Genomic DNA, 484,400 nt, shown 5'->3' on the forward strand with positions numbered 1-484,400 from the left:
CAGAGGGGGGCCGGGCTCAGGGTGCAGAAAGAGGGAGGGGTCTGGGGACACGGCCAATGCAGGGATTTGCCTTGCTTGACTATATGTGTCTACAACAGGGAGTCTCTTACTTTCTTCTTCTCCTTCAGCCAATGACAAAGTATTAAAGGAAGAGACCACCATGTTTCATTAATTGGAAAAAAAACCAGGATCTAAATTTTACAAAAGTCAAGGATTACAGATAACACAAACTCAGTTACCCAAAACTTGTTCAACCACTTAGAGGGTTTTTTCCTGAATGTTGGATAGAAATCCTCACCCAAGGGTTAGGGGGAAAGACAATGATCATTATGAATTTAAGGTATCTGTGGGACCCCCGTTGGAGCTGTCCAAAAGGAAGTCAGAAGTTCGAGCGGCATAGATAGGTTTGAGAATTATCTGCAGGGAGAAGATAATGTAATCACTGAGGGCTGATGAGACCACCAAGTAAGAGGAGAGAGAGGAGAAGAGGTGCAGTTCTGGCGGATACTCACAGTCAGTGGCCAATATCTGGCGGAGCTCCAGCAAAGGAGACTGAAAGGCTGGGAACAGCTGGGAAGACTGGCAGGAGCAGGTGGAAAGGCCATATCATCAAAGCCTAGAGGAAAGTCATTATCATTAAGGAAGAGGATTATGGGAAGAGGGCAGATCTGAAAATTCTAAAGACTCCAGCTTTTCCCCCCTCCTCCCTCAAAAAAATAAAAACCCAGTACAAAGTTGGTGCTCAAGATGAAGGTAGATAGTGAACAACAGAGAAACCTTGGGGCAGGACAGGGTCCTCCTGGGACAGCCTAAGAAGACCTGGGACTGGCTTTAATGGGGGAGGGGGGGGAGGGTGTAAACACATCCAGGATAGCTCCGCAGAAACAGCCTCGGGACTGGCTGGGGTCTGAGGGAGCCTTGGCCGAACTTCCACCTCTGAGACAGCCAGGGGAGTTGTGAGGAGCCCGGGTCCGAGTAGGACAGACTGAGGGAAGCTCGGCTGATGAGGAACACCAGTTCCAGCTGGCCTCAGAGACCGGGAGAGTGCCAGAAGGTTGGGGACGCTGCGGGCACTTACAGGAGACAGGAGCTCTTGGTTTGGGGTTCCAGGTTAGAGAGGAGAGCTGGAGTGGATACAGAGGCACCGTCCCCCCCCAAAGCCAGAGGTGCTTGCAACTCTGCAGTGAGCAGGCAGAGGAGAAAGAACCCAGCCATGGAAACTTGTATGGGAAGAGGGAAGAGTAAGGTTCGTTTTCAGAGGAAGAACTCAAATTAAAACCCAAAGCTTTCCCCACACCAAAGAATCATGTTAAACGGTCAGCTGCCCCCAAAGAATTTATACAAGAACTCAAAAAAGACCCAAAATCACATGAGACAGAGGAAAAATTAACAAAATATGAGATTGTGAAAATTAAGTCAACCAACTGAAAAAAGGGGCTCCAGAGTCTTAAAGAGCAAAATGACTCTGAAAATTAGGATTGGACGAGGGAAAGTCAGTCAAATTCTAAGAGGCCAAGATATAATAAAACAAAATGTAAAGGATGAAAGAAGAGAAGAAAATAGGAAACATCTCACAAGAAAGGATGAGCATTGGGGAAAAGCCATAGGAGTAGGCAGATCCTGGGCAACCTTGGAAAGAATGGATCCATTTGAATAGTTGAGGCAGCAGTCAGATAGCAGAGAGTCAAAAGAATGAGAGAAACCTAGGCATCCGAAGCACTAATTCTCAGGACTTCCTCAAGGAACTTAGCCATGAAGCGGAACAGAGATGGAGGATGGACGCTAGCAGGGATAAGCAGAGCAAGGGAAGGGGGTTTTAAGACAGCGGAGAGAAATCTTTGCCTTTAAAGCAGATGAGTGATAAGGAGGAGGCGATCTATAGGAGAGGAGGCGATAAGGAGAAAAGAGGAGGCGATCTATAAAAGTCGGGATAGAATGTGATCACATGTGTATGTAAAAGGATTTGCCTTGACAAGAAGGGCCACCTCCTCTTGCAAGCAGGGATGAAGGAGAGTTGGGGAAGACATCTGTGATGAGGAGGAGGGTGTAAAAGGGACCTCTTTGTGAACCACGTCCTTTTTCATTTTTTTTTCCCAGCAAAATAAGATTCTCAGCTGAGGGAGCAAGGGGAGGGGAGCTATGTGAAGCTTGAGGAGGACTTAAAAGCTTTGGAAATGTTATGGTAGTGAATGGAATAGTAAGTTAATTGGAGCGATTGCCTTGCCCAAGAATGGGTGCAGGTGAGAATTTGTGGTGGACCCAATAAATCCCACTTTGTGCTCTTCCCTGTTCCATTCAACAGCATGCACTCAGCAGGTAGGGAAGGGGGGGAGCAATCCAAGGTTGGGATTTGCAGGGCATGATCATCAAGGAGATAACAAGGGGCTAGAGGACAGTGTAGATCTGGTTTGGTTCACTGAACAGTCAAGATGAGGAAGGGAGAAGAGTGTAAACTGTATAAGGGAGGCGGTCTAAGAAAGGATTGAGGAGTTGAGGGATGGGAGTTCTCGATGAAGATGAGCAAGACTGGGAATTGTAAGGCAGTAGGAAAGACAGGATGCTAGGCATAGATTGGGAATTGTAAGGCAGAAGGAAAGATGGGATGCTAGACATCTCAGAGTTCATGACCATGGCTGTGACCTGCTCTTGGGTGATGGCAAGATCAAGAGTGTGACCATCCAGGATGGCTGAGATGAAGGAGGAGGAGGACGTGGGGGGAGGTACATGACTCTGCACATGTGTGTTAGAAGTTCACAAGCTTAAAGCAAGATTTGAAAGTCAGTCCTTTGGATTCACCAGAAAAATAATGTCACAGAGAAAGAAACATTTCTCTCTCTCTCTCTCTCTCTCTCTCTCTCTCTCTCTCTGTTTCTGTCTCTGCTGTCTCTGTCTGTCTCTGTCTCTCTTTCTCTCTCTGTCACTCTGTTTCTCCGTTTCTCTCTGTCTTTGGTGTGGCAATTGGGGTTAATTGACTTGCCCAGAGTTACACAGCTAGGAAGTGTTAAGTGTCAAGAGGTCAAATTTGAACTCAGGTCCTCCTGATTGCAGGGCTGATGCTCTATCCACTGCGCCACCTAGCTGCCCCAAGAGTCTATCTCAAATGCCACTTTCTCCTTTTCCCATACCATCTTCTACAAATTAAGCTCCATAAGACCAAGAATTATCTGTCTCTCTTCTAGACATTGTACATCTTCTATTGCTGTACACAGCAGGTATTTAATGTTGGTTGAATTGATTCCCAAAGTTTGACTTCCTTATCAGAAGTATAAGAATATCTCCAGTTTGCTCATAGATTTGCCTCCAAAGTTAACAGAGGCTTTATTTTATTTTTTATCTCCAAAGTTAACTCCACCTGTCATGTTATCCTAGATGAAGTGAAAACAGAGGTTTTATTTTATTTTATTTTTTTCTCTTGGTAATTTCATTTTCTGGAAAATGAAGGGATCACGATGTTCTGTGCAATATGATCTCTGCAGTTTCTGATGTTTTAAATTGCACATTAATTACATGATTGAGAACAGACCAGTTTGGCCAGAGTGACCTAGAGAAAAAAATTGCTTGCTTAATGAGAGAACCCAAGTAGTTGGAAAGGAGCAGTGTCGCTTTTTTCTGGACTTTGTTCCTCATCTGCAAAATTATTAGGGTCTTCAATTCCTCTATTTTTGTCCACCTGCATTTTTTTATTTCCTTCACAGGCTAATTGTCCACTATTTCAGAGTCCGATTCTTTTGGTGCAGCAAAATAACTGTATGGACATGTATACATATATTGTACTTAACTTTAATATATTTAACATGTATTGGTCAACCTGCCATCTGGGGGAGGGGGTGGAGGGAAGGAGGGGAAAAATTGGAACAAAAGGTCTTGCAATTGTCAATGCTGAAAAATTACCCATGCATATATCTTGTAAATAAAAAGCTACTAAAAAAAAAAAAAAAGAAAATCCTGTAGTTTCACAAAACTTAAAAAAAAATTATTAGAGTCTTCCTATAGCAAAAGCATAAAGATCCTCCCAGCTCCAACATTCTCACTTCTCTGCCCTCTGCTTTGCGATGGGATGTTCTCTGATTCTGTTCTAAGCTGTACTTCCTGCAGAATCCCTTTGTAATCTGTGTTTTAGTCAGAAGACAAATGTGCTTATAGTGTCAAAATAATATTTATCTGGCCGTATGATGGATCTACATAGATAATGCACATGAAATCTCATTAAGGAGCTTAGCTTCAGACACTTCTAGAAGCTGTTGATGACTTTTAACCCCATCTGCCAGGTCTGTGGGCAGGGACATTTTCAAAAATAATTAAACTTGACATTTTCCTCATTCAAAAGAACTGAGTCATGAGTGCTAGGATGTCTTGAAAAAAACAAAAACAAAAGACAAAACAAAGGTCGTCTGGACAAGGGAGACGTGTGGGGCTCGTTTTGGAGGTTCTGATAAAAGGAAGTCAGAGGCACCGGGATGGTTACAAAGCCTCCTTTTCAGCCAGAGCTGGCGTGTTCTGTGGCCTCAGACTTGGAACAGTACTAACAATCCCGGCAATCGCCAATTCTACGGTTTCTTCCACATGAACCCTGTGGGATGTATAATGCAAGCGTTATTCTCCCCATTTTTCAGATGAGAGAACTAGGGAAGAGTCATTAAGTAGAAGACGAGTACATCTTCCGAGAGATGAACATTTATGGCTCTCCCAAGGGCCTTTGTCTGCTCTAGAGGCTTGGTTCTGAGGAACTCCTTGTTGGCTCATTTTAGCTCCAAGATTCAGTGTGTGTGTGTGTGTGTGTGTGTGTGTGTGTGTGTGTGTGTGTGTGTGTTCATCTTTCCATGATCATTGGGCTGCCACCAGTAGTAAGTCATTTAATCTCAGCCTCAGTTCTGGGTCTGTAAAGGGGACACATTGAGGGCCTCCTAAATTCTCTGCATCCGGGGTTTCTGGGCAATATGGCAACACAAGAAGGTCCCTTAAGAGATGATACTTGTCTTCTCTTCCATAAGAGGGTTTTGATGAGGAAAACAATTAATTGTAAGTAATTGGAGCCATTATTATCCCCTGTCCTCAGAAGGGATTTCACTTACATTTGTAGGATTCAGTTACCAGTTGGCACCGGCATGAAACTGATTTAATATTCATGAAGATTATTATGATTTTACTAATTATTTTAAACAAATTTTACTAATTATTAAAAACTAGGATTATTGATTTATTATATATTAATTAATATTAATATAACTATTATTTTATAGGATTATTGATGTTAGTTATTTCTTAGTATTCAATATTTTTAATAATAAATATTTCTCATTTATGTGTTAGGCTCCAAACAGGGAAATGGAAATACAAAGATGAAAAAAGACATGATCTTTATTCCCAGGAAGATTATAGTTGGGGGGGGGGGCAGATATAGATATGACATGGACCAAGATAAGTACCATAAAGAATAGATTTTTATATCAATAATAGTCATGTTTATACATTTAAGTTTAATGTTTCCATACCCTGTTATGTACATTATATCTGATCCATACAGTCCTGTGAGATAGGTTCTATTATTATCCCCATTTACAGATGTGTAAACTGAGGCTCAGGGAAATAATGTGACTTTTACAGGCTTCAAGCCAAGGATTCTGTAGAAATATCATGCTTCTAGGCAAAGTGTTGTAGGAAAAAAACATATGTTTAGTTCATGGGAGCCCAGGAAGCTTCATGAGGAAGGTGGCAGGCACATAGGCTGAGAGGAGGGGAAAACTAGAGAAGCAGAAGTCCATTCCAGACACCAGAAAAACGGACAGAGGCAGGAACTTGGGGGAGACGCTAACCCACCGTGACCTGGATGGCGCCTAACTCAACTCCCCTGGTTTGTAAGCGAGGGAAACTGAGACCCAGACAGGCCGAGAGTCCCAAATCACGCACCACGTTCCAGCATGGCCATTGTCCTGAGAGACCGTGTGGTGTTGGGGCGGTGAGCTCAGAGCCAGGAAGAGGTACTTCAGAGGCTCACTGCCCGCGGGACTGTGGACAAGGCCCTTAGCTTGTCTCAGCCTTGGTTTCCCCACCTGTGGAATGAAAACCAGCCTTGATTACCTACCTCAGAGCTGCGGGGCTCCAAGGAGTTAACATAGGACCACTGCTCACGTGCAGGGCGGGCTCCCCCGGAGAACTGGCCCTCGCAGCTTTGGGCCAGTGTCGGATATACATCCGCTGTGCGAGCGGCTGCGCTTCCTCCCCCTCACCGGGCTCTCTGGTTCTCCGCTGGGCGCCAAGAGCTGCCTTAGCCTTTAGAGCTTCGAGCCTCAGATCGCTCCTGGGACAGACGACAGAAGTGAGACCTGCGCGGCCCTCGGGGGAACTGGACGAATCCTCCAGGTTTCCCTGGCTCAGGCCTCGGAACACCGAGAACGCTACTCGTCTGATGCCCCAATAAAAAAGACAACCCCACATGTACCCAAAATGAGAGGAGAGCTGGGACACCCTCGGGCGAGCTCCCTCCCAAGGAGCAAAGGGGAGAGTCTGGTTGCTCCGAGTGTGTTACAGAGACCCGATTATTTCTCTGACAGCCGATACTTTGTTCCCTCACTCCTCACCCACCCACTCCCTCCACCTCATTAAGGCAGGTAGGCTGCTTGTCTGTAGTTTACTAAGTTCGAAAGTTTCCTGGGGATTACAAGGTTATGTGACTTGCCCAGCTCTTCCACTACACTTTCGGTGTTCTGCAGTTAAGTGAAAGCTGCATTCTTTTGTTAGCCAGAGGAAGTTAGGGGCCACAGTGGTGGATGCTATGAAGTAAGGGAGATCATTTGTGTGACTCTGGGCAAGACACTTCACCTCTGCCTCATTTTCCTCATCTGTGAAATGGGAGCAATAATAGCCCTGATTCCCACTTATAAGAATTAAGTGGATAATATTTGTAGAGCATTTTGCAGACCTTTATGTGCTATATAATCTTTGTGATGACAGAAAGGGCCAGGTCTTCAGAGCCCAAGGACACCGATGTTTTCCAGTGCTGCCCCGTGGTGCTGCCCGGTGCCCCGTGCTGCGTTTGGAAAAGTTGAGTACTTAAAGGGCTAGAGCTTTGTTTTGCATAGAATGGGATCAGATGAAAACTTTTTAAGGACCGATAACTTGAACACCCAGTCACTTTACATCTTGGTTTCAGAACTGCAGATTTGTCCCAACATTATCGATTTATTAGGGAGCGTTTTTAGCAGAACTCAAACTTGCAGTTGTCTCCTGCCGGAGTTCTTGTGCAGATGATGGCACCCTTCCCAATCACCCACAAGCTATAGTTCTTCTGAAAACTCCCTTCCACAGGGAAACTTGAGGTCTTTATCAAGCTCTGGGGCCCACAAGCTGATGAGATCTTTCTTAGCAGGAGGAGGTGGGGAGAACCAAACCCACCTGCTTGAGACTTCGCTGGCCGAGCCTTGGAGAAAAGCACAGGCTGAGCAGCCTCGGACCTCACCACTACTTGCTGTGATATTTATATATTTCTTGATGGGTTCGCATGTTCAAAGCCGTGCTATCTCTTTAAATTCAGTCCCCACTTTTTTTGTGTGTCACTGAGAAAGTTTTTTAATATTATGTCCCCTCCTAACCAAAATTTCCCATGAATCTTGTGGCTTTTATTACTGTGTGCCTTCGGGGGATGCGGACTGTTGGATCCATAATGGAACCGATTGTATTTGGAGGCACAGAGCCTAGGGTGGCCTGAGTATAGTTGGCCCAGCTCGCAGTTATTATTTTATCAATAATAGCTCATGTTTATAGATTTAAGTTTAATGTTTCCACGTCCTGTTATGTACATTATATCTGATCCATACAGTCCTGCGAGATAGGTTCTATTATTAGCCTCATTTACAGATGGGTAAACTGAAGCTAAATCATGGTCTTTCTAAAGCACCAAAGAAATATTGACAAGGAAAAGAGTAATTTCAGAAATATCAATGTGTGATTATGGATAATTACAAGCACGTGCAGGACCAGGACAAGCAAGCAAAAGGAACCGTGGAGGCGAACGCAGAATTCAAAGGAGACTGGGAGACGCTGACAAGTAGTCATAGGTATTTTGTGTATTGAAATTCATTTATTCAAATGAAAATAGTTGTCAAGCAAGTTCAGTGTTATTGATGGTTAATCTTATTTCTATTGCATCATTTTAAAATATGTCCAAGAAATTTACGCAGATTTAACTGAGCCGCTGTATCATAGAATTTTTCTGGACATATATATATCTAAATTTGTATATATATATATGTATATGTATATATGTAAATATGTATGACTGCTTCTCCTATATCTATCTATCTATCTCTGCGGGAAAGCAGCGTGGTTGTGGTTGAGTGGAAGGGTGCTGGGACTAGGGTCAGAGCACCAGGTTTCAAATTCTGTCAGCTGTTTAGTTTGTCTGTAGGCAAGACTGTTTCATCTCTCAATTTTCTTGCCTGTAAAACCATGTAGTCCAACTCACTCATCTTGGAGATTCTAAAATTTAGAGCTGGAGGTCATCTGATCCAACTCTCTCATTTTACAAATGAGGCAACAGAGACCTAGAGAGAGAAAATTAATTGGCCAAGGTCGCACGCGTGGCAGAGATGAGAAGGCGGCATAAGGCATTCTCCTTGTTTCACTTACTAAATGTATCCCAGCTTAATCTGTCCCTCGTTCCTGCCTTCATGTCCCTTCTAATAGTTCCCCATACTTTTCCATTATCCAGTTCCAGCCTAGCTTGTCCCCAAAGTCTGAAAGGCTCTTTTTGCAACTACGTCCCGTGGCAGCCCAGTTTGGGGACCCATCTACCTGGAAACAGAGGCCATTGGTTTGGTTTGTTGAAATCGGTCACAGAGGAAGCCTTGCGTTTTCTAAGAGGGAGGTGTTTGGCATTCCGCCTGCACAATCCTTTTAATCACAGCCTTTAAGTCACTGCCTCTCCCCTCCCACCCCCGGGGAGAAGCAGGATGCTTCTAACAAAAGTGATAGTTCTTTCCCATCACTTATTCCCCACAAGTCACAGAGAAACAAGCAGCTAGTAGAGAGGAGGAGACTGAAGGTGCTTGAGGGAGAAGGTGATGATTAAAGATGGAGGAGTAAACAGGAAGAGGTGGAAAGGAGACATTAGCTGCAGGGGCCAAACTAGGGCAGGGATCAAAGAGGCTTTCATGTCCTTACTTGCCCCATTTTCAAATTCGACCCAGACAACGCCCCTCCCAAACCCCAGGAGCCGGTTTACTCAGGGCAAAGATGGATCCGTGTCCTTTATTACCAAGGAAAAAAGTTACCCAGATAGTTGAAGTGACTCGTGTAAAATTGTGCTGGGATTTGAACTCGGCTCTTCTGATTCTGGATCACACGGCCCAGAGAGATAAGAAACAAGCCAACAAAACCAATGGCCTTTGTGGAAGTAATCCACCTTTCTGGGATTACTCCATTAAGAAGAAATATCGGGATGTCTTTCATGAGCAGAAAACAAATTGGGAGATTAAGCGATTCTGTCTCAAGAAACCTTCGAAGAAGGTTTGTTTTTAAATGGAAAGACGCTGGTTCCTTTGGCCCAATATTTGGTTTAAAAGCAAATGGCCCAGTAAGCAAAAGGAAAACAAGACGGAGTTCCTGGGATGTGGTGGGAACACCAGCTTACTTCCTCAATTACTTCTCTCCTGGAAGAGAAGAGGAGAAAAGACACGGAATCTTAGCTTTCCTTGCACCTTCTCCAGGGTTGGAAGTTGTACTTCCTTGCAGGTTAGCACATCTTCTCTGGAAGATTTCCAGGACTGTCTCCTAGCAACCACAGAAGCTCTTGGAACCTGGGGAGAGAATGCTGGGCTTCAGTGACTCGTGTCGAGCAGCGACAGCCCTTCCCCGGGAAGAGAAACGTCTTCGCCAAGCACTTTTCTTAGTCTCAATGTCATCTAAATGACAAGGTTGGGCCCAAGCTGCCAAGAAATGTGGGGAAGAGGAGCGGGCTCTGGCCGCAAAGCCAGAAGGGCGGGGCCAGAGTTCAGCTCTGCTCTTGCCAGTAGCCCCAGCGTTTGAGGGGAGTCACTTCCCTTCCCTCAGGCCCGTTTGCTCATCTGTAAGATGACAGGGTAGAATGAGATGAACTCTAACTGCCTTCTGGGCACCACAGAATCATGCTGGGAACACCAAACTTCCAAGAGCTGGGCTTCAAGTCTGCCTCTGACACGAACTGCGGGACTGTAGGGAAGCAGGCTCTCTGGGCTTCAGGTTCATTGTCTGTAAAATGGGCACCCATCTCTTAGAGTTGCTGTAAAGCCACAATAAAAGTAAAGAGTGCAAACTATATGTAGGATTGGCCAGCTAATGTTATTCTGCTTTGGGAATTTTATCTTTTTTTCTTTTTTATAATAATTGCTTTTTCTTTTCCAAACATATGCATAGATAGATTTCAGCATTTACCCTTGCAAAACCTTGTGTTCCAATTTTTTCTTTCTCTCTTCCCCTTACCCAAGGGAGCAAACAATTCATATAGGTGAAACATATGCAATTCTTCTAAACATATTTCCACATTTATCATACATCCTACACCAAAAAAGTAGATCAAAAAGGGGAAAAAAAGTGAAAAAGAAAAAAGGCAAGCAAACAACAAAATGTGAAAATACTATGTTGTACCCCATGTTCAATTCCCCACAGTCCTCTCTCCATCACAAGTCTATTGGAATTAGCCTGAATCACCCCGTTGTTGAAGAGCCACATTCATCGGAGTTGATTATCACAATCTTGTTGCTGTGTACAATGACTTCCCGTGGTTCTAACTGATTATCGTATAATCTTGCTGTTGTCATGTATCTGCTCATTTCACTAAGCATCAGGTCATGTCAGTCTCTTCAGGCCTTTGTGAAATCTTTCTGTTGGTCATTTCTTACAGAACAATAATATTCCATAACATTCATATACCATAATTTATTCAGCCATTGTCCATCTGATGGCATTATCTCAATTTCCAGTTTCTTGCCACTACAAAAAGGGCTGCCACAAACATTTTTGCACATGTGGGTCCTTTTCAGTCCTTTAAGATCTCTTTAGGATACAGGCCCAATAAAGATACTGCTGGATTAAAAGGTAGTTTCATAGCCAATTGAGCATAATTCCAAATTGCTCTCCAGAAGGTTGGATTAGTTCCCAACTCCATCAATAATGCATCAGTGCCCCAATTTTCCCGCATCCCCTCCAACATTTATCATTATCTTTTCCTGTCACTTTAGCCAAAATGAGAAGGGTGAAGTGATATCTTAAAGTTGTCTTAATTTGCATTTCTCTAATAAATAATGATTTAGAACATTTTTATATGACTAGAATTAATTACTTCACATGAAAAATTTCTGTTCCTATCCTTTGACCATTTATCAGTTGGAGAATGACTTTTATTCTTATAAATTTGAGTCAATTCTCTATATATTTTAGAAATGAGGCCTTTATCAGAAACTTTCAATGTAAACCTTTTCTCCACTTTTCTGCTTCCCTTTCAATCTTGGCTCCATTGGTATTGTTTGTACAAAAACTTTTTAATATAATGTAAACTTATCCATTTTGCATTTCATAATGTTCCATAGGGTCTTTTGGCCATAAATTCCTTACTTCTCCTCAAATCTGAGAAGTAGACTATCCTTTGTTCTTCTAATTTGCTGATAATATCACCCTTTATGTCTAAATCATGCCCCATTTTGACCATATCTTAGTATAGGATTTTAGGTGTTAATCAGTGCTTGTTTCTGCCACACTGTTTTTTTCCATTTTCCAAGCAATTTTTGGCAAATAGTGAGTTCTTATCTCAGAGCTTTTGTATTTACCAAACACTAGATTATATAGTCTTTGACTGTTGTGTCTTGTGAACTTAACCTATTCCACTGGTGCACTACTCTCTTTTTTAGCCAGTAGTACCAAATGGTTTTGATGACTACTGCTTTATAATATTGTTTTAGGTCTGGTGCAGCTAGGGAACCTTTATTTGCATCTTTATCATTAATTCTCTTGAGATTCTTGACCTTTTGTTCTTATAGATGGATGTTACTATTGTTTTTCTAACTCTATAAAGAATTTCTTGGCAGTTTGATCGGTATGGCACTCAATAATTAGGTTAATTTAAGTAAAATTGTCATTTTTTTATATCAGATCAGCCTACCCATGAGTACTTGATATTCTTCCAATTGTTTAGATCTAATTCTGTGTGACAAGTGTTTTGTCATTGTGTTCATATAGTTCCTGGCTTTGTCTTGGCAGGTAGGCTCCAATGTTTTACATTGCCAACAGTTATTTTAAATGGAATTTCTCTTTCTGTATCTTGCTGCTGGACTTTGTTGGTAATATTTAGAAATGCCGATGATTTATGTGGATTTATTTTGTATGCTGCAACTTTGCTAAAGTTGTTAATTGTTTCTGGTAGTTTCTTTAGTTAATTCTCTAGGATTCTTTAAGTTTACCAATATATTAACTGCAAAGAATGATAATTTTGTTTCTTTATTATTTATTCTAATTCCTTCAATTTTTTTCTTCCCTTTTTGCTAAAGCTAATATTCCTAATATGATACTGAATAGAAATGGTGATAGTGAGCAATCTGATCTTCTTGCAAATGCTTTTAATTTATCCCCATTACATATGTGTGCAGATAGTTTTAGATAGATGCTACTTATCATTTTAAGGAAAGCTCCATTTATTCCCCTGCTCTTATGCTCTGTAGTGTTTTTAATAGGGATGGGTGTTGGATTTTGTCAAATGATTTTTCTACATCTACATGGGATTTCTCTTAGTTTTGATACTGACAGTCAATTATGCCAATAGTTGTCCTGATACTGAATCAGCCCTACATTCCTGGTCTAAATCCTACTTGGTCACAGTATTATCCTGGTGATAAGTTGTAATTTTTTTGTTAATATTTTATTTAAGGTTTTTGCATCAATATTCATTAGAGAAATTGGTATATAATTTTCTTTCTCTGTTTTGGCCTTATGTGGTTTAAATATCAGCACCATATATCTGTGTCACAGAAGGAATTTGGTAGGACTCCTTCCCCTATTTTTTCAAATAGTTACTATAGTATTGGAATTAATTATTTTTTAAATGTTTTGGTAAAACTCACTTGTAAATCCATCTGACCTTGGAGATTTTTTCTTAGGGAGTTCATTAATAGTTTTTCAATTTATTTTTCTTAACAAGGACTATTTAAATTATTCCTTTCCTCTTCTGTTAACCTGGGGAATCTATATCTTTGAAAGTATTCATCATTTTACTTAGATTATCAGATTTATTGGCATATAATTGGGCAAAGTAGCTCTTAATTATTACTTTAATTTCTTCTTCATTGGTAATAAGTTCACGCTTTTCTTTTTTTTGATAATGGTAATTTGTTTTTTTTTTGCTTTTTTTTCTAATCAAGTTAAGTAAAGGTTTATCTATTTTGTTTTGCTTTTTTATAAAACCAACTTTTAGTTTTATTAGTTCAATAGTTTTTTTTTTTTACTTTCAGTTTTATTAATCTTCTTTTATATTTTCAGAATTTCAAATTTGGCATTTGGGGTTTTTTAATTTGTTCTTTTTCTAGCTTTTTTAGTTGCATGCCCAATTCATTGATCTTTTCTTTCTCTATTTTATTCAAGTAAGCATCTAGAGGTATAAAACTTTCCCTAAGAACTGCTTTGGCTATATCCCATATCTGGTACCTTGTCTCATTTTTGTCATTCTCTTGGATGAAATTATCAATTGTTCCTTATAGTTTGTTGTTTCACCCACTCATTCTTTAGGATTAGATTAGTTTCCAATTAATTTTTGGTTTGTTTTTCCCTGACCTTTTATTACGTGTAACTTCATTGTATCCTAATCTGACAAGGATAAATTTATTATTTCTGCCTTTCTTCATTTATCTGATTGTGAGGTTTTTATGCCCTAATACATGGTCAATTTTTTGTGTAGGTTCCATGTACTACAGATAAAAAAGTAGTATCTTTCTTTCTGTCCCCATTCAATTTTCTCCAAAGATCTATTATACCTAATTTTTCTAAAATTCTATTTATCTCTTTAACATCTTTCTTTTTTATTTTGTGGTTTCACTTATCTAGCTATAATACAGGGAAGTTAAGATCCCCCCACTAGTATAGTTTTGCTGTCTAGTTCTTCTTGCAGTTCTCTTAATTTCTCCTCTAGGAATCTGGATGCAATACCACTTGGTGCATATATCTTTAGTATTGATATTACTTCATTATCTATGATACCTTTCAGCAAGATAGAGTTTCCTTTCTTATCTCTTTGCATTAGATCTATTTTTCTTTTACTTGTTCTGATATCAAAATCACTAATCCTTGCTTTTTTTTTTTTTTTTTAATTTCATCTGAAGCATAAAAGATTCTGATCCAGCTTTTTACCTTTACTCTCTATGTATCTCTCAGCTTCAAATGTGTTTTTTAAACATTTTATCTATGGCCCATTGTAGGATTCTGGCTTTTAATCGCGTCTGCTAGCTACTTCTGTTTTATGGGAGAGATCATTCCATTCCCATTCACAATTAAAATGACTAATCTTGTATTTCCTGCCATCCAATTTTTCCCCAAGTTTTGCTTTCTCTCTCTTTTCCCCCTTTCTCTCCTCAACTATGTTTTGCTTCTATCACTTCTCTTTTTCAGCCCCTCCCCCTTTCTTATCCCTTTCCCCTTTTACTTCTGCCCTCCCTTCAATTAGCCTCCCCCTCTCCTTTCTCCTTTCCCCTTCAAAATCCTTATGGGGTGAGATAATTTTCTATACCAAACTTAATATGTATGATATTCCCTCTTTGAGCCAAATCTCATGAGATTAAGGTTCAAACAATGGTCATCCCTCTCCCTTCTTTCCTTCAACTGTAGTAGTTTTTTTTTTTTTTTTTTTTTTACCTCTTCATAATGATGTAATTTACCCCATTTTACCTCCCCTTTCCTCTTCTTCCAGTACAATCCCTTTTCCACCCCAGTTTCTTTTTCATATCATTACAATAAAGTCAAATTATATGTACACTTCTAAGTGTAGCTAATTAGCTAATTATATTTATATATATAACATAATGTAATAAAAATTAAAAACCATGAGGTAAAGTTTTGATTCCAGAGTCAGTGAAAGGACAACAGGGACTAACAGAGACTAATAGGGAAGTGCAGGCTCACACCTGTACTTTAGGAAACTCGATGTGCCAGATGTATAACTGACAGATGAGAAAGGGATAAGACTTGAGAAAGAGCGATCTATTAGGAGGCTACTGAAATAGTCCCAATGGGAGGTATTAGAGATCTGAACTCTCCAGTAATGGCCTCCGGGCTGAGCCTTGGACCTTCACAGTGCCTCAGAAAAGGGCTTTACCAGGGACTGGCAAGATAGACAATATCTTAGGGTCCAAACAACAGAGTAAGGATCGGTGAAGTGACCCTGTTTGAATGACACTTCTTAGGAAGCTACATATGGGTCACCTTCCTCTGGAAGGTAGAAAGCTTTGCTCGGAACCCGGAAGTTCCAGGTTCAGATCTGCTCTTACACACCGGTAGCTTGACCCTAGGCAAGGATTTACTTAATCTCCCAATCCCCTGGGCAGTTCTCATAGACTGTAAGGTCGAATTGAGAAAGTGAGAAGGATTGTTATCGCCATTTCCTCATTGGGAGTGCCCTACCCGAAGAAAACGCAGACCTAGTGAAAAGTACGTTGCTGTTAGCCTAAAAGTTCCACTGAGGCTAGGGGTCACAGCTTATGTCTGTGCTTCCCACTGCACATAAAATGGGGCCCCTTGAACAAAGCACGTACTCTATAAAAAGACAAAAATGAGTTGAGCACAGTCTCTTCCCAAATGCGCGCTGCTTCTCCCATTCTTGTTCCAAAGCCTCTTTCAGCTCGGACCTTCTATGTTCTAAGGCCGATTCTTGGTCAGTCACCGCTCCGAGGTCCGTCTCAGAAGAAAATAAATGCCGTGAGGTCCCTCCCAGTTCGGATATTCGATTTTCAAGGTCTCTTTAGTGAAGTTGTAGGGCCATTTTCAGCTCAGACATTCTGTTCTAGGGTTCCTTGCTCAGATAGTCTGTGTTCTGAGTCTCCTTTAGCTCAGCCTTTTTCGATTTTGGAACGCTTTCCAGGCCAGACAGTTTGTGTTCTGAGGCTCTGTGCTAAGTTCCAAGGTCCTTTCCAGCTCAGACAGTTTGTGTTTTGGGGTCCTTTCCACCTCAGCCCTTCTGTTCTCAGATGAGACATCCTCTTTTCAGGGCTTTCCCACAGTAGCAGCCGATTTCCTCTGTTCCGATGGCCTCCGGTTCTAGCACTCCAAGCCCGGGAACTTTTCCGGCAGCCACCAAGGCCTTCCTCCTTCCCCCACAAATGCAGGCCTTTGTTCAGAACTGAGCAGATAAACCTCCGGGGACCCAGTCGGGAGCGACGGAGTCATTGTGGCCGGAGCCGACTCGGTTTCCCGACACACGCACGGACAGGACTGGGCAGATTGCGGGGCCCACGGGAGAGGTTCCCAGAGCTCTCCATTTCCCGTGCCCTCCCTGCTGCCCAAGGCCTCTTGGGAAGCCTGAACCGGCCTCTGCCGCCTTACGCCGAGAGTACGTCTGGGAGGAAGGGAGCGCGGGCTTTGAGTGCCACCCGAAGGAGCCGGGGGCCGTCGTTGTGCTCTCGGAAAAGCGGGAGGAGAGGCTTTGGAGGAGCGAAGGCGTGAGCTCCCCGGCCCTCCGGCTCCTCCCAGGCATCGTTGGTCTTTGAGGCTGAGAAAGTGGTGGGAGGGGCAGGGAAGGACCTCGGTCCGGGGCCTTGCCGGCTTGTGTCCCTTGATATGTCTGCTGCGCTGGGGGCTGTGGCCATTCTCTCTCTGTGTGCCTGTCTCCGCCCTCCTGTCTCTGTGTCTCTCTGGGCGCCTGTCTCTGTCTGCCCTCCTGTCTCTCTCTCTGTGTCTCTCTGTTTCTGTCTCTCTGGGCGCCTGTCTCTGGCTGCCCTCCTGTCTCTGTCTCTGTCTCCATCTGTCTCTGTCTGTGACTGATGGTTTACATGGTTAAACATACAGAACCTCTGGAATTGTTGATTATCTTGGGGAGGGGAAAATCTGAAGCCCCGATTTTCTAAAAGACCATTAAACTCGGTGACTGGGGGAATATAGAGGCTATCCCCCGGCCCATCGCCGAGAACCTGCCGCTTTGCCTCTCAGGGGGCTTCGGGCCTCCTCCCTTCGGGCGCTGCTGCGGACGCGGGGCCCGTTACCCGCTGACCCGGCACGTTCCCCATTCCCGGCTCTTCGGAAGCTCCGGGTCTCCCGGTGTCAGGGCAGGTGGCGCCGCCAGGAGGCGCCGCGGAGAGGGCTGGGCGTGGCGGCGGGAGCCCCCCACGTGGGAGGGCGTGCGGCCTTAAGCCCGGGCCCGTTAGTGAAGCTGGGAAAGCTCCGGATCGGGGCCCGGAGGCTCTCAGGGAATCGGGCCCTGGTCGGGGGCCTTCGGGTTCTGGTGACATCTGACTCTCCATGACGCCAATGTACAAATGGGGAAACGGAGGCAAACGGCGCCAAGGGACTTGCCCAGGAAGCTACAAGTCTGGAGGCTGGATCGGAAAGCTGGTCCTCCACCCGCTGCACCCCCGTGGCCCCTCTCTCTGTGTATATATACGTGAGTGTGCCCCTCCCCTCTCTATGTATCTATATCTTCTATATGTATCTCCCTACCTCTCTCTCTCTCTCTCTCTCTATATATATAAAACTATATATCTATCCCCCCTCTCCCCATATATATCTATCCCTACCCCTATATGTATCTCCCTACCTCTCTCTCTCTCTATATAACTATTTATCTATCCCCCCTCTCCCCATATATATCTATCCCTACCCCTATATGTATCTCCCTACCTCTCTCTCTCTCTCTCTGATATCTAGAACTCTGTGTTACAGAGACCCCAGTTCCTCAGATGCTCTATTTCAGCCTTGGGGCCTGGCACTGCGCTTGCATACAGTTGATGCTTAATGTTTGTGGAACAAACAGAACTGGCTCACAGCACCGACTCAGGGCACCCACAACATACTTGGGGCCCGCTCACAGCACACCCATGGCACACTTCCACACCTTTTCGGGCTGCTGCACTCAGGGCACGCTTCCCTTTGCTCCCAGAATGTGCAGGAGAATGCCCTCCCCTTCCTCGCACCCCCGCGGGCTTCTCTCTTGGTCCTTCCAGCATCCCGTGTCAGCTGTTTGGCCCCCTCCCACTCTCCTGTATTTTTGCTTCCTCCACACACCATGGGGTCTAGTTTGTTCTACCCATAATTCCTCACCCACCCCGTCCAGCTCTCCCCTCGGGCCTCTGATTGCAGGGGGACAAGGGCCACCTCCTTTTGTGCTGCCATCTCTAACCTTTCCTGGTTTTCCTAGCCCAAGAGGCACCTTCTGCAGGAGCTACTTCAGGCCCCCCTCCCCTCTAAGAATACTTCCTATACACTTTGGGGGCTTTCTTGCTCTGGAGAGGTGGGAGCTCTGGGGGCTGTTTCTGCCTTTCTACTTCCAGGCCTTTATCCCCTCTTACTTCATACACTCTGGGGGCTTTGCTTCCTCTAGGGACTGTTTACACCTTTCTTTCTACTTCCAGGCCCCTGTTCCCTCTTACTTCATACACTCTGGGGGCCATTTCTGCCTTTCCTTCTACTTCCGGGCCCCTGTACCCTCTTCATACACTCTGGGGGCTGTGCTTCCTCTGGGGGGTGGGAGCTCTGGGGGCTGTTTCTGCCTCTCTTTCTACTTCTGGGCCCCTGTCCCCTCTTACTTCATACACTCTGGGGGCTGTGCTTCCTCTGGGGGGTGTGAGCTTAAGATGCTGTTTCTGCTTTTCTTCCTACTTCCTAAAGTTACATATCTAAAATCTTGTCCCGATTTCTATTCTTGCGCTCGACGCCACAACAAAGTTTTCAGACCAGTCACTAGGGCACGACCACAGATGCTTTATTTCTGCCCTTCGTGGCCCCAGCCCTCCCGCTTGGGACCGCCCGGGGCTGAGCGCCCAGCGCGAGGTGTACGTCACAGATCCATGCGGATTAGGTTTGGCACATTCACACACACAAAGTCATTCTGTACAGGACTGGAGGCCGCCCACTGTCTGTACGCAGAGATCCAAGTCATCAGAACTTTCTTGCGTAGCAGACACTTTCTGCTCCTATTTTTAAACACTAATAACGGCACGAAATCCAGAGGGACCTAACGGGGGGTGAGAGAGTGGGGGGTGGGGGGCTACCTACTAAAGTGCTTTGACAATGAGCATTTTTAAAACTGCATTCCGACGCCGTACGTAAACCACAGCAAACCGGGCTCGGGGAGCCTGTGCACATGCAATTCCAAGGGACACTCCGCATTCGCAGACACAGACACAGAGTTACACGGCAGGATTTTACCAAGTTCAGCAGGCCCCGGGGCCGGGTCGACGGCAGCGGAACCGGGGCCGGCCCGGAGCGGGGCCGGGGCCCTTTGAGGAACCGGGGCGGGCCGGGCCGTCAAACGGCTGACAAGAAGGGGGAGAAGAAGAAGTTGAAGGCGAACTTGAGGGCGTCGTGCACAGCGCTCCTCCAGTCGCGCTCGATCTTCACGTGGCGGCCAGCGGGCACGAGCTGCGCGGCACAGTTGAGGCAGCGGATGGCCTTCAGCTCGAAGACGGGCCACTTGCTGCCCAGGCGGCCCTCGAGCACGGTGCTGAACTCGAGGAGGCTGCCCTGCCGCAGGCTCAGCAGCACGCCCTTGAACTCGCTGCTGGCCCTCAGCACAATGTCCTTGGTGATGTCGTCCTCCTCGGGTGTGCGCTCGCCGCCGCCATAGGGCATGCCCACGGTGATTTCGAACTTGTACCTGTCGAACCTCTTGATGTGGCACTCGTGCTTGGCCAGCTGCTTGAGGCGGCAGAGCTCCTCTTCGGGGCCGCCGGCACCCCCGGGCGCACAGGCGGGGTAGGGCTCGCCGTACAGGCACCGGAGCCAGTCCCCAAGGAAGAAGGGCAGCATGTTGATGGCGGCCTCAGCGCTGTTGTCGATGTCGGTGACACGCACGTACTTGAAGCGGCCAGTCCAGGTGACCCTGTGGCCCTCCAGGTGGCTGCAGAGGATCTGCGTGCGTGCCATGTTGGTCTCCTTCCAGGCACGCGGCCCGCACAGGAAGCCGTACTGCGGCCAGGTCAGCGTGGAGTTGTAGACCTTCATGCCCTCGGAGCGGTAGACGTAGAACCAGCAGAAGAGCACCACGGCCGAGATCCAGACCAGGATGAGCTTGACCACGGAGCTGCGGCTCAGCGAGCGCAGCATCTCCAGCACGGAGAGGTTGGCGCGCGTCCACCAGCGCAGCAGCAGCGGCACGGCGCACAGCGCCAGCGTCACCAGGATCTTGGTGAGCTCCAGGGAGACGAACCAGCGTGAGAAGTGGACCACGGCCATGAGCGCCAGGCCCGCGCCCAGCACGGGCAGGGCGAAGAGGAAGAGGAAGTAACCGACGGAGGCGCGCAGCAGGCCCAGGCCCGAGGCCTCGAACAGGATGACCACTGACAGCTCGCACCACATGAAGCACACCAGGTAGGGCACCAGGTAACAGTAGGTGCCCTTGAAGCCCCTCAGTTGCGCCATGCGGAAGAAGAGGTAGAAGAGGTAGAGGAAGAGGGCACAGGGCACGCCGATATTGAGCACCACCAGCTGGCCCACGGGCACGGTCGCGAAGGTGCGGCCCAGCAGGCCCAGCCAGGGCCAGTCGAGGGGCAGGGCACGCAGCACGGAGAGCGCACCGGCCGCCACCTCCACGGCCAGCGCGCGCCGCGTGTAGGGCTCGGCCGAGGCACTGAGGCTCATGTAGCTGGCGGCCGTGAAGAAAACAGAGACCACGGCCAGCTCCGAGCAGGGGATCCACTCCTTGCTGGCCAGCGGGAAGGAGAAGATGACGAAGAAGACAGAGAGCAGGAAGTGCGCGTAGGGCTCCAGGTGGTTCCAGCCGAAGTTGACCTCGGCCTGCTCCACGTCCAGGTCGGGCTCGAAGCGCAGCAGCAGGTCGGTGAGGGCGCGGAAGTTCTCCCAGGCCTTGCTGTCCTGGAAGACCTTGAGCGTGCAGATCACCATGGAGACAAAGGACAGGTAGAAGACCACCAGGGGGATGAGGAAGGCAAAAAAGTCCAGCGTCAGGTTGCTGATGATGAAGAAGAAGACCAGGGCGTTGATGTGGTGGGTGGGCACGATGGTGGAGAGCCAGTGCATGCCAGCCTTGGAGGCCAGCTCGATCAGGTACTCCTTGATCTCCATGATGGCGTGCAGCGGGTACTTCACCACCTGCCGGGGGAGACGGGGACGTTAGGGGCTGGGCAGGGTCCGGACGAAAGGAAGGAGGCACCCCGGTCCCAGGGCAGAGCGGCCCAGAGGGAACTGGCCAGAAGGAGGAGGGGCCCAGGGGGGACCGGCCAGAGGGGACAGAGCAGCCTAGGGGGTACCTGCCAGAGCAGGGCCGAGGCCCGGCTCCCAGTTAAGCTTGGACTCCCGCAGTGCCTTTCCTCAGTCACCCCCATGGCTCCCCTGGGCCTCCCAGCTCTGGGCAGCTTCAGCGAGCCCACCTTCCTAGGGCCCTCATGCTTTATTCCTCCCAGCCCTGGGGAGTGTCTCAAGCTGGGAGCCCCCCCGCAGGCTGTTAGCTCGCTCCGGAAGAGAGAACATCGGGCTGATCTGCATTTGAATCCTGCTTGCCTGTGACGGCCCCACTGAGCCTCAGCTTTCTGTCTGTAGAGGGGGGATGCCACCCACGGCACTTCCCTTGAAGGGCCATCGTGTGTCAGAGCGCTCTGCCAACGGTCAGGTTCTCTCTCCTGGTCCCTTATGACCGTTACTCTCAGGGGAATGCTGCCATTTTCCAAACGTCACCAGGGAGGCCCCCCACCCATTCCCCCTCTTCCAGGGACCGGAGCTGCGTTCTCACTGACCCTCAGGCGCAAGGGGAGGTCTTCCGGGCTCTTCCCCGCGAGCTCGTCATCATCGTCATCCTGCAGACACAGGTTGCTGGGAATGATGCCCTTGGCGTACTTCTTGGTGATCTCCACAAAGTCGTCCAGAGCCACATAGTTCTTAGCTGGGGGGAGAGAAGACAAGGGCTGCTAAAGGGCAGACCAGGGCAGGTGCCGTGGTACAAGGGGACGCCCCCAACTGGGGGGGCTCTGTAGCCAGAGCTGGGGGGGATGCCCACAGCTCGGGGGGGGGGAGGGGAAAGCTCTGTGGCCAGATGCTGTGTGGCCAGCACTGGGTCGGGAGGGGGGGAACGACACCTGCAGCTGGGGGGGGCTCTGTGGCCAGCGCTGGGGGGGGGGGAACGCCCATGGCTCAGGGGAGAGGGCTCTGTTGCCAGGTGCTGTGTGGCCAGCACTGGGCAGTGCCGGGCGTGTCTGTCCCAGCCCTGTGCTAATGCTCTGCCATGGGCTCCCTCTCTCTCCAGGAAGTTTCCTCCTGCTTAGGTACATTTTATCATCAGGGATGATGACAGCAGACAGTCCCTGATCCTGCTTCTCTGGGGCTCTGGCTGGAGACGCCACATTCTGCCCCCCCCCCGCCCCGGCACACGACTGGGGAACCTCAGAAACAGAACACCAGCCCGGCACCCCGACTCCAAGCATGACATCCCACGGCCGGGGAGGCAGAAGATCTCATGTCTGCTCCGGCCGCATGGGGCTCTCTTGTGACCTGCTCACCCCAGTCTGGAACACTGGCCTTAGCTCTTGACCCCTGTCCATCTGGGGAGGTGACGGCACCCGAGGCTCCCAGAATGAGGGGGGCTGCGCAGATGCTGGAAGGACTGTCATACAAGAGGGGGGCTCATTTAGCCCACTTATCCCCAGAGAGACAAGGACACGGGGTAGAAATCAGGAAAGAGAACAAGTCCCTGAGCCAGTCAGGCGCCCTGGAAGGGGAGCTTTGGGCAGGTACTGATTGGACAAGGGGGTCCCGGGGACCGCCTTGTGCGGCTTTGTTCTCAAGGAGGACCAATGACACCGTGAGGGCGACGTCTTGACCTCCTTGTGACCTGGATCTGTGAGGCAGGCCACGATGGAGCGGGCCGCCTGGACTTGTTTCTAACATCCGCTAGCAGCGTGCCCTTGGGTAATTAAGTTCATCTGCCTGGCCCTCCATTACGTCAGCCACCTCAGGAGGAAAAGCCCTTGCTCCCTCTTAAGGTGCCATGAGGGACGGTCGACTGCCACTTTTGTGGAAAACCCACAGTCTCCTCAGATTGTGCTTTTTTTTTTTTTGAGACCAGGGGCTGTCATGAAGACGACTTTTCTTTTAAAATGACTTAAAGGCGACTTCGCTTCCGACGGGCTGTGGCTTCTGGGAATCCATCAAGAACAAGCCCTGGCTCCAGAGGCAGAAGCCCCGAGTCTGGGCCAGGAAAGGACGGAGAACCTGCAAGGTCCGGAAAGGGGCCCAGATAACACACAAGCTGGCTCCCTCCAAAGAGGAACACAAAGCCCCCCTCATCCCTGGAAGTGATTAGACTGGACCAGAAGAAATGGCCTTTCTTCCAGGAAGACAAAGGCGCAGGAAGGACGAGGGGGGCGGGGGGAGAGAAGTCTGTGCTCACATTCACTGCTGACCAACCGCTCCAGCATTCTCCTCTGCTTCTGGATCGATTTGGGAATGGGGCCGGGCTGCTTTCCGCCATCTGTATGACAGCACGAGCGGATCAGAAGTCAGTCACCCGCCCAGGGAACAAACATGGGTGAGAGAAGCCCAGGAACACCCCTCCACGTCCCCATCGCCGCTCACCCATAGTCCCCCTGCTTCGGCTTCCCTGACTGCCCACTGTGATTTCCTGAGAGGGTCAGAGTTAACCCCAGAGCTTTGTTGCTCTCCCTGGAGAGGCCCCAGAGCTGGCCAGGATCAGGATTACGGATAACGTTAATAATGCAGATGAGGCCGTTACTGTTAAAGGTGCTCAGCGGGGGAATTCATAAACAAACCATCCCTGAGGCTGGCAGGGAGAAGGCTCTGACAGACCAGTTTAGCTCTATGGTTCCCTCCCCCCCAGGTCTTCCAGTCAGAAATCCAAATTAGGGCAAACCCCCGAGACTCTCCCTCCCCCCATGGGGGTTTCCAGCAGTCTCACTTTGCCACACCTTGTAAGAAATCCAAGTCACGGCCCCTGAGGAGAAATTTTCTCTTTAAAACCCACTTCTGGGCCAGCCCGTGGCCGCTGCCTTCCTCTGGGTCAGTCTGCCACAGCACCCTGCCCCATGGGGCCTGTCTCCTTACCACGTGGCATGGGGGGGGTTATCTCCCCTACTTCTACTCTGCTTCCCAATCCCACTTCTCATCCTTATACTAATTCTCAGGGTGCTAAGTCCCTTGCAGGATTGAGCCTGCCAGCTAAATAACAAATAAATGCCCCAACCTCCTGCTCAGTTCCTTTCTCCTAGGTAACTGCGAGGTCCACTGAGGAACTTGTCTTTCTTATGTTCTCCCACCCTTTTGTATTTATCATCCCCAGGGTCTATACCCTTCATTTTGTCTATAATCTCTTCCCTGAACAAATCTACCTTTTGGCCATTCACATAGCTGAACCCTAACTTTGGTGCCCCCCCTCATCTGGTATCTGTGACCCACACACTTATCAGATGCTCAAAACCCTTGGTTTTCCTGACAAAAAGTAAGACAGATGAATCACAGTCTTTTTTCTTGCTCCTCATCTAAAGCAAGGGGGTCACAGCTAGGAACTACTGGTCACTGAAAATAGGGAGGTAAAGTGCCCATTCCCACTTCTCTATGCTTAAGGGTAGGACTGGGGGGCCCCAGAATTTCAGAGGGAACTAGTGTAGTATCTAAGATTTTAAAAGTCTGCTTCTGTATTATTATTATTATATATAATATAATATATTATTATTCTGTATTATTCCTGCCAGTCTGTGACATCTGCCATGTCTCTGCAATGCAAACTAACCTGCATTTTTCCTAAATTCAGCTCCAGAGATTCATTCATTGTCCAAGACTGTCCTGATTACACTGCCGCCCTGCTTAAGGTCTTTGCGCTTGTGGTTATGTCCAGCCTCTTCATGCATGCTGGGCTCCACTCCCCCTATCCCGGAGTCTGCCTCATTTTCTCTCCAGATGGGGACCTCCTGTGGACCCCGAACATGAAGAAGGATGTGGCCCTTTCAGCTCCTTCTTAGCAGATACTTCCCCATCTGCCCTCGCCCTCTCCCGAGGCTGGCTGGGGGAAATCTGGGAACCTTTGAATTTTAAGATCTTTCCCCATGCCTCAAAACGAATAGGCCATGGCATAAGAGAACCCTTAACTCAATTGAGGAAAATGGGACAAAATCGCATTCAACAAATAACTTGTTCCATTGCTGAAAAACTGGTTCTTCTTGGATAAACCGAGTCAAAGTAGTATGGCACAAATGGGTGTCTCAGTGGCAAACTGTTTTAATACAACATAAAGGATATTAAAATATTTTGCAACTGACAGACATCCATCTGTGCCACAGATCAATACTTTTTTCCTTTCAGATGAATTCTGAATAAAGATCTAGTTCCCAGTTAGATTAAGTATTTTAAATTGATTTTCAATCGTTAGGCTTAAATTCATTTACAACTGTGGACTGGGGATCTTAGTGTGAATTCAGCTAATTTATCAGTTTGTCACTTTAGCTTTGATTGGGTATTTCTCTCCTTACATTGAAAACTGATCCCTCTTCCTGGATTTTCAGGGAATAATCACATAGAAGAAACAGCACAGCTGGCCAAGTGCTCTAGATCCTGTGGACAGTCTCGTGCCCTGTGCTGACATTGAACGGAAGGTTATCTGATTTAAATGAGGGGTTCTACTAAAACAGCAAATGCAGAATGGTAATGCAGTTGAAATTGCAGAACTTATTATAGCAGAGTTCCCCTCAGAATGTCACCATTTCTGATGCTTTAATACTGACTGTCTAAAATCCGTTACCAATTCATCCCTAAGCAATCCCAGTGACCATTCAATGCTGTGGGATTTTAGTGGCTGAATGAAAAAATTTTAAGTCCTAAGTCTCTAAGACAAGTTCTTGCCATCTGGCCAGAAAGATAGTGCTCTCTGTTAGGTAAGATGCATTTTACTTGTAAAACGTACACTTTATCTATATGATTTGCTAACCACCCTTTTTAGTATGAAGCAGCCATGGTTCCAGCAGAAAAGAGAGACCTTTAGAGCCCTTGTCCCCAAAATTTATGACCCCCGAAAAGATAGAAAAGGAGGTAACAATGGGTCACAGCCCAGGGTCTACTGCTTAGCCAAGGATCACAGAGCAATTAAAACCTTTTTTTCTCCTTATTTGTCTCCTGTAAAAAACCTCCACCCCAATTTATCTTCCTTGTCTCTCTTACCTTTTTATAGACTATTAGAATTGCTAGCTAAATGCGAAATTTTAGAATGGCTGATTTGCTAGGACTCTTTCTGAGTCTAGTCTGAAATCCATTGGCCTTCTCCTTCCCCCAAAAGTATCCTATCAATTTTAACTCCCACTCCTCCGGAGTAGCTGAGCCCCCAGGAAAGCCCAGTCTCTTTCCTGGGGCACAAGGTTATTACGAATTGGATTTATTTGAAGGATGCTTCAGATTAATCTTGTTTTGTGTAGACCCCAATTTTTCTGGGATGGTGGGAGTCACCTTTCAGGATGGCACAGGGATCCCTCGGGATTTATTCTAGGGATGCTTTCTAAAATGGGGACAAGCCATGTATACTTATTGTGTATCTAATTTATATTTTAATATATTTAACATCTACTGGTCATCCTGCCATCTGGGGGAGGGGATGGGGGGTAAGAGGTGAAAAATTGGAACAAGAGGTTTGGCAACTGTTAATGCTGTAAAGTTACCCATACATATAACTTATAAATAAAAGGCTATTAAATAAAAAAAAAAGAGATCATAAAAAATAAAAAAATAAAATAATAAAAAACAAAAATAAAAAAAATAAAATGGGGACAAGCTTTAGCCCTATTCTTGCAAATTGTTTTTAACTACCTCTATTCCTGACTTAAAGGAAAAAGCCTGGCTGTGGACACAGTTAATTAAAGTTGTAGAACTGCTAAAACAGTTTTATTTAATTTTTTTTTTTAGCAGATTCTGGGGTTTTTGAGATTAAACATTAAAATTTTTGGTACTAATTGACTTGCTTCTTCCCTAAGTCAAAAAGGAAACACATTTGCTATGAAACAGTAAATACAAATGGATAAGTAATGGTCATTTTTAGAAATATAGAACTTAGATTTGGCTTGTAAATGCAAAAGTGAAAAATGTTGAAAACTAGCTAAAACTGGTAATTACTGTGTATGGAGAAGTGGGGAAGAAGTAAAAAAAATCTTATCGAGATTGACCTTGCATTTTAGAGCTATTTCCTTCCCTTCTTTCCAGAATGTGGGAATAACCTAAAACCATCTCTTTAGATAGCAAGATAAGTTGTTAATCTCTTAGGATTCCAATTGCATAATCACCACTGACTGGTCAGGGCTAAAATCCTGAAGTACACTACTAAAAGTCTCAGTTTGTATTTGATCTGATGTTGAGCTTTGGTAACTGAACTGGGTTTGGGGAAAGTGGAAAAAATCTCAGAGAATCATTTTTCCTAGCAAGGTCATCAGCCCTAGGAACTAAGCTTGGCTTGGAATAGGAAATTCTCATATGAGAAAATCCAGGTGACTATTTGGCTCTCATTTCCAAAAATTCTAAAGGATTTTTGGTTGTAATCTGAAATTTAGTGTCGGAACCGATATTGTAGTTTTACTTTAGATCAGTCGGCATAATTGTAATCTAGGGCATAGCCCACCCTTCGCTCACTGGCCTGAGCCCTTCACCCACTTCATCGATTACTGGGGGAGACAGAAAGAATCCCACTCCTGCTCAGCCCATCTTTGGTGCCCAACCTGATCAAACTTGTTTAACTTGAAACATTTCCTCAGTCCATCGTGTGGACCTTAGCACTAGCCTTCCACCGAGGCATCTGCTTAGGAAAAAGGGTCCTTCAACACTTTGCAAATCCCTCTTCAGCTTCTGCTTCCAAGGTGCTAATAACTGAATTCTTGTTTTATTCTTCAAGTCTGCGGTTATTCTAAGAGCAAAATCTTTTCTATGATGCTACAGAGCACTGAGGAGAGATGCTATATTGAGGTTCTGCTACCGAGTAACCCAAGGACTTTCTAAGAGAGTTTGTGAGATTTCTGGTTAATTCAAATTCTCTGAAAATGGAGATTTCAAAACCCATTCTGCAAATTAACTAATATTCAAGTGTATCATGGTCTCGCTGTTTACTGCCTCCCTACATTTCAGCCCTGAGATGGTCTGAGGTACAATGATTTGTAAGCTTTTTTTTTTTTTTTTTTACATATAAAGCCTCTGATATAGGATTTGGCCACTATAATTATTATTATTTCTCGAGTTTGACTCTAGGTGTGGATGAGAGCCAATAAACCAGAAAACCCACCATCCTGGAGAAATGCCAGAGAGTGGAAGTCTGTTCGTCTGGGCTTTTTGAGCTCTACTTGCGGTCAGAGCCTTCCAACTTGATCCTCAAATAGTTTCTTTGTATTGAAATGATTATCACCTGTATCCAGTCAAACGACTAGGGATGCTTTGTCCCTCCCTGCTTTTTTCTCTTACAGCAAATCTCTCTGTTCAGAGCAAGTGATCAGCTTAAAAGCCACAAGCAAAATGCAAGGATAAAAACTTCTGTTTTCTATCCAAAAACGTGTGGTCATAGGTGAATGACTGTTTTCCATCATTGGGTAGATGACTACTTGGCCTGGTTGTCTACCTGTTACTAGGGATATCTTATTTGAAATGTATTTGCACAAGGTCTCTAAAGCTACTGATGCGACTGTGAGACTCTGATGCTATTCTCAAACAGCATAATTATGTATTAAGGCCCCTTTTCTCTAACTGCTTTGAGTTCTTGGTTTTAAGGCCCTTCCCAGTTTGTGCCAGAGAGCCCCTGCTCCGGAATTCTAGTTCTAAGGTCCCTCCCAATTCAGTTTTTTGTCTGGGAACGCTGGGATCCAAGGTCCCTGGGTCTCTGCCGCCCGAGGACATTCGTTATGGTTCTAACTGCATGTCAGAAAGCGCTTTCCCGCAGGCATCTGCTTCTCTGAACAATCAGCTGGCAATGCCAGCTCTATTTTACCAGGAGCAAGTAGCTGTCGAAAGCTGACCTCTCCAGCTCGAGCTGGGACTAGGAGCTGGGACTTTCGCCGCTCCTGGTCCCCATTTACCTTGTTCGTTGACTTGGCCCACGTTTTCTAGAAGCTCCGACACGGCCACCTGCTTTTTCTTCTTGGGGTTGAGTTTCCAGTACATGACCAAGGCCGCTTTGCGCACGGCGCGCTCCAGATCAGTCTCCGAGGACAGTTTTTTCACTTCCTGCTCATTCTCTGAAGTGATGCCTCAAAAAAGACAAGGAAGAACATGAGCCACCGTTGTCCCACGTTGCCGGGAAGGCATCAGAGGAGAGCTGACAATTTATTACTGCGTCAATTTAGTTTCAAAGTCCTGGCCTAGATGACAAACGGCTCTGAGCAGAGACAAGCCCGTCCCCCCTCCCTCCAATGTGCCCCTCCTGCCGCCAACCAAGTAAGAGATCATCCCGTTTGCATTAAGTGGGGGGCGTATAGCCCCTGGCTGGGGTTTCTCCTCTGAAACAGTTTCTGCCCGGGCCCTCTGGGACCCACACTCACCCCTTCGGTCAGCGAGGCACCGGCGCAGCAGCTTCACAGCCTCTCGCCGGCCCTGCTTTGCGGCGAGGATCAGCCAGTCCACTGCACTGCAGTTGTTCAGCTCTTCATCTGCTTCGTCTGCCAATTTCAGGTAGTGCTTCCCCACCTAGACACCCAACAGAATATGATGCACGGCCCCTGAATCAACACACTGTCCCCCTTCCCACTCCACACTTTCCAATTTTCTTTCTCTTCCTTCCTGTCTCTAGTCCCCACTTAATCTCCTTTGATCGCCCGGATTCCCTTCTCCCACTCAATGTCCCCAGGTCCTCCCACGCTTTCTTCTTGAAACATCCCGTGTCTCGGTATCGAGTGAGAATGCAGGAAGGGTAGTGTCCGTCTCCTGGGACCACAGAGTTGCACAAAGTCAGAAGAGACTCTCAGAGAGTGAAAGGGACTTTGGACACCGGCCCGATCGAATCTCTGCCCGTTTGGGAGGCGCAGGTGATAGAACGCTGGAGTCGGGAACACTCGTCTTGTAAGTTCAAACCTGCCTTCCAACACTTAATGGCTATGGGCTCCCAGAGGGGTCATCTAACCCTTTTTAGCTCACTTTCTTTCTCTGTAAAATGAGCCGGAGAAGAAAAAGGGAAATGGCTCCAGTATCTTTGCCAACTTCAAATGGGGAGTCAGATGTGACTGAAAAGTGACCGAGCAACAATAAAAAATTACAGAAAAAGGCAAGGCCCAGAGGCAGAGCATTGTAGAAGTCTCACTTCTTTAAAACTGGCTCATTGTTAAACTGAAAGTTCCTGGGAACTTGGCCTGTGGCTCCACAAGACACATGTTAAGGGCCAGTACCACTAACTGGTGAGCACAGATGCTTCTCTACACCAATTATAAAGGAACTTTCTGAGGGCAAGCTCACATTCTGAACATGGAGACGTGTTCCTCTTTTGGGGCTTAAGCGGAACATCACAGCCTAAAAGAAAATCCTTGGAGAACTCCACACCTCGGAGCAAGATGCCAGTTTTAAAATGAAGACAACATAAAAACAGAGCAACACAAACACACCACAGCAAATGCAGAGACAGAATCAATCAGGATCAGAACGAAGGTTGGCAGGAGCCTGGAGACGATTTTGTGTAAGTCCTTCATCTTTCAGATGAGGAAACCAAATGGCCGGTGATCTGTTGTGTGTCAGAGGCAGAATTCTAACCCGAGTCCTCCCGCCTAGAGGGCCAGCTCGCTAACCCCCAGGCCAGGCTACTACAGAAACACGAGCTGCTGTGGCTGTGACATAAGCACAGAAACCGAGTCAAAGCCCCCACGGGCTGCGTGCTCCCACCTTCGGGCTGCTAAGTGTGATGGGACTTCACAACCTCTCCCCGATGAGTCAATCGAATTTCTCAGAATAAATGGAAACTTTGGCCCTTGAATTCCCTCTTCGGAGGCTCCTAGCCCAAGTCCCTCTCTGTGCTTCCCCCTTACGGCCCATCTGCTTGGGCCTATGGCAATGATGAGGGAAAGCCAGAAGTGGGGAGCTGGCTCTAGCTCCACTCTTTTACAAGCAGGTTCACTACTTGTTTTTTAACGTGATAAATCCCGCCATCTGCTTTCACAGAGTCCAGCTTGTTAGCCTACTCACAATGTGCTTCGTGGGCTTTTAATAAAGGTTTGGCAGTATTCTCACTGTGTCTCCCAGCACCGGGCCACTCACTAATCAGGTGCCAATTTTAAATCCATTTGCATTGGCTCTGAAGGGAAGGTAGTGGGCTCAGTGGTCAGCGTCCTATTCTTATCTCATTATTCTGCAGCTAAGCCTGGGCTAGGGAACCCACTGGTCCAAACACAAGAACAGGAAGGAGCAGGCCAGAACTTCAGGCTAGGCTTTCCCATTTGGTACTAAGACACTTCATTCTATAAATAATATATGCACATAAAACCAACAGCCTGGAAAATGGAGAAGAATTGAGACCAGCAGAAATTGTTTAATTGAATCAAGAATTCTGAAGGCCCCACTCCTCCCCTTAAATTTGATCTAGCTGGTTTTCCCATTGCTACCATACTCTTTCCTCCACCAGCAAACTCAGGGCAATGACCGAGCTGTGCTCCAGCCGGGAAAGGGGAGAGCCACCAGGAGCCACGACGCTGAGGCTATGTCCCGGGATGAATGCTGCGACTGGCCAAGCTCCCAGGCTGCCAACGTCCGGGCTTGCTCCACTGGGCCAAGAGCAGCTTGTAGTAACAACTGCGCTCACGCCTCCCCTTTGGGAACCCCGAGTTCATCTTTGAGCATGGCCTGTCCCTTCTCCTCCCAGCAAAGTATCACCACATGGCTTTTTCTCCATTAGTCACATAATGGCATTTTCTGCCCTCCTGACTCCAGGTGACAGTCACGACCTCCTCAGGCTAATAGCAGAGCGTGGCCAGCACCAGTCTCACAAAGCAAAGGGGGCAACGTCTCCATACTCTCGAGGGAAAGGGGCTATGCTTGGAAGCTCACAGCGGTAGGGTCTGACCCAGCCAATGTTCCCCCAAAAGGCCCCGACCCCAGGGAAAGTGCAACCAAGCGGGCCCTTTGGTGAAGGAGGAGAGACAGAGGAAAGGGCCCCAGGACCCCCTCCCAAGTTTGCTCCTTCGGCTGCTGTTGTTTTGACAATTAAAGCTGACACTATAGACAAAAGCAGACAGTTACCTCCGTCTGCGCCTTGGGGTCTCCGGCCTTGGCCTTCTCCAGAAGGTCTTCAAAGGATATTTCTGCAGCTTCTTTCGGCATCTCTTTAGAAGGAAAAGCCAGAACAAAGCACAAGTCAGCCCCTGAAACCAGCGCCCCTGCCTTGATCCTTCACCCAGACTGCTGACAGGCACCGAGGCCCTGCTGGGGAGCCAGGGCCTCTCGCTCCCAGGAAGCCTTGAGCAAACATCCAAACTACAAAGTATCCAGCGGGAGCTACTAGGCGGCTACAAGACAGGGTTCTCCAAGTAGCTGGGGGGGAATGGGGGGGGGGGCGGAGACGGGCTACACAACCTTGCAAGAATCGCTACAATGTCCCCAGCCCCGGGGACACAAGTTAACTGTTTTTGTTTTCATTGTCTCGGTTCTTGAAAAATAGTACCATTTACTGCAAGAAATGGGGCAAGAGCCAGTCTCACAAAGTGACACAATACAGAGGGCCCCCTTCTCTGTGAACATATTTACGCTATAACAATATAGCCATATTGTATACATATGTGATACTTAAATTATACAGTATAACTACATGTTAACAAAATATATGCATACATGTACAAAACCAAATTGTATATAATAAAACATGTACATATGCGCTTTGGGGGCTAAAGAACATGTGTACATATACATGCACACAGAGACTATGTTTCTCCTTGCTTTGTAAATGGCTCCCACATATACAGATCTGGGAGCTCAGGCCCCGCACCGGACTCGGCTTTCCCTTCAAGTCTTCCCGGGAAATGAGCAGAATCCTAAATGTGAGCCGCCATGATTGAGGAACCCTGAGTATGCAGAGGTGATTTTCACTGGACAACATCTGTACAATTCGGACTGACTTTGAGGAATCTGGTCCACATCCATTCTGGGAGTTCTGGGTTGTAGAGAGGGGAAATCCAGGGTGAGGAGACCACGGGAGCTTTGAGCTGTCTCACCCTGAGGTCAGTTTTCAAAGGTTAACACTAAATAAAAACATCCAGGATGGAAAAGAAATGTGGGACAGTGGAAAACATGCTGGATTTGGAGTGAGGGCACTTGGGTCCAAATATCCGCCCTGCTCCTCACGACTTGGGAAAGACAAGAGTCTCTTGGCACGGGGGAAGGGGAGGCCCCCAAGGCTTATTTTATAATAAGGTAACAAAAACAAGGATGGAAATGACCCAGTTCTCACCCTCAAAAAAACTGACATTTCCTAAGGCAATCGAGTCTAACCCTCAATTCCACACTTGAGGAAGATGAGGAAGGCCTTGTCCAGATCACTGGAGAAGAGGCCCAGCCTGTTTCATATTGCCACATTTCCCTGAATCGCGGATGATGAATGGATGGATGCTCAAGTGAAAGAGTCCTGGAGCCAGAGGCAGGAGAAATCTCAGTTCCAATCCCACTCCCAGGCTCGGGGTCTCCATTTCCTCCTTGATAAGTAACTCAGAAGCCTACCCCCAAAGGCTGCTGGGAGACTCACCTAAAATGAGGTGTGCTACCACCTTACTGACTGGCAAGCAAGATGTAATGGGCCACAGATCTTTCACATTCTTGCCTTTATAAAAGGAGGGCGATTAAATGATTCTTTAGAAAGCTTGGTTGGCTGAAACAATGGCTCTAGTTCATGATTAATTTTTATCAGTTAATTATTCCTAGCATGGCATTTCCAAAATTGCCTCAATACACAGTGTATTTCACACACACACGTACACACACACATACATGCACGCACACACACATACATGCGCGCACACACACATACATGCGCGCACACACACATACATGCGCGCACACACACATACATGCGCGCACACACACATACATGCGCACATACACACGCAGGCACCGTAAATGCCTTTGGCTTCAATTTGACAAGTCAAAATATTTCAGCAAATATGCAAATGCTAAACTAATATCTGAGATCAATTCCAGCTCTTGCACCGCCAGAAGAGTTGGGGAAACACCAGGCTGTGTTTATGGCTTTACAACAAAAACAAGATGCAGCAGAAAGGGAGCTCAAAGATTATCGGCTCCAATTTTCTCTTCTCCCAGTAGAGGGAACTTGGCTAACAGAGAAGGCTCGGAGAGCTGGGAGACCTCGGGGCCCCTCCAGTTTAGTCTCATTTTAAAGATGAGGAAACAGAGACCCCCAGAGAAACAAAATTTTGAGTCCATGGCTATAGAGCTATGAAGTATGGCTTCCTTAGGATTAGAAGTCAGGTCTTCTGGCCCTCAAGCTAAAGGTGGGCTGTTGTTCAATGAGAAGGTTACTAGAAGAAATGATCCAGTTTTCATTTCAAGATATTACATCAGAAAAGCTACAAAGGATCGTTTGGGAACTCGGCCACAGGCAGCCTTCACCGAGAATGGCAATGTCATGCGGGGTAGGGGCAGTATCCAGAAGTGGCCCAGAAAAAATACACGTGCCAATGATGCCCAAGTAAGCAGCCAGGCAAACCCTGCCAAGGCCGGGACAGCACGGATAATGAACACGTTGGGGAGGATCCCAGAATACGCGTTAAAGAGGGACACCCAGGCCAAGCTGTCCGGGGGCATTGGCCAGCAGCTGGCCTTTGGGGAGGGAAATATCCCACCTCAATCCCTGCTGTGACCTTTCTCAAGGTCTTTCATATACACCCCCTCCTCAACCCTGGCTCCCCTCCCTGACCACTGACAAAGCTTTGTGACTGGCTGCTTTATTGGACCTCAACAATACCTAGACTCGGGACTTCTAGATACTCAAGGAAAAAATCCCTCCTGAGTGTTGCTGTCACATGACTCGGCAAACAAAGGAAAAAAAATATGCTACAGAGACAAGGTTCATCTTCAGAGGCAGGAAAGTGGGCCCGCCTGAGAGGAAGAGACACGGCTTGGAGGCACCCTCTATGCCAGGGTTCAGGTGGCAGGACGCACCCTGAAATGAGCTCGGCTGAGAACGGGCAGTGCCAGATAAGAGGGGGACGGTCCTAGTAAAAGCCAGATGCAGTGGAAAGTTCTGGGGGAGGGGCTAGCGTTACAAATACCTGGCCTGGGTGGAATTAGGAAGAGGCAGCTTCTTTATCAGGGCCACAGAACGGCAGTGGAAAAAAACTGCCTGCTTTGTCTCTGTGTTTGTGTGGGCAATGGGACCACTTGAACAAGTCCACATCGGAGATCCAAAATTATAATATGGCACCAATTATAATCAAATGATACATGGTTTATGATGGAGACTCCCTCCCCGGGGTCTCAGTTAATCAAGTGATCTCAGCCTTCTTCCAAGTCAGCAACCTTCAGTGGCTCCCTATTACCTCCAGATCAAAGTCTCCAGCCTGGCTCCTTCCTACTTATGCTGTGTCTTTCTTTATATATTCTATAATCCAAAGATGGTAACCTCCTTGGTCCTTCACCTCTCTGCACTCTCACTGGCTGTCTCTCCTGCCTGGAGGGTCCCCTTCCTCTTCTCCTCCAGGTTTCCTTCAGTCTCAGCTAAAGTCCCTCCTTCTGCAGGAAGCCTTTGCCAGTTTTCCTTAATCTTTGTGCTTTTCAGTCATTTCTGAGTCTTAACCAACTCTCTGTGACCCCACTGGGTCTTCTTGGCAGACATACAAAAGCTGTTTCTGTTTTCTTCGCAGCTCATCTTACCAATCAGAAAACTGAGGCAAACAGGGTTTGAAGAAGCTCGGCCAGGATCATACAGCTAGGAAGTGTCTGAGTCCATATTAGAACTTGGGGCTTCCCAATTCTGGGATCACTGCTCTGTGCACTCCAACACCCCTTAGCTGCCTCTAATCTCAGTACCTTCCTTTTGAGAGGTTATCCTGTTTGTACACATTCCCTGTGAGCTTCCTCCCTCATTAGACACAGTGGGGCTCACTCTGAGCAGAGGCTGTTCTGGACTTTCTTTATGCCCTCAGCCCTTAATAGAGTTCCTGGCACATAGTAGGTGCTTCATACAAGTTTGCTGACTTATACATGCTGTCAAGATGCTAGGCTCTCCAATACAGCAACCTCTATAAATATTGTTCCTTGAGCAGATAGTCACTCTGAGGCTGGCACCAGAAGTACTCTTCTACACTCAGGTTCATTAAGCTGATTCCTGAAGCAAAATTGCTAAAGTGAGTCTCATTATTTTTAGGCAAAGAATAAGGGGCACGTTGGAGTCCTTCTCCACAGAGACATCACTTAAAATGGCCACGATTATTGCCCGAGTCACGCCAGAACGGAACAAAGATTCATCCGGGCTAGGGAAATAGATTTGGGCTTAAAAGCCTGTCATCAAGCTGGGTTCTCAGAAATGAGCATTTTCTCCATCTGTCAGAGCTCCTGAGATAATGTCCCACAGCATCCCTTACACAGGTATAATGTGAACGAGAGGGAAAAGGCCGCAGCTGATCTTACACAGAAATTAAAATGCAGTGTTCATTAAAGCAGCACTCATGTACCAGATATAGTGCTATGCATTAGGAAAATAAGACCCGATGCATCATGGTCTGAAAGATCTTGCGACCGAGTAAGGGACTAAGAGACAGACACAAATGAAGTTGGGAAGGTTCGGGGGGAGACGAAGTGCCCTTTGACTTGCACCTTCAAGAAGGACGAGATGGCCGGCCCAAGGAGCACTTGGGCCAAGCCAGCGGGACACAGAAAGCCTGGGCCAGCGATGGCTGAACAGCTGAGGCTCCACACCCGGGATTCGCACTGCCTCGCTTATGTGCAGAAATCTCTCACTGCTTTAGGAAAAGAAGGATTAAAGACATCTTGGCTGGGTCCCCTTGGGTGAGTAAGTGACTTTTTCTCTAGAGGCCTCCATTTCTCTAACTATAAAATTAAGGGGACTAAACAAGTTGATCTTTAAGGTTTCTGACTCCAAATCTACTATTTCATGATTTCCAGGCTGATTTTTCTTCCCTGTTTTATTTGAAAAGTATTAAGTTTACTCACCCCCCCTTCATAGCCAAGAACTGGGGTGTTGTGGGGGAGCTGTGCTGTATTTTTAGAGTGTGCATCCTGTTCTGGTGATAACTTAGGGGAAAGAATGGGAGTCCCAAGGGGGTGGCCTGGGCTGGCACCTCACTGGAGCAGCGGCCTCCTTCAGCACTAATCTACTGTGATGTTCCCACATCCACAGCTGCAAAAAGCTGGTGCCTTAAGTGGAAAGGGGGAGATTGCTCTTTGCACTGATTTTTGTTCCATGGCTCCTACCAATAATGGGGCAGAAAGACATCGACAGAGTGAAGAGAACCTAGAAAACGTGGCTCTGGGTCCTGACCTTGCCGCTTACCAGCTGGGTAACTTCTCGCTGTTAGCATCAGCAGCAGAGTTTTGACAACCTGTGGCATCTCCTCCTAAATCTAAGAACCCAGATTTATCTGCCTTAGCCAGAGACCTCCTTTGGCAGAGAAATCTCCACACTAAGAATACTGCTCATCTTGTAGGTCCAGAGCAAAAAAAAAAAAAAGAGCAGCAAGGGGAGACCTGGGGAGAGAAACGTGACGTCCAGCCCTCAAAGCAAAGGCAGAGAGGAAGGAGCGAACCCCGTGGGAAACATGGCCCTTTTTCACAGGGTCCTGGAGGAAGAAGGTTCCAAATGGCTGACGTGGAAGAAGCCTACAGCAGATCAAAGGCAGCGACAAGAAGGGAAGGATAAGATAGGAAATGGCTTCTTGCGACACTGGCCACAATAACGGCTTCTAAGATCTATGTAGCTTTTACCAAGGGCTGGGCTCTGTATGACGCGCTTTCCCACTGGATACCCAGTGCCCAATGCACTATGTATTTTCCTAACCCACTTCCCACCTAATTGGGTTGCACATAGAGTGCGTGAGGGGAGCAAAGTCACAAAGGCTGCTCTAGTAAGGTAGATCCAGATTGGAGTAGGTCTGGAAGACAGGCAAAGGCAGCTATCGCTTACTAGGGAATGATAAGAAACCACTGCAAAGGTTTATGGGGTTTTTGGCAGAAAAGTGAGAGAATTGTACCCATTTATTAGTAAGACGGCATTAGCAGCTGTAGAAAGACTGGAGACAAAGTGACAGTGCAAAAAGGCTAGTCAGGAGGCTATTAATAGTAGCTGAGATAAGATGGGGTTGGTTAGGGGTGACAGTGGGAGGGGAGAAGGTACCCTGGAGGTAAACCACCTGGAGGTAAAAGAGACAGGTTTGACAACCCTCTCTTCCACAAATATGACGAAAGCTTTGAAAGAAGGGAAGTTCTGTCCAGACATGTTGCACCTGACGCTGGTGGGGCCAATCGAGTCAAGCTGGCAGGGAGAAAGGTGAGCCTGAAGGCTGGGGACCAAAGATCCAACCTGAGAATCTTCTCTGTGGAGACAGCTGAAGCCGGGGGAACAGACCGGGAAAGATGAAAATGTGGAGAAGAGCCACAATGACAGAGAGAGAAAGGGGGAGGGAGAAGGAGAGGGAGAAGTCAGCATAGGAGTGTCTGTGTGTGTCAGCACTTTGGATGGTGGGAGGAGAGGACTGGAGGACAGAGGACTAAGGAGAGCCTGCTTAATGGTGTCAGGTTCCACAGAAGGACTCAGCACGAAGCCTGTGGGACATCCCTGGGCAGGGAGTGATGAGGCGCGCAGTGGGCTCTGGGAAAGCCGGAAGGAGGGGAGGCTGGAAACTAAGGCGTGAGAGGCCAGCAAGACAGCATCCACCCAGTACAGGGCATAGAAGAGATCTGCATCAGGTCAAGAAGGTCGAGCTGGGAACAGAAAACTGTCCATAGCAGGTTTCTGTAGCAGGTGGAAGGTTCTGATTGGGCTAATGAGATCTGTTATTGTTCCCTGATGCACCTGGTTAAGCACTGCTCTGAGGACCTGCAGCTCGACACTTCCACAGGCTAGGAGCCCACCGACCTGGCAACCCCGGGAGTGCACCGTGACATCCATGGGCAGAAACCGGGAGCTTCTACAATTTTGGAAGCTTCAGAAGTGGAAGGATCCTTAGAAATCACCTGTCTATGAGAAAGTGAGACCTTGAAGGGGAAAAACTGATTTGCCTCCACATTTAATAGAAGAGTCAGACCTTTAAGAAAAAATAGCTTCTATTTAGCACTTTAAGGATTGGAAAATGTTTCACATACATTATCTCATCTGAGCCGTACATCGACCAAGGAGGTAGGGATTATTGTTATCCCCATTTTATAGATAAATAAACCAAGGCTGAGACAGGTGAAGTGTCTTGCCCAGGGAGCCAGAACTTGAATCCGGAGCTTCCAACTCCAAGCCTAGCGATTTTCCACCCTGCCATCAAATTATTACCAAAAGAACTCTGCACAGACTCCCAGAATGTGAAAGGCCTTCTCAAGTCACACGGTCTCATTTCTGAAACGAGTCCCTCCAACGGGGGCCAAGAGGTGGCCGCGCACCCGTGGTGGAGGGATCCCAGGCCGCCTCGCGGGCCCCCATTCCGGCTCTGGGTCGTTGTCAGGTTCCAGCCATCAGTGCCCTCGCTCTAACCAGATGTTGGTGACTAACCCAAAGGGGAGCTCCAGCTTCCTGGGTCTGGACACCATGTTCTCCATGCTGCCCAAGAGCCCATTTGTTTTTAAACCGGTTGTCAAGCCACACCATTGAGTCATATTGGGCCTGCAGTCTTCAGAAACAAAACAAAGCAAATCTATCAAGTGCTAGCCGCACCTCCTCCATCTTGTACTTGTGAAGTTTATTTTTTGACTATTGGGTGCAAGACTGTATATTTATCTTCTCTGGATTTCGTTTTCTGGGGGCCCACTCAGCCGGATTCTGGCTGGATGAGATCTGTTAGGCTCTGACTCTGTGAGCTGGCTGTTCGTAACCCTGGGTCATCGTCACACTTAATCAACACTTACTGAAGCCTTGGTCCAAGTCATTGATAAAAACGGCTGAACAGCACAGTAGCAAAGGCAGATTCTGGGGTATTCTACTGGCAACCCCCTCCGAGTCAACATAGAGCTGTTAAAGATTATCTCTGGGTCTAGGCATCCGACCGGTTGGTTCTGCATCCGCCTAACTGGCACTACTGTCCGGACCAGAGGTGTCAAACCCATAAGCCACCGGTCACAAGGGCTCCCAACAGTGGGTGGGCCCAAACCAGAATAAAATGTCGCTACTGCTATTCGCGTCTGACTCTTCATGACAACATTTAGGGTTTTCTTGGCAAAGACACTGAGAAGGTTTGTTGTGTCCTTCTCTAGCTCATTTTACAGATGAGGAAACTGAGGCAAATAGCCTTAAGTAACTGGCCCAAGATCACACAGCTAGTAGATGTCTGAGGCTGAATCTGAACTCAGCTATTCGGACTCTCTCTACTATGCTGCCCCTCAGATTAAAAGACACGCTTTAACGAGACAGAAATACAATAAAACAGGCGCAGTGTTAGTTGGGGGTTCTCTTGATCCATGTGCAGCTTTGAGAACCCATTTCTATCTGACTTACTCACCACTGATTTAGACCACATCTCTCAGGTCCACAATTAGATGGAAGTTAAAAGGCTGCAAATTTAGGTTTCCCAATAATCTGAGCTGTCCAAAAGTAGGATGAGTAGGTCGGTTCTGCTCCCCAGACTGCCCACAAAGGTCAGGAATATTGCAGTGAGCACATCTTTGGATATGGACTGCACTTGAGGCCATTCTATGACCACTGCTCCCTTCTAATTTAAAAGTCAGAAAGTTCCATTGTTGGGGGTTGGCTTGCCAGCTAGAAGAGAATCATCGCCAGCGCCCTAGAACCCAGGCTCCATGAGGGCAGAGAATGTCTCCTGGGGGGCCAGTCCAGTGCCTTTAACACCAGAAATGCATAAGAGAGGTTTGCAGAAATGAATGAACTAAGGCAATAGCAGCCACCAGCACTCACAGAGATTAACAATCATTATAAAAACAAGACAAGACAAAAGAAAAAAGAGAGAGCTCCTTCAGTGAGCCACAGAACGGGGACTGCAGCAGAGATGGAGTGGGAACATGCAGATGGGAGTCCCAACTCTGGCCTCCTCCTGTGACCCTGGTCCCTTGACTTAATTCCTCTGGGCCTCAGTTTACTCTCCTATGAAGTCACAGAGCCAAGGTAAATGGCACCCCTGGGTCTTCCCATAGGAATCTATGAGCCACCAACACTGAGCACAGAACTGGAGAACATTAAAGAATACCATACGTCATTGGGGGGGGGAGTCTTTTTCAATCTGCAGGTTAAGCTGACCCCCCTTCCCTGTGTTCCTTTTTAATTAATTCAGTTTTCAAATCTCAAGGGAAAACACATCTTTGAAAAGTGAGAGGAAAAGTGAGGGTTATTCAGGAAGGCTTTCAGGGCACCCACGAGAAATGGCAACACCCACACATATGAAGGCTCTGCTAGAAGCTGGGCTGCTTTGTCTGTGCTCCGTGATCACGACTGGTGCTTCACGTGGGGAATGAAAAGGAGATGCTGACAGGAAGGGGGGGATTACAAAGTAGAAGACAAACTGCACTGCAGGAAAGCTAAGGGGAAAGACTCGCCAACATCCACACCTGAGAAGTGAAGCCAAAAGGTTCCAAGAAGAAAAACGCACAGAATCAAATGCACAAGCTGGGATGGGGCTGGGGCGGGGGCAGGGAGGAAGGGGGGCAGCATCTTCATTGCAGTGGAAACTGAGCCCCCCAGGAGGCAGGGATTTTGGCAAAAGTACAAGACCCTTCCCCTGGCCCTCTGTTTTCTCATCACAAAGTCTAGTGGTTTCTGGCTGAGACCTTGTACCTCCTCACTAGGTATCAGTTTTTCCATCATGAAATGGGGATGAATCTGATTTCCTGACTCATCACCCAGAGCTATTGAGAATGAAGTCCTATAGAAAGTGCTGGGCAAAAGTGAACTAGTATGAAAACCCAGTGCCTATTCTCACACCAAGAGGGCTTATGACTGAACAGAGAGTTGATCTCAGAGCTAGGGCCCCGGGGTTAATTCGTGCCTCTAACGTAAAGTCCTTTGCAAACCTTAAAGTTCTAATGCCAGTTCAAGCTGTTATTATTAATTTAATTAATTTTGATATTTAATAACATCAGTAACAGTAACACTGCCTGGCTTGTAATCTCCCCTTGCCTTCACAGAACTGACATTCTGCTGGGACACGACACATTTACACACAAAGCAAACCAGGGCTCCGCAAGAAGTGTGTAAGGATTTGGGGGAGTGGTAACCAACATCTGGATCATCTGGAAAGGCTTTTGGAGGAAGTCTTTGAGGATTTTTGAGCAAAGGAAAGAGGTCCAGATACAGTACGTGAACATCATCTCAAAGACATATTTTTGGGGCCTAGAATGTCAGCACTAGAAAGGACTTGGGGTCATTCACTCAAAAGGACATAAAGAAATCCATTTTCTCTTCATAGAACTCACAACAGGAGAGGGAAACGGAGGAAGGAAGTGGGATGGGGACAGAAATGAGAACAAAGCTAAGCACTGAAAGCATCAGGGACTAGATTGCTCCTGAGGAAGAGGGAGGAATTACTAAGAACCGATTCACAACACCTACTGGGGGGCAGCCAGCTCTGCCACACTAATGTACTTTAGAAAAGAAAAGGAAACCTTTTTTATGTTCATTGTATAACAAAACAGAAATGGCATTCTAATAGCTTTTAATGTCATCCGATTGTGTTACTGCGCTTTCCAGCATCTGAGCCCTCCTACTCTTATTCCCAAAGTTTCCCAAGTTCCACAACAGCGGGGTCCCGAGTGGCGCAAACAATGAGACCCCTCAAATGGCTGTGAGTACTTGAATTTGCACTTCTGGAGGTCACGATTAAGTCCGATGCGGTCAATGGTCAGAGCTTAGTGGAAGGACACAGAGACAATTCAAACGATGCGACCACTTTGGGGCTTTCATCACTTGGAATAATCTGGACACGGAAAGTTGGCGTGCTGACAGGGACCCCATGACCAGACCCAAGCTCTGTAGGCTAGAGGGGCCTATAGGACAAAGGAGGTCAGCCATCAGCCAGTCAAGAGCTGGGTGCTGGACACACGCGAAGGGGCCTAAGAAGCACTCCAGGAAAGCAGAGGTCTGATGGGAGCATGGGGAACTCAAAGGAAAAGTGGTCAGCAGAGCTTGCACATACAATGGGGACCACAGTGCCTGCCTTCTTAATGGGGGGGGAGGAGCCAGAGGGAGGGAAGAAATTTGGAACGCAACATTTTTTAAAAAATCTGTTAAAATTAAATTTTAAAAAGAACAAGAAAACTTACACTTAGAAGGGATCTCAAAGCCCATCAAATCCGATCCCTCTCTTTACAAGAAGAGGCTGAGAGATGGCAAAGTAGATAGTGTGTAAAATTGGAATGAGGAAGACTCCAGTTCAAATCTTATGAAATCATTTGGCCTTTCTGTGCCTCAGTTTCCTCATCTGTCTCATAGGATTGGGAGATCAAATGAGAGCACACAGGAGCCCTCTGCAATTTCTAAAGTGCTACACAAATGCAAAGAGGAAACTTGGGTCTCTAAGTAAAGCACTGAAGGAGAAGGGGAATGGAAACTGTCTGCCAAGTGTCCGGATCCTCATTTGGAGAGGGAGGGCCCTTGGCCCCTTCCAACTCAGTCTCTGTTCTCAGAGTATCAGAACATGATCCGTCCCTGTCCTTTCTGCTTGGACATTTGGTGGTTCAGGGATTCTGAGCAACCCCCGAGGGCTCAGCCCCTCCAGAAACAATTGCCCATGTAAGGTCTAAGTGCCTCGTGGCCCACTGATGGCGGCTCTCCCCCCCTTATGCCCCCCCCTCCCCACCACCACGAGAGAAGGCTAAGGCATATACAGTGTGGGTGTGAGAAGACTATTTAATAATGGTTTCTCTACAGTCACAGAAAGGACGGAGGAGGAATTTTTAAGACAAGCTCTGGCAGCAGTCTGCGCTTTCTTCCCCATTGTGCTCACGCTGCACAAAGAGCATTTCAAAGCTGCTTGGGAGGGGGCTGTCTTTTTGAAAACACACACAACGGTCGTTCAAAGCCTGCTGCTGATTTTCAGAGCTGAGATCTTTAAAGAGACACGCTGCTCTCGCAGGGAGAAGCAGGTGGACTGGGAAGAGCGAGGCAATGGCAATCTGGAGACCCGGGTTCCCAAGGGGACCTCCCTAGCAAAGACTCAAAGTGAGACTGGCCAAGTCACACCCTATATAGACCCAGGCTTCCTCCTCTCCAAAACGTGGGGGCTGGAGGTGAGCAAAAGCTTTCCTAAAAGACAGTTATCCCGAACCAGAATGGGGGCCTTGGGAGCTGGGGACCCCGCCCCCCCAAGAGCTCTGAAAGTCCTTCTCGGGCAGGGTGGAGAACCAGGTGTGGGCTGGGTGAGCTGGGCTCAGGAACTGCAAGTTCTCAGCAGACGCCTTTAGCGAGCCCCCCATCTTCAAGGACCTCGTCCAGTAGGACAAATCCTGTGCAGAAACACCTGCTGCCTTACCTGCCCTCTGGGAGGTGACTGTTCCGGCCTTTCCTTGCAGCCCTGAGTTTTAGTCTAGTGCCCGCATAAGGCGAGTTCAGAATAAAAGCTGCCTGTGGCCTCTTCCAAATGAGGCTCTGTGAGTTTTATAAAGAGCCACCCCAAAGGAAAGGACCTTTCATCCATCTGGACAACCTCACAAGTCAAGCCTGTGTTGGCTCCATGGAAAATGTTCCAAAATAATTTTAAAGGCAATTCTCTCACCCTCCTCTATTCTTCTCTCTTGTACACACATCTGCACATACACACATACATACATGCACACACGCACACCCCCCCCCAATAGTTTACTAACTTCTCTTTAATCTATAAATTATTTTATTTTTTAAATTGAATTCAGCAAAATGGGCCTGACTGTCTAGAGAGTCATTGTCAAAATTTCTTTCTTGGAGAAAGTACAGCAAATCACCTGGTTCGCTATGAAGTTCTGTGTGACAGTAATTATAATCATTATAACAGCAGAAGCAGCTCATTGTTTTTGTAGCGTGGGCCCGTTTTTGGATGGAGCGCCATGCTGTGGGGGCTCTGGGAAAGGTTAAGATTGACCAGGTAAATTGCTTTTAATTCTTCTCCACCATCTGGAAAAATCTATCCCTAACGTAGTCAGGGACTACGTTACCATACCATAAAGTATCAGCTCCATCTGTTAAAAGTACTTTTAAGAAAGAACTTTTTACCTCCCACCCCTCCCGCCCCAAACTTAGCACATGTTATCCTAGCACTGTTCCGTGTGAGGTTTGGAGCCGCCAAGTTTGATGGGGCCTCGGAGCCCCTCTTGTGCTGACGATCAAAGCAGGGAGTCAGGAAGGAGGAAAAGGGATTTGTCTGGGAGCTAAGTTCAAACACTTCTGCTTTAACCGTGAAAAGGAAGCCATGTGGTTGACTTGACGAGACAGCTAAGTGAGCATTTAGGGACCCACGCTGTACAAAGCCCTTCTTCTGCACAGAGTTTAGTTGCTCGAGCCCTGGAACCACCTGATAAACTCCTCCCTGTTGGAGGCTGCAGCCAGTGGGCCCTGGGCTGCGGTCTCAGTTCTAGCTCTCGACAGCGGTGTGACAGGGGGCAGCTCGTTTAATGCCCTGAATCTGATTTCCTCACAAACGGTGGGAACTCACACTACCACCAGCCGGGGTGGTTGTGAAGCAGGCACGAAGGAAATTTAAAAAAGGAGATTTGAGCATCTTACATCTTCCTCTATACCAAAGCACAAGCAGGGGCTGAATAACTATAGGTTAATAATGATGATAATAAAGATGCTTCATAAACCTTAATGATTATTGTAAATTAAAGCCGTCAAATCACTGACTCGTGAGGCCCTTTAGAGGTTTACAAAGCACTTTCATTACTGTTCCCAACGTTACCCAACTTGTTGGAGACAGGAAGCTAACGGCTCCCATGCGTACGGCCTGCTGGCCAAGGGCAAACCTGGCATTTGGGCTTGTGGGACCTGCGTGTTACGTGTACAAGTCAGAGGGACCGTTACCTCTGTTTGGTGGATCAAAAGAAAATGGAGTCTAGCACGTTTCTTCCCACCTACCCCAAGGCAGGAAAACACGGGAATAAGTTTCAAAAAATATGCTCACGTTTGGGTGGAAGCATCTATTACATGTGTGTACATGTGTTCCATACCTGTGTATATTTAGACTTCTCAATGTATTTTGGTGTGTGTATGTATATGTACATATGAGAAATATAAATATAATATATAACTATATTAAGAGTATATGTGTGTATGTATGTATATATGATGATAAAGGCAGCTAGGTGGCTCAGTGCATGGAACATTGGGCCTAGAGTCAGAAAGACTGAGTTCGTGTCTCGCGAGGTTAATAAGCAACTTAGAAAAGACAATTTAAGGAGGAGTTAAGAGGAGATGAATGTTGATCTGGCTTCTTCCATTTGCCAAAATGCCGGTGTTCCAATCAACCCAATGTAGGAGGCAATGACCTCCCACAGAAGGTCATAAGGAACTGGACTTGGCAGAGATGGAACCCTACAACGAGGCTTTTGGAGGCCAAAATTCTCAGCAACATCGCCCGGGTGGCAGGGAGATAATGGCCGTCACCTGCATGAGTGCAACGCAAAAGGATCGATGGGATCCCCAGAAAGGACACTGCAAATAAAATAAAGACTGAAGAGATATCCGTGCTCTTATTTTAGGCCATTTATAAAGTGCTTTTACCACATGGGATGAAAGGCAAATTTCACCTCTCCCCATAAAGCATCTAACTACTTATTTGCAATATCTCTGTGCCCCAACATGTAATTAATCTCTGTTAAAGTCCACGAGGTGCTGAGCAATATGCAGCGTGTGGTTTGAAAGACTGAGGCCCACTTCCCACCTTTCTGTAGGAGCAGATGACCCTCTCCAACTGATAGGGAAGGAGCAGGAGAGGGTGCAACAATGACCACGGACCAACCAGACAGATTTCCTTCCACAAGCCACAGAGGAAACCAGTCTCATTATTTCTCACTCAGAACAGAAACAAGATATGCCCATGGCAAAGGCTCCCTCTCCCTCCCACTGGGCTCCTCCAGATATCAAGGTGTCCGGCCCTGCTTAGAAGTTTGGTTGGCAGGAGGCAACTGATTAGAGAAAAACTTCGCTCCTCGAATCTCTCACGTCCACATTCTGCTTTGACCACTGAAGGACTCTGGGGTTGCTGTGGTTTTCCCCCAAGCCTCTGCTCGACCTCCTTCCTGTGGTTCAACTGCTGCCCCCCCCCTTCCTCCTCTGCTGTCCATTCCGCTGGCTAAATTCCCTTCAAGAGCCAGGCAAGATGCTCTTTCCCCCCAAACTCTTCCCTGAGCCTCTCCCTGAGTGCCAGACATCTCTGGGCAAGTACCACCAGATACCATCCCAGGATTTCCTATTGGAGCTGGAAAACTGTCCCCAATCATCCTTCTTACCATCTCCCCTACCCCAAACCTGCTTCTGATCCCCCTTTCCAGCAGCAGCTCCACAATTCATGCAGTCTCCAGTGTGTATACCTTGGAAATGCCTCGGCCATTTCCCCTGCCCCTCACTCGTGGTCACCGAGCCAGTCCTTGCTTCCTCTCCTCAGCATCCTCCCCCTCCTTGCTATTTCTGCTGTCACCACCCCAGTACAGGTGCTCACTATGCTGCCTCCACAGCCTCTTAAGAGGCCTCCCTGCTTCCCCTGTGCCTTGGCTGCCTAAAGAGGCTCTGACACAAAAGGCAGATCAGGCCACAGCTCTGATCACTTTTTTTTTTTTTTTAATGGCTCCCTATTAAGATGCTGGACTTGGTGACACAAAGATCTGAACTGAAATCCCGCCTCAGACATTTACTGGTTGTGTGACTGTCAGCCTCAGTTTCCTCATTTGTACAATGGGGACAATAACAGCACCTAACACGTGAGATTGCTGTGAATCCCAAATGGGAGAACATCCGAAAAAGGGTTTTGTGGAGCTTGAGGTACTGCACGAATGTCAGCAATTACATCACTACCGAGTAAAATCCCAATCCTTAGCTGACCCCCAAAGCTCCCTAGAGGCCAGCAGGGACTTGGGGGCCCAGGAGAGGAGACGTGTTTCATTTCAATTGTCAGTTGATCAGCAAACATTATGAAGTACCCATTACGTGGCAGTCACTGGGGATACAGATGAAAGAAAAGCAGGTAGGAGGAGAGAAAAAGAAAGGAAGCAGGGAGGGGAAGAAGTGAAAAGAAACTTTGTACTCTGAGGGAGTTGTGTTCCACCTACAGCACTGTCCAGGAAGGCAGGTGTTGTATCTTAACGAGGCCATCATAGTCTACTGCACCCAGAAGGTGTTTAATACATGCTGTATTTGTTTGTAGCTGTTAACACACTCCTAAGGTGGTTCCTTAGCATTGAGTTACCTAATCTCATACTATTCCTTCTCACAGATTTCGTTTATATTCCAGCTAAGAAGGGTACTTGCCAGCCCAAGCTTTTCTAGCTCCTTGACTCTGCTCATTCCTTTTTCCTAAACCCAGGATTTCCTCTCCTGCACACCCTCTTGAACCCACTCGTCAGATAAAAAAAAAAACTGGGGATCCGAAGTGGAAGGCCATGTTCCTGTGCTTTCATGGCACAGAGATCAGCCCCATCCCTAAAGCTACTCCAGCAGAGTGCCTCCCAACTGCAAGCACCAAGCTGTATGGGGCTGAGTGGATCCCGTGAAAGAGCTTCCCTGATTTCTGGTTCCTCCATTTGCTGGGCACTTAGGAAAATCTGATCTCTGAAGGACACCGCTTTAGAACCCGCTCACGGTGAGTCCAGCCCAAAGACTTCCCCTTCCCTGCAGAAATATCCTCAATTAAGTTTTCTGATCAATTAAGCCTCTGAAAGTCATTGCATTTTTCTAAGTTCGATTTCTGTAAGAGAGGGCGATAATCCTGCCTTAACTCACAAGACTGTTGGGAAAATCAAGCAGAGAAAGCTGGTAATCACAGCAATTTGGGACCGGCAAGATCCACCTGAACAGAGGCCATTACTCTGAGCATTCCACCCGGGCACCTGCCTGTTAAGGAAGTAGCAGCTCTCACCTGAGGAGTGAAAAAGCTCGTCCCATGCCTACCCGCAACTTGCATTTCACAGAGGAGCAAAGTGAGAGGCAGAAAAGAGAGCTGGTTCTAGTGAGCTCCGGCTGGGATGGAAGTGGAGATGTTAAGTCTCTTGGACCTTCTAAACCCCCACACTCCTATTCTGCTCCTTCTGCTCTCCCCTTGTCCTCCATTTCTCTTTCGCCACATTTCTCTCTCTCCATCTCTCACGTTCTCTCTCCCCCTTCTTGCTTCTTCCCTGCTTTTCACACACAGAACTTCTAATGTGCACAATTTTTAAAAAATTCAAATTAAAAGGATTCATCACTGCTGCATTACGCACAACAGAGCAATGTCATTGGATGCTTGGCTGGCAGTTGTGGCGGCTCCGTCAGGGGGATGGACTACAAGCATCGAACAGCTATATGCAAAGTCCTCTCTAACCATAATCTGTGGTTCATTAAGTGTTAGTACTTTTAGAACCATCTCCATGAGTTTCAAGTCAACTGTGGTAGACCACCAGTCTACCTTGATCCTCTGATGGAGAAGGCTGGGAAAGGAAAAAGAGCCCTGAATGTAAGATGAAAAGATCTGAGTTCAAATCCTAACCCTTATATTTAATCATCTGAGTAAACCTGTAAAACAAGTCACCTATCCTTTCAAAATGAAGGGACTGGCTGGGATAAGCTCCAAGGTCTCTATTCCCTTATTCTCAGTGCTTTGACACTCCCCCAAATGGCCTCAGCAATGGCCTCCTGTGCTCCCCGGAAACAGCAATCAACAATTCCTTGAGAACTGCTGGCCCGACAATGAGGGTTGGCCCCTCGTGCGGGCCAGGAGGCCTTCCGACCAAGGCAGACAGTCGCCACGGTTCCCTGACCTTAGTCCCAGCTGACCGCTCAGAAGAGGAGGGCGGGCTTCTGGAGGTGCCCCCATGATAACTGGTTGCCTGACAGCAGGGCATCACGGGAGGGTGAGAACTTTAAAGGGGAACCCTGCAACTCAACTGGTGAAGGCCCGCCCGAATCAGGAGCAGCGGCTCCCTGTTCCCAAAACAGCACAGCTGGGACAACAGCTCTTGGACCCCAGATGATAAACAAGAGACAAGAGAGGGAAGGGAGGCCCGAGTTTCTGTGACAAAGGCAATCCGAGTCCATCCCAAAGGAAGAGAGAGAGACCCTCTTAGGTGAGACTTGGACCCCACCTTCAGCATCTCATCTTGCAGCCAGAAGGCTCAAACAAGGGGGGATGAAGCTGCCCCTGCTTGCTGGCTGCTCCCTCACAAAGCTCTTCAATAAGCACACATGAAGTGGATGGACCAGGTGCTGAGGAGTCAAGCTCCAAACAATCCCTAATGGGACGAGGCTTTCACGCTAGTCTGGTGAGAGGGACGAGTACATGTGAAAATACGTGCAATGTGAACATAAAACGAATCCATATCCCTATAAGTGAAGGAGCAAGAGGTACTTAGGAGGAAGGTCAGGAAAGGCTTCAGGAAAAGCCGGGATTCACGGGAAAGACAGACATTCAATGAAATATGGGATTTTCAATTGTTTTGGATGAAAAGAGCAGAGCTGAACAGAAAATCTGATCTTCAGACCCAGAACTCAAGAGAAGCATTAGAACGTATAAAGAGAAGAAAAAACAAAGGATTTTTTTTTAAAGATTAAGATGTTGCCATCCGTGGGAAGATGATATGTTTAACTCTCAAGAACTGTCTTTGTTAGGGGGAGACGTAGAGTGAGAGTTGAGTTTAATGTGATGACACAAAAGCAGAAGGAACTGAATTTCAACAAAAAGGAAGAGAAGGACTTTGAGGCATAGGGAAGGAAAGAGGAGATTTTCCAGGCAAGGAGGTGGAACCATCTCCACTAGCCGTGTGACCCTGAGCAGGTCACTTCAGTCTGTCTCAGTTTCCTCATTTGCAAAATGAGCTGGAGAAGGAAATGGCCAACCCCTCCAGAATCTGCCAAGAAAATCCCAAACAAGGTCACGAGGAGCTGGATGTGACCAACAAGACAGGCTGATCCCACACAGGGAGAAGGCGGCACTCCAACAGGAAAATAGAGCAAGACAGTGGAGTTTTAAAGGACAGAAAGAGGACTTTCTATTCTAACCAAGAGACAAAAAGGAAGGCCGGAGAGTCATTGAAGAAGGGGAGTGGCTGGTCAACTCTGTCCAGAAGGAAAATCCCTGTGGTGACAGAGTAGAGGCTGGAGGAGTGGCAGAGGCAGGGAGGGTGGCCAGGAGGGTGTTAAAGATCTAGACAGATAGGGAATGAATGAATGAGGACTTGACTTCAGCTGGGAGAAGGAGCAGCTATGTTTTCTTATCGCCTCATTCCAGCCTCAATAACCCAAAGAGATCTCAAGACTGAGGCCTGGGGGATTTAGCTGTGACCGAGGGCAAGCCCCCACCCTAAGCCCCAATTTCTGGATTCGATCACAGAGAGGGACGGGCAGTCCCGACGTCCCCAAACTGTGGGGCTGGCATTTTTCAAGCCTCAAAGTTTCACAGCGTGTGTGGGTTATCACCAAAACCCCTTTTCATCTACTTTTCAGCCACAGGGGAAGGAAATGTTTGTCCCAAAGTGTCTCCCAGGACTCAGACCTGGGCTCTCCCACTCCAAATTCAGCGTGTTTCAAATGTTTACATCACACTTCAGAGCTGTCAAGGACATTCGATGCTCCTTTCTCGACTTCCACAGCACTCAGGGGTCCCCAAAGTTTCAGGGCCATCCTGAGCTTTACCAGCTTCAATTTGGCCCGAGTGGAGGGCAGACTAGAGCAGAAGAGATTTTAGCAAGAAAAGCACCTGATTACAGTAATAATCTTACTGTTCCTGTAACAGTAAGGTTACAATAATAATCCAGGGGTGAGATGATGGGGGTCTACTCACACCAGGGTGGAGAGAGGGAGCAAGATGGGATGCCCTGCTGACTGGGAGGATGTCAAGCTAGTCAAGCCTCCCGTGGCACTAAGACTTTTGGGACACTCTATTCATCATATTTATTCTTCAGGAAGGGAGGAGGCCCTGCATGCAGGGCAGCATGATCTCTGAAAACCACCAAGCCAGCCCACCACAGACCTGGCAATCAGCACCCCCCCCCCCAAGGGTCACTCCTCTGGATTAAGAAGTAGGTTTTCCAGGGGTCGAAGTTCCCGTTGCAGAAGGTAAGCTGTCTTGGTGACCCACTGAATATGGCAGCAGGGGCCTTGGGTCCAAATCCCGACACCTGCGTCTCCCAAAACTAATCACTACCCCTCTCAGAGCCGCTTTCTCATATGAGACCAGGCTATGGTACACAACTCTCTCTAACATCAGTTGTAAAGTCCGTGCGAGCCCACAGTCCTGCTGCCATTTCTGTGCCTAGGGGCAATGGCATGGGCTAATTTACCAAATCAGCGAGCTCCTATCCTACAACAAAGAGAAGGGTTCCGAGAAGTACATTTGCACAAGGGAAAAATGGAAGGGAAAAGTTCTGAGTAAGGGAAGAAACTTAAGACCCTAACCCATCAGTTTAGACGGGGTTTTCCATCTGTTCTCACCATTTTTCTCTACTCTCTCGGGGCCAGTGGGCCGCCCAGCAGCTGGAGCAGCCGGGGGTGATGAGGTCGGCAGATGGTGCTGATCTCTAGCCTCATCTCCTTGCGCTGAGGAAGCTGCCGCATTGAGCTGGGACCGGCCAACCTGTGGATGGAGGTGAGATGGGCTCGGTGGAGACGGCTCAGGCTCCATGCTACCTGAAACACACAAACATCTCTAAGTCAGACAAAACCACGGTCCCCTATCCTCCTGTTCCAGTGGAAGTTTGCGCCCCCCCCCCCCTTCTTAAAAAGAAATCCAGGCAGCCATACATATCCATGACCGCCAAAATAGCTTATTTATAAAGCACAGCTGAATTTGACATCACAGAATTTCAGCCTAAGCAGGTGAGGTAACAAGTCTTTATTAAGCATGCTCTCTGTGCCAGGCAGTGTGTTACATGCTGAGGATACAGAGTCCAAGGACCTCATTCTAGTGGAAACAAACAGCCATGTCAAGACAAGATAAAACGCTGTGAGTGGCCGGTCATCTTGGAGCATTAAGGGAACCTGGGAAAGCTTGCAGGAGGGGGGGCCAAGCAGAGTCTTGGAGGAAGCCAAGAGGGATAAGGAGGGAGGGAGGGAGAATATTTCGGGGACAGAGCGGGAAGAGGCATGGATTCTCGAGACAGGAGTGCCAGGAGCAAGGTCAGTGTTACTAGATTGTCAAATGTGTAAAGGTATAAAGTGTGAAAAGACTGGAAAGATAGAAAAGGCACCTTGTGAAGAGCCAAAGAGGGGGGTTCATGTTGAATCACAGAGACCTTGGAGTTTACTGAGCAGGGGGAGGGATGACACGGTCACACTATGGTCTGGGAAGCCCAGTGTGGTCATTCAGTATCACAGATCCCAGTGGAACTGCATCCAGTCCAACCGCCTTATTGCTCAGTGGAGGAAACTGACCCAGAGGCTAAACGCCGGGTCTTTGGCCACAGGGGCTGTTATAGAGGTCATCGGACTAAATTCAGTGCTCACTGTGGAGCCCCCAGCACAAGAGCACAGAGGGAAGAGCCAGAGAGCGCCGGACAGCATCTTCCTCAAAGCCTACTTGACCATGTTGCTAGGATGGAGCTGACCCACCCTCGGCCCTGAGGAGTTTCCACCAGGACCCAGAACATGGAAAACTGCCCTTCCAATGGGAATCACCACTGCCTCCAACCTGTCCCCTTGGGTGGGACCGCCATGCAGAGAAGTTCACTTCATTCTGGAAAATACTCCTTCTGCTCCTATTAACAACAATGGAAAATTACTCCGTGTGCCTGGGACTAGTATTTAAAGGGACCAACTGGAGGCCAAACCTGGACCTTGAGGGAAGAAGCTATTTAAGGCCTTTAAAGGGCTTCGAGTCCTGGAAAGATGTCAGCCCCGTGCAGAAACGGCGGCTGCACAATTCAACATTCAACTAGATTTACTAAGCAGAGAATTTCAGAAAACATGCGCCCAGCTGTTTGGAAGATAAAAATAAGCCGTGAGCATGGCACTGGTGGAGTCACTACCCACCTCAGCAAAGACGAGTGGTGATGCTCCCAGCAGTCGCCCATGGGTAGCATGATTCCCCCTGGAACCAGAACGCTTCCAGTCCCCTCCCTTAATGATTGACTTCTCTCTCATTTGTCCTTTTTTTCTCCAAGGCAAGTGACTTGCCCAAGGTCACACAGCTAGGACGCGTCTGAGACCAGATTTGGACTCAGTCCTCCTGATGTCAGGGTTGGGGCTCTATCCCCTGCGCCCCCTAGCTGCCCCTTCTCTCTCATTTGTAAGCCAGGAAGGTGAGCATGGAATCATGGGTAGGAGAGCACCTGGGAGGAAGACCCGAGTTCAAGCCTATGACTCTAAGGCCAATCACCTCCCGTAGTTTCCAAGACCACAGTGGAGCTTTAATTCCTGGTGATTGAGCCAGGAAGTGACCCCCGGAGCTCGGGGTCCAAACCCAGCCCTCTCTCCACTACAACACAGTGTCTCTTGGGGATAGGATCTGGCTTGCAAACATGGAGGGAGGAGTCAGTACAGGCTCACAGTCTAATCCGGCTGGAATGCACTCTGCAAGGCCAACTTTAAACTGCCCACAGCAGGCAGAAGGAATAGCTCAAAGATCCCTCTTCTAAAAAGGCCCAAATGAGCGCCAGAATGGTACTTTCATAAATAAGGAGAAAAATGATCTTTTTAAATACCCCGGGAAGCCAGCACTCCTGGAATACCCGCTCCACGAAGGCTGGGACTAAGGCTTTTCTTTCAAATCTGGCCTCAGACACTAGTTACATGACCCTGGCCAAGTCACTTAATTCTGTTTGCCTCGGTTTCCTCATCTGGAAAATGAGCTGGAGAATTAAGGCATCACACCACCATCTTTGCCAAGAGAGCCCCAAATGGGGTGACAACGAGACAGACACAACAAGCAACAGAACCATCTTCTTCCAACTAACTCCCTAATGCAGGCTGATTATTTCAGCCCCTTCACTCCAGGTGGGTAAAGGGACTTATACAGTGACAGTAACAGTGAGAGCCGGATTAATGAACACCCCAGAGTCCCATCCCTCCTGCATTTATGCTTATCAGACCTAATCACATCCAGAGATGGCTTGAGTTTGTCACCCTTTGTATTCCTCAGTAGAAAAGCCCACAGTTCTAACCTCTCTGGGCCAGAGGATATCAGCTGGAAATCCCAGAGTCACCCAGAGGCCACATGCGCTTCAAAGGTCAGAGACTCAGATGGACAAGCAAGCGTGCACACGTTAACGAGCTTGTTCACAGAGATCCACCCAGGATTTTCAAAACAGAAAGAATCCGTGCCCTTCAATCTCTAAGCCTGACCAGTCCACTTACAAACCACATGTGGTCCTTTAATGGCTAACAGCTAAATGGGAACTCCTTTGCGCTCCCTGTAATCTGGCTCCTCTTTCCCAGCTAATTTCTCCTTTATTTTCTTTACACACCGCATCTAAATGGGCAAATGCACCTCCTTCTGGTGTGGTGAAAACTTCCCCTTGAGCCCAACCCCCTTCCCTACAGAAGAGGAAACTGAATTGCAGGCAGGAGATGCACCTTCCCTAAGGCGTGAAAGATGAACTAAGAGGGGCGAGAGCAGAGACTGTGCAGAGATTACTACGGTGCTTACTCTGTGCCAGGCTTTATGCTAAGAACTTCACAAAAATTATCTCATTCGATCCTCACAGCACCTTGGGAGATGGACACTACTATTATCTCCATTCTACAGATGAGAAAACTGAGGCAGACAGAGGCGAAGTGGCATGCTCAGAACAACACTCAGAAAGCAGTGTCTGTGTTAACCCCGAATCAGAAAACATTTCCGGGGACTCCCCGTTCTGTCATACATAGTTTATTCCATATCAAACAGGACATTGACTTAAAACACTGTGGCCTACACTTAAATTTATGATCTTTAAAAAATTTAATTGATGACTCATGGAGATTTTAGAGCAAAGAGCCAAGGACCGAACTAACCCCAAATGCCCGTCCTGCGTAGGGAGACAGAACCGAGATGCCACAGACAGCCTGGCTGAAGACGTCCTTAACAGAGGCCCAGCCAGTGAGAAGTCTCTGTGACTTCCCGAGGCTGGTCCCCGAGGAGGCAGAAATCCTGCCTCCAACCTGGCCAGCACTAGGCAGAGAGACAGAGGGTAAAAATCTTCCCCAGGAAATCACCAGGCCACTTTCACCTCATCTAAAAACCAAAGATTTCATTCCCCAGGACACAGCCTCAAGATTATGGCTGGGATTCTCTGTCTCTCCTTCCCCAGGGAGAAAATGTCTTTGTTACAATGATAGAATATCACATTTTGGTATAGATTTGCCACTATCAGTTTCTTCTCAGTTACAAGTTAGGAGAGCTTACTGACAGCCCACAGCACGGTGGGCAAGGGACAAAAGCCCCATCTGGGAGACCACTGTTGGCAGGCTATTTTGGAAATTCTGAGGGGCCTTGCAATTACCAGGTTGGAGCACTTGTGCCCTGATCTCCAACTTGTTTCTCTCTGAGAAAAGGTTACAATGTCCTTGGTAGCTCCCACGAGCTTATTTTTGCCTTCAAGTATTAAGAGCTTAGACAGGGGACAGGACATGACAGTTGAACCAAATGGCATTCACAGGGGTCCAAAAAAGGAGACCCTCTGAATTGAAAAGAGCTTCAAGACTTTCTGGCCCGGAGAGGAAACTATCTGCCCCATTTGATAAAAGCCAAGAAAAATGAAGAAAGGGTGAGGTGGTATGAAAGAAACGAGAAAAATCCAACAAATCAAATAGCACTGATTTGCAGTCAGGATCTGGTTTTGAAATCTGGCTCTGGAGCAAACTACCTCTACAAGCTCGATTTCTAAAACCTGTGATCCTTTGAATCAGAACCACAGACCCAAAGAGAGCATGTCCTGATAAACAGAGATCTTCTGATCACTGAAACATAAACAGAGCTACAGGGACCACCCAAGGAAATGAACAACCAGGTCCCTGCCAATGACAGAGGTGGGAAAGAAATCCTCAGGCTTTCATCCCAAAGGCAGGGCTTCCCACTGCCTGGATGCCCTCTCACTCCCCTTCCCCCACCAAAGCAGAAGCTTTCTCATGGAAAAAAGTCAACCCAATGAAACTCTAAACGATCCCTGACAAAGCAGGAATAGCACCTAGCAATGCTTGAGCTGCCTGGACTTCTGGGGCCCCGTGTGCAGGTAGAAAGCTAAGAGAAAACAGCTCAGCTTCAGCTTAAACATCCAGAAAAACCTGAAAAGGAGAAGAGGGGAGAAAGCCCTGCAGACACTAATTCCAAATGCTGGGGGAGGGGACACCTGAAAAGAAAGGCCATGGAGAGAAAATGCAGGGTAACCTCCACTACTGCTTAGGGGATTCAAGGCTAGTAAGTGATGCTATTAATCTCCCCCACTCTGGGAAATTCAGCATCAATTCATGCAAGAAGCAGTTTTTAAAGCTTTGCCACTGGGCCCGTGGCCAAGTGCTGGGTGCAAAAAGAGGCAAACGACAGGCTTCCCTCTTGGAGCTTACAATCTAGGGGGCAAAGCAGAACACACAAAGCGAGCCTACAGACAGGCTAAACCTCCGGAACTCTGGGGAGGGGCAGAGGCTCCCAGGAGGTTCCTGGGGTCCCCCGGGGTCAAGCTCCCAGCTGGCATCTGCTGCAGGTTCGCCATTCGCGCTTCCTTGTCCTCCTAGCCAGGACCACCGTGGCTTCCACGACAAGTAGCCGGGTAGCCCCCCGCTCCCGCCGCGCCCAGACCAAAGGGCTGAGCAAGGGCCAAAGCTCTCCCTGGTGGCCCCTCGGGTCTTTCTGCTACCCCACCTGGGGCGGAGGGGGGGGGGCAGCAGGCTGGGCGGGGGGGGGGGGGGGGGGGGGGGGGGGGGGAGCTCCACCGGAGCGGCCAAGAACAGCTTCCCAAGGGCCGAGGAGGGCTTGGGGAAGGGGGGCGCCCCCCGGGAGAGCTGCCCCTTCTGCCCTGACCCCTTCCCAAGGTGCGGAGGGTGCCTTGGGGTGGGGGCGGGGCGCTGCTGGGGGAGCCCCCCCCCCCGGAGGCCGGACCACCCTCAGGCGGAGTCGAGCGATGCCCTTCGGAGAGGGAGTCAAATTGTGTCCTGGGCATCCCGGCAAACCCTCCCAAGACATCGAGCACTAGGGCACCTGGGGCGCGCCCAGCGCCGCGCTCCGCCCAAGGATACAAAGTAACCCCTAAGGTCACCGCCAGCCCCGAGGCGGCGCTCCTGGGGCCGGACGCCTGGGGGGGGGGGCGGGGGGGGCTGCAGGGGGCGCCGCCTGTAAGGGGGGCGGGGGGGGGGCTGCGGCCCGGCCGGGGGCAGAAGCTGCAGGGGGCGCCGCCGGTAAGGGGGGGGGGGCTGCGGCCCGGCCGGGGGCAGGAGCTGCAGGGGGCGTCGCCTGTAAGGGGGGCGGGGGGGGGCTGCGGCCCGGCCGGGGGCAGGAGCTGCAGGGGGCGCCGCCCCCCAACCTGGGACGACACTTACCAGCTCCGCTGGAGGCGCCCCCGGGGGCAAGCCCTCCCGCCGGCTCCGGAGCCCGAGCTGAGGCGCCGCACGCCACCGGCCGCAGCCCCGGGAGTACAGGGGAGCGGCGCCGAGGTCTCAGGGCCGCAGCCGAACGCAGAGTGACCGGAGAGCGCGGGCAGCGGGAAGTATAAGCGCTCGGAGGCCCCGCCCCGCCCCGCCCCGTCCCACGTGCCGTTCCGAGCCGGCCTGCGGGGCGCCGCCTCAGGGCGCCGCGTGCCGAGAGGCCGAGCCGGCGGTCCGTCAGGCTAAGCCCCGCCCCCTCCCGTCGCCTCCACCACTCAGTGACCTGGCACATGAGAGCTCCAGAAGCCCGAGTCAGCGCTGGGCAAAACTTTCTGATTCGCCGACGGTTCTCTCGTGGCTCCTCCCCCGCAGTGCTTCCGAGGGCGGGATTGGCTGAGAACTGGAGCCTCGGGAGCCAGAGATCGGCCTGGCTGCCCCTGAGTAGTCCAGGGGCCCCGGGGCCGGACGCCGGCTGGTCCCGGCTCTGCCGTCAGGGACTCGGCCCCGTCCCCGGGACGGCTTCCGTTCCCCTGTTCTGGCCCCCAAGCCTCCGCGCTAATGAGCTTGCGCTCGGAGGCCTAGTTCCATGGAACTAAGTTAATTAGTCTGGAGAGCAGGGAAGGGCTCTCCCATCCTGGGCAGCATGGTCGCTGGCGTAAGCCCGGCTCTGGAGCCCAGGAGCCCAGCGCGCTCCGCCCTGCTCGGTCCGCTGCGCCGCGTCCTCCTCCTCCTCCTCTCCATCCCTTCTTCCTCTCTCCCTCGTCATCCTCTCCATCCCTTCTTACTCATCCTCTCCAATCCTTCTTCCTCTCTCCCTTTCTCATCCTCTCCATCCCTTCTTCCTCTCTCCCTCCTCATCCTCTCCATCCCTTCTTCTCATCCTCTCCAATCCTTTCCTTCCCTTTCTCTCCTTCCAATCCCTTCCCTCTCCTCTATCCTCCATTTCCCTTTCATCCTCTCCCAATCCTTCTTCCTCCTCCCTTTCCATCCTCTCCCATCCCTTTTCCTCTTCCCTCGTCATCCTTCATCCCTTCTTCTCATCCTCTCAATCCTTCTTCCTCTCTTTTCTCATTTCCCATCCCTTTTCTTCTCTCTCCTCTTATCCTCTCATCCCTTCTATCATTCTCCTCCTTCTTTCCTCCCTCCCTTTTTCCTCTCCATCCCTTCTTCCCTCCCCTCTCTTTTATTTCTTCTCTCCTTTTCATTTTTTTCCACTCCCTTTCTCTCTATCCCTTTTCTCCTTCCTCTCATCCTCTCCTCCTTTTTCTCTCCTCTTTTCCCCAATCCTTCTTTTTCTCCTTTCTCCCTTCTCTCATCCTTTTTCTTCCCTCTCTCCTCTCCATCCCTTCTTCCTCTCTCCCTCCTCCTCCTCTCCATCCCTTCTTTCTCTCTCCCTCGTCATCCTCTCCCCTTTTCCTCTTTTTTATCTCCCCTTCCCCTTTCTCCACCTTATCCCTTTTCTCCCTCCTCCTCTTTCCTCCCTTTTTCTCTTTTTTTATTTATCCTTTTCCTCTCCCCTTTTTTTTTTCCTTTCCCTCTATCCTTATCCCTTCTTATTTCTTCAATCCCTTTTCTTTTCCCTTTCTCATTCTCATTTCTTTTTTCCCTTTCCCTCCCTTTTTCCCCTTTCTTTTCCCCTCCTCTTTTCCATCCCTTTTTTTTTCCTTTTATCCTTAAATTCAAATTTTTAATTTTCAAACCCCCTTTTTATTTTAAAAACTTTTCCCTTCTGTTTTGGCTTTTTTCTTAAAATTTCTCCCTTTTTTTAAGGAAAATTTTGCCGGGTCCTTTGCCTTTAAATTTTAAATTGCAGTATAAGCTGCTTGCAGAGCCACAACACATTTTATTTCTACAAAACTTTAAAGCTGACAGACTACAATAGACAATAAGGACTAAGTTAGATTTCTTAAGCATTATCATCTTCTTTTTATAGAGGAAGAAAGTGGATGCCAGAAAGGGGAAATGACCTTGCCTATAGTTACTCAGTCATTAAATGGTAGTGATGGTAGGTTTCCTTTCCTCTATCACTTTATCTGTCTTGGTTTTCTTCAGTGTCTTTTTGACTTATTTCTGTAAAACATCTAGGATTGTGAAATCATAATTCAAATGTTGTAGTTCAATCGTGTTCTCAAAGTTTTTGTCATAAAAGTCTTTGTAGCTCTTTCCCATTTTGTGATCCATTTGTTGTCTTTCCGATTTCATCCTTAAATGCTCTTGAGTTGGTTTTAATTAATTGGATACTCCCAAAGCTTTCTTCAATTTCCTTCTCTGTCAGATTTTATAAACAAGTTTATTTCTATACCAGTGTTTGTCTTGGCTATTATATTGCTCTGCTTGGCAAAGAAGTCAAATCTTTGCTGAACCAAATTAATCTACTGAGCCTTTTGGGGCCTTCTCATTATAGCTCTTGATTTCTATATTTTAAACTTCATAATGGCTCTAAACCATGTCATGTATGTTCTTCCATCCATTTCCTAGTTCAACATTTAATTTAAATGGATCAGGTTGAAACTGTTGCATCTCATCTGTTTTCTCTTTATTCTTGTTGAAATTGATTTTGACTATTTGTTTGACTGATTAATTTATACAATTGATTTATAAATGACTTCCACATTACTAATCAGTTATTTCCTATAAATGTCTCATAGATTTCAATTTTTGTTTGTTATGTTATGTTATATTATATTATTGTTATGTTGCTTGCTATATCCAAGATCTTCCACAGAAGATCTTGATATATCTGCATTTGTAGATATGTGCTATAGCTATAGATAGATTAATTAATTTATTGATATATGTGAGACTTCTGTGAATACTCCAACACTCTCACCTCTCTTTTCTTACTCCTTAAATGCATTTTCTAACATTTACTGTCACACTACCCTTCATCTTTGCAGTGAAATCGCTAGTCATCAAAATATATCTTGATTTAATTTGGAGAATCTTCAAATTCTTAACAGTATTTCTTAATATCTTTATCTTCTACAATAGATATTGATACATACATTTTGATTATTTTTGCAAATTTATATCATGATCATTACAATATAAGATGGCCAATGAAATAATGCTTTTTTTGCCTCTGGTTGCATGATAAAAATAGAATATTCTATCAATTCCTTTATTTGCCGTTCCATTGAAAATCTGTGATCAATCCTTCCATTTAGCTTTGATTTCCTTTTTTCTTTTGGTTTTCTTGATGATAAAACTGTGAAATCACACAACTTCCACCCTGCAATAATAGGTCTGTTTTATCTTTATTACACAAGAATCTCAAAAGTGCTCTGTTAATGTTTATTTTTTAAAGTGTGATTATTAAAACCCTGACCCTTTTCCCTCCAATCTGCTTCTCTTACTTAGAGGAGTGAAGTCATTTTGAAGGATTGAAATCCCATTCTATATATTTCCTTTGTTTCAGGAATGACCATAGACAAAGAATTAATTTCTAGTTGACTAGCCTACTGGTAAAGTGACCCTTTTGTGCTTTCCTATGCAAGGCCTTGGCTAGACTCCTTTCTAGCGTGGTGGAGACTTGAATTTCACTCCTGTGGCCTTGGAAACACATAGGTCCATAGCAAGAGCATCAAAGTAGGATTTTGTAGAGGAAAGGAAGGAGCTATGATAAAATTACAGATTCTTGGAGTGTCTACAGTACTTAAAGTATTGTAAAAATTCAACCAGATTGCACATCCCCTGAAACCAAGATCCCTTATCTTTGTCTATCTTTCCCATCATGACATCTTTCCCATAGGAGGCTGTAAAATAGTGCCTTTTTGATTGATTGTCTCAACAATTGAAAGGTAGACTCTTTGGAATATTAAGCATGATAATAATAGCATTATCAGATATATTAGAGTTGTTTGGGACCTGAAAGATTGGTTGTCCTGAGTTCAAGCTACATCTCTGTCATTGTGTGCACAGATCGATTTCCTTGGAAATCTCATTTCTCTCTTTATAAAATGAGATGATTGGATTAGACAGTCTCTGGTCCTTTTGACTGAATCTCGTTCTGTGAGATATTTTCTGGTTCAATGCCCTCATTCTTCAGATAAGTTGTGGCGGTCCAAAGAAGCAGCACCTTGTATGGGAAGAGTTGGGAGATCTGGATTCTAATCCCAATCCCAATTCTGATGCCAATTGTGTGACCATGTGCAAGTCCCCTAATTTGTTTGACTCTCAATTTCCTCTTCCATAAATGGGATTAATAATAACCATCTACTTCCCTGTGACGAAACCAGGGCCCAGAGAAACCCAAAGAGATCAAATGACTTGGTTAAAGTCACATAGCCAGTAAGTAAGTCATAGACTCAGAGCAGAAATGATCAACCCAAAGGTCAGACGGTGAGTGGTCACAGTTCATGGGACTGAGTACACCCGACCAACTATCATTCCAGCTTACTTTCTTCCCCAAATCAGTTGGAATCTGTTTTTTTTTTTTTTGCCCCTTTAGATAATGTGAGGGTGTCTTCATTTACTCATCAGAGTAGGCAGGAAGGCTGACATTTACTTAGCTAGAGAGATGATTCACGAAGCACTTAGAGAGCTTTCAGTCAAGGGGAAAAAACCCAAAATAATTTGTACTAATGGAACTTTGGGTTGAAAAAAGCATAATCACATGTATAGTGTAAAGGAGATAATCCAAAGAACCCCCATTCTTTTATAGCTTCCTAGCTTCTCATTGTTAGAACTGAGTGACTGCGTAATTTCCCCAAATAATATCTTGCATGTATATACATATATGTTTAATTAAACACATATATCACATATAACTATGTATTCCATAGATAGACATATAGCCAGATCTAATCTGGCTATATGTCTATCTATGGAATTTAAGGTTTGTGAAGCTCTGTCCTTACTTGTCTTGTAATGTAAGTGGTCAACATAATCATTATTCCTATTTTATAAATGAGGGCAGTGAGACTCTGAAAGGTTAAGTGATTTCTTTATGCTTGCATAACTAATAACTAAAGAACCGAGGTATCCTTACCCTAAGTCCAGAATGCTTTGCTACTAACCTACAACTGCATCATTCCTATAATCACACCTGAAAATGGTCACCTGATCTCTGCTTAAATCTCTTAATCAATCCATTAAATAATCAATATTTATGAAGTGTCTGCTGTGCATCAGGCATTGTATTAAGCACTAGGAATACAAAAAAGAGACCAAAGAAGGAATATCTAGGAGAGAGTCTTTTTCTCTGTAGGGCACCTGCTTTGGTGATAAGAACCTAAAGTCAGCCCCACTTTCCTCACTCCTATACTATTCCCAACCGACTTTCGATGAGATGTTATCAGTTATTGCCATTTATAGCAAAGGCTTGATTGGTGCAAATCATGATTCCCATGAAGTGATCTTGTTATTTAATTCACACTACCTATTTCCACTGAGCTAGAATGACTTGCCAGATTTTGCAATAGTGTGAATAGTGTGAATTTAAATAATGTAAGCACTTCGTGGGAGTCACTGTCCACAGTAACCAAGTCCTGTAACCAAGTCCTAGCTAGCATGGCTTTGCATGCATTTCAAAATTGAGATGCATTGAAATATTGGTGAGTTGATATACTTAAATAATCAATAGTCATTTGACATTTTTATTAAGCACCTACTATGTGTCTAACACTGAAGCAGCAACTGTACAGAATACTATTTTCTTGGGAATCTTGTGGTCTGGTTGCAAAGTCAAATTTAAGACACATACAAGAAAAAAAATAGGAAAAATGTATTATAAGAGACAATAAAGGTTACAAAAGAATGAGAAGTCAGTATAGACTAATGTGGACAGAGTTCATGAAGGAACTGTGTAAATCAGAGAACTGAATGCATGGTATCATGAAATAATCCCTATGGTCTCTTCCAGGTCTAACATTCTAGCTTCTGGGACCCAAGATCCTTGCCAACACTGACATTCTTTGTTCTGTAATCTAACATGCAAATTCTCAAATTTTTTCCTCTTCTAATATTTGAGTGGTCTCCTGTTCTAGGGTCTCTCTAGCTCTCACCTTCTATATCGCATGTTCTTTGGTCCCTTTCAGCTCTAACACCCCCCTTTCAAGTGCATCTACAAGTTATTATAACAAATATTGGGAAAATGGCCAAAGAACAACAGCTAATGAAAATAACAAGCACCTGTAATTGGAAGCTTCTTTTTATGGAAAACTTAGGATGTGGAGTCTCTTTGTTACCAGACTTGTCTTAATGCTTTTTCCCCCTGAAGTATATTCAAATGACAAGGGCCCAGAGTCTTTTAAAAACTAAAGAAGAGGGGAAAGAAAGGAGAGCTTGATGTTCAACAAAGCAAAAGACAGTGGCAGTAAATGTTACTCATCCCAGTGAAGCCCTTGGAGATGACAAGAGGAGCTCAAATCATCAAATTCAACATCTTCCCTAGAACTTCCTGGATGCCCCCTCTTCCTTCTGTCTTAGGTGAACATGACAACTCTTAGTTTTGCCGCTGGAGATCGACTGAAACAATTTATTATTTTGTTAATGAAATCAGACTCTGACAAATGTGATGCTGTTTTTGACACAATCTAGAAATGTAAATTAGCATGAAAGCCTAACTTGGCGATTGTGAATAATTCTTTTCTTGAAATTCAGATACGATTGAACATGTCAAGCTAAAATCTTAAATTTCTTTATGGAGTGCCAAAGATTCTTTTCTTTGCTCTTTTCTTCTCCCCTCCCCTCCCCGCCCTTCCCCTCCCCTCTTTTCCTTTCCCCTCCTCTCCTCTCTTCTCCCTATTTAAGAACAGCTTAATTCTAAAACCATGTTTCCTGGCATCAAACTGACATCTATTCTCACAGAGAACCCCAAATATGGGGTCCTTACAGACCAGGGGGGAACATAAAGGAATAAGAACTCAGCTTAAAGTTGGATCCTGGTTCTAAAATTTAATAGCTGCAGGAATGTGGGCAAAGAAGTTCCCCCTTGGGCCTTAGTTTCTTCTTGCCTAAAGATGTAGATTAATAATAATAATAACAATAGCCAGAATGTAGACAGACCAAGATTTTCATAGTGCTCTGTATGTAACATCTTGTTTGATCCTCACAGCAATCTTGCAAGGAATGATTCATTATCCCTGTTTTATAGATGAGGAAACCAAGGCACAGAGTATTTAAGTGACTTGCTTGGGATCACGCTGCCAATAAATGTCTGAGGCAGGATTTCAATGTGGGCCTTGGTGACTCCAAGCCCACCTGGCTGCTCTAAAACATTTGAATGTCAAGTCATGGACTTGAAAAGTAAAAGACTTAAGTTCAAGTCCAGATTCTATTGTTTGGTAGCCATGCTCCTGTGAGCCAGCCTCTGAGCTTCTGATTCCTTCAGAAATCACTTCTGAGCTTCAGTTTCTTCTTGGGAAACATTGTGACAATAAGTAATACTCGTAGTAGGTCTTTCATATGACTGTTGTAAAATGCTACACAACTACCAGCTGTGTTATGATTATTATAATCTATTATTTCCATAATCTAATATTTCTGGGGGAGATGAGTGATGAGGGCCACGTGGAATTTCCTTTTTCCTTTTGCCTTTATCCCTTTGATTGCTATCCTAAATGTTTGCTTTTCTTTGTTATTAATTTTATATTTCTTTCCCTTTCCAATTGTAGTTTTAATTGATTGTATTACTGTGATCTTCATAGTAACAACTGAAACTCATCTGGCTAGTTTATAACAACAACAGTAGCTCACATTTAGATAGTGCTTTAAAACTTTCCTAGCACTTTCTCCACAACAGCTCTGTGATAAGGCAGCAAGAGTATTATGATTTTCATTTTATTTTTTATTTTTTTGTTGTTGTTGAGGAAATTGGGGATAAGTGACTTGCCCAGGGTCACACAGCTAGGAAGTATAAGTGTCTAAGATTAGATTTGAACTCAGGTCCTCCTGACTTCAGGGCTGGTGCTTTATCTACTGCATCACCTAGCTGCCCTCATGATTTTCATTTTAATGATGAGGAAAAAAATGAGACACAGAGCCATCGCCAAGATTCTAGTCCAATTTTCTGAATCCAAAGCTGATGCATTTTTTTTTTTTTTAGGCCAACAGGCTGCAATACATAATTGATTAAGCAGCACTTCCCCTCAGTTATAGGACAATGGTGAGGGTGGTGACCATTGTGGCAAAATTTTCCAAGTGCTTTTTGAGTCATCAAAACAAGCTCTGTGAATCATTCATGTGTGAGTGGAGGAGGAATGAGATCATCTTAGTCAACCTTTTGTTTTATAAGCAAGGCAAAGGTAACTCACTTAAAGCTGTAGAGCATAGTTTTTGGCAGAACCAGCACCAGAAGTCACATCTCCTGCTTCCCAGACCAATTCTACTCAATATACTGCATGGCCTCTTATCACCGTGATTTGAATATTTTTGATTTTATTCTAAGGGCTTGAAATGTGATCATCCCTCTATGAAATATGTAGTAACTCATTAATAATGTTCTTTGGTCAAACTAGATATCAAATTATGGCTTATTTTAATGGTTTAAGGACTTTAAGTTCATAAATTGAACGGAACCTTTCTCTAATTTAATAGATGGTCTTCAAGAGTTGCCACAAAGACACCTTTCCCACACACAGAAAAACCCACCAAAACATAGTGGACATCAGCTTTTGGCTGATCTGCCGGTGAGTCTTTCCAGACTTAGCTTGGCTGGTCTTTGGACAGCATATGTGCAACCATACTCAGAAGCTTTCTTATTTAGTAGGGTCCTCTAGAACTTGTAAGCTGTTAGCTTAACCTGTGCTAACCAAGAGGTACATCCATGTAATACATTTAAAAGTCCAAAAGAACTTTTGAGGAAGTAATGGGGAACTCTAAAGTATTAAATCTAGTACTTAAGTTTAAAAATAAATCACATGGAGAGGGTTGTATAATTATTCTTTTATCCACGTAGCTGATTTTCCTGCAGGAAAAAGTTGAGAGAGAGAGGTACCAAAGGACAAGTGATAAATGCTCGAAGAACCGGCCAAACAGTAGAGATGGAGCAAGTAGTAGAGGGGCCCCTGGAGGAGGTGACGGTCGCCTTCTCCTGAGCCAGCCCCATTGGCTGGACTTCAAAAACTTAGGAGAACTTGCCACCCTCGGGACAATCCTAAGGATGGCTGTTGCTAATTCTCTGTGGGAGTGTCTGAGAAAAGGGACTAAGCTCTCAACTTTTCTATCCAAAATGAAGGAGAAAAATGGCCTAATCTTTATCTGGAAGGCTATGTCTTCAGTAGTTGTTTTGAAATATATAGCTTTGCACATTTTTTATGATCAAAAATTGCACGATTCATTAAAAAACAACTCCAATTGAAATGAATAAAAACCATTAATGCCTTGCTTGTCCTATGATAGCACTGTGCTAAGTGCTGGGGCTACAAATACAAGCTTCCAGACAGTCCCTGCCTTTTAGAGCTCATTCTCACAGGAGAAGACAAGATAAATTGGAGTGCAAGATTTAGAAAGCAGGGCAAGGGGCACAGGTGGGGAAAAAGAAGAAATGCATCTGGGACTGGACCATGGACAGGTTTTCTTTGTATAGGAATGAAGTATTAGTAAGGTGTTTTGATTAAATAAATGCATACTAAATCCTTGGAGGATCATTGCCACTTACTGACAAAAAGGGGCAGAGAGAGAGAAGCTGGGAGCCAGAGAGAGCTTGGCGCTACCTTGGCCCCATTGCTGCTATTAATTGGATCACACAATCTCTGAGGGTCAGCATTTGGCTGCTAATGTTTGATCCTTATTACTGAACAGGATCAGGCAACTAGTCAGCCATGCTCCCTACTGGTTAAACAAGATGCATTTTAACTGATCAGCCATGGCCCCTACTGGTTAAACAAGATGTATTTTAGTTAGTTAGCAACAGCCCCTACTGCTTAAACAAAATGCATTTTAACTAGTCAGTCACTGCCCCTACTGTTGAAATAAGATGCATTTTAACTAGTAGCCATGGCCCCTACTGGTTAAACAAGATGCATTTTAACTGGTCAGCCATGGCCCCTAATGGTTAAACAAGATGCATTTTAACTAGTCAGCCATGGCCCCTACTGGTTAAACAACATGTATTTTAGCTAGTTAGCAACAGCCCCTACTGGTTAAACAAAATGCATTTTAACTAGTCAGCCACGGCTCTTAGTGATTAAACAAGTTGCATTTTAACTGGTCAGCCATGGCCCCTACTGGTTAAACAAGATGCATTTTTAAAAATCTAGCATTCTTACATAATTTCTACACACACACACACACACTCGCACACACACACACATATACAGATACATATGTAATTTTATGGATAACTGTACATTTTTATCATGGGTGTATGTGAACCTATGTATAATATATATACATATATATGTGTACATACATACACAGACATAAGCAGACATGTAGGTATTTATACATATTCTGGTTATGAAACAATTAGAGAAAAACCAAGAGTTGGGCCATGTAGCATGCCTTGAGAGAGAGGAGCAGCAAGAAGGCCAATGTCACTCGATCACACACTTCTTGGGGGGGGGGGGGAAGAATATAAAATGTAAACACTAGAAATTTGGGGAGGTTATGATGGGTTTTGGGTAGCAGAGTATTTTATTTTTGAGATAATCAGGAGTTTGTTGAGTGTGTATATTTATATGTGGGTGACATGGTCAGACCTGGGCTTCGGGAGGATCATTTTGACAGATGAATGGAGGACTGACTGGAGTAGAGAGAGATTTAAGCAGCAGGCTATCACAAAAATCCAGATGTGATGTGATAAGGACCTGGACCAGGGAGGTGACCATAAAAAAGGGAGAGAATGGGCCATATGCAAGAGATGTTATGAAATAGACTTTGGCTACAGATCACACATGAGGGGTAAGAGGAAGTGGGGAGTTGAAGATGATGCGTAGGTTAGGAGTTTGGGTGACTGAAAGGATCTTGGTGTCCTTGGCAATGACAGGGAAATCAGGAAGATAGAATGTTTGGGGAGAAAAAAACAAGTCCTGAGTTCGGTTTGGGGTGTGTAGAGTTTAAGATGTTTATAAGACAGCTGGCAACTGGCTGCTCTCCTTTATTCAGCCAGGTGGGGCAGTGCGTGGATCACTGGGCTTGGAGTCTGTGTGACTGTGTGTGTGACTTTGGGCAAGTTGCTTAATCCACATGTGCTTCAACTTCCTCATTTGTAAAAGAGGGAAAATAATGGCATCTGATTTCCAGGGTTGTTGTGAGGATAAAATAAGATTATATTTGTAAAGGATTTTGTAGACTTTCAAGCCCTATTTAAATGCTGGATAGTCATCATCTACTTCTGGGTTCTTTCTACTTTTGTGCTAATAACAAATTTTAGCTCCCTTATTAGTCAGACCCACAGAATAGAAAAGTGCCTTCCAGTCATCTAGCAAGTAACTTCCCTTTCTACCCTCCTTGCTGAATACTTAGTATACTTAGCACAGTGCCTGACACACAGTAGGCCTTTAACAAATGTTTGCTGGCTGCAAAGATCTTCATCCCCACAGGATAATTCGATTGGAATGAGTCGATTTCTTTTAATTCCTATATAGCACCTACTGCCAGAGCCATATAAATTCACTTCATAAACATTGTGTTCTTGCTGGTTCCTGTCCCCCTTTATGCATGTTTATTGACCTCAATGAACAAAAGCATAATGTTATGCAAAGTAGGAGCTCCTCAAACGATTATTTTAAACTCTGTCATCTTGAATAGATGGTAGACCCATTAAAGTGTTAAAGTAAATTCCAAATATATACAAAGAAAATACAAAATGATTTCTTGAGAGTCAGAAAGACGGAGAGTCCAAGGAGACTGGCAAAGGTCCCTAATGGAAGATCACAGTGGAACAGTGCTCTGAGAGTAGCTGGGGATTCTACCAGGTGGAAGTGCAAAGGGAGAAAAACACTGGTGTGGGAACTGAGGGAAAGGAAAGATTCAGCAAAATCCAAGGTTGTGAACTTGGGGGACCCAAACGATGAATGACTAAATTCTCTGCTGAAATAAAGGAGTGAGGAAAAAGGACAAGTTTTAGGGGGTAGACAGTGAATTCAGTTTGGATACAACAAATTTCAGATGTTAGTGGAAATTTCAGGCAGAGATGTCCAGGAGGCAGTTGATAATGGGAATTGCCCCTCTGGTCTATTGAAGTTCAAATATTTGCATCAGTGATGGCTGGCACATAGGAGAAATAAATATTCCTCCTGATTGACTGAAGTGCCATTTTGTAATGTGACAATTCACAATTGGTGCTATGATTGGTAAGCCATGTATACCCATGCAGGCTTCTCCTGAGTTATTTGGACAAAAATGCTTTTTAAATGTTTCTTTCCCACCCTCTTCCCTCAGATTTTTAAAATAATGGCTGAATCCCACTTAGGAAGAAGAACTAGTTTTATGTTTCTTTCTCCCTCCCTCTCTCCCTCCTTCTTTCCTCCCTCCCTTCCTTCCTCCCTCCCTCCCTCCCTGCCTCCCTTCCTTCCTTCCTTCTTTCCTTCCTCCCTCCCTTCCATCCTCCCTTCCCTCCTTCCTCCCTTCCTTCCTTCCTCCCTTCCTTCCTCCTTTCCCTCCTTCCTCCCTTCCCTCCTTCCTCCCTTCCTTCCTTCCTTCCACCCTTCCCTCCTTCCTTCCTCCCTCCTTTCCTTCCTTCCTTCCACCCTTCCCTCCTTCCTCCCTCCCTCCCTTCCTTTCTTCCCTCCTTCCTTCCTCCTTCCCTCCTTCCTCCCTCTCTCCCTTCTTTCCTTCCTTCTTTCCTTCCTTCCTTCCTTCCTTCCTTCCTTCCTTCCTTCCTCCCTCCCTTCCTTCTTTCTTTCCTTCCTTCCTTCCTTCTTTGCTTCCTTCCTTCCTTCCTTCCCTTCTCCCTCCCTTCCTTCCTTCTTTCCTTCCTTCCTTCTTTCCTTCCCTCCTCCCTCCGTCCCTCCTTCCTTCCTTCTTTCCTTCCTTCCTTCTTTCCTTCTTTCCTTCCTTCTTTCCTTCTTTCCTTCCTTCCTTCCTTCCTTCCTTCCTTCCTTCCTTCCTTCCTTCCTTCCTTCCTTCCTTCCTTCCTTCCTTCCTTCCTTCCTTCCTTCCTCCCTCCCTCCTCTCTCTTTTTCTCTTCTTTCTTTTTCCTTCCAGAGATTGCTAAAGTAATCAGATGAACAATCTCCCCCAGACATCTATCCTAGATAATGTACTTTAGGTATAATGAAAATGACAACTTAAAAGGATGTTGAAATAATTTCTATTAGAAGGGGAAAAAACTATCCTTAATTCAGGTAATGTGCTTCTTAGAGTCTCTTTCATGGATGCTTTGCTAAGTGATATTGGGGAAAACTGGGTAAAGGTAAGACCAGGGGTAGAAAAGGTAAGTGGTCACTCAGGGCACAGTACTCAAGAGAATCACATCAAGAGACAAGAACAAATTCTTTTAAATTCATGTATTTTTATGAAGATGGTGAATATTAACAAACAAACAAAAAAAAGAAAATGAGAATTGCAACTGATGCATTGACAATAAGCAGAAAGAGGAGAATAATTTATGCATGACAATATTGTGGAAAAACAATATTGCCAGACTTGAAAATTCTGATGGGTGCGATGACCTCCATTTCAGAGCATCAGTGATAAAGCACATCATCCACCTTTTGTCAGAAAGTTGGTAGACTGAGGGGACAACATAAGACACATTTCTGGATAAGGCGAATATAGATTTGTTTCACTGGAATATTTTTATTTATTACAGGAACTGTGATTTTTCTCTTTTCATGGCTGTGGGAGGAATCTGAGAGGAGAGAAAAGCTAGCAATGATATTATCAAAAAGAAAGAAAATAGAGTCACTGAAGAACTTTTTAAAATTTACAGAAGAGAACATAAAGAAGTTCAGAAGGAAACAAATGAACAAGACATGTTGAATTCACTTACTAATTTTATGTATATACAAAAATATACATACACAAAATTCACATATGAAAGCTGAATATAACAGAGCTTTGTGTTTTAAGACATAATCATTTTTATATTATTTTGTATATAGAAAAGTCCTTTGTCACAAACTATTTCTTTTAAAGATTGGATAAAAGACCATGACTGCCATATCTAACTCAATTTTGTTCAATATTTTACTTTTCCCCCAAGCATATTAAAACATTTTTAATATTCATTTTTAAAAACTTTGAGTTCCAAATTTTTCTCCTTTCTTGCCTTCCTCTCTCATTCAGAAGGCAAGCAATTAGTTATACGTTAAACATGTTCAGTCATACAAAATATATTTCCATGTTAGTCATGTTGTAAAAGAAAACAGACACAAAAAAGCCAGAAGAAAAATAAAGAAAAAATATGTGTCAATCTGTATTCAGATTCCATAATTCCTTTCTCTAGAAATGAATAGCATTTTCCCTCTAAGCTCTTTGAAATTCTCTTTGATTATTGAATTGCTGAGAACACTTAATTTGGGATTTTTGAGGAGAGATTTATTTCAAACTTACTGTGCTATTTCCAACATCATTCAGCTTATTTGTACCTCTTCTGAATTACCTTCTGCTCTTTTTATTTTTCAATGATATATCAGTGTTTGTTTTTGCATTGCTATCATCACACTCGAACTCCACCTTTATAAAAAAAAATCCTTCTCTTGTAACAAAGAAATGTAGGTAAGGGGAATCAATCCATGCTCTGGCCAAGAAATGGGAAGCATGATTATGATCATTTTTTTCTGGAATCCTGATTGGTTATTGTGCTTATTGAGTCTTTTGTGTTTTCCTTTAAGGGATACTTTTAAACATGACTTTGACTAAATATTTATTGCCAGAAAATTCTTACTTTCTTTGGTCTAGAGGAATTTATTTTATTTTGACGCCATCACTTGTTTTATAGCCAAGTCTCAGAGAGAGCATAATTTTCCAACCTTTATAAGGCACAAAAATATTTCATCGTGGCTCTGGAGCAGATTTGACTTGGTTGGAGAATGTATCTCCTCATCCTCTTGAAGAGAGATTGCTATATAAACTGCAGTTGTTTTCATGGAAGTCTTTTGTTTATAGTTGTCAGGAACATTGCAAGGTAAAATGACCATGAATCCCATCTTTGATCATACATCATCTTTTTTCAACATGACTTTCCTGAGCATCATCAATTACCGATGTTTCCCAGGAATTATATAGTTATGTTGAGAGTGAGCAAATTCCTTTCCTTTTTATTTACCTATGTAAGTATTTACCATTCCTTTCCCCTCCCCCATGGAATATAAGCTTTTGGAGGGGAGGGTCTATTAATTTTTATTTCTTTATCCTTAGCACCAATTATGTCATAGTTAAAACTGATGTGGTCGAATTCCTCCAGTTCTGTGTTTGAAGGACAAAGATCTTGCATTTAGAGTATGTTTAGTTAGATTAATATTTGAAAGTACTCCAAAACCTCTGATTCTTGACACTCTCTGACCCTTTACAACTATTCTGTGCAAGCAAAAGAGATTGTACTGGAGTTGGCCCTAATTTTTTTTTTTACCTGTTTTATGAGTTGCTAAAGGCAAAGAATTCATCAGCAAATGGCCAGTCTAGTGGTTATGTTGCTCTTTTGTAGCTAGGCTTGTTTTTAGGAAACAGGTATATTTCTAATATCTTTCCCATGATAAAACCTACCCATCCTTTCACTCTACTAATAGAAACTTTGAGAGTTTATGATCAGATCCTTGCAATGATGAAGCATCAAGAGGTTTTGTGAAGGTTCAATTTTTTTTTTATTTAATAGCCTTTTATTTACAGGTTATATGCATGGGTAACTTTACAGCATTAACAATTGCCAAACCTCTTGTTCCAATTTTTCACCTCTTACCCCCCACCCCTTCCCTCAGATGGCAGGATGACCAGTAGATGTTAAATATATTAAAATATAACTTAGATACACAATAAGTATACATGACCAAAACGTTATTTTGTGGTACAAAAAGAATCAGACTCTGAAATATTGTACAATTAGCTTGTGAAGGAAATCAAAAACGCAGGTGGGCATAAATATAGGGATTGGGAATTCAATGTAATGGTTTTTAGTCATCACCCAGAGTTCTTTCTCTGGACGTAGCTGGTTCAGTTCATTACTACTCCTTTGGAAATGATTTAGTTGATCTCGTTGCTGAGGATGGCCAGGTCCATCAGAACTGGTCATCATATAGTATTGTTGTTGAAGTATATAATGATCTCCTGGTCCTGCTCATTTCACTCAGTATCAGTTCGTGTAGGTCTCTCCAGGCCTTTCTGAAATCATCCTGTTGGTCATTTCTTACAGAACAATAATATTCTATAATATTCATATACCACAATTTATTCAGCCATTCTCCAACTGATGGGCATCCATTCAGTTTCCAGTTTCTAGCTATTACAAAAAGGGCTGCCACAAACATTCGTGCACATACAGGTCCCTTTCCCTTCTTTATAATCTCTTTGGGATATAATCCCAGTAGTAACACTGCTAGATCAAAGGGTATGCACAGTTTGATAACTTTTTGAGCATAGTTCCAAACTACTCTCCAGAATGGTTGGATTCGTTCACAACTCCACCAACAATGCATCAATGTCCCAGTTTTCCCGCATCCCCTCCAACAATCATCATTATTTTTTCCTGTCATCTTAGCCACTCTGACAAGTGTATAGTGGTATCTTAGAGTTGTCTTAATTTGCATTTCTCTGATTAATAATGACTTGGAGCATCTTTTCATATGACTAGAAATAGTTTCAATTTCTTCATCTGAGAATTGTCTGTTCATATCCTTTGACCATTTTTCAATTGGAGAATGGCTTGATTTTTTATAAATTAGAGTTAATTCTCTATATATTTTGGAAATGAGGCCTTTATCAGAACCTTTGACTGTAAAAATATTTTCCCAGTTGATTGCTTCCCTTCTGATCTTGTCTGCATTAGTTTTGTTTGTACAAAAACTTTTCAGTTTGGTATAATCGAAATTTTCTATTTTGTGATCAGTAATGATCTCTAGTTCTTCTTTGGTCATAAAGTCCTTCCCCTTCCACAAGTCTGAGAGGTAAACTATCCTGTGTTCCTCTAATTTATTAATAATTTCGGTGTTAATGTGGATCAATGCCTAGTTTCTGCCATATTAGTTTCCAATTTTCCCAGCAATTTTTATCAAACAGTAAGTTCTTATCCCAAAAGCTGGGGTCTTTGGGTTTGTCAAAGACTAGGTTGCTATATTTGTTGACTGTTTTATCCCTTGAACCTAACCTATTCCACTGATCAACTAATCTATTCCTTAGCCAATACCAAATGGTTTTGGTAACTGCTGCTCTATAATATAATTTTAGATCTGGTATAGCTAAGCCACCATGAAGGTTCAGTTATAAAACCTTTCTCTCTCTACCTCAAAATTCTTCATTTAGTTGTGCTCTAAGCTCTTTTACATTTTGATGGCATCACACTAAGCCTGATAATAAACTCCCCATTTTTTTCTCTTAGTGAGGTCACATCTTGAGTATTGATTCTGGGTGTTGCCTTTAAGGAAGGACATTCATTGATAAGTCAGAGCTTGCCACTAGCAGGATGATGGAGCAGGGAGTGTGGTAGGGTTTGGGTGCTTCTTTCATGTGATTACAGAAAGCAGAATTAAAATGAGTGGATAAATATTATGGGGAGATCATTTTTCATTTACTTTTAAAGAACATTGGAAACAAACTGCCCCCAAAATGAAAATGGCTTCCCTAGGAAGGATTTTTCCATTTCTGGGAATATTCATGCTCCAACCACATGTTGGAGATGATGGTCCCTGAGTTCTGATCCTACTGTAGCATTCGCTTATGGTTGCTCCATATACAGCTGTGCTTTTCTAAAGTACTGATTCTACCTAACAGGTTTGCCCCGTCTTTGTGCTGGAAAGGATCTTGAGGAAACCGGGAGCTAAAGAGGTAAAGTCACCCTTTTCTACCTAATCTTCTGATGTTGCCCCACCCAGTTTATTCTTCCATGCAAATGTGCCTGATAGGAAGCAGCTGGTATAAGGTGGGGAGAAGAACAAGGGGTATAGAACTATAAATCCCTCATCTGTCAAAAGGGGATAATCAGCTTTCTGCCTCACAGGATTTTTGTTTGTTTGTTTGTTTTGTTTTGTTTTGTTTTAAGGATCAAATGATCCTTAATGAAAGTGTCTTCCTACTTCAAATGGTATATAAATGTAACTACTGCTACTACTGTCCCCCTCATGGGGAATCTAACCCTCTTGTGGAGAGGGAATGGGTCTTGTTCTTGTTTTTCATCCCATTGCCACTGAGCTGAGCACAGAAAGCACTCAAAAATATTTGCTGAGTGAACTGAATTGTTTCTAAGTCCCAACGGCAACTATCAGGAGGACTTTAGTTCTTGGAAGCCCATCGGATCATTCTCAGGCCAGTTTTGTTGCCCAGGTTTTTGCATTCTGATTCCAAAGCTTTACCCATTGTGACATAAAAATCATCTCATGGGGCAGGATCTATCACCTTGTCGTCATAGGGTTCGAGTACTTTCTCTTCTCCCGTTGGTGTGTTTGTTCTCCCCAAAGTGATCTGGTAGGAGGCAGCTGGTACAGAGTGGGGTGAAGATAGGGCTTCACTAGGATAAAAAAAATGGCAGGTTATCATCATGCTTGTCTTTGATGCCAGTGAAACATAAAATAGCTTGATATACAACTGAAAGAAGAATTTTGAGGCAGAGGGGGGAAAATTTTATATTTGAACCTTCCCTAAAGCTCATATTTTAGTACATAATGACCAATAGGAATAGAAAGAAGAAGAGAAGGAAAAGCCAAGTCTAGAGGGTTCAAATGTGCAGGAGTCAATTTCCAGTGGAGCAGCATGGAAAATTGGCCAGGTCATTACCGCCAGAGGCAGGCGCTTTGGCCCGTCTTGCCATGTATCACCCAGTAGACTTCTTGACTCTCTCCCTGCCCTAAAACAAACAAACAAACCCCAAGCCCCACTGACTCTTTATACAGGATGTTTAGGGATAACTTGGTGCCCTTGGGGGCAGAGTGCCATTCCACAGAGTCACAGTTGAAACCACAGCTTTCTTTGAAGGGTGATGACACTAGAGGCTATAAGATACTGGCCATAGATGGTAAACATATGTGTGGCCAGAAGGGAGCTACAGAGCTTCCGGTCTTCTGCCTGTCACAGGAAGCCAAGAAGGTTGAGTAGCTTTCATCCTGGGAGGCTTCCCCTTAGAGCCTTGTGGGAGAGGATGAAAGGAAAGGAAAGGAAGAGATGATCTTCAGTGGTCCCCTTCTTCTGTTTTAATCTTTGTTACAGAACAAGTATAGTGGAAAGAATGTTCTGTTGCCATTAAAAATGTAGAAGCCTTAAGGAGATGTAAAATGCTAGATATCAGGAAGACATTTCAGGCCCTGCCTCCTACCCTTAATTGCTAACTATGTGACTTTGTGCAATTCATTTTCTTTTCTTTTTTTTTTTTTTTTTTTTTTTTTTTTTTTTTTGTGTGTGTGTGTGTGTTTTTTTTTCATTCCTTTCTTTTTTTTTTTTTTTTATTTAATAGCCTTTGTGCAATTCATTTTAAATCTCAATTCCTTTATCTGGTAAACAACAAGTGCCCAATTCAAAAGGTTGTTGTGAGTCTCAAATATGTATAAGGAAGCTTATAAACTTTAAAATGCTTTATAAATGCAAAATCTTATTGGTATTGCATTGCGAGGAACTGTAGAAAGTGAAGGTAGCATTATCCAGAGTACATAAGGAATAAGAAGAATTATGTGCTAATAATAAAAATATAATATTATAATGTGACTTAGTATCATTAGTTAGCACTTATATATGATGTGCCAGGTACTATGCTAAGTGCTTTACAGATATTATTTCTTTTTGTTTTTGTTATTTATTTATTTTTATTAAAGCTTTTTATTTTCAAAACATATACATGGATGATTTTCAACATTCGACCTTGCGAAACCTTGTCTTGCAAATGTTTTCCCTCCCTTCCCCCCATCCCTTCCCCTAGTTGGCAAGTAATCCAACTTATGTTAAACATGTGAAACTCTTCATTTCCCAAAAATATCATGTTGCACAAGAAAAATTGGATTAAAAAAAAAAAACGAAAGAAAACAAAATGCAATCAAACAACAACAAAAAGAGTGAGAATGCTCGGTTGTGTTCCACACTCACTTCCCACGGTCATCTCTCTGGATATAGATGGTTGTCTTCATCATAAGACCATTGGAACGGGTCTTAATCATTGTTGGAAAGAGCCATGTCCATCAGAATTCATCATTGTATAATCTTGTTGCCATGTATAATGATCTCCTGGTTCAGCTCACTTCCCTCAGCATCAGTCCCTGTGAGTCTCTCCAGGCCTTCCTAAAATCCTCCTGCCCATAGTTTCTTACAGAACAATAGTATTCCCTAACATTTATATCCCATAACTTAATTCAGCCATTCTCCAGCTGATGGGCATCCACTCCGTTTCCAGTTCCTTGCCACAACAAAAAGGGCTGCCACATGTGAGGCTTTTTGCATATGTGAGGTTCTTTCCCTCCTTTATGATCTCTTTAGGATTACAAATATTATTTCATTTGATCCTCACAGCAGCCCAAGGAGTGAGGGGCTATTATTATCATCCCCATTTTACAGAAGAGGAAACCAAAGCAGAAGAGAGTTAAGTGACTTACCCAAGATCACAGAGCTAGTATGTGTGTGGGACTGGATTTGTACTCAGGTCCTCCTGACTCTGGGCCTGGTGCTCTTAAACACTTTGCCACCCCGTGCCAATAGATAGTTTTTTTAAATTCTCATTTTTTCATTTTTATATCATTCTCCTTTCCAAAATTATGCCCTCTTCTTCACCCACTCAGAGAATTTTCTTTTGTAACAAGACAAAAAAAAAAAAAAAAAAAAAAAAAAAAAAGAATTCCGTAAAGTCAATGAATGCATTAAGTACTTTGGACAATAAATCTGACATTCTGTAGCCGTAGGCTCCTATTTCTCAAAAAAAAAAAAAAAAAAAAAGGAAAGTAGGCTCATTTAAAAAACTTTTCTCCAGGACCAAGTTTTTCCATTATAAATTCAAATAGCTTCTTTTATTTGTCCCCCTTTTACATTATTGTAGTCCATGCATATTTCTTCTTGGTCCTGCTGTACTATTACTATAGCTTAGATTCTTATGATTATTACAAAGCACTAATTTCTCTAAGTCTTCCAAAGATCCTCTGAATGCCTGGTTTTCAATAGGAAAGTAACATTCCCTAAGCACTGTCCCACAATTTGTCTGGCCATTTTATACGACTTTGTTTCCAATTATTTTCTCCCACAGAAAGTGCCACCGCCGTCCTTCAGCTCAGAGAATCAGTCCTTAATTAGGTTTCTTTAAGCCCGGCGGCAGCATCTTCTCAGCGTGGCTGTGAGATGTCCCTTTGTGTAACAAACTAACCCCAAAGGGAGCTGCAGGGGTCATTTGAACTCTCGTGGGGGGAACTTTTAAAGCCATGCCACAAAAGCTACTGGTAGAGTGATCGGCTCCCAGGGCAAGGCTCTGTGGTGTGAGACCTGGAGGAGTTGATGGCCTGGCAGGGGCGGGAGCAGGTGGTACGCACGGTGGAATCACCGGAGGAGGAGAGCCCTGGGGGCTGGGGTGGGCAGATACAGCCTCACGGGGGAGAAAGTGGGAGATTTCAGGCATAGGGAGGGAGGAGCAAAATTCCCAGCGGACACTGGTCATGGAACCCCGGGGAGCTGGAAGGGAATTGACGTGGTCTTATGGGAGCCACCAATATATGGATGAGGAGGCTGGGGCTCAGAGCTGCGGGTCTCACGGGCAAAGTGCGAAAGCGAGCAGACATTGGCTCGTTTTCTGACGCGCGCATGTGTGTGTGAGAGAGAGAGAGATCAGAGAGTTTAATCCAGGCTCTCAGTTTTTAGAAAGAAGTGAAGATCCGTGCGTGTGAAACCCGAGTTTCCCGGCCGTCCTTGCTCCTTGCCATTTGCGGAACGGTTTATGCCAAATGTTAAAGCGAGTCAGCAAAAGCCTCAGACCTCAGGAGAACCTCTTCTTTGCGCTAGGGGCTGAGCAGCTACTATTGCAATTGCTGAACCGCTTTCAGGCAGGTCTCTCCCTTTGCGACCCCAGTTAGCATTTTTTGGAAAAATACTGGAGTGGCTCCTATTTTCTTCTCCCGCTCGTTGTACAGGCGAGGAAACTGAGGCACACAGAGCTAAGTGACTTAGCCTCCGAGATGGCAAGTGTCTGAAGCCGGCTCGTCCTAGATCTCCTTGGCTCTAGGACCGGGGCTTTCCCCATTTGCTTCCTTGCTCATTCCAGTAGCTTATTTTTACCCTGAACTGCCTGCCCCAGACTGGCAGGACCCTCCTGCAGAAGCGGTTCTCCTTCCCACGCCTCCTCTGAGAGCGCTGCGGCCTCAGCTGGGGACTGTGAGCCTCAGTTTCTTCTCTGAAATGGGTGCGACAGGCCCCGTGATCTCTCTTCCAGGTCTGAAGCAGGGGTTCGGGCTTGCAAGTCGTCAAAATAAGTTTGGATATGGCGCCATCTCGTGGCCGATCCTGCGATAGTCCCCTTCAGTTTTCAGAGCCGGCTCTTTAGCTCCAGTGGGGAAAAGGGTGCTCACCTGGCAGCCCCAGGAGGCTTGGGACTGCTGAAGATTCTTATAGACCCTTCCTTCCCTCCCTTCCTTCCTTCCCTCCCTCTCTCCCTCTCCCTTCCTTCCTTCCTTCCTTCCTTCCTTCCTCCCTCCCTTCTTTCCTTCCTTCCTTCCTTCCTTCCTTCCTTCCTTCCTTCCTTCCTTCCTTCCTTCCTTCCTTCCTTCCTTCCTTCCTTCCTTCCTCCCTCCCTCCCTTCCTTCCTTCCTCCTTCTCTCCCTTCTTTCCTTCCTTCCTTCTCTCCCTTCCTTCCTTCCTTCCTTCTCTCCTTCCTTCCTTCCTTCCTTCCTTCCTTCCTTCCTTCTCCTTCCTTCCTTCCTTCCTTCCTTCCCTCCCTCCCTTCCTTCCTTCTTTCCTTCCTTCCTTCCTTCCTTCCTTCCTTCCTTCCTTCCTTCCTTCCTTCCTTCCTTCCTTCCTTCCCTTCCTCCCTCCCTTCCTTCCTTCCTCCCTTCTCTCCCTTCTTTCCTTCCTTCCTTCTCTCCCTTCCTTCCTTCCTTCCTTCTCTCCCCTTCCTTCCTTCCTTCCCTTCCCTTCCTTCCTTCTCTCCCTTCCTTCCTTCCTTCCTTCTCTCCCTTCCTTCCTTCCTTCCTTCCTTCCTTCCTTCCTTCCTTCCTTCCTTCCTTCTCTCCCTTCCTTCCTTCCTTCCTTCCCTTCCCTCCCTCCCTTCCTTCCTTCTTTCCTTCCTTCCTTCCTTCCTTCCTTCCTTCCTTCCTTCCTTCCTTCCCTCCTCCCTCCCTCCCTTCCTCCCTCCTTCCTTCCTTCCTTCTTTCCTTCCTTCCTTCTTTCCTTTCCTTCCTTCCTTCCTTCTTTCCTTTTCCTTCCTTCCTTCTTTCCTTCCTTCCTTCCTTCCTTCTTTCCTTCCTTCCTTCTTTCTTTCTTTCCTTCCTTCCTTCCTTCCTTCTTTCCTTCCTTCCTTCTTCTTCCTTCCTTCCTTCCTTCCTTCCTTCCTTCCTTCCTTCCTTCCTTCCTTCCTTCCTTCCTTCTTTCCTTCCTTCCTTCCTTCCTTCCTTCCTTCCTTCCTTCCTTCCTCCCTCCCTCCCTCCCTTCCTTCCTTTTCCCTCCCTCCCTCCCTTCCTTCCTTCCTTTATCTCTCTCTCTCTGTTTCTCTGTGTGTCTCTGTTTCTGTTAATCTCTGTCTATCTTTCTGTCTGTCTCTTTCTGTCTGTCAGTCTCTGTCTCTCTCACACTTTCTCTGTGTATCTGTCTCTGTCTCTATCGCACTGTTTCTCTGTGTGTCTGTCTCTGTCAATCTCTGTGTGTCTGTTTCTGTCTCTCTCTCACACACACTTTCTCTCTGTGTATCTCTCCGTCTCTGTCAATCTCTCTCTATCTCTTTGTCTCTGTCTCTCTGCCTCTCACACACATACTTTGTGTGTGTCTCTCTGGCTCTGTCTTTCTCTCTCACACACTCTCTGTGTATGTGTCTCTTTTTCTATCTCACTGTTTCTCGGTGTATCTGTCTCTGTCTCTATATCTCTCTTTCTCTGTGTCTCTCTGTCTCTGTCTGTCTGTCTCTCTCTCAAATACACATGCTTTCTCATTCTGTGTGTCTCTCTGTCTCTGTCGAACTCTCTATCTCTCTGTCTGTCTCTGTCTCTTTCTCACATACACACTTTGTGTGTGTCTGTCTGTCTCTGTCAATTTTTGTCTCTCTCTCAGTCTCTGTGTGTCTCTGTCTCTCTCTGTGTGGTCCTCTGGCTCCTCTCTGACTCTATGTCTCTGTCCCGGTCTCCCTCCCTGTCCCTCCATTTATAAATCCAGCATCATTCTAATAGATCCCACAGAAATCAGTCTACCACAAAAGCGTTTATGAAGACCTCATTATACATTATGTTATGTTAAATATTATGTATTATATCATGTAGCAGACATCTTGCTATACTGCGAGGTTACAGGGAAAAGCCAAAGCAGCCCCTGACCTCAAGGAACTAACTTTCTAATGGGGTAAATAACAGACACAGAGTTGGGATTGCCTTCAAGGCTCTGCTCATGCACCGTCTGCTGGGAAAAGCCTTTTCTGCTGCCTCAGCAAGGAGTGCTCCCTGCCTTTTTCTAATGGGGTAAATAACAGACACAGAGCAAGCTACAAGAAAGCTACATCCAGAGTGGGGAGAGATCTCAGGGGGAAAGGCCTTAGCAACTGAGGGAGGAGGAAGGGTCTCTGGCCAAAGGTGGGCTGGGAGCCAGGCCTGGGCAACGTTGATCCATGGCTCCTTAGCCAAGGACCGACCAGGACGCCCGCTGGGGAACTTTTCTTCTCTGCGAGTTCCTGGCAACTCTTCCCAAAGGCCATTTTAAACACCCTGGAAGCAGAGGGTGATGAGTAGTTCGGATTGCACTTCCTAACAGGCAACTTTATTGTTTGCCTGATTATATATCCTCCATTTTGGATCTGAATCATGTGTTATGTGATTCAAATGCTCATTCCCCTCAGAGCCAGCAGGCCCATATCTGAATCCAAGCTCTAATCCTTGCTATCCCTAGGATTCTGGGAAGCTCCTTTTGAGAGGCAAGATGTGGCACAATGGAAAGAACGCTGGATCTGGATGGTGGCTGGGCTCATTTCCTGACTCTTACGGGTCACCCTTCCGAAGGAAGCCCTCACCGGATTTGCCCAGGACAGCGGAGGGCACTGGCTGCACCTGCCGGGTGTCGGGTTTCTGCGGAGCCCGTGATAGCCCTCCAGAGGGCCCCTTCTGAGCTCCTTTCTTCCCCACATCATCCCAACAGCCACTTTCCTTCCAAGTCATTCCCAGTCTAATCAATCCAACTTATCTGAACACAAACCATGTTCCCAGCAGGTGGCGCCCAATTTTGTGTTGAAAAGAATGCTTTGGAGGCTGGAATAGCATCCCATGGGCTAAGAATGAGACAGGACCAAAGCTGCTCTGTCTATGGAGCTTCGAAGTTTCCCATCGGGCTCCTTGGCTGTTCCCCAAAGTGGCGTGCTCTCAGCTCCATGCCTTTGCACAACCCAGGAAAGCACCATGGCCTCGGGATTCTGGGATTGCCTTCAAGGCTCTGCTCATGCACCATCTGCTGGGAAAAGCCTTTCCTTCTCCCTCAGCAAGGAGTGCTCTCTACCTCTTGGAATGCCCTTATAGCCCATAGAATGCAAGCTCCTGGAAGGCAGGAAACTTTCTCAATTTTGTTTTTGCATCCCTGGGATACAGAATTGTTTCTTGCACGCGGTAGGAGCTTCACAACTCCTTGTTGAAATGTTGCCTGGCACTGTGAGGTAATGAAAATATCGCAGTCCCCAGTTAACAAAAGCTCAGAGAGGATAAAAAGACTTGAAGAGGACATGTAACTGATAGGTTAGGGCTCCTAGGGAGCCAAGATTCAGAATGGGGTCTTTGTGACTCAGTCTGAGGTTCCTTCTATAACACCATACTATCTCTATGGTCGTAGGATTAAGAGCTGAAAGGGACTGTTGAAATAATTTAGTTCAACCCATTCTTTTTCTTGTTGAGGAAGCTGAAGCCCAGGAGTTGTCTTTTGTCTGGTTTTACCAAGGTGGTAAGTAGCAGAGCCCGAATTCAAGCCCCTGCCTCTGATTCCAAATCCAGTGGTGCTGGGAAAAGCCCCTGAGGAGTCTTGGTTTGCGTTGGAGTTCTGCCACGAGTGACTTTGACCAAAATCACTTTCTTCTCTGACCTCGGTTCCCTACTGGGTGGGATGACCATGACAATCCTTGCTCGATCTATCCCACAAGGTTGTTGGTGGGAAGAAAGTGCTTGTAGTCCTAAGACACTATTGATCAATGATGTGAAAAAAGTCAAGGCTTAGAATTCTGCTTTCCTCCCTTTTTGCCCCAGTGTGAGCTGCTTTTCTTCTCAACTCAATCTTTAGAAAGTTGTTCTATACCCCCTTCCTTCCTAGCATTGGGGCAGATACAATGTAGATGGTTAAGTAAGACACACTTCTAGACAGGAGAAAGGAAAACAGTCAAAGTACAGCTTGGCTGACAACAGTAGGGACAAAATAAATAAAATACAGTACAAAAATGAAAGCTTACTCTGATTTTGACAGTTTTCAAGTCTATTTTAACTTGCTTTTCAGATTATTTGTGAATTCAGTTTTAAGAAAGAATTGCATTACAAACTTGATTCTTTGTGGTATAATTTTGGTGCCTTCAGGATAATAGTGGCGGTGCTCAGAAATCTTTTCAAAAAGCAGAAAGAGAAAAGGAAGACTATTGGTCTGTCTGGTTAGAAATCACCCAATGGCAGTGTTGTCAAAACCCCATTTAGTTTTAAATAGGATTCATAGTAAAAATAAATATAACATAAGTACAAATAAAAATAATAATCACAAAAAAATAAAGGTTGGCCATCTTTAAAAAGTAAGATAGAGATGAAATCTCTGGCAGGAGAAATTTTGACTACCCCTGGAAAATCCTTGGTAGATACAAAAAAGGTTTTGTCCATTCTGTACTTTTTTTCTTCTTCTCAGAATAAGATAGAGAGATTATAAAACAGCTAAAAGCCTGGGGTCAGCCTTGACTTAAATAACTCATTTTCTTTTGGCCTGTTGGGGAAGCCTTGAAGTGGCTTTCAAAGGTAACTGTCATTGGAGCACCAGTTTGGGTAAGGTCCTTCCAGGGTTTACCAAGACGGATCGGGTTTAGAGCCTGACTGGATGGACTTGTAGATTGCACCCAAAGTTCAGATCTGACCATGTTACCCCCTACTCAATAAACCCAGCAGCTCCCAGTTGCTTCCAGAATTAAACCTAAAACCCTCTACTGGGGTTTTTAAAGGCCTTCACAACTCAGGTTCTTCCTCTCTTTCTAGTCTTCTTACATGTTAGTACTTTCCGTGTACTCTTATAATTCAGCAACTCTGGCCTCCTTGTTGTTCCAACACAACTCTGTCTGTTGCCTGTGCCCTCTCCCATCCCAGAAACACTTCTCCTCCTCTGCCACTTGTTCTCTTGACTTCTCTTCTTTCCTTCAAGACTCAGTTCAAATCCCACCTACTGCCAGAAGTCTATTTATCAGCCTTCTCCGTGCTAGTCCCTTCCCTCACAGATTAATTTCAATTTACTTCGTATACATATATGTGTAAAGTGAGATATATATTTGTGTATATATATATATATATATAAAGAGAGAGAGAGAGAGAGAGAGAGAGAGAGAGAGGGGGTTAGAGATAAATAGTTCCCTCTTCTCCCCTATTAGAATGGAAGCTCTTTAAGAACAGACACCATGCTTTTTTGCCTTTCTTCAACCCTTAGCCCAGCTCCTGGCATATATTAAGTGCTTAATAAATGTTTCATTGATTAACTAGCTAAGTACACAGAAGCCCATGAACTCTAAGTTAACCAAAAGGTGATTAATTAAAGTAAGCAGTGTGGGAAACTCTGAAGAACATGGAAATTGGAATCAAGAAACCTGGGTTCAAATCCCAAATTTGGATACAGAGGACCTGGGTTCAAATTTCTGCTTTGGCAGTTATGACCTTTATGTAAACTTTAGCAAATCAGTTCTTTTGCTGTATGTATCTTAGTTTCTCATCTGTAACCTCTGTGAACCTCAGTTTCCCTATGTGTAAAATGGAAACAACAATATCATCAACCTTACAGAACTATTGTGAGAATAAAATAAAATATTTATAAAGTACTGTATAAAAGCTAGCTGTTATGACTTCAAAGAAATCAGAGACGATGCATTTTTCCAGATTGTACTACTCATGCTGGTTAGAGCTAGACGAAGTTTGGGAGCACAGGGCAGGTTGGTGCAAAGGGCTTGCAGGAAAGGATTAGGTGAGATTGGCGATACAAGCTGGACTGCATCTACAGAGAAAGCCTGTCTGTCTCCCATGATACCAGGTTCTGGGGCAGCTTCAAAGGGTGGCAAATGATTGCTCATCCTCCTTTCTACTTTTATGAATTACAAAGAAAAAATAGACAAAACACACACATTCTCTGCTCCCTTCTAATAAAGCAAGCGTCTGGGGTCCATGGAGGTATTGAAACTCCCTGAAAATCTAGACAATGCTGGGATTGCACTTCCTAATAGACAACCTTATTGTTTGCCTGATTACATATCCTCCATCCTGGATCTGAATCTTGTGTTATGTGCCTCAAATGCTCATTCCCCTTAGAGCCAGCAGGCCCCGATCTGAATCCAAGCTCTAATCCTTGCTATCTCTAGGATTCTGGGAAGCTCCTTTTGGAGAGGCAAGATGGCTGGATTCATTTCCTGACTGCCACTTCATCACTGTGTGACTTGGGTCAAATCAGTTTGGGAATTAGTATTTCATGGAGAAAATGCTGGCAGTGGGCTAGATGATGTTTGCATTTCCCCCAAGCACCACGTCCATAATCCTATGAAGTGATCACCATACTGTCTTGTTAAATATTTGGGAGTTGCTGAATGTTTGGGACTGGCAGGGATTTGTTTGCACAATTTCCATCATTTACTTGAACAATTTGCAATGGGTCAATAATGTCTTGAGTCATCTCCCCCAACATCAGTTCTAAGAGCAAACGGCATGGCAGCCATTGTCCAAAGCTTCTTTATTGACCTCTTGTTGATTGAGTTCAGTTTGCTTTCGTTCATGGTGTGAGGGAAGAGTGGTTGCTTTTTGTTATGGGGCAGGTCAGTTCCCTGAGAGCCTTCACAGCTGTGGATCATAGCATCTGAAGGAGTTGTAGGGCAGCCTCTGCTGACACAAGTGTTGCAGACTGGGAATGAGATAAATTGGAGGCAGAGGGAAGAGGAATAAGGTCAGACAATGCAACAGCCTCTCAGTCAGAGGTCAGAGAACAGCAGTGGCCTCTCAGCCTCCCTGTATCATCCTCTCACACAAGGAGATCCATTCTGCAGGTCTGGGTGGGGTCTCCAGCAGCCACTGGCAGGTGGCTCCCGTGTATTCCAACAGCTTTTGCTTTTTGCATTTTGTGGTTCTGCCATCTTGTAGACTCCATCTAGAGGTAAATTAATCTGGTTACTGCACAAACCCAATGACAGATACCTAGTAGCAGCCTTTAGTTCAGCGCACTGTGAAATGGTACCTATTGGTTCTGGACACATTGCTTAATGTTCTACTGAAAACTGTTGTGTCCTATAATTGACTTCGTCTCTTTGTCTCAATATCTTCTGTTTTTCATATTTCAATATTATCTTAGAGTAAGAGATATTAGGATCATAGATTTAGTGATGGAAGGGCCTGTGAAAGCTATCAGGTTCAATGTCCTCATTTTATAGAAGAGGAAATGGATCCCCAAAGAGAAGAAAAGCATACAGTTAGTGACTAGGAGAGCTGAGATTGGAAATCGGGTCCTCTTCTAACTCCAAAATCAGTAGTCTCTCCCTGTGTCATGTTGCCTCAACAAGGCCATCTACTTAAAATCAGTTCTTTTGCTATATGGATCTTAGCTTCTCATCTGTAATCTCTGTGAATCTCACTTAGATGTACTTAAAGTGTAATTCTCCTTCACAATAGCCCTATCAGATGGTGACGTGGTTCCTTCGAAATTATCTCCAAGCTGTTCCCCCATCCCAGTTTCTGCCAAAATTTCTCTTTGCACTGGGTCTTACTGGTTTGAATTCAGATACTTAACAGAACAAGTGAGGCAGCTCAATGATAAAAGGGGTAAGAGTGCGGATGCTGAAGTCAGGAAGACCTGAGACCTGGATTCAGATCCTCACTGGTTAGTATGACTTTGGGCAAGTGATTAAACCTTCCTGTTCTTCAGTTTCCTCATCTGGAAAGTGAGGATAATAATAGCATCTATTAGCTAGAGTTGTTGTGAGAAGAAAATGAGGTAATATTTGTAAGGCACCTTAAGGCTTTATAAAATGCCATCATTATGATCATTCATCTAGTTGGGCAGGGCCTCTGCTAGTAAAGGGGAGCCAAGTTCTGCTCTGAATTCACACTTTCTCAGGGACCTGATTATTTAACACTTTCCCACATCAAGGTGATGCACTGTTTGGGAGAGTCCGAGTTGGAAGGGGGTGGAAAACTCAAGTGTTCCTAGTCTGCATATACTGCTGGATCCATCCACAGGGCTGACCTCACATGTTAAAGAACAGGGGTCATGGAAGATAGGACAAGTTGGCTGAGTAAAGGAGCATCTTGGAACAGTCAAATCAAGTTCCTCTGCTTTTCTGTCAAACTCATTACCTACCAAATGAGTTGCTGCCATTGCTGGGCAGCTTGGCCAATAAGCAGAAATCTCCCTTCCAGAAGGAAACTTTCCTTATGGACTCCAGGTCTACCCTCTAGATGGTGGAGACTGGTCTAATTCTTCTAATCAATGCCATTTTCTCTGACTTGGGGTTGTATCTGACTCTGAGGAAGCATTTGATAAATGCTTGTTCATTCGACACAATCACTTTTATGAATTACCAGCGTGGTCTGGGATAAAGAACACCAGAGGGAGATTTCATTCTTTGCTGCAAATTAGTTCTGTGAAGTTGGGCCACATAGTAATGTTATCTGTGTGGGAAGAAAGGAGACAAACATTTAAGAAGCACTTGCTATGTGCCAGGCATTGTGCTAAATGTTTTACAAGTGTTACCTCATTTGGTCTTCACAAAGTAGGTGCTTGTTATTATCCAACAGTTGAGGAAACTGAGAGAGACAAAAGATGGAATCTGAGACAGATTTACCCAGGATTACCTAGCTAGTAAACGTTTGAGGCTAAATTTGAATACAAGTCTTCTAGACTGCAGGAACATGGCTCTATCCACTGAGTCATCGAACTCTATCATAATGGGACCAGTTTCTTCATTTGTAAAATAAATTGGAGGGAATGTGGGAGATAGATTTGAGGGTCCTTTAATGCTCTTTCTCTTCTGTACCTCCTATGTTATATCCTTTTATGGGATCTCATATAGCATAATTTCCATTTATCATCCTGGTCACTATCCTTTGGTTTTGTTCCAGTTTATTAATATCCTGTCTAAAAAAAAAGGCGGGGGGGAGATGACACAGACAGCAAGATTTCACCAGGTATGGAAAGTTCTATGAAACTAAAAACAATAGTGTTTACACACTTGGAACAGTAGATGGTTTTCATTTGATCCAGAAATATGAGTTGTCAGAGACTGGCTTTATCACCTAGGACCAGTTTAGAAATCTGTATACTCCAACATTGAATGACAGAGATTTTTAAAAGCAGTCTTTTTTCTACAAGTGAGGTTGAGCCCTCTACGCCAAAGGTCAAAAACATCACCTACGGGCTACATTCAAGCGCAGACAGAACCAGACTGAAATGTAATTGGGAAATTCTTAACAAGATAATTAAATTATAATAGAATATGGATGATATTAATATGGGTCTTCCAGGTTAATATGTAGTCCCCCAGGGATACTTATGTATCATTTAGTGATTCCTGTTACCATATAAGTTTGATACTACCGGTTTATACCAGTAAACATTTCATAAAATGTGGCTGTTTCTCAGTCTTTTTGCATGGAGAATAACCCACCCTAAAAATTATTTCCGTGGCTCTTTTCTTGTCTTGTGGTTCCAATGTTATTAAAACAAAACAAAACAAAAACAAAACCAGAAATACTTTCTGCAGAAATGTTGCCCTACATCTGGCACCTCTGTTGCCCATCATGCCCACAAGTGGCACCTCTACCACTTGTAGAGATACAAGTTTCTATTAGACCTGGAACATTAATTTCTCCTAATGTCAAGATACAGAAAAACCAACATGGCTACATGTTGAACCAATTTACTAAAACAAAGGAAGTCCTTCCAATCCATTACGCTCTATTTCAAAAGCAGAGATGAAATGCTCTCTGGGGGGGGAGGGGCGTATGTAAGCAGAGCCTAAATGCCCATTAGTCAGGGAGGTGTTGAAGGAGAGTCCCATTAACTTATTGCTTTGGATTTCATTAGTCTAAGGCCCTATCCACTTCTAGGGTTTAGCCAAGATAACAAGAAAACTAGAAGTCAAACCACAGCAGGATTAATTTAAGGAATTGAAGCTATTTAGCCCAGAGAAGATAAGACTTAAAGCTAGATGTAATAAAGGATGCCCAAGCACTTGAAGAGATGCCATTAGGAATAAAGACTCAGCTTGTTCCCGAAAGCAGCGTTATGGAAGGCATCCAGGTTTATGTAAGGAAAGCTTTCCTAACAATTAGAGCTCTCCAAAAGTGAAAGGTGATACTCATTTGGGATGCTATGCGTCTCATAAATGGAGGTCTTCAAATGGAAGATACATGTTTATTTGTTGAGGTTTGTAGGGGAGATTCCTGATTAGTGACAATGGATTTTTAGGTTCCTCCAAGTCTGAGCTTCTGTGATTCTTTAAGTATTTATTCTTCTAAACCTATCATGAGAGGTAGGATGGCATGGTAGATAGAGAACTCTTCCTGAAACCAGGCAGACCTGGATGCAAACCTTGCCTCTGTCACTGAACTTCTCAATGCTCTGTGAAGTAATTTAAGATTTTGGCAGAAAAAAGTTCTGACCCCTTGAAGGAGGTCGTTCCTCACCTGGGATTTCTCTGTGTTGAGATCACAATCAGTCCCAACAATTAATGAATCAGTTCAACCAGGTGGGCCCTATATACCACAAAAGTCATTTTCTTAACTAAAAGAAATAATGATTTATTTGATTTTAAGTTCATTGCTTAGATTATCCCTCCAAGGTTCATGCCCTCCCAGTCACTTCTCTCTTCCGGGTTCAGTACAGAGCTCCATGCATAATATGCTCTGGGGAATAGTTTACTGAGCTGGGGTATTGTTTTCTGCTTCATGGGTTAAGGATTGAAGGAAAGAGTGATAAATGATAAAGGAAAAAGTGATGAAAGGCAGAGTGAGAGGCAGCCATTCATTCCCAGGTGATTAGTTTTAGACAACATGGATCATAAGAAAAAATGGTTTTATTATTTTACTTTATCCTGACATATTTTTGTCTTTGTTGCCAAATCGCCAAGTGTTTAAAGACGTACAGTATGTTGGACAGTGGGTAAAGTGCTGGGGGCACAAAGAAAGGGAAACCAACAGCAATGATGACAACAAAGCAACCCCTGCTCCCCAGGGGCTCCCAGGCTGACAGGGGAGACAGCATCTCAACATCTCTGTGTGAACAAGAGGCAGGAGGAAGGGGAGGTCACTCCATAAGGAAGACCACAACACAGAGCTGGACCAGGCAAGGTTTCTTCAGATGGGGTTGTAGCTGAGAGCTGAAGCCAGGAAGCCTGGGAAGCCAGGAGGCAGAGAGGAACAGGGACAGCTCAGTCCCTGAAAAGACATGCAAGTAAGTGATGGAGTGTGTCATGTCACTGATCTGCGGAGAACATGGAGAGGAGGAAGATGGAAGATGTCTCACAAGGGAGGGAGGGGCCAGGTTTGGTTTCTTAAAAGTCGAATGGAGGAATTTATATTTGTCCTGAGCAGCTGGGCGATACAGCGAGTAGAGTGCCTGCTGGAGATGGGAAGAACTGAATTCAAATCCAGTCTGATTCAGCGTCTTTGTGATCCAGGGCCGGTTTGCCCGTTTGCCTCCGTTTCCTCATCAGTAAAATGAGTGGGAGATGGAAATGGCAAAACGCTTATCAGTGCCAAGAAAACCCTAAAAAGGTCACACCGCGCTAAACACACCAAAATGACCCAGTCACACCACCACCATTCAATAGAAAAAGATCAGAAACAGGTTTCTAGTCTATAGGGATAGTTTTCCTGTGAAGGATTTCTTGAAGGACACAGAGGAGAATCACAGAAGATGGGGGAAAGATGTTATTAGCTGGTGCAGTGGGTCATGGGAGTTTCCTTCTTCTCTGGCTCTCCCTTGGAAATCATGGACTCATTGAAGTATTCAGCCCAGCATAACTAAGAGTAGATGTGTACCTGGAGGTGAGTCTAGAAACTAGAGCCTATACTGGGGAGGGGTGGGTGTAGAAGGAAGTTTGTGACCATTCACAGCACTTTTCCCTAAACCAAAAAGGATTCTGGATATCTGAAGTTAGAGCACTCACCTCCCTTCACTGCAGGCAGTTTTGTTGGAAGCAAGTGGTGACTGTTAGGGAAATGGCTCTTCTTCCAGACCAGGATTTGGTGGAATGAGGCCTGAGGAGAAAGGCAGTAAATGCACAGAAAATTGCTCCTCCTTAGGAATAATGGAAGTTGAAGGCTGAGGTAACTACTATCTGGTTTAGGAGCAGCCGAAGAATAAATCACTCAATCTCATACTGACACCTAGAATGTTTAGGTAAAGAAAAAAAATCCAATATTTTCCCCCACCCCCTAGCTGGAAGTGATTGTGTGAGATGTACCTCCTCAGACTATCCATTTGGCATTTGCCTCCCACCTTCCTGGTTTCAAACTGTTGCCAAGCCCCTTCCCTCAGTTCCCATGTAGCTTCTGTGCATTCAGTTACCCTGTGGTCTCTGCATGGTCCAGCAAGGCTTCCTGCTTAATTCTTGGCCCTCTCTCTTCCTCAGGAAGTTCCTTTTTCTCTAACCCTGTTACCTGTCATAAAAGTCCCCCCAGTCCTTGCATGGAAGTGGGAGAAGAGACTGTTCTCGTAATTCTTGCCTGTCTCCCCACCAGGTCAGTGAAGCAAAGGAATATATTTATGTATTTATCTTGTGGCCATTAGTTCAATCAGCAGTAAGGTTTCCAATGGGAAAACAAGGGATTGGATTCGTTTGCTTTGGCCCCAGGCTCATAATGGAGAGCAGGGATTAGACGTGCAAAGAAGCATAATTAGATTGGACATCATGAGAAGAACGTCAATTGGAACTCCAAGTGGCCGGGACTGCTTCAAGAGGGAGCCAGTTCCCTTTCTTTGGCGAGTTTCAGTTCGACGGCTTGCTGGGCATGTGACAATGATGGCATGGTCTGGGCTGGGCCAGATGCCAGGCTTTTAAGGTCCAACTCTCAAATTTGGTGATTCCGACCGGAGCTTCTCTGAGGTTCTTTCCAGCTCCAAATTCTGTGACCTTAATTTCATAGATGAGAACACTGAGTGGCCCAGAAGATTGAAATGAGTTCTCTGAGAGTAAGAGCGACATTTGGATGGGTATAGGGATTCAGCTTTGTGGATAATCCGAGGTGCCAGGGGGCAAGGCCGGGAAGTACGAGTACAGTGAAAAATAAGGCTAGAAAGGTGCATTGGAGCCAGTCTTGAGGCCTCCCAGTACCAGCTTAAGGAAGTTTACCATGGATCCTACAGGCAATAGGACATAATTGAAGATTATCATCATTATTATTTAGCAGAAGGGGAAAATAACCAAACCCAAGCAGTAGAAAGGCTATAAAAGGCAATTGGAATTCCACCAACAATTTAAGGAGAAAATGATATGTACATTTACAAATCTTGTATTTACTGGATTGTCTCTTCCCTGTGGTTTTTGCAGAAATTAAGCATTTTTATAATAGCTAAAATATTTCTTTTGTATAACAATACTCAGTCATTGCCTTTCATATATGTATTAATCTTGCAAACTCAATTTGCCAGCTGTTCCTGTTTTGAAACAATAAATTGTGCTACCTTTATTTTTTAAACAAGTTGGGCAGTTGGGTGACAATTTGGAAAATAGTAACTTTTTATAAAAATAGTATTTTGTAATTACTTTAATTACTTTTTTAAAAAGTAATTTTACTTAAAAGTATTTCAAGTACTTAAAAGTACTTTAAATACTTTTTTAAAAAAAGTAAAATAATAAATAGGTTTTAAACAAGCAAAATCACATTGGGTACTCAAAACACAATCACCATAATACTCCGGGATGAGAAGACTGTTAGAAAAACTTACCAGCATTCATTACCTGCACATCAAAGTGGAAAAGTCCGGGTAACTGGGTTAGAGCTCTCAAAGTCTTTCTCTAGTTTTCCTCCACAGGCTCACACTCCTGCCAAATTGTTTCCAGTTTCTGCGGCTCAACCTGAAAATCACACCTAAACATATGAACCCTTCTGCTCAGAGTGATGTTATATGGATATAGATGAGGAGGATTATGATTTTTTACAGGAAAAAAATGTAAGGGGTTTGGCTTGGAAGGGAGAAGGGTCATAGAAAACCATAAAAACTAAAAACAAGTTATTGGGATCTTTCTTTTAGTTGGTTATCAGATTACAGATAAATTCTTGCTCCCCCAAACAAAGGTCAAGTAATGTAAAATTCCTTTGAAGATTTAGACCTTAACTAAAGTGTGTCAAAGAATTATGTTTCTTCATCTCATCCTTCTTGGTTCAAATTTCAATCTTCGTCTTTCTCTTGAGATTACTGGTACTTGGATTATGCCACAGTGTCTTTTTCAAATTTTCCTAAAAATAAAAAGTATGAGAAAATACTGCAACTATTATAACTTGTCCCATAAAACTTTTATACTTACCTAGCTTTCGACCATTCAAAATTAATAAACCAATGAAGCATCATGCATCAAAATGTTGTCTTAAAAATTACTTACCTATGATTATGCCTTATTTGATGGAATGGTCGATCAATGTTTCAATTAGAATTCTACGTTGCTAGAAAAATTTAATTACCCAAGAGGCTTAAAAGGTTAGAGATATTTGATGAGGTACGTAAAACCAGGTGGAAATTAACAGCTCTACAATTGATTTTCTATTAGTCCTAAATTGGGAATTCAATTCAACATATTTAGATCGAAACTTTAGGTTTCTATCTCTGAAGAACACTCTGGGTACCAAAGCATATCATATTATGTGTTGAAATGGAGAAAATTAAACCCACAATTGAACTGATCTAACTTACCCTTTTTCTTTCAAAGGAAGGTTGGATGGGAATTATATATATATGGTTTTATTTCATTAATTATTTCCAAATTACATATAAATATTTTGAGCATTCATCTGAAAAGATTTTGACTTCCCGATTCTTTGTCTCCTACCCTTCCCCTCCCCCTTGAGAAGGAAAGCATTATAATATTATACAAGTGAAATAATATATATATATATATATATATATATATATATATATATATATATATAATATATGTTACTGTATTAGCCACGTTGCAAAAGAAAAAAAAATAAAGAAAAGTCTGCTTCAGTCTGCACTCAGCATTCATCATTTCTCTCCCTGTAGATGGATGGCATTTTCCATCATGGTCCTTTGGAATCATTTTGAATCATTGTCTTGATCAGAGTAGCTAAGTAAGTCTCTGACAGTGTGAATGGAACATCAGTACCCTTGTGAATTATCCTGGAACAGTCTTGTGCAGGGTCCCTCTGGGGAAGCAAGAGACCTAGAGAACCTTGTAGCCCAAGATACATGACTTACCTTATCTCTGGGATGGACCTGTAGGAGATAAAAGTGTAGAATACACATCTGTATATTGGTGATGGACTCAGGCCTTCCAGGCCCATCCATGTGCTACTTACCTTCATCTGTCTTCTACAATGGTCACTGGAATTGGTGAGTGCACACAGGATCATGGGATTATCCAATATTTTGCAGCTGTAACTCTCAAATGTGCTCCAAGGTGCCATTATGATAGGAATAAATATTAGTCACAATAGGATTGAATCAGAAACTCAAAGCTGAGCTTAGAATACAGAAGGCAGCACTAGGAGGAACCTGCAGCATGGTAAAAGCAACCCATAGAGACTCCAGTGCTGAGTTTAAATCCAGGCACTGCTACTTACTAACTTGCATCAGCCTGAGTAGATGCCTTCACTCCTCTGCTTCTCAGATGCTCTCCCTAAGATTCTATCCAGTTCTGAATCCTTTGATCCTGTGTACGTAGATCATAGAATGTCAGAGCTGGAAGGGACCTTAGAATCTGGTGCACTTCTTTCTCTTCTCAAATTAGCGAGGATTTGCTATTTGTACATATGGCACATACCAAGCTTCCTTTAACTCCTCCCCTCTGACCCCTCCCTTCCCTCAGCAGTAAAATGTAAGCTCCTTGGGGGCAGCCACCATTTCACCTGTCTTTGTATGTCCACAGCACTCTGTTGTTTGCAGATGCTTAATAAAGGTTGAATCGAGGATGTCCCACTGGGAATAAGAGGAAAAGAGAATGACTGTGTGTTGAGTTGAAAAAGCAGAGATGAGCCCAAGCATCTTTTCCAACTGTAAAATCCCATTTCTGTGAGATCATAGATTATATTAACATATGTGTTATAGATAGAAAGTAATGTTTATAGAGTTTAAATCTGAAATTTAAATTCATTTTAAGGAAAATTAATGAAATTTAGATGACAGATTTATAACTACATATAATTATAGCCTTCCAAGTCATCAAAAACATGCAGAACAAGCAATCTAAAAGTCATAGAGTCTGAAAATTAGGTTCTCTCTCATCGCAGTCCTAAAAAAAGGGAAGATGCCCCTTGCTTGAAGCAGATGGCAACCCCAATTAGCCAAACTATGATGCTATTTCAAGTCATACAAACTCACAGCAGCCACATTTATTTTACCTTAACAGCTGATAAAATGCATTTTAGCCTCAGTGCCTGCAAAGTCTCTTTATATAACACACTAGAGAAAATAGTTGATTTCTCTGTGAATAAAATAAGAAATTAATACAGAAAGTTGAAGCCATGGTCAAATTTAGAATGCAGATCTATCAAGGCAATGAACTTTGGATTACCATCTCATCTTTTTTCTTATTATTGATGACCTAAGGAGCAGTCTTCCAGGAGAGCATAATAGCCACCACGCTCCCGCAGCCTTTTGTTACACCTTCTGACAACATAAGGAGTCATTAGATATTTTTTGTACTGAGGAAATCAACAGCAATCCTCTATGTAATTCATACATTTAGGACCTTTCTATTTCCTGCTTTGGGAAGACACTACACAGAAGTTTTAAGTATTTTTCCAGAGATTCAGTTGCAAAGGGTCCAAGACTGAGGAAGATGACCCAATTCCATTCTTTGGAGTTCATGCTTCCCAAAGACTAAACATGATCTGTCTAGCTGCTGGGGTCCAGAGCTGACTGGGATCCCTTTGAGAGAAGGGATGTGGTGAAATGCCCCAGCCTTGACCTCCTTCTGGATCCAGCGGCAATAGCTTATTGTCTGCATAAAAAGTGCCCATCTGCTTAGGGTGAGGAGCTCTCCAAGAGCTCCTTGCATTGATGAAATCCCCGTTTGTAAAACAAAACAAAACAAAACAAAAAAAAAAAAAACAAGGGAATGTTGCGGTGGCATATCATGCACTAGATGGTACCTTGGGAGACAGAACTCCTGACGAGTATAAGGGGAGTGGGAAGTTGGGGCTTACAGGATGCAGTGTCTTGCCAGGAAGGGCTTCATGCATGAGAAGCAGCTTAACAGCCATCACCAAGGCCATGGAGGACCAGAAAAAGAGGCAGTCCAGTCATGAAGTGAGAATGAGTCAAGTGCCTCAGCTACCCCTCAGCCCTCTTTAAATAGCCAGAGCCCAGCCTGAAGCCTCATCCCAGGGGCCCCAAACGCAACCAGCACCCACATCCTTCCATCTCAACAGGTGCCACCCATCCCTCTCCTCCAAAACAAGAGACCTTCAGCACCCTACAGAGATTCCGAGAAAGGAAAAGTCCTAGTATTTTTGATTTAGGTTTCCTTTAACTGAGACACATGGTTTTTAAAGTTGAAAGGAACCTTAGAGAGTGTCTGGTCCTTCTCCTTGGATGGTTCTTATATTACAGAGGAGAAATATGAGGACTAAGAGTGAGTGACTTGTCAAACATTCAGTTGATTGTTAAACTTTTTTAAGTGCCTACTATGTGCTAAGTTCCTGGCAGAGCGGGGATGCTATTCCCACTCTTCTGACTCCAAATTTTATACTTTTTTTCTACATATTATAGGATCCCTGCGGAGGGATATCTCTTACCAAGTTTTCTTCTTGAGAAAGTTGAGCTTGCTGAGCTCTCAGAACCTTTGTAATTTCCATAAAAAGACAAATCAGAGCATTTAGCCTTTAAGTTAATCATTTTTTCACTTAAAAAATTAGTACATAGCTGTTATGATTTTTAAAAAATCATGATTTTCAGTTATCAAATAATGTTCTCCTATTGATTATGGATGACCATGCAATATATGTGAAAAATTAATTTAACTTGGATAGAATAAAAATGAAGGAGTTGATGGTTAATACTTTTCCAAATAACGAACAAATGGAATTAATTAAGTTTATGGTGAAAATCTCAATAAGAATATTTTTTTCAGGTACAATTTAAAAAAATTCTTTTTTCTTTCAGTTCCAAATTCTCTTTCTTCCCTTATCTCCTCCCTTATCCCATAAGAAGGCAAGGAAGACAAAATTCATCATAAATATGTAGTCATGCAAAACAAAGGTTCACTTTAGACATGTTTAAAATGCAAGAAAAAGTAAGAGAAGGGGCAGCTAGTGGGTGTAGTGGATAGAGTACTAGTCCTGAAATCAGGGGGATCTAAATTCAAATGTGACTTTAGATACAATACTTCCTAGCTGGGTGACCTTAGGCAAGTCACTTCACCCCAATTGCCTCAGCAAAAAAAGAAAAAAAAAAAGAAAAAGTAATATGGTTCATTTTGAACTCTTAGTCCACTACTTCTTTAATGGCAGATAGACAGAACATTTCCTCTTGAGTCCTTTGGATTTGTGGGATGTCATTCAAAGTTAATTATCTTTTTAATATTGCTATTATTATATAACTTCTTCATTTGAGAATGGCAAGAAAGTTAATTTGGAATTTGAAAACAAGTTCAATTTACTCTCTTGATCTCTCTATGCCTTTACCACTATTATTTCCCATACCTGAGTTTCCTACTCTTCCTTCCATTTCATCTACTAAAATCCTATCCCACTTTTAAGACCTATTCTTATGTCATCACCACCATGAAGATTCCCTGATTTCTGACCAATGGTACTCTTTTCTTACTGCAAATTCTAATGTGTCTCTGTGCTTTTTTTTTTTTTTTTTGCACAAACTGCAAAGTAGTTTGAAAGTGGTTTTTAATCTATATATCTTATCTTCCCTACTAGAGTGTAAGCTTTGTAAGAGTAGGGACTCCTTCTTGTTTGCTGCTAGATCCACTCACAGAACTTTCTTAAACCTCCTCCTAGGTTATCACCAGAACTTGAAAAACTCATGGAAAACACTTATAAAGGCTTTTATCAAAAACCCTAAAAAAGGAATTGAAGGAGAGGGTGCACAGCCCTTCACACTTAAACCCAATTCACTTGCAAGTCATAGCTTCCTGAAGTCATGGTTCTCTTGGAGAATGAAGGTGAACAGCAACAACACAGAATTTAGATTTGAAAATAGTGGGTGCTTAATAAATTGAAATGAATGGAAACCCCCTGATCATTTTGATCTTACCCTGTTGAAGGTGATCAAGAGATAGAAATATCCTTTGGACGGTTTCCTTTTCTTGCCTTTAGGCCAGTCACATTTTCTGTTCTGAAATATAAATATCAATATTTCAGCATACAAGAATTACACTCTTATTGGGAAATCCCATTGTGATCTTCTCTGGCTCAACAGATTCCTAAGGGTAATATGTGGCATGAATTAGAACTGGAAATATTAATGAATTGCGAGTCAGAAAACTGGGGCTCAAATCTTAGATCAACCACAATCTCTTAGTGTGTCTTTGAGTCCATATGCCCATGTCTTCTTAAGACTTACATTTCTACCTCCATAAAAATTGGGGAGTTGGACCAGATGATCTCTCTGGTATCTTCCAGCTCTAAATTTCTATGATTCTCTGAATTGAGAATCTTTAAAATTAGGTAAAAAATTAGATTTTTGATCATCTGTCAAAATTTAAGATATTGTGGGAGCATTTTTTTTTATTTTTTATTTTTTTTATTTAATAGCCTTTTATTTACAGGATATATGCATGGGTAACTTTACAGCATTAACAATTGCCAAACCTCTTGTTCCAATTTTTCACCACTTACCCCCCCCCCCAACCCCTCCTCTAGACGGCAGGATGACCAGTAGATGTTAAATATATTAAAATATAAATTAGATACACAATGAGTATACATGACCAAAACGTTATTTTGCTGTACAAAAAGAATCAGACTCTGAAATATTGTACAATTAGCTTGTGAAGGAAATCAAAAATGCAGGTGGGCATAAATATAGGGATTGGGAATTCAATGTAATGGTTTTTAGTCATCTCCCAGAGTTCTTTCTCTGGGCGTAGCTGGTTCAGTTCATTACTGTTCCATTGGAAATGATTTGGTTGATCTCGTTGCTGAGGATGGCCTGGTCCATCAGAACTGGTCATCATATAGTATTGTTGTTGAAGTATATAATGATCTCCTGGTCCTGCTCATTTCACTCAGCATCAGTTCGTGTAAGTCTCTCCAGGCCTTTCTGAAATCATCCTGTTGGTCATTTCTTACAGAACAGTAATATTCCATAATATTCATATATATTGTGGGAGCATTTAATGGCCTCACACACTATGTTCTTTCCTGTAGCAATGCAAGAACTGCTAATCATAGATATAGATAGATTTTGTCTTTCTGTTAGGTATGACCAGCTCTGTGAAGGGAACATTAAATTTTCCTACAATCACTTTGTGTTTTCTTAATTCAGTTAAATTTTTCCTTTATGAATTGAAATGCTTTTCATTTAGTAAATATTTGTTTGGTATTGTTATTGGTTCATTTTCTGTAATTATTTCAAAAAATACAGTTTCCATGTTCATCTCTCTTGATTTTGCAAATTTTGTTTTTTATTTGTTTAATAGGATTTTAATTCCTATTTTGGGGGATATACCTGATGTATAGTAATTTTTTGCTCCAACTTCTTATTTCCATTTTGTATTTAAGTTTATTTTTAAAGGTATGTTTATTATGATTCATTTTTAGATATATTGTATTTTGTTTTCCTGTCTATTGTCACTATTTTCATTTTATTGAGTTATTCAGTTTGTTCATTTTTAATATTGTGATTGCTAAGATTGTGTTCTCTTCTACCTATCTTTATTGTTTTTTATCCCCTTACTCTTTTAAGCTAGTATGGCATTCCCTATAATTATATATATATTATTATGTTATTTATTTATTATGTTACTTATTTTATTTTGATGCTATATTCCACAGGCTTTCAACTGTCCCATTTGCCTGTCCTATTTTAAATTGTTCTAATTAATTTACATCTATTTCCTCTTATTCTTTCTTTTATTTCTTTTTCCTTTTCCTTTATTCATTCACTTTATTCACCAAGTTAAGAAAATTATAGTCCAACAGCTTTTTTTCCCCTTCACTTTTTAATAATTCTCTTTTACTATGCCTTTTTTTTTTTAACAAGTTTTCCTTTGCTTTGTTCCCTCATTTCTTTTCCCTTTAAATATAATCTGAACTTCATTTTCTGATTTACAGGTTATACTCTTGTTTCTTCTTTATTCTGTGTTGCTTATGAAAGTAAATCTTTGAAAGTCACCAGTTCCCTCTGTGCAGATTCCACTTCTGTGAAAATTTTGTACTATTACCTTTGAACATCTCACCCATTTTTCCACTTGTAAATCTCAAGAATATCAACTCATGAGATAAGCAATGGGCAGCTGAAAACAGTGTTGTGTAGAAGTCCCTTTGCATTCTAAACATTGTGAACTATTTCTCCTCTTTGCCATTCCCATGATTGCTCTCCATTAACAAAGTAATTCACTCTACTTCTGATTGAATACCCTTTCTGCTATTTTGGAACGTTTTACCCTTGGGAACTTACACATATTTTCCTCTGAGCATGGAATGTGATGGAATGGAGGTCCAGTCTCATAGCCTTCTAGTGAAAAAGTTTATCCCAGATGAAATCCATCATAAGGCCTATTACTGTACACTATAGCTCTTCTCTCATGGGAATGTTGTTCCACAGTGGAAAACTTTCCTGTACTCTACTGGGATAAGATGACTTTCTCTGTTGCCACTTGTCCATAGCCCCTTTTTATTGCTCCTATTCTACTTTAGCACTTCTCTACTTTATTAAGAAATCATAAGTATTATTCTTTCCCTATTTACCTGTGGACTTAGTAAAGGTATGGCATTGTTCCTTTTTGTTTGTTTGTTTGTTTTTCTTCTACATCCCAGTCACACAACTTTCCATTCTGTTATCTCTTCCCATGAATGCTACTTAATTGGGAAGATTTAATCCATGGCAGCTTATATAGATTATTTCCCCTTGTTTATTCCTGATTCTAACATCATCTTACATTCTTAGTCCTTTACATCCCTTCTAAACCTTGATACTCTATTCTTTCTTTTAATCCACAGATCAATTTTTTCTTTTAGAAAATAATTTATACACAAGATAATGGTTTTTATTTTTTCCTGATATTTGTGTTTATTTTTTCTTGTACTATTGTTGTTTAATGTATTTGGAAGTTAAAAGTCTGCTAATGTCTGTTTTTTTGTTATTGTTGCTGTTCTTTGTCTTTTTTTTTTTTTTTTTTTTGGTAGAAATGCTTTTTACTTTGGCAAATTTCTTATCTTTTAAAAATTGATGATTAAAATCAAATTTGTGAAATATGTTATTTTTGCAATGAAGATTTTCCCTCCCCCTTTTTAGAATATACTATTCCATTCTCTCCATTGTTTTGTATGTTTGTGTATATGTGAAATAATCTTGTGAGATTTGAATTACCCTTCCTTTGTATTTTTAATTATTTTTCTTTCTTGCTTATGAAATTTGTTACTGAAATAACTAAATCTTTGAATGTGAAGCATGTTGTTGGTTTTAGTGGTAGTGTTCTATGAATAATCTCAAAATCAATATTTTGTATTCAGAAGTCCTGCATAGAATTCTTGTGTTATCTTCTGAGTTATAATATCCAGTTTTTTTTTAATTGTCATTATTCCTCTGGGAAACCTGTGATCCTAAAGCTATTGTTATTTTTTGCCTCTCTTCTGACAAATTCCCCTTCACTTTAGTATTTTTGTGTTTCAGATCTCTTATTCTCTCTCTGAGCTTCTACTTCTTTGGAATGATTCTCCATTATACATTCAAAATTTACCATTCTGTTATTTGTATTTTTGAATTTTGTGTTGATTGCCCTGATACCTAGCCTGCAATCATTTCCAATTCCTTCTAATAGTTTTTACTTATTTAAAAACAATTCTGCTTCTGAACTTTCTTGCATTGTCCCATGATCTGTGTGTAGTTCACAGAGGTCATATCAGTTCATTTTCCTTCATATTGTACTATTTATTCAATGTGTATTTTTTTTTCTTTGAAGTTGTACTCATTCTTCATTTTGCCTTTATGAGAGTCTCTCTTGGTTAACCTGTTTGGGGACTGAGTTTTTATTTAGGCTCTCTCTTTGATATTCTGGTCTTTCATCTTTTCTTATGAATGCCCTATGATTAACATTTAGGAATCCTCCATCATTTCAAATTCCTCTCTTTTCTACTCTAACATAGATTTTCTCAGGGCTGAGCTACCTAGTGAGCTTCCCAAATGTCAATGAAAGAGAAAAGCTAAAAGACCATCAGAGAACTTATATTAACAACAACAACAGATTAACTAAGAGAAAGAATCATTCAGAGAAAAGGAAGAATAAAGCCTGAGAAAGACAAAAGAATAAAATGTGCAAAAATTGTCAAGACATATTCAAGGTATAATGTGAAGGAAAATGAATCAGTATAGTAAATGAAACACAATAGTATGGTTTTGCCAGAGAATATAGATTAATAAATAGCAGGAACTTCTAAAATGATAGAAAGGAAAAAACAAAGCTTTTCACACAGAACATTAGAAATTAATCTAGTCTCTTCAAATTATGGACAAGGAGGTTGGCTGGGTTCAGGGCTTTGTCTTGAGTAATGCCTATGGGGAGACAACTAGCTTTGGCTGTTTTTTCATTTCCTTTTCTGTTAGGGCTAATCCTCTGTTCCTCAGATCCAATGATCTGTTTCTATCTGGCTTGTGGATTTGAATGCTATATATGGTATGTCTTCTCTGCCCAATTCTTACCTCTTTCCTCCTTCTTCCCTTCACATGGCTAGACAGAATCAATGTCTGATGATGCTTTCAGAGTCAGCCTAAAGAGACTTAGGTAGATTCGCTGTCATATAGGATCTCTACAATCAGACCTTGAATCTCATGTTTGTACTTGATGCAGTGGATGTAGGAGATTGAGTGCATCCTCCCTCATTTGAGAGATAAGGAATATCAGACCTAGAATGAGTATGTAACTTGTCTGAAGTCACAAGGGAAGTAAGGAAGTAACAAAGCCATCAAGTGAACCCAAATCTTCTGATCTATTGCTCTTTTCCTTACATCATGCTTCCTCCTCAGATGAATAAAGCTAGAGGCCTACAGAAGCAGTAAATCTCACAAAACATCAGAAGGTTCTGGTTTAGTGGATCAGAGAGAACCTCAGTCAAAGGTGTTCAGGACCCTGGATAGTGTCCTGGTACAGCTATAGTGTGGATGAAAAGCTCAAAGTTACTAAGGCCTTTGAAATTCAGAGTACATATGCAATTGGCAATTTCTTTTTGAAGAAACTCCTGTGTTCAGGGGATTTTGAGCTAGCTGGAACATTAGAAATCATCTGGCCAGACCCCGTCATTTTAGAGATGAAGAATCAAAGTAATATAGCACAAAATGAAAAGCAGATATTATCTACTATGGCTAAAATCATTGTTAAGGCTTTAGCTGGATCCTTTGTCCTATTCCATCTCTCCTATCTTCTCCTTTCCAATGCAACTGAAGTCCAAAAAAAAAAATATTTGGTATGGATTGAAGGGAAGAATTCAATCATATTCAACAAATATTTTAAGCTCCTTTTTTTTTTTTTTTCCTGCAAAGCACTTAAACTACTCAGATTGTATATAGATTAGCAGAGTGGATTTTTATAGTGGTAAAACTCTGCCCCATGAATTCCATACTCTAAGATAAGAGAAAAATGCTTATGCTAAAAAAACACAGACTAATTCTAATAAACATTGCCTGGGGGAACACAAACTATTTTGGGATGATGGGATTTAGAACTAGAAGGGAATCTTAAAGTTTCTAGTCCAATTCTCTTATAGAAGAGGAAAGAACAATACCTTTTCTTCTTTATTATATGAATAATTTTTAAGATCATAAATCAGAAACCAAAATCAATGGGTTAAGCCTTTCAAATATTATTTTAAATAAATAAACTTTATTGTTATCCTCAGCTTATCATTTTAGATAATCTCTTTGTTCACCAAAATATAAAGGGTGGGGGGGGGCCGGGGGGGGGGGAACCTCCACTCTCCTTTTGTATGTGTGCTTTTACCTTGCACAGAAACCATAGTTACTGAGACAAAGGGAAATGGGAAGGCTGCAGGGACATTTTTTCGCTGAGCCTTTCTGTTCCCAGTGAATTCCTCAAGCTCATGAGGACTCATTCGACTGTGTAAAGTACAAACTGCCACCAAACTAGATCCACTTGTATTGTGAATTAGTGATTGAATCTGGGCATTGGGACTTTAAAAGACAATTTCTATTCACTCCATGCAGTATCCAGGTCCTAAAAAACACATCAACAAAAGACTGCAGGCAGTCACAAGGAGGGGCAAAAACCTGGTTGAGTGGCAATTTTCTGTTCATAAATCAACTCAGTATTCTCAATTGTCCTAACGCTGTTTCCCACAAGTTACAAGTGGCATTCCCCGCCCCCCAGGAATGTCTTTTTATAAGAACATGGTGCTCCTTCCAAACAACACGGAAGAAAGTCCATAAAGATACTGAGCCATCAGGAATCTGACTTAAAATGCATTATGATAAAATGTATCCTCACAGAAGGATGGAGGATTTTAATAGCTGTATTTTATCATCATGTTTTTCATACAGCAACAGGACCAAAGAACCAGTGACAATGATGATGATGTAGATGGTTAAGATGATGATGAAGAAGGGAGGAAGAGATGAGGGCTTCTGATCTTTGTGAAGTTTTACCACTATTAAAATCCACTCTGCTAAAGCAGTTTTCCTATGTATTTGAAAACAGTAGAATAGCTTTTAATAACTGCCCCCATGGTGCTAGGCAGGGCACTGTACAAAATTTACAAAAAGAGGAAATAGCAAAAAATGTCTCTGCTAATCAAACAATACAACCTAGACATTGGTAGGACATTTTAGTCAATTTCCTTTAATCAAAAAAAAAAAAAAAAGACAAATTAAAAACAATGGGGTCCCCTCCTCCCGGGGGTGGGGGGAGGTAGGGAGCCAGGGAAGGAAATCGGAATTTATTATTAATCTCTTTCATTAGGTTGTATCTCCCATGTCTCCATTCTGTCCAAGAATGCTGGATAAGGAGATGTAGCTGTCTAGTGAACACCATGAGATTCTATGTGGCAGAGGGTAGGGGTGGAGAACACCCATTCTGAATATGATTTACCAAAAATGAATGCACATTCTGACTCTCCATGACACATCATGATTGATTTTTGTAATAAATCAATGTGCCCGGGTTTCAGCAAATCTCCAGTGAACGGTAACACACAAGAGATACAATTTCCAAACCTTGCCTTGGAGACCACTGCTCTGGATATGCATTTCTGCTAAAATCTATAAAGCAAAATTTCATCATATGTAACACAATTATTTTCTCCCCATGAATAAGGACTCAATAAATAAATGCACAGCATGGGAAGGACGATCCCGACACACCTCTCACAATGGTTTTTCTCTACCATAGATATGGCTGGGCCCAGACCCACTTTCATGTTTCCTTGTCACCATGGGGTTCCGGCTTTCCCAGTGACCATGTGTGTAGCTTCCCTCAGCTCCTAGCATATAGGTGTGCTGAAATGAATTCATATGAAGTATGGGCCATGGTTAATGGCTAAAGAATAATGACCAGCTTTGTCATCAGTGACCAGATTTTCAACAAACATTCACCTTTACCTTTGGCACCTCCTTGTCTTGTCTCTTCATGAATAATCCTTCTTGTAGTAAACATGATGCAAAGAGAGTAGCGGGTCTCTGATAGTGGATCTCAAAGGCTGGACTTCCATTGGTGCACTCTCTAATGCTGGTGGAGCAGGCTGAAAGGGAGTGATAGCAAAATAACAAGGGATGTCCTAATCAGGCTTAACCTTTTCTATTTCTCAGCAGCTAGTGATTCACTTCTATCAATCCATTAAAAGAACCATGATTTCATCCATATGGATCTTTTCTCCATCAAAAGTGAATCAGAGTCCTGTGCCTTCATTAGTTTCTGTGGTTAAAGATAAAAGCATCCATGGTCAATCTTTTGGTGATGAGCCTTTGTTTTCAGGATACACACAGAGTACACACACACACACACACACACACACACACACACTTTAGTAAGATTTGCCAGAGTTGTATTTTGTTGACATACCTTTTGAAAATTCAAGGTCACTGTCCCTCAGTGATGAAGCATCAGGGGAGGATGTCTGTGGAATTAGCTATATCGCCCCCTCAACACACACAAACACATTATATAGAATGGACACACATAAACATACTTATGTATATAATCAGACACATAAATATAATGCAATTATATGCATGTGAAGCAATATATAGTGCACCACAGACAATGCCTTACAGTCATTTATGCATTTTCTAAGATGTACATGAAGCGATAATCTAATCAAGGTACTTATCATGAACTGCCCCAATCCATAAAATATGCCCAACACATTTCCTTCCTCCTGTCCCCAAACTGTTGTAAAGAGCTACTTGCCTGCAAGTAAGCCACAATTTATGTCGAGAGCATAAAAGAGAATGATGGTTTCATTTTGCTTAAATGCAACGTGCCCCACAAGGCAAGAATGGCTAGATGGCTGATGGAGAGAATGCAACCTTTGTGAGATTACCTTTTGCCCCAAGGAACAGTTTAAAAAATAAACATCTGTTAAAAGGAAAAAGAAAAACACCTCAATCTGATATGTTTTGAGAAAGGTTGTGTTAAGCATTCTCAGACCCACCCCACTAATGTCTCACTGCCTGTATACTGTTGGGTTGGGAAGATGATCCTTGTTCTTGAAAGGTGGGGCAGGCACCTTGCAGGGCATGTATCCTTAATTTCAGCACACTGATCCTGGGGAGTGCATCATTTTTCTGACTATAGCAGCCAGAGGGTATGGGATGGCTGACATTTTTATTAGGGGGAAATGACCATAGAGATGTCATCTCATATTGATAGACCGCTTTCATATATGCAAAGTGTTTTACATAAGCTCTCTTCTTAGATCCTCAGGACAACCGTACAAGTCAAGTCCTATCATTATTCTTATTTTACAGATGGGGGGAAACTGTGGCTGAAGGAAGGGAAGGCAATCTGTTGAGTGTGCAAGTGTAGGAAGCAGAATTCAAACTCAAGCCTTCTGAAGACTAAATCCAACATACCATCCAATCTGCCACCTAGGTATTGCTTCTAAAGTGCTGGAAAAAGCCTAATTTATGATTTCACTTGATCATTTTTTGTTGTTAGAAGGAGGACTTGGCAAAGGGCATGGAAGTGATGATTATATAGAGAAATAATTGTGACATAAAAGACAAAAATAATTGATGTGAAAAAAAATGCTTGACCCCATTATCTTAAAACAAAATATTATACTTCTTTTTATTTATTTATTTATTTAAGAGCCTTTTATTTACAGGTTATATGTATGGGTAACTTTACAGCACAAAATATTATACTTCAAGAAATCTGGATTTAACATCTTTTTTGTAGGTCAAGCATTTTTGTTTCATATATTTTTGTTTTAATATTTATTTTGATATGGAATTGTGACTTCATCAGGGAGTAGGGAGACCCCAGAAGCTGTCTAGTCCAGCTTGGGGGAAATTGAGGCCCCAGGAAGTTATATGACTTGCCTAGAGGTAACACAGTAATTCAGGCATTTGCATTCTGATCTTCTGATTCCACAACTGTACCATAAAACCTCCCTGATTTCAAGGGAGATCAGCAAGCCTTTCAGAACTCGGCCTCAGAGTGTTTCTTAAGGACTGGAAAGTGACTTTGTTCCATAAATGAAAAGTTAATCTATGTCAGAAGCAGCATTTGAACCCAAGTCATCCAGCCTTCAAAAACTGACTATCAATCCACTAGACCAACCTCCCTCTTCTTACATGAGGTCAAGTTGTTCTAAAAACAAAACAAAAGGTCATTTAGGTTGCACTATTTGCCAAGAATTAACAATTTTATTCAAGAAACATTTTAAAACTAGAAACTGTGTTGGTCAATGAGAACTAAACTGTCATGATTATCAATGTGTTTGATTATATTTATTTGAAAATGGAAAAGTCAGACCTATCAAAATACAGACTAACTATGTATTCATACCACCACCCTTCAAGGGATGATTATCAATTTAAAAGAAATCTTAGGTTGGGGAAGTTTTTAATTGTAGTTTGCTGTTTTTAGTGTTCTGTTGAAGGTGTAGAAAGAAAAGTGAAAAGGCAACTCACATTTAACAGAGAACTAAAAATAGCTTTTGTATGAAAGAGTTTGTGAATCCCCATTATCATTATGAAGTATAAAAACATAATTTCATTTCATTTGCTACTACACAGTGGTAGTTTTGCTTATTCATTTTATTCCCTTTTTGTGGTTTGCTTTAAATCCAACAAAATGATCTTATTTCATGTCTGAACATAAAACTGCCAATAGATGCTATCTCATATGGTTTCCAGATTAAAAACAATCACTAAAGCAAGCTATTATAAAAGGGCGAAAGGCTCTAGAGTCAGAAACAGCAATAGAGACAATGTGTATATCTGGAAGAATCCTGGATTTGGCACTGACAATCCTGGATTCAAATTATACCTCTACCATTTATGCCTGTATGAACTTGAGAAAATCATTTTAACTTTTTGAAGACTCGGTTTTTTAATCTACAGAACAATATGGAGCATCTCTTCATGATCTAAATCACATAACCTAGTCCAATGTCCTCATTATAAGATGAAGAAATTGGGCCCCCCAAAAGAGAAATGATTTATCCAAGAGCAAATACAGGAGTAGTTAAGTGGCAGATTGAAGACTCAAATTTAGATCTTTTGACTAAGTCCTATGTTCTTTCCATTCTTGAATAGAAATTTCATTCCCAATATTACATCCCCTATAAGTGGCCTTTTGGCTTTCCATTGAAGATTTGAGTTTAAAATGGGGAACTCTGAGACAGCCCCATCTAGTTTTGAATAACTCAATTTTGTAAGAGATTTTCCATGTTAAATCTGTCTTTTTGACTTTTGCCAACAGCTCCAAGTTCTGATTTACAGGGTCAAGAAGGTCAAGTCTAATGACTCTTCCATGTAGTAGTACCCCTTCAAATTCTTAAAGTTTGAATTTTTTTTTTTAATTTTTCCTAAAACTTGTCTTCTCCAGGCTAACTGTGCTCATTCTTTCAATTGATTCTTGTCGTTTTAACATGGCTTTGAATTATCTCTTCCCACTGGTCATCTTTGGTTTTTTTTTTTTTAATGTCCTGTTCTTTTTCCATACTTTTAAAAATATGATACCCAGAAATGAACATGAGTCTGTATTTGATTCAGAAGATCAGGGAAGAGGAAGAGAAGGGAATGTAATTAGCAGGGTTTAGTGAAAAGGGACTGAGAGGCAGAGGAGCTGGATCAGTTTAGCTACAACATTTATTGCCTCTGTGACCTTGGCTAATCCAATTAAATTTGGGGGGTCTCAGTTTCCTCTTCTGTTAAAAATGAAGAGGATTGTATTCACCAACTTCCAAGGCCCTAGTTGGATTTCAATTATGAGTCTATTAGATTTGATCTGACTAGGGAAGAAAAAGAGAAGGGAAAGTCAGCCATGTGGTACAAAGAAAAGAGGCTTGAATTAGGAGTTCAAGGACCTGGTTTTGAATCTCAGCTCTCTGACTGACCACCTATGTAAACTCACAATTAATACCTGTGGGACTAAGAATCCCTGTCTCTAAAATAAGAGGGCTCCTGAAGACTGATGAAGTCTGCTCCTCAGCTCCTGACAGATTCAGGTAGCCAAAGGCAAATGGAATTTATTTTACTTGACTGCTTTTTCCTACAAGGGTTTGGATTTTTTTTTTTTTCTTTTTAATTAAGGGTAGGTTGGAAGGAGAGAAAAAATAGATTTTTTTCTTGATATCAAGTATAAATTTGATGAAATAAAATGGTTAGACTAGATCACTCCTAAACTAGCAATCAGATTTATATCTCCCTTATTCTTTATTTATTGGGCAGTTGGCTCCTCTCAATAAAGTCCAAGGGAAAACTAACATTTTGCTGCCATGTCACAGGTTAGATTCATCTGACACTGATTATCCACCCCAATTTCCAGAACTTTTTTTAATATAAGGTTTTTTTATGCTCTTTCCTGCTCCATGTTCTTAAAGGATGGATTTTTTAAAACCCAAGTTTGCATTTTCCCCTATGAGATTTGATCTTATTGGATTTCTATTGTTAATCTCTCCTGCTGCATCTCTTTGGTTCTTCACTGATCAGAAACCACACGATGAGTGGCATTTGGCTGGACACATCTGTGATTCTCAGGAAGGAATCCAGCAGTGGCAGGAAACCCATATTGTTTCCTTTGGTCTACAAGGAAACAAGCCAGCAGAAGTCCCAATGCCAATATAAAGAGAATGGAGCAGCCTCCATTCCTGAACAAGGCAGTCCCACGCCAAAAGCCCCAGCCAGCGATTCCTGTTGGGTTTTGTTTGAATCGAAGCTGTTGTTAAACCACTGAATCCAGCACAAAGAACGTGGCATTTGCCCTCAGATGACTGGGTTTGCCCCTGAACTTACTGCTCTGGGTGACCTTGGGCAAATGGCTCAATGACTGGGCCTGATTTCTTGGTCTGTAAAGGGGAGAGGAATCGCCCTGCGGGTCCTCCGGGGTCCTTTCAGTTCCCCATCTCCGGTGATCCTGGAAGGAGTCCCAGCCAGCGCAGGATTCCCTACCATGGGGCTGGACAGCTCCTGCGGAGAGAGGCAGATTGCCCTCTCTCTCCCTCCCTCTCCTCTCCCCCAGCCCGCTTGCCATTTTTACGAGGCCTCTGGGGCTCCCGGGTCCGACTCCCACTGCGGGTCTCTCTCCACTTGTCCCGGGGGCCTCGCCTCCTTTCCTACACAGTAACTACCCGCATCAGATCTCATTCCCCGGCACATCGGGTGCCGAGAAGAAGAAAGAGAAACTAAACAGGAGAAAGACGCTACATTATTGCGGTAGCTCGGGCGGAGGGCCAGGGCAGCGAGGGACGCGCGCGAGCCGGCCCCGGGGGGCCGTGCCACGCGGGGAAAGGGCAAAGCCGAGCCTGCGGCGGACACCGAAAAAGAACTGAGTCACGGAGCGGCAGCCGGGAAGGTCACGTCGCAATCACACATCTGGGGACCGGGCACCTACACCGCGTCACCGCAAGGTCGGTCCTGGGAACCGAGCGCGGAGCGGGCCACCCGGCCTTCCCTCGCCCCCTCTGCCCGCGCGAGCCCCCTCCCCCCCGGCACCTCCGAGCCGCTCGGAAGGTCTGCGGAGGAGGGGGGCCCGGGGCTAGCTGCAGCCAACGTCACTTCCCAAGCCCAAGCCCACCCTCTCCCCCGCGGCGCCCCCTCCCCTTCCCGCTTCGCCCGAGCCCCCCGACCTGTCACCGGCAGGCAGACGCAGAGAGGGAGAGGGACGGGCCAGGACCGGCGGCGGCAGCCCAGGAAGGAGCCGCGGCCCGAGCGGCTCTGGCCGCTGACCTCCGCTCTGCGCCCGGTGGCGCCGCAGAGTTACCGCACCGGCCCAGCAAACTCCCGGGTGGCGGGGGCGGCGGCGGGGGCTCCTCGCTGCGACGGCCCGCCCACTGCAGCAGATGCGACTCCCCGCCCACTTGGGCTCCTGCCCCAGATGTGCGCGCCCCCTCCGCACACCCACGCCCTGCGTGCGCCTCGGGAGCGGGCCTGGCCTGGCCGCCGTCCGGGCCGCGTCTAGGGGCGCCTCCACTCTCTGGTCTCAGCGGGACCAGCTTGGGGGCGGGCAGAACGTTCGGGAGCGTCACTACCTGGCGAGCCTGGGGCTTTCTCGCTGCTGCCCGGGGCTGCCGTCCTGTTCCAGGGAGAGTGAGATCTCCCCAAGTGCCCGGGGAGGGCTTGATCCCGTGAAGCCCCGCGGGGGACGCTGGAGTTAGCTCTTAGAGGGGTCCCTCTGTCTCCTCTGACGAAGGCTGACTGGCGGGGGGGGGGGGGGGGGGGGGGGGGGGGGGGGGGGGGGGGGAGAGAATGACAGCTGTCAATCAGGAAGGCTTTCCAGCCTTGTGCGCAGACACTGGGTTTGTGTTTCCTAACACCGGTTTCTTGTTTTTATTTTTCTATTAAAATAACCAAACTTCTCTCCTGCTAAGATGTACGGAGACTCATATTCTTAAAAACAAAACAAAACAAAAGAAACAAACAACCCCAAACCCCCAAACCCAAACCCAACCCTACATGCGCAGATATATGTGTGTAGTCATACAGCAAAACCCAGAGGGGGCCTCGTGACAAGCTGCCCATTTCATAAACTAGGAAACCGAGGGAGAGAAAATCCCATGTGCAAGGTCACACACTGGTGTCAGGGGCGTGATTGCACCGTGCAAAATCATTCTCCAACCGTTTATTTAGCATCTACAAGGGACTTTGCTGAGTGCTGGGGCTACTAGCTCAAAGAGTGTGTCGATCCCTGCTCTCCGGGAGCTTAAGATTTGAACCTGTCCGGACCAATCTTTGGCGTGGGGAATGGGGCAAGCCTGTGGTTTCATTGGTTTAGGGAATATTTCATTGGTGTCCTAAGGAACTCCACACGAACTAATTCTCTCTACAACCCAGATAACAACCCTCTAACTTGGAGTCCTAGAAAGTTGGGTGAGGGGCACTGACATGAGGTAAATTGTCTAAGGTCACAGTATGTATCAGAGGTAGGAAGTGAGCCCAGTATTTCTTATATTGAGTTTAGCTGCCTACTATTCCATGCTTAGGGATGTTTTTACACACACACACACACACACACACACACACACACATCCTAAGAAACAGCATGGAAAGGTAAGCTATACGTGCATGTATCTATGTATCTGTATATACAACCATCAGTATGGACATGCATAAATACAAGTCCACATAGAGGTATATATGTGTGTGTATAATTTTTTTTTGTTTGTTTTAATAGCAGTTCAGGCAGCCTGAAGTATAGAGAGCAGACACGATTTGAAGTAAAACAATCTGAATACCAATTTTGCCTTTGTTACTTACTACACTGACTGAGCAAGACACTTGACTTTGCTGGGACCTGGTTTCTCTAGCTGTAAAATATAGGGATTGGATCAGACTCCTAAAGTCCATTCCAGCAAGAAATGTAAGTATGCACATACATCTGGATATATGCACAAATCCTAAAAAAATCTTAGGGTGGTTTTCCATTATTAAAAGCTTAAAACTTTAGCAAGATTTTTGGGATACTCTATATATGTTATGATTGTCCAGAATGACCCAGAAAGCCACTTTCAGTGCTATTTTTCAATGCTCTATGAGCTCAATGAGAGTATGTGATTTGTCCAGGAGAACAGGGTTAGTTAAATGGAAAAACCCCAAATTCAGAGTAATGATGAGTAATGTCACTGTAAGGCCAATTGTCTTTCGGCTACAGATAGTTAGGTGAGAATCTCCTCAAATAGAAAAATTAAGTAACAGTCAGATCATCCATTTGGTCTCCCTATTTGAATTAATACCATTGAACACCAGGAAGAGCAGAGCAGGAAAGAATTTATTTAATATATTTGTTTGTATTTTCTCAGATTATTTAAATCTCAACATTACCATCACTATCATTATAATCAATCAATTATCATCATCATTACCTGTCAATACCAACATGGTGCTGACCATCTGGTTGTTTTGGAAAGAGCACAGCTCTTTCCAAAAGGTTTCAGCTTTGACATTATCTAGCTGTGTAATCATGTGTGTATCACTTCCTCTCTCTGGGTTTTTCTCCTTTCTTCCATGGAGAGAATACTACTTGCACTGATTACCTTACAGAGTTGTAAGCAGTCAATAAAGTATAATGTCCTATGTAACTATTATCACAGTGAAATTGATTCCTGTGAGCCCTGGAAAGTCATGTAAGGTAATCAGCCAGAGATTATTAAACAAACAAACAGACAAAAAAAGGTCTTCTGGGATCTTGTAATTATGGGACATTAGATAAAAGTAATTCTACATAGCACTTAATAGAATGACACTTCATAAAAATCATTTCAGTCCAAATGCCAGCCCTACTACCACTAAGAGGGTAGTAGGTCCTCAAATAAATCCTTTAAGCTGAAAAAATGGTCCTCCATTTTTTCACCTGTATAATTAGGAGGCTGGACTAGACTGTTAGGGTCCTTTCCAGCTCTAGATGTATGATCTCATGTAAATCTCAACAAAGCCCAAAGTTCATACGTTATTATCCCTATTCTGACAGAGGGAGGAATCGTGTTGGTGTCTATGCTTATTGTCAACTCAAGTTCATCCAGAGCCCATTAGGAATATGGTGTAGCATTCAGTGCCATTCACCCTTAACAAAGCAAGGCTCTTCTCCAAGAATCAGTCTTGCAATCTGAGAGGTGGGGGGGGAAACACCTAAGAGCCAGAAAGCATCTAACACCAACAACTTGCTATCTTCTGATTGAGAATAATATTTACATTTACTCAGAACTTCATTTGATACAAATAACTAGTCCAAGGTCACAGATCTCCTAAGTGGCAGCTTGTTAGCCTTTGGACATAGAATGGCAGCATGGTGTAATGAATAGGGGATCAGGCCAGGAGTCAAGAAGCAAAATCTCTACTCTGTTGCTCACCAATTGTTTGATCTTTGCCAGTTATGTCACCCTGACCCTTGTTTTCTCTGTCTGGAAAATGGGAATACTATTATTCCTGAAATCCTTCAAAGGCCACTTTAGGTGTTATTTTCTCTGAATCTTGCCTCTTTCTAGAGAGAAGGTACTTTCCCATTTACCCTCTGATAGGAGTTTGTCCCCCTTCTTAGACTTCCAGTCACTCCCTCAGTCTAGGACTGTGGTTTCACTCAGTGACCTAGGAAACTATCATGCAGATCAGAACCTGTTTTGTGCCCTATAATGCTAGAGAGATACCTGAAGACACTAAGAAATTACAGTCACCCAACAATATTTGTCAAAAGCAAGATTTGAACTTGAAACTTCCTGACTACGAGGCCATTCAAAATTGTTTTTTTCTAGAAGACTTCATATTCTAATTTTGAGGGTGTGTGTTTTGTTATTGTTCAATTGTGTCTGACTCCACATGACCCCATCTAGACTTTTGTTGGCAAAGAGACTGGAGTGGTTTGCCTTTTCCTTCTCCATTTTGCAGATGAGGAAACTAAGGCAAACAGAGTTGACTAAGTTACTCAGGTCTTCCTGACTCCAGATCTGCAGCTCTGTAGCTCTGTGCACTGTCACCTAGCTGCTCTTTATTCTAATTTATATAATAGTTCTTTAGTATTTTTGTTTTACCCCTCATGAAATATTTTAAGTTCTTTGAAGAAAAAACGAAATTTTATTTATGTATTTATTTGTTATTTTATCTTTCAATGCATGGTACCTTGTACATATTAAGTACCTTTTTTCAGATTTCATAGAGAATATTTGAGATTCCTACTGGCAAGGTCGTCATAAGTGTCAAAGACAAAACTAAATGTCAAACTCCTCAGAAGCTGTAAAGTGCCACAAAAATATGAGCTATCATTCTCAATGAGAGAGTTGGCACTGGAGCCCAGGGCTTCTGGCTTCCAGAGCAATGCACTTTCTCTGGATTAGGCTGCCTCTCTAAATACAATTAATTGGCAGAGACATTGCTTTTGTAAGGCTATGTGCAAGAGCCAAAAGTACCATCCCTAGGACCTTCTTAGGGGATTCAAAGCCCAAGGTGTTTAAATATGCTTGGCTTATACAAATAGTGCCATTTTAAGGCAGAGATCTCAGCATAGGGGAGTCACAGGTATAGAAAAGGAACCCAAAACACAGCACTTTAAAGATGATAAAACATTTTCAGAACAGGTCCTCATAGGGAACATGACCATGGGAAGATTTCACAGCATGATTTCATTGGAAAAAAAGTAATAGATGGGTTCAAGTTCTATTTTGTATATTTATTAGATGTAAAAGCATGGCAAAGTAATTTCTAAGCCTCGGTTTCCCTAATTGTAAAATATTCCAGAATTATGTATTCTATAGTAAGCAGTTGGGGGGCACCATAGTGGCTAGTGTGCCAGGCTTGGAGTTACAGAAGTTCATCACCCTGAGTTCCAATGGTCTCAGATACTCACTAGCTATTCAACACTGGGCAAGTCACTTAACCTTATTGACCTCAGTTTCCTCATCTGTAAAATGAGCTGGAGAAAGAAATGAAATACCACTCAGTATCTTTGCTAAGAAAACCCCAAGTAAGCTCACTAGGGAGTAGGACATGAACAGAACGGCTGAACAACTGCAAAAAAAAGAAAGATAAAGCTGGTATAGTGGATAGATCACTAGATTTAGAATCAAGAAGTCCTGGCTCTTAATCCTGCCCAGCAGACACTGGCTAGGTGATCTCCGGCATTTAATGAAACTGAAGAAGTTGGACTAGACAACTTCTTGTAGCTATAAATCTGTGATCTAAATAAAACAGAATCTGAATGTGTTTGTAAGACAACATGGATAAGTTTATGGAGAGATATCAAACAAGTGCAAAAGAATGAAAAGGAAAGCAGTACAGAATAGTCACAAGTATCACATAAGCGATAACCATGTGGGATGGCAACTTGTGCCAACCAGATATCCTTATCTACTCTGGCTTTGTCATCATAGCCAGCAAGAAGCTCAGATTTCTCTGTGGGAATCAGCACTGGCATCCCTAGTGGCATACCAACCATTTTCAATCTTGAGATGGTCTCCTGTTTACACAGTATCCACCCTCTCCACGTTTCTAGGGATCCACACATGTAACATGACCTGGAATTGTCTGGAAAACACATACAGTATTTACACATACAATGATGCACCAAATCGTGTGCCAGGGTCAGTTTGAATTGATTCTGATGATCTGATTATTAAATTTTTAACATGAGCATTTATATCTTGGATATCGGCCAACATACCAAACAGAGCTTATTTTTTTTTTTTGTTGTTGTTGTTGTTGTTGCTTGTGCAGGATTTTTTCTAGAAAAGGTGGTGAAGGAAATGTTTCTTATTTAGACTAAACTTCAAAATGTGTCACATGCCCATTTTTTTTTCTTGGAGAGTCGGTCATCAAACATTTACTACCATATCCCTGCTTATACCCTTCTAACACTCTCCACAAACATCCAGGGGTCAACTTACAATAAAAATTACAATGCCACAAATATCAACAAGAGGAAAATATCTCTATGTTTTTATAACCCAAGGGAGCTATCAACCCCTGTGCACAGCTATGGCTACTCTTTAACTCTGACAGGCAACTGCTCCCTCTTTCCATCAACAGTCTTTTTTCTCCCATACCCCAAACTGAAACCGCTTCTGCATTTGTAATTCAAGTCATGATATACATTTTTTTTTTTTTTTCATTCAACCTGCTCTTTCTTACCTGGCCTGAAAGCAGTACCTCGGGGAAAGACAACAAGGGAATTATCTCCAGATGGTCCCTAAGAGGGACAGAAGGATCTTGATGATCTCCTTTAATTCCCTTCCCAGATGAAACCCTTCCATTTAGCCTCCCATCTCCTCCGTGTCCTTATATGCATCATGCTAATTGACATTTCTCCAACTTTGTATTGCATCCATTTTTTATAGTACTACTGTCTGTCCTCTTCATCTGTTAAATATTACCATCTTTCTTTTACAGCTCCTCCCAAGGGCCACCTCTCGGACTGAGACTTCCCCAACTTCTCCACCCTACATGATAGTTCTGTTCTTGATCTAGTGCTAACACCGCTCAGTTAGGAACACAGAACATGTATCCAGTGGTACTTCACACCAGTAAAAGCTGTGATGCTATGCAGAGAACACTCAAAGGGTCAGATATAAACCATTACTTTTTCCTTTCGATGGAGAGAGAGTAGATTGTAGATGTTGGTAGAACATATGTTTTACACTGTGATATATTATATATGTATATATACATATATAAATATGTTCATATGCTTTAACTCCTTTAATATGCATTTCTTTCTCAAAATATAATGTTGGGGGTTCATTAGGCAACGATAGCAGTGGGGGAAAGCGTTTATTATTATCACAAGAACCCTGACTTGAGGCTGAAAGACGCAAATCCCGAGTCCCGGCTTTGATGCGCACTTACATTAAGGATGTCACTGGGAAGTGATAACAAATGGGGGGGGGGGAGGGAAGCAAGTATCCCAACGGATGTGTGCGTATTGCTGAAAAAATTCTGACCTGGATCTGAAAACCCTGGATCCTCGTTCTGGTTCCTGAGCCTCAGTTTCCCTCGCTTTTACGAGGAAAGGGTTGCCCCAGATCATTCCCTGAAGTCCCTCGCGCCTCTCCCATTCCCCAAAGCGCTTTCGTGGGGAGCCCCTTGTTGCAAGGGCCCCGGGCTTTGTCCGCGATAGCCCCGCTTCAGGTGTTCAGTTGAACTGAATTGAATGGCAGGCTCGGGTGTGGAGGCTATTATGAGCGCGCTCGCATCAGTCTCAAAGACCTCAAAGGGATTTTTGATCATTTCCCCTGCCGAGAATCTGGCCAAAGCTGGAACCGCTTTCCAAGGGGCGAGGAGGACCGGGGTTCTGCGAAATCCCGGACAAGTGGATTCCTTTCATCGAGGACAGCCAACCTACCTGGGGCAGCAGCGGTCTCCACTGCGCACGCTCGAGGCTTATTTCTGCGAGTCCCTTCCATTCAATGCCCGAGTCTGGCTCGCGGGTGGGGAGATGGGGAGGCGACCCCGCCTCCTCTCGGGTGAGCGGCAGGGGAGCCGGCCAATGGGAGCGAGGCTCCCCGTCTCCCGGTTCTGGCCCCCGCCTGGAGCTGGAGAGAATGGGCGGTGTCCTGGGAGCCTAGAGCCGGGGCGACGGGCAGGCCGGCGGGCCAGCGGAGCCGGCGGCTGCACTCGCTGTGCCGGGCTCCCGGGAGGCGCGGCTGCGGCAACTTTGGAGGGAGCTCGGGAGAGCGCGGCCCCGGCTCGTCGCCTTTCCTCGCCTTCCTTTCTCTCCCTCTCCCCCACCCCTTCGCCCACCCCGAGTTTCGTCGGATTTCTCTGCGAGGAGGCTGGGGAGGAGGATGAATTGCGTGGACTGTGGCTGAAAAGGAGCTCTGGGCTTCGGGGACGCGCGGGAGGCAGGATGCTGAGGCGGGATGCGGGCGCCGAGATGCCCGGAGCCCTGACACTGCAGAAGCGCCAGGCTGGTGAGTGACAAGTGCGCGCGGCCCCCGCGAAGGGCTGCCACCAAGGGCCGGCATCGGGTGCGGAGGAAGGCGGCAGCCCGAGCTCTCCGGGCGCCGGGGGCGGAGGGGGAGCGCTCGCTCGCGGGAGGCCGCGCTGTGGTGCGGCGCGGAGGAGCTGGGTTCGAATCCCTCCTCCCGCTGCCTCGCCAGCTGACCTTGGACAATCATTTACCTCGCGGAGCCTCAATTTCCCCTTCTGTAGATCGAGGTGGGGTGGGGGAGGGGAGAGGACGCGACAATTGCGAAGGTCTCTCCCAGATCTGGATTCGGTAAAACGCCCGCCCTTCGGGAAGGGCTGGAGGGGAGGAGCCGTGCTTCTGGGATGCTCTCACCTGCCTCCCGGCAGGCTGCTCCAGCTCCCTCTCCCCCACCCCGGCTCAGGGCAGGAAAAGGGAGCCGCACCCTGCTTTCCTCGAAGGGCTGGGGCTTCTCCACTGCGCTATGCGGGGAAGGGGACCCCGCGCGGGCAGGCGCGGCCGGAGGAAGGGCAGAGGAGGATCGCGGCTGGAGGCGTGGCCCTGGCCACCGGCCTTTGGAGCATCCTTTCCCTGATCGCCCGCGGGAGCCTGAGGCGACTGTCCCAGCCGCCCCAGGGGACGGCGTCTAAGCGGGAGGATCCGGGCCCCATCCTGGGAGGGGACCTGTTCTGGCCTGGCTGGTGTCGTGGATTCCGGCCCCGGGGGGCGGGGGGTGGGGTGGGATGAATGGGGGACCCGGCTTCTGCTATTGACTCCTGGGGTGACCTTGGGCAAGACGCTTCTGAGACTCAGTTTCCTCTTATGTAAGTGCGATGATTGGACTAAGTGATGTCCACGGCACCTGCCCTTCCAAATCTGACTCCTGACCACCTCCTCCTCTTCCTCTTCCCCCATTTTCCGGGACTTCTCTTTGCCCACACTTACTGAGGAAGCTGTGAGGGAGAAAACGAATTTTTTATATAAGCCAGTCTTCTATTTTCAGCGTTTTCCTTTGAGGAGAGAGCCCAAGGGCTATAAAAGTCCGGCGGACCCCCCCCTCCCCCCAGACTTCAGTTAAGAATATGCTCCGACTGAGCCAATATGCTTTCTTCCTTTAAACCCAACCAAACCCTGTGCATTTAGGGCTGTGGTCTTTTCCCTGGGCCTCTGCCCTGAATATGGTGCTGTCACTTACAGAAACAACCCGTTTAGGGCCGGGAAAGAGCTTTAGGAGGATATGTTACAGGCACAAGGAGCCCTAGAGGATGCTCGGTTGGCCAGCCTGAGGCACCCACAGACCCTGCCCTTTGCTTAAGGACCCCCAGCTGGCAAGGGGCAGTCTTGGCTCTTCTGGCTCAGACTTGCTTCACGGCCTGAGACCTTTTACATCTAATTCTTCTGATACTGTTAGATGGCATGTCTTCCGGCCCACGCTTCCCCCAGTCTTTCCTCCAGTTTTTCCTTCCAGATTCTGTACAACGGTGGAGATAATTTAATAAGACATTGGTTCTGGACTTGCTTCCACATGACTGTGATTGGGAATTGCTCTTTTTGAAAAGCTCTCTAGATGAATTATTTTTTCCCTTTGTATATATAGTGCGGTTTGCCATTTCCTTCTCCAGCTCATTTTTCAGGTGAGGAAACCGAGGCAGACAAGATAAAGTGACTTGGCCAGTCACAAAGTTAGTATATATCTGAGGCCAGAATTGAACTCAGGATGATGAGTTCTCCTGACTCCAGGTCAAGCACTCCATTCACTTACTGCCCCCATATCTTTGTCCAAGGGGTGGCCATGTGTAGCAGATCTTGGAACTTAGCCACGGAACAAAGGTTGCTCTGCACCACTTGTGACTTGTGACTACTTGACTGCCTGCTTTGTGACTGATGTGAAGACACATATAACCTAAAAGTTTGATTTTTTAGTTAGGTCAATCCTATCTGTAGTACTATAAAGTGAATATACATATAAATAAAATAGAAAATGAATGTTTATGAACTGAATGTACAGAAGGTACTACAAAGTGAAAAATGGACTTTTGAGATGAATGGCTATGCAGGATATTTGGCACCTAAGAGCTTACTTAGTGTTTAATTGGAATAGCTCAAGGGAGCCAAATGAGAGAGTCTGATCTCAAGGGAGGTCAAGCAAAGCAGAATTAGTAACATATTAACAACTACTACTTAATATGAATAATTAAGGATAATATTAGCATGTGTGTTCATATCTACCTATCTATTAGAGAAAGGGGAGGAGAAGAAAATGGAGGAAGGCAAGGAGAGAGAGAGAGAGAGAGAACAATAGAAACAAAACTCCCAGGCCATTGGTCCTTAAATTAAGCATCCGAGTTGGGAGATGTGATTGGAGTCAATTCAGTCTCTGCCAGTTCTCTAAACGTCTTCAGTGGTAAAATAAGTTTAACAACAATGTCTATGTAGACCATGACCCCAGGGTATGAGAAATGTGCTCTGTAAATCGTGTTAGAGGCACACGAGCTCCAGACGCCTAGCAATGACACTTGCACATTCTACCTCATGGGGTGATTTGAAGAAAAGGTTATTTCATAGCTTTTAAAGCTGAAATAAGCCATAGAGATCAACTAAACCAGCTTACTTATTTTGTTGAAGCGTTATGATCAAGGAAGAGAAATTACTTGTGCAAAGTCACATCATATGTGAAAGTGCTTTGGAAAATAGTGAACTACATAAACATGAAAAATGTATATGTCTGACATATGTATATCTATGTAAGGATTGGGACTGGTCCTGTCATTGAAATAACATAGGGAACTTCCAGGTGAGGAAAATCTTTCTCTTGAAGAAAGTTGGCGACTTTTCTTCCACTTAATGATTTAGGGAATACTCCACAGAGAGTACAGGATCACACAGTCAATAAGAATAAGAGACTGAACTTGAAACCAGATCTTCTTAGATTCAATGCTTATTCTCTAGCCAAGTACCAAGCTGCTCCTACATATCCTTATCTATCTATCTTATCTTATCTTATCTATCTATCTATCTATCTTTCCTCTCTGTCTCTCTATCTTATCCCAAAATACCAAGATTTGTAAATATCTATTATTTAGATAGTAAGATATCTAGATACTGTGCTTCTACTATCTGTTCAAAAGATTTATAATTTCCTTGGAATTGGATATTCCCTCTACCATTATAAATGGCAACATATCTGTGCCTTAATAAATGTTGTTTATAAGTCAACATGTGAAAAAAAATCAGCCCTCAATGGTGCTGAGGATGAGACAGGCAAATTCATTCAAAAAGACTTATTAATCACCTCTATATTTTAATGTTTGTTAGGTTTTTTTTTTTTTTAACCAGGAACACCCAAAGATAAATTTGGGGATTTCCAGTCTTTCATATGTATCTTTGATGGTTTTTCTGTTTTTCATTCCCTGAGCATTGATTTTAGAGACAGAAACAGTCATTTTTGTAGTCATTTAGAATTAACTATCATTGGTGCTAGACATCAGTCCAAAACTTTTAAGTTCCTGCTACTTGCTGGGTGCTATGGTAGGTTCTGGAGAGGAGAAGGAGGAGAAACAAGGGGAAAAGGAGGAGGAAGAAGAGGAGGAAATGGAGAATAAAAAGAAGAGAAGGAGAAGGAAAAAGTGAAAGAAGAGGAGAAACTTTCCTCAAGGACTTACATTCTATAGAGGAAGATAATGTGCTTATATAAATAGATATGAAGGTACAAGGCAACTTGGGACACAGGAACACTAGAAGCTAGAATTTCAGGAAAAATCTCACTTGAACATTGAGAGAGGGGATGAAATGTATGTAAATGACAACAAGGCTGAAATGCAGAGGGCAGGAAGGTGGGGAGGAGGAGGCTGGAACCAGTTGGTGAAGGGCTTTAAATACCAAACAGGAGTTTTATAGTTGATCTACTGGAGCTTCTTTTTGGAATAGAACTTTAGCAGCTTTGTAAAGGGTAGATGGGAGAGGGGGAAAGGCCATAAGAAAGCAAAGCAATCAGACTTTACAATAATATAGATGAGAGGTGATACTGGTTTGGACTTGGGTGATAGAGAAAAGGGGACAGATGTGAGAGTGGGGAATAGCACTGATGAGACTTAGCAAATGGAGTGGAGAGGGTAGATGAGGGAGAGAAAGCAATTCAGGATGACCCTGAGATGGCTAAAAGGAATTTCTTTTCATAACATAACATGTTATAAGAACATAATTTAGTTGTTTAAAAGAGGGGCTCAAGTACATTTTTGTTAGTGTTTTGTGCTTTCTGTATCCAAAAGTTATTTATATTCAGCCTTACCTTTCTGTTATCTAATTATGCTGAAATGTTGATATTTTAAAACTTTCTGCTCATTTGAGTTATTCCAAAGTGGAATGGCCTTCCTTGAGAGAGGAGGAAATTGCTTTCCCCAGCACTGGAGGTCTTTAAGTGAAGTTGGATAAGTACTGTGGAGAAAACCGCTCAGACCTGGGTTGATTTCTAGTGGCTAAAAACTGCTACTTAGTAAGGCCATACATATGGTTCTTCTACATTAGCTTTTTGTGAAAGAGGGATGGAATTAACTTCAACATTTATTAAGGGAAGATATAAAGTTTTGATAAGACAAAATCCTTTCCTGCATGAAGTATACAGACTTGAAGGTGGACTATGGCTGAGGCAAAAAACAAACAAACAAACAAACAAACAAAAAAAAAAAAAACCAAAAAAAACCCCCAAAAACAAAAAACAAAAACTTTTAAACTGGGCTAAGAAACCACAAGTGCTTCTCTATGTCTACCTTCTCTATCCTTATAACCTATCCAGGAGCTGGATGAGAAAAAAGTAGCAGTATGTTGGAACAGAGAGAAGTAACCTTTACAGTGACAACTAATTCATCTATAATTTCATTTCCTTTGGAGGCAATTGGGTTTAAGGGACTTTCCCAGGGTCACACAGCTAATAAGTGTCTGAAGTCAGATTTGAACTCATATTCTTCTGATTCCACTCTGCTACCTAGCTGTCCTTCTTTATTTCATTTTACATATCTTTGTATGGGAGTAGTTTGTGCCTTCTACTTAATTTCCACTAATGGCTTATTTCTTGCATGAATTAGAGAATAGAAAACTTTCTGGCCAGATCCACATACTAGCAATTGTTATCCCTTGCAGAAAAGAAACCCTGCACAGTTAATGTTGATCCTACAAAATAATCACCTAAAGATTTTTGTAGTAAACACCATGGATACATAGAAATATCAAGTGAGTATGGGATGAAAGAAAAACACATGTGTTAACTAGTATATTAAAAACAACAACTATACTTTAAGTACATAGAAAAGAGTCTAAAAAGAAATATAGACCAAAAACAGTAAATAAAATATGTATTTATATCTATACGGTATAGTATGTAATAGATGAAGAATTTATTAAAATTTAAATAATTTGGAAATTAAAGTTTTATCTTGAATTTCCTCCCCACCCTTTTGTTTTATTCTTGGTGTTACTAATTATGGGTACAACCATAATATTATTTGTTTACTATATCTATCTGTCTGTTTATTTATTTATGGAGACTAGCTCCTCTTGTCTCAGTTAGGATGGCTGCTTAATGACCTCTCACGGATCCAGTGCAACTACTGGCTTGATATGGAACATTGACTTGTTCTGTTTCTGCCCTGGGCTGGTTTGCCCCAAGTTGGCAGACTAAGCACTCCTCTTACTCTGGAGAGCTCATTATATTGCAGCTAGACTTGGTATAGGCAACCAATCGGTTTATCCCTCTGCAACTTAGAACTCCTCAGGTCAAGTAATCCATGGGCCTCAACCTCCAATGGCAGGGCTTGCTAACATGTGTCCTCCCATCTGGCCAGATTCCAGTTTAAAGAAAAATATTTGCAGAGTAGACTATAACTCAGGAGGACTTAGAGACCCCCTAGCTCAGACTCTCACCTAGTTGAGGGGTCTTTTTTACAACATCCCTCCTAAACAGTCACTCAGCCTTTGCTTGTAGCTTTCCCACAACGGGGCTCTCATTGTCTCCCAAGGCAGCACCTTCCATTAGTTGACACAGCTGACTGTGTGCCATTGTCATACTGAGCTTAGTTTCTATAGGAATAGAAGGACCTTTGTCATCCCCCCTCCCATATTATTCCTTTGCAAGGGTGGAGAAGAACTATATTTATTTTTCTCAGAGAATCTTTGGAATTAAAATGTATCCCATTATCTTGCTTTGATCATTGTTTTGTCTGTCACAGTCCCAGATTAGGAGTCAGGGAATGATGTCTTTGCCTCCAGGTTTGTCAGTATCTAGCTGTTTAGCAAAGAGTAAGATACAGTGGAAAGATTATGATTGGAGTTAAAGGATATGGGTTCAAATTCTGCTCTTGCTGTTTACTCTGAATAGGACTTTGGGCAAGTCACTTACACCCTCAATGGGGACCCAGTTTCCTTGGCTTTAAAATGAGAGGGTTTGACTAGCCAGTGTCTGAATTCCCTTATACTTCTGAATCTTGAATAAAGATTCAATTCAATCTCACCATTTGGGCCTTAGTTTTGTCAATAGTAAAATAAAAATAGTGGGTTAAAATAAACTCTAAGATTTCCCCCCCTTACCCTCCTTCCCCCTCCCCCCCCCTCGCCACTTCCATCTCTAATGGTCTATGATTCTTTGACCTTGGAAAACTCAGTAATCTATCTTCCTTCCTAAAGGAAGTTGAAACGTGAGCAGAGTGAAATCAGGAGAACAAGGAAATATTTACCCACTTGTGTCAATATTGCAATATGGAGTAATGCTTGGATTGAAGAGCTTTAATCACTTTTAAACACATGATCAGCCCTGACTTCAGAGGACCTGTGTAAAAATGCTCCTCATCTCCTGAGAGGGGATGCACTACAATGCACAATGAGACACGCATTTTTTTAGGGCAAAGCTCATAGGAGACTTTGTTTTGAATTATTATGCTTATTCGCTGGAAGGGTTTTGTGTTTCTCTTTCCCTCCCCCAGGGGTAGAGAGATATGAAGACAGAAAATAAGTGTTTGAAAATCGAAAAGGATAAATGGAAAAATATCTAGAACATTTTGTTTAGGACATTGAGTGATAACTTGTGGTATATAAACTTTAACCCAATATTCTGTTTTTTTAAAAAAAATCCGAATTGTTTAGACGGGTGAGAAGTCTATTGTGGGTCACTGTATAATTGCTTCTTTGAACAATATTCCCTTGACAGTCACCTGCACCTCTCTGTCAGTGCCATTATAGGATTGTCTGGAACTGCAGCCAAGGCAAGGCCTAGCCAAGATGAGCAGCAGGCCAGGGGGTAGCTTAGAAGGGGGGCGATGAGAGATTTTTTTATTTAAATTTTTATAAGTGCACATTTTAGGATGCCAGCAAATCTGTTCTCCCTGGCACAAAGGGATTAAGTTGGAAAAATCAAGTTACATGTGCTTCAGAGAAGGCTCCAAACCTCCCGTAGACAGTAATGTGCAGGGAATGCGAAACTTTGTCTGAAACGTGTGAGTGCTGTGCAAAGGGAACACGCTCTGCTGGACAGAACTCCTTGGCTGGGATCTGAGAGGGGCTGAGTTTAGGTCTTGTCCCCGATATTTACTGGCTCTTTATCCTGTGTGACAGTGTGGTGGAATGGATCAAGAATCAGAACAAGTGTCTTTGGACAACCCTGGGACCCTGAACAAGTCACTTATCAAGGGTCATCTGTTACATAAGTCATTGGGCTCAGTGATCTTTAAGATCTCTTCCAGGTCTGAAATTATGGGTCTGTAAGATATTTACTTGCTCTCTCTGTCAGTCTCAGTTTCTTTATCTGTACAATGTGAGTGATAATTGTATCTATATTGCAGGGCTGTGGTGAGGACCAAATGAAATAGCATTGAAGTGTCATAGTACATAGATTGCTGGCCCTGGAGTCAGAAAGCCTGGGTTCAAATCCAGTCTCAGTCACTTACTAGCTGTGTGACCCTGGGTAAGGCACTAAACACTGTGTGCCTGGATGTGTAACCTTGATCTGTAAAATAATCTGGAGAAGTAGGGTAGATTACTCCAGTATCATTACCAAGAAATCCCCAAATGGGCTCATGAAGGATAAAATGCGATCAAAATGATGAACAATAATATGCCCTGAACACTGTACTGTGTATTATAGAAAATAGGGAAACTCCCTTCCTGCCCTTGGGTGCGGGACCAGAGGGAATTATGGGAATGCTCATGAGAAGATAATAAATCAAGTGAGATCAGGGGAAAATGATATTTTGGGGAGGGGAGGATTGGGATCTTTCCTACAGTGCTTCCAGTTCATTTCCTTCTTAAGGGAGCTGACTTTGCTGTTAAATTTCTCTGTGTTTTTCTTCTACGTGGTGGTGATGGTTAAGGCAGTATGTGGCCCTTCCTTGACTCCTACCCCCTTTTTAGCATCCTACCATTGGTGAGGGGTTTGATTTTAAAAACTCTGGGCTGCTGGGAATTTGTGGTCAGCTGCCTATGGGTGATGGGAGTCTTTTTCTGCCCTTGAATTTATGTCAGGTGCCCTGGAAGGAAACCCGGAATCATGGGCATTTTTCCCCTCATGATTGTAAATGCTCGGGAAGGTAGAATGTGATGAATCCGCCCAGTGCACATAAATAAAAGCAGAAGGCAGGGGCTGCAGACTCAATTCCCATTCATTCCTGCAAGGTGGCTGTGGGAGCAGATAAAGACTAACGGACGCTGAGCTTCCGTGTGCTGAGTGCGAAGCCTCAGTGCCCAGTAGGCAGCTCTGTGCCATTCTTTTTGATGGCTACCTTGACTTTTGCTGCCGGGAGAAGTTCATGGAATTTCAATCTGAGATCCTCAACATTGTTTGCAAAGGACTTTCTGACACCCATAAAACTGAGTGATAGCAGGAGGGGAAGTTTTAGAGGCTTCCAAGGAGGGCAGGTCCTTGGAGATCATCTGGTTGAACCTCTTTATTTCATGGATGACAACTTGTCCAAGGACATTGTCTTCCTTATACACATATTATAAGTGAGGGCTAGAAAAGGGTCACAAAGGGAAAGGGGAGGATCGTGCAGATTACTTTGCTTGCACCAGCAGCACCTTTTCTCCTCCACACCTTTTCTTTCTCTCTCTCTCTCTCTCTCTCTCTCTCTCTCTCTCTCTCTCTCTCTCTCTCTCTCTCTCTCTGTCTCTCTCTCTCTCTGTCTCTCTCTCTCTCTGTCTGTCTCTCTCTCTGTCTCTCTATCTTTCTCTCTGTCTCTCTGTCTCTGTCTCTCTTTCTCTCTCTCTCTGTCTGTCTCTCTATCTCTCTCTGTCTCTATCTCTTTCTGTCTCTCTCTCTCTGTGTCTCTGTCTATCTCTGTCTCTGTCTCTCTTTAGGGATGGTTTTCCTTTTTAAAGAAGTCAGGTTGTAAAATGGAGGAGACATTCACCATGAAGAAAGGACCCTGAGTCATGAGGTATGGACACTGGTTGGAAGAGACCGGACAAACCATCAAGTGAAACTCCTCCATCTTACAAATGCTGAGATCTAGGAAAACTCAGTGAAATACTCCTGTCATCCACTGCAATGTCTGTCAGAGAGATCCACTCGGGAGGATGCTGGTAAATGTTTAACAGCTGGCTCCCTGAAAATAAAAGTGTATGTGTGAAATACTTTTAAGTTTAATTTGCAGGATTAACATTTTCTCCATCACTTTATTAATTTTTAGACAATCAATAAAATAATAAATCAAGCTAGGTTCTGAGGGGTAAATGCTCACACTGACATTTTAACAATGGGCTCTCTTTAGTGAGTTTGAGCTGGTTCTGGTATCATGATATTGTTGAAACCATAGGAATATCACATGGGGCAGCTAGAGGGCACAGTGGGTAGAATGCAGGGCCTGAGAGTCTGAAAGACTCATCTTCCTGAGTTCACATCTGGTCTTAGATAATTTCTGTCATTGTGGCTCTGGGCAAGTCACTTTACCTTGTGTGTCTCAGTTTCCTCATCAGTAAAATGAGCTAGAGAAGGAAATGGCAAACCACTCAAATATCTTTGCCAATAATATCCCAGATGGGCTCATAAAGAGTTGGACATGATTGAAAGTGACTGAAAGTTTTATCACATGGACCCATTTTGTAGAAGATAGTTTCTATTGCCAAGTTCATATCAGATGTGAGAAGCAATTTAAGATATTATGAAGAACTTACACCATTAGAAAAGGAGGGGAGCTCCTCCTATAGAGGGTCAGGGCAAACAGGCACTGAATGACATACTAGTAGCCAAAGAATATTAAGAAGGCTGGGAGAAAGGCCTCTAGCAGACTGAGTGGGTAGATCTTCTATGAAAGATTTGTGGAAGGCTAAGGACAGGAAGCACCTAAGATGCAAAGCTATGGGGGAGCTGTGGTCTGTTACACCAATGAGGGGAGAACCAAGAACTCACTTATCATAAATTCATTGTCATATATCAGAGAGAAGCTTTCACAAGGGGTAAGAGACCCTAGATGACAAGTCAAGACTGATTTTGGGGAAAAGAACGGAATACTCATGAGTACTTACCATGGAGATGTGCTTACTCTCAAGTAGGTAATCAACACTCTTCCTCTGAGGATCAGCCAGAAACCAGGTGGAACAGATGGGGTGTGGAGTTATGGAAAGATCTTGGGCCAGCTCTGGAAACGAGAGACCGCAGGCTTCACGGTGCAAGGAAAAACAAGACAGTGGTATTGCCAGTGTCTGCATTTAAATAACTACAATGGAACTTGGTTTTTTGGTTCGTTTGTGTGGGATCCCACCTTTGTTATAAATGGTATATTGCACTGCTTGTTAGAAGAGTTTTTTGTTTGTGTCGGATCACACCTTTGTTATAAATGGTATATTGTACTGCTTGTAAGAAAGGCTCGGAATAATTGTGCAACACTGCTAATGATCCCAACTTGCTCTCTCTTGTGGAAGCTAATTAAAAAATACAAATACACTGAAACGCAATACCAATGGTGGGAGAGGAAATAGAAAAGACATTAACTGAGACGTATGTGACTGGAGAAGGAAGCGATCTGATCCTATGGGGAGAATGAGGGGCAAGAGGGCCATGCTGTCCTCATATCCAGGAAATGTTAAAAATGAGAACGAAAGCCTTCAGCAGATTGAGGAGAACTTCTTTAGAGAGTTTATAGAAAGATGGGGTTAAGTATCCCATAGGTTGAAAGGTGAATTGGCTGCAAACGTCAATGGGTACCATATTGATTGAGTTCCAATGAAACAAGACCACAGAAGACTACTATAATAATAGTTTGTATATATGCATGACAGTGTATATACATACATACACACAATACACACATGTATGTGTATGTCTACATGTAGGTAGGTGTGTATATATGTTTATATGGAGACAAATAAGTGGCTCAGTGGATAAAGCAATGGGGCTACAGTCAGGAAGACCCGAGTTCAAATACAGCCACAGACATTTACTAGTTGTTTGAACAAATCTGGGTTTGCCTTAATTTACTAAAGGAAAAAAAGCAAATCACATCACTCTGTTATCTTTGCCAAGAAAATCCCATGGACAGTGTGGTACATGGTAGTTATTATATAGCATAACATGGTAATATATGTAGCTATTATATAGCATAACATGGTAATATACCAACACCAGTGTAGTCCACGAGATCACAAAATGTAGGACACTATTGACTAACTACAATGTGTATATATACATCCATCCATCCAGTGTTGCGTTTATTTAACAGAGAGAATACTCTCTCTGAATGTAGGTGGGAATACTGCTCTGCAATTGGAAATCTTAGAAAGTTGCCTGAAGCAGTGGGAGGTTGACTTGCTCAGGGCTAATTAGCCCCCGTGCAATGCCCTTTCTCTAATTTCTATAGTATAGCATTATATAAATTATTCCATTTAATCCTCACAATTATGCTGTGAAATTTGTAGTGCAACCATTATTCCCATTTTAAGGATGAGGAAATTGAAATATAAATGAAATGATTTGTAAGTGAACCAGGAGTGGGCTAGAAGGGTTCTACTTCTAAACTCATGAATCTCTAAGAGCTGCTTCTTAGTCAATTTATTTCAACAAACATTTGTTAAACACCTACCATGTGTTTACTTACACCATTAGAAAAGGGAGTGGGCTCCTCCTTCCTGGATGATGGATTAAAAAAAAAGACACAGTCCTTGCCCTTGGGATCTAATATTCTACTGGATATAAATTTTCCTGAATATATACATGTATGCATCCAGTAGTTGTGATCTGATTGGTGAGAGATAGCCACCCAGGTACCAGTGTATGAGTGTCTGTCCTGTGTTAACTCCTGTCAAAATCCTCCTGTCAGTCTGCTTGAGGACCACAGCCAACACATTAGATACTTTCCTCATATATTCTTGATGTAGTATAAATAGAAATGGAACAAAAAGAGCCAACTGCCATTTATCCCACCTTCTTGCTGTAAGCCCGGCTTTTTGCTGAGTATTTCCATGATGCTAAACTTTGGGTTCTCCTGCACTGCAACTCTTTGGCATTCTTAAGATCTATAACTCACAGCCCCATGACCTCATTGGTTCAAAAAAGTCTTGTCTTGGGGAGAAATTTGGGATGATTAAAAAAAAATCTGTTCAATTTCCCAAAAGAAAACTTGCAAATACTGTTTTTTAAAAATTTTTTCCATGCCCAGGTGACTAGATCATATATTACATCATTGCTTTATTTCCATTGATCTAAGGACAATCTCCCAATGTGTTGTGTGGTACCTAGGAATCAAAATCTTCCTCACGGGACTGGTTTGCTCACGTGTCTCCCAGTAACTTAAGGTTTCACCACTAGGCCTGTACTCAAATTCTTTCCAGCTTGGTAGGACCTGCGAGAATTCATGTTTTGCTGGCACAATCTTTAAGAATTTAGGACCCATTCCTTGCCAAGATAGACATGAAAAGAGTTCTTTAGAGAGCCAGGAGATGTCACAAGGATGAGTCCTTGCTTTAAATATATCAACTTCATTCAGAGGACAGAAAATAGACAGTACCTTCAACTTGCCCTAAAGATTCATTTAGGAATCCAAATAGCTTCAATGTTCAGCCAAGACTGTGCTGGGACTGCCAAGAGGGTGCTCATTGTCTTCGGTGATTGATCTGCTTTTTGAGGAGAAAGCCCGACCCAGCTCTCGGCTTGAAACTTTCCCGACCTGGTCTGCATTTTGATTTGGTACAATTAAGCTTGATGAGTCTGATTGCTCCCTCCTGAGTTGGGGGGAGAAGACATAAGGGAGAGTGGAAAGACATAGACCACTGAGGCAGGAAATCAGCATTCAGGTTACTTGGGCTGCTCCCTAGTTGGGTGATCCTACTTTCCTGCTTTTATAGGCAAAGTGAGTTAAAAAATCTTTGGATTGCTGCACTTAGTGTAGGTAAAATCCTTCGTTACCAGCCAGTGATATAGAAGTATAAGCTTATTTATGTTGTAACATCTCTCCTTTCCTTCTTTCCTTCTCTTTCCCAGCCATCAGCAGTGAGAGAGGCCTGGGAAGTGAGTACAGAAAGAGGGGCCTTGCTACCAACTTCCTATGTAGCCTTTGACAAGTCAGAATCATTTTTCTCAGGATACAGGATGTGAAACCATAATCTGTGAGGTTCCTTTCTCTGCTGAGGTTGGATGTCCTCCCATAGGGATCTCTCCTGCCCTGCCATTCTACATTTTAGGTAGATTCTCTCCTTCTCTAATATTCTATAAGTAGAGTTTTTTTTTTTAATGGAACACTTACTTTCTCTTCTTTTTGTTTTCAAGATTACTAAATTAGTAGATAAAGGGAACGTTGTGGGTATAATTTAGCTAAATTAGGAAAGAAAGAAGGAAGGAAACTGGATTTATTAAGTGTCTGATATGTGCTGGGCAGTGTTAAGCACTTTATACATTATTTTGATCCTCACAACTTTCCTGGCAGGTAGGTGCTAGCTTTATCCCCATTTACAATTGAGGAAATGAAGGCAGATAGAGATTAACTGATTTTCCTGGGAGTATGCTGCTAGTAAGAAGCCAGATTTGAATTCAGGTCTTTCTGATTGCAGATAGGCTGGACTCCCTGGCTGGGTTTTTTTGGTGGGTTGGTTTTGGGGCAAAGCTTTTGATAAAGTTCCATATATCATTGCTGTGAAGAAGATGGAGAGATTGTGGACTGCAAAGCCAGGTGGATTCAGAAGCGGTTGGATGAGCAGACACCATACGTAGTGAACAACGGCTCCATGGAAGCGTGGCAGGTCTTCGGCCGAGTCTCTCCGGGATCTGTGCTTGGCCCTTTGCTGTTCAGCATTCTATATTGGTGACTTGGATAGAAGCACACATGGCCTGCTCATCAAAGTTTCAGATGGCACGGAGCTGAGAAGGCGAGCTAATATAGCAGCTGATGGAATCGGGAGCCAAAGGGATCTTGGCAGGCTAGAGTGTTAGGCTGAATCTAATAAGCTGAAATCCAATAGGGATAAATGGAAAGCCTTGCCCTTGGATACGGAATTCAATCTCGTGAGTAGGGAAGCTGTGGGTAGACAGCAGTTGTCTTGAAAAAGATCTGGGGGCTTTAGTGAGCTACCAGCTCAATATATGTCTCCAGAGTGATGTCAGTCAAAAGCGCTAATATAATCTCGAGCCACAAGGAGAGGGGCAGAGCCTCCAGTAACGGGGAGTTGATCTCCCACCGTACTCTGGCTTCTCAAACCTCCTCGGGAATATTGCATCTGCCTCTGAGTGCCACAGAGGAGGGCGGCGGGAACGGTGAAGGGCTTTCTGTGTATGTGGTTATGGGAGCATTAATGAAAGAGCTGGCCACGTTCAGCCTGGAGAGTAGAAGGCCTTGGCTGGGTTCAAGTATTTGAAGGCTTTTCACAGAGAGGAGGAGACAAGGGGCTTATTTAGTTTGGCCTGGGAAGGCAGAACTAGGCGCAAGTGGGTAAAGTTGCAAGAGACCGGGTTAAGCTTGATATTAGGGGAAATCTCTTCCAGTCAGAGCTGTCCCAGGGCTTTCTAGGCAGGACTTGGTTTCCCCTTCCTACGATGTCTTCAAGCAGGAGCAGGATCATTGCTGGATGTATTATGGGGCCTGTGTTATATGTTATAGTGGCCCGGTGTTTCCTCTGAGTACTCTTCCAGCTAATAGATCCTGTGACTGTGTGATCTTAAATCCTGACAACTTGGCGTTATCACCTTCCTTGCATCACCAACACTATTTTCTTTAAAAGAAAAGAAATACAACCTCACGCAATTGCTTTTTCACTTTCTGCCTTAACGGATTCACACTTGGCATTTTCTACATTGGCAGTTAATGCCTTTTTCTTCCTTTTTAGTTGTGTCATCTTGATGCTCCTTTTGTCACCAACTAACTGTAGTTGATTGGCTCTTGTCCAAGGAGCATTCTAGATGTCTGACTGGGGAAGAACCTATATTTTCCCTGTAATTTCCAGCCCCAGGCTATTTGAATCAAAGGATTCGCATTGGTTCTGTATTGAGATCCATGAGACTTCCTTATTGTCAGAAAAATTGGAACATAGCTGCGTAAAGATGATTCAGGCTACCGGGAGAATGATAGATTTGTCATAGAGTTATTCAGCTCCTTTATCCTTCCCAGTCCCTATCCCCTTTTGTCAGATAATATCACTCCTCCCCTTTAGCTTTTTGTTGTTCTTAGACCATCATTTCCTGCTGGGTGTCTTTTTTCCCTTAGACAGAATGCAGTCTGTCAAATTAACAAATTTCAGCCATCAGCTGAGCAGTCCAAGACAGTAGGAAGCACCTTGTTGAATCACAGATGGGGAAAGGAGGTCAGAAATCATATATTCCCATAGTCACAGACTTTGGAAATTGGAAGGGTTCTCAGAGGCAGTCTAGTCCAAATGGTTGAAGCAAATCTGTGCTGGAAGACCCCCAAGGAGGGGGACACAAACTGACATCTCTCCAAGTAGCTTGGACTGGACAGCTCGAACTGTGTCATGGTGTCCTATACTGGAGTTGGAATGAGAAAGCCCGAGTTTGGGCCTTGGCTCTATTACCTAAATGTGTGCTTCTGAGGAAGCAGTCAACCATGTTCTTTTTTTGTTCCTTCTGGAAAGGAACGGAATCGGTATTTGCTCCATTTACTTCACTGGGCTTTTGGGAAGGAGGAACTTTGTAAACCTTAAAGCACCACATAAATATGAGCTGTTTGCTATTGGAGAAGGGTTTCTTCTTCACCTCAGCCCTAGTTTTGAGAATTGGCAATTGGCTTTTAAAGTTGCTGAGGGCACACAACTAAACAATGGCATGTCCCCATTTCATTTGATGGACATTTCTTTCTTTCTTTTTTTTTTTTTTTTTCTTTCAAGGTTTTGGAACTGTGATTTCCTCAGTATAGGGAATTTCCAGGATAGAAACTCCTTCTAAGTCATATCAGAGATCAGGCAGCTAGGTGGAATAATGGGTAAAGCCAGGACTTGAATTAGCATTAAAATCTGCCCTCCAACCCTTATCAGCAGTATAATTATCAGCAAGATTATTAACTTCTGTCTGCCTCAGTTTCCTATTCTGTTCAAAGGAGATAATAATAACCTCCCTCCAAATGTTGATATGAGGATCAAATGAAAGAATATTTATGAAATGTTTTATAAACCTTAAGGGACTAGGTAAGTTCCATCATCATTATCATTGCTATTACTGTCACCATTACGATTATTATTACTATCACTTATAGCCCTGGGAAATCTCTGGGGCACTGAGAAGTTGTCACCGGTCCATAGATGGATATCCAGAATGTGAAAAGGGTAGGGCTTGACCACAGTTTTTTTTTTTTTTTTTCCCCCGGTTCAGTGTTGGCCCTCTATTTATTTGGCAATATTTCATTGCTTCTTTTAAAGCAAAAACAGGAGGGGAGAATTTATTTTGCTTTATTTTTAACCATGCCTAGAAATGGTCGTTTGGCAAGTGTTTAAGTGAAGTCAGTAATTAGAATCGTATCACTATCTAGGAATGGTCAGTTAACGTTTTTGAATAGGTGCTGTTCAGTGCTAAGGAGTGTTAAGGCATATTCCGCCTCTCTTCTTCCCCGATTTCTGTTCCCAAGAGCTTCTGATTCTATATTCTGGAGATCATCTAGGCTGGAGAACTGAAAGCTTAATTTGAATTGATGCGAGCTCCTCATGTTTATGGAAACTGTTATTTGTAGACTGGGACAGAGTAATTTGGAGTCGGCAGCACCCTCAGAAATCATACAGTCCAGTTCACATTTTTACAGCTCAGCAAACTGAGGTCCACAAAGTGCAAATTACTTCCGTCAAATTGCCCCAAAGCCCCATAACTAGCTGGGCCTGCCTCCATACCCAGCACTCTTTTCATTGTATCGGCTTCATTTAGTAACCACAGGTTCTAACAATTCAGTTTCAGTCAGGTGACTGTGCTTGTGCTATTTGCTGCTCCGGGTGTTGTATAGCTTCAAAGGGATAATGGATGTCAGGTGCTTTTGTGACTGAAAAAGTGCTTTATTAACACTTGGAGCAACTAGATGTGCAATGACTAGAGCACAGGACTGGGAGCCTGGCAGACTCATTTATCTTCCTGGGTTTAAATGTGACTTTAAGACATTTACTGGCTGTGTGATTCTGGGCAAGTCACTTAACCCTGCTCGCCTCAGTTTCCTCATCTGTAAAGTGAGTTGGAAAAGGAAATGGAAAAAGCACTTCAGTATCTCTGCCAAAAAAACACCAAATGGGGTAATGAAGTGTTGGACATGACTGAAGAGGACTGAACAACTATAATAGCACTTACAGGTAGGTATTCTATTTACATTTTCCTCATAATGTAAGCCACAGTCCGGTAGTCAGAAAGAGCCCGACTTTAAACTCTACTTTTGACCCTGACTGGCACAGGAGATCCCCTAGCTTCTCTGTGTCCCTGACAACACTCTAAGAAAGCGCTTAAGCAACTGAAAACTTCGGGATCTTCTTTAATGGAGGGAATTTCTGCACAAGGAGCTTCCCCATTTCATTCTCTCTCTCTTAAAAAAAGAAAGAAGAAGCTCCTGGCTTTTGATAAAAATGTTTAAGGAAAGTTGAATTTGGTTCTACCCTTCCTTCTTAAGAGAAGGGATTGTCTCCCTCCTTGACTTCCTGGAGTAGTTTAAGCAGGATAGGTACCTTCTCCTCTGGTGTAGAAAGGCATCCGCCATGGGAACCACTTCACCACGGGGTTGTGATGATGATAACACATGCTCCCTCTTATCAAGTATATCAAAGTCTCTGGAGCCCCAGGAAGCCTCTTTTTTATATTTGATGAAATTGGGGCCAAGTGGGTTCCCAAGAACCAGCTGTAGCACTCTTCTCACTGAATACTGTGAACCACCTCCAAATTCTTCTCTTATTGGTCACAGATTGCTATAGTTCAGGTTCATCTCCAGGTTTAGTTGAGATATTAAGATGTTAATGGCTGACTGTTCTCCCAACCCCTCTCTCCACTTCCCAGCTTGTCCCCTTAAAATCCCACATTTCTTTCCAAGCTCAGGCCAAATGTTGCCTTCTACATGAAGCATTTCCTGGTCCCTCTGGCTTTCCCCTCAAGTACCTTTGATTGCTTTGTATTTGTTCAGGTATTTATTTTTTCTCCCTCAATAGAGTATAAGCTCTTCAGGAATAGGGACTATTTATATAATTTTAATGTAAGTTTGAACTTTAATTCTGAACCCTCAGTGCCTACTGTTCATTGGAGTATAGTAAATGCTTAAATAATATTTATCAGCCGAGTTTGAAGCTCCACATCAGGCCGGTCATTAGATGGCAGGGCACAAAGGACGTAACAAACCCAGACAGTCATTGTTTTTTTCCATTGAGAAACCCTGGTGCCTTTCAGTCTCTGGCCCATTTTCCTCCGGCACACCAGATATCTTATTTATTTATTTTTTTAAAAAGCATTAGATACTTCAGGGCTTTGGCTAATCTGTCAAATGCAGAATTATTGACACAAAGACCTTTTTCCTCCCAAATCTTTCAGCTCCATGATGTTATTAGCTTTTATGGGAGCTTATGGTTTTTGTACCTTCTCTAATTTGCCGATATTGAACTTGTAAGGCCCCAGCAACATACTTGATAAGACCTACAATTTTCCCCCTCTAGAGAACTTCTTATCTAGATACATGAAAGACAGGATCCTTGGCTTCCTTAGTGTCCTTACTCCCTTCACTGATGCAGATTTTGGCCCTACTACACTTTAGTAAGTCATTTTCATGAGTTGCGGTCGCTAAAAACAAAATGAAAAAAAAAAAAAAAACATAGCCTCATAGCCAGACTTTGGGTAATACATGTGCATGCACACAAATGCATTGTGTACATGTACACACATACATACACACATGGTCACTTAGCTAAGTCAATTCTCTGAGTATTTTATTGAATTTGTACAGGAATCCCTTCCAACTTGGGAGAGGCTACAAGAAATTGCACCCTCCTAGCAGAGCTTTTGGAAATCCAGGGTCGAGTCTGTGGCCAAAGTGGGGCTTCAGAGGGAGACTTTAATAGACTGTGTTCATTCAAAGTCCACTAGTTCTGCCTTTGTGAGAATACCACTGGGACTGTAGGTTCTGATTGTGCAAAAGGTCTTTCTAAGCAAGCCAAGAGTTAGGTAGTGAAGAGGGACTGCTTCATATTTTGAAGAGGATTATTTAAATGCAGTTATTCCTTGTTGCTTGTAGGATAAAATATCAGCCATTTCTGCATAGTTTTAAAAATCCTATACAACCGGGCTCTCTTCAAAACAAGAGTCCCGTTAACATTTTATCAGAAAAAAGAAAAAAAATGTTGGTGTCTCCTCATATCAACAAATAGGCATTTGAAAAATCTTTGTTCTGTGGCTATTGGTGGGCTGGACAATGTGGATTCAAGTACAGAGCAGGAGATGATCTAACATTCTAATGGAGGAGACAAGGGTGTATAACATGTACCTTTCTCTCTTACTATCCTGTGTAGATACATAGATACATATGTATAAATGCATACATATTTTACACAAATTTATATATAAATACACTTGTCAGGAAAGACTTCATGTATGTGTAAGATAATACGTCAGCTGTGTTTGAAAGGAAGAGATACTCTGAGGTGCGAGTAAGGAGGGAGTAAATTCTGGATTTTGAGGAGGGTCAGTGCTAAGACCTCAAGTTGGGTAATGAATGCATGAGCACAGAGATAAAATGAGATATAAAGAGACAAAATGAAGAAAGGAGAAATAGTGTCCAAAGTGTCTGGAAAGAGAGATTAAGGCAGGTTATACAGCTTTTTGAAAGCCAAGCAGAAAGGTTTTTAGTTTATCTTAGAGCTATTATGAAGCTGCTGGGGTCAAGGAAAGCTGTAGGAAGAGATCATGAGAGGATGATGAGAATAAGAACTGTTGAGAAAGAGTGAGACTTGGGCATGTCTGAAGGTACCAAAAAGGAAATAATAGATAAGAATTATTAAGACAACCAAAAGGTGCTGAAAATAAAGGGGTATTTTTTTTCCAGCCAAGTTCACAGACCATCTTGAAATCTATCCATGGTCTGCTTGGGGATCCCTGGATCTTAGGTTAAGAACATCATGCCTGGAGAAACTCTGAGGCACCTTCTAATTCAAACTCTGTCCTGAGCCCAGCCTTGTCGAAATGGCCACAAGTTAAAATTCACAATAGGAAATTAAGAATGTTTCCTGAATATGACAGCTGGTGAAGTCTTAATACTAATAAAGAAAGAAAAAATTTAGCTCTGTTGCACTTGTCTTGAAGATGACAGGTCAAAAATTGTTAAATCTAGAACCTCAAAGAAAAATGCGGATTGGCTTTAACCCCCAAAGAAAATTCCTGAAAGAGCTCAATTTTTTTTCTTTTATTATTATTATAGCTTTTTATTTACAGAACATATGCGTGGGTATTTTTCCAGATCAACCCTTGCAAAACCTTCTGTTCCAACTTTTCCCCTCCTTCCTCCCACCCCCTCCCCTAGATGGCAGATAGTCCCATATATGTTAAATATGTCAAAGTATATGTTAAATACAATATATGTATACATATTTATACAGTTCTCTTGTTTCACAAAAGAAGATCAGATTTAGAAAAAAAAGTAAAAATAACCTGAGAAGGAAAACAAAAATGTAAGCAGACAACAGGAGTGGAAATGCTATGTGGTGGTCTACTCATTTCCCATAGTTCTTTTCATCACTTTCTGTTCATCACTGATCAGTCGGAACTGATTTGGATCCTCTTATTGTTGAAGATAGCCACTTCCATCAGAATTGACCCTCATATAGTATTGTTGTTGCCATGTGCAATGCACTCAGCATGAGTTCATGTAAATCTCTCCAGGCCTCTTTGTATTCATCCTGCTGGTCATTTCTTATAGAACAATAATATTCCATAACATTCATATTCCACAATTTACCCAACCATTCTTCAATTTAAGGGTATCCATTCATTTTCCAGCTTCTAGCTACTACAAACAGTGCTGCCACAAACATTTTGGCACATACAGGTCTCTTTCCCTTCTTTAAAATCTCTTTTGGGATATAAGCTGTGTAACAGCACTGCTGGATCAAAGGGTATACACAGTTTGATAACCTTTTGGAACTCAAAATTTTTTAAAAAATCAAATGGGAAAGGTACGGAAAAAACTGGGAACATAAATGAGTGATGCAAGAAAATAATTAATAAAGAAAATAAAGAAAAAAGTCAACACACATACACATACCTGGAAAAAATAGCACTTTAAAAATCAGAAAAAGTCTAATGGCAAAAAAGACAGAAAAATCCTGTGGAAAAACTCCTTAAAAAGCAGAATTGGCCAAATGGAAAAGGAAGTTCCCTGAAGAGCATTCATAACAAAAATGGAAGTATGTTTTACATGACTGCATGTGTACCACCTGTATCAAATTTCTTGCCTTGAGGGGAGAGGACATGAGGGAAGGAGAGACTAGGGAACTCGGAATGTTAAAAAGTATTTTACATGTACTTGGTGATAAATAAAATATTAAATATATTATTAAATCTTAAGAAAAAAATCTAAATATAAATCTGGTAGGGGCAACATAACTGAAGAGGGAATTAACTTTAGATATCCATGGTAGCATCCGCATGTAGTCCATCAGAAGTCTAAAAACAATAGCTTTTCCCCTTCTTTGCAAGAATAGTTAAAAGAGGAAGTTACCAGAGTTAGGTTTAGGTGAACTTTGACCTCAGCCTAGCAGTGGCTCAGTGGATAGCAAAGGACCCAGAATCAGGAAAACCCGAGTTCATATCCAGCCTTAGGCACTTATTAGCTATATGATAGTGGACAAGTCACTTAATCTCTGCCCTGGCAGCAGTGATGCATCTCTGTGGATAGAACCCTGAATCTGGAATTGGGAAGACCCGAGGTCAAATATGACCTGAAACATTGACTAGCTGTGTGACCCTAGATAAGTCACTTATACTCTGCCTTAATTTACTGGAGAAGGAAAAGCCTGACCTCTCCACTATCTTTGCGAGAAAACCCCATGGAGTGTGATGAAGGGTCCTATACAACAGAAATATCAATGTGACAAGAAACTTGCACGAACCATGGAGAAATCTACTTCTGTCTTAATTTCCTGGTCTATAAAAAAGCCCCTAGATTTCAGGGTTGGGAGGATCACATGAGGTAATATTTATAAAGTTTTTTTTTTTTTTTTTTTTTTTAACTCAAGACGGTGTGAGGTTAAAAGGGCGTCTCTTATCTCCCCTATCTTTTCCCGTTTCTTCCTCCCACTTGGCAGTCTCCCAGCTGAAGCCCTGTCTCCCTGTCAGGGTGGTGATCTCTCCCTCCCCCATGATTCACGCTGCTTGCTCTGGACCATACAACTCTGCCTAAGGGATCACTAGCCTTTTGGTGTCTTTAGTAAGAAAGATCCAGGGACCTATTTCTACCCCCAATGTCCTTGGTCCCTAAGAGCCCCTGGAAAGAAGGAGGAGGGAAAGGATAGTCCCTTAGGGCTGTGTGCAGGCACATGCTAGAAACCTCTGTGTGCCCCTCAGTCAGTTGTGCAAAAAGGATGTGGTTGAGATGAAGCGGCAATGTGACTGGCTTGCTCCTGCTCTCATTTGCGTAGACGTCTGACTCACTCGGCTGTGGGACGTGGAGGCCTTTCCACGTGAACGTAGGCTGCCTGTGCACATGGATGAAGAGAGGGGAAATAGAGGGGTAAGAGAAGTCTGTTTCACACACATACATGCACATACAGACACACATGCACACACAGATACATGCACAGTCAGACACACAGATACACACATGCACACACAGATACATAGTTACACATTCAGTTTGTTCTGAAGGAAATGAACTGCCTGGGGCACCAAAATGCTGCCCATTTAGAGACAATGTGGAGTAGATAAAGAGCATCAGCTGTGGGGTCAGGAGATAAAGGTTCAAATGTCACTTTTTTTACTCATTGTGAGATCTTGGACAAATCACTTTTCATTCTTTGAGCCTCAGTTTCCTCATCTGTAAAATGAGGCAATTGGACAAGTTTCCGAAGTCTCTTTTGAAATTCTCGATACTGGTATGGTAGAACAGTAGCAGAGTTTCAGAGAATTTGATCTGCTGGATGTTCAGGCCTGGGTAAATTTTATAAATGGAAATAAAGAGTGACGATTGCATAGACAAAAATGGTCACTAGAACATGTCCCAGTGTTCCTTTGGGAAGTGCTAAAATATGGCTGTATCACAGAAAGATTGGCCAGCAATGCTGTGTATTTTGAAGGATGAATTTTTATCAGCAATCCTATTTTTCAGAAGAAGGATGAGTACTTAGTTGGTGTTTGTGGGGTTCAGGTTGTGTTTTGCCTTTTTCTGAAAGCTTTTTAAGAACTCTGGAACTGAGCACATTTGATGACATGCTGAGGGGACAGTTCATTCAGACCACAGACATTTCTTTAGTATCTTCTGAGTATAAAAAGTCCTGCTAAGGATTGAGGAGAAAGATTAGATCTGACACAGACTCTGAAAGAGCTGGCTAGCTGATTGGTGGTGGTGATAGCGACAGGAAGAAGAATTATGCATTTACTTAGGTATCTAAATAATTCTCGTACAAAGAAGAGGGACAAGTGGAAAAGGGAGATTTGGGAATGCACATTTAAAGAGAGAGTGATGAATTTTGTATGAGTGAGAGAGTAAGAGGTGAGAGCGACAAAGGGTATATGGGGGAAGGCTTCATGGAGGAAATGCTATCACAATGGAGGCCTGCAGGAAAGAAGGATCTCCAAAAGTTTAGATGGCAGGGAATTCATTCCAAGCAGTGGATGGCATAGTTGTGGCAATGATGGTGGAGGAGGTAGGGTTAAGACAGTGTGATCAAAGAGACAGATATAAGAGACGGCAGAGTGTGAATGAGTGATAGTGACTACTCTAGTTTTGGGGGTGAGGAGGAATAAGGCTAAAATAGTGTTGTTGTTTTTTCGATCATTTTTTTTTTTTTTTACAGTTTTATCTGACTCTTTGTGATCCCATTTGGAGTTTTCCTGGCAAAGATGTCATTTCTTCCTTCAGTTCATTTTACAGATGAGGAGACTGAGCTAGTAAGTATCTGAGGCTGGATTTGACCTTAGAAAGATGAGTCTCCTGACCTAGGCCCACCACTATGCATTATGGTGCTACTTCACTGCCCACAGAGAGTAGTATATTTCAGACAGATTCTCAAGATGTCGAATGAGAGGCTGATGTGTTATGAAGCAGTAGGGACCATAGAAAGTGTTTGAGGAGCAGAGTGATCTTGTCAGCATGGTTGTTAGCAAGATTGCTTGTGCAGCAGTGTACGAGGATGATTGGGAACAGGAGAGACTGGAGGCATTTTACTGGGGCCAGTGATGTTTATTTGAGTTCTTTCTCTAAATGTACATTAAACTAGGCTCTGTAGCAAAAAGACAGGTGAAAATTGTGTTCTGCCCTGGAGAGGCTTATTGCATGCCAAAAACAGCTGGAATTGTACAGGAAATAATTACAAAAACAAAGTAAATTATCCTCAAGTGCAAAGGAGATGTTTTCATGGAGTTGTCAAAATTTGAGGAAAAATCATGGGAATCTAAGCGGGTAGATGAAGGCCCTTTGTGGAAGAGTTGCCACCTCCACCAGACATTGAAGAAGAGCAGGAATCCAAAAGAAGCGTCCGTCTTTCTGTAAGGCTGAGAGGAAGCAGTCCTTTAGTTCCTGGGAGAGGGATGCTTGAGCAGACGTTGTTGCGGTCAGAATCGGCCCAGAGCCCAGTAACGGACATACGGGTCGTCGGCCATTCCTGATGATGTGGTAAGCTGCTGGCCGGGAATGAAGAGCAATGCTTTAGAGACCCTGAGTGTCGAAACCAATGTGTGGAGTCTCCTTTCTAGTGCTCACACTTGGTAACAGACAGAGGAAGTGTGCCTTCTGTAACACTGCCCTTGCTTAACTTTGATAAGCAAGTTCCAGGAAGTAGAATATAAGATGCTGCTTCTGGGAGAGGGAACCTTGCCACGTATATTATTTTACTACCGTTCCTCTGAAGAAATGAAGGGAAAAACTTATTAAGCGCCCACTATGTGCCATTGTGCTAAGTGCAAGGGGTACAATTGGAAAAAGCAAGACAGTCTCTGCTCTCAAGGGACTAACACATTTAATTGGGAGAGAAAACATATAAAGAAAGAGGCTGTAGATGGATGGAAAGGCTCAGGCCCAAAGGCTTTACTGTCAAGTTTATGACTAAGCCCTGAGGAACTCAGATTGCCCCCTTAGGTCAAAGGACAGTGCCAAGGGTAGGGGGGGTGGTCACGGAGGCAGAGCAGATGGAGAACGGACGGCTAGAGTGGATGTGCCTTTCACAAAAAATGAGGGTTCAGCATTTACCTGTGGGGGGGAGAAGAAAAAGGGGAAATTGGGGGGAGTGTGGGGAAAATAGGGAAAAAGGGGGGAAGAGAGGAATAGTGGAAGAATTGAAGCTCCATCCCAGGTTGTGTAATAGCAGATTGGTCACCCTGCTCCTAAGAGATGAATTAATCATTCCTTAGCATATATTGGAGAGGAAGACTAGAATTGGTGACTGCTGTCTCCTATAAACAATGTGATTGCTCTGTAGTTATACAGAGCTAGGGCTTGATTAACTTCTAGTATCCATTCATTCCTTCATTATTTTCTAGTTCTAGCCAGTCTCTCTTTCCAGACTGCCTTCAGATTACTGCCCTTCACTCCCTTAACCCTCCTACCAAACGAGCCTACGAGCTGTTCTGCCACAGAGAATATTCTGCCTCCCACCTTTGCATTTGCACAAGCAGTCTCCCATACCTGGGACACTCTCCTTCCTCATTTCTGTCCCTCAGAACCACTCTGTCCCTCCAGGGCAGAGTATGTATGTATGTGTGTGAATCAATATCTATCCATTTATATCTGTATCTATCACTGGGACATAGAACAGTACTGTACCCGGTAGATGCTTAATCTATGCTTATTAAACAGAAGTCAACCTCATGTTACCCTGGCATGAATAAGCCTTCAGAGTCTTTGTCACATAATTCTCTGCTTCCAAAACTGCTACTGGTTACTCATTGTTTTTGCCATACTTCCATGTATGTCTTTTGTTATTCATAAATGTAAAAATTCAGTGTTCCTTCTTTAGCTAATCAATTAATTTTAAAATTAAGGCTTTTTATTTTCAAAACATATGCGTAGATAATTTTCAACATTCTCCTTTAGAAAATCCTGTGTTCAAAATTTTTTTTCTCTCCCTTCCCCCATATTTTAATATTCCACCATATTTTAATATTCCCCCACATTTTTATATTCTGCCACATTTTTATATTCTCCCACATTTTTATGTTCCCCCATATTTTTATATTCCCCCATGTTTTATAAATATGAGTCCAGATTTGAACCTAGAAAGACTTTAGATCCACATTCTGTTCAGAGTGGTGTCCCTTAGCTCTGTTTACAAATGAGGAAACCGAAAACTAGACTAAGTAAATAATGTACCCCTCAAAAGTACCCACATTACTAGCACAGGGCTTTACTTGGTGGGAAAACTAGCTTTAAAAAAAATGAGCTGAATTACAGGAAAATTCAGCACTAGAAGCTAGGTTTCCATGTTCCCAGTTCATTTTTCTTTCCTCTATATCCAGTCTCCCTAGTTTTAGCTACATTTGTATCTTACCTTGGTCTGAAATACTGACATTGTGTCCAGAGTTTGTTATGGTTTTGTTAGTGATTCAAAATTAGTGCTATTTCTCAACACATAGCAGGAGCATGATACATGTTTGATGCCTTCAATTTTCCAACTTACCCAGGCTTGAAACTTTGGATCCACTTGTGACTTTCTAGTTCCATGGCCATAACAACCCTAACCTTCTCTCCTCCCTCCTCCCCCCAAATATGCCTTCCTTCACCTTTTGCTCCATTATATCTCTGATATTGTTTTACCAGATGAATTTTGCTGATTTTTTTTTTTTTAGCTATATAAAGTAATTTTGTGGTAGTTTGCCTAGTGCAGCACTGAATAAGTAATGTCATTTATATAGAATTGTATTTTTTAACTGTCAGTTTTGCCTATGCAGTAGCAATTATTACTTCTCTAATTGTTTAGATTTGTATTTTTATGAAAATTTTCTTGTAATTATCATAAAATTTCTGTGTTTGTCTTAGGAAGTTTACTTAAAATAGTTTATGTTATATACAGCTATTTTAAAAGAAATTTTTCTTTCTACCTCTTCCTGCTGGGGTTTGTTGGTAGTATACAGAAAGGCTGACTTCCATGGGTTTATTTATCCTGCAACTTTGTTAAAATTCTTAATTCTTTCAATTAGTTTTTTAGTTGATTCTTTAGGGTTCTCTAAGTATATCATGTCATTTGCAGAGAATAATAGTTAAACTTTTTTCATTTCTTAGTGTAATTTCTCCAACTTCTTTTTCTTTTTTTGCTAAAGCTTGTAGTATAATATTGAATAATAATGGTGATAATGGGTATCCCTGCTTCACCCCTCATAGTATTGGGAAGGCTTCTAGCTTATTCTCATTGCAAACAATGCTTGCTGATGGTTTTAGATAAATGTTAATTATCATTTTAAGAGAGACCCCATTGATTCCTATGTTTCCTAGTGTTTTTAATAGGAGTGGATGTTATATTTTGTTAAAGGCCTTTTCTGCATATATTAATACAATCGTTTATTTTTTTTTTGTTATTTTTTTCTTTGTAAATCCAGCTCCTAATTTTATTAGTTGAAAGTTAATTTTTTTTTAACTTTCAGATTTTTTAATTTCTCTTTTGATTTTTAGGATTTCCTTTTTGGTATTTAATTGGCGTTTTTTGATTCATGCCTTTTCTAGTTTTCTTAGTTGCACATCCAATTTATTATATATCAGGGATATACAATTTCCCCAATGTACTAATTTGGCTACATCTCATATATTTTGGTATGTTGTCTCATTGTTTTCATTCTATTTAATCCAATTATTATTTCTGTCATTTGTTCTTCAACTCATTCTTTGGGGTTAGATTATTTTGTTTCTAATTAGTTTTTTAATCCATATTTCTACTGCCCTTTATTGGATGTAATTATTGTTTTATTGCAGCTTAAAGAAGGTATGTGTAATATTACTATCTTTTTACATTTTGTTGAAAGTTTTTATACACTCTTACATAGTCAGTTTTTATGAAGGTGCCATGGGGGATAGCAGAGAAAATATTATACTCTTTTCTATTCCCATTTACTTTTCTCCTAAGGTCTATCATATCTAACTTTTCTAAAGCATTTCTCAAGTATTCATTTCCTTATCTTCTTTGAGTTATGTCAAAGATCATTAAAAAGTCAGCATATCTTGCACTGAAAAGTCAGCATATCTCATTTGTAGTCCTGGTATTAAATATCTCTGTGACCCTGGGCAAATCACATCATATATAAGTCTTATTGTATCTACTCAGCCAAGAAATGGAGATAATCATCCTTGTCCTATCTAGATCGCATAGTAGTGAGGGGAAATTAAAAATTAATATAAATAAATTAATATAAGTCCCAGACCATATAAAAATTGATGTATTTTCAAGCTACAAGCTTGCCTGCTGGATAGATTATATTAGACAGTCTAGTACAAGTTGGAATAAAGATTAATAGGAAGAAGGATCTGAGTGTTATTTCCACTGTATCGCATTCTTGTCCTGTATTTAATATGATTGAAAGTATATTTGAAAAGGTCACCTTTCATATTCCCATCTCTTCTCCTGTTCTCCACAAAGTCCTTAAGCTGGTCTGCTTGCTGCTTATTGAGCTAGGAATTCTGTCTCCAAACTTTTTGTCTTTCCCTTGGCGGTGCCATAGAGCTAGAATGGATTCCCTCTTCAACTCTGCTACATAAAACTCGAATTTGAAAGCTCAATTTGTTTGTCATCTCCATCAAGAAGTCCTGCCAGATCCTTCTAATTGTACTCACTCTCTGTGCCAATATTGCAACCTTCAGCCCCTTGAAGGGTTGGACTGCTTTCAGTTTTGCTTTTGTATTCTCTACTGCTGAATATTTGTTCAATTGAACTGAGCTGGCTTCTTCCCCTAGTATATCTCAATGTGGACATGGAACTCCCATGTCTACTTTCTCTTATCCCAGTCCCAATTATATATTTATTCTTGTCTCTAACTTCTTAATACACACTTGAAATTGATTTTCATGAAATTTTCCTTCCAGCTCTGGACCCTGTCTAGTTCTAACATTCAATATTCTAAAGCTCTATTCACCTCTAATGTTTTATTTATCCTTTTTTTCCCTCAATACTAGGAAAAAATAGCAAGCTGTTTTAATTATGATCATAAAAGAAAACCAACTGAATGGTCCATTTAGTCATATGTTTTCTTGGTCCCTTAGCTGTTAATAACTTTTAGCCAAAATGGTGTTTGGGCAGGGATTGTAGTTGTGTTATAGGGCAGAATTTATTTGCATGGCAGAAGCAGTGTGGGAAAACTTGCTGAATGCCTTGGTACAACCCTTGGCTGAAATCAGGCTGTCATTTATACACACAGCACATTCTGTCCTTTTCCCATTTCGAGAACTTCTTAATAGCCAAAATGTTACTAAAAGAACCACTTTTGGAATGCTTACAAGGAGTTCAAGGAAGAGAAAGCAAAGGAAAAATTAAATATTGATTTAAAATATTAATTTATTAATTAATAATACTCTAATAAAAGTTCAACAAGCAATGTGAATAATAACCAGAAGCTAAATTGAGATGAAACCAAAACTAGTACTATTTAAATATATTAAACTATATAAAACAAAGAAAATAAGTAGCCTTTTTTTCCAGTTTGACTTCAGCTTTTGTAAGACAAAATGATAACAAGAAAAACGGCTATCAGAAATTAGTTATAAAAATTGCTTGTTACCATTTATGGTCTGGATGTATATTGACCAAGTCTCCTATACTTTTCATAGAATCAGAATTTTTAGAGTGGAAAGGAACTGATAGCTAGTCTACTCACAATCAAATGAATATTCAGTTCAGTTCATTTGAGTATACCCAACATGTTTTCATTGAGCTTCTTCCAAGTACAGGAAATCCCAGCACTTCTTGAGGCAGCCTATTCCACCTTTGGATTATTCTAATGTTGGGAAATTTCCCTAAATGCCATGCTTAAATCAGAATTTTGGCAACTTCCACCTTGTTTCTGGTTCTCTGGGACAAATGGAAGCAGTCCAATTCCCCTTTGACACAGCTGCCCTTTAAATACTTAGAGGTGGCTACCATGAACTATGTTTGACTTCTCTTCTCCAGGTCAAACATTCCTACTTCAATGAATCCTTATATGAGATGGATTCGAGATCATTCACAACCTGGTGGCACTTCTCTGGATGCTTAATAATTTATAAATCTTCCTTCTAAAATCTGGTTCTCAGAACTAAACACAAAGTTTTAACAGATAATCATCTCCATATTACAGGAAGTCATGACTTTCTTGCTGCAACTCAAGAAAATAGTAGAGACAAATAGATGGTTCAATGGCTAGAACTCTGGGACTGGAGTCAACAAGTCCAACCTCAGATACCTATTACCTTTATGATCTATCACAAGTCACTTAATCTCTTTCTGCCTCATTTTTCTCATCTATAAAATGGGGATAATAGCATCTAGGTAATTGTGAGATTCAAAGCAAATAATATTTGAAAAAAAGTGTTGTAAAATTTAAAATGTTGTATAAACTATATTTTTTGAGGGAGAGTCGGGAGGGTTAGGCTGCTGAGTAACGTTCAGTTTTCAAGTAAACACAAACCTAAGATTTTTTTTCCAAATGAATTGCTATTTAAGCATGTCTCCTTATTTTGTACTTCTTTACAAATCTGTAAGATTTTATTCATCTTTATCTAACTTCCTTTTATTAGATTCAGCCTGATGCTATAGAATCCAAGCGTTAGCAAATTATGACCCGTGAGCCAAATATGGCCCATTCTCTTTATAGATATGAATTAAGAATGAGTCAGAAAACTTCACTGGGCCAGATTTTAACCTTGGACTATACTTACTAAACTGACTAGATCTTTTCAGATCCTGATTGTCATCGAGTACATTGGTAATGCTATTTAGATTTGGGTAAATCACAAATTTGATAAGCAGTTCCTTAACAACAGCAGTAACAGCAGCAGCAGCAGCAACAACAATAATAATGTTAATGAATTTAATCATGTTTTAAAAGTTTGCAAAATACCTTATTTATTTTATATGATTCTCATTTAACAAATTTTTGGTTTTTAAGGTTCCAGCCAATGATAATATTAATAATGATAGCTAATATTTGCATAGTGCAAAATACTTCAAATATCATATCATTTGATTCTCACAACATTCTTCAGAGATAAACACTATTATCACCTCTGACTTTCAGATGAGAAAACTGAGGCAGCTAGAGGCTAACTTTGCTGAGGTTCACACAGTTTACTAAGTAGCTAAAGCCAGACTTGGACTTAGGATTTATTGAGTTTCAGTTGATTCCACCACTGACTATCCTGCCCAGCTGCCTTTTTCATAGTCTGTGATGAGGTCCTATGAAACTCAAACACTCCATGTCTCTTATTCTGGCTCAATGTATTGATTGGGTTCGACATTCCACGGTTGTTTCCAGCTCTGATGTTTTATGGTTTTGGAAATGCCCCTTCTAGTTATATTGTAATGCCAGACTACTGGCCCAGCCCAGCATCTCAGTTTCCCACCTCTCTACAAGCCCCAGGGGAAGGTAAGCCTTCCCAATTCTCCTCCTATCCCCCTGAGTATAATCACCAGTTTGCTTCAAGTTCAAGGTTCCTGTATAACTAGAGCCTTTGGCTTTCTCTTTTCTCTGATGTCCCTGGCTACTTTCCATCTGATTTTGATTCATTGGCAGAACCTGGGTGACAGGTTATCTGTGGACTCTTATCCACCAGTGAAGAGTCAAGTCTGTTCCTGTACAACCGTGGGCTCCAACCACTGCCGAGCTCCCAGACTTCTCAGTCCTGGCTCTTGTCCCCTTTCACAAGGATGTCAATGGAATATTGAAATTTGGAGAAAAATACCATAGTGTGAAATCCCTGTGCTTTCCCCAATTAAGAAAGGCATTTGATGGTGTCTTTGTGACTTCTTATTCTCGGACCTGGGGCAGTAATTGGTCCAGCCAGGCTTAAGGTTAGTATTCTGCCTCAAGTCATCTGACTCTGCTCTTCTTGGCAATATGAGGGTGACAACTGATCTTCAAAGTGAGCCAGCGATTCTGTGCTAGAAAGCTGATGCTTGGCATCTGCAAGGCATCTATTTATATCTAGAAATGTATGAATATGTACATACACGTGTGTTTATACACAGAACACGTGTGTATGTATATACATGTATATACATATATGTAAAAATCTGTCTTTCAAATGCTCTTTCTTACTTGAATCAGACGTCTAAAAGCATAGCAAGAAATATCCCGGTGTGATTTGTCTTCTGTTACCTTTCCTTAAACTCTATGATCCTTTGTAAATAAAGTCATTTTTAACTCTGACTAGGGTATATGTGCCGATCTACTGTACTAGAGCCAGGTTGCTACGTGTCTCTGTCAGCCTTCTAGTTTGAGGAGTTGAGCTGTGTCTTTGCTCTACTGATATTGGTTTGAGTCTCTGACCACTGTGCCTTCCACCCCCAACATTTGGGCCTTGGAACTAGTGTTCCAGTTCTATTTAAACTCAATACCAAGTAGCTTTGACAAGTATTTGCTTCAGAGATATAGCAAAATGAAATACAAATATTTCTCTCAATAGTTTGGTAAGGGGAGGGAATCTACACCATCTTGATCCCTGAAGAAAGTAGGTACAGCTTAGTTTGTATATAATATCAGTTTCACCAAGTTTGTGTCCAAATGGAGCATTGCTGTAAAATGGGCCCTTGTCTCTGGATTGGAGTTGTGAAGATCACTTCATAGTTCTTGGAGCATCAGGTGCAACATTGACTTCAAACCTGATTTCTGCCACACTAGGTGTCCTTCCTTTTTAAAACTTCCTCCCTTTTCTAGGGGCAGCTAGGTGGTGTGGCAGATGGAGTACTGGACTTGGAATCTGGAAGATTCATCTTCCTGACTTTGAAGCTGGCTTCTTAGCTATGTGACGCTGGGCAAGACATTTCAGCCCATTTGCTTTAATTTCCTTATCTGCCAAATGAACTGGAAAAGGAAATGATAAACCATTAGTACCTTTGCAAAAAAAAGAAAAATCCAAATGGGATCTTGGAGAAGTCAGAATTGTCTGAAAAAGTAACTCAAGTAATTTAACTCCCTCTCCTACTCTCCATGAGCAGAATCACCAAGATCTTCCAGAAGGCTGAGCCAAGGATTGATGGTAGACACTTTGTTGATTGACTCCATCTCCAGTCAAAACGTTTCCCATTTAGGACATGATTAGGTTGGTTAGGATATTTGTAGATGGTTTTTGTATGTACATACATACATACGTAAATATGTATGTATGTATTAATTCAACCAGCATTTAAGATTAGAGTTAGGGAGAGTACATTTAGGGTTAGAATTGCAAGGTTAGGATTTAGGAATTAAATTAAATTAGGAGATTTAGGAAGGCATATATCTAGGTTTAGTAATAGCTAAACCAAGTAAGCTTAAAGAAGTAAGCTTCATATATCTGGTGAATCTATCTATATAAGCCACCAGATTCCATGATAATGTTATATAAATGAATTGCTAATGCACTATTCACATGTTTTTGGTCTTGAAGGAGAAGAACTAGCTTTATTAGGTAAGTGATTCTAAGAATAGATCCTAACTTAAAATGACCAAGCCATGAAATTTATTAATTGGACACACATCAGTGTCTACTGTGTCCTGTAGGAAAGAAGCAGTCCCTCACCTCTTCAAGTTGACAGTCTGGTAATATTGGATTCCATCTAAGTGAGATAGGCTTATCTCTGTGATGGAGACAAGGCTCCAAATGAGCAAGTTTCCTGTTGATCAGGAGATCAAACAAACTTGATCCTGGCTCTTTGTTCTGAATTCCTGAGATGGAAGGGAAGACAAAGGGAAGACATTTAGTGTAACTTTTATTTCAGCAAATAAATTATTTTAGGAGATGTTTAAAAAAATCAAATGTAAGAAAGTTTAATTTTCTTTTGACTGAAGAAATAAAAAAATTACAAAGATCTCGGGGAATAGTGGTTATATAAGGACTGGGTATGGGAAGAGTCGGGCTCACTCTTACTTTTGTTGCTCTGGTTGTTGCCTGGTGGCAACCAGGTAGCCAAGACTTTGAAATGTATACTCCTTTTCTCTCAATATCTCCTCTTCCTTAAAGAGACTTCAGGAATTATGTGTGACCTGTGCTGCCTGCAAAAGAAAATTCTCTGCTTTCTCTTCCTTCCTCTCTTTTGTTTTTAGGATCAAATTAATGAGAAGTGATGATGATGATGACAGTTGTCATTTTATGTCATGCTCTGAGATTTGTGAAGTGTTTTACACATATTATCTCACTTGATACAGAGGACTTTCCTAAGGTTCATTCCGTAAAGGGGTAGATGAAAGGAATCTGGATTATCAATGAATTCATTGGAGAAGGAGCCCTTGTGTTTGAAGGCCAATGGGATCAGAATTTGGAGCTGAACGCGATTATAGAGATCCTCTTGGTGGCGGAGCAGAATGTTAGGCTTGGAGTTGCGAAGACCCACATTCTGTTCTTTCCTCAGACACTGACTAGCAAGCACTGTGACTCTGGGTGATTAACTTAACCTTGCTCATCTTTTTTTCTTTTTTCTTCTTTTTTTTCCAGATATAAAAATCAAATGAGACAATGTATATAGATCTCCTTACCAACTTTTAAGTGCGACATACATGTTACTATTACTATTACTATTCAAAATTGCTCATTTGAGATGAGGAAAGTAGGGACCAGGGTTTCAATTACTTGCCCACAGTCTCTACAGCCACATAGTGAGGTGCAAGGCTAGGATGTGAAAGCAAGCCTTCTGACTCCAAATTGACTGTGTTTTAACATCAAAGTGAGTTAGAGGAAGAGCTGGAGCCATTCCTCTGTTCAGTAACTTATGGTGAGCATTGAAAACAGGTAACGTTCAATGTTCTTTGTGAAGTACTTGGAAGAAGAGAGATGGGGAAGTTAACTGGGCTTTGTAATAGACACCCAAGGTGGAGTCAAAGGAGGAGCGAGAAGGGATCTCTTGATTTGTTACAAGATTAATCTGTCACAGTGTTCAGAATTTGAAGGAATCTTACAGATCATGTAGCTCAACTCACTCCCCCTTTTCAGATGAGAAAATAGATTTATAGAGGTGTCCAATAATACGGATAGGAAATGTTTGAGGTGAGATTTGAACCTAGATCATAGACTCATAGATCAATAACTATAGGGATCCGAGAGAACATCTAGCTTACACCGGTATTTTATAGATGGGAAAGGAGACATAGAGAGGTGGAAATGACTTATACAATATTATATAGAGGGGGCAGAGCCAAGATAGCAGATTAAAGGTGGAGACTCAGTCAGGATCTCCCCCCAAACCTCTCCAATAATGACTCTAAACAAAGTTCAGAATATCAGAGTCCACAAAAAGATGGAGTGAAACAATTTTCTAGCTGAAGTCAAATTAAAAGGTCATTAAGAAAGTTCTGTCATACCAGGATCAGACTAGAGCGCAGTCCCAGCAAAGGCCCCAGAAAACCATGAGTGGGCCTTACGAACCTCTTGGGAGCCAGAGGCATCAGCATCCAGAAGTCTCAGCCTACAGGCAGAAAGGTGGTCAAATAGCTTGTCAGAAGGAGATTACACGAGTCTCTTTGCTTACGCCAAGGCAGCATTCTGTTGCTTTGCCCCTACTCAGATCCAGGACAGAGGCCTGACTCACTGTCCCAGAGTGAGAAGAAGCACTAGCACACTAGAACTTAATAGCCACAGTAGAAGGGGCCCTTCTCAGTTCTAGGGCAGAAAAGAGTGCTTGTGGTTATCATAAATTAGAGCACAGGCCAGGAGGGTAGTAAACACACTTCTTGGATCATACCATCTTGGAAGAACTGAAGAATGTATAGGTCTTCAGAAAGATCTCTGGTAATAGCTGCACAAAATCTCTGAAGTTTGGAACATTGCACCATCTATTATGGAAACAGAGCCCTACTTGAACAAAGAGCTAAAATCAAATAATAGGCGGGGAAAATGAGCAAACACATAAAAAGTATTCTGACCACAGAAAGTTACTATGGTGACAAGGAAGATCAAACACATACTCAAAACACACAGGTGCCAAAGTCAAAGTTCTTGTATCCAAAGCCTCCAAGAAAAAAAGAGTTGGTCTTAGACCATGGAAGAGCTTAAAACAGATTTTGAAAAGAGAGAGGGGTGTGTGTATTAGGGAGAAGGAGAAAAGAGAAAAGGAGAGAGAGGGGAAGAGGGGGAGAGAGAATAAAGTGCAAAAAGCTGGTGAGGAAAATAATTCCTTACAAAACAAAATGGACCAAGTGGGAAAGAATGTACAAAATGTCTCTGAGGAAAATAATTCCTTAAAAATTAGAATTGGGCAAATGAAGCTAATGATTTTATGGGAAATCAAGAAACAATAAAACAAAACCAAAAGAATGAAAAAAAAACCATGAAATATCTAATTGGAAAAATAACTTACCTGAAAAAAAAAAGCAAAGAGAAATAATTTTAAAATTATTGGATTACCTGAAATCCATATTTAAAAAAATCCTAGACATCATATTTCAAGTAATTATCAGGGAAAACTGTTGTGATATTCTAGAACCAGAGGGTAAAATTGAAAGAATCCACCAATTATCTTTTTTTTTTTTTATTATAGTAACTTTTTATTGATAGAATCCATGCCAGGGTAATTTTTTTTTTTTTTTTTACAACATTATCCCTTGCACTCACTTCTGTTCCGATTTTTTCCCTCCCACCCTCCACCCCCTCCCCTAGATGGCAAGCAGTGCTATATATGTTGAATATGTCCTAGTATATCCTAGATACAATGTATGTGTGCAGCTCCAAACAGTTTTCTTGTTGCACAGGGAGAATTGGATTCAGAAGGTAGAAATAACCCGGGAAGAAAAACAAAAATGCAAACAGTTTACATTCATTTCCCATTGTTTTTTCTTTGGGTGTAGCCACCAATTATCTCTTGAAAGAGATCCCATGATGAAAATTTCCAGGAATATTATGATCAAATTCTAGGGCTCTCAGGTCAAGGAGAAAATATTTCAAGCTTCCAGAAAGGGAAAAAAAAATCAATAATGGTGAGCCATATAGGATAACACAAAATTTTAGCAGTTTGTGCATTAAAAGATTAGAGGTCTTGGAATGTGATACTTTAGAGAGAAAAGCTTAGATTATAATCAAGAATCACCTCCCCAGTAAAATTTAATATAATCTTTTTGGGGGAAATTAATTTTCAGTGAAATGGAGGACTTTCAAGCATTTGTGATGAAAAGGCCAGAGCTGAATAGAAATTTTGACTTTCATAATACAGGATTCAGGAAAAGCATAAGGCAGTAATTAGGAAAGGGAATAATAAGGGATTTAATAATCTGTTAATCTGTTTACATTTCTACATGGGAGGATGATTCATAATAATATTGCCATTATTAGGATAGTTAAAAGGAGTAAATATAGACAGAGGTCCGGTTGTGAATTGAATATGAAAGCACAATTTTACAGTAGAGGGGAAGGGGGGAAAGATGGGATTAGGGAGAAAGTGAATTTACTCTCATCAGAATTGGCTAAAAGAGGGAATAATGTACATATTCAATAGGATACAGAGGTGTTTCTTACCCTGCAGGAAAGTAGGAGGAGAAGAGGATCTAAGAAGGGAAGATGGTAATAGGAGGGGGGCATATTGGGGTAGAGGGTAGTTGGAAGCAAAATACTTTTTAAGGAGGGACAGGGAGAAAGGAGAAAAAGGATAGATTAAATGGGAGAAATATAGTTATCAGTAGTAATTGTGAAAATAATTTTGAAACAAATTTCTCTGATAAGTCTCATTTCTCAAAAGCATAGGGAACCGTCAGATTTATATAAAAAAAAAACAATAAGAACTATTCCCAAATTCATGAATAATCAAAGGATATGAACAGTTTTTAGATGAAATAATCAAGTTATTCATAATCATATGAAAAAAAATTCTCGCTATTGATTGGAGAAATGCAAATTCAAATTTGCATTCCGAGGTAGCTCATATCTATTAGATTGGCTAATAGGACAGAAAAGGAAAATGACAAATGTTGGAGGCAATGTTGCCTAAATGAGATATTAATGCAGTGTTGGTGGAATTTTGAACTGATTCAACCGTTCTGTAGAGCTATTTGGAATTATACTCAAAGAGCTATAAAATCCTTTGCCTACTTTGCCTACCTTTGATCTACTAATATTACTTCTAAGCTTGTATTTCAAAAAAAGATTAAAAAGCGTAAAATGCCTATATAAACAAGAGTATAGTAGACTTTTTCTTAGGGCAAAGAATTGAAAATTGAGGGACTGTTCATTAACTGGGGAATGGCTGAACAAATTGTGGTATGTGATTATGATGGGATACTAACTATTGTACCATTAAAAAAAATGATTAGCAGAAAAAAAAATGCTCTCAGAAAAACCTGTAAAAGCTTCCATAAGCTCAGCCAAAGTAAAATGTAAAGTAAAATGTCCTGTGTGCAAAGGAGCAATAATGTGAGATGATCAACTGTGAATGACTTTACTATTCTCAGCCACGCAATAATCCAAGACAACTGAAAAACTTATTTAAAACAATGCTTTCCATCAGCACAGAAAGATCTGATGGATCTGAATATAGATTGAAGCATACTTTTCTAAACTTTATTTTTCTTAAGGTTTTTTTGGTGGGGTGGAGGTAAGGGCTAGAATTTTTTTTTTTCTTTCACAACCTGACTTATAGAAATCTTTTGTTTAACTTCACATGTTCCTTCTTAATGGGAGTGGGTGAGATGGGAGGAAGAGAGAAGATCTGGAATTCCATGTTTTAAAAACAAAGATTAAATTTTGTTTGTAAAAAACAATTTACATTAGAAATGTATATTTTTAAAATTTACACAGATAGGAAATAGAAGAATTTAAATCTCAAAATGTGGACTTTGAATCTTTCTACCACATCATACAAACTTACAAAAACATATCCCCCATTCTTGTAATGACTTTTTTCATATGACTTGAGCATTTCCTTTTCAACAGTACAGCTTCCTTTGTGTGATACTGAGGGCCCTGGGCTTCCAGTTGGGAAAACTTGGGCTTACATACCACCTCAAGACATTCATTAGCATATGAATTTGGGTAAAGCATTTAATCATTCAGGAACTTAGTTTCCTTATCTGTAAAATGAGAAAGTTGAACATAGCCCCTAGTTTTTTTTTTTTTTTTTCCCCCAGCTCTTAATCTATGATGTTTACATCCACAGTGCATGCTGTACTTCTGCTTGCTGACCTCTTAGCTTGATATTTCTTCCTTATTTTAATGCTGGGTTTTAGTCAAAACCGGTCTATGGATTCTTCACTTTTTTAAAACTTTATATAACCAAAGGTTTTTCATGTATATCCTACAGTTTTGTTTTGTTGCACAGGGAGTGTCCCTAGTTCTCTAAAGACTATGCAAGGCAAACCTAAACTCAAGCTGTTACTGTCAAGCTTAGAAGTTTTGGACACCATTTTATTGCTGAAGATCAGTTTAGCTAAGTTGAAAAGAAGCTTAGCCTGTGACCAGAGACATAATTTTTCTTTTCCCTTTGGCCACAGTGACTCATCAAATCATTTACTAAAGTACGGAATGGTTGCGATGCACATTGATAGAAGTACATGCCCCAATGAAATTGTGGAAACTTGGAATGTTGAGGTGAGTAACCCAAGGGGCACATTTTTGGCTTTAATCATGCTGGATGGAAATGGAATGGTATCGCAAAGCTTCTATAAATTCCTAGTTCTTAAGGGAAAACCCTGGAAAACCAAAGGGCTTTTCCATTGTAGAGCTACAGGTAGGGAAAATGAATATCTGCGGTCTAGTTCTAAAGACTACATTTTAGAAATCACATTGATGAAATAGAGGGGATCTATACCCCTTATGATGGACTGGTGAAAGTTATGGGTCCTTTATTAAAATCATGTTGTTGAATCCATGGATTTAGGATTGCCAAGGAAATCAATTATATTACAATATTAGTGATACATTTCATAACATATCACAATTATCAGACACATTCGTGGTTCTGTGGTTAAGAAAGGTACTAGAGAGTAGTAAAAGGACACTAAAACCTGATATATTAGTCTTAGTTTGTTGTGCTTTCTAGAGTCCCCAAGTTGGGATCCCAAAATGTACTGTACTTTCTAGAATCCCCATGTTGGGGTGCCAAAATATACCATCCAGACTAGCTCTCTGGAGGCTCTCAGGACTAGCCTGAGTCCTTGGTCTTAGTAGAGGAGTGATGAGGCGAGACTCATGTGAATGGTCAAAACATGGAGTCCCTTTTATTCCAAATTCTCTCACCCTTCTATACCCTAATACCCTTATATAACCAAAGCAACACTGCACATGCACTAACTACATACTGTGCATGCTGGACCACTTAAACAACTTGCTGTTGTATGTAGATGACTCTTTGCCACTTGGTATTACTCTGCTTCACCTACAACACAGGTTGTCACCTCCTCCTGACTTCTCACGTAGGCTGAGTGCCCTTAGGGGAGATGGGGAGCAGAGGCAGACATTGTCAGCAGTTCCCTCTGGGTTTATACCTAACCTGGGTTATATTAACCCAGAGTTCCCCCATTATCTGTGGCCTTCTACACTGGTTGGGGAAAAAAAAACTTGAGATATTCATCTTAAAGCAAGGGAGATTGAGGAGAGGTGAGGGAAGGCATATGAATGGTGTGTAAGTTTCTTAAGGGCTATTAAAGAGAATGATTCATTTTTCTGCTAGCTGTAATAAGAATATAGATAGAGACCCAGTGGCAGAGAAATAGATTTTGATCTCCTATAAGACAAAACTTGGTGGGGATATATCAGTATCCCACAGTAGAATAAGCGGCTTTAGTAACTAGGGAATTTTCTGTCATTGGAGGCATTTAAGAATACATTGAACAGCTATTTGTCAGAATATTGTAAGAATGTATTCTTACATTGAGGATTAAAATAGGTCTTCTCAGCTCTGAGTTCTAGGATTCTATGACTCATTTCCAGGTATGAGTCAACATTTCTTTCACTTGATTTGATGGGGCATTTTCTAACAAGGAGACTTACTGGGCATGCACAATTTGGCTTGTAGTGATAAATGATTAGGTAACATTAAATGCATGACAATATAACTTTGCAATAGGTCTCCTGAGAAGAGATTGTGTTTTAATTTTCATGGATTTTATCAATTTTAATCAATTATTGATAGCCCACAATGAGGTTAGACCTTCATCTTGTATTCATGGCTATCTTTAAATATGGTTGCTGACACTGAAGTGTCCTTGCTGTTGATCCTCTACTTAGAATATATAGGAGAGCATTAATTTGAATAAGTGAAATGAATAAAAAAGATTTTATTAAGCTCTGTTATATGTTGTACATTGTGGTACATTTTGGGACTCAAATGGAAAAAAGATAATCCCTGTCATCAAGGACCTTTCATTCCCATGGGAGAAGACGCCATTTATAAAAGTCATGTCCAGGTTCAGGGACATCCTTCGATTTAGTCTTTTAAAAAATGACAGTGTAGATTTGATTATCTTTCCAAAACAACAGATAGAAAGGCAGAGGGGGAAGGTTATGTATGTTGTGGCGTGTTGAGGTGGCCAGGGAGTTTGGTGAGTATGGTTCAGGATAGTTATTTAGGGTTAGGGTTCCCAGCTTCCTAGGTAAAGCTAGAGTGCTGGTGAGAGCTGGCAGTCAGGGAATAGAGGAGGATGAATTTCAGGACAATGAAGAAATGTAAAAGAATATAATAGAGGTGAAAGGGTGCAGTAGGGTGTGTGTGTGTGCAGGGGATTGGAATCTAGACAAGGCTTGTTATGAGTATAATTCCATCAGGATGAAAGTTTCTAACTCCACCCCATTCTGATATTGTTAAATGAAGGGCCTGAGCAATCTTTATAACCTCGGGACCAGCTGCCAAGGCTTTGATGGAAGAGGAAAGAAATTTCCTAACCCAAATTCAAAAATCAGACAAACTGGGGAAGTCGTCCCTAAGACAGAAGAATGTCAATCAGGAGACAGATTGAGCAAAAGTGATTCTCCTTTGCTGACTGGGTGAATCATGTGATTCACACACATGCACAGAATAAGCTGGTGCTTTTCCATTTGTGAAGATGCTGCTATTGGTTCCTAGTAAGACAAAGACTTTTCAATAGTCCAACTATGTATTGGCAGCCATGGAGTTGAAATGGCCTCCCCATTCTATGGCAGAACATTGACAAGAATTAACCAGAATAAGAAAGCATGGATGGGTCATTTTCTGATGATATAAAAGATTTGACAAAAGAATACATAAATGCTAAAGCTTGCCCTTTGTTCACAAACTTAGCCATCCTGATAAATGACGAAACCAATTTAATGTGGCGTGACTTGTTCTTTGTGGACCCCATATTGGTTTCTGAGGATCACTGCTCCTCCCTTTTAGAAGTTGCTATAAAATTCTTTTAGAAATCCATGTTAAAATTTTACCAGGCACTGGTACCAAGTTGTCAGTGCCAACTGTGAAATGTAGGTCTTTGAACAATGGCGTATAATTCTGATAAGAAACCCTCCTTGGCTTTGCATTGATTATCTGACTTCTTTGTGAATAATTTAGTATTTCTACAAGTTATTCACACACTTTCATTTTTCATAGATGGGAAACAGGTCAGCCACTCAATAGAGCATTAATTATATTCCAGGCCCTCCATAAAGTTCTGGTGAAAAAAAAAAAAAAAAAAAGGCAAAGGCTCTTCCTGCTCTCAACAAACTCATTCTCATGAAGGGAAATGTTAATAACTGGGGACATGCCAGGTATATATAGAAGAGGGAGAATATAATCTCAGGAAAGTACACACTAGCTGCTGGGAGAAATGAGAAATACCTCCTGCAGGAGATGGGCATTGGAGCTGAGTTTTGAAGAAGCCAAGGCCGTTAAGAGGTGTGAGTGAGAAGAGAGCATTCTAGATATGGAGGCAAGGCTGGGGCAAAGACTTGGAGAAGGGAAATGAAAGATCTTATTCAATCTTGGTCTGTTTACTTCCATTGAGTTCCTACTAGGTGTATGATTAAAACTCAAAGGGAATAAACAGACTAAGATTGAACACTGTGCCCCTTGGTGAATATACTTTTCGCCCATCCAAAATTTGAAAACCTGGTCAAAATCTTAACTTCCCTCTGCAGCCTTTCCTGTCCATTCCAGCTGCTCAGTTCTGCCTTCCTTCTCTGAAAGGACCTACTTCCCCTAGAGTACCTCAGAGTGGCAGGAAACTGATGGTAGGTTCTTGAGGGCTATGCCCATGGAGTTCAGATTCTGGCTGGGGACCTGGAAAAGGAAGGACAGTGGACCAGTCTTCACTGGGACCAGTGGGCTCCCATTTAAGAAGTTTTCCACCACAGTATGAAGTCCTTTTACCATGGGATGGAAGCCGCGGCTTGTGATTTTCATTGTTGGATGAAAGTTTTAAACTCAACATCCTTGTCATTTAGCCTCCTTACCTTAGATATTTATTTCCCTGAATGTTCTTAGTTGCTATATTAATATTAGGGGATTGGAATAGGTAATCTCTAAATTCCCTTAAATCTTAAGTATTTATGTGAGATGAGAGACAAAGAGACAATCACCATTGTGACCTTGAGGAACTTTCCTCTATGGACCTCAGTTTCCCCATTTGCAAAAATGAAGAGGTTGGACTCAAATATCTCCCAAATCCTTCCAGTTCTAGATCTGTGATCCGATAAGCCTATAATCTATGAGGCAGACAGCCTGGGTTCAAATTCTAGTTTTTCTTCATACTTGCTTTTTGACCTTAGAGACTTTGGTTTTCTCATCTACACGGTGAAAGAGAGGCTAGAGCAATGATATCAAATTAAACTAGAAATAAAGTCCTGCAGGGCTTAGTGACTTAGTTTAGGTAATGCTCATTTGTAGTTTTCTATGTTGTGTTTTTATTTCTTTTGATAAACATTTCCTGATTATATTTTAATCTGGTTCCAATAACACTTGGGAGTTTTGCTGGCCACTTTTGGCCACCAGGCTGCAAGCCTGACACTTTTGGATTAACAGATCTGACAGTCCCTCCTATGATGATGTGCTTAACAAGGTCCAAGCAACCTCCAACAATCCTTGATCATGAAGAAAAGCATAGGAACTTGTGTTTAGGAATGGGGAGAAAACTCGAGTAAAGAATTATAATGGCCTGATTTCTAGGTTTGAGAAAGCCCTTTGAGGTCCCTCCTTCCAGCCTCCACCTGTAGTGATGTTTACTGTCAGCCAGTGGGCTCTTCAGCTAATGCAGCTTTTCAATATTTATCAGCATCTGCTGTTGCTTTAATTAAGTTTGGCCTGACTCATCTCACATTTGGGACCAGTGTCCTTTGAGCTTTGATCAGGAAGTCTGAATTCCTGCAAAGGTCTCCCAGCTGGTATCCTAGCTGATCTCTCCATGAATCTGGTGGGGTAGCCTTTTTCAAAGAAACTCCAGCTCCAGGGTGGCCTTTTCTATTGAAAAGGATAACACGATTCTGAGTATTTATTAGATCAATTCTGAACCCTGAAACTGAAAATCTGGGACTCTTTCATTGCTGGTTTTTTTTCATCCTTGTCAATATCAGGTCTTTGGTTCTCCAAGATTTTTCACTTGATCCATTTAGCCCAATTTTATCCTATATTTTTTGCAGCAATATAACCCAGCATTCTTTTACTTGGGGAAAAAGTGGTTCACAGCAAGCATCTATCCAGAGAATAGTCTAACTTTGGCCATGGTTGTACCTGGAAGAAAGGATGGCTTATTCCAAAGTACGCTTGGCACTTAGATGTCACTAACTAAATGTTTGCTCCTTGACAGTCTCTCCTTCATGGGAGTGAAGGAGGAAATCCTTAAAAGAGAAGTACCATGATGATAGGACTTTCTGTCCAAAGAATTGTGGGGAAACCATGGGTTCAGGCATGGGATTGACAGTCACTACAGAGAGGAAAATTATGCTTTGCCTAGTTTCATTTCCTGAGACAAACCTTTCTTTACCTTGCATTAATTATCTGACTTCTTTGCATATAACTGAAATCCCTTGCATATATCATTCCATGCCCATCCACCTCCTTCTCTCTATAAATAATGTACCAACAACCACTGTCTGTTGAGTGCCCTTTCAGTTTTCTCCTTCCCCCATTGTTCCTAGTACAGTCCTGAGCACATAATAGTTGTTGGGTGGTTGCCTTATGCCCCAAGTTTCTCTTTCTGTGTATGGTTTTATTTTGAGAGGGAATGCTTTTAAATATTTTCCAAACACACTAGCACCTGTGCTAAGGAGAAGGCCTGGTGATGAAGAAAGTAAAATGAAATCTTTGGCTGTTTTGCTATTCATTAATGATTCTGATAACTGCTCGATGGTTATGGTACCAAAACCCTCTGCCATGGTGAGTACTTTTGGAATGTTCAGTGGAAGGAGCATTTGGATTCAGAGCTAGAAGGCCTGAGTTTGGATTTATTCCTTCCTGTTTGTTATTTGAAAAATCCTGAGCTACCCAGTTTGCTCTTTCCAGTTTCCTCCTCTGTAAAATGAGAGGTCTCCAAAGTCCCTTGCTTTCTCTCTCCCAGTTACCATGCTTCTCCTCACTGGCCCTATTCCATACTAAGCAAGCACTGCTGGATTTGCCTCTATTACGAATGTGTAAGCCCTTGTAGAGCACATCTTCAGCCAAAGATTTTGCCAGTATCCAAATGACTGATAATTGAGTAAGGGAATTGTGGGTCTCTCTCCTCCCTTCATCTCTGTTCAATTGGTCTAGCTATCACTTTCTTTTGAAGTCTGTCCTGAACTATATGTTAAAATAAGGTCTTTCCTCCTTTGAACTCTCATTGCCCTTGGAACTTCTAATATACTGTCACATTATATGTTGTAGCCTATTTATTGTGCATCTCTTTTCTTTCCTTCATATTACAAACCACTACTAAAGTTTCCCCTGCATCCCCAATGTTCCATCATGACATAGAAATGACTGGTTTTCAAAGGTGCTGTCCAGTGGAGCACAAGCTTTGGCAGGGCCTATCAAACTGGGAAAGCTTCTGCATCCAACTGTCTGTCTGTCTCCCAACAAAGGACCAGTAAATTCTGAGAAATCTATAACCACGTTGGCTTTTGGTGGGATGATTTTTTGGGGGGAGACATAATATCCAAAGACCATTTGCTAGATCATAGGAGGAATATAATCTTTTCAGATAAAGAGGAGATATAACACTGCTTGGATCCACAAAAGGACTGAAGAAGGGAGACTGTGTGGTCGGAGACCTTGCCTTAGAGTCAAGAAGATGTGAGATCAAGTTTCTCCTTTGATACATACTAACAATGATCATGGACAAGTCATTAATTCTCTAGGGACATAAATTGAGTTGTTTGTTTTGGTATCAGAGAAAATTTCTAAATCAGAACTTCCCTGTACCAGTATAACCACAGGCCAGACCAAACTGCAGTGCAAACTCTAAGGTTCTTGAGCATAAGGAATGTGTTTTACTCATTTCTGAATACAGACGCCTCCTGACTCTTTATCTTGTACAAGGCAGACACTTAAATGTCTGTTGATCTCGGGTACCACTTCATCCCTCGTAGGTTATTTAAGATGACAGGGAAAGATAAATGTTGAAGGGTATGTGGGGAAAACAGGGACACTAATACCTTCTTGGCGGAGTTGGGAACTGCTCCAACCATTCTGAAGAGCAATTTGGAACTATGCCTAAGAGGCTACCAAACTGTGCATACCCACTGATCCAGCAATGTCTTTCCTAGGCCTGTATCCCAAAGAGAGCATAAAAGAGGGAAAAGTGAAAATGTGAAAAAATGTTTGTAGGAGCCTTTTTTGTAGTGGCAAGAAACTGGAAACTGAGTGAATACCCATCAATTGGGGAATGATTGAATGAGTTATGATGTATGAATATAAAGGAATACAATTGTTCTATAAGAAATGATGAACAGTCTGATTTCAGAAAAGCTTACATGAACTGATGCTGAATGTAGTAAGGAGGACCAGGAGAATGTTGGAGACAGTAACAACGAGATTGTGTGATGATTAACTGTCATAGACTTAGCTCTTCTCATAAACACAGTGATCCAAGACAAATTCCAATAGACTTGGGATGGACACCGCCATCCACATTCAGAGAAAGAACTATGGAGACAATACTGATGGAGCATAGTATTTTGACCTTTTTTTGGGAGGGGATTCTTGATTCTTTATCATGTTTGTTTTTTCCTTTTGTTCTGATTTTTCACAATGTGATTAACATGGAAATATGTTTAAAATACATATATAACCCATATCAAATGTCTTGCTGTCTTGGGGAAAAGGAGGGAAAGAGGAAGGAAAAAAATTGCAAATCAAAATCTTATAAAAATGAATGTTGAATACTATGTTTACATATAATTGGAAAAATAAAATACTATTAAGATTAAAAAACAAAGGGATATAAGCTGATTTAATAAGTGATTTACATATACATATGTAAATATGTACATATACACATGTGCTTATATACATATATATAGCAACACATATATGTATATAATGCACTTCACCAAATAATTATTGTTTTATTTATATTTAATAGTATTTTATGTTTTCAAATACATGGCCCTGCTCGATCAAAAGGCATGATAGTTTGATAGCCATTTGGGCATCATTCCAAATTTCAGCCATGCCTAATGAGGATCACAGGAACAGAGATTCAGATGGCTCTGTGGGGCTTGTCTATTCAAATCTCATTTTACATGTGCAAGAGACCAATGCAAGTTATATTCCAAGGAAATATAACTAGTAAGTAGAAAATCCAGGATTTGAACTGGAGATCCTCTGATCTTAAGAGCAATGAGGTAGTGGAGTGTCAGGAGCCCTGAGTTCAAATCTTGTTCAGACACTTATTAACCTTGTGACCTGGGCAAGGAACTTGTCCTGTTTGCCTCAGTTTCTACATCTGTAAAATGAGGTGATAATATCACCTACCTCCTAGGACTGTTATGAGGATCTAATGAGATAATGAGGAAGGGGGAGGAAACCAGGGAAGGCTTCATGTGACACAAAGGAGAGGCAAGATGAGACATGGGGCAAGGAAAGGGAATTTAATGACAAAAGAATGGACCAGATTGTGCTGAAACATGCACAAATATAATCGAGTTCTAGACTCAGATTGGAATGTCTGGTGAACACTTTCTATCTTTTCACATATCTTTAATAGACCTATAATTTGATATTTGACTCTGTTGGTGTTTATCTACTTCTGTAAGCTTCATCTTCACAAGAACTTTGCCTTTATGTAAACTTTTCAATCTTTGTAGATTTTCATACAGTGCTCTGTACACAGTAGATACTTAATCATTGTTGTTTTGTATGATATTCTTCAAATGTCCTTTCTGCCTTTAAATACCAACTCTTTATAAGCAGAAGGTTCCCCCCATCCCTGGCAATTGGGATTAAGTGACTTGCCAAGGGTCACATGGCTAGGAAGTGTTAAGTGTCTGAGATGAAATTTGAACTCGGGTCCTTCTGACTTCAGGGCTGGTGCTCTATCCATTGCACCACCTAGCTGCCTCATGTTTTATTTATCTTATTTGTATAAAATGCTACCAGCACAGTTTTTGACATAGAATGGATACTTTTTTACTTTTTTCTTTTTTTATTATTATAGCTTTTTTTTTTACAAGATATATGCATGGGTGATTTTTAAGCATTGACCTTTGCAAAATCTTCTGTTTCATCTTTTCCCCTCCTTACCCCCACTCCCTCCCTTAGATGGCAGATAGAACAATACATGTTAAATATGTTAAAGTATATGTTAAATACAATATATGTATACATATCTATACAATTATTTTGCTGCACAAGAAAAATCGGACTTAGAAGGAAATCAAAAATGCAAGCAGACAAAAACAGAGGGAGTGGAAATGCTATGCTGTGGTTCATACTCATTTCCCATAGTTCTTTTGCTGGGTGAAGCTGGTTCTCTTCATTATTGAACAAATGGAACTGATTTGGTTCATCTCATTGTTGAAGAGGGCCACGTCCATCAGAATTGATCCTTATATGGTATTGTTGTTGAAGCATATGATCTCCCGGTCCTGCTCATTTCACTCAGCATCAGTTCATGTAAGTATCTCCAGGCCTTTCTGAAATCATCCCGCTGGTCATTTCTTACAGAACAATAATATTCCATAACATGCATATACCACAACTTATTCAGCCATTCTCCAGTTGATGGGCATCCATTCAATTTCCAGTTTCTAACCACTACAAAAAGGGCTGCCACAAATATTTTTTGCACATACAGGTCCCTTTCCCTTCTTTAAAATCTCTTTGGGACATAAGCCCAATAGTAACACTGCTGGATCAAAGGGTATGCACAGTTTGATAACTTTTTGAGCATAGTTCCAAATCACTTTCTAGAATGGCTGGATATATTCATAGTTCCACCAACAATGTATCAGTGTCCCAGTTTTCCCACATCCCCTCCAACATTCACCATTATCTTTTCCTGTCATCCTAGCTAACCTGAGAGGTGTGTAGTAGTATCTCAGAGTTGTCTTAATTTGCATTTATCTGATTAATAATGACTTGAAGCATTTTTTCATTTGGCTAGAAATAGTTTCAATTTCTTTATCTGAAAATCATCTGTTTGTATCTTTTGACCATTTATCAATTGAAGAATGGCTTGATTTCTTATAAATTAGGGTCAATTCTTTATATATTTTGGAAATGAGGCCTTTAATAGAACCTTTGACTGTACAAATGTTTTTCCAGTTTATTGTATCCCTTTTAATCTTATCTGCATTAGTTTTGTTTGTAAAAAAGCTTTTTAATTTGATATAATCAAAATTTTCTATTTTGTGATCAATAATGCTCTCTAGTTCTTCTTTGGTCACAAATTCCTGCCTCCTCCACAAGTCTGAGAGGTAAACTATCCTATGTTATTCTAATTTATTTCTAATCTTATTTTTTATGCCTAGGTCATGAACCCATTTTGACCTTATCTTGGTATATGGTGTTAAGTGTGGGTCAATGCCTAATTTCATCCATACTAATTTCCAATTTTCCTAGCAGTTTTTGTCAAGTAGTGAATTCTTGTCCCAAAACCTGGGGTCTTTGTGTTTGTCAAATACCAGATTATTAAAGTTATTGACTATTTTAACCTGGGAAGGTTACCTATTCCACTGATCAACTAGTCTATTTCTTAGCCAATACCAAATGGTTTTGGTAACTGGTGCTTTATAATATAGTTTTACATCTGGTACAGCTAGGACACCTTCCTTAGATTTTTCTTTCATTAGTTCCCTTGAAAGTCTTGACCTTTTGGTCTTCCAGATGAATTTTGTTATTTTTTCTAGGTCATTAAAAGAGTTTTTTGGGTGTTTGATTGGTATAGCACTAAATAAATAGATTAGTTTAAGTAGTATTGTCATCTTTATTATATTTGCTCGACTTATCCAAGAGCACTTAATATTTTTCCAATTGGTTAGATCTGGCTTTACTTGTGTGGGAAGTGTTTTATAATTTTGCTCATATAGTTCCTGACTTTCCCTTGGCAGATACATTCCCAAATATTTTATACTATAGGCAGTTACTTTAAATGGAATTTCTCTTTATATCTCTAACTGTTGGATTTTGTTAGTGATATATAAGAATGCTGATGATTTATGTAGGTTTATTTTGTGTCCTTCAACTTTGCTAAAGGTGTGGATTATTTCTAATAGCTTTTTAGTAGAATCTCTAGGGTTCTCTAAGTATAACATCATATCATCAGCAAAGAGTGATAATTTGGTTTCCTTATTACCTACTATAATTCCTTTAATCTCTTTCTCAACTCTTATTGCCAAAGCAAGCATTTCTAATACAATATTGAATAGTGATTGTGATAGTGGGCAACTTTGTTTCACTCCTGATCTTATTGGGAATGGTTCCAGTTTATCCCCATTACATATGATGATTATTGATGGTTTTAAATAGATGCTACTGACTATTTTAAGGAAAAGTCCATTTATTCTTATGCTTTCAATGTTTTTTTTTTAATAGGAATGGATGTTGGATTTTATCAAATGCTTTTTCTGCTTCTATTTAGATGATCATATGGTTTTTGTTAATTTGGTTATTGATATAGTCAGTTATACTAATAGTTTTCCTAATATTGAACCAGCCCTGCATTCCTGGTATAAATTCTACTTGGTCATAGTGTATTATCCTGGGGATGATTTTCTATAATCTTTTTGCTAATGATTTATTTAAGATTTTTGCATCAATATTCATTTAAGGAGATTGGTCTACAATTTGCTTTCTCTGTTTTCAACCTAACTGGTTTATCTATCAGTATCATGTCTGTGTAGGAGTCCTTCAATCCCTATTTTTTCAAATAGTTCATATAACATTGGAGTTAATTGTTCTTTAAATGTTTGGTAGAATTCATATGTAAATCCATCTGGTCCTGGGGATTTTTTTTCTTAGGAAGTTGATTAATAGCTTGTTTTATTTCTTTTTCTAAAATGGGACTATTTAAGCAATTTATTTCCTCCTCTGTTAATCTGGGAAGCCTATATTTTTGAAAGTAGCCATCCATTTCACTTAGGTTTTCAAATTTATTGGCATAAAGTTGGACAAAGTAACTCCTATTTATTGCTCTAATTTCCTCTTCATTGGTGGAAAGTTGTCCCTTTTCATTTTTAAGACTAACAATTTGATTTTCCTCTTTCCTTTTTCTAACCAATTTACCAAAGGTTTATCTATTTTGTTGTTTTTTTTCATAAACCAGCTCTTAGTTTTATTTATTAATTCAATAGCTTTTTTAACTTTCAATTTTATTAATTTCTCCTTTTAATTTTAGAATTTCAAGGTTTTAAATTTGCTCTTTTTCTAGCTTTTTAAGTTGCAGGGCCAATTCATTGATCTTCCCTTTCTCTGTTTATTCAACAAAATAGATACTTACTAAATTCCTGTAAAATGATTCTACGTAATTAAAAAAAAATTCAAAGGCCATTTTTACCATCTTTTCTGAGCTGGTGCTTTATTCAGGGAAGTGCTGTCTCCCTACCTTATACCCACACCCTTTTATTTTTGCATTTAAACCTCAGGAAAGGTCACTATTTTTCCTTAATCTGACCCTTGATCAAAAGAGAGGGGGAGGAAATACATTTAAAATATTTATTTAATTCATTATTATTATTGTTATTGTTATTTTTGCAATTTATTTGCTAACAAGCTTTAACATTTATACAGACCCCCCTATACTTTTGATTTTTACAACAGAGCTCTGGGATGTAATGAATTTGACAGATGAATAAATTGAGACAGAAAATTAAGTGAATTAACCAAGATCACACAAATATAAAGTAAGAGAATTGAGATGTATAAAACCAGGGTTCTTTCCATTATGTCACAACTGCATTTAAAGTTTACCAAGTTTTTGAGAGTCCAATTTCCTAGTTGTATTGAGGAAGAAACCAAGGCCACTTAACTAAAATGACTAATGCTAGGTCACACAGGGAATTTAGTGTTGGATCCATTTCTCTTACCCTCTATCTCAGAGCCCTTTCTTTTGTGTGATAATGAGAACAGAAATATTTTATTCTTTGAGTTTTATTTTTAGTTCCAAATTCTCCCTCTCTCCAGCCCCTTGGTCTTACCTATTGAGAAAGCAAGACATTAATCTATTCATTGTAATTAGAAGTTTTGCAAATTATATTTTCTGATTAGCTATGTTATGGAGAAAAAAAATTAAGAGACAAAATATAATTCATTCTGCACTCTGAATCCAATATTTCCATATCTTGGGGTGGATAGCGTTTCATATCACTTTATGTAACTCCTTTGGAGTTGTTGTGGATCATTGTTTTAATAAATCTTTCACAATTGATCATTTTTATATTTTTATTACTTCTGGTTCTGTTTGCTCACTTTGTTGTCAGTTCATGTATGTCTTCCCAGGTTTTTCTGAAACTATTCCTTTTATCATTTCTTATAGCACAATAATATTCTATTACATTCATATACTATAACAGATTCAACAAAAAATTCTCCAATTCTCTCAATCTCCAATTTTTTGCTACTACAAAAGTGCTGATATAAATATTTTTGCATATATAGTTTTTTTTCTTTTTTCATTTGATCTCCTTGGGGAAGTGGCATTTTTGGATTACAGCATATGCACAGTTTTATAGTACTTTGGGCAGAGTTCCAAATTGCTTTTCACAATGGTTGGGCTAGTTTAAACTTCTACCACGTGGACATTAATGCACATCCTTTCCAACATTTATCATTTTTCTTTTCTATCCTCTGTCTTTAAGTTGATGAAAATGGGATAGTGCTTCAGAATTGTTGTAACTGAAGCAAATCAATTAAAGGAAGAATGCAAAGTCCTTAATAGACCATATCTTACTACATTTTCCCAAATGCTTCTTTTAATTGGCAGTTCTTTGGCAACAGTTCAATGACATCCAGACAAGTTAGTTATTCTGTCAGGGTAATTATTAAATGTTTGCTTTAGGTGCTTTGGGCCTCACCCCAAGTTTCACAAAAGGTGTCACCATGAATTAGTCGAGAGTATTTCCTAATCCTAGAATAGCCTTTTACTAATGAAAGGAAATGAAATCTAAACATACAAATAATAGGTATTATTTGATATGTATATATATATATATTTATAGAGAGAGAGATAAATCATTTAGATGGAACATGTAAATGTATATGCATTTATGCTGGTATGTATGTGAATATGAATATAAAGTGACTGGCTATATCTGTGCAATACACATATATACATGCATAAACACACACATGCATATATCCATTATATATGTTGTTGCACACCTATGCACAATATACATATCTGCCTACTTAGGAATACACCTTTTTGCCTACATACTTTCACCTGTAACAAATTTTTCAGGTTTGCACTTGAAATCTTTATAGCCAGTTTATATATATTATATATGTGTATATCATATATATATATATATATATATATGAATAAACAGCTTAGGTGTTGAGATAGAATCCAGATTTTTGGTTAGAGTTAATTATTAGTGTGTATCCACAGATTTATATTGTTATATGCATCTTTATGTGCATCTCTCTCTCTCTCTCTCTCTCTCTCTCTCTCTATATATATATATATATATATAGATATAGATATAGATATAGATATAGATATAGATATAGGCTTGTTTTTTCCCAAATACATGTAATAACAATTTTAAACATTTGTTGATTCTTTTTAAAAGTTTTAAGTTTCAAATTCTCTCTTCCTCCCCTTCCCTGTCCCTGAGATTAAAAGCAGTCTAATATAGTTATACATGTGCAGTCATGTCAAACATTTCCATATTAGTCATTTTTATGAAAAGATTTGAACAAAAAAGGGAAAAAAAGGAAAATGAAAAAAAAAATTTTCAGTCTTGTACACACACCATGTATATCTATGTCTATCCATACTTCTGTAGTTTCTGCTGCAATTCTCCTCCTGGCTATAAAGCTTTCAATATGTTGGCCTGTGCAAATATAGATTACCAGTTTTATCTTTCATTAGTGGAATTAAGACTTTAGCTTAGAACAGTTGGTCGGTAAGTGAGGATAGTCTTTGAATCAAACACTTGAGGGACTGTAAGAGAAGGATATAAGATCTGTCTTGTGGAAGGCCCCTCCCCCAATTAGGAACACTTACATTTCTCCTTCCTACCCCTCATTTTTTTGTCCTGAGAAGTCTTCTCCTATCTCTGATACCTTTTCCTCTGGGATTTGCTAGAACTGAGGCTTCTTGCTGCCATTTTTGCACTTCTCCTTTTCTCTCCCTCTGGCTTCTCCCTGGGAGCTGTCCAGCCCCTGAAGTCTCCAATGAAAGGAAACATCTAATTTCATTGATCAAAGGGAGGCCAGGCCTATGCTTTCTACTGCATTATGTATTGATAGAGAAAGGTTCTCATGGACACCTCCTAAGACATCCCTAACCAGAAAAGGATATGGGCTGTTCCCATAGCCATAATGAAAGACAACTGATAGACAAGTGACAAGAATTCATTAAGCACCACCCATGTATCAGGCACTGTGCTAGGCACGGTATTTGGGATACAAATATAAAGGATTAGGTTCTAATGGGGAAGACAATAAGTACTTATATAAGCACATGCAGCACAAATAAAAAGGCAATAAATGCAAAAGTGTCAAATATGAGGCAGTTTCTGAGGGAGGACACCAGCAGTTTGGTATATCAAGAAAGAGTTCATCGCTACCATGGGCTTTCAGGTACGTATGCTGACTAGTTGAAAGGCAGGAATATTGTTCACAGATTATCATGTGTGATGGACAGGGAAAAATACTCCATTTGGATTGGAGCGTATAAGAGTAATAGTAAAGTCCAATATGGCTGATGAGATACCTGGGAACTAGTTTCTCAAGGGCTTTACAAGTTTAACAGAATGATTTCTCTTTTCCAGCAGTGTCAGTCAAAGAACAGAATCATGTTATTGGTTCTGTGCTTAAAGAAAATACCTTTGACCACAGTGTGCAGTCCTAGAGTGGAGAGAAACTTGAAACAGGGAAACAAATTTGAAGACTCATATGACAATTTAGACAAGAGGTAACATGGGATTGAATTTAGGTGGTAACTATATGAGTGGAGATAAAGAGAGAAGATGCAAGATATATTATGAAGGCTAAAATGGCAAGCTTTGACAATTGATGATTGAAAATATAAGATGAAAGGGAATTATGGGGGATTGTGAAGCTGAGAGACCAGGAGAATAGTGGTACCTTTGATAGAAATAGGGAAGCTGGGAAGAGGGGGCTAAGGTGGCCACAGATTAACACACATGCACATCCACACAGTGTCTCCCCCAAATCCTCATGCATTCTGTATAATGATGATCATTAAACCCATGGTAACCACTAAGTTTACTCTCTTTTATAGAAGTTTATATATACATACATACATACACACACATATACATATATATATGTGCAGTTTTTTTATTTTTCAAAATACATGCAAAGATAGTTTTCAACATTCAAAGTTACTCTCAATACTGAGAATGTTGATAGAGAAGGGAAGAGAGCCTAGGATAGAATCTTGAAGAATATTATCCACATTGGTAACCATGGCATTAGTAATTCAATAAACATCTCTTGAGTACCTACTATGTGCCAAGGGCTAGAGATACAGAAAGGCAAGACAGTCCTTGCTTTCAGGGAACTTATAGTCCAGTAGTGGTTTGCAATTTAATATTAAAAGAATTCCATGAAATAAACTCATTTTACCCAAGTTAGAAAAAGGCCATTAATGAGAATTATCAAGAACATCAACTATTATGGATTGTCAGGGAAAAACGTGTTTTAGTACAGTTATTCACTGTCTACTATGTGCCCAGCATTGGGCTAAGTGTTGGAAATATAAAAAGGGGAAAAAGATATTCCTTGCCCTAAAGGAGTTCACAGTGCAATGCAGAGTAAAAAAAAAAAAAAAAAAACAGAAGAAAAAGCTACATATAGCTATTTAGAGGATGAATAGTAATAATTAACAGATGGAAGGTTTTATAACTAACAGCGGTTAGGAAAGGCTCTCTAGCGAAGGAGGGGCTTACAAAAATCTAATGTCAGAATCGCAGTTTTGGATGAACAAGAATCCTCCGTCATAGAAAACTGCAACAGGTTTTGTGCAGCAACATATAACAGGAACCCATGTAACATATCAGACATGATTATTCAGTCTTCCTTCCCACACTTCTACTGTAAAATCTTTGTCTCAACCACAGCACAAGAAATACAGGAAGTTCTCAGTGAATAACTGAGCTTCTGAATGAATGCATGTAACATTAGACATAAATGAAGTTTTGTGTGTGAGAAAGATATGCCTTGATCTCTAGCTCTATCTCTTTAACTTTCTTTGTCTATTCTGGAGCAAATCTAACAGGTGAAAATGACTTGACTCTACTGCACTGTTCTCCCTGGATCAATTATTAGACATTTTAGGAAGAACGAATGTCCCGTGGAATTATGTGCGCATATGCTGCGTGAAAGGGGGAGGTTGAGATTGTTAAGTTTGTAAAATAAAAAAAATATATAAGCAGTCATCCATTCAGCTACAAATGATCACAGTAGGAAAAGCAAGGCTAATTTAGTAACCATGGCTGCTGGTATCAGAAGGCAAATGTTTAGAGCAGACAGCATTTGGCTGATTTTTACAAGTCTCAGTTAGAAAGGGAATGTAGAACAGTCTGTTAAAGCTGTGTCAGCATCTGATCTGGATTTATCCCAGCCAAGTATTAATTGTCCTTGTTCATCAGCATTCTTTATATATGGGTATTTTGTACTCCCTGTGAGATATCATAGAGTCAGATCTAAAAAGCAACTTGGAAGTCTTTTGCCTTAGAACCATTCTTAGATCATAGCAGCAAAATGAGAGCTAGAGAAAGGAGATGGTTTGTCAGAGGTCACATAACTAGTGTTATGAATTTCCTGGTGATGTGCTGAAATGGATCCTGATTTTATGAGATTTGGATTTAATTTATCTGCCTAGTAATTCTAGGCAAGTCATTTATTCTTGGACTTGGGAGGAAGTATAGTGTGTTTGAAAGAGTCATGAAACCTGGCCCAGACTTCTTTTGTCTCACTCAAATTTCCTCATTTGTAAAATAAAGGGACTGCCCTGAAAGATTTCTGAGATGTCAGTCCTAAATTTATGATTTTTCTCTCAACTTTTTATGCCTGACTTGTTGGGACAGTGCTTTGAATACTTTAAGGACCTAAATGTAAGTGAATTGTTTCATTCATGTAAACTTATTGCCGTGATAGGATAGGCTGAAAAATGTATAGGGTAGTGAATGAAGAACAGATTTTATGGGACAAGCTCTTCTTTTGTCTAATTTCTGCTTGTTTGACTCTCTGAGAAATAAGAGAATAGAATGACTATATTGAGGATTTTCATTTTTTAAAATGAGGACCACTTTTCAATTAAAAAAAAGTTTTCAGAGACTCCTAAGTGTTGTGCTTGTATGTATGTGTGTGTGTATATGTATAAATCATTATTTCTTATTGTTTAATATTTTAAAAGTACATAAATTTGTTTGTTCTTGCCTGTTTTTCTTTTTGGATTTTGTTGCATACCCAGATGCACTTTAAAAATATTTTAAAGCCAGGAGTGGTGGAGTATGTCCAGAGTTCCTGATGCTAGAAAGGCTGAGTCAATGATGTCTCAACTTTGGGAATTTTGAGGTAAAGTAGGTATAAAGTCTATTGGATGGCAGCATATAGATCAATATAGTTAATCTCCTTAAGTACATGACAACTGGACTATCTGAAGAGGGGTGAACTGGCTCATGTTAAGAAAAAGCAGCTGGTTAAAGCATTCATGATGATTTGCATTAGGATCAGGCTTGTGAGTGGCCACAGCACTTCCAGTGTGGACAAAACAAAATTCAATGATCCTCCTCTCTTTTTTTATAAAAACAAAAAACAAAAAAACTAATCCCTATTGAATATGGTTCACAACATAGCACTTTCACTTTTTGTTGTTATTTGCTTACATTTTATTTTGCTTCTTTTTTTTATTGGTTTGATTTGATTTTTCTTGTGCAGCACAATAATTGTATAAATATGTATGCATATATTGGATTTAACATGTATTTCTACCATGTTTAACATAAATTGAAATACATGCCATGTAGGGGAGGGTGTGGGGGAAGGGGGGAATGGGAACACAAGATTTTGCAAGGGCTAATGTTGAAGAATTGTCCACGCATATGTTTTGAAAAATAAAAAATGTTAATTAAAAGAATCAGTCCCTTAATCTTAATTTCCCCCACTCAACTAAAAGTAGGGAAAAAATACCTTAACAAATGAACATAATCAAAACAAATGAATCCATGTAGTGGCTAGGTTAAAAACAAAAAACAGAAACTACAATAACCAGATATGTTAGAATTGCAATGCCTTTCATGCATATGTTGATTCAGTGGCTACTGAGGTTCCTTCCAACTCTCAGAACCTATAATCCTCTAAGGAAGATCAGAATGTTAATGCTTGTTTTGCTTCTCAATTTAGGGGCGCTTTGAAATGACATCTTGATTCCCTAAAGGTTTCAGACTGGAATTTGCTGATCTACATCTGATATTCCTTCAAGAAATAATTTCGGTTTTACATTTACCTATTTTGTTGTGTTTGAGGTGTAAATATGGTGGAGTAATTAGGCATTGCATAGCAACAGAACACCGTACTTGGAGTTTTAGTCTAATCATTGACCTTGCCATGGTGGAGAGGAGGAAGCTTCTTCACCTTAACATTCCTCCTTGTTCCCCACTTTCAGGAGACTGGCCAATCTGGCCAATTGACTCCATTGTTTGCCCCAAACTCCTGCTCTGGGTCCCTAGTCCTATGTTCTTCATGTTCCTTCTTGGGAAAAGATCAATAGGTAATGTGCAGGTAGATATGTAACTGTATTTTGACATGTTGTCCCTACTATTAAATCTAAGTTCAGTGAGTGCAAAGACTACTGTTTTTCCTTTTCCTGCACCTTCAGTGCTTAGCACTAAGTGCTTAAGAATTCATATTTACTAACTTACTGACTCACACGGGCAATTTTCTTATTAGGGTTGACTCATTGTCTTCAAATGATAAACTCAGCTTCTCCCCCCTCTTTATTGACCATACCCTCTGGAATATTCTTCTATTGTTAACAAACTTCTGCCTCTTAGAGCTCTTCTTATATTTTTCATCATCTGTTGCTTGTCTTGTCTTGAAGACATTATCTCCTGCCATTTACTCTATGACTGGTTGACCCCTTTTTTCCCCCATGTCCCTGAAATCTAAGGTCAGGAGGAGGAGTTGGAATCCCTGCTCCACACTATCGCAATCATACCTTCCTTCTGATGTCGTCACTCAGCCTTTTTATCCTTTCCATTTCATTGTTGCTGCCATCCATGGCCCTCCTTTTTACTCTCCTTCCCAATAAGTTCATTGTCTAACAGTCTTTTTCTTTACTCCAAGCTCCACTTCACTTTAATACTGTGACTTCTCAGCTTAGGATGAATTTCTCAGCCTCCCCATTCACCAGGAGTTTTGTTTACATTTTATCTTCACTCTCATGGGAATACTCATACCTTTGATATCCGACCTCTGTCCAATCCTAATTTATTCAAGGTGCTGGAATTCCTAATTACAATTGTGTTGTATATGAGTGTGTGTGTGTGTGTGTGTGTGTGTGTGTGTGTAAAATAATTGGTGAACCTAAAAGTACAGTAGAGATGTAAATGGGTCTTATTGTCATTATAATTACTATGATTCTTATTATCGATTGCTTAATTGATACGACCATGATGTTTGGGACTTTTCATGGGCACAGATATAGGAATGGCATGAGGTATGGTAGAAAGAATATGGGAGAAGACATAGGTTTACCTTTCTGATCCTGAGCCTCCTCATTTTTGAAACAAAGGACTTGGACTAGAGGATTTCAAAGGACCTTTTCATATTTAGGAATTTAAGGGCCTCTAAAATATAGTCGGAGGAGACAGAGTCATGGGAGGGGAAAAATTTAGAAATTCAATATAACAAAGGATTGAAAGGAGGGACATCGTGCCAAGAGGTGGAGGAGTGGTTGGAGCATGAGAAGAGCAGACCGGATCCACAATGTGTAGGAGCGGAAGCCAAGAGCAGGAGCCAAGTTCGATATTCACTGAGCAGCCAAGGGTTAAGGGAGCCGAGAAGTAGATGAAGCAGGAAGCAGACTGACAGCTGATTGATGCCCTGTCAGGGTGTTCTTCAAAGCTGGCTTTGTAGGTGCCAGCCAAGCCTCCTGATGGTGTTGAAAAGGGAAGTGCTGTCATGTGCTAGAAACTATACAGATTGCTCTGCTTGAGGATTAATTCAATCCATTTCAATGTGTTCAAAGGAAGTAATATGGGTCCTGAGTTGGAGGGGCAAAGATGGAAAATCACAGAGTGTTAGTCTTGCAGACATGTCATACCCTCCTACTTCTGCTTCCCAACTACTGTGCTTGCTTTAAAATTCTGGGCTTGAGCTCCCTCACCTGCAAAGCCAGAGCGCTGAGGCTTTCCAACTTCTATTCCCCTTTGAGATGGGGGAATTAAACTCCAATGTTAAAACAACCCATTACTCAGTGGTCTTACAAACGGTTCATAGCAGAGATTTAGTCCATACCAATATCCTTTCTACTCTATTATCTCGGTCTTCCCCAATTTAGTCTTTTCTCTGAGTTTCTGTGAGGACTTGAACAGCAGCAGCTTTCTTACGATCTTGCAGAGTCTATGCTCTTAGGTTCATGTTTTTTTTTTTTTTTTTGTATGCAAATAGGTAGTCATGATTAATATAAAAAATCTATAATAAATTTAATCAAAGTACTTTAAAGTAACATCAACGTCCTTCCTGTGTTCTCTCTTCTGTATGTATTCTAAATATGGTTTTGTTTTTTTTTTTTTTAGTATTTTATTGATTTTTCCTTCTCTTTTTTATAGTACCCTTTCTAGGTTAAATTAATTGTATTCTTAAACAACACAATTAACAGCATGTAAGTTTCATATTCCCTCCTTGAGTTTTTCCACTCCACCCCCCAAAATCCTGTCCCGATGGCAAACATAAAACGAAACAACACAATTCGAAAACGGCCATGTTTGACCATTGTTTGTTTTTAAAGAGTCAGCATGACTCTTTCTGTTTTTTGCTCACATTTTTGTTTTCCTTCTCAGATTATTTTTTACCTTCTTTCTAAATCTGATTTTTTTGTGCAACAAGATAACTGTATAAATATGTATACATATATTATATTTAACATATACTTTAACATATTTAATATGTATGGGACTACCTGCTATCTAGGGGAGAAGGTAGGGGAAAGGAGGGGAAAAGTTGGAACAGAAGTGTTTGTAAGGGTCAATGTTGAAAAATTACCCATGTGTATGTTTTGTCAATAAAAAGCTATAATGATAATTAAAAAGAAAGGAAAAAATGAAGAGACAGCATGGCACAAAGGATAGAAAATGATACCAGAGATCAGGATGGCCTGGATTCAAGTCCTAACTGCTACATATTGACTAAATGACTCAGGCTCTAAGCCTAACATTGAACTGAACCATGAGCTCAGGTGACTCTTAAACCTTCAGTTGTAGGGAAGATGCTGCTCTGAAAGAAATCTGAAATCCCTCATGAAGGTGCTCCCTATGCTGATGACTCTTGGAACTCTTATTGTTGTCAGGATCTAAGTAGTTACCTGAGATATCTGAAGCCTTCTGAGATTTTTGCTCAGTTATTTAAAATATGTGAAACTAAGGCTCAGAAGGAAAGCATCTCAGGCTTTCATTATTGTCTTTATGAGAAAACAAAGTTTCTCATTCCTTTGGGGATGGCAGGCAAAATATTCCACACCTTTAGTTAAAGAATAGGAAAGTTTTTGTCCATAAAATGACATAATTGTCATTCATCTACTTATTGATGGATCTATAATGCTGTGGATATGGCTATTACTCCAACTGATACAGATTATTACCTGTTCATACTTTCAGAGCTTATGAAACTTTTGGCCATATCATCCATGGACTGCCCACCATTCTGAAGACCTTCCAAAAAATAATTAATATTTTGTGCACACCAGTGTTATGTCCGAGTTGCCCATCTGTAGTCCCACCCACAGTTTATGACTGGCTCATCTCCTTTTCCAATAACATATTAACTTTTGCATCATTTTTGGCCACTTTGTATGCATGTCTTCTTAGTGATATGAAGTTTGTCTATGTGATGCTGTATCTTTCCATTGCCCTTCAGATCATCTGAGGCTGTGGTATTCCAATTCAGGTAATTTGTAACTCCAGATGAGCAGGCTGGTGTTCTGTGATTCACATTTCTGGCAAAATACTGATTTTTAATAATTTAATAATTTAAATAATTTAAAATTATTTAATGTCCTAATGGCTAAGACTTGGAACAGTTGCTACTAAACACACAAGCTATTTTCCTTTCCTCTCTTGGGGTATGTGTGCTCTGGATTAGCTTTGGAACCTGCCTTTTGGAAAATGGAGGTAGAAGATTGGTCCAAATAAGACTGGTTTGAGTTGGTGATGCCGAATAACAGCATTAGAGCAGATGTTCAAATGTGGAGCTTAGAATGGAAAGCAGATTTCTGGAAAGCAAATTGATGAAGTTCCCCGCCATTTCTATTATCTCCAACATCAGTTAGAGTGAAAGAGTCTGCCATTGTGAAATGGTGGAGGTCTGATGTCAGTTGTGGGCAGTCAGGTCCTGTGTTTAACTCCAGCATTACAGTTAGTTGTTAGTATCTTTTTTTTTCCTTAAGAGAATTGGTATAGCACAGCCAAGGTGTTAAACTGCTATAAAATTCAATTTCATTAAGTGTCTACTGGCTGTCCAGAATTGTGATAAGTAATTAAGACTAGTGCCTTATTATCTCTTGTGATCCAGAGTGTGCCCACTCTAACAATGGATTCTGGCATCAAGGAGACATGGATTCAGTCTTGGAGAAATGTGATCCCAAAGATAAGAAATCATGCTTTTTCACATCTCATGGCTTGTTGTATTTCCCCTTTGGAACTCTGGGAAAAAATCTCTAAAATACAGCTTAGGTATGGCTGATACATAGAATTATCTTTAAAAGTGATTAAAATGCTCTGTATAGAAAGTATGAGCTATTACCAAAAAAGAGAAATGATTAAAATGTAATAGCAAATATTTAAGATGTGGAACAATAATTCATCCTCTTTTGAGGATGGTTTCTTTTGACTGGTTTCTGGAACGATTGGACTCATGAGGTCAAAATCTGTTTGCTAGCCTAATATGGTGCTGTATGTGGCTCCTTAGATGAAGAATCCTTCTGAGAGTGGAGCTTTTCTTTTTTAAGAGATTTTTTAAAAAATCATCTCTTGCTGGGCAACTAGCATTGGTGTCAGAACTCCCAACTCCTCAAGTTCCCAAGGTTGTCTCCAGATCTGAAAGGTCGGGATGGCTTATCGATGGTAGTGCTTGGCACATAACAAGTGTTTACTAAATCTCTCTGGCTGACTGACCTGAGCTCCCGGAAAGGAACAAAAAAGAGGAGAGGTAGCCAAGCCCCAGCTCAGACTTGCTTAGGTGGCATGCACATGATCTCACTGCCATTTGTTCAGTCTGTAGCTTCTGGACAGGAACAAAGAAGAGACATCCCCTATTCCTCATCCTCTTAACTTTCTCTTCCCATTCCTCTTGGTAGTCGCAAGGGAGATATGTATTAAGCCAAGCCCTAGAGAAGGAGGTGGAGATTTTCTATGGGAATTTATGTAGACCACAAAGGATAGCTCTTATTGGCTCAGTCACCAGTGGTCTTCAGTACCATCCCTAGTCAGTGGGACAGAGTTGGAAAGCTGCGGGTGGCTCTCTTCTTTCAGCAAAGTTCCTGAGTTTGTAATCCAGTAGAAGAGGGCAGAACATATTCCCTTTTTCATCATCTGCCTCAGGCCAAGAGATCTGAGAGGACACTTCCTGGTTGCACTTGGAATGTCTGATACTCTCCAGTGGAATTATGATCTCAAAGTAAGCAAACTGCACACACCCTATGACCCAGGAATAACAATCCTAGAAATTTACCACAAAGAAATCAAAGAGGAAAAGGACCCATATGTACAAAAAGTGCAGCAGCTGTTTTTGTGGCAGCAAAATGCGAACAAACTGGAGACTAAGGGAGCACTCAGCTGATGGGGAATAGCTACAACATTATGAATGTCATGAAACTTTATTGCACTCTGAGAAATGATAAAACTGGCAGTTTCAGAGAAATCCATATATGTCTTTGAATTGATTCAGAATAAAATGAGAACCTGGAGAGCAATATACACAAAGAAAACTTTGAACGTTGTTAAGTCTGATGCAATAATAAACCATAATTCCAGAGGACCAAGACTGGTGTGCTGTATAGCTCTGGCCATTTGTAGAACGAGAACCTTATCTTCGCATATAGTCAATGCAGGGACAATTTTTGCTTGTTGAATCTTATTTGCTGCATTTTTCTTTGCTTTGTATTGATTTGGGGGAGGGAATGAAAAGGAAAGAGTAAATGCTTGCTAATTTGCTATATATATATATATATATATATATATATATATATATATATATATATAATTAAAAGATTGATTTTTGGGCCATAGCTTATCAATATTCTGTGTCTTGTTACTCTTCTTTCCTTAGCTCTTGGAGAGATAGAAAGCTTTGATATGACACTTAAATATTTACAAAGGTCTTTCCTTACCATCCTACTGTGAAGTAGGTGGTGATCATAATCATTTATGTGCCATTTTGAGGTTTGCAAACTTATTTAATATTTCATTACAGTAACTCTGCACCCAGAAGGCTCATTATTTTCTTCATTTTACAGGTGAGGAAACTGAGACTTAGAGAAAGTAAGTGAATTCCCCAAGCTTACACAGTTAGATAATCTGAGGTAAATTTTGAACTTGAATTCTTTTGACTTCAAGTCCCCTGTTTAACTTCTGTGCCACTTAGCTACTTCTGGACTGCTATTAATAGAATCATTTTACAAAGAAGGGACTAGAAACATCGGATTGGACTAGGTGGTTTATTTTGAAAAGGCCCCATCCCATTTTTAACATCTGATTCTTAATAAGAGGAAAGGGGAAAGCTAAGTGTGGTTTGATCCAAGCCTTGGAGATGGGAGATAAATGTCGGAAAATGCCTACTAAGCAGTAATCAATCAGACTTGGATCCTTTATGGACTACTGTCCATACTGTCATTGCTGTGGACAAACCAAAAAAGATATGTGGCTCCCATAATACTTACAATGATATGGACTACCACATAGATTTTAAGTGAGTTACGTATTCCTTAAGCTGTAGGATAACTTGGAAATTAGAAATACGACATTAATTCTGTCTTCAAGTATAATTTTCTTTACTAGGGAGTGATGGATTTCAACTTCACTTAAGGTCTTTAAGCAGTCATTTGTCAAGGATATTGTAAATGAAATTCCTGCCTAGGTACTTATTGGATTATTCAGATTTTAAGATTCTACCAAGTCTGAACCTGAAGAAGAGAAGATTTAAGGGAGACATGACAGTTGTTAGGTAGAGAAGACTTAATATTTGTGGCTCCAGACATAGAAAATGGAACCAAAAGGTGAAGAGTGTTGTGGAATAATCGATTGTGTGCTTGACCTGGAATAAAGTACATATATCTGGGTTCAGATCTGACTTGGGAAATCTATTATCTGTGCTACTATGGGCAAGTTACTTGACCTCTCTTCCACTATGTGAAGAACTCTGGGTGTTTGAATTCCTGCCTCTTGATTGAGAAATCTCAACTCATATATGGGCTAATAAGTTTTCTGATGTATATTTGACATGTGTAGGGTCACAGAGTAAGGATCAGAGAGAGTAAGTGAACAAATCAGCATTCTAGTCCAACTCTTACGACTCCAAATGCAATGTTCTTTTTTTTTTTAACTAGTCTTCTTATTCTTAAAATTATATTTTTGTTGCCTTTTATTTTGTACCACAGTCATTTTTTGAATGCAGGGTGTCTCAAAAGTTTTAGTGTAGTTTTAAGTTTATTAAAGCTTAAACTGCTCTAAGACCTTTGGGACACTCTGTATACTCCCTCCATCCCAACATTACAACAAAGAAATGCAATTAAGCAAAACCAAACTGGACATAGTGATCTCATCTGTCTGTGTATGTACTATTTGCCAAATGACATCCATACTGACTTCCTTGCCTTCCCATCCCTTCCCTCCAACTAAGGAGGTAGGTATGTCTCTTCATCTGTTCTGTGGAACTGACATTGATCCTTGCATTCAATCTGAGTCTAGCTGCTGTTTAGTGTTACTTTCTCAATAAACATGGAATCATGTGTATTTTTCTCCTGGTTCTATTTTGTTTATATTGCATCTATTCTATACAAGTCTCTTCTTTCTCCAAATGCCATTTTGGAATCTATCTGTCTTTTTTGTTTAATTTTAAACGTATGTGGAGGTTATCATGTATTTCCCACTGTCTGCTCTTGAATTTAGGGCTCGTCCTGGCCAAAAAGCAATTCTGTATTCCATTTCCTTTACTTAATGAATCAACAAATGCTTACCAAATACCGATCTCTGTCTGGTACCTTCCTCAGTATACTGGGACATGCAAGAAAAACATGCATTCTTTCCCTTGTCCTCAAAGAACTTACAATGTGGTTTGGGAGAAGTGGTACATATACTAATGGGGAAATGATCATTGGGACTACTGTTACTCTCTTTGGTTTCTCCAATATTTATCATGTTCAGACTCTTTTTTTTGAGAGGCTGCCTTCCCTTTTCAATGACATGAGACTGACTTTAAAGCAGATAAAGAATATGACTTCTCGATAATAATCGCCATCCAAAGTATAGCACTTACTAGTATAATGCTGAGGAATGGTTACTTTGCTTAATAACAGACTATTGAACATTAGAGATTTGAGCTTTCCATCTTGTGATGATGAAGAATTTTTGTTTTTGTAGGTTTAATATTGCTTCTCTGGACATGTTTCTTTTCAGTAATACTTGGTCTTTCCAGAATGGGTTTTTTTTTCACTCCTTCTGTGTTTGATGTCTGCAATGAGTGACTGAAGGAGTTTGTGGTGCTGAAAATGTTGTCTACATTTCTGTGATACTTAATGAGACTCATGAATGACTTTTTATTCTTCAATTCTCCGATGGCCTTTTCCCTCATCAAATTGGTTATTCCTATCAGTAACACATATCACAACCTATTTACCACTGATTATTCTTTGCTACTCTTATTTGTGAACTCTTCCAAATCAGTCACAGGAGGTCTACACAACATAGTAATGTTCTTCCTCACAATCTCTGGACATCCTAAGAAAACTAATGAAATGTGGATCATATGAAGTTTATATTTTGAATCCTAATAGTCCATGACCTTTCAAAATGTTTATTTAGTGCTTTCCATTAGAAGTGCTTCTGCTAGAACACAAACACTTTCACAGAGAGTTCTGATTAAGAAACTCAGAGATTGTAATTTTTTCCTAGATACAAATTATCTAAAAATCTTTAGTGCTCTCTTACTTTCTTATTCTACATAGATTTTCCAGCTGACCAATTCTGAGGAAGTGTCCCTATATTATAACAGTATTATATGTGAAAAACATCCTTGCTTTTTTGATTCTTTGCCGATTGAAACAGAATATTACAAAAAATGGAAAGAATACCATACTGGCCTTTAAAAGACCTGGCTTCTAGCAGAGCCACTGATGCTTTGGACAAGCCACTTTACCTCTCTGGGATTCAGGTTCATGATCTATAAACAAGAGGATTTCCAAGGCCCCCTTTGACTCTTAGAATTCATGAGACTATGCTTAATTTGCATGAAATAATTTTAACCAGTCTTATAATGAGAAATAATTGCCTATATTATATTCTTTAAAAATATTTGCTTTCTGATTTTTCATTACAAAAATTTAAATGAAGTTCTTAACAGGTCTCTGAGTTTGTTTGCTTGTTTTTTAAATTTGTACATATATTTTAGTATAATTGGCTTCCCTTCTAATCCAATGTATGTTATTTTATGAATTTAAAGTGTTTTTTATGAAAGGAGTGTCATATGTTGTACTAGATAGTCAAGGTGTGATCAACATCCCAGAAAAGGGGAGAGAGGGCAAGGGAAAGGGAGACGGCAGGGAAGAAGGAAGGTGAGAGGGGGTAACAAGTGAAGGGGGAAGAGGGGAAGGAGGAAGAATAGAAAATAATTCTAAGGTAACATAATTTGCATAGGAAGACATAAATGCAGAAACTTCTCTCCTGGGTAAGTCTAATAGTTTTCATTTCATACTACAGGATAATGCAGCCTTTTGTTTGTACAGGGTAATTCACATGAATCTGGCATCTCTTGGGGAATTTCAGATTAAAATTTTACAGTCATAAAATTTTAGCATTGTGATAGTGTTTAAATTTGAAAACATCTCATTACTTCATTGTAATATTAGAGAGAGATGCTTTCAGGCTAGCAGTATCACTATGCTTTTTTAATCTTAGTTTATCAAATCAATATTAAATATTAGGCTGACTGATCTATGATGCATTAGCCTAATATCTTTCTTTGACATTTATTTATCATTAAATTTTTCTTTGCTTGTATGTGATTTCAAGTACAGCTCTTTTAGAAGTAGATATGGAAAACAATAATACTGGGGAAGGGGGATCCTATTCAGTGATGATTGTTTTTTAGTATCTATTCAAAATAATAATCAAATATGAAATCTCATGAGATTTCACATAATTTTCTTGTTTCTCCCTCCCTCCCCTCCTTCTTTCCTCTTTCCCTTTCTTCTTTCTTCCCTTCCTCCCTTTCTCCCTTCCTACCCACACATACGCTGTCTCCCTGTCTGTCTTTTTTTTGTCTTTCTCCAACTTTATACATATGCATACATATCCACACATACAGACATATATATTCACAAATGAGTGTCAAGGATATGCTTTAACTACAGGAGAGAATGAAATACCATAAATAATAAACAACAACCTTGCTTAAATTGTGGGTGTGTTTTTACAAACTTCTTAAGAATATATGAATTTATTATAACATCATTGCAAGGTAGATGGGACCAGGGTCAGCTTTCTTTCACATTTGAGGAAATTGAGGTCCTGAAGAATTATCTGACTTTAATGCATTCATTCAGCTAAGAAATTAACAGAGCTAAAATTTGAATCTTGATCTTATTTTCCCCAATTTGGTGCTTTTTATTGCTTCTATCGAGTAGTTCAATTCGTTTGACATTTCTTAAATATAAACTCTGATGGGTTGTTGTTTTCTGTTATTTAAGTATGCACAACTTTAGAGCAATTGTCCCCTCAGCTTTAATGAGTTGGGAAGGGTTAATAGTTGTACTAAGTAATAGTAAAAGTCTTCTTTTCGTGGTCTTCAGTGCTAAGTACTATTCTTGACATCTTGTTTTTCACGAATTCTCAAGACCCAATGGAATTTTCCTTGCTTCCATGTTAAAGGCAACAGTTTCTCCTGCTGTTATGAAATCTTTAGTTCAATAAATTAAAAGCTGCTCTCAATTTTTCTTCTGCAATTCTATCCTTCTCCTCCTCCTCCCTACCTTCACTCCCACGTAGGGACAAAAAAGGAAAACAAGAAAGAGATGTAGGCTTAAGTCTTGAATCTTGATTTTTATGTTGAAGACTATGATTTCCAAATCTTCACAGTTTTATGATTTCATTTGCATCTTTAGGAGATGGCTACTTTGCAATTGGTCTGCTATGCTTAGTTTCCAGGACATAGAATTTTCATCAGACCACAGATTGATTTAAGAGAGCTGTGGATATTAGAATATCAGCAACTTGCTGCTATAAAATAATAAGAATAGTTTACGTCTGTATAATGATTTGACATTTACAAAGTGATTTCCTTACACACTACCATTTTGTCGTATATACTATGGTGGTACTGGGCCCATTTTAGAGATGAGGAAAGTGAAGCATGTAGGAAGAATTTAGTAAATGCTTTTTGATTAGTTGAGTCTCAGAGTCTTAGAATGACATGTCCAATTGGGATGCCACACCTAGCCAGGATATGGGTTCAAGTCTTCTGACTTCAAGTCTAGATCAGTGCTCTTCTTTTGTACCACACTGTTTCCCTAGATGCTAGTCATTCTAGAGATCCTTTGCCTTTTCCTCTTCTTTCCACAATGGCTAAATGGCCAATTTTATATTCATTCATAAATGATGGGCTTGTTGATAAACATTACTTTGAGTTTCGTTTCTTATGCAAACTACAAGGATTTGGAATAATTAGCATCTCTGTTTTACAATCTATTTTGCTCTTCATTGTTATTTTCTGTTTCTCTTATTTAATTTCATTGGTTTATCCATCTTTTTACCTTTGCTTACAACTTTTCTCTTTCTTATCTAAGTTCTATTCTAATGTCAAGGACCAGTTCAAATTATTATTTAGTATAGCCTTTCTCATCTTTCTCTCTTAGATATTGTGCCCTCCTCTGAATATTGAATTCTCAAATAATCATCTTTAATATTTACTTAATATTTAATTTTACTTACCTTATTTTTATGTTTATTCAGATAGTTCAAATGCTTAAATACCTATTATATGCAAAGACTAAAAGATGAATAAGGAAGAAAGGAAGGGAACAGCTATTTATTAAGCACTTACTATGTGCCAGAAATTATGCTGCACATTTTACAAATATCTCATTTAATTGATGTAGGTGCTATAATTATCCCCATTTTTCAATTGAGGAAACTGAAGCAGAGATTACCCAATTTGCTCATGGTCTAGAAAAATCACAGCTAGAAAATTTCTGAGGCCATATTTAAATTCAGGTCTTTATTACTCCAAGTCTAACATTCCATCCACTGCACCTCAGAATAAGATATAGTCTCTGCCTTCCAGAAACTTAGTCCACCAAGAGAGATAAAAAGATTGATAGAGTACTTATAAAATTCTTATGATATTAAATGCCCACAAAAGCAACAATACAAATTAGAATGTGATATGTACACAAGATATATACATGATTCTACGAGTGCTCACATGGGAAAATTAGTTATCCAAGAAAATAAGTCTCCATGATTGAGATGGCATTTGAGCTGGGTCTTGAAGATAAGTAATATTTGATAGGTGGTAATGGATCTGGAGCGTACATTCCAGTTATTGGAAAATGGCCTGACTAAAGAAATCAACTAATTAATTAAAGAAATGACAAGTAGTCCAGTTTGACCAGGTTTTACAGGCTTGATAGGGAAATAAAGCTAGAAATGTCAGGTGGAAGATTTTGAGTGCTAGATTTAAAAGGCTGAAAATTTAATTTAGATTGGAGGCATTTGAGGAGAAACACTGTGTTCAAAGCTTTGATTTAGAAAGATTAAGCTTTCAGTTTTGTCTAAGGGAGATTGAAGAGAGGAGCAACTGTAAGTGGAGAGACCAGATAGGAAGAAGTAATAAGAATCCAAATTGAAGGTCTGGATAGTCATAGTGGGAAGGGGGAGGAGAGAATAGATGTGAGATTATGGAAGCAGAATGAAGAGTTTATTGACTGGATGTTGAGAACGGCAGTCAAAGTTCACATTAGCATTTTTTGGTTTGGGTGGCTAGGAATTCAGTTAACGGCAATTAGGTATCAGGTAGAGGAACAAGTGGAGGAGTGGGCATTGGGGTAAAGATGATGAGTTCAGTTTTAAACATGTTGACATTGAGGTGCTGCTGAAGTATCTAGGTAAAGATTTTATGCTGGCAATTAGCAAAATGGACTGGGATCAAAGAGAAAGTTTCAGACAAGAGCTATAAATTTGGGGCTTACCTGTTATGTGGAAGCTAGGAGATGAATATTTCTCAGAAGCATCAAGAGAGAAAAGTGTTGAGGAAGGAGTGCTTCCCAAGGAAATTATGGGGGAAAGGGGAATAGGCAAAAACTACAAATAGTACAGAGAATCAGGAAGAAGTTCGTTCAGGTGAGTTTGCCTACTAGAAGTAGAAGTAGAAAAAATACCAAAAGGAATGGGGTAGTCAAAAGGGACAAATACTGCAAAAGATCACTGAGGATGGAAAAAAGGCTACAAGAGTTGGTGATATGGAGGTCTTTGATGCCATTGGAGAAAGAAGTTTTCTTAGGGTGGGTGGAAGCTAGATCACAACATGAGAAAACAGGTGATGCAAAATTAAGGGACGAGTGAAAAATGGCTTTTTCTAAAAGGTTAGAGTTTAAAGAAAGGTAGGAGAGAACCTGAAAGTACTAGAATCCAACAAAATTCAAGTTAGAAGGGAGTTTACAGTTGTGGAATGTGCAGCCTCAGGCAAGGGCTTAAGATCATGAACTTTTTAGCTGGAAAGGACCTTAAGAATCATTTAGTCCAGCCTCATATTTTACCGGTAGGGAAATTGAGACCAGGAGCGGTGAAGTGACTTATCTAAGATCACTGAAATTGAAAATATGAGTACTAGGAGCTGAACTGAGGTAGGTCACCCAACTGCAGCACTCATTTCACTGCCCCATACCATTTATACCATTTTTTTTTTCTGGACAGGATTTCCTTCCACAAACTTTTATGAACTCATCCAGCCACTATTTAAAAATCTCCAGGGACAGGGAACTCATTACTTCTCTTTTTAGTCCATTGCTCTGGGATTGATCTCATTTCAGGCAACAACTTAGCTAAAATCTGTCTCTGTAGAACTTTTATTGCATAAGATGTGTTTTGAAGGAGACTGAAAAGGAAATTAAAGTGTTAAAGTATCTCCACCCACAGTGAAGACATCTATTCCTGAGTTGTTGCTACTTGGAAAAGAAAGGACTGATAACGAAAGAGGTTCCTGTTGCAAATCATCCTATTATGGTTCCCTACATATGGTTCCCTATGGTTTGAATGAATTTTCCAGTAAAAAGAAGAAAAAGATTGAGTTCAGGTGGAAACTGACAAAATCTTTTCTCCTTCCTTCATTTAAAAGACTGAGTAGTAGAGAAAAAATACCTGCTGGGGTTAGTGTTTATTCTATTTATCTAAAAGCCTGCTGGTCTAGTCAAAGAGGGAAGGGATAAAACAAGAGAGGAACTGGCATTAGTGGCATTTGACACTTCTCAAATGATGCACCCTTGATGGAGAGAATCCAGTAAAGTCTTACTTGGAGTGACGGATCTGCAAGGTGTATAGATATAATGCGATGTGGGCACCAGGTGACCTGAAAAGGAGCCTTCCATTTCTAAGGTTCTTGATGTTCATATACTGAAAGAACAGCTGGCATTTTCATTAGTTGGTTCTATATTCCCTTCTGACTCTGAGGAACTCTTTGTGTATTAAAGAGTGCTCAGAAAGGGCCTACCAGGGAAAAATGAAAATTAAAGGTTTTATTTTTTCTTAAGTCAGTAGGATAGCACATCATCGAACATTGTTTTTTTTCAAAACTCAAAGAAAGCCCTCCAGTCGCTATTCAGAAGTACCGACACAAAGCCTGGGAAAGTAGATGTCTGGAAGGAAAACTCAATAACGCCCACAAGTGTTCACCATGGAAATGGTCAAAAGAATGTTTTGCCTGTACAAGTTTTCTATCAGCTGTCTTTTGTAAGACAAAAAGGAGTACAGAGATGCTTTAAGTTCCCCAAAACTTCATTGTTCCTAAATAAGACGAAAGTTGGCAATCATTAATGGCTTGCTTTGTGCCGGGCTAAGAACTGGGGATATGAAAATGTGAAAAAATAGCTCCTGGCATGGCAATGTGTAAATAATTAAATATAAATAAGATATAAAGATAATTAGTTGGAGATATTTTCAGAAGGAAGTCATTAGAATTAAGAGAAATCAGATTGGAAAAGGTTTCTTGCAAGCTATTCTAATTATTTTTTTTTCCATTAGAAGATTGGAAAATTTACCAAGTTGTTCTTGCAGAAGAATAAAATGTATTGAAGAGCAATTAGATGATTCGAAAACAAGATTATGCAAAAGTGCAGAGTGAATCAAAAATTCCTTTGTAACTAGTCTGAATAAATCCCATTTCATTAAACGATGCCCCTTCCCTGGCTTGAAGTGATGGAACTATTTCCCCAGGAATATCTGGTGTCTTTCTAGGACAGTGTTGCTATTTGCCAAGGGCTGCTTAAGCTATTTTATATATATGTGTGGAGTAATTTGTGGTCTGTTCTGAGGGGTAAGTGTATGATTGTGCATGCACCCAGATTTAGAGCATGAACAATAAGCATGGATCCATATCGAAAATGACTTGCACCTCTGGAAAAGATGCCTGTTTTATGATATACAGAAACCACTCTTTGGGACAGCTGGGGCAGTGGATGGAGTGCTGGGTCTTCAGAACTTGTCTCAGACACTGCCTTGTATGTGACTCTGGGCAAGTCACTAAACCCTGTTTGTCTCAATTTCCTCATCTGTAAAATGATTTGGGGAAGGAAATGGCAAACTGCTCCAGGATCTTTGCCAAGAAAACCCTAAATGGGACACCTAAAGTTGGATGTGACTGAAATTAGTGAAGAATAAAAACCATTCTTTACCATAAATGTGGTCATACTTGACTAAAATATGTTTGGGTTTTATAGTATTTTAATAAAAAATAAAATATAATAAAAATAATAAAAAATACAATATAAAAGGAAAGAAAAAAATCATTCTGAGATACTAAAGAGGGAAGCCATTTATGCTTACATAGATCAGACCTTAATTTATTTTTGGTTTTAGCATCAAGAGGTGTTGTGGTATGGAAAAAGGTGATTTGGTTCTTCCATCTCCCATGACCACTCAGCTATTTTGTTCACGTTGTAGTATATTTAATCTTTAAGAGGAAATGCTTCTTAACCATTCCCTGCCTCTGGTGAGAAAGTTTGTGGAGGCTGCTGGGAAGGATTACCCAGAGGGCTTGAAAGTCATGTTAATAGCCATATATTTTATTTATTTGGCCTTGTGTACAAAGGAGAAGTTAATGTTCTATAACTGTAGAATCTAGAATTATTTGTGATAGCTAATTTCTCATGCCATGAATAGTCTGTCTCCTAAAAGCAGTCTGAAGAATAGTTAAGGGTGATAGAGTGGGAGAAAGCTCTACTCTCCTAGCAACCTGACAGAATTGGATTTGGGAAAGTCAAAATAAAGTCTTTAAGTGACTCATTCCTATAGCTCTGGAAGTTTGCAGATGGAATCATAATCCTCTGGTTATCATCAGCTTGGTGCCTCATGGACAGTCTGTATGCTCCGTTGCTACCCCGGCTTCTGCAGAGGCAACTCCTAAAGACACAGAAAAGTTCTTGTACCCTTAGTCCTTGTCACTGTCATGTGGTTCAACATCAGAAACTGAGAAGACTTTCACCAGCGAATGTGACAGTGAAGAAGACACATTATCATCTGCTGTGCTGCTGAATTCTAAGATCATGGGATTTTCCCAAATGATTTGCACCTAGAATCTCCATGTTTGTCATCTCCCCCATTAGATTAGAGAGGCTTTTGCTTTTCTCTTTGTGTTTCCAGTGCTTAGAATAGGGCTTCACACTTAGTATGGGCTTAATACTGCTGTATTCATCCCTGATCCTAAGAAAATGCAAGGCCCATCTCCAGCACATTGGGCTTGCTTCTAGAGGGTATGGAAGAGAGTCTCAAAGGATGATGGGAAAGTGTGGATTGTGGTCTACGTTACTGGAAGGAGTGCACACATTCATGAGATCATTGTGTTGAGCACTGGGTAGCTGGCCATACCCCTCCCCCCCATGTTGCGCCATGGAGAGCAGGACATACCCCTCCCCCTTATTGGGTCCTGAATAGTGGCCACACACCCCCGTGTTGGGCCTTGGTTAGTGACCATACACTCTTTTCTCCTTTTTATTTGTGCAATTAGATTTGGGAAAATTGACTTTAAAAAGAAACTTTAAACCTTGAGGCTCTCTGACTCCCTTCATATGCCATTATGTCACAATGAAGGGTAGAAAAGAAAGTCTCCAGGAGCTGCCACTTTGCTTCCATCCTTGTCTAGAACTACCCTGGGAATACAATTATTGTCAGGCCCAAAGACCCCAAGGTATGTTTTCTAGCCTTTCTCCTCTGTCTGATGGGCTTTGTCCCATGCCCCAGGTTATTAATGCCAAGTGAACTCCTCTTTTTGCAGTAGAAATAACAGCTGCAAAGTCTAATTGCATTCTCACCTTCTGTATTCGGCTTGCAAACTCTACAAATTCTGTGCCTCGATTTCTCTGTCCTGAATGCTTTGGAAGCACCTTCCCATTTAGTCAGCTAGCTTAAACTCTCCACATTAAAAATGAAAGCCAATCTCCACTCGCCTCAGTTTCTCTGGTGTTACAGTAGATCCACTGGAAACCTGCAGTGCTTTTAGTTGACTGTATCATATGGAGATTCTATGTGGACAATGGATGGTCCCATCTATGTGTATCATCTGACACCAGGGAAGAGATTTCCTGAGATAGAAGTGTTAATAGTTCATGAAACTGGTGGAGTCATCAGATATCACCTGACCTGATGACCCCATCATGTGACATCCAGGTATGGTAGAAAGAGTCCTAGATCTGGAGTTGGAGGACTTGGGTTCTAATCCTATCTCTGGGGTTCACGCCATATACATCCACTAATTGGGTGACCTTGGACTCTGGGTGACTTAATCTCCCCAAGGTCAGTCTCCTCACTGGCAAAATGAGGGGATTGGACTAGACGATACTGTGATAAAGGGAAGCTCTTTGGAAAGGGAAGCAATGGGCCATTCCCTCTCAGTGAAGTGATTCAGGCATTGCCTCAGTGCCTCAATTTCCACGCCTGACATCCAGTTCAGCTGATTCTCATCTAGAGCTCTGAGCACCTTTCAGGCTTGAACCTCACAGTAACTATGTTAGGGAGGAGAAATAAATGTTATATAAGGCAATTTGGGGGTCAGGGAGATAAAGTGACTTCTTCAGGGCCGCATTGAAAGCAGAAGCCAGACCAAGGAGTAGATGAGCTTTTATTCTGTGTAGATGAGTCTGAATATGCCTTTTTATTTCTCGTATAATCACAGTCATGATTGAGACTTGTATTTTACCTTCTTGGCAAAAATCCTACCAAGGAATTTAACTATTACGAATTTAAAAAATCATTAATCACGTCCTTTCAGTTGCCAGTAGATAGGAACTATCTGTTTATTATCATCTCAATCATCAAAAACCAAAAAAAAAAAAAAAAAAAAAAAAAGAAGATATTTGGGAAAATCCCATGATTTTTAGCATTAGCAGCAAAGCAGATGACATAAGGCTTTGTCTTATCAGTTATAACATATCAGTTATAAAAAGAATTTCACACTGTCGACAGCCACATGAAAGAACACTCGCACCACAAGAGCGAGGCAAATCAGGATATCCCTCAGGTTTCGGACCGCACGCTGCAGATTGGTGAAGACAAGAAATGGGAAGAGGTACACGTGGAGGGAGAGGTATGCAGAGCCAAGAAAATAGTGTAAACAGTGAGCACAACAGGGCAAGAGAAAAAGTATTCCTCCCCCAAATCAAAACGAACAAGTTTTTCTTGGGAAAAACGCATGAGAAAATACTTCCATGCTAACCCTGCACTAACGGGGAGGGCTATAAGGGTTGTCCATTGCATTTATTTTCAGAGGTTTTCAGTGTTATCAGTTATAGTGATTTCCCATCTTTTGTTTCTCTTTTGGTTTAAAATCCTATTTGTTAAATAGGATGACTTTAGATTGGAGGGGGGAATAAAGATACTGGGAAATAAATTGTGGTGATATAAAATAATAAAAGAAATATGGGTCTGAAAAAGGTGTGTGTGTGTGCGTGTGTGTGTGTGGTTACGGAATCAATATACTTCAGATCTTAAACATCATGTGTTTATTAAGTATCTCTTTTGCGCCAGGTATGTTAGAGATACAAAGACTAAAAGGACCCTTGCCCTCCACGCAGTTACATTGTCTCAGAGAACACACATACACGTTAAGTGTATACAAAATGAATCGATTCGAATTTGGGGGGAGAAAGCATTAGGATTTGGGGATGGGGAGGGCAGGGTAATGTTTCAAAGAGCATGTGGCTTTTGGACTGAGCTGTGAAGCAAAGTAAGGATTCTAGGAGGGAAAGAGGGCGGCAGGTAGAGTTCAGCCATGGGGACCTGCTTATATAGAAATCCAGAGGAGAAAGAGTGTTGTATATGAAGATAGCAAGAAAGCTTGTTAGGTTACCAGGGGTCCTCAAACTTTTTAAATAGGGGGCCAGTTCACTGTCCCTCAGACTGTTGGAGGGCCGGACTATAGTAAAAACAAAAATTTTGTTTTGTGAACCTTTAAATAAAGAAACTTCAACCTGGGTGAGGAGGATAATTGTCCTCAGTTGCTGCATCTGGCCCGTGGGCCATAGTTTGAGGACCCCTGGGTTAGACCATATAAAGGATAATTAGGAGAGTAGGTGATGTGAAACCTGGAAAAACGCCCCTGACCCTCACTGAGAAGGGCTTTAAATGCTTAAAAAAAGGATGATTTTCACATTAGCATCCAGAAGCAATAAAGGAGCTGGGTGGCTAAGTGGGTAGACTATCAGATCTGGAGTCAGGAAGATCTCAGTTTAAATCTGTGTGACCCTGGTTAAGTCATTTAACTCTTTTTGCATCATTTTACTCCTATGTAAAATGAGCTGGAGAAGGAAATGGTAAACCTCTCTAGTATTTTTGCTAAGAGAATCCCAAATGGGGTCATGAAAAGTCAGCCACAAATGAAATATGAACCAGAAGTCATGGGGAGTTTATTGATTAGGAGAAAGCCAGGTTTAGATAAATGTAAATTATTATAGTTAAGCTGAAATAAAAGCAACTCTATAAGTAAAAGACTGGGAAAGTATTTTTAGAGAAGTGTGAAAAATAACTAGGGACTTCAATGAATTGTGAACTCATAATGGGTTAGCAGACTGTGGTATGACTAACTAGTGTCTAAAGGTGGATTTAATGGTGTTCTCAGATTAGATCTGGAATATTGAGTTTGATTTAGGGTGACACATTTTAGGAAAGACATTGATAAACGGGAAAGGGACATGCTTTTATGCCACGTGAAGAGAAGTTAAAGAAACTGGAAATGTTTCAGCTGGAAAAGAGAAGACTAAGTTGGACGTCATTTCTAATTTAAAGTTCTTGACTGTCATGAAAAAAATGATAGATTTGCTTTGTAAGGTCCAGAGGGCAGAAGTAGGAAGGAAGAAGGGAAAATTTGGGTTTGATGTTAGGAAAATCTTTCCTAACAACTAGTTACCCAAAAGTGTAAAGTGCTTCCTCTGGAAGTAATGAATTCCCCTATAATGAATGTCTGCAAGCAAAGACATGCTGTCTATTTTCAGAGTAATATGGGACTATCATGCTGTAGAAGAGATTCTTATTTTTATTTCTATTAATTTTTTTTATTTTTAAAATATATGCATGGATAATTTTTCAATACTGACCCTTGTAAAACCTTGTATTCCAAATTTCCTCTCCTCCCCCCTTTCACCCTCTCCCTTAGATAGCAGGTAATCCAACATATGTTAAACATGGTAAAACATAGGTTAAATTCAATACATGTATACATATTTATACAATTCTCTTGCTGCACAAGAAAAATCAGCTCAAAAGGGGAAAATGAGAAAGAAAACAAAAGGCAAGTAAACAACAGAAAGAGTGAAAATCCTATGTTGTGATCCACACTCAGTTCCCACAGTCCTCTCTCTGGGTGTAGATGGCTCTCTCCATTGGAAATGGCTTGAATCACCTCATTGTTGAAGAGAGCCACGTCCCCAGAATTGGTCATCGTATAGTCTTGCTCTTGCTACATATAATGATCTCTTGGTCCTGTTCATTTCACTCAGCATCAATTCATGTAAATCTCTCCAAGCCTCTCTGAAATTATCCTGTTGGTTGTTTCTTACAGAACAGTAATAATATTCCATAACATTCATATACCATAATTTACTCATTCTCCCACTGATGGGCATCCATTCATTTTCCAGTTTCTAGCCACTATAAGGAGGGTTGCCACAATCATTTTTGCACATATGGGTCCCTTTCCCTTCTTTAAGATCTCTTTGGGATATAAGCCCAGTAGAAACACTGCTGAATCAAAGAGTATGCACAGTTTGATAACCCTTTGGGCATAGTTCCAAATTGTTCTACAGAATGGTTGGATCTATTCACAGTTCCACTAACAATGTATCAGTGTCCCAGTTTTCTTACTTCCTCCAACATTCATCATTATCTTTTCCTGTCATTAGCCAGTCTGAGAGGTGTACAGTGGCATGAAGACACACTTCTTTAAGACAGGTTCTATTAAACAGCTCCCTAGGACTCTGGGATCTTATGATCCTGACATCCTTTCTTAGTTCTATTTCTAAATAATTATATGACTTTAAATGAGTTGCTTTGTTTCTCTGAAACTTCTCTGTAAATTGAAGGGGCTAGACTAGGAAGCTATAAAGGTCATTGAGAGAAATGGTCTCCATGTTTTCAAGGTCATTTAACCTGGCTACCTCATTTTAAAGAGAGGGAAAAGTGTCCAAGAGAAGTTAATTATCTTCAAAGTCAGAAGAGTGGTAATTGCTTATTTCAGAGAGATAAGCATGAGAGAAGTCACTGTTCTCATACTGGTAGATGTTTAGACTTAGTTTTTCCTCTATGAATTATTCAAAGCTTCCACACTTTCCTATCTTTTGAAATATAAATAAAAGAAACAAGTATGCTCTGTGTGTGTATGAGAAAGACACACACACACACACACAGACAGAGAGTGACATAGAGAGACAGAGACAGAGAGCCAACACACATGGAGATGAACTTACATATATTATTGACCTATTTAAAAGCTTACAATAAGAGGGTGAGGATTTGCTTTCCCTTTCTTCTGGCATGTTATCTGTATTTGACATGAAGAAGAGATGTGATCTATAGTTCTATGTTTTTTAAGGACACAGAATCTGAAATTCTTTACATGTAGCCATGTCTTCATCAGTTCCTGTGCCTCTACCATACTCCTTCCTTTTCTCTGCCTGGGAAAAACCATCTCTTCTCTTAAGTGTTAGTTCGCTAACTGCTGCTCCATCAAGCCTAGCCTGATCCACCCTTTCCCCAAATGAAAATGATATTTCCCTCTCTCAGATGTTTCAGAAGAATTTTCTCCGATTCTTCCTTTGTGCTTATTGCATTTTTCTCCTCATCATGCTTTTTGGGGTATATGTGATCTATGATTCTTATTAGACTAGAACCTTCTTGGGGGGAGGAACTATCATTTTTCATCTCTATATCCAGCAGAGAATTTGGAACCTTTCACTTAAAAGGTACTTAATACATGATGAATTGAGTAGTCATTGAATGGGAACCTCTTCAGCATAATTTTTTTTTCTTTAAAACTAAGAGAAAAGGGGAAAAAAATGTCATACACAGAGGAACATGAGAGGATTAAAAATATAAGAAAATAAATTTCCATTTTAAGAAAGTCTATATAGTGAATGCTACACGTCATGTTCAGAAACTGTTTTCCTTTTCTTTGCTTTCTTGTAAATTTTCTTTTGTTCTCTATTGTGTTTTTTTTTTAGTTTATTCCTTTTTTTCTTCTTTCTTCCATCTCCTTTCACCAAGAAGGCTACAATTAAGTGTGGATATAATTATACATACATATACACATATACATACATATATAACTTTATATAAATACATATCTTTAAACATATACATACTTGCAGATTTGTTCATATATATCTACATAAAATAGTACTATACTTGTTTGTCCTCTATTTATCTAAAAGTGGATAATATCCTTCATAAATCCAAGTTTTTCCATATTTTTCTAAATGCATCAACTCATCATTTCCTGCAGCACAGCGATATTCCAACCTTATACCATCTAGTCATTTTAGTTAGTCTACAACAATATTAATATGGCTGAATTATAGCATAGTTTCTTTTGATTAAATATATTTTAGCTTTAACTGTTCGATTCCTTTTCTTGTTACTTTCAGTAATCAGATAATTGTTGAACCAAATTACATTCCTTCAGAACATATTAGAATATGATGTTATTCTTTAAATTCCATTTTCTATAATGTCAGTTCTGCAACAAGAATCTTCTTGAAAATATATATATATATATTTTAAATTTCAGGATTGAGTCAATTAAAAACCATGGTGTGGTGGAAAGAATCATAGACTTGGGGTTTTAGGGAAATGAGCTCAGTTTCCTGGCTCTGTCACTCATTGGCTCTGTGACATGGGACAATTTACCTTACTTCTCTGTGCTTCAGTGTGTGCACATCTGCAAAATGTTGCAATTAGAAGAGCTGATTTCTAAGATCTCTTTTAGCTTTAATGTGAAATGAGTCTTTTTATATAATCTTGAATTATTTGATCTTGGTTTGGATAGACAGCTCTGAATTATTCAGTAACAGATGATCCCATATTGTCTTTGCTTTTTCTCTTTCTTTCTGCTGAACATTTTTTTTTTACCTTTTCATTTTCCAAAATCAGCAAAGTGGCTGTGTGATGAATGAAAACAAAGGGAATTTAATTGGGGCTTTTGAGTTCTTAAGCTGTGGTAATGTTTAGTGTTGCCTGCCTCTTTATAACTTCATTTGGGGTTTTCTTGGAAGAGATATTGGAATGGTTGATCATTTCTCTAGCTCATTTTACACATGAGAAAATTGGGGCAAACAGGGGTAAGTGATTTGCTAAGAGTCACACAACTATTGTCTTGAGGAAGTAAGCCTTCCTGGCTCTAGGTCTAGCATCCTAACCACTGTGCAACCTAACTGTCCACTTATTATTTTTTAGGTTCTTAAAAGCTAATAGAACTTACTTGAGCAAGTTACTTAACCTTGCTTGCCTAGTTTCTTCATCTGTAAAATGAGCCAGAGAAAGGGATGGTAAATGACTTTTTTTTTTGTCAAGAAAACCCCAGCTGGGATCACAAAAAGTCAGACATGACTGCAAAAAAATGATAAATCTTCAGTTTAAGGTAAAGAATAAAACATGAATTTACATAATTCCTAAGTAAGAGTGTGCTTCAATATTTTATTTACTATATACAAATAAAACAGATCATTGAAAGGACAGAAAATGAACAAATAGAATGGTTCCATTTTTAGGGGACATGCTCCTAAATCTGAGAAAGAATGTGATCAACTTCATAAGTGAGGTATAAACTAGTGGGGGGGGGTTCAGGAGGGTTTTGATATATAAAAGTTCAGTAGACACTTCCTGAAGGAAGTGATATTTAAGCTGGACCTTCAAGGATAGAGAGGATTTTGACAGTTAGATATGAGAATAGGAGGCAAGTGTAAATAAATTAAAGAAACAATTTTGGCACAAGACTTGACATTTACCTTGTGTTTATAGATAATATGTAATTAAGCATAGGAGCAAAATCTAGTCGGTGTTTGTTTAACAGAGTAATGTAATGGTGGTACAACATCACTTCAGATCAACATTTTTCAGGGGGAAATATTCTTTGAGGAATTGAAAACAAGCCTGGATTCATCCAAGTGTAGACCTGTGATTGACTTTTTTCTGAGATTTGTTCAAGAAAACAATACTCATTCATCCTCTACCCCAACCCCAGCTTGAAATAGACCATTCAACAACTAGACTGATTTCCTGCTGAAGGATAAATGTCCCTTAGATAAATGTTATTGGCCCATGGCTAGGTTGAAAACTATGTATTTTTCTTCTGGGGCAAAAAAGGTGGCAGTATATATAGGTCAGTGTTGTAGAAGATATGTCTGAGGTGCACTCAGGCAAAAAAGGGGGACAGATCTGGCTCTCACCCCTCTAGATATTGAGGGAAGTGGTCCTAGGAAATGGGCATCATGGTAGTGGGCACATGCTCAGTAATTGTATGTGTCTATAAACAAGCAGGAAACAAACTGCTGGGATAGTAAATTTGGCTGAAGACTCTTGGGACAAAACAACCTTTCTTATGTTCATAATTTAATTAAGGGATCTCTCTTTTGGTTTTTTCCTCCCTCATTTACCCCTATTAAAATGGCATTTAGAACACAAATTTTTCATTTGAGAAGGAAAATTAAATGTTCAGATAACAGATTTTGGGGTACAAAAACTTGCATTTGAATCTGTTTCACCCCTTATATCCTACATAATTCTGGGGCAAAAATGTGGGCATCAGAATCAGGAATCACTCTAAAGCTTATCTATAAAATGAAAGAATTAGATCAGAAAATCTCTAAGCCCCTTCTAGCTTTAAACCTCATGAGTGGAAGCATCAACGCTTCATTTTAATCTTTTGGAGCTGGGAATCTTCATAAAATGTGCATCATGTTTCAGAATTCGAAAGCAGAATATCAAACATGATTTATCCTATTTTTGATGACTTAAGTCATTGCAGTTCTGAATTGTAATGTACTTATACCTTCAAAGTCATCAAGGGCAGGGCTGGTTTTCCCTTTTTTTTAGACACCTGTAGGCTAATGGTATTCTTTTTTATTTATTGGGACAGCTTTCTTCTTTTTCTTCTCTACTTTGTAGATGTCAGTTTTTGCTTCATAAAACCATAAACGTTTGGATATGGAATATTGGGATCTTTGGACTCACATCATTTTGACACTTTTCTAATGATAACCCAATTTTATATATATATATATATATGTATGTATGTATATATATATGTAGTTTTATATATACATATATATATATATATATACATATATAATCCTTTTTTTTAAGATTAGGAAGCTAATACTATAAAAACTAAATGGCTTGCTAAAGTTCATGCAGTTAGTAATTGTTACATTGAAGCCTCAAACCCACGTCTTCAGATTCTGAAAACCAAGTACTCTTCATTTTATAACAACTCTGAATCTTATTTTCTGAGGCTTGCAGAGAAGAAAGGACTTGCCAAAGGTCACAGAGGATATTCATGAGAAATTCTGGGACTCAGAGGTTGTGTTCTGATCTTATGTTTCTCTTTGGCTTCCTTGCTCTTTCGCCAACCCTCCTTAGATTTCCTTTGCCACCTCATGATCCATCTTCTGCCTACATAAATGCTTCCAAAGCCATCTTCTCTCTCTCCATTCCTTCACTGGTGATCACCTATATTCAGACAGGTTCAATTATTGGAGTAGCCAAGACTCCCGCATTTATCTAACAAGTTCTAATCCTTCTCTTGAATTTTTGTCCTGAAGCTCTCTTTCCTGGATTTTTCTAAGCAAATGTCTTGATGGTATCTAAAAATGAACATTTCTAAGACTAAAGTGATCTCCAGCCCTCCTCCCACATCCCCAATCTCTCTCTTTCCATCCTCCCTGTTTCTGTTGAGGGCAGCACCATTCCCACCATCCCCTCCTCCTTCTACTTACCTCAGTTCAACACATTAATCATTTTGACTCTTCTGTATCCTTCACACTCCCATCTCGTCAGCCTTGTTGATTATAGCTCTGAACCATCGCTGGCAGCCATCTATCTTCTTTTCTCTACAATCACTCTATTTAAGTCACCCCTCCTCTATTCTCTGGACAATTAAGAGTCTCTGGTTTGGTTTCTTCCTTACAAATCCTAAGCACAGTTGCTTAGATGATTTTTCTAAGGCACAGGCTTGACTACGCCTTTCTCTGTCAAAATATCAAAAATAAAACCCCAAATAAGAAAAAACCAGAACAAAAATAGAGCTCTCCTTTAGAATGACTACATGCTGCCTTTAGGATAAAATACAAATTTCCTCAGCTGGCATTTAAGGGTTATAATCTGACCCTAACCTCTCTTATCTTACATTATTCTCTAGTTAGTACCAAGGCTCCAGCCAATAAGGAATTCATCAAGCATGCCATCCTCCATGTATCTGCATAAATAGCCTCCATGTCAGTAATTGCTCTCCTTAAGTGGTCTATCCTCCACAAGGCTTTTCCTGGCCTCCACAGTTGTGAGTGCTTCTACTCTTTATATTTTCTAAGAGCTCTTTGATTTCATTTTTGCTCTCTTTTTGTCTTATATTGAACTCTTATTTATTTATCTCTTGAATCCACCTTGCAAAAGGTCAGTTCTTTGAGGCAGTGATATTTTGGCTTTATTTACATAGCTAAAGTGCTTTTCATTTAGCAGTTGCTTTAAAAAGAAAGTATCCTGATTCTGGAGTCACACATTTATTATCTGTATGACCTTAAAAAAATCACAAAATCCCTGGGTCTCAGTTTCACATTTAAAACATGAATGAGTTGGACCAAGTGGCTTCTGAATTCCTTTCCAGCTTTATCTCCTATCATATAGCTTCACAAGTTGAATAAGAGAGAAACTACCAAAAAACTGTGTTGTCAAATGGTTAAAGGCCCTTCTTGTAGAGAATGTAATTGACTTGTTTGGCATCTCTGTTTCAGCAATAACATCAATTCCCTATTTGTCCTACCCCTTGCATTATCAGAGGTATTAAAGAAGAATATAAAAAAATCATCAACTAAATCATCTGTAAGGTTCCTTCTGACGTTGGAAAGAAATTGATCACTGTAGACGCCTATTAGGATTTTAGAGTTGGAGGACAAGAAAAACACCCTTTCTGGGAATAGTGACAGAATCAACCTTTTTGAAGGGTAAAGTGAATAGATTGTCATTTAAGTAAAATACCTTTTTGAAAACACACATGATTAAGACAATAAACACAATACCAACAACAATCTGAATGGAAAGAAAATTAAAATAGACAGAAATATGTGTAATTAAATTGGCGAATCTTGGTCTCAAAGAAGACATGAGAAAATAAAGCCTCTTTTTTTCATTAAAAATGCTTGGAAATATCACATATGTTGTCAGATAAGATTATTGTATTAATTTTACTGAACTGATTTTTTTGTCCTCTTTTAAGAATATTTGTTCCATGGAATGTCTTCCAGGGCACAGGGAGTCAGGATTATATCCAGAAATGAATGGAACATAAAAAGAAATGAGGAAAAATAAAATATAAATATATGGTTGTCCAATTGTCCTTGTCTTCTACATGCCTTAAATGTCAAGAGGCTCCTAGAACATTAAGTTCTAGTGAAGACGATACCTTCTCTTCAATTTATAGAGAAAGTTGCAAGAGTCTAAGAGGTGAAGTTATTTGTTCATGGTCACAGAACCAGAGTTTACCAGAGAAAGAACTTGAACCCAGTGCTTCTGGACTTTAAGGCTGACTCTCTAGTCACTATGCCCAGTCCCTCTGTTAAGGAAGGGCAAACTACAGTGAAAAGTAAATGACCTTGTAGTCAGCACTACCATCTTAGCTTGTCAAAATGGCAAAAGGAAAGAGGAAAAAGATGTGAGATGTCTCCTTTAGTCCAGTGCAGGACCTTACCATGTTGGTCATATATCTGTGACTTTACAGAAAAGGGGGTGCCCTAGATAGTATCAATGTCAGCAGTCCCTAAAGGTGACCATTTAAAGAGAGGATGGGGCTCTAATGTCACTCAGCATGTGTAGACATTGTGAGAAAACAGATTAAGAACAAAATTATTGTCAAGAAAATTAATTTATATATTAAATATAGCACATTATACATACATATATGTTATATTGAACATGGAATTCTAATGTAGATGAAGGAATATGATCTGAAGAAGGATGCTAAAGGCAAACTACTTTGGATTCACCTGAAATATGAGCCTGCTCCCTTTGGAGAAGACAATTTGCCAGAACTAATGGCAGGGAATCGAAGTTATTGGCATCTATTCTCTACAGATTCATTGCACTCCAAAGCTATAAAATAGTAAAGATTTTTGGATTAATAAAACAAATGGAGCAAGAGATCATCTGATTCCACTGGTGGTCTGGAGCTGCTTCTGGGTAATCATGGGCTCCACCAGCAGAATATTCCATCTGACAGCTCTAGCTGACCTAGAGAAGTTCAAATAGAAGTAGTGTCGCATAATGTGTAGTGCACGAGATTTGAATTCAGGAAGCTTTGGTTTTTACTTTGGACTCAGAAGCTCAGTGTTTGAAAAAGTCACTTTTCCTCTCTGACCCTCACCTTCCTGTTCTGTAAAATGGGGAGAACAATTATCATATCTATCTTGCTACACTGATGTTAGATACAAAGAACATGGAATATGTAAAATATTTTGCAAAACTTAAATCACTGCACAAATGCCGCTTATTTCTGCTATTTTTACAGGCCCATTGATGCATTCTGTGTCCATCATCTGAGGATTAAAATATCTATCTGCTTGTGGAGAGACTCAGCAGCAACTTTCCTGTGGGGGTATGAATTGGCCATCGGGATTCTCCAAGATGGTCGCCTAAGTGACAAAAGTGACTAGGTCACCTGAGCCAAAGAGATCAGCAATTTCTGAACCCAGAGTACAGAAAATGTTTCCCATGACTCTGATTAATATGGGGTTCCTCTAGAAGGAGAATCTGCTTCCTTTAGCTGTCCTTGCTATTGCTTTGCCCACTCCATCACTGTGATAATTGGAAATGTGGCAGAGAATGTAGGTCAGGCAAAGCTTGGAGGAAGATGGGCTATAGACCCTGATCTGCTCTTCATACCCCCTGTCATGCTGTTTTCTCTGAGATTCTTTAGTCTCCATGAGTTGAGATATTCTGCCCATTAACTCCCATAATTTCTTTTTGGAACTGTGCTGCCTTTGGGTATTTGTCGTTTCCAGACCAGTTCCGTATACCTTGCCTGCAGCCAACAGGCAATTTTTAAATGATTGTACGTTTAGTCTTCCCTCTCATTGTACTATAGTTGTGATGTGGGCATCTGCCCTGTCGGATTTTGTCCTACATTCTTGACAATTGTTTTTTGCTCATTAATCTCATCTTTCAACTGTATCTGTTCTCTTCGTCTTCTCCCTCTTTCCCTTAACCTTCTCTCCCTTCCTTCCTCACTCCCTTCTTTTATTCTCTCTGCTGTTTGTCTCTCTTTTTCTCTGTCTGTCTCTTTCTCTGTTTCTCTCTCTCATCACTCTGTAGGGCTTTAGCAATCCTTTCCCCTATTTATAATATGCTGTTTATCATTTGCTAGAGTGGAGGAGAAGGGCAGCCAGGGAAAAATCAAATGAGTGCTGGTTTTTAGCTCTAAATCCAGTAGTCGTAAGTATCTCTGCCCCCTTTTTTTTTTCCTGAGGTTCCTTCTTGCTCTGATCTTTTCCATTTCTATCTTAAAGTCTTCCAAACCTATAATATTGTGTGTATTAAGGTGTTTTCTAGTTTTGACATGTTATGTCTTAAGGTCGCTTTCAGCTCTAATTTTTTTCTGTTGTAAGGTCTCTTTCAACTTTGACGTTCTATTATTTTATTATTTTTATTAATCACATGGTCCTTGTCTACACAGGTCTTTAAGAGGAAGAGGTACTCTTCCATAAGAGCTATAAGAGCTCTCAAAGTCACTTTAAGTTTTTCCATTTATGAGAGCAAATAATCATTCACTTTTTTTGAGGTATGATGCTCGTGTTGAGAGATTTGGAAAATGACACACTTTCTACTTCAAACAAAATGGATCCTGTTTTCTGCAGCTCTTTGCTTAGTCATCTTTGCTTCCAGCGAATACAGCAACGGCTTCTCTGACCCGAAGCTGGCATTTACGAAGAAGCTGCTGTGTTTTTATTTCAGGAAGATGGGCTGAGTCATATGGCAATTAGTTCTCTGATCAGACATATTCTGTTGTCTAAATGGATCGATGAATGCAGATATGTCACCGTTTAATTGCCTGGAAGTTCATTCAGCTGACCTTTGCTTTGGACAACTGAATTCTGTAAACACATATCAAGCTGTAGAGTGATGGTTCTTCAAAGCAAGTCAACTTTTGATCTGTAGGGAGCCTAATCCTGCAAATGATATCATATCATCCTATATTCTCATGATTAAGTAGATTAAAAAAATTTGCAAGAGCAGCTATTTCAAAGGAGAGATCTCTGTTTCTTAGGTGTGTTTTACTTCACAAATATTTATTAATCTGCTATATTTGGATTTTATGCTAGATACTTAGGTAGATTCACATGTTAGGCAGGTTACAATTTTTCCCCTTTATGAAACTTATAGTCTGAGAGGGGCAGCAAGTTAGTGTAGTACATGGAATCCTGGGATTGGAGTCAGGAGCACCTGAATTTAAATGCAGTTTCAGATACTTACTAGCTGTGTGACTCTGGACAAGTCATATAACCTTGTTTGCCTCAGTTTCCTCATTTGTAAAAATTGGCAGGAGAAGGAAAAGGCAAACCATGCCAGTATCCCTACCAAGAGAACCCCAGCTAGGATCACACATAATTGGACATCACTGAAGTAACTGAAAAAAAAAAGTCCAGCACGGGATAAGTTACAAAATACATAAATTACATAAAATACCTAAATACATATGTATTTATACAGGTATATATACATAATACATAAAAGAGGGAGGGAAACAAAATGTTTTGTGAAGTCTGAAGTGGGAAAAGATTTTTAATTATTAGGAATTATAGGAGACTCTTAATAGCAAGCAACACAATCTGGGTCTAGAAGGTAGAGGTTTTACAATACTTTGGTTAGATTTCAACAAGTTAATGATGGGGATGGAGGACAGTTTTTTGGTGTGGGGGAAGGACCACCGGTGTTGGAGCCAAAATCTCGGAGCTGAAGTCCTGTGTCATTTTCTAGCTATGGAACCATTGGCAAATAGCCTCTTTGGCTGGGTCTGTCTCCTCATGTGTGAAGGGGTGAACTTAACAGTGAAAAAAGTACTTTGTAAACATTAACATGCTATGGAAATAGGAATTGTTATCATCCCAGGCACTGGCTTAACTCCACTGAGGGAGGATTTGCCACAAAAATGACAGCTAATGGATAGAGTTAGGGCTTGAGTCGGAAAGACTCAGGTTCAAGTTCCCCTCTCAGACTCTTACTTTCTCTATGAGTCTGGACAAGCCACTCAATGATTGCCAGACTCAACTTCCTCATCTATAAAATGGAATAATAGTAGTGCCTACCTCACAAGGTTGTTGTAAGGACTCAATAAGACATTCTAGAAGTTTGCAAAAACTTTAAAAGGCTATGTAAATGCAATCAATAATAATGGGGGAAATAAAGCATTGGGGAATAGGGATTTGAAAACTTATAGAATTGTTGCCCTTTCCCAACAAATATTGCTATAGGTTGAAAACAGAATTCTTCTATGAAAATTGAAACAAGTTCAAGAATTACAAATCTCTAATAGTCTATTAAGATGTACAAGCTACCTCAGGCTTTCCATTCAGCTAGAAAAAGTCTAGTTCCCAGTAGCTTCGGCTTCCAAATTTCAAAGGTCAGTCAGTAATGTCTGGCCAGAGCCATGACCTTCTGAAGCTTGATTTTAGAGAAATAAGGATTAGAAAGTCAAAAACAGGAAGGTGAAAGTTGAGAAGAAAAGGAAAGGACAAGAAAATAAAATAAGAAGATATGAAAGGGCAAGAAGTTAAGAAAGAAGATTGATCTATAGTTTTTCTTGCATCTCTGATTTTTTTTTTTTGGAAAAATGATTTTTTTCCATATGCCATATTTTTTTGTGTGTGAAATAGCTGAGGCTGATGAATCTGCCTGGCTGAGATGTGGCCATTTTGGAATAGAATGATTTTTCCCAGGAGAAGAGTTGAAACACTAGCCTTAGAATCAGAATTTCAGCCCTAGATTTCTGCCTTAATGACCTCCTTTGTAAAGTCAAGAGATAGACTAGATGTTTTCTAGATTCTCTTCTAGTTCAGAATCTTATGATTATGGGCAGTTAACCATGAGCACACTACATTTTTTACATGTAAAACAGGGAGAATAAAATTTGCTTAATTACTCTAACGAGTTGCTTTGAAACTTTTTTCTTTTAATGATAAAAAAAAAACATTCTGGAAAGTGTAATGTGACAACAGGCATCTCTGCATTTATAGATAAACATAGCTGGTCAGCTATTACATCTGACTATTTTTAGCTGGCTCTCCACCCATGGGGTGTGTGTGTGTGTGTGTGTGTGTGTGTGTGTGTGTGTATAAAGGAGGGAGAGAGAGAAGAGAGAGACAGACAGAGACACAGAGGAAGAGAGAGAGAGAGCTAACAAACCAGACAACCAATCTTAGCAGAATCCTATATAAAGTAACAATCCTAAGGCTCTGAGTGAGGTCCCAATGGGCTTATCTTGGGTTTCGAGCTATTTTTTTTTTTATTTTTTTATTTAATAGCCTTTTATTTACAGGTTATATGTATGGGTAACTTTACAGCATTAATAATTGCCAAACCTCTTGTTCCAATTTTTCACCTCTTACCCCCCACCCCCTCCCCCAGATGGCAGGATGACCAGTAGATGTTAAATATATTAAAATATAAATTAGATACACAATAAGTATACATGACCAAACCGTTATTTTGCTGTACAAAAGAATCAGACTCTGAAATATTGTACAATTAGCTTGTGAAGGAAATCAAAAATGCAGGCAGGCAAAAATATAGGGATTGGGAATTCAATGGTTTTTAGTCATCTCCCAGAGTTCTTTCTCTGGGCGTAGCTGGTTCAGTTCATTACTGTGGAGCTATTTTTTAGAAAAGTATTTTGGTTTATGCTTATAGGGTGGAACACTAGCGGCTTTAGAAAGAAGGGAAGAAGAGAATAACTAGGACCACTATATGTTGCAAATAGTGACTGACCCATAAATGGTGGGCTAAATAGAATGGTTTGGATCAGGGGAGATGAAGTGAAGAACAGAAACTTAATTGAAAGCCAACTTAGTAAAACAGGTGAGCAGTGATGACAACATCAAGACCTTTTGGTTAACAAAGGCTTTGGGAAAGAGTGTAGTATGGTGGAAAGAAGACTGAATAATGCCTTAGATGGCAAATCTGACTTTCTGTCCACTGGGCCCATGCTGCCTTCCTTTCAAATAAGTGGTTGGTTGCCCCACTTACTGCTGAGGCCTATGACACCTTGGGACCCTTGAGTTCTGATAGTGTTTTTCTCAATCTGTGTCTTTCCTCTTATAGTTTCTAGGTTTTGGCAAGGTTATTTTTGTCATTTTCCTCAATAACTGCTGTCAGTCCTGAAGTTTCAATTCCTTCTTGGAACATTTCTTTTTATCCTTTGGTTTTAGATTTTAGTGATTCATTTTCTTCCCTTTTCACTGTTCACAAACTTCTCATTGACCTAGGTTGTGATGTCTTCTTTCTCATCATAAGCACTTAAATCTACAGATGAAGTTTGAGATCTATCATATGGCTTAGAATGGGATTAGCCCTCTGACATCATCTCATCTAATTTCTTTACTTTTTTGGAGGAGGAAAATGGTCTAGCTACATTAAGTAAGTTATCAAAAGCCATACTGCTTATAAGTGATAGAGATGGGATTGGAATCCAGATTCTTTCTCTTATACTGTCTTATCTTATGCATAAATTAATAGAGAGGCCAAGCGGTATTCAGAGTCAGATTAAGGTCAAAATCAGAGAGTGGAAGAATATGTAGTTACCATGCTAACAAAAGCAGCAAAAATAGTGGCCAGATTTAATGTATGGCAGCTGAAATGGGAATTTGGGAGAAAAAAGAACCAAGTATCAAGTTAAGGAGGAAAGCCCAAACAGGACCAAAACAGAAGCCCAGAGTTATCACTGACATCATGGTGGATGAGGGTCAAGATCCAGACAAGTTGGCATGTTTGTCCAAATCTGAGAAGAAGAAAGTGAATGAGAATAAATGTAAGGAGCCATACTATACTGAGTCTAATTATAAAGGGAATACGTAACCCTAAGGGAGACATAGCTAGATAGTGGTTTGTGTGAGGAAAAAGGGTTTTAATGGCACCCAAAATCAAAATGAGTCATATCATAGGACAGGTAACAAGATTCAGATCAGGGATGGTTTCTTTTTTTGTTATTTTGTAGCCCTGGCACATACATATATACATAATTCAGTTGTGTCCAACTCTTCATGACCCCGTGTGGGGTTTTCTTGGCAAAGATACTAGAGTTGTTTTCATTTCCTTCTCCTAATCATTTTACAAATAATGAAACTGAGGCAAACAGAGTAAAATTATGTCCCCTGGGTCACATAGCTAGTAAATGAGGTTGGATTTGAACCCACAAAGATGAGTCTTGATGACTCCAGATTCAGTTCTTTCTATTGTTTCCTAAACTATCCCCTAGTCTGTACATAACATAATAAGCACTTAATAAATTTTTGTTAAATGAATGAAGATGGAGCCAATTTTTATGGCAATGAGCTAGAAAGCCCATTTACACTTTCCATTATTTTTCTTTAGCCAAGCACTTGATCATAGTTCTACTCCTCCTGTCATGAGTATTCTAGTTTGATTGGTTTTTCAGGGGAAAACTTATCTGGGCTTTTGCTTTGAGAAGAAAAAGGAAATAAACTCCAATCTGCTGTAACTCTTTTAAGTTTATATGATTAAAAACTCACTGGTCTCAATTTCTTCCTCTTCAAAAGGGGAGATAATAATGTCTATGTCTCTTACATCTCCGAGTTTTTGTGATGTTTAAATGAAATCCTGTGCATATTGAGTTCTGCAACCTTAAAGCTTGGTGGAAATGCCAGCTTTTGCTGCTGGTACCTTATTTCTGGATCGAAGCTGTCGATAAATATTTGAAGTGCCACCATGTGGTAGAGGGGAAGGATGGAGTCTGTGTTTACAGGGTTAAGCTAGGACCGACATGTTGAAATGCCAGGGATCCGTTTAAGGAGCTGACTAACTGCTTATCAATAATGTGCCCAAGGGAATGCTGTTCAGTTATGACTGGTCTTGACTATCTCTTCCAATCCTGCTATTCATTAATGATTGAGTGAGACAAGAAAGCTACAAAAATGGCAGATAGGATTCTACTTATATAGAATTGCTGAAAACCCAAAGCATTGACTATAACAGGCATTCCCCTCCTCCTCCCCCCACCCCCCATCAGTGGCAGATGTCATGAAGCCCTGTGTTTGAATCCTTTTTAATTCATGGACCAAATCAATGCCCTTTTCTGGCCTCAGTTTTCCCATCAGTAAAATAAAGGATCTGAACTTGATGGACTCTAAGGTCCTGTCCAGCTATGACTTTGTGATCTTCTGAATTGTAACTTGTTCTGGTCCCTTTTATGATCCTGACATGAACAGTCTCACCTTCATGGAAATCTGATAGATCATTTATACTGACTTCATAAAATGGCCTCTTAGCACCCACAACAATGTTGAACTTAAGAAAACAGAAAATGTGTCTTAAAATACAAGATTTGGTATAATACAATAGGATATGGATTCTTACATCTTCCTCCTTTGGAAAATCCTTTTTCTTTTCTCTGAACTGCTTACGGAATTAAATCTCCTCATAATACATTTTCAGTGACTTGTCAAGCAATCCCAAGTAGTTATATTTTCAGGCATATGATAATTAAAACCTATTCTGTGTCAATCTATCACGTGTAGGAAGATACAGAGCTTTTCCACTCAAGTTAGAATCAGGGTAAAAGAATCTTAATACTGGAGAGAACTTAGAAAGCACTGAATACATTTACCACTAAGGACCTGGAGCCCATAAAAAAAATGAAGCAAGATATTCAGGGCCACTTGAAGAGTAAGCAGCAAACCTTGGTCTTCAGTTCGGGTCTCTTAACTATGGGTTAGGATTAGGGTCTCTGAAATAAATTGTGTATGCTTCCTCTTGACTTGGGTAACAAGCATCAGGGCTCTTTTCCAATTTCAAAAATTCCAGATACCTCTGAAAATATCCAGGAATTGTTGAGAAAACAGAAATAAAATTAATATTTAAGACATTGATCACATAATGAGAAATGAAAAGAAGGCAGAGGATTTTTGAATACTGTCATAGTTATATAATGGAGTTCATGGACTCCATTTTCCTTCTTTGTTTCCTCAACTCCCTGTGCAGTGCCTTCAACCCAGGATGTGCTAAACCAGCATTTGCTGGTTGGATAATGTCATATTTCCCAGTGACTCCAAAGTGATAAGATGGAGTGCTTTTATCTCAGGCCTATATACTGTTGGAGCTAGAAATGAACCCTAGAGACTATCAAATTGATCAGTCAACACAAATTTTAATGTGAAAAAGATATTTAAAGCAAACTTTGTGTTAGAGATTCAAGGCCAAAAAGGAAAGAGTCCCTACCTTCAATTATATCATAAGGGAAAAAATATGCAAATGTCTGTTTTACAGAGGAAAAACTAAAAGCCCAGAAGGCTGTCATGGTTCTCAGAAGATCACCTGTATCTGGGACTCACTCAGATCTCCTGGTCCTCAGTCTGGCAGTCTGCATGCTTCCCTCCTGGGATGTCTCTGTACATCTTTTAGAACCTGCCTAACTTTTTATAGAGGATTAGTAATCACTGAACCTTAGGAGAAGATTATGTATATTTTTTCTATTACAAATATGAGGAGAAAGTAAGGTAGAGCACAATAAAATGACTTATCCAGGCTCACTGAGTAAATAGCAGAATAGGAACTGGGCTGCTAGAACTAACTCCGCTTCTATAGCCGTGTTCTCTAGCTAGTAGTGTCATACTGGGAATGCAGATGCTGCTTAAATACTAATTGTCTATTTTATGACTTATGATGAAAACCAAAGAATCATGGATTTAGAGCTTAAAAGGACCTTGCTCAATCATTTTTTTGTCATGTCTGACTCTTTGTGATCCCATTTGGGGTTTTCTTGGCAAAGATACTGAAGTCGTTTGACATTTCTTTCTCTAGCTCATTTTATAGAAGAGGAAACTGAGTTAACCAACAGGGTTAAGTGACTTGCTCAGGGTTACATAGCTAGTAAGAGTCTGAGGCCATGCTGGAACTTAAAGATGCATCTTCCTGACTCCAGTGGGGCACTGTATCCACTGCATTACCTAGCTGCTCTGACCTTAAAAGCCATAAAATCCAGCTCTCTCATATCGATGAGAAAACTGAGGCAGAGAAAATAGAAATGATATATTCAGAGTCACACAAAGAGTAAGAGTCTGAAGCTCAATATGAACTCAATGAAGAGCTCCTCACTATTTAGAGCATTTTGTTGTATCTGAGATTTAGGTTAGTCTCTTAAGAGATTTCTACTCTGTAAAAAGTGTGTGTGTGTGTGTGTGTGTGTGTGTTAAATTCTGTCTCTGGCCCATTTTAATTACTTCCTTTACTCTAATGAGAATTCATCATATATTTGAGGCAGGCTCAAATTATAGGCTGAAACCTGATATTCTAGGTCTTGAAATGGATGAGATTTTAACTCCTAAACATGTAAATCCTAAAGCTAGGATCCAGAATAGCAGTGCTATTTATTGTATTCATTTTTTCCCTTTTATCGTTCCAGTTTCATGAGACATAGCTCTCCAAGCATGGAGGAAACCATTCTGAGCTGTTCTGTAAAGCCCAGGGAAGACATGAGTAAAATAAGGAAGGAAAGACCTTTCACATATAGAGAAAATAATCAACAGAGGCAAAAGCATAAAGAACTGGATGGTCCAGTTTGATTTGAGCACAGAGAAAAGGAAAAAGCAGAAGAACTTAAAGGAAGCTAGCAGGCAAATTGGAAGAAGGCCTTTATTAGAGTGGTAGAAACAAACAAAAAAAGGCTGAGACAGTACAGATGGCAAATATTACCTCCTTCTAATTTTCCCCTCAAAGTTCCTGTCACCCTGTGGACATGGTATCCATAAATTAAATGTTATCAAGAGGACCTTTAATCAGTCTATGGTTACCTTTTCTACTTGAAAGGAAATGGTATGAAAACAGCCTTAAGATCTGTGTCCAGTTGATCCGTCCCCTGATGTGGATAATGTAGTTGGATCCATCAAGCGACCAGTGCCATCATCCATATCTCTTCTTCTTGCCATGGGTTCCTCTTGCCCCTCCAAGGCTCCATGCTTGGCCCTTTTACTCCTGGGCATTCTTTCTTACTAATTCCATCAGTTCCCACAAGCTTACTTATTATCATTATGACAATAATGGATAGTTCTGTGTCCACACCTAGTCTTTCTCCTGAGTTCTAATTCGCTTGATAGAATCTCAGGAGCTGTCCATGTCACACCATCATTACACAGAAGAGGAAACTGAGGCTCAAGGAAGTTAAATAATTTTTCCAAGTCATGTCAGATTCCAGAAATAGCATTCTTTCCACCAACTCTGCTGCCTCTCTTTGGGACATTTTGTTCTCAGACATGTCAAGCTCTATGTGTTCAAAGCAGAACTTATTTTTTTTCTCTAAAACTACCCCTCTCTTAAATTCCCTCATTTTGTTGAGGGTACCATTAGCCTTCCATTATACAATCTCATAGTCATCCTTGGCTATTCACTGTGCTTTCCAGTCTGATTCTAATAGGTCACCAGTAAGTCCTAGGCCAATCCCCTTTTGGTCATTGTTTGGGTCCTTGGTTGACTTGGAATGAATGCAAGTACCAGTTATTTCTACTTCCCCTCCCACATTCATTCATTCATTCATTCACTCACTTATTTCTTTATTTAGATTTTTGTGCACTCAGTTAAAGAGGAATTTTTGCCTCAATTGCACCCTGACCTCCACTCACTGAATGGCTGTGGTCTCAATTTAGACCTCAGCTTAAAAAGACCAAGGCTTCCCCTTGCATCCAACGCCACCCCCAGCCATCTTGATATATCTTGCCACTGGACCCAGGTGGCTCTGGAGGGGAAGTGACCTTGCATAGCCCTCCCTCACTTAAATCCAATTCACTTGCCTGCTGTAGTTACCTCCCTGTCATGGTCCCCTTTGAGAACAAAGGACAAACAACAATCTCACGTATCTACTCGGTTGCCAAATATCATCAGTTTGTTTTACGCAACATCTCCAGTATCTCTTCCTTTTTTTATTTTCACCAGTTTAGGCCTTTGCTACCTCTCTTGTAAACCATTGATGTACTCTCCTCCTTGGTTTTCCAGCCTCAGATGTTTCCTCTCTCCAATTTACCTCCTATGTGGATGGCAAAATATTACTCTAAAATGTACAGATCACTCCCTGGCTCAGTTGCCCCACTGGCTCCCCACAACCTTTAGACCAAGTACACATTTCTCGATTTGGCTCTTCAAATATGGTTCCAGGTTACCCTAAACCTAATACTTTTTTGGCCCTCAACAATCCATTTGCTGTTACTCAGAGACAATGTCCATCTCCCTTTGCTGCACCTTTTCACATGCTGTTGCCCCATCTCAGTAATACATCCTGATCTCAGCATAAATGGCCCTTCTTGGTTTATCCCTTCCCCTACTTGCTATATCTTCCTAACTTCCCAGAATGACTTTCTGCAGTTTTTTATACTCTGAGAGAATATAAACTCCTTGTTTCTTTGGGAGATTTTGTTTCACAGTTTTTTGTTCTGTTTTTTTTTTTTTTTTTTTTAATTCTTAGTTCCTAGTACAGTGCCTGATGTACCTAGGGGCTTAATAAATGTTTGTGCATTGATTGATTGAATGGAGCCATATAGATATTTATTAAGTGCTTAAAGAGGAATATGTGCATTATGAAATAAGAGTTGTACAATTAATTAATTTTTATTAAGTGCCTACTATATTCCAAGTATCATGAGGTACACAGAGGATTATGTGACATAGGCCCTTTACTCTGAAAGCTTACAGAAAGGTAGCATGGCACTGCAGATGGAGTGGACTTGGAGCCAGGAAGACCTGAATTCAAATTCTGCCTTTGACACTTAGGTAGCTCTATGATTCTGGGTAACTCATTTAAATACTCTGAGCCTTAATTTCTACATTTGTGAAAAAGGTATGATAAAAACTCTGCTTCCAACCTGAGGGTTATTTCAAAGCTTAAATGAGATTAAAAAATATGGTACTTTGCAAGATTTAGCCCACTTTATACATTGAGTTATTGTTTTAATCCAGTTGGGGAATAAGGCGTATGATAAGTAGCTGTGAGGGGGGAATTGTACTTTAATACTTCAAAAGATATGTGGTTTCATCAGTGAGGGTGATTGTTGTACCAGTGGAAGCTATAACCTGTTTATTCTCTCAGAGATCATTTTTATGATATGCTTTTTAATAATTCAAAACCCTAAACAACATTATAAAGTAGTCTCCTAATAATAATCCTTCCTACTATTGGTTTGGTCTGGACCCTAAAAGGCAGACATATAGACCATAGCTAGCCATGTTGTGTAGTGTATAGGGAACTGGATTTGGGATCAGAATCACTAGTGCGATTCTGAAGAAACAGCTTGAATTGCTCTGTGCCTCAGTTTCCCCAAATGTAAAATGCAGAGATTAGACTGTCTGATTTTGTAGTTCCAATTCCATTTGTCTATGAGACTTTATGGTTTGGCAGGACTATCTAGAACTTGTACTCTCCTGGCAAATAGTTCAGAAACCCAGAGTCATCTTCATGTCATGATGAAAAGATAGAAAAGAGCTTTGGAGGAGGAGTGCTTCCAGGAGGGATTTACTGCAGATTGCAGCAGGAAGGACTTCAAGGTCAGTCATGTCAGTAGCTGCAGGGCATGAGTTTGTGTGGTTTCCCATTAGCTTAAAAGGCTAATTGGCTTCTGTCCCATGACTCTCTGGTGCCCAGCATGCTTTCTGGGAAACTGTTTCTGACCTAAAGCGGTGTTACCTGTCTGTCACCTACCACATCGATTATGTTTGGACACTTCTTACTAATCCATCCTACAGGTGCTGGGGCTGGATGTAGAGCAGCCTCCACTTTGTGTGGGGACGCTTGGCTTTCTACAATGGCCTAGGACTCCAGACAAGTAATTTAATATATATCGAGCCTCATTCTCATGGTTTGTTAAATGGGAATGACAGTGTTTTCAGAATGCTCCTGCAGGATTTTCTGGGGAAAGGATTGGACAACATGTAAAACAGTCTGTGAATGGGCGCCAAAATACTCTTCGTGAAACACGGGACTAATCTTGTCACTCTCCTGTACAGAAGTGTTTATTATCCCCAGTGTCCACTGGTTAAAATACATACTCCTTAGCATGACATTCAAGGTCTTCTACCTCCACCTACTTTTACCATTTTATTTTACTCTACTCACCTTTGAAAAAATGATATTTCCAAGTTTTATTGATGAGTTTTGTTCCACATTGTAAACATTCTCATCACTACTGTGTCATGAGAGGACTCTTGTAACAAACTAAAACATGTAAGTTAAATTTATATCTTAAAATGCTTGCAGCATTTCACAACTGTATGCAAATCTATTTTCTATCCCTTTCATCCCCTTACCCCATTTAAAAAAACAGAAAAAAAATAAATTTCTTGTAACACATATACAGTAACAAAATAAATCTCAATGGTTCTGCACAAAAATATGGATGTCTCCTTCTATGCCCTGTGGCTCCCCTCTTTCTTGAATAGTGTGTCCATGTTGAATAATACGGTCCTCTTAGAGAATGAGGGAAATTATTTTGATTATAAGTAGTTCTTAGAGTTTTTGAACTTGTTTGCTTTTAAAGTGTTGTTGTATAAATTGTTCTCCTGGTTCTGCTCACTTGATTGTATTGTTCATATATTCCTTTTCACTTTTTGGAAATTATTTATTTCCTAATTTCTTACAGCACAGTGATATCCAATTGGACTCATACCCCGCACCTTATACAGCCATTCCTCAATTGAGAAACATTCACTTATTTTCCAAGGTATTTTTGCCACAAAAAAGGTATTATAAGTGTATTTTTAGGTATGATAGACCTTTTTTCTCCTTCTTTAGTCTCTTATGAAGCAGCCACATCCACAGTGGTTAGAACACTGGGCCTGGAGTATAGAAGACCGAAGTTCAAATCCAGCTTCAGACTCTAGCTCTGTGACCCTGGCAAGTCACTTAATCTCTGTGTTCCTCAGTTTCCTCCAATGCAAAATGGGGGTAATAAAACCAGTGTTACTAATACTAATGTCCAGTATTCTTGCACAGATCAAATTAAATCACATTTATAAAGGATTTACCTAACATAATAGCTGGAACATAGTCAGTGCTTAATAGACGCTTTCAATCCCTCTCTCCTCCCTTTGTTCTTTCTCTGAGTATTTTTGATGGGATATTATCCTCTGCTTTTAATTCAAAGGCTTTGCAAATGGTTGCACAGCACCTTACTCAATAGACATGAACTCAATTCATGAACTGAATGGAACTGAAAATGAGCCCTAGCCTAATCTCTGTCTCCTTTCTTTTTTTCCAGGATCAGAAGCAATGGTGGTCAGGGGCTGTCAGGAGGACGTTGCTGAAGACTGCTTTTTTGGTTAATGTTGCATAAAAAGCACAAAGTGTCTCTGGGTGCTGTGCAGACTATTAGGACCTTTTTATCACCAACATTACAGGAAACATGTCCAAAAAGAACCGCAACAAGGGCGAAAAGCCAGACATGGAAATAGAAGCGGTGCAGGCGGCCAATGAAGAGCTTCGGGCTAAGCTGACCAACATTCAGATAGAATTTCAACAGGAGAAGAGTAAGGTGAGAATGGTTCTTAAATATCTGGGTTTTGAGGGGAAAGAATTCCTTCTTGATCCTCAAATGTCCAATGGAAAATGTCTCCAAAACATTCGGAATACATGACCATAGTCCTCAGCTCTGGAATAGAGGTATTTGGGTTCTATTTGGTTCTAGCCTAATTTGTTCCTTCTCTTTTCTCCCTATTCTTCTTTCCCCTTAGAAACATAGAGTAGAGAACCTTGAATTCTAGATCTATTCTAGAGTCTATTCTAGATCTATTCTAGAGAATTCTAGAGTCTATTTCACCCCAGCCCTTCATTTTGGAGAAGAAACTGAGGTCCATAGAGACAAAGGGAATTCCCCCTGGTTTCGTAGTAGTCATTTGGAATTTGTGAAAGGTGATGTTGGGCAATAGACCTGGGAGTCAGAGAATCAGGGTTCAAATCTCAGTCCCATCACTTATCACCAGATGGTTTGAGATAAATCATTTAACCTCTTTGGGCCTTTGTTACTGGGCCTCTACTTGTAAATTTGTAACTCATGATTTTGAGCAATCTTTTCTCTGGGCCACATTATCTTTCCTATTCTGTCTGTTTGTTCTTGGTTCTGCTCTGCTTGTGTTTAACTCTGTTATTCCAACTCTATCCTTCTCAAGCTCAAACCCTCATCAGATTGGTTGGATATTCCTCAAGAGAAGGAAACACAAATTGAATGAATACCAAAATGAAGAATTTTCAGCTTCCTGTTATTAACTGATGGAGTTTCTTTTTGAATGATAGTAGCATTTCATTCTCTAGCCAGGTTGCAGTTTAGAATGCAGCTCATGGAAACTACTTTGCGAAATGATTAGTTCAGACCTGACCTCGTAGAATTCTTATTTCCAGTGAGTTTAATAGACTTCTTATTGATCTCTAAAAGTATCACTTTTATAACCATTTCTCATAGTTTATTAACCATCCTTTTGTCTATTAAGACCTTAAAACTTTGTTAATACCGGGTTAGTCTAACTCATAAAATTTTATTGTTTATTAATATAAAACTCAGGTGGCCATGTTGGATTGGTGAGCTCATAAACACAAGGCAATGGCAATCACTTTATTGTCAGCTTCTTGGCTGAATTTTCTAGCACCAGAGAATTTATCTGCATTTAAAATGATTTAGGAGAACATCATGAAAGTTAATGGATCTTGCAAGTAGTAGATTGCTGTTTTATATATACATTTAAATTCAAATACATTAGGAGGTTTCCATATATGTATGTATGTATATATATATATATATATATATATATATATATATATATATATATATATTAGAGTTTCAAGTGTGTTTATATATAAGCAATCATGCAATAAAAAGAAAGAAAATCAAGGCCCAATGATATCATCACTATGAATCCTCCCTTAATTGGTGCAGATCCTTAGTTTTAAGGATCACCATGAACAGAAAATTTGTCCTTAGATTGATGCTCTTCTTTTGCTGAGCTGCTGAATCCATTAAGGGTTATCCTTGGAGAACAGGGAGAATTTGGATATCCCTGGGCCATGTTCAAGGGCCTTCAAGTTTGGTAGCTCTTAGTGAGTTTGACAGTAATTTAGGGCTACATCTATGCCATAACAAGGCTTCCGATCAGGATGCTAGTAAAATAATACAAAGAACATGATTCTGATAATAATCACTCAGGCTTACTAAACATTTTAAGCAAAATACTTTCCATATTTAAACTCTCTGGAATATGTATTAGAAATCTAATGCTTATTTTATAGAAGGGGAAAGTGAAGGAAGCCAATAGAGAGTGTGTGTAATAAGAATCCTTGTTATTTATTGAGTTCTTTAATATTTACAAAATACATTGTATTACAAAATACAAATATTTACCAATTTACATACATTTTCTTATTTAGCCTTCCACAAATATGGGGAGTGGGTACTACAGATACCATCTTCCAACAGGCTTAGAGAATGGAAGTCCTGTGCTGCCAGCTGCATTGCTCCTAAGGGCAAGTTTGGATTAGAGCTCCGCTTGCAAGTGCAGGGTGCTGTCCACTGCCACATTCCCTCTCAACGTTCTCTTCAGAACACTAGTGCAACGCCTCCCATCTTTGGAAGATGAAAGAGACAGAGACAGAGGCAGACACAGCGACAGAAAGACAGAGACATAGACAAAAGGAGAGAGCAGGAAGGAGAAAGAGAAACAGATAGACAGAGTCAGAGACAGAGATAGAAAGACAGACAGAAAAAGTAGGCCAGCCAGAGCGAGACACAGATAGAGCTCATTTCTCTCCATGGATGATTATTGAATACTTGGACTGACATAGTCTCTGGTTCGCTCTTGGTTTATAAAGGAGGTTTATAAAGATCTGATTAGCCTGTGCCTCCATAAAAAGTATCCTCTGCAGGGATATCAGAAGATGGCTCATATCAATTTTTTTCCCCTCATGTCTTCAGTTTCTTTGCAGATATAAGGAAACAAAGAATTTTTAAGGGATTTATCTCTGAGTCCATAGAGATTTAACTGTTAAGTCTTTGTTTGATGAGTTCTATCTTCTTCCTGGATGTCTACATTTATTCTAAACTTATAGATTCAGTACTACTTGGTACTGACCTGTATGTCTCTCCTTCTTCTCCTTCCTTGACCAAGGGTTGTCTAAGTGTACATAGTATGTGCAGCTCCTGGATTCCAAGTAGTTCTAAATCCAATGTTGAAACCATAAGAAGGAAGGGGGACAGAGGGGACAGAGTTTGTGCATGGCAGAGAAGGGACTGGGGAAAGCTAGGGCTGACTTTACTGTGGGAGGGCAGAGAGCACAGGGAAAAAGGGAGCAGTGGCTTTTCAAGTCAGTCCATGCAACCTTTTGCCTTATGGTGTTGGAAATCCTGGTCTTTATGGGTCCTCAAGCCAAGTAGGGAAAAGCCCACCATAACCTTGGGGGAAGACACCTGGGGGGTAGGGACTGGAAGAGGGAATTTAGGAAGTCAGGTTGGCCACTGGAGCCAAGATCCAAAAGGAGAACTGACCCTCAGAATGTCATATTTGACTATCCCATTCTTGATTTGGATTTGTTATTGAACTCTTAAAATATTTAGAGTCTGATATGGACTACAGACACATGTGGGCATTTGGGCATCAAATGCCCATCAGAGTTTTCTCAGTGTTTAGCATTTAGGAGATAGTAAGTCCCTTAAGGGCTTGATTGTACCTTCTGCTTATTTTATATTACCCTAATGCCTAAATAAGTATTGAAAAGGGATTTTTTTTTATTTTTTAGGAAAGCTTGTTTTTGGTTTACTTTTGGTCTTTAAGAAACTTTAAAACCATCCAGCATATTTTGTCATAAGCGATACCAATACAATCTGTTCTGAACAGAAAACAATTGTCATCTAGAGTCATGTGGTATATCTATGAAGCCAGTTTGGATTTTGAATTGATTTGGCTTACTTAAAAACATAGGAAAAAAACTGCTCCACCCAGTTGCTTTGGAGTCATGAAAACCTCATTTTGTTGAGATCTATGTTCTGTATTGATAATGATCATGAAGTCACATGATATGTCTGCTGAAGCTGCTTTTGTCTGGTAATATTGTAATCGCCTTCTCCCAGCATGTGTTTGCAAAGATAATTCCATTTGTAAAACATGGTTCTCTGCAGGAAGATGCATAAGAAAACACCCAAATCAAACATTTGCGAAAAGAATATTTTATCTGGAGTCAGAAGCTTTAGGTTCAAATTCTGCCCTTTACTACCAATGGCAAGTCAGAACAGGGACTCTGCTACTTACCACAAGGAGCGAGTCATCTGCTTTGACTCCCTCCTCTATAGAAAAAAAAAAAAAGTAGTTGGCCCAGATGTGAGATTCTTAATTTGGGATCTATGATTCCTGTATGGATAAATTTCAAAGGGTCAATGAATTTGCATAGGGAAAAAATGCATCTTTATTATCATTAATCTTTAATGGAAGTTTACATTCCCTTCCATTATTTTTTTACAAAGAATTCTGAGAAGTGACTTATAACACACACTAACACACACACACACACACACACACACACACACACACACACACAAAATGGAGGACCCTGAAGGATTACTAAGATCTCTTCCAACTCTAAATCCAGTGAAAATATAAGTAATTCTAATAGTAAATGCTCAATCTTGGGTATTAAGTATTTGCAAATGTTTTTGCAAAGACTTTGAAAGAGGAACTTTTTGCCTTGTAATGGCTGATAAGTGGTCATCTACCAAAGGGTAGATAATCTATGAATAAAAAGATAAAATGCATCGGAAAGGTACAAATAAAAAAATGTAAGAATTCTCAGGAAGCAAAGATAATTTTCAATTCAATAGCTCAGAGAAAGTCAGTGAGTGTTAAGATTCTTACAAGTACTAAGTCAGTGGAATTGATAGAGATGATAGTTATCTAATTTAGCATGGTTCAGGTTGATTGATTTAATCCTACGCCAGAACTTGAAACAAGATACCAAGTGGAACTGAGGAGACAATGGTTAAATCTAGTTTAGCACGAATTTAATCCTCCAAAAAATAATGGTTTCCTAGTGATATAATGATTGGTGTATAATCAGTGTGGGGCATAGAAGGGAGAAGCTCTTGGAGCCAGGAGGAGATCTAAGGAAGACACAGAAGTGGTGGCAGGCTGTCCTGTGGAGAACACTGAAACCAAAATCTGCAAGGTCTCAGAAAAGCTAGCTGAGCCCCAGGTGAAGGAAACAAGACTTTGAAGGAGACAATAAAGGATTTGAACTTTAACTCCTGGCTGCATTCAGGGTGATTACTCTGAACTGAAAGAAAGGCTGCTCCCAGAAGTCCCCCAAGAAACCTACTCCCAGAGAACATTATATTTTAGAAAAGAGAATATTACAAGTAAATCAAATTTTATGGAATCTTAGGGTTGGAATGAAGTTTTCTTTCTTTATTCCACTCAAGCTAAAAGTTTGCCCTTTGGCTTGCCAAGGTCAATCTCTCTATTTCTATACTTAATCCCATCCCCTCCTATTTCTACCTATAGATAGCTGCTCTTCATTCTCTAGGCTTCATTCTCTTCTTATTTAATGACTTCTAGTTGGAGGCCTGCAAGTACATCCAGATTTTACTCATTCTTCAAAGACCCTGTCTTGGTCAGCCTCCTCACTCTCTCCTCATTCCATGGAGCTAATCAATTGCCGGGGCTACTCTTTCCACAACACTCCTTGCAATTGTCCTTCAATTTTCATTCCTCCTACTGCTATTACTGTTACCACCACCACCACCACCACCACCATCACCACCATCACCATTACCATGACTCTAATTTTTCTATAAGTAATGATCTGCAGGGTGATCTCAGAGAGGCCTGAAGAGACTCCTATGAACTAATGCTAAGAGAAATAGAACCAAGAGAACACTGTAACACAGCAACAAGATTGTACATTGATCAATTTTGATGGCCGTGACTCTTTTCAACAATGAAATGATTCAGGCCAATTCCAATATTCTTATGATGAGGAGAGCCAACTACACCCAGAGAGAGGCCTGTGGGAACTGAGTATGGATCATAACATAGCATTTTCACTCTTTTTGTTGTTGTTTGCTTGCATTTTATTTTCTTTCTTTTTTTCTTTTTGATTTGATTTTTTTCTTGCACAGCAAGATAATGGTATCAATATTTATACATATATTAGATTTAATATAAATTCATGTTTAAAAAAATGTTATGCTTCTATCCATATTCAATCTCTGTAGTTCTCTCTATGGATACTGTTGGCATTTTCCATCTCAATTCTATTGGAATTGTCATTCAAGACATCATCTAAGACCATCACAGTTGATCATCACATAATCTTGTTGCTGTGTACAATGTTCTTTTTGTTCTACTTATTTCACTCAGCATCAGTTCATGGAAGTCTTTCCAGGCTTTTCCGAAATCAGCCTGCTGATCATTTCTTATAAACAGTAATATTCCATTATCTTCATATGTCATAATTTATTCATCCATTCCCCAACTGACGGGCATCCACTCAGTTTTAATTCCTTGCTGCTACAAAAAGAGACTGCTATAAATATGTGGGTTCTTTCCCCTCTGTTATGATTTCTTTGGGATACAGATCCAGTCGTGAGACTGCTGGATCAAAGGGTATGCCACAATTTTATAGCCCTTTGGGCAAATCAACAAACATTTTTTTTTTAAATCCCTATGTACCATTTGTCTTCCCTCTGTTAATTATTTCCTATTTATTCAGTATATAGCTTCTTTGTATCGATTTGTTAGTGTGCTATGTCCACCATTAGATTGTAAACTCCTTGAGAGTAGGAACTATTTAATTTTTATTTTTGTATCGCCAGTACCTATAATATAGTAGACAACTTAATAAATGATTGTTGATTGACTGTAACAACATGGTTATCCTTAAACAGTGATAGACTTAAGGAGTAGTAGGTCCAAGCTTACAGTCTGACTGCCTGTTTTTCTCTGTGCATTGGTAAATTGACTGTTAACCTGCAGAATTCTATCTGCTGCAAAGCCTGCACATGCTTCAGAACAGAATCTCATTCCAAGTTATAGCCTCAGTGGCAAGAACAGACTTTGATTGTAGTATTTATCTTGTCATAACACATCCCTGAGTCTTTCAAGTATAATTTGAGAGGACCATTTCTTGGTAATTACAAAGTTGTTCAACTTCAGAAGTACTTGCTCAACTCATTGCATTGATTTGCCTGGTGCTTTCATAAGAGTATTTCTTTTAAAAAAAAAGAAATAGCTTTAAAAATACCTTGCTTCTAATTTTTCTTTCCTTTGCCTATTTTAATAATGACATTTTATGTCAAGGAAAACGATTCAGTTCAATTTTTTAAGTGAATGCTTTTTTATTGTGTTAATTTTGGAGGACTGCAGGATTTTATATTTGAAATTGGATAAGAATCTTTAATATTGGTGAATTATGCCAGCCATCTCCCATGAAGTGGATAGATATGTTTTTTTTTTTATACTGTTAGCTGGAATAGTGAAATGAGATGTAAGGCAGGAGGATTATTGAACTTAAAAAGCCTTTTTTATTAATTGCCCACAATGTATTGTCTACCTATTTGTACTGAGTTTGTGAAACAGGAATTTTATAAAATATTCTAGCTTATCATTGAAGTGAATCAGTTAAGTTGTGCATTTTCACCACAAGTCTGTGTTAAAAATACCAGACTTACCATGGGACAGGCAAAGACAGATTCCCTGACTTCCAGAGAAGTAAAGAAAAGTTTGGCCATAGCAAAGCTAATGGAAAGGTTTTACAGCAGAGAAGTAAAGAAAAGTTTGGCCATAGCAAAGCTATTGGAAAGGTTTTAGGGTTTTTTTTTTTTTTTCAAGGATAAGAGTGTCCTGACCTCTACATTTTAAAATCCCTTTGTAACCTGACTCCTTCTGACTTTTTTTATTTTATTAAATCTTACTTTCCATTTGATTTACCAGTCAGCCAGCTTTGTTCTTTGAACAAGACAGGCCTTATCCCAGCTCCTGACATTTTCCCTAGTTGTTCCTTATTCCAGAATCTACTTCCTTATATTTGACTTCCTTGCTTCCCTCACATCCTCCAAATCCTACTACCAGCTGGAAACTATTCCTGATTCTTCTTAATTCTAGTGCCTGAGATTATCTCAGTTTATTTTGTAGATATCTGGTTTGTACATAGTTGTTTCTATATAGCTTTCTCTATTAGTCAATGAACTTCTTGGGATATAAATTATTTTTTTGTTTTTTTATATCCCCAAAACTTAAGGTGTGCTGGCTGGAACATAGTGAGTACCTAATTAATGCTTTTTAACTTCTCTTTTAGACACAGGAAGAGCTAGCAAAAAGGAGTCATTAGAAATGTAAGAATCAGTGGATATATAATAAATTACACAAAAATCAATGTACAGTGTGTATATTGCCCATCTAGTTATGTGTATGTTGACATAGCTTTATCTAAATGTGTCTTTTGGAGAAACTTTGATAGCTACATCAGTGATGTCCACTTTTCTCCCATGGAGATTTTGATTCCTGCCTGGAGAAACAAAAGAGAAAATCACAAGGCCTGCCATCCGTTCCCTTAAATAGTCAATCTGTTCCCAATAAATAGTCAATAAAATAAAAAAATTCTTTTTTTCCCCTTTAGAGTCAAGCTAACCCTTCAAAATGAAGGGATAGTCCATGTTTATATCCTAAGGCTTGAATTGGGCACACCAAATGCTAGTAATACAAAAGAACTTTACAAGTAGGAAACAGGAAGTAAACCCATTTATTTTAACAGATCACATATAGAAATCAGGCAAGTTTAATGGATTAGATTATACAAGAAAATACAGAATGAGTTGTTTCAATGGAAGTGAGATGCCTTCAATTAACTAAGAGATCTCACCCAAGCAGAAATTCCCTGAAGGGGAATTCTTCCTAAGAAGGAAACTGGAAACAGGGAAATGCTGAGGAACTGGCTTTGCTCAATAAATCTGACTTCTAAAATCTAAAATTCCTTCTCTCTGGGTCTCTTCCTCAACAAAATCCGGAATTAAATGTGTTCTTTCTTGAAGCCGGAAGAAGACTTCACTTTTCAATTTGGCAGCCAATTAATTCCACCGTCACACAGATCTGGGGTACTAATTCATCAGTTCCCTCCAAAGAAGAGAAAATATTTGAACCTGGATTATGTAAAAAAAAATGAAATAAAATAAAATTCTTTTTAACCAGAACCAGAAAAAAATGCTTTCTTTTTCTTTTATTTCTATTGTGTGACTAATTCAAGTATATGCATATGGAAGTGGGGACAGAGAGGAAAAAAGGAAAACAGAACAGAAAAGGAGAAAGGGGGAAACATAAGGAATAGAAGAAAGATTGACAGAGTTGGACAGAGAAAAGCAGAGATCCATCTGGAGCCCCAGACATTCAAAACGAGAGACAAAGACTGACACAGATGTACAAAATACTCCTAACTTTGGCTTCCTATTTTAGGGCTTTCTAGGACATTGTTGCTTTTTCAGTGATACACAATTTTTTGTTGCTATTTTCTAACGTCTAATTTGATCGGTTGGTGGAATTCTTGTCTTGGAAGAAATATACAAATGTAGATGAACAATTTCAGTGACTTACCCCTATTTCCATAGTTCTCATAGTTGTGCCACAGTTCCCTTTTAATGCCCTGACCCAATTTCCCTAATTGTCCAATTCAGTTACTCTGCCTCAGGTTATAACTGGTCCCTCTTAATGTTTGATAGGATAAAGGTCTTATATCTTAGACCTTAGATTATACTCTTAATGTTTAATGGGACAAAGGTCTTTATCCATTTTAGATGTCATTAGAATACCAGGAGCCTCTCCAGTAACTCCCCCATTATGTCATCCTAAGTGCCTCCCACCATTAGGTTATCCCCATCCAGATACCTCCTCCATTATGTCATTGTTCTTGTTATCCTATAAAAGATTCTTATATCTGATATTCCGGGCTGGATACTTTGGGACTAGAGTCCGATCCTGTCAATTGATTTACTCTCCAATAAATTAATAATCAAATTGTTCTCTAATCTCTATCCTCCCTCAGTTTCTCCGGCATTTCAATATGTCAGAGGTAGGCCTTCAGCCAGTAATGTGCTGGTAAATGTTTAACAAATGATCCCAGCCAGTGAAATGCATCTATATCTTTATATCATATGTCTGTATTTACATATAGACATATGATATATACCATACGTATTTTAAACTTTAATCTATTTTCTCCATTGTTTTCTTAAAACTAGGTAATTGACAAATCAATAAATTGTGACTTGACTTGTAGTATTTCACACTAAAAATGTAACAATTGACTCTTGGCTGGTGCTGAAACACCAATGCTTCAAAACGAAGTGTTCTCAACTTCAGTGACTCCCATAAATCAGTTGGTTAATCCATGGATGATCATTTGTTATTATTAAATTAAATTTATTATTTATTATATTATATGTAATATATTCTATTATAATAAATATTATTAAATACTGACTTTGGGCACCAGGGATGCAAAAAAAAAAGTAGAGGGAACTCACAGTCTAATGGGAGGGACAGCATGCAAACAAACAACTATTATACAAACAATATCTACCTATCTGTCTATCTATATATACACACACACACACACACACACACACATATATACAGGATACATTGGAGACAAATGTAAATAAATAAATATGTCCATTATCTCTTGGTCTTTGCCATGTGGGATGGAATAAATTGTCCTCTAGACTAGAATTGTCAAGTTCAAGCAGAAATAGAACCCTAAAGGCTACTTATTGTCTTAGAAAATCACAAATTGACATCATCTCTATTGTATATGCATCCATTTTCTTACATTTTACATTTTAATCAAAATTTATGGTTCTGGTAACGTTGGGGAGTTGTGCCCTGCTAGGGGAGAGTTTTACATTCTAGTCTTTTCCCACTTCTGGCCTACACCCACTAGAGACCTTCACCAATAAAAATGACATCTAAGAAATATGAAAGTAAAGCCTCTAGCCCTGGCTTCTCTAACTTTACACATATCCATGAGTAAACATTTATTAAATGTTGACTATCTGTCAAACATTGTGTTAAGTGCTGGGGAGATGCAATGAAGTCTACTTGTTGCATTATTTGGTCACCAAAGCTCTCTCTCCCAGGACCATTGCTGGCCTTGTGGACAGCTAATTATTCTTGTCCTTAGAACAAGAAAATGAAAATTCATTTCTCTCCAACCTCTTGATTTCCTCTGGTAGCATCACATATAGGGGTCACAGAGGCCCGGCTCTTCACCCAGGCCATCTTTGCATGTAAGTGAAGGCTGCACTTCTCTTTCTGTCTGTCTCTCTCAATGGCGGTGGTTCTAGAGCTAATGTTGATAAATAATATTGATAACGTTGATAATGCTGAATACATATAGAGGCAGGCCAATAATACCTATGACCTTTTGATTCCATATTTTCACTTTCTCATTTCACATTAAAACAAGTAAAGACCCTTTAAGTAGTTCTGTGAGAGCCATCTCTGAGGTTGTGGTGCAGTCCGGATAGTGAAAGGAACTTGTAAGCAGGAGTCACAAGCTCTAGAATCTTAGTCCCAATTCTGCTCTTAACTCTGATGTCTACTCTGGACAAGTCATTGGATTTTTCTGAGCTTTAGTTTTTGCTTCTTAAAAGTTAAGGAGTTGGACAAGTTGATTTGTACCTTTCCAATGACCCCCCCTTAGATGTTAGTATTGATTCCATCCTTAAATAATTGAATATGTGTTTGTCCATGGACACGTTGCATCACTCTTTGGGAGAACGAACGTTTCTTGGACAAGGACAGTTTATTCTTAATTTTGTGTTTTTATCTCTAAATCCAAGCTCTGTGCATTGTCCACAAATAGATACTTATTAAATACATGGTAGTTTGGCTTTAAATATCAACTATTTTAACTCCTAAATCCCTAACTAATAATCTAACTTGGTACTTTTCTCAATCAATGATTTTGATCAAGTATTCTTTTCACTGATAAAGTGAATATCAGGTATTCTAACTCATCTTTATCTCTTGTATTTCAGTCTTGAGGAGTCAGGAATATCGGGAATACTGGGATTCTCTTGTATTTCATTCTTGAGGAGTCAGTAATATCAGGAGTACTGGGATTCCAATCCAGCCTCATATTTCCTAGCTATGTGACTCTGAGCAAGACACTTAACCTGTGTCTGCTTCAGTTGCCTTATTTGTAAAATGGGGATAACAATACTGTCTTTCACACAAGGTTGTATTAAAGATCAAATGGGCTACTTTTAAAGTGCTTTGGGATCCTTAAAGTTTCCAAGAATACCAGATGTTGCTATTCATTTTTATTATTAATACATGGTGGATCTTCCTCCATTAGTGGTCTTATAGAATGTCCTTTATTTTCTCACAAATCAGTGCTTACTGGCTACCACATCCTTTTGTCCATTGTGTGTATTTTCATTGTTCTTGGGGTAATCGAATTTTAATTCTTATGAAAGAGTAGTGTTCCATGATTCATAGCCACAGTGTCACCAGGACAGTGTTATTGTTGGAATTCTGTAGCTTTTGCTACAGAAAGAATAAAAGCACAGGGAAGTTTCCTAACTTCATTCCAACCTGGTATCTTACTTAGTTCGATAGCCAATTCACTATCCATCTGTGGCATGTGTCTAAAATATTTATGTTAATGGACTAATTCATTGTGTTCCCTATGCAGGTACTTAGCAATATTTGTCTAATGTACATGTTTTTATTCCATTTATTTTTTTAAATTTTCCTTGTTATTCATTCTATCTATTTTATTTTTCCAGTGTAAATTGTATCAGTTCATCTACATCTTCCCAAATTTTTCAGGAATTATCCCTTTCATATTTCATTTTTTATCTCTCTGAAAAGAAGTGCTCTAAATATATTTATGTATTTGGATCTTTTTTCCCTTTCTCTTTGATCCTTTTGAGGTTTATCACTTAGCCCAATTTGAAATTGTTCATCACAAGGTCGCCTAAAAGATGGTAACATGTTTGAGCACAACTGTCAAAAACTATCCTTTGAATTGGAGGGAACTCTAGGAAGTGAAAGTTCATTGGCATATTGTCAAAATATATTAATCACTAATCACAGATTTGGAGCTGAAAGGGAAGTTAGAGGCCATTGTGATCAACTTTCTAATTTTATAGATGATGGAAGTAGGACCTAGAGAGGTTAGATGAATTGGCCAGCATCACTTAACTCGTGTGAATTTGGGATTTGAGTTCATATTTTCCTGACTCCAGGTCCAGTGCTCTACCCATTGACTGAACTGCATCCAAAATTTCTTTTGGCATCATGGAAGCTCCTTGAGAATAAGGCTTATAACTTACACTTCCTTTATTTCTTCAAAGTATTGAACCACAGTTGTAGGCATTTAGTAGATTTCAATAGATCTCTAATTGATATAAAACACCTTGAGGTCTTGCTTCTGGCACACAAGCACACACATCTTTTCAACAAATGTAGAGAAGCAACATGTTGAAGAGAAGGTGTGGATTTGAATCCAGAGGGTTCTAGTGTAAGCCATACTCATTACCAATCCCTTTGGTAAGTCTTTAATTCTGCTAAACCTCAATTTCTTCTCTGTAAAGTGATAGGGTTGGACTAGATGTTCTCAAGAACCTATCTAGGTAATAAACATGATCTCATTTGTGTGATTTTTTTATTTGGATTTAATTTGGATTTAGAGTTGGTTGGCTTTTGTACATGTTCTCCTTTGGAATGAGAATGGAAATGCCATTTTAAATGGACTTGTACTCTCTCATAGTAGGTTTGACAGAAGAGAAGTTTTTAGAAGATATTGGAGAGGCGAGAGAATACTAGGAAGACTTGAGGATGGGTGGTCTAAGTACTGGTTATTTGTGAATTTAACGAAGGGCTCACAAAAATGTTTCTGAGCCCTTCCTTGGATACCCCAGCTATAGAATAATGACTCACTGAAATCTTTTTACTGTAGGGTTTTCATATTTAGGTAAGGACAAGGTTACTTGTGTGGAAATGATACTTTCCAATTAGCCTAATGTAATGGCTACCTCTCAGTTAAGACTGTCTTTGCTAATAGCTAATGCTAAAGGAGAGGGGGTGGTTGCTGTTCTGCAACTTTTTCTCAGGATCTCAGGCATTTGATGGTGTCCATTTCTTGGCCACAAGCATCCATTAACCCTTGTTGTGTTTTGTTGCCACAGGTGGGAAAGCTGCGGGAGAAAATCCAAGAAGTCAAGCAAGAGAGAGAACAGGAACAGCACAAACACACAGCCTATATCTCCGAGCTGAAGGCCAAACTACATGAAGAGAAGATGAAGGAGCTCCAGGCCCTCAGGGAGGCGCTCATCCGCCAGCATGAGCAGGAGGTTGCCCGAATGGTCAAAATCAAGGATGGGGAGGTTCAGCGCTTGCAGACCACCGTGAACGTATTGAGGGACGGTGCAGCCGACAAAGTGAAAACCGCCTTGCTGAATGAGGTCAGAGAAGAAGCCCGGAAATCATTTGATGGAGAACGCTTAAAGCTGCAGCAAGAAATATTGGAGCTAAAATCTGGGAAGAAGCAGGTGGAGGAGGCTTTGAACAATTTTATGCAAGCAGATAAGATGAAGGCTGCTGACCTACGCATGGCTTATCAGTCTCACCAGGATGAGATCAACCGAATCAAAAGGGAATGTGAGCGAGATATTCGCAGGCTGGTAAGTGAGTCAGTAGCGGTTGGGTCGGTACCAGGATCATTGAATTCTGGGTCTGGGAGGCTTCTTGAGAGCCTTTCTAGGTAACACCATTTGCTTTTCTAAACTGCCATAGCAGTCCAAAGATTCAGTTAAATAAAGACCCTCAGAGAAGTAGCATCTTGTAGCAGAAAGAACATAGGATTGTCTGTGTAACCTTTGGTAAGTTAACCTGTCTCTGAGTTTTAGCTAGAAAGCAAGAGGTTGTACTAGATTACTTCTTAAAAGCCATATAACTTCAAGTTTTATTTTCTTTATTGACAGTCCTTCCCTTGTTTTCTTTTTAACTTCTTTTGTCCTTCAAAAACAGGCTTTTGTTATCTTATTTTATATTTGAAAACAACCAACCAACACATTCTATATAATGCCGCTGTATTAATCATTCAAGCCAGAATATATTCCCTCAAGCAGAGAATATCAGTTTGCTCATTAATTCATATTCCCATCACCTCTTGCTTGGACTATTTCAATGGCTTCTCGCTTTCAATTGTCCCTCTTCTCTGCTCAGTCCTTCAAAAAGCTGCCCAAATAATCCATCTCAAACACATCTGGCCACGTTAATCTCTGCCAAGCAATCTTGAGCGACTTGTTGCTACATTCAGCACAAAAACCAATTCCTCTGTCGGGCTTTTAAAGCTTCTATGATTTTTCTCCAGCTTTCCTTTTCTGGGCTCCTCAGATTTGATTCCTTTCTCCACATGGTGATTCCCTTTACATTGTCCTACTGCCCTTTCCCGAACTCAGCATCCTGTCTTCCCTGTGCATTTGCATCAGTTCTGGCCCACTTATTCTTTGCTCCTCTCTGCCTGTCACCCTCATTTCAGTCTGCTACCTGTGGGAAGCCTTTCCTTATCCCCTTACTTATTTGCACACTCTCTTCTCCTAAATTATGGATTAAGTCTCTGTATGTATCCATGCATACATATATATTCATACATCCATGCTAACAAAATGTACACTAATATTATGTGCATATATAGTTTAATATATGTGTAGTACATATACATATAGAGGCACGTCATTGGCACAATGGATCAAGTACTGGGTTTGGAATCAGACTCTTCATGAGTTCAAATCTGGCTTTAGATACTTATTAGCCAGCAGTTCATCTCACTTACCTTATCTGTAAAATGAGCTGTAAAAGGAAATGGCAAATCCCAAGAAAACTTTAATGGGGACATAAAGTATTGGACATGATTGAAATGACTGAGCCATAACAACAAAGTTCATATATGTACATATGCATAAACATACATATACACACATATGTGTACAAACATACACTAAACTATGAAATTACAAACTAATCAGGAATGGAAAACTCCTTATGGACTTCTACTTGCATAAACTAACAGTAGTCTCAAACTCAAATTCATATTGGTCTTAAGTTTGTAGCACTCATCTGACTGAACTATTTCTATAAAGACATTTTCATCAAATGATCCTTATCTGAACAAGCATTCAAAAGGTTATTGGGGATACCGTCAGAGTATTCTGAACAGCTCAGTGTAAGTTTGAGATCAGAATTTAAGAGCTTTCTCTGCTTCACCCTCCCATCAATACCTGTGGCCCAGGCTAGAGCTTTGTGTGGACACCTCTCTGGATGACCCATCGCTGATTTCTTTTATTCTTGTTTTCACCTTTGGTTTCCAATGTCACGTTTTCAGCTGTGTTGAAATACTTGATGATGGAATAGCTTTGCCTTCTTTCAAGGAGCTCTTGGCCTCAGAAGGGCCTCTTTAAATTAAATCAGATAATTTGTGGAGAAAAAAAAGTGAGGGTGAGAGAGGAAGAATGAAGAAAAGAATGAAAGAAAGGAGATTATCCCCCTCAAATAGCCCCAATTATGCTTAAGATCTTTGTATTTATCATTGCACAAGTAGGTCAAATTTGGAATTCTTCTTCTGAGTTCCTCATAGAGTGATTATGTGGAGTTTGGGAGACAGGTTATGTGATCACAAGACTCATTTTACAGATTAAAGCAGTTTGGAAATTTTTCTATCCAAGGCCATGAACACATAGAAAGGAACACAAAAGAAATACCCAAAATGAGGTTTATAGAGAAGATTCTAAAACTGTTGGTTTCTATGACAATGCAAATACTACATTGTCCTTCTACCCATTTTACCATCAAAAATTATATATTTTTTAATTAAAAGGGAATTTAGAATTTCTTAAAATCAAATCTGCCCCAAAAATACATTTTCAAAAGAATCGAAATCTGCCCCTACTAAAAGAATGGCTTTTTCACTTCATTACACTAACAAACAACTGTACAGTCTTTTGGAGTGATAAATTCTGAAGTAGATGTGCGTCATGATTATCATTATATTTATCTGGCCACAGTCTTAAGGAGATTAGAACTTAGCATGTGACTTCATTGGGATAGGGAACTTTTTTTTTACAATGCTGGTTAGTACTTTCTCTGAAGCTTATAGTCTTAGGGAGTTGCCCAGAGCTGTTTGATGCAGACTACAAGAGCTTACTAACCATTTACAGTGTGCCAGGCACTGTGCCAAGCCCCGGGGGTTCAAACAAAGGCAAAAACACAATCTCTGCCCTCAAGAAGCACATGTTCTAATGATGGTAATGACATACAAGATATATCGCACCATAATCCCAGGGGGTCATTAAGGAGTAAGAGAGAAGGCACAAATAAGATCCACAGAAAATGGAGTTTGAACTAGAAGCAAGGAATCAGGTGGGCCTTAGTTGGTAGAAGGACGGGTAATATTCATTTCTCAATTTCGAAAGGGATTAGTTCTTAGAAATCCAGTAACTGCTCTTCAGGAAGGAGAGAGAGGGCTGCTGGTCAGCAATTTTCCTACATCTGCTTCTCCATACCTAGTTCTGCCAAACTCCACTTCTAGTTAATGGGCCGATGTCGATGTGCCCTTTCCCCAAGAGGGCATTTTACTTCCTATTGTGGTCATGGCTTTTCTTTCTTTCTTTTTTTTTTTTTATTATAGCTTTTTATTTACAAGATATATGCATGGGTAATTTTTCAGCACTGACTGTTGCAAATTCTTTTGTTCCAATTTTTCCCCTCCTTCTCCCCACCCCCTCCTCCAGATGGCAGGTTGACCAATACATGTTAAATATGTTAAAGTATAAGTTAAATACAATATGTGTATACAGGTCATGGCTTTTTTAAAACAACGTGAGGGACTATTCCTAGTTTCCTCCTTGTCTCAAATAACACAAATTAAGAAACTATCCCTGAGTCACTAAGTACCTGGTCCTTATCTCTGATTTCATAAGCAAGAGACTATTTCTAAGATTCATATCAAAATATAAATTTCTGAGAATTTGGCTTATAGTTCGCCTATACCTTGTGCTTTATTCAATCCAGCCATGTCTTACTCTTCATGACCCCTTTGGGGGTTTTCTTGGGAAAAATACTGCAGTGGCTCGCCATTTTCTTCTCCAGCTCATTTTATAGTTGATAAAGTGAAACAAATGGGATGCAGTGACTTGTCCAGAGTCATACAGCTAGTAAATCCCTGAGGCCAGAATAGAACTCATGATGAGAAGCCTTCCTGACTCCAAGTCCAGTTGTCTAAGTCTTGTGCTAGCCAGCTGCCCCTGCTTACATTTGGCTTAAGTCAAAAAGGTGAGTAGGGAAAATGGGGAAGTATTTTAGGAGTTTCTCTATTAAGGAATGGCAGTGGCTTTGTCTCAAATCACTTTCCTAATTGCTTGCTATGTGCTGAGGCTGCCTTGTGTGGAGACACAAAGAAAGGAGAAAAGAAACCCTGCCTGCAAGGGGATGGTGATCCAATGGGGCAGAGAGAGTGCAAACGATTATACGGAAGCGTGTTATGTGTGGGATACACTGGAGAGACCCCACAGGGAATACACTGACGTTAAAGGGAACAGGGATTTTGGCTGAAACTCGAAGGAAGACAGGGATGGGGAACATCACTGTAGCCATGTGAGAAGTGGAAATGCATGGGGTCAAGAGCAGTGCCTCATGGGAAGGACAGCAAGAAGGCTGCTGTCACTGGGAATAGAGACTACCTCTGTACAAACGTGAAATAGAAATGTGTGCATTAATATCAACTGTATTGAAGAAATTTCCCCTTTTATCAGAATATCCTTTTCCCAAATAATTAAAAATTCATACCTTAAAATATTATTTTCTTGCCTTAAGTGCTGCCACACCTCTCAGGGCTAAGTTCCTTGTGTAATGGCAGAGATGAGATAATTTCATGAGCCAGTGACATCTCTTTCTCTGTTCCTTTTAAGCTTTCTGTTCTCTTATTTCTAATTGATTTGGTATGTTTTTGTATACCATCTATATGGAAGCAGGTAAGCGTCCAAACCCTTGGCCAGTGACTGAAGCTTTCCTGTCCCTCTGAGAATGTGCTGGGGCCCAGGAACGGTTAGGGTCTGGGATTGCTGATGCAGCCATTTTTGTTCCTGAGACACTTAGAAGATGCAGCATTGGGAAGTTTGCTGCACAAGCACAACATATGGCAAATTGGAAGGAGTTTGCAACTTGCAAATGCATATTTTCTCCTTCAGGAAATTGCTTTCTTCCAAGGAGTTTGAGAAATACTATTGAAGTCTAAATTCTAAGGGATATAAATAGAAAGAGGGAATGGGAATGCCCACTTATTAAGCGCCTGCTATAATTGAGAACTATATAAAGTTCCAACAAATATTATCTGATTTATCTAGAAAGAAAGAAAGAAAGAATAATGGGTTGTTCAGATTTCCCTAGGTAATCAGTATGTAGTTTTTAAAATTTTTAGATTATTCCCTTGTTTCTATGGTTGTGGTTGAAATCTTCACTAGAAGACGATTATTTGAACAAAACAATAATTTAATAATTCTTAGACTAATGAATGATTTGAATAAGTTTTGAGAGTAGTGACTGTGGACAGGCAATATTGATGATTTAAAAGTCATAGCTTCATTCTAACAATATGGTGATGGTTATCCATGCCTTAGCTGATTACTGAGAGTTCTCAAGACTCAGATATGGCAGAGATATATTTATAACTGTAAAATGTCAAGAAGGAGTTTTGAATCTTTCTAATTCTAAATATAGCTAAGGATTTACTATATTTCATTGCCTCTTGAGCAACAATGCTAGAGTTTTTAAAACATGTTTAGAGATAATAACAAGTAAGACATAAGAAGTTGTATATGTTAAGTAATTCTAATTCCATTAATTTCTGGGGCTAATTTCCCTCATCTGCCTTTAAAAAAAGATATATTTTAAAATGTATTCACATTAATGACCCAATCTTATAAGGGCAAATTAACTGAATTCTAATTATAATATTTGCTTTTATAATAAATCAATTATGCACTAAAACAGCATTAGATGAAATTTAATAATATTATGGATCTAAAGGAAATCAATTTGCTTCGTAGTCAAATTGCTTAAAAATAGATGGAATTAAGGAGGATCTCTAGTGATGCTATTTTATATAATTATAATTTTTCTTATTTTAATGTTTCTTATTTATTTTAAAATTATTTAAAATTAAAATAAAAAATAAAATATATTAAAATTAAAATTATTTTATCATTACATTTGAAAGTTCTAGCAATCTCTGTGAAATGAGTATTGTAGAAAGAGAACTAGATTTTGGGCCAAAAGACTCAAATTGAATTCTGCTTTTAGATCATCTGATCTGAGTGACCACAGCCAAGTCATTTGGTCTTTCATAACTGGAATTTCCTTTTCTGTTAAATGTTAGGAAAGATCTTTGCATAACTAATTATCACACTAGCTTGGGAGAGTTTTATCAACTTCAAAATACTGGAGAAATGAGAGTCAGTGATTAAACCATTGGAACTAGTCTCAATCATCTCATTTTTGAAAAGAACCACATCCAGCAGAATTGATCATCATATGGTATTGTTGTGGCAGTGTTGGTTCTGCTTATTTCACTCAGCATCAGTTTCTGTAAGTCTCTCCAGGCCTTTCTGATCATCCTGTTGGTATTTCTTATAATGAAATATAACATTCATATATCATAACTTATTCAGCCATTCTCCTATTGATGGGCATCCACTCAGTTTCCAGCTTCTTGCCACTCCAAAAAAGGGCTGCCACAAACATTTGTGGGTCTTTTTCCTGCCTTTAAGATCTCTTTGGGATATAAGCCCAGTAAAAACACTGCTAGATCAAAGGGTCTGCACAGTTAATAGCCCTTTGGGCATAGATCCAAATTGCTCTCTAGAATAGTTGGATCACTCCATGACCACATCAACAATGCCTTAGTGTCCCAGTTTTCCCATATCCCCTCCAACATTTATCACTATCTTTTCCTGTTCTGATGACCAATATCTAATTGAAAGGTTTTGTTAGGATTCTCTAGGCTACATATGGAAGGAGAGAGTCTGAGGTAGGTTCATAGATTACCCTCATCAGGAAGTCCACGAAAATTATACAGTGAGCTTTGAGACTATTCGGTCTTCTGTTTCCATAGAACTCTAGAATAAAAGTGTATTGTAAAATGCATTGCTCTAAAAGTTAGATTAATGGTCAAGATTCCTGGAATTGGATAATTTTTTTGTTGACTTTTTTTGGTAGCATTCTGTCCATTATCTTCTTAAGGTCACATCAAATTTCTATCATTTTTCACCTTATATTCTATATATTGGATTACATTTATAAAATGTATATGTATAATTGACTTTCTCCAAAAAACAGTGGAATTTCTATAAAATCAAATTAGGTTTATTTTTTAAATCATCAAGCTTTCATTTTTTGCCTCCTCCCCACTGGACAATAAGAAGAAAAAATAAACCCTTGCAAAAAAAAAAAAAGAAAGAAAAAAAAGAAAACATGTATAGTTAAGTATGTCTTAAGGCTATGTCTAAAATTGTTAAACTTTAATTTTAGAATAGCATGTATATATCTCCATCAACGAATCAATGACAGTAGAACTTCCATATTTAGATTTTAATGTCACAGTCTCTGATGTGCTGTATGAAAAAATAAGAATGGCACTAAAGAAAAAAAAATCCCTCTGCCAGGATTTCTGGGGCTCCTCAGGAATGAGTATTCCCATTTGTCTTAACATTATTCCCATTTAGATGAGCAAGTGAACTTTGCTTTCTTGATTATGTCCCCTTGAGATGAAGTTTCATTTATGCAGGATAAGGCCCATGGCCACACAGAGCCCTGGTGAATTATCACTTGCTAGGCCATTCCTTTCTTTCTTTGGCAGTTGATATTTGATTAGGAAGACAAGGAAGAGTTCAGATTTCTTGTAACATATTCAGTTTACCTCATTTAAGGATAAATGAAGAAGTATGAAAGAGTGAAAGCCATGGTAAGCCAGAAAATAACCATATTTATGAACTGGCTTTGAAAGGAGCCGTAATGAGTAGCAATACCCCTGGTTTGGGAGATGGGGGATTCGCGTTCACGTTCCCTTCCTAACATTACTTCATTGATGTCGGTCAAGTTATTCAATCTCTGTGAGCCTCACCTTCCCGAGGATGTTTAGTCAAGTAATGGCAGAGGTGTTTCCTGAACTTAACTCTGATTCCTCAGCCAGAGAGCTCCAGAAGCCAGACTTGTCATCTCCACATCGGTATAGTTAGGCAGCACGAGGAATAGAGCACTGAGCCTGAGTCAAGAACACCTGAGTTCAAATTAGGCTTTAGAGTAGCTGTTTGATTCTTTTAAGTCACTTCACTTCTATCTGTCTCAGTTTTACCAATTGTAAAATGGGAATAACAACAGAATCTATATCCCAGGACTTGTTTGGTTCAATTGAGATATTTGCAGAACATTTATCACAGAACCTGAAACATAGTATGTGCTGTAGAAATACTTAATTACTTTCACAAAAACAGAAATATAAGAAACCCATTATGGGCCTTGGTCAGCCTTTTTGTAAGCCAATTAATTTTATGCTATTTTGTGGCTCGTGAACTGCAATAGTTCCTTTATGTAAACCCTTCACCACAAGAGGGTGCTGGCAAGAACTTCCTTCTCAAGTAAATGCTTTGTTAATGACTTGTTGGTATGTTTTTCTCATTTATGAGTGTGAATATATGTGAGTGAGTGTGAGTGTGTGTATAAGTGTGAGAGTATATGTGTGTGTGAGTATGAATATGTGTGTGAGTGTGTGTTTGTGAGTGTGTGAAAGTATGTGTGTGTGTGAGAGTGTGTGTGTGTGAGAGTGTGTGTGTGTGAAAGAGTGTGTGTGTGAGAGAGTGTGTGTGTGAGTGTGTGTGTGTGTGAGTGTGTGTGTATGTGTGTGAGTACGTGTGTGAGTGTGTGAGATGTTTCATTGGTGTGGACAAGCCATTTCCTTTCAGAGCCTTATAACAATAACAATCACAATGAATAGCTACCATTTATACTGCACTTTCTTTATGGCCTTATAGAGTTTCCTGGGTACTGAGTGATTACACAAGTTGTCCAAATGATCACATGTTTCAAGACCTGTCATCTCAGGCCCTCTTTCCATGATGGCACACTGCCTCTCACGCAAAGAATAACTGTTCTAAAAGCATAGATAAGGTGGATTACAGGAGACATACTGGACTTTCTAGCAATATTAAATCCTTGAAAAGGAATTTTAGGCAGTTCAATAGACTAGCTCATAACACCCCCACCAATCACAGGTCCATGTTTGCTCATTTTATGTTGAGCCAATCCTGGACTTTAAAGTTGCGAGGGAAGTTACAACAATGACATCTAACCTCATCATCTCAGAGAACTGGGCACTGCGACGCAAGGAGGTGAAAGTGTATATAATAGTTATAGTTCACTTATATGTAGCTTTTCAGGTTTCTCACAACAGCCGAGTAAAGTATGAGGTGAAAGTGGTGTCACCTCCACTTTGTAGATAAGAAAACTCAAGCATAGTGATAGTTACATTGTCATCTGTTTCACTTGCCCTTGTAGCTGCAACTATGGAAGTTAGTCGACTATCGTGTAGTGAAGTTGAGATTTGAATTCACGTCTTGATTCCAAGCCTAACGCACATCAATACTCTCTGCTCTATCTCGGACGAGGTGCTGTTCTTTTCCCAAGGTCACCAGTACTCTCTGCTCTATCTCAGACAAGGTGATGTTCTTTTCCCAAGGTCACATATGTGCTAAGTAAGAGAGTGTATACAAGCCTCCGGTCTTTGACTCCAAAGCCAGAATTCTTTCTTGAACACTACAGAGTCATCGCATGTGTCTGTGTGTTAGGATGGAAAAGAATTAAATGATTGTTATAGATGATCTGAAAAGCCTTAGCACTTTTTCCTACTCTGCTATGGTGAAAAATAGAAGGGAAGCTCTGAAGGCTCTTTGGAGTTTTGTTTGCCAGTTCTGCTAAGACTGTATCCTTCAGCTGTGGGCATGGCTGTATGTCTCTTGTTCGAGGACTAATCTACGTGGAGTAGTAGCATGGTGTCTATAATAACTTTTACTCTGACATTCTCCCAGCTTTTCTTGTAGACCACAAAGAGGGGACTTCCTCCACTAACAATCTATTCTGCCGAGCTCCTGTGGATCAGTCAGCCCCAGAACTACAACCAGAACGGTTCCTGGGCTCCTGGGTGTCCTCTCAACAAGAGGATGGGTGGGGTACATATTCATTTTGATGAGAGGTGTCCCCTTCCAGCAAAGGTTCGTGCTTTGCAACCCCTTCAAATTGACTGAAGAAGCTTTTCTAAATGACCAGGAATCTTCTGGTAAATACCCAGTCTACAGTGACTAGAATCTGTAGGATCTGTAGTCAGGAAAACCTAAATTCAAATCTGGCCTTGGATACTAGCTGTGTGATCCTGGAGAAGTCACTTAATCTTTGTCTGTCTCAGTTTACGCACTTGAAAAATGAAAATAAAAATAGCAGCTACTTCCTAAGGGGTATTTTAAGGATAAAACAAGATATTTTATAAAGTACTTTGGAGATCTTCAAACACTTTATAAATGCTATTATTGTTATTGTTGCTGCCATCATCATCATCATCTCAAAAATTAGAGAAAAATAATTTCTCAGTTGTTTGCTGTACCTTTCATGAATATTAATTAATAATATCAATAGCAATGTCTTCTAATTATGATACAATCTGCCTTAAACACATATTTATAATAAGCAAAGCAATCTTTTCACTAACACCCTAGAACTCTTGAGTAGTTGAGCTAGGACTCAAACTCTGAACGTTGGATTCCTCTTGGTATGAAAGCTGAGCCACCATCATTTCTCTTTCAGGAACATTAGCTTACTCAGCTCATAGCGTAGGCAAATTTGCCCCTATCTGTGGTTCCAACAAAGGCACAAACTGTCCTCTTTATGATTCCGGTTCTAATCTGTTCTCCTTCTTCTCCAGATGGATGAGATAAAAGGCAAAGACAGAGTGATCCTGGCCTTGGAAAAGGATCTGGGTGTGCAGGCAGGCCATACCCAGAAGTTACTTCTTCAGAAAGAGGCCTTAGACGAGCAGCTGGTGCAGGTCAGAGAAGCCGAGCGTTACCACAGTAGCCCAAAGAAAGAGCTTCCCGGGGGAATTGGAGACATCTCTGAGTTGATGGGCTTCTCGGTAAGGCTTTGGGGTCTGATGAGACTTGTTTGTTCATCATTCATCCAAGCTTTTTGTCAAAAATTTTTCGTGTGCAAGGTACCATGTGTGTGTGTCTGTTTGTTCTCAGTGACAGAACTTGGGGAGGGAAGAGGGATTAAGCATTTATATAGTACCTCCTATGTGCCAGGTGCTGTTCATTATATTTATAGTTAGTCTTCTGATTTTTTTATTCATTCTTCTATTCACCCAACAAACATTTCTGAGGGCCTTACAAGATGCTGGAGAAGACACAAAATGGAGAAGGGATGGCCCCTGCCCCCCTTCACAAGCATCCCTTTCTTTGGGGAAATAAGGCAGGTATAAGAAGAACTCCAGAACAGGCTAGGAATTGTGTGGTAGTGGTAGTAATAACTCACGTTTATATGAAACTTTCCTGCTACAAACTTACTTATACAGGTAACTTTTGATTCTTATAACTTCTGAAGCAGCTAGATGGCAGAGAGGATCAGATGTAGCTCATGTTTAGAATCAGCAAATAAGAAAGGAAGAAGACAAGACTTTAATTAAGAGCCTCCTGTGGGCCAAGCATTGGATTAATTGCTTTACCAGTACTTCCTTTGATCCTCATAACAGTCCCTGGATGGAGTGCTATCATTACCCCCATTTTATGACTGAGGAGATAGGCAGTTAAATGGTAGATCAATTTGCCCAGGGCAATATAATGAGCAAATATCTCAGGATTTGAACTTGGGCCTTCTGGATTTCATGTCTAATACTCTATACATTGCCCCACCTAGCAGTCTACAACTCAATAATACTTGTGTTTAAAACCTTTCTCAGACATTTATTAGGGGTGTGTGTGTGTGTGTGTGTGTGTGTGTGACACCCAGAAAGTCTCAGAATCTCTTTCAGCCTTAGTTTATCTCTTCCTATGGCACTAATAATAGCACCTTCCTTATAAGGTTCTTATGAGGCACTATGCAAAATTTAAAGTGTTATTTAAATGTATATACACATACATATATGTTTTATATACACACATATGTACCTATGTAATTATATGTATAATATATATATATACATCATTATAGATTATAAACATATACTTGTTATTATTAATTATTTTATTATTATAAAGGAATTATTAGTAGTGTTTCACAGATGAGGAACCAAGACTTTAGTGAAAGAAAGTGGCTTGTCCAAGGCCACAAAATGAATTAATGGTGGAATCAGGTCTATTTCATATTCCATGAGACTATTAGAATTTCCTTGAAAAAGCCCAATGTGCTGCAAGAGATTTGTGGAGACAAAGATTATTTTTATTTGGACACATTAGGAAAAAGGCTTCATGAAGAAAGTGTCCCCTGGAAAATTATAGCATTAGAGAAGGGGATGGCAAAAGCTCACATATGAGAAATTAAGAAATAATTTCAAGGAATGGAAAAGTGTGCTTTTTGGCAGGAATGAAGTCTGCAAGGAGGCTGGAAAGGCAAGTATGGAGCCAGATTGTGGAAAGAACTTGAATGCCAGACTGGGGAAATTTCATTTTATTCTTTGGGGTGTTTTTGAAGAATTTTAAATAGGATGGTGATAGCATTGGAGTTGTATCTTAGTAAAATTGTCTCTGATAATGGTTTATAGGATAGATAGTAGCAACAATAGGGAAATCATTTTGAGGGCTAAATTACAATTTTTTTTATCACTTTTTAATGTAGGGAGTTTTCAGTATTCTTTCTTTTTTTATTTGTTATTATTATTATTTATTATTATTATTTTTTTTAAGGAGCAGCATATGGATGAACGAGATGTGCGGAGGTTTCAATTAAAAATTGCTGAACTCAATGCAGTAATCCGGAAGCTTGAAGATAGAAATACCCTGTTAGCAGATGAGAGAAATGAACTGGTAAATTCTGCTGATTTTCAATTTCTGCTGATGCAGATGGCATTTTATTAGGTAGAGAGTAAGGTTAATTCAGAGTAGTTGACATTTCCTGGAAAACAGATTAATGAAAATATGTTTATCATAAATCTTAGAACCTTAGACTATTGGAATGCAAATGATTTGGACATATTATTAAATAAAAGCTAAATGATCAGACCAAAAGATGAGGTAGAGAAAAGCCTTGATCTGAGACATGGTGGGCATATAATGCACATAATGCACTATGGGTAAAGTTGTGAACCAACTACTCTGAAGAACAATTTGAAACTGTGCCCAAAGGACTATAAAGCTGTGCATGTCCATTAACCCAACAAGTATTCCGACTCAATCTGTATCCCAAAGAAATCAAATAAAAAAGGCAAATGTCATATGTACAAACATATATAAATATGGAGACTGAAGATATGCTTGTCAATTGGGGAATGGATGAATATGGGAACATAATGGATTATTATTGTCCTAGAGATAATAAAGGGAATTGTCGGTTATTTTTCTTAGTGAGCTCTATAAAGCTAAATTATTTCATTAGCTGTCATGGATACTGAAGGTAGTATAGTTCAATCCATTTCAACAAATAGTCTTTAAATGATTACTCTGTACAACTCAGTATTTGGCCTTAGTAAAATGGAGGCTGAGAAGATTCTATCTTCAAAAAGGTTGGAATATTACAACGGGGAGAGAATGAGAGGGATGCTTATTTGTTTAGTTAACATTGATTAAGCATTTAGGGTTAGTATTGTTATTTGATATAATTAATGATGCAAATAAAAATGAAGTTATGATTTAGCTCTCTTTTTATCACTTAGATTATACAAATTACTTTTAATTAATATGTAAAAAATCCCTGTGCTAGATACTGCAATTCTCTTTTAGTGATGAAGTGGGAAGAGACTGATGGTGCTGAGAAGTGAGTGGGTAGTGAGAGAGAGTAAAAGGAGAGAGTAAAAAAAAATTATGTGCAGCAATTGGACAATGAAGGGGAGGAGAGGGAAGACATGATGATTCTAGAGAGTAACAGAGAAATAGGAATTATTATATTTTTTAGGATGGGGATCACGATCCTAAAATATTTATAGAGAGAGGTGAAGGAAAGACATTGTGATGCAGTAGAGATGACCTTGGATATGAAGTCCAAGGACTCTGGCTCAAATTTAGTTTGATACTTATGTGATCTTGGCCAAGTCACCAAACTTCAGTTTCCTTATCTGTAAAATGCGGAAGTGAAACTAGTATAGATGACATCTAAATTTCTTTTTGACCCAAAATTAGTGCTAAGACGTTATGAGAAAATGTCTTTCCAATGAACTCAACCATTGAAATGATACTCTCCATTTGTATGAAGATTTTTACCCTAACAAAGCATTTGATTGTTACAACAGATAGATGAAATGGGGGATTATTACTTTTATTTTGTTTAATTGATGTGGAAACTGAAACTCCTAAGAGTTAGATGATTTTTTCAGGTTTTTAGAGGTTGTTAAGTGAAAAACATACAATCAGATTTTCACACTTCCTTATCCATGATTTAGAACATTTTTAATGTTAGAAACATTGTTTTAAACATTTCTTCTATCAGAGCTTCCTGGGGCACTTTTAAAGGCTTCTTTTTAGAGAAATACTACTTTGGACAGAACTGAGAGGCTTTAAGGGAAAGACAGAGGGAATTAGATATGTGTAGTGTCTGGAAATGGAACAGTAAATGTATGTTTATTTTTGTTGAGTAATTTCTTATGAGTCAGATACTCACATATTTTTCCCTCTGTGCTCTCTCTCTCCTTCCCCTCCTCTTTTCTCTCTCTTCTCTTTCTCTATCTCTCTTTTTGTTTTTCTCCCCCTTTTATCTTCCTCCTTTTTTCTCCCTCTCTCTCCTCACCTCTCTCCCTTTCTCTCCTTTCTCTTTCACATTTATCATCTCTCCCCACCTCCAGCTGATTCCAAACCATTACTTAAGTATAAGTACTTTTTGATGACAACTGGAAGATAGAAATATGATTTCATGTCATCATATTCAGTTGGTTTCTAAATGTAATTCTCAATATTCAGATAGAGACAGCTGCTCTAAGGTAGATAAAGGATCAGCTTTTAGAATAATAGAGATCCAGGGTTTTATCTCTGACACATACTAGCTTTTTGGGCAGATCATTTCATTTTAAACTTCCTCACACAACTTTTTAAAGATCATAAGCTGAAAATGAGTTATTTATCTGCAGAGGTGGAAGGTGTTTCTCCACTGAAATTCCTGACACTGATAAAACAACATGGACATTTGAGTCAGAATCCCTCCATACACACACACACCCCACCACCACCCACACATATGCACATCAAAAAATAAGAAAAAGGAGGGGGCAGCTAGTTGGTGTAGTGGATAAAGCACCAGCCCTCAAGTCAGGAAGACATGAGTTCAAATCTGGCTTCAGACACAACACTTCCTGGCTGTGTGACCCTGGGCAAGTCACTTAACCCTAATTGCCTCAGCAAAAATAATAATAAGAAGTGACTCAGGCTTTCAGGAAATAAAAAAACAAAATGAAATTTTAAAATTTCATTTACTGATAGGATCAGAGAGAAAAAGACAGAGAGATGGAGAGAGAGGAACAGAGAAAGAGGGACACAGAGGAATGCAGAGACAGGAAGAATGGAGAGGGAGAGGGGAGGAGAGAGACAAAGGACACAAGTAAAGTTAAGTGGGGCAAAATCCCATAGATCTTATTCTTTCATGTATAGCAGACATTATTTCTCATTTTTGCTTGGTTTGCTCAGATGTCTAGAATATGGTGCTAATGGAACCCAAATCATAGATTCAGTTTATTGTTTAGGTCCTTGTGATTTGTACATGGTTTTGGACTAGCTGAATGATTATACAAGTCACTGTTTCTGGGCCTTGATGTCATTCCTTATAAAATGAGTATGTAGAGCTAGACAATTGAGATGTAGAGCTACATCTCAATCTATATGAATCTTTTAGTATTTCTTTTCAAAAGCCTCTCAGCCCACATCTTTAGGACTTAAATTTATTTGGTGATTTCTCTCCCTTTACAACTCTAGTTGAAACGTTCTCGTGAAACAGAAGTTCAGCTGAAGCCTTTGGTTGAAAAAAATAAGAGAATGATGAAGAAAAATGATGACTTGTTGCAAAGTATACAAAGGATGGAAGAAAAAATCAAGAATCTCACAAGGGAAAATGTAGAAATGGTAAGTCCTTCACAGCATGTGGATTATTGCATTTTAACAACTATGTAAGGAGAATAATGGATACAAGGTGGAATAGACAGTCTTAAATACATGATTTCAAATCCCATCCCAACCCTTCCTATTTGTATAACTATGGGAAATTTACTATGCTTGTCTGATCTTCAGATAACTCTTAAGACTATAATTTATAGACAGGTTGTGTTCATCATTACTGAAAAGAGTTTAATGTGTTGGCAACTCAAATATACAAGATGTATGTTGTTATGCATTCCTTATCTCCCATAATTTGCCAGGCTGCCTTGAGGAAACACTCGCTCAAGAAGACTGTCACAAATACTTTTTTTTTTTTTTTTAAGACACAAAGATAATGGCCCTATTGAACTCCAACCATTCTGGAGACTTGTTGAGGTGAAATGAAAATCTGTACTGAAAGGTGGTACCATCATGTCAAAAAGTTAAATCTGGTTCAATTTATAATTTCTCCATTTTTTTTTCCCCAGAAAGAAAAGTTGTCTGCCCAGGCCTCTTTGAAACGTCACACTTCCTTGAATGATCTCAGCCTTACCCGGGATGAACAAGAAATTGAGTTCTTGAGACTTCAGGTTATGGAGCAGCAGCTAGTGATCGACGATCTCTCCATGGTACTGACCCCAAAGCTGTTTCTTTGCAGAGGGATGGAAGAGCTTTCAGATTTGGAATGGAATGCGCTAGTAGTGTGGTTCTTAAACTTCTTTTTTGGTCTCAAGATCTTTTTATGTTCTTAAAAATTATTAATGACCTTCCCCTTACAAGAGCTTTCATTTAAGTGGGTTATAGCTGTTGACATTTACTGCATTAGGAAATAACCTTTTATTGTCATAAAGGTAGTTTTGACCTTGTGGATTTCTTAAAAGGTCCTTGAGGACATCCTGGGGTCCCTGATCCCCAGCTTGAGAACAGTTGTGTTGATAGGAAGTGAAAGTAAAACACTAATCTCTGTGCTATATCCTATTTTTAGGAACCAGTGAAATCAGATCATTTAAGGAGATGCATTTTTTCTTTGATTTTTCATAAAATTCATACTAAATTGAGAATTGCAATGAATAATCATTTCATGATAGAGGCAGTGTGGCTTTGAAGTCATGAAGATGTGAAGATATCAGGTCAAAGTATCACCTTTGACATTTCCTGAATGTGTCACCCTGTCTCTTTTAGTGAGTTGTAGGAGTCTGCTGTGTGAAGCTGAAGTTTCTTAGTGCTACTGAAGGTAGTTTTGCATAGAAGGCTAGCAAACTGAACTCAGAGTTAGGAAGAACCGAGTTCAAATCCTTTCTCAGAAACTTGCTGAGCTATATGATCCTGGGCAAATTACTCAGCTTCTCCTAGTTTCAGTTTTTCACCTGTAAAATGGGGATAATAATAAGACAATCCCTTGTAGGCTTGCTGTGATGATAAAAAGAAGTAATGCATATAAATTTCTTTTCAAGTCTTATAAAGTGTTAGATATTATGATTAAAATAGAAATGTGAGACATTCTTTAAAAAAAAAGAACACAAATGCTTCTGTAATGCTTTTTTTTAAATTAAAGCTTTTTTGTTTTCAAAATATATACATGGATAATTTTTAGCATTCACCCTTGCAAAATCTTGTGTCCTAAACTTTTCCCTCCCTTTCCCCCACCCCACTCCTAGATGGTAAGAAATCCATTATATGTTAAAAATCCTCAATTCTTCCATTCTGTATTGCTTTTTAATCTTGAATATTTCAGGGTCCTACTTCATACCGAGGATTTTTTATCTTCTTTTTTTTCTTCCAGGCAGATTCTTGAATGTTCACTGAGCAACTATGTATTTCCTAGTGTTTTGTCCTTAGAAGATAAATAGCTTTGACTTAGTGTGGGTGTGAGTGTCTCATTTAGTCTTGCTGCCACACACAGAGGCCCCTGTGTATTTTTGGCCTTGTAAAAATAAATCTGACACCATGCAAAAGAACATTTATCTTCAAGACATCTATGGGGACCCTCAAGCCAAAATTATTAAAACATTATTGTTTTCCTGTCAGGAATTATGTTTTGGATGGAGGCTTTTTCATAAATGAATTTTTAAAGAGATTATGGGAAAAAAAGGCAATCCTAGCTGTCAAAATTTTATTTATTGATCACATTTTATGTTTCAAATTTCTATTCTTTATTTTAAAGCTTTTTTTTTTCTTTTTAAATTTTGAGTTCCAGATCCCCTCCCTCTCTTCCACTTCCCACACCGAGAAGGCAAACACTATATCAATCACATATGTGGAATCATGTAAGACATGTTAATCTACCAAAATTTTATTTTATTTTATTTTTTTACTTTTGGGGAGGGGGGCAAGGCAGTTGGGGTTAAGTGACTTGCCTAGGATCACACAGCTAGTAAGTGTTAAGCATCTGAGGCCAGGTTTGAGCTCAAGTCCTCCTGACTCCAGGGCCAGTCATCCATCCACTGAATCATCTAGGTGCCCACTACCAACATTTTATATAAGTCTGTGTGGCAAAGTCACAGTATAATTTTGCTGGATATTCTGAGAGAGATGAAAACATTTGTGTGAGTCTAGAAAATAGTGAAACGAAACATAACAGTGCTTTGAAGCTGGAGTTGCCTCAAGGCAAATCAGTGAGTTTTTTTTTCTTTTGCCTTGTTTAATTCAAGTTTTAAAAAATGGCTTCTTTTATTTCCTTCTAGGAAAGAGAACGTTTATTGCGCTTGAAGAGACACAAAAGACTGCCCAAACTGCCAAAGGTGAGATAGCCCAGGACTTGGCCATCAGCTGGTGGGCTCAGTCCTGAAATGCACACTCCTGGGCTGTGGGGTACGTGCTGAAGCTGCGCTCATGTTCTGGCCCTGTATGGTTGACAGAAGCAAAAAGAAAAGGGTATTTGTGTTTAGAGACATATCGTGCAGCGGGGAGCACTACAAGGAGCAAGGGGTAAGCTTCATAAGACCCTTTAGATCCGAGCCAAGAAAAGTTTATCACTATAAGGTGGCTACCTTGGAGGAAACCATAAAACCCAGTTCAGGCCAGCAGCTCCAAAGCTGATGGAATGGGGTGCAGAGGAGGCTAGGAAGGAGCAGCATGGGGAGGGGACAGAAAGCAATGTAGAGTGAAAAGCACGCATTGTCCTCAGATTATTAATTTGCCTGGCTAGTAATCTGTATCAGACAAAGACGGCTTCTTTGGGAGGTGGGCAAGCTGGCTTGATCGAATGGCATATTGATATTGGAATCCTATCTACACTCCCTCATCACTCAGCTATATCTTTACCACTATAGATACAGACACATAAATTCTCATGAGAGAGAAAATATTAAAATTTATTCAATTAATGGCTTTTGATTTAAAATTTATTGTCTTTGCTAAGGGCATATTACAGACATAGCTATTCTCAGTCTTTGGGGTTTCTTAGAGAGTTGTTTTGGTTAGTCTCATGTTGGAGCTCAATTGCTGCCTTCAGTTTTATGACAGCTATAAATTGATTAAATAGAAATTATTATGTCTTTATGCTATAAAAGAAATGGAATAGTCTTAGAAGAGGCCCAATGGACCAAATAAGCTAGTTTCTGCATTTTTTTCAGACAATTCTGGAGCTTCCAAGATATCAGAAAGAAGCATAAATTATTTTGCCATATTATGTGACCCATTTGTTATTATTTATTGATGGAAAGTCTTAATTAAATTTATATTTTTAAGTCTCAGGGCATGTAAATTTAAATCCTGAACTTAAATCATTGATATTTCAAAGTGATTAATAATTGTATTCATTCAGTTTTATGCCATGAAATTGGATAGCCAGTACAAGATCCACTATCTCTTAGAAATAAAAGCTGGGGAGGGGGGAGGTGGTCATAGTGGAAGGGAGATAGAATTCCTGTGGAAAATACTGTCTTTCCATTTTCCTGAAGCTTTTCTCTTAACAATCGAGTCTCAGCTGACAGAACACTGTGTAGTATCCAAGGCACTCTCGGGTTCTTATCTTACAAGGCTTTCTTGTTAGACTAAAGTTAGCACTTGGAAGCTCCTAAGCCAGCAAGATGCTTGGATAGCCTCTCAAGGAAGCACAAGCCCCTTCCACTCTCTTGTTTCATAAGCCTTTGTGGCCAGATAGGATGCTTCAAGGGTGCCTAGTGAAGTTTTGGGTTGACGTTCTTGGGATATCGCACAGAGGCTCATGCTGGAGCCAGAATCCTTAGTCTTATTTCTGTCCCTCTGGTAGTTTGGTGAAACCCATAGACCTTTTCACAGTATAACATTTTGAAATGTATAAAATAAAATGCATAATATTACGGTGTAAGCCAATCATATGAAAATACCACTTTGTAAACATTAAGTTCTTGCATACAAGATCAAGAACACCTATCTTTAGGTCATTTGTAAAATCTGTTTCATGAAAATAAAATCAAGACACAAGAAAACAGTTCATGTTGGGCAGTGTTTCTAGTTTTATGAGAACTATATTTAATAATCATTGGTCTGTTTTTGTACTCTAAAGCACCAATTGAAAGTTGTTGATTGAAAGAAACAAATTTGTGTTATTTAATCTTAATGAAGCTCTCGTGGCTGCATGGCAATGGTTGGTCAGTTGTTTTCAGTCATGTGTGATTTTTCATGATCCAATTTAGGGTTTTCATGGAAAACCTTAGAATGGTTTGCTATTTTCTTCTCCAGTTCATTTGACAGATGAGAAAATTGAGACAAATAGGGATAAGCGATTTATCTAGGGTGACACAGCTAGCAAGTGTCCACGACTGGATTCGAATTCAGGTCTTCCTGACTTCCTGTCTGGTGCTCTATCCAGTGCACCATCTAGCTGCTCCTAGCAATGGTGGCCATCATCCCTAATTGACTCTGATACATTGTTCATGATATGTCTTCTAAATTTCCACTTATGCTCTTAAGCCCCACCCTCAAGTCCTTCTCTCTTGTCCTATGAATGAGCCTTCTAGTTTTCTTTTTTTTTTTTTTTTTTTTATTTAATAGCCTTTAATTTACAGGATATATATACATGGGTAACTTTACAGCATTAACAATTGCCAAACCTCTTGTTCAATTTTCACCTCTTACCCCACCCCCCCCTCCCTAAATGGCAGGATGATAGATGTTAAATATATTAAAATATAACTTAGATACACAATAAGTATACATGACCACAACATTATTTTGCTGTACAAAAGAATCAGACTCTGAATTATTGTACAATTAGCTTGTGAAGGAAATCAAAGATGCAGGTGTGCATAAATATAGGGACTGGAATTCAATGTAGTGGTTTTAGTCATCTCCAGAGTTCTTTTCTAGGTATAAGCTAGTTCAGTTCATTACTGCTCCATTAGAAATGATTTGGTTGATCTCGTTGCTGAGGATGGCCTGATCCATCAGGACTGGTCATCATCTAGTATTGTTGTTGAAGTATATAATGATCTTTGGTCCTGCTCATTTCACTTAGCATCAGTTCGTGTAAGTCTCTCCAGGCCTTTCTGAAATCATCCTGTTGGTCATTTCTTACAGAACAGTAATATTCCATAATTTTCATATACCACAATTTATTCAGCCATTCTCAACTGATGGACATCCATTCAGTTTCAGTTTCTAGCCACTACAAAAGGGCTGCACAAACATTCGTGCACATACAGGTCCCTTTCCCTTCTTTATAATCTCTTTGGGATATAATCCCAGTAGTAACACTACTGGATCAAAGGGTATGCACAGTTGATAACTTTTGAGCATAGTTCCAAACTACTCTCAAAATGGTTGGATTCGTTCACAACTCCACCAACAATGAATCAATGTCCCAGTTTTCCCACATCCCCTCCAACAATCATCATTATTTTTTCCTGTCATCTTAGCCAATCTGACAGGTGTGTAGTAGTATCTTAGAGGTTGTCTTAATTTGCATTTCTCTGATTAATAATGACTTGGAGCATCTTTTCATATGACTAGAAATATTTTCAATTTCTTCATCTGAGAATTGTCTGTTCATATCCTTTGACCATTTTCAATTGGAGAATGGCTTGATTTTTATAAATTAGAGTTAATTCTCTATATATTTTGGAAATGAGGCCTTTATCAGAACCTTTGACTGTAAAAATATTTTCCCAGTTTATTGCTTCCTTCTAATCTTGTCTGCATTAGTTTTGTTTGTACAAAAACTTTTCAGTTTAGTATAATCAAATTTTCTATTTTGTGATCAGTAATGATCTCTAGTTCTGCTTTAGTCATAAAACCTTCCCCTTCCACAGGTCTGAAGTAAACTATCTATGTTCCTCTAATTTATTAATAATTTCATTCTTTATGCCTAGGTCATGAACCCATTTTGACCTTATCTTGGTGTACGGCGTTAAGTATGGATCAATGCCTAGTTTCTGCCATATTAGTTTCAATTTTCCCAGCAATTTTATCAAACAGTAAGTTCTTATCCCAAAAGCTGGGATCTTTGGGTTTGTCAAAGACTAGGTTGCTATATTTGTTGACTGTTTTATCCCTTGAACCTAATCTATTCCACTGATCAACTAATCTATTCCTTAGCCAATACCAAATAGTTTTGGTAACTGCTGCTCTATAGTATAGTTTTAGATCTGGTACAGCTAAGCCACCATCATTTGATTTTTTTTTCATTAATTCCTTAAATTCTTGACCTTTTGTTTTCCATATGAACTTTGTTGTTATTTTTTCTAGGTCATTAAAATAGTTTTTTGGGAGTCTGATTGGTATAGCGCTAAATAAATAGATTAGTTTAGGTAATATTGTCATCTTTATTATATTTGCTCGAGCCTTCTAGTTTTCTAGCAAGACGGACCCCAGCATGGAGAAAGTCTGTCATTGCCCTATTTTCATTGCTGATGTGAGCTCCTTTTGGCCAAGGGTTCCATTTCATTTTATCTTTGTAGCCCTAAAACTAGTGTAGACAGATCGTAGGTTGTAGACAGATCCATTAGAGTTGAACCCTGATTTTGCCTACTGTGCATCACACAAGAATACTTAGAGTTTGGTACTTTGTCAGGACTAGGAGGCCATCATGTGTTTATTCTGCTCACTGCATCCTAAGACTTGCTCAGAATAGATCTATCTGCTCAGTGTTTTAGATCCTGCCTGCCCATCTGTGAGTGCTTTGTGACCAGTGCAACACTCTGTCTAGACATCTACTGTGACCACCTGTTTTCTGAGCATCAGTGTCAGCCTAAGTGACATGCTGTGACCTGTTCTTGCCCATTGTAATGGAGGAACAGTGAGCAGTGGAGGTGCTGTACCATCGTGTGTCTTCCCAAGTCTCTTTGGGCAGTATGGACGTTTGATTTTTTGAATTGTACTATTCTCTGACTGCTAAACAGCAGGCAGCAGCAAGAAATATTGATCTTGTAAAATTATTTCTTTTCTTTATAATGTTATATATAAATTGTTCCCCTCCCAGTTTTGCTTGTTCACTCTTCACTAGTTCATTTAGATCTGTTTTTTTCAGCATCTTCCTATTTCATCTCTCTTATGGTACAATAATTTTAAATTATATTCATATGGCAGAAATTATTTAGCCATTAACCAATTTTCATTGTTGCTTTTTTGAATCATTTCTGACTCTTTATGACCCGTTTGTGCTTTTCTTGACAAAGACACCAGAGTAGGTTTTTTGGTTTGTTTGTTTTTGCCATTTCCTTCTCCAGCTCATTTGACAAATAACTATTTGAGGCAGACAGTGTTAAGTGACTTACCAAGGATCACACAGCTAGTGAGTGTCTGAGGCTGGATTTGAACTTGGGAAGATGAGTCTTCCTGGTTCTAAGTCCAATGGTCCCTCCATTGTGCCAATGACCTGCTTCTATTGCATAATAGATACATACTATGATAGTGTGCAGAGTTTTTTGCTACTATAAAAAAGAGTTGCTATGCATTGTCATATTATGAAATCTGTAGAATTCTCCCAGAAATCCTTGCCCCGCAGGCCAAACCTTACGATAAGCTCCAGACTTTACTGTTCTTCAGAGCCACAACTGGCTCTGAAGAACTGGCCCCATTCCAGAATATAAACTAGGAAATGCAGTTCACAAATCAAGCATCTTCCTTGTTTATTCTGAGGTGAAACCCATTTCTGAATCACGCTTCCTTTAATTCAGTCAAGGCTTATTGATCATACATTCTCCACACCTTTGAGCGAAGTATCTTGAAGGATACAAAGATTCCCCATCAAACTTAAAGCGTTAAGAAGATAAGAAAAGATAGTGATACTGTTACTGCTGCTGCTCACTCACATCTTAAATCATGTCACATAGATATGATTTAGTTAAATCCACAGAGCCCTGCAACATAGTTATAAAAACATCACCACCCTTCTTTTATTTGTTTCCAAATCATTTGTTTATATATTCATATATATATTTAAAATTGATAATTTTGTTTTAATATAGCAAACTCTTTGATTTGGCATTTATAAGAAATAATGAAACAAACCATTTATACATTCTCGCATATACATTTGTACATTCGGAGATACGTTCTCTGAATTTCAAGTTGAATCAGTTCAACAAGCATTTCTTAAGTACATACTTTATGCCAGACACTATATTAGGGCAAGGCTATCAATCGATCAATAAATTAATAAGCATTTATTATTTCTTCCTGGCCAGGCACCATGCTAAATGTCAGAATACAGAAACTAAAATGAATTGATCCCTGATCAGGAGAAGTGATTGTATTCTGACATGAGATAAATGGTTGGACGATTTTGAAATTATGGGGACAGCAGCCCCCATAGTTATCGATAATTACAAAAAGCAGCAGGGAATCCCTTACCTTTGGCTGTATGATACTAACATTGATGATTGTCTTTGACCAGTTTTGTTGCCATTGCATGTGGGATTTGACTATATTGCTGTAGTATATTCTTCTTCTGTCTACTCGAGATCATTTTCTGTGAGTCTTCTTCATTTCTCTGAATTTTTCATGTTCATCATTCCTTAAGAAGCAATAATATTCCACCTAAAATAAAGATTTAGAGGAAACTTGAAGGTCAGCTAGTCCAATTCTCTTATTTTGAAAAATGTTTGCATTACTTAATTATAAATTTAAACTTTTATATTAATTATATATTAACTTAATTATTATTTTCTTACAATATACATTTTATTAAATACTTCCCAAAACACTTAATTTTTTAATATTCAATTTGAAAACATTGAATTACAGATTTTCTCCTTCCTCCCAGCTTTCCTCAGCCCTCAAGAAGGCAAGCAAAACAAAGCAATTACACATGTGAAGTCCTGCAAAGCATATTTCTATATTAACTGTGTCACAAAGAAAAAGACAAAGAAAAATATTTTAAAATCAAATCCCCTTATTTTGGGGATAAGCAACCTGAGGTCCAGAGAGGAAAACTCATGTGCTCATTGTCAGAATGACAGTGAGTAGGAACCTAGGACCACTCAGTGAAATTTCCTGAGAGAAAAATGCAACTCCAACGAGGGAAGGACTTGCCTTCAGAGTTGACCCAGAATGAGATTAACTGTTTCAAGAAATAGTTCATTGCCTTTAACTAGATGAGTTCAAGCCCATACTAAAAACCACCCCTTAGGGAGTGACTCTGGAGTCTAAAGATCTGGAATGAAATCCTAGTCTGCCAATTGGTAGCTGGATGAGCTTGGACAGTTCATTTTTTTTTCTCTACATGTCAGTATCCTTCTAATATCTGGAGAGTGTGGGACTACATGGTCACTGGTCTCTTTTCCAGAAGCTCCCAAGATCCTTCAATAATTTTCAAGTGAAGTTCTCCATTTCTTCTTAATGGGGATCACCAGAGACTTGGAAATAGTTTTTGTTTGTTTATTTATTTGGTTTTGACTTAGTGTTTTATGATTTTAAAGAGTTACTTAAAGATATCACTTCTCCTTTGAACAGCATTTGTTCTTCAATTTATAATCATAATGAGTTTTCTGGGTCCCTGAGGGGCTGTGACTTGGTTAAGGTAACACATAGCAGAATGTGTCAAAGATGGTCCTTGTACTCAGATAATCATGACTACAAAGTCATATCCTTATTCATTACCCCTCAGTGATTCTGTTACTTTTAAGAACAGTTATTTTCTCTTCTAAGATTTGTTTACTTAAGGGCCTGCCTGAAGTCAAACAGGCTGAAAAAGTTCTAGTTTTTTCACTAAAAAAAGAATTTTACAGTGAAACATGTTTTAAAATCACCCTGAAAATCTCCTCCCGCCCCTTGTCCCCATCTACTGTCATATCAATAAATAAGTAAACAAAACCCTTCATTTTTCCTTCAGTATCTAATGGAGTCAGAGCACCCCAAGCAGGTTACTGTTGCTAGCGCGGCTCCCGATGGTACCCATCTGTAATTCCCACAGGGAGGTTTCGGGGCATGGAACATTATTGCTGACAACTCGTTCAGCTCTTTGTGAGATGAAGGTTGTGGAGGTCAGAGCCCTCCATGTGAAAAGGCACCTAACAGAAAAACCCTTGCAGCAGATGAGCCTGGATGTTCCTCTTTATGAGTCTTGCCAGCAGCAAAAGTGCACAAACTGACTAATTGCACACCAACTGGACTCCATGAGCAAGCATCTTTTTCTGACTTAAGTGTGCCTGCAGCTTTTGCATCAGTTCCCAGAACTTTAGAGTGAAGCACTAAGCAAGCAAAATTGCAAGGGATGCATATTATATGATAAAGATATAATGATAAGGAACTGGGGGACAGACTGGAGTTGTGGAGTTTCTTCTAAAGCGATCGTGAAAAAAATCAAAAGATTCAGTCCAATTATGTGGCTTTTAGAAAAGAGCATATGCTAAATTAACACATACCTTGCAGACAACTTGCACTATGGAATACATCCTATTTGTATTATACTTCTCATTTTTCCTCTGTCTGTGTGCCCTGGTGTGTCTCTATTTTTCTGGTTGCCAAGAAATGACCTATAAACACGAAGGTAAGAAGCTGTCCGTGGATGGCTGGTGTCGGGGTGCCGGTGCTGCCTGGTGGGTTTCAGTGAAATGAGATTGATATGATGTGGCAGCTTTTCCCATTAAGACAGATTTGGTTAATACGGGACGCACAAAAGGAAAGGGATCACAAATGGGCTCCATAGAAATGAAGAAAGTTTATTGTTCACGTGCTGGACGTCTGCTCTTTGTTCATTTACTGTGCTAAGAATTTTTACATTGGGATGTGTCAGGCGTGGATGGTGAGAGAAAACATCCTTTAAGCTGTTGATTTTTTTTTCTTACTAATGTAGATTTTTAAAAACAGGACAAATCTAGGACAAGACAGTGATGTATGGCTTGAAATGACATCATTCTTAATACTGTAGGGAAGGCCTCATGATGTATTTATGAAGGTCAGAGCAGAGATACTTACTGAATGGAGCTAGAATGGGTTTAAAGTTCAAAAAGCATAATTTAGATGTTCAAACATGTTTTAAGGCCATTTTTTCTTTCCCTCTCAAAAAGTTGTTTGCCTTTGTAAAGAGGATTTTTCCTGAGGAGATGTTTTCTTTCAATTTTAATGTACATAATTTATTTTTAGAATATCAAAGTGAGCTAAAAGTTATCTTGCCGTTGAAGGGCATTGAAGAGTATTGTAATATGTTTAATTCCTCTAAATGATCAAAGGAGATCACTACATTTATATTTCAGCTTTCTTTGTAAGAAGAACACTGAAATCTGGGTCATAGAGTTTGATTTCAAGTCCTGGCTCTGCTGCTTAATGCCTGTATGACCTTATATAAATTCCCCAGACTCTCTGATTCCCATTGTCCACATCTGTATAATTGGACTAACTGGGCCTTGGTCCCTTTAAGATGCAAATTCCATGAATAGCTATTTGGTGTCAAGTCAGTTTGCTTTGGCCCTATTTCCCTTTCTGCAAAAAAAAGGTATCCCTTCTAGCTCGTAATTCTCTAAGCCTAGGAAAAATCGGGGTTTTCACTCTGTAAAGAGTCAGTTGCAAATATTTATTTTATAATAATATCCAAATATAATTTATGAAAATGATTATTAACATGTAATTTTTATTAAAACTATATATATATGGATATTATATATTTATTTCATATTATTAGGTGCCTGGAAAAGAGTTCATTTTTGTTAAGTACAGGACAAACAATTGAAGGCCTATTATTTTAATTAATATCAAATCTTTAAAATGTATGAGCACATGCTGTATGAACATATTTCCCTTTATTTATAGTTATATATGTATAAATAATATACACACAGAAACACAATATACATGTATTTGTGTGTGTGCATATATATACAAACATGTATCTATACATATGTATGTTTTGTCTACATGCATATACATATACACATTTAAATCTGCATTTCTTAGTCCTAGAAGTTAAAAATAGTAGCTTTTACTTCTTGGTAATTGAGTACTTAACCTTTCACACCCAGAAGGGTTGATAGAGGTATAATTGATGGTTATGAGGGGAGCCAACATGCAGTAATGGGTTGGAAAGTGTGTTCCTTGACAATGATTCATAAGGTTGTCATTAATGAATGTAGCTACCCTAGTGCAGCATGACAACCAGTCAGTGGAACAACAAACAGGGAACGGTCCTTTGAGACATGGCAATTAGTGGTGTTTACAAGAAATAAAGTACCCATAGCATTTCAGCGCCAAAAAAATGATGCTACATTCCAAGGTTATGCAATTTGAGTAAAAATATTGATTTTATTAATATGTGATGGTTGAATTACCAGTTTTATTCTATAACATGTCACTGTTTTAAATTCATATAAATTGCAATTTATTATTGCATGTTAGTATTTTGCAATCAGTGATAAAGAAAATTTTGTCCTCATTTGAAAAGTCTATTTTACATATGAAAATATTTTCATGGTTTGGATATATTTGAAACCCATTTGATTTTTTCTTATTTTCATAAAAAGCTTATTGTGTATATATACATATCTACAGCTTTTCTTTCTAAAGAAGATTTTTTAAAAAGATTTTTAAAATTGGCATTATGTATCCATCAGGGGAACCAGATCCCTCTTTTTATTATACACTCTTGAAAATAGGGGAGGATGGAAGAATTGATTGTGTCTTAAGCCCATCAGTAGAAGATGCATTCACTAGAATGTATATTCATTAGCTTAAATCAAATTTAAATCTTTTGATTCCCTGGAACTGATGCTGAGAATGCTATAGGATTTGCTACCTGCAGGATATATGGACACAGTTTGCTTTTTGTCTGTGAATTTTTTTCTCCTATTATAAGGAAAACAGCTTGTTTTAATTTATGACTATCATGTTCAATGCATTTCCATTATATAATCTCATAATCGCCACCCCCCACTCTCACAAATGCAGTTCCAGAGTTTATATTGTTTGCTTTGATAAAAGAAAGTCCGTATTTTGTATGTAGTGAATGTGAATAGAAATTTTGGTCTTAAGTAAATAATTAACATATTTATTGAATACAGACTATGTAGATACTGAGAGGGGCACATGGTATAATGTAGAAGATCTTTGACATGGAATCAGGAATACCTGCATTCAAATTATGCTTGAAAATAAATAGGTATTTGTACTTACTGGCTGTGTGACCCTGAAGAAGTTATTGCATATAACTGGGCTTTAATTGCCTCATCTATAAAATGAGATGATTGGACTTGATGGTCTACTGGTCCCTTCTGGCTTTACATCTGTGATCCTATTACATTGTGCTGAGTGCTGAGAATACAAAGGGTGATAAAAATGAAAAAAAACTCTACCCTCAAGGAATTTACATTCTATTTTTGAGGTATCAAATCCACATATAAGTCTATACATTATCAATAGGAAATCAATACCAGGAAATTTCAAGAAAGAGGATGCTTGCAAAGAAGATTATACTTGAGCTGTCTTAAAGATTCTCTTAATAGGGAGTGTGGGATGGCATATTCCTGGCATGAGAGGCAAATGGTGTTTCCCAGGATACTGTTGATCCTTGGACAAGAATTTTAGAATGTCAAGACTGGGAGAAATCTCAGGTTTTACAATGTTAGAGGAAAAAGTGACCTTGAAGCCTAGAATGTGGAATGTGGTAGTTAGTATGGAACATAAAATGTATAGTGTTAAAATCAAGATGGATTATATAACAGAGTCATTGAGAGACAGAAGGGCTTTTAAAATATGTAATGGCAGACATGATAGGGACCTGGAAACATGGAGTCATAGTTTTGGAAGAACCATTAGACATTATCTGATTTGAAACCTCCATTTTACACATGAGTAAGATGAGGCTCAGAGGAAAAAGCATTGACTAAGATATTGTAGCAAAATAGTAATCTATCTGGAGTGGAAACCCAGGCCTTGACTCCAGAGTCGGTGTTTTTTTTTTTTGTTTGTTTGTTTGTTTGGTTTTTTTTTTACCTTTGGGCTACTATCCAGTTTTTTGTCTCTTTGAAGACAGAAATATCTCAGCTCAGATGTCAAATAATAAATAATGTTTCAGAAGCATTTTAAATGTTATTAGTGTTTGCTTATCAAACATTTCCATTCTAGAAAAGTTCTGAGTGCCACCTGGGACCTAATGTTAGCTTAAGTTCTTGAATTCATAAGATAAAAATTGGAAATATAGAGTCCTTGATCAGAAGTGATAGATTTCCTTGTACTTGGGAACTTCAGATGGTTCCTCTTAGATAGGTCTCTTGGAAGCAGAAATGAGACCCAGACTGTTGAAGAGAATTTTGAAGGAGATTAAGTAAAGATATTGACTTCCAAGAATGATGATTCTTGCTTTTGGTTCTAGTTCCTTTGCCTCTTGGAATGTTGTATTTCATGATCTCTATTCCTGCAGTGTTGCAGCTGCTAAGTCCTGTATAATCCTGATTGTGGTTCCCTGATATTTGAATTGTTTCTTTCTGGCTACTTGCAGTATTTTTTTCTTGACCTGATAGCTCTAAAATTTGATTATAATGATCTTTGGAGTTTTTATTTTAGGAACTCTTTCCTGAGGTCATTGATGGACCCTTTCAATGTCTATTTTGCTCTCTGGTCCTAGGACATCAGGACATTTTCCTTAATAATTTCTAGAAAGATATTTTCCAGGTCCTCCTTTTGATTATAAATTTCAGGTAGTCTTCTGAAACTGTCTTGATCTTTACTATCACCACAATAACTTTCTATGGTCACATGCTTCTTTTTTATTGTTTTTTTGCTCATCTGTTTTTGTGTCCTTTTCCCTTCCTTTTAGATCTCAGCTCTATTCCCGGAGTGCAAGGAGCATTGTTTCAGGTGTCTTGTGCCAGTAATTGCAGACCCTGGCTGTTTACCTAGTGTTGTACAGATGTTTTCCTGAGGCCCACAGAGAATTCTCATATTCAATAAAACAGATGAGAGTGGGGGTGACTAGTGCTGCTGAAGGCTATAGGGTCTTGCAGCTTAGCTGGTGCTAAGCTAGAGTGCTAGTGTCTAATGTGTGCTGATGTCAGTGGGGTGTTTCTGCCCTTCCCCATCTTACACTGGGTCTTGGTGTTTGTCTGTTTCGTCACACTCAGGATCTTCCGCTGGCTGGCTCAGGTGGAGCTTGCTTCCTGTCCTGGATTATGCTTCCCCATTACTTGAATGAGAGAGATCTTTCATGCAGATTTTCCAAATTTCTTGGATTCAAAGATTGTGTCACCTGTTTTCTGCTGCTTCAGGATATATATTTGAGGGCACTAATTGAATCGTATTGGAGGTGAAAATGAGAGTTACTTTGATTTATTGATTACTGTCCTATTTTGACTTTTGGAAGTCATTTTCTGGGATATTTTAGAGAATACCATGCTCTAGTTTATGTTAATCTTTACAGTTTCATTCAATTTACATTCTGTGTTTTTGTTAATGTTATTGTTCAGATACATTTATTTATTTATTTTCTCTAGCTTGTACTTGAAACATTGGGGGCTTAAATGGAGTTAGAAACAGAAAAAAATAATTTTTGATAAATTAGAAGCTACCTGAAATGACTTTTATCTCAATCTTTCTGATTTTATTTTTAGATTTAGGGAATCTCTTAGCTGTCTATAAACTAGATTAATAATGCTAGTCATTAATATCACTTGTGCACATGCTTTTGGGAGGCATGGAAGAAGCTCATCATTAGATCTTTAGACACCAAGCATTTTTCTTTGGATTCAACTAGCCATGAAAGTTATTTAACATATAAAGTGATTGGAAATCATAGATACTTGAATTATTACAGTAAGAGGACTTGAGAGTGTTTTAATGATAATAGTGGCCAACATTTATATAGTGCTTTAAATTTTATCAAGTGCTTTATATGCTATCTTACTAAATCTTTTGATGTCATTGCTATTATTATCTTCATTTTACTACTGAGGAAACTGAGACTGAGATATGAAGTGACTCTCTTAGCTAACATAGGTCTGAGGCAAGAATTGACCTCCCATGTCTAATGCTTGTTCAATGATGCTCTCTGGATGGACAGGACCTGAAAGGATCCATGATGCATCACTAGACAGATTTGGGAAATAGGGCAAGTCAGATTTATCCAGCAGACAAAACTAATGTTTTTTTCAATAGCGAAATCTATCTGCTGTGTGTTCCTTTTTTGAGTATGGATATTGTTCTAGCCAGATGGCAGAGAGGACAGCGTGCTGAGTGGGGGGTTAGGAAGTTATTGTTGTTGTCAGATTGTTTCAGGTGTGTCTGGCTTTTCATGACCAATTTTGGCTTTTATTAGTAAAGTTACTGGAGTGGTTTACCATCTCCTTCTCTAGCTCATTGTACATGTGAGCAAACTGAAGCAAATAAGCTTAAGTGACTTGCCCAGAGTCACAAAGCTAAGAAGTGAGAAAGATCTGAGTTAAAATCAAACTTCTATCATATACTACTTGTTTTATGTTAGGAAGTCACTTAACTGTGTCTGCCTTAGTTTCTTCATTTGTAAAATATGGATGATAGTTATAGCACCTCTTAGCTTGTTGTGAGGATCAAGTAAGACAATGATGCAAATAGGAGGGAGCATGTCTAGTTTTTAAACACTTTGGAAAAGAACCCTAGTCATATAGTGTAGTCTAGTGATAGTGATATAATAAATAACATGTAATATTTTTATAATATATGTGTGTGACATATATATATATATAAAATATATATATTGTATATAGCATATGTAAAATATACATTACATTAATAAATAAATTATTATTTATTATAATAATAGAAAGAGACATTGGATTTGTGATTCCATTAGAATTAGTGAATTTCTGATAAGGGAGTGTGGAGAAAGTCAGTGCCTTCTCTGCAGTTTTTAATCTTAGAGAATTGTGTGGAAGTTCAGGTGAGTTGTCTGGATCACACCCTGCAGATGTCAGGGGTGAGTCTTGAACACAGATCTTTTGGGCCTCAAGGCCAACTCTGTCTTTATGCCAGGCCAGGACATTTCGCTTAATATTATAAGGTTTGCCAAAGGCCCTTCGTTGCAACACACTTATGAGGTAAATAACCTCCACATTCTTATCCATATTTTGCAGAAGTACAGACTAATGCACCTAGAAATTCAACTATTTGCCCACAATCCTTCAGCTTATCTGTGTCTGAGGGGACTTTCTTTCCTGTGGCCGGTCCTAAGGCCAGTGCTCCTAATCTTTTCTGCCTCTCTTCAATGCAGTGCTTTGTTATAAGAACGTGCAATTTTAATTTTGCAGAAGCATGTTGTGGAGACATTTTTTGGATTTGATGAAGAATCAGTTGACTCGGAAACATTATCTGAAACTTCCTATAATACAGACAGGACAGATAGGACACCAGCAACACCAGAGGAAGACCTGGATGATGTAAGTAGTGTGTGTGTGTGTGTGTGTGTGTCCTTATTCATGGACTCAATCCAGGGAATGACTCATTTCTATTTCTTATTGTTGCTATTAAAAAGTCTTTCATCTCCATTTAAAAAGATTTAAATATATAACAGCTAGTTTCCAATTTGCTTTATTGAAAAATCATCATTGTTCATTAAGGACATTTTTTATTATAATCAATTGCATAATACTTTGAAATAAAGCCTTTCTATTTCATGGATTATTCAATAGCCCGGATTGGGCAGTGAGGGTAATGTGTGGAGAGTGCAGAATATCTAGCTTGGCTTGGGAGGCTACGACTGTTAGCTTGAGAGTTCTGAGAGGCAGTCCACAATAAGGCCAGGGTTAATTTATGGAGAGCCCTGGAAGTGGAAGGCCATCAGATTGCCTAAGGTGGCACAAAGCAGTTCAGGTCAAAAAACAAAACAGGTTAAAGCTTCCAATCTGATCAGCAGCAGGATTGAACCCCATCAGTGACTGCTTTATTTCCAACCTGAGTGAGATAGGGAGTCTCAATCATTGTCGTCGTCGTCATCATCATTTCTTCCTCCTTTTCATCCTTCTTTTCCTATTTTTTCTCTTCTTTCTCTTCTTCTCTCTTCTTTCTTCCTCCTCCTCTTCTTCCTTTTCCTGCTCTGCTTTTTCCTTCTTTTCCTCTTCCTCCTTTTCCTCCCTTTCCTTTTCTTCCTTTTCTTCCCTTTCCTCCTCCTCCTCCTCTCCCTCCCATTTCTTTTTTATTTATCTTTCTCCTTTTCCTCCTCCTCTTCTTTCTTTTCTTCTTCCTCTTGCTCCTTTTCCTCCTCCTCCTCCTTCAGTTTGATGTATCAATGTATTTCAAAAATTTATAGTAGATCAATGAGACCTTCCAATTTACTTTCAGTTTTCCCTTTCATCTTGGCATTTAACCTTAAACTACAGATCTTCTTCCTAATTCTGATACAATAAACTACAATGATTGAGAAACAATAATAACTCACCATCCTCTGGTACTTTAAAGGTTGAAGCGTCCATTCTTCACAACAGAGCTATGGACTTAATAATAACCATTATTGATTGTCATTGTTGTTGTTCATTCTTGTTCAATTCTACATGACCCCAAGTAGTTTGCAATTTCTTCAACATGTGCCCATTTTACAGATGAAGAACTGAGGCAAATAGTGGTCATTATCTGAGGCTGGATTTGAACTCAGATCTTCCCAACTCTATGCCCAATGCTCTATTCACTATGTCACCTAGCTGTCTCCAACAATAATATCTAGAATTTATTAAATGTTTATAACGAGCTTTACAGATATCTCATGCAATCCACATTACCATTATTATCTACATCTTACAATAAGGAACTGAGGAAAATGGGGATTAAATATTTGCTCAGGGTTGTACAGATGGTGAAATGGTGAACATTGAGTCCAACATTCCCAACCATAGGTCCCGATTCTCAGTGGGCTCTCAGAGTTATTCTGTGAAGAATATAGCACGTGTAGCAGCACCTTCGTTTCACTTTAATGGAGGATGGGGAGGAGCAGAGAAATGAAGCACATTGCTCAACATTGCACAGCTCCTAGAGGTCAGGGGTTATATGTTAGAATTCACACCCAGATTTTCTGATCCAAAAGTACAATAAATACTGTCTCCATCGCACCATGTTCTAGAATGTTAGTGCTCACCCAGGCTTTGTAATATTTAAATTATCATCTGCTGGTTCATTTAACCAAGTCTCTCCCAATTAAAGTGCTGAATTTTTGGAACAAGAGGTTTGGCAATTGTTAATGCTGTAAAGTTACCCATGTATATATCCTGTAAATAAAAGGCTATTAAAAAAATAAAGTGCTGAATTTTCCTCATTGCATGAGGGTTTAAGCTTCCTATACATACAGAGAGGTAACGAAGCTACCAGCATCTGTGGAACGCTTCTTAAAGACTTTTTCTGTGGGAGGATGCAAAAGGTGGAATAAATGAGATAGGAGTTGTAGTTATAGGTAGGAAAATGCTGACATTTGCAGCCAAACTAAAGGACAGAGACATAGAATTAGAAATGAAAAGGATCTCGGGTCCTCCAGAATAACCAACATTCCATTTTATAGATGAGAAAACTAAGACTCATGGAAATTGTTAGTACCAAGTAATGGCTTCTTTTTTCCTCCTTTTCCCCTTTTGTTCTTTTAAGACCACAACCAGAGAAGAGGCAGACTTAAGGTTTTGTCAGCTGACTAGAGAATACCAGGCTTTGCAGAGAGCCTATGCTTTGCTTCAGGAGCAAGTGGGCGGAACCCTGGATGCAGAGAGAGAAGCCCGGGTAAGTGGACAAGTGCTTTGTGACAGTTGGATCATGGTTGAACATGAAGGCAGATGGAGGATTTGCAGGTGAGTGGGCTGGCTTGTCACAAGCAGCTTTTGACATTCATCCAGCAAGCGTTTAAAACCATGTAACCTGGGCAGAGCCCTGGGTGGGTTTGTGAGTGGAGGCGACATTAAAATAACTCAATCCAGTGCAAATGGAACTTAAACTTGAATGCTTTCATTATCTTGGGGGTGCTGGTGGTGATTATAAAGCGGACATGAGAAGATTTTTCTAAGTTAAAGCTGCGGTGCATTAAGATCATCTGGTTTCCCAGATGGGGAAACTGAGATCCACAGAAAATTGATTTAAGATTGCAGAACTTGGCTAGCTTTGACCAGAAGATTCATATCGCAAGATTTCCTTTAATCTGTAATATGTCTGCAATGCCTTATACATCTTTACATCTTAAAGCTTTGAGTAAATGTTAGTTATTGTCTTTATTACTGGTACTTAAGCTACAAATGGTTTAGAATATTCAGAACTTATTGAAACATTTTCCCAATATAGAAAGTAACCTAAGAATCTTACCTGCATATAATGAACACAGAAATAATTGGCCACATAAATGTTTATTTCACCATAGCTTTGTAAATCCTACATGATGTTGATTTGTTTAAAAAAAATCCAGAATTAAAAAAACGAGCATGTTAAGTAAAACAAAATCTTAGCACAGAACAGACATTATTTCATATCTAGTTCAAATTCTTATCCAGTTTAGAAATGTTTTCTACAACATTCATGAAAGAAACAAATTCACCTTCAGAATGAATAGCATACGTCACAGGCTTTTTGCTGCATGGTTTGTTCTGTTATTCAGTAATTCAGTCCATTTCTATAATCCATTGAGCCACTGGATCTATAATCCAATAAACCATTGAATAGCATTGCTGAAAGTTCTTGATTTTGATGCCCACTTCACTTCCGTGTAACTTCTATCCGATGATTCTAGGTCTACTGTCAAGAGCAACCAAAATCAAATCTCCTTCCTCTATTAGTTCTTCATATATCCTTTCCCATTATTTGTCTCTGGATGCTTTTTTTCTTGTAGGACAAATTGTCTCAATTCTTTATATGCCTTGTTTTTCATATTCCTCACCATCCCTGTATCCCTTACCTGGACATATTCCAATTTATCAACAGCCTTTTGAATTTGGGGTCCATAGTTACTTGAATTTCTAAATCATCAGACAGCACACTGTCTGAGATGGAGATCAACCAGATCAACCCAGATCACTCAGATCAAGCCAGATCAGGGGTTCTTCAGATTCTGATGTGTCATAGACCCTTTTGACTATCTCGTGAAACTTATGGAGCCCTTCTCAGAAAAGTGTTTTGAAATAATTTAAGAAAATGCTGAATTTCAGTTTGAGGTTAATGAAAATATCAATGTATTTTTCCCTAACCTAACCTTATTGATCCCATAGTGGACAGAATGCATCCTGAGGCTAGAAAGATCTAAGTTCAAATCCTGCCTTAGATGCTTACTAGTTATGTGACTTCAGAAAGTCATTTAACCTCAGTTTGAATCCGTTTTCTCAGCTGTAAAATGGGAATAATAACAGAACCCATCTCCTAGATTTGTTGTAAGTTTTAAATGTGATGACATCTGTAAGACACTTAGCACAGTGTGTAGAGCAGACTAAATGTTAGTTATTATTTATTTTCTTTGTAAAAAAAATTAGGAGACAGCATAGGATTAATAACAATGATGACTATAATAATAATGATAATATCTGGCATTTTATAATGCTTTAAGGTTTGGAAATCACACTACATATATTATCCCATTTGACATACAACTTTAATGGAAGTCAGATCATATATATATATATATATATATATTCACATAGATGTATGTATATATATATATATATATGTAATATATTTTGAAACTGAAATCATGGCATTAATTTTGGATGTTATTATCATTCCCTCTGTATGTGTGTATGTGTGTATGATATCTAACAGCACAGAGAGACAGAGACAGGGTCAGAAGGGAATTTTTTAGGGAATAGGATTGTCACATGATCTCATAACCTGCAAGTTGTATTTTGAACCTAGGTCTTCCTAACTCCAATTTGAGCGTTTGAGGTAGTGCTTTTCTTGATGGAATTTATCACTTAATAATTATCTATCTCTTGAAGGCTCCAGGGCACCTAGAAGCAGTGTTTTATTTTTTACAAAGCTCATTTCTCAAATTGCCTGTTATATAAATATTGCAAGTTTCATCTCATTTTCTAGGTGAACTTGGAGAAGCTTAGAGAATTTGCACTGTGCTCAAGATCATGTAGCTAATAAGCCACAGAGGCAAGATTGAAAATGAGATCTCTTGACTCTTAACCCCATTTTCATTTCTCTATATACACATGTATTTAAAATAAAAAGCAGAAAACATTTGGAACTAGCAAAAATCGAAAAGGATTCTCTGTGAGCAGGCTGGCAATTTTCTTTCTCCTTAATGCCATTTTCCTTTAACCATATTGAATGTACCTGGAAGCCTTTTGCTTGGGTTGCCATAGGGAACTCGGCTGTTACACTGCCTTATGTAATTTAATGTTTTGCTCTTTCAAAAGCTAATCTCCTCTCCTGGAGTTTGCTATAGATCTGTTTTGTACTCGATTCTCTCCTTTACCACATGCACCTTTCAGAAGGTCTTTCTTAATGTGACTGGGAAATCCAAACTTTGTACAGTCACGTATATGTGAGTATTTTCATAGCAAACAGACCCTAGTCTAGTAGTCCCTTTCACAATGGGAATCTCTTTTACCATATTCCTAATAAATTTAGTTCCAAAATAGTACCCACCCTCATAAATTTATAGTCTATCAGGGCACCCACACAGATGTCTTTAGCATACAGTGTTCCATGATTAGTAAATCAACAAGTTGCTTTCATTAGGTGATTGTCCAGATTTATTATATGCCATGTTCACTAATCACCATCATCCTACACATATTTTAACCATTAGAGGAAAGTTTAAAGATGTAAATATGAATAAATGGATGGATGAATAGAGAGTTATTCAGACAGATAGACAAACAGATAGATAGGATATTTATTAAGTGATTACCATATGTCACAACTCTGACCCCATGCTATGTCCCGGGGAGGTAAGTAAGTTCAAGCAAGCAAGCTCATCCCTGCACTTGAAGTGTTTATGTTCCATCAGGAGAAGAAAACACAGGAAGGGCAAGTGAACAAAGATGGGGAAGAGAAAGGTTTCTTTTTTGTGGGTAATGATAAGGTAGGAGATACTTGTCATGCTAAAGAACTGCAATGTAGGCTGAGCCCCATTATGATAAGAGTGAACTCTTACCTTTCAAATGAGAGGACGCATAGGTGGGAAATGATTTAAAAATACCAAACAAAGCCATCTTACCCATGCAAGAGGATGAGTACTTATCTGTATAACAAAGAGAGCAGAAAAAAGATGCAGGGACCATGACAGAACACCATTTGAATTTTAATGATCATTGTGGAAGTGAAAACTTCCACAAAAAAATGTGTCACATTCATTTATATAATCAATTTATATTCTTGTATATCCTAATATATGAATCTTATCTTTCTGTGGGTTTATTCATAATGGGGGACAGAAAGAAATATTAAATACTGGGAAAGCTGATATAAATTTAACCTATGAATGAAAACAATTGCAACATTCTTAAAAGCTAAATTCCCATTTACAAAAACCCTCAAATAACTCTTGCCTTTTTGCTATATCTTCCTAAACTTACTTACTTCATGGTAATGAATTGCCCGTGTTCTGTTTTGTTATTCTAGACACGTGAGCAGCTACAAGCTGATCTAATTAGGTGTCAGGCCAAAATTGAAGATTTGGAGAAATCACTAATTGAGAAAGGACAGGTAAAAAGTTGCATGTATGTGTTTTCTCTGTTTTATATTTTTCTCACTTCAAAACTACTGCTAACTACATGGCAGGATGCTATTATTGATGTGATTTAATATTAACTTAATATACAAGGTCACACAATTGGCACATCAGAGGTATTGTAGCAGTTTTCTGGTCCTATTCAATACATAAAAACAATCCCCCATTAGTCTCTCCTCAAAGAACCACATGGACAAGGAAGCCATGATCGCTCAAGGCTTCCCATTCTACTTTTGGACAGCTTTAATGTTTAGGAATGTTTTTCAAGGAATCAAGCCCCAAATTGGCCTTTTTATGATTGTTACCCATTACCCTTCCTTTTGCCCTTTGAGGCAAAACAGAATTAACTAAATCCTTCCTATGTGTGACAGCCCCTTCAAGTCTTTTATTGTTACTTTGCAAAACCTTAAAGAACAAATTAATTCTTTTGATGGATTTGATGCCTTTTACCATTCCAATTGCATAAGATAGAATACTAAAGTTTCAAGTCTTTTACAATCTAGGGGGAGGGGTGATCAAAGACCTACACAAATAATTATGCTTTCAAAGTAAGTGCCACAAATCCCTTGTGAGGGAAAAGAAAGCAATATTCTTTCACAGAGCAGGGGAAGAAACAAACAGGCTTCCATGAGAAAGTGAGATTGGATCTGCGTCTTGAAGGATCAATAGGATTTGAATGGAGTTCCAATTTTAGGTAGAAGTTATAACATGAACATAGACTTGGGAGTATGAGTGTGTAGACCATATTTAAGAATGGAGAGTCATCTCTTTTGGGAAAGGAACTAATGTTAGGTAAGATTGGAAAGATGATTTTGACCTTTAATACCAGGATCAAAAGCTTGGACTTGAGTGGCTGGGTATTGGGCATCCACCAAAAAAATTTGAATTGGCAAGTGAACGAAGACAGTAGGGTAGAAAGGGCCCTGAGTTAGACGTGAAGGAATTGGATTTGAATTCGAGCTTTGGCACTTTTTAGCTCTGTGACTTTGGGGCAATTACACTGAGTTTCAGTTTTCTCATCAGTAAGGTAAGAATAATCATAATATTTATTCTACCAACTTCTAAGAATTGTTTTGAGAAATTGTTTGTAACTATCAAAACTCTACACTAACACAAACTATTGTGGTTAGAATTATTCCTTTTTATATTTTCTAGGGTAGAATATTTCTTTCATAAAATCGATATTTTACAAATTGAGGGTCACTAGTTCTAGGTTGATCCTAGACTTAATTTACTGGGTTACAGAATCTGCCTATTTCTTTTAACATTTCTTTACTACTGATAAGAGTGTGGCTCTTTTCTGGCTCTTAGGCCGACTTTGGCAAATTGCTAGCTAAATATGTGGAATGATTTGAAGGACCAGAATTGTTGGGCTGTGTCACAGACCTCACCGGGTGGCCAGGTGTGTGATACCCCAAAAACTAATCTTGGGAATGATTGTTTTATCCAGAAGGTCAGTTTTAAAATATAGGTCATCATAGAGGTGGTCAGAAATTGGTAGGTATTAATATTTAATTGTCACCTAAAAGAGAAAGAATTATGAGGCAATACTTTGAACAGATAGGTATTTTTCCCTTCTGGAAAAGTAGAGGATAGAGGATATTGTCCAAAAATATAATCTAAATTAGTAGGCATTTAGGTTTGTATGTGAAGGACCCTGAGCAGCCAGAGGGTAGGTCCTGATAGTCTGGGACAGCTGATCAAAGACTCAAATCATCCTCTCCCTAAATTTTTTCCATTTTCCAACAACCTTCCACCTTCCACATTTTTTGCCATAATTTCCCCTCTAATCTCAAGTCCCTGCTCTACTGTACGATAGCCTACAGCTTGTCTCCTTTTTAAATCCCCCCTGAGGAAGCATAGGAGGAGTCTAGATCAGCAATGATTTTGATATCATGGAGTGTAATAATTTAAAGCAAGGTTCTTAGAAAAACCTGTGATATTGTTCTAAGAACAAACTAGAAGGCTAGACAAACTACCAGCTGGGTGGAAGTCAAACTGCTGTGGAACTAAATCAAAAGAAGGTAACACAAAGATAGGAGGCCAGCCAGGAAGCAAGAAGGAGGAATGAGGGAAGGTCAGCTTGAACGATATGTTCACATCCATTAAATGCTGAATGAGCCAGAAGCCTTCCAGCCGTGTTAGGCAGGTTCTTTAATGAAACCTTTGTGGAAAGCAGCTATAGGTCAGAATCTCATGGGAAGGTATGGATGGGTCTCGGGAAGGAGCCTCTACACTATTAATGTTACTGATCTGTCAAAGTTAAGAGCTGAGCAAAGAAAGGAAGGAAAGCCCAGGTAGATTCCCTTTTATAAACGTTTTTGGGACCTGAAGCCACAGGTAGCTGCTAGTTATGTTTATCATGTTGGGTTTTTTGGGAATATATTTAATTTCCCCAATGAAAGGCCCCCTAGAGAGGAAATCCTTTTTACTAAAAGAGGTCAGTTCCTCTTCTACAAACCAGGGCACTGAGAGATGAAGCGCCTGCCCATTCACATAACCACTGTACTGGCAATATTGCTTGAACTTTGCACTTCCCGACACTGAGACCAGCTCTGGGCCTATGATGTCTTATTGTTTCTTACTGTTTTCTGTGTAAAGTATAATGGCATTTGATTAGCTTGTTTAAACAAGTGTGAGTATATTTAATCTTTTTCCCCCTTAGGACTCTAAATGGGTTGAAGAGAAGCAGCTGCTAATTAGGACAAACCAAGATCTGTTAGAAAAGGTATGTTTTCAGAATTCTAAATCCATAGAATCAGCTCTATTATTTATAAAAGATTTACTCTGATGTATAGTAACTAAGGAAACACAGAAAGCAATATACAAAGAAATGCAAGGGAGGGAAGGACTCCTTGAGCAGAAACTGAAACAGCTTTTCCAGATGAGAATGGAGGACTACTGGGCTGTGATTTGGAAGCTCTATCTTCTGTAATCTGGCCCTGCCCTTAACTCTTTGTAAGTTAATTTTTTTCCCCCTAGATCTATTTCCTCATTTTAAAAAATAATGGGGTTTTTGTTCCGTGATCTGGATAGTCCCTTCTAGATTTAAATTCTTCAGGTTTATAAACTTATTGTGTTCATTTTCCTTTGCAAAGATTCCCCAATCTGTTTTACTCCCTTTTTATTCTTTGTTCTCAGCAAATTGCTGTTATTTCTCTTACCAGTCCACTCATATTTACTAAATACCTACTATCATCATGTTAATTGCTACAGGATGCTGAACTCAGTTACCTTTGGGCATCCCATAGGAGTAATCTCTTCCTTGCTTATATTTAAGCCACTGATGAGCTAGAATAGTTCCAAAGGAGTGGGACCAGCCAGATGAGGGAAGGGGAGCCCTGACAACTGCAAATATGTCAGTCAGTTGAAAGAACATGGAAATGTTTAGCCTGGAGAAGAGAAGACCCAGGAGGAACATGATAGCTCAGTCTTAAAGCTTTGAAGAACAGCTGTGCAGAAGAAAGTTTGAGTTTGTTCTGGTTGGCTCCAGACAACAGAAATAGATGCTGTGAGTGAAAGTTGTAGGAGGAAATATTAAGGAAAGAGGAAAATTTCCTAACTTGGTGGTATCCGAGACAGGAAACCATTGGCTTGGAAGAGTAGCTCCTGATGACTGAAGTCTTCAGTGATCGATAGTCAATGATTTAAGGTGATCAAAGATCATTGTAGACTGAGGGACTGCATGTCCTCTTGTGATAGACAAAAGGTTTTTGTTCAGATGCGGGTTTCTTAATGAGCATCTGTGGGTCTCTGGTCCTCTGATCCTAAAGGAATCAGGGGTGGAATCAAGGCCATCAAGAAATAGGATTTAGAGATAGATGTGAATTGCCTTCATATCTCAAGTCTGGTCATTCTTCACATGAGAAAACTGAGACTAGAAACGATCAATGGTCAGGGTTATATATAGGTGAATGATCTGGGGTTGAAACCAGAATCCTCTGAGTTCAAATCCAATGTGCTTTTACTGTACAACCTTGAATAACTCAGGCTAACAACTTCAAGGCTTTAAGTTAAAAGATTTCCCAGTAGGAGCACTTATTGCTTACCTTCCCCTCACCATTTTCCTCTTACCAGGACTTTCCCACAAAGGTTGAAATCAGATCGAAAGCTCTAATCTTGACCTTAGCTTTGGCCCTGGGTTTCTGATCAATGAAAATGTGGTCCCTAATCAGAGGATTAAAAATACATTGGGATAATGTTATAGTAGCAACTTGGTGACATAAGCATATGGAAATACGTTGATCTGAAAATGTATTTTCTTTCTCCTTTAAATTGCTACAAAAACCATTCTCTGTGAATGGTAAAATCTGCTTTCTTAGGAAATGCATGAATTGAGAACTATGGTGATACATTAGCCTTTTAAGTGATAGGAATTCTATTTAATATAGGTCGATAATGTCATTAAAGAAAAATGGCCTTTCTGTAAGTCCTAAGTCAGGCCTCAGAAATGAAGGCCACATATTGGGCCACATATGAAATAACATGGCATTGAAACTTTTTTAAATGAGTCTTGGATCATAAATATACTAGGAAGCTTTTTTGAGCTAGAACTAACAAAATGGGAATTTTAAAAAGGACACAGAGAAAATGTGACATAGGAACTTAATAAAATTTTTTAAAAGGAAGTTTTGATTGAAGACGAAGGATTACCAGCAAATCTTCCTATGTGTATGTGTATGTATATATACAGGAAGCTATTTCAGAACTTTACAAGAACTGCAGCTGCAGTTTTTTCTTCTCCATCATATTTCTTAGACCCTCTGAGTTTCAAGTAGACAGTATTGCTGTAGTCATATTTAAAAAAAAAAGCCATCACAATGTCCAACCCTTTGCTGATGTCTTTGACAAGTCCGTGGATGATGGACACACAGTGGAGCGCTTACCTCTGTAATTCTAGATTATAGAATCATTAATTTTAAATAAAAACAACAGAGAAATCTCTTACAGGAATTCAGGAAGCTGTTTGAGTTTAGAGTTTTGAACATACCCTATCCAAAACCATGATGGGGAGTATATTTCAATAATGAACTTGACCAATCATTTATCTTCATTTCAACTATTCAACATTTATTTTCTTTTTAAGGGCTCATTTTCTTGAGGCCATCAGACAGCACCATGTGTAGAGCTGTGGGGCTAGAGACGTAAGGTCTCTATGTCTCTAGGGGGATAGTCTCTAGCGCTCTTACTAGCTACATGACTTTGAACAAATACATTCTCCATCTGCCTCAGTTTCATCATTGCAAAATGGTGATACTGATAGTTCCCAAGGTTGTTGTGAGGATCAAAAGAGATATTATGTATCCAGTGCTTAGAACAATGCCTGAGCATATAGATATTTTATGAATGTATATTCCCTTCCCTCTATTGTATAATGAGGGAGTTGACTTAGATCATAGATTTTTGGATTTGGAAGGTCATATTCAAACGTCATTTCCCAAATGAGGAAACCCTAACCCTAACCCTAACCCTAATCCAAATGAGGAAACTCCACACAAACCCACACAGCTAACAATAGGAAAACTGAGCTTTGAAGCCAAGTCACCAAATTCTAGAACCAGTATTCTTTGCACTGAAGTTCCTTGTGGTTACAGATGCTATAATCCCATGTGAGATACTCTACCTATACAATCTCCTCTCCTCTTTTTTCCACACCCCAGTACTTATTTACTCTGAATACTTAGAAGCCCCATGAGGTCACTTAATGGCAATAATTCCCCATAACAAAGCTTGAAGAACTCAATTCCTATTGCATTTCCTGGAGCTTTCCATTTGAGTCACAATGACTTGCCTTTTTTGGTTTATTTGATACCTGGATTTCCTATCCCCCAATTTAATGCTTCCCACCTGTGGCCCTGGGCCCATTTTAAATAAAAAGCAAATGTTATGATCTTGAGCTCTCTTGGTGTCTTGGGAGAGAAGACATCCGGTGACCTTCACTGACCATAATGTGCATTAAAACGAGTGTTTCATATTTTCCTTTAGATTTACAGGATGGAAATGGAGACGAGTCAGCTGAAGAATGAGATGCAGGATGCAAAAGACCAGAATGAGCTGTTAGAATTCAGAGTACTAGAACTGGAAGTAAGAGATTCTATCTGTTGTAAACTCTCAAACGGAGCAGAAATTCTGTTTGAACCCAAACTGAAATTCATGTAAAGTTCTCTGCTGTCTAAAGCATGTGTAAAGGGGAAATGTTATACTTTTTTTCTTTCCTCTGTATGTTCAGAATAATTTCACTGCCTTAATATGTTTTGGAGAGAATGCTCATAGAAGTATCTGAGGATGTAAAAGAGCTAACCTATTTATTGCGTATAGCTTGTTTTGCACTTAATAAAATAATTTGTTTTTGCAATATTTTGCCTTTTTTATTTGTGTTTCATTTCCATAACTACTCCTTTCCTGCATGTATGATCACCTGGTATGCAAACTACAGACTTGGAGAGTAGCACTTTTTCAATTAATAACACACTTTTGGAAGTGATCTTGCATGCAGCGAATATCACATTTTGCAGCGTTAGGCTATGACCACCAGCCAGCACCTGAATCTGTACTGTCTTTAATGTCAATTACAGCCAGTTTTCTATTTGTCTTCACTAACGCAAGGTAAGTAGAGATGCATTAAAAGGACTGATTTTGTACAGTAGCTCTTCCAAATTGCTGCTGCTTTAGTCAAGTGAATAGAGACCTGGATGGAGCTGAAATTGTCAGTTATACCTAAAGCTCTGACGTGCTCATACAAGTGGAGAGGGATGCAATGTGCAGAATACTCCAGCATGGAAGCCATGTTTCTCCTACAGCCTGGAGAAACAGTGTTTGTTTTATCTAGTGCAATAAGTGCCCTTTCCGTTGAATGATATGTGGATGTTCCCTCAGGCTGTGTTGCTTTGTGGTACATTCGTGTTCATCAGCTTTCATTGAGTCTCATGCCAATTTGCTGGAATGATGACCTTTTACCGCTCTGAAAACGTCATTCTCATCTCTCGGACCATCTCTATATGTTTGCATATTTTCTAAAATGTTCATAGCGATGCTATCACATAGACTTTTCTCTAGCATCTTTCAATCAAACTCTGTCTTTTCATCTATTAGCCACCATATTAGTGGACACTGTCTTCATTTTTCCTGCTTCCATTCTGTAGCCTTCATTCCTGTCACAATTATGGTTTTCCATCCCATAATAGCTTTTATTTTACGTTGTCATGGAATGTGTCCCAATTTATTGTCGACTGTTAAATTTTAATGTGTCACTTGGCTACTTTGGACACAGATTAAATTATACACTTAATTTAATGAAACCTTCACTGAAAATAAAAATAGGGATAACACTTACTACATATAGAATTTCTAAGAACCTATTCTTTTAAAAGGTACCTCTTACGTTTGGAGACTCTTTACCAAGTTTAAAAAAACTACACCTAAATAACTGTGATTGTAAAACTTAACACAGGATCCTGCTTTTGATCTTTCTCTACTGTCTTCTAAAATCTTTAGAAACTAATCCAAATTCTTTTTGTTTGTTTGTATAAAATGTGTTCATTCGTTTATTGTGACGTTTTTTTCTCTATAGTTGATCGTTTCAGTGAGATGTCAAATAAGAATGGAAGAGTCAAAAATCTTTGTTTTTCATGGCACCAGGGATATTGCTTCTCCTCCCTCAATTAGATATTTAGATTAGTCCATTTTAGGCTTGTATAAAATAAAATGATGTTGTTTCCTATCAAGTTGTTGTAGGTTTTGAGCTCGACCTTTAAATGTATAACTTGTTCTGTATAAAATTGTTCATTTAGCAGATTTCTGAAGAGTTCTACTGATTCTTTTACTTGATTAAATTGGGGAGGACAAAAGCAATAATTCTAACATTAGCCTAGTATTCTCTTATTAATCGATATTGTTTTCAAGGCAGTTTTAAGAACTTGTCTTTGTTGATGCTGACCTCCACTTCATGTTCATCAGATCCAAATGGTGATATCAAATACAGTCACACAAAGTGCCAAGTATTTTCCCCGAGGAGATCAGATAGCATAATTTAACCTTCATACCTCATGCTTTAATCTGATCCTGCCTTTTGTTTGCTTGTTTTTGGTTTTTTTTACCTTCCACCACTTGTATGTAGGATTGAAAACCACTTCTTGGGGAATGAGTTCTGAATTTTGAAATTAACAAAAGGTGTTTGTGCCTTCCTTATTTTGTTAATGATAAGTTTATTTATGGCAGTGTGGTTGAAAATATTACTGTAAATATTTATTGAAATAGAATTTATTAGTAATTCCTGATGTTTTCATCATCCATCCATTCATCATCAACCATTTATTAAGCACCTACTATGTACTAAGCAATGAACCAGGCACTGGTTAAGGTACAAAGATAAATAAGACAGAGTCCCTGATTATAAGGAGCTTACATTAAAATCGTATTATCCAGCAAGTTTTAAATTGTTAATGAATAGTGTTTAATATTATGATTACTATTCCTTCCTAGTTAAGTGGGTGAAACTGGAGGCACTTGAAAGGTGAATAAATTTTGAAAAAAAAACATTTAATGGATTGGAGAGACATGAAAACACCATGGTTTTTGAAGGGCAAGGACACAGCAATGTGAATGTGTTTGCTTTTAGTAAGCTCTTCACTGAATATAATTCATGGCTTTTATTTTGAATGAATGTCAAAAAGGGGGAAAATGTAATCAAATAAAGTTGTTTTTAAACAAAATCTTTTTCTCAGGAGAGAGAACGAAGGTCCCCGGCATTTAATCTTCACATAACCACCTTCCCGGAAAACAACGGAAGTGCTCTTCAGCTGTTCTGTCACCAAGAAGGAATAAAGGTAGATGTGCCTTTGTTAGCTCCTGATGGCTTGATTACATTGAGATGGGTTCCAATTTTAAGCTCCATTGTGGAGAGGCAGGGAAAGTCAATTATCCTATAGGATATCTTATGGGAGAATACATAGTAGTTATTTTTTTTTTTAATGTTGCAGAAAGACTCAGTGGTATTAGATTCAAATCTCACCTGGCTCAGTTTCCCCAGTGTGATCACAATTAATTCATTTTCTCTCTCTGGCCTCAGTTTCTTCCTTTGTAACACTAGGGTATTAGGCTAGATGATCTCTAACTCTCAAATCTTCTGAGTTTGTTTTCTGGGAAAAGAAAGGTCCAGTTAGAGTATCAAATGTATCCAACCAGAAGAAGGTCCATTTCTCCAAGACTACATAATTTGGGGATATCATGATTCTAATGTCAATGTAATAGTTCTCCAAAAGATGAAGTTCAGCTCTACAAGGTCTGTTTTCTATGGAATCCAATTTGAGAGCCCTAGGTACACAGAGGAAGAAGGACATAGGGAGAGGAGCAGAGTCGGAAAACTTCAGATTCGTTCACAACTTTTGGTTTTAACAGCTATGTGAGCTTGCCTAGCTGGGTCACTTGACCTGCTTTGTCTACCTTGATTAAGCTATCTGTAAAATGATTTGAATAATATTGATACTTCCTACTTCACTGGGTTTTCTGTGAGGCAAATTGTTGGTAAATCATGTGATCACAAAATTGGATTTGTCAGTATTATTTTATCAAGAGTGGGTCACCTTTATTGAAAATGCTTTGAGTTACTTTAATAGGAGTTTGCCTATCGATAAATACCAAGGTGTTAAACAAGTGGATAATAGAATTATATTTCACAGGCAGCTAGCCGGCATAGTGGATGAGCTTAGGAGTTAGATTCAGAAACCCTGAGTTCAAATTTTGGCTAGATACTTACTGTATGACCCACGGTAAGCCATTTAATCTCCCCCTCTCAATTTTCTCATCTGAATAATAGTACCTCCCTCATAGAGTTATTATGAAGATCAAATGAGGTAACAAATATAAAGTACTTTGCTATCCTTAAAGTGCTATGTAATGCTAGCTATTATTATGGTTATTATCAGTATCAATTATTATCATTATTGTATGCTTCCTTTATAATGCAGATAACTACATGGCTCTAATTCATTTAGCTGACTTAGTAATACCTAAAGGTCATGTATAGTATGTTCAGTTTCTCAGAAAGAGATTATATAATAGGTCTATGATCCTATAATGGTTCCATGAAGTTCATTAAAAGTTATTGATATCATTTTTCTCTGTAGGTGCTTTTGTTTCACTTTTATAACCCAACTATTTGAGGAATAGAAAGAGCAGCAAATTTGGACTTGGAGAACCTGTCTCTACTACTTCCCACCTGGGTTTGCTTCGGCAAGTCTTAGGCTCTCAGGGTTTCAGCTGTCTTATTTGTGTAAAGGGAGGGATAAGGATTAGATGGTGGCTAAGTCCTTTCCAGTTCTAAATCCTATGACTCTCTTATTTGACACTAATTCGGTGTGGGTAGGCCAGTGGCATACTATCCCTATTATTCCTGGTAGCCCACTTTTACAGAGGGCACTTTTTCAGTGACCATGGATTTTTTTTTGTCCTTATAGTATATTTAGTAAACATCTTGTCTCCAGCCACTATGTGATGCTATTTTTTTTTCTAAGAATAAGATTGACTATTCATTCTGAGTCTCTTAAATAGATGGAATTTCATTTTTTTTAAAAAAAGGGGGAGAGAGATACATCTGGGTTTTTCCATTTGTCTTAGAAATAATTTTGTAATTTAGTATATTTCCTTCTCTATATTCACTAGAGAGGTAGCATGGTGCAGTGAATAGAGAGCTAGCCTCAGAATCTGGACAACCCGGGTTTAAATTCTCCCATTGACATGCAATTGCTGTTTTACTCTGAGCAAAGCCTTAACTTTTTCAGTGTCCCCAAGCAATTCTTTAAGTCTCTAAATTGCAGAACAGCCATAGCGTTGCTTTGGTAGAGATATTTTCCTCATATGGAAAGCAGTGTTGTCTATACTGATATTATCACAGATCGGATAGGAAAAATGAAATCACTGGGAAACATTGATTGTTCCTAGAGTATGATTAATCCTACATTTGGTAGAAGTACCAGGGTACAATGTTGCGTCCAAGAACTTTCTGTGTTTGGCGTCAGTTCTTGTCTCTCTCCCTTTATATCTAAGTGCTCTTCAAAAAAATTCCTTCAGCTCAATTTATTTTTACTTGTGAAATGAGATAGGTTTGTACTAGATGGATGGAAAATTCTCTTTCATTTCTTAATATATGACCCCGTGAGCTTCTCATCATGTACCTTAATCCATCTCCAACTGGGATATTCAAGATATGACATGTGTAAAAACTTAACTAACTTTTTTGCCATTGGGGTTTCTACTGAAAAAGTGGAACATTGCTTTTTTTTTCCATTGGGGGTTCTGCTGACAAAGTGGAACACTATAGTTCATATATATCATAAAACTCACAAAATATGTATGTTGGAAATCTTTTCTAGGATGTGAATATTTCTGATCTTATGAAGAAATTAGATATCCTTGGAGATAATGGGGTAACTATGAATGATCCATTTTTGGTTTTGTGTACTTGTTTTAAATGGGGCATCAGCTGTGGTTTATTTTCCTATTAGAATTAGTTTAATTGATACAATGTAAGACTTTTGTATGGCCATTTTTCTGGATAGAATGCCATGTCATTTATTCTTAAAGACATAAAAGGTAGGATTTGCCCTTTCATTTTTAAAAGAAATAGGAAAACTAAAGTCAAAAAAAGAACACGCAGGCATAGAGTAGAACTTGTGTTTCACTATCTGTCCCAATAAATATATTATATCTTTTACTGACTCATAAGGTGTTTACTGTTTTGCACTTTTAAATATATCAATGTATTTTTGCCTTAAGAGAGGCTTTGTTAAGGATGTCTTGATAAGCACAAAGTAAAGTGTTATAAACTTTGGGACAATAATAGTTCAGCAATTTGGTCCAAATTAGTTTTTGATTTTAAAAATATATATTTAAAGAAAGGTGCTTCAGGAGGCGGTCTGATGAGAGCCTTTTGTGCTTGTCTGACAATAACTATGTGTGTATGGATCTGGAATCCAGCGTAAAATGTGATTGCCCATTTTTGTGTTTTAGAATTTGAGAAATGAAGAGCAGGTTGCAATAATCCAAGCTGGAACTGTCCTTTCTCTGTGTGAAAAGGTAGAATTCAATGAAATTTTTGTCCATCTATCCATCAACTTGTCACAGTACCATACAAGAAACTGTACATTGAGTTTGTGTTTGTTTATTTGTTTTGGAAGCATGTATTTTTGCTGTTAGTCTATCTCTATGGGTGTGTGCATGTGCTCATTTTCTTTTTTGACTTTGGCGATATTCAGCTTCTAATCATATTGTTTCAGGTCCTGGGAATAATGTCACAGGAGTGTTTAGAGTGATCTGAAAAGTGTTAGTACTTTGCACATAGTCGTTGCTAAATAAATAGTTGCTGAATTGAATTGCAATGTAATTATTTTTCAAAAAGGTATCATCTATAAGTTTTTTTTTTATGAAAATCTATATATTCCCATTCCATCTAATTTGCCATAATGTGGACATAGTGTTCTAGGTTCAGGATCTCACTGATGTGGTGACTCCTGCCGGGGATGCTCATCACAGCCCATCACAACCTGTCTATCCTCTAGATCACATTTCCATGTCTTCCTGTAAACCTTATTTTAGTAAGAAAAATCAAAGACTTGATTATGTCACATATGGAGAGATACATATGGTTACAAAACATGTTCTGTAAATGTTCAATTATAGATCTTTATTACTTCTCTCTTGAAAAATGGCTTGTCATATTGCTTACAATTAGGTTGAAAGACAGTGTGATATAATACTAGAATTGTCTCTCTCAGTGGATTGCTATGAGGAAAGTACTTTGTAAACTGTAATTTTATGAGAAACGGGAATTCTTGTAACCCATTTGTCAATGTGAATAACTTTTACTGAGTGGGATAGCAGGTGTCCACTCTGAGGGAAGGCTTATTTCCTTCCTCTTCCATATTTCTAACACAGAACCTAGTGCATAATAAGGGCTTAATACATGACTCTAGATTGACTGTCATCCTATGTGCAAAGCAATGAATGATTCCTGAAAAAAATGATTTAAAAAATATTCCTTTACTGCCCCTGGAAAATATTCCAGAAAATACTATCAGCAAATCCATCATTTAAACCAGCTTCATCTTGTTTTAGTGAGGGCTTTTTACCTGACATCACCACGAAATGAGGGATAGCATTCATTCAGTTTTAATGGAGTTTTGTTGAAAAGCAAAATAGTGTGAGATATGAGCAGTGAGTTCACTAAAGCCTTCCTCTGCTGCCTCTTTGGATTGTAGAAGGGATCTTAAACTCCTGCAGTCTATGTCAGTGAAGTGTCATTTTTGGCAGACCTTCCCAAGCTGGAAAGAAAATACATAAAAGATGAGTCATGTAATCTATCTGCTTCTCTCTGGACTAGCATAGATAAGTATAAGGAGGTTCCTCCCCAGGAATTGGAGCACGAGGAAAAGATAGTAAGGTATTTTGAAAAAAAAAATGATTTGGAGACAGAGAACCCGAGTTCAAATTCTAACTCTGCCACTTACTGGCTATATGAATTTCAACATCCCATTTCTCTCTGGCTCTCAAATTTTCTTCTGAAAAAGAGGAGGTTGGACAAGATGATGACATGGTTCTCTTCAAATCTACTTCCTATGATGGTTTATTTGGAGACAATTTTATTGTTGTAGTGAATTCATGTGGGAAAGTAGAGAAAGCCCACAATCAAGGAAGTATCAGATTTTCTAAGGCAGTGGTTTATAATTTTGTGTGTGTGTGTCATGGACTCCTTTGGCAGTTGGATGAAACCTATGGACCCCTTTGCATAATGAGTTTTTTAATGTAAAGAACCAAAATAAATTGTATTAAAATGAAATCAATTGCACTAAAATAATTATCATCAAAATATAAAATAAATTCAAAGATTAAGAACTCTTATGTGAAACATTTGAAATTGAAATAGCTAAAGGCTAACTCCCCTTTATCTAATATTTAATAAGTTCTTGACTTACTACCTTTCCAAAGAACATATATGTCTTGTAATAAACATGTATGGATTTACTTTTGCTAAAGTATTGGTTTTAAAATATTGAGGCAACAGGGACTCCTTGTAACTATCCAGTGGCCTGATTCTGTTACTCTCTGTAACTACAAATGAAGCAACCAAAATATAGTAATAACAATAAAAATTTATGATTATATGGCTTTAAGGTTTAAAAAGAACTTTCCTCACATGAGCCCTCTAAAACAGGCAGTGAAAATGTGATTGCCTTATTTTAACCCTACAGAAAGACAGCTTTTAACTTGGCGAGGGCAAATGGAGAGGAAGTGGGTAGACTTCAGGATCACAGTGATAATGATGACAGTCGGCATTTACATAGTATTTTACATTTTACAAAGACCTTTATGATCAAATGTGGGTTTCCTGACTTTGAATCTAGACCTTTGCTTATAACATCAATCTGTGTGCAGTCCTCCTGATTTCAGCATTAACCTTTCATTTACCAACTGAATGCCATTGGACAAGTCACTTTACTGCTTAGCTCTTTAGCTTCCTTGCCTACACAATGGAAACATTATCTTTTCCCTAGCTATTTACCTGTTATGATGAGAATGTAATTTACAGGAATTGCTTTGCAAACATTAAAATGCTATTTAAAATATCAAATATTACTGTCATATTCACTCCCTGACTGTATTGATTTTAGTCACTTCCTAGCCAAACAGAGGGTATTTGAGTATTTTCAATTTAAGTGAATAAGATCATCTTTTGCTTTTTTTTTTTTTAAATATCCAGAGAGTAATTGCAAATAGAAAAGTTATATTGGAGTTTATTAAATTAGAATGGCAGAATGAATTTTTTTTTTTACTTTCTTCTATTGGTTTCGAACACAAAATGCAACTTAAAGCCCACTCAGCTCCTATTGTGAATAAAAAAAAATGACTTACATAGGATTATTTTTAAGCACTCTATCAAATATAAAGAGACCAAATGGAAAAGTAGCCAGTCACTTTCACTAAACATACTGCATCTCAAAATAGGATCTTTTTCTCATCATCCAGTTAACAGTTCCTGACCCAAAGCTTTCTTTAAAGCCTCATTACTGCATGGAATTGTGACTGAATTCTTGAAGGAAACATGTTTAGAGCATGAGCTCTTTCTACTTCTACCACGCTGGCACTCTGATATCTAAGAATTGCCTGCTTCTCAGATATAATAAAATGTCGGCTTGACATTTAAAATCCTTCCTGACTTGAGCCCACCTCCTTTCATCATTAAAAAACCCGGTACTCAGGCCTCTGTGTGCCAGCCACACTGATCTACCTGCGGTTCCCTTAAATCAGCATGTTATTGCCCAACCTGGAATACTTGCCTTCCTTCCTCACCTTTGCCCATTAATAGAAGCTCCGAGCTGCAGTGGAGAGAGTATCCAACAATCAGGAAAACGAATTCAAATGCAGACTCAGATACTTAACAGGTTTGTGATACTGGGACAGTCATTTCACCTCTTTCTGCCTCAGTTTCCTTGTCTACAAACTGAAGATAATAGCATCTTCCTCCAAATATTATGAAGATAAAATGGGATATTTATAATGTGCCTTGCAAAACTTTAAGCATTATAAATCACCATCACCATCATCATCGTCATTCATCATCATCCTCATTTTTTTCATTTTCTTCAAGCCCATTCAAGGACCATACACTCTATCTTATGCAAAGCCTTACCTGATCCCCATTGCTATGTATGTATTCTCCTTTCTGAAATTATATTTATTTGTCTGTTTGCATGTTATATTCTCCATTAGGGTATAAGTTCCTTCAGTACAGGGATTGTTTGCCATTTCTGCCTTTAAACTTTCAGCAACTAGCACAGTGCTCTTATTAGATACTTCATATTAGCTTGACTGAAGAAACAGAAAAAAGTAGGTACATATTTTTGCCTTCTCTCTATCATCTGTTATCATTAAACAGTCCTTTCATCTTTTTGGTGCCATTTTAGCAATGTGAACCAATTTTAGCTCATTTGGGACTCAAGACATTATTCTGATGGGATCCCACTATTTTTCTATATTTTTATTCATTTTTATTTCCTTTTCTTCCATCTCTAACATATCCGAGTTGGTCCTTGTCCAGCCACGTTAATTTGCTTCAGCCATCTACTCTATTTCTTCTTATTAGAATAATTTGTCTATATTATTAGATTTTCATTTGTGATATCAATCCATCCCTCTCAAATCTGTCAGTGTTGATCATACAGTTTTATATGTTTGCATCCTTTCCATCCTTCCTTAGCTCTTTGAAATCTAAGCTAACAAATTCGAAGATGACTTTTTTCAAAGGTTCCCATCATTTTTATCTCCAATTTCTATTCCTCCCTATTGATCAGAGTCATGCCCAGAATAGCTGTCACCCTCATTCCTGGCCATTTATAAATCATGGCACTACATTTTAGCCAACTTCCTCATCCACTTCTCACTCAAAACTTAAACTTTTAAACGTAAACCTCTGTTGGTTGTGCATTTGTGCCATATCTTACTTAGAAGCTGGCACCCATCTCAATTCCTGTTCATTTCTACACCTTATTGCCATGCACGTTCTTTTCCTTCCCCTCCAGTTTTCTATCCCCTCTTTGTATATTGAGTTTCTCTCATGACTTCCCTCCATGCAATGCAAGCATCTTGAGGTAAAGAGCTATTTTGCCTGGTTTTATCTATATTACCAGCAGTTAGCATGATGCTCAGAACACAATAAATATTGAACATATGCTTTTCATTCACTTATCTATTCATTTATTCACTACTTTCTTCACTTCTAAAAATATGAAATCATCAGTATGACAAATTAATTCACACTCTTCTGGGAGCCAAATTATGTTTAAATATAAATCAGTCACCTTTACATATCACTTTTTTGTATTGTTGAATGGCAGAGCTTAGAATGCCATCAGAAAGCATCTAGGACAACTTATGCCTGAAAAAAAATTCCTCTATAACAGTTCCTGACAAGTTATCATCCATTTTTCATTTTAAGATAGCTAGTGATGGGAATCCGCCATAATGTGAGGTAACCTATCCTACTTTTGGGCATCTCAAAATGTATAATGGAAGCTATAAGAGACTTCAGAAGTGCTCGAGTATGCCACAATCTGGCAGTGTCCTGGATACAGCTTTAAAGAACCAGTTGTTAAATTTATACCTTTAAAACTGGAAAGTTCTACACATCAGAGCTTGATTTACTATTTTGTTGATTTCTAGACTTAGGAAAGTGGTGGAGTCAATGTTTATCACATACATTCAGCTTGCAAGTGTGTAATTCACTTTGAGAGAGGTTTTTAAACATTCACCAGTATCCCCCACCTATTCTTGAATAGAAAGCCCCTCCACAATTTTCCTTACAAGTGGTTATCCTTACATTGTCCCCAAATTTACCTATGTCTGCAACATGTATATATACATTGTTCCTAATTCTACATTATGGGGTTGAAAATAACAAGTTTATACATACAGCCATTTAAATATTTGGAAAGAGCTGTCATGTTTCCTGTAAATCTTCTATCTTTCAGGTAAAATAGCCTCGGTTTGTTCAATTATTCTACATATGACAAGGTATTCAGTCTCCATTCTCTGCACATACTCCAGTTTGAAATATCTTCTCTAAAACGTGGTACCAGAAGTAAGCAAAGCTTTGTACACATGAAGAGCGACACTGTGCCATAATCACCTCTGACTGACGTCACTTTTCTCAATCATGCAATAATCCAAGATGAGTCCAAGTGACTTGTGATGGAAAATGCCATCTACTTCTGGAGAAAGGCCTATGGAGACTGAATGTAGATTGAAGCACACTGTTTTCATTTTCTTTTTGTTGCTGTTTGTCCTTTCTCTTGGCTTTCCCCTTTTGTTCTGATTCTTCTTTCATAACGTGATTAATGTGGAAACATGTTTGACTTGATTGGATTTGTATAAGAATTGTTTGCTGTCTTGGGATGGAGGGAAGGAAGCAGAAAAATTTGAAATCCAAAATCTTATAAAGTGAATTTTGAAACCTATTTTTACATATAATTGGAAACAAAATACTATTTATAGACAAAAGGTGGCACCTTGTATGATTTTGTTTTTAAAGATCCTAAATATAATCTGAACCATATTCATAGTAAACAGAAGTACTCTTCTCTTCACCATGCTCAGTGGGTGTTTCTCAAGGTTTAGTTCTGTGCCCTCTCCTTTTCTCCCTGTGTACTATTGCAAAGCTTGTGGTTTCAAAACTCCATTATGCTTTTAAATTATTGAGCCCCCAAAGAACCTTTATTTCTATGGGTTATATATATCAATATTTATCATATTAACTATTTAAACATGATGATGATTAAGAAAATAGTTTTGACTTTTCAGACCCCATGGAAAAAGGTCTTGGAGACTATTTCATTTATTGAACTCATCAGTTCTTTGTGAATTCCATTTTTATATCTGTGCTGATGATTTTCACATTGACCTTATCTAGCCCTAACCTGTCTCCTGACCTCCACTTTCTTATTTTAAATGGCCTGTTGGACAACTAAAACTAGATTTCTCATCTGCATCTCAAACTCAACATGTTCATAATTTTTCCCTGCTCATCTTTCCCTCTTCATAACTTCTCTAATACCTTTGAGAGTATCACCATCCTTTATTCCTCACACTAAGTCCCCATTGCCAATCTGTTGCCGAGTCCCATTACTTTTACCTTTATAAATGATTTCCTATCATTTCTTAATATATCCACCTTAGCTTATTTTGCTACTACATCATAGTGTTGCCCCATATTGAGTTTGCAATCCAGCAAGAGTATGTTGCTATTTCTTTATGTGCATACAGCAATTTGCTGAATTGGAAAGCATTCTGCTATTAACTTATGTGACCTTGGACATGTCATATGATATTAATTGGCCCCATTAAAAAATAAAAGTTCTGATTTCTAAAATGATTTTAAATTACTTTCTAGCACTAATGTTCTATGTCAGTTATCATTTTATATTCCATATGTTAAGATTCCATCCTACTGTAGTGTCCTAAAACTACAAATGCTTATGTGAGAAAGAATAATCTGATCAATAAGCTAATATTTATTGAATGTAATGTTGTAATTTTTAGGTTTAAACAATTGTGGTATTTAAAATTAGGTTCCCATGTATAAGTGATGATATGATTGGATTCCTTCAAACTCACTTGATGTCCATGAAGGTTTTTCTTCTGTTGGATCTTCTTCAGATAAATTATTTTAATATAAATTTGGCTAAAATTATTTTCATTGTTTCCTCTTTTCATCTTGCTATGTCCATTTTATTTTTTCTTGGTGCTTTCTAGTGGTTGAAGCAAATTGAGGGAACAGAGGCAGCACTAACACAGAAGATGATAGATCTGGAGAATGAAAAGGTAAAGGACCTAAAATTCTGGAGGTAATTTTTGAAAGAGATAATTCATTCCTAAGAAGGTCTTTTACTATGTTCTAAAGCTTGGTTATTTCATTAGTAATGGTCCTGATTTGTGCTTTTACTGAAGTATACAATTATTAATGTTTTGAACAATTCTGAATAACGTGAATAACAACATTAGTTCAATTATCTCTAGTACTTTATATTTTAAAAACCAATGCTGTGAAGCAGGTAGTGACCAAATTATTATCCCGATTCTATAAAAGAAAAATCTGAGCCTGAGAGAGAAAAGGTGATTTACCCAACATAAAAAATTTAGCAAAGGGAAAGCTAAGGACAATCTCAGGTTTTCTGAATTCAATGCACTTCCGAATAAGGAGCTGTCCAGCAGATGTTAAAGTATATTTTTTTTTTACTGTGAAGAAAGTTTAATTCCTTGATATCTAAAAACTGTAACCCAATGTGTACTGACAACTAAGGTGATCTTTGTCAAGATCCTACCTGAACTGTTAGCTTATGTGATGTTGGACAGATTATTTTCCCTACTTAGGTTTTATTTTCCTGGTCTATAAAATAAGGGCATTAAATGATCTCTAAGGATATTTCCAGTTCTGTGATTTAGTGACATTTTTTGTTAATGTATTGACCATTCAATATGAATAAAGAATCTTTGATTTTAATTTTATTCTTTAATTTTCCATTCCCTAAAGTGAGTCTTTACAAGAAAAGATTATTTTATATTAACATTAATTTTGAAAACTGATCCCTTTTTTACATGGAAATTTCAGGGAATGATTCCCATCCTTTGTGTAAAAAATATATGAAAAGAGCCTTTGATGAGGGCTCAAAGTAGGCTTAAGCTTATAGAAAATTATCCCTACCTCCACACATTGGAAGAAGCAGTTTGATCTTTCATAGCAACACAGATTTAGAGCTGGAATGAACCTGAGAGATAATCTGGTAACATGAGGAAACAGGCTTGGAGAATGTAAGGGATTTCATCAAGTTCAATGAGACACTTAATGTTTCCACTGAGACCGATCAATAAGCAAGTTCTCTCTATGTAATCTTTCATCAAAATTCCCAGGCAGGCTCTATCCTTTCTTTCATTTCCCTGTTGCCCCCCACTCCCATCATCTCACCCCCATAAAATCCTTAGTTTTGTTTTGTTTTTTTTTTTACAAATGCAACTCACCTCACAGAGTTTCCTTCTCTCTGCCTCTTTCCCAAAGTTATTAGTATAAGTTTTGGATCTGATTACTTATTAATAGATTATATAGCCATAGCCTTTAAAAATGTATACTCTTTGAGGGCCAGGATCGTTCTGCTATACATATCTCTAGCATTAGCATAGTCCATTGTATATGACAGATACTTAAATTATTATTGATTAGATAATTCCCATATATGTAAAAATCAGATAATAATACTTGCATCAGTTACCTCACTCAGATGGTATGAGGACTATATAAACTTTGAAGTGTTATTGAAATATAAGCTAATAATCATTTTCTTCATCCTCATTATGAAGGTTGTGTCATAAGTTTTACAAATGTATAAATTTCATCCGGTGGAATCTTCTACTGCCTTTCCCCTTCTCAAATGATTTTTCCCACTTTCTGGGGCTTAAATATTTAACTCCTGCTGATGAGACCTTCCAAACTTAGCCCCACTGATCTTTCCATGGTGAATTCATACTTCATTGGAAGGCCTGTTTTCAAAGCTTCTCTAGTTTTGTTGAAACTTCTAGAGCTTTTGATCTGCTTTCTGGAGGACATAGTCCATCTTTGCATCTAGATGACACTCTGGAGGAATAATTTACTAGAGAGTTTTTAGTATTAACTTCCCTCATTACATCAAAAGCTTCTTAGAGGCAATGGATGTTATTACACTTCTTTAATAAATTTGTGCTGATCACAATGTACATAGCACGTGCTTAATAAATACTTATTAATTGATTTTCATCTCCAGGAAGCATCTTGACCTTAACATGAGAACTCCTCCTCCAAAATACTGTGCGTTTAAGAAGTATTATCTGTTTTCATTCCTAAATTTCTCTTCATTCTTATATTTCTCAGGACCTCTTCAGTAAGCAGAAGGGTTACCTTGAAGAAGAACTGGATTATAGGAAACAAGCCTTGGATCAAGCTTATATGGTAACGTAAAAAAAAAAAATATATCCTTAGTAGTTCTTCTTTACCTGGTACACAATGTTATTGTTGTATCTTAGCTTAGGGTTTGATTTTGAAGATAAATATCCCATGCTACAATCTATATGGAGAAGCATCAATATAATTCCTAGATGAAGGTTAAACAATGAGAACTTTTTTTTCTTTCACTTTTGTTCCAAATATGAGTTTTGAAGTATTCAAAGTAAATTTTCCTTTTAAAAAGTTCATGTATGAATTGGCAATATTCTGGCAGAAATTATGGTATTTGATAAGAAGAAAATTCAGTTGAACAAAGCAGGAAAATATATTTACATATTTTAAATCTTCTACCTATTATTTTTAATTTTTTAAATTTTAATAAATAAATTTAGAGTAAATTTATTTTATTTTAATAAAATTATTTTAAATGAATACAGACTTTTTAATACTAATTTTGATACTAGTAAAGAAGTAAAACTCAATTATTTTAACAAAACAGCAATCTTTAAGAATAATCTCAATCAGGATTGTGAAAACAAACTAGATATAGGGTTGTGCTCAGCAAAAGTTGCATAATTTCTGTGATAGTTTTCTCAATTCCCATCTTACTCTTTACTTTCATAAAATTGTCCAGCTTTTAAGGTTATGAAACAGGAGGTAGAGAAAAAGGTGGCATTAAAGTAAATCTCGGAGGATGGAATGAGCTTTCCAGAGCTCAACAGGAATGCTAGAATGTACTTCTCCACATCTCAAACTTTATATGACTACAAGGGAGCAGTTAAAGTGCTTGTTATTATCTGAATCCTTAGCATGTAAAAACTCCTTGACTTTCTTGGACCCCTTTAGACCTCTATTAAGAGAGCTGGAAGGAGGGGTCCGAGAAGTGACCTCAAAATTGAATAATTCCGACTCTGACACATGCTGAAAGTATGACTCTGGGCAAGTTATTTAGTGTATTAGTCAATTCTCCAAGAGTATAAGAGAAGATGGCAGGTTGTATAGGCACAGAGAGCTCCACTCCAGGTATCTTCGATCAGTGAAATCCTGACTAGCTCCTGTACTTCCTATGTGGTTTATAAAATGTGGCCCAGGAAATCGCGGTATGAAAGCCAATTCCAGATATCTGTGGGAGACTTATTTTGTTTAGCTGCCCTAAGTTTCTGAAACAACTAGTGCTGAGGATGGTCATGATTTCATATTAAATAGGCAATAGAATTTGATCTTAGAATGGAGTGTTTAAAAATATAATCTAAGGCCCTATTCAGCATAGGGAAACTCAAGCTGTTGCACTGAGTGATTGAATTCTGTAGTTCAATGTGTGGTCTGGAGAATAAATAAAAAGGATCCTGGCTAGAGCCTCATAGAATAGTAACCTTCTTAAATGATTTATCTGTGCCATAGGAGAGAAAACTGAGAAGGCAGCAGGGTATGAGAGCAGGGTACTCCAAAGAACACGGAATTTTAGAGTCAGTGATTTGGACTCAAATCCTGGTTTTAGATTTCTTAGCTGTGTGACCTTGGAATAATCACTTCTCTCAATCTTAGTCAGTTGTAAAATGTGGGTGCTGACTGAAGACGATCTTAAGAACATTTACAGCTTTAAATCCTAGGAAATGATCCAGCAAAAGGAGGCAAACTTAGTAACTTTCCTTTCATAATGATCTAAATGTGAGCCTCCGTGGGTAGTTGTCCAAGCATGTTGGTTTAAATCTCACCTACGTGTATGTGTAAATAAGACACATTGTGCATTTCTAGATATGGATGGCATTTTCCTAGAGGTGATTTCTAAGTCTATTGGTTGCTAAGGATTTTGTCCAAACCATGTTGCTAAGTAAGACCTAATTTGAAGGCTACTCATTCCAAGAATCACTTTTTTCTCTCAGTCTTTAAAAAGAAACTTCTTCGTGAAAGGTTCACTTACAATCTGAGCTAGTTTTTCAGTCTCAAGAGAGGATGGTGGAACAGAGGAAACAGAGCAATGGGATTCTGCTTTTTTATTTTTAAAGTTGCTATAGGATGTCAGTCTTTTGAGGTCTATTTCTTGAGTGTTTAGAAGTCGACCAGCAGCCTTGCTTTAAGAGCTTGTGTTGTCCCTGGGAGTCTCCAGGGTGGGGGGGCTCCTCTCCTTCCATGTAGTTTCCTAGGCTCAGTCCCTTGGCCTTTGAGCAAAGGGTTAGGCTCCGCTTCACCCAGCAATCATCTGTTGCTTAAAGCCTGAGCCCCAGGTCCAGGGCTGCTCCCGGCCCAAGTGCATTTGTGTAGGAGTCTCCTTTGCATCCCCTGCCCCCATCCCCACCTGCAGCTGCTTGCTTCCCGCTTGACCACCCATACACCTTTGCAAAGTCTCCCAGACTCCCAGTGCTCTGCTTGCCCTGCTTGCCCCAAGGCCTGCTGGGTGGCTCGGTCCCTTGTTTCCTGTGTGCAACTGTCTGTGTGATTTGGGTTGCTCAGAAAATCCAGGAGCTGGAAGCCACGCTGTACACTGCTCTGCAGCAGGAGCCCAGCGGCCGGGCCAGCGAGGCGCTGAGCGAGGCCCAGCGGGAGGACCTGCGGGCAGCCGTGGACAAGGTGCGGAGGCAGATCCTGAGGCAGAGCCGGGAGTTTGACAGCCAGATTCTGCACGAGCGGATGGAGCAGCTGCAGCAGGCACAGCAGGTAATAGGCAAGGGTCCTCCCTGGGGACCCTTCCTGCCCTGGCGGGTGAGCTCACCATGTTCATCGCTCTCACGTAACCCCCTTCACGGCCTGCTCACTCAGCCGCCTCCCCATTGACGCTTCACCATGGATTTGATTGGAATACAGGTGTACGTCACTTTGTGGAATAGAGTCCTCTTGACAACTAATCCTTTATTTCTAGAAATCGAGTCACATTTCCCTAGGAGCTTCCACAACAAAAAGGAAGATCTGTTCCCACAGGGTGGGGGAAGGTACATCTGGATGAGACAAAACTTGGCTGGAGCCAAGTTTTCCTTAACTCTTCTATTTCAAAGAAAATTGAAATCTGAAAATCTGTTAAAACACTCACAATATTTAAAAACTGCAACCCCTCTATGACCTGAAGTCTGTTTGTGGGACTTTGCCCTGTATCCAAAATGTGGATTGAAAACTCCATTAAAACTTTAAAGTTTTCATTTCCTTGGCAAAAAGCTAGTATTTATTTTTTTATTTTATTTGAGAATATGAGCAAGGCTAATTATAGACATTTACTATGACCTTTGTTCAAGCAATCTCACATGAAAAGGGTTTACTGCCAATCTCTTCTATATTTATATTTCTTTAAAAATATTTTGAGCCCAACTGGCCTGTGAACCACAAGCTGAAATTTTGAAGCTACCAAAAATTTTAAAAGAATCATTTATATAAACAGATTTTTATAGCAGACCAGTAGAAATAGGATAAGATATAGAGGAAGGGGTTCTGGGTTCAAATCTTGCTTTGGATATCTCCCTGAGTTATAATTTTCTCATTTGAAAGATAAAAGAAGATAATATCTAGATCATCCAGAAGCACTTATCAAGTGCCTACCTATGTGCTGGGCCATGTGCCTGAGGAGATAAAGAGGAAATAAAGAAAAGCAAACATAGTCCAGAGAAAATTTGCAAATAACTGGGATACACAGTGTCAAGATACACAACATCCCAAAAGTCTCAGTATGTCTTAAAGCTTTCATAGATTTTTAAAAAAGCATTAAGGCTTTTGGTACCTTGGTTGTCTACAGAAAATAATGGAAGGCAGTCTTAGAGAGGAAGGCATTAGGACATGTATTCCCTGTCTCATAGGACTTGTTTTTAGAAGAACACTTTGCAGACCTTCAAAGGTCATAGAAATGAGAATGATCAGTACTCTTATTCCCTTAAGTGGGGTTACACCTGTAGTCATGAAATCAAATTATCTGTGCTTGCTTAGGTCAAAAACTGGGTGGAGGTCGGAATGGTTTAAAGAGAGTCAGGAATGAAGAATCTCCTTTGGATTGGTCACATGAGAGGCTGTTCATCAGAGCCCCAACTGTTAATTATTGGAGTTGACATGGATGCAATTCCTCTCTGGCTACAGGTCGGACTCCCCGGCCTCTTCTGTCATTTTGTGTGATGTTGGGTGATCAATCTTTAGAACATTGCTCATTTCTTGGCAGCAGCAGAAGTCATCAAATTCCCTTTGTGCCTGAAGGCCAAGAGCGTGGCTTGTAAGGAGATCATAAGGATTTTTGGAAAATAAAAGTGTATCCCTAAATCCAAGCCCAAGTAGCTTTTTTGTTGTTTTCCCTCTCAGAACCACAAACATGATTGCAGCTAGTTCTTTAGGCATTAGCCAAGGTCATTCGGAAACTACCTATGAGCTTTGAGCTCATGTGATGGCATTGGTTAATTCTATGGGCTCAAATCAGAATTAGAAATTGAGGGGATGCCCATCAATTGGGGAGTGATTTCATAAATTATGACGTGATTATGATGGAATACTATTGTTTTATAAGAAATGAGGAGGAGGAGGAGGATGATCTCAGAAAAACCCAGAACATCCTCCATGAGCTCACGCAAAATGAAATGTACTGTGTACCAAGTAATAGCAATGGTGGGCTGAATAATAGCGGTTAATAACTTTGCTATTCTCAGGATTACAATGATCCAAGACTATTCTGAAGGACTTATGGTGAAAATGCTATCCATACTCAAAGAACTGATTATGTCTGGATACAGATTGAAGCATACTTTTTTTTTAAACAATTTTTCTTGAGGGTTTTTTCTTTTTGGAGGGGGTATCAATGTTTTCTTTCACAAAATGACTTCTGTTAAAATGTTTTGCATAATTTCACATGTGTCTTCTCAATGAGGCTAGGAGACAGTAAGGGAAAGAATCTGAGACAATTTTAAAAACAAATATTAAAAAAAAAAGTTTGACATGCAACTGGGGAAAATAAGGAGATGAAAAGTTTGAGTAGTCCTTAGTTTCTATCCTTCTAGAGTAACAGGCCAGTCATAGCATAAGGCAATATAAATGCAAATGAAAATGTGAAAGTGGGGAGAGGTGCAAGAAATTGTTGGAATACAACAATGGAACATAAAAGAAATATGACCAACCTGATGTCAGGATTGTAATGGCTGTTAGTGATTCTCCTCTAAGCCAACTCCTCCCTCATTTTATAGGTAAAACAGCTAAAATAAATGAGTTTCCCTGTGGAATGTGAGTCCTAACTTGTTCAGCTTGTTACAAACTGGGAGAAGGGTGGGAGTTAGCGGAAGCTTCATGGACAAATTGACCTAGAGAGATCACATCCTATAAAGGAACTAGAATTCACTTTGGCAAAGGACCTTCATTTCTACTATTTTCTACTGTTTTTCCACGAATCATTTCAAAGAACCACTTCACCCTTGGATTTTAGCTCTTATAAATGTATATTCTAAGATGCTTTCATGTATGGATAAAGACTTGTATATGAAGGATGAGTCTTATTGCTTTTGATCAAAGGCAAGGTTTATAAGCAAAATATAAATCCATGATAATTATTGCAAGTTTGTAGGATTAGAATGAAATTCTATCACATTTTTGGAGTGAATTCATAAATAATAGATCACCCCAGTACCATATGGATTTAACTGGAAGGTCTGAAGTGACTGTAGCCATACAACCCAGGTCAAAATTGTTAGATGTTTATTTCATGTCCCTCTTTTGGAATTGCTTCTTCAGTGAATGATAATTAAATATTCCCTAGAGCACTTTCATTTTCTCAGAGCAGAAACAAAAATAAAGGGGAAGATTTTACTCCTCAGGGCTTTCTCCAAAATTAGTTTAATGAACCAAGAGCATCAAGTGGTTTCTCCTTTTGTTGCATGGCTTACTAACAGATCTCCACAAAAATTCTCTTGAAGTTGAAAATAAAATCATAAGGATAGCAAACAAATCCTGGGATTTTTCTGATTTAAGAAAATCTCCATTAAAGAAACCCATTTTATCTTGAGGTTAGCAACTTCTTTACAGTTTACAGACTTGGAATCTAAAGAGGTTACAAATGACTTTCCACTACTCTACAACTACTGTGTCAGATGCAGGACTTGAACCTGGTTTTCTCTGGTTTTGCAGTAAACTCTTTAAACACTATGCTGACTTCAGAAAAAGGGGATGTTGAAAAAAAATCTAATTTATAAGGAGAAGAGGCAGAGTGATGACCATTATGGCTTCCTAATGTTAGCAAAAGTATTTTACTCATTATTATATTCATATACCTCCATATTTAAAGACCTAGGTAGATTTGGGGACTCGCTAAGGGATTCATAGGCCAGATTTTGGGGAGTCTTTGAATTTGGACAGGGCTAAAATACATTTACATTTAAACTCTAATACCTGGCTTTGTCTATACAAGATACCATGTCTATACATGTTTTCTAAAAATATGAGTTGATTGAAGAGTTCCCTATGCATTCACATCAATTGTTCAGGTGTCTCCTCTTTTTGCGTCTTCAGAATTTCCTTCTTGACAGCTTCTTCCTGAACTGACTTATTCTATGACATTTTAGCCCATGGGAGTCTACTTATCTTTTATTTTTCTCTGAATCTTTTGAATTTTGCTTTTCCAAAATCTAGGGCTCATGTCACACTGGGTCTGGTTTTTCCTTTCTTATCTATCATACCGGGAAATAGTGTAAGCAGTTCTCTTCAAAGTTCCCATTGTCATTATCCCAGATACTAGTTCTTCTATGTTGCCAACGATTAGGTTAAAAATAGCAGTTCTCCTCTTGGTTTCTATAAGTTTTGAAAGATGAACGTTATATTTCCTCTTACTTCTTATACACTGGAAACTGTAAATGATTGCATTCAACAATGATGGGGTATCATTACATACTAATTTGGTAAAAGGAAGGAACATCTGGTGTAGCCCTCATTGTCTTGAATTTGAGAATTAGAATAAATCTTTATTTCTGGACAAAAAATAGTTCCCTGAAGAATGGTTTTAAAATAACAATGATCTAGAAGTGGACGAGCAATTGGTGTGATTTTAGGGTAGTAGCTGGAAGGATCTAATTGTATCTAAATGTATGAAGAGTTACATAATAGTGTCTTTATATATTTGCTATTAGGAGCTAATTGCACTTGTTCATTTTCCTTCCTTATGCCTTTAGAGGAACTGTAACCACATAAGAAAAATCAGATTAGACTATCTTGAATTAGAGTTCTTGTATTAAATTTCACTTGAAAAAAAAAGTACTGAGAAATAAATTATATATTGATTGAAAGATAATAAATTGTGAGTCAGTCTGGCATAATAGGGAAAGGCTGGGCTTGGAGCCAAGAAAATCTAAGTTAAAGTGCTGCCCCTGATAGAGACTGTTATGTGATCCTGGACAAGTCCTCTAACTTCTTGATAACCAAGGCAGCCTTAAACGATAAGTAGCAAAGAAGGTGCTGACCTGCATTGGAAGTGTCTTCTTCTGAGTTCTCTCTTTCAATGAAATCACTGGTCTAGTCCGGATGCCAATATTTCAGTGGCTTCAGTGAGCTTACCAAAAGAGATCTTCCTTCCAACTGTCCATGGTAGTTCTGGTCCATGTTTTCTATATAGTCCTCATTGAGGAGTCACATAATGGTCTTCTTGCTTCTCTGTGTTCGCAATAATTTTTGGATCTCAGCATTGCCTCTAGGCTGTCTGTTACTTCTCATTCTTTTTAAAGTTTTATTCGTTTTATTTTTCCCAATTACACATAAAAACAATTTTTAACATTCATTTTAGAAATTTTCAGTTCCAAATTTTGCCCCTCCCTCCTTCCCTCCTTGGGAAGGCAAGCAATTTAATATAGATTATACATATGTAGTACACATGACTACATATGGTTTCCATATTAATCATGTTGTAAAGGAAAGCAGACAAAAAATTATTTATAACATTGGAGAGGTCATGAAGGGCTTTGGAAGTTAACTAGAAAAAATTCTATTTTGTACTTAGAAGAAATGGGATATTTCTGGACTTGACTGAGTAGGAGAGAGGAATGTTCAGATATGCTCTTAAGGAAAACCACTCTGACAGAACTTGGAGGACAGGCTGGAGCAGGGAGCAATTTGAGGGAAGAACAATTGTAAGGCTGCTGCAATAATCCAGGCAAGAGACTGTGAAGATCTGAACAAAGATGTTGGCTGGGTGAGTGTGAGGTGAGATGTGAGAGAAATAGCAAGATTTGTAACTTGATGGGATATACAGGATGGTGAGTCAAGAACAATGTCAAGATTATGAATCTGGGAGACTGCAAGGATAGGAGTTGCTTTGATGGGAAATAAGGAGGGTAAGGAAGAGGGTAAGGTTTGGGGAAAATATTAGTTCTGATTTTTTATCCAGTTTCAAATGTCTCCAGAATATCTAAGTTAAATGTTCAAAGGCACTTTGTAAGACTAATGCTCAATGGAAAGTTCAGACTGAATAATGTAGATCCAAGAGTTAAAGGCTATAGTAATAATAATTGAACTCATGGATGATGATGATGATGATGACGAGAATGATGACGTCAATGATGAGTGAGTAAATAGAGTATTAATCCTGGGCAAGAAAACAATCACATTTAGAGGGCATGAGATGGATAAGGAATCAGAAAAAGAGGTGGAAAAGGAACTATTAGGTAGGAAGAGTATACAATGAATTAGAACCACTTTCCTGAATTTAGTAAATAATTTCCACCAGAGATGTAAATTAGAAACTTTGTAAGCTCCACAACATGTCTCCAGTCAGATGCATGAAATTCTCCTGTAATTAACTTTTGGAGACATTCAGGTTTTCTGGAATATGGCAATGTAAAACTCCTTATGAGACAGATCCCAGAACTTACCATAAGGCTAATGATAATAATAATAAATAAGCAAAACAATAACAAATAGCTAGCTTTTACATAGCACTTAAGGTTTGAAAAGAATTTTAGAAACATTTTATTTGATATAATAACTCTTTGAGATAGCTACTGTTATTATCTCTACTTTGCACACAAGTATATGAGGCACACAGTTTTAAGTGACCTGGCTAGAGTCACACAAGTACCAAATATTTGAGGCAGGATTTGAACTCAGGTTTTTATAACTCCAAATCCACTGCTCTATTCACTGAGAAAACTAGCTTCTGGAGAGTGTAGGAGTGGAGGCCATAAAGGGGCAAGAGGGACTGCAGAAGAGGAGAATATCTTAGAGGAAAGAAGTATAAGCAAGCTATTATTTTAAATAATTATTCTTATTAATTAGATCCAAAGTTTAGCACCCTCTGATAATACTTCAGTTTCCCCACCTAAGATTCTGCTTATCTTTTAGCCTCTGCAATTCATATATCTATTACTTCCCTTTGCTGAATTCTAGCAGGGTCTAAAGCATCAATAATTCAAGAAATCAGATTTAGGGCACACTTCAATTGGTATTTTGCCCCAGGTCTCTTTATAAAGAGTAATTACTAAAACACTGGAGAAAACATCTATTGACTTGTACAAAAATACACCTATTTGCACCTGGACCAGCCCACTTGCAAATTAACAGGCAGAGGCTTTTCAGGTGTAAAGAAATTTGACTTAGGCCATAAAAAGAATTGTTAACTAGTAAGTCTGGAATCAAAGTTTTCTATGTATTTGATCATATTCGGTCTGTCCATTGGCGAATGGATGAGCCTATTCTTAAATGAGCAGGTTTTATCCTATGAACTCACAACTTTTTTTAATCCCAAATCTTTATTAATTGTATAGAGAATCATCTTCTATAAAGATAAAATGAGGCATCAGATGGCGAACAAAAATAACGTGACAAAAATGTAATTAGAGAATAAAATCTGTCCCCGATGAATGATTTCCCACAATTACAAAAGGTGTATCCTGTGAAGCCTAAAGGTCAAACCTTTTAAGTAAATCTCAGTCTTCATATTTCTCTCCAATCAATAGCGTTTCAATTGATTATTCTGACAGTTCCCCACACACATTGACCTGGGGAGACATCTTTGGGGAATTCTGGAGACTTAACTAATCGCAGGCTCTTCTTTGCTATGAGCATATATATGTATGTATATATGTATATTTGTTGCTCCCCCACTCCACGTCCCCCAACTGCTTAGTTGAAAGACAGCAGTCAAAAGAACATTGATAATCAGAAGATCAGATATTAAGCTCTAGTCTTCTATGCCTTAGGCATGAGACCATGGCTGATTCATTCCAACTCTCTGAGCCTCAGTTTCTTTATCTTTAAAACTAGAATGATAAATTTGTCTTGAGCATGGCATAATGGTGGATTGAAAATTGTATTAGGAAGAACTTAGATTTTTAAAAATTTACTATGTTATACTTTAATTTCATATACAAATTACTAATAACATCTTTTAACTACAATAATAACTTCTACCCCAAAAGCTCTAAATTAAAATATATCCTGTATAATTATGACAATGAGACATACAATTTTTATTCCACCTATAATTATGAAAACTCCAAATGCAAAATTATAAAATTAATACAATATAAAGCAAGGAAAGAAGAAGAAAGCAGCTATTAACCACCTATTATATCACAGACACTGTGCTAAGTGCTTTACAAAAATGATCTAATTTAACCCCTGCAAAACCATGGGGAGTAAGCACTATTATTCCTGTTTTACAGTTATGGAAACTGAGACAAAGAGAAGTTATGTTACTTGAGAGTCATATAGCAAGTGTCTGAGGTTAGGTTTGGACTTGGGTCTTTCTGATTGCAGCACCAACACTCTGTCCCCAAGTGCCACCCTATTCTTACCTTCTTTGTTTATGTGGCTCTGTCTGGCATCTTCTGTAAATTTCTCACAGGAGATCCCTCAACTTACCTAAGGCTTTCTTGATATTCTCCTGCCACTCTGGTGATACCGGTATAACCATGGGCTATTGGTAAGAGTATGTATAAGGAGATGTGGGGTGGAAGTAAATTAATCAAAGATAGAAAAACAAAGGGCACCTAGATGGCATATGGATAGAGCCCAGGACTAGGAATTAGGAAGCCTCATCCTTCCAAGTTCAAATCTGGACTCAGATACTTATTAGGCAAGTCACTTAACCCTTTTTGACTCAGTTTGCTTATCTGTAAAATGTAATCACAAAGGAAATGGCAAACCACTTTGGTAACTTTGCTAAGAAAACCCCAGATCGGGTCAGAAAGAGTCAGATCAAACTGAAAAACTACAAAAATGGAAAGGAGGACTTCTTTGTAGTTTATATCATCTTTCTCATGCTGCCTTTGCTTCTTCTGAATTTGCTTTCTAGATCATGAGTTTGAAGCATTGTAGGCTTCAGGTGCTTAGGTCTTCTAGGATAGTTCCTATGTCTAAAATTCCTCTTCTGGTCCAGGAATGTCAGTCAATTAGGCAGCCTTCTTTGTGCAACTCCTGTATACCCAGACATATACTGGCACTACAGGTAGACTATGAAACACAAGGAACTAATGGTCAATGGTAAAAGTGCAAAGGAACTAATGGTAAAGGATACCAACAATTCAAGGTCGACTGAAGACAAGGTAAGTTCAAATAGAAAGGAATCTTGACTCTGGTGCTTGATTTTTTGGTTGGTCTTGCACAAATCATTTTCCAGTACCCCAGAGGGAGATGCTCTGGATTTGAAACAAAAAAAGCCTTTGCTTCATCCGGCACTGATTTGCCTTTAGGAACCTCAGGGTTTGAGGTCTGTTTTTCTTTCTCTCCATAAAAGCTGCCTATGATCAGAGTTCTTTTTGCTCTTTTCATCATTTTTAAGGATCAAGGCCTTCATTTAAGACAAAGGGGCGATGGATAGCTGCTTTACTTTGCCTTGGGGCTGTTCTGCTGACTGACTTCCAGTGCTGGGTAATCACCTTCTTCTGGGGTTCAGTGACTTATAATTTGCCTTTTGGGTAATTTTGCTGCAGATTTACAGCAAATCTGCTAAAACACCTGATTGCATCCAAAGCAGAGTAGCCTAAGAGCCTCACAGAAGATTCCCAGCTTGGGGAGACTGCAATGCTCTGGTTCCCTGCCCTGGCTCCCTAGGTTATGCTCAGTAGCCTGTCTCCCTGTCTTATTGAAACAGACCTTTTCTGAAGTTCTTCCAAAGTATCTTCTTCTGGAAATGTGTTGTACTCCAAATATTTGTGAGTTCTGTTACTCCAGAAAGTGTTTAGAGGCTTAATCTGCTGTTGGTTTAAGAGAAGGTCAGATAGAGATGGGTCTGCTCTATACCATCTTGGCTCTGCTCCAATATTTGCAAACTTTAAATGAAACAAGCTATTATTATTAGTTATAGTTACTTCTGTGAGAGGACATGTTCACTGGAGAGAATGGAAGGAAAGAGAGGGAAGAGAAGGAGAAAGAGAGGGAAGAAGGAGAAGAAATGGACAAGCTGATATACATAGCCCTCTAATTTATACTATTCTTATATATATATATATATATATATATATATATATATAATGATACATATACATATATACACATGGTATATAGGTACATAGTATTTATTACATGTGTCATGTATATTGTATAATTACATATATTATAATAATAATACTATTAGTACTTTTTTAGCCTTATCTCTTACTATACTTCTTCAGTATTCTAAACTTCTTCCAGACAGGAAGTATTTTGCATTTAGAAAGCATTTTAAAAAGTATTTTAAATTGAGTTGGACTTTCTAATTAATGTATCATTAAACATTTATGGTGTCCATATGCTTGTTTAGATACTAGGTCATAAATGGTTCAATTTCTTCCCTGAGCAATGTAAATAGAGCACTGGGTTTAAAATCAGAAAAAGTCATCTTTATGCATTCAAGTCCAGTCTCAAAAACTTACTAGCTATTGGACAAAATCATTTAACCCAGTTTGTCTTAGTTTCTCATCTGTAAAATGGGCTGGAGAAGAAAATGGCAAACTACTAGGATTTTTTTTTTTTTTTTTTGCCAAGAAAACTCCAAGAAATGAGGTCAGGAAGACTAAGACATAAAATCAACAAAATGCTTGCAGTATTGTGTCTTTGTACTGGGAGCTCTGGCACTTGGCTATAATATTCCTAGGAGTTTTCTTTTGAGGAAATCCTTCAGGAGATGACCAGTCTATTCTTTCCATTTCTATTTTACTCTCTGATTCTACAATATCAAGGTGGGTTTCCTTGATAATTTCTAGAAATATTATGTCATCTAGGGTTTTTTTTTATTTGTGGTTTTTATGAATCACAGCTATCAGGCAGGACAATAAATTTAAATTATGTCTTCTAAATCTCTTTTCCAAGTCTATTATTTTTCCAATGGTATATTTCACATTATCTTCTATTTTTCATTCTTTTTTGAGTTTGTTTTATTGTTTTTTTGATTTCTCATAAAGTCAAAAGCTTTGATTTGCTCAATTCTAATTTTTAGGGAATTATTTTGTTTTGTGAATTTTTGTACTTCTTTTTCCATTTTGCCAATTTTTTTTTTCCTTTTGGCCTTTTCTACTTTTTAAGGCATTCTCCTCATTGGCTTTTTGTACCTATTTTTACACATTGGTTAATTTGTTTTTCATAGTGTAATTTTCCTTTTTTGCCAGAAATTTTATTATATTTTCAGTAATATTTTATTTTCTAAATATATGCAAAACAGTTTCCAACATTTATTTCTTTTAAAATGTGTGTTCCAGATTTTTTCTTTGTCTTCATCTCCAAGATAGCAAGGAATCTGACATAAGTTAAACATGTATAAGTCTTTTAAACATATTTTCATAGTTGTCATAACAAGAAAAATCAGATCAAGAGGGAAAAACTGAGCAAAAAGAAAAAAAATAAAAGGAGAAAATATTATGCTTCAAGCCACACTCAGTCTCTATAGTTCTCTCTATAAATGTGGATGGCATTCTCCATCTTTGCTTTGATCATCACACTGTTGAAAAGTGCCAAGTTCATCATCACATAATCTTCTTGTTATTGTTTTACAGTGTTCTCTTGGTTCTGCTCACATCTTAGCATAAATTCATGTCTTTCCAGGCTTTTCTGAAATCAGCCTGCTTTTCATTTCTTATAAAACAATAATATTCCATTACATTCATATATCCTAACTTATTCAGCTATTCCCTAACTGTTGAGCTCCCACTCAATTTTTAGTTCCTTTCCAGTATGAAAAGGGCTGATACAAATATTTTTGCACATGTGAGTTCTTTTCCCTCTTTGATGATCTCTTTGGTATATAGATCCAGTAGTGAGACTGCTAGATTAAACGATATATACAATTGATTAATTCTTTGGGCAAAGCTCCAAATTGCTCTCCTGAACTATTGGGTCATTTCACAATTCCACCAATAATGCATTAGCATCCATCATTCCCTTCAACATTTATCATTATTTTTTCCTGTAATTTTAGCCAGTCTGAGAGATATAAAGTGGTTTGCTGTTATTTTCTTCAGTATTTTTCTGTCTCCTTCAAGCTGTTGACATTTTCATGATTTTATTGAATTTGTTTATCTTCCATTTTTTTGTTATACTCCTCTTATTTGATGTTCAGAATCTTTTTTTGTGTTTTTCATGGCCTGAGAACAATTCATATTTTTCTTGGAGGCTTTGGTTAAGAGTTTTGACTCTGATGTCTTTGAGTGTATGTTTTGATCTTCCTTGTCATGACAGTGACTTGCTATGGTAAGAATATTTTTCCAGTTCATATCATGACTTTAAGACTCTGCTTCCAACATGAAGAATATACTGTTTCAAACTTAAGGGGTTTTGTGCAGCTGTTTTCAGAGATACTTCTAAAGATCTGTAAGTTTTTAGTTCAATAAGCTTTGAGATCTAAGAAGAGGTATTTGCTTCTCTGCTGATCTGTGTTCTAGCCTGTAAGTGATCACAAACATTTTTCCCTGCCCTAGACCAATGACAAGGGTACCTGCTTCACTGAGATCTTAAGTTCTGATAAGTGCTTGTCTTAACCTTAGGAATACCATCTGACTTTGGCCCATATGGGCAAAGAAACAGAACCCTTCCTCAGGGCTAGCAAAAAGATTCCTGCTATCTCCTGACCAGTTGTTCAGCCCCCTTGCCATCTGTTTGCTGAGAGCTCCAAAAGCACCCTCTGCTGCAGCTGATTCAGTGGCTCCCAGGGTCGACTCCTGGTTTGCTGGGGTTTGGTCTGTGCTGGCACAATCTACATTCTCACCCAGGTACAACAGACCTTTCCTGCCAACCTTCTACATTATCTTTGGTGAAAAAAATATTCACTCTTATTGCATGGGTTCTACCACCCCAGCAATTATTTTATGGCATTATTTAATGGTGTTTTGGAGGGGTTTAGGGGAGAGCTCAGTCAAGTAGCTATTGTTCTCAAGTTCTCTGAACTGGTTTGGGAGTGATAGAAACCACAAATATTTGGAGTACTATAAGTTTCCAGTAGAAGAAATTTTGAAAGAACTTCAGAAAATGTCTGTTTCAACTGAGCAGGGGGAGAAGCTGCTGAGCCCAGATGCAGCACAGAGAGCCAGGGAATGTACTGTGAGACTCTTAGGCTATTCTGTCCTGGTTATAAGCCTGGGGATCAGCAGATTAGCTGTGAGACACTCAAAGCAAATACAAAAGGAAACTCACGAACCTCTGAACACCAGAAAAACCTACCTAGCATTGTAAATTGGTCAGCATCACTGGCCCCAGAGCAAACAAAAGCAGCTGTTGCCCCTTTACCTTAAAATCAGACCTCAACCTTTAAAAAGAAATGAGCAAAAAAGCAAAAAGAACTCTGACCATAGACAGCTTAGATAGCTTTTACGGAGAAAGAGAAGAACAGACCTCAAACCCTGAGGATCCTAAAGGCAAATCAGCTCCAGATTACCCCAAGAGGTAATGTGAATTGGTCCGCATTTCGTAAGACTCTCTTGAAAGAATTCAAAAAGGATTTTAAAAGAGAGTTAGAAGTACAATGGGGAAGGGAAATGAGATCTTTACAAGAGTGTCTGGAAAAGGAAGAAGTTAAATGAAGTAAGAGATATCCTTACAGTTAAGGTACTGTTACAACAATCCCATAGAGTCAAATTTAGCTGGATTGTAGATATGGATTGTAGGGGTAATGAGTGTGCAGTGTTGGTGGAAAGATGGGTCAGAGTAATGTGAGGTTTTAAAGCAATAAAAAAGAGAAGCATTTTATTTCATAGGTTATAGGGAACCATTGGAAATGGTTGAGAATAGGAGTCACATGGTTAGACATGTTTTTTAAGGAAAATCACTTTGGCAGTAGGATGGATTGAAGTGGAGAGAAATTTAGGGCTGAACTCCAGTGAGAAAACTGTTGTAATCGTCTGGATGAGAAGCAATGTGGATCTGTGGTAAAGTGGAGTTGAGTGTGTGAGCAGACATAAAGGTCTGAAGTGAGAGTTGTTGTGCAGGTAAAAGTAACAAGATCTGGCAACTGATTGGATGTGTAGGGTGAAGCAAAGTAAGAATTTGAGGATTATAGCAAGTTTATGGACTTAGAAGACCATAAAGATGGTCTTCTCAAAGAAGCCTTTGACAGAAAAAGGAAACATAGGTAATAGAAGTGGGTTTTTTTTATTTGTTTTCTTGTGGCAAGGATTAAGTAGAAAGAAAATTAGTCCTGTTTTGTGCATATTGAATTTCATGTGCCTCTAAAATTTCTAGTTTGAGATATTCAATAAGTAATTGACATTGAAGTTCAGAGGAGAGACTGAGGCTTTACATGTAGATCTGATTCACATCCATATAACACATCCTTTGCTTATTTCCTATTTTCTCCAAGATTAGTAGACTCTTCCCCTTCTTTCTCTGGCCTGACATTTAAAGAAATCCAGGATTCTATATTGCAGCCAGATGGGATTATAAATTGTTCTATGTATTGTTTCATTTCTTATTTCTATACATTTTTATATGTTTTCTCCCAATCCTGGAATATAATTTCTTCCTTTTCTTGTCTTTCATAATCTTCATTAGCCTTGTCTAGCTTCAAAGCCCAATTTTTTATCCCTTCCTCCATGAAGGTATCTCTAAGTTTCTCTCTCCCTAAACTGCTAGTTTTCTTTCTCAAATTATCTTGTGGAATATCTATTTTGGGGAGTATAACTTGTATAGCCTTCCAAGGGAATATAAGCTCTTTGAGGTCAGGGACAGTTTTGTTTTTATCTCTTTGTATCCATGACTTAGCATGTATTGCACACATAGAATGTGTTTATTTTGTAAATATTTAATTAACTGAAGTAAAATGGTGATTAAAGGCTTTACTATTCTGAGCTTGAAGCCTATCTATTATGAATCCAATCTTTTTTCATCTGAGGGACTGGTAAGTGGGGATCAAACAAGTATATGCTTAATGAAGCCATACTAATAAGATCTTATCTTATTGAAACTATATGTTGACTGTGCTCATTCCAGTGTTCTTGCACACAGTAGTGACTTCATAAGTATTTGTTGAAAGAATAAATTATTTGGAAAGGGATTAGTTTTGTTTTGGTATGGTGGATAGAGTGCAGAACCAGAGTCAGGAAGAACCAAGTACAAATCCAGCCTCTGACACTTACTAACTGTGTGATTCTGGACAAATCATTTAACCTTTTCCCTTCTGTAAAATGAAAATAATAGTAATAATAATAATAATAACATATACATTTAGTAATTATTATTCTTTGTCACTGTTCAGGGAGAGAACAGTAACAAGTGGAAGTTACAAGGATGGATTTCCACTCAATGTGAGAAAAAATATCCTTATACTTATTCACTAGTGAAATGGGTTGCCTACTTAGGTGATATATATATATATATATATGTATATATATACATATATATATATATATATATATATATATATATATTTATTTTAGGATTATTCAAGTCAAGCCAGTGAAATGTGTTAAGTGGTTTGGCTCTGAAATTTAATTTATGGCATTTGGAGTTCTTTGAAATATCACATTCTCACATTATTCCTCTGACACTTAATAGCTGGTTAATCATGTCACATAATCTCTTGTAGCCTCAGTTTCTTTATCTATAAAATGGGAATTATAATCCCTATTGGCATTGACCATCAAGGTAGTTGGAGGATTAATTAGAGAAAATACATGTAAAGTGCTTTGTACTCCATAAAGTAGAAGGGAATGTTTGTTTTAAAATTAAGCTCATACTACACATGAGAAAAAAGGAAATAGGAGGCAAATAGAGCTTTTTAAAAAGACTAGCAGGGATTTGGCATTATGAATATGTTGTAGAGAGAATTCTTTGGATTCACGGTTGGACTGGATGGTGGGTGACAATCCTGAATTGCTGTGATTTTGTGATTGTCTGGGTCAGAATGTAGGACCTAGAACTATTTCACTGGATCCTTCCAAACCACTTGTGAGGTTGGCAGGACAAGATAAGGTTTGCTTCTGTTTTATAGAAGAGAAAATGTAGGTGTTACAACTAATAGAACATGGGGCCCAGAGTCAGGAAAACCCGAGTTCAAATATATATGCAGACACTAGTTAGCTGTGTGATCATTGGCAAGTCATTTAATCTCTGTCTGACCCATATAAAATGGGGGCAATAACAGCCAGCCCCTACCTCCCAAGATTATTATGAGAATAAAATGAAATACTGTTAGTAATGTTCTTTGCAAATCTTCAGGCAGTATATAAATAGTAACATATTTATTCAATAACATAATGATATGTACGTTTCTATGTTGCAGAGGATTCGGGACCTAGAGGATAAAATAGAACTTCAAAAACGACAACTGAAAGAAATAGAAGAAAAGGTAAGTGTGATGACCACTAGTTTCCTCTTCATAATCCTTCTCTTTCATTTTGGCTTTTATGACTTTTGTTAGGGGACAGGTTATAGGTGACTAATCCAAATACAAATCACTCATTGGCTGCCATTTTTATCAGCCATCAACATGTGATCCCTGTGTGGTGCTGCTTCTTATGTGAATATTGTTTCCAGCTTCCAGCTTATAACTTTATTCAAAGGCTAGTGAAAAACAGTAATCTGGTAGACCAGGGAGGCAAACACACTCGGGTTTCAATTCAATCAGTCTGCACATCTACAGGATAAAAAGAAAAAAAGACTTTGTGGCGAATCCTTTGATGTCACTTTCAGGGAAGTTTTATGACTTTTAACAAGCATATTCTGAAGGCTCAGGTGAGACAGGCACAATTAAAACCAGATGCTATCCCAAAGAGCTGTTCATCTGGCTTTGAAGGTCATGGTCTGACAGCTACCCAGGACAGGGCGTTTCCATCCTTCTTGACTTTCTAGTCCCAACGTAATAGTATGATTATCATGGTCTGACAGCTACCATGGACAGAATGTTTCCATCCTTCTTGACTTTCTAGTCCCAACCTAATAGTATGATTATCTTGGTCTGACAGCTACCAAGGGCAGAGCAATTCCATCCTTGACTTTCTAGTACCAACCTAATAGTATGATTATCATGATCTGACAGCTACCAAGGGCAGAGCTATTTCATCCTTGATTTTCTGGTCGCAACCTAATAGTATGATTATCTTGATCTGACAGCTACCAAGGACAGAGCGATTCTGTCCTTCTTGATTTTCCCAACCTAATATAATTATTGAGAACATACATTTTAAAGCAAGTGTTCTTAATTTGGGGTCTATGAACTTAATTATTTTAATAATAATAGCTTTTTATTTTCAAAATACATTCAAAGATAGTTTTCACCCTTGCAAAACCTTGTGTTCCAATTTTTTCCCTCCCTTTCCCTTCCGTGTCCCCTAGACAGAAGCTAATCCAGTATCAGTTAAACAAGTGCAATTCTTCTAAATATACTTTCACACTGATCGTGCTGCACAAGAAAAATCAGATCAAAAGGGAAAAATTGAGAAAGAAAAAAAAAAAACAAGCAAGCAAACAGCAACAAAAAAATGTGAAAATACTGTTGTGATATTCACTCAGTCCCCACAGTTCTCTCTCTGGATGCAGATGGCTCTCTCCATCACAAGACCATTGGAAATGGCTGGAATCACTTCATTGTTGAAAAGAGCCTTATTGAACTCTGGGAGATGACTATGAATTACTACATAGAATTCCCAATCCCTCTATTTTTGTCCACCTGCATTTTTGATTTCCTTCACAGGCTAATTGTACACTATTTTAAAGTCCGATTCTTTTTGAACAGCTAAATAACTGTTTGGACATGTGTACATATATTATATTTAACTTATACTTTAACATATTTAACTTGTATTGGTCAGCCTGCCATCTGGGGGAGGGGGTAGGGGGAAAGGAGGGGAAAAGTTGGAACAAAAGGTTTGGCAGTTGTCAATGCTAAAAATTACCTATTCATATATCTTATAAATAAAAAGCTATAATAATTTTTTAAAAAGAAAAGAGCCTTATTCATTAGAGCTGATCATCACATAATCTTGTTGCTGTGTACAATGATTTCCTGATTCTTTTTGCTTCACTCAGCATCAGTTCCTGTGTCTCCAGACCCCTCTGAAATCATCCTGTGATCATTTTTTACAGAACAATAATATTCTACAACATTCATGTTCCATAATTTATTCAGCCACTCCCCAGCTGATGGGCATCCATTCAGTTTCCAGTTACTTGCCATTGCAAAAAGGGCTGCCACAAATATTTTTTGCATATGTGGGTTCTTAACCCTTTTTTGGTATTTCTTTGGGACCCAGTAGAGATCTCCATCAAAGGATATGCATGTGAACTTAAACATTTTAATCTGTATTTCAATATAATCAGTTTCCTTTGTAATTCTCTGAAATTTAGTTCATGCATTTATAAGCCTTATTCTGAGAAGAGCTCCACAGGTTTCACCAGACTTCCAGAGTGATCCACAGTGCACAGCAGATCAAGAACTTCAGAGTGAGAGCTTATTAGCATTTGATAGACACTGCTAACACAGCAAAAAGGAAGGAAGGGAGAAGGAAATAAGCATCAATAACATGCTTATTATGTGCCAGGATCTGTACTGATCACTTTATCATTATTGTCTTCTTTGATCATCATCATATCAGCTCTGGAAAGTGAATGCTGTTATTGTCCCCACTCATAATTAAGGAAGTCAAGTGAAAGAGTTTATATAACTTGGGTCAGAGTCACACAGTAGGAAGTATCTGAGACTAGATTTGAAATTGTATCAGGGTAGCTGGGTGACTCAGTGCATACAGTGCTAGACCTGGAGTTAGAAGAGCTCTTCCCGAGTTCAAATCTGGCCTCAGGCACTTGCTAGCTGTGTGACCTGGGCAAATCACTTAACTCTGTTTGCCTCAGTTACCTCATCTGTAAAATGAACCAGAGAAAGAAATAGCAAAGCACTCCAAGATCTTTGTCAAGAAAACCCAAGATGGAGTCAAGAAAAATAAGTCATATATCAGAGTTAAAAATAGAAGCAAAGAGATTAATTAGATCATCTTTACTGTAATCTACAGAAAAGCCCTGTGGTGGCTGCATTGTGACTAGAGAAAAGACAGATGTGGTCAAAGTTGGCTTATGGTGCATGTTTCTGATTCCAACTATGAGGAGACTGAACCCGCTGGAGCTCCTGGGCTCCAGAATTCCAAATTACAATGGACTATGCTGCTGGGATGTTGGTACCTAAATGAAGAATTGATATGGTGAGGTCTCAAGAGATAGTCATGGTAGCAGTGGTCCCTCCTGTTTGCCCAAGGAGGGACAAATTTGCTTAAGTTGGAAAGAGCATATTGGCTCTCATGGCAATCTCAGTGGCTTTGGATTCAGGATTTGTAGCCACTGCATTTTAGCCTGGTCAAATTGGGAGACTTAATCTTAAATTTTTTAAAGGAGATTACATCAACAAACCTCAGCTACTGATCGATCAGCAGAATATCTGTCAGACTAGAAAGAGTCAGAAATGACCCTGAGATTTTTAATCTGAAAGACTGGACCAAAAATCAGCATGCCCAAAGATACAGGGGAGTTCCGAGAAGCTACAGCAGCTATGTCGGTCTATGAGACTGATGAGTGGAAGAGAAAAATTCTCCTTTGCACTGTATTTAAAATTCTTCCAGGAAGGGAGAAAGATAGGGACTGACAGGGAAAGGAACAAGAAGAGCCAAGGGGGTTGAGTTTAGACAAGAGTTCTGAAAGCTACAATAAGGTAGAGTTAAGGTCAAACCGAAGTAGGGAGGATGGATTGGGAGAAGATGGAAGGGTGAAAGAACTAGGTTTTCAGATAAACATGAAGAATGAATGACACAGAGGATGGGCTAGAAAGATGGGAGGTCATAAGACAGAGCAATTGCACAGCGATGACTGAGGACGTGTGGGGATGTCACAGGCATTGAAGAAATTCTGAACGTCGTGATTAAATGTTTGAAAGGACATTAGTGTAAATACTGAATTACCCAATGATGAGGTCAGGGTTTGAGGTAAAGAGGAAGTTTGGAGTCAGATAATAACCTCTTTTTAAACAATGGGGACTGGTCTAGAAGCTAGTAGATGTCTGCAGTAAGAATTTGAATAGAGCCATACAGAAAGCTGCAACTATTGGCATTGTTTTTTTTTTTTATCAACAAACCATTTATTTGTCTTGGCAAAGGATCTCCTTTGTTGGCTGGAAGATCTTGGGCAGTCCTGTCACCTTCAAATGGAAATGGATCCCTGCACCTACATATACTTAGAAAACCAGAAATTAACATTATCTGCATCATATTTTTATCTATTTCGTTAAACATTTCCTAAATGGCATTTAATTTGTTTTGATGGGGAGTTTGACACCTCTAGCTTTAGGCCTCTGAGTTCGCTCCTTCTTCCTTATTAAATAAGTCTAATATTAGCTCCTTATCTTGGCATTCAAGCCCCTTTGTAATATGGCCCCACATTACCTTTCTCTTATCTCATACTACCTCGATTCCAGCTTGCCTGCCAACAGCCTCCCAGTTTTCATAGTTAAAATATTTCCAAAATTAAAATGGAAATTCTCCTTTGCCAACATGGCCAGCCCATTCAGAAAATGTGATTTATAATATCTTACTAAAAATAAAGTAGATAGAACAGCGAAGGCACAGGAGTGCTGACACTAAAGCCAACTTCCCCTTTCCTCAAAATCCTTGTCTAATTAATAATCATTTCAATGTCTATATAAAGTTTGTGATCAAAGAATTTTTGTAAAGCAGTAGAAACTAAATGAAACTAGATGTCCCTTATTATGCTGTAGCAATACACTTGATAGTGTATTGAACTCTAATAACAACAATAATAATAAATATCATTATTTACTATAATAAACAACAACAATAATAATAATAACAAGACAGCACTTTCATATTTACTGTGAGATAATTAGTGTGAATATTTTTTATTCCCATATTACAAAGGAGGAAACTGAGGCATGAAAGATGAAGTAACTTGTCCAAAGTCACATAGCTATTAAGTCAAAGATGCGTGACTTGAATTCAAATCCTTTGACTCAAAGTCCATTGCATTCTCCTATTTCAAAGAAAATATAGTCATTTGGATGTTTAGTCAAGTAAGGAAAACAGAATGAAGAGGTACCTGGATCAAGTGGACAGTGTGTTGGTCTCAAAGATAATCAGACTTGACTTCAAATCCCAACACTAGTTGTGTGGCCATGAGCAAAAGACTCCACCTCTATGAACCTCTGTTTTCTCATTTGGCAGGAATGAGAGCTATCATGGCTTAAGTGGGTAGAGTAATGTTGTCAGATTAAAGAAATCCTGACCCTGGAACTTACTAGCCATATATGATCATGGGCAAATAAATCCATCCCTCTGATCCCCAAATTACTCATTTGTAAAATGGGTATAATCATAGCTCCCTTCTCCAGAATTGTTGGGATATTCAAATGACAGCACATTTGTAAAATATTTGATAAACGCCAAGTCCCTCTTCATGTGAGCATCATCTATTTTTCTCATTGCCTCTCCTGTGTCTGAGTCTGATCTTGTAACAGAGGCTTCTAGCAGCTGATAGAAATCACTTACTTTTAATTTCAGGCAGGTGATGTTGGCCAGTTGCAGATTTGGCTGAATGTCAAAATAAAGGGCTCAGATTGGAGGAGCAAGGGGAAGGTTTCCAGGAAGGAGGGTGGAAGTGAAAGGATGAGGTTTCCTCCCGGCTGACGTGTCTACCCAGGCCTACAGAGACAGACATCTGTGACTCCTGCAATATCAATTTTCACTGATAACACTTTTTTGAGGGTGAGGTGCTATTGCTCTTGACATACGAACTGCCTCTCCAAAATGAGCATGGATTCATAGCAATCTCTGAGTAAACCAGGCCTGTGTTGGCAGGACTGACATGCCCAAAGGATCTCAGCTCTTTCCAATTTTTTCTAGGTTTTATATAATAAGGAAGATCTTGCTCTGTGGGGGGCAGCCCTGATTCAAAGGCGTTCAGCTTTGTTTTAGGCAAGAAGATGGGCCTGAATCTGTAAAGAGAAAACCTTGATTTCTATTCCCACTCCAAACTCTTCTTAACTATGTGAGCTGGGCAAGTCTTACTCTCGGCCTCATTTTCCTTATGTGTAAAATATTGATCATAATGGTATTTGCAAGGTTGTGATTATCAAATGAAATTAATGTCAAGTGCTTTGATAATGTGAAAGTTTACATAAATTCTAGCTGTGAAAATGATATTATTTAGAGGGAAGCTCCCTCTTCCCTCCTGAACTTCCCATCTTTACTCTGTACCCCAGTTCTGTGATGATGGACTCAGGAATAATCAAACTCCTCCATCATCTTGTGCTTTGAACTTCTTTGTAAAACCTTCTAATTTAGGCAGACTAGAGCTCAAGAAAGTCATAAGAGAGAGAGAATATGATGGTGAACAAAAAGGCTTCGGTCCTAGGATCCTGTCTGTGTCACCGGCTCTAGTGTCAGACTTATTTTGTGATCTTGGACATTTCTTTTAACCGTTCTAAAAGATTCTGATATATGTAACTTGGGAATGGTGGACTCATTCATCTATATCTTGAGCTACAGAAAGCACCTTATGTTCCAGTTAATGGCATTTGTTGGATACTACTGCATATTCAGTTCCAGTGGGATATCGTGCCTTTCTCCTAGACTCTAGCCCCCCCCCCCCATTACTATCCTAAGATACTAGGATCATTAGTATAGAGGCAGAAGGGACCTCGCAGGCCACCTTGGCCAACTTGCTCTTCATTTTATAGATGATAGGATATCCTAGGAGGTTCAGTGACTTGGCCAACATGACCCAGGTAATGAACATCAAAGTAAGGGTTTGAATCCAGAGACTGACTTAAAAGTCATTGTTCTTCTGATACAAGGCTGACTTGTAATTTGAAGTCACATCATTATTTACCCAGAATTATTTCAATAGATAATCCCTGCCTCTAATAGCTTCCCTTCCCATTCTACCCTTCATACAATGCTAAACTAATCTTAGGTTTAAAAGTCTTTCAGATTTACAGAAAAGGTCTCACCACTTCTTCTCTCAAAAATCCTGAGTATTTTCCTGTTGCTTTGGGGATCAGATCTGAGCTCTCTGGTCTAATAGTCGATTCCCTCCATAGGCTGGCTCTTTTCTACATTTCCAGCATTACCTTTCACATCTTGAGGTTTCAGCCAAAGTAGATTCTTCTTTGCCCTTCAAATAGACATTGCCTCCTAGTTTGGGTTTTTAATCTCTCACATGAGTATAATATTCCCTCTTTCTTTTTTTCTCTAATTTTTGATAATATTGTGAAGACAAACTCAATAATATCTACTTTTTGAAACCATATTTTATGTCTCAGTCTTCCCCCTTGGACCTCAAAGAATTACTTTATAGATCTTTAGTGCAATCGTTATCTGTGTGTTCGTACTCAATCTGCTCATCCTAGACGATAAATCTCATGAGAATACACATTCTTATCTTACCTTTTTATTCCTCCATGCACCTAATACAGTGCTCTGCTCACAGTAGGTGCAAAATGAGTGTAAGTTGACAAAATGAAAAATAAGTAGATGATGATATCAGGAAGCATGTCTTTGGTGAGCTAATATTTATGTTGTCTGAATCTCTTAATATCTTAGAAGGAAATATGACTTCTATTTGAGCATTGTGATTAAAACTTTATGCCCAGTTAAAGTGAAAGAAACCCTAATTTTAATTCCTGTGATACATACATTGCAGTGGTATCTCTGCATTGTGTAGTGCCCTCGTGTTCTAGGGTAGTCTATTAAAAATTATATTTGGCTTGCATAGTCTACTGGAAAGCTTTTGGATAATCTGAATTCTTGACTGAAACAGACACTTATTAACTTATAGAATATTATTGGGGGGAAGCTAAATTTTAGGAGACTTGGGTCCAATCTTAACCTAAAACTCACTAGTTATTACTAGGTTACTCTGAGGAACTCATCAATCCTTAGATTCATTCAAAAAAAAGTTTTTCCAGGGATACTTTCTTTAAGTTTCAGAGGAGGTGCTAAGCTACTGCAGAATGAAATTTCTTTTCTGGACTTTTCCTACACTTGTGGACTCATTCTAGTATAAACAAACCCATCCCCTCCTACAAAAGACCTTATTTTTAGGTCTGCTGTGATGAAACTTTGTAAACCTTAAAGCATTATTTTTTTAATTAAAATATGATTGATGTCATAATTATTATTAATAATTTTGTGATTATATATGTTCAGTCTGTTTCGTTTATAAGATTGTCTGGCACATAGCACATATCTTACAAATGCTCATTGATTTGTGAGATGAGATCTGAAGAACAAGCTCTTTTCTCTTTGTGCAAATCAATTTCAATGTCACAAATCTTATATTGTCACAAATTTTGTATGATGACTCATTGAAATCCATGTTACATCTCTTACATTTTTCTTTTCTTTTTTTTCTCTCATTTTCTTTTGATCTTATTTTATAGTTTTTGTTCCTTTTTTTGTTTTTCTCTCTAGCATTCATTCTGTGGCCTTGATGACTCCAGTGAGCCAAGAAATCGGGTTGGTATCCTCTTCTATTTGTGGAAAGTCTTTTTTAAAGGTCTTTAAAAAGCATTTTGTGCTTGGCTATTTCTATTCATTTTACAATTATTAAAAAGCTGACAGTATTATGTAAAGTGAAATTATAGGTGCCTATGAAAATGTGGCGTAGATATTTCCCAAGATGGATGGGGAATTTCTCCATTTGGAATAGAATGGTCAAAAGGTCATTTATAACAAAAAAAAATTGTTAGCCTGGTATATGTAATATGCTTTTCAATATTAAAATTTGACATCTTTGGTCAAGTGTATTATTTTCTTTGTCACAATAGTAAATCTAGGTCCATAGAAAGAAAATAATATTCTTTTTCCTAGTTGCAGTAGGAATTTCATTTTCTTAGCTGTATGACCTGAAACAAGTCCTTCTTTTGTGTCTTAATTTTCTCATCTGCAAATAGGCATAATAGCACGATATTGAAGGAGAAAACACTTTGGAAAATTATAAAATGCCAACTTGTTTCTATCATTTGTTTCATTTGATATTTCTATGGATCTGTGAGCTTCAATAGTGCAGATCTTAGCCCATTCTGATTGTCCATCATATGGAGCTTCTGGTCATGTCCTATCATAATTGGACATAGGACGCTTTGTTCTAAATATCTTTCTAATGTGTGGGTGCCAATGGAACATGAAGGTTTTTCATCAGTTTACAGTCATTCTTGCTATGTTTGAAGATTCATATATTGCTCATATATTTCTCTGATGACGTCCTTTATATTCCTTCAAAGTGACTTTAATGTGCTAAATGCCTCTCCATTTCTACTATGGCCACTAGTAGCTACAGCATGCTTTTACCATTCCTGCCATTTAATATCACAAATGAATCCAATTCACGTTTGCTATCCCGGGTTTGTTACGTGAAATCAACATTGTTCTCCGTTTTGCACAGGATCGAAAAAGAGCTTATGGAGCGAACGCCTAAGTGTTACTGCAGCTCAGCCCCCTCATCCAAAGACAAAGCCCTTCAGCGTCAACCCCTTCAAGCAGTGAATGAATGTCGACTGGACACAGCTTTAAAGTGACGAATTTTGGTGATGAAACTGTACATGCCGCCTTTCAAACTGTAAGATGGACATTGCAAGTGGGGATTTTATAATGATAAGCAGCATTTTTATACCAGACTACGTCATATGTCACCCTTCATCAACATAAAAAATGAACTGAATAAAGAAAACTTAAGTGCAATTACAAGGGATGAAGGGAATGAGAAACGGTCTACCAAGAGAAGTCCCTGCATTATTGGTCTCCACCCTGCATGCTTCCACCAATGTGCTCTGCAGTTTCACCACTGGACACAAACTCTCTGAAATCTGTATATATTTATCAATGACTAGCTAATTGTTAACAATGAAGTCTAGAGGAATTCTTTGAAGAGGACTCCAAAAATGAAAATTACATTTGAGACCCCCCAATTAACAAATTTTCAATCACGCAGGTGCCTCTGGATCTAGTTCCTGGGAAAGCCAAGTCAAAACTCTGGTAGAAACAGAGAGGGTGGTAAACAGGTTGGTTTATGATGCTTTTGGGGAGCAACTGGTTGCAGGGACCTCCAGATGTCATTTTCAATCAGAGTTTACCATGACTATGCAAAGGCTATGTCAGTGATGCAAGGGACAGTCTCTTTAGAGCCAGGGAAAATGTTGAAAAAAGCAACACTGGAGCATTGTGATAGATGGAGGAGGTGGAAGGGAGATAATATGTAATATTTTTCTATTACATCTATGCCTCCTTCAAGATTCAAAGTAGATTTGAAGGGGAGGGGGGGAAGAGTTGCATCAGAGGTTGAGCTAAAGAATAAAAGGTCAAGTGAGGAGATCAAGCAAAGGATTAAAAATTTAACTAAATGTTTATGACAAAAAACAGCCTTCTGTCTTCAGTACAATTCACTCTATCATAAATAAACTCAAATCAATAAAATATCTATTAATCAAGCAATGGATATTCAAGCATGAAAAATGAAACCATCCCTGTCCTCAAGGAACTTACAATCCAGTAGTGTGGATATGATATATATACACTGTGTCAAATGTAGAAAGAAAAGAGATGAGAAGGACAAGGACAAAACTTTAAAGAACACACTTAGGGACTCAGATGAAATAGATCATAAATATTGAGAAATTATGTCTCATGTTGCTTGCTAAAGGTTAGAAAGTAGCCCAGAGACATACCACGAATGAATCTGAATGTCTTAAAGTAGTCAGAAGCTTCAGAAGAAGGATTGTGTTGTGGATGGATGTGAGAAGGTAGAAAAGGATGAGTGCAAGAAAGCATTCTCAGAGAAGATTTTTCTTCTAACACTATTGGTGAGGGTGGGAAAGGCAGCCATAGCAATGAGAACACATGAGACAAAGAAACATTTTCCAAGCGAAGAGATAGGAAAGAGTCAGATGTTAGCAAATTCAGGGAACAGTCTCTGATGATCATCAGCCACTTTTTGAACCTTGACTCTGTTTTGTGTGATATTGGGCACATCACTTCACCTTTCTGGGCTTCAGCTTTCTCTTCTATAAAAGATGATGGTGGAAGAACACAAGATGGTATCCTCAATCCTTTAAGCGCTTGGGGGAAAAAAAGACCAAAAAAAATCAAGGCAAAAAACTAGTGATGTTGGAAGGTTTTGATCATAAGGGAGAAAACAATGCAGAAATCTTCAGAGGTAAAGGATGTGACCTCCTATGAAAAACAGCTTTATGGAAGATGTCAGGAAGCCAATATTTGTACCCTAACGAGTCAAGGAAAGAAAATCCCAACAATTATTGAAAACTTATCATTCAGCCTCACAGAAACATCAACAGTATCCGTGTAGGAGAGGGTTGAAACAAGCCTAGGCAATAAAATATTTTAGTGGTTTCAAAGTAAATGATTATTCACGAAACTAGGGGTCACACATACATAAATATACAAACATACAGAAATTCCAACATAAGTGCACTTTTTAATCACAGACCTCAGTGGGAAAACTGAGGGAAACCAATGTCTTTGTTGGAAAATCACACCCAGGACGCCTGAAGGACATACTGGGAAAAGCAGTGAGTGAAAATAAACTTTGATTGTGTATTTCAGAAGCTGAGGGATCAAAAGGGCTTTATTGAGTCAAACTCTGTCTGTAAACCTTAGGGAAGGAAAAAAAAAGCACAATTATTGTATCAGAAACTGATTTTCCCTAATATCTCAACATCATATGGGCACTATCAGGGTGCATGATGACCTCCTGGGGAAAAAAAGCAGGAAACAGGAAGCAGGTTTGTAACCATCCTTTTTTGTTCTTCCTAATAATAAGTGGGCTTAAGGCATGCAAGTTTAGTCTTGTTTTTTAAAGGCATAAGTGACCATTCTCTACAGTTTATTGGATCATCTGAACCCTTGGATTTCATGGCCTTAATGACTGGTCTCTACTCTCCTGACCCATTTTTTTCTTTCTCATTATTCACCATTCACTCATTAAGCATTTAAGTGTGCCCATGGCAGGTGACACATTGTACTTGTACTGGGTGAAGATGCTGGGTTTAGGTAAGATGTCCTCCCACTCCTCTTGGAACTTGCTCCTAAATATCAGCTCGCATGGCACTTTGCTCTTGCTGTTATGCATACATACATATATACACATACACTATATATTTAAATATACATAGAGAGACATATATAGTGTATGTGTATATATGTGTATGCAGGCACACATACACACATATATGTGTATATGTATGTAGTAGTGGGAACAGAGAGTAGACAACCGCTATGTCTAGAGAAGCTGGTATATACAAAACAGCAAAGGAGAGGGGGAGAGGTTGTCAGGTTGCAGAGACAAACTAGGGCCAGGTTAGGGAGAGCCTTACAGGCCCTGCTAAGCAATCTGTACTTTACTCTTTAGGTTTTCCAGAGGAGCACTTAAGTAGGGGAAGCAATGCATATATTGAAAGCTTCATTTTATATCTTTGTGCATATGTTCACATCTTTACTAAAATAAATAATGCATACTGCCAGAAGCTCCACTTGAACTTTTTTTCATGAACTTAGGTTTTCTAGGGCAACTAGAAGCTTCCTTGCAATCTGAGACCTTTGGTAAATTAGCCAGAATTGCTTAATTCCGTTTGGGGTGTGGAATGAAAGTCCAGCGTCCTGAGCTCACATTGGGTCAATTCTCCCTTTGCATGAAAAATTTCTGCTCTCAACTCTCGATGTGATTAGCCATCTGGAGAGTGTTCCTTGTCCTCCATCCCTACAGAGTACAAAACCTGACCTTCAGCATATGCAGATACTGTAGTATCTTAAGTGAGCTAGCTGTAAGAAATTTCATGTCTTGTCATGGGGAGAAAAAGCAGTGAAAAAGAGACAAGAGAAACTGGTGCTGTTATGTTTTAGAGATTTTATCAATTGGCATTATTACTTAGTGGCTAATATGTTATATTTATAAGTATATAAATTATTAATGTTATTTTTGATGATTTCTTAGCAAATTAAAGGTGCATATTTTTCTTTTTTTTTCCTGAGGAAATTGTACAGTGGTGCAGAAAAAACAATGGACTAGAAGGAGAGATCTGGGATGTAATGGTCATTGTGGTGCTAATAACTGGTGAATTTGGGGCACCTGAATTCCCTCCTTTGGGTTAGACTTTCCTCCCCTGAAAAATCAGGGTTTTTAATTGAACTCTAAGGTCTCTTTCAGATCTGAGATTCCATCACAAAGTGATTTGAAAATTATGAGTATTTACATAGGCATGTTGAGCACAGGAGGTAGGAAGGTGGCCTCTGGGCCCAGACTGTTCCTTCTGGCCTATATGGGCTGTGTGATTCTGGGTAAAGTCAAGGCATTTAACCTTTAGGTAATCTAGGCAATTCTCTAAGTCCATAAATTGTAAGACAATGCCAACCTGAATTAGCAAAGGAAGTTTCCTTGTCCCAGAGGAGTGGATATCAGTGAAATCACAGGTGCAGGATCTGATCCCCCACATAAATTCTCCTAATTCCAAATAATTTTGACCATGAATATGTGATGTTTATGCTTAAATATTTTTTTAAAAAAATTTGTATTCTTTTTGATATGGCATTCTCTCCAGTAATGCGGATCTCAACCCATTCTGAATTCTCATCCATGTGTTTTTGTATCATATCATCTCTTCTCTTTAACATCACAAACAAACAAACAAAAAACCTATTCATAAAAACAAGAGTGCTTTCTAGGACCTTTTAACCTTTTGTAGGAAATTAGAATAATTTTCTGGTTATCCATATGGGGAAGAATACAATGGGATCATCAATTTCTTTTTTCTAGATATTATACTTTTCTTAAAGAAGCCTGAGGTTGCCTAGGTCTGGTTCTGACTGCTATTTTTCACTGATGGCTCACATTGAGTTTACAGTAAGTGAAGATCTCTGAGATTCGTTTTTGCATATGTACTGCTATCCAGCCACATCTGTCATATCTTAAACTTGTGAAGTTCACTTTTAAAAAGTCATCTAGGTTTTATCCAAGTCACATTAAGCCTTATAAATCCAGAGGTAGATCCATGAATCTTGGTACTAAAGCTTTTCTAATAAGTTTTCATCGAACCATTAACAATTTCTCTATGATTATGGCTATTTAATGTGTTCCAAAGTCATACAAATATACTGTCTTCTTCCCCATGTCTCTCCACTTTAGTACGAGAGACTTTATAACATGCTTTGCTAAACAGATAAACTAGAATTATAGAATTTCCCTAACTTGCTACTCTTAGAATTCTTTCTATAAGTTTAATGTATTGATTACAATATAAATCCTCTTTCTCCCCAAATCAAATTTTATACACAACTTCTTGTATAGAGTACAATCCCAGTTAAGGAACAGAATTGGGGATGTTCAGCCTGAGGAATAGAATGTTCAGGGGATATTTGAAGAGCTGAGAATACAGGACAAGAATATGATCTATCATGATACATCAGAAGTTGTATGCAATGTCTGGAGTTTTCCTGACAAGATACCTTGCTACAGGTGTCTCCAGGTGCCTGATGATTAAGTATTATGAGACAAGCTCAAAGTTTGCCTCTATAGTTTAGACTGTAAACATATGAGTAATGATATTGTTGAAAAAAGTTAAGGAGCCTAATTTTCTCAGGCAGAGTTGGAGACTCAGTGAAGATATGCCTTGATCTATCTTGCCCCAAAAGATAAATAGTCAGAAATAAGTCTAGTGTTGGGGCAAAGATGTGTTGTAGAGGAAAACATCCAAAATAAAGTAGGAAACAAAGACAGAGATGAGGAAAACCACTTTATATTAATCTATTAAAATATTTCCCCAGGTGAATCGATTCCTATTTAATTCTTAATCTCATATTTTGTTCAATGTATACACATTTCTGTTTTCAAAGACATCTTTTCAGGGATGCAGCAGCCCACGTGCTCAGATGACATAATTGAACCAGAGCAATTGAAGAAATGCCAAATTAGCAAAGAAGTGGACGCTAGAAATATTAGACAATATCAGAAATGCCAAAATGTGTATTCATTGAAATTGTATTCTTCATAGTTTATCCTTCTATTATACTTTGAGTGCCTTTTTAAATTGAAATTATGTCCCACAATTCTCCATTCCCACTCTGTCTTCCTTTAGCAGTGAGCCTAGTGGTCCTTAACCAGTAAGCAGTAAATGATGTTCAATTCTTTGCTGTTGGTGACATGACTGTTTCTTTATTTTTTTTGTTATTACATATTTATTGTTTTGTCACATTCGTTTCCTGAATTTATCCCTTCCTTTTCCCTAACTCAGCAAGACACCTCTTAAAACAAAGAATTTAAAATGAAAGCATGTGTGTGTATATGTAGACACACACAGAGCTTAGCAAAACCAGACTACACAAAACCATGACTGACAATATATGAATTATTATCACACCAATAATCCCCCACCTACATAATAAAGACATAATAGTTCATCAAACTAGAGCTGGAAAAGACCTCAGATATAATTGGGTCTAATCTCTCATTTTTAACATTAGAAAATTGAGCCCCAGAGAGGTCATCACTTGGCCAGGGTCACCCATGTAGTAAACATCAGAGATAGAAGCATTTTCTCATCTCACCATTGTTCTTTCCCCTTTCATAGTCACGCTCATTGTTTATATTATTGTTGTTTTTCCCTTATTCTTCTTGCCTCATTCTGCATCAGTTCATATAAATAACTTCCTGGTTATTTTCTAAGTTTCTATTTGTCATTTTGGGGGGTGATTTAATAATATCTCATGACATTTATGTGCAATGTCTGTAGCCATTCCTCAGTTGAGGAGCACCTACTTTTTTCTAACTCATTACAACTACAAAATGTACTGTAATTAGTGTTTTGGTATGTGTGTAACCATGTATTGTTTATATATAGACAAGGAGGACATGACTTGATCAATGATGTCTTTGATCCATGTATTTGACAAACATTGTATAAACCCTTTCTGTTTGCAATTCATTGTATGCCAAGTTCCAAGGGAGAGAAAAAAGATAAATAAAAGAGAGGGCTTCTGGATTTATGTAGCTTACAACCTCAGCAGGAAAGGGGGGTGGCAGAATCACAAAACTTGAGAATCGGAAATGACCTCACTTAGTCCAAATCGTACATGAATGGAATCCTTACTTTAACAAAATTTATCAAGTCTCATAATGTAATAGAAAGACAAGAAGAGAAATTGATCTTTTCTGGTTGTAATTGGGAAGATTCATGAGGGAAATGCTATTAGAGCTGGGTTTTGAAAGCTGGGTGGGATGCTGGAGAATGGATGTGGGTGGTGACCACAGGTGAGAAGGCAGAAGTATTCAGGACCCATTTGAGGACAGCAAGCAATGTGGTTTGGGTGCAGTGAAGAATATAAATGGGTAAGTCGTGTAATTCTGCATGTTGATTTTTATATGAAAATTTCCACCTTTCAGAATGATGTTCTAAGCCATTTATAGATACCCAGATCCCAAACTGACAGCTGAGGCCAACCCTGGGCAGGTTTGTCGGGTAGATGTAATGCTGTTTATGTCGTACTCTGTTCCCCTGGCATATCCATTGACTTTCTCTTGAGCTCTTCTCCTGAGCCTTCCCCAACTTAAAAAGAGAAGAGAGATGAGACTCCCAACCCTGACATTAACAGAACAATAGGTGATCATTTAGATTCCCATCCCTGCTTTCAGCTTTCTATCCTTGAGTCCCCACTCCATGTGGAATCAGGGACCCAGGTTCTAAATTTGGCTCTGTGACTTTGGGCAACTCGCTTCTCTGGCCTCATTTGCCTCATCCAAGGCTCTTTCTCAGTCTAGAAATTTATATTTGACATTTTCTTCTAGATCTAACATTCTATGGTCTGATTCTAAATGTAGCAACTGGTTCCCTGAAAATTGAGAACATTGGCTGTGGATCCTCTTGCCTTTTTTCTGACATTTGATGTTGTGTGTAATCATTTATTCAAATCATAGCTCAAACTCCTTTTCTGTACAATATTATCTATTACCAGACCATGTAAGGGCCACCGATGCAATAACAAAAACCCATTAGGGCTTAAAAGTAATGTGAATAAAAATGGAATGCATTAGTAGAGTCATTTCCATTACACCCACACAAGTAGATGAAAGTTCTTCTGGGCTCTAGGAAGATGATAATATAAGCCCCAAATGCTCTCAGATAACCCTTCAAGCTTCTAGGACTTTAACTAGTAAAGTTTTGTGTTATCTGCTTCCTGGAATTCTGTGGGAAGAATTCTTGAAGGAAGAATGGGTCTGCTGACCTCATATGGTATCAGAGTTTATGAAATCCTCTCAATTTGTCCCCATCATGATTTTTATGATATTCTAGGGATCAGGGACACTATGAGTGTACTGTTGCATGGCCTCCATCTTCTATATTCTAATTGCAGCTGCAACCAGAATATTGCATGTCTATTTCTATTTTCCAGCACTTTAGCAGCCTCACTTTTTATTTTTGCCTCCTTTTGATGCACCTTAACTTTTCCTGGCCCCTTTCTAAGTTCAAATTATAAGAGACAAATCTTAAATTAGACACGACATGACATTCTGCCTTTCTGGAGATTCTTTCAGTGAATCACATCTTCTTTTCCTTGTTATTTTGGGAATTTGAAGATATACTAGAGAGGATCTATTATAAGTAACCTCTTTCTCTGTTCTCTGTGGATCCCATTTTTCTCACCTATAAAACCCAGGGGTTAAACTAAGAGCCACTAGGATTCCTTCTTGCTCTAAATCTCTAACTCTGTGATCAATAGGAAAGAGGTCATAAGAGGTAGAACAACAATCTATGGTATTTTGGGAATAGCTACCGAGCCCCATGTTTCCCAAATCTTTTCAAATAGGAAGTGGCTATTTGTTCCACCCAAAGGGGAGCCTTGATCTAAGGAATTAAGATATCTTAATAAAAGGCCTTTTTGCTCTGATTTCATCAGAAGAAAAATTATGAGATTTTCCCCCTAAAGACCCAACTTCATTTAGTAGTAGAAATTAGTGCCCAAGTCACTGAACCACATGGACACTCAACTTCTCTGCCTATAAAATGGGGATAATAATTACACTAACAGCCTCATGGGAGGATGCTCACTCTCAGTTGAAAAAATATTTGTCATGAAAAACCAAGGGCAGCATGCTTCTAACTTCTAATCCCTACAAGCTTGAATGGCTTCCCTTTAACTCCTCCCTGTCCATGCTTTGAAACAAAATCAAAGTATCTTACCTCTTGCCTCTCAGGGGCAGCACGGTTAAGTTTTGATTCTCTCTAGCTCTGTCTATAGTTCAATTGAACCACTTAATTCTCCATGAATTCATTAGACATTCACAATGTGCCAGAAGCTGGGAATACAAACTCAAAAGGGAAGTGAAGGGATGCCATTCTCATTGGGGATGAACTTCTTAAAACATATCTTGGAGAATGTGGAGAACTTACTGGTTTCAGCAGAGAAGGAAGTCCTAGAACTTAGAGGCATTGTGGTATATTGGAAAGTGCACATGATTTTGCAATCAGTCACTTCCTGTCAGTCTCAGTTTCTTCATCTATAAAATGGGACTAATATACCTACCTCAAAGGGCTTGTGAGGACAGTCCCTTGTAATACTTAAGGGCCATTTATAAATCCAAAGTCTGATTTTCTTGTTACAAAGTATAATGAATTCATGCTATGAATGGGCTTTGTCATTTGTATTGCAAACAACAAAATTCTACATAACTATGGGATATTATTGTTCTCTGTTGAGAGATGAAAAAAAACCACATCTTATAAACTAAGAATGTTAGCTTCCCCCCTTCTGTATCTACTAGGCCATTTGGTTTGTAATCTAGAGGGTTATTCCTTCTGCCTGTTGTTTTTAGTGACTTTTGCTGTAAACTATTGGGCTGTAAAAGGAGAGGCCTTCATTCATATTTTATGGCTTTTGCTCAATGAAACGTAAGTTCACTCATAAATATTCAACATGCTATTTCAGTCAACAAAGAGTCAACTAAGAACTAAGAGTTTGGAGGAGATACCAAGCACTCTTTAAGAGAAACAAATTTGTTGGCAATTTCCTGGATATTGCTCCGAGTTTGGACCTAAGAATTATTTCTGGGATGGATGCTTCAGCACATGGAGGGAAGGAAAGAAAGTTCTGTTATCATGTCAAAGCGCCAACTGAAGACAAATTTGACACTATGAATCTTAATGTTAAAATCGACACTTCCTGGGTCTTCCAGGATGCAGAGGATACCGATAATGCACACAGTGGTCTTTCTGAAGGAGCAAAGAGCAGTGAAGAAGATGCTGGAAGTCTTAAAAAACAACTGGAAACGTCGGAACAAAAGTTGAGAACAGCTGTCGAGAAGCATGTGAGATCAGAGTCTCGGCTTAGAAATAGGTAAATATGCTATTTTGATTTGGTTTTTTTAGAAATTTAACCAAAAACCAGCTTTTTTGTATTATAACTTCAAAAACATATTACCTAGTATAAATTATAGAATGCAAAGGTTATGCCTGATGGTTAATTTTCTGGTACATAGAGAAATGGTGGTGATATGAATACTTCCATGCATGGGAAAGAAGAAATGCAAAATGGGCATGCTCTGCAGTGACCACTAGATGCTTGGGATGGATAGGATCACAGACTTTCAGAGCAATATAGGATGTTAAATGACAAAACTGAAAATACCAAACCTTAGGACTGAAATATTAGCTTGGGGAGGGACCTTGGGATGTTGAGCATAGAATGTCTGAGACAGAAAAGATGTTAGACCCTAAAATATTAGTGCTGGAAGGGACTTGGGAACATAGCAAGTAGATTATAAGAGTTGTAAGGCACGTTAGAACATAGTGTTAGAATGAAAATCAATGTTAGAGATCCTCTAATTTTATCATTGTGCAGAGAAGGGGATTGAGATCCAAATTCCTTACTCACAGTCATGCAATGAGTTCACGGCAGAACTGAGACTCTAAGAAAGGCCATGTGATTCTTATCCTGTGTCCTTTGTAATATACCATGATGTCCCCTGCTTCACTGGAGGCATCTTTGGGCAGCAGATAGGGGGAAGGGAAGGAGAAGAAAATAAACATCTAGACAGTGCTTGCTGTGGGCCAAGAATGGGCTGAAAAATTTGCAAACAAATAGCATCTCATGTGATCCTCACAACTAACACGTGAGGTACGTGCAGCTCACCATTTTACAATGGAGGAAAGTATGTATTGCCAGAGCTGGAAGTTATTTGGCCAGGGTCAGGCAAACTGGGAAGTGTCAGCATCTGGACTGGAACTCAGTTCAGATGAGGACTCTATCCGTTGTACCACCAGCAGCTAAAGGGCTTAGAGAGCACTGGGTTTGGCGTCCAGGAAACCTCAGGCTCCGTGACTTTGTGCTCCTGGGTTTTATCCCTTTCACCCCAGCACTGGTGTGAGATCCAAATGAAACACCATATAAAAGAAGGCTTTGCAAACCTCAGAGTACCCTCAACATGAGGGTGGCGATAAGGATGATGCTGCTGACAGTGACAATGAGATTTCCTCTTTAGTATTATCTGTCCCCCAGACTGGAAACCTGGCTGCCTGATTCCCTTCCCCACCAGAGAGTGGCTAGGACAGCAGCACCAGCCAGAGAGAACCTGGCTTAGGGAAGGACTCCATCCAGCAGCATTTCTCTAGGTTCAAAGAGCCTGCTGTGCTCTGGGCAGGGCCAGATGAAGAAAGTGCAGCTCAAGCTCCAGCGGAGACCAAAGTGCTTATTGTATGATGGCAACATAATGAAAGGAAAATTATCAGTTATGAGTTTGGGACAGAGACAATTCTTGTAGAGAGATTTGAGATAATCTTGAGTGAGAAAAAGAAAGATGAATAGACATTGAGGGAAGAAAATGACAGCATGAGAGAATGGGGCGGTTCAGGATCTGTGCAACTATTAGGCTACATTATAAAACACCAATAGAAGCAACTAATCCAATCCTCATCATTTAAATGCCGTAGGATTGAAGAGTTGGAGCTTTCAGAGCAGAAGCTTCTTCAAAGGGTCAGTCATCTGAATGCCCAAGTGTACCAGGAAGAAAATGCCTATCTTCAAGCCAAAGAGAAACTCGAGGAGATTCAGGAAGAGCTGACAGATCTGGTAACTTCTCATCCTCTCCCCTCTGTATTTGTGTTACCTGGAAATTGAACAGAAGGCATTTTGAAAAGCTAGAGCTGGTGCAGAGAAAACGGTCCTGACCAAAGCTTCTGCCTTAGCTATGTTTATGTGATCTTAGACTTCATTTTACAGAGTATAAAATTAGGGATTTAGAATTGGGAGGAATCAAGGGCTATTTGGTCTAACTCACCTCAAGTTACAGATGGAGAAACTGAGGATCGCATTAGAGAACCGACTCCTCAGGATTATGAAGGTTGTATATGCAAGAGCAAAGGTTTCAACCCAAGTTATCTGATGCCAAATTCAGTGTCCCTATGTAGGTCACAATTCCTTCATCTATAAAATGAAAATTAGAATAGAATACTATTATACTAGATATTATCCTGGAATAAAATAGAAAGTTAGAATACTCTTTTTTACTCTAAAATTTTAGGTTAGTTGGGAGGAAGCATGGTTAATAGAAAGAACATTGGTTTTGAAGATAGAGAAATGAGGTTCGGAGCACATCATCTTAGGCAAGTGTTCTTAGGTTCCTTTCAGTTCCATTATTCTATACTCTGTTCTACATTCTCTTCTAAATTGGATATTATGAGTTCTAAGATTCTTCTAATATGTAAGAATTTTTGTACTGTGATCATTTTTGGAGCTCATATTTCATATTCAGTGTTGCAAATGTTCTGACATTCCATATTCTATATGTTCTCCAGCCTTTTCCAGGTCTACTATTCTGCACTCAAATGGCACTTCCAGCTCTGGCATTATAAGTTCTTCCCCAAGGACCCTTCCTGATCTGACATCAAATGTTTTAAGGTCCTTCTAGGTCGAACATTTTCTGTTCCATGGACCTTGGAGAAGCTCTGACTTTTTATGATCTCTCATTCTCTTCCATTTGTAACACTGGGTATCTCTTCTATTTCTGCTATTCTGCTATTCATGCTTCATGTTCCAGGGACCCTTCTAGCTATGGCATTCCATGTCAAAAAGAAGCAAAATTTTCTGAATGAGCTTACATTCTAATAGGGGAGGACAACTGTGAAGGTTTTCCTTGGAGGCAGCCTTAGTCTCAGTTGAAATAAATAATTACTCCAAAATCACAGCCAGCTGATAAAAGTTCAAACGTTTATTTCTCCTTCCAAATTAGCCCGGTTAGTTGAGGCCTATCTCTCTGCCGGGGCTCTTGCAGCTTTGTCCTTGGCTCCTGACTCTGCTTTCTTCAGCCTCCAGCTCAACTCCGACTCGTGGCTTCTCAATCTCCAACTGAGGCGAGTAGTCTCCTGTATCTCCCAGAGTGCTCTATTTATGCTACTTCTCTGAGAGTGGGATTGTGGGATATCTCCCAGCATGCTCTCTGGCCCTAAGGAAGGTGTGAATTCAGATATCTCTTTCTAGACCCTGAACTCCATTGAGTACTTAGATACTTATGAGCTCTCTAAAGGTGTGAACACAAGCATTGTTCTATCAGTTGTACTTAGTACCTAGTTCAAGTTCTGGCCCAAAATAACTCTTTCTAAGATTAAATCAACTCCAATGGCTTAACACTTTGTAAAGATTCCAACAGACAACGTCCTAACGGGAGCTGAAAGGGGTGGTGAGAGGTAAGCAAAGCACAGGAGCAGGGTGGCAAAGTTCTGGGAGTCAGATGCAGAGCTAATAGGGAATGAAGCATGGCTGGGGCCTGGACCCATTCCCAGATTTAGAGTTAGAAGTTTCAGAGAGTCTGATTTCTGTTCAATCTAAAGGAAAAAATACCTTTTAACAATTAGAAGCCTCCTCAAGTGGGAAACTGATGATTTCTCAGCACTGGTGATTTTAAAAAGTCAGAAGACCACTTGATAGTGATGTTTCAGAAGGAATTATTGTCAGAATTGATTTTCCTAAAGTTTCTTCCTTCAGGAGCTAGATGGCACAGTGGCTAGAGCGTTAGGTCTAGAGTCAATAAGACCTGGTCTCAGACACTTACTAGCTCTGGGACCCTGGGCAAATTATTTAATCCTGTTTGCCTCAGTTTCTTCATCTATAAGATGAGCTGGAGAAAGAAATGGTAAACCAGTTTAGTGTCTTTGCCTCCCAAAACCAAAAACCCCAAATGGGGTCACAAAGATCCAGACATAATTGAAATGACTAACAACAAAATTTTTTCCAACTTGGAAAATCTATGGCCTGGGTTTAAATCCCACATCTGATTATAATTAGCTGCTCATAACTGAACTTTTTGACCTCTAACTTTCTTCCTTTATAAAATAAAAATAATAGCCTGATCTATCTAAGCTTGCCAGATTGTTCCAAGGAAAATGTTTTGTAGATTTGAGTTGCCATTAATATTTTTTTATAGGTAGAAGAGACTGAAAGAGCTCGGCGGGCCCAAAGAGAAAAACTCCAGCAGTTTCAGGAGCAGTTGCACAGGAAAGATGAGGAAGTGCAGAACCTGCTTGCATCCTTTGAGCATTATAAGCAGAACCAAAGGCAGCAAATGGCCATGGTGAGAGAGCAGGAAGGCTTCCTCAAAGGTCAGGTGCTCCGGCTGGAGGAGGAAGCCCAACGGCTCCGGGAGGCCACAGTTTCCCTGATGACCGAGCTTGAGGCAGGGGGGAGCCAAGACTGGGATGCCCAGTCAGAACTCCCATTGGAGAAGTGCCGAGTTGAGCCTTGGTACATTGGGGAAGATCTGACCGAACTCTGGGCTTTCTTAGAAGCAGGTGAGTGCCAGGCTCGGAGACAACTGGCTGCTCTGCAGCAAAGCCTAATGGCCCTTCTTGCTAAAGAGGAGAGCAACAACCAAGAGAAGGAGAAAATCCTGCGTCAGCTCCAGGAGCATCGGGACACGGTGCTCCACCTCGTCATGAACAAGCTGGAGGATTTCCAAGGTCTAGGGCCAGAGTGGCCAAAGGAAGAGCCAGCTGATGGCCTGCAAGCTGAGCTGGGAGCCGAGGCAATAAGTGAGAGCAGACCTGGCACACCGCCCAAGAAGGGTGCCTATGTGGTAGGTAGATGTGAGCACAAATGTCTTTACTTAGAATGTTTTTTAGACATCTACTGGGAAGTCTCATTTCTGTAGTCAATATTATTTGGGGAAGGAAAAGAATAAACATTTTAAAGTAACTATTATGTGACAGTGATTGTGCTAAGAACTTTTATAATTTTTATTTGATCCTTAATTTGGAAGATAGGTGCTCTTACTATTCCCATTTTCCAGTTTAGGTAACTGAGACAGGCAGAGTTTAAGTAACATTTCCAGAGTCATATAGCAAATAAATGTCTGAAAGTAGATTTGAAGCAGGTCTTCTGGACTCCAGGCCCAGAAATTTTATCCACTATTACCCTGCTGCTGCCCAGGATATATGTGATATATGACTCCTGCTCTTTGGGGACTAAAAGTTTAGTTGGAGAAAATAACAGCAACAACAATGATGATAATAGCTGATTTTTACATAATAATTAAGGCTTATAATGAGCTTTATAACAATCCCATGAGGCAGGTACTGTAATACGTCCTAAAACTCATGCATCATAAGACGGTAGCTTATCCAGTCACATAGCTGTTAAATATCTCCAGTGGGCCTCTGACCCAGATCTTCCTTGCTCCAAGTGCAACCCTCTATCCCTATGTCCAATGTGACTGTACATGAAGCAAAGAACACAATGTCATATCAAAGTTCCTGCCCCACTGCATGTTGCAAACTGTGAGTTCTCTTAAGAAGCCAAAAGAAAGGGTGTTTAATGAGAGTGTCAGGGGACTCTTCCCAAAAGAGGAAATGGTGCTTGAGCAGGACCTTGGACAGCGCACAGCATTTTAAAAAATTGGAGGAATTTAAGGAACAGCAACTGAGAGAAAGGGAAATAACCAAAGTGGTCATAAATGTTGGGAACTGTGTAGAGCAGCACATTTCATTCGGGCAGCTGCACTGGGAATTTTATTTTCTTGTTTTTTAAAGCTTAAATTTGTTAGCAACTCAGCATAAAATACAGAATTCTTATTTGTTCAGCAAAATAAAGAAACTAAAACATGACTAAAATTAGTTTTTTAAATCAATAATTAAGCTTGATTTAAATATAGGGATAGAACTCAGACCTTTGGTTTCCTGTATATAAAAAATTCTGGGATGAGGAAACTCCCTTGAACAATATAGATTGGCACCTGATAGTCAATTGATACTCTTAGATAGTTACTTGGAGGAGAAGGGTCAAAATCCTAAGTGCAACAATCCTGATTAAAATGGAAGTGGAAAAAAAATTAAACTGAGTAAATAGAAATACAGTGCAACACAGAGAATGTTGATTTGTGCTTTTCTGGTTCAATATGCAACTGCAGGGATCTATTTTTGTTTGAATACGATAGCACTGAACTAGAGTGGCTTGAAGAAGCTGAATGACTTGCCAAAGATCACACATCTTAGTCATCAGAGGAGAAACTTGGGTCTTCCCCATCTTGTTCTATCCATTATACGATGTTTTGTCTCAATTTAAAAATACAAATAGAAACTTGGGATATAAATATAATTTTTGGGGGGAAACATTATCTGATCATAGTAGATCAGCTTGATTCCCAGCAAATGCAAGCTTTGTGTTGTTGGGCAAGTCACTTTCCTTAGTGATAAAGGGAGGATTGGGTTGAATCCTTATTGGTTTCTTCCAGATCTTTATCTAGGAACTCACAGGTGGAAAGCATGCTGGACCCAAAATCAGGAGTGCTTTCTCCTTTGGTGTTTAAAGTTTGGGACTCCATTTGGGAAAGGAGGTTGAGAAGTACCCTTTCTCCTACCTTCGCGGGAAACTTCTATTTATAGCTTTAGTCGACTGAAGAGTAGCTGAGCAAGGTATAGGGAGCTTAGACCTTTCTCCAAGATTTAATGGGGCCAGGGAATAGGAGGCTGTTGGTGGAAAAGTGGTCTGATATAGGTACAGACTCAGATAATTTCCAGATTAAGAGAATTTAGAGTTCACATAACCCATCTCAGACCCGGAACATAACTCCAACTAGAACATACCCAGCCAGTGGGCACCAGTCTTTCTTGAAGATGGTCAGTGAAGGGGAGCTCATGATCGTTAGAGGAGCTCATTCCACTCCCAGAAAGCCCTATTTGCAAGGATATTGTCCTCTGCAAGGAAGATTTACAAGAAATTGCACTCGGGTAGAACAATTACCAGAAACAGATGCTAGTCCATTGGTTAATTCGGCCCCAGTGCGGAGAGAAATGTTTTTACCCTCTAAGAACAGGCCACCTTTTTAGCCTTGCCACTCTGGTGGGATCCACTTTTCTCATTCAGTGTAACCAGACAGACCCCTAGTGGCAAGAGGAGGAATCTGAGGGTTCCATACAAAGAGCTGAGCTTCCTTGCTTCCTACAGAGCCTTTGCGTCCATTTCTTGGCTCTCACTAGCAAAGTTGAGACTGAAAATGGCAAACGTGGGAAATGAGACATTATTGAGTTGCTCAAACATGGGAGAAAAAGGAGTTATGTGTGAAAGTAGAAAATGTGTGGTCTAAGAAGTCGAGTGTTGAGTCATTTTGTGACTGTTCAGTTGTTCATTCATCTCTGACTCTTCATGACCACATTTGGAGTTTTCTTGGCAAAACACTGGAGCAGCCGGCCATTTTCTTCTCCATCTCATTCTACAGATTAGGAGACTGAGGCAAACAGGGAGAAGTGCCTTGTGTGTGGGGTCATACAGCTGGTAAATGTTTGAGGCCAGATTTGAATTCAGAAAAATGACCTTTCTTAACTTCAGACCTTGTAGGACTCTACTACTGCACCATGTAGCTGTTCAAAACTGTTGGGCAAACACTGTACCAGGGTCACATGAGGCCCACAATGCTCCTGAGTGTGGTCAAACTAGATGATAATGTAATTGGAGAATATTTAACAAAAAAAATCCAATAAAGCGTGGATAATATACATCTTAAAATTAAGTCACTATATAATCTGGAGGGATCTTTATATAGCAGGTGAGGGGCCCCATTTCGCTTTGAGTTTGACCCCACTGCTCATAGCCTGGAACAAACCACTTCCTCATTGTGGACTTCAGGTTCCTCATCTATAAAATGAGAAAACTGAACTAGGTGAACCTTTGATCCACTTTCAGCTCCAACTTTCCATGTTCTAAGCTTCCTTCTTCATTGATTCTGGTGCTAATTTTGAAGGAACCTGACAATGTGAATACATTTGAGCACCTTTTAAAATTAAGCTGCTAGTCTATATGAGAACTAAATCAAGAAAGGATGCAAGGTTGTTCTCTTCTGAAAACTCTTAGAATTCAAAATAATTGCTGTCAGAAGGCTGCCATGTAGAGAGGGCTCCTTGAATAATTAGTGTGGAGTGCTGGGCAAGTGCCAGGTCTGCAGAGAAGGCCAGATTTCTTCTCAGGCTTCATTACCAAGAGTCTGGCCAAGTGTGGAGATGGGGAACTAAGGCATCTGATTCGTGCTTCAGGTATTTAGCAAATAACAGGTGCCAAATCAATGTCACCTGTTCCATGAGGAAAAGAGGCAACTTTCCTGGCAGGCCAGATCAGGGCAAGGCTCAACCTGAATCGTGAGGTAATCTGGGTCCGAATTGTGGGGAAGAGGCCATTCACTGTGAAGGAGAGTGAGTCAGGGACAAGAGCGAGAACTTTGTCGATTTCTTTTAATGGGGGCCATCTGGTACCACGTTTTAAAGCACCCAAGGTACTATCAGATTCAATGTTTGATTCTTGATTCTCCCAGTATCTGCTGAATAGAATTGCTGCAATAAGTGATTTAACTCAGATAAACCCTAACAAGTCTGAAGTAACATATGTAGTATGTATGTATGTATAATTATATACATATATACACATATATAAACACACATATATGTATATATATATATATGTGTGTGTCTGTGCATACACATACACACACACACATATATATATTGGATTAATGTTGCATATGTATATATATATATATATATATGTATATATATATATATATATATATCCAATTGGATATTTGGATCAAATTGGATTAATATTGCATATATATATCTTCAAGTAAGATTAAAATCCTTTTGAAGGAGAAAGAGAACTGCACATGGAAAGCTTAGACCCTCCCTGAGTAGTCATGACTGGAGAGATAGAAAGCCCTGACCCCATAATCAGGAAAACTTGAGTTCAAATTCAGCCTCGAATATTTACTAGCTAAGTGACCCCGGGCAAATCAATTAATTGCTTTTTGCCTCAGTATCCTCATCTGTATAATGGGCATAATACTGACCACTTAATTAAAAGTCAGATTTTGCATAGATTTTTTTTCTATTTTTTTTCCTTTTTCCTTTTTAAAAAAGGTTTTTTTTTTTTTTTTTTTTGTAATAAGGGATAGCTGGGGGTGGGGGGAGGGTCAGATGACCCTAGGTGATGTACTGATAGAAAGTCAGTACATATTTAAGTGCTTTAGAAATGTTATCTTATTTGATTCTCATAACAACCCCAGAATCTATTCTTATCCCCATTTTCCAGATAAGGAAACTGAGGCAGACAGATTTAGTGACTTGCTCAGGGTCACACAGCTAGTGAGTATCAATTGGTAGATTTGATTTTAGGTCTTTTTTACTCCAGGTTTATTGCTCTATCCCCTGTTTTTAAAAACAAAAATTACCAATAAATTTATTTTAAAGAAAATAAAAGTAACAATAAATGATAGATTGGCCAGTAATTGATTGCTCTAGCTTTTCACATCCTTTGGAAATAGTCTAAACTAGTGATGTCAAATTCAAATAGAAAATGTATCTTTTCTTAGATTGATTTAGAAAGTTACAAATTAGCATGATTTATATTTGAATAAAATTTTATTGCATTGTATTGAATCTATTTGAATCTATGTTGTATTTTTATTTTGTTAAATTTTCCCATTTAAATTTTAATCTGGAGTTTGGGGAACCAAGTTTGACATCACTGGAAAAGACAAGATACCATATTGTCCCTAAGCTACATAAAATTTAGGATTTGTTCCTACCTGGAACATATTATTTCAACTGTCTTCCCACGTTGCTATTCATTATTTTTCTCTCATTGAATGTTCATATTTACCAAAAATTAGGATATCCAATTTAACTCATTTCTATAAAAGTCTCTTAAGTAGTATATATGAAATGCTATATGATACATTTGGATAAAACCCCGAAAGCAAAATAATGAAGTCCCTCTCCTCAAGGAATTTCTATTTTATATATTCTTCTTCTTTGTTTTTATGTTTTTTAAAAAAGTTTGATATAGCATTTTGTTTTTCCATAGTCAATGTAAAAACAAATTTTAATATTTTTTTTAAACTTTGAGCTCCAAATTCATTTCCTTCCTCCCTCCCCATCTCGCCTTCACTGAGAATGTGGGCAATTCAGTATAGTCATACAAAATTTTCCCATAATAGTCATGTTATGAAAGAAAACAGAAAAAATATAAAATGTAGGTACTGCTAGAGGGCGCAGTGGATAGAGCACCAGCCCTGAAGTCAGAAGGACCTGAGATCAAATCAATATTTAACACTTCCTAGGTGTGTAACCCTAGGCAATTCATTTAACCCCAGTTGCCTCAGAAAAAAAAAAAAAGAAAAAGAAAAAAGAAAGAAAGAAAGAAAGAAAAAGAAAAGAAATATAATGTTTAAAATATTATGCTTGAATCTGTATTTAGACATCTCAGCAGTTGCTGGATCTCTGGGTATGGTTAGCATTTTTCATTACAAGTCCTTCAGAGTTGTCGTGGATCATTACATTGTTGAGAAAAGTCTAGTCATTCGTCACTGATCATCTTAGAATATTGCTGTTACTTTGCACATAGGACATTTGACTTTGCATCAGTTCATGACAGTCCTTCCAGGTTTTGCTGAGTATCCTACTCATTATTTTCCATCTCATAGTAATATTCCATCATAATTCCATACTAGAATTTATTCAGGCATTTTGCAATTGATATGTATCCCCTAAATTTCCTGTTCTTTTCCCTGAGAAAAGAGCTGATGGAAATATTGTTGTACATATAGGTCCAATTTCTCTCTCTCTCTCTCTCTCTCTCTCTCTCTCTTAAACTCTCTTTTGGAATACATGCCTAGTAGTGAGTGGTATTACTAGGTCAAAGGGTGTACATAATTTTATACCACTTAGGGCATAGTTTCAAATTGCTCTACAGAATGGTTGACTCAGTTCACAACTCCACAAACAATGCATTAATATCTCATTTTTTCCCCACATCTCCTTCAATATTTGATATTTTCCTTTTCTGTCCAATTAGCCTATCTGATATGTTATGTGGAATATGTATATTTTGCTGGAAGAATAAATCTCTATAGAGATTTATAAATCCAAAATATATACAATAAAATTATCTTAAGAGAAAAATAAGTGATGGCAGGGTCTGAATGTTGCACTTGGAATCAGGAAGGCCCATGCAGAAATGGCAGACCACTTATATTAAAGGATGGGGGTTGTAGATGGATTATCCTTTGAGGTGTACAGCTCTCAGAAAGTCTATTAACCATAGTGTTATTGGGCTTTTTTTTTTTTGGCATAATATCCTGCTTATTTAAGTTCTCAGATAAATTTGACCTCTTATCAATGGATGTTTTTTTCATCCCTTCGATGTCCACTTATCCAGAATGATTCTCCTAGTGGTTTTATATAAATCTTTCCCATAAGAAAGGTGTTGGGATTAGAGGAAAGGGCACAGGGTTGTGATTTGATATCTGACTGTTGGTCTTGGCTTAGTTGAATCACATGGCTGTGTGACTTTTAATGAGTCACTTTTCCTCTTTGTTCTTCAGTTTCTACATTTACACAATGAAGGAGATGGAAGTCCACTTGTCTGATGATATCTGGGGTCTCATGTAGCATTTCAGTGGATCTTGACGAGGGGATCTCTAATGTCATAACTGACTTTGTGTTTTGCATAATGCTCTTAAGACCTTTCTCTGGATCTTTTTAATATGTTATGATTCCAGTAGTAGCATTCCCACTAGGGAGTGTTCACTTCTTACTACAGGACCAGTTTGTACCACAGAAAGTGAATTGTGCCCAGAGTTCAGTAAGCCTGAGAGACCCGATAAATCATTTATTGCTTCTTGTTCTTCCAAGCTCCTTGGATGCCCAATTCCATCTTTTTAAGACTAATATTTTCTTGGAAATATTATATGACTATGAATCATAATAATAATAATAATAAGAAGAAGAATATGAATGACCCAAAGAGCAATGGAAAGAGATTCAATGACATGTAGTCTAAAAAAAAATGATATCCCTTGTAGTCAATTAAGATTCCAGTGAAGAACACAGAAAAAGCATGTTTTATAATAATTTTGTACATAACAATAGAACCTTTTTTTTTAAATTTTCAGCAATCTCAAAATTTGAATCAAACCAAAGACTTTGAAGTTCTGTTCCCTTCAGTATCACAAGCATGGGTAGGAACAGGAATATTTGAACATGGCTATGGTTCTTGTCTCCACTGATAAAGAAGATATGAGAGCTCCTTTCTGTCCTTCCTGACCTTACATTGTTCATTCAAGAAAGATATGATTGGTTAGTTGAGCTTTATACAAGGCTCATTCAAAGGAACTGAAGATTAAGTATGTATAATTACAATAACAACTCTCATCAGAGTTATTTTTTTCCTGCCCTTTTTTTTAATAGGCTTGACCAATAGATGTTGGTGAATAAACATTTCTAGTGCTGCCTCTTACAGGAAATCTTTGCTGATTCCACCCCTTATCAGTGTCTAACATTCCACCACTAAAATTGTCTTTTTGAAATATATTTTCCTACATTCTTATATACATACACTTTCCTCCTCCTCATTGGAATATGAAATCCTTAAGGGCAGGAACTATTTTTTTATTATTATTAAAAAACAAAAAATCCAACATGGTACCTATTATAGAGTAAGTGATTAATAATTTCTTGCTGAATTGAATTGAGTTGAAATTATATTATGAAGTAATGTCAAATATATTATTTCATCTAATCCTCACCATCAACCGAGTGAGGTAATAATGTGATTGCCATCTTTATTTTACAGATAAGGGTACTGAGTCTCAAAGAGATCACAGAATATTTACTTTGAAAGGTTCCTCAAAAACTATCATTTAACCCATAATCCCAAAAAATAATTCCCTAAAAATATACACAATATACTTAATAGGGGAAGGATCAAATTTTGGATAAGACTCTTTCTTTGTTCTCTTGAAACCTTTTGCACAGTATGGGTATAAGAAATAAACATAGATATAAAAATAACCAATCATTCTTTTGTAAATCAATGTGCTTCATAAAATCTAAGGGAGAAGATCATAACTGACTTGGAGGATAAGGGGAAGGTGAACATAAATAGTTTTCAATATTTGTGTCTCATCCCCTTATTAGTCAGTAAATTTTGTTAAGTTAGGAGTAATGTTTTATTTAAAGTTCACATTTTTACCCATAAGTTGGTCAGTCAGTCAGTCAACAAGTATTTTTGAAAATGCCTATGGTGTTCTAAGCACTGGAGAAATAAAAGGAAATAAAAGTTAATGGGGAAAATAGCATGCAAACAACTACGAACAAGCAAACTAACAAGCTAAATTGTAGATAATCAGTAGAAGGAAGATAGGAGCATTAAGGCAAATGGGATAGACTTACTGAAGAAGATGTAATTTTAGCTTAGACTGAAATAAAATCAGGAAATTTAGGAGGGAAAGAGATGTAGCTATGGTGAACAGCAAGTAAAAATGCCAAGTCAAAAGATGGAATAATTTTAATGTTAAGGAGACCTTTGTCACTTGATCACACAATACTTGTTGAGAATATAAAATGTAAAAAGAGAGGAAAGGTAGAGAGGTGTCAAATTATCAAGGGCTTTAAGAAGCAAACAGAGGCAGCTGAGTGGCCCAGCGATTCAAATATTGGGCCTGGAGGCAAAAAGACCTGAATTCAAATCTGACCTCAGACACTAGCTGTGTGACCCTAGGCAAGTTACTTCACTCTGTTTGCCTCAAATTCCTCATCTACAAAAAAGAATAATAATGGCATTTGCCTCCCCAGATTGTTGTGAGGATCAAATGAGATAATAATTGGAAAGTACTTCACATAATACATAACAAGTACATATAAATATTAGTATGACTATCGCTATCTCCGAGAAGCAGTTGGGCACTACTGGAGTTGATTAAATCTATGTTCAGCATAAGCACACTGTTTTGCATAGATGTGGAGATGTGGACTTAGTAAGTTTTCGTTGAATGAATAAATGTATGGAAAACATACAAACAAAAAGGATAAAGAACAAGACAACAAACAAATAGCATAATGCAGCCAGGGACGATCTGGAGGACAGACTTCAGGACACTGGATTAAACTTTCAGGAAAGCAGACTTCAATTCTGCATAAGGAATATGGTCCAAACACAGTGTGATATAGAAAAGGAGAATGAACCATCTCATAAAATAGTGATTTTTCTGACCATGGAAACAGTAGATAGGATATTCTAAAAGTTGTCAAGACAATATATCTGTGTTAATTGAAAGATTAGATTAGATCACCTTTGAGATTCCTTCTAACTCAGGTTTTCTGATTCAGTGATTCAAAAAGAAGATGAGGACAGTGAGCATGGTGTGATCTGAAAGAGTTAAACAAGTTTACTGGAAGGTCCAGAGCTTGATTTGGAGATCAAGGGATGAAGAGGATTGGGATTGGCTGACTAAAGAAAACTAAATTTCTGGTTAAATAAATAATGAGTAAAGGTTGAAGTCATAAGTGAGAATATAAACTTAGACCTGTGATTTCAGTGGCATAAGAGAATCCCAGGGGAGGAAAGACTTTCTGCTAGTGCACATTTTCACTTTCTCTGCAATTTAACAATCTTTGAACATTGCTTTCATGGCAATGACTGATTATGATCATCCCAAAGTTACCCAGCAGGTGTATATTATTGGTGGAATTTACACCTACAGTTTTTTGGCTCACAGATTGATTTTCTTTCCTCTGCAATAGAAAGAGGCCATACATTTCCTCTGGTCTAAAATATATATTTGCTTCATAGATGAAAAACAAGGAGACTTGCTCCGTGGAATGGTGGGCAAAATGAGGGGTACATTGAGATCAGGTTTGCTATGGAAAAGAAAGCCACTGTCAATAAGTACCATATTATTATATGCTTCTTCTTTGAAAACATGGTATAAGAGAAAAAAGATTACACAGAACCTGAAAACATTAGAGCAGGGGTCCTCAAACTATGGCTCGTGGGCCAGATGGAACAGCTGAGGACGTTTATCCCCTTCACCCAGGGCTATGAAGTTTCTTTATTTAAAGGCCCACAAAACAAAGTTTTTGTTTTTACTATAGTCTGGCCCTCCAACAGTCTGAGGGACAGTGAACTGGCCCCTATTTAAAACGTTTGAGGACCCCTGAGTATTTCTTAAATGCTCACTGCGTGTCAGGTGCTATGCTAATGCTAGAGAAATGAATGGGCAAAAACAAGACGGTCTCTTCTCTAAAAGATCTTACATTCCAGTGTAGAAGGAAAAGAGAGGTAATAGTGGTGCAGGAGCTACCTGCAGGGTCAAGGTCCAAAAGAAAACCAGGAAGTTGTGAGCTGAACCAGTCTGTACCAAGCATAGCTGACAAAGGTGCTTCTCCAAAGGAAGTTCGGGGAGGAACTCAGCAGTCAAATGAGGTGATTGTAGAGGGTCACTGAGGGTTGCAGAAAAATGGTACCCTGCATGTAATAATTAGCTTGTCATGTGACCTGGAACAAATCCCATAACCTCTCTGAGCCTGTTTTATCATATGTGAAAATTAAGGTAATAATATTTATATTCTGTGCCTTATAGGATTGTGGGGTTTGAGATGCAAGGTATAAAATGCTTTAGAAATATGACATATGACATGAGGATAATTATACACAAAAAGAGATTGTAAAAAAATGCAACTAAAACTCCGACACAACAATGATTATTATTTTCTTCCCTGTCTTCTGTTGTCTTCTTTAAGAGCAAGCCCTCATTTGTTCAGGATGAATTACTACCCCTCAAGTGGGAGGCGGCTCTCAATCCCAATAGAAACAAAGCCTGTCAGACATCATTTGTCATTGAAACTGCTGAGGGACCCGGTCCTGTTGCAGGTATGGGTGCTTCATGTTCTTTTTCAGGATGACGAATATCCAAGAATCAGCTGCATGGCATAGATGTATGGAGGAGGCGATAAGTGGCTTGTGGCCAGCCTACTGATTGATTTACATGAGGGAATTGTTAGGGGATGCCCGTAATTTAATTATTATTGCAATCAATAATAATTACTGTGGGGGAACATTTAATCCCTCTGTACCCAACTACCTTTGCTTGGAATAATTATTCTTGTATTCAGAATTTATTAACAGTATAGCCTGAAATGAAAAACTGAAAGGAACCTTAGTCTTGCTCCCTGACTTCTTAGGAAATTAGAAGTTTTGTAGAGAACAATTTGGTTTACCTGCGTGAGCCCAATAATTCCAGCTGGATTCAATCTAAAATAGCTTGCTATGCTACATACTTTAAATTGCAATATTCTGTGGGCATGCAAACTCATTTAGTAAACATGGAGACGTGTTTTGGTTTTACTGTTGTTGTTTATTAAATTCAGAATCTTAGACTTAATAAGATCCATCTCCAAGATACTCTTCCTGCCTCCCTTGCCAAATGTCATTTAGGTATCTAAACCAACTTATGTTGTTTAGTCTCATACAGTAGCACAGTTGTACACATGCTCAGTTCAAACTAGAGTGAGATGGTGAAGGAGCTCTCTATAATCCTGCTAATGGCTCTGGCATTGGATATGGGCAATTTGCTTCACCCTTTGCTTATCTCTACCTGGTCTCTGCTTCTCTGACATTCTTAGGAGTTCCTGGTGGATACAGCCATTCTGTTAGTTTTCATTATAATTTACTGAGGTATCATTTCAAGACCCTGACTTGGCTTTTCCAATACACATTGAAATAAAATATTTGTGAAAATAATGAAGACTGAACGTTAACCTGAAATTCACAATGTTTTATCTAAATACTATGAATACATTGGACACTAGTTGATTATCATTCATTTCCATCCTTACTTATACTTAGTTTTTTTTTTTTTTCATTAAAAAAGAATATCAGCGTTGGAAGGGATCCTAGAACATAAAGCATTATAAGTCAGTAATAACAATAATAATAATAAACAATTGCAGCCACAATAATAACTAACATTTGTATAGTATATTAAAGCTTCAAAATATTTTTTATTTCTTTTATTTGAACCTCATAGAATCTGTGAATTAGATGCCATTATCCGCATTTTCCAGAGAAGAAACCCGAGGTTCAGAAGAGTTAAGTGCTTTTCCTAGAGCTAGCCAACAAATAATCAAACATTTGACTCTGATCTGAATTTAGCTCCTTCTACTCCAAATAGATACCTATTTGTATCTGTTGCATCACACTAGGTCTTTTAAAAATGGAAGACTTGAGATGAGATACAGAAGAGTCTTTATCTCATATCAAGTCTTTTCATAAAGAATATTAGAACAGAAAAGGTGTATAACCATAAACTATGAGTTACAGGTAACTTTTGAACATAAATATAGAATTCCAGAGGTGAAAGAGATCTTAGAATTATAGAACTGGAAAGAACGTTAGAAATCTTGTAATCTTTCATTTTGAAAATGAAGAAAGTAGAGTCCAGAGAGAGCTTATTTATTGCAGAACAGCAAACTTATTTATTGCAACACTGGAACTAGGGCTCGAGTCTCTTGCCTCCTCATTTTATGGTTATTGGTGCATTATGCCTTGAGAGTACTTCATCCTTTATACTATCATCTCTGTATCCTAATTCTGGTCTCACAATAATTCTGTGGGACAGGTAGGTCAAGTACTATGATTTCTGTTTTACAGATGAAGCTAAAATTCAGAGCACCTAACACAACTAAAGCAGGATTAAAACTCTGAGACTATTAATTCTAATCTACTACTCTTTCTTGCATCAAAAAAGTTCTTAATGCTACCATGGAAACAAGGAGGACTTTTACTGCCTGGAAGACCAAGATACCAGAGATCCTTTAAAAGCTCATATAGAAAAATAGGCAACAATTATTGAACAGAGAAAATGGGTTTTCTAAATGACATCACAGACAATGGGTGTGTATTGTTAACTGTTCATGAAGTCTACACCATCACTCAGGACACTTCTTAGTATATCTCTATTTATTGCAAAACCATATCATTCTAGGGCTGCCAGAGGAGCAAGATTGCAATTGGGGCTCATTTGGAGGCATGAAAGGATCAGCAGCTTTAATGCCCACTGGGGACAACCTGGATGAACTGCTTGAGGAAGTCAGAATATCGGACAGCGAACAGGTGAGGTCATATTTCTCCATCTGGCATAATAGCCTAGTCAGAGACCAATCGCTAGAAAGGGTTTCAGAGGACATCTGATCCAACCTAGAGGTGTCCTAGAATCCCTTTTGCAGCACCACCCCACACACCACCATCCTGCCTTTAGGTAAAGAGCTCCAGGGAGAGAGAGCCCATCCCTTCCTGAGCACTCTGTGTCTTTTTACAACTTGTATCAGTTCCTTGTGCAGTCACAATAGTACCTTTATAATATTCTCCACCTTTTCCCCCTTGAGCAATATTTCTTTATGGAAAGTTTTCTCTTCCTGCTTCTCTAACTCCACCACAGAACATGGGCAGTCTTCTAAGCTCTCAACTGGATGGTATTAGAATAGAGAAACAGACAGGTACAAGGTTCACTGCACTTGCTAGTTGGACTCCATCCCTAGGCAAGGATTCCTGTTTTCAAATACCAAATTGCCTTCTTAGACACCTCTTCCCAATCAGCCATTCACTTCTTCCAAACTCTCACTTTTCTTTGGAATTCTTTATTTTCATTAGTGACAACAGTGATAAACATTCTACCTGTGCTCCCAAGACTGATTGGACTCTGAATATGTAATCCTTAGTTGCTCCTGGTAAGGCACCCTTAGGGGATGCCCATGGTCCTAGGTTCAAGTCCATCACTTTCAGCCACCTGCTCTAAGAAGGCTGAAGAGCTTGGCTCTGTACCTCTCTGCAGGACCTCACCTCAACCCCCTACTCATCTATTTGTTGAAGTCCTGCTTCAGCAGTGATAAAGGGGTGCAAACAGAGAGCCAGGTAGAAGGATTCCTTGTGAAATCTTGAAACTTATTGGTCAGAGAGACAAATATATATGTGATTCCAATGTTTACAGAGCCAATACATAGTACACTCTTGGATATTCCGGCATCGGCCCAAACCACTGAGATGCACATGGTCAGGCTGGATTTGGCGATTTTGGCCACTTTGACAGAATTATAAATAGTTGTGATACACATAAGAGTAAAATTGTCATACCAATATCTTCAAATGCTTTTCTCCCAAATGCCTTTGGTCTCCTTGTGATGGCTTTTCCTGTTCTAAGAGTTCAAAGGTGTGTCTTTGATCTATTATATAGCAATTTTGCTTGAGTCATAAGGATCTTTATTAACTGTATTAAACAGCTTTGTTTCTGTTATTTTTTTATTGGAAGGGGAATTGGCACCTGAAATGGACTCTTTCCTCCTGGCCCTCTACATATCTTCTTCCATGAACTCTGACTGTATTAGGGACATCATGTAGGACAGTGGAAACAGCACTAACTTTAGAGCCAGAGAGTTCAAGTTCAGATCTCACATCTTTGGTGCTTATTACCTTGAGCTTGGGCAATTAAAGTCACTTAACCTCCACAAGCCTTCCATCAGATAGGACATGTGGATTTACATACTTTTATATAACAAGCATCTATTAAGCATTTGCTATATGAAAGGTACTGCAATGTAGGTGCTGAAAAAAAGGAAAAAAATGACATAGGCCCTTCACCTCTGAACTTAGAGTCTACTGGAGATTTATAACCTATATCTTTCTCTCCCTCCTCTTGCTCCAGCCACTACCATAATTCAAGCTCTTGGGACCTTTTGCCCAAACTATTCAAATGTTTCACTGACTGCAGTCTCTCTACTGTCCAATCCAGTCTCCACATAGCTGTCATATTTCTCTCTCTACTGTTCTGGTTGGATCTGACCATGTCCCTCTTGCTTAAGAAGCTTCAGCTTCTTAACTCTCCTTGACTCTAGGCTAAATGATAAATTCTCTAATTTGGCTTTAAAAGCCTTCATAATTTGACTCCAGTTTAACTTTTCCAGAAAATACAAAGTACTTCTCTTTTGATCTCCCAAATAAAAGAATTTTCTCTTTCTCATGAATAATAGTCACTTTCCACTTCCATGATTTTGCATAGGCTGGATCTTCAAGGTGCTTTTTCCTTAACTCTTCCTTATAGAATTCCTAGTTTCCTTTAAAGCTCATATTCACTTCCACAGTATATTCTAAAATAAGTCTGATCCTTCTACCTATTTTGTGTCACCTCCTCCAAAAATTATATCTATTACACACACACACACACACACACACGCGCGCGCGCGCATACGTGCATGCTTAACTTTTGGGTGTTTTAATGCCTATGCAGTTTTTGCCCAGGAAAATTCAATCTCCTTGAAGACAGGGAATGTTTTGTTTCGTTTTTGTCTTTGCATCCCCAGAACTCTGCCTAGCACATATCAGGCTCCTAATGAATGCTAGTTAAATGAGGATAAGTAAATCTGCAATACATGCAAAATAATACACAGTAATTTCAAAAAGGGCAGAACACTTTTGAATCATATTTTATATAACTTTTCCTTGGCACACATGAAGATGCTACCTATCTCCTGATATGGACCAGAGTCTCTTCTCTGAAAAAATAAAATGCTTTACCTATCATTTAGATCTCATTGTTTAAAGGTCTTCCTTCTATGTCACACACTTCCACTTGCATCTCCTCATGAGTTAGGATGCCTTTGTATCCATTCACCTCCCTTTATCCCTTACATTTCTTTTTAGAAGTACTTGTTTTATTCTTCCAAGAAATACAGGAATGACATTGATAAGCTGGAAAATAGAACTATTTTTATAGTCTTTTTATTTTTTTCTGAAATAGAGATCAACTAACATTTTATGCATATATAGTTATTGGTATTACTTGGTATTACTTGGTATTAATGACAGAAATACAAACAATTCCATCTAGACCATTTCTTTCTTGTTATTCCCTCCTTTGTTTTTCATAATTATCATTATAATTTGCCTTTATGTAGTACTTTAAAATCTATAAAAGTGTTTCAGATTTGTTCATTCACTTAAACTTTATAAAAATGCCATCAGGTACTTACTATTGATTAACTCCATTTTAGAATTCAGGAAACTAGGAATGCAAAAGGGTCAGTGGCTTATTTATGATTACATAGCTGTTGTGTCAAATGCCCTATTGCAACATGAATTTCCTGACTTTCAATTTAGAACTCTATTCACCATTTCTCTAAGTAAGTCTTATGTGTGAGCACAATTAAAATTTGTCTTTTTCATTCTTGTTCATTGCATGGAAGGAGCACCATTTAGTTGACTCTAGCCATATCTGATTAGTTGCCTTGAGTTGGTTCTTAGAACATTTCTTCCATGTCTTACAAAATCAGAAAGACAATGTAATCCACACACAGAAATCCAATTACAAATTAGGACTACTTATCTCCTTTGTTTTTCCTTGCCTTTCAACTTCAAACAGTTTCCTGTACTTTTGTTCTTTGACTTTGTAATAGTAGATTTCTTTTCAGTAGAAGTAGGTAGAGCCTGGAAAACCATCCATCCCATTGGAAAACAAGTGGGAATTATTGATCAGGTATGACTTGCACTAAGTAGCTGACCTCTGAGGTCCTTTCCGGTTCAAAAGTTCTATATCTATATATTTTTTTAATTCACAAGGCAATGATTCATTTCAAATGAGTTAAATGACACAAAAGTATGTTGTAGCCTCTATGACATAATTTGTTATTATGGTAAAATTAATTGAATAAAAGAAATGCTAGCAATACAAACATTAGCAAAAAGAAGTAGTTCCTGCCCTATAAGAGTATAATGGGGGGAACTCCCATTATAATAGGGCAAGGCAACATATCAAAGAGAGCTGAAGAAAGGGTGGGTAGGGAAAAAGAAAGTGTATGGTAGGGGTATAATGTCAGAATCCAATAAATGAAGGTTGATTGATCCAGGGCCTTCCTCAAAATGGAGGTTCTGGGAAGAGAGAAGCCATAGGTGTAGAGGGGGAAAAAAGCCAGCTAAATCGGTTTTCCTAAGATCAAAAATACAGATTGTAGAATATTAATAAATAAGTTTATTTGGCAGAATCTTCTACCTACAAAGCACAATTCCAGGGCATGTGAAAATTATAAGAAGCATTTGGCAGGATCCCTATCCTTGCAGTGTTTATAGTTTGTCTGGAGAGAAAAATCTAAGATATGTAAATAATTTAAAGATAAATCTTTATATAATTCTATGCAGTTTGCAAAAGAACTTATATGTGCTATTCATTTGAACCTCACAATTATCCAGGGAGGTATATGTTATTATTAATCCCATTTTACAAATGAGGAAAAGGAGACAGAGAGGGATTCTGACTTGTCCACCATTACAAAGGTTATAAGTGTTTGAATCAGGTTTCAGAAATTCTCTTTTTACTTGCCTATTCAAAGCTCAGTGTCTCAAGGACATTTTTGATCTTGTCCAAAAATTCACCCCACCTACACCGTCTTATCTAGGTGGAGTTCTTACTATAACCCCCATCATTGTTCAATTCTGGAGAATAGATTCTTTTGTTTAAATTGCTGAAGGCAGAATGATCTGGGTCAGTGCTGACAAGATCAAAGTTATATCCTCCAGCCCCATCTCTCATTATAACCTGTATTCTCTTATTAATTGTTATCTACCCAGAGTTTATTTTCATCCTAGGAGCCCCTTTCTTAGAGACTTCTATACAAGGTCTTTGGTTACAAGATAGACCCTCAACCTCAATTTATTTATTAGTATACTTAGCAAATTGATTATTAATTACGCAGAAAATCTGACTCCCAGACTTTTTAATCATGCCAGAGATTATATCTCGAGGCCCCTTAAATATGCTGTGACAAAAGTGATTGCTGTAAACATCTGCTTTTCATGCCCAGTTGCTTGCCTTTCAGCAATATTCTCCCAGTCTAATGTAAAGAACCTCTCTAGCCTTTTTGCAAATTATTCCTTTTCTTGATTATAATATAATCAACCCAAATGGTTTCCTTTGGATATAGTTCTTGACATTTTTCACCTGTGGAAAGCCATTGGATTTTTACCCATCCTTAAAGCCCAAATCAAATGTCATTTCCTCTGGGAAGTCTTCCATGATCCTCCAAGCCACTGGAGCTCTCAATAAGATTTCCCAAACACTTCATGTTTTGTTTTTCTAGGGCACGGGTCATATATTACCTGCACACTCAGGCTGGCTTTGTCCTCTCTTAGCACTGTCTGACTAGACAGTGACCTGCATGATATGAAGGACCCCTGGCTGAAAATCTCGTCCTATTATTTAGCACAATATACCAAATATAACAGGTGCCTAATAAAAAAATGCTGAATTGAATTGAATATTTATACATCTTCAATTTATTCTGGTTAATTATTATCACTGGCTAATGCTTCCCACACAATACAGAAATATGTTCCTACAAGAAATTATGATTCAAATAACATAGTATGGTTCTGTAATTTTTTTTTAATTGAAACAATCTGTGCTGTATTTAAAAAATGTCAGTTTGGTTTCAGGGAATAAGACACAAAAGTCACAAAGAGAATCACACATTTTTAAAATTTGATTTTGGATGTTATATCTGATATTAGGGACTGGACCTGTGATTTCAATGATCTAGGCAGTAATGAGGTGAGGAATATCCCTCGACCAATTTCCCCTTAATGCTTTTAATCTCTACCATTTTTAGTCTTTTATTTTTATTTTTTTTTATTTAATAGCCTTTTATTTACAGGTTATATGCATGGATAACTTTACAGCGTTAACAATTGCCAAACCTCTTGTTCCAATTTTTCACCTCTTACCCCCCACCCCCTCCCCTAGATGGCAGGATGACCAGTAGATGTTAAATACATTAAAATATAAATTAGATACACAATAAGTATACCTGACCAAAACGTTATTTTGCTCTATAAAAAGAATCAGACTCTGAAATATTGTACAATTAGCTTGTGAAGGAAATCAAAAATGCAGGTGGGCATAAATATAGGGATTGGGAATTCAATGTAATGGTTTTTAGTCATCTCCCAAGAGTTCTTTTTCTGGGCATAGCTAGTTCAGTTCATTACTGCTCCATTAGAAATGATTTGGTTGATCTCGTTGCTGAGGATGGCCTGGTCCATCAGAACTGGTCATCATATAGTATTGTTGTTGAAGTATATAATGATCTCCTGGTCCTGCTCATTTCACTCAGCATCAGTTCGTGTAAGTCTCTCCAGTCCTTTCTGAAATCATCCTGTTGGTCATTTCTTACAGAACAATAATATTCCATAATATTCATATACCACAATTTATTCAGCCATTCTCCAGCTGATGGTCATCCATTCAGTTTCCAGTTTCTAGCCACTACAAAAAGGGCTGCCACAAACATTCGTGCACATACAGGTCCCTTTCCCTTCTTTATAATCTCTTTGGGATAGAATCCCAGTAGTAACACTGCTGGATCAAAGGGTGTGCACAGTTTGATAACTTTTTGAGCATAGCTCCAAACTACTCTCCAAAATGGTTGGATTCGTTCACAACTCCACCAACAATGCATCAATGTCCCAGTTTTCCCACATCCCCTCCAACAATCATCATTATTTTTTCCTGTCATCTTAGCCAATCTGACAGGTGTGTAGTGGTATCTTAGAGTTGTCTTAATTTGCATTTCTCTGATGAATAATGACTTGGAGCATCTTTCCATATGACTAGAAATAGTTTCAATTTCTTCATCTGAGAATTGTCTGTTCATATCCTTTGACCATTTTTCAATTGGAGAATGGACCATTTTTAGTCTTAATGAGTTGCCTTTGGAGCACAGTGCACGCATGCATACTGAATCATAAAGCCTATGACTGTGGACCCAGCTCTCTGCCCATTCTGCCATGGCACCTATCATCTAATGAGAACATATTCCCAATTAATGGGGTCAAAAGAATGAGGTTTTGTTACTCTTTTGACTGATGGAATTATAAAATATAAGAGATAAAAATGACCTTGAAATCAGAGACTCCTTTTTTTTAATATTTGAGAACCCTGAGCTCCATCAAAATGACTTGTTCAAATCAAACTTGTTTGATTATTGTTTAAGAATTCACTGATTCAATGTGAAGATCAGACTATCTCTGATCATTAACAAATTGTGTGGCATTTGTGCAATGTCTTCTTTGCAGCTGAAGTTCTATTTAACTCAAGAAACATTTACTAGGTATCCATGATGTTCTAACCTAAGGACTCTCTTACCCTCTTGGGAGACAGTCTTCCCTCAAGTAATTTACTTTCTTCTGGGTGATTATAATAAGGACATGGCCGAGTAAAAGTCTATACACAGAGTAATTTCAGGGATTATGAAAAGCACCATTAATTGAGAGAATTAGAAAAGATCTTGTTAGAAAAGTGGCCCCTTAGGTGAACCTTTAAGGAATTGAGTGGAAGGGTGAAGAGCATTGTAGGCATGAGAAGCTGCTTGTATAAAGGAATGGAAATGGAAAGTGGAATATTAGGAGTACCAAGTCAGTTTGACTAGAAAGCAGAATACTCCAGCAGGGAAATCATGTGAAGTATTTGCTACGAGAGCTTGGAACCCAGGTGGTAAAGAGACTGAAACACAAACAAAGGAGTTGGTGTTTTAGCTAGAGAGCTGTTGAGGTTTTTTGAACAAGGGAAATAATAGGCTTGTGCTTGGGAATGTCAGTCCAGCAGATATGTGGAAGATAGAGCAGATAGAAGAGGAACACTGTCAGTCTTCAAGGTAAATGTCCTTCAATTGGGTGAATCGTTACTGAAAAAGTTGGCTTTATATAGAAAAACCTTGAGTTCACGCCCATCTCAGTCTCAAATTAAATGTATTATATTGGGTTCTGAGCCCATTTCCTTATCTGTGAAGTGAAATGGCAACTAGAACAACAATAATAATCATAATACAGCAGTCTCACAAGGATATCATGAAAAGGTGCTGTAATCTAGAAAGCCCTATAGAAATCTGGGAGATTGCCATTATGTATCCCAGACACTTAAACTGCAGCTTAACCTTGTTGTCGATGTTGAAGAAACCTTCCCTTATCACTTCTGTGAAATCTAGAAGTCCATTGGGTCTCTGCTACCTGTGTAGTGCTTAATTGCATTCTACCTTGTAACTTTTTGGGGGGAATATTTTTTTATTTCTATTTAATTTCCATATGTTTATTTTGTTTAGGTGTATCTTATTGATATGAAATTTTAATCTCTATATTCTAGTGCCTATTATATTATCCATAATTTGGGAATAGTGAACCCACCATTTCTTAAAGGACAAACCCAACTTTGCACCTTCTTCCTACCTCATGGATAAGTTAAAAACAGAATGCAAAAGAGTGAATATCAAACTAAGGTCCTGTGAAATTTGCATTTAGGGTTAGAGTTGACACTAACCCTAAATGCTCATCAAAAAAATGAATCTAAAAAAAAATCTCCATTCCCCCCATTAAGCTGTTTTGCAGGAGAACGCATGTCTTTATTTCTGAACAGCTATCTTCCTCCCACTTCCTTCCATTCTCTCCATTTGGAGAATTCCCCCATTAACTGTCAGCTCCTTTGGTCTCTATCCCAAAGACTGACTAAACGGTGAAGTCTGAATGAACCTTCCTATAGCAGGCTGATCCTGAAGCATATTTTCAATGTACCATATGGAGCCTACTAGTGAATTCTTATTCTTCTGACCAGATGATAATCAACCTAATTATCCATGATTAATAATAATAGCCATAATTAACATTTAAATGATGCTTCAAGGTTAGCAAAGTATTTCTACCCCTGTCTCTATATATACATATGTATATGATTATGCTTATGTCCATATGTTTTTATACACTACATATATGTATATATGCAGCTAGGTAGCCGAGTAGATAGAGCACTAGGCTTGGAATCAGGAAGACTTAATCTTTGAGTTCGAATCTGATCTCAGATACTTGGTTATGTGAGCTTAGGCAAGTCACTTTACCCTCTCTGCCTCAGTTTCCTCATTAATACAATGAGCTGGAGAAGGAAATAGTAAACCACTCAAGTATCTTCGCCAAGAAAACCCTAAATGAGTCATAAAGAGTCAGACACAGCTGAAATGTCTAAGCAACAGCAAATTAGGTACAGACACATTTACGAAAATACACACATGTATATATAATTATTTGTATACACACACACACACACACACACACACACATATATATATATATATATATATATATAAATCTTCTTTGATTTGTATGGCAGTCCTATCAGTGAGTTCTATCTTCATTTTACTGATAAGAAAACTGTGACTAAGCAAGCAACTGAGTCACTGTTTGACTCATCAAACTTGGTCATCCCAAGCCCAAGTCCAACACTCTATGTAGTATGATGTCTAGTACCTCATATTAAGTGCTTATTATGTGCCCAACTCTTTGCAAGCATTTATAGAACAGACAAACAGAATATGAAAATGAAACCAAAATAATCCCTGACCTCAATGTTGTAAGTTATATGACGGTAAGGAATAGGTAGCATTCCCTTTAATATGGAAATATCTAGCACTATGCTGAGTACCTGGTAGACCTCCATCCTTCCCCTTCTCCTCCCTCTCCCCACCCCCCAGTAAATATGGCCAGGGGTAAATGAGGATTTAAGATTTGCTTTCTTCTGTTGTTTTCATTCACAGGATTGTTTGGGTGTGACCTCAGATCCACAGACAGTCCTTTTCCTTTTTTGTGGACCTTCCTCAGGGCAGTTTAATGATGACCATCTATTCCCTTTTAATCAACTCAGTTTTTCAAGAGCAACCCCAGAACCACAAAACAAAGAGTCATTTTCTTTGTCGGAGAAGTCCGTGATTCCTTTGTTAATGCCCATGGTTGTCCCACCTGTTGCTGGAAGTCTTACTGTTCTAGAAGATTCTTTCCCAGAAGAACTTCCTCAGAGTTATATGACTCCTGGGACTCAGGTTCCCCAAGTACCCAAAGAGCCCAAATGGAGACCTGATGAGATCCAGAGCAGTATGAATAACCCTCAACCCCTTTTCAAAAAGGGTATTTTCAGAAAGTATACAGGGCTGCCTGAGGAGACTCTAGACAAGAGAGAAGGAGCTCTAGAACTTGAATTAGAAGAAAAGCAAAGAACGTGGTTAAAAAGCCAGGATATATTTCTACAAAATGGAAGAAACAAAAAGGAAAACTTTTCAGGGGGCTTCAGTGATTCCAATATTCTAACTAATGGGACAAAATACTCAAAAGGCATGGAAGAGGAAGAAAGAAATTGTTTCCAGAAAACCAGTTGCTGTCCCGAGCAAAGGCAGAAAATTCAAATCTCAGTGATACAGAATGAGGGAGACACTTACGGGAAGAGACTTGATTTCCAGGAAGGAGAGATGAAAGGGAAGTCAAATGTTTGGGCTCTCCAAAAGCAAACACAGGAAAAGAGCCAAGCAGGTGGTTCAGCAGAAGAGTGTGGGAATCTCACAGTAATAGTTGGAAGGAACCAAGGCTATTTACCAAAGGATGTCCATATACTTGAAGAAAAGGAAAAATCTAAGGCAAATGAAGAAAAACAAATAGAATTCCAAAATATTCATGCCTGGGAAGAAAAAGATAAGTTGTCTGGAGTGGAAAAGAAGAAAGGAATATCCCATGAAGAAATAGTAGATTTAGGGAGTGAGAGTCATGGCCAATGTATTCAGAAACGACCTGAATTTGAAAACGAAAAGTTTTTCTCAGAGGAACTGAGATGTTCTGAATTCAGAACAAAATCACCATTGTTAGATGAGTCTTGTGAGAATGAAATATTGGCTACAGACATAGAGAATAGCAGCTATTTTCTTAAAATTAATGAATTAGAAAAGGAGATAGTAAATGTTTTCCAGGAAATCTTTGTCTTGGAGGAAGAAAATGAGAGTTATCAACAAAAAATGAAGCAATTAGAAGAAGAGAATTGGAGGTACTCCCAACAGTTGCAGTTTTTACAGGTGGAGGTAAAGGTGGATGCTCATACAGCCTCAGCAGATGCAGATGGTAAAACAGATGTTGATTCTTCACAACAATTGGAAGGAGGGACTGAGTACGATATGATTGAAAGTGTAAAACTTACAAAGGGCATAGATATTAGAACAATATTCGTTCCAGGCAAGAAAAATGAAAATCATTCTAAGAAATTGCCTCATTTGAAGGAAATCATCATTCCAAATTCTCAATTGGCTATTTGGGCCACTGAGTTGAACAGATTTCCTCTAAAAACTGAAGCTCGAGAAAGCATGAAGAATAGGTTTTTTCAACTAATTTCTGATCTACAGAAAGAGCAAAATCAAGTTTTCCTAGAAATAACTAAATTACACAGAACTCAAGAAATGTGCAATCAGAAGGCATATGCTTTAGAAGAAGAAAAAGAGAGAAATCTGAAAAGAATAGATGAATTTGAAAAAGATAAACTCAATTTGCTAGAAAGCATAACTCAATTAAGAAGTGAACAAGACAAATACTTGCAGTTAATTTCAGACCTTGAAGACTGCAATGGGGAAAATTACAATGAAATTTCTGACTTGCAGGAGGAAAATATTGCACTGAAGAAAAAATTAGACAATCTTCAGAAAACTATGGTGGATGACATTCTGGAAGCCCAGGAAGTGACTAGGCAGGTTACACAAGAAAACCAAGAACTCAAGACCTTGATAACTGATCTCAGCTTTGGTTATAAAGATCTAGTCAAAGATCTATTGCCTGGAATACAAGACATGATGAAAACCTTGAAGGAGGAAAATGAACAGCTCCTCCACAAGATACGTGTTATGGAAGGGAAGGCTACATGGGAAACAAAGGATATTGAAAAAATAAGCAAAGAGAATGAGCAACTAAAAGAGCAGATCCAGGAGTTGTTGGACAAAACAAACATGGTAGATGAAGGAATTCAGGTAACTGATTTCTTAGGCCAACTAGCAAGAGATGAAGGATTGTCTTTGGAGGAAGCATCGGTTTTTGCTAAAGGACAAAAGCAACATCCCATTTGCAGTGACATGCATCGACTCCATGTGGACTATAAGAGACTGAATCCATTTTTAATGAAGGAGAAGCCTGAGGTTTCCACTGTCACTCAAGATCCCTCTAATGAGTGGGAAAAGAAAAAGGTAGATTTTGACAAAAAGAAAAAGAGGAAGAGTTTGTTGGAAATCCACAAAGCACATGAATCACTAGCTAATTCTTCCCAGGTAAGTGGATTTTAAAGTATATCATAGTGTCATTGAATCAGAGAACTTTATTGCTCCTTGGGACCTCAAAGGTCTATTCTAACTTCTCTTTAAAGCCTGAATTTCTTTCTTATCATCCTTGAAGGGTAGCCATGAAATAGCCAAATGGCACAGTGAATACAGCACCTGCTCAGGAGTCAGGAGGACCTGAGTTCAAATCTGTCCCTTGACACTATTTGTGTGGCCCCAGTCAAGTCACTTAACCCCAGTTGCCTCCCCAAAAAAGTAACCAGGCAGCCACTACATAAAGGGCCCAAGATGGGGAAGTTACTCCTTTTCAGGGCAGCCCATCTCACTGCTGGACAACAACCCTAAATGCTAGGAACTACTTCTTTATTTTGGGCCAAAGTCTTTCTTTATGAAACCTGCACACATGGTTCCTAGTTCTTCTCCCTGATAACATAAGCACAACAATGATAACATAACCATAATTAATATTTACATAGTGCTTTAATGTTTGCAAATGGTTATTAGTTCTTTGAAAAATCTTCCCTTAAATGTGTAAAGAAGAGGAGGGAGCTAGGAAATAAAAGACTTGTTCTTATGCTCCAACTTTTCCATTTTCCAGCTGTATGACTTGGGTGAGGTGTCTGTTTAAGTCATGATTTCCTTGGATATTAAATGAAGGATTTGGGTTACAGGATGTCTGATGTCTATTTTAGGATGTAACTTTCTATGGTCTAGAACCATAGTGGGGGAAAACAATGAGTTTGGGGTCAGAGGATGAAGGATTATATGTTGTGTCTGCTGGCTGGGCATTGAGTGGCTACTAATTTTCAAGAGTTCATGTGAACAACATCTATGAATCTTACCTCAATCTCCAATTGAATTTCCCCAGTATTTTGTACATTTTTATTTATAAGAAGATTTAATTTAGAAAAGCACAAAAAAGCCCTTGCCAGGCAGCTTCTCTTTGCAAGAGATTTTCAGTCTGGCACCCTGCATGCAGATTTCTCCATACAGCAAAGACACCATTGCTAAAAACAGCCTCCAAGTGCTTCCATTTTCTTTTCTTCATCTTATCATTAGATGCAAATGCTCTTCCTTCGAGGCCAAGTCTCAGAACAGAGTTTCTTCTGCCCTGGAGGATCTTCGAGGCAGATGCACACTGTTTAAGTTACATGGATACTAGAGCATCTCTTCCTTCTTGCCTATCCTCTTTGTCCACTCCTGCTATTCCAGGACGCTATAACAACATCTCTCTTCCCACCTACACAGCCACCAGCTGCAATTACCTTTCATTAAGTTTCCCTGTACTTTAGTCTTCTTGCCTACTATTCTCAGTCTGTTTTGTCCTTCATACAATATCGATCTAATCATTTCCACTCTTTCACCCCACCTCCCTCACTATCCTTCAGTGATTTTCCATTATCTATAGGATCAAATATAATTCCCCTTTTGGTTTTTAAAGTTCCTCACAATCTGGTGCCTTGCCACCTTTCCATTATTCTAACACATTACTCCCCTTCCAAAACTCTGGGATCTTGTATGTTGGTTTATCTGACTTCCCTAACCCTAACCCAAAATTTGGCTCAGATCCCTTTCTGCAGGAAGCCTATTCTGCTCTCTCTTCACCCTCCTCTAAGCCCCTCCCCCTGAGATTATTTTCCATTCACACTGTATCCAGATCTATTTCTTGTATATGCATAGTTGCTTGCATTTTCTCATTCCCTCCAGAAAGAGTATTTTGAGAGTAGCATTTCTTTGTTGCAAAGTTTACCAATTAATTGCTCTGTAGAAAATAAAACCAAGCTTTCTTTGAAATAAACAAAATTACTCAGAGCTCAAGAAATATGCAATAATAAGATATATGTTTTTGAAGAAAAAAAGAGAAATCTGAAAACAATAGCAGAGTTTGGAAAAAATGAGGTCAATTTTCTAGGAGACTTAACTCAGGTAATGAGTGAACTAGACAAAAAATGGGCACATGGTAAGTGCTCAATTAATGCATGTTGACTGTTATAAGAAGGCATTAGCCATTGAAACTTCTCCTTTCCAGCTAGCAACTCTTGGATCTTCAATCAGAGGATGATAAGGCAGTAGGTTGGCTGTACCTTACTGAATTCAAGAGACAATTCTGATGTCAAGTGTGAGCTTTAATAAAGCCTCACATAGCATTTTGATTTTCATATTTCGAATATGTCTCATTTAATATTCTATGTTTGCAATTTATTGCTATGTTTTAACTGCAGGCTCTAGGAGGGACAGGACTGGGGGAAGCAACTTTTTCATTTTTGCTTTCATCTCCACTTACTAGAACATTTCTTGATACATATTCGATATAAGATACATGCTTATGGACTTAATATTAAACTTTGTTCCTTTTTGAGTCCCTAGTTCAATATTCTAGCCCCCACCCAGTAACTATTTGATGAAATTTGCCATATGAATAATTGAATGAATAAAATATATGAATTTGGGGATCAATTTCTAGCCTAGGAAAAATACAATTCTACCATGATGCTTTTGAATTATCAAATTTGCTCATTCATTTAGATTACTATATTTTGATGATTTTGTTCTTAATAAACACCCTAAAGAAAGTCAGTGTAGTACAATGGACATAGAACATTTCTTGAATTAAAGAACTCAGTTAATTACTGTCTATAACGAATTGTGTAATCATGGGCATGGTGACAATTTCCAATTGCCCTATGAACCTTTAAGAGTAAATTTGTAAAATAAAGGTGTTGATTTCAATTGTTGGAGAGAACTTCTACCCTATGAGTTTTTCAAACAAACAAAATGATTTCTGGATTTCCACCTCCCTCTTTATACAAATATTTTATAAGATAGAATTGAGGACAGAATTAGACTTTCTAAGTGTATGTAAGCTTAGGTCAATTGAACATATTTTCCTTACTTTATCCATGTTCATCATATTAGTAGAAGGCCAAAAAGAAAAGATATCAATTTCTGCATAGACAGATGTCCCTTGTCTAAAGCCAGGATATAGTTTGGGCAATTTCTGACAAATCCAGAGGGATTTAGAGGCAAAAAATAAGCAGTGGAATCAAGTTCTGAACTCTGGTCCTCTGACCCCAAGTTCAGGGATCCTTCCATTTGACTACTCTGAAGTACTATGAGATCGAATGACTTAATTTCATGAATCTTTAATTCTTCCTACATTTTTGAGAAGGTGACCCAGGTATTATTCCATTGACCACCTTCCCCTACTTTGGACCTACTTTCTAAGGTCAATCCATCCCCAGACACTTACTATTTGACCCTGGGCAAGCCACTTAGCCCTGTTTGCCTCAGTTTCTTCATATTGAAAGTGAGCTGGAGAAGTAAATGGCAAGCCTGAACAATATCTTTGTCAAGAACCCCAAATGGGGTTCTGACTCATGGAGAGTCAGGTCAGACATATTTGAAAACAATTGAACACCAACACCACCAAATCTATAAAATGAGGTTTGACTTATAGCATTTACATTTTGTGTAGCTTTAAATATTCTCCAGTTCTCTACTCAAAGGATTTCTCCCTTGGTAGAAGCTTTCAAGAATCTAGGGTCACTCTCCACTATACCATAATGAAGCACCGGAGGAGGAAACAAATGGCATTTCCTTATCTGTAAAGTTGGAATAACAGTTTCAGTCCCTCTCTCATTGGATTATTTTTAAGAGGATATTTTGTAAAACTTAATGTATCCTAAAAATCTTTGATGTTATCATCATCTCATGTAAGACACTTGTAGTAATAAAATGTTTCCACATTTGGCTGCTTATATAAACATATATATATATATATAATATTTATAATATATATTAAACTATATATAAAGTTTAAAATTTTAAAATATAAGAAAAGTGAAGGCCAGTCTCATTCATGGTTTTACATCAAATTCATAAAGATATAAAGATTCTGGGTTAACACTGAGGATAACCTAACCTTCCTAGGCATCTTTTCTTATCTACACAATGAGGGTCTTGAACATGATGACCTCTGAGCCTCCTTCTATTTCAAATCTGTGATTCAGTGAGAGAAGGGATATTTGTGCACAAGTGAGGTTGGACCATACAGCCCTTCAAGTCCCTTCCAACTCCAAAATTCAATAAAAACTCCAAAATTAAAAAAAAAAAATATTCCATGCTCCCCCATCGCGGGAGTCCTACCACACTCTCCCGGTGTTCTGCTCCATCAAAGCTGCCTCTCTGTTAAAGTTCTGCCCACTCTGAAAAGGGGACAGCAGTTTCTCTCGGGTGGGAACAGCATAAGGAAGTCTTATCCAGTCTTTGCCAAACAGGGGGAGGGGCTGAGCAATTGGAAATATCATGGAAATACATAGATGTTGTTAGCGATTTTATGAAATTCACCGACAGGTTTGCAAATTGATTTTGTGAATCCATTAATTTTATCCATCTGTTCTTTCCCTGGGATCAGATGGCAAAACTAACTCCTACACAATATGAATTTCAAGTAAACTACAAAATCCCAATGCAAAATGATTTATTTCATGCAATTTGTGTTAAACTCTACACTTTCTTTTTAAACTAGAAATATGTGTAGTCAAGTGGGCAGCTGGGATGTGAGGACAGAAATTGAATACAAATCTTCTCCATCTTTCCCCAAGTGAACATTTGTATACATAGTTCCAAGCAGAGGTCCTCATGCATATGTGACCCATCAGAAGCCCATTACCCAGGTACAGGGATATTCCCACTCCACCTTTCTCCCTTAACCCATCCTGTCGCTGATCTAATTCTCTGACAGTCTCTGGGTTAAGGCTGTGTGGCCATCTGTGGTACACATTTGTACTTTAAACTCCATCTACCTTTACGGACCTATCTTTGCAAAGACACTCATGCATGCTAAGCCAGACTGATTTCTGGGAATCATCATTCTTGGGTTTATGTCTCCTTTTTTTTTCCATATCAAAGTTTCTCTCATGTTCAGAAAAAAAAATAAATTCTCACTGTTCATCTGCCAGGCCCCTATTTTTTCTTTGATTTTAAGATTTGTAGGATGCCAAAGTTTGAGGGTTCCTTAGAATGTAAAATGTTGTGTGGAACTTGAGAAAAAAAATACCACAGAATGTTCAACTGAATGAGAGCTGGAGGGGACGTGAGAATATAGAACCTAGAATGCTCGAGCTAGAAGCCCATTTAGCATGGAATGTTGGAGTCAGACTGGACCTTGAAGATCATTCAATCCAGCCTGATCATAATGATGGAACACTTGCATGACTTCATACCCCATTCTCAGATTCACTGAGCACTTCCCTTGGTACAAACCGGTGGGGAGACCCAGGTCTCCCTAAGATGAAATAGCTAGTTGTGACAGAGTGAGGATAGAATCCAAGATTCTTTTATCAAGATTCAATGTTCTTTTGAGCACATTTCTGACACATCAGAAGCCTTTGAAAATAGCTCTCATAGGTTCTGATCCTCCCATAACTTTCATTAGGAAGTGATCACAGCTCCTTATATCCATGCTGTACAGGATGAAAATGTGTATGATATATTTTCCTTTTATTCCTTACTGAACATGTCTGAAGAAAGAAGCCTTTAAAATTATGCATTCTCCCGAAATTATACTTTTTTTAAAAAAGAAAGAAAAAAAAAATATAAATTATATTGGTCCAGTGGTTTTTGTTCCACCAAAAGAAGACAGGTGAGAATTGAAATCTTACATGATATAGAAGTGATTGCCTTGTGCATTATTGTAAGCATCGTGTCTTTCAAATATGGAGGAGCAGAATTTCCTTGTGAATAATATTCATGAAGTAACAAAATATTCTCCATATGCTTTTTAATGTTCTTTATTAGACGGAAAAGGAGATTACATTCTAAATTTCTTAGGAATCACCAATATTTCTCTTAATTTTCACTTACTGCTCCACCATCACACAAAGGCGTATCCCTCAGAGCTCTTAAGGGCTTATTCAATTGGGAAATAATTTTTAAGTGTCCTTTTTTGAGTGTTTTTGTTTGTCTAGGATAGTTTGTAGTAACCGAGCACACGTTGGAGAGTAATTGAGGACACCTGTGTATTATTCTCATCTCTCCTACTAATTCGGTCTTACACCTTTGTTTTAGCTCCTTCAGCTTCATCCTTCTCTGTAAGATAAGAAGCTCTAGAGTGCCATGTTCCTTGCCAAATAAAAATGGAGGTCTACCATGCAGAATGTTTCTTCTCTGGCATATAGAACAGATGTTCATCAAACTTCTGGGCGAAGATTTCCAGTGACAGAGAGCTCACCGCCTCCAGAGGCAGCCCCCACATTTTGGGTCACCTTTATTCTTTACAATTGCTTTCATCTGTTGTATTTCGCTCTGTTGCCCTCGTGCTCTTTACCTCTCTTCCTTTTCTCCATCCCCACTCAGAATAAGGAGGGCTCACAGGTAATTTGCCTTGGCCAGGAACAGTTATGAATAAGTCAAAAGGGTGTTCAAGAGAAAGCACCTGATCGTCATTGCCTGAAGCAAACAGAAAGACCCCCAGCATCCCACAGCCGCTCAGTGGTGTGTGATCTGTAACTTAGAAGACTACTCTGGGACAGAAAAAGTCCACAGAGATTCCATGGCCTAAAGACATGCTCAGTTTTCTTCTTCTTCCTCAATTCCAATTCAAAATCTAATTGATCCGAAGTGTGAGCAAATGCAGTTTGATTAATCCTCCTTAGCTCACACTTTCCAAATCCCCGGTCTATAATCGATCACAGTAATGAGAACACTATGGTGGTGGGTAAGTTGCTCATGACATGCTCTGGTCTTCTTATTAGAGATTTCTGGAGGTCCCATTTCTCATTCAGTGAAACAGCAGCAATGGGGACTGAGGGTCAGGTCCAACATGCCTCTCTGTATCATCCTGATTTCTGGAGTAACCACCTAGATGGAGTTCACAGCATTTTCTCCTTATTTGTCCTTAACCCATGACATCGGAGGGAGAGATCTTGACTTGCGAATGAGTTGGATTGAGGGGAGGCAGGACTACGCAAAGTCAGCAGTTCCCTGACATCTGCATCCAGCAGATGGATATAGATCTGGACGGTGCAGTGTGAGACCTTGGCTTTAACGGGTCTCTGTGTGTCTGAGGCAAAGCCCATTCAGTGACTTAAGTCTAGGCAAGAAATGAGACAAACGATGGCCTCCTTTCCAGCAGGCTGCCCTCTGGGGTTCTGGCCAGACCCTTCTTTTACTTCCAAGGATGGTTTTCTTTCTCTTATTCTCTGATTCATTCCCTCGAGGCTCTTTAGCAAAGCCTGACCTAGTTTGGTTGGGAAGGGGTTTGATAATAGTTTCAAGGAGTTCAGAGGGTGAATTGGATTGGGTAATTTGCTAAATGGTGACCCGGGTGTCCTTGGGGAGTGGATTAATCTTCTGGTTCCCAGCCTATTCTGAGAGAAAGTACACATTAAGAAATTGCCTCTTCACGTAGAAGGGGGAAGGGAGTATGCTATTTGATAAGGAATGATCTGTGAACTTGGAAATTAGACAGGGGTTCCCAGCTAGAATACTGACTGGCTAGGAGCAAATGATTGTGCACAACTGATTTAACATTATGTTCCTCATTTGTAAAACAGAGATCATAACACACTGTCTACTGCAAAGTGATATACAGGGTGTTCCAAAAGTCATAATGCCATTTTAAGTTTTGTTGTTCAGTCATTTCAATCATATCTGATGGATTCTTCTTAACCCTATTTGGAGTTTTCTTAGCAAAGATACTGGAGTGCTTTGCCATTTCCTTCTCCAGCTCCTTTTACAGAAAAGGAAACTGAGGCATACAGTGTGAAGTGACTTGCCCAGAGACACACTTTTATTAAGTGTTTGGGGCCAGATTCGAACTCAGGAATATAAGTCTTCCTGGTTCTAGGCTCTGCATTCTATCCACTGCCCTAGCTCACTTTACTGCAATTCTCAAACAACTATAGTTTAAAATGGCACTAAATATTTTCAAGACCCTGTTTAAGTATAAGCTGTTATTATTCCTATTAATGAAAAATTCAAGTTATAAAAAGCCTTTTCTATAGTAAGCATTTCTGAAATCCCTTCACTTGGGATTGGAGTTGTTATCCAAAGCTTCCACAAGGACTTAGAAACGTAGAGTTGGAAGAAATCTCAGAAGCCATAAGTAAAATAAGGACTCCCTCTCCAACATCTACATCAAGCCTGTTTGAGGCTCCAGGATCTGGGCAAGACATGGCTCTTTTCCATGTCACAATGTCACCTTCTATAAAACAAAGACCTTGGAATAATCAGAGATCCAATGAAGAATGGTATAAGATATAAAAACCATTCTTAGCTCCCAGACCATATAGGCTGGACTGGGCTCATGGGCCATAGTTTGCCAAATGTTGGACTCGATAATCTATGTCTAAAAATTCTTCCAGCTCCATGATAATACGTGATGATTTTGATGTTTGATTTTAAAGTTGATAAATGTTTTCATTATCTTATTATTATAAATTAGCATTTGATATTTGAAAAGGGGAAATCTAATTGATTATTTCAATCATGTTCAAACCAAGACTCAGATACTATGTGATTCTGAATAGGTCACTAACCTCTGTCTGCCTCAGTTTCCTCAGCTGCAAAATGGAGATGTTAATAATACTTATCTCCCTGGGTTGTTGAGGATCGGATGAGATAATATTGATAAAGTTCTTGCCACAGTGTCTAGAATATAATAGGCTTTTAGTAAGTTTTTGTACCTCCCCTAATTATTATTGTTATTTATTGATACTATTTAATTATATCATCTCTATAGCTCCAAGATATTGAGCACATCCCTGCAGAAGAAGAGCCCAAGAGCAGCAGTAAGCTTCTACACCACCAGGTATTAACCCTGAAGTCCCAGCTCAGAGATCAGACTGCCATATACAATGAACTTCAGGCATCTCAAAGTGAAACTCGGTACCTTCAGGGCCAGCTGAGAGAAAAGGTACTGCGGTTTCCGGCCCTTTCTTATTGGCAGTCCTCCAGGAGAAATTTGGGGTAGAGGAAATCAGAGATTTTGAGCTTGAGGAGACCATGAGACATACAGAATGTTAGGCTTAGAATAAAGAATGACAGAACGACATATTTTGGAAATCACTCAATCTAAAAGTCTCATTTCATAGTTTAGAAAATAAGACTCAGAGAGGGAAATGAGTCCATCTCCAGCTGCTCAGGCAACAGACATCCCTGTTCTGGGGGCCAGGCACTCTCTGCTTCTGGGGTGTACATGATGGAGCTGTCCAGTAGTCAAGTACTACTCCGTTGGAAGCAGAAGCATTGCTAACATGGGGAGGAGGAGCCTTTGTCCTGAGTGCTAACTGTTCCTCCCTATGGTGATCACTATCCAGCACCACCCCATGCAGCCCTCCTCAGTCTTTCTCCCTTTATCCACAGCTTTATCCCAGAATTCCCTCCCTCCAAATTCCTCCAAAGGTATGGGACAACCTTCCAGTCCAATTTTATTTCTCCACCTCTATTTTTGGTCCAGATTAAAAAGAAATCCCGATGCCATTTGTACTCATTTGGCCCACACTATCCATGGGGCAGGTTTGCTTTGAGAATAATCAAGGTAATCCATTCTTTGGCTCTATTTCAGATTGAAGAGCTCAAAAGGTGGAAAAACGAAGTGAACTTGGCTGTAATACCTCTCAAGGTAATCAATCTGTGATTGTGTCTAGTCTTAATTGTACTGATAATTGAATTACAAGTAAACTCTTTAAAGAATATGGGTCTCCTCTTACATGTGTAGCTCATTCTTCTCTTGAATGGGATGGAGAATTACAGTCAGGGCAATCCAAGAACTCCAGCCCTTCATCTGAACTCATTACATGTGAATCATTTTTTTTTAATCACTTCCCTGCTTCCCTCGACTGATCTCTGATACAAAGGACAGTAGAATGGGGTAGATGTTCTCTGCAAAGCATCTGTGCTTTTGTTCTTGAGGACATGACCACTGTCCGTGTACATCACAGCCCTGCAAGACCGTGGAAAACTGTCTTTCCCAGTAGCTATGGCTGAAAAAAAATAGCAGCTCCTTCTGGCTGTTTGTGCGTGCCCGGCATCCTTGCACTTGGCCAGGAATGCCCCGGATGCCAGGCCTGGGGTTTGGCCTAGGCCCTTTCCAGTTTGCCAAGAGCTTCCAGAGTTTGGGCTCCATTGGCGTAGCCTCCGAGAGCTCTCAGAGTGTCACTTCACACTTGAGGCCGGCACCGTTGTGTTCTTGGGGCCTGTCACAGTGACACAGTACATGCTGCCACCTTGTAAATGCTCAATAAATGCTTGTGGACTGGGTGATTAAATGATTGCTGGGGAGGTGTTGGAGGGGAATGTTAGATAGCTAGATACAAAGGGGAAGTGGTGTCGTCAGTGGAAAGGATTGAGGGGCAGAGGATCTGGATTCAAATCCTCCCGTGATACAATACCTACATCATTTTCATAACTTAAACCTTTGTGAAACTTAATATCCTCATCAAAAAAAAAAAAAAGAAAAGAAAAATGAGGAGCTTGGAATAGAGAGCTTTTAAGATCACTTGCAGCTCTCAGCCTCTGATCACATTTTCTAATTCCAAATGCTGGCTCCTTCACTATCTGTTTGTCCTTGATTGAGACACAAAACATTTCTGAGGGCTCAGTTTCTTAATCTGGAAAGTGAGGGATTGATCCCTAAAGTCACTGCCAGGTCTAAATTTCAGATTATTTTAATCCTATGACTGAAATCAGGAGTTGATATTTATATAACAATTGATGATTTATAAAGTTTTTTTTTAATGTCTGTTCTCATTTGCTCCATGTAACAAGGCTGTAAGGTAGATAATGTAAAAATAACCTTATTGTGCAGGCATTTCAGTTCTATTTGTCTATGATCCTATTTGAGATTTTCTTGGCAAAGATACTGAGGAAACTGAGGCAAAGAGGATTAAGCGACTGGCTCAAGTTGATACAATTAATAAATGTTTGAGTCTGAATTTGAAGTCAGACATTTGTGACCCCAAGGCTAGAATGCCAATACCCTACTATTACCCTATATATAATTAGTAAATTCCCTTTTTTATAGAAGAGGCCTGAAATTCAGGGCAGGTTAAATGATGGACCAACAGTTGGCAAATTGCAGAGCTATGACTTCCAATCAAAGCTTGCATTCTACCATGATGACATTAAGAGATTTGGGTTTTAGTCTTTCCTTTTCTGGCTACTGGCCATGTGTTTTCAAGGAATTCATTTGACTTTTCAGAGTCTCTATTTTCTCATCTGTAAAATGGGAATAAATAAAATGGCCACCTGATTGTTTTTAAGAATGAAATGATATAAAGTATTTAAAGTATTACAGTTTACAAAGTATTACATATTAATTTGTAAGCAAATTATCTTGTGAAGGGCAGTGAAAGGGGTCCTTTCTTTCACTAATATGGTAGGATTTTTAAAGGTGGGTGAAGAAACTCTTGGACCAATAATATCTTCCCCTTTCTCCTTCCTAATATCAGCATATTTACACGTACACAAAATGTAGTGCTAGAAGACAATTTTGACACTCTTTCCTGTGGTTTTCTTTGTTGTGGAAAACTGGGTTTCCAAGCAGTCAAATCTCTTGACCAAAGACAAACAGCTAAATAATAGTGGACCAAGAGTTGGGACCATGATCCCTTGCTTCCTATTCCAATGAGTTTTTCTCCCCCTCACCTCTCCTGCCACATAATGCCATTCTGCCTCTCTGGTTCTTTAAAAGTTAAGCCCCCATTAAGGGGTAGGTGACATCCATTAGTTAGAAATACACTTTTTTCCCCCTGTATATAGAGCCCTGTTGTCAGAAATGGAGAGTAAAGGCTCAATAAAAACAGTCTAGAAGGGATGAATCATGATGAAGTAGGGAAACAAAGGCAGGTCAAGGCACTGGATGCTGCCCTGGCCCGATAGGACTCCACTGTGAAGGTTCTGGGGTCCATAGATATATGTGGGGAGAGAGGGAATGGAGGATCATCAGTCACTCATGACTCTGGCCTGGGACAAGACTCTGGTTCATCTTTTCCCCTTTCCCTTTCTGGCAATGAGCCTCTGAGCTGCTGCTGCTTGAAGGTTTTAGTCACACAAACACACTCTGGGACCGGATCTGCTAACTCTGAGGTTGCCATTAGAGGGAGCCCATAGCTAATGTTACTGGGTACCAAGCACTGTGCTAACTGTTGGGGATACAAAAACCAGTCTCTTCCTTCAAGGGATCCTCCATCTCAATAAGACGTACAAAAATGAATAAGCAATAGCGTGTCAATAACAAGGTGTCTACAGCATAAAAGGAAGATCATCTTGGAGGAAGGCTTTACACAGGGGAGAGGAACAGAGGCAGAAAATCTAAGTGAAGAAGGGGGATTTGAGGTGACTTTTGAAAGAGGGAGGAGGGTAAGGAGAGAAAGCCGGCCCTTCCAGCCCCCCAATCTGTGCCTTTTAACTCTTTGACTTCTGAGCTTGCACCACTTTCTCTCTAATGCCTCCTCTGCTTCCTTGTCCTAAGACGGATCGCTCCTCCCCAACTTAACTGGACATTGGATGGTGTCGGGGGGGGGATGAGCTCCCCAAAGACGCAGATCACAGCTCAGCCATCTCTGTGCTTTCTGGCTGACTCTCGGCTGTGAGTTTGCCTCCAAGAGTCCATTTCCTCAACGTGGTTGGGAGCTTCCTCCTTTCTTCAGCGATCACACATTTATCAGCAGAGGACACCGGCCACTTAGCTTTGTTCCTTTCTATGACTGGTTTCATCTTCTTTTTGAAATTGCCTATTTTGGGGGGGTCATCCTTTATAACACTCTCCAGAGAAATTATTTATGTGTCGCAGCCTGGTTGCCCCCACCATGTACCTTTCTTTCTCTTTCCCCCTCTCTCTTACACTCGTTTTAATGTCTTTAGATACTCTAGAATGCCATGACTTACAGACACATAACCACATATGGTCCTGGCAAAGACAGAATCTGCCTCCAAGGGCCGGGCCAGCCAAGCACAGAGAAGCTTGTTCTCCCGAGGCTGGCCTCCTGGTGATAAATTCTCTGGCCGTGACAACCCGGGAAACAAAGAAGAATACAACATGGCCCTCAGTCCTCAGGGACCTCTCACACTTCTGCAGTGATGGGGGTGCAATAGTACAGAAGGAGATAAATGGTGGGAAGAATACATGATATTAGCCAGTCACAATCACAATTCTAAAATAAAAAGTTAGGAAGTTCCTTCTTCATAATTAACTTATTAAAAATCAGCACCAGTAAAGTTATATTCATTTTTACAGAGAAGGAAACTGAGGCTACATGATTTTATGTGATCACCTTAGGGGAGCAAAGACTTGGACTTATGAGTCCAATATTTTACCCGCTAAACCAGGTACATTTTGATGCGATAGCTGAAGCCTTCTGGGAAGGCGAACTAGACCTTTTCCTCATATACGGCCTCCAGCATCATAGACATTTGAGCTCGTTTGGGAGCCTGGAGGAGCCACAAAAGATCCTTTGCTGTTTCTGTCTTTGCAGGCAAAAGTGGCTTCCCTGGTCCAGAAATGCCGGGACAGAAACAACTTGGTCATGCAGCTGGTGCAGGAACTGCACAGACATGGAATCGAGAACCTGCAGCTCTCACAGACGGCGAGGGCTTTGGTGGATGACGTGGCTGTGGCCAGCTGTGCAGCTGCTTTCGTGTCTTCCGACCCCCGAGAGGTAAGCTTAAATGAGACTCCATCGTCTTGCTGACATTTCCCGCCATATCTTCTGCTGCTCCCTCTGCGCTCAGTCCTTTGCCCAAACCGAGAGACTCCGGCCTTGGTCCAAACCTCACAGTTATTTCTAATATGAATTGCTGAGAGTATTTCACAGCTATCTCTCTGCCCCGTTCTCTTTACCTTGTTCCTCAGCTAATGTCGCTTGATATTGGCTCATAACAAAATGGATGTTTTTACAACTCTCCCTCCTTCAATTAGGATCAGTCTTTTACTGGCTGTGTAAACTGGGACATCTCCAGCTGCTTCCCCATCCTCTACTAAAGGAAACGTGTACTCTCCATCCCTCCATTTGAAGCCCTCTGTAGTCTGGCACTAATCTGCCTTCGTAGCCATCGCTCATGCCATTTCCTGCATTTGTTTCACCTTCTGAGCTAACGGTACTACTCCCCATAGCCCATCCTTCAGCCTCCCCTTTTACCGCCCCATCCTTACTTTCCACAGCTGAGCTTTGTTTATGCCATCCCCAGTAACTTGGAGTGGACTCCCCTGTTGCTCCTCAATTTCTGCCTTTAACGTTCCATTATCTCACTCCTCCCCATTCTATACCCATTAAATTCTCCCCTTTCTTCCAGACTGAATTTATATATGGCTTCGATGAATACTTCTATGATTTCACCTTCTCCTATCCAGAATTTAAAGTGGCCTTTGCTGCCATCTTGGATCTTCCTTTTGCCCTGGACAACATCCCCCCACAAGCTCTAATTAGATTGCAAGCTCCATAAAAGCAAGCTTTGTACCATCTCTGTTTCATTTCCATGTGTCATATATCTTTTCCCTAGTGCTTAGCACATGTCCTAAGCACTTGTAGGTGCTTAATAAATGTTTACTGGGTTGAATTATCTTGAGTGTGAACTTTAGACTTGTACTGTTTCCATATCCTTTTAATACAGTGCGCTAGGCTTGGAAGGCAGGTCCCCGATAGCTGGAACCGTGATGCAGATGAGCAACCTGGAGCTCTTTCTTTATTGCTACAGTGAGTTATTGGGGCTGTCTACATCCTAAGGAAAGCAACGCCAGTATAAGTCATTTCCTGGGAAGTTTTAATCATGAGGTGACTGAGTCTGGAGGACTTTATGGGCCCCTGAGAGGTAAAATGACATTCCCCAGAGCGATGGAGTTACCTTAGCTGTTTCTCTTCTGCCTTGAGTTTGTGGTGCATTTTTTCTATCACCCGCTCATCTTGTTGGTGCTGTGTGCCTGCCCCCTTTCCTCTGTCCCTTCCTCCCCTCTTCCTCTCTTGTCTTTGTCTCTGTCTCTCTCTGTCTCTGTCTCTCTCTCTCTCTCTCTCTTTGTATGTGTGTGTGGTGGACCCCATTTCAGTCATGTCCAGCTCTGTCTTACCCCATTTGGGGTTTTCTAAGCAAAAAATCTAGAGTAGTTTGCCATTTTGTTCTTCAGCTCATTTTACAAATGAGGAAACGGAAGCAAACAGGGTTTAGTGACTTCTTTGGGGGTCACTCAGCTCGGAAGTGTCTGAGGCCGGATTACAGCAGTCTTCTGACTCCGAGCCTGACACTTTTTATTGTGCCATCTATGTGCCTGTTTTAAATGCACAGAATGGACTGAATAGGTTTACTAAGGACAAAAGTTATACTAGAAAGAGATAATTTCCCCCATCTAGGCTCATGTAGTCCCTGGGAATTTAAGAATCCCTGCACTATAAAAACCTTAAATCTAAAGCCTTGGGTGAATGGGGGCATAAGGAGTCAAATTCTGACATTCTTGGCTGGGCAACATAATTGGAAAGGGAAGATGGGGCATGATTTCCAAACCCTGATTCTTGAACAGTGCCTAAGGCTGAACTTAATAATTTTATAAATTCAGAGCTTAAGGTAACAGGCTATGGCTTACAGCAAAATAATGTAGGAACTCTAACCTACAGGAGCATAGGGTCTCTTTGGAGAGAAGACCATACCTAAGGGAAATGGGAAGCAACAATGAAAGAGTGTGTTCTTGTAGTGTCAGTTTGAAGGCAAGAGAGCCATTATGGAGTCACAAACTTTGAGTTCTAGCGCCATCTCCATCACTAACTTTTTTGAATGGTCCAAGATTCTTTATATCTAACATGATTTCAATGGGGCCATCCGGTTCTAACTTTGTATGATTCTCTGAGTGAGCATTTATTCAAAGACTATTATATGTAGGTTACAGAGCCTGGTGCTGTGGGAGATACAGAAATAAATGAGATACGGTCCCTAAATTTCATAGGATCAGAGGATTTACAGCTAGGAATGAATTTAGAAATCCCTGAATCATATTGCTAATGCATTTACCAGTTGTTATGTGTGATAGGATGGTTTTAGCTTTTTTTTTTTTAAGTATCCTTTTTTACCCCTCACTTCCCTTTTTTCTTCCTTCTTTTCTTCCTCTCTCCCTTTTTTTCCTCTCTTCCTTCTTTCTTTCCTTTCCTTCTTTCCTCCCCTTTCATGCCCTTCCTTCATCCCTTCTCTTTCCTTCTCTCCCTTCTTATCCCCTTTACTCTCTTCTTCCCTTTTTCCTTTATCCCTTCCTTTCTTCCTTCTTTGCTTCCATTTATTCCTTCTTTCCTTCCTTTTTCTTTCCTTTCTTTTTTCTTTCACACACACACACACACACACACACACACACACACACACATAATGTTTTATATTTTATATTCTAAAGTTCTTCCCTGCTCCTCCAGCCATTGATCACATCCTTTCCAATGCATGGCCGTCCTTAGCTGCTCTCTGACCCAATGAGGAACAGTTCCTTGTGTCCAACATTTTGCCTGTAGAGGATCCTCTCTTCCAGAAGTCTTCTGTGCTTTGCTTTGTGGCGCATTTAGGGTTAGAGTTGGGAGGCATCCCCTTCCTGGCACCCATTACTCTGGGCCTCGTGCTCAGCTGCACACCAACAATGGGACAGAAAGCGCTCTGAGGGCCCGGCTGGGTCCCCTTTCTCATCTATAAAGTAGGACTTGGGCTGCCTGGATGCTGACATGTCTTCCCCAGAGAATCAGTGCAAGAGCTGAAAAGGAAGCTCCCGACTTTCAGCCCCAAAGTGACCAGCTACACTAAGTAACACAAACTAGCCTTCAAGACATCCAGCTCAAAATCTGGGAGGGAGGTGGCCAAAAGGCCACATATGGAGTCAGGAAGGCCTGGCAGGAGTCTCTCTGGATGCAGTTTTTGCATCTGTAAAATGGGACAGTAATAGCTGGATCACCTTCCCCACAGGATGGTTCTGAAGAAGCGATTGACAAACCTCCAGAGATAGGGAAGCGGGGCCTGCAGCTGCTTAAATCCAAATTCTGGGTAGGGTTCTGTGCTAAGGTTTTGTGCCACTTTACTAAGGTCGCCTTCCTCTTGGCAGTCACGGACTCTATGGAGTCCAGAGCACAATGCTTTATGGACGCGCAGTTGTGCTTAGCGCTGAAGGCCACGGCTGAAACTCCTGACGGAGGCATTTTGGCTTTGGCTCCGGGTCCTGGAGGCTGCCTGGCTGGCAGTAACGGAGCTGCTGATGGCCTGCCAAGTGAAATTCTGCCTGTCAATAAATGGAGCAAAAACCACATGGAAGGAAAGCACGTCCTGGTGGGACCACATCCCATTCTGTCATGTGGGTTCCCCACCCTTGTGCTGCTGACCCATTGTGAGGAGGACAAGAGGACAGGTGCCTGAGGTTCTTGGAGCTCCTGATCACGTGCTGCTCCGGCCAGGAAGATGGCTGACGTCAGAGGGAACAGAACAAGTGGCAGAATCCATCCCGAATGATTAGGGAACCCTAGAGTTGGCCCCAAGTAGCCTCCCTGTGTAAAAGTGCTGACAGATGAAGGAGTGAGAAGGCATTTTGAAGTGTCTACTATATGCAATAGTGCCAGAGATGTAAATAGCAGAGAGACAGCTCTTGCTTTCAGAGAGCCCATATTCCTCACAGTTCCTCACAAAATAAAGCGTCTTCAATGTTGTGAGCTTTCTCTGTTCTCCTCTTATGCACTCAGAACCTCATATATCAACCCCTATCACGTGCTCTCTTGTTCCAGTCTCTGACCATGAAATCCACCTTCTTCTCTGAAGGGAACTCCTCTGCTTGTGTCCTTGATCTCACCCTTTACCTCTTACCCCCAGAAGCTCACGCCTTCGTCCCTTCTTATCTATTTAGTTTCCTGCCTAAAACATGGCTTTCTCTCCCATGCTTAAAGAAAATCAGTCTCTGGTCCTGTCACTTTCTTGTGCTTTCCTTTCATTGCTAAATGTATTGGGGAATGAGAGGCTGACATCCCCTCCCAGACCATTTAAAAAATATTTTTATCTGTAGTATCCAACATGTTTTGTTTTGCTCATTATATTTTGCCTGACTTGTAATTTTATTGGAATAGGGAACTCCCAGAAAGAAATTTTTTTTCTTCCAGTGCAGATCACAACCTGCTTGCTCTATGACTTAAGTCTTCAGAGAGTTACTTAGGGCACTGAGAGATAAAATGGGTTTGGCCACAATTGTGTGACAATCAAGACTTTAACTCAGTTCTTCTTGACACTGAGGGGAACTCTTTATCTACTGCTGCACATAACCATTACCTTAAAGTCAATGGGTGTCTCATAAATGCTGGTGGGTTGAAATGAATTTAATCCTTCCAAAGAGCATGATTTTATCAGTATGAATTGTAATAACCCCAAATCTTTTTTTCCTTGAACTATATTTTAATAATAATTGCTTTTTTACTTCTCAAAATACATGCAAAGATAGTTTTCAACATTAACTCTTGCAAACCTTGTGTTATGGATTTTTCCCTCCCTCCCCACCTCCCCACCTCCCCCAGACAGCAAGAAATTCAGTATAGGTTAAACTTGTGTAATTCTTCTAAACATCTTTTCACATTGATCATCTTCACATCTTCACGTTGTGTCATCCTCACAAGGAAAATCAGATCAAAAGAGAAAAATTGAGAAAGGATAAAAACCAGCAAGCAACTGACAACAACAAAAAGAGTCAAAATGCTCTGTGTGATCCACCCTCAGTCCCCACACTTCTCTCTCTGGCTGCAGATGGCTCTCTCCATCATAAATCTACTGGAACTGACCCCAAAAACTTCATTGTTGAAAGAAGCCATATCCATCACAATTGATCATTGTCTAATCTTTTTTTTTTTTAGCTTTTTAATATTTTATTTCTTTTTTTAAAAAAAATAATTATAACTTTACTGACAGAACCCATGCCAGGGTAATTTTTTACAACATTATCCCTTGCACTCACTTCTGTTCCGACTTTTCCCCTCCCTCCCTCCACCCTCTCCCCAAAGATGGCAAGCAGTCCTATACATGTTAAATATGTCACAGTATATCCTAGATACAATATATGTGTGCAGGACCAAACAGTTCTCTTGTTGCACAGGAAGAATTGGATTCAGAAGGTAAAAATAACCCGTGAATCATCGTCTAATCTTGTTGCCATGTATAAGGTTATCTTGTAACCCTGACTTCCTTTTGGAATACTGTAGCTGGAAAAGCATCTGAAGGCCATCCTTATGTAGGATGGAACTCCTAACCTATGGAATACACAGTTCCCTGCTCCACCTCTATTTGAGGAAGGCTTTTCCCACATGTAGGACCCATCGGGGCATGTGTTTTGCTGCTACAGCCTTCTAATCCCAGGGTTACTTCCTGGCTATCATGAAGAAGAGGCAGCTTTGGTGTATTTGAAAGTATATTCCACTTGGCTTCTAAAAGCTTAGGTCCGAATCTCGTCCCCACCTTGTAGGACCACGCACTTGGTCTTTCTGCGTTTTTATTAAAAATAAGCATAGTAAAAGCTCCCAGATTGGTTTGGAGGATCAAATGAGAACGTGTGCAAGTCCTTTGTAAACCAGTTATTTCTGTGTAAATTCCAGCTGTTACAAAGGCAAGGCTGAAAGACTTTGGTGGCAGAAATGATCACCTCTTATACAAACAGATAGCATCGCATGTGGTCCCTCGTGTCTGTGTAGTGATTCCATAGCCATTATTTCATGTGAATTTTTACAGCATCCCTGTGAGGAAGGCAATGAAAATATTCTTACTTTTATCTTCAGATAATTAGAGCTGGGAGAGTCCTAGGAGTTAATTTAGTCTTAGCCTAGGATCCTTAAACCTTGTTTAAACACTTCTTTTTTTCTTTGCTGAGGCAATTGGGTTTAAAGGGCTTGCCCAGGGTCTCACAGCCAGGAAGTGTTGAGTGTCTGAGTTCAGATTTGAACTGAAGCCCTCTTGACTTCAGGACTGGTGCTCTATCCACTGCGCCACCTAGCTGCCCCTTAAATAGTTTTTTTTTTAATAAAAATAAATGTATACAAGTATCAGCATTTTTAAATACAGTTTATTTGATGCATTTAACAACCTTCTCGGTAGAAGCTTACAGCTTTACCAGATGACTAAAGGGGTCTATAAGAAAATTAAGAACCCCAATGTAGAGCAACTCATTTTCCTAATGAGAAACTGAGGCTTTGCTCAGCAGGAGGAGCGACAACTTGTTCTAAGTCACTCGGGAGCCAGTGGTGGTCTTAGGCTGTATCCCCTCTGCAGCAACATTTCAAAGGAAACTCATTGGCGGTGAGCTTAATGGCGGACCCAGGATGAGCTGGATTTTGTCCATATGATTATGAGGTCGCCCACTTTGTGAATCCCAGTTTTGCAAAGTTGCACAGCAACTTTTGGGAGGCTGGACCAGAAGCTGCTATCGGGCTGCAGAGCTCAGCAGGAGGAGGTCGGATTCAGGGAGAGAAACAGAATATCGACAGGAGAATTCTGTCTGATCTGCCTCCGCTTCTGACAACTGTCTCCTAGGATCAGAGACTTAGAGAGGCTGGGGAATTAGAAGTTATCTAGTCTAACCCACTCATTTTACAGATAAGGAAACTGAGGCACAGGAAGCTAAATGGACTAATCTGTCCAGATTGTCAGTAACAGAGCCAGACTTCGGACCAGTCAGTTAATAAGCATTTGTTAAGTGTCCTCCTGTGTTGTTGTGTCCTTCTGGGCGTGAGCACTAGCGCCGAGGATTCCGAGACAAACAACAGGCCATCAGCCCCTACTCTTGAGGCGCTTGCTACCTATTGGGGAGACCACCCTCAGCCTCGGGGCTCTTCCCACCTGAGACATTCACCGCACTCAGTTTGAAGAAGTGGATGTGGGACGGAACAGGAAAGGATGAAGCCTGGCTTGTGCCATGATGGAGCCCAGTGAAATCTCCTTTCTGCCTGGGGGAGAGCTGAGCATGTTGGCCACAGGCGTTCTGGTTCTTGACCACCTGCTTGCTCACACTCATCCTTCAAGTCCCAGGGGACTTTGTCTGGAACTGTCACATACATTCTCATTCCCCTCTATCCCCCTCCTTACCCCCAGCATGTGCTGGTAATAAGTAGAATGATAACACAAATGTGTAGCATTTCAAAGCTTAGAAAAGACTATTTGTATAAAACCTCTTGAGGTTAGAGGTACAATTTTATTCTTCCCATTTCAGACTCGGGGAAATCGAAATGTAGAGAAAGGAAATGATTTACTAGGGTCACGCAGCTAGTAAGTGTCTGAGCTCACCTTCCTGACAGCCTTTGGGAGCTTTCTTCACAATGACTCCCTAAGGCAGCTACTAGAAGTGTTACTCCCATTTTATAGGGGAGGGGGGGAGAACTGCAGCTCATAAGCATACAATGACTCCACCAAAGGGCACACCATATTAAATGAATTTAGTTATTTAATTAAACTTTAAATAAATAAATTTTATTTAAATGTACTTCATTATTTAATTAACTATTAAAATTCTCTGCAATTCTAATCCTATGCCAGTAGCTGCCAGTCCACTGCGATGGGATTGTCTCTGACTAAGAGCTGTGGAAACCTAGATTTACATCTGGAAAGTGTGTTAGAAATCATCTAAGCTTAATCCCCTCATTGTATAGAGGAGGAAACAGGTTCAGAGGGGTTGAACAAAACGCTTTCTCCATATATCTGGGGCTTGCATCATTTTTTTTTGTTGTTGGCTATATTAGTGTGCACAAACCATTTATCCTCCCTGAATTCTAATGTTATAAAATGCATGTAAAAACCTTCACTGTACCCATTTCGCAGGGCTGTCATTAAGGAAAATGCTTTGCAAACTTTAAAATGCTTTGGAGATTTGGATTAACTGACAGGATTACTTTTGGAAGAATTGCAGAATAACTGACTTCTATTTTTTCCAGGCTTGTTACCAGTCAGACACCAAGCCCGAGAACACTGCCTTTGGAAACGGTTAGTCTTATTATATGTATTTTTCTTTTTGACTTAAATATTTAATTTAATTTTTTTTTTATATTATGATCACTTCCCATTGACTCCTCCTTCCCCAACAAAATCTCCTCTTGTAACAGATAAAATGAGTTACACACGTTAATCCATTGGCTCTGGGAAGCTCAGTGGTACCATAGATTGCTGTAGATTGAACATTAGACCTGGAATTCAAATCTAGCCTCCAAAACTAATTGTGTGACCTCCAGAAAGTCACTTAACTTGTTTGTCTCATCTGCAAAATGGGGATAATTATAGCTGTGACCTCTGAGGTTATTGTGAGTCAAATGGAAAAACAATTGTAAAGGGCAATGCTTGGTGCATAGTAATTGGCTATAAATGCTGACGCTTATGTGCCACATCCTGCAACGTGAATTCACTACCTGGTTGCTGAGCATTAAGAGTCATTCCTCCTCTCTAAAATCCTGATGAGTCACCATAACTGATCCTTTTGGATTATTGTGGTCATCAGTAAACACATATTAATTAAGCACTGACTGTATACCAGGTACTCTCTTAACTCCTGGGGATAAAAATATAAGCAGAAATAAAGACAACGCCTGACTTCAAGGAGTTTATACTCTAACGAGAGATGAGGAAAATACACACATATGAAATTGAAAGGAGGAGGAAGAACGAGGCAAGGGGCATGATGGAGGAGTCCAGATTTCAGTCTGTGGAGAAGTGAATTAAATCAGGAAATTTGTTTTCCTGTCTCTTCTTGCTATAATCTGCATCATCCCCTATGTGGCTGTTACATACACATACAATAAATTGCCCAGGCAATGAATGGGACGCTCTCCCTCCATTTCTCTTCACCTAGAAAAGTGCTAGTAGACGTTTGTGGGTACACGGTGGCACCTTCTCCATTGTCTTTGACCTTGTAGTCGACATTCTTGTGTGTTGCTTACTCGGGTTTTCAGCAGGATGAACATATATGCTTATGTCCAAAATTCAGCACTTGAAGCTTCATCATAACATCGGTCCCAGGCAGGGCAATCCCACACTCAGACAAAACAGAGGTTTTCCAGAGTGACAAAGTGCTCAGTGTCAGACTTTGATAAAAGGATTTTTCAAAAAGTCATCTTTCTTTTTTATTATTATTATTATAGCTTTTTATTGACACAACATGTGCATGGGTAATTTTTCAACACTGACCCTTGCAAACACTTCTGCTCCAACTTTTCCCTTCCCTCTTTCCACTCCCTCCCCTAGATGGCAGGCAGTCTCATATATGTGAAATATGTTAAAGTATATCTTAAATACAATATATGTGTATATATTTGTACAGTTCTTTTGTTGCACAAGAAAAATCAGATTTGGAAAGGTAAGAATAACCTGGGAAGAAAAACAAAAATGCAAGCAAACAACAACAAAAAGAGTGTAAATGCTATGTTGTGGTCCACACTCATTTAAAAGTCATCTTTCTTTTAGGGCTTGTTATTCATTTCTCAACTGAACATGATTTAATTATTATTCTTATTATTAATTATTTTATTCAAAGATCTGTAAAAAAAAAAACCTGGAGTGGTAGACTAGCCAAAGTATATTCTTATTTCTCTTGAAGATTGTTATCATCTTCTGTTATCATCAGGCAAATATCTACTGTATTCTGTCTGCTGAGGTTGAAGATTAGTTTTATTTATTGTTCTCCAGTGGTTTCAGTCATGTCCATTCATGACCCTATTTTGGGTTTTCTTGGCAAAGATATTGAAGTAGTTTGTTATTTCCTTCTCCAGCTCATTTTATGGATAAAGGAACTGAGGCAAATGACTTGCCTGGAGTCACAAAGCTGTTGTCTGGGAACAGATTTAAGCTCAAGAAGATGAGTTTTCTTGACTTTTGGCTTTGCACTCTATCAACTGTGCTATCCAGTTGGCCAACCAATTATTGAGAAGGAGGCAAATATTTTTAAGACAATATGGCAGAATGGAGTGAGCATTAATCACACAGTCAAGAGAATGGAGTTACTGATGTACTTGACCTAGAACATATGAAATGAAATTATTGAACTAGATCTCTAATTTCTCTTCTATTTTTGAAATCCTATGTTCTAAATATTCCAATGGCCTCATTTACTCTGTCATCTCCTATTCTAAGGACCTTCCATCTCTGACATTCTACATTCTAACATTCCCTTCAGTTCTAAGATTCCATATTCTATGACTTTTTCTAACTCTAACATTCTGTGTTGCATCAAGTGGAGCAGGCTGAGGAAGTATCACAGGAAGACAGTAGATAATGCTGAGACTGATTTATTGGGATTCTTTTTTTTTCTATGTGTAGTTTTTGAGATTTAAATGATGGTATTCTCTCACAGATCAAACCTGTCTCCTGAGCCCAGATATGAACAATCACCTCAGTGGATATTTCAGTTCTAACACCTCTCCTGCTGCTGACTCTGATCCATCACTTAGGAAAACTCACACTGGGTCTCCAAAGGTGAGTAAATTCCCAAGGATTATTTTTAGATTTTAAAAGACTTCAAATGTTATTCATTGTACTTCCTTCTATCTCCTGCAGGCAAGACAGAACATCAGAGGCTGTTCGAATCAGGTCTTTTACTTAAGCTTCAAAAAATAGTTAAAATATTAACATTTACAAGGTGATGGAAAAATAGGTGTTGTAAATACAAAATATTACATTTTATCCTCAGAATAAGGTTAAGTATTGAGCCTTATTTCCTCAAAGCTCCAGAATGTAATTAATATATATATTTTTAAAAAGCTATTTATACTTCCACACTTTGTGGTGAAGGGTGGTGGTGGCTGTTGTACATGGGCTGTGCTTTCAAGGACCCAGATATCAGTCTCTCCACTCCTTCTAAGAATTGCTATTGTCAGAACTTCAGTCACCTCTCAGTTTAACCTAGAGATGTGGCTGTACAAATTTAGTGAGGTGGGTCCTTGGGGGACAAATATACTCTGTCAGCAGTTCTGATAAAATGACCCTATGTCGATGTCACCAGCCAGAGCCAGTGTTCTGTTGACAGAGTTTTGGGGAGTCTAAAGCCCACAGAGACTTTAGTGCCACAGAGAACATTAGAATAGGACTTTAGTGGAAAATAGGGGTTCCATTTTGAAATAGGGAAAAGAGCTGAACTTTCAACTTAAGAAACATGGAGAACTCTCAAATGAGAAAACTACCACTAGACTGGCACATTGATGCCTTAGGGTTATCTTCATCATTGAGAGATGAAGTGATTTGTCCATTTACCCTGCCAGTGTATGTCAGAGACAAAACTGAAATGCAGGGCTTCTTGCTTTGGAATTCAGCTTTCTATCCACTGCACTGGGATGCCCGTCATATGTTTTAGAATTTAATTTATGCCAAGTTTGACATACATTGAAAAAGAAGGAGAAAGGATTATGTGGCTGGCAATTTAATTTGTCGTGATGAATCTACTCTAGTTTTCCCCTCACTATATGTCCCTGGAGGCTCTTTCCTACTTTCTTTCTCTTTCTTCTCTCACCTACCAATTCAACTCTGCCCCATTTCCATCCTTTCTGACAATTGATTTGTGACTTTTTCATTAAATAAATTGACCAGCAGGATAATTTCAATGTTTGTCAACCAATTATTAACTATGCTATCCCTGCAATAAGATGACCCTTACCCTGATTTTACCTGGGCACAAATTGACATACAGAGTAGCAAAGATTTCAAAATCCAACCATAACTCCCATTTGGGAAGAAAAGGATGGCAATCATTCTTGAATATATAAGCATGGGGATTTTTTTTATTTCAATAGTATTTTATTTTGCCAATTACATGTAAAGATAGTTCTCAGCATTCTTTATTGTAAGATTTTGAGTTCCAAGTTTTTTTTTTTCCTATCTTTCTCCCTTGTATCTTCCCTCCCCAAGGCAGCAAGCAATCTGATGTGGGTTATATATGTACAAATCATCTTAAGCATATTTCCATATTAGTAGTATTGTGTAAAAAAGATTAGAACAAAAGGGAAAAAGCACAAAAAAGCACAGCCCTCAAAAAAGAAGGTAAAAATAGTATGTCTGAGTCTATATTCATTCTCTATAGTTCTGCCTCTGGATGCAGATCTATTGGGATTCTCTTGGAGCACTATTGCTGAAAAGAGCTAAGTCTGTCATAGTTGATCATCACATAATCTTCTTGTTACTGTGTAATGTTCTTTTGGTTCTGTTCATTTCACTTAGCATCAGTTCATGTCTTTCCAGGCTTTTCTGAAATCAGTCTGTTCATTATTTCTTAAAGACCATTAATATTCTATTACATTCAAATGTCATAACTTATTCAGTCGTTCCTCAATTTCCAGTCCCTTGCTACTACATAAAGGGCTGCTGCAAACATTTTTGTACATGTGTGTTCCTAACCCTTTTTTTATTATCTCTTTGGGATACAGACCTGGTTTTGAGACTGCTGGCTCAAAGGATATGGACAGTTCGCTAGCCCTTTGGACAGAGTTCCAAATTTAGTCATGGAGCTTAAAAAAAACTTAATTCCTTCATTCATTGCAATTTCTTTTGAAATTAATGTCATTTTTAAGGCAGTACAGTATTTTAGCTGTGACAATGTGAGAAAAGAATAAGAGTGGAATTTAATTTATTTAACAATCTTATTGAATTGATATTAGTGACTCTGTGATTCCTCAACATCTTCAATATAAAAAAACAATGACTTTTGCCTGTCATTCAAGGCTCTCCAAAATGTGGTACTAGCTTGCCTTTCTAGTCTTACTCCCTTCTACTTCCTCTGTGATTCAGCCAAACTGGCCACTCTTTCTTCCCCAAACATAGTATTTCCCCTTTGGGCTTGATGCCTTTGTCCCCTCTGCTTAGAATAGAATCCTTCTCCATCTTTGTCAGCTGAATTTCTATCTCCTCTTTAAAACCCAACTTGAATGTTCTTTCCATCAGGAAGTCTTTCCTAATTTCTAAAGTTATCTCCACCCTGGAATTCAGTGAGCACTCTGTACTTCCTAATGTACTTACCACTTAATGATGTGCATAGTTACTTGATGGATATGTAGCCTATTCCCTACTAGACTGATCCTCTTGAGAGCAAGTCTTATATCATTTCAACAGGCAGCCTTCAGATCTGCTGGATTCTCTGTTATTACTTTTATATGGACATCTTTGTTTCATTTAAAGAGATCATCATTAAAGGGGTGATATAATACTATTTTTGTACCAAATTTCATCAGAAAAAATAGTCAAGTTCTATTAAATATCGTGAAACAGGCAAAGGCACAAATCAAAGCAGACGTCTCTTATTAATATTCCTTGACCAAGATACCAGATTTGTAGTAAGAGCACAAAAGAGCTCATCAGAAGACCTAGATTCATATTCTCGATCAACCATTCAATATCTGTGCATGATGGTAAGTGGATTCTAAATTTTTGAGGCTCATTTTCCTTCCTGGTTAATTAATGTCTTATTTTACTTCTTTTTTTCCTTTCAAGAAGAGTGATCTGTAGGTTGGAAAAAATAAAAATAGCTCCGAGGGAACTGACACTCAAGATAAATAAGAAAAAATTAAAATAATATCTAGTTTCCTTGATGAACTGATGTTTCCTACTCCATATGAATAACATCCTTGGGTACTAAAGGAATCTGCAGATCTAATTCCTTAATCACTATAATTAGATTTGAAAGCTCCCTCAGAATCAAAGAGATGATATAGAATTAGAAAAGGCCAGCTATCCTGATTTATAAAAAAAAGGGAAAAAAATAGACGAGAATCTTCAAAATGTAGGCTGGTGAGTTTGACTTTGTTTCCTAAGGGAGGAAATTAGAATGTATTATTAAAAAAGGTCGTCAGTAATCTTCTAGAAATCACAGTGATGATCACAGAGTCAGCATGGCAACATCAAGAAGATGTTCTGCCAAACTAATATTGTCTTTCCTTTTTGACAAGATTTTTACCTGTCAGATCAGGGGAATGAATACTGTAGCTATAATTTATTTATATTAAGCCATGTTTGATAAAGTCTCTTATGGGGAATATGGATGGATAGGGATTGATAATAGTAAAATGAGATGGATTGAGAACTAGATGAATGACTTGCCCTAAAAGGTAGTTATTCCTACTAACATGGATCAATGCCTTTAGGTGAACGTTCTCAGGATCTGTGCTGGTCGGGTGTAGCTTAATCATATTTACCAGTGACCTGGATAAAGACAGATGGTTTGCTTATAATATTTGCTGATGACCCATCACTGAGAGAGATAGTTAATGGCTGTGTGTCAGAAGATTTTGACAAGCTAGAATGGTGGTTCTCAGAGAGTGTTCCAGGAACCCCTGGATAGCAAATAGATCCCTTGGTTCAGGTTGCAGTACTCAGCGATGAAAATGAACTCTTGACATAATTCCATTAAGGACATTGGAACATTGAAGTTCTGCAAAGAAAATGAAATACTGGGTTTTGAAAGACAGTTCATATATTATAGTCATATGACTTTAGGAATAAAACGGAAGAAAAAAATTGAATTGAGAGACTGCTTTTTACGAGACATTTTGTCAGACATTCATGTATGAAAAAGTATGCTCGTTCCTTTTTTGGTGGGCTATAAGATATAGTTCTCTCCTCTTGATCTTTATTGTTTAGAAGAGGTGAAAAACTATCCCCCTTCCATAAACACATTTGGACAAATTAATAAAAACTAATCAAATGGGCACACATTTGCATAGAAAGTCAACTCAATTAAACAAGTATCTTTTTCTACCATCTTACCTTACAGTTAGGTAGAATTTGGGGGATTTACAGAGTAGTTCCTTGGCAAGAACCTTATAAAATAATCAGAGCAAGTGTTGTTACTATCATTTTATTGATAAGAAACTGGAGTCTCAGAAAACTGATGCTTCTTACCCAGAGTCTTACAGAAATTTCTTCCCTATCCTCCCTGTCTGTCTGTCTCAACCTAAGGACTCTTCCATAATTATATTTTTTAAATGGGTTGATACCAATATTTCAATAATTAGCTTCCTTTAGTTTTTTATTTTGCTTGAATATATACCCTATCTTTTCAACCATGAGGTGATTCAGGCTTGTTCCAATGATCTTGTGATGAAGAGAGCCATCTACACCTAGAGAGAGGACTGTGGGAGCTGAGTGTGGTTCACAAGATAGCATTCTCACTCTTTTTGTAACTGTTCACTTGCATTTTATTTTCTTCCTCATTTTTTTCCTTTCTGATCTGATTTTTTCTTGTGCAGCTCAATAATTATATAAAAATGTGTGCACATATTGGATTTAACATGTATTTTTTTTTTACCATATCTAACATATATTGGATTATATACCATTTAGGAGAGGGAGCAGGGAAATGGAAACCCAGGGTTTTGCAAAGCTTAGTGTGGACAGATTATCCATGCATATGTTTTAAAAATAAAAAACTTTAAAAAAATTATGCCCTAGAAAAAATATGCTAAAGGGGTCTCTGATATGAAGAAGGTAAAGAACAACTGCTCTAATTAAAGACATGATACATTTATAAAAAATAACTCATATTTCTAGGCTGCTTTAAGGTATACAATATATTTCTCAACAACAGCCCCCTGAGGCAGGTAGATCAGGCACTAGCCTCCCTGTCTTTCAGATGAGAAAGTTTGACTTTCACAAGCTAGTAAAATCAGAATAACCCCTTCAAAGTCGGATGACAGAGACCTCCACCTTCTTTTGAACACTAGATTTTTTTTTTGATGTACCTCATTTTTACATCACCTAGATCAGAGGTGTCAGATATACAAGCCACAACACTACAGAACATAGTAGAAAGTAAATTAAAACACAATTTGGACATACTTAACAAAATAAATAAAAATGACATAAAATGATCAGATAAAAAATACCTTTTACAAACTAAGTCAATATACAGTTTTCAGAATTCCTCATGTATGGTCTAGCAGCCCCTCTTTCTATTTTGGTTTGACACCAATGACCTAGATTTCTCACTGTATTCCTATCCCTTCCAAAACATTTTATAACATTTTTCAAAAAAAGCAGTAGAAAGAAAAGATCAACAAAAAGCAATCAATACACTGAAAAAATCTATTGTTCTGTTCCACACAATTGAACACCCTCCCCTAATTCTGTAAAGGGCAGAGTGACTGTTTGTTCATAAGCATAATTATTTTCCAAGTTTTGAGTCTGCTTTGTGCCTCCTGCCTCTCCCTCCATTATTATTTCTTTCTTGTTCAGAATGATTGGCAAGGTCAGGACTGTGCCAACCAAATATTGACAGAGCTCCAACTTAGCTGCCAGGGTTTTGCCATCACAAGCTCTAAAATACTTAGAACGCTCTGTGGGGAGTAGCTTAGGAGCCTCTCTAGCTGGTTGCATATAAAGTAAGGGTTACTTGCTTTTATCTGGACCTAAAATGAATCCTCTCCTTACCTCCCCCTTCCTACTGCCTCATTTGGAATTAGCTCTGAAAGTCTGCAGGGCTAATGTTCTTCCTGCTGCTCCCTTTGTGTCCCTCCCTCCTATTCCCTCCTCAGTATTTTCCTTTCTGCCATATTCATTCCCTCTCATTCTAAGGCCCTCCTTCCTTTCTGCTCTGGCACAAACACACCCAGCAGTTCTGTCTACCAGCTTCGAAGGAATTGATTGGTGCTCTTGCAGTCCAGGGAAATAGTTATTGATTGCAGACAGCTGTGCAAATGCTCCAACTGCCACATGCCCCTGTGCATCTCTCCTGGGATTCTCAGCCTTTGCTTCCTTTGCCCATTTTCCCAGGGAATGAAGCTGGGGTGGGGGGAGCTTTCCCAGTTGTATACTGGAGAACAGATTGGTGCCTTCCCCATCCAGAGTGCTTCTCAGTATCTAAAATTTGTGCTGGATTCAGGGCACAGTTGGGCTTCTGTGTCACGAGTTCACTCATCTGCCTGCATAGCATTCTCCCTTTTTTTGCTGTTCCTTTGATTTTCCTTTTCACTCTCTATTTGAGTCCCTTTATTCTCAGACTACTTTGTGGGCTACTGAGCCCTCAGGATTCCGTGGGTTTGGCTTTTGACCTTGGCAGATGTGACAACTCCTCCTTTTTCTCATTGGGAGCCTTCTCCTGACCAGCAAAGCCCCTTTCCTTCCCCATAAAACTGGGTTGCCATTTGCACCTTCTCTTGAATTTTGTTCCTAGAAGTCTGTTTACCACGTGACTGCTAAAGGCTGCCAAAATTCAGGCCTCTTGCCTTTCCTGTCTGCCTAACTATTCTGTCCGGATATGCTTAGGTCACCTCCCGATGGTCCAGCTATTGGAGCCCCAGAGTGTGGGACTGCTTTGCAGCACCACTCACCAATCCCCAGCTCTACCATGCATTCCTAGAATTTGAACTTGGGCCCTTGGTGATACAGGACCATTAGGAAGGACATTTTGGCCCTTCTGATTGTGGTCTGAGGCAGACTTCCTACCCCAATCCCCTATTGGGAGAGGGGCAGTTCTGTCAGTATCCACAGACTAAGTTCTGTGATTGGTTGAAGATATTTCTCCAGGCTGGGCCAACAAGGGCATCCCTCAGTAATGTAAGGCCTTTTCCCAACTCGTTGTGATAGTTCCTCTGCTGCCAAACTCAGATCTTATCTTGTCTACAGAGTTTGGTCTTCACAGCTATAATCTGACACAAGCACATCCAAAGTTCCTAGATCACTAGCATCAAATGAAGCTGCTCGGGTCATTTAAATACTCTGAAGGGATGGGCACAGGGAGCTGTTTGGTTTGGCCATTTCTACAAAGGCTCTGTCTTCTGCCACTCATAGCCTCCCCCACCAGAATTTCTAAATCCAATTTCCTGTCACCTGATTCCAAGTCTAACACACTTTCTATCAAGCCATGCTTTTATTGCTTCACTGCGAGGAAAATCCTAACAAAGGTTTGTTGGTTTAAATGGCTTTTGCTGATTTAGAACGTAGTCAGGGAATCTCATCCCATGATTCATGTTCTTGTTCACAGTTGCTTTCTGGAGTGATGGATAATCCCAGGACCTGCCAGATTGGAGTGGATGTGGGTGCAGGGCTGATTTCTGAAAGCTCTCAGCAGGAAACACAAGAGACCTGCAGCCTCTCTACCCCTCCAGTCGGTGACTTTCCTCTGCCTTTGAAAGTAACGAGCCCAGAGAGGATCCTAGCCTTGCATTGGGAGCTAAGTCACAGCCGCGACAATAATTATCAGGTCAATAAATCATCGTGGGTGTTAAGAATTTAATGGAATCTATCATTCTTCTAGCTCCGATAAATACTTAAAGCTCCATTCTTAGAACCTTTACAGATATTACATTAAAAATGAGAAGTGATTAAAGACCATATTTGATGACAAGTGCTTTTATCTGTGGTTTTAGTACTGCCAATTAGAGAAGGCTGGGGCTTTTGTCAACCATGTCCCATCCTTCCAGGAAATTGGGCTTTGGGAAATTTCCAGGCACCTCCAGGAATAATTAATGGGACAAAATCTGAGAAAGGTTTACCTTTGGGTCTCCTTTTTTGTCCTGTACAAGTATTCCAGCTAATTCTTTTCTCAAAGACATTCACTGTTTATTTCCTAATATTTGCAATGCTGAATAGCAAGCCACAGGGCCTCCGACCTCCCTGCTGCAATACTTGCCCTCCACTCCTCCCGCCAGCTCAAAGAATCATAAAATGTCAGTGTCGGAAAGGACCTCGGAGAGCGCCTGGTTCAGCATTTACATCCCTTGCTATTTTACAAGGGAGGAACTTAAAGCCTGGAGAGGTCAGTATAGTGGAAAGATCATTGGGCTGAGAGATAGAGAACCTGGCTTTCAGCTCAGCATCTGCTGCTTACAAGCTGTATGACCTCAGGAGAATCCTTTCTCCTCTCATTTCCTCTCATTTTCCTCATTTGTAAAATACAGTTACTCCTGGCCCTACTTACTTCGTGGGGTTGTTGAATCAACTGAAATATCAGGTGAAGATTCTCGGTGAAAATAAAGCTACTATTACATGAGTATAAACAATTGTAAGCATTATAGGAAACACGAATTTGTTTTTATTATATAATATATTATATATAATATATATTTTATTATATAATAATTATTAACAATAGAATATAGACTTCTTGAGAGCAGAGACTATTTCATTTTGTCCATATTGCTTCCTCCTGCATTCCCACCACAATGGGCAATGGTGCTTAATAAATGTCTGTTGAATTTAATAGAATATATCATCATTATTGTTATTATCTAAAGCTATGAGCCAGTGGCACCTTGAACATTCAGTGTTAACTCTCTGTTAGAAAGAAAGGAGACAATATAAACTGAAGCAGAAATCTGGAGAACCTAGTCTCTAAATAGGCTGCTGAGAGATGTCTGAAAGACTTGGTACTGGCTCAGGGACAAAGTGCTGAGGCAGCAAAGCCCATTGAAAGGATTTTTTTTAATCTCCATAGAGAGCATTTCCAAGGTGCACTCACAATTTCCGATCTCATGAGTGCTTTTAATTTTCATGCTCAATACTTAACTTTACAAGCATTCTGTGGGGGTGGTAAAGGAGCTTCCCTGAGAATTTATTACAAGATTAAAACCACAGCTCCTCGAGTAAATCACCCAATCGTGCCAACAATAATACTAAATCACATTTGAGAAGATCCGGGTCCAGGTTGCTCAGAGTTCATGAGCAGTGGTGTTGAACAGATGTGTAATCAAAGTCTAGAAGTGTAGTGTGAGGACAGCAGGATTGTTCTTTGTTATGATTTCATCACAGTTGTTTCTGGATGGTGTTCCTTTATCCTCTTTCCTCTCTAGATTCTGCCTGCCCCTTCTGAGTCAGCCCTCAGTGGTTCCAGCACACAGCCCGCTCCAGTGGAACCAAGCCAGCCCACAGCACCCTGTTTCCCAGAACCTTTAGGTGGTAGCTCTTTCGAAGAACACCAATGGCAAAAGCGAGCGTACAAATGGAGTGACCCATCATGGAGTCAGACAGAAAATCAGCATTCAGAAACTGAGCGCTGGGGCCGCAGCCCCAGAAATACCATTATGAATAACGCATGGACCTCTGGAGACCAGCCAGATGGCTCACCCTCAATGACTACAGCAGAAAACCATTTGTCAAATGGGTTGTCAGTGAGTAATAAAGGTCTGGCTCCTTTGGGGGAAGACTCAGACGTGCTGGAGAGAGCGAGATCCCTGACTATAAAGCAAGGTAAAGTGCTTTCCTGATTTCACTGATGATTTGCAAGGAAAGAAAGAGCTTTGGTTTTCTTCCCAACTCACACTGAAGTATCCAGTGCAGGAGGGGTAGAATGGCGGTGTTTGCAACTATCAGTTTCTGTGTCACGAGAAGTCTATAGTCCTTTGTGATTCACAAAGCATTTTCCTTATGATAACCCTGGGAAGGAAGAAGAGCAAGGGGTATAATCACCACTCCATAGACAAGGTAGTTAAATTGCCTCCCACCCCCCAGCTAGTAGCAGAGGTGGGATTAGTCACAGTCGCAGCATTTACAGCCATAAGTGATCTTTGTGATTGCCTGGTCCAAAGGTCATGTTTTACAGACAGGCCTGAGAAAGGAAAGTCACATTAGTGGGCGATTAGTAGTGAAGCCATGAAATCCTGTGATCTGGTGTTTCTGTCCCATTTTGCTACAATGAAGCCTGAGACTACAAACTAGAGCTCTTTCCACTCTGCTATGTCTTAACTATTCATTTATGGACCCATCTAACATTGACTGAGGGCTTCCTCCTCCATGGAAGCTCCCCTCTCCCAAAATGCATACTTACGGCAAAGGATCTGCCACTTGCCAGCTTTCTCATACTTCTTCCCTTTATTTTTGTTGTTGCTTAGCTCTCCTTTGTTCTTAGAATATCCTGTCTTGTTTCAAACATACTGGTACTTTTGGCTATATCCTATAACCCAGAGTGGCTCAGTGACTTGACTAAGGTCTCAACCAACATTTGAACTTACTGTTCTTATTCATGATACTTCAGTGTTCTCCATCAATGTTTCTGCTTTAAAAAAAAAAAAAAAGCTGAAGCCAGAATGTGTGATGACCGCGTATTTTAAAATCAGCTGGAGTCAGGAATTCAGGTTAGGGGGAAGTCGTCAATCTTTATTCTTAGCAGAGATGAAGAAAGATCGGAGGAAGAAGGGAATCAGCAATAGCAATGTCAGCAGCTGAGTCAAGAAGCTAGCTAGACCAGAAGCCACAAGCCCAGCAGCCCCTAGAATCAAACCCAGCCTGCAATGTCTCCCAGCCTCTCTTCCTGTCTCCTTGCCTCCACCCACCAAAATCGTCATTTCCTATACAACACATCAGGCCTTGCACAGAGAGTGGGCGGGGCCATTCTTTATCCAAGCATGTATATTAATAGAGTATAGTCCAATTACTATTTAGCCTCACGTGCTTGGGACCTCAGTGCATCAACTCAAGCCTCAGCCCATTACAAGAATGTGATTGTGGTGTTCATAATTCTCACAAGTCTTTATTCAGTGGGTAGTTTTGTAACCTCTTGAAATCTTTTCTTCCCCCATGACATGTAAGGACAAGGATCTAACCAATATATTACAAGCTTTATAAAAGCAGCACTTCCAGGTTGATTAGAGAACTCTCTGACACTGGGATGGGAACTGCTGGACTGGGGAGAGAATCCACAGATGTGTGATGAGCCCTTATTTGCTTGATCAATCTATTATGTAGGTTTGATTAGCACAAAGCAGGTGCTTTTCTTCTAACATGAAGGAGTTAGTCCTTCAGAAGCTGCCCTGCCTCCCAGTCTGATGTTGAGCAGTGTTCCCCTGATCACCTCTCTATGAGATCTCTCCACAGCTGCTGCTGTATAAAGTGTCCCTTTGGGGGAGGGGGTGAAGTTTCTGTAGCCTCATGCTATTTAGCCAGCAATTAGACTCAAGCCCAGGAACCCTGGGAATAAAACACGAAACCCTCTGATTTGGAAATGATAAGGATTCAGCAGCCCTTAAAGCATGTCAGAAATGGAACATGTCTTTTGGGGCACTGGGGAGAGGAAGGGCACCATCACCTACTTTCAGAGGTAGCTGTTCTGTGGCAATAATAATTTGATTGGATTAACATTAAGCTTTTCTTTACGGTGCTAGTGCCAGGATACCAAGTTAAAATAAAGAATTATCAAGTTAAAATAAAAATTTTAAAATCTCCACCCTCAAGAAATTTATATTCTACTGGATTTAATGGCTTTTATCCTAATAGTCTTTAAAGTTTGCAAAGGGTCTTCCCCATAATGATCTTGTCAGGAAGTTACTGAAGGTCACAGTAGCCATTGTGCAGTTGAGGGATTTGGGCTTGTTTTTGTTTTTGTTTTTGTTTTGACATTTTACAAATCAGGGTGTTACATGCCCAGAGTCCAAATGATTCTCAGCTCTAGGATTTAGATCCACTGTCTCTGTCCAGCAAGTCTGAATCTCTTTCTTCTATCTGAGATAGTTGGAAAGTCTAAGTTACCTTGAACAAGCCCTTTCACATCTATAAAACAACAGACAAGTATGTGGTGGAGCATGGAAGGTGCTGAACCTCTAGGGTCAAGAAAACCCGAGTTCAAGTTTGGATCAGATGCTTAATGTTTGTGTGATTTTAGTAAATCACCTATTATCTGCCTCAGTTTCCTCATCTGTAAAACAAGAATTGAGAACCTGAAAGCAGGGCAGAGCCCTGAAATGATTTTGTCTGATGCCTTTATTTAATCTAAGAGGCCAAGCTAGTCAAGGCATGGGTGGTTAGGAGCCGAGCCTTGAATAAATCCCTGTATCTTAATGCTGTCTTTACCACATCAATCTGGCATCACACAAATCTTTCGTGGCCTTAGGCTGTGTTCCATTCTTCTGCTGATCTGGGGCACGGACCCCCTCAATGGTTCATGTCGTGTGCCACGCCCAAAGGGACTTCTGGGGGGACAGTCATCATGACCTATGCCCCCATAGTACCTGTCACTGCCCAGGTTTAAATCCCTGAGGCTACCCTGGATTTGGCATTTTATCACCAATTTGGAATGGACACAGTGACTGCAGAGTGACTGCAGAATCTAAAGGCATGTAAAGGTCTGTATTCTGGTTCACTTCAGTTACGAACTGAACGGTGTGGCGAGTCACTTTCCATTTTTATTTCTTCATCCATAAAAATGAGGTTTGTGATAGATGTTCTCCCAACCTACAGGTGGGAAGCAGAAAATGAAACAGCTGATATTCAGGGTCCCATAGAGCTAAAAAGGGTTTATTAAACTCTGTACATAGTGGAACAATAGATGGATTATGTGAGATTGAATGGGAATTGTGTAAGAATCCCAAAGTTAAAGGGAATGTGAGGATAATGTTTGTGAAGTATTTTGGATGAATACATGTTGGAATAAGAGCAAATCTTCTCCAATTTATCCATTTTACAATTCTTTAATAATAAAGAGGGGGGAAGGATTTGATGTATTTAAAAGATCTTTGAAAATTTCAGAATGTCACGCAAATGTAGTGTTCTCCTCTAGAGGCTCATCTTCATGCAGAAGAGAGCCTCGGTTCTCCAAGGCTAGGTCAGCGGAATATTAGCTCCAAGATGTGCTACCCAATTGAAAGAACACGGAACATGAGCCAGGTGACTATTTACATATCCATTACCTAAGTGCCAGCTTTGACCATATTCATAGTGACTTCTCACAAGCATCCTGGACAGTGCAGAGTATTGGTGCTGGAGTTAGAAGCTTGGATGCTACCTGCATGATTATTGAAACTTCATGAACTTCAGTTTCTTCATTTGAACATTTTAAGGGGTTGGAATAGATGGCTTCTGGAGTCCTTCTGTTTTTATAATGAGATCACCCCTATTATGATCCTCATGAGCATCAGGTGAGAAATAATTTGTCCACAGTGACTCATGAGATCATCACTGTAGGGTATGTAGGGCCCGTGAGTTGCAGTAGTGAAGAGGAGAGCTTCATGGATGAAATCACAGGCTATCTGAAATATTGCCATCCAGGTTCTCTTACAAAACAGAAGCTTCTCGAAGTCTGTTTCATTCATATTTTTGCACCCCTGATTCCCTGACACATAATAGTTACTTAGTAAATGCCTGTTGATTTATTAATTTGATATTTTGAAGCACTGTGTGTTAAAAGCCTTGTTATTTTTAGCTGAAGTTATCACTACAAGAAGAGAATCTTCAGCTGTGAGCCCCCTTGCCTACCCTTTCTCTCTCTATCTTATCCTGCCAACTTTTGGAAGGTACCTTTGAACTTAGAAACTGATGGCTCAGTGTTGATAATGCTGCTCTTCGGTTACAGCCTGAAGCTAAAGGACTCGTTCAGATATTCCTGGGCACTGTGTGTTATGATTGGCTTCTCCATAAGAGCACTGGAGGGGAATGTCAGCCTTGTTACCCTGTGTGTGTATTAACCTCTGAGGAAAGAGAGATCCTGGGAGTGCAGAGCCCACAGCAAGTACTTAATGCATTGTGGAATAAGAACGAGGCAATAGTAAGCTCTTGTTCTTTCTGTTAAAACATTTTACTTCCCTATGACCGCTATTAGATCGTGCAAATGGATGTTTATTTCCTGTTTTCCAACAGACATTTCTTTTTGTTGGAATTGTTTAACTTTTTACCTTTTTCTAGCTTCAAGGATTGTTGCCTTATGGTTTCTGAAATTTTTTGATCTTCGCTTGACTTTATGTACACTGAATTGATAACCTCTCAAACGTCTTTTTGTTTAGACAAGAGAGTATGTTGGTTTTGCATTTTACAGATGTAAATTTTAGTGTTGGGTAGATGAGGAAGATGTCATATGTGTCTCCCAGCCTGTCTCCGTTATCCCTTGGCTTGTCCACTGGGGTTCAGAGTTGGATGAGAGGATATAAATGGGGCCAGATCTCTTGAAAAATATGCAGATATATGGACTTCCAATTGAAGCCATACGATAACATGAGAGTCAACAGGTATATAACCTATATGCTACCCCACACATTTATTTATGCGTATGTGTGTTTATATGCATGCATAAAGGCAGATGGATAGCTTGTTGGATAGAACACTAGACCAGAAGTTGGGTAAATCAGAGTTCAAATCCTGCCTCAGATACTTATTAACTGCGTGATCCTGGGAAAGTCATTTACCCTTGTGCAGCCTCGATTTGCCCATCCATAAAAAGGGGATAATAAGGGTAGTTGTGAGGACAAAATGAGATCATATGATCATTAATATGATGATAATGATGTGTATCCATGAATCTGCTGTGTATATACATACCCATTCACATCAAACCTATGATTTGTCATCTAAGTTCAAAATATCAGATACCTAAGAAGAAGAAGAAGTGGAAAATGGAGTGAGTTGCTTGGGAAGGTAGGAAGTAAGGATTTCATCCCTGGAGACCTTCTTGTGGAAGCTGGTTGAGCTGTGTGATGGGTTACAAGAGGCTTTTGACTCTGAAGACTCTCCTAACTCTGAGATTCCGAGGTCCTCAATTACAATACCATCCCTCAACCCAATCCCAACTTTACCTCCAAGAAGTCTGATTTTTGCATGGGAAAATTGTGGGACAGAAGCTAGAGCTTAGCCTGGAGTTCCAACTCTGCCCAGTTCTAGCTTAGTTATTTTGGGCACATCATTTACAATCAAATGAATGAAAGAATCTTTCTCTCCCTTTTAAACTGTCTTGAATTTTACATGGCAGATGCCTACTACTCTCTCAAGCTAAAATGTCCCACCCCCACCCTATTCTTGGAAGAATAGATTCGGTGTCAGTATGGAATACTTATAAACAAGGACAATGTTCTCGATAGAAATCCATGTCTCTAGAGCTGGCATGAAGGGCATTGATAGTACGAACAGCTGCTGGCTTAGAAATAGAACAGCAGAAAGTCTGCTAAGTGACCTACAAAGAGATTTGTTCATCTTCCCTTCTTTTCAGCTGTGCTATTTTCTTCTCACTCCACCTTCTGAAAATTTTCTTGCTTTCGTTCTGAGAATTAACCAAAACCAACTCTCTAAATATGGCTCCTTGGGGTAGGGGGACTTAAAAAAAAGAAGAGAAAGGGGTTGCTCTTAAATAGCTATGGAATGCAATTCCACAGAGTATACATGATGTGGGCAGATCTAGGCTAGGCACTGGGGATACAAAGATGCACTCAGATAAGTAAATGTAATAAGAGAGAGAGAGAGAGAGAGAGAGAGAGAGAAGAGAAGAGAAGAGAAGAGAAGAGAAGAGAAGAGAAGAGAAGAGAAGAGAAGAGAAGGGAAGAGAAGAGAGACCCAGAGAGACAAGAGAGTGAGGGAGAGATGGAGGGAAGAAGGAAGAAAGGGAGGGAAGGAGAGAGGGATAAATGAAAGAAAGGAAGGAAGAAGGGAGGAAGGAAGGAAGCAAAGGAGGGATAAAAAAAGGGAAGGAAAGAGGGAGGAAGGAAGGAAAAAGGAAGCAAGGAAGGAAGGGAAAAAGGAAGCAAGGAAGGAAGGAAAAAAGGAAGGGAGGGAGGGAGAAAGAGGAAGGGAGGGAGGAAGGAAGAAAGGATGGAAGGAAGGAAAAGAGGATGGGAGGAAGACAGACACAGACATATACAGAGAGAGAGATAAAGATAGCTAGAGATGATAGAGATAGAGAGACAGAGAGACACAGAGAAGAGAGACAGAGACAGAGGCAGACAGATGGACAAAGGTAGAGACTTAAACAGATAGAAATAATGAGCAATAACTGGGAAAATAGAAAGATAATGCATAAACCACCTGAATTAAGCTTTGAAAGACAGTGATGTAAAGAAGTGAAACTGATGATGGTCCAGGGGAGATGACTTACCCAAATGCACAGGGGCAGGGAACAGAGTGGTGAGGTTAGGGGATACTTAGCAGTCCAGCCTCATTTTAACTAAAGGGCTTGGGATCCTACCATTCTCCTAGTACACAAAGTTGCAGAGCCTTGGGCTCTGTCCCACAAGGAGCCGGGAATCTTCTTCAGTGTCACACTCCCTCTCTCCAGCCTGCTCCAGACCTGGACGTGCCTCCCGTCCCCTACAGCCATGACCCCATTATCTTCTTGCCATCTCTTCCTGCCGACTCCATGACCTTCAGAGATCCCAAGAATGAGAGCGAGCATTGATGGAGCACGCTAATATTTGCCAAGCACCTTGCACCTTGCATTCAATCCTCATAATAACTCTTGGGGGAGGGGTTCTGCTATCATTCTCGTATCATGGATGATGAAATTGAGACATAGAAGGTCAAATGGCTTGCTTTGATTTGTGAAGTTCATAAACATCAGAGTCTGGATTTGAATCTGAGTCTTCTTCACCCAGTCACTCTAGCTGTATGGTGTGGGAGCCTCCAAAGTCCAGGGTGACCTAATTAATTCAGCTTTGGAATTCCTCCCTGGAACTTAGCTAACCTGACAGAGAGGAGAGTGAGCGAGACGCTCCTCCCATCCTGCCATCTTTGGCCAGTCTAAGGCCAGACCAGAGATCATTTTCCATTCAGTCGCATGCCCTGGCCGTTGGGTCTGCCATTGTGTCCAGAGTCCCCTGCCCCAACCTCACCTTCCACCTTCTGCCCTGGGAACAGAAACATTGCCATTGTTTCTGAGAAAGGCTGATCGATTGTCCTCACCAGCCTTCTGACTTCCCAAACTAAAATATGGCGCCTTAGCCACCATTCTTCTAAATACAGTTTCTTCCTTGTGTAACATAAGCTCCTTGAAGGCAGGAACTGTCTTGCTTTCATATTTTTTGCTTTGGATCTTTTATTTTTCGGTTTTTGTATTTATATCCTCCGTGCTTAGCTTAACATAGTATCTGGTGCACCATAAGCAGTGAATGATCCCATTTTAAAATATCAACTATGTGTCAAGCGTTGTGCTGGAAGTACAAATGATAAAAAGCAGTACAGTGCCTGCCTTCAAGAAACTTACAGCCTACCAGAGTACTGAAGGATAAGACTATATACAAGCACAGAAAGTAGGAAAGAAAGTAGAAGGTTATTGGATAAAGGATCAAATTCTGTAGGAAAATTCATAAAAGCAAAGAGCACTTCCACAAGAGAAGCAGTTTCCCCTTTCGCCCATTTCAGGGGACTTTGTAACCTTCTTACATGTGAGAGGGAGGGAGTGATGAGGGAAGAGGGGAGAGGGAAGGAGGAAGGGAGGAAGAGAGGAAGAAAGGAAAGGAAGGAAGGAAGGAAAGAAAGAAGAAAGGAAGGAAGGAAGAGAATGAATGAATAAATAGGGATCCTGGCTTCTTTGAATAACTCATTGTTAATCCATGACTTGAAGATCTTTCTTAAACCAATTTTCAGCCTTTACCATAATTAGCCTGGTCATTTTTATTAAGTGCCATAGACAGTGTTTCTTTTTGATCTGTTCTAAATATATATCTGTAATATATTTATTTATATATATTAAAATCAGTTAAGCAAGTCAGCATTTGCTCCTCCATGTCCTTTAGTTTTGTCAAAGGTTTCATCATCAGTGCTCCCAGGATTAGCTTCTCGGGCCAAATCATCCAAAGAGAAGGCACTTTCCAAAAATAAGCAAGCAAGCTTAAGGAGATTACATTCTAATGGAGGAAGACAGCCCAGAAAGCAGAGCTCGATGGGGGATGGGGTGGGAGGGTGGTCATGCCATGGCTGCCTGCTTCTGCTGGCTTAATTTCACCCATCTGAGATCAGGGCATCAGAGGGAGAGTCCAAATTTGAGGGAGAGTGGGAAGGAGGTTAAGGAAGATGAGCACCATTTAGGCAACAGAGTTTAGACCATTTCTCACTTCTTTTCTTTTGGTGTTAATATTGGATTTTGGTAGGAATCAATAATACACGGCCTGAGACACACACATATATACACATAGATATGTGTGGTTACCCATGGCACGCCTATATATATGTAGCTATGTATATATGCTCATATAAACATGGGGATACACATGTATGTTTTGTGGACTGTTTCTTTTAGTCCTCTTGGCCCTGGTAAAACTTTCCCTATCTGACAAATGGGAACATAAGACAGAAGAAGATGAATTATTTTTTCCAAAAGGATGCGGGAGCTAACTCAGGTCCTTTGACCCTATTTGACCTCACCCCAACTGTCCAGGCTGGGAAGAGGGAAAATCCAAAGGGGTTTGACCTTTTACATTGTACACATGAAAATTCTGAGGCTCGGAGAAGGGACTCTGGCTCTGGTAACTTTATGGTTGGGTCTGAACTCTTTGTAGCCCCAAAGTAGGTGAAGTGACATGGAGGAAGTGAGTGAGGGGTGCTTACTACATGCAGAGGAGGGCAGGAGGCTTGACTCCCCGTCTTCTTAACTGTCAGCGTCCAAATCCTGGAAGGTTTGTTACAACAACTCGCTTCCATTTCCGACCGATTCCTCTTGGATTTCAGTCTTCCTGTCTTTTAGCCTGGTGTTTGGAAGGGAGTTTAATTTGCCATCGGAGGCTTTTCTCTCAGAGCTCCAACGTGGCAGGTTAATGGGATGCACAGAGAGGTATCAGCCCAATTTACCAACTTTCTGCCTCCAAAGCCCAGAGACCAGGCACAGTTGGTGCTTCTGACCAAAAGGCAGGGGACACCTGGGACATAGAGCAAGAATCCAGAGAAGGGCGGGGAAAGGAAGGGAAGGGCTCCTGTTTGGCAAGCATGGCTAGGGGTGCAGTGGATAGTGCTGAGCTCAGATCTGTGTCCAACATGTACTAGCAGTGTGACCCCGGGCTTTTTGCTTCCCCTTCCCTCATTTGTGAAAGGAGCTGGAGAGGGCAGGACCAGTCACTCGGATATCTTTGTAAGAATACCCCAGATTGGGTCACGGAGAGCCAGACAGGACTGAAAAATGGCTGAACTGGTCTGTCCCAGGCACTGTGCTAGGGACCTTGCAAATATTCTCATGGGACTTCCCGAGACAAGCTGCTCCTACAACTTCCAAAGGCAGACCTTTTCCAAATATTGGGAAGTGCATCTTAGCACAGGGCCATCTTTATTAAATCCTTTCCTCCCAGTGGCTCTGGGAGGTGAGCACAGGAGGAAACAGTATTGGAGAAGGCATAGAAATGGCTCAAGATCACTCGGGTGAAAATGGAGGAGAAGTAGAATCTCTCGGATCCTGGAGGTGTTTCACTCAGAGCTCCTGGCCCTTAGCTGGAGCACCGCTCGGCCAGAAGCTGTCAAAGGCCTTGTAGGTCATTTTGTCTGCTGTCTCTCCTGGTACAGAGGAAATCCAGAGGGAAACACTAACTTGCCTGAGGTCATGCGGTAAAGTTCAGGAGGCAGAACTCAGCAAGGGTCCTGGGGATGCGATTTCTCCATGAGAGCTCAAGGGGCTTTCAGCCTGGCAAAGATGAATGAAGAAGCTCTCTCAGGATGGCAGGTTGTTGTCATTCAGCCATTTTCAGTCACGCCCAACTCTGTGACCCTATTTGGGTTTTGGCAGACATGCTGCCTTTTCCAGATCATTTTACAGATGAGGAAACTGAGGCAAACTAGCTGAAGTGACTTGCCCAGAATCACACCTCTAGGAATGTCTGAGATCAGATTTGAACTCATGAAGGTGAGTCTTCCTGAGTCCAGGCCCTAGGCTCTGTCCACTGTACTACCTGGTTTGCCTTGGCAGATGGCTTATTCTCAGATAAAATCAACATGATTCTCTTTATACAATAAAACAAAAGCAACAAGGTTTTCTGAACTTTTTAAAGCACCACAGTGATTCTGAATTTTTGCCCTTTGCCTGGACTTCAGCTTCCCTTTTAACAGAGAAAAATGCTTAAACAAAGGCAGCCAGTAGAGTGGTAGGGCAGGGCAGTGAATCCATCTAGTCTTTCTTCTGTATCTACCATGTGATGGCTTTTGGGAACCTCAGAGTCTGAGAAAGTTAAGCCCCTTCAACTGAGGCACACATTGCCCACCCCCAGCCAAGAGCACTGCAAATTAAACCTGGGAGTTGTTATGATTGCATACCAGACCCGAGGTCAAACCCATGGCCAGTGACTGAATGCTACCAAACCAGATGGCAATATATGTGGGGAACAATTAGCAAGGCAAATCTTTAAAACAAATCAGTGTGTAGCAGCTATCCTCACCTATGGCTTGGTGCCTATTTTGCATTTGCCCCAAATGTACCGAGCTCCTAATGCTTCAGCCATGATCCCTTAACCTTGGGGGTGCATGGGAATCAAATTAATTCCTGAAGCATCGGCATAAATCAGTGGTTACAGCCAGAGTTCCCCAAGCCAGAGGGCCCTCTGGGACTCGGTGCCTGCAGCACAGAATCCTGAACAAGTCTTTCCTGGAAGATTGATTAAGATGTCCCTGAATGGCCTGACATTCTTAATAATTTTCTCTCCAAGAAAGGACACTGACCATTGTGGGAAATTAAAAAAAAAAGTGGCCCTTTGTCTCACTCCCAAGCTGGAATCCACCCGGCCTTCCTTGGCTTGCCTGGGATTTCCCACCTAATAGGGCCACACTGGCCGATCTCAGGATGCTGAGCCAGCAGTCCGAGCTCTCCTGGACCAAGCTCCCTCTTTGCCAGAGGGGGGGATGCCTGAGGTCTCACTAACACATTCTCTTCAGAGTTGGTCACGTTATCTCAGGATTCCTCATATGTAAAATGGAAGTTTTGGGACCTTGGGAAGCTCCCTTCTCTGGGAAAGCAAGAAATTGCATTCTATGTTCTGCTAAGATCTCTTCCAGATATACTGTTGGGCTTTCAAACATTGTGGGGGTAGCCAGAGAAGTTCAGATCATGCTTCTTGCCCCCAGAGTACTTGCGGTCCATGTGGGCTATATGACACTGGCAGAATTTTGTCACAATCACCTTCCAGCTTAAATAATCCCAGTAGTTAGCATTTCTAGCTTACAGTAGTTAGCATTTAAAGCTTACAAAAGCACTTGAACTTCTCAAGTGAAGTTCATCCCACTTGTCCTCCCAAAAACTTTGGGAGTTGGGTGCTATTATCATCTAGTCATCAATAACCTTATTCTGAGGATTTATCAGCTCTTCCAGCCGAACTTGGCAAATTATCCCTTGCCTCCATGTGCTCCTATAGGTACATGCACATATTGTACACCTTCCACATCACCTTTTCTTATAGTTCTTTTCTTCAAGGTCAAGCTCAGGTGCCACTTCCTGTAAAAAAAAAAAAATTCCCCTTCCTTCCATCTGCCTGAGAAAAATAACTCACTTGCTCATCACACTTTCCCAGGACATTATTATGTTTTGTCTGTACGTCTCCTCCCCTAATATATTTGTCTGCATGCATGTCTTATCCCTATTGGTATATAGGAAGCGTCCCTGTCTTGGGGCAAGATCTGGGTGTATCTTGCATGTAACTATGTGTTTACAGGTCATGTTCTCCATCAGAACATAAGCTCCCCAAAGGTAGGGAATGTGTTTTTGTCTCTCTTTGTACTTTTACCCAAACAGATAGAAAGTTTTATTAATGACTTCTTGTCTAACAGACCAAGAGCAAGAATTATGGAGAGCTTTTTGTTTTTCTTTTTGGGGGATATTTTTTAGGTCTTGCTGTCTCTAGAGCCTAGAAGTCCCTGAATGTTGAGCTCAATTCAGTTTAGTTGAATAGTATATACTCCAAGGCTTGTTGAATGAATGAGCTAAAATAGTTACATGATTCATCCTCGAGTGAATGGTATATATAGTACAACAGATGGCTCTAAGTTCAAAGGGGGAAAGATGATTGTGGGCTGGGAAAACGGGGACCAACTACAGATAGCAGACCAAATCCAGCCTGCCTGCCTCTTTTTCTACAGCCTCTGAGCCAAGAATGCTTTTTGCATTGTTAAATAAAACTTGGTTGTAGTCGAAAAAAAAATGGAGAACAAATCTTGGCTCGAGGTCATACCTAAGCAGGTAGGCATAGTGTGCTGAGCCAGAGGAAACCTTAGAAGACAGAATGGCAATGGGAGGGAAACTGTACATGGAGCCCAAAGTACCAGAGCGGGAATGGGCCTTCCAACAGAATATGGATGAGAGCTTAGAAAGCATTCTAGTTCCTTTGCCTTATTTTGCAGGTTTAGGCCCCTGGGTGGCTCAGTACATACTGTGCTAGTTGGAGTCAGGAAGAACTGGATTCAGATCCTGCCTCAGAGGGTCGTGTGACCCTCAGCTAGTCATGTAATCTCAGCCTCCATTTGCTCATCTATAAAGCAAGGTGCTTGGATCAGATGACCTCCAAGTCCCTTTCAGTATTTTCTTTGGCTCCTATAAGCCTCCAGTTTCCCATTTGCTGATTAATGTCCAGGTGGGACCTGCCGTGACCATTTTGGGCCCAGCAGGTGCAGCTGGCTGCTTTTTTCCTCTCCTAAGTATATTCCCTGAAATCACTTCCCACACATACCTCAAACTCTCCCAGCCCTTTGAGTCAAATTAGACTATGTGCATTGTGCTTTAGGGTTAGGGTTAGAATTAGAATTAGGTGATTTGCGTCCTTTCATTTGATCCTTACAACATCTCTGCTCTGGGGAGCTTACCCAAGTGCTTTAAATTATAATTGCCCCAAAGAGGAAGCTGGAAACCTGTTAGCAAGGTCAAGTCATTTTCCCAAGGCAGTTGGTGAAGAACTGGAAGGTGCATTTGGGCCTTCTCTCACTAAGCCTTACCATGGTCTCACCCAGTTTGGTTCCCAGTTAGGGTCTGTTATCATTTTATTGGTCTGAAGTTTAGAAGTGTTTCAACGTTACCTTCACTCTCTTGCCTTTCCCATGCTGAAACCAAGGTATGTAGCCACTCTTAGAAAAATTGAGTGCTTCAACATGGCATGGAGATGGGGCTATGCCAGTGGGGCAAAGCTCTGCCAGGTCCTACGGAAAAGGCTTCAAGTGTAGGCTTGGCGAGAAAGAGGGGAAGGGAGCTAGGGATGCCAAATCTAACTTTGGCAAACTCTCAATTTTGCCAACGTCCCAACCTTTATGGCGTCATTAAGTGCTGTGTCCCTGCACTAACCGACCACAGCAACAACTCTTAATTCCAGGTTAAAAAATGTTTTGTGGCAGATGGGTCAGTACAAATACCTAAAACTAGACAATGTTTCCCTACTATCTCTGTTTACTTTCTGAAAATGAAGGGCAAACAGTGCAAGAGAACAGATTATTTCCTATTTGTCATTCACATAGCATATTTGTATGTAGGTATTTCCATTAGATTCCCCCATTAGAATGTAAGATCATTGAAAGAAGGACTGGGTTTTTTCTTAAACCATTTTTTAGTGTCCCCCGTTACAAGGTTGTTGTAAGGAGAGTGTTAAAAAAGCAAAAGGGCTAGGGAACAATGATTATCTTTATTTTTATGCTGGACAACTACAATTTCATGGCTTCAATTTTTCTATCTTAAAGCTTCTTTTAAAAGTCAAAGAAACACAACCTCCAGTTACACATGTGAAGGAGAAAATATGCTATATTGATTTAATTATGGACTTAAAGAATAGAGTTAGTCAGCAGCTGGGAAGCCACAGCCTTTTCATAAGCAGCCTCTACTTAACTATCAAATCATCATTTTTGACTGGAAAATAAAGCAGTTTCTCTCCAGGAAGTCCTAGGCTGGCAACCTTTTTGAACTTTCTCCCACCGTCCCCTTTCTCCTAAAGTGCCCTTAACATGCTTTCTCCTTTAGGGAAAATTCTTGGATGAAAGCTCAGACACCTTGATTTTCTTTTTGGCTTCATTCCAGCTTAGATGGGTGAGCTTTAACAAATCACTTTTCTGTGTATTTTAGTTTTCTCACTTGCAAATTGAGACCTGGGGGATGGCTGATGGGAGTGTGCAGTGGTCTGAGTTGCACCTCTACCTTGTCTTCCAGATATAACATTCTCCATTCCAAGTTCCATCTCAACATAGACATTCTATTCTCACCCTCACTATTCAATTTCCCTATTGAGTGAATAATGGAACAGATAACATTCTGTCAATAGACATTTAAGTGCCTCTTCTATGCCGAATTTACTGGCTATAATGGAACAGTTCAAAATCATACAACTAGTCAACATCCTTACTGGGATTCAGTTCTTGGTCTCCTGATTGCCAAATCCAATTTTCTTACCACCTTTCTTAGAGGGGACAATGATTTCTAGTAGTTAATGATTTCTTGATCTTATACAGGATCATTACTGTAATTGTCATGAAGCTCCTAGAATGAGCAAAGCCATTGGTTAGAAACTGAGGCTCCTCCTCGAGTCCTTCAAAGTGCAGATCAGATGTCTCTTCCATGAGGTTTATTTGGATTTTCCCAGTTGCTGGAGCTCCTCCTCCTTTGTACTTATATTATTTATAGTTTGTATTTACTTGTCAGTGTCCAAATTTCATCATCCCAAAATGAAAGAAGATACTTATGTAAGGTCCTTAAAAGCGGGAGCTATTTCATTTTTGTTGTTGTGGCCCCAGAATCCAGCTCAGTGTGTAGCATATAGTAAATGCTTAGGAAATAATTTTTGAATGGAAGGAAGGAAATAAAGGAATCCTTCATCCATCAAATTAAACACACCCATTTTCTAGATGAGAAAACTGAGCAATTTGCCTAAGATTACACAGATAGTAAATACTAGAGTTGTTGTTGTGATTTTAAGCTTAAAAATTAATGTCATTTGAGCTAAAATCCAGTAATGTCACCTGTGCCAGGCTGCTACAATTTGACACATGAGGAACAAGCATCTGCTTTCTGTATTAAAATTCTGGCTAAGCCAGCAAAACCCAAGCCAAGCTATTCATCTTAAGTTGGCTTATTTATTAGGTCAATAATAGAAAGCATCTTTCTTGGAGACTATGATAAGTTATGGGAACATATTAAATTTAGTACTTGGAATTATAAAAGTATTCATATAAAACATAAAAGTATATGTAAACCACAAAATCATATGAGTATATGAATATTAAGGCTGGAAAATACCTTAGATATTCTCTAGTGTGGGTCCCTTACGGCAGAAACTTAGAGAGACCAGATGAGTTATCCCAAATGATAAAACTAGAGCTGCAGACCATCTATGTTCACATCCTAACTCTGATATCAAGTGTGTTCTTGGGTAGCTCCCTTATTGAATGAATGAATGGGAAATTAATTATTAAGCACATACGGTTTGCCAATCAATCTGCTGAATTCTGGGAATACAAATACAGGCAAACAAGACAGAAAAACCTAAAGTTTAATGGGGAAAGATAGCAAAAACAATGTGTACAAGAAAAGGAGAAAAATAAGAGCAACACACACAATGGCATGATTTATAAATGCTGAGAATGTCATGTGGATGCCGGGTTCTAGACAAAGCAACATCAATAAAAGTGGGTGTCAGGTCCCCAGAACAGAGACTGAGTTGTAGTCGGGAAAAAAAAGGCCAGAGGAAAGGTGGGTGCTTCATCAGGGGCCAGGAAACGAGACAGAAGGACTATACTTGTGATTTCATTGGCATAGGGAATTCCCAAGTGAACAAAGTCCTTCTCCCAGAGCATGTCCATAAGTGTTTCTTCACTATATGGTCTTAGAGCTGCCCAGATCAGTGAGAAATTAAGTGATTTGCTCACAGTCCCATAGTTAGTATGCATCAGAGACAGGATTTCAACCCAGTTCTTCCTACCTTAGAGACCATCTCCATGCCCTCCATAAAAACCAGAAGGAATTATGAAATGTGTAATTTTACAAGGTCATGATAAGTGAAATTTATAGAGACTTTTAAAGTTTACACATTATTTTATCAACATGATCTCCCATTTGGCTTCATAATAACAATCTCATGAGGCTTGCGCTATTTTGACTTCTATTTTACAGATGAGAATACTTATATAAACACTGAATTCAGCTGCAATGAAAACTCAGGCCTTCAAACTCTCTACCCGTTTTTTTTTAATAATATAATATACGGCTTCCAAAAGTATACCAGAAAAGTTTACTTTCATTTGAATTTTGAGACCAGCTACTGTTTCATATGAATTCTGTCCGTGTGCCTAGAACAGAGTAGGTGATTAGGGGCATCTGAAAGAATAATCTACTCAGAGTCGATTAACAATCCACTCTTGCATTATTATATCTGAGTAGCAGATAAACGTTGACAGATTGAGAGAAAGCAAACAAAAAGATTAATGGGTATCAGTTTCTTGAAGGAGTTTAGAGAGATTAGAGAAACTCACTGGAGATTAAAAACCCATTCTTTGTCTTAAATCACATAAATGTTTTTTTTAAGAACATAAATGTCAAACTTCTTGTTAGAATTTTTAAACAATGGGCCAGATGATTCATTGGGCAGCATCAGTGTACTATAGGAAGGAATTGAAATTAGGGAAAGATCCAAATTTAGCCTAAAATAAAAAGATATCTGAGAATTCCAGAAATGTAGATGGAAATCTCAAGGGAAAGATTTTAGCTACTGAAATATGGGGAAATATAGTAATTAAATACTATTAATTTATTCTCTAATAATAAGAATAATATTCACTAATCTCATTTTAAGCTTACTTTTACTCTTTTCCCCAATTTAAACTGCTAGAACATTGGTTTCCAAACTTTTTAAAGTATGAGAACCCCTCTTAATAGTTGTGATTATTGTGTATTTCCCTCCATCCTATTTTTTCCCTTTTTATCCCTTTTCTCTTAGTTTACTCTGTTCCTTCTCAAAGTCTGTTTTACTTCTGACTCCTTCTTCTCTTAATCCCCCTCTCTCCTATCAACCCCCACATCCTCTTTTATTCCCTTCCCTTCCTCCTTCCATGTGATGTGAGATGGATTTCTATATCCAACTGAATGTGTATATTATTCCCTCTTTGAACCCATTCCAATGAGAGTAAGATTCTAATATTGCCCTTTCCCATTTTTCTTTCCATTGTAAAAGCTCTTACTTACATGGCTCTTTTATGTAAGATAGAGTTTTGGGGCTCATGAAATACATCTTAATGTTATAAATTATACATGTAGTCTCACTGATAGAAGGAACTATGAGGTGAAAAAACTTTTGCTTAAATAGGTAAGTATCTTCTTTGCTACTTAGTCTTAGAAGGTAGCATGAGGACCCTGAGATACTAACGTGGGTAGCACACCTAGTATAAATATCAAAAATAGATCTTGAACCTAGGTTTTTGTGGTTTTGTGGAATGTCCTCTACTCACCATAACATACTGCCTCTTGGTTTCAAAATGAACAATGTTTGGTGTCCATATGGATTAATAAACATCTTGTGATAACTCCTAAGGATCCTGGTCCACAAATTGGACACCATTGTCTTGATAGAATATATATATATATTTATTTTTCTTTTATTTATAAAATGAGAGGTTGGACTACATCAATATTAAATAATTTATCATTCAAATTTTAGGGAGTCCAATGAACTTGGATGAGAAAAAAGGTACATCTTAATGTTTACTAACTTTTGGCTTCCTTTATAATTTTATATATTTAATTTTATGTGATTTAAACCATAAATTTAAAACAGGTTAATTCTTTGCATTCCTATGTAAGAAGATGATGTTTGCAACTCCTAAGAACTTTATCATTAGGACATTTAGAAGGAAGATACATAGAAAGAGGGCATGAGATGATTTAAAAAATGAACAAGAAGTGTAAAAGAGGGATGCACTGGGAGAAGAGGGAAGGGAGAGGAAGAACAGCAAAAATTATCTTACATAAAAGACAGGGTAACTTTTGCAATGGAAGGGAAAATGAGGGGGACAACATTTGATCATTATTTTCATTGAAATTGGTTCAAAGAGAGAATAATATACACATTCAGTTAGGTTTAGAAATCTATCTTTTCCAACACAGAAATAGGAAGAAAAGGGAATAAAAAAGGGACACTGATAGAAGGGAGGAGGAATAAGAGACACAGGGGTCAGAGAAGAAACTTTTGAAAAGTAACAGGGTAAAAAAGAGAAAAAAAAGGATAAACCAAGTAATCATAACTGTGAATGTGAATGGAATGAACGCTCCTATAAGGAGACACATGCAAAGTAAAACCAAAGCCCTCTATTATACTTCAACTGAAGTTTAAAAAAAAAAAAAAAACAGTGAACTCACAACAATGCTAAAAGACATAGTTGGAGAAATTGCATTTTGGTAAAAGATATATAGACAATGAAGAAATAATCAGTACTACACACATATATGCATCAAATGGCATAATTTACCATATCAATAGCAGAAACAACAAAAATCAAATGATTATCTCAATAATTGCAGAAAAAGCATTGTTTGAGAATAATAAAACATTCATTCCTATTAGAAGGCATAATTAAAATGACAATAAAACTTGGTACAACTAGGTAACATGGTGCAAAGTGTACTGAGCTTGGAATCAGGAATATTCATCTTCATAAATTCAAATCTGACCATAGACATTTATTCACTGTGTGATTTAGTATCTTTGTCAAGAAAACTCAAAATGGGGTCATGAAGAATCAGATACAATGGAAATGACTGAATAATAACAAAATATTTTCTAGCTTTAAAATTTTTTTCCTCCTTTTTCCTGCCATTATTACATGGTCCTGTCAGAGGAAGATGAGGTTTCTTTTTGTTATGGAGCTCATGGATCAAAAATCATGAAAGATATATTGAAGTAGAATTTTTTTTTAAATGGCAGTATTTCATCAGAAAGAAGAAAGGGAAGAAGAGGGTTGAGAAGTAGGAAGAGAAACCATTCTAATTATAGGAAATGATGTATGGAGGCAGAATGAGTTTGGAACCATGATAAACTATAGAAACCGTAATTGGATTCTCTTACAAAGAGGGCATTTAAGTTATGAGCACCTTATGTTAAAATCCACAGGGACGTCCTGAAGGTGCAGATAAGCTCAAAATCTGAGCTGCTTCTCCATTCTCTCTGTGAACATGAATTCAGACTTGTAAGTGTCCATGTATAGTTACAGAGGAGGCCAACAGAGCTTAAGGGCCAGGTGGGACTGGTCTCCGAGGGCATGTGGCTCACCTATTGCCTGAACAAGAATTTCACTTTCAGCATGCTCACAATTTTAAAAATAATATAAGTTAAAAAATAGCATTTTATAAATAACAATAAAACTTTATTTGGAAATGGTCCTTAGATTTTACCATAGCACATAAAATGATCTCATCTGAGAATCAACCAATTTTCAGGTTCCTTTTTGCTCTAACACCTTTTGTTTTATATTCTGAGATTGCTTCTGGCTCTAACATTTTATATTTTGAGATTCTATCTAACTACGGCCTTCTCTTTCACAAGATTCTTTCCAGACATCTCCATCATTCCATATTTTGAAGCCCATTTTGCCTGCTTCAGATAGCACTCATCCCTCACTGAGGCATCTGGTGATAGAATAGAATCTGCAATAGAATGAGAGCCCTGAAATAGAGTTCTGGATTCAAATGTGGCTTCAGATACTTGGTAAACATGTGACTCTGTGTCTGGTTCCTCAAATGAAAAATAAGCTTAAACCAATTCACAGGGTTGTCATGAGGATCCAATGAGATGATATGTGGAAAAGTATTTGGCTCAGTCCTTGGCACCTAGTAGGAACTATTGCCTACTCTATTCCATTCCTCAGCACTCCTCGACAGAATGTGAAGTTGTTCCTAAGTTTAGAGCAGGGTCCTGAGTATATCAGTCCAGAGATCCTTTTCACTTGGTTCATACTTTCAAGATGCAAATCTGACAGAGATTATTTTATTTTGTTTCATTATTGCAGGTTGTGGAAAGGAAGAAATATTAAGGTAAAGTTTGGGGACTTTGAACCCTATCTTGAAAGTAACTTTGCCTCCTTGTCTGTTCTCTCCCCAGAGGCGCCTGCTCCAGTTGGCTCTCTGTGCATTATTAAAATAGTTGGTCAGAAGTGTTTGATGATTGGCTGGGAAAAACCACTGGTAGATGAGTTGGGCCGTAGCAACGGGACTTTTGTTGCAGGATACCGGGTATGTGGAGCCAGAAGCTGGCCCTTTGTTTACTTACTACTGAAAAAATTAAACTGTCTTCTTAATGATATCATGTTTTTGATAATGAGCTATAGAAGGTGGAGTGACAGGTCTGGAATCAGAAGACCTGGGTTCAAATCACAGCTCTGAATTCCACCTTCTTTCAGCTTCTATGAACCTTCTGGGCACTCACTGCTTTTCTTCCCTCAGCTTCTGCATTTCTTTATATCTCTATTTTATGTGAATGTATTACTTTATATAATTATTGGAGTAAATGACTTTGTACAATACAGAAGACTATGCCCAAGTCAGATAGTTTTTCTGTTGTTATATATCACTGGATGGCAGGGTCTGGTCTTTAATTCAATCCTATTCCTTGCCTTCATTCTGGCCACTCCTCTGGACTTACTCCATGGTGTCAATGTCTAAAATATAATATATAAAATAGAATGAAGTTCCTCACATATAGAGAACTGGTCATGAAAAAGACAGAGTTACCATGCCCATTCTTATATTATAGTCAACAAATATTAAATGCCAGACACCATTCTAAGCATTAAAGGTCCAAAAAGAAGCAAAAGACAGCCCTGCCCTTAAGGGGTTCAGAATGATAATGTATTAAAAGTGATTTGTGAATTTTAATGTATGGTATCCATTTAAAGTACCATTCAATAAGACTTGTTGCTTTTATTAATGGAGATAAAGATTTCAGTGCCTTTTTAAGCTGCCTTTTCACTTTAACTTGTATTGAACTTGCATTCTACTTATTCCCTCAAACCTTTTTTTTACATGAACTGTTGTCTAGCCATCTTTCTCCTGTATTGGCACCTGAACAAATTGTAAAGGGAACTATGAAAAAAGAAATTGTCATTCATATGAATTGTAAGTAATCAGGAGAGTAAAAAAGAAACCTGTAAAGATTAGCTATTTCTCATGATTTCTGTAACATAATAGTCTCTCCAAGGTAACGGTGTTGTTTACACATTTGGACTCTCACATCACAATTGGCAATTAGTTGTTTTTTTTTTTTGGAAGAAGCAGAAATGTTACTAATAAAGCCAAAGAAAGTACAGCTGGATCTGATTAACATTTACCAAGAGGAAGTTCATGTAGGAGATGACACAAAGGAATGCAAAGATCAATGCTGAAGAGATCTAAAAGAGTTAGGGATACCAAATCCCCCCCCCAAAAAAGGATTTTGCATTAAAAAAGTAATCAGGAAAATCCAAGCAATTACCCACACATCCTTTTTCTTTCCTTCTAATCACTAGAAAATCTTTATGGGATTTATCTATTTATTACTTCCAGAAATTGCTAACAAAGAAGAGAAGGAAACTTGAAGTTTTCCCCAACTTAATCCATAGCAAACATATCTTTATAGTCAGAATTGAATGAAAGATGCCAAAATCCCATTGTATTTACTATTTGTCCTCTAAAAAAAAAAGAAGCCTCTGATTCTGCAGAACAAGATCCTATCTTAAAAGGTCTCCTCCAACACTATGCTTTCCATACATATGGTAAAACCATTCTAGATTTCTTGGAAGGGATAATTTTGACCATTGGCTCTCTATTAGTGGCCAAAGGTACTTACCGTTGTCTTGGTGAAAAGTCAGTGCAAAATTCAAAAAGCGTTCCATGAACTTGGGGACATTTTCCAATATTCCTGTTTGCAGATTACCTTTGCTGATTGTATTAAACCATGGAAGATGTCAGTGCTTCTGAAGTAAGATGCATAATCACTCAAGAGAATTTGTCCTAACTAAGAAAAGCCAGGTAGATCAAGAAAGTCTATTCTTAAATGCAAATAGATATTTGATTGAATAGCCCCTATACCTTATTTGTCTGTAGAGGTATCTTGGACAGATACTGCAAATGTATAACACACATGGATTAGGACTCAATATTAGAAAGAGAAAACACTGGATATAATTGAGAAATTGTCTTTTCTTTCACATATCGAGGTAGAAACATTTCCTTCTTTGGCAGCAGTGAAGTGGCTCAGTGAACAGAGTTCCTGGAATCAGGAAGACCAAAATCTAGGCTCAAACATTTATTATCTGTGTGACTCAAGACAAAGCATTAATCTTTGTTTGCCTGAAAGTTTTTATTATAAAATGTGAAGAATGAGTATCCTCCTCCCAGGGTTGCTGTAAGGATCAAATGAAATCATAATTGTAAAGCACTTAGCACAACACCTGGCATACAGTGAGTGCTATGTAAATGTTAGCTATTATTATCATATTCATATTTTGATAATTTCAAACTTCTTTATGAAATAAAAACAAAGTCAAACAACCAGCAATTTTGTGGTGATCTTGTGTAATTGTCAATCTTGAAATATCACCATTTCAAAAGAAAATACAAATTTTTCCAGCTGAAGAGGCACAGTGCATATAAATGGGCTACAACTTATTAGCAATAAAGAACTGGGCCTCAGAAGTAATATACTTGTTGTATTCATTCATATAAGTAAGTCTACATGACTAGAAAAGGAGGTGAACCTGTTAATGAGAGGGAGGGACAGTTGCTGTTGAGCCTCTTTGCTCTATTGGTAAATATGTCAGATCAAGAAACCTATAGTTCTGGAATGCTCCAAGCATATTGAATGGTCTACCCATCTCATGTCTTTGGGAAGACCTGGACAGAAATCATTCTTGATAAACAGGAATAGGCAGCTTGCAACCAGAATCACTGCAAGCATCACCTTGAAATTGCAAATCTGTCGAAGTGTGAATTGTGGCGGCAATGAAAATAACAGTGAGTTTCGCAAAAGATGTAAAATGGAATGCAAACATAAATATATTTGAAGTTCTCTAAACAATCAGAAGCAGGGGGGAAGTATTTTCTTCTCCCACTAAAAAGTGATCAGATATATTAGAAACAATGATTAATAACATGCTATTATGCTCAATTTATGTCTCGCCACATTAAAAGACAAGAAATAAAATACTATAATGAAAGGTAGAAAATGAGTATCAGCTGAAAGGTAATGAAAAGGCACCTGGTGGTCTAGAGCAGACAGCAGAAAGATTACAGGAGGACATAAGCAAGTTTCACAGATGAACAGGTGTGTATAATTTGGTCTACCTTGTTTAGGGAGCACCCCCATTGGTGAGACAGTCAAATGCAGAATACCCATTTTATTTCTATGTTTTAAGGAATCAGATATCCACGGGCAGCCCTGGAGCACACCACATAGCTACATAGTTAACACAAGGCAGCAAGATAAAGTGCCAAGGGTTTGGCCTGGAATTAGAAAACTCCTGGGTTGGCAGCCCAGCTTTATTACTTGTCAGGTTCATACCAGTCACTTTGATCAATCAAAGTGTCAGTTTCCCTACCAGTAAAATGGGTAATGGCACTTTCATTACTTACCTCATGGGGCTGCTCTAAGGAAAATACTTAGGACACTGTGAAAGGCAGTATGAATATATTATTGTTATTAAAGACTTGCTCTTAAATGCAATGTATTTTCAAATCCTAGCAATGTAAATGGAAAAGTAGTTGGGTACAATGGGAAGAGATTTCATTAAGAGTCAAGAAATCTGTGTTCTAATAATTCTTTTTAAACAGATGGGTGCACATTTAATTGCCAAGATTTTTTGCTACCACAAAAGTATGGCTATTTGTATGATATAGGATTTTTCTCTCCTGATTGATCTAGGACATGGATTAAGAATGCTGGTCGATGGGTAGAAACAACCTAATGATTTTCTCCCATAATTCCAAATTGTTTCCCAAAAAGATAAAACCAATTCATAGCATTACCTAAAGGTACATTGGTATGCCTACCTTTACATTTCAATATTTTATCATTTTTGTCAGTTTTACAGGTATAAATTCAAAGTTCAGAAATTTTTTTTTCATTTATCCTGTTAATGATTTGGAAAAATGTTCATATGGTTGTGGATAATCTATAATTTTGTTTTTCTGAAAATTATTTGATTGTATCCTTTGACTCTTATCTAATGGGAAAAGGAGATGGAGAAATATTTTATAATGTTATAGTCTTGATCAAGAACAGGCATTTATATCTTCTAATTAAATTTTTGTGAAACAGATTTGATGATTTTAAAATCCATATTCTCCATCATTTTTAATGTACATATATTTTCAATCATGAGGATTTAACTTCATTTTGGTACATTTCTAATTAAGTGGAGAATTTTGACTTCTCATCATCTTTTATTTTATACCTTAGATTTACATTGATGGAGAGTTTCACAAGTACCTTGTAAGTTCAGCTTGGACAAAGGTAAGTAGGTTTGTGGTGTGATATATCTGTATTCATTAGCCAATTTTCACATTCTGCATGATATGGTATATCTAATGTTAATAAAGTGAAGATATAACACAGTGGATAGAGCACCAGCCCTGAAGTCGGGAGAACCTGAGTTCAAATATGACCTCAGACACTTAAGACTTCCTAGCTGTGTGACCTTGGGCACATCATTTAACCCCAATTGCCTCAGCAAAAACAAAAACAAGCAAATTAAAAAAAATACATTTCAGAAAGGTGACCATTGTTGGTAAAGCATCATATAGTTTATTAAACACTTTCTTTACAACACTTCAGTGAGACAAATAAATCAGGTACTGTCTCTATTTTACAGATAAGGCAGCTAAACTCAAAGATGTTAAACAACTTAAATGACCAGGAAAGCACTACGAATACCAAGGGGCCAGCTGGACTCAGAACTTCTATGTTCCTTTTACCAGAAGCAGTGTTGATTTCTTGATTGTGGCTCATGATTCTGCCTTCCTTTCAAAAGAAGGAATACTTGAAATTGTTGTGCCCTATTGATTGTTTGACTCCTTTGTACAAAAGAAAGAGAGAAGCTTTCTAACCAGCTATCTCTGATTATCTAGAATCATAAAATAGTAGGTCAATTCAGTCTAATTTCCTCATTTTACAGATGAGAAAACTTGAGTCTTCCAGAGAGGAGGTAACATGTCCAAAGTCTGTCAGGTCACAGGTGCCAGAGCTAGGATGGGAGCCCAGAAACTCTTTCTCAGGATCCTGTGATTTTTTTTTTTACTGCATCAGTCTGCTACGGTCTAATTACATGAAGGAGGAATCATATGACAATGGGCTAATCCATTTTGAGTGGGATGAGACTTTAGAGCCCACCTTTCTGTTCTATAGATGAGTACAGGAAGAAAGGTGTTATAGTGCTATGGAAAGATTGGGGAACTTGGAGACTCTCCAACTTCAGACAAATTGGCTACATGTAACATTCACATTTTGTATCTGCTCCTTGCAACCTGTGTGATCTTGGTCGAGTCATACAGGTAGCATTCTGCAAATTGAGGAGATTTGACTAGATGATCTTAAAAGTTCCTCATCAAGTGTTTTACCCAAGATCACCCCAGTAATATGTAGCAAAATATTTGAAATAGTACTATTAAGGAGCAAGGAACTTTGGTCCAAGTGCTTAAGAGTTCTTATACAATGGCTGTGTTCTCTTGGTGTTGTATTGTAAGTCACCATGAATGTGTTGATACTTTAAAATAATATGGAATTCTATTGTGCTATAATAAATGAAAATGTAGAATGATTACAAAAAAACCTGGAAAGATTTGCATGAACCTATGCAAAGAACAGAGAGCAGAACCAGGAGAACATTGTATAAAGTAAAAGCAGTGTTGTAAGATGAGCAGCTTAAATGACTTAGCTATTCTCAGCAATATAATGATCTAAGACAGCTTTGAAGGACTCGTGATGAAAAATGCTGTCTACTCTAGATAAAGACCTGGTGGAACCTGAATGCAGATTGAAGCAAACTTTTTCTTGTGGTTTTTGTTTTTTGGCCTGTATTTTTTTTCATAGAATGATTATCTCTCCCCTGAAGGGGGAGAATAGGAATGGAGGGAGAAAATTTGAACTTAAATACTTTTTTAAAAGAATATAAAATATTGTTACCATGTAGTTGGGGAAAAATGAAGTTTTTTTTTTAAAGAATTAATATACTACATATGCAATATCTCTTTTTGTAGACCCTGCTGGAGAACCTGGACCTCTCAGTTCCCTTTAGCATCAGTGTGCAGACAGTGGGGACTGGTGGTTTAGTTTCAGAGAAGGTGCACATTGAATTTAATCACCACGCAAACAAAGGCACTTCATCATCTGAATGCACACTCTCCCCTGATGAGCACGCCCGGGACGGCAGATCTGCTGAGGTAATGGCCATCATGTGACCTAAGCAAGTGGATGGATGCATGTTTGGCACATGTGTTATGACAATGGGCCTTTGTGTACATCCTTCCCATGGTATTTTCATGAGAGAGACCTTTTTCTTTTCTCAAATGTAAAAGGAAATTCCCTGAAGGGATTAGAGGTACCAAGGGAATTTCACGGCTACAGATTTCTGATTTTCTTTTGCCTTAATAAGGGTTTACTTTAATAATAAAATATTTACAGCCATTATTCTTAATTGTTCACAATACTGTTTTCCTATTCTCAAATTGCCATTAGAATTCAGATGCGTGAAGAGGACTAGACCTTGGAATGTACTGAGAACAGTTCACTATCACTTGAGAGCTACAGACTCCTTTCATGTCCTTCATTTATTTGTCTCTCATGACAACCTCGAAGGGTCAGCGGGGCAAACTTGGCTGGTATAATAGATGCGGGCCCTGGGACTCGGAGGAATATTATGACAAGCCCAAGTCACTAATAGTTTACAGAGAACTGAGAGAAGACCTAGACTTGATAGTTCCTCCTCCAGTAAATTTTCTGCTAAAGAACCAAGGAAAGGAATGTTCATTTGGCATCACTATCAAATGTAAAGAAGAAAAGGAAACAATTCAAATATTGGAAGTTTCCATTTATCCAAGTATTTGGTTTCCACGTGGAATGGGGAAATAGGGCTAATGCTGGAGCAAGAGACCTGGGTTAAAGCTTTCCTCTCCCCCATCTTCTACCACCTGGGTGACCTTGAAAAAAATTGTTCAATTTCTCGGGTCTCAGTTTCCTCATCTGTAAAATGAAAGGGTTGGAATAAATGACCTCCAAAGCTGTCTTCTAGTCTCAATTCTAGCATCCCTTCATTATGAATTCAGTTCACTCATGTCCACATATGTGGTGACCAAAATGTCATACAATTATTCTCTCCATAGCCTCGGGCTTCCTAGAAGATTCCATTAATGTAATTATTGTCATAAATAATAATAATTGGATAAGGAATGTTAGCTTTAGAAAGGACCTTGGAATATGAAATGTAGAATCTAAGGGTTGGAAGGGACCTTAGCTGTTAAACACAAAGCTTTGGTGCTGAAAGAGCTATTAAAGAACATGAAATGAGATCCAACAACCAATAATGCTAGTGCTAAAAAGACCTTAGAATGTCAAAAGTCAGAACACTTAGTGTGAACCTTAGAGATGGTCAGGTCCAATCCTGAAGGCTGAAGGAGAAAGGCAGAGAAATCCACAGAGGGAAAATTGGCCTGGTTTCTAGTCCAAAGTCCCACGCTCACTCCCTTAATGTTCAAGCTCAGGTAAGGCAATTGTTATCTGTGTGGGCCTTAGTGTTAAGATCTATAAAAGCAAGAGATTAGAAGCTACTAGTTTCTAAGGCTACTCCAAGTTCTGACATAATGTGATTCTGGGAAACTCTTGAAGCCTTGGAGCTTCACAGCTTCTCTGTCAGGCAGGTAGCAAACATAGTAATTATTATTCAAATTTTACAGCTGAGGAAACTGAGGCACAGAGCTGCAGTCATTTAAGGTCATGGAGCCAACTGGCAGATGGTAGGGATTAGAATTGAAGCTTTCTGACTGTAAAGCCCATTTGGTTACATCTTATTGGAGATGATTTGACCATCTGGGACAAGGATTCTTGACAATTTTTTGCATGTTATAGATGACTTTGGAAGTGTGCTGAAGCCTTTAGATCCTTTTTCAAAATCATAATTAATGCCTATATTCATATAGACACAACCAGGGAAAATCAAAATGCCCTTAAGGAGCTCATATTCTGTTATAAAAGATAACATATGACACTTATATACATAACTATATATATGTATGCATATATTTGTGTATATACATATACATAGCTCTTAGCAATAACACAAACTTAAATCGCACTTTATGGTTTCCAAAATGCCTCCTAACAATCCCAGGAACACTGTACATATTATTAGCCCTATTCTACAAATAATAAAGTCAAGGGGGTTAACCACCTCCCCCAGATGACATTGGACAGAACCCAGCATAAAGCCTCCAACTCCTAAATCCAATTTTCCTTCTGTTACAACCCACCGTCTCTTCTCTGCACCTCAGTTTTCTCACCTGGTAAATGAGAAGGCATGCCAGGGAAGTTTTCCTGAGGGAGGATATATGCTGGAGAAGAATGATAGAACAGTTTAGACCCATAGGATTGGGGCATATCACAGGAGTGTTGTTAAGAGAAGCAGAGGTTTAATCTCTCTGATATTTTTTTTGAGAATGTTTTATATGGATAAATTTGAGGATATTGATGCAAACCTCCTTTATATTGACCCAAGTAAGCTTTTCCTAAGAGCCAGTCTGCAATTGATCACATTGACACTAACCATTTGACACATCTGTGTGTTTCTGAAAGCACTAATGTTCCAATGCCTGAGGAGAGAATCTCAGAGACTCAGAAAGGCTCCCACTTTGGCAGAGAGCATAAATTTAGTTCTTTTTTCAATTATTACAGTGTTTTGCTATTTTTAAAAAAGCCTCATAGCAACAATGAAGAAAAAAGTCTTAACAGATATTCATTGCTAAAGGACATTTGTGCATTTATGAGAAAGAAAACACATGGGATTTTATTCATTTTGGGCTGCTTTCTTGTAATGAAAAGACATCTGACAATGCGAGAAGGTCTAAGTTTGAACCCTGTCTTTGCACATGGGACAGTCACTGAATATTTCTGAGCCTTCATTTTCTCATCTACCTCCCAAGGTTGCAGAAGATAAAATGAGATAGTGGATATGGATTTTACTTTGTAAAATATAAATGTAAATTGCATGAGTTGAACAAAATGACTCTGGGATTCATTCTAGTTCTAAATCCATATTGCTGGGAACTCTTCACTTAGACGGGATTGATTTAATTAATTGACAATTTCAACCACATTTCTCTAGCCGTCTTTCAGAGTATTCTAAGGATATCCTAAACTCCGACTTACTCCAGTGATTGGCAGTTCCTGAGTTGCAATATCTTCATTTCACTGTAGATTTGCATTTAAAATGCCTTTCCTTCTTTCCGTGGTACTGAGCATCCAGAGGTCATGTCTGATGTGCTTTATAATGTAGGGAATTAGATTAGATAATTGCTGAGTTCTTCCCATTTCCAAGTTTCCTAGCTCTTCCTGTGAATTACACACAAAATATGTCTAAAAGGACATTGATGGTATTGCCTGTTTCCTTCTGTGTCTCCTGTCTGCCAAAGGGATAGAAAGGAAAACATTTTCCCTGGGAATGCCTCTTAGTCTCGGAACATGATATTCAGAAGAGCTGAGAACAGAGGTGTGTTGGGCCCAGTCCAAACAGCTCAAAAGCTGTATTATCAAATTTTCAGTGTGAGCATTTGCACCTCAGAGATTAGGGAATGCTGCAAATCAGGGCTTGATTTTTTTTTGTTGTTGTTTACTTTCCTTTTATTGATTGTCTCTAGACTTTTAAAAAAGTGACTGAGAAAATATTAACAATGCACACTGACTTAAGAGTGTGTTAAGTGTACATTTCCCTGTGTCACTCTCCCAAGAAACCCTGATTTTTAAATATTTACCAGTGCATCTCTGACCAGGAAGCAGCTGAGTAGGTCAGTGGATGGGAGAGGTGAGAGGTTGGAGTCCAAAGACTTGAGTTCACATGTGTGACTCAAGACATTTAACCTCTGTAGAAGAAAATGCCAAATCATTGCAGCATCTTTGTCAAGAAAACTCCAGAAGTAGTACTGATGTGCCGTGTTCCATAGGGTCCTGAAGAGTAAAATGCAAATGAAGGATTGAGCTACAATAATACACCCCAGACCAAGGCTCTCTGCGTAATCCCCGAAGGAAAACATTCTGAGACTCATTTGATTAGAAAATATCTGCTATACTGAATTTTTGTTCACCTGCAGTAGGAGCTAAAGGGAGGCAAAGTAAGGTTAGGGAACAAGGCAGCTAAATATGCAAGGGGTTGCAGAACCAGTACCTGTGGTCCAGCAGAGAAAGTGCTTTGAGACAATTGGGCATCTGGGTTGAAATCAGAGCTCTGCTCTTTTTTTTTTTTTTTTTTTTTTTTTTTTTTTTTTTTAACAATGTGTGAGCCTCTTCCATAAATCCTCAATTACAAATTGGGAAGACTGGACTAGATGGTCTCAAAGGGCCATCTCCTGACAATCCATGTTCTACCATCCCGTCCAGCTGTAACAACATATGTTCTAAGGTTCCTTCCAGTCCTAATGTTCCATCCCAGTTCTTCTGCTTACCAGCTATTTGAACTTGAAAACTTGATTTCTGTGGGCAACCTGGTCCCTCAACTCAAGTTTCTCAAGATGAGAAAAAAAAACAGGCAAAAACTTGCATTAATTTAGCATTATGAAGTTTGCAGAGCACTATGATCATCTGGGGAGGTAGGTGTTATAACCATTCTCCTTTGACAGACTGGGAAGCTGAAACTAGATGAAATGAAATGACTTACTCAGGATCACTCAGACAAGAAGTGCCTGAAGTTGGATTTGAACTCAGGGCTTCCTGATTCTAAGGCCAGTGCTCTCCCTCCATGTTGCCTAGATGGCTTTAGCAAGACTTCCCGAAATTCTTAGTGCAGTTTTAAACTTTAATAGCTCAAAACAGTATGAGATTTTTTGGACATCTAAACCCTATGACTGTAGCAGGGAAGAACAAAACAAATAAAGTGGACCAGACAGGACCAAACAAACAAGACCCACAAAACTTAGATCCAGAGAAAGCTCTATATCCTTTTGGCAGCAAAACATGTGGCCTCAGGGCAAGTGTAAGCATTTCCTTTTTCTTATTCCTAATTCCATCTAGGATTTCCTCCTTTGAAACAAAGAAACCCATAAATCCCAATTGATACAGAAGGAAAGTTGACTGTTTAATATTTGGACTCTGAGGAAGTAGTAACTTTCTGTGTACCTGCAGGAGAGTCAGCTTGTGTACTTAGAAAGGGAAAGGAGAGGAAGGGAAGCTTATCCTGGAAAAGCTGCCACAATCCCTTTCCTGCTCAGTCTCATGGTGCTATGTGGGATTACTTATCCAGGAAGAGCCTCATGGCCTGTGTTAGAGGAAAAGCGCTGCCCTTCAAGTTACAATTGCAGAAGAAAAGCGGGGTTAACATTCAAGCCTTCTAAACTTCGGGTTTTATGGAAGGCCATGGACGAGAAACCCCTGGGATGGGATGGCAGGGGTGATTTATGATCTGGAGCCATAAATTACATCACAGACGCATTAAAGTATCAGATTAGTTGGATGTAGCTATTATAAGAGCAACCCATTTGCTTGGGGAACATCTCAACCAACTCGTTTTCATGTCAAGGACAATTTTGGTCTGCCTTATTAAGTCATATGCTGTCCATTTCAAAGGCAGAACCCTAGCCAGACTCTCTGGAAATAAAAGGGCCAACCCAGAGTGGCAATTCTAGAATTCGATAAACATTTTAGAATGCTTACTACCAATCTGTGACCTTTGTTCTTGGGCGATTATTCTGTCGCAATCATTTCTCTTTCTATATATAAGCTCTCCAAGGCAGAAATTGTATCAATACTTGATGTCTGACATAATGTACGTAGGTGTTTATAAATGCTTAGTGGCTAGTTACTTTTAAAGCATCTATTTTTATTCTTTCCCTTCCTTTTCTTTCCCTTTAAAATAAACTCTGAATTAAGGGGAACATAAGTCTAAGATTGACTGCATTGGTTCCATAGAAATTAGATATGCTAGAAATGTTAAGAGATTAAGTGTAGAATTTCTACAATGGAAAAGGCCTCAGTGTTGCAGACCCATTCGTATGCCTGCTGTTCTTCACTCCTCTCCAAATTCCTAGTCCACCAGGAAGCCTCTGTTCCCCACCATGTGCTCTTTTATTTTTACATGGAGACAACAAAGATTAAAGTCTATCATTTGAATGTAGTGTTTGTGAGGGCTCTCTTCTCATTGCCTCTAGATGTTGAACTCAATGGTGGTGATGGTAAAAAGTCACCCTGTCCCTCCGTGCTCCCAAGTTCCACAAATCATAGTTCACATCTCCAGGGACCTCGGCCATGCACTAATTCACTCTCTCTCACTGTTTCCAGCAGCCTGCGTCACTTTGATCACACTATTTTCTGCCCACATTGTTCTCTGTCCACTCCAGAGGCTTCAGGTCAGTGCCCTAGCCATGATTATTCGACCAATTGCAGGTTCCCGGGAGAATGCTCCTTTGTTTCTAGAGGGTAATTATCACAACTATCAGCAACTTGTCCCCTTTCAGGGATCATGTGGAGTCTCTTTTCTTTATTCTTCTTCCTGCCTGGGACCTGAGGCTCTGTGTGTAAATTCACCACAAGGGCAGGGAAGTGATTGTCACCCCCTTCCACCCAATTGCAGTGAACCTTTTAACATTTCTTCTGTATGAAAGTTTTCCCCACATTCTGACCATTCACAGGGGTCTCTTTTTCCATAGTATGCTAGTGCTGATTCCTCAACTCTGACTTTAGCAACTGCTCCTCCAAAGTCCCACCACCAATCTTTAGGAACTTTTTTTTCTTCATTCTGCCATGTCTATTGAGCTATTCTCTCTGTTTTCACTTCTTTTCTTCCTTCTTGGGCAACTCCTTTCTTCTTCTTTTCTTCTTGGAATTAATCTTTTGCTCTTCCAAGGATTTTCCTAACACAAGATCTTCCATCTTCACGTCTTCCACTTTGTCATTTTACTACTGATGCAGACCAAAGCACCTCCATCTTCCTCTTGGTCCATTCCATCTATAGAGGCCGTTATGGGATTGCTTCTTTCCAGTTGCTTGCCCCAGACTACTCTTGTTGGTAAAGAGAAATCAGTGGGAAATCATTGCTTTGATTCCAGGAAAGCATGTAGCAAACTGGTTGTACCAATATAAAAAAAGTCCTAAGCTCCCACATCCAAACTCTCTCAACACTTGTCCCCAAAGACCAGAATAGAGAAGACACAGAAATCCTAATGTGAAGAGGAACTTGCTGGATAGTTTCAGAGGATGAGGCACCTGCCCTTGTTGCCCCAATCTTAAACTCTTCCTTAAATAGTAATTCATCTAAGTGGATTCACTTCTGAACCTATTTATGAGTGCAAGAACTGATTCCCATGTTCAACATGTACACATTCTCTAATGACATACGTACCAGCAAGCATCCCAAGGAGAACACTGGCTCTCCAGTCACATTCTATTCTTGGTACACCCCATGTTCTGTGCCCATTGGGGCTGCTTTCCCAGTTTGCACTCAAACCACCCTTATGAGAATGCTATTTTGGGTTTCTTTATGACTCCAGAAGGACTTAATGTTGATCAATCATTTTTTCACTGAACCATGTAGCTCTTTCTTCCTTAAAACTCTATTAATTCAAATGTAAGAACACTGGAATTAGATCCTAGACTTTGAGAATTTAAGTAAATCTCAGAGATTTTCTAGTCCAAAGTTTGAATTTAGAGATGAGGAAACTGTGTGAAGTGTCTTGCCTGTAATAAAACAAAATATTGCTCTTTTGTTGAAATTTGATGTGTCCAAGTAAATGATAAGATGGAGAAAATGAATTACTTCGAATATGCTAGCATCCTAGTGCCCTGAAATGTCCCACAGTCCTAAATTCTATGAGAATTTTCCAAATTGATTTTTATGAACTTCAGAAAAATCTTTGAAGAACATTTATTCAGATTTACAAACATCTTGTTCTTTTATTAATTTGTGTTTTTAGATTTTTAAAACACATTCTTGTTATTATTTTACTTCTCTGTTCATTCAGTAAAGAGAAAACAGCATCTGCCTCTGTCTTAGTCCATGTCTTTTATTCTCTAACTGATGTACCCTAATGGTTCCTTTTGTGTTAAATGACAAGATTTAACATCTGGACAGATTACAATGACAGTGTAAAGAAAACTGAACAAGATTTAGAGGGGTGAGTTTCTGCCACCAGCTCTTAGAGAAGTTATTAAATCTCTCTAAGCCTCAACTTTCAAACTTTGAAATGGAGATGATGATAATTATAGCATCTTTTTCATGAGATAGTGAGGATTGTATGAGATATTAGATGTGAAAATGTTTTGCAACCATGAATTGCTGAACAGATATAAACTGTTACAAAAGCTTGACTCCTAGACTTTATCTTGGGATCTAGGAATGCAACATATACATTATGTTTCCTTTGACATTATTCAACTTTCTTACAGTTTATAACAGGATATCCAGAGTCTCTGAAAGCAATACTAGAAGATCCATTTCAACTCTTGTTGAAATAGATAAAATTATTAGAATGATTGGAAGAATTGAATATCATTTCATAGAAAGAGAAATACCTACAAATTTTGCTGTATTCATTTTTACAGTTTCTTCTCCTAGAACCTAGTATATTTACATAGTTAAGATCTCTTTTTTTCAATCTTTTACCAGTGCTAGTCACATGACACAATAGTTGTCATAGAAACTTAATTTTAGAAGGAGAGGAGAGATCGGTTTTACAGGCATAAAACACAAGCAGAACATATACAGCCTGGCTTTGCTAGGAATAATAAATGGTCATAGGCTCATTGGATGTAAACCTTGAAGGGAATTTACAAATAATATAATAAATAATGCCAAAATGCCTCATTGTTTATAAAAAGAAGCCAAGCCCCACGAGAGAAAATGATTTTTTCCCATAATCACATGGGCAGTAGTAAAGAGCAGAGCTGGGATTGAAACCTTGCTCATCAGATTGCAGATCCAATTCTCTTGGTGGAGATCAGTCTACTAGGCACATATGATTATCAGTCCTTGCTCTGGAGTGTGAGATGTCAGGATGAAGAAGGCCTTGTGTCAGAAATTAGCTCCATTTTGTAAAGGATTTATGTATCTTTCAGGAGTGCTTTATATGAGGAGTCAAGATGGAGGGCAGAGAGCCCCGAAACATTCTCTTAAATGAGAACTAGAGCTAATTTTGAGTTGTTTTATTCTGGTCAGTACAGCCTCCATGCCATTTCTACTATATTCCTTCATTCTAATTCCCCTTCTCAGGCAACCTTTTTTAGAGTGCAAACTCATTTAATGCAGGGATTGTCACGTTTGTATTTATATCTTAGCCAACAATCCTTTGTACACCTACGATGTAACATGCACTGGACTAAGCACTGGGGAGCCCAGTACCAGAAAGAAGCAGTTCCTGCCCTTGAGCATAGGATCAATGGGAGAAGACAGTGTCCACAAAGAAGCTGAAAAGGAGGGAAGGAAGGTGTCCATTGCAAGGGAACGATGGAAAAGGCCAAAGTAATGAAGAGCCTGGCACACAGAAAGGCATTAATTAAGTAATAAACACTCTCTGTCACCTCTGTATCTATGCCTCATGAACTGCCCAGGTCTGCTTAATTTGTTTTCTGCCTCTCACCCCACAGGCAGAAACAACGGTTCCTCTCTCCAGGCTGCCCCATTCTTAGAAATAGTCGAATGAGATCATTCCCTGGGTACAGACTAGAATGCACACGTGTTCTAGAGACGAACCCCAGTTCATATAAATATCCAACAATATGGGCCAGTAGGTTCCTGAGATGCAAAGTCCTTTGAGCATTCCAAACAAAGCGCATGATGAATTTTTATTGAGCAATAAATTGCCTTTATGGAGCAGAGGCAAATGTCCAGATCATTTTACCAGAATACAGGGTGATGATTTTAATAGACATAGGGTTGAGTTGGGGGAAAGGGGAGAGATCAGCTGATGGTATCCCATGTCAGCTGTATTCTTATATCTTTCTTTTCCTTACCCATGCCTGTATTTCTGTGCTTTCTCTGTTATAAAATGTTTAATAGTCTCCTCTGATCTAAGTGCTTATCTTTCTGATCCACCTCCCCCTTATATAAGGAGCTGAGGGTATGTCATTATATTTTCTTTATGTATATCCTTCCTTGGATGGGAAATGGAACTCAATTAGCACTTCTTATGTTACGTGTATGTGAGAGCGAGACAGAGACAGAGATAGACAGGCATTTGTGACTATATTTACCTTCTCTCAAACATTTAAATAGAAAATGAACATCCCTTATGAGTATCACATTTTCCTTTCTGTTCCAGTTACTTATCTCTTTTCCTGCTATGACTTCTAATATCTGCCTCCTATAAATTTATAAGTTGTCTGCCTGGATTCCCAACCGCTGACATATTCTTACCTCTGCAAAGTCCTATACCAATGGCAGACATCCACCTGGGTGCCATGTTCTCCTGCCACACATGGGCTCCATGCGATAGTCTCATACTTGACTTGGATTTTGGCAGATGCTATGATAGCGTAGTGGAGTCTAACAGTCTGGGAAAAGACCATGATAGAGTGAAAAGAGTTTTGAATTTGGAAATCAAATTAGATCCTTATATAGCACTTTCCAAACCTCAGAGCACTATATAAATACTAATTATTACTGTGATTTGCTATGGTTTTTGCTATTATTATTATAATCTTTGCTTCAACATTTTCTAGCACTAAGATCATGGACAAGCCAGTTACCCTACCTGAGCTTCCATTTACTATGTAAAAGTAGGATAAAATATTTTCATTCAATATTAATGTTGGAGAAATACATTAGGAAGTTATTGAGATTTAAGTTATAGCCCAAAATGACTAATAATAATCAAGGCTTCACATGGTAATCAGGCCACACTATAAGCTGTCCATACAATTTACCTCCTATGTTTTTATATGTAATTTCCATCACTGCCATTTGGAGAAATTCTAGCCCTCCATTGTATAAATGACAATTGCATTTGAAGCTGCCCTGATTTTTAGCTTGATTTTAAAAATAACTTGCTGTAGCTTCTAGATAAAATGGATGTGTGCGACAGCAAACTGTGAGACGAACACCCTCCCCTGTGACAATGGTACTGTTTTATTGTAGCTTAAGCAGATGACATTCTGGGGTCAATGTCAGAAAGAGAAGATTAGTGTCTTGTTTCTCTAGGTGAATGTATTTGCTACTTTCTTTCCTGCTGAAGTAGTTAAAACTATATAGCCCTGCATGTTTCCCTTTCTAACTTATCTGCTCACAACAAATTTTAATGCTCTTCTTCAGTAATCAAGTGGTTGATTGATTAAAAGGGTTTGTTGAGAAGACTTCTGTTTCTAGAATCACAGGGTCTGGGTCAAATCCCCTCTCTGATGCTTGCTAGTCAAATGGTCTTCAGCAAGTCACTTCATCCCTCCAAACTTCAGTTTCTTCATCCATAAAGTGAGAAGGGATAAACTAAATTCCCTATCATTTCTAGATCTATGGTCCTGTGGATGCTTCTTTTATCTCTAAGCAATGAAGGCTGATTCTAACATTTTTCCTACTTTGGTAAGGCCATCAAAATGATAAGGAGTATGGTAGGGGATCTATTGGAGGCTACCATAATGTGAGGACAATAGGAAGTAGACCTTTTAATGTTATGTCTCATTTAACTTCTCAGCCAGTTTTAAATGGTTGAAAAGTTGAATAAGATAGGAACTGTTTCTATTTCTGGTGACCAAGTTATTATTTTTGATGGTCATCATCATCATCATCATCATCACATTATTATTATTATTATTATTATTAGTAGTAGTAGTAGTAGTAGTAGTAGTAGTAGTAGTAGTAGTAGCAGTAGTAGTAGTAGTAGTAGTAGTAGTAATGATGGTGGTATCATTAACAAATAAAATACAGTAAGATAAATAATGCATGCTTTAAATTTTAGTAAGCGCTTTTCTTCTTAGGTAAGCAGCCCAATTATAATTATCCTCTCTTGACAGATGAGGAGACTGAAGCCCAAAGAGGAGCTTTCCTTGTTCATTCACAAAGTCAGAGCTAGGACTCTGCATTAGGTTTGGGGTTAGAGAGCTTGTGTCACAATCCTAGCTCCATCATTTCTTTATTATTCCTGTAATCTTGGGCTCATCACTTGGATCAAACAGTCTCTATGGTCCCTTCCAGCCCTGAGCTTAATTATCTTATGACCAACAGCCCCCAATGTGGTGATTTTTGTCTGTCTGTGTCTTTCATGTGGAAGAGAGAAGAGACTCATCTAGTGTGCTAGTGGTCTCCAAGACCAGATCTAGGAGAATCAGGGAAATATTACAACATGGAAGGAGATACTTCCTAGCATTCTTCTAGGCATTAGATTAGACATGGCCCCTTCCTGAGGGAGATCTTGGATTATGAAGGTGTTCAAAGAGAGGCATCCCTTCCTAGAATGAGAGTTCCCATGTTAGACACTGTAATGTCATGTCAGATGTCACCTTAGGCAGCTTTCATCATCGTAATGCTAAAGCCCCCATGCTTCATTTCTTTGGTCACTTTTTTAATTCCCAAACCCACAGGGCAGCAGAAAACACTTTTATTGAGGCAGTGCCAGTCCAGCTGGTTTAATAGGGAGAAATGAAATTAAAAAAAAAAGTCTTCCCCCTTTGCAAAACCTCTCGCAAAGGGCCCAGCATAGAAGCACAAACACTCAATAGATATTTTCTGATTGATTTTTTTTTGAAGGATGGTTGAATTGACTTTTTTCCTAATCCCCAAGAGCAGAGCTTCACAATTGGAAGGAATCTCATTCCCAACCAGTTATTCCATCTGTCCTTGAAGTGTACCCTTACCTCATGAGGCCCAAGGATTTTTAAATGACCTTTATTATTAGGAAGTTTTTCTTTATATTTTCGTTATATTAAACTAAAACCCCCTTCTTACAAACTTTCATCCATTGCTCTTAGTTCTCTCTGTCAAGGTCAAGAACAAATCTAATCCTTAATTTAACAGGAACAAATAAATGTAATAAGTATAAAGGGAAACATTTCGGTTTAAAAACTCAACTTCCTAATATTCGCAAGGTAGAATTTTATCTGAAAAAAATGTGAGGGTTTTTGTAAATTTTGAGGTCAAGATGAGTTATCCCAAGAATTGGATATGAGCTTAGATAATGTTAAGTAAAGTATGGTACTGCAATCACACCGAAGTGAGTAATCATCCCATTGAAGATGGCTTTGGTCAGATCAACTGAAGGACCGTGTTCACTTTTAAAAACTACGATAGAAAAGTCAGTGATATTTTGAGGAGCATAAATAGGAAGGTGATAAGGATGGTGAAGATCAGGTCAGAGGTGTTCAACTCAAGAGTGTGGCTGAGCCAGATGAAAATGTAATTGGGAAATGTGCAAGAAAATAAATGAAAACACAATATGACAGAGATGATGTTAATTTATATTTTTCTAAGTCAATATATACCTGCAGGGATCTATTTCTATTTGAACACAATTGCTCAAAACTATGCTGACTGAAGAGTGAAAGAAGGAACTAGGAATATTTATCTTGGGGAAGAAAAGGCTTGAAGCCACATAGATGGTGATTTTCAAGGGTGTAAAAGGGCCGTCTTGTGAAAGAAGGATTAAATGTGTTCTGCTCGGTCCTAGTGACCTTGCTGTTGAGATCCTGGAGAGATGCAAATGCATAGTCCAGAGTTAAACTCTGCCACCTAGGCACTAACCTTGCTGCTTCCCCTTATAAAAGATTTGCTTCATTTCCATTGAAAGGCCTTCATATTCCTCTCTGTGTCTTAAAAGCTGGAAAAAAAGACCCTGTCAGCTTTTGCCTCGCTCTTTGTTGGGCCAGCTTTGTTGTTTCCTTGGACTAAGTCTCACAAAGTATTGACTGAATTTTAAGTATAAAAAGCCCAGTCTCTGAAATTCCATTCGGCTTATTTTCCACCCCTCCTAGAGGACAAAAGAGGTTTTGTTTGTACTCAAAGTCCTGCCGAGAGTTTGGTTACAAAATGAACTGAGCTGCCAGGAGAGGAAATACAGCACTTGAGGGGACAGACTGGGGTGCCCCAGTGTAAGGAAGTGAATCTGGTAATGAGTCATCATCTACAGCAGGCTATTTACCAAATCACAGGATAACAGACTTAGAACAAAATGTGAACTTTGAATTCATCTAGTCCAGTCCCCTCATTTTACAAATAAGGAAACGGGTCCAGAGAGAGTAAGTAAGTTGCTTAAAACTAAATGAACGAACAATGGCTGAACCAGAATTTGAACCCTGGTTTTTTAGTTACACAGCATTATGGAAAGTTCCTCCTTTGGGTTCCTCTGCACTTCCAGAATCATAGGATTCTGCAACTGAATAGGAGCTTAGAGATCCCTTGGAGTGCATTGAGAAGAATGCCAGATTTGAAATGAAAGCACCGAGTTTGAATCTCAGCTTTGCTGCTCATTGCCTGTTGGAGAGGAGCTGAGAATGGGGAGCAGCTACAGGAACAGTGATGGCTGGGAAAAGGAGAAATATCACTGATTCCCCCAATTTATCTCCCTGACTACTCCCCATACTTCTATTTTGGATCCTATCCTAGATAAGACATATTGGGGGTTGATGGGTAGAAGTGATCAGCAGGTCAAGAAGGAAAGGTTCAGACAAAAGGAAATCCAAACGATGAGAGATCTGGAAGAGCCCTCAGAGATCATTTAATTCAATCTTGGCTTGTTCCAGATGGAGAAACTGAAGCCCAGAGAGATCAGCAGAGGCTAGAGGTTGAGCCCATTGCTCTTTCCATTATTCCATTCAGTGTCAGAAAGGGAAGTAGTGACTACATGGAAGGGAGAGGTGTTCCTGTAGCTGATACATTCATCACTGAGCTCATGAGAACCTGTTGCAGAGAGTCTAGAACCTCTGAAAGTACAGAACACATGATCTCAGTTAGACCTCAGAAGCAGTCTTTTTCAATCTTTACACAAACAAGAATGTGCAAAATATCTGACAAATGCATTCGGCTCTTGCTTGAAGCCCTCCAGTGATAGGAAACTCATTACCTTTTGAGGTAGCTCATTACCTCGTGTCCATGGAAAGAACTGAAAATCACAAGGCAGCCGGGTGAAGGATGGGCCTGCCATATTGATAATAAATCTGCGAAATGCTCTCCAGATTCTAAGTCAAATTGTGTCTGGGAATTAACCTGCTGTCTGGACTGGCAGTTCAAAGCTAACCCTGACTCCCAAAATCTCATGAGATCACAGTTGGTTTTATCTACTAATTGGATAGATTTGAAAGGGCCTAAATGCAACCCTGGGTAGAATCCAGAAAAGGCAACCACTTGCCTTTCTGTTCCAGAAACTCTGGTTTTGAAAATCAGGTTCTGTATCCTCACAGAGACCTGGGAGCCCATATTAATGGCAGTGGCATATTTAATCTTGGAGCTTCAGTTTACATACAGAGGAGCATGTTCATTAAATACACAAGTAGAAACCTGGTGTGCAATGTCTGATTTCCTCACTCCTGAGGGATCTCTTAATGACAGGGAATGGAAAGAAAACTATTCATTCTGAGATGATCAAGTGCAAGAGCTTATTTGCTCTTATCACATAAAGAGTCATTATTTCTCAGCCACAAGTGAGGATCTTTATTTGCTATCCTTCCTATTTGTTAAAAATGAAATAACAAGCAATAGCACTTTTCTAGCTTTAAGTTTGCAAATGGTTCAGATTGTCTCATCTGATCCTCCAATTCAGTTAGATCTGTGAAGCACACCACAGAAGTCCCGTAGCAATCGTCAGAGGTAGCATTTGAACTCTAGCCTGGCGTGACTTAACACCTTACAGTTGTATGATGTAGTGGTAAGGGCACTAGAATTGAACTCCTGGAGCCAAATATCTGACTCCTTCCTCTATCTTTTGAATGTGACTTTTAAGTAGATTCTTGGAGCCTCAATTTAAAATGGGAATTGTAATGTGTATTATATATTATATTTATTAATATATTATGTATATGTGATTATATATAACACCTTTTAGGATGGTTGTGGTACAAAATGTCTTTTAAAAATTATAAAGTGAAAGAAAATTATAAAGATAAAAATTATGAAGTGAAAGGAAATTAAAAAGTGAAAGAAATCTGAATTTGGAACCAGATGATATCAGTTTGGATTCTGGTTCGGCTGCTTAAGACCCGTGTGATTTGAACAAATCTCTTAATTTCTCTGACCTTCGGCATCTACCTCTATAAAATGGAAGAGGTTGATCAAGAAAATGTTTAAGATCCCTTAAAGCTTTAAATTCTCTTTTCCAAACTATGAATAGTTGTTATAATGGCATCCAGAGACCAAGGCCCTCTCTATTTATCTTGAATTAATAGAGGAATGTATTTGGGGTTTGCAGGCGATTGGCAGCGGAAGTTTAAGCCCACCAGCCTCCTGTAAAGGTGCTAATGTTGGAGGACCAAAGAAGATGGGGAAAAAAAAGTAAGTGCCAGAAGCATTCAGTATTTGTTTGGGATCTATGGACAAATGTTCCAGCTGGGCTACATTCCTTGCAGATGTAGTGGTCCTTTCCTTAGGTAAGGATGCTCTTGTATCAGCGATTATTTTCCAGCTGTACTTGGATCTGTTCTATGACACTCAGAGGTCCTTAAAGCCTTGCTTTTCTTAGTTTGTTACTGCTTCACTTCATCTGTGGGAAACCCTTGTGAAGTGGGCAAAACGCCAGGTAGTTCAAAGCAGCCATTCTTTCTCAGATGGTTTTGTTCCCATGGAAGTTTACCAGTCAGATTTTGTTAGGGCAGTGCAGTGGAAAGGATGATGAACTGGTTATCAGGAAAGATCAGGGGGCATATTGTGGTTCTTCGCTAAGCTAGAGGTCACTAGCAGACTGGTCATTTCTTTATCTGGACCTCAGTTTCCTCATTTGTAAAGTGACAAGATTGGGCTATGTGATCTCCACAGTACCTAATGGTTTTTGTTTCTGCAGTCAAATAGTGGGGCAATGCCTATAGATAGTACCTCTGAAATGGCAAAGAGATCTGATTCAGCACAAAGCACGCCAGTTTTCAAAGAACATGGCTTCAACCCTCAGTCAACCATTGTCCAACTATCTTAACAACAAGGTAGTATGATGTTTGAAAGCCAGGTTTGCCTTGTTTAAAACCAGATTTGCCTTTTGGTCGATTGTATATATGAAAAGCATAAGAAAATAAAAGATCCCTGTGTGAAGTTAGAGAAATTACCCTCTCTGAGCCTTAGTTTTTTTAGTCTTTAAAATAAGCCTGGGTATAAATAATCTTGGTTTCAAAATTCTATGTATTCCTCTTTCTAAGTTCCTTGTCAGAGCCAACACTATATAAAGAAACCACTGCCCTTTTTCTTTGAAGAGCTGGGTTTGTAGCCATTGTGTTATGCAAGGTGACTGCAAAAGCCAGTGCATGATTCAAAGTATTTTCCAGGGGTGAGGAGGGAATAAGTAGGAGAAAATCCCTGCCACTGGGGAAATCTCTGGGCCTTGGCTAACTCTGAGCTGTGGAACTATTACAGTAAGTGATGCCGTTGGGTGTTCTGGACTGGTCCCAAGTCATCTTGTTCTGCTTTAACTTCTCAAGTATTCTTTATTCTCGAGTTCCTTCCATATGGGGGAGGTCTATGATTCGTCAAAATCTTAAGTTCTTAAGTGGAAAAGACCTTCACCTACAGTATGTGGATTGACTTGCAAATAAAAACCTGCAGACAAATGGGCATGAATGCCCACATGCCTGCAGATTAGGGGTTCTGGAATATTGGGAGGGGGAGCTTTTGTATTTCATGCTGAAACTTCAAGAAAACAAAGAGGAGGGAATGTCTGTTTTCTTCTGGCCTTTTCATTATATGTTCCTTCCAAGTATCCCGCAGTCATTTTCCTCAGTAACTACCAAATAGGAGGACAATTTCACATTTATTGAGTGCCAACAATATGTCGGGCCAAAGCTCTGTCCGTTGTCATGTGCCCCATCCCCAGTGCACTCTCCCCAACAGAGGAGATGTTTGGGTTGATCTTAAATTGACTTCTGTGTTTATGGGTATTTCTTAATGATTCTAAAGTGAAACCTAGGGATGGAGCAAACAGTGTTTCTCATTCTTGTTATCTTGTTTAGACAATAAACATCAAACTACAGCTCAGAGCTTTTTTATTGTGGGGGGTGTGTATTGACAGAGGAGGTATGATCGTGTGATTCTTTGATGTTTTACGGTCCAAAATTTTACCTTCTAATCACAAACGTGGTTCTGGTGAGTCTGCAACGTATTCATTTCCAAAGGATCAGAGCTGTGGATAACAAGGGCAATGGAGAGCTGGAGAATGGGCAGTAAGTGTCTGCTATGGATTTACAATGAATGAGTGAGGCATTTATTAAACATCTACTATGTGCTGCACATTGTAGTGAACTCTAGGGATACAAATACAATTAGTCAGCCAATCAGCATTTATCAAGTGCCCATGATGCTTGGGGTAGTTAGGTGGTGCAGTGCTCAGAGAGCTGAGCCTGCCATCAGGAAGACCCATCTTCATGAGTTTCAATGTGGCCTCAGACATCTGCTAGCTGTGTGACCCTGGCCAAGTCACTTCACCCTATTTGCTTCAGTCTCCTCATCTGTAAAATGAATTTGAGAAGTATCTTTGCCAAGAAAAGCCCGAATGGGGCCAGACATGACTGAAGTTACTAATTGTCAGCCACAATGTGGAACTGTGTCAAGTGTGGGGGTACAAGAAAGACAAAAAACAATTCCTAACAGAAGATTTTGCAAGAGTAAGTGTTGAAAAATTACCCATGCATATGTTTTGTAAATAAAAAAAAATTAACCCTCCCAAAAGCAATTCGTATTCTGAAGGAACTTGTTGTCTGTTGGGAGAGATGACAGGAGCTCTACAGGTGAGATGGAGATAAGCTCTAGAGACAAAAACCAAAGGAAGTTTCTAAACTCAAGATATTTATATTCTAATGGCAGAGACAACATAGGAAAGGAAATGGGAACAGAGGGGGACCTTTGTTCACAGAAAGTACCGGGGATCACGAGTAGGATGATAGGGAAGTACGCAAAGGGAATGTGACATGGATCCTACCCTCAGTGGGTTTCTGATGTGGCAGCAGGAGCAGTGGTGGTAGTAGTAATGAGATGTTGAGGATGAGGATGAGGAGATTTACATCCATGATCTTATTTGAGTCTAAAAAGAGCCCTGTGACATAGAAACAACAAATATTTGTGATCTCATTTTACAGATGAGGAAATGGGCTAACAGAAGGGGTTGTGAGTAAGAGCTCTCTTTTAGTCCTGAATCTTGACACTAATTTTCTGTTTGATCTCAAATAAGTCACTTCCTTTTTCTGTGTCAGCAATTTTTCATCTGTTAAATAATAGAGCTGGACTAGAGGATCACTAAGATCCCTTCCAGCTTCCAATCCTACAAGCCTTTCAGGGACTTTGTAGGGCCTGGAGCCCAAGGTTGATGCTAAGTCACACTATACCCATCATACTATGGAAACTCACAATTCTGTATTCCTATGAATAATGTTCAATGACTTAAAGAGTAAAAAAAAAATACTGATTTAGTTTTTTTCATGTGGAAAGAAACAATTGGAGTAGAACTGGATATCACAAGGCATTCTTGTATTTGGTACTTAAAAGTTTCTCTTAGCTGCTTTTTAAACCATCCCTTTCCCCCAGTCAGGAAGGATACATTGTGAATGCTATGAAATCCATTTTAAAGGTAATGAAATCGAGATGAAATAACTCCTTTAACCCTAAATAAATGGTGGATCAGCAGATTCTTGCCAGGTCTGATGACTGCAAGTTCTGGGATCTTTGCTCTCCACCCTTACTTGTTAGGGCTGTTGTGAGAGAGGTTCTTTCTAATCCTACAAACACTATCGAAATGAGTTCTTGTTGCTAGTAATACTATTCATTGCCCCTGATTGTGAGACTTTGGTAAACCCTACATGTACAGGCTTTGAATTTTGTGCAATACACAGTTCCAGAGACCCTTGCCTGGGGCCAGAAAACTCCATAATTCAATCTTTTCTCCAGAGTCCAATGATTGTGTTGTGACATAGAGCATTGGAGTTGTGAACATAAGAAAAATGATTTGGCCCTGCTGGCTATTTGAGCCTTTAGTTGGTAGACATTTCAATCACATTAAAAAGCTTTTTGTATCACTCCACTCAACTAAACTGTTTTTCCAAAGGGGGTGGAAGCAACTTTCCTATATTTATGATTCATAAAGAAGGCTTGGAGAAACTTCCTCTCTCTGTCTTTCTGTCGCTGTCTCTGTCTCTTTTTCTCTGTCTGTCTGTCTGACTCTTTCTCTCACACAAACACACATACACACTGGTAACTGAGTGGAAGCAGTAGCTTCCTTATTCCAAAGATCCACAATTTCATCACTTCATTTACTCTTTCCCATTTGGGTTTATTTAAACATTTATTAATCCTTTATGATGATCATAGCATATATTGATCACCAATCAGCTTGGGAAGGTTACACTTTTGTTTTTCTCCCAATTTTATAGATGAAGAAACTAAAACTGAGAGAATTGAAGCAATTGGTCCATAAATTTATTTATTTAAATCTTTACAAGCATAAGATATATATATATATATATATATATATATATATATATATATATATATACATATATATATGATCTTGAGCAAGTAATTTAACCTTTTAGTGCTCACTCTCGCTCTCTCTTTTCCTCTCTTACGCTCACTCTCTTAGCAAAGAACTGGAAATCAAGGAGATTTTTATTAATTAAGGAGTGGCTGAAAAAGTTGTGGGATGTGATTGTGATGGAATCTTATTGTGCTATTAGAAATGACAATTAGGATAGTTTCAGGGGAAAAAAAACTCCCACAAAGAGTTGGTAAACATCACATACCTTGATGCAAAATGAAGCGAGCAAAACCAGGAGAACAATGTATATAGTTATAGCAACATTGTAGTGATCAGCCATGAAAGACTTGGTTACTCTGATCAAGATAATGATCCAAGATAATTTCAAAGAACCCATGATGAAAGATGTTCTCTACTTCCAGAGAGAGAACTGATGAACCTACTTGTAACATTTTAAACTTTTTGGGGGTTTTCTTTTATTTTCTTTTGCAATATGAATCCTATGGATATACGTTTGCATGACCTCACACATAATCATTATAAAATTGTTTGCTTTCTGAAGAAGGAAGCAGGGAGAGAGATTTGGAATTGAATTGCTTTAAATTGTTATTTTTTACATATATAATTGGGAAATATCTAGTGAAATAAATAAAAAAATTAAAAATAGTTCATTTGCTCATATTAACACAAGAGGAAATAGGATACAAACATAATTCTATCTTTTTTTATTTTTAACCTTATCTTAGAAAAAGAAATTGAATGGCCTTAAATGAACTCCCTAAAAATATTCCAGAATCAGATGGGTGCACAAATGAATTCTGCTTCATGTTCACTTATAAAGAACAGAGTTCCTTATACCAACAAAAATGCAGTTCTAAATCTTATCCAGTCCCTATCTCTTTTAGGGTTTGTAAAGCATATTGAAAGATGAGCAAGTGGGGGTTAGGGTTAGAGTCGGGTTAGTGAAGTCACTTGATAAGTGTGACACATCTTACTAATCATTTACTAAATGTAAATAATGAATGAGATATAGTCCTATAAATCTGCAAATATACATATTGCATGTATGCAAGGGCTATAATATAAATTGCGAGCTCATAAGAAAGAAAGGTCACATCTAAGAGTGAAGGATTCAGGGTTTTTTTCCAAGAAAGATTTCATATTTGGATTTAATCTCAAACAATGACTCCGACTTCATCAGAGAACATGGGTTAATTCATGTCTGACATTGCCTTATGATCTTGGACAAGTCACTTAACTTCCCCAGTTTTTTTTTTTAATTTGGCCTCTCAGGTGCCTTGTTGCCCTAGAAATAAAATTCTGGATGAATAGGAACTTAACCTGAAGAGATGAGGTGACATGGGAATGGGTTTTGGAAAACTAGCATAGGGAATGGTAAAGAATGGAAAATACAGAATTCACAACAGATGGCAAATGATTTATATTGTCTGGACACAGAATAAAAGACTACTCCTAGTGGGATATAAAGCAGAAGAGCTAAGTTGAAGCCAGATTACCTAGAATTTTGAAGGTCAAGGAAAGGAATAATGTATATTTCTGCATATTTAGGTCTATAATAAATATGCATAAAGTGGTTTGGGGATTACTACCCCCAAAAAATCTCACGACAACAATCATTCGTATCCAGTAATACTTTGCCAAAGGGAGAAAACTAGGAGGGTGAAAGCTGCTCATCTCTCCTTTGGGTGCTTAGAGTGGAGTGATAGTAATTTAATGTCCTTTCTTTCCCCCAGGCAGCTGGGCAGCCAGATACAGAGGATTAGGCCAGTGAATTGATACTGTCGGAAAAGCTACAAGACAGTGAATCATGATAAATTGCAGCAGATTCAGGTGAAGGAGACATATATGAGACAGTACAGAGAGATGAGACCTCATTATTTCTAGGAATGAAAGAGAAGACAAGCTGCATTTGCAGATGTTAAAACTGTGGCAAAATATCATTGCCCAAAAACCTATAAAAGTTGATCTGACAGTTTTAGTGGACCTCAAGCTTGATATGATCAGCAGTGAGAGAAGATCCAGAAAACTCATGCTAATTCAGGCTTCTTTGAGAAGCACAGCATTCAGAACACAGGAACTTAGACTCCCATTGTCTTCTGTCTCATCTTCCACATTTAGAGCCCTGTATACAGTCCCAGGACTCACATTTTAGGAAGGATGTTGATATGCTAGAGCATATCTGGTGGACAGAAGGATTGAAGACTGCCATATTAAAATTAATTGAAGGCGATGGAAATCAGTAGTTTTGGAAAGAGAAAGACATAGGAGCAAGACAGCAGGAACTGTCCAGCACAGTACCTAAGAAGGTCTGTTTGCTTAATCACTGAAGGCAGACCCGGAAATAAGTCAGAGTTGCAAAGGCAGCCACCAGTTATTAGGGGATAGTTTATCACAGATTCTCAGTCTTGTACGGATCAATGTCATTAGGTTCTGAGCTACCTTCCAGCTTTTAGGCTCCTGTGATTCTGTGCTGTTTCCTGAAACAGGACCTAGTTAGAAAGAACGAGATTTGGACTCAAAAGACTTTTGCTTTCATGTTTTCCTAATTATTATACTTGTAATTACAGGGAGGCAATTTAGCTACTAAGAGCCTCAGTTTGCTCAGCTAGAATATCTGAGGAAGAGATTAGATTAGGGATTCCAAATCTTGAGCAGTCTGGGTGGTACGGTTGGGTTGGGAGGTTGTACTTAATCAGGAGGACTTGCGTTTGAAGTCTACTTCAGACTTTATTATTAACTATGTGGTTTGAGAGCAAGATGCATAACCTTTTTTTTCCTCCCAAATTCAGTATCTTCACCTGTAAGATAGGGATGATATTAGGATCTACCTCCCAGAGTTATTGTGGGACTCTAATGAGTTAATTGATATAACCTGATTTGGTGAAAATTAAAGTAATATATAACTTCTAATTATTGTTGTTGCTATTATGTCACCATCATTACTATAATTAGAACTACTACTACTACTACTACTGCTACTGCTACTGCTACTGCTACTGCTACTGCTGCTGCTGCTACAGGTCCCCTCTTAGAATAATGTTTTAAAGTAAATGATAAGATGATAACTTTTTTAAAAAAATTGTAACTTTTATTGACAGAACCCATGACTGGGTATTTTTTTTTTTACAACATTATCCCTTGCACTCACTTCTGTTCTGATTTTTCTCCTCCCTCCCTCCACCCCCTCCCCCAGATGACAAGCAGTCCTATACATGTTAAATAAGTTACAATATATCCTAGATACAGTCTATGTGTGCAGAACCAAACAGTTCTCTTGTTGCACAGGAAGAATTGGATTCAGAAGGTAAAAATAACCCGGGAAGAAAAACAAAAATGCAAACAGTTTATGTTCATTTCCCAGTGTTCCTTCTCTGGGTGTAGCTGCTTCTGTCCATCATTGATCAATTGGAACTGAACTAGATCTTCTCTTTGTCGAAGAAATCCATGTCCATCAGAATACATCTTCAGACAGTATCGTTGTTGAAGTATATAATGATCTCCTGTTCTGCTCATTTCACTTAGCATCAGTTCATGTAATTCTCTCCAAAAATCTCTGTGTTTATGCTGCTGGTCATTTCTTACAGAACAATAATATTCCATAACATTCATATACCACAGTTTATCCAACCATTCTCCAATGGATGGGCATCCATTCATTTTGCAGTTTCTAGCCACTACAAACAGGGCTGCCACAAACATTTTGGCACATACAGGTCCCTTTCCCTTCTTTAGTAGATGATAACATTTTTTTAAATAATAAATTTTAATTAGTAGTTGGTAAAAATAAATATGTAGTTTTTCACATCCAAGTTCCTAGATTCCCTGAAATCCATGCACAGACATTGGAGGTCCACATATCCTAAAACATGACTCTGAAATTAGAGTATCTTAATTTTTTTCCATTTCTTACACCATATGATTCGTTGTGAATCTGCGAGAGATCTTAGGTATTTTTCTATTCTGGATCAGGTCAGTAATTCAATCTGGAGATTCAAGTGGAATCAGATAATATTGGACTGTGGATTTGATAAAAGATAAATTAATTGTAATAAGATTTTTAAAAGACTAAAATCTCTTTTTCATCTTTACAATTGGCAACACTTGGCCAAGAATTCCACTATCTCAAATCCAGTTCTCCATAACTTTTAGGCCACAGAGAACAGAGAAAGAAATACCAATAATTAAAGTGCCGGTTCCTCACGTCCTACATACTTAAAAAGAAAATTCTCCCATCTCTACATAAAATCAGCTGAGAATCTTACCATGGTCATTTAATCACTTTGTCTCAGTTCCTTATCTCTAAAACTGGAGAAACTAGGAAAAATGATCTATAAGGTCCCTTCTATCTCCAATCACCATGATTCTATTACAATACTCTGCCTTACTCTGAAAGACATATATGGCCAGTAGGGGAAAAGGGGGGAAAGAGACAGCACTTCATAGACCTAGAAGAAACTTTAGAGATCATCTTGTCTAATTTCCTTATTTATAAGATGAGAATCAAGACCCAGAGAGGGAAAGTGACCTGAAGAAAATGGGCCTCTTGCCAATTCCTCCTTTCTCCTTTTGTGGTATATTTGCCCTGGCCGACTCAGTTTGGTTGTCATTGGAACCATTTGCTTTAGGATGTATCTGTCCCCTCCCACCTGGCCCTTTGGATTTGGTTCCCAGAAAATTATGGACAGACATGGCTTTCTGTTTACATTAGTATCACTGCTTATGATTTGGACTATTTTCTTTTGTCCCAGGAGAATTTTTCCATCCAAGTGTATTTATTGTGTCTCAGAAGCTTCGTGCCTGATCCCTGCTGGCTAAATTGCCTTTATTAAAGCAAGCTTCATGCCCAAGGGATTTATTTATTTATCATTGTGTAGGCATATTGTAATATTTCACTTAAGTAGAATGGACAGTTTAGGGACTTCTGAATACATTTAGACCAATTTATATCAATGGGCTGCAAGCTTATCACTCTGGCATAAATCTTTCCCTCTTGGAGATAGTTCAACTCGATGAGCAGTTACTAAGCACCAGCTGCATGCTTGGCACTGTGTGGGGCTCTTAGGCAGGGGTCCTTAAATTTTTTGTTTCATAGACTCCTTTGACAATCTGGTGAAGCATCTGTACCCCTTCTCAGAAGAAGTTCTGTTGCCTATACTCATAAATGGAGGTCATGGTGAATTTCAGTTAAAGGTTAGTGACCTTTTATCTCTTCCATTCTTTTATAAATAAGGTATACTCTTCTGGAACCATACTTTCACCATAATTTCCACTCCAGTTTTAGCGTTAGCTTCCAACTTGCTTGCTTTAATCAAACTCTTAAACTAGAACAAAGTCTCTGTTTGTTTATAGGCATTTTTGAGGGTATGGGTTGATCTGTTGAATTTCCTCTTCAATGAATTTCTGGTTCTGCTCTTTTCTTCTCCTTTCTATGGTATATTGGCTACTTTCTGGGGTCCCAGACTTGTCAAGTTAATGTAGGAAGTTTCCTTCTTCTTTCTTATTAATCAAAAGTCCTCTGCATGGGCTTTCCAGGATTCTAGGCATCTGTTATTATTATTGGCCCTTATTAGTGCCTTGACAAGGTCTCATTATTCCTAAATTCTAAACTGGGTTCAGAAATCTTAAATCTCATTGTTAGTGACTATCTTAGCCATGTGTTCATTTCTCAATTCCACTTTTTTCTTCTGATTCCCCCACCTATAATCAGCACTAATAATGAAATATCACCTGTGCCCCCACCTTCCTCTTTCCAACATTCTCTGAGCCTTAGCAATGCCATATATATTCTTCCTGGGGGTGTTGGTTGTCCCCCATGAATCATCAGAAATAAGGAGTGGTATTTGTTCAGCAATTCTCAGGTGACTCTCCACTGTTACCCACATATATGCCCTTGAAATACAGCTGACCTGTTTGCTGTTTTTGTAAAGTTGACAAATGACCCAGCAGCTCAGAAAATACCATTAAGCTGCCACCCTTTCCTCCTCCTTCTAGCCATCATTGGCTGACTTCTTCCCCATTTGTACCCATGGATTCTTGCCTCCAATTGGGAGCACAAGAATCCTTCAGATCCATGTATATGGTATAGTAATAAAATCAGTGCTTCTTCTCTTTCCCCTTTGTACCCCATTCTTCCAAACTATTGATACAGATGAGAGTTCCTATCTGTCTCTTAATTTTCTTTTTCATCTTTGTTTCTATCATTCAGTAAACATTTATTGAGTGACTACTGTGTGCTGGACACTGCTCTAAACACTAAAGATATCAAGTTTCCTCCTTAAAGAACTTAACTGATTCTTTCATGGATGAATTCTTCATCCTCTCATAGCCTGGAGAGTAGAAAGGTGTTTCCCTAATGCTTTCATTTCCTCTTCTAGACCAGATATTAACTTTTACTTTGTGTGTGTGCTACTGGCATCGGCAGAAACACAAAGATAATCCTCTATTGCTCATTAAGGGCCTTCTTGCTTCCATACTTTCTTGAATCAAGGTTTACAGTTATATGTCTTTTTCAGATATTTCTTGGTTAACCTTTGAGACTCACTTTTGCAGCAAGCTGTGTATTTGCAAATTGTTTTCACATCATTGCTGATAACCAGATACTTCCATTCACTATGTTGAACACTAGGCTTTCTGGTGCCCACTTGGGGCAGTTTAATGTATACATCAGAGAAAAGCAAGCATGACACAGTAACATCATTTCTAGGATATAAAATGAAATCCAATTCATTGGAAACTCTAGCAGATGGTCACTGTAATTTCACCTTGGCTTGCACTCTAGCTATCCTTCTATTCCCCTCAATACTAAACTCTGCCATATGGATCTTTTAAATACTTGAAAACAGCTATTAAGCTTCCTCAAGCCTTTTTTCATCTAAACATCCCAATTTCTTTCAACCAGTTTTCTGAACCTTCCACAATTATGGCCATCCAACTTATCAATCAACATGACATCCAAAATTGAGCACAATTTACTGGATATGAATTTGGTGGCAACATGATAGACTGTAGATGGATAATATTACCTTTACCAATCATTTTGTGCAGGCTATTATTCTACTGTTACATCTACTTTGTTCTAGTTTAAGAGTTTGATTAAAGCAAGCAAGTTGGAAGCTAATGCTAAAATTGGAGTGGAAATTATGGTGAAAATATGGTTCCAGAAGAGTATACCTTCTATGGTTGCCATAGAACATGGCTGATTACTGTTGAGCTTAAGGTCCACTAAAATTGCCCCAAGCTGCTCGCTAACCATACTTTCAGGTACTGAAAGTAATACTAATTAAATGTAATGTGATTAGATTCACCCAGAAGTTCTTTTTTATTGCTCTATCTTTGGATCCTGACTGGGCAGTCTATTGTATTAACCATATATATTATTTATTTCACCTCCAAATTTAACATCCTATATATTTTTTTATCAAGTTATTGACAAAAATTATTAAATTTTTGGGTTTGGGTCTTTGCCAAAGGACCAGGTCTTCTACTAAAGACGTATCCTAAAACAGACATCAATTCACTGATGAGCTCTTGGGGTCTAGTTAGCTATTCCCAAGTCTACCTATATGTGCCATTGTCTATACTGTCTTGCTCCCTCTTTTTCATGACATAATGTGGCAGATGTTTTACTGAAATATATGCCGATCATTACATTCTTCTGATTTACCAGCCTAATAGATCAGAAAAGAAAGTTATCATCTCCCCTATTCCTCCCAACTCTCACGACAGGGTGAGGAGGGCTCAAGTTTTTTTCAGAAGAGGAGATGAAGATTTGGACACACAAAATAGTTTCCTAAAGCTAAACAATATGAGAAACAGGATTCAAAATTAGGTCTTTTGGCTCTACCTCCTGGAGGCTCCTTCTCCCATGAAATAACATATTGAATAGAAGATACTGGCAGGCCATGTTATTTTTTTTTAAAGTAACTTTGTCAGGCTGATAGTGACTCAAAGGAGACAATGGATGAATATGTAAGGCTGGATTAATTTCAGGACATAAGAACTAGAAGAGGGATTTATATTAGCAGGGAAATAGAGTAGATGACTTTTTCTATAACTCAGATTTCTGATTTGCTGATAGGCCACTTTCCCCTTTTGTGAGGTTGACAAATTTCAGGCTTCATTAAGTTATTTACTCAGTCAGTTTATGCAAACTCAAGGTTGTATCACGACACATGTGCAAGTTATTTTGACACAACAGATCCATTACAAAATAATACCAGTTGTTCTTGGGAAGTTAAAAATGGGAGCTTTGTCATGTACTTCAACATGAATGATTAAGCCTGGTGACTTTGGGAAAGAAGTAGTAACCTGTTTAGGAGCTGAAAGCTAATTGTAAATTTTGAAATAACTTTGCAATTTCTGCCAAGGAAAAGTTCTATGTGTAGTCATCATTACTCACATTTACATCTGATCTTTCTTACCGACTCTGAGTTCTATGACTACAGTGAATTTTGATCTTATCCAGAGCCTCACATAATGCCTTAAACACTAGAGACTTAATGAATATAGGCTGAAGGGAGAGAAGGAAGATAATCAAGTTGTGAGGCAGCTAAATCCTTTGTGTGATTTTGGATTTTGCCATATGGTTTATTGCCTTAATAAATCTTCTAGATAGGATCAATACCCTTCTTCTCATCATGGTTTAATGAGATTCAGAGGAGTCGTGGACTCCTAAATTAATCAATTAAAACCAAGAGTTCGTAACCTTTTGTTGTGTCATGGTCTCTTTTGGTAATCTGATGAAATGTAAGGGTACTTTCTCATAATATTTTAATGCATCTATTATACTTATGTATATACATATATATATGTATGTACATTTTTATGCATATATATACATATACACGGCACACACATGGAAAAGAAAATCCTTATATTGAAATATGTTGATCAAAACATTAAACAGAATAAGTTCACAGATCCCTGTAATGGGTTGAAATTGAGTTGATGCACTGAGGTCAGAGCACATAAGGCTAATTACCAATTGGACAATACTCTATTAGCTTGGCATATACTTGGAGAAAGACTGACCCTGCCTACCACTCTGTGCAGGTTTGATCTATTTGGTGTATAGGGAGATTGAGGCAGGATTTTAGAGGGTGGAGTAAGACAAATGAGGTTGCTTGGAGTGGGAGAAGAAAGAGAAGATTTCTGGGCCTACTCTGTCCTCTGGCTTTGAAAAAGAATAAAGATTACTTATCTTGACTCCAGCTGATTCTAAAGTATCGAGGGTATTAACACAGTCATAACAGATCCCAGATTAAGAACTCCTGAAATAAACTTAAATATGAATATCTCTGATGATCAAAAGGGGTGTGTATGATGTTCCAATTCTAATAGCACTTCCTAAGTGCTCATTCTAGGAACGACTCAGGGATGAGGAGTATTATTTTCAAAAGCCTTGATTCCTGAGGGGAAAGATAATTATGCTTTGAATTTGAGATGTCTGTGGACATGCAGTTTGAGGTGTCCGTAGATACCTGGTGATGTGAGACTGCGATGCAAGAGAGAGATTAGGGCTAGAAATACAAATGTGGGTTTCTTCATAGATCTAACAGTTAAACCCATGGAACTTGAAAGAATTGCCAAGTAAGAGAATGTAGAATGAAAATAGACATCCTCTTACAAAGCTTTGAGAGGGAACCACAGGTAAGTGGGCACGGAATGGGTAAAGAACCAGCAGAGGAGATCGATGAGTAGTCAGGTAGATAGAAGAAAAGAAGCAGGAAAAATCAGCATCATAAAAACCTATAGAAAAGAGACTATGTAGAAGGGAGTGAGGACACTGTTGGGTCCTAGAGAGAGACTATAAAGGCTGCTTTTAAGTAGAAAAGAGAAGATTCACCCAGCTGGAGAACAGTAGGATCAATAGACAAGCAATTAGCAGAGAAGCAGTTTTTCTATAATGTAGGTGTTCCTATACACAATGACATCAAAATTGCAGTCTAGTTTGGAGCTACCACAAGTACAAGGGTTTTTTCTCCCTCATACACATCTCTTCCAGGGACGCATATGTGCCCACTTTCTCAAAGGTGATGAATGGAGTGTGCAACCCAGGTTTCTGTGTGAATTATATTTCCTTTTTCATTCACTTGCCTAAATACATGTATCTGTCATATTATTTTACCTAATTTCTAAGTAAATAGTTATGCATAAGATCTATACTTTAGAATGTGATATAATAAAGATCTATAATATAATAATAATAATCTAAATTCGATTTTACGATTTTAGCCACTATGTGGCTAGTTGTAAAATTAGCAATTCATTGGGGGCCTCAGTAGTTAGAATGTAGAGTAAAGGAAGTTTATTTCTTCTTAACACTCTTTTGGCTACTTCAAGTAATCTGGGAGAATTTAAATTTAAAAAAATGTCGTTAGTCTGGGCCTGGGAACCTACACTTTCTAGGGTGAAGACAGTTTGGAGTATATGCTTATGCAGAGATTGAATAGATGGCCATCTGCCCAGATGAGGTGTATGAGTCTCTTAAAAAAAATGGATGCCCCATGTAAACCATTAGCATTGGAGTAACGAGGATCTTGAAGTTGGTATAAATGCAATTCATAGGAAATGTTTAAATATTAGAGATAGTAAAAACATGTTAAAAGAGTAAGGGGATCTCATTTTTAAAGGGTAAAAACAGGAAAGTGAAATAATTCAGGGCAAGCTAGCATAATATTTATGAATACATATCTGTATATCTATATGTGTAAATATAATAGACACATATACATGCTTATCATAAGTATTTTAATTCTGACATGTAAGCACTTATTCGTTAGGACACTAATACATTCTATCTCTTAACTTGGAGGTCGAGGCTCATGTTAACCCAAATTGAGGTTAGGTACTCCATTTTGGAGAGGAAGAGAATATACTGTTTCTTGAGAGAAAGACAAAGCATGGTAGAGTAAATCATGGCTATACCTTCTTATAATCAGGGGGAGATAGCCCAGGACTCTGTGCTCAAGAGCCCCAGAACCAGCAGTACCTTCCAGATCGCCAACATTGTTTTCAGTCCAGTTCCCCAAAACCATTGTCTAAGACATTCCCCCTTCTGAGTTAATGATTTTATGATTCAAATGAGGGGCATCTAAATTGCTCAGTTCTACAGTAAGTGATCTAGATCATGAAAGCCATAGACCAGTAGAACCTCTGTGTCCTAATCATGGATGGGAAATTTCTGTGCCTTTACATCTTCAGTGCCTTTTGCAAACATTAGTTAATTTGTACTACCTATCTTTGAAGTAGGTCAGATTCAAGCTATTTTTCATTACAGAATAGTGTAAAGGAAAGGCTAATGAAACAACCCCAATATATTACTTCCCCTTCTCCCATCCATTCCCCACATCTGCCAAAGGAGAAATGATTTACTGTAAGTAATAATAATTATCCCTGATACTGACCTAACAAGAATGAGAAAATCCTTCTCCTCCTCCTCCGTCTCCATTTTCTCTTCCTCCTCCTCCACTTTCTCCTCCTCATCACATCACTTTATATGATGCTTTATACTTTTGAGCCACCTTTGGAGGCAACACGGCTTTGGAAGGAGAAATGGATATTCTGTTTAAAGCCTTGGGTTTATATTCCAGTTGTGCTATTTTTCCCCCTTTGAGTTTCAATTTTGCCTTCTATAAAATGTGAGAACCACACAATACAGGCTCTAAGGGCCCTCCCAGCTTGAACATTCATTTATTTTATAAAAATCCATTATCTTATTGGAAGCTTACAATAAGCCTGAAAAAAGTAGGGCAGAAATTATTGTCCCCATTTTTGTCCTCATTTCCTGGGAATTGAGGGACTCCTAATTGGTAGGTAGTCTTAGGTGATATAAGCTGTTACATTTCCTAAAATTCCCCAAAGAAGTCTTTCCTTTGAGTATTGGGCATCTGTGAGAATTGTGACATATATTAGTGGAGAACAGTAGCTAGAATGTGACAGAAAAGTAAATTGTGAGGGGAAAAATGTAGTTAATGAATGAATAAGTTAATGAATGAATGAAAAGTAATGAGTATTTACTACACACAAAACTATGTGCTAGACACTAAAATTGTAAATACAAATAAATACAAAAGCATGATAGTACCTGCTCTGAAGAAGCTCACATACTAATGGGACAGTTTTTAATATGAACTCTATGAATTGACTTTATAAAACATTTTGATAACTACATTTCAGTATACTTGGTTTCCTTTGAAATTCTCCAGATTTTGTTTTATTCATTCAAAATATGATTCTGAGAAGGGATTTAAGACACAATGAGATTACTAACCTCTATAATAAGGGAAGACAATACATATAAGGAGCTTCAGTTGCAAATTCTAAAGAAAGGTCCAATTATTCCTTAAAGAGTAGTGGTAAAGCAGATGGTAAGGCACCTTCTTCACTGCCATTTCCATGGATATATCTCTATTTGTTGAATCATTTGTTGATGCTTTCTTGATTCTGGCGAGGGAAACTGTTGTGTGGATTCATTAGGTATAGCTATTGAGGAGGGGGACTGCCACACTGCAGTTGACAAGTCATAATATTCTCAAAGGCTGTTGGCTTGGACAGTGGCTTTGGGGAGCTGCAGTGAAAGAATCATTTGTGGTCTGGAGGATTCTGCTTGTTCTAGGGCTCTTGAGCACAGGGTCCAATGCTTTCTCCACCTGGTTGTGAGAAGGTATGGCTATGATTTACCCTGCCACACTTTGTGTCTCAAGAAACAGATGTTTGGTATGATGACCACATCTGGATCTGGAGTCAAGAAGATCTGAATTCAGATCTTATCTCAGTTACTTACCAGCTGTGTGACCCCTGCATTCACTTACCAACTCTGTCTCAGTTTCCTCAACTGTTAAATGAAGACAATAATAGCACCTATATGCCAAAGTTGTTATGAGAATCAAATGAAACAATAGTTATGAAACACATATCCAAGTACCTGTTTGATAGTACAGCCTGTATAAAAGCTCTCTCTCTCCATGTCTATCTTTCTCTCTATGTATCTATTTATCATCATCATCAGGATGCCTTGCTGTTCATAAAAAAACTGGGTAAGAAAATAACTTGAAAAAAAGTGACTCTCTTTTAAGCTTTTTATTTTGCAAATATGTGCATAGATAGTTTTCAATATTCACCCTTGCAAAACCTTATATAAAGAAATGACTCTTCTATTAGTATGAATGGAGTGTGTGTGAGCGTGTGTGTTTGTGTGTATGTGTGTGTCTAAGATTGTGTGCACTTAGGATTAGAATACTGTCCAGCTGAAGGTGAAATTATCAGGAACCTTTTGTAGGAGAGAAATCAGAGCAAATATCTCATTGCTGGGGAGGTAATCATAGTAGGTAGAGAACAGCTGGGCTTGAGTTGCTCTGAAGTGAGAGGAGGTTGCTCATCACTCCTCTATCACTGCTTTGAGAGGAAAAGTGAATGCTAGAAGTTTTCACAAACTGGAAGCCCAAATGCATTAGGTAATGTAAGAGGGGACAGCGCTGAGAAACCAGAAAAGAAAATTGGTCCTGATCCTTGGAGAGGGAATGGGAGATGGGAACTATGGGTAAACATAAGGCGTTGAAAAAAAAATTTAAAAAATTAAAAAAAAAAACATAAGGCTTTGAAACTAAAGCTTTAAAACAATCTCAGGACCTAAATCCAAGTTTGGTTGAGATGATGGTTGTTGGAGAGGAGGAGCAGAACTTTGCCCAAAAGAAGAACCAGGATTATTAGCTTCACCAAGGTGATACTTATGTTCTAACAGATTCAATATACAAAGTTCACCACCATGACATTTCCTGCCAGGAGACCTGGTTTACCTCCAACAATAAAAAGCTGTGTAACCTTGAAACAACAATTTTCTGAGTATCCCAATCCTCTTCTGTAAATTGAAAATAAAGTTACTTGTATTATCTGCCTCAAAAGGTAAGCATGGCACATTGTTTGTTTTTTACATTTAATGCTTAAAGAACTAAAAATATTAGTTGACATAGACCTATGCTGAGAAGTAAACCCCCAAACCTAAGGATCTACCTTAGAACTAATTCATTCTAGCACCATAATTTTTAATTTTTTCAATCATCAAAACGTATTTTCAATGCTTCCCACTTCCCCAAAAAGAAAAAAAAATGAAAAGAAAGGAAATGTCCTTATAACAAAAATGTTTAATTAAATTTAAAACAAATCCCCATATTTGGGGACCAGAAGAGATAGAATAATCTGTTTCATTCCATCTTAGGTCCATTACTCTATGAGAGGGAGTGGGTAGCAAGCTTCATCATCTGTCCTCTAGAATCATGGGTAATCATTATATTGAACAGAGCTCTCAGGTTTTTCAAAGTTCATCTTATTCTTAATTATATTATTATTTTATGAATTGTCCTGGTTCTGATTATTTCATTCTATATTGGTTCAGAGAAGTATTGCTTGGTTAGTCATTATGGAGTAATAATATTTCATTATATTCAAATATCATAATTTATTCAGTCTCCATAAGGGATGGTACCTCCAGTACTACATTTTTTAATATTTAAAAAGCTGCTATATTTCTTACACATAGGAATCATTTTCCTCTTTGACACCTTTAGTGATATAGGTCTAAAAGAAATATCACTGGATCAAAGGATATGGAGAGTTTTGTGAACTGGGGAACATCATTTCAAATTGCTGTCCAGAATATCTAGCAATTCAGAGCTCCCCCAATGGCAGATTGGTGGGCCTGTGTTCTCACTGCCCCTCCAGCATTTGTCATTTTCTTTTTTTGGTCATTTTTGCCAATCTGACAGATGTGAGGTGAAATTTCAGAACTGCTTTAATTGGCATTTATTTAATTATGAGGGATTTGAAGAGCTTTTTTCATTTCTACTAGGAAATGATAGATCTTGTTCATCAGTCTCTTATATAGTTGGACATGAGATCGTTATCAGAAAAACTTGCTAATGAAAATTTTTTTTATTAATTGTAATCTTTTTCAATCAATAAATCTTCCTTTTCTGCATCCTACTCCCACCTCCCAAATGAGAAGGATATTTTTTATGACAAGGGTAGTCAAGCAAACTAACTCCTGAACTGTGTCCAAAAGAAAAAATATTTCATTCTATACTTAGGGTCCATTATCTATCAGGAGAGCATCATGTTTTATCATGAATTCTCCAGAATCATAATCGGCCATTGATGATAATTCTTAATTCTTTCAAAGTTGTTTGTTTTTGCACTATTGTTCTTCTTGTGTAAATTGCTCTCCTGATTTGCATTTCGTTCATTTCACAATGCATTAGTTCATATAAGTATTCATAGGTTTTTCTGTAACTGTTCTCTTCATAATTTCTCATAGCACAGTGATATTCCATCACACACACACACACACACACACACACACACACACACACACTACACCATAATTCATTCTGCTTTTCTCCCAACTTATGGACATTTCTTCACTTTCTTTTATTTTTTTTTTACCATCACAAAAGGAGTTACTATATTTTTTGCATATAGATGTCCTCATTCCCCTCTTCTTTGGGGTATAGACCCAGTAGTGATATCTCTTGATCAAAGGCTTTGCACAGTTTAATAACATTTTGTGTGTAATTCCAAATTGTTTCCCACAATAGTTATACTGCTGTGTAGATTTATCATCACTATATTGACATAGCCATTTTCTTCAAACCTCCGTTTTCACTTGCTGCAAAGATTTTTCTCCCCAGTTAACTACTTCCCTTCTAATTTTAACTTCATTTTTCTATAAAAGCTTTTTAAAAATTTACACAATCAAAATTATTCATTTTCTCTTGCATAATCCTCTCTTGTTTAATCATGAATTCTCTTTATAGTAATCTTAAAAGTCATTTATTTTTACTCTTCTAATTTGTTTATGATTTTGCTTTTTTAAGTTCTAAATAGATATTTGAAAATTATATATTTATTTACAACTTTCCTGGTATAAAGTATGAAATATTGTCTATACCTATTTCTGCCACACTTATTTCCAGTATTCTTTTAATTTTTATTTAAATAGTGATTTCCCACTTCAGTAATTGGGGTCTTTTGGTTCATGGAAAATTAATCTATTGAGTTTGTTTGCTTCTATGTGTTGCATGCCTAATTTGTTATTCTGACCAAGCTCCTTATTTTTAACCCAAAGCAATTTATTTCCATTTTCTTGTTTCGTGGTATAATTTATTATCTGGTACTGTTAGGCTCCCTTCTTTCCCACTTTGAAAAAAAATAGTTTCCTTGAGATTCTTGACAATTTGTTATTCCAGATGAATTTTGTTATTATAATTTTTCTGATTCTATAAGTAATTCTTGGGGAGTTTGATTAGCATGACACTAAGTAAATTAATTTATTCAGTATTTTCATGTATTATATTGAAATGAACTATTCATATTTCTCCAGTTATTTAGGTTTATCTTTATTCCATAAAGTGTTTTGTAGTTGCGTTAGATTCCTAACATGTTCCTCTTCATTTTAAATAATAAAGACATCTCTCATTTATAAAGGGCTTTAAAACTTGCAGAGAGTTTTGAATATGTCATTTAGTCTATCCCTGCCTCACAATTGAAAAAACTGAGGCTGCAAGAGGCTGCTAATAACTTGTTCATGATAACGGTTGGCAAATGTCAAAGGTGGGATTCCAACCCAGATCTGTCCTAAGTCAAATCTGCCTGCTCTTTCCAATGAGCCACACTCAGATGATGGAATAGGCCAAAAAGGGACCATTTCTCTCTCAGAGATCTAGCATGGTCTCACCCCCAAGCTTTCCAACCCATCAGTTATGTACTATTGCACTTGCTGGTTTATACTTGTATCTTACTCTCTTAAGAGAAATCAAAATAGATGTCATGATGTATTCTGATTAAATGCATGTGCTCAGGGATGACTTTGTCCTGGGTCACTCAATGATCTCTGTCACTTAAAATACCTGGTTATGGCAGGATTCCTTTTTAAACACAGGTCTCCTGACTCTTGGTCCAATTTCCTCTGACTCTGTTTATTATTATTGTCTTGTGTGAGACCTATAACGCATCCATAGAAATGAGTCTAGAACGGGGGGCCAGGCAATAAGGAAACAGATAATTGACACAATACACTCAAACCTCAGTGCTGTGAAAACCTCTAGATTCTGTCTCTAGGCAGTCAGGTGGCACAGTAGATACAGAGCTCTCAGCAATGAGGCAGGAAGAATTGAGTACAAATCCAGCCTCAGAAACTTACTAGCTATGTGATTCCACGTAAGTCACTTAATCTCTGCCTCCGATTTCTCAAGAGATGGGGATAATAATAGCTTCCAGGACTGTTGTGAGAATCAAATCAGATAATATTTATAAAGCATTTGGCAAAATTCTTGATACAGAGAAGATACCTTAAAAATCATTGTTCCACCGATCCATCAATTTTGGAGAGCGATTTGGAGCCATACCCATTCAATGGCTATAAAACTGTGCATAACCTTTGATCCATCAGGGTCACTACTGAATCTGTGTCCCAGAGAGACCACAAAAGAGGGGGGAATGTCCCATATACATATTTGTAGCAGCCCTTTTTGTGGTGGCAAAGAATTGGAAATTGAATGTATGCCTGTCGAGTGGGGAATGACTGAATAAATTAGGGAATATGACTGTAATGGAATATTATTGTTCTATAAGAATGGATGAGCAGGCTGATTTCAGAAAAGTCTGGAAAGACATGAACTGAACTAGAGTGAAATGAGCAGAAAGTGGAGAACATTGTACACAGTAACAGCAAGATTATGTGATGATCAACTATGATAAACTTACCTCTTCTTAAGTGATCCAATACAATTTTAATAGACTTGGGATGGAAAATGCCATCTACATCCAGAGAGAGAGAGAGAGAGAGAGAGAGAGAGAGAGAAACACACTATGGAAATTGAATGCAGATTGATGTATACCATTTTTACCTTTTTATTGTTTGCTTTTTATTCTTTTTTGTGGTTTTTCCCTTTGGTTCTCATTTTTTCTTTCATGACATGACAAACATGGAAATATGTTTAATACAATTGTACATATATAAACTATATCAGTTTATTTGCTTCTTGGGGAGGGGGATAGGAAAGGGAGGGAGAAAAAATTGGAAGTCAAAATCTTACAAAAATTTATATTTAAATTTATCTTGACTTGTAATTGGAAAAGTAAAATACTATTGAGAATATACATCTATATTGTTCCATCCCCTTTGCCCTTGTATTTCATGTGAAGTGAATAGAAATGTTTTTGATATTTCAAGAATAATAGCTAATAATACTAGTATTTATATAGGAATCCATGTGTACTAGATACTATACTAAATACTAAACAAATATATTCTCATTATAATCTTCACAACAGCACTGGAAGTTAGATATTATTATTATTGTTTCCATTTTACAGATGACAAAACTGAGTTAGAAAGAGAATAAAAAATTTCCCCTGGGTCACACAATGAGTAATTATAAGGCTGATTTATATTCAGATCTTCTAAGTTCCAGGCCCAATGTTCTATGTACTGTACTACCTCTCTCTCGGATCAATGATATTTATTTTTTTTAAATAGCCTTTTATTTACAGGTTATATGTATGGGTAACTTTACAGCATTGACAATTGCCAAACCTCTTGTTCCAATTTTTCCCCTCCTTCCTCCCACCCCCTCCCCCAGATGGCAGGATGACCAGTAGATGTTAAATATATTAAAATATAAATTAGATACACAATAAGTATACATGACCAAACCATTATTTTGCTGTACAAAAAGAATTGGACTCTGAAATATTGTACAATTAGCTTGTGAAGGAAATCCAAAATGCAGGTGGGCAAAAATATAGGGATTGAGAATTCAATGTAATGGTTTTTAGTCATCTCCCAGAGTTCTTTCACTGGGCGTAACTGGTTCAGTTCATTACTGCTCCATTGGAACTGATTTGGTTCATCTCATTGCTGAGGATGGCCAGGTCCATCAGAACTGGTCATCATATAGTATTGTTGTTGAAATATAATGATCTCTTCACCCTGCTCGTTTCACTCAGCATCAGTTCATGTAAGTCTCTCCAGGCCTTTCTGAAATCATCCTGTTGGTCATTTCTTACAGAGCAATAATATTCCATAATATTCATGTACCACAATTTATTCAGTCATTCCCCAATTGATGAGCATCCACTCAGTTTCCAGTTTCTGGCCACTACAAAGAGGGCCGCCACAAACATTCGTGCACATACAGCTCCCTTTCCCTTCTTTGTGATCTCTTTGGAATATAAGCCCAGTAGTAACACTGCTGGATCAAAGGGTATGTCCAATTTGATAACTTTTTGAGCATAGTTCCAAATTGCTCTCCAGAATGGTTGGATGTATTCACAGTTCCACCAACAATGTATTAGTGTCCCTGTTTTCCCACATCCCCTCCAACATTCTGCATTATCTTTCCCTGTCATTCTAGCCAATCTGACAGGTGTGTAGAGATATCTCAGAGTTGTCTTAATTTGCATTTCTCTGATTAATAATGACTTGGAGCATCTTTTCATATGGCTAGAAATAGTTTCAATTTCTTCATCTGAGAATTATCTGTTCATATCCTTTGACCATTTATCAATTGGAGAATGGTTTGATTTCTTGTAAATTAGAGTCAATTCTCTATACATTTTGGAAATGAGGCCTTTATCAGAACCTTTGACTGTAAAAATATTTTCCCAGTTTATTGCTTCCCTTCTAATCTTGTCTGCATTAGTTTTGTTTGTAAAAAAAAACTTTTCACTTTGGTATAGTCAGAATTTTCTAGTTTGTGATCAGTAATGAGATCAATGACATTTAAAGACGTAACTGTAGACTTTGTCTGGAAGAAACATATAATCTCATTCCCTTTATAAAATCACAGAAATCAGCCTTACTTTAAAAGTACTATATATGTGGAGAAAGGAAAGGAAATCTCAAAGACGGTCAAATCCACCTTCAGCAGGTTCATGTTGCTCATACAAAGATTTGCTAAAACAAATCTTCTGTTGATCTCAATTTCCTAAAGAACCAAGTTTACAAATGTCTGCCTGGCATTGAAAGCCCTTCACAATCTAGCTCTATGCTGACTCTCCCACTTTGTCTAGCACAAGTTGGTCATATCATTCTGTACTGTAATCTAGATGATCTGCTTCCTGTCTTCATCACTAACAACTTTTTAATTTTGTTCATATATTGACACAGTCCTCTGTCATCCTTGTACCCTCTGATATCCTAACCATCCTTTAAGTCACTACTCAAAGGCTGCCTTCTCCAGGATATTATTCCTTGTTCCCTGCAAGTACCATGTTTCTTCCCCATCTCACATAACACTTCTCCCTTCTCAAATTTTCCAACACACTAGGTATGTAATAGGGCAATATTATTGTCTATGCTTATAGCTCATGCCTTTCAGAAAAATCAAAATAGATATCATGATGTTTTATGGCTAAATGTATGCATTTGGGGATTTCTTCTTTTATATGTAATTTCTCTCTCTCTCCTTTTCATTTTTTTCTTCCTCTTGATGGAAGTTAGGTTCCAGATTTAGAGTAGTCTATACCACTGGTCTCCTGAAGCACCTTGCACTTTCTTTTCCTCTATAAATGATGATTATTCTGTCCACCCCTACATAAAAATTATGTAATGATTACATGAAGTAATTGGAACTTGGGATAAGCACTGTGTCAGAGATGAAAATGTGCCTTATTGGAACGACATGCTATTTATAAATATTCCTGTCCATTGTTCTTGTGTATTTAAAAGCTAAATCGAACAGTGAGTCCATCTTAACAAATTGGATTTCTGATTTTGTTGTTGCAGGAAAGAAGATGGCACATAAACAAAGCACATAACCTTAGAGCTATCGGCATCCTCCCGGCAGAAGCCGCTGCCCCCATGAGAAGAGATTGGGAGCAGACAAATGCTTTACGTTCTTCTCCAAAAGTCTTAGCCACAAATCATCCCAGTTGTCATTGCTGCAGCCTTTTATGTTTCAATGCATTTTCTGAGTTTTCACAGAATTCCAACCAAAGGAATAAGAAAGTTCATGCTGGATTTTTCCTTCCTTCCTTCCTTCTTCAATCCCATTGATAAAGGTAATACAACAGAAAGAAAACTAGAAAACCCATCTCTGGCACCTGACAACTGTTATCATGGGCAATGGGGAGCTACTTGGAAGATCTAGATTGGAATCGTGAATCTATCATTAATTAGCCTGCTGACTGGGCAAATCATTTCATCTCTCTGGGACTCAGTTTCCTTATGTTTAAAATATGATAAATGGACTAGATGACTTCTAAAGACCTTTTGAAGCCTCATATCATCTCTTCTCCATTCTAGAGTTCTGCTAGCTCTGACTGTCTATGTTCTGTGGCCTAATTCAGTCAGCCAGTGAGCATTTATTAAGGGCCTAATGTTTACCAGGCATTATGCTACACTCAAGAGACACAAAGAAAAGCAAAACTGTTCCCTGTCCTCCAAAAACATACGTAATGGGGAATGGAAGGGAGACATTAAGTAAATAGGCACATATAATATATATTAAAAGAAGATGAAAGGAAAAAAAAAGGAAGGCATTTGCAAGTTGGTGAACTGGCAAAAATTTCTTTCAGAAAGGGGGACATATGGAAGGAAAATGGAAGGAAGCCATCGGTTTTAAGGACACTGCGGCTGCTATGTCAGCTGTCTATAATCTCTCTCAAATTATAATATGCTTACTACAGCAGAGTCATACAAAGAATTGGACTCATTACCAGGTATTATAATTTTATAATTAACTGCATTGTTTTTCATTATTAAAAATTAATTTACTTGACTTAGAAATTATTGGAGGATGCCAATGTTGAATCTAGGTTTAGTCAAGAATCAGAATGAAAATGGATGGGGGTATGTGGGAAGCAACTATTCAGACATTTCCTAAATGAATCAATCTCTCTCTCTCTCTCTCTCTCTCTCTCTCTCTCTCTCTCTCTCTCCCCCTTCCTCCCTCCCTCCCTCCTCCTCTTCTTCTTCCTCTCCCCCTCTCTCTCTCTCTTTCCCCCCTTTATTTTCTATAAGTTTTTTTTAAAGTGGGGAGATCTTTATTTTCTGTCACAACATGATTTTTCTGGAAATTTTTGCATAACTTCACATGTGCTTTCTTAATGGGAGCTAGACATAGGGGTAAGGGAGAGAATCCAGAACTCATCTTAAAAACAAATATAAAAAGCGTTTTAAATGTAATGGGGAAATATTAAAAATTAAATATATTAAATATAAGAAGATTGTATCTATAAGACAATCTCAAAAAATTGTTATGTTAAGCATAATCCTGAATGGGGAAAAAGTAGACATTCTATGAATTGCCAGACTTTCAGGACTTTTTTTTTTTCCAAAAATATCTGAACTTAATAGAAAATTTTATATATAATATCCAAGAGAAACATAAGGTTTTGATGTTTATCAAAGACTAATTCTAAGGAACTCAGTAAGGACAAACTACTTATTTCTTATATGTGGAAAAGTCAACCATACTTCTAGGATTGTCATTAATAATTGGGTGGTTCAAAAGAAAGACTGGGATAGAGCTGAGTATAATATGATTCTAAAAAAGTAAAACCATGTAGGAATGGGTAAAGAGTAATATCTTATACAAATGAGGTACAAGAGGAAGAACTAATGCAAAGAATGAGACACACACACACACACACACACACTTGTGTGTGTGTGTGTGTGTATCCAGAAGGGTATAAAAGTCTTCTAAATTCAAAAAGTTTTATGAAGCTCAAATGGGATAATATATTTAAAATGTTCTGCAAAACTTAAATTGTTTTATAAATATTAGTCATTATATTATCATCTCCCATTTGACGTTTAGTAGATACAATATACAATATGGATTTACTAAAATTATTTTCTATAGATGTGCTCTACTTTGAGAAAACAATGTACAGAAATCTTAATTTACAAAAATAGATACATTACAGAATGTTGATAATTCCCTATAGGCATTAATATGTGGTTCAATGGCATTTAATTTACTCATAACTTTGTAGAAATAGATATCAAAGAAGATATTTCTGAATTATTTATTGCATACCAATAATATTTTAGGAAAATCATTTCCTTGTTACTGGAGAGATGCTTTCTTTTTTTTTTCTTTGAATATTTTTTAAAAAACAATGTTTTTTGCATATAGAGAATTTTGAATTTTGTTTTTATCATTTATTCTGTGCTCTTTCTTTTTTGGATTGGTTAGTCCATCCACATTTGAGGTTATAATTATTGGGCTATGTAGTCATAATAATTTAGCCATTTATTTTTGTATTTGATTCTTCAATTTTGCCTTCAATTTTTAGCCCCATTTTATTCCTTGATAATCATTATTTCTTGAAAGTTCAATCATTATTAATAATCATTTCCTCATTGTTCAGTTCAAGTTTAGAATAGACCAATTGAATGGCATTTGAATATTTTTTTAGATAATCAAAGATAAATGACTTGCCTAGGGTCGCATAGCTTGCAGTTATCTGAGGCTTGATTTGAACTCACTCCAGGACCAATTTTTAATTAATTGAATCAACCAGCTGCTCTACTTTTGAGTGTTTTTTGAAATGATGCTAGATGTTTCTCTCTTTCTTTCAGAATCATAATTTTTATTTTTGAGTTTTAAAAATGTTATTTGTACTTGTAATTTGAACTTCTTTGGGAATTACTATGACATTTTCTTCATTATTTTCATGATTCTAGAATAGTTGGGGGCTTTTAACATTAACATTCATTCACTTTTGAAATCTTCTTCTGGCTTTTTGCTAAATTTGTTGTTTGCTATTGAAATTTTCAAATTTCTTGCCTTAGCATAACAAGCATAGGGTTTTTCCCTGGTAGAAATGCATGGCTTTGATTAATATGTACTTTGTTGTTTCTATCTAAATGTTCTGAGAGGTGTTCTTATATTAGTTCCTGGATTATAATATGCAATTATTTTGATCATGTTCTTCCAAAAGATATAGTTCTTAAGTTATCTCTGTGCATCCTGTTTTTAAGATGTCTCTTTGGATTCCTTAAAATTAATTTGTTCTTTTAAATTTGTTTCTTTTGCCAAATTTTTTCCTCATCTTTGTAGAGTCCATAGACATGTTTTTGCTAAGGGAATTTTGGTTCTTTTCCTTCAATGAATTATAATAGTTCATAGTGTTTTTATTTTTCTTTAAGGTTCTACTCATTCTCCTATTTTTTACAAATTTAACTAAAGGTGTATTTGGGTTGAGAATTGCCTTCTTCTTGGTTTTCAGTCTCTTTTCTTCAAGGCATGAATTCTTTTTTCCACTTTCAAGCTCTCCAAAACATGCATGATTTTATTCTGCATTTATCTGCATCTTCTGCCCGTTTTCCCACTTTTCAGTTGCACTCCATATCTTCTGCAAGTCTAGGATGAATCAGCACATCCCCTCTCTTTTGGAGAGAGGGAAGATTCATGTCACTTATTTAAGAGAACTGGGTTTAGCTCTACACAGTCACACTCTAAGCTCACTGAACCTCTCAGCTGGGATCACTTGGAAGTATGGGGATGAGTGGAAGGTCCACTTATAAAAGCATATTAGTGTTTGTGTAGAAGCTTTCTCTGTTCCCATTAATAATATTGGTGTTTGATGCTGGGGATCTGGAAACCTGCAGCTGCTTGGGAGAAAACAATCCCAATTTTATCTTCATGCCATCAGCAACACTTAGATTATGTTTCTGGATTCATCTTCTCTGCGCCTACCACAATAGGAGAGAAAAGCTGAATAAAATAGAGAAAACACTGAGCCTGGAAAGAGGAGCCTTGGGTGCTAATCCTCATTCTGCTTCTAACTTGCTGGGTAGCCTTGGGTAAGTGATTTCAGCTTTGTGCGCCTCAATGTCCACATCTTAAAGAAAGTTACACTCCATTTCAAAAGGATCTTCTACCCTTAACTTTCTGGGATCTGTATCCTTGACATTTTAATCTAGTGGTAATAATTCCCCTTTTCAAGTAAAAAACTTCACTCTCTTAAAAAATTGGTTATTATAATATATATATATATATATATATATATATATATATATATATACACACACATATATGTAATCACAATTGTTTTCTCAGTACATCTCTTATTCAGGAAAGACACCTTCTGTTTCTTCCATTGAACAATCATGAATGACGACACTGCAGAGTTCTGTATGACTTTAAGTTAATGAAGCATCATCTCCCCCCCTTCTTACAAGCTCCAGATGGTCAGCTCCTCCCATGCTTTACTCCTTTTTCTTCTCAATCTGCTCCTGTCCGGAATCCCCTGAGGTGGCACTTAGAGTATTGTCAGAGCTGGTCTAGGGAACTCTTGGAAGCAGCTCATGTTCCACTTACACAGGGGAAACTAATAATTGCCGTTCTTCCGAGCCACGTAAGGTTTTATCAGTTGCTGATATTTTGCTGTAATTCACTGTCATTTCTTGTAATCTCACTAATTATTGTTCACACGGTAAAACATGATGTTACAATGGAAGTAGTTCTAGATCTGATGAGCTACACACAATGGAAATTGTTCTAGATCTGATGAGTTGCATGCAATGGGTGTAGTTCTAGATCTGATGAGACATGCGATGGGAAGTAGTTCTAGATTTTTTGGTGATGTATACAATGGAAGTAGTTCTAGATTTGATGAAATACTTGGGTGCAAATCCTGGTTTGACAGCTTATTACTTATGTGACCTTAGAAAAATCAAGTAACCTCTCTGGGCTAGATGATCTTTAATGTCTCTTTCAAACTTAAATAACTCTTCTATCCTTAGTTTTAAAATTTGAACTAGTTTTCAGACCTCTTAAGGAGATTAGTTCTGATTTATAGCACCAGGTAGGTCCCCTTGGCTGTTTCCTAGGGACCACGACTTAAGAAAGGGAAGGAAATGGTTCTTCTGTGCACAGTTAGGTAATGCTTTCCAGCAGGTGAGTTGGCAGGACAATGTTTTCTGCTGAACTCCCAGCAAAGCTTCTTAAAATAGGCACTCTGGAAGAGTGATGGCCTGACAGATGCAGAAGCATCTCTGTTTGCCATGCAGATGAAAGTAGCAAAACCTGCCTGGCTGCCAGCCTTGGGGCGGCTAGAGATGAAGTATGTTAGCTGCCTCATCAGGATGCTCTGAAGAGAGGGATTTTACAGAATCATAGAAACGTGAGAGATTGTTGTTATTATTATGAAACTATAGAACGTCAGAGTTGGAAAGCATCTTAGAGATCATTCACTCAATGACCTCATTGTACAGCAGAGGAATCTGACAATCAGCGAAATGAAGGAACTTGTTCGAGATCACATGGCCAATAATGGAGCCAGAACTGGAACGAATGCTTCTGCCTCTCTTCTATCCTGACTAGTAGCATTGGAGAAAACTTCTCAGAAGAAGGGCATTGCCTTTGGACAGAATTGATGTCCTCTTTTCCCTTTGAGTAGGCTCCATCTCCCTAATAACTCAAGTTGTTCTTAAAGCTGGGCACGAAACTGGATTACTGGATTCGGCCTCTGCCAGGCTAGTGGTGTTCCTATAAGGCACACAATTTCTGAACTGAAAAGGACCTCCAAGGCTACCTAATCCCACCCACGTGTGAGTAGGAACCCCTTTCACATCACCATTCCTCCCAAAATCACATGTAATCACTTTATTTGAAGACTTCTAGTAATGTGGTGCTTTCTCTATCAGACAGCCAATGGTCTGTTCTATTGTTGAACACATTTTATTGTTAGAAAATTCTCTGTTATTAGAGAAACTACCACATTAAGTTTTACAAAACACTTTTCCCCACAGAGGAAGTGAAAAATAGTGAATGTATTATTATCTACATTTTATAGAAGAGACAGAGAGCTTAATGAATTTGTCCATGGTTAAGCAGTACACATGTGGAATAAATCTGAACAGAAGACTCTCCCCTTCCGATCCTGGGCTCACTCATTTGTACTACAGTGTTTCTCTACTATCTCTAGAGCTTGCTCAGCCCTTGCTGGCCAACTCTTGTTTTTAGGAAGATTTTCCAGGTGTTAAACCCAAAGGTTCCTTTCTGTTACTTCTACTTATTGGTCTTAGTTCTTTAAATCAAGTGTAGCAATTCTGACATCTCTGCCATATGTTAACTCTTAATATATTTAGACACAAATTCTAATCCCTAAGTTATCTCTTCTCTTGGCTTAATTTTCCAGGTTCCTTCTATATGTCCTTATTTTCATGGCTTTAACCTACCCCACCATCCTGTTCATTCTCCTTTGTATTACTTATGAAAAGTATCATCTTTAGCAAGTCTCTTAACCTTCATATATTCTAGTTTCTTTCTCTATAAAATGAATGCACTGACCTAGAGGATCTCTTAACTCCCATGGAGCTAATATTAGGTTATAAAACACAACCTCCTTTCCTTTCTTCCCTTCCTCTCCCACTCTTCTGTTAAAAATGAGATATCTATCCTGGGGAAAATGACAATACAGATTTTTGTGGTGTTTCCATTTTGTCTAATCATTAATGAAACTAAGAAGCCAAATTTTGTTAAATGAGAAAACTTGTTTGCTTCACTGAGAAAATGATTCTGTGGTTCTCTTTGCGATCTCTTTCTGTGACTAAGGGACACAGATCTATTTCAGTAAGAAATTTATTTTTTATGATGTATAGCTCTAATGTAATTCATTAGTGAAACAGTCATGGAGAGCAATTGCCTTTCTAAAAAAAATCTATCAGTCATTGAGGAAATAGCAATATAAAAAAAAACCACATTTTATATCTAGAACTGCTGACTATTTGATGTGATTTAATTGGTCTTAGAACGAAAATTCTTTCCACCAGGGCAGATCGACAACTCTTCTCTAATTTGGAGCCTTAGGGATTTGTTGGAAGCACTGAAAAGTTAAATGAGTTGTCAAGACATACTGAGGGCTTCCTCTCCCTTAGGCCAATTATCAAGTCTCTATGCCATTGGACTGCCTTTTTCTCCTTTGATAAATTAAATTATAAGAGGATATGGTAGATTTCTTCTATGTAAGTACAATGATTATATTCATTTAACTGATTTTTACTTTAAAAAATTATTTGTATCATTGAGATGCTGAAACTGTAGAAGAAGAAGAAGTCATTTTAAGTCTTTGGGTTTCGGGCTTTTCCTTGTTAAAATTCAGAGGATGGATTAGATTATCTCAGAAGTTCTTCCAATTCTTAATATAAAAAACATGTGTATTACTATGGAAAAAATGAAACTTAATTAAAAAAATTCAATTGTTTTGAAGCAACATGTTTTTATATTAGAAATTATATTCCTGGACTCAGTTGGCAGTGAGCTTACCGTGGTAGCATAGTGAATAGAGTACTACACTTGGAATGAAGATGAGCTTAAATTCTGCTTCAGAAACTTAATAGCTATGTGCATCTAGGCAAGTCACATAACCTCTCTGTGCCCAATTTCCTAATCTGTAAAATGAAGCAATTGGACTTGATGGTTTTAGAAGTCCCTTTCACCTTTAAATCTGGAATCATTGGAAAGCTCTGAAGCAGAATTTGGATACAGGGTAATAAGAATCACCTTTGGGTAAGTAAGGATGAGACCAGATGCTTTTTGAGCTTCCATCTAACTCTGAGAATCTAGGACTCTGTAATAATTATATTCTCTTTTTAACCTCTTTATAGTTAAAAAAAAAAAAGCAGACATTTGAATCTAGTGACCAAACCATTGCATGGTTAGCTTAAAATTCAGATAATATGATTTAAATAGCAATATTATACATACACAAAATGTATTCCCTAATTTTTTAGGCGTGGTTAGTTTTATCCTGAGATATTCTAGAAAGAACTATGGCAAGCACAATTTATATGTCTAATTGCTGTCAAGAGACTGAAGAAAATTTGCATCATATGATCTCTTGTTAATGTGATAATGCATTATTTTTTGGTCAATGCTAGGCATTCAGAACTTTAAGGGGGAGAACAAGCCCTTAGGGTTTGGATAGTGTATTTTTCTTAAATTTGCAAAATTTTCCTAGAATACAAGTTGTGCCTTGGACTTAAAATTATTTTTTTTACCAAGAACCAATAGTTTCAGTAGGAGCTAGAGTGTTCTGTCACTTAAAAATTATCACTTAAGAAAAGGCTTTTACTATTTCATCATGAAATAAGATAAAACTTTCTGGTCTCATTCAAAATCCCTAGTGTCCATTTTATCATGGACATGGCAAGAGCATAGTGCATATTATTCAGAGGATGGTAGAGCTTAGTTCCATCCATCATCATAGTTCTAGAGAAGCATCCCATACTTGATTTTAAGTCATGGTCTCAGGTTACCTGTGAATAACATGGGGATGAGAATCAAAAACATACATACTGCTAACACCTTCATGGCAAATCCACACTAAAGATGTTTCTTTTCTTTTCTTTTTTCCTGAAGTGAAGCAAAACAAAATGATTATAAATATGCAAATAGGAAAAAGATGAAAAAGAGTATCTTGAAACATAGTCATAATAATTTTTCACTTATAACACTTCAAGACTTTAAAAGTACACTCAACACATCTCCATAATATTGGTAGTGAAAAAAAAATGAAATCTCTCTTTAATAGAGGTTCAGCAAATTGCAAAGTGATTCACAAATAGTGATAAGGTTGGGATTCCAAACCAGTGACTCCAAGACCTTTCAGGGATCATTCCACTGAACCACTTTGCTTGTGCACAGCAGACAGTGTTATAAAAATTAATGATTTTGGAAGGAAAAGGAATTAGGCATTTTCACTATCCAGAAGAGCTAGCTAACAAGCCAACTCAGTGAGCACGTAAAAGTCCTATGAATCTTTGATCACATAGCTGTATGTTCCTCCTCCCCATCAATGGGGAATATCCAATCTACATTATTTCATCTTGTATACTTCTTCCATCATTCTCCTGTAAATATCTCTCTATCACGATAGAGGCAATGCTCATGGTCTTTTAATATTACGTGGTTACTAATGCAACAGTCTTCCTACATGTATCCGTCTCTTGTGAATATTTGAAGAGGGCAAAATGAAATGTCTGCTATTGGCTCTGTGAGTTGAGGGCTAAAGTGTGGCTCAGTAAAGTTTCAGGCTTTAATTTTGATTTTCAAATGTTCCAGCCTTTTAGACAAAGGTGGGGAAAAGAGGAAAAGGTTTAGACTTCATGGTTTATATAAGCAAAAAGCTACAATCCTCATTTTTCTTTGCGTGCCTTCTAACAGTGGCCTTCAGGTGTCTGAATGGCTCAGGAATGGTATAAGCACTAACATTGGGACTGAAATGTTTTCCCACCCAACCTACTCCCATCATTTTAGCCTATACATGACTTCTATTTCTCCTTTTCCCCTCAAATATACATATACACACAGAGTCTTTGGAGATATGTACACACATACATGTATGCATATATGTATGGCTATAAACATAAAAACAACTACTAAAGAATTTTTGCATATATATGCACAGATATGCAAGGGCTCTTTAGTAGCTCAACTTCTTGTAGATAATGCTTGTAGTATAAATACAGTTGTGCACAGATTTGAGACTGTCCATTGACATGGGAAATACCCATCTGAGAGGGTCTGCAAACAGTTCTGAAGCAGCCCATTATGCCCCTAGCTGATATTTTTCATGTATACACACACATACATATTATAAATGATTTTTGAATGGAATTGTTCACATGTCAGTCTGTATGTTAGTCATAATATTCTCTTCATGGAAAATAGAAGTTTGTAAGTTCACAATGTAAAATATGCTAATATTTTATCTTGTTAACAAGATGTATTTTTCTATGTTGGTTAAATGTATAATTTGTATAATTTTGTACATAAACATGTATGCATTTTTAAAAATTAAAGGGTTTTTTTTGAATGTTTAAATATTGTTGGTATTCATTGCTGTTTGACACCCACAGATGTGTAAATTGTTTTCATACCAGATAAGCTTTGGCTCTCCTGTCACAGATGGTTATGGTCTTTGGAGTTAAATTATCCTCAAAAGCATGGGTTCATAGACTTATTGCAGATGGGAATTTGAAATGTAGATTTGAGACTAAAAGGATGCTAAGAAGTAACCTATCACATCTCCTATGGTAGATGAGAGATCTGAGACTCTGGAAGTAGCCAGGATTTGTTCATGGTCTAACGAGCCAGTAGCAAAGCCGAGTTTAAAGCTAAATCTCAGTTGCTTAGATCCTTATCCAGATCTCTTCCCCTGCAATTTGATGATATGAACAAGAACTGAAAGCATATAATTTCTAATCTGAAGTCTAGCAGAAGGGATTGGTGATGCAATAAATAGAATACCCACCTAGATTCAAGCACTGTGCCTTAGACACTGTGACCCTGGGTAGGTCACTTGATCCTTTTTGCCTCCGTTATCTCATATATAAAATGAAAGAAGGAAATGAGAAGGAAAAGACAAGCCAGTTCAGTATCTTTGTCAAGAAAACCCAAATGGGATAACAAAAAGTCAGACATGTCTGAAAACAACTAAACGATAACAACAGAACAGAAAGGATATTCTACTATGGTATTTGTCCTAAGTAAAATAAGAATGTTTAGAGAGAGAACTTGGTGTAGTGGAAAGAGATAAGTGGTATATATTGGGAAGGGACTTAGAACATGTATTCTGTTTATGGCTCTGTTCCTAACTAGCTGCATGATCTTGAATAAGTCTCCTAGCTTTCATTTTTTCACTTAAAATTCATTTAAATAAACATTTATTAAGTGAATGCTATGTGAAAGTCAGTATGCTAAATATTTAGATTTAAAAGTCTATTCTCAAGCCCTAAGAACTTGTAAGTTTATGGGGGTTGGTATATAACCTTCACACACTTTTGGCTATAAGTGAAAAGAGTTAAGATAGAATGCAACTGGGGCAAAAAGAGATAGGGGCAAAGTACAGGGGTGGGGCAATTTGAGAAAGGTTTCAAAATAATTGGAAAAATGAAGATTATGAAGAGAATGTAGTACCTGAGATGCAGCTTCATGGAAGAGAAGGGTTTCAATAACTAGAGAAATTGGAGGGTATTTCAGAGAGATTAAGGGAAAAGATTGGGAAAGGGAGGGGAAAGAAACTACTCTCTTATTTCACCCGTCTTTTCATTGTTCCTTTAAAATATTTGTTTCAGAATCAAGGCTTTCATATCTACTGCCAATGGATTTCCAGAATCATCTCCAAGTCTCCCAAAGCACCAATGCATGAAGATGGAAGGTGGCAGGACATCATGTAACAGCTAGTAATCCAGTTGTCTCAACACAAAATTACACACGGGACAGTAGAGTTTCTAAGGGTAGAAAAGGAGGCTGTAGTCGAAATTTTGACTGGTCTTAAATTCCAGGCTAAGGAATTAGTATGTTGTCCTATTTGTAATCAGATTCCTCTGAAAGTTTTTGACTTGGGGAGTAACATGTTAATATTTTTTGCATTCAATTTACCTTGAGATGTAGAGAAGAGAGACTGAAGGAAGGGAGGTCAGTGAAAAGGTCTTAGTTATTTTCATTCTATCCCACCTTAGGTTCCGAGTGGCTAATTAGGCATAGTATTAATTATTTAAATCATATGAATCTTAGCCTTTAGTCACGGAGACAGGTTAGGCTAAAGATGATCATGTCTATTTGGGGGGAGGGAGTCTTATATAAGCCACTTTTTAAAAGGGAGGGCAGATTTTGAGTTTGAGTAATTTGGATTTTTCAGAGGTGGTGGTGGTAGTGGTGCTTGCTGTTTATCTGGGCATCTCTTTGCAAGATTAACAGCAACCACCACTACCACAACCATCTATATATCCTTACCAAATGTTTGGGTTTTTTAAATCTTGATTTATTATATTTGTTTATTTAGCTTAGTGTTTGTTTATATTTAGTAAAAAAGTATCTATAACTGGATGCACACATACACATGCACATGCATGGGAGTGCACAGTAGGCATTTGGACTAAGAAAAAAGGCTGGGCAAGGAATGCAAGAATTTATTTTCCTTGATTGTATATGTTTGTTAAAGGGGTTTTGTTTTTTTCTTTCTCAGTTGGAGGGGAAAGGGAAAGTAGAGGGAGAAATTTATTTTATGTTCATGAAGAGAAAATATTTGTTTTAAAAGAGACTCAGTATTTTAAAATAGTTATTGTTCACATTTTTTAGCATTAGGTTTGCAAAGTTCTTCTGTTAACATTTAGTGAAAGTAGGTAACCCTGTATTTTGGAGGAGGAAATGGAACTTCAAGCAGCTAAATGACACTCATGGTCACACATCAGAGCTAGCAGTTGGATTCAGGTCTCCTACATCCTTCCAGAGTGCCAGGAGACTTTCTTTTACACCACGGTGGAGTTAGAAAGATAATTCCTAATTAAGATAATGTATCCTAATGATATCCTTTTCCATTAAGGACATTTCTCCAGTACGGCATTCTCCCCATATTCTATTACTTTTGAACACGTGTATCGATGTGCATATAATATATGTATGTATATATATTATACACATATGACTTTGAGTACTTATTACGGTGTATTTTGTATGTTACACTTAATGTTTGCTTAATGAATAAATGAATGTGGGGAAAGAAGAAAGCGGTATGGTATAGTAATAAAGTGAACTGGGACCAAACATGTCTCCCCCACCCCCCTCCCAGCTATCACCTTGACCAGCTCATTTCCATTCCCTAGGACCTAATTTCTTCTCTTTGAAATAAGTTCCATGGTTTTGCTGTCGCTTCCAGCTGTCACATCATCTGCGTTAAAAAGAATTTAAAAGCGTTTGTTCCGTTGTATTTAGTTATAGGCGGGAGTGCTGAAAGCGGCCGGACGCTCCCATCCCGTCCCCTCTGATCCCGTCCCCTCTGTCCTGTCTCCTGGGTCACAGTTCAGAGGATCTCCTCAAAGCTGCGGGAAAGAAAGGCGCGGCGCGGCTGACTGAGTCCCGGGGGAAGCGTCCCCGCCATCCCGCGGTGTGGGTGCGGGGCAGAGCTGCTCCCGGGACGGTGCTGAAAGGACAGCTCCCAGGGCTCGGCTGCGCCGCAGCCGCGCCGGGGCCAGAAGTCTGGGAAGAAGCCGGCCCGCGGCCCGCAGGACGTGCTTCCGTCCTGCCGGGAGACGCTCCGGCCCCAGGCCCAGTGACTACATCTCCCAGGTCGCGCCCGAGTGGGAGGCCGTGGGGTTTAGGCGGCGGCACCGAGCCGGCGCCGATTACTTCCGTGTCAGGAGCTGGGTCTCTCGGCAGCAGTCGGTGTCTCTTGGCCGCAGTCAGTCAGTGTCTCCCCCGCGCCCGTGTTCGGTTCCGGCGCCCGGGTCCCGCGGCCCACTCCCCGTCCGAGCTCCGGCCGGAAGGAAGGAACCGAGCTTTGCCCTCCTTGTGCCGGGTCGGAGCGAGCGTCTTTGGCTCTGGGGTGATTTTTAGGAGTCAGAAAACGGGGCACATGGGGGAGTCACTGTTGCACGAGCGGCCCGCCCTCGGGAAGGGCTCCTGGCGTTTGGGGCAGGTCGGCGGCGGGGCGGCCGGCGCCGCGGGCCCGAGGAGCGAGTCCTGAGCCCCCCGGCCCGGGAGGGAGCCCCGGCTCTCCCAGAGCCAGCGAGGCCCGGCGCACTGCGGCGCAGGGCGCTCTCGGGGCTGCGGAGCCGGGCTCTGGGTCACCTTCGCGTGGCCGGCGGCGGCGGGGGGAGCTGCGGCAGCCGCAGGTGCGGACGCCCGGC

General features: G+C 39.4%; 3 protein-coding genes and 2 long non-coding RNA genes across 14 annotated transcripts; 2 read left to right on the forward strand and 3 right to left on the reverse strand.

The window, feature by feature from the left end:
- Positions 1–18,898: 18,898 nt before the first annotated feature.
- On the reverse strand, positions 18,899–59,061 carry WFS1 (wolframin ER transmembrane glycoprotein). The gene is made up of 8 exons (XM_031943961.1): positions 58,886–59,061; positions 52,871–53,065; positions 32,353–32,435; positions 29,676–29,820; positions 29,214–29,384; positions 23,558–23,638; positions 21,909–22,054; positions 18,899–21,267 (listed from the first exon to the last, which is right to left on the reverse strand). Exons 2-8 carry the CDS (start codon positions 53,058–53,060, stop codon positions 19,465–19,467), a joined length of 2,619 nt encoding a protein of 872 aa, XP_031799821.1. The 5' UTR covers positions 53,061–53,065; positions 58,886–59,061; the 3' UTR covers positions 18,899–19,464.
- A 29,303-nt stretch (positions 59,062–88,364) lies between these two features.
- LOC116419813 lies at positions 88,365–96,382 on the reverse strand. 3 transcript variants are annotated; one of them, XR_004230121.1, is made up of 4 exons: positions 95,637–96,382; positions 95,252–95,381; positions 93,471–94,663; positions 88,365–88,453 (listed from the first exon to the last, which is right to left on the reverse strand). It is a non-coding gene; the product is annotated as an uncharacterized LOC116419813 (long non-coding RNA). The 3 variants fall into 3 exon arrangements; XR_004230120.1 differs by having other exon boundaries at positions 95,265–96,382; XR_004230119.1 differs by having other exon boundaries at positions 95,252–96,382.
- Positions 96,383–100,314: 3,932 nt separating this feature from the next.
- Positions 100,315–109,923, reverse strand: LOC116419812. Its single transcript, XR_004230116.1, has 2 exons — positions 108,269–109,923; positions 100,315–100,834 (listed from the first exon to the last, which is right to left on the reverse strand). It is a non-coding gene; the product is annotated as an uncharacterized LOC116419812 (long non-coding RNA).
- Positions 109,924–121,336: 11,413 nt separating this feature from the next.
- Positions 121,337–331,071, forward strand: JAKMIP1 (janus kinase and microtubule interacting protein 1). 5 transcript variants are annotated; one of them, XM_031942708.1, is made up of 23 exons: positions 144,764–144,865; positions 161,911–162,007; positions 224,890–225,162; positions 238,849–239,343; positions 249,684–249,893; positions 251,659–251,778; positions 254,866–255,012; positions 255,513–255,653; positions 257,709–257,765; positions 272,655–272,783; positions 274,972–275,100; positions 278,929–279,012; positions 281,703–281,765; positions 285,023–285,121; positions 287,761–287,862; positions 290,407–290,460; positions 291,044–291,109; positions 298,337–298,405; positions 300,483–300,560; positions 303,006–303,209; positions 319,171–319,236; positions 327,356–327,400; positions 328,329–331,071. In XM_031942708.1, the coding sequence occupies exons 3-23, from the start codon at positions 225,034–225,036 to the stop codon at positions 328,359–328,361; spliced, it is 2,520 nt and encodes an 839-aa protein (XP_031798568.1). In that variant the 5' UTR covers positions 144,764–144,865; positions 161,911–162,007; positions 224,890–225,033; the 3' UTR covers positions 328,362–331,071. The 5 variants fall into 5 exon arrangements, with proteins under 5 accessions (XP_023361881.2, XP_031798568.1, XP_031798569.1 ...); XM_023506113.2 differs by lacking the exons at positions 144,764–144,865; positions 161,911–162,007 and adding an exon at positions 121,337–121,728; XM_031942709.1 differs by lacking the exons at positions 144,764–144,865; positions 161,911–162,007 and having other exon boundaries at positions 225,034–225,162; positions 327,325–327,400.
- On the forward strand, positions 330,580–471,672 carry C6H4orf50 (chromosome 6 C4orf50 homolog). 4 transcript variants are annotated; one of them, XM_031942705.1, is made up of 18 exons: positions 330,580–330,681; positions 337,871–338,278; positions 339,871–340,009; positions 342,360–343,007; positions 353,995–354,124; positions 356,238–356,365; positions 365,869–368,400; positions 377,153–377,326; positions 377,978–378,034; positions 381,888–382,070; positions 390,306–390,354; positions 392,711–392,832; positions 400,319–400,537; positions 402,126–402,522; positions 423,039–423,169; positions 427,371–427,424; positions 429,167–429,349; positions 470,541–471,672. In XM_031942705.1, the coding sequence occupies exons 2-18, from the start codon at positions 337,995–337,997 to the stop codon at positions 470,808–470,810; spliced, it is 5,700 nt and encodes a 1,899-aa protein (XP_031798565.1). In that variant the 5' UTR covers positions 330,580–330,681; positions 337,871–337,994; the 3' UTR covers positions 470,811–471,672. The 4 variants fall into 4 exon arrangements, with proteins under 4 accessions (XP_031798565.1, XP_031798567.1, XP_031798564.1 ...); XM_031942707.1 differs by lacking the exon at positions 330,580–330,681 and adding an exon at positions 445,484–445,566 and having other exon boundaries at positions 331,070–338,278; positions 470,541–470,624; XM_031942704.1 differs by lacking the exon at positions 330,580–330,681 and having other exon boundaries at positions 331,070–338,278.
- Positions 471,673–484,400: the final 12,728 nt, after the last annotated feature.

Source organism: Sarcophilus harrisii, chromosome 6, assembly GCF_902635505.1.
Source record: "Sarcophilus harrisii chromosome 6, mSarHar1.11, whole genome shotgun sequence".
NCBI classification, from domain to species: domain Eukaryota; kingdom Metazoa; phylum Chordata; class Mammalia; order Dasyuromorphia; family Dasyuridae; genus Sarcophilus; species Sarcophilus harrisii.

What these genes read in the sequence shown, in the direction of transcription:
- WFS1 (XM_031943961.1), bottom strand. Translation starts at nt 53,060, where the DNA reads ATGGAGCCTGAGCCGTCTCCACCGAGCCCATCTCACCTCCATCCACAG. An exon ending in CGAGAGAGTAGAGAAAAATG is followed by an intron (nt 32,436 to 52,870) that starts GTGAGAACAGAT and finishes TTCCTTCTAAAG; the next exon opens with AGATGCCGAAAGAAGCTGCA. An exon ending in ACCTCCCCTTGCGCCTGAGG is followed by an intron (nt 21,268 to 21,908) that starts GTCAGTGAGAAC and finishes CTCCCCCGGCAG; the next exon opens with GTGGTGAAGTACCCGCTGCA.
- JAKMIP1 (XM_023506113.2), top strand. Translation starts at nt 225,034, where the DNA reads ATGTCCAAAAAGAACCGCAACAAGGGCGAAAAGCCAGACATGGAAATA. An exon ending in ATGCAGAGAGAGAAGCCCGG is followed by an intron (nt 275,101 to 278,928) that starts GTAAGTGGACAA and finishes TTGTTATTCTAG; the next exon opens with ACACGTGAGCAGCTACAAGC. An exon ending in TGAAAGAAATAGAAGAAAAG is followed by an intron (nt 319,237 to 327,355) that starts GTAAGTGTGATG and finishes TTTTCTCTCTAG; the next exon opens with CATTCATTCTGTGGCCTTGA.
- C6H4orf50 (XM_031942705.1), top strand. Translation starts at nt 337,995, where the DNA reads ATGGATGCTTCAGCACATGGAGGGAAGGAAAGAAAGTTCTGTTATCAT. An exon ending in AGGGCCAGCTGAGAGAAAAG is followed by an intron (nt 377,327 to 377,977) that starts GTACTGCGGTTT and finishes GCTCTATTTCAG; the next exon opens with ATTGAAGAGCTCAAAAGGTG. An exon ending in CTTTTGTTGCAGGATACCGG is followed by an intron (nt 423,170 to 427,370) that starts GTATGTGGAGCC and finishes TTTATACCTTAG; the next exon opens with ATTTACATTGATGGAGAGTT.